This window comes from Gnatocerus cornutus, chromosome 2 (genome assembly GCF_029298725.1).
Source record: "Gnatocerus cornutus isolate USDA-ARS CGAHR chromosome 2, icGnaCorn1.1, whole genome shotgun sequence".
NCBI lineage: Eukaryota > Metazoa > Arthropoda > Insecta > Coleoptera > Tenebrionidae > Gnatocerus > Gnatocerus cornutus.
The window spans coordinates 8,142,353-8,697,671 of record NC_142234.1 but is presented as its reverse complement, the minus strand read 5'-3'; the positions used below and the strand labels follow the sequence as shown (position 1 = coordinate 8,697,671).

Here is a 555,319-nt window from a genome sequence, read left to right as displayed (position 1 = left end):
TTCGATGAAAAAGGCAGTTTTTAGGAGAAAGTGTTTCGTTTTAGTCATCATCATAGTGTCTTCTGTCTTTACAACTGTTCGTGAATTGTTCAACTATGACGATTTTTCTTACAGTACTTTGCGACGTTTTTCCCAATTTTACTGCTTGGCTTTTGATTGCTATATTTCTTTGGAATTGTGCCAAAGAATTTTTTTTATTAGTGCAGTCGTGCGGGCATTAAAAAAGAGATTGGCTCTTACTGGTATAAATGGTGAGAAAGCGTTAGGAAGACTGAGTTTTCTGATTGTATTAATCCAAAATAATGTCAAAACCTTCTTCTCTTATTTGATACCCATTTTTACAATATGGTTGATAACTCTGGTACTTTCTCTAATTTTAAATATTTATGTTTTTATTGTTTTCAATGATTTTAATTGTTACGCGATGGGTTTACTAATGGCCCGAACTGTGGTAATTATTTTAATACTTGTAGTGATAATGTTCGTTCACGATAAGGAATTAAAAAAACAGGTGAGTTGAAGTACTATTTTATAATCGAACTAAATTTAATGTCATTTTACTTACAGTTTTCTAATGAATGACTATAAAAAATTGATTAAGAAAGTGGTAATGTGGAATACTGATTTGTTGTGACAGCTCCTCTGGTTTCAAATCAAATTGTTTGCTTAATTAAAATTTCACTTCTGACTTAATAAATTGTGATTGCTTTAAGCACACGGTTAGTTCAAAATGTACCTCGAAATGTTCGGCACACTTCAGCCTCCTCCTCGTCGTAACTGTGTCATTTGTGTCATCCGCCCTTTGGCAAAAGTCTTGCTTTTTACTCTTCCCATTACCATTGACTGTCGTCATAATAATCCCAAACTTAAGAAACCGATTTATAAAATTTCTCAATACTATCTTTCAATTACTTACATCTTTGGAATTTTGATTTCTGTTTCTTCCATTTCTTTTCCTTATCTTATGTACAATTATTGGGCGAATAAACCAGCCTGTTTATCTCTTTCTATTGACTTTGTGTTTGCCGCCACCGGCTCGTTTTTGTTTTTCATATCTTTATACAAACTCCCTCTCAAGACCTCCAACTATCAAAATTTCGCAAGTCTGTTAGAAAAATGTCGTTTCTTCGGTATTGGCACCATCATTGACGAAAAGACAACAACTCATTTAAAGCGAGTAAGTTACGTTCAGGGAGTGGTAACGGTGGCAATTATTCCATGTTCTGTTTATGTCTACATCCTCGAAGATAACTTCGAACTAAAAGTGTTCAGAATCTTTCCAGTTGTCTCAAGTTTAGTTCTACAATTTGGATTAGTTTTTCAGGTTTCTCAGTACATGACGCTTGTAGGTTTAACTTCTGACGCTTTTGCTCACCATGTGAGAAACTCTTTGATTAAGAAAAATCCAGGCTTGAAGTGGGAGTTGAAAAAGTTACGCGATTTTATTTCAATGCTTCATTTGAATATTAAATTGGTTAATAATTATTTGAATCCTTCTCTGGCGATTTGGACTTTAAAGCTTGTGTCTATTTTGATTCTAAACACGTATTTGGGAATCATTTTGTTTTACCAAATCTTGAAAATTGAGATGATGATGTTGCATTCGAGGACTTTGTTGGTTATTGGAGGAATTGTGTACTTAATTTATCGACTGGAGGTGCTCCGAAGAGAGGTAATTATAGCGAAAATTCGGTCAAGTAAAGTGTTATTTTATAATGAATTATTAGAAATGTCACTTAAGACTTAAGGTAAATCGGTAAATTTAGCTTTTTTTTACAATGGTAGAAAAAATATTCTTTCCTATTTGTTGCAAAATTAGCTACGAGTATTATGCACTACTAATTTTAAAACCATATCCAATTATGATTTTTAAAATGTGTGTTTACGAACCCATTACCAGTGTAGAGTCGTATTTCATATCAGATCGCATTACTACAATTAGGCCGGGACTCAATTCATATTAAATTCTCATCAACCTGACCTAATAAAACCCTCAACCGAAAACCAGATATCCAGTCCAAATGTCACTATTCGGCAAAAACTGCGTCGTTTGCTTGTTTTCGTTCTTCTATAAAAGTTTCATCTTCGCCGGTCCGTTCTTCGTAAAATGGCAGTGCCCCCATCAAGATCTTTCAAAGAAACCCAATTTTGTATTTTCCCCCACAAAATATGTTTATTTTCTATTTTTTTATGCAGCAAGTATGGCTGCGGGCATTTTTCAAATCTTGAATTATTATCAATATCAAACTTTCCAGCTTGATCCAGAATACGCAACACACTACTTTATGTACTTGATTTATATCGCAGTAATGCAGATAGGTCTTTTGTTTGACCACAAAAACCGAGCTCGTTCTTTGAAAATGTATTTGAATTTGATGGCAAAACATAGAATTATGTTTGAACCAACAGAACAGAAACATTTAGAACGCGAAGCAGTGAAGCTTGTGATAGCAATTTATATCTGCACCGTTGGTTCAGCAATTCCCGTTTTCTTCTTGATAGAAAATTCATCTCTATTTCATCCTTTATTTATATCCCTAAACATGCTTATTACAATGTTTTATCCGTACTCTGCATCTCTTATTAAGTTTCTTGATATTGAAATTCTGATTCTTTTAATGGAAAAGAGTTTCACAACAGTTAGAACCGTATTAGACAAAACAGTGGTTAACACTGAAAGAAGTATGTTTTTTGATGATGCGTCCCGATTTATTCTAAAATTCAGAAAGTCCATGGTATTATATAAATCTGTAATTTTGTGTCTAGAATGGCTGAAAAGTGACTATGTTATTGTTTTGGCAGGAATTTACCAACTATTCATTCTAGTTTTGTGCATTTTTCTGGTATGTGCGGATAAAGAATTTTTACAATTTAAAATGGTACAAAGGATCTTCGTGTGTATTCCCATGATGTTCATTTATTACAGGTTCTGTGGAAAACTTGAAAAATTAGTAAATCGTGTAAGTATGCCTTAAATCACACTTTTGTTTGCTGCCAGACATCAAACAGTAGTTATTTACTCGACGGTGTAGTAAGTGAGCAAGCTTTTACTATGCGCTTTTCGCGAGAGTACTGCACATGAATTTTTTTTCTGCTTTATCAATAATTATTACGTTTTTATTTAAAAAAATATTTTACAAACGTTATCAAATGTATGTTGGGATTAACTTTGTTACTAAGCTCTAAATGTCAAATTATGTCAAATCCAAAAAAGAATTTGTAAAACCGCCTGAGATTTATCATTTTATTGTTCAAAAATTAAGTACATTTTTCGATGACCACTATAAAATATTCCATATTTCATACAACTATTCTCTTAGTGAAAATCACAAACAATTTCAGCCGTGTGAAATGAAAAATTTGAGACCTCTGATTGGCCGACACTTGTTATACAATATACTATTGCATCGATTTTCCGTAAATTGTATTATAAAAGTAAAAACAAAAAAATTTGTCAATTATAATAATTTCATTCTTTAACTAAGAATGTCATTATGAAGCCATAAATAGAAATATAATCAAAATAATTGATAGAGTAAGCCTAATTGTATTTCCAGACTTATAACTATAATTTCACCGCGACCCAGTCTTCAAGTTTCTATTAAATTCTCATCATCCCGACTTTATAGAACTTGAACGATATTCAGTCAAAATGCCTGCATTCGGCAAAAACTGTGTGGTCTGCTTATTTTCGTTCTACTATAAATGGTTCCCTTTTGTTGGGCCTTTCTTCGTAAACTGGCAGTGTCCCCATCAAAATCCTCCAAGAAAACCCAATTTTGAATTTTCACTCACTAAATACATTTATTTTATTTTTTTCTATGCAGCAAGTATTGCTGGTAGTTTCGAAATTTTACATTATTATTACTTCGAGAGTTTGCAAAGTGATCCAGCATATGAAACACAGTTTTTTATGTGCATTATTTATGTTCAAGTAATGCAGATGTGTTTTGTATTTGATTACAAAAACCGGGCTCGTTCTCTAAAGATGTATTTAAATTTAATGACGAAACATGCAATTGTGTTTGAGCCAAGCGAACAAAAACATTTAGAATACAGGAGTTGGAAATTTGTAATTGCCATTCATGTCATCTGCGTTGGTGTAGGAATTTCGGCGTTTTTCTTGGTGAAAGGTGCACCAATATATTATAATATTTTGTTATCAACATACATTGTTATAACATTAGTGTATATGTACTCCGCAAGCATTGTCAAGTTAATTGATTTTACATTTCTGCTGTATTTGATGGAGAACAGTTTCACAAAAATTAGATCTGTTTTAAAAGAAGAAACTCGCAAGACTAAAAAGATTTTGCTTTCTGAAGAACCGTCCCGATTTCTTGTAACGGCAAGAAACTCAATGGCTTTGTATAAATCTGTAATTTTGTGTTTGGAATGGCTCAAAAGCGACTATGTTATTATGTTGGGGGGCTTTTACCAAATAATGATCCTAGTTTTGTGCATTTTTATGGTATGCAGCGATGAAGAACTTTTTCGGTTTAAAATGATTCAAAGGATTTCCATGTGTGCACCCACAATGTTCCTTTTTTACTATTTCTGCAAAGTTCTTGAAGATCTGGTAATCAGTGTAAGTAAATTTTTGTTTCGCTCTATCACTCAATTTTTTTGTTAAAAAAAACAATTTTGTTTAAAAATTTCTTGAATACCAACTTATGTAGTTTCGAAATGTATGTTGCTTCTGTTCTTTGGTTAGAATGGGCTATTTTTGGTAAAAATAGTCCACTGAATTCAAATAATATGGTGCAAGTTTTGTTTTACCTGCCTCCACTTTTTTGTTTTGCGTACCCCGTTAAATTCAAATGTAACACTGTTTTTGCTATATTACGCAACGTTATTTTTTTGTTTTGTTGTGTTTTGGACACCAAGTAATGTTTAATTGTTTTTTTCTATATTTTTGCTTCTTTGGATAAAATAAAAAATCTCCTTTACTAATAAAATCTTTCATAGGCTCTTATAAAAACTTTAACATTTCTACTTTGATCTCAAAGCGTTCTTAATTCTCTTACAAAAAAAAAATTTAAAATAAAAATTTGCAAATACACCTTTGTCGCTGACACCGGATACATATACAGAATGTTCTAGAATTAGCAATACAGATGGTAAATTTTAAAACAAAAGTTGACTAAGTTTAATAATATTTGAGAAAGGATAAAAGATTAACAACCAATCCCGAAAGCTTATTCAAGAAGTGGAGTAAAAGGCCATCCCAATTTTCTAGGCAACGAGAGTGTAATGTTCATCTGACCAAAAGATGATAGTATGTGACCAAATTCTCTTAAGCTTCGAGATTGCTACTGTTTTTTCGTTTTATCTCAATTATTTTTTGAGCTAAAAAATTTTAGTTTTGAAATTTTGATTCAGAATTGTTATCTCCATAAGCTCTTTCTTCCTGGGGCGCGAGATCTGGGACACCTGTATGTATGTATTTTAAACCAAACATTTTTTTATACTAAGGATTTAATTTAAATTCTTATCATTATTCCTACCACCAATATATTTTTTTCAAATTGGTTTTTAAATTGCAATTAGCTCAGAAAAAACTAATTTTTTTCATATTCAAATAATGCACAGGATTAAACTTGTATTGTGCACTTATTATGTTCGTATTAAGTTTGGAAAATACATATTTAATTTTTTCTTTGATTTATTTCATATGTAGGTATATTGATATATCAGCTCAAGAATTTGTAATTACCTATTCACTAAAAAATATCTATCATGTATCGAATTTACCCGAAATTATTGGTAAAGTACCCTACTCTTATGTTCAGCCTTAATAATATAATTACACTGCAAATCAATTTCTATTAAATTCTCGTCAACCCAACCTAAATAAAAAAGATCACCGAAAGACTAGACATCCAGTCAAAATGTCACTATTCGGTAAAAACTGCATAGTTTGCATTTTTTCATTCTACTTTAAAAGTTTCACATTTATCGGTCCATACTTTGTGAAATGGCAGTGCCCCCATCAACGTTTTTCAAAGAAACCCAATTTTGAATTTTCACCTACGAAATACGTTTATTTTCTGTTTTACTATGCAGCAACAATGACTTCCGTTGTTTTTCAAATAATGAATTATTATTACTACCAGACTTATGATGCTGATCCCGAGCACGCAGCGCATTTATTAATATTCTTTGCTTACTTTGCAATAATGCAGATAGTTTTTGTGTTTGATTACAAAAACCGGGCCCGTTCTCTAAAAATGTATTTAAATTTAATGGAAAAACATGAAATTGTTTTTGAACCAGCTGAACAGAAACACTTTGAACGAACAGCTTGGATACTTGTGATTGCAAGTTACGTTTGCTGCGCTCGTTCTGCGATTCCCGTTTTCTTCTTGATACAAAGCAAATCTTTATTTTATCCTCTGTTTATATCAATATTCTTATTTATCACTACGCTTTATCCATATTCCGCAGCTCTTGTAAAGTTTCTTGACTTTGAGTTTCTACTACTTCTAACGGAAAAAAGTTTTGCGAGAGTTCGATCTGCCTTGGACGAAGAATATGTTAACACCAAAAAATGTCTAACTTATGAAAAACGCTCACAGTTTATTTTAACAACGAGAAAATCCATTGCTTTGTACAAATCTGTGGTTTTGTGTTTGGACTGGTTGACTAACGACTATGTTATTGTAATGGTTGGATTCTTCCAAATATTTGTTCTAGTTCTTTGCATTTTTTTGGTATGCATCGATCACAAATTTTTACAATTTAAAATGGTTTCAAGGATTGTTGTATGCATTCCTATGATGTACATTTATTACAAGTTTTGTGAGCGGATTGAAGAACTAGCACGTCGCGTAAGTAAATACGTTTGAAATCACATTTTTGTTCGTTGATTGACAGCTAATCAAACATTGTGTGTTTGCACAAAAATGCGTTTTAACTATTTATTAAGCTATTTGAGGTCTCATTTACCTAATCATTTCTCATACTGTCTGATGGTAGACAACCAACTATATCTATTTTAGGTTTAGTTTACAATGTCTTTCCTCACCAAGTGGTTAAATGATTTACCCGACGGTTGTATCATCTGCACTTTCAAACCTTTATTTTTCTTCGTTTGTAATTTTCTCATGCCCAGTCAAATTGTTTGTCCTCATGCGAAACGTCCAAACCCTGAATCTTTACGTTTAAGCAAAATCAAATTTCTGATACCTTTATTCCAAGATTTGATTCTTATTTTAGCAATTTACCAAAAAATTCAACATTTTAGTTCTGATGGCTTTCAACAGCACCGGCAAATTTTAAGCGAAATATTGCTATTAATATACACATTATCGTCTATAAGTCTTTTGAGCATTTTTATTCAAAAAATAATCCGCCACTTCAATGGCTTAATGTCGATCAAAAACAATAAATTCTTCTATGGTGTTAACACTATCTTTCCAAAACAACAATTGAAGGTGTATTTGAAAATGTACACTTTTTGTGGTGTATATTTTTGTACTTTTCCAACATTATTCTTCTTTTTTTCTATGTTAATCATCAAGTATGATAGTACGTTCAACTGGTGCATTGAACTTTTGTCTAAGACAATTTGTGTTGTTATCCCTACAATAGCTGAGGTTGTCGCTTGTTAGTATACTGCAAATGTATACTGAAATTTTTCGTGTGAATCAAAAACACTTAAGATGTTTACTTCATAAAAAAAAGAATCGTTTTCGTTATAGATTGAAGATGCTTCGGCAAATGTACCATTCTACTGTCTTAAATTTTAGCTTGTTTGAGGAAATTATGAATTTACCGATCATTGTTTTGATTTTATGTATCATTCCGTTCTTTATTTCTTGTTTTTATGATCTTGTTGTATTTTGTATTGATGATTTCGAGGTGACAATGTATGAAATGGGTTATTTAGTCATTGCAGGCGCTCAATTTACTGGAGGTATCTTAATGAGTTTGCAAATGGATAAATTAAACAGTATGGTAAGATTTGCAAAGTCGTTGTATTTAGGAAAATTTTGTTTTGTTTGTTTATTTTATGCAAGTTGTCTCAAGTGCATGCAAAATACGTAAATATTTAAAGATGTAAGGTATTATGGACCATTTCCCAAAGACAATTTCAAGAAAGTAACAAGTGGGTTATTTTAGATATTACCTACCAGAGGTATAGTAGGTTTAATAACTCAAATAGGTAATAACTAATAACGCACGTATGCCATACAACGCTTTATCTAATATATCGGAATTGTTGCTACGTAATTTTTGTAAAATGCGTATAAAGATGGTTAAAATTTTCCGAGGACATTATTTTTTTTTTTATATACCTACTCTACCAGAATTTATATCTACTGGCTCTTATAAACCACAAAAAGGTGCGAAAAAACTAAAAACTAGTGCTGAAATAGTAATAATTTTATATTTAAAATCACGCTTTTGTTTGTTGATAGACAGCTAATCAAACATTATGTATAAAACGATGTAACTTACGGATTTATTAAGCTATTTGGGGTCTCATTTACTTAATAATTTCTCATTCTTTATAATGATGGTAGACAACCAACTACTAAAATGTGCTTTTAGTTGACAATGTCGTTTTTCACCATGTGGTTAAGTGATTTACCCGACGATTGTATCATCTGCACTTTCAAGCCTTTACTTTTCTTCATTTGTAGTTTTGTCATACCCAGTCGAATTATTTGCCCTCATGCGAAACATCCAAGCAACGAATCTTTACGTTTAAGAAAAATCAAATTTGTCACACCTTTATTTCAAAATTTGATTCTTATTGTGGCAATTTACCAGATAATGCAAGATTTTGCTACTAATGGACTTCAACAACATAAACAAATTCTAAGTCAGACACTGCTGTTAGTATACACGTTAACATCGATAAGTCTTTCGAACTTTTTTGTCCATAAAATCATTCGTCACTTGAATGGTTTAATTTCAATAAAAAACAACAATTTTTTTTACGGTATTAGTACCATCTTCCCAAAACAGTTAGTAAAGATGTATCTGAAAACATACACTTATTGGGCTGCATATTTTTGTACTCTTCCAATAAGTTTCTTCTTATATTCCTTTCTTAAAATCAGATATGATAATACATTCGACTGGTACATCAAAACCTTTTCTAAGATAATTTGTATTATTATTCCCGCAATCTCTCAGTTGTCGATAGTTGGGATACTGCAAATATACACTGAAATATTCCGTGTTTATCAAAAAAAGTTGAGATGTTTACTTCAGAAGAAGAAAAATCGTTTTCGTTATAGACTGAAGATGCTTCGGCGAATGTACCATTCTACAATCTTAAATTTTAGCTTGTTCGAGCAAACTATTAATTTACCAATCATTGTGTTGATTTTTTGTATCATTCCGTTCTTAATTTCTTGTTATTATGATCTTGTTGTATTTAGCATTGATGGTTTCGAGATGGTGTCAATGTCTGAACTGGGGTATTTAGTTATTGCAGGCGCTCAGTTTTCTGTAGGCATTTTAGTGGGTTTGCAATTGGATAAGTTAGATGCTATGGTAAGATTTGCAAAGGCGTTTTTATTTAAAAAAAATTGCTGCTTGGTTTGCATTGTTTTGTTTTTTTTTATTTATAGTTTTGTTATAGATTTAAATTTATGTTGCGTAATATTAATAATTGATATAGATATAGTTCTAGTATTAATATTTTATATTTACCAAGGTAAATACTAGTTAATAATAATTTTTCAATAATATTTATAAACAAACTTAAGTTTTATAAGAATGACAAAGCAAAAAGTATATTATTTTTTTCAATATTCACTATTTGTACCAAAACTGAAGCAATACTTTGATAAAGAACTTCGGTAGTAAAAAAAACACTTTTGAGAAGTTTATTTCTCACAATCGTACAAAATGAATTTTACCATTATGAAGTTTAAATTATTTTTATCTTTAATTTGAAGCCATTTTAACACACCTACGTACATATTTACTTATTATTACCATCTGTCATAAATAGACCAAACAATATTTCCATATTTCTAATAATTTTGAACATTAACTAATCTTCTTTATAACATCTAAATCTACTTCCAATTTATGTTAACTTGTTTTGTTACAATCAAGAAAATAACTTTTCAATATTTTCTCGATCTCTCTAATATGCAACCAATTATACAGAAATTATATTTACCAAGAAAAATCACTGAAGATCCCACCAAAAACTAATCTTCTCTCAACACGACACAACAATGTCACGAATCACATCCAACGACTGTTTAATCTGTGCCCTCAAGCCTCTGTTATTTCTCACTAGTAATTTTCTCAACTTTTCTCAATTTTCGTGTCCTCATTCGAAATTCCCAAGCAAGGAATGTTTAACTATTAGAAGAAGTAAATTAATTTTACCAGCATTACAAGCAGTGGTTCTTATTGCAGCTATATACTATGAACTTTATAATTTTTTGTCTCCACATTTGTACATAGAAAAAGTGTTGATTTTGACTCGAGTATTAATGATGTTTTACGTTCTTATGGCGATGATGCTAATGAGTTCCGCAACGGAAATGATGGTCTTTAACAGCAACGGGCTGATTGCTATTAAAAATGAGAAATTTTATTATGGGATTAGTGAAATTTTGGGAGAAAAAAGTGTGAAAAACTATTTTACTACCAATATTTTCTTCGTGATATATTTGTTTGGATTACAAACAATTTTTCTGATTTTTGCGATTGTTGAATCTGGCAGGAAGAACTTGGTTCTTATTTCGGCTTATGAAATTTGTATTTTCGCTTTCACCGTCATGGAATATCAAGTTATAATTTATTTTCGGCTTTACATAACGTTTTTCAGAGTCAACCAAGAAGCAATTAAAAATGTCATGACTACAAAGACACAAGTTCTGGAACATAGACTACAAATTCTGCGTCGCATGTATCACAGTCTCATGCTTAATTTCAACCAAATGGCAAAACTGTTGGGATTGCCTCTCGTTCTGGCAAACATAAATGCAGTCATTTTCATTGTATCGAGCATATATTTCTGTTTTCTCCTCGTCTGGACCAATTACAATTTAGACTTCTTCCAGATTTTATTCCTAGGTATTTCTTTTCTCCAGATCAGCGGGGGGATTTTACTTGATTTAACAATGTCGTACTTAGAAGAAATGGTAAGATATTAATTTTTGACGGAAGCACCCCCGCATTAATTAGTAAAATGTGTCTATTGTTTCTCTGAGGAGACATTATAATTGTGGCGGCCCTGAACTCCCACAATCATCATTAAGCGACCGTCCATCAACATTTATTCAACTATTAGCTTCGACATAATCAGATAAAACTATTTGTTCTAGAGTGAAGATATCCTGTCGTTCCTGTTCAAATATCCAATTAGTAAATTGACCGCCGCCGAGGCAGCACAGGTGCGTGTTTATCAATTGGTATCGAACATCGACGCTAATTTTATTATAGGTGGAGGTGCTGATAACGACACTAACTATTCAGAAGCCGGTGTTGCGAGCGTCGGACATTTTTACTGTAGGCACAAGACTTCTAGCTTCGGTGAGTGTTACTGCTGTTGGTGATTAAATGCTTAAAAGTTTTTAGATTTCGGGAACTGTGGTCACCTACGTCTTGGTCGCGCTGCAATTCCACGCTTCTTGGGCTAACTAAACATGTACACCGGCACCAAACACGTCACCACAAGCCCAGTCTTCGAAATTAAAAAGAAATCAATATGTCTCTGCAAGATGTTTATGCCTATGTTGACACTTTCAAAGGTTATTGGGTTTATGCCCATTGTAGCCGACCATAAAAATGGTAAATGTATCTTCCGCAAGTCAGCCTTGTGGATCTGTGTGGCGCTTATCATTATTGCTCTTCTGTCATTCCAAATAATCCACTCTATCGATTTCTTGCACCTTACTAAGACCAAGTCTTTACCAATTTTATTAAATAATATCACTGATGCTATATACGGGGTGTACATTATTATCTTGACAGCCCTCAACTTGTATCGCTTTCCAAGATGGGTGAAGACCCTCAATAAGTTTGATTCGGTGCTTAGAGAGGGAATTTTCTGTCAATCGTCCATGAAAGTGGTTCAAACTATTGAATACTACTTCGTTGGTGTTCTTCTCCTTGCCATTCTTCTTCAAGCAGGGCTCCTCACTTTCCTTCACTTCTCTCAAACCTATGAAACCGACTTTGACTACAACTTTTTCATCAACAAGCTACTTCACAATATTTCATTTGTTTTCTACGCTGTTTTTTTGACGATTATTTCTATATTTATCGGAATTTTAGCATGTTTTGAAAAGCTGACTATCAGCTGTCTAAAGTACACCCCTGTGCACCCTATGAAAGGTATTAATGAGACCAACAATACCCGCGATTTCTTCGGTTTGATAACTTACAAGCTCTGCAAAGAAGAACATCCATGTTCGGGTCGTCTCGCTAAACTTCCCCAAGCAGAAGTTGTGGAGTTTTTGAGAATTCTACACGAAGATATCAGCTTGGTGATGTACGAAATCAACGATTGCATGAACCCTCAGTTTCTGTGCCATACCGTCGTCGAGTTAACAGTCTTGATCGTTCAATGGTACGCTGTTATAGTGTACATGGCTTTCTCTTTCAAAGCTCCTCAAGCCAGCAGTATTCATGTGGTCAATTGCCTTTTCGTCGTAATGCACTCTTTGGGGATTTTTCTATTTCTCAAGAACGCTCAGCAACTGAAAAATATGGTAAGTTATAAATGGAAAACATTTAATTAGACAGCAGATGTTTGAAATCTTTGTTTATTTAATTGGAAAGCTAATGATAATCATAATGCATGGATATACATGAAATTTAAAAATCATAATCGGAGGAAAGTGAAGGAAAGCGAGTTTGATTAACGGTGTATGAGTTTTTGTTCCAAAAATAACATTTTTATGTGTCCGAAAGAAATCAGGCGTCGCTAGATTTGTGTCTAATGTTATTTTAATGGTTGTTCTTCAGATACAAGGTTTGAATAATTTTCTGCTGGAATATTCCACCCGGATTTCTTCGCTTGAGGAACACCAGCAGGTGCGGCTCTTTATTGAGAAATTGAAGCAACATCGGCCATTAACTGCTAGCGGGGTCTTCACTATCGATTTGGGAATTGCTGGACCTGTATATATTTTTTTTAGTTAATTGTCCTTTCCTCAAGCTATTTGTTTCAGATTTCGGCCAACATTTTGACATATGTTCTAGTAGCTTTACAGTTTGAAATTCCAAAAGAAGAATAATTGTTTGCGATTATAAATTTTGGCAGCACGATTTCTTATCTGTTGGATTTTGGCACGACACCGACTGTGCGTGGACTTCTTGCAGAACAATCAGTGTAAATAAAACTCGTTGTTATGTAGATGTTTTATTAAAAAAATATATTATTAACAAAATTATAACAATATTTACAATGACACAAACACACGCACATGGACACGATGAGAGATGATAAATTATGAGCTTAATCTAAAAATGACAGACTTTAGGTACTTTTGGCATATTCAGGCTAATCGTAGCCACCATGATGGCCATGGCCGCCACCGCCGCCTCCGCCATAACCCCCTCCAAATCCGCCACCACCTCCGTGGTGACCGCCTCCTCCGTGTCCACCTCCTCCTCCAAATCCTCCGCCTCCGCCTCCGAAGCTTTTGAGGATAACAGTGGTATGGCCGGAACCTCCGCCACCATGTCCGCCTCCATAACCGCCGCCGCCGCCGCCACCACCACCGTGGTGATCGTGACCTCCACCGAATCCACCGCCGCCTCCGCCAAATCCACCGCCGCCTCCATATCCTCCGCCGCCACCGCCACCTCCGTGGTGATCATGATGGCCTCCTCCGAATCCGCCTCCAAATCCGCCGCCACCTCCGTATCCTCCACCACCACCTCCACCGTGGTGGTCGTCGTGGCCGCCGCCAAATCCTCCTCCGAATCCACCGCCACCTCCGTATCCACCACCACCACCTCCACCGTGGTGGTCGTCGTGGCCGCCGCCGCCAAATCCGCCTCCGAAGCCGCCTCCACCACCATACCCGCCGCCGCCGCCGCCTCCGTGATGGTCATCGTGACCTATAAAACATAGAATTAGATAAATTTATTTAGACAGATAACGATGATTTTACCTCCGCCAAATCCGCCGCCACCTCCGTATCCACCACCACCACCTCCTCCGTGGTGATCGTCGTGGCCGCCTCCAAAACCTCCTCCGAAACCACCTCCAAATCCGCCGCCACCACCACCTCCGTGGTGATCATCGTGGCCGCCTCCAAAACCACCTCCAAATCCGCCACCGCCTCCGTATCCTCCTCCACCACCACCGTGGTGATCATCGTGTCCACCGCCAAATCCTCCTCCAAATCCGCTGCCGCCACCGTATCCTCCCCCACCACCGCCGTGGTGGTCGTCGTGGCCGCCGCCTCCAAATCCACCGCCAAATCCACCACCACCACCGTAGCCTCCGCCTCCGCCACCGTGGTGATCATCTAAAAATGATTATTGTAGTAAAAACACAGTTATTGTCTGTTTTACGGGCAAATGTTACCTCCTCCGAAACCTCCGCCGAAACCGCCCCCGCCTCCGCCGTGGTGATCATCGTGTCCACCTCCAAATCCACCTCCAAATCCGCCTCCGAAACCTCCACCACCTCCGTGGTGATCATCGTGTCCTACAATTACATAAAAATAAAATGTCGAAATTAAATTTTTTAATTATAAATACCTCCTCCAAAGCCTCCTCCGAATCCACCGCCACCGCCGTGGCCGCCTCCATCAGACTGCAAAATTATTATTTTGCCTCCATCACCGCCACCACCGTGGTGATGACCGCCGCCGCCGCCGCCACCGCCGAAGCCTCCGCCAAAACCACCTCCGAAGCCGCCACCATCATCGTGATGGTCGTGATGGTGGTGATCGTCGTGGACATGTACTACTTCTTTATGATGAGAGGCCTCGGGAACGTGGATTCTTATGTGCACACTGTAAAATAATAATTGTGCGTTATTAATAAACACAAGTTAAAAAAAATAATAGAGAAAATCTAAGAAGTTCTGAATAAAGTGTGCTTTGTTTTAAAAGAACTGGTTTATATCAAGTTCAATGTAACAAGAGTTTTCTGTTTTCACTTAAAAATCTTTCTTTTTCAAAATCTTCACTTACTGTTCTTTTCCAAAAGTGGCCGCGCTGTAGGCAACCAACGCCGCCAAAAGCACCAACCCCTGCAAACACAAATTTTATAAAATCCTTTATAGCGAAAACCTCCAAACACTCACGAGCAACTTGGAAGCCATCTACAGCGACTTCCCCAAGACTACACCGGTTGATTTGCTGCAGTATCACAAACCGCAATGTTTTGAAATTCCGAAAACCCCACGTTTTATAGAGAAGATCTCTCTCGATAAGTTTGTCTTGCTGATAATGAGGAGTTCTCATACAGTGGGGGCTAACGTGGGGATACACGTACAATGAGTTTCCTACTGGTGCTGGTATTGGCCCTGACCCAGAGAAGCTTCAATTTCGCCAGTGAGAGTGAAAGAGAGGTCGTCGAACGGACGAAGAGTAAAGTTCAAGATGGTACTTTTTGATAGAAGCCTCTTCAGAATACATTTTTATGTAATATTTTTTGCTAAAGAAAAAAGCAGAATAAACCAGGAAATTTGGTAAGACCATTGTAATAAAAGTACTCTTCTGATAACATTATAATTACACAGGTGCTTAATTAAAGAAACTAGGAAGAAGCTCATGATAAAATTACAGATTTGTAGTTTAATATTTCCTCGTAGAAATGAACGAAATTTGCTTTGAAGTTTTTTCTGTAAGTGAACATCTAATTAATTAAACCTTTTAATTAACAAATTCTACCAAATAATTAAAATGGGAGTACTAATCATTTTTAGTGCTTAATTAGTCCCACCGTCTAATATTGCAATTATGAATAATTGGTCCTTGTTGTAGTTATTTCACACTATATGGTAATTTTTATTACCTGATCTAATAACCTAAAAAATAGACTATTTCTTTCGTCAAAAGTGTAAAAAATAAAAAATATAGTAGGTATATTATTATATTATGGGCCATAACATTCGAGTTTACTACTATACTTTATCTTCGATCATTTATTGAAATAAATATTACAAATGTTTACTTATATATAAACAAATTTTTATTTATTACTTATTATTATTTTTATATTATTACACAGATGATTATAAGAATAACAGTGTATTTTGTCTAAAACCTGCAAGATTAACGAAATTCAAAAATAAAAATCACTAAATTCTTTGACAGTCTAATTTAATTTTTACAGAAAGTGGAACACGTGCAAACATGTTCAACTTGTTTGCTTTCGCAATTTTAATAGACTCCCGTGCTACCTACCATATTGCAGCTAATTTTTTTTTTGTTTCCAAAATTACAAACCAAAAAGAAATATGTTTTAAACTAATTGTAAGATAGGAGTACAATCTTTCTTCAATCTCCATTTGTTTAAAAATTTTAGAACAATTTTATTGTTGTAGATTAGTTTTTTTATAGTTGACGATATTCTGATCAAAAAACGGAAAAAAGTGCCTTAAACCAGTTTCTTTAAACTTTAATAGTAAGATTTCTTGGCTTTGTAGAAAAATTTTCAATGTTGCAACATTGTAAAACTTTTAGTATTAGTAACGGAGACTGCCGAATGTAAAATTTTATTAGAAAGTGTTGAGCAGCATTGTCATTTTTTTCTTTTGAAAAAATCCGTATTGTGAAACAGAATAGGTTTAGATTAATTTGACTTAGGTTTCTAAGATGGTTTAACAAAAAAAGACATGGTGCTTTTCTCATGGGCGCCTTTTATTAATCACTCTGTATAAGATAAAATTTATCACGACGTACAAAGTTTCTGTTCGCTTTGGGTAACTTATTAGTCAATTAATTTAACATCATTAAAAATGACAATCATCAAATTTAAAACTTCAATTTAGAATTATCAATTCTTCAAAATTATAGTTATTTAAAAAAAAATTAAATAAAACAATTTTGTAGAGGTAGTTTGTGCCTATTTCCAAAAAAATCTTTACAAAATTTTTCCGTCAAGAAACCGCGTTTTTCCAAACAATTGAATCATCCAACATTATTCCAGCGCAGATGGCATAAACATGTGAAAGCTGCCGGTATGTCAAAGGGTGATCCCATCGTTTGGAAATCAAGTGAAAGGAAAAGACGTCGGACTTTCTTTGCCCAGTAATATTTAATACATCTCTGCAACTGCATCTTCCCAATTTAAAAGCGGACGAAATCCAATAGCACTTTCTCAGGTTACCCTCGATGACCCTTTGGCCATTTATTGCATATACTAACAATAGACTTTCTTTTTTTCGACAAGTGCTAGATACTAAACACTTAGCACATGCTTTCTTTAGGAGGAGGCGGTCCGAAAATCATAAAATTACGTAAGAACGTGAAGGTTTAATACAGGGAATGTATGCGTGAGAATAAGAGTTTCACATTCGCGCATTATTGTTGGTGAGATGGAAAAACCGAATTTCGCACGGAGAGGTAAAGAGTTATTAATTAGGCGGATCACGGTCATTACATTAATTGAGATGAAGTAGTGAAAACTGAAGAGCGTTGGACTTGATCTCGAACTTTGACACTTTCAAGAAAATTTTCGTGTCCATTGTTCCGACATGAAAAAGAGTTTAGTTGCAACTATTTATTGCTGTTAAGTTTTACTTGGTTTATGTCACTTTCCCCGCAAATGAGATGTGTCTTTTTATTGAACTCTCTTTCACTCGATGCGTTACTTTATCATGCATTTTTTACTCAGGAAGAAATAAATTGTTGGTATGTTAAAAACTTGTAAAAATTTTCATTAAATTTGTCAGTGTTTTCGTTCAACGTAGTGATGATGATGATGACGTGATATTTTCCACTGTATCTAAAGTTTGTTTTTTTTAATTAACTACTGTATAAATCTCTGGTCTTTATTTTTTTTATGTCCAGTAACTCTTAGATGAAAAATTACCTACATCTAATTACAAATTAATTTAGATGGTAGCTTCAGATAACAATTAAGTTCGGCATCAATTTACCTCCCACCTCATTTATCCTTCACTTCTGACATTGACCACCAAATAAATAAACACTTTTTAAGTGGGTGTAACTTATTGTACCGTTTCATATCGCAACTTCTATCTGAATGAATTACAAATCGACTACACCGTACGTTGGACCTTGACCAATTCAAGTTCATTCACGCTTTCGCGACATTACGACAGCCCCAAAATTATGAAAACTGCAAAATTTCGCTTTAACTTTTACCGCTACTTAGGTAAGCAACGTTTCTTTTCATTTAATTTTCATCAACATTGTAATTAAATTTCATCTTTATTGTTATACTAGTAACTTATGCACAGATAATGAATTTATTTGCATCTTGTCATTATCACTTCTATGTTCAACAGAGCGGAAATACCTACTCTGGGAATTCTTTTTGTTTATTTATTATTATGGTGGCCATTTAGCAGATGCCACTCTACTGAATAAAAATAAATAACAATATAAACTTAGTTTTCTTTAAAATAATCCAATTTCTATTAAGCGTCACGTTTGTTCTACTAAAATTGATTTTACGATCTCTTCTTACCGCCAGGAATACCAAACTCGCTTATTTATAACTGTCAGCAATAGGAAGTTGAATAAAGAGTTTAATAATATTATCTTACCTACTTTTTATATTCGTTATCATATCTGAAAAGGTGGAGAATTCGATTAAGGTCAACGAATCGGTTCTGTAACACGTTATTTATTTAATGAGTATTCTATTCACTGAACTAATAAAAACGATTCATTAAATTCAAATTAACAGTGAATCAATCGATAGGGAACTTGATTGCTATCATCATATCTGGTGAAGTAATTACCAATTTTTTTTACTTTTATTCATTCTCTCTTTGGAGAAAACTCCTAGAAACATAAATTCATTAATATTTAATGATCGTCAATTAAACAGACACAGATAAAGTAGTGATTTCATAACAACGGAGTAATAGTAATGCGAATCTAAGGAAGTAAGAGTTGAAACTTAAATTCAAGATAATGGAATTATTAAGCCTTCGCATCAATGAAAACTTAAAAAGGTCAAAAACGGGTATTCTCTGTTTTGTCTATTAGATAATAGTAAAGACTAATTCCAGAATAGCATTTTTTTTCTTAGTTCTTATTCAAAAACTTCAAAAAATGTAAATTTTCAATATAATGAACATACAATTTAGTGTTTGTTTGCCACAATAGAACTTATTTTTAGTAAGACATCATTCGTATATTTTATAGGATTTTAAAGTATCCCATAAAAGGGGGCTTCTGGGCAAATCAGGTTTACCAAATTGTATAAATGAGAATAAAAAAAATACTTAAGCAATAAAGTTTAGAATTTTTATGTTTTGGATGGTCCGTCAAGCCAAGTGCCGGGAATCGTGGTAATATAAAGAAATAATCCATTTACCCCAAATGATAAAACATAAAGTTCAACATGAAATAAGGTTTCTCATACAAAATACAAACCAAATTATCACACTCCGGGACGTGTTACATCCTCCTTCCACTTGTTAATTGATCTCTGTTTTCCACTCCATGTAAGATCCACCACTTCTTCTTTTGGCCATTTTTGTAAAATTCCATACTTTTCGCACATTGTTTCGACTTAATAATCTTCCTGTGTTCAAGCATTGTCTTTGTGGTTGTTCGATTTGACTCAGTGCACTGTTAATTCAAAGTTTTTCCCATCACCTGTAACTTTCCTTCTTATATCGTCTCTATTGCTTGGATTTTACATTTTGGTTTTTTGTTCAACACCCATGTTTTATTTGCGTAGGTATTTGATAGAATAGTTATTTCGTTTCAATTTAAACAAATTAAAACAATTTGCGGTTTTGACCCATCTAGTTGAGCTCTTATTAATTCTATTTTACATACTTAATCATAAAGTATCTATTATAAATATCACGCACATAATTCTTAAGTATTTTTCAAAGTCGTTTCCAGCTTTGCATTATGGTGTCGATGAATTAATATTTACCAGTTTCTGTTTTGTTCGTAATTAGTTTGCTCTTTTTCTGTCTGTCAGTGCTTTATTATATAATTTTCTGTTTACAAGTAGTTAAACAATAAATATCTGTCTTAGCTACTGCTAAGTACTACTGTACTCGCTTTCAGTAAACTGAAATAAAAATAGCCGTGTTTCTCTCTGAAATGATTGAAAATAATTAATTGTTTTTACTATACTATACTATACTATACAAATTCTTTGTCAGTGCACGGGGGCACCTACTGCACACCTGTATATGTTTTGTATTTACTGATTGTCAAACTTCTTTAAAAAGTGCATATATTCGACTTTCGCTAATCATGTCCCATCAAGTTCGGATAAACGGATTTCCTGTAGAAATTTTATTAGCATTTGATTTGTAAAACTGGAGTCATTCAAGACATTAAGAACGAATTTTAAGTATGCTAAAAAAAGAAATTTTTAAAAAATCTACTTTAACGATTAATTGATTAAAAATATATTCATTTTTAGAAGTTCTTCGACCTACAAAATCTAGGAAGTACCATCAACTACACTTTTACATAATTCCGCCCAGTGAAGGTCTCATTTCTCACAAGGATTCCACAATTACCTATCATCAAATTCACGAAACCTCAATATATATAATAGAAACTGCAAGTTAGTGACCTCAGGATGAACATCACTCATTTCCACCTAATCTAAACTTCTCACGATGGCATAACAACCTTACTTTCGCTTCCTCGTCGTTCCCATAGCTCACATTTCCTTCACTTTTAGGGCAGTGGAGCTCCAACCATGCGTTACTCTCAACACAACATCGCAAACCATTTAAATCGAAAGTAATCGCATTTTGTGCCAGAGAAAATTCCATTTTACTGCAGGTTTCCCAATATTATTACCGGTATTGTATTTCGCCTTCGACATCTTTCGGATGCGTGCTTTCACCGACTTTACAAAACAGAAGCGGTTTCACTTGATTGTGTTGGGGTTTTTAATAATTAGCTCGATCTTAATTAAATTTCAAGTTGGGGGAGATGAAAAGAAAGTCAATCGAGATTGGTATCGCTGATGGTCGACTGTTGCGACTCCTTAAAACTTAAAATGTAAATGTGATGACAATAGAAATTTCTAGAGTGGAAAAATACGTTGCAAACAAACATACATCACTGTTATTTTTACTTTTATGGTAAGCTTGTAGTGTCTTTTACAATTTCTGATTTGTCTGCGCGAGAAATTTACATAATTGCGTGTTAGATATTATCAGCTTTTATTGCCGCAGGCTTGAGTAAAAGTGGTCAGAATGGGTCATCGAGGATGAAGGTGAAATCGACTTCGGAAATTATTGTCTGCATCATAATTGTGATTAATTGGAGACGACTATGGATAAGAGTTTAGTGACCCAATTTGGAAAAATTACGCCTTTGTTAGATAACATCAATAGAGAGAGAAATTGGTACAAATGTTGCTAATATTTTCCAAAGCACAACAAAGAGCTTCTGTCTGTAAATATTTAAGAAACCAATTACATACAATGAAAGAATAAATAAAGAACAGAGTTGCATGCTTACAAAACCAATCAACATCGACAAAAATTTTTATTTTTGCAACTATGTAGAAGCAAATGTGTTTAATTTTACATTTTATTTTGTCATATTTTAGTGATAAAACGAGTGTCATTTTTTAACTGAATTCGGAGAAGTAATTTTTATTTATTTTTGTAACTTAAAATGACCCTGTAAAAACCACAAATTTTAAGACCATTGACTTTGACTTGTACTTACAAGTACACAAAAGTATTGTTTGTTGCTCGCAATTATGAGCGAAATGCAAATACCTACATAACAAAAATATTTTGAAATATTGCTTCATTTAAATTGAAACAAATTTTAGGCAACTAACTTTACAGACCGGTCAAAAATATTTATCAACTTTCTTTCTTAGTACTCTGTCTACAGGAAAACACTTATAAGTAGTGCCTTTGTCTAAATTACAAAACAATAAATATTTAAATAATCACACATTCATTTCATGCTAATTGCGTTATACTACTTCTTTATTGACTAGCAATAATTTGTGAGTACGTAAAAATTAGGAGAGAAATTCTTACGATGGTTTCTCTTCATTACTCTTAACTGCTTTATGTATGCAAGAAAATAATTATGAATTTATAAATATGTATAGTTTATACCTAAAACACTGGGATTAAACTCAAAGTAAGTGTAAATACAAACTAAAAAATGTTGCCAGCAACAGCCCTAGATCTATTATTTATTTTTTCTTTACGTACCTATCTCATAAATCCGTTTCATATTGTTATTCGAATAATAAAAATTACTAACGAATTTTAGAAAAATTAGTGTGAATTATGTGTTGAAAAAAAAACTAAAAACATAAAAATTCAGTTTTTTTTAAATTTAGTTACAATTTGTTTGCTTTAGCACAAAAACCATTCCAATAGATGCAATAAAACATATTTTGATGAATCAAGTTCAAATAAATAAAATTAAAAAGAAAATAAAAAATGCTAATGTTAAATGCGCCAGGTCAGTAATTGATGATGTCCTCAAAATAGACATACATATAGCAAAATTTTTAAGTCAAAAGCTAAAAATACCATACAGATATGTTCCCAGTCCAACGAGATGTGCAGAGACGAAACGTTTCACAATGATTCATCCTCAATCATTTAGAAATCGACTAAGACAGACTGGACCGGGCATTACATTTATTGAGACAAAAAAATGGAATTCCTTCCTGTTGTAAACTGCCAATGGAACAGGTGAACGGTGTCTGCAACCATCTATTTATTCTGCGGTTACATTGGAACTGGTTCTTAAAGTGGATTAAACCTTTATAAACCTTTATAGTCCACGTAATACATAGTTTTTTAAAAAATTAAGAAGAATGCTTTGCTATTTATATATTTATTAAAATTTGAGTTGAAAGGGGTTTGTTTATAAGAATAAACAAACCCCTTCCAACTCAAATTTTACATTTATTTGAAACAGTCCTCAAGAGAACTTCAAGATTTTAAAAACATGTATTCATAATTTTAATTTTTGACCTAAAATTGTTATTACTTTGGTTTCGAAAATAAACTTTTCAGTAATGGCGGATGCGCTCCAGCAATTTGATAGAAATGAAAAAACAATGATTTAATGATTTTTACATCAGACCTCAAACCAAATTCTCAAAAAAATATATAGCAAAAAATTAAGTAGAATTTTGAATCCAATAAAATACATCATACAATTTCCTTCTGCACTTTATAGGTATGTTATTTACTGAGAGCTATCGTAGACAATATTCTTTCAAGTTTGTATTCTTGGTTGCCTACAACAATCCAAACGTGGGCGTTAATTGGAAATTATAATCATATTTAATTACTTCTATATTATAACAAACTCATCCGAACATCAACTTAATGAGTAGAAAGGTAATTCATTGACACCAATTTTAATTTATAAAAGTCACTAATTACTATGAATGAGAACTAGATTAAATCAAAATTTGTTGAATAGAATGAGACGAAAATGGTAAAATAATCAAAATTGTTTGTTCCACTTTTTCAAATTCGCAACTTTGTCAAAAAGTCGATGAACTGCATATGCATCAGCAGTTTGAAAGACCACTGTCAAGGATACTTTCATTTCTTAGCGCAGCAGCTGCAGCAGTGAAAGTCAATGAAAGTGATCTGGTTTAAATAGTAAAGAATTGAGCAATAGTTCATGTAATGTCAATTTAACTGCCATTCTTGAAATACAAGAAGATTACAAGTATCATCTCAACATAAATAAAACTTTATTATTTCAGCTAACAAGCAATTAAGACAATAACGTAAAATTAAAACAACTATGGTAACTAGACCATAAACCAATGAGTGTCCCTGTCCATATAACCGGCACTTCGCCCCACGAGATCATCTTCATCCCATTTAAAATAATTAACCGTAACTTTCCGCGCTGACAGCCGCCATGGGCCGAAATGGAGCCGTCATCCACGACCACCGCAGTGCCTCCAATTTGTCCCATTTTTAAATCGAGTGCGTGTTGGTCCTAAAATCGTACTTGAGGTCGTCTTCGATATGTTCCGTAACCGGTTTGATGTCTTCGAATTGAGGATGAGAAGGTAGTGAATTAAAATCGTGGAGGATGGATACCGGTCCGAATAACTCCACTTCCTTTTTTTCACCGTCTAGTGCCTTCCAACCATCCGTTAATTTACCAACGAGGTACTTGGGTTTCTTCGGTGGATAGAATGGATAGAATTTATCGACGGTGTCGAAAGGATGGGTTAGTTTTATGGGCGATCCGAAGATTATTCCAGTGGAAGCGGGCAGCGGCGAATGGACAGACCTTCAAAGGGAAATTTTATGAAAAGTTGGGATAAAGTATCGGTCTTGATTCATCGTTGCAGTTTCAGAGGAGGCAAGAATAGTCTATCTCTTAATAGCATTGATATACAATTTGTGTCTCCATATATTTTCATAGTACTTTTTTGACAGGCAATGCAAAGTGGCCAAAGAGAATCATTAAAAAAGGGAACCAAACTATAAAAATCTAAACGCAAACTATAAAACAAAAATATAAAACCTTAAATGGTTTTTCCTAATTTGTATCTTAAACATTCCCAAGTTGCTATGGAAACAAAGCTATTCTAACATTCCGTATCAAAATGGATATTCTAGCACTGAAAATGAATTGGAAAATAGCGAAAATAGCTCTGTTACAAGAACAAATTAGGAAAAATAATATAAAAACCTCGTTCATAAGGCCATTTAGGCACTCATCCATTATAAAACTCGCGGCTTTGCCGCTCGTTTTATAAACTTGGATTCGTGCCTAAAAAATTGCCTTATGAAACTCGGTGTTTTAATATACTATTAAATATTCACAGAATAACAAACAGCAATTTTGTTCAAATAAAAAAATATCTTGACACACCCTGTAGAAGTTTGTGGAAGCAGCATTAAAGAAAGTTTATTGTTAATGAAAGGAAAGTATGTGACATCAATTAATTTATAATTCCATAACAAAATGAAAAGTATTGAGCAAATTTAAAAATATGTAAATTAAAGGAATTCTCATACTTTGAAATAACCGAACCTTAAAATTAGTGTGACAAGCCAAACAAAATTTAAAAGCGGAACTTTACAAATTTAAAATTCCTTAAGACAATGAATTTTGACCGTAACGTTTATGGTACGGAAAATTAATTGTTAGTTCCGTCTAACATTGTTCAAACTAAGCAAATTTAATAATACATTACAAAATAGCAATTGTAAGAGTAGAACTCAGATGCTCCAGTTCTGTCATGTCACCTTGACCACAATGCTAGGGTCAACAAATTTAGAAACGAAGCAAGAAACGTCTAAATTATGCTTACAACTACAAGAAGTCATGTAATTATAGCATACACGTAAAAAGTAATAAATTTCTCTCACGTTTAACGTTGTAACACATACTTTACTTCTGTCCATACAAATTCGTTATAAAAAGGAAATCTAGCAATTAATCGCAGTTTTATGTAACTTCTAATCACTGCGGAGTTTAAGATGTTAATTGAAAGAAGAAAAGAGAAAATTGCTTGTATAAATGAATTGTGAACAAGAATACATTGTTATAATTGGAAATCAAGAGGTGGGGCCAAGAGAAGGCACATATAAAAATCCTGCTGAGACAGAAAATATGTGAGTGCCAGCACGTCTTCATTTTAACAGACGTGAAGCCACCGAATCAAAAAAACAAGGAAATGTTCGTAAAATCAACTGAGCTTGTTGATAACATTAGTAGAAATCAACTATCATTAGTAACACTTTGTTGCAACTACTAACATTCCTAACACTATTCAAACACTCCTTCTTGGGAGGAAATCTGATCTTGAATCAAAATAATCGAAACTCGCTTATTACTTATTAACTAACCAAGAAATGAAAGGTTATTAAACCTAACCGCATTTTCTACATTTCCCCGGCAATCTCTTTCACGCGAAATTACTAAACAAATTGTAGAGAGTAAATAATAACAAATCGAAATTGATTGAACGGTTGGCAAAGAGGACGTGGCTTCCGTTCATCCTTTCAATTATTTATTAAGCAAGTCAATAAACCGGTGACAATAATTGCAGTACTTGATTCGTAAATGGGATTTCAATCGAAAAGAAATTTAAGTGATGAAATCGTTGATTAAAAACGAAACTTTCTTTTAGAGGAGGTTCATTAAGTTGTCTAAAGCTAGTTCGTTTTTTGTCGTGTAATCCGGGTTTGTGATTATAGTAAAAGAGAGAAATTTTGCTTTTTAGGTGGATCTATAGTGGATGCGATTACCAGCTGATTGGATTTTAATGGAGTTTTTCTGTAATTTGTAATCGAATTTTTTATTTTTGAAAAAAAAAACTAAGTGATGAGGAATATAAGAAATATAAAACGGTTGGTAAGCAAGAGATCAGACAATATGAATAACAATACAAAGTAAACTAACAACAAACTTAGAATTTTTAAGAAATTTGAAAATCTGAAAGCAAAAACCGCCTAACGCAATAGCGTTTGACATTTGCTAATATTATGCTTGGCGTTTAATCTTCTTAATTTTTAGTCAGTAAGCATTTTTTTTTAATTAATTGTTGCACGTAAATCTGGCACCCAGTAATAAAGCAAAATGTAAAACTTTTGCGGTTTGACAGAAACGTAAATTTTGGACTTCTAGAGTTGTCTAGTTATTTTTTTCTATCAGGCATAAAAGCATAAATGTATGAATGAATAAATAAACGATATTCGAGAAAGGTACGGAATACAAAAACATGCATAAATAATAAGTAAACATAACACAGATAAAAGAAACATAATTCACAAACGACTAAATCAAACAAAGTTGCGAATAAATGAGTATAAATATAAGAAAAAAGTAAAGAAAACAAAATTAAGACAACTAGATAAATTAAGAAATATATTCTTCGAAAAGATCCCTCAGCGAATTAGAGGATACAAAGTGTGATCAACTTTTTTTAAAATCCATTAATATTTCCAATCAAACCGTAATTTGTAAAATTTTAAAAAATTTATGCAAAATCGACTTTCCCATTTTCTATCTAATCTAATTGCTACGCGGAAAGCAGGCGAGAAATTAGATAATTTACCACGACAATAAACGAAGAATTCGAGCAAAAAAATGAGTAAAAGTCATTGCCAATAAATGGAAAGTGGTTATAACAACACGAATTTTTCTACAACTATAAACCAATGACGCATTAAAAACCTACCGATCAAAAATGCTCCGTATGTGGGGCAACGTCACAAGTGCTAAAAACATCACCTGAAACCAAAGATGTCAAAACACGAGTTATAGACAAAACCGCACGTACCTGTAATAAACGGTGAAGACCCATGTCGTTATGAAACTGACGTCCGATTCTTCGTTACATCCTTTATATCACAATATTGAGGAAAGCGTAATTACCATATAACATGCACCATCGCAATAATAGTAATCAACGTGAAGAATGCAAAATTCGGAAGTTGTTGATAGCACACGTATTGAATTTGCACTGAGGCTATGATGGAAAAATAATTATATTGGGATGGTCTTGTACATCTTTCTTTTGGATGTTTTGACTTTCGTTAGAAAGGAAAAGTGACTTTGTTGGTGATAAGAGGTGAATGTTATTTGGAGTAATGTTGGTACATAGAGAGAGAGATAGAAAATGAGAGAGTTGATGGGTTATTATTGTTGATCGGATTGTGGTGTTGATTGGAACAGAGGCGGCGACAGGATTAGGGAAAGCTCGAGAATTAAAAGAAATTTTTATTAGTATTTAGTATTAGTATTTTTCTTTTCAGTCATCATCAGATTAAATGTTAAACTATAATATAGAGCAGCAAATTAAGTCTTACACAATGACCCATTGTCTCAGAAAATCAAGTAAAATTTTACTATCTCATAGTGATGGTTTATTGGTAATAGCAGTTAGTTCTTATTTTATCATCCACATGTTGGGAACAACTAATAAATTCTTGTAGTATAAAATTATAAAATAATAAAATTAGAAAAGAAACTAAAAAGCAAACAGCATGTCATACATATTACGTTATTCAGAAAATTCCAGGTGCATCGATACAAATTCATCTCGTCAATAAAAACTGAACCATGTAAATTAACTATTGGGTGTTCCGTTTTAAATATACAGTGGAACCCCGCTATAACGAGATACCAAAAGCGCACTAAAATGTCTCGTTATAACGGGGTCCACGTTTATTTTTAATAAAGCGTCTATCATAAACAATATTGTAACTAAAAACAAATCCAAATACAATACAATTTCCATAGAATCACACGTCAATCAAATGCACTTCTCAGAAAAAATATTTCTCAAAAAACGTTATAAAATGTTTGTGGTGTTTCATTATATCGATGTTTTTCCAAAATTCCATCTTGCTCTAACCGAATTAGAATTGCTATAGAGGGTTTAATTTACAAAAAAAAATTGTAGGTGAGTTAAAATTCTCTGATAATATTTGATCTCTCGTTATATCCGAGCGCAATATAGCGGAGTTCAACTCTAGTCTTGAAATGATGCGTATATTTCAAGCAACTGTATTTCTTCTTCTAGTTTTTTTATACATATATGAAAGATTTTCTTTGGAACTCGTTTTGTTTTCACCTGTTCTTCATAGAAAACAGTTTTTTTTTTCAACATCATTAATATTCCAAACGTTTCTAGTGTAACTAAACAAAATCATCCCAAACTTATAGTATTGAAATACTGCATACCCTAGCAATAATTTAAATTTTAAGCGTCAGATTTAAAATTTAAATTTTGAGTTTTCTAATATTGCGCTAATGATGCCTGTTTACAATTTTTTATCTTCAGCAAAAATAATAAAACAGCTGCATTTAAATATATTTTTTTTTATAAATTAAATAAAGATAATTTTTCTTTAATTTATTGTCAAACAGCCTACGCCTTTAGGTCAACATTTTCACATTTTTTTGGTGTTAATTAAATATTTTTCTCCACAGATAACTTAATTGGGCGTTTTAAAAATCATGTAAATTAGAGCTACAAATCGTAAATGAATGAGATGGAAAAATGCGAGTGAAAGTACAAGTAATAGTTAGAGGTCGGGAAAGGTTAAGGTCGGTTTACGGTAGACAGAGCAAGTTTGTTTACCTTAACCCTCCACTGTTTCAATAACTAAAAAGTTAAAATATGCAAATAACCTAGTGGCACTGAAAGTAGCAATTTTTTTTAACCAAACACGATGATAATTTGCACTACTTATTTTTTTGGTCACACCACAAATTGAGATTTCAATCCTGAAATAAAATTCTTAATAAAATGGGAAGTACTTTACATGTAATTATAATTTAATAGATATGCTACAAACGCTAATGAGTTATTAGAAGTCTTATTGAATGTTTTTTTTTGGAAGTAAGATTTCCAATTTTATAAAATGTACACGGAAGTGCCGTCTTCCTTCCGCTCGTTGGGAATTTCCACATTAATAAGATCAGCTTTAATAAGCCCCCAACCTCCGCCTATGCACAAACTGGCTCCATAGAAAGAGAGCACCGAATAGATTAGCCCGAGGTATGGTTGGATGCGTTTTTCTTCTACTTTCATGATTCCACCATTCAATCCATCTTTTTCCTTTCATTTTACCAACAAAATCGTAGCATATAAATAGCCAGTCGCCAACTCCTTCGACCATCACAAATCTCCTGGATTTAGTGCAGTGCATAACTCTTTAGTGTAAAACCTGTCAACGTAGCCACACGCAAATGGCCTACCGTCTTGTGGTAAAACCGCCCCCTTCACCCCCAAAACCATCACTAATCCCCTCAATTACAGATAGCCTCCTTCGGGATTATTTCCTTACTGGGCTTCTGCGATGCCGGAGGCCATCATGGAGGGTAACTACCCCCGATTCCAATTTCCACCCTCTCTAATTCACTTTTTTTTAGCCACAAAAAAGTCATCATCCATGTCCCATTCAAGGTCAAGACCATCCATCACACACACACCATCGTCAAACACGTCGGCCACGGTGGTGGCGGAGGCGGCGAAGGCGAATCCTACAAAGTGATCGGTTACTCAGGCGGCATTGACGATGGTGAAGTTGTCACACACGGCAGTGGCGGACACGGCGGCCACGGCGGCCACGGTTGGCACGAAGGTCACGGTTGGCACGGCGGTTTCGGAGGCGGTTTCGGTGGCGGTCACGGCAGTTCCGAAGAAGGACACTCTCTTGGTAGCGTTGGAGGAGGCCACGGATACGCCGGATACGAATCAGCTAGCCATAGTGGTGGAATTGGAGGTGGTCACGGATTTGCTATCAGCAGCGGTGGTGATGGCGGCGGAAGCAGCGAAGGTGGTCATGAAGTTGGTCATGCCGCTTTGAGTGCTGAAAGCCACGACATCGGAGGTGGAATTGGAGGAGGAGACATCGGGGGCGGACATGATTTAGGCGGCGGACACGATTTAGGCGGCGGACATGAAGTCGGCGGCGGGTTGGGATCGTACGGAGGCGGCGGCTTTGAGGGCGGCTTTGGGGGAGGACATCTCAGTGAAGGGATCAGCGGAGGAGGCAATTTGATGAGTAACAGTTACGACAGTTACGGAGGAGGAGACGGCGGTCATCAGGGCTACGAATAAACTATTACTGGAATTTTTTCCTTTCTCTACAAAAGTCTGCTAGTCTTTTAATTTTAGTACTTTTAATCTTATTTTATTGTTGATTTTACACTGTGTTGATTTTTTTTTATAATAAAAATAATAAAAAACTCAAAAATTAGTTTTTTTATCATGTGATTGAAAAAACGAGTTTTGTATTTTGAAAACTATTTCTTTTATTATTTTTAATTCTTATTATTTAATATAAACACAAATGCAACCGGTAGTACAGTCGTGCTAAAATTGTAACATTTACGTACCTAACTATCTATGCGAATATTATTTTTACTTTCTCATTTTTTATAAAATTTGGTACCACAGTCAAACTCTAAAAAAGCCCTATATTTTCTACAACAGGTAAAAAAAACAATAAATACAACAACAACAAATAACGGTACTACTAATATTAGTAGGTACATTGCGCTTTAAATTTTACCCTAATTAGATCTCATTTCACAAACCATATAAGTCAAAATTAATCCTCTTTATACAACGAATGTTAGAAATTACGACACAATGATCATGTGACTGTGCATATGACATTTGTGGTTGTCGATAGATGTAAGCACCCCTAAAAAGCTATTTTGTGATAAAATACAATTTTGTCAAACTTCAACTTATATGGTTTATGAAATAAAGAATAAAATTTTTAATCAAAGCCATAACTAGGACCATCAGTCTTGTAATTTTCATAACTTTCTTCATTAGAGGGACCAAAATGATCATAATCAGAAATGTGGTACTCTTCGTACTTTTCGTACTTTTTGGGCTTTGGTGCATCATAATCCACATTGTTATACCCATAATCATCAAACTTTTCTTTTTCTTCGCGCTGAGGAGCCTTAGGCTCTTCATTATTTAGATAACTGTTAACAACATGAACATTTTTAAGGTACTCGTAGTCATTCGACGGGTACTTGTAGAAATAGTTTAACTCCTTTGGTTTTTTCTGCTCTTTTACTTCACTTTTAACTGGAACAGCATGTACATTTCCAGGAAACGGATCAGTTTTCGCATTATTAAAATCAACAACCTTTTCCGTCTTCTGGTAATCATTGCCCGTCTCTGAAAGAGGATAGAAGTACTCTCGGTCGTACCCTGTGGTAGCATCTTCAAATGGTAGCTTTTCTCGAACTTTGTATGTACTTTTGACCAGATACTTGTTGTCTGGATTGTTACTAAATGGATTATCAACAGTCTCCGTTTGGTACTCTTCACTCTTCACAGTTTTCCATGACTGTTGGTACGGCCCAGTGTATGGTTCGAAAATGTACGGATTGTCATTCCCGTAATGGAACCCTGGTGACGGTTGCTCTTTTTTTGGTTGTTGTTTTAGCTGTTGTAGCTTAGCAGGACCTTGACGGTACCCCGCAGGTGGTGTCGACTGATATGAAGAAGAATACACGGGATGAATAATATACTTATCATGATGCCGATGATTCACAATTTCAGGTACAAGTATCTTGATGTGCAACCTGCAATCAAGAATTTTATGAAGGTAATTTTATGAAGCTCCATACTTGTCATTAACTCCGGCACTGCTCTTCTCCACCACCAACCCCAAAATGAAAACACTAATCACTTGCAAATACATCCCGATTAAAGACACCTCATGGTCTGCCCGCATCAATTCAACTGTTTCGTTCCATCAAGCAAGGACATTTTTATAGCAGAAATTCGTTCCTGCAATTGCGGTTACAGCAACGAAAACAAAAACTCTTTGAAATTTTGCGATTTGTCACCGTCGGGAAAAACGCTTCCGTTTATGGGTGTTTCAACATTGGAATTTTCGAAACAGGCGCGTGGTAGATAAAACAGTGGAATGCCGTGGTAGCCTTGATACCAAAAGAATTTTTCGGTGTGCGGTGTCAACAAACTTTTAATTGGGTCGCTGTAGGGATGGAGCCGTATTGTTATAACATAATTAACGCTTGTGCTTGAAAATTGGGATGATGATGGTCGGATTCGTGGGCTTTAAAGATAGTGTTGTCGGGAATTATTGCTCGTTATTAGGTTTGATGGGCGAGGCTGCCAGAGGACTGGGTTGATGGGTAAGGTGATATACTGAATGAAAATGATACACCTGAGAAATATGATGATAATCACACAAATATTGATTTTAAATTACTAAAAAAAATAAGTTGAGATTGTTTCAACAGACAATGTGAAAACTAGTTCTAAAAAAAATGAGTAGAAATTTGTTGTTTTCTTACCATAACTAAATAAATCGAGAAGAACTGATAGGTATTTGGTTGTTAGTGGTCAAATTTGAATTTGAAAAGTGTTTCTATTTTTCATGATAAATTATATTGATACGTTTACAAAAATTAGAAGTGGTTTTACGGATTTGACTAATAATAAAATATTTGAAAGAAATTTAGAGTAACAATTTTTACGAATAGTTTAAACCTGTTTAAGTCATGAAAATATTTTGAACACAGGACTTGACAAACTTTTAGATTTTTGGAAATCAAACGAAAACGGCTTCAGTTTGTTAAAGCATACACAGACACAATATCATTTGTAATTTACTCTAACAAGAATAATAATTTTTCAAACAATGTAGATTAAATATAATTGAGATATTTAAAAAAAATGTACTTACGTATATAACTAAATGATATCAGGTAATTAAGAAAAAAACAACAATATATGTAATATTATTTTTCCTTTTCCTGCTAATAAAATTCTCATTTTACAAATCAAATCTTATTATTAAATTAAAATTTTAATAAAAAGGATAAATAACATGTTTAAAGCAACATTTTACTCACATTGCTATTTATTTGAAATGAAGATATACAAAATTGAAATTAAAAGCAACTAAAATTTGCACTACCACTAAAATTAACGTGACACTTCACACAAATTCTGCACAATCCCACAAGATGTTATGAACGAAACTACAATGATTGGCGGTATCCAATTTATGGGCAGAAAAATCAAAATTAGTTTACAAAAAAAAGTTCATAAATAATGGGAATATTTTTTTTATTAAAATAAAAAAAAAATGTATGATACACGTGAATAAACAAAGTTTAGAGTAATAGAGTACTTTATCTGTCTCAAATAAGTGAATAAAGACCACTTTATTAGTGCACTTTAGAGTTTTTATTCACTTATATCATAAATAGCTACCATTTTGAAAAGCTCTTCAAGCCCATTATAATTAACACACTAAAACAATGTAGCTTAGTGAAATCTAGCAATAAAAATAACCTTGATTAACTTCCATAAAGTTATTTGTCGCAAAATAATGCTACAATTAACACAGCGTCAACTTTCTCTTTTAAAAAAATTAATGACAAGAAACAAAACAGTAAATTAATATTAATTGTGGAATAATTGTCTTATATTTTGCGAGATGTACGATTGTAACTGACACCGAAAATCGATTATATAAACTGTTGCGCTAACCATAAATCGTGATTCTCATTAATAAAGTAGCCCCAAAAAATGCAAAATACCTTGTCACTAATAAAACAACAAAATTACAACATTTTAATTGACCAAACCGCGATACCGCCGGCCCATTTTATCAACATAAGCTTACTCAGCAATTTTTAGCGGCTTCCTGTAATTGAAAATTTCGGCAACAAACTTAACAGTTAATTTATTTATATACAGTGCAGAAAAAAATCAGTACGAGTGGTAATTAGATAAAAATTTGTTTACACATGCTCATACGCATTTCGCAACATCCACTATTATGCAACTTGCTAGTCCTGAAATGTAACCTGAAAACAAAATCTTTCAGTCCCAATTCATCTTTTGGCCGTACGAATTTCTAAGCTCCGATTTCATCGAAAACCGGCTTTCGTTGCGTGTTCCGTCTTCAGGTAAAATTAATTAATGCGGCTGTGCGTAGGTTACGTGCTTCTGGTCAGCGTAGGGCTGATGGTAGGGCAAGGTTAGGGCTGAGATTATAAAACCCACCCGCGGCGCCAGATTATTGCATTCTTTCTTTGGTGTTTTCGGTGTTCAGGTGTGTTACAGTGTCCGTGATGACTACCTTCAACGGATTAGTGGTAAGTCTTCGTGGTAACATCCTTCCTCTTCAACATTGCATTCTTCAGGTGCTCTTAGTGGTACTGGTGTCGAGTACGTCAGCGTTCTTTTGGGGCTCATCAAATCAAGAACCGTAAGTTAAAAAAAATGTGAAATGTGTGGTACCAAGGATAATTTGCAGGACGCCACCATATCCCCAGTACTATTACCATCAGCGTCTTCTGCAACCAGCACCGGCTTACACGGAGCCTCCGGTGGTGCCGTCGATCCCTGTGCAAGTACCATTGCAAGCCCAGCTCGCTCCTGCAGCTGTTCATAATGTGCAATTAGTACCATGTTTGTGTCCTGTTTCCCAGGATTATGAGTACGACAAGGTCCCGCAGGAGTATGTTGTGACTAATCAACACAAAACCCAATGAGAGCAAGAAATGGAATCAACCACCGAAGACTGACGTTATTTATAATTTTTATTTATATAAATATGTACTGATTATTCAAATAAAATTTATTTATTAGAGTTGGTAAACCCGTTTTTAGTAGTGTCATGTTTTACACTTGTAAAAGTACCAAAATCCGGCTTAGTGGACTATTTCTGTGCATATAAAAACCTTGAAGTCGAAAGTGGTAACAGTGGTGACAATGTTGCGACTTGTGGCAATTTCGGTGGTCTTGAGTGCAATCATAGGAGATCAAAGGTAAGTTTTGTTGAGTTTTACAACACAATTGTCACATTTTTGCAGAAACATGGTTGGTGCGGTACCTCATCGGTTTATAAATAATCAACCCATGGCTGAGAATCGACGCTACCATTGGATTAAAGACTTGAAAAAACAAGAAAGACTCAAGATCAAACACCTTAAAAAACACTTCCGAAAGTGCGGAATCTCACATCCTTTCAAATTCAAGTGGTTCCGACGCTCCGATAATGATGATTTGGACACCATCCACGTTATGGTACCTTATGGATTCTCCGACGAATATTTACCAGAGCCCCAGTTCGCGTACTCACCATCTACAACACCCAGATTTGTTTACAGTGTGAAATATCGCGAAACTCCAAGCTCAAATTCCACTAATCTAGAACTCTTAAGTTAGTGTCAAATTTCGAGTTCTGGTCTAGTTAATTGTAGTTTGCAATAAATTTAACGTAATGGATATGGCTGTTATTTTCATACGAAATTTTACCAACTTTCTAGTTGCATCTTTAAAATGCATATTAGTTCGCTAACAACCCATGAAAGTTTAAGAACGAATTCGTGTACCAATTGAATTCTAGAATCTTAATTGCTTTAATTAGTCGACTTTCAGACGGAAAGAAAACTGATGTAGTAACTGATTGATTCCTCGTTGTCTTAATCATTCTTGCATAATTCGAAACTATTAAAAAAAATAGAAGATGGCGCAAATTGCTTCTTCGATACGGATTAATAAACAATACTATCAGTGCATTAAGTGTGTTTAATTCAATTTAAATATTTATGAAAAAACGTTTCTGCGGTTGGACAGCAACTAAGCGTTTCATCCGAATTTAAAACAATATCGTCCTTTCACATTTTCATGCTGTTGCTCATTTAGCTAAATTGTTTAATGAAAAGTGAGAAATCGATTGGATTTGCAACATCCATAGTCAATTTGGAAATTTTTGACACGAAATTCAATCAATTATCTAACATCGGAAAGTAATTTTTGGTTCAATTACAGATAATGAGTGTTCTATATTTTTAAGAAGAGATTGTTTTAATTCGATTTTGAGAATTGAAAGTAAAAAAACGACATTTCAAATGAATCTGGTCACGAAAAATCGAAACAGATTTTCTTGCCCTTATTATAATAGTTTTTATTTACATCGTGTGTGGTCCAACTTTGATTCCGTTCTCGAGACAAATTGTTATTAACGTTATTTCTCAATGCTTTTAAATTTTGATAGTACTGGCTTATTGACCACGAACGTGACGTAAGGGAAAGCTTCGTCCACGCTTTTTATTTTCTTCGTCTTTTTCTTGTGCCCCGGGAAACCATTCTACAGTTGCTTGTTTTTGAAAAAAAAGGGATCTTACGCAAACGCCAGTCGTGATTGTGTCTACTCTGCTACTGAATCAATTTCCACATCCTCCCAATCATTATTTCCAGATAATTTCACCTGTTTCGTTAAATATCAGACAATTGCAAGACTTTAAGAAACTGTTTTTCCGTCGTGTTCAAGAACTGATAACTGGAAAAAGGTAAATGTAATTTCAATATTTGTGTGACCTGTTTCAACTGGAGCCACTCTTCAAGTGAGTTGTGATTGTCGGCGAATTCCACCGGAACCGAAGCTCTACATTCAAATACTTATCTTCATTTTGAATATATTTTTTGTTTTTTTAAATACATTCCTAAATAAAAGCAGAAATATTTTAACTGTAGATAACATTTTGGGTTTTCTGAATTTTTGTACATTTCGTCTTTTATTTGTTTTTATAGAATTGTTAAATAAATAATGCACCTGCATTTATTATTATAAGAAAGTATACAAAAATAAAAAATATTGCAGAAAAAATAAAGCGCACTGATCACATTGAAGCCACTTTCGCTAAATTAGAATATCTCTGCGAAGGCAACGTTGTACGGTACATATTGTGGATAATACAGGTAGGTAATTAATAATTTTGATCTAATTTAGTATTTTAATAAAATAACAATCCTAATGTTTCCGCACAAACAAAATAAAAGTAAATCTTATTCACTAGCAGAAGTTAACCACCCGATCAAAAAGTTGCTTGTATTAAGAAAAAGAAAACGACTCTTTATAGCTTGATCTTCCTATTGTTATAAAAATAATAATAATTAATGCATTTACCTAAACAATGCAATTTTAAGGAAAAGTGCCTGCACATTTACTTAAATTATAGGGGAGTAATTAAATTTCGTATACGCTCACTATAATTCATAATAATAATTTTGATTAATTATGCATGTATTCGGCCTCGCGCGAAGACCTACTGTTACCCTTCACTTCTTTAACAAATTCGCTCGAAAAACCATTGCATAATTATTATCACAGTCCGTTGTATTCCGAGCGACCGAACCGTACATTCACCCATTGTATATTAGATTGGAAAGGTAAGCACCGCAAAAAAACTCAAATATTAATACGAAATTATATAATCCACCAACTGCAGCAGGAAGTAAGGAAGCAATCCTCTTTTTGCTCTCGAACACTTCCTTATAAAAACAAAAAGAATTTAGATCATAGCTGTGACGTAACACTCCATGGTACACAATGGTTCGAACAATGGGCGGTATTTTTTGGGGCAAAAACACAAAATTCTTGCATGTTCGTAATGGTGTAAAATACTCTTTATTAGATCTTCCTGTAGCACCCCTTTTAACCCATCTCGGCACAGGTGAGAGCCGATTTCAGCCACAAATTTCCGCCTCTTTGCGGCGCCCCATATTACTATAAAAGCAAACCTTCTGCCAAGTCACTACAAGCGTGGCTATCGTCCCATACACTACTAGCAAGATGAAGATAATTTCTTGGGTAAGAGGGTAAAATGGGGTGATTTGTAACAGGGTGACTTTTTATTTTTTCAGTTCATTTGGTGTCTCTTAGCTCTTGTCGCGAAAGTATCAGCAGGCGGACACGGAGGGTAAAAACATCTAAGGTTTTCTTTTATTTTTTTTAACTTGTTTTTACAGAAAACACCATGTCAAGTTTATTATCCCAATCCATGAGAAGACCATCAAGCACACCCACACCATTCATAAGACGATATACCATAAACCTCAGTCCAGTGGTGGTCACAAGCATAGCCATGGCGGAAAACCTGCCCATTTGGAATGGCATTAACCCTAAGTCATTACTTTAAGTTTTTCTTCAAAACCGAGAAGAGTAGAGTAGATGGATTATCTTCCAGATTTCTGTATTTCTCTTCTTTTCTTCTACACGTTACCTGTTTTTGTTAATTTTCTTACTTTGTATATATTTATCGTTCAGTATGTTGTAGTATGTTAATGTTAATACAATGTAACCATGATTGAAGTTGATTTCTAATTTTATGCTCCAATAATGCCACTTTTACATAATTTTATCGCAGGTAATATAAGTTTCATGAATTGCGATGGAATGAAGAGTTATTGCGTCTAGGATAAAACGAAGGAATGCTCAAAAAACAATTCTTAAGTAAATTTAGTCACCAGACCGCCACTGTTCTAATCATCTTGATCTTTTTTGTTCAGTTTTTTAACATTATCCTGAAACTTAAACTAAAGGTACAGGAGTGATCACAATATTGAAACCACTTTCGGACAATGACATAACTTCGATCGATCTTCTATTTAAGAATGTGCTGGTAAATTCAATGATGCAAACTTTCAGTTTTGTTTTTACTAAGTAAAAAACATATATCGTTGAAGCTTCCTTTCTAACAAAAAATATTGATACTCTTCTTCCAATCTCACGTATCCAAAATCCATTTCACCTCATGATTATTAATCCGACCTCAGGGATGTTCACGCTCCCAAAAAAATCAAATTCTGGTCGTTCGTGATCCAATTAAGTAAACTACGTTGGCTTATGAGTGCATTTTGTTTGTTCAATGAGCGTTTCATTTTCTGGAATCCAAGTCGTTTTTAATGAGACTTTGTCACACAATATAATTAGCCCCAAACGTCGCACCCCTTAGCGGCATTAAATGTTTTGGTCAAAATTCCCATGATTATAAAGTAAAGATAAATTAGCCACGGTTAATTAGGCACCATTTATTCGTATAGAAATTGTAATAAATAGTGATTATGTAAATGTGGCGTATGGAGTCTGATCCGGGGCTAAAACGATAATCATTGTATATGCATAGTTGATATACGTTGGTATCATTGGTAATATGGGCGATAAGTTATAATTCTGGTGGTACGTGATGGTGGGTTAGATACTATGGGATTGAGATCGGCGCCTTTGGTGGTGATTTATTTCGGTGGCCTAAATGTTATTCGAAACGAAATCATAATTAGGAATAATTGGGGTAGATACATAAAATTTCAATTATGGTAAAAATGCGTTTTCGAGGAAATTTTTAATAGGAGTAAGTTATTTTGAGAATGCCCAAAGCGTAACGGAACAGGGACTAAACGTGTAATTAATTTCTTCTTCTATTTTTTAAATTAATGCGTTAATATACCAGAAAAAAAATTATGGGAAAATTACCATGTAACAATAGAAAACTGAAATTTCGATTTGTCTTTTTTTGACCTTAATTTTCTTTAAACAAAGTTCTTTATGAGGATGTCTCGCCTCTAAACAGCCATCAACCGGTTGTCCTTATCCCCTTTTAAGTAGTCTTAACTGTCGTACATTACAGTACCACAACATTTATCACTTCACGGTGGGATTCTTCGGAACCTGTTTGACTGTCACCGCTCGGCTTGTGTGATATCAAAACGTTATCGTGTCGAGAAAATCTCCCGCTGTCTTTGTCTTCTCACGTAAATCCTCCTCCTCTTGTAGAGGGTGTTGTTTTCCCATCTCAATCATTAATTACTAAAACCCACGACTTTTTCTTCCCACCGGAGTCGTGGCCGAGGCGCCGCCCCTCGGAATCGTTAATGAAAGGCACTCTCTCTTCGTAATTTGGAGATTCTTAAATTAATATACATGTCACAGAGGGATAAGTGGCCAGCGTCAAGAGATTCCGTCTAGGATAAGAACGCCTCCAGCAGTGCATCACCGAAGGAAATTACTTCCCAATCCTATTATCATTCCATTCTTCGTACGGAAAAAACAAGCCATAAAGTGGGTATCGACAAAGCCGCGGTCATCGACTTGCTCGAATAAGAACATTTACATGATTCTTTACAGCCGGAGACATCTCAACCCTTTTAACGTGCCATAAATTTGTGTGAGGACCTAATTGGAGGTTTTACGGTGGGATAACGGTGATGGCTGTCATGGAGATAAGAGGTGACTGTGATGGTGATGGGTGGTTATGGTAGAAGAAGCAGAGAAGAGATAAAAGATAGTTCAACGGTAAATCTTTATATAAAATCGTAAATAAATAAAACATGGTAATTTACTGTGCCATATAAGTTCAAACCTTTTTTTGTTTTTTTTTATTTATTTTAAAAGGTTCATAGTCTTAAAATTAATTATGTATTATCCTTCTAAAATATTTCAATTATAGAACCGTTTTGTAGAGCAAAAGGTCATTCAGTTGATCACATTAAAGCCACTTCCGCCAGGTTTATTATCTGAATTCTGGTAACCGTAAATAACGCATTGAACTTTTCCTGCTCAGTGATCATATTATTATTTTTAATGAAACCAAAGTTCATAAATAAAACGCCGAAAAAAATTTATTACTGACACTATGATCCCCTGATTATATACAACATAACATAACACCATTATCTCTTCTTTTTATGGCATTTTTTATTACCGTTAATTGTTTATGGTCAATTTAAACTTCAGAGAACGAATTTTCCAACCCTTTGACCACAAGGAGCATCAATAAAAAAACTTGACCACAAAACAAACAGTACTTTCTATGAACTTGCCATAAACCTTCCACCACACCATAAATCTATAGAATTTATTTCGGGCTATAATTAAGTTTTACACTCAACCCGAAGACATTAATTATTTAAGTTTTGAAAGAACTCATCGACTTGTCAATCACAATTTGATGAATGAACTGTAAAGTTTTATAATGCACCCATAATGGGTGGTACTAAATCTCACCCTTCTGAAGTAGACAACCAATAATACACCAATCCGCCTTTTTATAATCATTTTTATTAATTAATTACAAACCAGGTACAAAAGGCCTCCTTATTCACACCTCGTTACACAAAAAGTACAACTCACTTCACTCCCGCCATTAATCGTAGTTAAATCTCCGCCCCCCGTCGAACCTGAATCCATACGCCGCAGCGTTCTTGGCGTCGACCAACGCAGGATTCCTAAACTTGTAGAAGCTCCCGTGGGAATGTGCCGCTCTGGAGCTGCCCCCTTCGACACCTCGAGGGTAAAAAGCCTCGAAAGTTCCTTTCGGGGGAATCACGGAGCTCACTTCAGGGTCTGATGGGTCGTACCCTAGTACCATTCCTAGTACCATGAAAACTATCAAAACACCCGTCATCATGAGGGTGAACGGAAAATGCGCGACTGAGTAAGCGGCCATGGAACTTTCTCTTGCTAACGAGGTGTGGCATAGCGCGAGATTTTAAATTAGCTAAAATCACATGACTTCTGATTCAGGATCTACATCTATGACTTTTCGTTTTTTGAAAGTGCGTTTTCCTTTCAGACTCTCTATTTTTCGTTTCTTTGCTTCTTTTTTCTTTTCGTGACGTTTGATTTTCTTCTTCGCGAAAACTTCGGGGTCAGTCACAGCGAGTTGGGTGCGCGTCCGTTTGCGCTCGGCTCTTTTGGTTGAGAGATGTTGTTGTAAGCTTGAAAGAGTTTTGGTGTAAACTTCCATTCCAACTTTGTTCTTTAGAAGCAGTCCTACTTCTTTGGATAGTTGTCTAAGAGGGGCGTTGCTCTCTTCTGTGGTGATCATTTCACGAACAAGAGGAGCGAGTAGATGACTGAAAATTGGGGTTATACTTTCAGGGTCGAAAACTGTGGCAATCGCGGCAATCCATTTGAAGACTTCAGTTCTTAATACGATGCTTCCAGGACTTTCTACGACTTCAGTATTGACGATTTTGCGCATTCGCTTCGTCAACCATAAGAGGCTCAATTTTGAGTCCTCAGGAACTTTCTCCAATACACGTGCTATAAAGACAAGATTTTTGATGACCTGTTCAGCGAGGTCGCTCTTGACAACTCCAGGCTGCAATTGGTCGCATAAATCTAAAGCGAGGGCCTTTATTTCCTTTGCTGGTTCATTCCAAAGATAACCATCTCCAGTTGTATTATTGGCCAAAGATGAGACTAATTCACTCACGTTGATGTTCGCCAACACAAATCCTAAATACTGTGCCGCTGAAAGACGTACCCAGTCATGAGGATAACCCAACAAGAATTGAATATTTCTATTCAAATTATGGACGTCTTTCATTTTGAAGAACCCAGGGCAATGTGCGCAAACCTTGAGGAACATCTGCAGAAGCTGGAATAATAGATGATCTTGAACTCTTTCGCTTTCTTCGTCCGAGACTTCCTTGGGAGACAACTGCTTTAAAATCAAAGGAAGAAGTTTCGGAAGTCGGGATTCAAACAGTGACTTCTCCACCGAAGCGAAGACACCACAAAGTTGAGCTGCGAGACGTCGATGACTCATTTTGTTATCTTTGAGCCAAAGAAGTACGATATCAAAGAGGGGTTCAATGTCTTTCTTCGCCAAGCGCTTAAGTAAAGACGTGAGACACTCCGCGACTTGTTTGCGACACTCTGGTGCTTCGTCGTTGACCAAACGAGCGGACAACGTCACGAAAAATGTTCCCGAATGATTCGTCAAAGTTTTCTGTTAAAAAAAAATGTCATGATACTTATTTAAAACAGTGATTTATGTTTACCATAGGAAACGAAGAAATGAGCGAACTGACCATCTCAATAGCGGACTCTCTTCCAAATTGCATCTCATAGCTCATTTGAGAGAAATAAAACGCCAAGTGCTTCTCAATTTTTTCACCCAGAGGATAGTCCATCATGTACTGATGGAAAACAGTCCTGGCTTGCGCTCGAACGTGACTCAGTTCCGAAGTGATGCTCAATTCAGCTACTTTCACCATCACTTCATGGATTTCAGGGACTATCAACTTTCGCGCGATGATGGCCTTAAGGAGGTTAAAGGCCGTTGCTTGACGATCGTGGTCATGCATATCTTGTTCAGCGTACAGCAACAAAATCTTCAGTTGTTCAGTGTCGATGGTATGGTACTTGACGTCACGAACCAGCACTGACATCGCCTACAAGAGAACCCGTGAATTTCACTAACCTCCACAGAACCATACCTTACTTTAAAAGCTGCTACCACTAAGTCAAAATTGTCGCCCTTGTTCAGTCCTGAAGACGCATATTTATGAAGAATGGCAAACATATCTTTAGTGATGCTCTGGATGTGTTCTTTCAGCGATGGAAGTTCGTATTTCATTACCCAAGTCAAACACTGAAGAGTGAGAGTACTCAACTAAAATACATTGTTTACTAAAAATTTTAGCATCATTTTTACCTACTTTGATGTGTTTTGAAGTTAAACAGTTCTGGAAAACAGTTACAAAAGGATCCAAGAACGACTTGTACTCTCCATCTTTCAGTTTATCGCGTTTGAGCAAGACGTGGCACAATCTCAACCCGAATTCGACCAGTAAATGAGCGTTGGTTTTTAATGAAGATTTGACGTTGCTCACACGAACTCCCGAGCGTCCAACTGGTGCTTTTGGGATAATAAAACAGTCAACTCTTTCACGACGCAACTTCTCACTTTCTTTTTCAGTAAACTGTGCTTTCTCTTGTGGAACCAATTCTGGAATACTTTGAGATGAAGTTCCATAAGCGAAAATAAGTAAAGACTGAGTTTGAAGAAACTCATTGTCAACTAAGCCTGAAACGATGTGTCTAAGACACTCTTGCGCTTTGTGCACAACTTTAAACGAATGCGAATTTTGAAGGACGTTCTTGATTGGTAAAATTAGATCCAGAAGACACTTCTCGGTGACGAATTGAGCTAAAATCTGGAACGTGTCGAGGCTCTTCGATGACTTAGCTTCTGAAGTTTTGGCGGCGATTTTAATTACTTCCCTTTCTTCGGAAAGAGTGCCAAATAAATCAGTTTGACACAACTGTAATACCGTTAGAAGAATTTTGTCGATGTCGGTGGGTTTGTACATCGGTTTGAGGCAACCGAGGACCGAATGGATGGTGAAGACTAAGACATGAGCTTGGAAGCCTCTATTAAGAAGAGGAGACATTTCTCCCAACAATAAATTTAGATATTCTGGACCTAGAGCTTGCATGATCTTCTGGAGAGTCTCTCTGGTCACACGTCGGACGCTCTCTAAATGGGACTTCAAGAAAGTGCACAGCTTCATAAAAATACTGAAAAAAAAAAGATCATGTGGGGTTTTAAGATAAAATTAAGACATACCCAGGGAGATTCGCTTCCAATACTTCTTTCGGTAGTCTCTGTAAAAGTTTTACTAACGCCAAAGAAATGGGGACTCTTAATAAGTCCTCTTCCTCGCGCTCAAAACCAGTCTTCTTTCTATTGACCTTATGGGAAGTGTCGTGATGAGTGAGTTCAGCCAAAGCTTTATGTAATTCGGGTAACAGAACGCTTTGGATGCTTCTAGTGACTCTTGTCGCTGTCGACTTACACAATACAGAGACTTTCTCACAAATTTTTACTTCTTTTTGACTTTCTTCGATATCTTCTTCATCCTCACTTTCTTCTGCAATCTCTGGTTCGTCGAAGTCATCTTCGTCTCCAACAGAAGGTTCTTCAGTATCTTCGACCTCCTCTTCCTCCGTTTTTTTGACCTCTTCAACTTTCTCTTCGGTCTTCGCCTCCTCAACCGCAGTTATCTGAGCTTTACTCAAATCGTAATGAAACGCGTCCAAAATGCTCACAGTGACCCTCACCAACTGTTTCTGGTAGTCAACACTCTTTTTTAATCTACCTAAATAGTATTTGAGGAGACTCTCGTATTGATGCCACGGCAAAATTCTACACACTGTCCCTATACATTCGATGGCAGCATCAATCACACTGTTTTTTCCAACGTACTTCTCATTGCACAAATAGAACGAAGCTAGAGGTAGTATAAATTGGGTTAAAGCCCTCACATTTGGAATAGTCTTGAGCTCTTTGGTCACTGAACAGAATTTAAGTAAAGCTCTCGCATGCCGATGCAACTGAAGATGGGTAATATTTTCGAAAAAGTCTACTTCAGCATCAGTCTTATTGGTGTACAGATTCAAATCACGCAACACCACATGACTTTCGGGACACTCCCTCGCAAAATGTCCAAGAATAAGAATGCATTCATTCCTAAAGTCGTAATTCCGGTTCTTCATTCCTTTTCTGATCAAAGTGAAGATGGTCTCATTGAGAAGATAATCGAGATTTTTAGGGTATTTCCGTATTAAAAACGGAACCAACTGTTTGAGACAGTGCGAGGAGTTCTCTCTCAAAGACAAATCTTTTTCGCTCTTCAACAAGTGATAACAATTATAGATCAACAAAATACCCAGCTCCAACTCTACTCTGTCTTCATCAATCGCTTTCTGGATCTCTCGAAACGTGTCGTGACGGCGCTGGAAATCAGGTTGTTCCACCCATTTATGATCAAAAGCGTTCAAACCTTCGATCAACGTTACTTCTAGCTCTGTGCCCACATTTTTAAGAGTTTGAAGCAACAGTTTGCGACCGGAGGCAAAACCGACTTCGCCGAACAACGGGGAGATTCGATTTAGGTGTTGACGAGAGTTTGCGACGTTACTGACGAGATTACCAACTGTAGTTAGAAGCCGTATAATTGTTTCTTCTCCAGTTGAAGGAGTACAACGTTTCACAACTTGCGGCAACAATAACTTTAGGGTGCTGTCGCTGATTTCTGGCTCCCAAACTAATTCGGAAATACGCGAAAGAATGAAGAGTTCTTTTTGGTTGAGACTCTTGTTTTTCCTTTGGAGGCGTCTCTGGATCTTTTCCAAAATCGAAGGTACGTAAGGTAAAAGAATGCAGCTACCGTAATTGAGTTTATCATCGACTTTCAAGCGGTCTAGAATGTTCTTCGCGATGGGAAGAAGATTGTCGACGGGAATAACCAGTTGGAGATCTTCTTCATCTGCTTGGAGAACCAACAGTTTTTCGATCATCTCCTCAATGACATTGATGACCGTAATTTTGCTCTTCTCGTTAAGTAACAATTGGATGACGTGAGGTAAGACAAATTGTTGGTCGTTTTCATTTTGGTGCTTCACGAGAAGTGAAAAATATCGAGGGTTGCAACCCCACTGGTAAAAAAGTTTGAGCAAAGTCGTGGGACTATGAATGCCTTCAGTGTTGAGTTTATCTAAGTAGGGCCAAACGAAGACTTGGAAAACAGTGTTGATTTGTTTGTTCGTCCATGGATAGCGATGGAACTGTGCGAAAAAACGTTCGACGAGTTTAATGGTAGATGTTCTTAAACTGCGAAGAATTGCCCAATAGCCCGAGTGCACTGCTGCGAGTTGTTCAAATGCCAATTTAACGGCTCCACCAATCATTAAAACAACTTGGAAAAGATATGTGAGAAGATTGTTACCCATCAAACCCCCAAATTGATCGAGAATTACATTGATGAGATTTACACTACTTTGGAGTCTCTTTGGTGGTATGAAACCCTCTAAGGTGAGAGAGAGGTCCTGAATCATAATCTCTGGATCGTCTTTTAGGTACCTGGAGTAGTATTGCAGCGCCATTTTTGTGAAAACCAACATTTCTTTTTCTTCGCATCCGGCTAAGAAACGAAAGACCAGATTTCGACGCATTTGACCGGAAGATTTACCACCGGTTCTCAAACCAGTTTTTGTGTTCATTTTACTGAAGACTATTCTCATAATTAGAGGTACTAAATCCTCGCGATGATCTTCTTGAATGGCACCACTCTCTTTATCAATACGAAATGTTACAATTTCATTCTTAAAGTTTTTTTCGTCGATTAGATTGTAGATATGGTCTTTGTAAGGTGTTAGATATTTAGGTTTGTACGTCAAGATGCAGTCCAAAGCAATTTTCTGTATCTCCGAGCTCTTGTGCTGGAGCAGATCGAAATAAAGTTTGTTTAGTTCCGGCTCGCGGTACATCGATTTGGGGCTCCGAACTTTAGAGAAAACAGTCAATGCATTCTGGAGAAACTGTAAATTGGCTTTTCCATGCCTAGGCTTCGAGACCGTTTGTTCGGTGTTTAGTTTTAAAGTTTCGTCTTCGCGGACTTCTTCATGGTCGGCGTCTTGAGCAGAGTTCTGTTTGATGTTCCACTTAGCAGCCACCATTGAATTACTTCTTGTGTACTCATTCCTACAAGAAAAAATGAGTATCCCGTTAAAATTATCAAATTTAATACTCACTCAATAAAGTCTAGAAACAGCTCTGAAACGTCCCTAGTCTTCGCCTCGGCAACATCAGCAAAGTAATTCAATCCTTTCCATAACAAAAGTCGGTAATTCACAAAGTCCGCGCCTGGTTTACATCTCCCGGAGTTGTACAACTCTGTCAGAAAGTCCCACTTCATCTCCAATTCACTGTCTTTTTGTTCTTCTGACCGAATTTTCCCCACAATACCTTTCAGCTCCTCCACAAACACCCCCCAAAACTCCCCAATCTCTAATCCGTGCGCATGTGTTTCCATAATCTTCAAAATGGGGTCCCACAGCAACTTAAAATTGATATACAAGGCGCCGCATAAAAACCTCAAAGGAATAGTACGAAACTCTGTTTTCTGACACATGATCATTTGGGGCTTATCAAAATTGAGTTTCTCTAAATTCTGAAGTTGGTCGCGATACGTGTGCACATGAGCTTCTATAGACTCAATTCTGTAACAGATCGTAAAAACTTGGAATTTTTCTTTCGGTACGTCTGGATCAGAAGTGTGTGTTAAATCGAATTCTGACAAACCCTCAAAGAGAGAATAGAGGTGAGCGGTGACCAAACGAATTTCGTGATAAGAAGAGCTAAATCCAAGCGCGAGATGTGTGTTCAAAGTCTGCAGTGTTAGCATATTTATGATTTCAGATCGGCCCTTGAATACTGATAAGAGCAGGTCTATGATGTTTAACGCGTAGATGCACGTATAGCCCAAGGGTGCTAATGTCGCAACAACAGTACAAAAGTTCTCAAACAAATATGTCGTCTGTTTCAAGTGAACTGAACATTCTACTGTGACATTTAGAGAAAATAGAACTTGGTCCAAGCCAGATTTGTTCTCTTTTTCTTTCTCAATTTCTATTTTCAATAAAAACTCTGATATTTTGTTGGTCAAAATCGAAGAAACTCTTTCATTTTGTGTCAGATTTAAGTGAGGTAAGCAGATTAAGGCGGCGATGTAGTTGTCGTAATCCTCACCATTCAAATGGTCCAAAAAAACAGTTTCTATTGCTGCGTCCTTAGTTTTTGTTCCGAAATCAATCGGGTATTTATACCACTTTTGGAAGTTTACTCCGTTCATGCAGAGAGGAGTTTTTTCTAAAATTAGTCGAGTCAAAACTTTTAGCATGTCATTGTTCAAGTTGGTTTTAACACAGCTTGAAAGAAAAGTGGGCAAAACTAGAGCCTCAAAGGCCGAAAATTTAGTCACGTGTTCAACGAAGTAAAGAATAATCGATTCCTGGGGCAAAGCCAAAACTTTGCGGGTAATTCCAGAGGCTTGTTCTTGAGTTAGCTTGATGTGTTTTGACAACAGTAGGACTATAGCTATTTTCACAGACGTCTGAAGGGTGGATTCAGGAAGTGCATTATTCGCAAATACCTCAAAAAGAGTCTCAGTGACCTGTGCATTGTTTTGTAAGAATCTCCCTCCTTTATACTCCACGCGTTGTCCTAGTAATCTCAAAACCCACTCCAATTCGTTCGCAAGTTTCTCATCTTTTGATCTCCTCCAATCTTCTAGTAATAGTTTGATGCGTCTGATCAAACAATCCCATAACAACGCCCCTTTCTGTGGATGAATTTTACCCACGATATTCTCGACAACTTTTTCCAAAATTTCAAATAAAGTGGTTTGTGAAAACTTTGGATTTCCAAGAGACTCAATCAAAAACGGCAAAACTGTATCTGCACAACTATGAAAGTTACCTGCAACTCCGTTGAGAACTTCGAAAAAAAGTTTTCCGCAGCCGTCGACCCCGTCTTTTCGACTTTTCACGGTTTTGAGAATGTGGAATAGAAAATTCGGCCAATCCTTGACTTTCCTAGCCACAAAAGCAAAGCTGCCTGCCGCAAAATTCTGAATGTAATCAGGGCGATAATTAGACAAAAGAGGCAGGAGAGTATTGAAAACTGTAGTAATGTCTTTTAACAGAGGCCTCCAGAGGAATTTAAAAAGATAAGCAAGACAGGTAAAGGTCCATTCTAGTTGATCTGTGTCTTTGGTGTTGAGTAGTTCAATCAAAATTTCAAGGAAGTCTTTGTAGTATGGATAGAAATCTTTGCGCAAGTCTTTAGCAATCACGACGACAATGCTAAAACACTGAATTTAGTCAAGTTTTAAGCAAATACAAATTTCACTTACTCTAATAAAGGCTGTAATGACAAGGGATTCTTTAACCTCAGGTGTTTCAACAAGACTTCCACTACACGTTCTTTGTCTAAAATAAGTTGAGGCAGCGTCACTAAAGTGTATGGTTTAACTTCTTTCTTAAAACTGTCAAAACTTTCAGTAAGGTTTAAAATACTCCAATTTTCCATAGCCTGGTAGAAATAACACTCAGAACCTTCAGTATCAGCCTCATTTTCGTGTCCAACTCTATGGAAAATGTCAATATCGATGTTGGAAATGCGTTCGGCAAAAGGTTGGAACTGAAATTTAAAAGTTGCATAAAAAGAATATTATTTTTAGACAATTACCTTGAACGTGTTCAAGTCCTTGTGGCGAACAGGTTTATTTTTCATTCTGATTTTGTTAAAACAAGTTGATAAATTAGATCAGTCACTTAAAGCATGCTGCAGGAATTAACCTGTTGGTGATAAACATAACCTTAAATATTGACAACTTAAATGGGGTAGGGAATTTTGCTTTAAAAAGTTTAGTGATTTTTTGTAGCGCGATATATTTGAAAACGTAAACTTAATTTGTACTTTTTTTTTAAATCGCAAATTAGAGCAGATTTTTTTTTGTAAGAAGGTTTAACGTTTTTCTGTAAATTAGTTTGTCAATAAATTAATCTATAAAAATGCATCAAATTCTGTTAATTATTAAAAACGAAATAAAAGCAATTTTAAACACTGTTTTTCCTCTATTTTTTAACTGTTAGATAATGATTTGATTCAGTCATTTTTAGAGACATTAACTTTATTATTTTTTATTTTTATTTCCATGGACTTTAGTTTTGTCTTTCTGCCTACAATAAAAATAAAAAATTTCGTACGTCACATGTCAACCTAAATTTTGTTCCAGCAGGAATCTCTCCGTGAACTATCACTTCCAAATTTCGCAATTATCGTAAAAACCGCTAGAAATTACGGTAAATTTCTCTCTTCCCTCTCCCATATTTAAATCTTCCACGCTGTCATCAGCGCAAGCGTCCTAACCTCCAACGTGTCAAACAAACGTCAAAATTTCCTCACGTCACCCTCCCTTCCCACTTTTGATTCCACCGTTGAACGACACAGACGTGTCAAATACGCGTGTGTATGTTTTTCTGTTGAATTTTTTCCACTTTTCGGCATTTATTTACTCTAACACAATGGCACCCAAACAAAGAATGCGTTTCGCCAACGAAAAAGCCAGCAAAAACGTGGTTTTACGAGGAAATGTCCCTAAATCATCGGTAAGTCAGTACCATATTGTTTTGGTTCCTGGTACTAAATGGGTTCGTTGTTTGCAGAAGCAACAGAGCGAAAGTTCGCCTGTTGGACCCATGATCCTGGCGCTGTTCATCTTCGTGGTGTGTGGATCGGCGATTTTCCAGATTATCCAGTCCATCCGTATGGCGTAGGTTAAGAGTTCTTCCAGCTCAATATTCCTTATGTATAAAATATCTATTTTGTTGGAGCGCGTTGATTTTTTTTGTGTAAATTTTGTCGTATGTGAAATATAATTTTAACAGAATTTTAATCATGTATAGAGCGTATTTTTACATAAGTTGTACTAGGATCAATAGTACCACTTCTTGCACAGATACCTAAATGAGATTCTATGATGACCATTCCATGTTAAGTTTAGGATGGTGTTCTGTAATTACAGGTTTTTCAATTTATATTAAATTATTATTGGTTTATGATGTGCTCATCAATTCTTTGCCCTCAGCTTTTCTCTTTTTTTTTTGCCTTCAGTTTTGCTGATTCTGCTCAAAAATGTCTTTGTTCTTGTTTTTTTTTATTAACGATAAAACGTCATAAAGTTCATCAAATATTGATTTATCAGCATCAACGTGATATTGATAAGAGTGCAAATGTGAGTAGGAGTATTTAAAATGCGCAAAAACGTAACACCATAATTCATTTGAATTTTTATCGCTAAAATGAAAAAAAAAAACAAATATTTTTTGTTGCTGTTGTTTTATCACAAAATAATGAAAGAGCTAATATTCCACTCCAAGCAATGTGTTAATTAGATATTTTAAACTGAGGCAAAACATTTTTTTGGGTCCTTAAAAAGTTTGATGTATTTAATTGAATTACACCTATTAAAAATATGTTTTTTTATATATTTTATTTACTCTTTCAACCATACAAGGGACAATTTAGTGATTGATATTCGATAAATCTTGTCAACAGGTGCAATTTATTCTTCTACAGATCTCTTCTACAATACGACTTGTTATAAATGAAATTTATGACATATTATAGAAAACGTCAGTACTTTATGCGATACACCACAGGTACATCATTAAAAGTGACCGATCGTCTAAGTTTGGGCGTTTCTGTTCTTACAGCTGGAGCGATACGATTCGTGATCAATGACAAACGTCTGAAACTGTTTCTGAAACTGTTGATTCTAGACAGGGACACTTCATTCATCATATTTGTATTAGCAGTATGGTTGAGCAAATGGAGCGACATTTCTGGAATCTTCAAAGAATGGACGTCCGGATGGTTATCCAACCAAGTTAATAATTGCTTCATTACTTTCACTTGTTGGTCCGCAGTTACCTAAGAGAAAAATTGAGTTTTTAAGCATTTAGATCAATAAAGTACCTTCATTAGAGCCTGTCTTATTAAGAACTCATCTCTGGTGGACATCCAAATTACGGGAGTTCTTTTACTACACAGCCACATGTAGTTGGACTTCCCGAAGACGCTTTCAGCACATTTAATTTGTTGAGCGTGCATCAGAATTTGCACCTGGAAACAAAGTTAAAAATGAACGAAAAATTGAATTAGCACCTGACCTGTTCTATGAACTGTGAGTTCATCTTGAAATGTGAGAGGAGAAAGCTATTTTTAAACGGATAAAAGAGATGTACGTTAATATTGCTTTTATTAAAAGATAAGCAAACAAATTGGACGATAAATGAAGTGGGTATGCAAATATATCGTATCAGTTTTATTATAATGTGAATATGAATATCAAAAAAACTTATAAAAATGTTGAACTGACGTTAATGAGGGTTGATAAAAATACATGTTTCTTCAAATATTGTTTTTTTTTTTATATGAAAATTTGGTTGTTTAATTTGTTTTACGGGAATCATTAAATGGTTGCGATTTTTTAAACCACTTTTATTAAAGCAAAAAACTTTAAATTCGTAAGAGATTAAACAAACATAAAAAATTGGTCTTTAACGGGCCCTTTTCAACCAACTCCAACCCTGTCGGTGTATAACATGTTGCCTATCTCAAACAAACGTCGGGATAAACATAACCTTCAAATAACTGTTTATTTTAGTTTCCGACGTGAAAACTGCTTGAAAATAATGCATTTGGACTCAAAGTGATACTTTAGAAATGGCGGAGTCTCTTACCAACGTTTTGAACGAGATACTAAAAGTTGAGGGGATCGAAGAATCCTTTAGTTGTTCTCTAGTGCATCGCCCCGCTGCTGAAAAAGACAGAGTGGCACTATGGCAGCAGGACTTGAATACAGCTCTCCGGGGTCTCTCACAAGAACAATTAGAGACCGCTCTTCGGCAATATCTCAACATTTCTTTAACATGTTCCCAGAGCAAACTACAACTTTTGATGGAGCTTTTGGAGTCTGCAGTCAGGAATGGGATAGTGGGGGCACGTCTTGCATGTGAGGTTGTTATGAACTTTGATAAATTACAACATGGGAACGGGCGGTTTTGGATAGAAAGTTTTAAGTTGGTCAGGAAAATAATTGATTTGGTGGAGTATAAAGGAGTTAGAGAAATTATGAAGGTATGTTTTACATCTTATGGAACCATTGAATATTCAATTCTGACTTTTAGGGATGCTGTGAAAAAGCGAAGAGTCTACCATGGCGATTAAATTCAGGGCTGCAGCCCCAAACCCAAGCTTTGCTAGAAGTGGCTGAAAGAATTATGGATAGAAACGCCTGCCTCCTTCCAGGCTATCTCCTCGTCAATGAGCTACAAAAAGCGTACCCAGACTGCCCCCATTGGCGACTGGCAGCCCTCTTCTCAGACTATGTGGACAGCTTCAGGGCATGTGCTCAAATGGTTTCAATTGTGGGCCAAAATGAAATGCGCCCCGTCGTTGAACACAGCGGTTGTCCTGAACACCTCGTCAACCCCTGGAAGCTCGACCCCCTCACTCTTAGGTTCAGCCTCAAAGGGACCCTCCCTTACTCTGCTGAACTGCTTGAGAAGCAAACTGGTTTACTGAGATACGTTTTGGAACAGCCTTACAGCCGGGATATGGTTTGTGGTATGCTAGGACTTCAAAAACAACACAAGCAGCATTGCGCTGCTCTTGAAGAACAATTAGTTGAGTTGGTAATCCTAGCTCTTGAACGCACAGAGAATGAAGGAGATGAAACCGCTACCCAAGGTTTATGGCTTCATCTATCATCTCAGCTCATTTATTTTGTCTTGTTTCAATTCGCGAGCTTCCCGAATATCGTGATGTCGCTACATTCGCGATTGCAGGGGCGAGATTTACGAAGAGGACGTGACCAACTCATGTGGGTGTTGCTGCAGTTCATTTCAGGCTCCATCCAGAGAAATCCATTGTCAAATTTCCTCCCAGTTTTGAGGTTGTACGAGTTATTGTTCCCGGAACAGGAACCTCCCCTTTCAGTTCCTGATTTCAACCAACCTCAATGTACACGTCAGATGGCGATGACCTGCATCTGGATACACCTAACAAAGAAAGCACAAGCTGAAATGACGAATCTGACGTGGCCCATTCCAGCTAAATTACGTAACCATCACGATTTTCTTCAACAACTTGTTCCTCCTAACAACACAGCGTTAGCCATGGGAAATGACTACAGGATCGCGCTGTTGTGTAACGCGTACTCCACCAATCAAGATTACTTCAGTAAGCCGATGGCAGCTTTAGTTGAGACGATCCAAGGCAGTCCGAAATCAACAGCTCCACCCACGGCTCCCCTGAGCATGGCAGTCTTGGATTCGCTCACTGTTCATTCTAAAATGAGCCTCATTCACAGCATAGTGACCCACGTGATCAAGCTAGCTCAGGCTAAATCAGGAATGCCTTTGTCTCCAGCCTTAGTTGAGACCTACAGTCGCCTTTTAGTTTACACCGAGATCGAATCTCTGGGAATCAAAGGTTTCATAAGCCAGCTGCTGCCAACTGTGTACAAATCGCACGCATGGGGCACCCTTTACACGCTTCTGGAGATGTTCAGTTACCGAATGCATCACATCCATCCCCATTACCGCGTCCAGTTGCTCAGTCACTTACATTCGCTCGCGGCCGTTCCTCAGGCTAATCAAACTCAACTCCACCTCTGCGTGGAATCGACGGCGCTCCGCCTCATTACAGGTCTAGGAAGCGGGGAAGTCCAACCGGAGCTTAGCAGATTCCTCGCTGAGCCGAAGACACTCGTTTCAGCGGAATCTGAAGAACTAAATCGTGCTTTGGTGTTAACTTTGGCACGTGCAACTCACGTGACAGGCGCTGATGGTGCCTGGTGCCATGAGTTGTTAGCGACCATTGCTCAAAGCACTCCACACGCTTGGGCTCCACACACTTTGGAATGTTTCCCTAAAGCATTGGCGGAGTTCTTCACCCAGCACGCCGTTCCCAAAGAAAACAAACAGCAGTTAAAGAAGGCAGTTGAGGAGGAGTACCGAAAATGGTCGTCGATGAACAATGAAAATGACATGATGGCACATTTTGGTGTAGCGGGAGCTCCGCCACTATTTCTGTGCCTTTTATGGAAGATGTTGCTGGAGACAGATCACATCACTCCAATCGCTTATAAGATCTTGGAACGGATTGGGGCGAGGGCACTATCAGCGCACCTAAGGAAGTTCTGTGATTGTTTAGTTTTTGAGTTCAGTAACTCTCCAGGAGGGCAACATGTCAACAAGTGCGTGGATACCATCAATGATATGATCTGGAAGTATAACATCGTAACGATTGATCGATTGGTTCTTTGTTTGGCGCTGAGGACACAGGAGGGGAGTGAGGCTCAAGTGTGTTCGTTCATCATTCAGTTGGTACTACTCAAAGCTACTGAGTTTAGAAACAGAGTTCAAGACTTTGTCAAAGATAACTCTCCTGATCACTGGAACCAAACGAATTGGCACGAAAAGCACCTGGAATTTCACAGAAAATACCCAGAGAAGTTTGCCCCAGAAGAGCAATCAAGTGGATACCACCCGTATTTTGGGAACGTCTGTTTACGCTTCTTACCAGTTTTTGACATCGTGGTTCACCGCTTCCTGGAGATTCCTCAAGTCACTAAAAGTTTGGAAATTCTCCTGGAGCATTTGGGGTGTCTGTATAAGTTCCATGATAGACCAGTTACGTACTTATACAACACTTTACATTATTACGAAACGCGGCTGAGAGAAAGACCGCCCCTCAAGCGCCGATTAGTGGCTGCCGTGCTTGGAACCTTGAAAGACAGTTTATCGGAGCCCTATCAACTATTCTTAGGGCGGGGCCCCGAGGAGATGTGGACTCCCGAGCTCGACTATTACATCCAGTTAATAAAACGAGTCGTGGATATCCTTGGAGGTGCATCTGCCAACTCTATGATCGATTGGCGTTTTAATGAGTTCCCCAACGCAGGGGCTCATATCCTCTACACTACTTGTGTGGAACTTATGGCGTTGTCGGCTGGACCCTTCGCTGTGGCCAATGGACTCTTGGATGTCGTAGCCAAAGGTAAGAAATAACCACAGACTGACCGAATATGTTAATTTTACACTGTTTCTAGGGTACGTTACGATTCCCCCTTCGGACATCCACCAATGGATCAACGCCGTTGGACTTGTCCTTTCTGCTCTCCCAGTGAGCTACTGGAGTGTCCTTCACGAACGTCTCGTTTCCACCATAAAAGAGTTAGAAACTTGGACCTTCGACTGTTCGCCGTTCCGCCTTTTCGATTTTAAAGAGACCCACGCGGGGCTTCTTCATAATAATTTTAGTTACATGCTGGCATTGGCACACTCTGTGTGGCATCACGCGGGCCCTGGACAAATCGCAAGTGTTCCTAGATGGGCGCGTGAAGTTCTTCCTAGTGTCGTGAGATCGGAAGAACAATTTCTTTACGTCTGCCATTTGGTTGGACCTTTCTTGCAAAGGTTTAACATGGCGATAGTGGAACTAACGAGTGCTTTATATGAACTCCTGGCGCAAGTAGATCATAACACGCAGTCAGAATTGAAGTACATGGACCCAATTTGCGATCTACTGTATCATATAAAATATATGTTTGTGGGAGACAGTATGAAGAAGGAGTTGGAGACGGTGGTGCGAAGGCTGCGACCGCCTTTGCAGATGAGGTTGAGGTTTATAGCACACTTGGCGATTGAGGAAGTCAATGCCTCTTAAATTATAAATTTATTATGAGTTTTATAATAAAAATATTTAATCTGAATCGCTTTCACTTGAACTGGGGAAATCTGATTTACCTTTTTCTGCCTCTTGACGCTTCTGCTCCTCTTCAATGTAATTACTCTGTTCTGCAACAACCGACTGACTATCTGTACATTTTGAGTACCTTTCTAATACACTCTCATTTAACTCCAGAAATGAATGTCCCCATGAAAACTTGTTTAAATATTGTTCCGCAATTTTTTTATAACCTGTTATATACATGGTGGCTGCTATTGCTTCCACGCAACTGAGTTGACAAGGTCGTCCATAATTGATAGGGTTGGCAGCCACCAAAAACGGGAGAAGACGTCCATGTTGCGGTTTAAGAGCTGCGATGGGTGTTTCGTCTATCCTCGCCCATGAACAATCCACCACAGCTATTCCTTTCGTAGATACAATGTCGTGATCAGCAGGACTCACACATTTACTTCCTGTGGGGGTCAGAACTAAGCCTGGGAATTTTTGCTTGATTTTCAAAGTCTTGATTAGTTTTAAACGAGCGAGTTTACGTCCTGAGCATTTCTTGGGGTCGCACTGGTTAAAGTCCCACATTGCCACAGGGAATGTCACTGCTAGAATTGTACATATGATTACAAAGGGGTACATCCAGGAGGCTCTTTACCTTCTTCCTCATCACTACTAGAGGTGAAATCTTCACTTGTTGATGAGTGCAGAGAGACATTATCGAGTGCTTTTTTCAATTCGGACATGTTAAATAATTTTTATTAGTTTTTAAGAAACGCGTTTTTTTTAGGTTAAGTAACATAACCTCAATTGTCAAAATTTCTACATGAAATCAGTAATTTTCATTGAGGCAACGGAAGATTCTTGTATTTTCTTAACTATTTTATAATCGCTTTAACAAATTTAATAATGCAATGGTGCCCACAATTGGTAAATAACATGAAAACCAAATGTTTACATCAACATAACCTTACTTTTTAGTGTCACTGTCATAACAATCATCACATGTGTTTTTAATTTAGCTTTTTTGCTAAAGTGAAAATGAACAAAATGAAAGGCTTCGAATTGTTTAAACAAGGCGCAGAAGGTAGAATCTTCAAAGGGACGTACTTGGGCAAACCGGCAATTGCCAAAGAACGCTTCGTAAAAAAATACAGACATCCTGATTTGGACGCAAGTTTAACCAAAGAAAGAATAAAAAGCGAAAGCCGTTCAATAATTCGTTGTAAAAATGCCGGAATTAAAACTCCAGCGTTGTATTTGGTGGACTTCAATAGACGCATTATTTTTATGGAATATTTCAACAACAGTATTGCAGTAAAAGATTTTATTTCATGTTCACATGAAAATGTGGCTTCTAAATTAGCCCACAAAATTGGGGCTGTATTGGGGAAGATGCACGCTAACAATATCATCCATGGGGACCTTACTACTTCAAATATGTTGCTTGTGAATAAGAAAAATGAGGCTGTGTATGCAGAACTTGAAGATTTAGAGTTAATTTTCATTGATTTTGGATTGTCTCATGTGGAGTCAAGTGCAGAAGACAAAGGAGTGGACTTGTATGTTCTAGAAAGGGCACTTATAAGTACCCACAACATGGCCAGTGAGATTTTTGAAAGGGTTTTGGAAGGGTACAAATCTGCCTACAAGTCAGGATTCAAGGAAGTTTTTGCCAAATTCGAAGACGTGCGGGCCAGAGGGCGAAAACGGACGATGGTTGGGTAATTCTATTCAAAGTCTTGATGGCATTCCCCCCGCAATTATAATGGTTTCTCCTGTAACATAACTAGCATCGTCTGATGCTAAATAAGCTACCGCAGCAGCGATGTCTTCAGGCTGTGCTAACCTGAAAAATACAAATAAAATTTTTATAATAAAATCATTTTAATTTTTAAACCTGCCCAACGGAATCTGGGATAATACTTTGTTCTTCTTGCTTTCATTATCGACTAGCTATTAAATGAAGTCGTTTATTATGACTTAACGTTTAAGGTGCTCTGACTTACAGCTTTAGAAAACTTTGTTTCAACTATTCCAGGAGCTACAGCGTTTACAGTGATGTTGTCCTTCGCTAATTGACATGCTGCGGCTTTGGTGAGCCCCAAAACAGCCGTTTTACTCACAGAATATGCTCCCAAGTCCTTAAAATTTAAATGACTTAAGTAACAAAAATGGCCGCCGTTCTAACCTCGAAAGGTTCGCCCGGCTGAAATCCCCCAATCGAAGAAGTAAATATAATTCGCCCTGTTTTTCGACTCCGTAGTAAAGGTAACGCTTCTTTAGCTAACAAGAACGAGGCCTTGACATTAACTTCAAAAATTTTATCCCAAGCAGCTTCATCACACTAAAAGTAAGGTTGCAGTTATGGTAAAAGAAGTCATTTACGCACATCCAGGACAGGGGCCATGGAGGGATTAACAGCTGCATTTGAAACGAGAATATCTAAGCCACCTTGAGACTTTGCCTCTGCAAATAATTTTTTGCGGTCTTCGACTTTGGCGACGTGACAGACAAGACCGGAGGCTTTGAAGCCTTCACATTGTAATTTAGAGATGGCAGCGTCCACGTTGTTCTTCTTACGACTACTTATGATGACATGAGCACCTTCTTGGGCGAAGCGATGTGCTATGGCGAAACCGATTCTGGAGAAATGGGGTAAAGTGGCGTTGATCTCACTTATCCTTACCCATCTGTAGAAGCTGTTACTATTGCGATTTTACCACAGAGACGACCCAGGGAACTCATTATTCTGGTTAGTTACAACCCATTTTTGGAAAAGCGAAAATTAGACAGTTTTAAGGTTAGATTTTGATCATAAATTCCTCAAAATAGAAAACGTTTTAGGTGAAAAACAGATCTAATGTTTGTAAATCTTATTTCTATTTAACATCAATATTAACAATGAAAACATGCACCAAACCTTTTACTAAAAACAATTTTTTTTTGTAGACTGAAGGAATAAAATTATAATCTGGACGGCATCCCCCCTGCAATGATCAGTGTCTCCCCAGTCATGTAACTTGCATCTTCAGACGCCAAAAATGCAGCGGCTCCACTTATATCTTGAGGCAGCCCCAACCTTAAGAATCATTTAAAAAAAAAACGACCATTAAGTCTAAAAACTTACCTATTCATGGGAATTTGGGCCAGTGCCTGCTCCTTGGCCCCTTCATCCTCATGTAACTATTATCCAAATCAATATTAGAAATTTTCCAAAGTTAACTTACTTACAGCCGCTGAGAACCTAGTTTGAATAACCCCTGGTGCCAGGGCGTTAACTGTGATATTTTCCCCAGCGAGATGTGACGCCGCTGCTTTTGTCAAGCCAAACAACGCCGTTTTACTCACACAGTAAGCTCCAAGTAACTTAAACCAAGCTTTAAGTGACTTAAGTCACATACAAGTCATCATAGCTTACATTAAATGGGTGGAAACCACCAATAGAAGACACGAAAATTATTCTTCCATACGGCCGTTCACGTAGAAGAGGCAAAGCTTCCTTCGCCAAAAGAAAAGACGCTTTCACATTGACCTCAAAAATTTTATCCCACGATTTTTCATCGCACTACAAAAGTCAGGTTAAGTAGTGACTTAAGTCAGATTGTTTTATACATCTAAGACGGGGGCCACAGATGGATTAACGGCGGCATTAGAAACGAGGATATCAAGCCCCCCAAGTTGTTTGGCAGTATCAAAAAGCTTTTTCCTGTCGTCTTCTTTACTAACATGACAAACTAGTCCTGTCACGTTCAAACCTTCAGATTTGAGTCTGTTGACTGCCGAGTCCACGTTATTTTGTTTGCGGCTGCTGACGACGACTTTGGCCCCTTCTTGAGCGAGACGCCTTGCGATGGCGTATCCAATTCTGGAATAGTGGTGAGTATAGGAAATCATGTTTATTTTTTTACCCATCGGTTGAAGCTGTCACGATTGCGATTTTACCACCGAGGCGGGTGATGGAAGGTGTGATGGCACTCATTTCTGCAAGTAATCGTCTGAATTTGATTTTCACTTATGTTTCAGTGATAGATTATAGCGCTTAGGGTCCTAACGTGTCAATAGTTCAGTTGAGTTAAGTGACATACTGAGTAAAGGTCGCTGATATATTATCGCAAAAAACAACAATTCATTGTAATATCTCGGATTACGCTTTAGGTTGGAAAGTGGGGGTGAATTAATATGGAAGGAGATCTGGAATAGACAACCCAAAATACATGATAAATGATAAGAGACTCTCAAGGTACATTAGATAAAGGTTTCTGTTCCTTTTAAACTGTGTAATCTGTAGGGGGTCGAAATATGTTAATATTTGAATTTTTGTAAGGTAAACAATGTTATCGTGATTGAATTATCGTCTAGTTTTTATCCTTATCTACAATGTTTTATAAACAGAAGGGATGCCTAATAGAAAAATGATTTTTCGTTAACAAAGTTCAATATAGGTGGAATTTTTTATTCATTTAAAGGATTCCTGGGATTTAAATTTTGTTTCTTTCAAGGTGGTACTGTTGGTAGCTGAAGGACGCCGCCAGATAGCGCTAATTCATCTCACAAGACGCCCATTTCAGGCCTCGTTTGGAATTCAAACACTTCAAGAACCTAACTTTTCACTTTTGAAAACTAAAGAAACTTGTCGCGACGCCGTCCCCACCCCCATAGTTTGTTACTCTCTTACATAAGAATCAGCTGATTCCCTGACCTCGTCACTCTGCACCGCTTCGCAGTCGCTCCGACGCCAGCGACGCCCTCGAACTCGAAATTCTTCTTGAATGGCGCATTTAAAATATCCAATCTCCGAAATCACAATAAGTTCGTAATTTTCTCATCGGTTACGAAGCCGGTGACGTGATGTTTTATCGACGATTAAAATATATGTTGCCAGTCGTGTTTGCGCTGCGTAAACGACGACACTTGGCTTTTTTGGTTTGTGCCGCTGCCACCGACGAGGTTAGCCAGAGTGTGGATCGCGTCAAGTGCACCACAACCTCCAAAAATCGCATCGTCAGTATGAGTAAAGATGAAGAAAAGTTCAAGATTGAAATTTCTGATGGATTGCTGTTGTATTACGATAGATTTTCGTTCTACTCGCAAAAGGTAAAGAAGATACAAGAGTGTGGATGATGACGTATGGTTTGGTGTTTTTGGTGGAGGGTTTACGAATGTTATGCAAGAAAGAAATTTTTCCAATTAGTTACAAAGGTCTTTTGTTCTTTTTTTATTGGGGATTAAGGTCGCAAGATGGTCAGGGTAAAATTAGTGGAAGATTTGGAAAAGTGACCTTGGGTTTCACTTGCTCATGGGATCAGTTTTTTCTCATTGTTATTGTTATTATTACAATTAAGTAGATTGCTGAAGTGCAAAATACTACGGTTTGGCTGAGAGAAATGTTGTAAAAACTATTATTATCGTAAATGGCGGTTTTTATGATCTTTTGTTGGATCTTTTCTTATTTGATGTTCTAGTTTGTGAATTGTTAAACACGAGATCTAGGTTTATTAATATGTAGCAGCTAGGGCAATCGACTAAAGTAAATATTCTGTTAAAGACATTCTCCAGCTTAAATTAAATTTTACCATAAATTCAGGCAAATATTTTACATCTTATAAGTGACAATCAGTCTCTAAATGTATAATTATCTTTATATTACTTGATGCAACAGTTTCAGAATGTTTGTTTAGGTTTGAGTGGCAGCTAATTTGTTTGATATAAGTTGAGGTACAGTGGAAAATTTATAGACGTTTTTTTCTATTGATTTTTCTTTATCCATTTTGAGACTACACTAAAATACTTTGGATTTTTTTGGATCCAGTTATTTATAAAGAAAAAGATGCTTATTAGTTTAAATGTATTCATGGAGAAAATTATATTTTAATCTTTGTTATATTTTGTTTTATTGAAGTCAAAGTCACGAATTTCATTTTTTTTTCGTTTAAGCTTGTAAAGTTGAACTTTGTTAGCAGTTTATAAAATACTCCTTTATAAGCCAATTTTCTTTCATAAGTATGTAATACTATTTAATTTTTGAAAACTCAAGGTTACAATTACACTTCTGTTGTAAGTTGTAAGTAAGCACCATTTTATTTACATCACATTTTTTTCAAACGGTGTAAAGTTGTTATTGCTGTAAACACAAGAGAGAATAGAAATTTCGCTACTCTCACTTTGTTTCTTTTGAATGACATGTAAATTTGTATACGATTCCTACTCGTGTTCTTTAGAAAGTGAAAAGTGTAACCCTAACATTCCACAACATGCGTGTTTCAAATTTACCGGCCAAAACGAAAATAACTCTAATTGTAAAAGTAAAAATATAAACAAAACACTCGTTGCTCACGTCTTTATCGTGAGCAGAAAAATGTAAAATTACAGTGCCCTTCATCTTTTTATATTAATTATTATCATTTGATAACATGCATTCTATAATCGAATTAATAAAAAATATTCTATTGTTGTACCAGACCTTAGCAGTCATGCTTTTGTTTATCTGGATTATGTGAGTATCTACATGCTACACTGATACGATTAACTATTTGTGGATCTCGAATGGTTTAGCAGCCATCAGACAAACACAGGGCGCCTTGAATGAATTTTTTCGTTATTACGGTGATCGAAATAAACTGAGAGCAATTCAAAATCGATTAGAGATTTCTATCTACATGTGTTTGTCGTATCTTTGAGATGGTTTGCATTTTTTCAACAATACTTATTATTATCATCGAATACCACAGTTTATCAATCAATGTTTTTATGTTTCCAAATATTGACTCTGCACTCCAAACCGTGATGACATGATAAATCGACTTTTGCTTATAATTTTTGTAAATATTGTTTTCAAAGCTGAGGTGTACGTACTCAATATTTGTGGTTTTGGTATGCAGAAATATAAGTCAGACACTTATCAGAAATCGCAATGTAGTAGCTAAACCCCAATCCTTGAAATCTGTAATAATTTATTTATAGATCTAATTTAATCTCAGTTTTTTTTTTAAATCACAACTAGATTAAAGGCTTTGAGGGTTTAGATATAGATAGAAATCTCATAGCTACCTGTAATTAATAAGTTCTCTGATAAACAATATAAACAGCGGGTGTGAGCATTGATAGCAATGTCATAAAAATATATGCGGTGTATCAAACGGACAGGTAGCTACCAGAAAAATGGCAACAGAGAAAACTACTTTGGTAGAAAAACAAGATCACAAAAACCGATATTTTTTTTAAATGAAAGACAAAAGTACTGGCGGCTTACTTACCAGACGGAGCCGACAAAAGCATCTACAGAAAAAGCCACTTTGGAAAAAAACAAGATCAAACACGCCGAAGCGGTGAAATTTCCGTTTCAAAGTATGTGTGAAATTATCTGACTGAACGATGCAGAGAATCAATCTTTTAAATATGGAATCGGAACAGCTCCATAAAAGTCTTCTAGATTTATTTTTATGACGATTTAAGTCTGTGATTTTCTCCAGGTCGTGATGGCCCTCCACGAGAAGAACCTGGCCTTCGACAGCAAAATCGTCAACCTAATTAAAAGCGAGCAGTATCAACCATGGTTCCTCTATTTAAACCCCCGTGGTGAAGTCCCCGTTCTTCAAGACACCGGTAAAATCATCCCCGATTCTGCAAGAATTATCGATTACCTCGAAGACAACTTTAGTAACGGCGATACTCCCAGACTTATTCCCATGGACCAAGGCCCAGAAATCCGTCAGAAAGTCACCCATTTCCGTCACGTCCTCCAGCAAGCTCCCGAAGGCATGCTTACCACTGGCGCGATGCTAAATCAACATCTACTCAAGAACCCGAAAGTTCCGTTCTATGGGCCGATTCGAAAAGCGCTGGCCAGTAAGTTGGATTTAAACAAAAGGTGAGAATGTAACCTCGTTGTTACAGATGCTGAGAAAAATGGAGGAAAAACGCTACGAGAATACGCTGAGAAAAATCCACAACATCGTGAAATCTTGCTAAAGAAAGCGGAAAGTCGTGAAGAAAAATACGAGAAGTTGATTGTAGAGAAGAACTTTTTAGAGGTGTTAGATCAAATACATGTGATTTTAGATGAGGTAGAGGCGGAGCTAAGCAAACATACAGGCGGTAACTGTTTAGTTTTTTAATTATGTCTTCACTTATTGTTTGTGTTCTAGATAAACAAGACTGGTGGTTATGTTCGAGTAGGTTTACAATCGCTGATGTAGAGTTGACAATTTTACTCGTAAGAATTAGTCAGTTGGGTCTCGAACATATATTTTGGGCGTCAGGGAAAAGGCCTTGTATCGAAAAATATTACGAAAGAGCCAAATCGAGGGATTCGTTCAAGAAGACCGTTCCAGGGACTTTTGTGCTGATAAAAACGATTCTGATGGCACAAGCACCCATTTTAATAGGGGTAATGGCAGCAGTGGCGTTGATTGTAGGCGGGTCTATCATCGCCAAGAAATTTGCTTAAGTCACTGTACGAGTCAGTGAATTGTGTTTTTGAGTTTCGGATCGATAGGTGGTTATAAATATTTTTATATTGATAGTTGCGGTTCATTTGTTATTATTACTCAGTAACGGAATTAAATAATTTCTTTGAGGATTTGTGTTTTTCTAATATTTCAACTCAGTACTCACAAAAATAATACAGTAAAACTTATAATTTTAACGGTAAAAACAAACAACTCATCTAATTATAATTTTACGTGTTTTATTAATGTTTAAATTATTTGCAATGAATGGACCGAAAGAAAATTTTGTTTATTTATTTTCGTATTTTGTTATACAGGGTGTTTCGTAAAGGAGCGGCAATCATTGAGATCAGCAAGAGAAGCGGGTTTTTGCAGTTCTTTCTTTCGTACAACGTTTCGTTTAAGAACTAGAAGATCTTTAATTGCTTGAAAATTATGTATGTAGTATCAATTTATTTTGGAATATCAAAAAAATGAAAACTGCCAACCATTTTGTAACCACTTCTTTTTGCATCCAGCAACGCCTTAGAAATGGACAGTTTTTCCACTTTCTCCTGGAATATGTTATAAAATAAAGCATTTGTCTGTGATGGTGTATTTTTTATTTATTAAGAATTATGAGCACCTACTGATAACAAAAGCATCAAATCTTACGTATAATTTACCAACAAAAAATTGATTTAACAACCCAGTAAAGAACACGTTGCCGATGACTAAAATATACAATTATACAAAAAATAACATAATAACAGAAAATAAAATTATCAACAACCCAGTAAACAGACATTACATTGACAATACATAAATACTTAAATAAATTACCAATAAGATACCTCCACAAACACAAAATTTGATTAAAAATTTCAATGACATTCTTATTTTATAAAAATGATTTTTACTGATTATGATCACAGATTGTCGAAAGTCCAGCACGGCTGGAAAAGCTTTATTTTGTCATTTATAGTAGCAACAATCCAGAGTACGTACAAAAAATATTTCAGTCACAATATCATTAAAATTTGTACCTTAATAACAAGAGCAAAACCCACAATTAATTACACAAAATCGCCCAATCACCCGGAGCTCGTATCCTCTTGTGTCCCTTCCTGTTGTGTATAAATGGGTCGCCCCATGAAGAGTGGCCCCCTTCCGTTTACTATACTACCCGTTCTTCGACGTGGTTGCGCCGGAGCTTCCCCCTTCTTTTTTATATATTTAAAAACACCCTGCCCTGGAAGCTTTGGGAACAATTTGGGATGTGTGTACCAAATTCGGTACGTGAAGAACCATGTAAGGATGGCTAAAATACCGCCCAAGAACTTCTCTATCATGATATGATAGTATAGCATTGTACAGACTAACATAACGTCCCACATTAGTTGGAATATCGTAATTGCGATGAAAAGTCCCCGTATGTACGGCGTGTATTTTTTGTAATTTTCTTGCAAGTCCCGCATTTCATCGTTGGATAAGTTTCGCAACGGGTTGAGATTTTGTGAGGGGTCTCTATAGTCCCTGTGATGTTTTTCTAACCTCAAGTGTTCTTTAATGCTGTCCCAATTTTCTATACTTCTTGTTTCTTCTATAAGCAAAAGACTTCCATAGATGAGGATGAAGGTGTGTCCGGAAACGTCGAAGCCATTCCAGAGATGACCTGCTTGGAGACATGTGCCCTTGGTGTTGAACTGGCGATGGCCGCATCGGCCAAACGACGCCTCAATCACATTAAACAATGTGGTCCAAAACCACCAAAAGAACGTCGCCACACATATTCGCAGGAAATGGTGCTTCAGTATTCGTTGCTTCTGACCGCAGCAATAGATGTAAGTAGTCAACCCAACAAATGGAACGAGGAGCAGTAAATTCCAGCCCCACGCGAACTTCACGAAAAATTTATTGAAAACGTTGTCGGAGCGTGATAAGTACATTTTAGGTATGGGGGCTACGTCTGCTATTAGCGATAATAAAAATAGAGTTCCGAGGTAGATCGCCACTTTGAGGTTAGTGTCGAAAAAGAGAGATTTTTTACATAAGTACAACACCATCAAAAGCATTGTCTCTTTTATTGATGTGGGCTCACATGTTGGTTTCGTTCCGCGGAACTCCAGGTTGTTGTCACTCGTTGGGGGGCGAAAATTTAATTTTTGATGAAGAGGGCGACGTTTCGTCGCCATGATGACATGGAAATGTCAAAGTGACGTGTATGACGTAATGTGAAGTTAGCCGCGAAGAAAAATAAATTAAATTATTCCAAAATCACTTATAATTTCACTATAAATGCAATTTAAGTTCAGTTTGATGAATTTAAACATTAAAAACACTTTGCACTCATCGGGTGACACTAAAGTTTGACCTTTGAACTGATGAATTTTAATTTCATTGCCAACCACACAAACCAAATTGCACAATATGATACAATGTGATAAAAAACATAACCGAGCAGAGTTTTCGGACAAATTTTGCGCTTAAGAATTGGCTGCGACGTATAGCCAGTTTGGTGTGGATTCAGTGAGCCCCCATAAATGTCTGCGGCTTGGTTACTCACTGACATCATGTTAATACGAAGATTTCTCTCAACAATGCGAAAAAGTCTTGTGGGGTCCTCTTGCACCATCGCCGTGGAAGGTAACATCGGCAGTGGGAAGTCTACATTCCTTAGACATCTCGAGAAGTTGGGTAACGTCACTGTTTTCTCTGAACCTTTAGAAAAGTGGCGCAACTGCCAGGGTCACAATCTATTAGATTTGATGTACAATGATCCAAAGAAGTACAGTTTTTCCTTTCAGTCCTATGTTCAATTAACATTGCTGGAAGCCCATACTCGGAAAATCAGCACTCACTACCGATTGTTAGAAAGATCTCTATACAGCGCTAGATACTGTTTTGTGGAAAAGCTGAAACGTGATGGGCTCATGTCGCTCCCAGAATTTACTGTAATTGATGAATGGTTTAAGTGGATCAAACAAGACCGCAATGTCGGAGTTGATTTAATTGTGTATTTAAGAACAGACCCTGAAGTGGTTTATGAAAGAATTCAAAAAAGAGATCGAGCTGAAGAAAGAAAGGTTCCATTTGAGTATGTAAAAAGTTTGCACGAGTTACATGAGGACTGGTTGCAACGTAAGACGTTATATGAATGCCCTGCACCTGTTTTCACCATTGATGCAAATGTGGATTTGGAGGTTATAGGAGGGGAATATATAAAATTTGAAGACCAGATTCTTAATAACAAGGTCTCACTTTAGTGCAAGCTTTAAAGAGTTTTTGTCAACGTAATTTAAGAAGTAAACATTAGTTTATGATGCATTTCACCTGGGCCAAAAATGTTTGTGATTTAAGTTGTAAATGACGTTTGAGGTTGTGTATTTAATAATTTTGTAATTTTACAAGCTGGTCAGTACACTTTATTAATTTATAATAATTTTGAACAAATATTTATATATCATTGTCCCTGAAAATTTCAAATAAACATTTGTTACTAAAATCTGAGCTAAAATTATTTATAAATTTAAATCATGTGGTCATTTGCGACACGTCCTATCCTTAGTAGAGGATTTTAAGTTTGTATGCTTGTTTGTTTTTACACAGATTAGTAATACTTTTTTGCTATCAAAAATTATTCAAGTAATAAGACCAAATTCGTCTGAAATCTTTTTTAAATATTTTAAATTAATTTTTCAATAGATAACGTCCTACAAATAGTGTCATCTAAGTTTCCAACCTAACTTTTTATGAGTTAATTGTCAACCTAAAAATGTGGCAAAAAACTTTATTACAATCACATTTAACTCAAAGTAAGTCCTGTGAAATGAACTCTGAACGATTTATAAAATTTACTTATTTTAGTTTTAACAAAGAGGTTATTTCATGGCCGTAAACCTGTCTCCAAAGAGATAAGATTTCATCTCAATCAGCGATGGAGAAAGAACAAGGGGCTTCCTTTGAATCCTAACACAGAAGGAGTATTAACTGATAGTCCTGATTATTCGTTCTTAGATGGAAGACCCACGCCTTATGGTATAGGACAAATGAAAAGAATTGTTCATCAACAACAAATAGCTGATCAAATTATTAAACTGACGGGAGAAATAGATTTTGCGGTGGACAGACATGAAAAATTATTGCAGGAGGAGGCAGATAGGAGGCAACATATTCTTGATAGTAAATTAAAGCCAAAAGGAATTGCGTTGTTGAAAAAGAAGAAAAATAGTGAAACACATTAGTTTATAGCAAAATGTACATGCTTAGAAGTAAAAGGTTTCAATGTTCACTGACTGTTGTTTATTTTTTTGTCTTTGAATAATAAAAAAAATTCAAATTGTCAGCAAGGCAGTTTAAATTTGCGAAAAATAGGTGTACAGTAGACTCTCGATTATCCATCAGAGTTTCGGTTATTCGAGTCTCCCCGTTATTCGAGCAACTGATGGTTTTGAATTCCTTTGCGTTATCCGATCTAATCCGGAATTTTATCTGAGTTTTTTCATAAAATGAACAATTTATACAAAAAACGCCATATTTGGTCTGGTGTCTTGATTGTTTTTGGAATTGCAGTTTTGTGTATGGATGCAAATCTATATTTGCGATGAAACTGGTAGAGCTCAGTCAATGAAGACAATGAAATCGACATAATTTTAGAAGTTTTGAAATTTTTGCCAATTGTAGGTAAAACAAATAAAAACAATAAGTTGATTTTTCGTGTATTATTTTTTATTTCAAACAGTCCTTCGAATTATCCGAGTTTTTTCTTATCTGAGCAGGAGCTGGTTCACATTAGCTCAGTTAATATATTTAATAATAATAAAACTTTTAATGCTTTGATTGTCAAAAGATTTTTTAGCCACGTAAAATTCTTGGTGGTAACTTTTTAAAATTCATCTCTTTTTCTTGCTCACAATTTTAATAGACTTAAAATTCAGTAAATTAACGAATTTAAGTGCAACTGTTACTAGTGTTACGAAGTTTCTATTATTACAATTTAGCTTGCCAATTTTCCAAGAACGGAAACAAATACATATTCATTTCTTCAGTTTCTTATTCAATTTTCTCTTGCGCGTTTGCTGAGTAGAATTGTTTAAAACGCTCCAAGAAAGTCTTCACCGCGTATGAAAAAAACGATATTATTTATTGGAAAAAAATCGTGTCGCAAAATAACAAATATTATCTAATTTTTATTTTTAATATAAAATGATGGATGCGCCGGGTTTAAAAGTGTTTTTCAAATCTTCAAGTAAAATTTGTTAATTGTAGGGAATATACCTAATAAATTATTCCGATTTAAGATTAAATTGGTTGAAATTGGAATGCCCTGGATTCAACTTAGGCGTTAGTAGCAGGATCACGAATTGTTTGGCGAAACGTAAATTACTCTGTAAACATCTGGCTTAATAATATAAGACCAGAATTGGGAAAATATTTAATTGGGCGAGCTTTGTGTTGAAAATTTCTCTTCATATAAAGATTTATACTTTTTTCTACATTAAGAACGTGATATTATATAATTTGAATATGTTTATTTATTAGAACAAAATGATCACTTCGATTTTGCTTGTTACCCCCAAGCAGGTTTATACTTTATTTCAATTATAGTTTGAAAGTCGCACTAATTCAATTTGAGTTGCAACTTAAAATTTTACAAAAGGTATAGATAAATGTAAACTAAACAAGCAATAATCTAAATACAGTTTTTTACCGTGGTTTTCCTATCTTTTGTTACGATATGTTTTTAAATCTGCTCTAATTGACTTGACATTTCTGACCGCTTTTCTACTTACCTTTCCTTCATGGAGATTTCATGGAATCTATATCATTAAATATTTTTCTGTGTATTTTGTAACAATGTTCTATACATAGATTTGAGTTTTACAGACAATCAAGCATCAGTTTTCTCAAAGCGTTCAATTTATTTATAAAAGTAGCAGAAAATTATCTTATTTGGGATTTAATTAAGCTTTAGTGAAAAAGTACCACACAAAATCTAAAGAGAAGCTTTATATTAAAACACTTTTGTTGTCGTTAACACTATTTGAGCTGCTTTTAGCAAAATAATGCACGTGGTATTTTGTTAGAATAGTTATTTTTATTAGTTGGCGACTGGATCGCAGGGCCTTCTTTTAGTATGTTAAAAAAACAAAGTTAGTTGAATGTACTGTCAAAGTATGTACTTTGAATAATTATCTTTCCGTGTTGTTCCTTCTTATATAATAAACTATTCACCGTCTGGCACCGTTTAATTTCAACATATTTGTCTTTTGAAAATTATTTTAACTTAAAATATTAGACATCATTGACCTAAATTAATAATAGTCGTTCCGTTCAGGATAATAGCTCATATCATAAAAACTTTTTTAATGGAAGAAAATTAAAATGGAAAAATGCATTATAAACTGCGTTTTGTTAAGTACAATTTCCACCGTCAAATATTTTTAATTGGATGTTTTCTATTTGGTTGACAACTTTAATGCACGTAGTTTTTTTTAACTTATGTGTCAAACTGAGTGTTAAATAGGTATGTATATTGTATAACTTGTATAACTTTTAATATTTTCATGTCAATAAAATGACCTTAGTTTAAATGTGTTTCTGTTTATTCATTAGAAAAAAAGTGATCTCTTTAACTTTGCTTGTCGCAAGGTTAATTTTTTTCTAACGATCACAGTTCATCAAGTTTTTACCTGAAAAAATTAGTTTCTTTTAGACTGAGCTCAAAGTCGCCCAAAAATGAAATCGCGTCACAATTTTGCAAAACATCACAAAAAAGTCATAATTGATGGTAAACTCAATGAGAAATAATGAATAATAATAATATATTTTTTTCATCATAGATGACCGTCTTTGGTTAATACGAAAAGTATATTTAGACATTTTTCAATTCTCTGTTGTAAAATTTTTACTAAAAGTTATTATGCTTGGCTTAATATTTTTGACCGCTGTGCAAACTAAACTCTATTTGGAAAGGTTTGATGGTATCTACTTTATTAAATATCTTCCAATGTATGCATCATCGTTTTTCGTAAGTAAGTTTTACATTTTAGTTTAATCTACTAAGTAAGTAAGTTTTGCAGATGATTACAGCTTTAGGTAGCATTAGCTTAGAGTCTAAATTATTTATGAAAATACTCAAAAATTATATAGTTTGGGATTCTGTGAGTTTTTCTAAGAAAGTAAACCTAAAGATCCAGAAAGAAGCTTTATATCTAAACACTTTTGTTGCCGTTAACACTGCGATAGCTGTAATTAGCGCAATAATGCATATGGTTCCTTTAGAAGATGATATCGACATTTATTACCCTATAGCTTTCTTTGCGGAATTTGTTCCAGCTCTCGAGTATTATTTTTCCTGGATTTATCGACTTTTTTTTATTCCTCTTTCAATCTTGATGCCTGCAAATTGTTACATTGCTATACACATGATTACTCATTTACGTTTTCAGTGTTATTTGGTTAAGGATGTTTTGGAAAACATTGAAAAGGGTTATGGACCCGTCCAGAAAATTGGACTATGTTATGCCGACAAGTACCAGGAAGAAATAGAAAAAAAATTGAAGATGTGCATTCAGAGATATATTTACATGCGCAAGTGAGTTTGTTTAGTTTAGTTTCTTATCTTGTGCGTTTTTTTCTAGTGCGCATTATTACCTGTTAAAACATCTTAAAAATCACATAATTTTTTTAAGTGTGGCTAGTGCCATTTTAGGTGTTAGCATTATGGTGTTTTATTTTTCAGTAAGTGAAATTCAGGCAAAAACTCAAACTAACGATTTTATAAAGTTTCAGGGTACTTTCGAAGGTAGATATCTTCGAGTTATTTCTTTGGTGATTTGTTCAGTACTTATATTAGTTCACATTGCGGTTTGTGGACAGTTTGTTGAAAACGCTGTAAGACAGTTAACTAATATTTCTTTAAACAGTTTTATAATGTTCAGCTTGTTTTAGTCGAACGATATATTTGAAGTTTTGCAACAGTTGAATTGGTATTACTGGAATTCTAATAACAAGAAAATATATTTAATTTTTCTTTCTTACGCTCGACAAACTGTTTCCATAACATTTTCTGATACTGTAGCGGTTAATTACAATCTAGGTTTGTCGGTGGGCGAAATGGTTTAATTGTGATTTCTATATAATTTCTAAAACTATTATTTTAGATCGCTAAATCGATTTATTCAATGGCTTCTGTCATGGCTCAATTGAAAAACATCGATTATTCAAATAATTAGAATAAAACTAAAATAATATACTTAATAGAATATAAGAACACACACTTCATTAATAATTAAGTTAATGTTATAAAATCTGCAAAAATGTTGTCACCTTTCTTAATAAATTCTCACTTTTGCACCTCAACATTGATTCATAATTCAGTTTACTTCAGCAACCGACGAGTAAAACTCTCATCGTACTGAACTGGAAAAGTTTCAACTCAGTTCTGTAGATCTTTACGTATTTGTGTTTTAGTGCAATATTTATTTTATTATGTTGTTAGACATCGATTTATGTCTCACAAATATGTTTTTAAACGTGCTTATAACAGTGTCATTAATAAATTTCAATACACTAAGTGACGTTCTCGGATCGTTTTATTTCCAAAATTAGGTCACTGCTAACACTTATTGTGCCGTAAATAAATAACAATCAGGTTATAAATTTGAACACAGAATCTATAATTTAATGGAGTTTCCGCTACATAAACCACATAAATATTAGATTTCATAGGTATACACCTAATGCAGTAAAGTAATAGTGGTACAACTCAAGTTCTAATTTTTGACTTTTATCTGTGACACGTTTACGCCAAATGCTCTAACTATCACAACTTGGTTCCCAAAATTATCATCCTCATACCGCCGCTACATTTACCCACTTTCAAAATCAATGAATACCAAATGATTCCGTCTTGAAATTTGTGCGGTGCGACTCTTCCACCCCCACTCGCGCACATGGACAGAAAATCGCACGCTATTCCCTCACTGTGTTGAGGGCTGTCGTGGAAGTAGCGTGCCGCGCTTCGACTGACCTCAGCAGTTCCAGCGACAATCCACCGGTCTCAAAAACATCCCCGTTTTACCCTTTACATATCATTTCGTGTGGTTGTGTGCTTAGTGTGTGTCACATGTGTGTGGATATTCTTTAAACGTAGTGAAAACGGACTTTTGCAGGAATTGGTAAGAAAACTTTAAAACAAAACCTGAGTTGGGGTTACAATCTGAGGTTTTTATTAATTTTGTTTAAAATTTACTAGGGAAGGATTTTTTCCTCTAATATTTTAGTTGACAGTAATTCAATAAAATCAACAAAATACCTGTTATGAATGAAATAAATAAAACATGCATCCAGCTACATTTCCTGTTTTGAAAACAAATAAATTATTTTCCATTCTTCTTTAAATTTAATTTCAGTTTTATCTCAAAAGTTCAACAGCAAGCTTTTGCTCTTTAAAAGCATCTAACTGTTAAATGCATCAACAAGAATGGTGGATGCGCCGGGCGAACCCTTTTTTTTCAGAAACTTCTTCAATTCATTATGTTAATCTCTTTAAGAAAAATTTATCCTGCAGATGCACGTTCTCAGCGTCGCTTTTACTTGAATGCGACGCCTCATAATCCGTTTACGATATTTAGCATTACAAACGAACGAAAACGACAAAACAAAAAAATGAACAGAGTTTCGAATAAATATTCCAGCAACTTTCCACTCGATAACGTTAGAGCATTTGAAAAAAAGTGTGAAAGTACTTGAAGCTGCACGCATCATGCAAATAAATTACGCTTCTTCAAAAGCTTTCGTCGTGAAAGACCCTTTAAGGCGGATTAGAAACAGACTTTCTTTGAAATCTAGGTCTGGATCTAGGGTAAAAGGACGTAAATTTTTAATAGGGTTTTTTGTACAGACGCTGTACGACACGTCATAAATTTTTGCCAAGTGCGGATAATAATGTTGGTGGAGAATTTTTTATCTAAGTCTAATGAAGTTTTCAGAGGTGATTTACGTGGACGTCGACAATCATTTTTAGCGTAGAAACATGAAACTAGACTCATTTTATTATTTTTGTGAGGAATGTAAATAGTAATCTCGTTATAAATATTTCCAATTGAAAAATCAGAATAATGGGGAAAATGTGGAGAGATAAAAGCGATCATCAAATTTGGCGTATCGCTATTTTATTTGTTGGTTTAATTACATGCGAAGTAATTAAACACGTAATGATTGTTTGTAATAAAAGAGGTGACATTTTTAGAATTAAATGTAACAAAGCTAAAAAGGAAATTCTATTATAGAGTGTTTAAATAAACGTTGTTTGATTTAAGTGTGCTTACCAATTATGGGTCTAATTTACGAATTTTGTTGGGAATTAAGAAAATCAATGCTACACGAAAAACTGTTGTTATAAAAATTACCATGAAATGTGTTAGGCGACAACTTTTTTATACAATCTTTTCTAACAGTTTCCGGTGTAGATCCAACAATTTGATACGTAATTAATTTCACAACTTATAACAGAATTTATCGATACTTAGGTTAACAAATAGCCTCTACCAAACCTTTTACCCTTTCGCTTGCAGTTTTAATTACCCCTCTACGTCATCCACTTTCAAACAGGTGTAAACTAATATCGTGTTGATCGTTTCACCAGATACGAACCACCATTAACATATGTACAATGATAATTTTACTTGCCCCTCCCAAACATTGTTTGCGTCTGCTAATAAAAAAATAATTATTTCGCTGCCTCTATAAAATCGGAATTCACGCTTCGACACACAATACGCCGCTTCAACTCGCTAATGACTTGCTGGGCTAATTAAGATTAATTACTGACGTGTACAAGCGCACCCCTCAGAGAGGGTGGAAATTGATATTTTTCCAAAAAGTCAGAATTCAGTTGAATTTCTCGTCTTGGATATGAAGATGAATGATAATATTTGGTGAGCACGCATCGCTGGTAGTTTGCGGGGTTTTATTGGTGTCGTAGATATTCGATGACTTCATTATTTTGCGATCAATTCTTGCTTACAACATCACTTAACATTATGTATAAACCGTAAGGTTTTAGTAGTTATGTTGCGGTAGTTATTGGCTTTTCTCGCTCAAGAGCTTTTACAGGGGAGATTGAAACTGATTCGCGAGATTGTTTAGGTACCTATTGAAGTATTTATACAAAAGTGTTCCTTTGCGGGGGGTTTAAAAATTCTGCTTGTGTTGGTTCCGCCAATTAGCAAAGCATTATTAATTAATTAATTACTCTTATTACCTACAAATTATATTAATATTTATTTTTCAATTGGTGGATGCGCAGCATTACTGTAAAATCTGTTTGCAAATGAATAATTATGGTGGATTAATTTTAATTTTTTATTATTTGTATATTAAAATAAAATCAATAAAGTGAAAAAGCATATTGAAACAAATTATAAATAGAGAATAATTTTTTCAATCCTATTACATTCTGCTTTTGCATTGTTCAGAAATGAGAAATACTTCCGTAAAAGCTCAAATCAATTTTACTAAATTGTTATAGAAAACCAACTAAAATTTTGCGATAATGCAGTAAATTCCTCGCCTTAACTCAATTCTAATTAATAAATTCAATGTTACTGGGAATTATTAACATTAATTTTATATTAATTTTAGTTATAGTAGGTTTTAATTTGCACCTGCGGAGGATTACAGCATGATTATTTTAAACTAAAAGCAGCTAAATTCTAAAACACAATTACTGATTTTCATGAAAAATTCTAAATAAATCTGGACATTTGTAGTTTTTGACGTTGAGCTGTTAAGAGTTTGAACAAACACTGGTTAAAAATTACTTTTGCGAGATTTACGATCAGTTTTGAACGAAATTTGATGTTGGCGCCAATGATTTAAATAGGCGAAATTTTAGTCAGTTTAAATGTTCCATGATAACAAATACCTAAATAAGTAAATAGTTAAATTTTGAAAAAGATAAATGAAATGTGTCAGGTTGTTAGTTAGTATACCATTTCGCTATTTTTAATATGTAAATAAGCAATTATACTAATAAAACATTTTTAAAATTGCATTTGAAAAGGGTTTATCTTCATTAGTGTTTTAATAAAAGAAGCGATTTACTTTTATAGCCAAATAAATCATTAAAAATGAATTTTATATTTCTTCCTAAGTTTTATGGTAATTTCTCCATACAGCTTTTAAGGTTCCATCGTTCCAAAGATTATATTATAGATAATATAATGCTAATTTAGCCGCTTATTAGCTGCGTTTGTTCATTTTATGAACCTCACGTGAGACGCTCCACATTGTTCACTTCCAGTTTTCAAAATTGATTGCATTTTAATAATAAATCTCCCCGAAATGAAACAGCTTTTCCCCCTCTCTCGTTCATCCACAACCCGAATATTAGTAAATGCCTCCCCGAGTTTATCTTTCGTTATAAATAATTTCCTCTGTTGTAGATTTTTAATAAGTATCACCGGAGGCGCGTAATTTCCGGAAGTTCTCCGTTTAATCCGGTTGATGTGTTCGACTAACATTTTAAGATACATTAGTAAAGCCGGGTTGACTTCTATTTCCGGACTGTCAGTTATCCAACAAGATAGGGCCTTTGGAGGGAAAAAATCGAAAAAAGCAATTTGCTTTATTCGTCGCTCAATTTCTATTCACATACGACAAATTTTAACTTTACAGGCGCTCGTAAAACTAGACGTAAACATGTACGCGTTAAGTCCTAAAAGAGTCGTAAACTTCTTTCATTTTTCAGTGAAAATGTGGAGTTCTGGTTCGAGTTCGAAATTATTAGCCGCCTCACGCACCCAAACTAGCATCAACAGATTCAATTAATACGTCCCATAACTCTGTTACGACTGATTTATTCGGGCACTCTGTGACAGTTGCGGGAAGTTATTCAATATCCTGTACATGCAGGACAAAACAATGCAAGTTGCAGGATATCGAACCGGGTGGGGCCTAGGTGCGCCTGGGTACCCCATTAAACTGGCAGTCTTGCGAATGACATGACTTGATGAGACTCTGCGGGATTGCTTGCATGGAAACTGAAAAAAACGGGACGTTATTGATGGCACAGTGATGGACGTATTTTTTATGGAGTGACTGTAATTAAACTTTGGGAAATAACCTGTTGGGAGAGATAATACATAAATTGGTTATGTATCGGAAAATTGTGGAGAATGCTGAGGGCAAAGTTTGTCCAGACGTCCTGCGACTTGTTGTAGGTTACAAACTTATTTGTTACATTCAATTTCGACCAGAAGTGGATAAGAAGTTGCGCCGAGATTTTACAAAACAATATTTTGTTTCCGAACTCAAGAAAGTTTTTTTATCCATATGTATTTGATAGTAAATTTATTCTAATTTAATGCATTATGTCAATATGTTCAAAAATTAAATAAAGCGAAATTATTAACAATGCGTTTTTGTTTGTTCTGACAAAATTTAATTAATTTAGGTGTTGTAAATATTAAAGTTTTGGTAACAACAATATTTAGAATATTAATTATAAATAAGTTTAATTTTGTTGCTTAATTGCAGATTTAATTAAATACGAATTATATCATAACGTAGAAAGATGACAAGTTTAATTTTATTTCTATACCAGTTTAGTATTAAAGTTTTACATTTTTTAAAATTATTAGATTTTTTATTGCCCTCATGCTTTATTTTTTGTCTTCAAACTTTCTGATGGCTTTACATAAATCTTTGTTTAATGTATATTGATTTTAAGTATTATCACATGAGATGGAATGCAGACAAGGAATTTTTGAATTGATTTTCGGTTAAAGCGGTTTGACACGATCACATTTTTTCTCAAATTTTTACGAATACATTTTTTTTTTGCAAATTAACGTTCAAGACCTGTTAAAAAATATTTGTGAATTTTTAGAACGTGTTTTACAATTTTTTTGCAAGTATTTTTATAATTTCGCTGTTTGCCACGAGAATATTTGTGTGAAAATAAATTTTTAAATTTTTATTCGTAAAAATTTGAGAAAAAATGTGATCGTGTGAAACCGCCATTACGTATAAATACGTTTGAAAACAAGGGATATGTTGGTTAGTGTTATCTTACAGACTAATTAATGTTTTTTTAAATGTTTATATTTTTTTTGTAATAAACATAATATGTATATGAAATAAATAAAATTAATATAAACTATTGAAAGTGTTTATTTCAGGCTATCATGAAAATGTATTTTGAATAGGATTTGTTTTGCCATTAGAAATTAACTTAAAAAAGAACTTTATAAAATTAATTATTTAGGTACAATAATGTTATTTCTATCAAAAATATGTTCATAAATTATACCGAGTTGAATGAGAAATGGTGGATGCGCCGGGATAATTTTATTCGATTTATTGGTAGGAGAAATGTCATGTAAAATTAGATACAAATGCATTGAATTAATTTAATAAATTAAAAATGTGTTTGAATAGAGAACTGTTGAAAAAGCCGCAGCCACTAAATTAAAATATGTTTGCTTTTTATGTAACACAAACGCAAAGTTTATTCATGTCTGCAGTCTTAAAAACAAAATACGTGGGCGATGAATTTAAGTTGAAATTAATATTTTTTATTTCACTGATTCTTAAGAAAGATTTAAATTAAATTTTAATTTATTTTGATTTTTTACACATACTTTTACACGTATTTCCAGAAATTGAAGATGTTGTTCCGCTGTGCGTTTGAAACAGAAAAGAACCTTTAACACTGAAATTAATAAATTACTGTTAATACTTATTTTAAAATTTTCTTACTGCTTGCCTTAAAATTCAAGCGTCATGAAGTACGCCGTCGTCTCGCGGATTCTTGACAGAGTGTGTAATATTGAGCGTCTAGACGCCTACAATTTCCCATTTAGCTCTTGGGCGTCGATCTGTTGAACTCGATTTCTGGCGGCAAACTGGCATCAATCCGACGTGTGATCCGGAGCGCATAAAATATGTAAACAGAACGTGACAGAATTCGCGCCAGACGAAATGATGGATTTCCTAATCGCGTTTTTCGCAGATTATATGAAAATTCACACAGTGCGCGAGAAAGCTCACGTTGGATTTATATTCCAGCCTAGTTTGTTTTCTTGGTGACTTTTCGTCTTTGCTGTTGGCAGCTCTCTTAAATAATCCAGGGGTAATCGTCATCGTCATGAAATATTTATTGTTGACCTGTGTAAGACAGCGTAACGGCCATGCGTGTCAGCATGTGTCTATCGATTACAAACCGCAAGCAGTGCCGTTGCTCGAGGGCCATAGACGCACTCTTGTGTTAATCACGGGATGATGCAATTAGCGTCACGACGCAGTAGAAAGACGAAGAGCGGCAGAGGAGGAACTTGACAGAAGTTCGTATGGGAGATCACAAGAGATGGTAAAACATGTTAGCTTTATTAAGTTCTGTTTTTTCTGTTGGCGTACAAATACCTAATTTGAAGTTAATTTGGATTCGCTTTACTCTTGTTCTTTTTCTTTATTAGACTGTTCGGAAATTAAGATTTTATATGTTAATAAAGTTGATCCATCTTCAAGACGGAATTTTTCTGGCAGAAAAGATATGGTTAGACGAGCATATCATGATTCCTATTACGATTTTTCTCGCTTGCATTCTTGACAGTTTTATCGTTGAGTGATTGACGATAACGCCGCTTCGTTTGTTGATAAAATAATGGAAAGAAAAAGTGACAGTGTTGTCTTGATTGGCTAAGAATCGATGCTTCAGAATTTCTTTTTACCTGACGTATGTTTACCTCTTGTCACTCAAGCGTAAACATTTTTCTTCGTAAAGTTAAACAATCAAATTTGTTCAAGTTTGTAAAGTTTGTCGAAACGTCAGTGGTATTGATTCAATTTTATCTGCTCTCGTGTGCTTCCTTTTCGGATTTAATTACGAAATTGACACCAAAAAAAAAGGCGAGAAAAATTGGAAGAGTCACAGTCACAGGAAATTAAAAGGAGGTAGAAAAGCAAGTATCTAATGAAGTCTTTCTCATATTCGCGTTTTGTGGAAACCTCAATCGTTCAGAAATTTCCTCGCGTTCGCATTTCCTTTTCCAATTTATAACCAGGCCCTTTCCAATGCGATAAAATCACAATTTGTTCTTACAAAAAGTCGGATCATTTTTGTGCGGTCGTTTGAGCTTAATTAAAGCGTCGTTCTGGGAATCGATTCATTTTCCATAAATCAAAGTATGCAAATGTGAGCAGCAGTAATTCGTATACATGGGTGTTATGAGACGCAATCTACGCCGCCATCTCCCTGTATCAATCTCAATTACCGGAGTTTTAATTGACACTTTTCCGGGCTGTGCTGGACAGGATTTTAACGAAGAGAAAGTTAAGGTCATCGTTAGATAAATGAAAAGTGAAAGGCGACGTTTCTATTTATATTAACTTTTAAATTAAATAAAAGCTGAATTAAAGTATCAAAGTAATTTTTAATGCTCTAATTTTTTAGAATTAAAATATTTATTATGTAACTTAAATTGTGAGTTTAAGGTTTGTGGAAAAATTAAACAAGTCCTGGTGACAGTAAAAATAAAAACACAGCAATTATGCAAAGCAATTGTCTGCCTCGTACAATTTAATGGTGGATCCATCTGTGCATCTGGCGCTAATTGATCGCAAGTGGACGACGCATAACCGCAGGGTGTCGACATTGTTAACACGTTATTAGCACCCGTTTTTATCGGAAGCCACAGAGCCTGTTTCCCCAACAGATATCTGGTGAATATTCATGGCGAATTTAGCGCTCTGTTAATTGATAGTGTGAAAATGGGTATTTAATAGATGGTGTTCGTCGTCAGGAACAACTTGCTTACTTAGGGCGAATGACGCTCTAACGATTTATAAACGTTCGATTAACGCCGTTTTCATGTTCTTGTTTATTTTTTCAACGTTTTACTTTGAACTAGTCGCGAACGAAAGGCGCTAATTGAAATTTTAAATGGTTTTTAGTGCGAGCTCTAACGGGAAATTTGCAAAAGCTTTTGAAGAGTAATGTGGAAAAAGAGCTTTTAGATCACAAAAACAAATAAAATTTTGATGCAACGTGTTTGAGCGCATGTGGAAATTTCGTTTAACAGTATGTTGACTTTTTGTGGTGATTTTACCTACTTAAAATTAAACGTTCTGACTCGTCAAAGTGGAGATGGAAGTTTTGTTTTGGTCTCTAATAAATATTTTTTATTTTTTTGAGTTATTATCAAACAACTGCAATATTTGATTGCTAAGTGGTAAGCTGTAATTTTGAAGAAGAATTTTTCTCTTTTATACTTGTTACCACGTTTTAAGAGCGTAGACGCAAAAGTAAACAAAGCAGAACAAATCGAATTAACAATTTTGGCTGAGATAACCTAATGGCTTTGCATCACTTTCACACATTAAAAGCTGAAATTTTAAGTGTGTTTATTTTAAAAACCTTTTGGAGTACGTTTTATTAAACAAATGTTTGTAATTTTTTGGAATGAGCTGGTTCATTATTGAAGAACATTTACGTGAAATTTTCAGAAGTGAGAATTATAAATCCTTGTGTACTGCAGAATCAATAGTTTGTTGACTTCTCGACCGGATGAATGCAGTGGAGCATTATCCTGCTGTCAATACATCCCTGGGCAACGTTCCGCACCATTTTGTAAGAATCGCAGCTTTAACGTTACAACTAGAGTACAATTGGGGCCTTTCCATGCTTTTAACAATCACAGAGTGAATAGAAGACACAAAATGGGATTTTGGAACTCGGTGTACTTTACTTTGTAAAGTTAAAATATAACGTACAGTGGTGGGTCGCAAGCATTCAAAGTTTAAAGGAAATAACATAGCAGCTCTATTTTTAAAGTTTGTTTTGCGGAGATTGTTTTGTTATTCTTCTGTACATAGCTGACAACTCCAGAATGCGCATAACTTGCCAATAATTAATAACCCTCTATCGTGCTCAAACTATTCGCTAAAGTCGAACGCCACACATTACATCGAATATTCCCCATATCAAATTCCGGTATCGCCTTTGCGAACAAAACCGCCGCCACCGACCGTCGCCGCCATGCGGTCTCTCATGCACACACTTTTCCCCTAGATACCGACGACGGCGGCGCCGGTCTCCATAGCGACGCCGCCGGTGTTTATTGGCGATATCACAGTTTGTTAAGGCGAACAGCTGCCTGTGACAGCTTCAGTTCCCACCGACATTACCATTTCAGACTGTTTGTACGCGAATGCAAAAAGCCTAAACAATGAAATGATGGTAGATGAAAGACGCGTGCCGCAATGTGTACGCTACTGACCCACAAATGTCGAATGCTAACATTTGATGTGCACGATCGAATTCAAAATTGACGGACAAAATTTCAATAGAAAGGAATGGAACGTCTTTTTGGGTTAGAAAGGGATCACGCGTCAGAGGATTGTGTGTAAATGGGAAAAGGAGATGTGTTTGGGGAGAAGGGGGCTTTAAGTTGGATTGTTAAAAGTGAAGTTTACAGCATAATTAAAGTCGGGACTCGCAATTTTTTGTAACTCCCGGAGTGTAATCTACTTTCACTTGGTAAAATTTTCCATAAAACATTGATTGTTTTTTTTTGTCTTTCAACGTTATTATTCCAAGCTAGAAGGCAACATGCAAGATCACTTATAACTAATTAATTAAAGTAATTGTGTACATTCACTGTTTAATTCAGTTTCGATAAATTTCAATCTTGTTTACAATATTCACACATAATGACACTAGAAATTGTGATCAAAGTTGAAACTCCATTTTTAGAAAGATAAACACGGCGCATCAATCACTTTTGAAACATAAAAATTCTATCAATGTTTGCGAGTTTATCAGTTTTAATTTAAAATGGTACGACCTGGAAAAATAAATATGCCACTGTTGACTCATTTGAAGAATTGGCAAACTCCATCTTCTGTTCCGTCACAAATCACACACAATCAATACGTCCCGTTCTGATCCGCTCCACCATTCATTGCCGTCACCCGCACCCACATCACCCATCCAGTTATTAAATTATGTGGGACATGTCGGTCCACTGTTAAGTTTGCACACAGAGACGCTAAACTTTGAACATGATTTATGGGACAGGACCTCATCGGGCTTCCAATGTTTATTCACTTGAGATGTGTTGATAGCAGCGACTTCTATTATGTCCACAATACCATTGAAAGTAGATATGTATCGCTTGTACACATTGGGTCTTATTATGATTTTGATGGATCTTTGCGACGACGTTAAATAGATTCTGTGCTTACAATAAGTTTGCAGTCTTTCACCAACCACGATTAATTTTAGCTTAAAAAGGGTGTGTGCGCGCGGGGGCGGGAGAGAAAAGTGATTGTTGCAGTGGGTAACTGTGAGGAATTTGGACAAAGGAAGGAGTAAGGATAATGGGGAGGAAAATTAAAGTTGAGTGGAACACGACCGAGGGTGATATTATATTATATTATATTAATCTTAAGAAAGTATGATTTATTTTATTTATTTCTTTTACAAATCTGTCTGATGCAAGTCTGCAAGTTTGCACAATTTCTTAATTCTCTCTAAACCGGGAAATATTCAAGCAGTTTCTAGAATGTTTCACAAACAGAAATGTAGACATTTTTTCTTGCTTACAAACCAATCATTCGTTTTCTGTTACGATCGAAAGCGCTGCGTGTTTTTGTAACATCGTTTATTTTGTTATTATAACACTGATTTAACAAAAACAGGGAAAAAAAATTTGTTATTTTTTGTTTATAGTTCAGCCAAGTTGCTCTGAGCTATCATAAAAGTATAAAAATTTGCGGGCTACCGCAACGGGACAGCTTCAAAAGATTCTCAAGTGCACATAATGAGGGTTTATTTGCTCAAGTTTGCACCCTGCGATAAGAACAGCATCCCTAAACAGGTCAGATGTCTCGTCGTAAATGATAAAATACCGCAAACTGTCCGGTTGCGGTTGCCGTCTAATTTTTATGATTTTATGGTGGCTCAGACTAACTTGGCTGAACTATACACCGGAAATGGTTTTTATATCTATAGAATGATATGCATTTAAATATGGTGGAGGCGCCGTGGCAGTTTTATACACTTGTAAATTGATTATGCTCCGTTAGTGTTTTTGTTTCCAGTTTAATTTGAATAGATTAAGAAGCCGTCACCAGCAACCTCTTAAAAACTAATTCCCAAATATGAACAAATGTTGCAATTCAGCTCATCTCATTACGTCTTCTTGTTTACGTTTTATAAACTTTTCAAATTAAATTTGTTGCAATTATGATGCTAAAAGGTACATTTCAGCAAACAAATTTGCATGTTCCTCTCGTTCCGTTTTAAAAGCCTTTTGACAAGAGAAACAAAATTCCACAAATATGGCCGGGATGGATTAACCCAATATTTGCATATTTTTACATAAAACGGCGTCAAGGGATTGTGGCCAAATCACTTCGACATCGTCTATACGTTTTTAGTTGCGTTCAGTAATTGCTGATTAAAAGCTTAAAATCAGATTAAGCTGCATCGTGCGCGAGTAATGGGCGTGATGGACGATTTGAATCACAATAAGGCAGGCTCTAAGTAAACAAATAAAGTGGAAGATGGGGGGCGAAAATGGGGCACTTTACAAATGGGAAAATCTCGCGCTTTTTGAAAGGAAATGAAAGATATTAATAATAAATTCCCTGAGTTTACGAAGCTGTGACATGGAGGGTAATTAAGGGGTGAAAAAACGAGGAAAGGGCAATATTAAAATACCTGAAATCGTTTTCTCATTTCTTACACCTTCCGTAATTGGAAAATATGTTGTGCACTCAAAAATGGACATATGTTTAAATTGATTTTGTTTTCGTGTTGTTATCCAAGGTTGGAATTAAATTTAATATAATTACAACAAAAATTTAAATAATTAATTAGTTTGATTTGGGTAAAATTTGATTTGATTCGAGTTTGATTAGTAACATCACCCAAATTTAAAAATGTTTAGAACACAAAGGGCAAGCGTTAAAATTTGTACAACACTGCAATTAATTATACCGTTAAAAAAGGGAAAAATTGATATCTCTAATTTGTAAACCAATTTATTAACCCATTAAATTTAATCTGTTTTATAAAAACGAATCACGACAAGCCACCACTTCCGTTCACACCCCTAATTTCCACTCAAACCGTTATAATTTCCAATCGCACTGCCAGTTTTATTTTTCCAACCACGAAGATAAATTATTCATTTGCTTGTTATTATAAACTGGAATATTCCGCTCCGCCGCTACACAATAACCACCCCCGGTTTGCTGACAGTAATTCGCTCCGAAATGGCCGCTCTTGTTCCGTATTCCACCCCATGTCAATATCCGAATTTCTTGTATACAAATAGGCTACAATGCATCGACTTTCTGATTTTATGACCGTCTCCAGGATGATTTCTTCCATATGTTTGTGGGCGCATTTAAATTTATTTAATTACGTCACGCGAGACCGTCGAAATTTGAATAATTCGTCGTTTGACTCGAGCAAAAGTCGGAAATTAAAATGAAATATTCATAGAGGGTAAGTACGGTGAGTTCGGACCGACGGAAGTTGAGGTGCAGGAAATGTTGTGTAAATATTTCAACGGGGTAGTGAAATGACCTTGAAACACACGCAAATTGGAGCTTAATAATGAAAGTATGGATAAAAAGAGACAATAGTTATAAACCCTAATGGCTTTGAAACTCTACGGCCATAACTTGCGTTTTTTACAGGGCTCTGGATTTGCGGTTTTCCTTAATTTCCATCAATTAAAGCTGCACACTTGCGCTCCAGATGTCTGCGATGTGTTAATTAAAATTTTAATGCGAGTACGTTGCTGCAACAAGACGAGAAAAACGCGAGCTTTTAGCTGACAGTCTTCAGTCTGTAAAGCTTTCAAATTACGAAAGCTAATAAAGCGCCAGGACCGTAACGTCGATCTTTTGTGTTACTAATCAAACCATTAACAGTCGAGTGCATTTCATTTAACCGAAAGCTTTAATTAGGCGGAGTTACGGCGCTTTTTCCAGCAACGAAACGAGCTTTCAAGAGAATCAAAGCTTGGACTTTGCTGGAATGCAGTCGACTTTATAACGGATTGTTGCAAAACAAATTTGGCGCATTTATGGCGGTCATATTCTGAGGATATGAAATGGAACAAAAGCTAAAGGCCACAGAAGCTCGAGCTTTCGCATGCCAAGAATTACCACACGTTAATCGTGTGGTACGTAAAAATGTGAAATTTTGTCATCGTATAGAGATAAAAAATGAAAGCTTTGTGAAGTTGTAGCGGTGAAGGGTTGCTTTCCGTTTACTGTTTGGGATGTTTCGATCGGTTTTTGCCAACCCCACGTAAATATCTCTTTTTTGTATTGTGGGTAGCAAGCATGTTTAGCCTCCATGATTCTAATTTCACAACTCCAGAGTGCCTACAAAGTAACGTAAATTTACTTTGATAAATGGATTTTGTTTGAGAATAAAGCTTTTCATTATTCATCTTTGACGGCAACAGGTATTGTACAAAACCTAAAGCTTGTCCTTATTTGCGCAAAAACAAAACCTAGAAAATTCCAGCAATGACAGATGTTTGGAATTTATTTCCAAGAGGATAAAAAAGCACCACATTTTTTTACCAGATTCATGTCAGTGGTGGCAACCCCTCTCGGGCTAATTCTCTAAATCTAACTCCGACATTTCCGTTTTAAAACTCGGAAACTTCGTTTCGCATTCAGAACACAGGGTAAAGTCTCTTAAATTTGTTTCGGTGATAAATAATTAATCGAACAGTTCGGAGGTGAATGGAACATAAATTTAATTAGCACCTGTCGGAAATATTAAAATGGAATTTGCGTTTTCAACAGGGCAATTAAGGGCTGTCATCGGCACGGTTTTTTCGACTAACTAAAAATCCAATTATGTTTTTCGCTATGCGTGATCGCACAACACAATACATCAATTTCTGGGATGAATAAGACGGAGCGCTGTAACTTGATTAGAAGACAGAAAAAAGTTAAGAAAAAGACGAGAAGAAAAAACGGAGACCTCTGATGGACACAGAAAATGAGCTAGTTTTCTAAGGAAAAAAATTTTTGTAGAGCAAGTTTAGTCTTACAAGGTTTTTTTTAGGTAAAATGTAATTTGCCAGTGAGCATCAAAGAAACTTTTTAATAAAGTTAATGCGAGAAAGACGACTGAGGACTGTGACGGACGGCAGCTTAGCATAAATCCATTTATGTAAGCGCCATGAGAGCCTCAGATGTAAAACTAAGTCTTTACCTCCTTAAATGACACTTTAATTTATCGTTAATCCAAAACTGCAAAACCTAAAATGTAAAAACGTCCTAATTACAAAAGTGTATATTTATCTTCAATTTTTGTTTGTAACAACTTGTAAATCGAGTTAAATTCTTTACACATGTAATTTTCGTGGCAATTTCAAGCGCCCCCATTCAATAACTCACTGTAATTCCGCCCCTATTTTTGCGAATGCAGACGTAGTTAGTCAAGTCGGTAAATCCGGTCGTACAAACCCCAACAAGGCGTCATTTTTATAGAGCTTTTAAAAAGCGAACCGCCACCGCCACTCGCACACAATTACATGCAAACACCCATTTTAAATCAATACGAACAAGGAACGACATTAAATATTAAAGTCGAAGCGCTTCGAAGTGCCGATGGAACATGGAACGCCGACCGAGCGATAAATTATTCAAAAAATAGGCCGTTTAATCATGGGCCATCACTCTAAAACAATAAAGGTATAGATGACGACGTTGGATATTGGAGGAGAAAGTTTGGCGGTTGTACAGAGACGAGGTTTTATGGATTTTTTATCAGAAAAGCAACATTTAAGGTTGCCGTTACTGTGTGAAATTTAATTCATTTGAAGTTAATCAAGTTTATAAAATCAAACTTAATAAAATCTGGCAAGTTTAAAAATAAAGATCTAGATCTACTACAGTTTTAGAGGGAAAACTAAAATTGTCGAAAGTTTTCGTAGCTTCTTCTTACGAGCTTGGAGAACTAAAAATCATTAGATTAAAAGTAAACAACTTTCAGCAGTTAAATTAATTTCTTACTGTCTTCGTGTTCAGTTTGTTAATTAAGTTTAAATTTTTAAAACTTTTTAGTCAAATTAAGTTAGATCGTTAAATAAAATTAGATAAAGTTTTACTCAATTCTTAAATAATTTAATTGCAACTTATAACTGCTCTTACTTACAAGTTTTTACTGGCCTATTAAAACAGCTGAAGAATTGGTAAACATGGTTATTAAAAATTCGTAAATAGGATAAACATACTTTCAAACAGAAGTCTTTTAAATAAAAATTGAGTAGTTAATTTTAATGACATCTCTAACGTAGATTTGATAAAAACTGTACATAAGACCGGTCAACAAATTTTGGAGAAAATTTGTGCTGCAGCAACGGAAAGTTTTTCGTTCTTTTGATGCCATTCTACTTCAGAAATGACTTTCCATTTCTTTGGTACAATTTTTTTCCAAAAAAATATCATGACTAGGAAATTATAAATGTAATTAAAATACGCATAAATAATAAAAATAATTACGTAATTCAGATTGGAAATGACACTATAAACAAATGAATTTTTGATGAAGTGAAACAGCTCCACAATTGAACCGAATTCATCAGGGAAAACACTTAATTGATTAAATTGATTGGATTTAAAAAAAAATGATTAAATTTTGTCGCCAGTAAATAATTGATGTTTATCAAATTTTAATTTGGATCGCACCGTTAGAATTCCAATTTCGCTTTTTTAATTGCATCATTTCCCTGATCAATCAAATTCCACTTTTCCTCTCGATATCATCTCGAAATACCCCAAATATTTGCATAAGTGCCTGATCTTAGCAATGGCAAAGTTTTCTCTAAAGCTCGGGTTAATTAAGTTTGATACTGTAGCAAGCTTGGAGCCGATGGTGCCAAATATTTATCCTTGCGTCGTCCCAGTTATAATCGCTTCCAGAAAAATACATCCCATTTACAAGTGTTCTTATCCTAAACGCTGGAGCAAACCGGAAGCCGGATTTAACAAAATCTCCTCTTTAATTGCAAAATAAAGCCTTAATTAAAACTTAAATTAGTTACTTTATTCTCGCTACGTTCCTTTGCAACAACTCTTTGCTTCATAATCGCGGAAATCGCACCTATACATCTCGCGTTGCTTTTATTTTTCCGTGACGGTTTTATTTTCTTGTTGCATCTCGGTGTGAGGTGAAATATGTTGCCTTGTCACTACAGAAAATGTATTTTCGTATTAGATATTTTCAGGAATTTGCGTTGTATCAAGAAAAAGCCGGCGTTTTGTTGTTGGATTTCGAGGAAAGTCTCGTTTTTTATTCGTAGCGCTGTCATTAACCATAAATAAACGCTGTCACAGACTTGCAGGCCAATTTTAAAGCGAATTGAAGATTTGACTCGGGACGATGTTCCATTAAGTCGGCAATGGGCGGAGAATGGGTTTGATGGCCGATAGCCAGCTCGCTGAGATTGGCTTACTAGAATGACGAGAAGTCTCTGGAGGTCTACAGACAATCCGCACTACGATTTTTTTGCGAAAGGACTAGCAAGATGCATCCTGAAACCGATCAAGTGCCGACGGGAAAAGGAGTCTCCTGAGTATTTACGGATAGGAGACATATGTGCAAAATAACACAACCACACGGTTTTTTGTGACAACGCGTTTTACAATTCTCCAAATTTAATAATGATAACTCGAGCTTACTTGTTGTAATAATGTGAAAAGTATTGATTTATATTTCCTTATACCGCAAGGAGTACTGAAATCCGCCATCACGTAAAATGTAAAGCATGCCACCAAACTGGATACTTTCGCAAATTCATGCGTCCTTGACATATCTCAATTACACGTCATGAATATTTAACTCTCCCCCCATCAAACGAAACCTTTACCTACATTTAAAAATTAAAAACGCAACTTTACTACCCCACTTTACACAACATTAATGCATAACTCGTAGCATAAGAAAGAAAAAAACCGCTAATAGAATTATTTTCTATTTGTGCTCATTTTCAACTCTCGGCGGTAATGCAGTTTCATATGAAGTTATTTGGCATTAATCAATTAAGGGAAATACAGGCGGCAAATTGCGACTAATTAAGATTTATTACGTCGGTCCAGTAATTACGCTTTCATAAAATTCAAAGCGATACGTGGAAACTCGTTTAATTTCACCGTTGGTCAAGAGAGAGGAACAAAAACAGTCTAATCTAAAGGGTAGAAAATTAGGCATTGTTTAAAGACCCACATAAATAACAATATCAATAGAGAGAAAAAATCCGAGTCCTTTAAAAATGGAGGGACCTTAAAAAATCGCTTTAATTTCCGTACGCGCATAATTAGCATACATTACCCTAGAATAGCATGAAACCGCCGTAAAATAAGGGTTGAACGGTCCGGCAAAAACCGCGAGAAATTGTTATGATTATGGCGGTTAATTAAAACAGGGTGTAAATTTCGATGCAACCTTGACGCTCGATGAATATTTACGACAGTGAAATTTGTAATGAAGATGTTTGGGGGTGGTCGCGGCGTCTAGATAAAAGAACGAGAACACGACAGATTGCGTGTGAAAGTACGGGTGGTCAGAAAATGTGTTTTGTTGTGGTTGCTCAAGCCATAAAGCTAACATAGTTTAAATAAACTCCAGAACACTCACGGCAACTGTGTATTCAAAACTTGATTAATTTTAGTTTTAGTTCACAATGTTTTTGGAGTGTAAAAATTTATTAACGGTGACATTTATTCAGATAATACGAAACTTGGCTTCACTAACTTTCTTGCTTCAAGATTAGACCAAAATGTGTTACTGTCTAGATAAAGCACTCCTTGTGTAAACTACCCTTCTACACTGCATCGATCCGTCCGAAATCATAACGATATGTTTGCGTCAAGTCGAGCTTTCACAAAGCGCCTCTAACGAAATCAATGCGTATCTAAAAACACGTCATTACTCTTTAGCACCTCTCGCAGGAAGCTGTCGAGCATTTCCTCCCCCTATAAAGCTTCTGGAAAGGCCAAGTTGGGCCATACATCGCGACGGAATTCGTGCAAAAGCTCGTCTTTGTGTCGAACTTTCCGAACGTTGTAGCGCTACAAAGTTTTTCCTGTTTAGACGCCACCAAAAACACCACAACAACGAAAGTGTTTCGAAATTAGCGTGTCTCGGCCCTTGTGAAACTTTGCATATTAATCATGCCCTGTCCAATCTTAATCATGCTTGGCTTGGTAACGAGATTTTAAAATTAAAAAAATAAATGGAAAAGCAACAACAACGCGGATCTTGATGAACTTACCTTGTTAAAATGTTTCCGGCGACGGGATTAAATGACCTCACGGCTACGAGATGCGGAATTTTGTCGACGCAAGAATGAGGATGAAACCGTAGCTTTTGATTATTAGGATTTAAAATGTGCATGCATTATTGGAATAATTCGGCCATATTTCGTCAGACACGCATTCCGAGCATTCCTTGATCTTGTAATATGAGAAAATTGTTGAGATTCTTCCAAGTGCGATGTGCACCCAGAAATAAAAGCCGTCAGAGTTTGTATAATATTCCAGACGATTTATCTAGTGTGAAACTTGTTGTGACTCGCCATTTTTACCCACTTCGGGTTTAATTGCTTTCTAAACTTTTCGGAGAAAAAGCTTCGATTCCTATTTTGCCACCTGATTACCCGCACCCTATAATTGACCTCTCTCAGTTCTTTGACGCGGGATTTATTACGTTCCCTTGACTTTTTCCCGGGATTTACCTCCATAATAGCATCCTCGTAGGTGTAATCGGGTATTTGACATAACGGCTGTAATTTCCGGCCCCCTCTACGCCATCATATTTGACACCACACACAAGATTGATAAAAGCGGTTGAAAATTTCCGGTCTGTTGACCGGAAGCCATCGGCATCGGCATCTTGAAAGTAAGCGTCGTAAATATCCGAAACGAAATTTACTTTCCTACTTTTGAAGGGCGACGAAGCTGTAAATTTAATATTATTTTAAGGGTAAAATACGCTTTTTCAAGGCAATCAAAGCAATACGAGGGGAATATATCTAAAGCGGGATTTTTATGGCTGAAAATACGTCGGAAGAACACTTTTGTGTCTTTAAGACGCCCAAGAAAAGGTCGGGCTAGCGGTCGTTGATGTTTGCGTTAAAAGATTTTTATATCATTTATTTGCTGGCCAAGAGATAAGTTTCTGATACTAACAATACTGCCGGATTTTTTACTTTTTTTGTCATATGGTTTCATGTAAATGATGATATCTAAACATGAATACATACCTCTTTTGGTAATGTTTAATCATCAATCAAGACAATTTTTAAAAAATCCGAAATAAACTTTATTATTTCTGTGTAAAATTTCATCAAACATGTAAAATAATTGTAGTCGTAACGAATAAAAAGCTCCTGCTATTTTATAATTTAGCGAATTACAAATTTAAACAAACTACATATAAAAAAATATTGAGCGGTCGGCAAATTTTAGATTTTAAAATAATTAATTACTAATTTCCAGAATAAAGGTGCTTTCTGTGTATGTAGTTAAAATATTATCGAACTCGGCTTTACCGAAAACAATGAATAAAATTTTAATTGTTAAAAACGGTGGATGCACCAATTGAAACCATTGAGAAAGAACTATGTTTTATTTATTGTTTCAGCTTTACAAATATTAGTCTACCTCATTTAATATAAACTGGCAATAATATTATATATCTATTTTGGTATTATAAACGTTGTCGTTAAATTAAAATAAAATTGTATATTTTTTTGTTTGGAAGACATAATTCCGCGGTTCCATTTTTTCGCGCAGCTGCGATTTTCACAGCGCCATCGAGTTCTTCAGTGATGAATGTGCATGTGGCGTGGAAGTGGGCAATTTGCTGTTACATACACGCTGCATTATATGTGATAATCTGTAACACAAAAGGAGATTAATAATCATTTTCTGAGCTTATCATGCCGCTTCAAACTCTGAATTACTCCGGATCCATTTCCTTTTTTTTTGGCCAGTCTGTGGGAAGATCGATGCACCAAATTTCAAACTAATAACACTTTAACCATTAAGTAACGTCTTGGAAAGTTTAAACGTTTTCTGATACAAATTTCCTAAGAAATTAAGAAGTTGACGGCGGGTGACCAAGGAAGATGGGAGTCGAGAAACAGGTGCTGGAGCCTAATTGACGTGGAAGTGATCAGACGGAAAGTTCTACGTTTCCGATAAAAAGCTTTTCGGATGCTGCAAAGGACCGGAAAATTTCTGAAAGTTTATCCAACGGAAATTTTGTGGAGTAACAACTTTTTGCTAAATACCTTTTTTTACCTGTGTTTACAACCAACTGGTGCGATTAACAATCATTGATGAAATAATAAAATGGCAGGAACGGTAATAAATTGTTCTTGAGAGATTACATTTTTTTTGGTCGCATCATGTTTTTCTGTCGAAAAATTCAAACTTTCGCCTTCGTGCTCTTGATTTGATTTAAATGCCAGTTTCTTCAACGAAGCGTAATTTTTCAAAACGATATTCGCAGTAACGAAAATCTCCACAAAAGGCTCTCGACCTAATCGGGCCCCTGGAACAGTATTATCCCAGAAAAGTCCTCGCGTACGAAAGAACACAATAAAAGAACTAATTAAAAACACGAGCTTTTCGGATCGATCCCGACTTGCGGTTGCCACATTATCAACACAAAAGACTTGCATGGAACTTTGTGTATTCGCTTCGGTGTGAAACAAATTGAAATTAGCCCGTCTCAGGTGCGGAATTTAATTAATATTTCGTTGATGTTTGCCTTGCGAATTATCCAATGGTTAATTTCTCTTCTTTCCTAATAAACTTTGAATCATAAATGAAGTCGTCGGGGAGATTCCTATCCGCAACAATTTTGTTTGTGTAAATGCGTAGGTACGCGGTGTGCCAGCCATTAATTAAAATTGTTTGGCGCGTATTTAAATTAATAAATTGGAGGATAATGAAGCGACGTTGTTTGTGCTGGTTCGGTAATAATCGAGGACAATTTACGGACTGAATTAAATAAGTAATAAAATTTCGCGCACGACCGTATTGTAATGGGCATGCAAACTTCCGTAAAACCATAGCATAAATTCGGTACATAACCTTTTATTGGTTATAACGTCGCAAATCTCTAAAGACCGCCATAGAAACGAATCGATAATCGATGACGGGCTTTAGGGATGCTACAACACGCACGGTGCATTTTATTGAAAGATGGATACAACGGAAAGAGGATGAACAGTGACCGCAAGAACAAAGTGGAAATCGTCGATAAACCGATAAGAAGCTAAGGAAAAGCAGCCTAAGTAATTTAAACATCAACTGTTAAAACAAAACTTTTTGATCAGTTGAACAACAAACTTGTATTTTTTACAAGTTGTGAGACATTCGCATCTTACAACGTCGTCAACATTTAAAATCTCTGAAACGATTTCAGATAAAACAAGCTCAAAAAGGTAAATGTCATTGTATTAAGACATAATATGAAAAGACAAAGCCATGAAAATGAAAACGAGACCAAATGATTTTGGACGAATTATCAGACGAAACCGAAAACCTCAAATGTCAGATTAAATAAAATTGGTGTTGAAAAATTCGAGTCGAAGTCTGTGTCGACCCTCTTCTTGTTAGTGCTTTCGGGAAGATAATTTAAGTAGTGTTTTTTATTTAGCTTGATGTTCTTATAAGTAACAAGGTGTTTTTCGTTTTATTGAACGATTTTATTATAAAATGCATGTCGAATTGGTTAATGTTTCGTTGGAGTAATTTTTCAAACAACCTTTCAAGATTCGTTATGATTTCCTCCCAATATTTTCCAGCATAAATGCTAGTCGTCGACCTTTGGCCCGTTTCCAAATAACTTTAATTGAGAGAGCTTTTATTGTCGAGGGAATCCGTCGCATCCTTCATAACTGCAATCGGAGATCCTCCAGGACAATTACCTCTAGGATGCTGGATATTACGTGACTCTGTCCGATCGTCGCATCGACGAGTTTCGATAGGATACAATAACGGTATCGCGGGAATAAGACAGGATTTTTTTAATAATTCCATCGGAAACAGGATTGAGACTTTCGAGATTGATACAAGAAAGAAACACATTTTCTATATTGTGAAAGGAAAGAATCTGCTTCGAAACAAGCTCTGACAAGAGGAAACTCCATTAAAAAACGCGCTGTTTTCCTTTCAGTCAAGGACGAATCGATGATGAGACAGAGGACGTAAATCACGCGTTAAGGAAGAGAAGGATTTTGGCAAAATTTTCTGGGATTTGACCGAAAGAAAATTTACTACGTTTCAATGGCATCAATAACTGCCCGGCGCATTCACCATTTTTATGTACTCAAATAAAATGGATAAAAGTAAAAGTTTCACTTCGCTGAAGAGTTTCTGCTTGTCTAAACCGGTAATCTTACAATTTCATGATGTTTTTGTTATTAATGACTAGGAATTTTATTTTCTCGCACGAGATGGAATGAAAAATATTCGGTGGTTAAAAAACCACTTGTCTGTGTGTTTTTTATGAATTAGGGTTAGAATAAGAGGTTTCTCTCTGCCTCTGAAGTCTGATCCGCCGCCCCCGGCGCAGCCGCCATAAATCAGCCATGGTCTCCGCACACCGCACGGACTACCGTGACGAAATTAACGAACAAATTGAGTTGTTACTTAGACGAGAATTTATTAACGACTATCGGAATTTATGCGAGATCGGGCGGGATTAAAATGCGCGCGAGACGGCGTCGCCCTATCCACTTCCAACAGTATAACCTGTCCATAAAAGAGAGTTATTGCCGTACTAGAATAGCGGATTATATTGCTTCGTTCTGTTATACAATATAAATGTAGTAGGAATAATGCAATATTATTCTCATGAATGCTCGCTTTTCTGTGGGAGTAGGGGTTATCACGCGTGCGATATTTACAATGTAGAGGATTTTATAAATCACGCATGGTAAATGCTGGTAATTATTCGGGTTAGTGCTCTGGGTGGTTGGAGAGAGATTGGTATCACTGAGCATTGCGATTGGTTGCGTGGATGATAACGGAAAATTTGCACCGAATCGTTAGTGAATTGACGATTTTACGCTGCACAGCAGAATGACATTTTAATCAATCTGACAATAAAAAACGCATTTTTATCAATTTGACCTGTCGGTACTGCACAATGTTCCATATTTATTAAGCCGAAATCTAAATGGAAAATCGGGATTTTTATTTGGTGGGAGGAAATAACACTGGACATTCGTTAAAACGTTAAGTACGTATTCAAATATTTTATGAATATGTCAAAACTATTAAAACACTGATAGTATATTATATAATGAAAATACTATAAAGCTATTTTTGCTCGAGGATGAGAATTGAAACATAAGCCGAAAGCGAGAGTTTTAATCATACGAGTACAAATACGTTTAGTTAATTAAATTTGTAGACCGCGGAACTTCAAATATTTTTAAATTGTTGGCAATTCAAAATACGCTTTTCTTTATATACTTACAAAACAGAAATTTAATTTTAGTTTGGAGGCCCGACGACACAATGTCAATTTAGTAGTAAAAGAAAATTAATTGTTATTATACTCCTATTGAATTATAATAAACTCAGTTGCCGTTGTACGTTTTTGTTAAATCATGCATTTTACAAATTAACATCGAGATCTAAACAAAGCGCGGTAACGGAATTTAATGGTAAACTTTGAAGTTGAAGCTTAAATATTTAATTCCCTTTGTAACAGCTTACCTTTTCAACTGCAGGATCTTTTATACAAACTTGATTTTATTGATATTCCAACTTCTTTCAAACGTAAAAAATAATCTTCTCGTAAACGCTGTTTAAAAACGAAGCCGCCTTGTTGGTTCACCGATACAAGAGCTTAAAATGAAGGGTGTATCTGGATGCTAAAAAGCACTTCACTCCTTTTGTCAGTCTTGTCGCTCCCGGTCCAATTTTATGTAGAGCGTCTCTTGACTAAATTGCCACCGACGTATTTTTTCCATACTCGTGTGAGATGAGAGTTCGCGACTATCATTGAGCTTAACAAAAACCTTCTTTTTCATAGAAAAAGAGTCAAGCGTGCCACAAATTCCATTTCACTGTTCCCACAGCTCAATTAATCTACATTAAGCAGCGAAAAATGATTATTTGCTCTTGTTTCAGGACGAAAATGGCATCCAGGAAACGCCTGTAGTGCATTTACCCTGCAAATCGGTGAGTATTAACCATAATTGCAGAATTTATCTTCCTGCTGCGGTTTAATAGAGTGGACTCGGAATATGTTGAAATTTATGTAAATGAAACCACTTCGCTGCAACGAACGGGATGCTTTGACGAGACATGATTTGTTCCTTTCGTCCTTTGTGGTAATAAATAAAAACATTGCGGAATGTTTATCTGAAACTGCGCCATTTTCGCGTAAATCTGCATAGACAATGTTTGCTTTCATCTGTACTTTCAATAAGCGAGGGTTGGGAACAATGCGTTCTCGAGGTATTTGTACGTTAATTCTTGTACACCCTTTCAACATCGAGTTTCTATTTCCATCAAATGCCGAAGGGGCGAGATTAAAATCTCGGTTCGACGATGCATTTACGTGATGCAAGGGTTGATTATTTGGTCAATTTAGCGGATTGAGCCGTGAGGGTTTATGCAGATAAGATATTTACCATTGATTTACGGATCTAAGATAAACTTAACTACTACATCCGCGACTGTATCGACTACTGTCCTTGCGGGGGGTTTTAAAATTTCTAAAAATAGTCGGTTGACCTTTCGACGGTCGCTGGAATTTTTCATGAATAATTTACGTTCATGACTTTTGCTCCGAATATTTCAAGACAAAAACTTACTGTGAAAGGGTTGCATAAATAAAATATAAATCCTTTCGTTGAGGTTTATGCCGTGCTAAAATGTTCGGATTCAGACAAGATTGAGCCGATTGAATAATTTATTAGTCCCTAAATTATTGTAGATAAAATTGTCACAACGTTCATTAACTTGTTTCTTAACCGAGAAATAATGTTTCAAAAATTGTTACTGCGGCGTGAAATAACTCAGAACATAAAATAAGGATTTTATTGACTCATGTTGAATAATAATATATTATAAACATTCATTTATACCGGATGTAAAATGGATTTTAAAACAAGGATTTTAAATGAAAAAAACAAGATTTTCATATATTTAAGTCTAAAATTATTTTAAAGCAGAAATGTATTTTGGTACATGTAAAAGGATTTGGGTGGGCGGTTTAATAGCAATAAATTCACTGCTTAGCGTTTAGTTTTAAAATAGTTATTAACATTTTACAGATTTTTGTTTTTAAAATTCCAATGTCCTATATCCGGTATAAACATTGCATGCAGTTTAAAAACATTTTTGTTGCATAGGGAACAACTGTTTATTCCTCCTATAATATTGTTTTCAAAATAAATATAATTTTAGAAGCATCGGTAAAATCGTTATTTATGCAGTTTTTTTGTCAAACAGTTAACTCTTCAAAACAAACAATGAACAGTTTTGATGCCAGTTGTGCTGGCATTTTAGAATGAATTTAATAAAATTGAATAACAGCTTTGAAACTTTGAGCAAAAATTGCACTGAAAACTTGAAAATATGACGTTAATAAAACTCGCTTTTTCTGTTCCTGGCATAAAGACTGGACTTGTTTTTGGTATTATAAGTCGATCAAGCGAAGCGTTTATTCCGTTTTCCATCAGTTCAAAAATAAATATTTTTGTCACAACGTTAGTCCACACCTTGTTTGGAGCTCCTTGAAACCTTTCCGAATTTCCAACTTTCTAGACGTTCCACCATCCAAGTTTAATGAAAAGATAACACGTCGGTTCTCTTCAAATTACTTCTCTTGTTTATGGTACATGAGCGAGTCGCAAACAGAGAAACAACTCGAAATCGGTTCGTAAACGGCGAATTCGAAAAGCGGTGTTTAATGGAAGAATGCGCAAGTTTTATTTAAATTTTTTCGTTGAAAGTGAAGTTGAGCGGAATAACCCCCTTTCCAGACACAGTCGAGTGAACAAGACATTTTTGAAAGCGGCCAACATTTCGGATCATTTTCAATATTTCTGTTTCATTTCCGGAGGATTAGACTGGAGGATTGTCACGGAAAATCGAATTGAGAGAAAGGATAATAGCAGCGGAGTTTTATGGTTTTATCTCAGTAACAAGGAATATTTTCGATAATAACGATGCGCTTAGATGAGTTGAGATGCTTTTGGAGGAACTTTATGCACTGCTTGGAGTGCACATTGATGAAAGTAGTTTCGGCTAATGAAAATTTTATTTTCCTAAGGAATCGTATAATGATAGTGATACAACAGGTTAATTTTATTCTTTGTTGCTGTTTTTACAAAAACCCTAAGCAATATACGCTATCTTAATTGTTACTGTTTTTAGGCAGTGTACAGGAAACTCACTAGTAAAGATTTCATTGCAAAAAGAAGCAGTTCTGGAAAGTGCTCTAAGCTGAGATAGTTAAAGTTGGTGCTTAGACAACAATTTTTGGAATAGTAGAATAGTAGAAACGTATAGAATAACTTGTCAACAAACTTAGTTAGACAAACTCAGAGTTATTAATTATTGTCTTTACAGCTAAGGGAACCAAATATCGTGTTTACCACTTCAATAATCTTTTTTTCTAGAATTATAATTAATGATCACTACATTATTTAGAAAAACTATCATAAATTATAAATTTTAAGAACCAATCATGCATTACTGTAATCATGGTGGTGCATTTAATTGTGCAATTAACCTCTAAACACGATATCTCTGTTCTTCAACTAATTTAACCCAAAAAGCAGTTTCTGTGAAGTTCAAAGATATCCAGTTTCTTGATTTTAATGGACATTCAAGGTTAATCGGTTCTTTAGAAGCATTGTAAAATTTCGTTATAAAGTGCCACGCAAAGTGCAAAAGCTGATTGGATTGGATGGCGTAAAATACTGGTTTAAAAGTGCGTAAACAAAGTTGTGATTTGGAGTTATGAATGAAGAACTTTTTTATAAATCGACTGATACTTTTTATTGCGACAAACATCGCTCATCGTATCGTTTCTAGATTTTGATATAAAATTGATATGAGAAAAACCTGCAAAGGAAGAGAACGTATTTTCCATTTAATCTTACTTATCTGATAAGCTAGCGATTTGAGACTGCAAAATAGTGAAATGTCACAATTTTCTTTGAAATTTAATGTCGGAGTTTCCGCCTTCGTAAACTCAGGAAGCTCCAGAAGACTTTAGATCTCTCCACAAAGTAGTTACACTAATAACACCTCCACAGCTTTGTAACTTTCTCTGAGAAAAATTCTGAAATTTAGATATTCTTTGTTATTAATTTTAGCTGTTAGCTTCTGCTTTCTGCGGTATTCATCATGACAATTACTTTTTTCTGACTTTGTTGTTACTCGAATTTGGTCGGATTTTCGTCCTTTTAGCCATTAACGCCACACATCCTTCTCAAACATGATTGAATGTAAATCACGGAACATTGAAAAGTTTGTGGCCCATTTTCCACTCCAAATGTAAATCCTTCAACCTCACACGCCTCAGAATGATTATTATGGAAATGTGCAGAAAACTCGGCAACTTTCTACGTATCCGTAAACTCTCACTTTTCTAGTGTCAGTTTGGCAATCTTTCCTTGTTTTTATTCCAGCTTGATGGATTCCGTTCGATTTTTATCGTCGTGCGTCCGAATGCCGGAAAGTAGTTTGTTGGGTTGCATGGTACGTACGCAACACATAATCCGCCCATTAGTTGGCGCTATCTACCATCTCTCGACGGGGTAATAAACGTTCTACGAGATTTTATGCCTAGGAAATTAAGGAGTATCGTGGTAATTTTTGTCTTTGCTTTCATGCGTTACTTGGGATAAATAAAAACAGGGTTTGCGCCAAATTTCAGTAGTTTGGTGAGTCACGAAAGCCGTCTAATGACGTCCGATTTCGGTTATCGGCGGTTTTTCGGGAAAAGGAGATGGAGCGTAGGCTAAAATCGCCGGAAAGTTGAGAAGAGTGTCGTGCAAGGGAATTAACCAATTTACACGAAAAGGCGCACTGAACCTAACATAAAAAATTGTAAAAAAAATCCTCTCATTTGTTTGAAATTTGCCAAGAACTGCCAATAATCTTCGCCTCCTTCTTTGCTTATCCCATTAATTACCAGCATCCCGACGCAACTTTATCAGTTCATTGTACGAAAATGATGGGAATAATATTTCACAGACACTCCGCCTCTGCAACTTCTTCGTACAAAAAGCGGCGACTTCATAAAATTCCCGATTCATTTATAACGTTCTCCGATGTACAAAACTTTAATTAGTCGCAAGCTTCCATCAATCAGTGTCGTTGAGTGTCGATTGTTGTTTGAGGTGTAAGTGTATGCAAATTTCAGGCGGTCCTGTGCAATTTGTATATTAATCTACGTCAATTCCGGGTATCAGACCGTTATCTCTTGCACCAGACAGATGCTCATTTGGGAGAGGACTCTAGGGACCACTAGCTGACTACCGGAGGCTAAATCAACCATTAAGTCAGCCGACAAGCAACCGCATTCAAATGCCATTCACAATATTGCAGTTCGAATGTGTAAATGTGTTGGCGGCGAGCAGGCAGCAATGCACTGCGCAGATTCCAATCTTGTAAACGAACGAGAGGAGAAAATTAAAGGCAATTGGATTTCGCGGTTGTGACTTTTCTTGTAATCGGAGAGGGATTACAATTCCATTTCTAAAAAGTGTCATGTTTTTTTTTTGGCTTCCTCATTAAAACGGGATCTCATTGGGGATTAAAGTAGTTCTTCTTGCAATGTAGTTTCACCCGAAATTGGTATCAATCTTCAAAAATACAAATTTTTTAAACTTAATTTCTACGTATCTTGAGCATTTTAACTTAATTGAACTAAAAATTGAATTAGAAGTAGACCATATTTTATTGAAATTTTACATAAAAAATAACACTGAAAAAAAAAACAAATAAAATTTGGTCGCCTCGGGACAAATTTTTAATTGAGTTAATTTTAGGACTACATGAAATATTTTTTTATTTGAATAGAAATTGGGAGAAAATATTAAACCAAATGCGACTAGCATATTTTACCAAAAAAAGAAACAGTGGAAACTGTTTGCCCGGCGCATCCACCATTTTTACAACAAAATTTAATTATTCTAGAAATTAGTTTTCCACTCAAATTATTTTAACGAAAATAAAATACTCTTATTTTTAAATTAAATTAATTGAATAGCTACCGAATAAGTCAGCGTACCAAAAATTCCCCAAGCGTACACGACTCAATATTTTCTCCGACAAAATGTGTTCGCTAATTTTAAAGTCGTTCAATATTCAAAACACTCTTTAGCTCTTTTATTTAGCACGCCACTGCGTCGCAACTAACTTCGTTACAATGTCTCAGCTTATTTAAAATTCTAAAATGCTTTTATGGCAATAGTAATGACTATTACAATGCCCAATTTACGATTATTCGCAAACTGTTTGCTTGTAATTTAAAAGCAAAGATACTAAACCGATTCTGGAGCAATCTTGAAGACGTTTAATGGCAACCTAACTCAATTTTAATGCCACACTGGAGTCTTCGCTTTTGTTTTAACGGAATTAAGCGGCGCTCTTGTAGCTATTTTCTTATACATTCGTCGATTATTAAGTATTATCTTGGCGATCTGCCACTTTAATTAAAGCGAATCCAATTTATATAATTGGTTAGGTAATAATAACGTAATCAATATTAAAAGTAATTGCATGGAAAATCCGACGCAAAATTTTAAAATTGTATGACGCTGGAAGTTGACATTTTGTCTCGTTTCCCCTTCAAATCGATCCAAATACACGTGCTGGAATTTTATATTTTTTCTTTTTGCATGTGTTTATTGCAAAGCCACGCGATGCATAATTCGTGCCGACAATTTCCTAAAAACGCAATAAAACAACAATTATGTAAATCCCAGACTACAAATGAGCTATTAAGAAAGAATCCTACAAGCTCGCGTAGTGTACGAATTCAAAAATTCGCAATCGCTGAAAGCAATTCCCAGTAATGTAAACAAAAGATTTTGTTTCAGAATAAAAATTGGCAGAGTGGAATGCGTCGTTCCTTCAAACAAATCTAACCAAATCATACAGTTTTGTTGATTTCAAATTAAATAAGAGTAAACCGTGTTCATGTTGTTATTAAGTTTTCAGTCTCAACTGCTTTGTCGGCGGAGTTTTCGTAAAAGGACGGAAAACCCCACAGGATTTATTATTATATCGTCAAAAAGAACATTCATCAACTTGAATACGCTGAATAAACACGCCCAAAAAAGAAAGGAAATCGCTGGCAGGTATTAATAATAATTTGGGGCTGAATCGAGCTCTAAGAAAAAATGCGATATGTTTGTTACAACGAACAAGACGAGACACAGGAGTTTTTCATAATTAAACGTATCATCCGCACATAACGGCAAGATGGCGAGCTCGAGGTTTCGCCGGCGATAATTCATCCTTCCCATTCGATTACTTTTGTAATTCTTTCTGGTTCACGTGCACTATTATTGAATTATTGAAGGAATCACACCGAACAATCTTTCCGGTAAAAGCTCTCCGCTTAAAGGGATGGTAAAGTAGACCGAGCGAATAAAGAGTTCGTTGACGTTATTGGAGACGATGGATCGATAATTTATTGGAGAGCGAATACATACTTGTTTCACTTTTTGCATAATTAGCGACGAAAGTCGCCCTAAATGGAAATTAAAATTGATTGAGGACCGAAAGGGAATAAAGGGGAAAACTTTAACACTGTAATTATTTATTCTCTCGGAAGATTCAAAACAAAATTCTCCTAGACTTGAATCCGGTCGATACGCGTGTTAAGTGTATAAGCTCTGGCATGAATCCAGACCACAAAGCAAGACCGATCACTCTCGAGTAATAAATCCTTTAAAGCTAGGAGTGGTGAAGCTGCCCGAAAGCCTCTTGTAATGATCCAGAGGCTTTCTCATCGAGTTAAATGTTTAGTTTGATCTTTGTTACAAATCGGGAATACGAGAAATAACAAGCGGGAGGATTTGCAAATGGTGAAGTTGTTTCAATAATTTAGTACGAAATCATTAATTTTTTAATATAGGATGTTTGAAATAGTGAGACGAACAGAGCTGCATTCTGGTAAAAATGACGAATGCAAAAGAGCTTGCAGAAGTGCTAGTTTTATGTAAGGCTTTTACAGGAAATGTTCCTGGAAATGTGAAAAAACAAGAAGACTTTTATTGGTAATTTCTTACTTTACTGTCCACCTTGTTTTTACGGTTAATAAAAATACAAGGATGTCATTGGGTTTATAAAAAAATAATGGAAACGTGATTAAAATACGTTGGCTGAAATTTTGCTGATTTGCAAACAATCGATCTAATAACTTTGAAATAAAAAATAAATATAGGTATTATACTTGAAAACTAAAATTTTTGTTGAGAGCATCGTCAAAAAACACGTTTTGTGCGGACTATTAATTGTTAAAATTGTTTCTTTTTTGCAATGACTTCAAAATACGCATTAACACAATTGTCAGATTTGCAACTTAAATCGGTAAAGGTCTTTTTGCATTGTTAGGGGTATTTTACACTGGCATGGCCTACCGAGATGTCAAATATTTTGAAAACGACTAATATAGTAATTATACAGGGTCCGGCAACACTTGTGTCCACCCCCAAAATGGTCTTTAATTTTAAAGATAAAATTTTGATTCAATGCAGATTGTCTTCAAAATTTGAGAAAAAAATGCGGTTTTATCAAGTTACTATCCAATTTCATTACGTCAAAATTGGGAACTACGTTTACACCCATCTGTCAACATCTTGTGTCACAAATGACATCTATCCTTTGGCTCGCTTTAGATTGTAACAAAAGTCTTAATTGGTGAAATTGTCGCTTTGTCGATGTTAATTAACGATTTCTGGTGTCCATAAAGTGCAACATGCCCGTGTTAATTAAATTTAACCTTTATAAGAGTGAATGAAGTGACTTTTGGTGTAAACGTAGTTTGCCGCTGCGCTGTCAGAATGTTGAAAACTAACTTGATAAAACAGCATTTTTTTCGAAAATTTTAAACACAATTTGCATTAGATTTAAAATAAAAACTCAGATATTTGTATCACAGTCATGTTGGAAAAAAAATAAATTCGCGAATATTTCCGCAAAAACTCAAAAATCGCTAAAAATAATACTTCTTAGACGTCGCGACGCCAACCAAACCGTGATAAAAAACAAATTTTTGCATCAGCTTCTAGAGCTTTGTCAACTATGAGCGTATGCAAATTTTCAAAATTGTAACTTTAAAATTAAAGACGATTTTGGGGGTGGACACAAGTGTTGCCGGATATACAAAGGGAGAGAAGACACTTTTCTGGCTTATGATTTCTAGAGACACTAAGGGTTGAGGAAAATAAAAAAACGAGGCTAGAAAAGATTTCTCACTCGTGGTTTATACAGGGTTCGGCAACACTTGTGTCCACCCCTAAAATCGTCTTTAATTTTAAAGATAAAATTTTGAAAATTTGCATACGCTTATAGTTGACAAAGCTCTAAAAGCTGACACAAAAATTTGTTTTGATATCACGGTTTGTTTGACGTCGCGATGCCTAAAAAGTACAATTTTTAGCGATTTTTGAGTTTTTGCGGTAATATTAGCGAATTCAATTTTTTATTCAACATAACTGTGATACAAATATTTGAGTTTTTATTTTAAATCTACTGCAAATGGTGTTTAAAATTTGCGAAAAAAACGCTGTTTTATCAAGTTAGTTTTCAACATTTTGACGGTGCAGTGACAAACTACGTTTACACCAAAATTTCACAAGTCACTTCATTCACTCATATGAAGGTGAATTTTGATTAACTCGGGCATGTTGCACTTTATGGACACCAGAATTCGTTAATTAACATCGACAAAGCGACAGTTTCACCAAGTAAGACTTTTGTTACCATCTAAAACGAAGCAAAGGATAGATGTCACTTGTGACACAAGATGTTGACAGATGGGTGTAAACGTAGTTCTCAATTTTGACGTAATGAAATTGGAAACTAACTTGATAAAACAGTATTTTTTTCTCACATTTTGAAAACAATTCACATTAAATCTAAAATATCATGAGATATTTTTAACACACTTCTATTAAAAAAAAATTAAATTAGGGTTTGATTTCACAAACCTTCACAATTAGCTAAAAAATACATTTTAAGGCGTCGCGACGCCAAAACTATAAGTGATAAAAAATAAATTTTCGGGTCGGCTTTTAGAGCTTTGTCAACTATGAGCGTATGCAAATTTTCAAAATTTTGTTTTTAAAATTAAAGACGATTTTGAGGGTGAACACAAGTGTTACCGGACCCTGTATATTTGCTTCTTTCACTACTAGCACATTTAGGTTCACAAAATAGGTTTACATATACACGGTGTCTCGCATAAGGTTAGCTTCCTTAAACATAGAGAAAGTTGAAGGTTTTAGAATTAAAAAACTCTAATGGCAAATTGCGTTTAGAAGACATTTATAAAAAGCACTCAAAAAAGTACAACTTTTGGGAACCTCTCTGTAATAATGAAATTCATCCTTGGACATTTACTAATTTTGTTTCTATGGTTATAAGGTATTGTTGGATCTGTCAGCAAAATTTGGGTCGTTTTGTGCTTTTTCAAGCATCCACTCGCAAAATTGAACTCTTTTAGGGTAATATTCTGGTTCCAAAGCTTGCACACGAGAGTAATGAAACGGATGGAGTTGTTGCTCTCGGATAATACGCCATGCAGTTGTTCGCAAAACGTTTGCAATTCGCCTTTCGGTTTCACAAGTGCTGATCACTGCTTCTTCTTCAACAAGTTGAAGTATTGCATCTTCTGCTTCCAAAACTTCAAGCGTATGATGGCTTTCCCGATGGCGCGATGGTAATATCGTACCTGTAGTGCGTAGACGATTCAATGCGTATCTCTGTGGGGAGCCACTCTTGCAGGAAAACGCTGATTATACAGGCAGCCGGTTTTAGCAGCATTACATCTGCATTCTTCATATAACAGAAGCATATCAGAATATTTCACAGCAAAAAACACTTTTAAATTTGTGACAAAAGTCAAAATTGACAATTTAGTGTTGCTATAGAAAATTAACGGTTTCATTGTACTCCTTGTTAAGAACCTATACCTCCGTGCAAATTTTAGTGGCGGAAGGTGTATGTGAGCGCGCAGTGTATGTAGACTTTAGGGTAATTATCGGCCGTTGGCAATACGTTTAAAGTGGGGTGGAGTGGGGCACTGTCAAAATAAATTTATTTACTATAACCTGAAAAGTTTTTAATTTTATGTAATTTCACGTAGACTTCGCGTATACACTCTGATAAGTTGGTTCAAAAACAATCCACGGTAGAGCCATTCCACATCCCGAGTTTCACTACAAGTAGAAAAAATACAGTCAAGGCACGTGCGCCTAAAGAAAAGCATTATTTTTCATTTATTGTTGTACTGAACACATCATCTATTGACTCTGGCGATGTCTTTTACAAAAACGAGGACTTTTTCTTGAAATTACGACCAGGAGGTATTGCTGGTACTATCTTCATTCGATTCATGCGATTAATACGAACAACGAACTAGAAGAACTTGCAGATGATATTTCGTATATCGAGCTACTAACCACTTTCTAGGTTTAACAAAAAACTATGCAACTATTCAAGTTTTTGTCAAAATTCAGAACTTCCTAATTTGTATTAACAGGCATTATCACATTTCAAACTGTTCATTGTAAACAATAGCACCACTACATTTGTATCCTTAATAAATGTCTCGTCTACCTAATTTGTTGTGAAGTTAAAGTCCTAAACTTTTAATCACAATGGAATAAAAAGCAATAGCACTTTATTTTTAATGCAATTCATCGAAAATTGATAAACTTCATCGTTGTTATTATTTCTGTCAAGTGTCTGTCATCTGATGACAAGATGATGACAACACCAGTGCCAACATACAGTCGTAAAACTACCCTTTCACAGTACAACCCAATACATAAATTCTGTCAAATTTCGTGTACAGTCCCAAAATTTGGACAAATAATGATCTTGAAATGTGGTATTCAAAATAAATAAGGTGTAGTTGCTTAATTGTAGATCAGTGGTCCCAAAATTTTAATTTACAAAAATGCCTTTTTTTCGCTTATTATTCAGTTTAGGCCCAGATGATATATATATTTTTTGTTCCTTATTAACTCACAAATCTCACATTTTCAGGAAGCTAACCTTATGCGAGACACCTGTATGTAAATTTATTTTTGACGCATTGATGATTCAACCTCACTTTTTCACTATTTAATGCAGATTTTATGCGAGTGAGAATGTACTACTGGTGTATTTTGAAGGAAAAGTTGACGTGAGGTAGAAAATCTTCAATGTATAAATCGGTACCTCAGAAGCATAAGGGCTTATCTCCATAAATCATAGTTTCGAGAAAATCAACAAAACAAGTATTTTAAAAAATCACCTTGCTGTTACTAATCTCTTTTCAAATATGCAATTTAAGAGCGAATTACGAGTTATTGATGACTATTTATTTCAAATCGTTCGTAATAGTCGTAACTTTTGATCCAAAAATATTTTTTTGGGCATATTTTTACACTTGGTTCCTTATGCTTCTAAGAAAAAGTAGATTATCTGGGCCTAAATTCCGCCTAGTAAGAGAAACTTTCAATAAAAATTTACAATGTATTTACAAAAAAAGTTTGTACATTATTAGGAATCATGACTAACAAAGATATATTAAAATTAACCCAAATTCAGCAACTTCTATGGACTATTTAACCTTAAAAAACTGTTTTATTGTATACCATTTTATGAGATGTTACAATACACGAATTTCCTTTTGTAGTATCCCCATATAATATACTTGCGTTTATCATCAATTTGAATAAGTTTGGATCGGTTGAGTAAAAAAAATACCTCGAAATGTAGACCTATAAGAAGTTGGTTCTTTATGCTTCTAACATGATTTGGTACTTAGTTCCTTATAGAAACCTAAAATCGTTTGTTTTTCATCTGATGGAGATTATTTTTCTCTGTCTTAAAGAAGATGTAAAGAGTAAGACAAAACATTATTTAACTCAGTTTTCACAAAAATTGGAGATAGACCCTTATGCTTCTCAGGTACCGAAATATTGTCATTTGCAATTGTTAAATATAACTTTCTAAACCAAAACCAATGCAAAACTTTCTTTATACAATATACAACCCAAAATACGTTTTTTTATCTACTTGTAAGAGAGAAAAGTAATTTTGCAGAATTTCGAAACTAGGCGACATAATAAAGTTCTCAAGGTAGTAGTAAAAAAATGATTTTAATACATTTTTATAATAAAGTTGGTTACAGTAAGCTTTGCTTTTCTAATAAATTTTAAATTCATGTGACAACCTACTTGCTTTTGTCAAGCATATGATATTTCCAACACCGCGAATATTATTGTGTGGAACAAATGACAATCGATTTGAACACACGTGCTGGAATTTTGTTGTTTTTTTTTCAAGGTTTCATGTGTATATTGCGAAACTGCCTCATGTATAATTCTTGTGGTAAAATTTAAGCAGATTACGTTGACATTTTTTAACATTCGGTCTCAAACTGTCTTTATTATATACATTTTCTAATTCAAAAACAGCAAATCGTACTTTTGCCAAATTAATTATTGACGTATAGATTATACAAACTCAATACCATATGTTCTGCGTTCACCATAAAAATTTAATTATACATGCAGTTATAGGCTAATAATTCTTTTTTAAAACGTGTTTTACACACGTGTTGTTTTTGCAGAATGTTTAATATAAAACCAAATATCTCCTGGTATATTATACATTTGGTTTTTACTACGCTGAAATGGACAGAAATATGTTTATTATAACAGATTTTGTGCTGCCACTGTGGAAATTATAACTTACTTTCACGATATTAAAAATGATGAGAATTTAGCAAAAAATGGAATGACAATATTTTCGGACAAATTTCCTTTCTAGTTGGTTCTGATTTTTAAAACCGCGCACGTGCCAGCTAAAGTTGTGATTTATATTCTATTTCATTGCATTAAAGCTGGCACGATTCTCCACATGTCGCGAATTATGGACTTTTAAGAGCATTAAATTTTTCACAAAATCAATTTCGAGTTATAAGCTCTGTTCAAGTTTTGTAATAACTATAATGTTGGCATCCCACGGAGAATCTCAGCAATCAAAGTTTCCTGTTTCTGTTTAATTGAAGCATAACATCCGTCAAAGGTAAATGTTTAATTGTAGGTTGGATAAACTCCCACGGCGGAAATTATTTATATTATAGGCATAGTTTCGAAATTTGTGCAAATATTTAGGGGCAAGTTTAACATAAGCATGGTGGTTGTTGAAGTCCTATCAACGTATCTCGTCCTTCCTGTAAAAGTAAACATCAGTAATTACACGTGTGCATTCTCTTAAATAAATCTCTTTAACGTCAGTGAAGTGAATTTTCAGGAGACTGAACGTAAACTCGCAAAGATAAGGGCTGTGATGGGGTGGAAGTAAGGGTCATTGGACAAATATACCTCCACTGGAGTAATCCGAGGACGCAAATCCCCAAGAAGATGACACTATAAGGAAAAGTGCGAGAGGCTAAGTGTCGTAACCGCAAGAAGTGAGATTTGATGGTTGAGTGGTTTAGAATTCAAGAACCAAAACCGTGACTGAATGCTGCGTTTATATAATAGTTTTGAAGACCAAAACGGAGCGTTAGTTGTAGCTAGAAGCGCCATCTCTTGTTTTTTCTGTCTCCTGTAAAATAAATTGATTAAGACCTGGCGTTAATGGTAATTTCGAGATTGCGAATGGGCGTGCAACTTAATCCGAGGCTCATTACACAGAAGCGCCCATCATCCTCTCTTCTACCTTCCTAATTGCGTTGAAGCTGGGACAAAGATGTGTGCGTGACACGAATTTCATGATATCTCCCGACAATTATCTAGTTACTGAACGCTTTTAATGTACATTCACATTATACTCAATGGTCATAATTGCTGTTGGAACATACTTTCATAAAAATGCAGACAACTAATGGAAAATTCGTGTATGGCACTGAATTTTCAGATAGAAACGAAAATAAAAAGACATGATTAATCGATGAACGTTTTCGGGTGGAATAATTGTGAAGGAGGTATATGTGGGACGCAATGTGAATTGTGATTCTTTGAGCTATGACGAGTGAATCTACCTGAAAGGGAGATAAAGGACACATCAAAATTCATACTCTCAATTGAATATGGATGAACATTAGAGAAACTTGCTTGATTTAATTTTTTTGCGAACGGGGGAAACGATGAGATTCAGCGGGAAAATTTTCTTTTATTAATCATCCTCTTGCTTCAAAGGTTCTTTACGATAAAAATCGCAACAGGATGCGGGAAAGGTTTCCTTAACGACAATGAGTAAGAGAAAAGAGTAGTCGAAGTAATTGTGTAAACTGTGTCTAATTTCAGTTGACTAAAGTGCAAACATTGTATAAATATGGTTGTGGCAAAAATGGGAATACGCCGGGTACATTGATTTTCTTTTAAATAAATAGATATGAATGTAAATATAATAAATATGTAAATAAATTTGTCATAAAGCGTTGGTAAATCAATACTTCAGATTCCTTAGATTATGTTTCAACGATATATTAAATCTCTTTGAGAAGGCGAACAAATTTCGGAGTTACAAAAAGCTGCGTAACTTATTGTGCTCTTAAAGTTCACTGGTTTGAATGATGATATTCTTTTCGCTCGTATCGCAATTTCCCCACTTTTACATAATATATTTTACCGCCCCCATACGTAATATACTCTACCCGTTTTGCTGTACATGCAGAAAAAAATGGCCGAAAAAATGTGCATATTTTTCCATCCGCTCCGATTCCCTTTCATCGCGATCTCCTTAAAGCTGCTCTTGAAAAGCTCTGTTTAGAAAGCAGCTATCCCGGTCATCCAATCCCTCGATCTCAAGTATTTCTGTAAACACGCCCATCAATTCGGTGGATTTTTTTAAAATTGCAGTCGTAGCGAAGAGCGCTTTGAACGAGCTTTGCTTAAGCCTTCGGGTCCGAAGACGTATTTAGGTAATTCGCCGTGAAACTCAAATCCTGATTTGATTTTTTAGTTAAACACGAAGGCGAGATGCGACTCCGAGTGCCTCGAATTTATGAAAGAGCGAACAAACTTTGTCGGCTCCTAATTTAGGATGTCACAGCAAGACGCCGTCTCCCACGAGAGACGAAACACGGTGTAAATCTCTGAAAACCGTGTTTGTAAAAACGTACCTATTAGAATAGTTAAAAATGCAATTCTGTCAGAACTTGGGCTGACATTTAAAAATTACCTACGCTACACGCTGCGGCGCTAAAAAGCCACTTACAAACCGACTGTATTATCCTGGATAATTGCAGGGTGTCCCGGTTATCCTCGGGATGTTTTTAAACTGTATTTGCCCGCTCTGTGAGTAGGTTCGGTGGCCTACATCGCTGCTAGAGTGTTAAATTAACTGCAAGGATTGTTTTATTATGGCTCGTGATTACTTTGACAAATCCAATTTGTGCCGCGCCGTTCGACAAACCATAACGTTTACTCGCTACCAGATATAGACCATTAGCACTGTATTCCTCTTGGTTATTACCGTTTTATTGAACTTGTAAAAATCTAATAGGATAGCGCTTGGAACCGATTCGCGGGAGAGAATTTAAAAATTCAACGGAATGACAATGACGGGCTCAATCGCGGGTTTATCGACTATAAACAAGAATTTCATTAGAGAACATCACGGAAAATAACCGCCAAATCAATAGAATTTAACGTTCTATCATTTGCGGTTTCAGTTACGTTTTAATTCTAAAATGGAGTGTAATTTTACAACACAATAAACAATTGCCATGAAATAATAAATGCGCTACAATAACATTTAAAACCATGATATGATAACTTTTACAAATATAAATAAATCTTTTTACTAAAACAACATATAAAAATGTTCAATTCATTTTAGTTCTTTGATAGATTTCAATTCGAAAAGTGGCCAATTCTGTATTTACAGACTACACATAAATGGATGTTTTTAAAGAGAAAATTTTTAGAACCATAATACCAACAATTCCTTATAAATTAAAATATGTTGAAATTACCCTGTAGCTCAATGTAGTTTGACAAAATAATTAATTAGATTTATCAATTAGTTTACAGCGCTTTAAACATTATATACATTTTATTAATAAATAGATTTATTTATAAATTTGATGCTTCTGACAAATTTTGACCGATGACAAATGACTAATTTATTTCATCTCGTTATTGTGGCCTCGGTGAGTGAACGTTTCCGCAACTCTCATCAACTTTTTCTTCCATGTTGTTTCTCTTTACATCCTTCATGTCCACATTTACCTTGTAAATTAAATTCCTCTCGTCTCCATACGAATCTCAAAATGTCTTCCATTGTGGAGCGGTTCGATAAGGCCGCAACAGCTCCGTTTCCACCCCTAATGTGACACTTGGAGGGCGGCGAGGGGGGTGCAAATTCTTATCTGGAAACGCGTTCGCCGCGAGCCTATTATCATCAGTTTGAGAAAATGTGATGTTCGCCCAACTGTAATTAGGTTAAACGTGTTATGGCAATTACCCACTATTAAACGGAATTAAACCAATTTATTCCCAATTGACACGGTCATAATTAAATTTGCATCACAAAAATGCCGCTACTGATCGAATAAGACACAACTTTCCTCGGTTTTGAGGGTTGAGAGAGGAAAAATAAATGCGCTGCCTCCAGCTAAACAATCTAAATTTTATTGCACATGCAGTCGTACAGCACCGAGCAAGGACTTTAATTAAAAATAATCAAGTTTGCCGTGTAACAGGGGAGCCGCCCCGGTACATGAACACTAGCTTTACCCTCCCCGGTCATTGCCGACCCCGGAGACCACCCCGAATGCAATTCGCCCGGAATTAAAGTGCGACATGTCAAATGATGTAAACTTGCTGCCTGCATGTATTTTGCCGTAATTTTTCGATCTGTGGTCTATTGAATATTTAAAAGGGGTGCGAGGACAAAGCTTTTTTCACAGTAGTCCTCGTAATTAAAACTGGGACATGATACCCCGTTTCTGCACAAAGGACGACACGAGAAGAATTTTGTAATTTATTGTGGATGTGATTGGGCGATAACGTGGGAGCGCTGACAGGACACGACCAAACAAAAAAGGGCAAAAATATACACGGTGATCGATCAAATGTATTATTTCGATTCTTATTATCTCCGGTCACAGGTCCTCGCGAAAATCCGCTCTTTTCCATTTTTATTAAGTTTAAACTAGCAGACCTCCATAATTCCGCGTCGAGCACACAGAGCGAGAATTTGTACCAACACAACCAAGCGAAACGCCTCTTATCGCCCCATCTAAACGAGAACCTCTTCTAATTGGAAAGCAGCGGCGCCTCCGCATGCGGCACACGTGATTTTCTCACTGTAAACACCGAGGTTGGCTACAATTTCCGTTAATTACAATGAAACTTACCAAATGTCTAATCGTGGTGTAAATATAGACAGAGGAACGCATTTAGTTTCAACAGAAACGGAAATCGACAGCGCCATCTGTCGTGACAACGATGCTGGAAAGTTGAAAGTTGATTTTCTGAAACAACAGCGAGGAAAAATCATTTTCAGGGACCATTAGCGACAATATTTTGTTTTTACGGTAGTTTTAATCCTTACAAACCACTCTATGTATAAAAGGCAAAAACAAACTTTGAGTCGATGGGATTACATGTTATTTTAATTCATCAATTTTAAATTCTAGCCATGTGATTACAATTATGAAAGTACTCTAAGGTTTTTGAATAATTTGGTCAGAAATACGTAATATTGTTGTGTTTAAAATTAATGTAATTTTAGTTTCAATTGAATTCTAAAAAATCTAATAAGACGGAGCAACTAAAATGGTGATGATTTGATGATATAAAGCCGTTGGGGATAGTTTCCATTTACCAAATTGTAATTAAGTTTTAATAATAAATTTAATAATTCCAAATTCATTAACATTAACAACATTTGAAACTGCTTGTTACCCAAACATATTTATACCTGTTTCGAATATTTTATAGAATTAAACACAGCTTTCTGTGAACCACAATGCTGAATTGGATAAATAAAATAGATACGCGATTAGTTGATAGAAAAATCAATTCGATTAAACTTCTTCATTTATATTTTTGTTTTAAATATTTTAATTACCCACCATTATTATAGTCAGAATTTTGTAACTTTGGTTTAACTCCGCCTACCTTTTGGGCCAATTGAATTTTAGCTGGAAGTCTGATTCACTCTGCAAAATTTTGATAGTTCGTCGATATTTGCTAAAAGTCGGGGTAGAAATGTCCACACATTAGAAGATGAAACACCATCAAAATCTACGAAACTTTCACGATTAATTAAATTCTGGCAAAACCGCAAATCTTCTTGACATATGTGACACTTGAGCCGTCAAATTTTTGATTATGTTGAGTAAAGGAGGCTAGCCATTTCTTGATTCGACAAATTCAAATCGTCATTTGTTTATGTGGGCGGGGTTAAACCAAAGTTATAAAATTCCGACATAGTTGTTACGATTTCTGTTTTCTGTTTTGATGTGTAGATTTCATATTAATTAATAATAATTTTAATTATTTTAATTATAATTAGAGTTTGGATACTTTTGGGCTTTTGAGTTTTGCCAACTTTGGATGTTTAATCATAAGTAAAAGTTTCGTGTTAATAATTTCAAACTCATTTACAGTAAGTTTATGTATGAACATCCAAAGTTACGATCATGTAATCTGGAAGCCTTGAGGCTTCTTCCCAAGTTCTTTAGGTCAAATGACCAATAAAACAGCACCTGCTACAAGCTCACCGTGTATATTCATTATCAATCCCTTACAACTATACAGACTATTAACTGAACACTTTATCGTCGTCCAAGTATCGCACGAAAACGGTTTGCTGCTCATAAACCCCAATTATGGCCGAGATTTTAGTGTCCGACTTGCAAGAGTGGTGCTGCAGCAATAGGATGAGCTCCTGGAGTCCTGTGAACCACAGCATTGAATCCGGTGTGGGGCCCAGCGCTATAATCCACAACTCTTCGAGACCCATCAGGCTCGTTCAAAGTGTACTGCCCATGAACGACGTCTCCATTACGAGTCTCGTGTTGGCTCTTGGAGTCACCAGTGTGTTGGTCGTTGACGGAGTAAGCGAAATTGTACCTTGGATTAGGGTCATAAGGCTCGACGCGAGTTTGGACTACGGGGACGGCGACGGGAGCGGCAGCGACATGCGCAACAGGAGCGGCGACTACAGCAGCAGGCCCTGGGTGGTGCTGGACTGAAGAATACGCCGAATGACCTTGTTGGAGAAGACCTCCATAAGCGACAGAGACAGTGACAGCAAACAAGAAAAGCTGCAAAAGATTGATTGGATTATGGCGTGTCGGTGCCGGTGCTGTGATGGGTCATTAAAAACTGTCTTACCTTAAATGCCATCGTTCTTGAGTGGTTGATGTGTGTCGAGTGACTGATAAAAGACCAGATCGAATGGGAGTTTTATAGGCGATTTCGATAGGGAATGTGTATTTTGATACGTTTTATGCAACTGTGTCAGATAGTGACCGATCTTGAACGTAGCATACGATATGTGTAGAAAACGAATACTTATGGTTCTTGCACTTGGTTACACACGTCGTCGAGACTAAGTTACTGCAATTCGATTAGGATTTATGCATAAGACGTGGAATTCTTAAGATTTTGGAGGATTTCTTTAAGAAGAGAAGTTTTACGAGTGCGGTGATAGGAATTATAAGAGCACGAGCGAAAGATGCTAAATTTGACCCTATCTACATGAATACAACAACGGTCTGAACGGTAATAACCGTCAAAAAGCAGGAGTTGAATAGTTTTCTGAGAGAATTTAATAATTGAGTATAAAAATTAACATTCTAGGTCATAATTTTATGTATAACGCTATCAAAATTAATACTTTATATTTAGTAAAATATAAAAAATAGCTCAGCGGGTCGTAAAAACTACCGAAAGACAATGGAAAACTCTTGATACCAAAATAAAACCTGTCTGTGAGAATACATACTTTTTTGTCAAAAACTGAACAGTTGTTTTTCACTTTTTTAATTAATTGAGTTTGTATAAAACTCTATTACGCTCCTATATGTCTCCGTGTGTAATTTATCAATTTTAATCTTCTATACGTAAATAATTAAAATGTTCATAATTTTAATGTAAAGAAATGGTGGATGCGCCAAACCAATTCTGAGAATAAAACCTATCAAATTTTGCAAATTACTGCTACGTGTGCTAGCACCTTTATAACAGAGTCTGACTTTTTCGTTTCTGCCTCTACTAGACTTCTTAATCAACCTCGAAGTGCAAGTTCTCGTTTTTTACTGTTAATCTTCGCGCATTGCCACATAATTCCACCCCACGTCTCAGATATTTTCCAAACCGACCGTTATTCAAAAATAATATCATAGAACGAACGTGCCAAGTCGATTTTCATGGAGCCTGAGTTTCTAGCACTAAATCTGGAATTTGTTTCCCGCAGCGATTGTTTTTTTATCCGCTACACCTGTTCTAATCCAAATTTAGGAGCTCCCCACTGAATTGAAAAAGTCATTAAACCTTTATATTTAATTGGGGAGATCTCTTTGAGCTTTCAAATTCGAGTAAAATAACAACGACCAATTTGCATCAAAGGCTTTCTCTGTCTTTCATGTTTTGAGTGCAATTAAAGAAGTCTTCGACTCCGGGAAAATCCGGAAATGTTAACATTAATTTCACGTCAGTGGACCATGAGCGATAGCGGCGTTATTTTCAGTAACACGTTCAGCCATTAGGAACTTTTTTCACGTACAGATTTATTATTTCTGGCGTGATTTATGTTTCTGGCGTTGTGGCGAGGGCGCAGTTCCAAGGAGGTCGCTGTGGTTTCGTTGCTGCTTTGTGTAGCCCTAGCCGCAGGCCTGTTTCAAGCTTTGTGCGGAAAGTCTACAGTGACATGTTCATTTTAAAGAAGATTATTCTGAAATTCAAGCGCCATTATGACAAGTAATGGAAGGAAAGTTAGAGAGAGGGTTTGAGTGGATTTTTTATGGTAATTAACAGGCCGTGATTGGAACGAAAAGATAAACTTTCGGGTCACAACTTGGATACGGAAACAACAGAACAAAAAATTTTATTTATGGTGGTGTTGGGGCGATTTTAATGAAAGTTGTGATTTAGGTGGTAACATTTGCGTTATTTCAGAGTGGAAATCGCTCTGCGGGGCTAATTTTGCAAGAGTGTGAAAGGAAAGTGTTGTACTTCTCGAAACATATTGTACTCGCGGTGTTCAACTTTGGCTCCAGGTCTGGGCTTGCCGGAGACGGGAATTTTATAAAGATATGTAGGTAACGAACGTGCGCGGGATTTGTGGCAATTTGAATAATTTTATCTTTAAAGATTTTAGCCCTCGCCACTGCTATTGATGAGCTAGCCCAATTTCAAATAACCGTACCCTTCTTTCACCACCCACCTCGCTTTGAGCTTTTCTCGCAGCATTTGCGTTAAAAACGTGCTTCCGTTCGAATTAAATTCTGCCCAATTTCCTGCTCAAACAAGACCTTCGCTTTTGATTTAGCAACAATATTTATGATATTTGAATCGACTGAAATTTGTAATCGGCGCTGCACCGGTGCCAGTTACGGAAACGACTATCTGATTATCATAACTAAAGCAAACTTGGAAATCACCCGACAACAGTTTTTATCATGTGCGAATGAAAATCGGAAAAGCTCTCCGACGCTAATTGGTGTGTTTTAGAGCAGTCTTGAGATAAGATGCGCTACAATTACGGATTTCAAAGCATGCAAATGTTGCGTCGGAAAATTGCACAAAGACCCGCATCCGCTTCCTCTGCAACAAACAAATGTTTGCGAGCGATTGTGAAAATGACAAAAAGGAGATTGTTGGGGCGAGTTTGGAGTTTTATTAATTCCAAACGAGGAAAGAGGGAAAATAGAAAATGCATCAAGGGGAAAGGTAAGCGCTGCAGTTTAATCACCACTCTAGTTACCAATGTTCAAGTAATTTTAATTTTTTTTTAACGCAATTACTTTTTATAATTGCAACAGTTTTTCCAGAGATTAGATCAAGGTTCATTAAAAATGCACTTTTTCCTCTACAGATAAACAACGGGGAATACGAAATGGTCTCAACTTTTGACTTTGGTCATTAAATTGGTGCATTAGCGCTGCACCAAAACTTCAATTTATTGTTATCAGAGAAACCCTAAATATCTGCGGTCTATTCCATTTCATTGCCGTGCAAAGATACGATCTTAATGATGCCGTTACTGCTGAAAGCTCGTTTTTCGTGCTGCACCGATGTTGCATCCGTTGAATTAAGCTACTAAAAAATTAGAGCTTATATCAGGATTTTGGAGATAAAACTGTTCGCTTTTCTGTAATTAGGAAAGGCAGATATATTTCGGTTTTTATTTAGAACTGAACAATTTTGGGAATGAGCAACGTGGGATTAAGCGTGGAGCTTTGATGAACTTTTATAATATATACTTGAGCTTTTAAAATTGCGAGCGAGATAAAATTGCAGACAACGAAAGACAAACAGATTTGAATGGTTTAACACAACGTTTGAAGCTAACTTCAGGTAAAGTAAAATGAATTGGAATTTAGAAAAGTACATTGAAGGATGGTATAGGATTAATTTTATAAAGTTGTGTTGATTTTTAAATTACAAGCAACTTTAGATATTGTGATTTAAAATATAAATAAGTTTAAACAGATACATATAATTTAATAATGGTGGATGCGCCGGGAAACTTTAAAACTTTTAAATAATATTACACTTTTAAACTATTTTTAATAACTGTTTGTATTTAGCCTAAAATATAATTTAGCTACCATTTTTAACAACTTACTTCTCTTGTTGTACATTTTAGTTATAATCCTGTGTAGGATGCGTTGAAACCTCAACGCAGCTCTCGTATAATCACCGGGAAAGAAATAAACAAGCAAAAAAGCAAAGAAAAAGCAATAAATATGTACGTCTGTCTCACGCAATGGCAAAATGGTTCAGTATTTTCTGTACCGTGAAGGTTTTAACCATTTTCCTTGTCGCCGCGGGTCTCAGCTCACAAATAATTACATCTCCTGTAATTAAATTTAACTCGCAATGCAATTTTTTATCTAACAAATTAATAGTAGCGAGGTGCAGTTGCCGTCAAAAATTTAAATTTTGCTGGTATTATTTATTAAACGCGCAAGTCGGCGAAAAAGTTCGTAATTTGTTGTCTTTGTGCCGGCTTTTCCGAGTGCATTCTGCCGGCTTAAAGCACGCCACTTATCTCGTATTCCGCAGAATTTTCGCGTTTCGCTCGAAAAATTCGGAAACAATTATGAACACGTAAAAAAAAGAAGCCGAAGAAGAGAAAAATTGAGATGCAAATTGAGCTTTGTACCGCGGCTATTCCGAAACGAAAGCACGTTTTTCATTTACATGTCGTTTCATATTCCAAGTTAACGTCAAGAACTAGTTACAATAAGTTCAGCTAGGCTGTGAAAATTAGCTTTATCGGCTGAATGAGATTTGCAAGCGTTGTTTTATTCCGCAAAAACGTAAAGTTTTTCAAATCTCTAAGGAGTTGGGGAGAAAAATAAAGCTATAAAGTGGTCTCATCGGAGTATAAATTTTACATAAAAACACTCCGGTGGTGCATATCAACATCCGTCCAATTCTTTTTTTTAAATGCAATTGGTGATTAAGCCGATTCCGGGCAAAGGTAGAGTTGAGCTCCGGTATCAATTTTTAACGAGTTGAACGTTTTAAAATTCATGTCTTTCACTTTGCTCCCGGAGCGTCCATTGCAAGTTCCGTAGCTTTGTTCGTTAGCCGTAAGGGTTTTATAGAGACGGAAAGACCGTATTAAAAGAGAATTTTATAGTGTTCACGTAGTGTATAACTGTTCTCATTGTAAACACTTTTTTCCTGCGATATCTACCTGCTGGAGTTTGCTAACCGGAGCTTTTATTGACTCTCGACATTTGCATTTCTTGAAAGAGCTACTTGAAGTTTCAAATTCAAGTTGGAGGAGTTTTCAGGAAGCGGGGGCGGATGTTGATTAATATTTCACATGAGTTGGCATAAAGTGACTGTGAAAGAAACAAACTAAAATTAACTGAGACACTGAATCAAAAGTTTACAGTATAAAATGGAGTAAATTCAATGTAAACATTTTAATTGTATGACCTATTAAATCTAGTTTCTGGTGTTATTTGTTTTAAGTTACAAATAGCTGAGTTCCTTTAAGGTGAGAAGCTGTTATTTTCTTTAAAACGTCTGTCTGAAGGGTATCCGTAAATAATTCAGTTCTTCCCTCACCCCTCGAGCTTTGAAGATTACAGAGTAGTGTTCGTGTCCTTGTGTCTCCTTTCGATCTGACGTCACGTGCAAGTCTCTGCTCGCACGACCTCACGTTACCATCGATCCACCTCTTGCGAAGGCTGGTCGCTGCAACCCTCGTTGCAGGAAGGATTCGCGTCTAATCCTGCCACGCTCTAGTTCACGCACGAAACCGTCTCAGATGGCAGCTCTAACGCACCGACGCAACTCCACGTGCCACGCGAGACTTATTTTATTAAATTTTCGCCGACATATTGTTGAAAGTTGAATAAGAAACCCGATTCCGGGTCAGCGATGCGCTGTCTACGAAATAATAACAGGGAGTTTGCTGATTTGCGCTGAAGAATCTTTTGGGAGATAATTGAAACTAGGAAAGTTGGGAAGTCCAGAGTTCGTTATTATAACGTCCCTTTACATATCCGTTGATTAGGTTCGGGCGGTTTTCAGGTATTACAGGAATTACTCCCTAATAATAATCAAGAGATACTAATTAGAACTCCGGCTCCATTAGACCCTCGGTGAAAAACGAGCTTTCTCAAAGTTCCGCTTTTAATGGCGGCGCATCATTACAAAAGCAATATCTAAAGCTCAATACTTCTTCGATTTACTTTGTCGCCGAGTGCATTGAATCGAATGGCCCGTAATGTCCTTTATTTGATAAATGTTGATGCCATCATCGGATTCAGACACTTTGAGATTTTATCAGTTGCTATCAAGAGACGGCACGGAATAATGTTTTTCGCGTCGCGAGAATAAAAATCGACTCTTTGAATACGATGTCGGCCTAAGGGAAACACCAAATAATGACTTGTATCGCGGATTCACAGAGGCCAACCTACCAAATCCTGAGATTATTACTTATATCGGAAAAGCTCCGGGGTTTAACCGTTATTAATTCTAAAGCTCTCGCTTCTATTTCCGTGTATACGGGATGTATTCAATTTTTGGAGCGGGGCTTTTGATGAAGGCTGTGAAAGATGAGAGAGGATATTCAAATTTTACAGCGCTAGCGGATTTTTGGTCGCTGATCGCAAAAAACGCTAACAAGCGGAGGAAATAATAAACATCGTTGTTCTGTAGAAGTTTTTTCTAAAGGGGCTGAAATATGAACAGCGTTACAAATTGGTCGAAAAATTTCATTGAAGGCCTGTTTTGCGCATATCGCATCAACACAAAAAATCTGGAAAAAAGTATTTCAAAGTTATTTGAACTCTTATTAAGCTGATGGCCCCTTAAAAACAGATGCTATGGAAGCTTTGATTTTTTAACAATTTATTTTCAGCAGTCTGAGAAGTAACTTTAGTTCGAGCATTTGAACTTCAATTTTGATGCCGTAGAGAGCTTAAAACGTCACTATTCGGGGAAATAATCTTAATTGATAGAAATTGAGGAACTAACGTCGAGGGTAAAGCGTGAAATTTATTAGAAAGGAAAACATAATTTGACAATATTAGATTATTAAGTTTTTAACTTTGTTTTTAAAAGATTTATTGCCATGATTAACTTAGAGCTGTATTTGTAAGTAAAAGAAAACGTGTAAACGATTTTATGTAAATTGGAGAAAACTTTTTTAATAGTCATGCCTTTTTGTTGTTTCCATATTGTTGCACGCGTTATATGTAAATTGAGAGAGCAGCAGTTGAGCAAGTAAAAATGCAAAACTTTGGGAAAAATTTACTTATGCATATTACTTAAAGGCCCTCCAAAGTCGCGGGAAACTTGCCACTTAAGCGAGCAATTAAACGCGAGTAATCCCTCAGAACACAGCTAAGAAACTCAAGGCAAGTGCATAAATTCCTCACGAGCGCTAACCTCAACAATTACATTTTTAAAGCTACGAACTTCTTGTAGCGTGTATGATTTATCAAAGACTTTCACGTGGGTGAAGTTAGGAAAGTGGTTTTTATTAAGAAGCGAATTTATTAGAGTGATTTTAGTAGAGGCAAGTCAGACTGCATTTTCTGCTTGTCTTGTCTTTATTCAAACGCAGCGCATGTCACGAATAATAACCGAGTTATTATTTATTTTATATAGCGAGTAGTAAACGAGATTTATGTAGATCAGAATAACGAAGTTAGAGCGAGATTGTTGGAAACTTTCCAAAAGGGTTTCGAAATTAAAACGGGTATTTCCGCATAACAAACGTATTTGTTTTGAAAGGACTCATCGTAGACAATGTTTGCTCAGCTCGAGCTTCTTGCGCAATTTGCTCGAGAAAAGGCTGACAGAACTCAAAGAAACATCATAAATATAAAGAATTATTTTTGAGACCGTGATTCTACAGGTTAATGCATTTATAGCGATATTTCATTTTTACAACTCTTGGCCTTTTAATGAAATCGGTCCTTGGAGTAATGAATAACACCCACCCGTTGCTAAGTGGCTCCCATTTGAAGTCTTTGCTGTTCAAAATTCGTTTACGGTAATGACAGGGACGTTAAATAAAATCGTGCCGGGTATTGAATGGGCGGCGACGCACAAGAGCTGGTTTGTTCACTCAATTTCCCGATTTATCACAGTTTTTATTGCCGGAACCGGGGATAAAACTCATACTCGGATTGGGAGTTGAATGCAAAAAGGGTGAGGTGAAGTTAATAGACACTAACCTAATTTAAGACTTCCACTACTTTTCACTTTACTTCATGAACAAGACATGACCAAAATGATTGAAAAACTGTCGCTATTTCTAATTATCTTTCGTTCCCCACCACTTTTTATTTGTCTTTCCCAAGCAATAAAACTAACTTTTGCGTCTTTTCTCTTTTCATCTTCTGGAAAGAGCAACCCTTTGAATAATTGCCAGTCTGGATAAAGTTTTAATGTTACATTCTGTGAAATTACCTAGGAAAATTCGTCGTGTAACACACACCCAAAACCGACAACACGCCGTATAATCTCCTATTTGCTCCAACTACACTCATTAGCTGACACTCTAGCGAAATTCTAGACAGAGAAGAGACGCGTGCCTTCACAAACATCCTTTGTTGCTATTCTCTTCATTTATTATTAACTCCAACGGACCGTCCATCAAACGACCGGCGAAATGAAGCCGGAACTGACAGAAAGATGGCGAATAAAACGGCAGATTTTCACTAAAATGTGAATAAATTAATTACATGCGATATAACAGAAGAAATGTTAAAACTTGCTGGAATTAATGTTAATGATTTATTTATCTAATTATTATTATTTCGCATTGCCAAATCTCATTGTACGAAATATCATTGTTTAATAGATTAAGTTTAAGTTGCTACATTTCTCTGATATAGAGATATTTAAAGGTAAAATACTTGGAGCTTGTTTTGTATTTATGTACATAGGTATTGCGTATTTACAAAGAATTTCACTTTTTAGGACATAATTATTATTATTGATAAAAACTCTAAATATGCCTAACTTACATTAAAATTTGATTTGGTCAAATTGAACATTCTAATAACAAGTTTAAATTTTGACCAAGTTATTTTACTCTAAATTACTAATGAATGACCTACCATATTTGTTTACATTTTAAAATTATCAGCTATTTTGCTGAATGTTGTATTGTTTATTAATGAAAACATTGGATTTAATTAGCAGCTGTTTATTATTACCCGCTGCTACAATCGTGTACATACAACAGGAACATTAGAGTATAAAAAATAAACACAGAACCAAGCAGTGCAGACAGCCGAGTCAGTTTTCTGGAACATCGTAAGCATTCAGAGTAAATTCTCCAGAGTCTGCCGTACATCAGCGAATTTACTCCGCAGGATTGTAATGACGCAGGATTTCAATAGTCTCAGAGTCACAGCAGGAGAGCTAAACCGTGTTCTTGCGAAAAACTGGAAATATCGTAATTTGATTCGAGATCGAGGATGGCATAAATGTGAAAAACCCTTTAATTAATTCTGAGATTATGATGGTTTTCCAGAAAGCGTCTTATATTGAGGCGGGATTTTTATTCAGGTCTTGGCGTAATTAAAATAAAATCTGTAATGCTTTTCGGCCGAATTTTAATAGCAAATGCAAAATTTATCATTAACACAATAACCATAAAGCTCTCGTTTACTTCCTTGTTTTACATCTATTTTCGCAGTGCTTCTTCCTTGTTCCCCGCATTTTCTTAATGAAATCCCTCGTTGGATTTAAATGTAATTCAGTGTCAAATTTACATTAACGCCTCATTTTTGCGTAAAATTTAAAAAATAACGCAATATCCTGGTTTAACCGCTTCAGAAGTCGCTCTCGACTCTAAATACATCTTCGCGGCCATTTAAAATTAATTTTGGGGGGAAAATCATCATTCTACGCTTAGCTACCTGCCAGCAATAATAATCAATATAAGTACGTCGTAAGCGTAACGGTAAAGTCAAGGATAATCTTCCTGCAGGATAATCAGGTAAATTCCTCTATTAGTGTTGCTCGTAAGCGACGTGTTGCGTCTCATGCGTAATAACGGCAATTTTTCGTACGATTTATGAATTTTTATGGTGAACTGACTTGGATTTATGAACGGAAATCTAGAGCGACGAATTAAAGCCGGGAATTCCGAGAAAAAGCCCGAGGTTCTTTGAATTCGAAAGCTTATTGCCCGGTGATGATATACGAAAGGTAAATTCCGACAGGATGAAGTCATTACAGCAATGAATCTTTTTTAGTGGCTGTTACAGAGATTTTTCTAAAGGGGACTATATGAAATTATTGGACTTTAAATATAAGTTTGGTCAAGATTTCTTATCTTTCTCAATTTATTTGTATTGGAACTATGGCTTCACCGTATTTTCTTCTAGTGACGTCTTTGTCGCATTGTGTGTTGCCGCGATTCAGGCGTCAATATTTACGTAAGCGACTGTTTCCTGCTTCCTCTGATCACCTGGAAGCCTCCACCACCCTCATTCCGTCCCCAAATAAATTCTCCGTTTTATTCTGTCTGTCTAAACGAGCTTTTCCAATTTTTTCCTGCATCTCCGAATCGGATTCCGTGCCACGTCTGCAACGATCTCCATCATCAAATAAGAAGTACTTGCAGTTTGCGTGATTTGTAATTTCATCACGTAACGAAGAATTGCAAAGATTTCTGGACATCGATCGAATCGTAAAACTTGATAACTGCGAAATTTAACAAGTTATAAATCTTGGTGTGCCGCACCGCTGAGGGCCAATATATTTCCTTTTAATTAACAGTGAGAGAGGGTGAGAGATAGAGAGTGCAACTCGGACCAACAAATGTAATTTCAAGTCGAGGTGCAGTTGCGACACTGTTGAACTGAGGTCGAGGGCGGTTTTTCGGGATGAGGGTTAATAAAGTTGACGGCGTGCTCGGAGGTGGTAAGTGAGTTTAGAATCATAGAAAGTTGAGTCAAACGGGAATAATGCCGAGGCGGACAAGTGGAGGTTGTAACTTTCGAAAGTACTAGATTGAAGAGCTGCCTGATGGCTCTACAATTTTATAGCTTCATTTAATTTTTACATAGACGAGTTCATTATTTCTATTCACATACTCTAGTTAGATAATTTTTTTTAATATTCTTTCTCTAAAATTGATATTATTAAGCTCTTATTTAAAAAAAAAGTAAGATGAATACTTTATTGATTGTAGGTTGTAATAAATACTTTCCTGTAGTCAAATAAATTTGGAGTTTTGGAGCCCAGTAAATGCAACGGCTTTAGAGTAACACGCTGCGTTTAAGTTATGCGTGAAAAAAATATAATTTCCAGCGTTTGCAGACCTAATAAACAGTATATTTATTATTTAAATCCTCCCTCTTCGTGAAACCGGCCACGTGTTTGCTTTCAGCAGAAGTTCCAATTTTTCCGTCGAATAAATTCTGTCCGGACAGGAGACGTGCTAAAAATCCCCGTCTCGAGATGGTAAAATATTACAATGGGGAGGCTTTTTCGCGCCCCGATGAAGTGTTTGTATGGGTAATCCGAGTCATTACGGTATAAAAGATAAAAAACTTTAAATATAAGACTACCCTGAGAGAATTCTGGGGTTGTTTCGGGATAACCCACACGTCTCCGGGGGTAAAGCGCCCCATTAAAATTATACCAAATCCCAATTCATTTAATAAGAGCCGTTTAAGCCCCAACGTAATCCTGTAATTTCCTACACCTTCCGCATTTATCACTCTGACAACGATGGTCCATTATTCTTTTCGGGAATTGCTCAAGGCGCTTTTAGGGTGCATGTCTTCTAAATTGCATTTTTTCGCCCCCAAATTGCAATTCGCGGAGATCCATCTTCGGATTTATTACAGCTTTAAATGAATACGTTATTCAAGGTAGAACCGTAATGGAATAAAAATAAAACGATGGCGAGAGTTTTAAAAAAGAACTCGAGCTCTTTCTTATTTACTTTAGAAATGTCGTTGTGCAAATTTGCGGTGGTGTTTTGTTAGCTTCAGTGCAGAGTTGTGGTTTCTTTTTCCATATTTTATTATTTTGCGTTTGTCCTATTACAACAGAAAAGTGGAGTTTTTGTTGCACTTTACTTAATTGAAAAGTAATTGTTTCACTGTCGTCGCTTTTTTCGAACGTTTGATTTTTGGCTGTTTCTGGATGGGTCAACTCGCAATTAATCTTGCTGTGAGTAATAAAGGAAGTGAACTGGGCGACCTCAGATAAAGTGGTCGAATGTTTCTTCTCGTTTTTCTATCGTGGTTTTTATGGCGGATGGTGGCACGGCTCATTTCACTTCTCTTGCTAATAAAAGGGATGTTATCGTTATCGCAACATTGTAGAAGAGGTTTAAATTATATCTGTCGTAGACACTCTTCGATGAGGAAAGTCTACATTTTTACGAAATGGATTTTATGGGATGACAAACGAGAAAGGAGGACAGAAATTTATAAGAAAATTTGAACCAATAACGTCTTTTCTTTTTTGACTTGAGATTATAAATAGAAGAAAAAAAGTTGTCTAAAATGTAGTGGTTTAAAAATGAAACAAGTTGAAGCAAAAGACAATGACGAAAATGACGAAAATTTTGACTAAAAACCCAAACAAAATTCAGAAGTTGTAAATCCACGTCCCAGCATTCTAGCATTTTTTCTTTTTTATAACAATTGTTGCTTTTACGTACATTGGAACAATTTTTAAAGTTACAGAAGTCGTAGAACATATTTAAAAAAATCCAAAGGCAAAAGAGAAATTTCTAAAAGTTGTAAAGTTGTAGACATCATCAAAATTTGTCTATTTACAAAAAATTGATATTAATGAAATACGATATTTCCATCGGAAGATCCAAACTAAAACAACGTAGATTTTAGTATAAAAAAGCATAGTTATTAAACTCACCTTCAATGAAGAGTTCTTAGCTTAGTTGAACGTCATCTAAAAATACATTTTGAGAAAGAAATATACGAACTTACATTATTGTTTTGTTGATCTTTTATTGTTACTTGAGGCCCGATCTTGAAAGAATAAACATAAACGAAATAAAAATATGTATGATAAACTTACATGTTTTCCATGAACGTCGAAATCCTTTGTTGTAAAATATACAAGAAATAAGAAAGTTAAGTCCATCTTGGTTTAGAAATGAACAATAAATGAGAAATGCATGTATGTTTAAATCACAAATAACTCGATGACACAGACTTTGTTTAAGCATAAAGCTTATATGATCGATATTGCAGAACATATTTGCTTGTGAAAATGTCATTCCAATTTAAATATTTTGTTCTACTTTGCAAAAAAAATTGAAGAAATCCCTGCTTCTTACACCTATTAAAAAATCTCCGCACTACTATTCCATTAAAGCAATTGCAGTGCTTTTTACTGAAATCCCTTTTGATTACATTTTTCCCTCGTCTGGTTCTTATAATTTCGACATTAATCCTTCTTTCTCTTGAAAAACATTAGATCTCGTCTACTCTTAATTAAAACAGGTAATTGAACAAAACGTAATAATCTCTTCTTTTCTTTTTTACCTGATTTCCGCACGTAATCCATAGATCCTTTTCGAGAAATTTTAGAAAAGTCGTTTCATTTGCTTTATTTAATGGTCGGTAATGTTTTCCCTTTGTTGTACCCTCACCATAATTTATCAGTAAATATTTAAGCAATAAAACGACTCGCTCGTCTCGAAAGTTGCTTTGAAATATTCATCCCTAGATATTGACTTAGATGGCTTTTTGGGATGTGGGTCATTTCGGGACGAGAAAATGAGGAATGGAGGAATATTATTCAATAATGCACACATCTAGGAAATCCCAAAAGTTCCTCCAAAATTTAAATGAAAACAGCAATAAGCTCTCAATCCCTATTAAATCCAAAGTTGTTAATCCGCTCGACGAGCTTGTATAAACTCGGAACGATTGTAAGTAGCTTTGAGCTTTTTACTATTTTAAAGCTGGGGCTAGCCTCAACTAACTCTACGACGGGTGATTTAATTAAAAGCAAAAAATCACGGGAGAGTGATGGAAAACGCGACTTTCCACCAATCGTTGAAGAAGTGGATGGATCGATGGTTGAGAGAGGGAGCTTGTAAACGTCTCCAAGTGTCAAGAGTCTTAATTAGTTCTATGTTCTGTGCCACTACATATCAAGTCACGTTTCAAAATAGAACTGTGCTGTGGCGAGGAAACGAAATTTCTTCGACTTCTTCACTTTAATTGTCTCTACTGGATTTGGAGCGATGCAGCAGCTGACACAGCTTTCAAAGCTCAGCCAATTTATGATCTAATCATGTAATCTGAAAAAACTAACTGAAATCATTAATAAAATTGTCTACTTAGGAACTTTTTAATTTTGGTTAATAAATATTTAAATTCACCCTCATTGCAACCTGGAGGGGAATTAAGGGATAAGCTTTTATATCGTCTTTTTTCCATGACCTGGAAGAGAATGAAATTAATTGTAGTAAATTATTAATCTGTCTGATCTCTGAGAGATAATAAATATCTATCACAAATTCATAATAATTTATTAAATAGGGATACTCAGATTAGTTTAATAATTTATTTAAATTTATCGATCTGAAGGAATATAAATAAGAAAAACGGAGGCGTTTGTAATGTTTAATGTATTATTAATGGTGTACGCTTAGGGAAGTTCGGGAAAAATGTGTCAAGAATTATAACAGATTAGAGTGGAAGAACTGGGAGCGATATTTATTATTTTAAGAATTAATTAAATCACGATGATCTTGATCAGAGAGCATATAAGAAATGGTGTAAGAACAAAAGGAATATTAAGAATGTCTTTCTCGATAAATTTTAGGCTTTTGACAATCAATAGTAATAGGCACAAAGAATTGCCTAATAGTAAGAAAATATTTAATTTTAAATTTGCCAAAGTGATAGATCTTTTTTTCGATGCTCTAATGTTTAAAAGTGACTATTATGGATGAATAACTCTGAAAGTTTGGAGAGATGATATAGTAATATCATCTAGACTAGACAATATATAAAAACATCGACTTTCAAATAGCTTCGTCATCGAGAGTCGGCACATTTTAAATACCATTACGATGTGCAAACAGACATTTTGCTGACTCATTATTATTTGTGATAACATTGATAACTGAAAAATTGATTGGAGTTTGACATTTGTACACAACAAATATCTAACATATTTATTTCAAATTCTACTGATTTCTAAAAAGCATTTTTGAAAATCTATAAATCCGCTGCAGCAAAAATGCAATTTAGTTAAAATCACAAGTCAATTTTGGAAAAAAAAGTACTAGAGAAGTAGAAAGATTGCTAACGGAAAATGGCCTCCTGATTTCGAATCTGAGGTCAGTTTTGCTCCATCAGATCCGGATTTATAGATATTTTTGAAAAATATTTTTTTTTGGTTATACATGCATAATATGTAATTTACAACATTTTTTTAGTTTTTCTTAAAAACTTGCATAGTTATGGAATTGCTCGGCAGTGTTTTAGAAAACCAATTTAATAAGCTTTTCAACGACCCTTGGAAATTGAGATGGCCTTTTACTTCACTTCTAGAATAAGCTTTCCGAATTGGTTGTTAATTTTTTATCCATTCTCGAATACTATTCAGCTTAGTCAAATTTTGTTTTGAAATTTACCATCTGTATTGCTGTCGGCACCCTCCCTTGCTCTCTAGGGAGCGAGTTCTGGTACAGTCTGTATATCTTATACTTTAAAAGTAAAATTATTGTTAAAAAAAGGTAACAAAACAAGGTATTATTAGTTTATTTTGACTTTCTTTTTGCTTTTTGAAATCCTAGAAATCACATTCAATAACTTAAAAATTACAAAAGCCACCAACATGGTTGTCAATAATAAAAACAAAGTAACATCCAATCCTGAGGCTTGATAAAATGGTAGATCTCGTGCTGCAGTGTTCAGGAAATGAGCACCTTGATGACGCATGGCGTACTCTACCCAGAACACTCCTCTTTCTAAAGGTGTTTCAGCTCGGTCTCGAAATCGTTCGGAAACTTGTCTCATATTTGTAGAATATCTAGAATTGAAACGTCATATTTCAATGTTTCAAACTTAACACAACACCTACACTGAATTGTCTAGAACTTCTCTCACGCTTCTGTAGACTTCTTCTTTTGTAATGTTAGCAAAGTCGAGAGCAATGCCTAACTTTCTATCGACAATCTTCTTTGTGTTTAAATGTTGGTCTGCAAAGAATGGAACGCAGATCATGGGCACTCCATGAAACATGGCCTCTTGTGTGCTAAGAGCACCTCCGTGTCCAATAAAAAGCTTAACATTCGGATGACCTAAATGGAAGTTTTATATTGGTTGGACATCAACACTGTACAAACCTAAAAGATCGTTTTGAGGTAACCATTTTCGAACAATCACATTTTTCGGTAAATTGTCGATCTCGCTTTCAAATTTCCAAACCACAGTTTCCGGAATTTTGCTGAAAGCTTCAAGTAGCAATTTCTGCACTCCTTTGTCAAGTTTGTCAGAGCGTACGTTGGTACCAAGCGAGAACACAATGGCGCCATTTACAGCGCCATCGAGAATGGTTTTTAGATCCTGGAATTTAATTTCAGTTATGGCATTAAATCGGTACTACATACATTTGGTATATTTTTAGATTTTCGGGTGTGGAGACCACCCACAGGTATGACGTTGGGTGCCAAGGGCTGTGACACCTCAATAACAGGGTCAGTGTTGGCAAGAATTAAAGAAATATGTCTTTCGAGCTCTTCCAGTGATGGTATGTTGTCTCCGAAAGTTTCTCTAGCCATTTTGTGCTCTGCTTTGAATCCGAAGGTGTTTCTTAACCCAATCTCTACATAGGTGAACACAAAATTCCACACTCTTTCTTCGAAGCTCATACTTTGACTGTAAGGAAAACTATGCCAGGGTACAAACGCTGGACTTGCTTGGTTTCCAAAATTGTAACCGACAAAGGACGGGAGAAGAAATGGGGTCACTCCTACAGTTACTGGGTATTTAAACCAGTGAATCAACGGATAAAAACATACTGGACCAGTGACATCAAAGATGATAGTATCAAAGAAATCTGAAGGATAGTTTAGAACTTCGCGAAAAACATTGTTTTTCAAAGTATGTTTGCATGATAGTTCGCAAAACATTTTTAAATCTAACAATGTTTTAAGGGGACTATTCTCAGCCATGTCGTTAGGATTGTCTACCAAATCTGCGTAAAAGTCTTCATAAAGCCCTAAAAAAAAAGTTAATTATTTATAAGCAAAGCTCACATTTTACCTTTAAGAAGCATGTGGGTGTAATTTGAAGGTTTTACAGATTCATCATTATCTGGAGTAACAAAAGTGACGTTGTGTCCTTTTTGCACTAATCCATAGGCCAACGCTCGATTCCATATGTAGTGACTAGGGGATGGTATAGATGAAAGATACAGAATGTTTGCACAAAGAATAGTTTTAACACACAACACAAGTACAAGGTTACTATACATGTTGAATTGCTTCAATGAACGTGTTGTTGTAGGATTACACAATTTATTGCGTGATAACTGGGCTGGATTTCGTGGGGGCAATAAACATTTAGTTTGGATTTTAGACAGCTTAATTTTTGAAATATCACTATTACGAGCAAATAGTGAGGAAAAAATCTAAACTATATTTTGCTAAATCATTACACAGTTATGTAATGGTAATAATGATAAAAATAATAATAATAATAAAGAGATAACATACAGTAGAATCTCGGTAAGGTCGAACGTATCTAACTGTTTAAATAATGTGACAGAATTTCAGTAGTATAAATTGGTATCCGATTGTCGAGTATGTCGTGGCTGAGCGATAGTTTAGGTAAAATAACACATAAAATGTGTGAGGCAGGAAATTTTTAACATAGAAAAAACACTTTTCTTAAGCAATGTATAGTTGCTGGATTACTGTGTTTACATTCTTTAGGGAAATAACGGATCTCGTGGATGCAATAAACTTAGTTTAGATTCTAGACAGCTACAAAGTTACTACGAGAGAATAGTGACAATAAACTTTTAAGCAGTATTGCTGAATCATTACCCGATTAAATAATAAAATTCGTAGATAACATACCTACCTACTGTTCGCCTTGGTGGCGTTGTGACTTTAATTCCTTTACAGCAACCTTACAGCAGTAGCTCTTATAACACCATAATAACCACCATAACACCAAATCAATGACGCCAGGAAGGGCGTCTGTGTGTTCTGGGACCAGAAACTGTGCATATTTCTCCAGTAATATGTATTTTGTTTTGACTCTTTTGTATCTATTATTTTAATCACAATTAAAGTTTTTTTGATCATCTTTAATTTGAAATGAAGTCTTAGATATAAATTTGTTGATAACAGAGTAAAATTTCGCGGTAATATAAGCCAATTTTTGTAACACCTGGTTTAACTAAATTAATTTTTAAGATAAATTAGATATTGTTTATCATGTTAAAGTGACATGATCGGGTTTTCCCCAATCAAATGTCAGCAATTGTCAAATTAATTGCTAGATTAACTTATGGTTACATAGGTAAGACTTCGATTCTCATGAAATGCAAAGAAAAATTTAATTCACATCAGTCTTTACTGAATAAATAATATTGATGATATGATATCGGCCTAGCTATTACAAGTTGTACTTTAAGAAAATAGATAAGAAAGAAAGGTATTGCATTTTGATGTATTTACAATCACTGCAATTAATGTTCTGAAATAATGTACACAAGGTGTATCGAAAATCGCTGATTAACTCTTTGAGAGGCGCTTAAGGAATCACAAAAATTATAAAAAAAAACTTTACGCTTTAAAGTATAAGAAAATCATTCATTTTATAGCAAAAAAAAATTGACAACGCTGAGCGTTTGTCGAATGTCCTGCAATAGTGTAATGCAGAAAACCATAAACGTGCAATTTTCCCTAATAGGAACTTTTCTATGTGCTTAAAGTAATTCTCTATTTTTTTGTGAAGATGTTTAGCAGTATTATTAACTTTCTAAATTAAAATTGTGTGCAAGGAGTCAAGATGTTCAAAAAAACATCGAATAAATCTGTTGAATTATTTAGTGCTATTTGGAAAGTTCACTATATGTAAAATAAATGTGAAATTTCAAAATTTGTGTTGACAGAACAACACGTATTTTTTTTTTTAATAATACAACCTAATAAATTAATAACATACAAGTACTTACAACTAGGTTAATTGTATAAAATACTAAAAAAATTATAATCGGATATTTAATTTTTATCAATTAATTCATTTTTAACTTTTTACTACTACTACATAATGAAAAAAGTAATCTGAGTATTTTATTTATGATTATCACAATGAATACGATTATTACTACTAAACTCCCTAGAACATCCAATCCTGTGGACTTATAAAATGGTAAATCACGTGCTGGAGTATTCAAAAACTGGACACCTCCATGCCTTATAGCATATTCTATCCAGAATATCCCTCTCTCTAAAGGAGTTTCCATTCTATCTTGAAATTTTTTCGATGTTTGCTTCATGTTTACCATGTAACTAAAACAATTCAAGGTGAAAATTTCAACAGTAATAAACTACTTACATAGGATTATCCAACACTTCTCTTATCTTTCCTAAAACATATTTTTCGGTAATTTTACGAAAATTCAACGAAATTCCAATTTTTCTGTCGATCACGCTGCGAGCATTAACATGTTGGTCAAAAAAGAAAGGAACGCAAATTATAGGTACTCCGTGGAACATGGCTTCTTGAGTGCTTAAAGCGCCTCCATGACCAATGAAAAGTTTTACCTTAGGGTGAGCTAAAAGTTTATGTTGCAACGAGAATATTCAGTGTTTTTGCTATGCAAACCTAGAATGTCGTTCTGTGGCAACCACTGCTTAACGAAAACGTTCTTGGGAAGATTGTCAATTTCGCTCTCAAATTTCCAAATGACAGTTTCTTTGAGTTTACTGAAAGCGCTAAGTAAAGCTTTTCGAGTCTCCGCATTCAATTGATCGGAACGTACGTTAGACCCTAGAGAAAAAACAATGACTCCATTTTTTGCACCGTCTAGAATTTTCACAAATTCCTGCATCAAACTGTTATTGTTGGTACCACATTATTAATTTGATACCTGAGGAACTTCTTTGGGCTTTCGTGTATGTAGACCTCCCACTGGTATGAAGTTTGGTGCCAGAGGCTGAGGATAATCTAGGACCGGATCGGAGTTAGTCAAAACTAAAGAAACATGGCGTTCGAGTTCGATCATCGACGGGATATTTTCACCGAAGGCTTTTGCGAGTTTATCCTCTTCCTTGTACTGCACCAAGTACCGATAAATTATTTCACCATACATATACAAGGTGTTCCAGAAACGTTCTACGAAACTCATGTTGTTGTTATGTGGTAAACCGTACCATGGCACGTAGGCAGGAAATAACTGGTTACCAAAACTATAAGCCGTATATGCTGGTAACAAGAAAGGAGTCACTGCAACTGCAGGTGGGTAACCAAATCTGTGAAATAGTGGAAACAAGCACGAGCCTATCGTCACATCTTGGATGATAGCGTCAAATTTAAAATCCGGAGGATAATTAAGCAATTGCTGTAGTCCTTGACTTTTGACTATCGCTTCACAACTGAGTAGAGCAAACTCGGTTAATCCTGTAATGCATTGACGAGGTGTAAACTCGGCCATTTCTATCATATCGTATTCATTATGAAAAACTTCATAAAGCCCTACGAGAAAATGTTAAAATATTTTTTTTGCACGGTAATATGATTGTGTACCTTTTATATATATGAGAGAGTAGTTTGCTGGTGCATTTTTATCTTTATTTGGTCCAAAAAAGGTCACGTTATGTCCTTTGTTAGCTAAACCAAATGCCAAAGCTCGGTTCCAAATGTGATGACTCGGACTTGGGACAGGCGAAATATATAAAATGTTGGCACTTTGTGCACATTTCACACTAAATAAAAATGTTAACAAAAATCGCATTTCCATTCTGATATCAACACTACGAGCGTTAACAAAGTACTAAATTAGAGTCAATTGAAGTACGAGTGAGAGTCTTTAATCAGGTTTGACCTTGACACCCAAATCATTATTTGATAATATAATCATATTGTTTAGATCGTTAAGGTTAGTATGGGGAAGCACGGCTTTATTAGGTGTTGTTAGTGGTAGGTGCATAATTCCATACATAAAAAAGGCATGAATTTAATTCTGGAGAATCGGTCTTTGTATGACATTTTTGATATCAATTTATCTAAGAAAAGAAAATGATGCATACATTTAAAATCTGTTGCACTTTCAGAATTTTACGATTTTTTTCAATCTCAGCGTATCAGTCCATGCAAGCAGGTACGCGGCTGAAAAGTCGCAAAACGAACTTTGAACTAAATGTTTCAATACAACATTTCATGCAAATTTCTAAAAACATATCTCATTAAAATTGTTTGACTGACGGTTTGAGTTGAATTTTTGATTCTTCACTTTTCAAATTTGTGTAGCTCCCTCTCGTATGATGCTATCGGTGGATCTCCTCATCTGCTTTTAAAACCAATAAATAAATAAAACCAATAAAACAGCTTTATTTGTGACGTATACATGATGTTTGTTTCCATCTCCATCCACTAAATATTTGGCTTAATATAGACAACCCAAAATACGTTTTGTATCTACTTTATCTACTGTGGGAGAAAAATTAAATTTCACAGTTTGGATGCAGTCGACATAATTTGCTTCTAAGTAGTGTTATCAGTTATTATATACCTACAGTTTATTTATTTAAGAATGACAGTATCTAATAATATCATTTGTGCTTGTTAAAATATTAAATTTTTCTTTTTTTATACATAGCAAAAATGTTTAAAAAAAATGGTACGTTATACTTTGATAGATAACGTGGTGGTCGTAAAAGAATGGAAGACTAATCATGGGAACATGCCTCCGTAGCTAATAAATAGTTTTACATTGGAATGAGCTTCAGAAAAAATGTTACATTTTTATTTTATTATGATATTACGAACTTAAAATTTCATTCTGTGGTATCCAACTCTTTATTACAACGTTTTGGGGAAGGTTTTCTATGTCGCTTTTCCATTTCCAAATCACGGTTTCTGATAGCTTGCTGAAGACACTTAGAAGAGTTTTCTGAGTTTGTAAACTTAGCTGATCGGAACGTACTAGCGTGCCCAGAGAGAAAACGATAATACCTTCCATTTTTAGCACCATCAAGAATTTTCTGAAACTCTAAACTAAGAATAATAAACTGTGAATTTGACTATCTTAGGCAGTTTTTAACAGTTGAAGATAACTAAGTAATTGCTGAAGTCCTTGTGTCCTTATGTTTTAATACTATTTTCACAAATTGTCAGAGAAAACTTAAAATTCGGTAATACTCTCACTTGGAGTGAATGCAGCTATGTCTAATGTATCAAAGTTATGATAGACATCATCATAAAGGTCTGTAAAATCAAGTGAATAAAGGTTTTCAACTACAGGTTTTACGTAAATGAAAAATTTTCGAGCACTTTTTTACTGCCACGTCAAAAATTTGAATGTAGTTAAGAAAGACATTAAAATGATACTCGTGCCCGAAATTTTTTGATTGCTGTAGTACTTACCTTCCAGAAGAATGTAGGAATAGTTTAAAGGAGCAACTTTATCTTTGTCTGTTCCTAAAAAAGAAATGTTCTGTTCTCTGTTTGCTAATGTGAAGGCTAAAGTGCGATACCATATGTGATGACTTAAACTAGGAATCCCAGAAATGTACAGAATATTGGCAGCTAGTACACTTTTTGTACTAAGGAGAAGCAAATATAAGATTGTACCCATATCAAATTTGTCTTGTTTTGTTCTATTATTACTGTTGGAAGTAAACGTAAGTAAAGCAACTAAAAAACTTTTCAGATAAGCCAGTAAGCGCGCAACGATATCTAAAAGTTAGGAGTAGTATAAATATATAATTACAAACTGACTTTAAAATGTTTTTCTTTTAGTAAAAATTGGTATGTATAAATGATCAAAAAACTTAGGTTATATGGATTTTAATCAAAGCATTATAAAAAATTGTAACTTTTTGTGACGTTTGGAGAAAATAGTAAATTTTGTTATACGGCAGAAACGTGGTACTTTTTGTCGAGCAAAATTGCAAGACAGCAAAGCCACTTTTTGGCCAAATAACAAATACTACTTTTCCTCCAAACGTTAAATTCAGTTCCACGACCGACAATGAGTAAACGCAAATTGAGCTAAAAACATGGATGTCTATGCATGTAGTTGTCATTGATGACATTTACTGTGAAAAATATTGGTTTCAAAGAGTTTCAAAGATAAGATCGTGCAAGTGCCATACGCAATGTAAGTCTCAAATGGTAACCGTCACAAAAAGTAGTTTTTCTGCCTAGGCAGCAAAAGTCTTTCCATGTCAACGAGCGCTTTTCATTACTTATAATATCCATTCACAAAACATAAAAATCAAGTTTCCTTTGATTTCTGTAAAATTAGAGTGTATTTTTCAATCATCATTTCATGGGACTGTACTTTGAAGTTTGTTGACAATGTCAGTTCAGTTTGTTTAATTTTAATTTACCTTCGTGTCTTGTTGAAACTTCCCAATGCAGAAATTATCTATTTCTTACGCTTTCTTGCAGAGTGAGTCAAAATTAAACATTTTATTTTAAAATTTTGGCATTATTATTGTCAAATATCCATTTGGTTACCAATCTCTGTTCCGTTTATGGTTATTTTTTATCGCCAACCTTAGCAACTTTTATGTTTTGTGAATGGATATTAACAAAATTGCCTATTTTACTGTCTAAAAACGACTAAAAAATAGTGACTTTTTGTGACGTTTAGAGAAAAATAGTATTTTAAAACACCGAGTTTCATAAGGCAATTTTTTAGGCACGAATCCAAGTTTATAAAACGAACGGCAAAGCCGCGAGTTTTATAATGGATGAGTGCCTAAATGGCCTTATGAACGAGGTTTTTATATTATTTTTCCTAATTTGTTCTTGTAACAGAGCTATTTTCGCTATTTTCCAATTCGTTTTCAGTGCTAGAATATCCATTTCGATACGGAATGTTAGAATAGCTTTGTTTCCATAGCAACTTGGAAATATTTAAAATACAAATTAGGAAAAATCTATTTTTTTAAACTACATATTTCAAATTGTATTTTAAATTGGTTTTCGCCGTTCTTTTTTAGAAATCTCCATTTAAAAAAATACAAATCTTTAAATACTAAACCTGATTTTGTGAGATACTTCTATTCCTTTTTTTCGACAGTCTCGATTAATTTGTATATCAACTGTTTTCTTCCTAGTTTAGTGAAATATTTATTTTTGTTTTGTGCTTTAAAGGTGGCAATTTTTGCTCTTTTATTATAGTTAAAAAAATTTAGTACCAAGCTTTGTCGCATAAACTTAGACTTGGATATTTGGTGGTAAAATCGGCCATAAGATTTTTAAAAATAAATATTATGCTGTTGTAGTATAGTGATAGCAAGTAATTATTTTGATTTAAAAGTTGTTGTTTGGTTTAAAAGTTATTCTCTTCTAAAGGAATAAAATAATAAAACTTAAACTGGCAAAAGTACTTAAAATTTTATTATATTTTTGAAAATTATGGACGAAACATTGTGATAATTGAAATATAAATTACAATTTTTATTCACTTTTTTGCTTATTCTTTCTATAAACTTGTGACAGCAGCAATTTTAGGAACTTATAGAAACTAATCAAAACAATTGAGCTTATCCCTACTAAAAACCCTAAAACATCCAAGCCTGACGACTTATAAAATGGTAAATCTCGTCCTTGGGTGTTCAGAAATTGAGCATCTCCATGTCGCATTATATACTCAACCCAGAAAATCGCTCTCTCTAAAGGAGTCTCTAATGTATCCCGAATTCTTATTGAAGCTTGTTTCATGTTCTTCATATATCTATAAAAGAAATTTAAATTATCCTAGCGTGAGCAAATATTACTTACATTGGATTATCTAAAGCTTCTCTTATGTTTGCAAAAAAACTTTTTTCAGAAATTGTGTGATAATTCAAAGATAGTCCCAGTTTCTGATGTGCAATACTTCGACAATTGACGGGCTGGTCGAAAATAAAGGGAACACAAATCATAGGAACGCCATGAAAAATCGCTTCTTGAGTGCTGAGAGCGCCTCCGTGACCAATGAATAGTTTTACCTTGGGATGAGCTGCAGAGTGTGTTAAAAACAAACAGGTAAATTTTATATTCAAACCTAAGACTTCATTTTGTGGCAACCAATGCTTGATCACAACGTTATCGGGAAGGTTGTCCAGATCGCTTTCAAATTTCCAAATCACGGTTTCTTCAAGCTTGCTGAAAGCACTAAGAAGAGCTCTTCGTATGTTTAAAGTTAATTTGTCAGAACGCACGTTTGTGCCCAAAGAGAAAACGACAACGCCGTTTTTAGCACTGTCAAGGAGTTTCCGAAATTCCTAAACAAACAAAATAAAATTAGGAATAACTTGAAATTTGTTTACCTTAGGCAGTTTTTTGCCATTATAAATGTGAAGACCCCCCACTGGTATAATATTTGGTGCTATAGGCTGAGGATAATTTAAAATTGGATCTGAATTGCTCAGCAGCAAAGAAATGTTACGTTCGAGTTCTATATTAGATGGTATATTATTACCAAAAATTTTGCTCGACATTTCTTGTTCGGCTTTGTCCAGTGACCATTTGCGCCAAATGATTTCACCGTACACGTAGAGCGTATTTAGAAAGCGTTCTTTGAAGCTCATACTGTTGCTGTAAGGTACTCTATACCACGGTATGTACGAAGGATGCAAGCTGCCATCATAAGTAAAAACTAGATATGTTGGTAACATAAAGGGGGTTACTCCAACAATCGGAGGAAATCCAAATCTTTGAAAGAGCGGATACAGACAAGTTCCAATAGTCACATCAATGACTATCCCGTCAAATCTAAAGTTTTCAGGATAATTAAGTAACTGCTGAAGTCCTAAAGTTTTAACAGTCGCTTCGCAAACCGTCAACGCAAAGTTAATTAACTCGTGAATCATTTGAGTCGGGGTGAAATCAGCCATGTCGAACATGTCAAAATCACTGTGAAAAGCGTCGTAAAGTCCTGCAAAGTCAAATCAAGTAAAGGTTTTTCACCACAGATATTGTACTAACCTTCCATAAGTATGTATGAATAATTTGCTGGAGTATCTTTGTCTGCATCTGTTCCTAAAAAAGTTACATTGTGGCCTTTGTTTGCTAAAGCAAAGGCTAAAGTACGATGCCAGATGTGATGACTTGGACTCGGTATTCCAGAAATGTATAAGATATTGCCAGTAAGTATACTTGTTGAGTTTAGTAGCACTAATAGTAGAATTGTCCCCAATTTCATTTTGTTTTGGATTGAAATATTAAAACTAAACGACTATAATGTTTGAAAACAATGGTAGATATTGTTTAGATACCTAACAAAATGTTATACGGTTTCACTTTACATATTGAGAACTTCTGAGTATTTTATGTACTTATGTTTTGCAATTTATCATTATAATTGGGTATAAATGAGTGACATTGTCTTTTGTCCTTATCAAAATATAGCAAAAAAATAATGTAGGGCATACCGGCAGTACATCGGATACTGGGTAATAATTACCACATATTCAGAGAAAAGAAATAAATTTTAAATGATAGGTCTTGCAAAAAAACTCAGGTTTATCTAGGTGTTGTTTTCAATAATTTTCTTTTGTTTTGCTGATTTTTGTCAGTGCTCTTTATAGAAATATATTTGATTTGCTTATAAATAGAGAGTCAGCTTGCGACTCAGGTACAGAATTATTGAATAACACTTATATTTAAAAATAATTAAATCAGTGATAAGAGTCAAAAACTGTCTATTTAACAAAACGACAATTTTAGGTTTAATGAGGAAATTTTATTTACGTGCAAGTATTGTTCCGCTATCCTCTAACAATAAGTAAAATTGTAGTCCATTGGACAAAACTATCAGTAATAATTATACTTATCATGGATAGGTTTAAAACGATAGACGTGCGTCAATAAATAATTTATAGTTGTCATTTTAAAGTTGCAAAACGTGTTTTTTTTTCGATCGATTTTTGAACGTTTTATTAGTTTTTAAATTTGATGGTACCGCTTACAAAAAATATAGTTTATATGATATTAAGAATCTAATTTTTAAGGTCGCTATAGGATTGTCTACTTAGTTATTACATTGCCAGGTCTATTTTTAAGCAAAATGCCTTTTTAATTTTGGTAAATGAAAAACGAAAAGGTATATCGCGGGATTCTTTTTGATATACAAAAATATGTTATTATTTCTAAATTATAATAAAAAACATTTTTGTATTTTCATTTGCAATTTTCAAATCACAGATTTGACGACAAATTATGGAAGAAATAAAGATTTCTCAATTTCCGTTAATAAAATTCAAATTGGACTTGGCAATATAACTACATATTTAAGCTGTTGATAATTTTTACTATTCCGACAATCTTTTATTGTAAAATTTTTATAATTTTTTTTAAATTATTAAACTTCGGTAAGTTTTATGTAGTTGTTAGTTTGATGCTTAGCGTAGCTTAAAACTAGATTCGGTCATGTCTAAAATAGTATCCATGACAATATTAACAATCATTTGTGAGTTGTTAAGAAATTTTTAACAGTAATGTAGTGTTGTTAAATGTGCATGTCTTAACACAATATTTTGCGAAGGAATTATTAGTACCTACTAGCTACAATTTGGGATACAACAAAAAATCTCTAATAATTGGGTACCTTTAGGAACTTCTGGACACTACCAGAATGAGAAAAAACTGATTCAAAACAAAATAAGGCAAAATAGCAATATTGCTGAGCACTGCAATCTAGTAAAAAATTGTAATTAGTAATTTCTGTATTAAAAGAAATTCATACTACAAATTTTTTGGAAAATAATGCTATTTTGTTGTTGTGATCATATTTATATCGCAGAAAATTTATAATTCATACAGATCACCGACCCTTATTAGTATTTAAAAATTTCGTTTAATTCTTGAAGAATAGTAACACCAGACGCTCAGTCTCGAATTGAAATTGAATCAGTGTTTACCACCAGAATTGAACTCTGCGCATTTTTATAACTCTACACACTGACCTTGATTCGAAGATGTCACAAACACAAGAGACAGCGTTTCTCCGTGACATTCGTGTAAGACAGTTGACTATGGTTTTTTTCAGTCAGAATAAAGAACTTTGCAATTTTAAAATATTGGTGCGTCACTGGAAAAGTCCGTGAGGAAAGAAGGATAAACTGAGTCATACAGAATCTTGCACTTGACGTCGCGTCTTTCTGTACAAACTTGTACTGAAGAGAACTATCATCATTTGTCATACTGACATTACGTTTTCTTTCTATTTCACTGTCATTTGACCTATACAAAAGCTATACTTAATAGAAACTTTTTTATTCTTACTCGAATACTATTAAACTTTGACAATTTTTGGTTTTTTATTTTGTCAATTGCTGTCGGCATATTTTCTTGTTCTCTGGGTAATAAGTCCTGGGACACTCTGTATAACAATTTTTTACAAAAGTCAAAATAATTAATAAAACCTAACAATTAAAATAAAATATTTAGAATAAATTTGAAAAAAAAATCAATATCCACAATATGGAAACATTGCGATGCTAAAAGTATACGGCAACCAACGAGTAAAAATATGAAACGGTGTACCTAGAATACTTAAAAAATGTAGTAAAATGCTTTATAAATTGGTTATAAAAACTGTTATATTTTTTTTAAATAATGTAAAAGTAGAAAGTAAAAAAAAATTATTTAGTCCGGTTTCATACCTTTTCTTCCTCAACCTTCGTCATTCTCCGCAAGATGACGTCGGAATCGCCGTCATCAACGCATATGGCCGCTCGTGTCTTTTGCGATGTCACTTCGTCTAAGTTTTTTTCCTAATTTCCCAGTGTTTACCCTGTTTTTTATTTAATAGTTAGTGATGTGCGGGTTTTTCGTGTGTACAATTATCTCGGACTAGACTTTTAGTCATTGGCTTCGCCGCCTCTCCCTTAAAAAGCCGTAAGTTTACCATGTTTTGTTGGTTATGTATTTTTATTTGTTGTTGTCGGGACATGTGCAATGTTTATAACCTATATCCCTTCTCTGGTGACACAAAGGGGTGATTCAACCCTCTCAAATGCCGGAAAATCCGACGAATTCTCTAAAAACGTGAGATGGTCGCCGGAGACGGTCGTGGTTTGTTTTTCCAATGGTCGCCCCATTGTTGGGCAACGAGATGGAATTTGGTGCGTTGGTGGGTGAGGAAATCGAACCAAAATAAATCAATTTTTGTTGCATTGTTGATGGTTACAACAATTGAAGGAGCATCCACAACCAACTCGACCGCATCGATTTTGTCATTGCCCACTTGATAATTAAATTCAACTTGGTGCATTTTTTATGATTTTGTCATTAATGGAGCTTGGGATGTTAGTTTTTTAGTTGATTGTTTGGCAATTTGGGTCGAGTCAGTGGCGTGGCTGGTTAAAATTCAATTATCGATGGATTAGACACTGAATTTCGTATTCTGTTTTTTGGAGAGAAATTTACTTAATTTGTTTGTTTAGTTGGACTGGTGGTAATTTATAGATTTTCAGAGTGGCGAAGGGTGAAAAAACGAATAAAAATTTAATTTCTGTGGAGGTTTAGAATGTAAACACTAGTGGGATGTATTAACACATGAAATTTTTACATTTAGATTCAATGAAGATGGAAGTTTTGTTCACCACGTTCGATTTAATTACCATTAAAATAGTGTTTTTTTTAACAAAAACAGGCGGACGATACGGATCTGTTAAAACGGAAACCTTGTCAATTTTAATTATTGTTCGGCAAGCTGATAATCCAATGTAATTTTGGATGTTTGGATGATTGAACTCGACAAAAAATTGAAATTGAATTTATTCTACTGAAATTGAAGCAAAAACAAATTTGTTGATATTACTGGAAATAAATTTTTATTTGCTTCCTCAGCTCGATGTTGCAATCCTGCACCGACCTCAATTACTAAATTCACTGGTTCAAACGTTCTCTCATAAAAATCTCTGTAAGACCAAGAGACATCTATTTATCAACATTTTTCGTTATCTACCTAGAAACAAAATTTCCTCACTTCGTTAGAGTCGGTCCTAATTTATGTACTTTCGGAACATTTTACTTAAACTAACGAGTTTCTTGTTTCTCATAAATTAAAATTTAGACGACGACAAAGTGTTTTGTGTTGAGTTGGACGTCTTCCAAGGACGTGCAACTTTGTGTCTACTCTAAATTTAATAATATGACACCGATATAACTAAGTACGGATCTGATAAAGTTTCACCTCTCGTACTCGAGTTCGTTCCGGTGGGTGGAATAATTTAGATCCAGATGCTATATTACTATTATTTCAGATTTGGTCTACTAAAATAAAGGACCTGTGAAACGACGAAGTTATTTCATATCGAGTTGATTGTAATTTGCCATGTATTTAAAATTCTGTCGACTGAAAATGAACATGAACTACAAATGCGACTAAGAAAATCGGATTAAACGAATGAGCAAATAGGAAGAGAATTGCAGTTCGAATGCCCATTCCAATTACAAAGTTATCTTAGCCACCTGTTGTTAAATATAATTTTGTGTTTTATCTAGATATGATATATGCGTGTGTACTTTATATATCAGTGTCCTGACTACTGTGTCTTTTTCTTATTTGGAACAGATGATAAAAATATTTATCTTGATAAGCATAATCTGGATAAAAAAATTTCCTTGATTTAGACTACTGACGTGAAAAATTTCTGTTATAATCTATAAATATGAAAAATGTGTATTGTAAAAATGCATATGAGTCACAATGGGTTAAAGATCAAAACTTGCGTTTGTAAACAACAAAAATACACTTATTATGAATTAATCACTTCTGAAAATGAAGACAATGCACTTTCCTCTCTTTGTTTATATCTTATCATGTTTGTAATTTTGGTGTGTATTTTACGGCGAAATCAGTCGTAAGCTACTGTCAACGACATTGAAGATGCTTCGCAACAGCCGAAACTGCTTTCGTTTAAAAAACGCACGAAACAAACTCGTCTCGAGCGAGTCGTATTTCTGCCAAAAACTGAAGCAAAAGTTGTAAAAAAGAAAAACTTGTAGACCTACTTACTTTTCTACGCTTTTATACGCGCTATGTATTATCTCGAGGACATCGAGTGTAGGGTTGTGAAATGAAATTTCCTTCAATAACCCTCTTCCGTAAACAAGCTACTACCTTGCACTGTTAGAATTCCACCTAGAACGCCATCAATCCGGATAAAATAATTATGTAACAGAAACTAAGTTTTAACACGGCCAACTAATTAGAATCTGACAGTTTTCGAATGAAACCGAGTGCCTAATTCGGTTAGTTAAATTAAACAATTAAATATACACAGTGGCAGCTTTAAACTGTACCAATCTATTTTATTCGACGTCGGAAACCGCATCAGCGAAATCACATTTTCCCTATGGAATAAATCTCACGAATATAACCTTTAATTTCATGAAAAACGGCACATGCCACGACGAAAGCGCCCCCGTCATAATCGTAATTGGCGTGGAGGTCCGCCCACTCAGCGGGACGTCTCGTCCCTTCGACATCATCAGGAAAAACGATTTGTTCTGTTCGAGGATTTTTTCGCGTTGTCAATTACGATGGAGCGAACAATGATAATGAATTTTTGGGTCGGATAAATGTTGTGGAAGTGCTTGGGGTTATTAGATCTCGCAACGTGTTTCGTGTTTCGAATCTTTTATGTGAATTTAATGATCTTATAAGGCGATCCCGGAGTGCCGTTCATCAATCCTTCTCATGAATGTTTAAAGGAGGCTGGGGAAAAATTTGCGCGGCCGACGGGAGGTGGAGAAGAAACGAACAAAAGCTGCAGGGAACTGTGTAAACAAAAAATTGCACGTTAGAACTTGAAATTGGGGTTTTAAGGAAGGCTTGTAAAATTTGTAGCGAATTTCGTCTTTAAACTAATACACCGACCATTTTTCTTTTTATTTTTCCAAGTTTGTTGTTTTCTAGGGCAGAAATTAAAAGTATGAACCGTTTAAATTTCTCCAATTGTAAAACAACACTGAGAATTTTACTTATCTTTACTCGCGGTATGAAACTAACAAAATAATTTCTGCTGCAATTGCTTGCTGTTTTCGCACTAAAAAGGGACAAAATTGTCACTTTGAGTTCAATATTTCGCGGCTTCTTTCAAAAAGAAACTTGTTAAAAGTCATTACGTTGAAGCCTTTCTATCGCCGTCCCTTTCAAACCCGTTCTTCGATTTTCCTTCCATATACGCCTTTTGTGCCTCGTCTTCCATAATTTCAAGCAGCACTTGTAGTTTAAGTCCAATATTCAACCTCAAGGCGTTCAAATTAAACCGTCCCGTCTGCAGTGCTTCATACCCCTTGTGTGTGTGACGTCCCGTTAACTATTAATTGGGTGCTTGTTCTAATGAGATGTGTCTGCTTCTATGCAATAACATCCCTAAATTTAATCAGAACCCATTAGAAGCGTGGAATGTTTACGGTTTTGCAAATATTCAATCGATTCTATTGTATTCGGAATTAGGTTGACGCGTACATATGTGGTTGATTATTCATGAATTTGCCACATCAAAGCGGGTGGTTTTTGGATTTCGACGAGACATCGACGAATTATACAGTTATCACAGTAATTATTTAAACCACATGATTATTTTTGGTAATTACTAACAACTCGTGAGAGTCGCCGAAGTTTGAAATAGCAACATTTCTTTAACTTTCCAAGACAGTAAACTTTGTGGATTGAATAAGTAATTTCTAGTCTTGACTTATTTTTCCTGCATAATGGCAGCGCTGTTGAAGCCGCGATTGTTTATTTACGGGGAGAATTATTGTTTACAAATAAATGAAGTTTGATTGAGTTAAAACAACCTAGACGATCGTTTTGTTGATTTTGGAGGGTTGTAAAGTTGGGATTTCTTCGAGTTGCCATTAACAACAAGAAAACAACTTGTTTGAATATCGTTAGAGACAAACACGGGAAACAATGAAAATAACTCAACAAGTGCCTTTTTGTCATTAAATTTCCATGCAAATGTCCCTTCGTCACCAAACAGTCGCTGCGATTTATAAATTAATTATTAGATGAAGGTTCGATGTGATTGGGGCCAGTTTATGTAAACATGAAGATATTGTGTATGGTTTTATTTACTATTCAGGAGTGTTTGATCGCATTGGCCAATCCGAGATATATGAAGATGTGAAAAGCTTGTTGGTTTAGTTAGAATAGCATGTATGTATTTAACATGTGTTATGTAATTAAATGTAAATACAGTGATATATTCGACCGATTTGGAGAGAAATTATGTGAGCAAAGCGAGCGCTGCGGGGCAAAAATAATGAGTTTTATTGAAAGTTTTAAATATGTTCAATCAAACGAAGAAGCAACAAAAACGAAGAGACTGGAATTAATCTTTCGCAGATTTGCGAGGTCAGTTTTTTAGCGTTGAATCCTTCTAAGCCACGCCAGTTTCTCTTCAAAGCATATAAATGTCATAGCCGGTAGTCGACACGTGTTGGGCGCCACATGTGAGATATTCAGCGCAGGAAGTTTCGCAAGTGTGAAAAAACAGTTCTTGTGGCTAAAACAGTTCACTCTGCCACCAAACTCAGATTTTTTCAACATTTGAAATTATCCTCGTACGTCTTCAGTAACTATGACATCTGTTTATCTTGTTGTTCATGTTTCATTTCTTTCTTCCACCCACGTCGTATTGTGTATCATATCAAGTCCAGGTCACACCTGTGCCGCATCTGATGACTTCGCTCCGTGAAGTGTTCTCCTGCGTCCCTTCCCTTATTGAGTAGAATCATGTAGGAAGCGTACAGCATCATTGTCGAGTTAATTAAATGTAAGAGAGAGGAACGGCACGAAAGAACGGCGGAATTCGTCAAAATTAGAGTAGAACTCGCCTATACTTCCAATTGCGGTCTCTTGTCGAGATCCCAGCGAGATCCGGTTAATCCGGAAACACAGAAGTTTTCGTCCATATTGATTATTGTCAGTGATGCCGTTTCAACCCCTGGCTTTTCTAATAAAGCCGACTTTTCAACATGGCCACCACAAATTTGAATGTGCCGTTCCGGAACGGGGTTTTGTCGATGCGGCACTCTTTGGAAACGGGACGTTTTCGACATTGTCGATGTTTATATTGGAAATTCCGAGGCGCAATTTCGAGGAAAAGTATCGATTTAAGCATGGAAAGTTGACGGGAGTGGATGGAGGAATCGAGCTTTCAACGGAGGATCAACGACGAGGAGACCCAGATTTCGCAGACGATGCCGTTATTCATCCTGTCGATAATGATGGTGTCGGGGTCCGATTTCGAATCAATGCCGGTATAGATAACTACATAAAGGATGGGTGGGAAGAAAAGGGGCGGCGGGGAGGCGGTAAAAGGAGAAACTGTAGCCGATGAGGGCGGGAAAGTGGCGGTCTAATGTCTCAGAAAACGTGCGATGTAGTGGACCTATAAGTTGTTTCGCAATGTGTTGAAGATACTCGAGTTTGGTAAGTACACTTACTACAAGAACGAATGGTTAAGCTGTTAAGCTATTTACTTGAACACAGCAGCAAGCAGTCCACTTTATAACAAAAAATACCTCCATTATATTAAGCACAAAATTGTCGGAACGTGACGACTTGACAGACGCTACAACTCCCAAAACATCGTCATCTTAAATTGTTCATATACATCAGAAAGATTGATGAATATTGTCTCATCTAATTAATAAATAAAAAAAACCTAAATCGTGTTGGATTTTCTGCAGAATGCTTATTTATACACACGTTTGGTAGACATCTGGCCAAGACTTTCAGTAGTGATTCAAAATTATCATTTGTATTGTAAATTGACAAACATTTTTAGCGTGTATGTAACTTGTAATTTATTTTGCCCTGGTCGTTTTCGTATTAACACAATTTAAATTAACCCTCGTGCTTACTCTACATAACTAACAGCAGATTGATATCTTTCCTAAATGGAATTTTTTGGCAGAAGAAGTAACCATGGTCTTCCGACGTCGAATCGCGTCAGAATGAGCCCTCGCACGCCACGTTTTCCGCCTTCGCCTAGAATTTGTTGTGAAGGCCAAGAAGTAATTTCTCCATTGATCGGAAGACACAAGCTTGAACGCCCACAGTTCCTGATTTCGTGGCCGTTGCCCTAATTCATTCAGCCGATAATGACACTGTCTTCAAACCCGAATCAATGCCGGACTGACGTTGATTGAAAATGCGCCGGCATATAATTCTCACCAGTCTCGTCTTTAATCAACGTAAAACGAAACGAAGAAGTCGCTCGAAATATGTTTTACGATCTGACGGATGCAGATATAACCGTGTGGAAAGTTGTAAAGTTTACGTTTGAGACAAGTCGGAGTTTTCAACAAGTCTTGGAACGTGTAAATAGACGAAAATTACGACGGTGAAACAACTTGAAAAAAGTACAGAAAGAAGGAGATGGAGTGTATTGGATTATTCGGATTCCGAAGACGAGATATGATCGACATGTTTTATTTAGTGTGGTTGGGGACGGAAGAATAACAGAAAGAATGGAAATACTAATGTAATTTTCGTTTGACTTACGACGTTTATTGTCTTATTGGTCGAAGTTTAATAACAATCAATCATAAGGTTGGTTTACTACGTTTTTCCGTGTTTTCAATAATTGATATTTCATGTTCGAATGGATCGATCTTTTATTAGGTCGTCTTTTGCAACTTTAATGTATCACAAAATGGAGGTTAAATTTCGAACTTCCGTTTTTCATTTTTCGGGGTATACAAATTGGAAATTAAAAAAAGAATTTACATACTTTTAAGAGAAGACTTGAGTAACAGGTTGCAATATTTCAGTATCCAGAAAAAAATTGCTTTAGCCGTTAGATGGTATAGTCACCAGACTTAAATAAAATTTCTTCACAGAAATAATGGAAGTGTGCAATAAAAGTATGAAGATCTTCCATTTTAATGTTCTTTTGTGAAACATCGCTTTCTGGAATGTTATTGACTAGAAGCACGTACACGATTTTGACTGTGGAAGAGCAGTAATTTTTCTAAATAGCAATGTCTCCGAGGATATAGCGGGGTCACGTTTTTCCTTAGAAACTGTGGTTATCAGCGGTGGCTTTATTGTGTTGAATTGACGCCCCCGCAAATCTGACCCATCGCGGAAGGCCGCATGGTAACCGTCTATATTTACAATCCCATTGCGACCCCTTTGATCCCCGTTTGTGCAATTTCGTCAATAATAAAAGCAACGAAAAACCGCACACACTGCAAAAAGCACCCTCGATCGAGAATGTAATACCTCAGCGGTGTAAATTCCATTCGACCGGTCTGTCATGTCCTATATCCTGGATGGCCTATAAAATTCACTGGTTCCTTCGGGCGTCAGCTGCGGCTTTCGCACGGCTCAGACCGCTTGTTCGGCTGGCTTACTCCGAATTGGATGGCGGCGGCGTCATGCCAACTTATAATGGGTTAACAGCAGGCTCGGTACTCTGACGTAATTCTGTACCACCCCTTAACTCCACGTATGTCGCGAAACGAAACTCGTGCGTTTATAGGGGCGTAAAAAAATTTCATCAAAATTATAATTTCGAGAGGCGGGTGAAATGTCGCATTTACAACCTGACACGGACATTAAAAGAGTGGGACCGAAACGCATATATCGTGGGATGTTGACATAAAGATAGGGATAGCGTGTTTTCTTGAGAATCAAATTTCGATATAGTTTACATAGTTTGTGACGTCACGTGTGTATTATGGCTTGCATGGGAAATTTTCAAAATTTCATTGTCTGATGCTCGTTAGAGCGAATGTTCCAATTTCAGATTTAGTGGTTGCAATTTCGTGCAAACTCTACTTTTGTGTAATAAAGGCATTTCAACCCTTGTGTTATCATTCGACCCTTTCAACATGTTGGTTGTAACGTCGGAATATAAACACTAGTATGTGAACCCGTATAGTTTCACAATTATTTTCCAGACATATTAACGATCTAGGCTTTGTAAACTGACCTAACTAATATGCGATAGTTCTGGTTGCATGCTCTGCCAACAAATTTGAATCTGGGCAAATATTTACTAATTTGCGCACCTCATGCATTGACCACTTCAATAAACGCTGGACATACATGGTCCTCAGTTAATAAGATTTCATTTGCGGAGGATTATTACTATATCACCGCTTAACGAAAATGCTGACACATCTAAAAACAGTCGTGAATTGAAATTTTAACGAAAAAATGGGGCTTTTAGCGTGTCCACCATTAAATTTAAATATGGTCTGTTATCTGTAAATAAACAGACGTTTTAACTTTGGATCATAATATTAAGAATGCTTGAATATTGTAGGTTGTTACTTCAAAACGAATCCGCTGTGGACATCAGAAATCAGAACAAATAAATTTTCTAAAATAATTTAACTATACGAGAGATTAAATATGCAAATGAATTTGAACCAAATATTTGTATGCCGGATATAAACATACTTTGGCCTGCTAACTAAATTAATAATGTAATTTAATGCGCGCATTGATTTATTATTTAAAAAAATTATTACATTCAGAATTTAGTTAGAAAATGAACATGAATACAAGCTTACTTGTTCAAATTAGTTTTTTTTTAATAATCCCGGCCATTAAAAAATCTGATTTTGAAATGCAAACGTCAAATTCATCTGAATGATTAAATAGGTAATGGGCACAATGAGCAGAGTAACTTTTAACTTAAAACTTGAATTTGCTACTTCAGTGGCAGAAAAATATTGAAATACAGTAAAGTTTGGTTTTGCTGTTAATAGAGCTACATCAACTTTCCATCAAAAAGTATAATTGCAGTGTTAATTTTTCATAATAAAGTTATTTGAATCTTTTCTGAGTTTGCATTAGATCCATGTATTTGATAATGTATTAACGCGATCCAAATTAGTAAATATCATAGAAATTACATCCCTTTGATGCCGCTGTTGATATACTTCCATCTGTACATTATATATCTGTACATGGAGGCGGGTGTACTCCACCCTTCACATAACGAAGTTAAATTGCCATCTCGACGCTTTTGCGTCACTAGACTGGAACGACTTCTTGTCGGCATTCTCATTAATGATTCATCATGTTTGATTAACCTCCATGGCATTTTTACGAGGTGCGAAAAGGTCTCGGCTAAAGGGCAAGTCGAGCCCTTGGCCAGCCAACACCACGAACACACTCGCCACCCTTTCCCACCCCGTTCGTTGTATATTCATAAAGCTCGTACAGTGTGTGACGTTTGATTAATTGCAGGTGTCGCGGAGGCGTGTCCGAGAGCGGCGTCCGCCACCACTGCTGCCCCCACGGTGAGTACCTACATGCATTCAATTTAGGTTTAGCACGTATGTATGTATTGGAGGCGGTTGGGTTCGAATTGATCGCGTTCACACGTCGACGGCGATGATTGATATGATGGGGGTTTTCGGGGCTTGACAGCGGTCGGGATGACGACGGGTGGTTGGAAATTTTGGACAGATCATTGAAGAAATATACAGAGCGCGCTAGCAAGATTTGTAACATGACAAGGTTTTTTCCGGTATTTTGTAGGAGCGGTACTTTGTTATAAATTGATTTAAAGGTCGACTGGAAAGTGGTGCGGGAGTCTTTGCAAAAATTGATGAAATTTGCTATTTCACATGACGCAATAGCCTTCATTTTACTACGTTTTGCCGTTGACCCTAGATAACATATCTAACAAACACTTCTATGTACAAAGTCTGATGGTTCTACAAACGTAATATAACGGTTAAGTGAATTCGAGTTAGTGCCGATCAATTCTAAAAGCTTTTTAAAGTTGGTAGGATGTGCATCACTTAATTAAGGTAAATTAAATAATTATCTTTTGAAAGATAGGAGCACACTGTAAGAACATTGTTTTTAAAAATGATTAAAAATAAGCGAAATAATAAACAGTATCCGAAAGGTTTTAATGTTTTTGTAGTTTTAAGCAGTGCTGATGTGACTAATAAATTCTGAATTTGTTCTATTTCGTTGTCCACATGAAGCTTTTACGAAGCTTAGTGCTGTGTGTAGCTTTAACACGGTTTGTCCACTTTGAATGGCATTAACCAAGCCTAGCCTTATTCAGAGGTGTGTTTCGTACCGGATCTGGCTAATTAAGCTGTCTGCCAGCATTTATTATTCTACAGGGTGAACCAATTATCTTTAAATCCTCCATTTTTCATATCCCTTCGTCTTTCCTCATTTCAACGTTGCTCGCGGCGGTGGTTTTAACGAATTTGAAATACACCATACCGCGTAATTTGATTCGGAACGAACCGATGGCCTTAATTATTTCCCATCTGGTACAGTCGTATCGGTTCATTAGCATTTCAATGCTATGCAATCAACGTAGAAAAAGCTTCGTCTATTTTTTCACCGACCCCCGCAAGAACACACAATAAAAATCGATATCGGTCGAGTGTCTGGTTTTGACATTGCGCCGTCTAGGAAGAAATTGATTTCGTTTTATTTTCCATTGAAATCGCTGAAAAAAGGTCAAGGAGTCTCATTTTTATTGCGTTTATCAAGGGAACAATTGCCCGACATATCGGCGGTGATTATTGGAAAATAATAGCGGGAAAAAAGTTTAATGTTTATTTGAAGGTTTGAATTATTATTGAGCCTGGTTTTGTGACGAATTTTAGCGCCCTCTACACGAGAATTGCCAAAGCTAAATTGTTAGCTGTATTACAGGAAAGGGGTGTTTTCGCTATTGGACACCAAACTAAATTCCTTCTACTTTGGTTTGCTTCTGTGCTAGAAGGGATCTATCGACGTCGACGCCGACGCTTTACCCCCAGGTTTGTCCTTTAGATAGCAAATCGACACCGTTTGCGCTACCGACCAGTAGATGGCGCTGCCTGTTTGGGTATTTTGTTTTTACTCCAACAGATGTCGTCACATATTTTCTTTCCTGTTTTTCCTAAAATAATATGTAATCGATACTTCGGTTAATTTTTTCTGTATTTATTTATTCTATGGATATTTATTTTGATGGCTTTCGTTCACGTTTACTTATTGTTTCGTTCATGTTATTGATGTCGATAGAGTTCCGGTTCGACTGGGGAAAAACGTTCATGTAAATTGTGGCATTCGCCCATTTTTTAATTAAATGCCAAATATGAAGTTTTTGTGACTCTTTGGATGGAGGTCGTATAGCGTCATTCAATAACTGTCACGACGTAATGAAACAGTTGACAAGTTCTGTATTTCTCTTTTGTTTTATGGTTCGTCGTAATTTATGGAGAAGTGAATTTCAGGTGGAGGATATTTTATACATTCTGTTTTATGTTTCATATATGAAAGTGTAAAGTGGGCGGAAGTTTTGGGGTTTTGTATCTGTTACAAAATAATTAGTCAATTGAAGCCGGTAAGAATAATTATTGCAGTCGGTCATCAAGTGCCTAAATATTAATGTTTGTTTGATTGATTATGCTGCAATAATGTTATTTTATTGGATAGCTTTGGAATCTAATAAAGATGGTTAGTTGTTTTTTTTTCGGTAGGAAATAAACAAAATTGGGAGTAATATTTAAGGACACAAATGACGTTTAGTTGGCACAAAATCGGCGGGCGGGCAGTTTGCGAAGGAAAGCTTTTATAGTTAATGAATTTGAAACTTGAGTAAAAAAACTTTGAAATTTCTTCCTCTTAATCTAATACAAAGCAAATTAAAAACACTGAACGAATGCGAAAAGAGATAAATGTTATTTTAATAACAAAATGGTGGATGCGCCGGGATAATAGTAAATATTTCCTTTGTTTTTAGTGCGAATGTAATTGCTTGAAGCAGTTGTTCAAAATGCAAGTATATAATTTCAAAAATATTGTTGAAATTTTCGACATTATGTTGTGAATAAACTGCTATAATTATTGCAGAGAAACAAGATGCTATCTACTAATGACATTACAATAATGAAATTTTTTCTCTGGGGATTTAGCAATTTAATTATGAAAGTTTTACTGTTTGTTCATCATGTGGACAGAGCCTCAAGTAATATAAGTAGCTTCTTTGCATGAAACTGGATATCTCGCACAAAAAACTTTAACAAATACGCGCTTATAAAGCGAAATAACTATGGTGATTGTTAACAAGTAAAGTGGTTTGTTTATAACTTACGTTGCCCCTAGCAAATTGAAATGTCACACATGTTCCACCGTTGCGGTTTTTGAGTAGCAACCATTCCATGATGTTGTCAGTTTTTGTTCGGATTTGTTATCACTGTTTTTAGTTATCATTATAAAAGTTATAAGCACAAGAAAACATCAAATTTATAGAACTAACAAATTCTAGTAGGTATTTCTATATGTATACTAAATCCTGAATCTGTACGATTGTGAATAAAACATTACACAGACCACGTCGTTTCCATTCGTGTCTCTCGAGAGAAATGTTAACTTCTCGTCTTGGTATGAAATCTATTATTCTGTATTCCGAATTTGATTTTTCAACGCCTGTAAATCTTTTGTTTTGTTTTTGTACAATAGCATCATTAACTTCCTCTCGCCTGCAAAAAGGCTCTGATTTGAGTAATCGGCCGTCGTTTTTTCTCCGCCACCGAAAGGGTGTTTCGTCGACAGAGCCTCTGGACATAATCCGAGCTTTTAGTCGCTAATTAGCCGACGTCCTTGTGGAAAAAGCTTCCGAGCATAACATCCTTTTCTCTCGGACGTTCCGGATCTCACCTAAATGAAAATTAATTAAACACGACGAACGATAACATACTTTTCCGATAATTGTTTCTTTACGAAATCGATATTTAAACATCTGATTAATTGCCAACTTGAAGGTTTAGAGTCTTTGAATTTCATTAGCGGCCGTTTTAAACGAATCAATCCAATTAATTAATTAATGCTCCTTGCTAGATTAGTTTCGTTGGTATTGTCTCATCTCCATTTCCGTTTATGCCGTTTTCTAATTAAGTAGAGTAGATTTGGATTGTCCGTTTTTCCTTTCTGCGTGTGTGCATGAGTTCCCATAGTTTGCCTAGTTATTCGAGAGGACGTCAAGGGATATAAGGGCACCTCCATCCTTTTCGAGAATATTATAGCGTTTGACGTCGCTCTCGTACAAAGCTCATTCCGGAAATCCTATTAGTATTTTCCACTATATACAAGTTTTGGAATTACGGTCTTACTTCGACGGTGAATTCTTGGATTTTCATCTGGAGTGTCCAAGTAACGTTTGAATGCATCGTTACCATATAACTCTGTATGTGATTTGGTGCTGCTATGAGTCAAATTACGACAACGGATTCACCAGTCAGCCCTTAATTATCCAAAGTCATTGTAAATAATGTCAATATTCTAGTTTTGCAAATGAATGAAAAGTCTCTTGAATTTTATATCGCTTTTTCGTAGACGCCGAGCTTGAACTTTTCGCACCCTTCTGCCACAAGATTAAAAATTGAGTACGGTTTAATGCCAGGGTTAAAATTAAAGGCTTTACGTCTAATCGGGGGTGGTTTTTTGATATGAATTATTTATGTTAAGTAGTCATCCCTGAGTGGCGGAATATTTTAATCACCTGATGGTGTTTGTGTATTTTCGGAAAAATTGTTTTTTATCCATTTGTAGATACCACATAATGAATATTAATGAAGGACATTCATCATCGTCGTATTAACATATTGGAAGAAAATGAAGTCTTGTTTAATTTCCCTCGTTTTTCGCGATTTACTATTAACGGTCTACAAACTTTCTACGGAAAATCGGTTCACGAGAGTGAAAAGTTATCCGTGCAGTTTTCCCAGTTACTGAGATGAAACAAATTCATTAGTATGTATTACGAGTCTTAAAATTAATCTTCGAACGCAAAAAGGGGAACAACTAAAAATTAAGGAAGATTAAAGCGAAAGATGCTTCGTCGTTTCGCCAAGCGAATAAAATAATAAAAAACGACGACAACGTTCATGCAAAGTTTTTAATATTATTTTGTCTGATTACAAGACCAGATACGACGCCATTCGATTTTAATAAATCTTTTACGAAATTAAAAAGCTTCGTATTTTTTATTTACTTTGTAGGAATTGAAATGGAAACCATTACTGTTGATCCGATTATATCAGGATTTGCATTTTATCCTTTTAACAATTAGAAGCCTCACGGGATCGTCTGGTGAGTAAACAAGTCAGTAATATGTCCGGGTGATTTTTGATTAAAAATTACTTTTTGTCAGATACAAAGAGATGAGATGTATCGAATAGTGGGACGTCGATATTGAAATGAAATGATAAAATCGTAATTCGTTGATGAATATTTCAATAGGGAAATTACATTTGTAGGGTCATTAGAAAACATTCTTTAGTACAAAAAATTTTTATACAAAGATTTAATTTGTTTTTTTTTAGTATGAAAATTTAATTAAATCTAATTGACGCTGGTTTTATTTGTACAAATGTCTTTAACGAAGACATTAAATTTTGAACTTTTGGAACTACCTAAATGTTTGCACAGGTTGACGCACTTCGTTTGTCTCGGATTCTTTTATATCTAAATAGTAAAATAAAATACAGAAGTATAAAACTATGAGCTAGTAAAATGAGTTGTAGTTCATATAAAAGATCTTTGCACTGTATCGTTTTCATCTCATCCTCCTTCACTCCTCATTTCCTCGTTGCCAATTTCGTCCACACTACAGCACTAGCCGTCCGCTTAAACTTTCTCAGCTCGACGTTTAGTATCACTTTCCACTCGCTTTCATCCCTTAATCTGTGCACATTTTCCTCCGTTTCATTTTCTCCGTCGTAATCCCGGTCCGCATCCCCTTACATCATCTTTCATCCCCATTGTTCTTGGCGTTCGATGCTTATATTGCGAATTCGGTCTATTGTTCGTCGGCAATTACGCAGGTGCTGGCAATCTGATTAGTAGAGACGCTAGACACTGTTAATACACCTTCTTGTTCGTTTCGCTCGCGAGGTGTGCTATCATTTCACGCTGTTGCCAACTTAATCGGATATTTCTCTCTATGCGACGATCAATCAACGCAGATTATACTCTTTTCGTCGACGCGCGGAAAAATTCCCATTAGCATTTATTAAAACATTCGTCAAGAAGAGACGGTGGGAAAACCGGAAAATTTTCCGCACGCACTTTTCTCGTCGATGGATAGAAATAATGTTTGGTATTCTTCACTTCATATTCCAGCTGAGTGACGTTACGACGTCGAAGAGATTGGATTCTGCTACGAAATGGCCACGAGGGCAGAATATAATTTGACATTATTACAAAATCAGCTTGCATGATGTCTTGTTATCGAACATGCCACCAATAACAGCAAGTTGGGCTTGTTAGGCTTGTCAGTTGGGCATTTTTGCGTATGTTGACAACTGAGTAAACGAGAATTATACGCGTTTGCCCTAAATACGCCAGAAATGAAATAACGACGCGAAAACGGTTTGCAGGATATTGAGGTCAGAAGTGGCAAAAAATAGAGAAGAGCACAGCTTGTATTAAAATAAGCATGTTATTCTAAACCGTATAACGTATAATATAATACAATTCAATTTCTCACATGTAGTTTGTTTTTCTCTAGTTTCACCTGGGAAATGACCTCGTCTCAATTTTCCTCGTGCAAGCAACGCCTTTCCTTTCTTAAAAGGCGGTCTCAGGTGTCGCAGCTCCCAATTAGATAACCAATCAATTTCGTAAGAGTGCATTTGTCAAAGCGGTCCCTTATCGGTAGCACAGCCGTTCCAACTGTTGAACGCCCGTGCAAACACCATACATCAAACTCGGCGTTCCATGCGCACGATACCAACGGGTGCCGTCGCGAAGAGAAATATTGCGAAGATTAAAACTATTAATGATCATCAATGTGGTGCATCGACAACTATTGGGAGTTGAACGATTAATGAGAGGTGGGGGGTTATTATCCATAATATAGGTAGATGACGGTGGATCCGATGTACATGAACAGGTTCGACTGTTTTAGTATGGATTTTGATGCCTCGCTTTTGCATTATGGAAAGCTTGTATTGTACAAGAGGGAGGGTGGTATGTCCATGACTGTGGTGGTTGTGTTGTAGTAGATGAAGGTATTCGCTTTAATAATAAATAAATTTCGTGCACAAATGCAAAGTTGGAGTTTTTTTTACGGTGGAATATTTGCATTTGGTGTAAGTTCTGGCAAAACAAATACAATGACGTCTAGGAGGAGTGTTTGAGGAGAGAGAAGGGATGTACAAATAAGACTGCGGTTTATGTAGTCGGTTCCTGAGAACATTCCAAACTGAATTTTCTAATTGTTATTAAAATTGTTTCAAGTTTGTTCATAGTTAATAGTTCGATCGAGTTCTGAATTAATGTTAACATAATCATACATCCCACACACCAAACAATTCAAAAGCTGAAATTTATTCACGCGTTAAACATAAAGTTTCTCTGGCGCATCCACCATTTTCTGTGTAAATTTGTTAACATATCTGTTTTTTTTTCTACAATTTGATTTATTTTAAATGTATGCACGTGTAAATTTATTTCATTACTACCTGAATAAGTTTTAAAAATTTTACGGTGACAAACTGTTTTTAAAATAGGAGTAATAACAATCAATCACGTAAATTGGTAGGGATTGTGTTTTAACCTTGAGTGATTAGATTAGTGTGACCTGTTTTTGTCGAAAAAAATTAAAATTTAGCTTAAAAACGGATCTTCCCGTATATTTTAGTCCTTTCTCCCCTGAGCAATGCATCACGTCGGATACTTTTTAATAACCGTACCCGTTGAGTTATGGCGTTGCAGATACACCTTCTGCCCCCGTAATTCAGTGACGTGTATCCGTTTGAAATATGCCCCAATCGACTAATGCATATATTCCTGGGGCGGGTTGTAGGATAATGCGGTACGGAATTCGCGTGTACCCTTCGATATCACGCATTGCCGCCGCCGCCGTCAAAGCGAGCGCAACGGTCCAGGTCTCGCCGCCCCACGCGGTTTATTACCTGACCACAAAAGGATTTGCGGGCAACGACTGCGCTGATAAGCCTCCGATTTAATTTTGCGGCTATCCCGACCGGACGTCGACGCTTGATCTTGTTTTACATTGTTGTTTCGTTCTAATGTTTATGTATGGCGGCGGCGATGGCGGTAACTGTTATTGGTTTTCGGTCGAAAGAGCAACGCGATCGTTTTCATTAATCGCGATATCTGACGTGATCCGAACCGAATCACGCCCAAACTCATTTATATCGGAGGCCCGAACGGCCGAACGGGATGTATTTCCGAGGTTTTAACCAAATTCGACGCCATTCATCGGGCGATTTATGAAAGATGGGAACGATAGAGGGATTGAAAGACAACCCAATATTGGAATAATAACATCATGAAGCTTTTTTTAGGATTAGGTCTGATTGGACGATGTTTCAATAACATGACGAGAGATAAAGCTCTTATCGACGCTTTGCAACGCTCGTTTTCAGATAATTTGACTTGCGTTTCGAGCCTAACAAAAATTAATGATTAAGAAAAAGATGGGGGTGCCACCTATTAATACCTCTTTAGAACCTCTATTTATCATTCGTTAAATTAAAACGCACATGTAAATCTCTCCACAAAGGTACGGTTCTTGTAGGTGTTCTACTATAATGCTACTTCGAACGCCGATAACGCCGGTAAGCGTCCGTTTTCGTCGAATACTGCTCTCGTAACTTTAATACCCATGACCACCATTATTTAATCAAGTGGTCAGTGTCGACATTCTGACCATTGTTCTCTAACAATAGTCAGAGCAACTTATTTACGTGAGCTCTGAATACCGAAAGTTGCTCTAGAATTCTAATAGTTGGAGAAACAAGGTCTCTGAACGAAAACAAAAAGCTTGTACGTAGGTGTGTTGTTACTTACGCAACGATGTGGGGATTTCAGGCTAAAAGTACCAACCGGAAACTATTTCAGGTTCCGCTGAGAGGTTCGGTGCGTTCAGGTTAAGGGTTTACATATCATTGTTTTTTAAATTCTTGAGTGAATAGCCGGTTCTAAATTTAGATATGCAGTTTTCCGGCAAAGCTTTTTATAATGTTTCAGTGGTTTTGTTATATGAAACAGATTTACAAAACTGAACTTTCTTTTAGGTACTATTATCTCTACTGAACTTCTGTTTTCGGAAGTCTATTCCAATACAATGATATATTACTTTATAACAACTTATAGTTTTACTCTTGAGCTGGATTCGGAGTAAAATATAAACAGGTTTTGTATCCCAATTTCGCGTCTAATTCCAAACTTTTTTGTCCCAAAATTAAAGTGTGTTTTCCGCATTTTTGTTACGTTAAATCCTGTTCCCCAAATGTTTCGTATCTGTCAAAAAGTATTATCCCAAAGTTAATAAACTCATTGTTTCCATTCCGAACTTCCCCAACAAGTCGAAAAAGTTTGCGAAGGGATTATAAAAATCGCCATCATAAAATTCTGGCCTCTGTTAAACTACATATGAAAACAGTGCTGTAAATATTAGAACCGCGTTAAAACGTTGCGGTTTACCTGTCCGTCCAATTGTGAAATATCCCGTCGCCAATAAAGTGCAACGTTGTCTTTTTTTTTAGGAGTGCGGGTGACAGCCGCAGTAATTATGTTGTAGCAAGTTTGCACTTCCAAATCCCTTAAACTGTGACGTTCTCTCGGTGTGGCCAATTATGTGAGAAAAGTTGTTTCGGAAAAGTTACAACAGCAAGTAAATACTATGAATTAGAATGCATTAAAGTTCCATAAAGTTGGCAACACACTAAAATGCAGATTAGGAGCGTTAATTCGCCGCCCTCAGGTCGCGTCCACCGTCGCTTCGTCGTTTCCTTATTAGTATTCAACGGTCGCATCGCTTGTTTACTTTCGATCTTGTTCGCGTCCCACTTCCGTCGGTTGTGCGTACGCAATCTCAAACAAACCGCACTAACAATATTCCTTGTCTCTAATGCCGCATAAAAGCGCATCAATCGCATATCGGTTTTCAATATCTCATTTGCCATTCGAGTAGCGTTTCTTTTTCTCGCGGATATATGGAATATCTTATGCGGCAGACGCGGAAGGCGTATTTTTCCGCGAAATTAAAGAGAATCGCGATCGTAGGCTTTTTATCTCGGGGTTTTGGCAATCCGATCGTCGCGTGTAGAAGAATTCGCTCTTACGAATGTTAACGCGAGGGTTAGAAAGGGCGCAGATGGCTGCCAGCTAACATCATTGTTTTCATGTCCCAAGGAAACACTTTGCACTTTCCACTCTTCTTCTCGCCCATAAGGAAACTAATTTAAAAGACTGCAGCCGTATTATACGACATAAAATACGTAGAGGTTGGCCACGAAGAACAAGACCTAAAGCGTCACAAACTTTCAAATACATCAGCTTTTAGTGCTATTACGTCTACAGTTTTAAATTGTTTATGAACTGTAACAATTTCCTTTTTACTACAATATATTTTTCAATAAAGGTAATGCACACAAAGAAGATATCAATTTATTCCGGCGTATCCACCATTTTTAATACATGTGATTCTCGAGTAGTTATTGCCTGCGTCATCTAGTGAATTTTAATTTTCTTCTCTTGTTTTGTTATTTTAGTCTAAAAATGTTACAAAGAATTAAATTACAATAGAGGCGAGTATATAGAACATGCCTCAGTAGATTTTATGGTTTGCTTGCAGTTGCGGTTCCGCTTATTACCACCGTTATTTTTCTTGATGCATCGTGGAATGTAAACGATCATTTTTAAGATGTTTAAAATCTATTTTCTTTTTCTCTGAAATATATATCCGCTCGGATCTGCTTCATCTCAAGACACTGACATTATCACCGAGTTGTAATAGTACAACAAAGTGTCTCTTGTCGTTTAGAAACCATGAATTATAAAGTCGTGTTTTCATATCGTCTTGAAATTCACCGCTCGATATTGTTGCCGCTTCATTAAATTACCAACATACATCTTCTATCACGTAACGGGATGACAAAACGACGACTTTTCCATGTAAATGTTACACCATCAGCGCCACTCCATTTCCCACTTTTGTTGTGTTATGAAAGTTAGACGTTATATGATGCAGGGAACGACTTGAACTATTGCGCTAAAATTTTTATCCCGTGCACCATGGGATTTGAATTTCACACGTTTTGGCGCCTGGCTTTACACGATTACGGAAAGAAAAAGACGAAGAAAACTAACAAATTTGTTCACTTTGTCAATTTTGAAAATTGTCGCGTCTTGAGTTTTTCCGTCGGAGTTGAGCGCTTTTGGGGATTTTAAATCAATTACGTCCTTCATTCCTTGTAACTAGAGTTGTTGTTTATTAATTTGTTGGCAAACTTGTGTAATTCGATTGATTTTGCGGCATGTAATTAAATCTGATTTTCAACGATCGATCGACACAATTACAACTTTTCCCCTCGACTTACCTCAACAATGCGCCTTCTTCCATCCATAAGAAGTTTGTTTCCTGAAAGTAATTTAATAATCGAATTTTTAATGAAGTTTGAATTACCGAAAATACATTTTTCACGAATGCAAGCCACGTTTTTTATTTCATTTTCATGAGGAAAAAACTCTGCAATAGCAACACCGCGAAGTACGAATTCGCGGTTCTGTTCGGCGCACACACCCGCAGTTTTATAGCTTTATGTTACAGTGGTTGCTGCACTAAAAGCCGTATTAGAAACTGGGACTTTCACAACACATAAAACACTAATCTGAGCCTCGGAACACATTTTCTCGAACGGATATTGCATGCAGGGAAGGAATTTTTTATTTAAAAACGGACGAGGGGGGTACTTCCGGCTCTAATGGGGGATGATGCGGCAGCGGATTTTTAGCGAGATTGCTGCTAATGTATTGTTCTGTTGCAGAGGGACTACGCACAATGACATGTGCTCAAAAATCCGAAATCGAACTGTGGTTGCAGGGATTTTTATGCCATTAGAGTGGCAGGATGATGTTTTTAATTTGGGTTATCATAGACTGAAATGCGAAATTGTGGACTTTTATATTCTAAATGTATAAAACAATGTTATAATTTAAACTCATATTACACCTACATATTATTTGCTATCTATACAACAAACTAACATGTTTGAACGTCAATAAAAAAAATCCACACTGCTCTAGTTCTGAACGTGTTTTTTAATTTTACATAAACCTTTTATTAGAAATAATAATTTGAAGAACAATTTTAATTTGGGAAACCTCTTCTTTCTGTTAAAATAATTGCTAGTTAGAAATATTACTATCTTTACCTGCCAAATATGCAAACTTCCAACCAGTCTTATTTACACTGAGTTAGTCGGATGTTCATCCTGGCAGAATATAACATCATAGATATATGGCACATCTTTAATCAGACTAATAGAGAGAGAGAGTGCGCGTGATTTTTCGCTCGAATAAAGTCCATCCTCGCGTCTCCTTTATTAAAAGTTTTACCGGCAGTCTTTCTTTATTAAAAATTTCCACGGATGGGATATTGCCGAGTTTACCGGCCAGACACGTGGATTTGTTCTGATTATGTTTGATATTGCTCGGAATTATGAAGACGGTTTAGTGTTTATTCCGGGTTTTATTAGACGAAGAGAGTAGAAAGTGCTACTTTGTTGCTTTCCTGGAAAAACCATAGTTTGCGCGCAGACGCCCTCGCTCCTATTTGTAAAAGTATTTACATCCAAGTTAAATTAATGTTGATTTTAGTGCGTTCTCTCGTATTTGCATCTTGTTTTGCAAACATTACCGTTTGGTCCATCAGAACTCTAAACCGACCGCATTCGAATCCAGTGACCGTAGACTTCTTAGCTGCGGTGGCGGCGTTGCTGCTCGTACCGCCCATCCACTTAAAGCTTTTGCTCTCTCGTGTTCTCTTCAAACACATTAGTGTTCCTCGAACGTTTCAATCGCTCCTAAACGTCCGCCGCTGAATTATAGCTCGGTCCGGCACTATCTTCGAGATTAATCCTGACGGCGGCGAGGGAGGCGGCGTCGTTCAGGACCGGTTGTTAAATTTTTGATAGACTCAGATCGACGCGACTCCACTTCACCTGATTGCATTACAATGACCAGATCGAATTGAAAATATGAAAATGTCGGAGTTTTCGTTGTCTTCTTGACCTTCCGGAGTTATGACTGGAATGCGAGCGCGACCACTTAACCCTCGACCGGCTCCAGATGGCGCTACGCCATTACCGGACTGCTTAGTATGGTGGTCGGAGCTCCGGCGTCCACTTACAAAACACTTACATGCATTGCCCACCTCGCGTCTAGAATAACCCTTTTAGGGACGAGCTTCTGGTATGACGATGACCGGAATCGGCTGCATCGATCTGCCACCTTTGTTGTATAGAGACGTGTTTGATGGCGGCGGTGGTAATTGAATCCATCACGTGGATGCCAAAAATATACCCCACACAGTTTATTATAGAATTGGGATTTCATAAACGGGGTTCAAATGGAATTAATTACGACTGTAATGGAGGGAATTGCTTTGATTGGGCGACGGGAGGAGCACACGAGATCTGTTATTGGTGATGTTATTGTTTTCAACAACTGCCATCAGAAAAGATAATAAACATATTTGTTTGAAATTCTATTATTAGCTAAACCATTCAAATTGTGTAGGAAATCAAAAGTAAGTAGTAGTGGTAAAATTGGTGGATGCGCCGGGTCAGTGACCATAGCTTGTTTTTCTGGTTAATTTCGATTAGAATAGGAGTATATATTTCACTTTCTCGTTCATCTCGTTATTCATTCGTTTCAATAAATCCTCCATTGTTCCTGGGACGTGTTTTTGCAAGAATATGGTAAAATGATAAAAACGTCCAATTCTGTCGGTTTTTAGGTAGGAGCGCGCATAATGCCTTCGCATTAGAATCCTCTCTCTTCTTCTCAAAAGACAGATGACACTGTCATATTGAGTTATTTTTTAGCACATAAACTCCGTTTCCTCACACGGAACGAAGTTATGAAGTGAATTTCGTCGCAACGAGAATATTGTTATTTTTGCAGTACGTTGTGTCAGTCCGTTCCGAGGTCGTTTCCTCGTCATTTGCAAAAGAGAAAAGCGGCGAGAATCACATCGCGAATGCGAAGGAGGTTTTTTAACTCGTACCGACGTTCATAAACAATTTCTTTAGAGGTGCTTTATCATTTTATTAGGTAATTTCAGAGTGTATAAAGCAATATCAACGGGAGTTTATAAAAAACGGCGTGAGGAATCTTGGGTAATATCAAAATGAATAAATTCCGCCATGTTGGGACGCCATCTTGCCGCTGAAGAATGATTCTTTAAGGTCGTCTATCAACTTAGGTCGGCTATGAAGGTTTATATCAAAAGGCATTTCCCAAGGGAAAGGGGTGTAGGTGTGGCCCTCCGACTTGAAAGACAGCGTGGGGACAGAACAACGCTACTCCTAACGCGTTATTGACGCGCCCGCACAGGCTCATATACATACACGTTCTTTGATGGAAATTGTATCTCTCACAGACAAACATATTGAATTTAAGAGTGGAGAGGCAAAATTTCATCAACGTCAGGTGCTCGCTTGCTTTACATCCGGACGTCTACAAGACAACGCGAAAGAACGACGATGTTAAATTAGAAGAGAAAGAAGAAACCTTATACTCTTGTTCGAATGCGTCCCGAGAGTGGAGAAAAGTGCTTTCTGTTCTGGTCTTATCGCGAAATTAATTTTTCTGGATGGTAATGTGAGGAAAGTGATCTCGGCTTGCTCTTTAAATTCCTGAGACAAGGTGAGGGGAATTCGAGACTCAGAGGACCGGCGCCAATTACGGAAACAATTTGAAAAAGAGAATTGTAATTCGGGCGGATCTCGCAAGGATTCTACAGGACTGTTATGGTGTATTAAAAATCGCGATTTGCTCTGATACAATTTCGGGGAACAAGGGGACGAGATGCACCAACAACCAGAAAAAGGATTTGCTGACTTGCTGACTGTTCATGAACAAATCTTTATTTTATTTTTCGCAGAAAGTTTATAGAAACAGCCTTGTTTTGTTTTATTTTTAAAATTTACTAATTCAAAAATATTTGGATCACATAAAAGACCGTGCATGAAATTACACTGAAGAGATTCAAAACAAACTAATATAAAAAAAGGTATAAATAAGCACAAACAGTTGGGACAAAAACAGCTCATGACTAGAACTTCTGAAAAATAGTTCTATTAATGTCACTGCAAATTTTCCAGGTCTTTATGTGCTTGATGACACTCTAAGGTCTAATATTATGTAGAAGTATTTAACTGCATGTGTGAATTCCAACATTGGATGGGCAATGTTCTACCATGTTATTGTTCCAATATATCTTGACCTGACTTTGATATACTGGTATGTGTCGGAAAATTAATCATATATCTAACGTTGCGTTAATTACTGCTCACATTGGCTTATTGTAAACAACCTCTAATTTTAATAGATGAAAATGTTTCATGCAAGAATCAATTTTTGTAATTATCTGAACTGCAAAATTTGTTTAAAACAGCGAGTTTTTGGCTTCACAGCACATCTCCACGACCGCACGCACTTAAATAATTAAACGCACCCCCGCGCGAGCATTAACAAAATCAGAATTTGATAAATGAATCGGTTTCCGACAATTTACTTATTCGTCGACACGAAACATGCACTGCACATCCAGCAGTAATTTCAATTAAATTGATCGGCGAGACGCTCGAGTAATTAAAGCCCTTTGTTCTCTCTCAGCCATCTAGGTTTTCTCGGTGGCGCATTATACGCCGCAGAATGGGGGGCGGCGTGGCAACGTCTTGAGTAACAGTTAATAAACTCCCATACACACTGTCACTTGTTTAATCCTGAACGAAGGTGTTAGCAACCCCCACGAAGCAGATGGGAACGATGTAAGTGGCTAACAGGTGTAAGCGATGCTTCGGTTAACTCGATGGCCATTTACCGCTAGATTAGCCAATATACGGACTGCAAAATTACAACGGTTTCGTATACTTCTTTAATCCCTGCTGGAGATGACTGCGGACAACTGGTTCAGGGTCCAACAATTTTAAAAATTGTTTCAACTTGGGCGACGTTATTATGCTGTGCTTATTCGTCTGTTTATTTTAGTTTCGGTTGGGGCCACTGTAGTAAAATATCGTTAGTAGTTCACATGTGGTAAATGAACTAAACACAATTGTTGGCACTGCGGTGTATATATCACTTTCAGAAACCTCCCATTATATGTTAGAAGGGCAGGATTACACCACGCCCGCAGAAAAATATTAACACCGTTTTTATAAAAATGTAAGATTTGGTCAAGAGGATTTTTTGCTGCCAGACTAATGAAACACCATGTGGAATGTTTCTTTTAGTATTTAATTTAAGGAAGTTCAATATTTGGTCTCTTGAATTGCACATCGAAAATCTAACGGGGCTGAAATTATCTTTTTCCACGTCTGCAAGGAAGTTGTTCTGTTTTAAATCAACATTTATTCGTAAACCTCCACGTAAAAATCAACTCGGTGGAAAGATACACAGCCAATATGCGATAGCTCCACATCGTCCCGGAAAGCCCGGACTTAATACGTCTTCCGGATTTGCACGGGTTTGTGTTTTATTAAACCGTAGGTTTCCGTGCCGCGGTTTCAGTGTCCTGAGACGCTGCACATGCACACATACATATGCTAAAAACCACCCTCCGGAGTGTTTTCGGTATGATTGCGACGTTTATACACGTTTCTGTGAAGAGGAAACCGTTTTAATGTCAACAGAAGCAAACGGAGTTTCCGGTAGTAATCTCATCGCGTATTCAGTTTTGTCGACTAAGTACACACCATGCTATGTATAAGGCGTCGCGTTGTCGTTGTCAAAGCTTAATTAACATTTATGTAGCGATCATTATACATGTGTTATGCTTGACGAGTCCGTGAGTGGTGTTCTAACCGGAATTCGAAGCCGGCCATAAATCCAGGGTGCCGGGTCGCGCGCGTTGCCTTTTTTCTGCAGGAACAAATCCGGTGTATTTCCTTACGAGTTTCGGTTTTTTTCCTTTTCGCAACTCTTTTGTTGTGCACTTCAGCGATTTATTCATTTGAAAAGAACAAAGTCTGCCTCCGGATCCGAAACAAAGCAACAAATACAAGGGAAATTATTAAATTCAGCTCGACGAAGTAAATTTTCCGGTGTACATAAATTTTTAGGGAAAATATCGAATCTTCTTGCTGCGTTTTCTTTTTCGCATAAAATATACATGTTTAAGTGTCGGACAATTTCAATATCCCGGAAGGAGGTCTAGTGTTGTCTATTAGACATATGCAAAGCAGGATCCTGGGACCCTGGGAACTGCTTTGAAAACCAAATGACAAGCTCCAGGATAATTGAAGACCCGGACCGGACGACCAGGACCGGATCCTCCCATCGAGATTATTGGAGACGTACTCGAGTCGCAGATTTATGAACGGCAATCAAAGGCATGGGTTAAAAAGTCTATATGTAACGGGAGGGCCATTATAAGCTGCGTCTGATGAAAACGGGACTTTACGACCGGCGATTATTCAACGGAGAAATTGAGTCCTGCGGAAGGATCATTTTCCGGAGAGTGTCCTTTCCTTGTCTTGGGAAACACTTTTTTATCTATATCCCTACCTTTAATATACTGTTATTTCCGTTCTTTTTGCGTCGTAAAACTCTAGACTGGGTTAAAAGAAACTTTGAATAATTTATTGGTATGGCATATTTAATTGCATCAAATTCAATTTATTCTAACTTAATCACGAAAATTATCATAAAAAAAATGTTTGTTGAAGCTGATAAATGTATCGAGCGTAACTTTTCAATTAAATATAGACATAATTTGCCGATCTAACCTGGATCTGTCTGGTTTGTGTGTCTCACTGGCTTGCCACTCTCTGAGAAGAAAAGTAGTTTTATTTTTAGTTTATGAGAATCCTGTAACTTTTGGTAATAAATCCGATGCACGTTAATTAATAGTGGAGCTTGAACGTAATTGATTAATTTTAAAGCCTTCATAATAAAACTATGGACTTGATCAAACTTTGGTTAGTGATGTAATAACACTCCATATAAGAGTTACTAACATCAAGAGAACAGTGCAAATTAAAGTAAAATTGGTGGATGTGCTATTCTACCGTAGGAAATAATGATCACAATTTTTCACAGACCATTGAGCAGTAGTTTAGATTTAATTTCTTAATTAGTTATACTAATGAATGGTCAATTTAATTTGATGACAAATTTAAAGTAATTTACAAAAAGTGTCTTATTTAATTACTGGGGCGACTTGCAGTGGAAGGTGTTTTTTTCACAGTGTGCAGCTATTTTGTTCGTATTCTAATATGATTTTAATCATTTTTTTTTGTATGGTGTCCAATTCCTGTTCCGGAAGTGTGCGGAAAAAATGTAAACATAGCGATAACGCCGACACGACCTCTGACACCCGATGACATTTCGGTGTTTGCCGATACACCCCTCGGATGTATTGATTCGCTAATGGAGCCCTGCTCTGAACCACTTACCGCTGTTTGTGAACGTCGGTCCGCGACTCCCTTTGATCCCGTTTTATTTATGATGCCGCAAAGTGTGTTCCACGAGTCAATATTAAGTTATATTACAAGCAATAAATTAAAAAACCCGTGTTGTCGCAGCAAATAATTGAGGCCGTGTCGTTATACTCAGCGGCGACCGTAAATTAACGCGTCCATAACAAGGTGGAAGGCTTTTCGTTTTGTCATTTTTTACCCAGAAATTCTCTTTTCCTCTTGATTGCCGGGATTACATTATGAGTACCAACAGAATTGCTTCTATTAGCCGTATTTGAACTAATAAACACAAGCGCATTATCCTGATGAAACACTAACATCGCATTACGGCTACAAAGTAAACGGACGAAAAGGAAATGAATAAAGCAGAACAGGGCTGCCAACTCGCGTAATTATATATAGCGTGTGTTGCTGAAAGTTTATGGGCGATGGAGTGCTTTCACGCATGGCGGGTTGCGGAATGTGCTGTGACAGTTTTCGCGGAGGCGAATGTTATTGTTCTGATTTCGAAATTTATTCTGGCGGATAATGACGAGTTATTCCTTCGCCTTCATTTTAACACCTGTTTGCCTTCAGGCGCTTTTTTGATGGCTTAGTTTGGCATCATTCAAATTATTTAAAATAGATTATTTCAGTCACGAACGAGCTTCAAAAGCACTTATTAAATATGTAAGAACACGAAAGTGTCGATGAGTTTGATTGATGTTTGGTTTAGAAAGAAGCTATTTTAGGAGAACATTCATTTTTATTTTACATGGTCTTTTTTGTTTTTGGCATCACAATGAATTTTTTCTTTGTGTTGTCTCTTTCTTTGTGTTTAATTTAGTACATACTATTAATTTTATAGACAACAAAGTTCACTGCATCTTGAAATACAAGCACTAGTAATCCCCACTCTCTGAGTTAAATAGCCACACCCATAGTCTGGTGTGTCATTACTTTGGTGCACTTCAACAGGGCAAAATTCCAATATTTTAACACGTTTGATAGACTTGGGGTTATCTCACTTTGCTACTCTCATCTCATCGTTTTACGCTCTGCAATTTCCTTACTTTTCATTGGTGCTAGAGTTTGCTGTAAGTTTGACGTCTGCAGTTTGTTTCCGATTAAAAGCATTGATTTTTTACCCACGTTTGGGGCTGTTTTTACATTACTGGAAGTTTCGTCTATGAATCTTCCAGATTTATCTTCTCGTGTGCCTCGACCAAGTTGATTTGCAATTTCCAAGTTAAACTAGACGCCTTTCTGCTCCATATGTCGTGAATTTGATCCGATGTTTCGGGACTTTTTCGCTCGTTTCAATTTGTTCGCTGAAGCTCCCAGATAAAGAAAAGTTAATCTTTGATAATGTGTTCTACGACTAAATTCGATAACAACGTCCATTATACGAACAAAGCAGGTGTTGTGTTAAAGATAAGCGTTCTCGAGGTCCGATTACGTTCTGCTAAATTACCACCGGCAACGTTTCAATTTACCAAAAGCACCAAGACCTGGTCGTCGTCCACCTGTAATTTAGATAATTTCCAGGATAATTCCGCCTCCGTGGCAAATGCGATCTAAGCCCTTTCGCCGATATTTAAACCCAATATAATTTTATTTGCATTCTCTCGATTTACATTTTCCGTCCGACGGCAAGAATCTAGTCGCCGATCTAGTAATTGGCTCCGGACACGAAAGTGGGGTGAGTTTTACGGGGAGGTGGACACCCTTTCGACGGCGAAAAAGCATATTCGGAATGATCTCGGACGTGTTGCATGTTGCTTGGGGCGGGCATCCTGTAATTTATACCTGGCGATACGGACTCGACAAGTGCCATTTGTTTGGGTCCTGTTCCTCCCCCAACCACCCCTACAAACCTACGCACAGGCACATACACGCCTTACGCTTTGTCAAGGGAGACGTTAATTGCCTAGTCGATTATGGGGCATTGTTTTAAAATTGCCGGCCAAAGGAACGAAAAGAATAGGAGGAAAAAATCACAAGCGCAATAATGGAACGGCAGATCGGGGTTGATAACGTGGACGGCGGGCTTAATTTGCTTAAATGGGCACATTTTGGTAACCTCATATCAGCTATTTTGTGGAACATTACACGCATGGGGCCGCGATATGGGTCTCATATTGTGTTAAGAATGAAATTTAAAACCTATAATATTAAATGTAGGTTATTTACTCTAGTTTATTTTATATACTGAGTTGATAATAAATTATGTTTGTAAATTTATTTCATAGTTAGTTGTAGCGATTTGCCCTAAAATCGTAGGTTTATTGGTCACCCGGGGCTATTTTTTAGCTAGCTTTCGTGACAAGGAGAAGTTACTTTGTTGATTTTAAATGCTTTGGGTAGGCATATTGTTTAATAAAATTATGGATTTTTGTATCGCTCAGAAGAGTTTTTGTTCTTGTTCCTGGTCTGCATTTAAAATGTCTAGGTATTTGAGGTGAAATGCTTTTCACCCTTTCTCAGTTTTACGGTGTTAGAAAAACTTCCGTTCAAAGATATTAAAAATTGGCAAGTCGAGTTCGGTTTGACGTCGACGATAAAAACCGCTTTTATGAAGGTCCGAATTTTTTGGTCGACGCGACAAGTGTACAAGTTGAAAAAGTGCACGTTTCCCGTCGACAGACGCCATAAACTTAATCTTTAAATTGAATTCCGGTATTAAACGGTTTCCAGTTCGACGTAAACGAGCAATTATTTTAAAAATAGCAATAAAGCGGCCAGTATGTCATAAAGCTACACCAGTATTAGCGGGGCAAGTCACGGATTAAACCTGACTCCGGTTATGAACGAGTACGGCCAAGTATAAAACAAGGTTTCGCAATTACCTCGCACCTTTTTGACTCATATAGAAGCTTTTCATTCCCCTTAACTCCCGTACGTTTATTATCTGAGCGCACGACGGGACGTGTCGGAACGGAACAAATAAGGAGGCGAAGAATATAAAAGACCTTATAAAGTGTTATAATCACTAATAATATTTCATGTATTTGTAATTAATTTTTATTCATATTACTTAAAGTATAGTGGGTGGTAGGTTTATCTCTGATAACTAAGCTTAACCTTTGCTCCTGATACTACCCTAATATAAACGTCTGCCCTTTGATCCGGGTAGATATTCTTAATTTGTATTTCTAATAGAAATTATGTATTTGATCTTTGATCCGGATGCGACCCCCATTAGACATTTGGTCTTTAACCCATTTTTATCTGTTAGAACTCATATAAAACCACCACCACCCTGTTATAATTCAATTCCGTTTTTACCATCGTACGTTGCGGTTACCCTGTAAACGTATTTTTGTCGAATATACATTTTAATTAAGTACATTGAGTGTCTCTGTGAGTGCCCATCACTGATTTCCCTTTTTGACGACGACAAGTCCCAAGAAGGTCCCATAACAAAAAATTGGTGTCAGAAGTGGGATTGGGAACATTTAATTGGAAGATTAGAAGCATTCGATTGGGAGCATTGGAAGATTGAAACCATCGGGATCAACATTCCAAAGAAAACGCAGGATTCTTTCGCGGTAAGCAGAGATTTATTTTTCTTGCTGTTTTTTGTGCTACTTGTTATTGCTTGTTATAATCATGCCTGAAACTCCAACAACTCCAGCAACTCCAGTCCATAATTTCTCTGATATAAGGTCTTTAATACCTGATTCATTTTCGGGAGATCGACGAGATTTTTATGAGTTTCTTCAAAACTGTGAGAACGCTTATAAGTTGTGTGAAGGTACACAAAAAAGTTTAATGCTTGTTTATATTGTGTCAAAACTAAAGGGATCAGCTAGAGCTCAAATTCAGGAAAAAGAATTTACTAATTGGGATGACTTAAAAAATGTTTTAACCGAAGCTTTTTCTGATAATAGAGACTTAACTCAGTTGCTTGAAGATTTAAATAATATTAGACAAAACAGAACGGAATCAGTACATTCATTTCACACTAGGTTAGACCAGATTCGAACTCGTGTTTTAAATGCAATTTCTCTTAAACATAGAGGTGATATAAATTTACAAGGTAGATTAGATTCAATTCGCGAGATGGCTTTACAACGATTCATTCTTCATTCATCAGACGAAATCTCTACAGCTCTTCGTCGTAGTAAACCATCTACATTAGCATCTGCACTTTCGGAAGCTTTATTAGAAGAAAAACATTTGCAAGTTCGAAAAATTAACAATTTTAACTCTGTAAAAATTTGTAACTTCTGCAAAAAACCTGGTCATTTACTTAAAGATTGTCGAACGAGAAAAAAGGGCAACGATAATAACGTGAATTTCAATAATCAAAACGCATCCAGCGCGAGCAATCAAAATTCAAATCAAAATAAAACATGTAATTATTGCAAAAAATCTGGACATTTGATTCACGAATGTCGAAAACGCGAATATAACAATAACAAAAAAACGACAAAATCAAACTACAACTTCCCAAGCCGATGTACATTTAAACTCCGTACAGTCCCAGGTAACTGCCGTACCTGTGGACTTACTCTAAATCTTAAATCGGCAAGAAGTCAAAACGAAAATCTAAATGTTTGTAAATGCATTATTAATAATAATAATAATCATCATGAGTCTAAAAATAATCGAGTCGAGAACCCCAATAATCATAAACTAAAAATAGAAAACGTCTTTTTATCTCATAATGATAGTGCCTGTTATTTATCGGTTAATCACCAGAATTTGGATTTCAAATTTCTTGTAGACACAGGGGCAAGTGTAAGTCTAATTAAAGTGGATAAATTACGAAAACTAAAAGGTGTTTTTTATAATCCTCAAGATAAAGTTTCGCTGAACGGTTTGAGTGCAAACGGTTTAGTTGACACAGTCGGTAGCGTATCTTTAGATTTAAATTTCTTTAATCACAAGATAACGATTAAATTTTACATTGTTAAAGACAATACGAATATTCCATTCGACGGTTTAATTGGCAACGATTTTCTACTAACTCAACAAAAAGCCGAAATCAATTACGAAAAATCTGAATTAAAACTTAAAGATCTGCCATTTCCTTTAAAACTCAGTTTTAATTCAAATGTCAACAATAACTGCTATTATCTTCCACCTCGTTCTGAGACAATAGTTGAAGCTAACATTCTAAATAAAAATATTTCAGAAGGTCTAACTCCTGAAATCAAAATTCTTGACGATGTCTATCTTGCTAAGGCAATTCTGAAAGTTAATGAAAACGGAAAAGCATTAACCACAATTCTTAATTCTTCTAATAAAATAATCAAAATCGAGAAAATCGACTTAGTATTAGAGGAATTCGACAGTCATGCATGTTTCACGATAAACAAAGACTCTGTAAACAAAAGCCAAAATTTAAAAAATAGATCGGATCTATTACAAACCAATTTACGATTGGAACATTTAAATCCAGAAGAGAAATCTACACTCATGGATCTCTGTAAATCATATGACGATATCTTTTATCTTCCGGGTGATAATTTAACGCATACGGAAACGGTTCAACACGAAATAATAACAACAAATGTAAAACCGATTTCATCCAAAATCTATCGTTATCCAAAAGTTCACGAAATCGAAGTTGAAAATCAGATAAATCAAATGCTAAAAGACAATATAATCAGACCATCAAAGAGTCCATACAACAGCCCACTTTGGGTTGTGCCTAAAACTAGAACAGACACTTCAGGTAAACGTAAATGGCGCATTGTAACAGATTATCGTCAACTTAATAATTTCACAGTAGGCGATTCCTTTCCAATTCCAAATATAGACCATATTTTGGATCAGTTGGGACATAGTAAATATTTCACTACTCTGGACTTAGCAATGGGATTTAATCAAATATTAGTAAGACCTGAAGACGTCAATAAAACAGCTTTTTCAACACCTAATGGGCATTACGAATATCTTCGCATGCCTTTCGGACTAAAAAATGCACCTGCAACTTTTAGTAGATTAATGAAATCAGTATTAACTGGTCTTGAAGGAAGTCAATGCTTCACATATTTAGACGACATCATAATATATGCCTCTTCATTACAGGAACATAACGACAAATTGCAAAACGTTTTCGAACGGTTAAGAACAAACAATTTAAAATTACAACCCGACAAATGCGAATTTTTACATAAGGAAATCTCATATTTGGGTCATGTTATTACTGATAATGGCGTAAAACCAAATCCTGAAAAGATTCGTGCAATTGTCGACTATCCTACACCTGTCGATCAAAAATCGATTAAACAATTTCTCGGTTTAATGGGATATTATAGAAAATTTGTTAAAGACTTTTCGTCTATTGCAAAACCATTAACAACTTTGTTAAAAAAGGGTGTAAAATTTGTTTGGAATACAGAACAAGAAAACGCTTTCCAGCATTTCAAAAATGCCTTAATAAATGAACCAATTTTGCAATATCCTGATTACACGAAACCTTTTATTTTAACTACGGACGCTTCAAATTACGCGATAGGCGCTGTTTTATCACAAGGTGAGCTAGGTAAAGACTTACCAATCTCATTCGCGTCTCGTACACTCAATAAGGCTGAAACTAACTACAGTACAACAGAAAAAGAATTACTTGCGATTGTTTGGGCTACAAAACACTTTCGACCATACCTCTATGGCCAAAAATTTGTAATCATCACTGATCATCGACCATTAACTTGGTTATTCAATTGTAAAGATCCGTCTTCGCGACTCATACGTTGGCGCTTAAAATTAGAGGAATACGACTACGAAATTCATTACAAACCGGGTCGTATAAATTCAAATGCTGACGCTCTTTCAAGAAACCCCATAATGATGATAAACAACGAATCATATGATGATTTTATTCGTTTTCATTATCAAAATCAAGATTTAATCGAAATCAATCACATTCGCGAAAAACCATTTTCCAAATTTCCAAACGCTTTCTTCATTTCAAAAGACCTTAATCAAAATAACAAATATTTTAATTCAATCTCTGAACGTTATGATTTAAACTTAATTCCTCACGAAATCGACAGTTATGATACAATAACTTTGAAGAATGATCAGACGCAACAAACTACATTTTTAATGATATCACATCTTAACCACTTTGACGTACCATCCTATAAAGATGTCTTTTATAGTTTGCTCAATTTGAGAAAGAAAATTCGGGAAGCTAACTTAAGAAAAATTTTCATTGAAAATCCACGATTACTAAATAAGAAATTTAAAATAGATTTAATACACGAAATGATTCATTATATTTTCAATCAGACTGATGTTGAAGTTTCCATAACTGACCGTTGCAAATTAGAGCCAAAAGACGAAGAAGAAATTAACAACATTTTGAAAGAAAATCATTGTACTGCCATCGCAGGACATCGGGGATTTTTCAAAACGTATCAGATAATCAAAGAAATATACAAATGGAAAAACATGAAAAAGGACATACGAAAATTTATAAAAAGTTGTAAAGATTGTCAGTTAAACAAAACAAATCGTCACCCTCTTAAAGCACCGATGGAAATAACTTTCACCGCAACTCAACCATTTGAAAAATTATTTCTCGATATCGTAGGTCCATTACCTATCACCGAAAGTAATAATCGATTCATCCTAACTCTTCAAGACGATTTAACAAAATTTTCATACGCATATCCAATTCCAAATCATGAAGCTCAGCAGATTGCTGAAAAATTATGCGAATTCATCATGATTTTCGGCATACCTAAATCGATTGTAACCGATAACTCCACTGATTTTACCTCTAATTTGATTAAAGAAGTTAATAAACTTTTCAAGATCCGTCACATTACTACTTCACCATATCATCCACAAAGCAATGGAGCTTTAGAACGTTCACATTCCACACTTAAAGATTACCTCAAACACTTTATTAACAAAACACAAACCGATTGGGATAAGTTTGTATCAAGTGCCATGTTTTCGTATAACACATCAATTCACACAACAACTAAATTTACTCCCTTTGAGCTAGTTTTCGGAAATAAAAGCTATTTTACCACAAACAGTAACTTCTTCACCAGAATTCAGATATAGTTATGATGACTACCATCAACAATTAAAACTCCGACTAAACAAAACATTCGAAATTGCCCGCGAAAATTCAGGAAAAAGCAAAGAAAAATCCAAAATTAGATATGACAGAAATTCGCACGACTATAATTTTAAGAAAGATGATTTGGTACTTATCCAAGATAGAGCAAATAAGCCAGGATATAGTAAAAAACTATCACCGACTTATAAAGGTCCCTATAAAATAGAAAAAATTAATCCAAACCAAACAGTCGTCGTAATTATTAAGAAACAACGGAAAACATATCACAAAAATCTATTGAAACCATTTGTTTCAGATTAGGAACAAAACAACCAGTACTAATATGCTCAAATATCTCATCATCATTATCCTTTTTAACCATTTTCCAATATCTATTTTTTGTCTTAATTCCCATAAAGTCACGCAGCTTCCTAAAAATGCCGGAATATATTACCAAAACTTGGGACATGTCAAAACATATAACAGCTTTCTATCGTTATTGTCTTATACAAATCTCACATTTTCACATGAAAAGCTTACTTTAATTGAAAAAGTTTATGTTGATAGTCTAGATTTATGCGACCGGTGCGAAAACCATAATGGACAAAGGATTACATGTAGAAAATCTTTAGCCTTTTTAAAAATTCAAATTTCCCAGGTTTACAAGAAATTCGAAACTATTTTGCATTTAACTGACCACACACTTAAAGTCACACGTAAGCGTCGAGGTCTCATTGACGGTATATCTACCGGTATGAAATGGCTGTTTGGCACACCAGACGCAAATGATGCAAAATTCTATTCAGAATCCATTACGGCTTTACAGGACAAGCATCGCGAAACAATAAATTTAATGCGACAACAGGTTCATGTTTTGACTTCTGCCATAGTAAATTATAACAGCTCTGTTCAGTCTCTTAAATCAAATGAAAATAAGCTCAATGATAACATTAATAAATTCAACTCGTTTAGTAAATCAGTATCGGAAAATATTAACAATATCGTATCAGCTCAAGCTGTTCTTAATCATCTAACTTTATTGGAAGAACTAATTGTCGAGCTAAATGAAGAATGCGACACAATAATATCTTCAATATTATTTGCAAAGCAAAATATTCTACATCCATTCATTGTCACTCCGACCGATTTTAAGAATGAACTAAGTAACATCAAACTTAAATCGAATACTCAACTTCCAATTCCTCTAGATCAAGAATTTAAAATTCACAATTATTTTGCATTAAGTAAAATTTCAGTAATTTATGATAATGATGTTCTAATTTATGTTATCAGAATTCCTTTAATAGATAACATTAGATACTTTTTATATAAATTAATTCCTCTCCCTTCACCATCAAATCATTCGACTGTCTATTCCTATATCAATCCTAGTTTTTCCTTCCTAATGATGAGCATTACAAGGACGCACTACGGACAGTTGGAAGATCTCTCTGTATGCTTGGAACTGCTGAATTCCGAATATCTTTGTCCAAGACCTGTCATACGTCTAACGTCACAACAACCAATCTGCGAAGTGAAACTTAGAGTTGAAGATGTCCAGTCCATACCTGAAGATTGTATGACAAGAACCATCAAAGCAAACATCGAAGTTTGGCATCAATTATCCAGTAATCAATGGTTATATGCTATGAGCCATGCAACACCAGCTACGATCTCATGCGACTCTGATTTCGAAAACGCCATCGAAATTACGTTCAAAGATGTTGGAATTTTGGAATTGGCACCTCACTGTCACTGCTACACGATGACTACAAACTTGGTTGCTTCATCCAATATTTCCCACAACTTCACGAACTACATTCCACATGTCGACATCAATTCCGACGATTGCTGTGTAGAAAATCAGAAGATTTTGGTAGCTTCGCAAATGGATCCTATTCACATCGACAGCAATAATTTGGACGAACTTCGGCATGCGAACCTCAAACTTCAAAAGTTCGACGACGTCCTGGAAACCGAGATGAACAACTCCTTTGGCAATCATCATTATTTCAACTTTTTCGGATTCTCGATCGCAGTGGTTTTCGTTCTCGTTGTCATATTCTCTATCTGCTGCTGCATATCGAGATACTGCTGCGATTGCACCTGGATTCCTTGTGTCGGACGGTTTCTCCCAAAGAAATGTTCTGGAAAACTTCTGTCCAACTTTTGGGTACCTCGAAATAGACGTGACTCCATTGCACTGTCTGTCCACACTGGAGAACGTTTCGAAACAACTACAAGTCCAGCGGTTCCAATGGAAGAAAACAATGAACAAACTCCTGTTATTAGTAATCCTTATAATTTGCGATCAAGAAATAGTAGTTTATCTAAATTGTAAATTTTGTAGGTATATCAAAACTCTTAGGGAGGAAGAGTGTTATAATCACTAATAATATTTCATGTATTTGTAATTAATTTTTATTCATATTACTTAAAGTATAGTGGGTGGTAGGTTTATCTCTGATAACTAAGCTTAACCTTTGCTCCTGATACTACCCTAATATAAACGTCTGCCCTTTGATCCGGGTAGATATTCTTAATTTGTATTTCTAATAGAAATTATGTATTTGATCTTTGATCCGGATGCGACCCCCATTAGACATTTGGTCTTTAACCCATTTTTATCTGTTAGAACTCATATAAAACCACCACCACCCTGTTATAATTCAATTCCGTTTTTACCATCGTACGTTGCGGTTACCCTGTAAACGTATTTTTGTCGAATATACATTTTAATTAAGTACATTGAGTGTCTCTGTGAGTGCCCATCACTGATTTCCCTTTTTGACGACGACAAGTCCCAAGAAGGTCCCATAACAAAAGTTTATAATTTTGTATCGGTGTAATTTAATTACAAAGCAGCCAGCAATGCTAATTTTCTTCTTTCTCGGGAAGCACGGAAACCCGTCAACTCATAAACAGGATAAAATTTAATTCCTTCCACAAATAAAAGCTCGGAAATTGAAGTTGAAACCTTCAACGTCACCGTATTGCAGACCGGATTATGTTTTGACGGGATCCTTTTCCTTAACTCGTCCGGGAAGAAAAAAGCGACCGGAATTGTCCTGATTCAGACCACGTTCCAATTATCGAAGACTTCCGGGTCCGGATGTGTACTTAGGTTCGGTATGTTCGACTGGACCAATTAAAATGTACAAACTTTTGATTAGCATGACAAATACGGAGAAATAATCAAGTCATCTTGCCTCTTGCCCGTAATTGAATGAAACGACCCAAATGCCGACTGTGGGCCGAATTTATGCGCAACATTGGGCGTTTTTAATTTGCTCGTCGAAGTCTCGGTCGGCGATGGCAGAACGATGAAGAGTTGAACCTCTGTAATTCCCCGCGCGATATGACAGCATTAAATCTGGCAACAAAAACGAAATTACTGCTCCGATCTGCGGTCACAAGCGCCACGTACGGTAATTCCGGACATTTGTTACTGGCGCAGCTGTAAACAGCAGTGTTGCCAAATAAAAAGCTGGCGGCGTCCCGAGCGTTTTATATAAATGATATGTCTTAATTGAGGCTGCAGGGTGCAGCTTCTTCGCTTCCATCGCTGTCTATGATGTTGTTACACTCGTACATAGTCTCGACATTAATTACTCCGGGTTTTTCCGGAGCGAAATTGCCTCATTAAATTAGTATTATTAGTATTCCGGAGATAAGTCTGAACGATACGCCGGCGAAAGGGTACGTTTTAATTTCGTTCTGCGGATGCGGTGCATCTCGGAATTTATCTGTTACGTCTCCGGTATGTTCGGAATTTTATATGAGAGAGGTGTGGAAGAGAAACTAGGTCTGGCACACAGACATATAAATAGATCAAAACGTAATGAATTTTGTAGGGTTCGTCCTGAGAATCCACGGATTATCCAAACGGAATGTGAAATCAGAACGTGCACCAAACAATGGAAAACGTCAACATGAGCGAATGTTGCGGAAACTTATGTAAAGAAACAAAGGTGCAACAAGTCTCATATCGGCTCTTTTGAAATGCTAATTTCACACCGAAGCTATTTGCCAAATGGAGCCATGTAGTGCCGTGTAGTAATTTATTCCCTCCCAACTAAATTCGCTCAGGGGGTAGTTCTTCGTGACAAAGAATTTATTACGAGAAGGTTTCCGATATCAACATGGCGACGTTTTATCGGCGACCGGGGGCGATTTTTCATACCATCCATGTGACAACGCAAAGTTACGTTGTTGATTCCAGACGCTTTACACTCACTTCTTTTTAACGAAATTAGTTTATGCCTTCCTGAGAAACTTCATTTTTCCCTATAACAAACCATTTGAAATTTGACGTGATGACATCATGATAAAACAATCAATTTTACGAATTTTCTGATTTTTATTTTTAGCGTTCTTATTTTTAGCGAACTTGAAATTTAATTCTTTGGAGGAAATGCACTAATTTGATTTTTACCACTGAAATGAGGCACTTTGGTCCCAACCTTGGGAATTTAGCTCACAGCCTGGCTAAACTTTTCCATTTTCGGTAAAGCGGAAACGTGTCGCTTTTTTGGTTGCATCCCAGTCCAGTGCATTAAATAATTCATACAGTGATGTCGGCTTTTCGGGTAAATTTAGCTTCATGTTTTATTAAAATGGCGAGAATCAGTCAATACAAGTTCTCGATTTGAGCATTTGCAGTTTAAGCGCTGACGTCCTAATTAGTCGACGCTGCGGTAGTAGTGCACGACAAATCTTTTTTGCATCTCTATAGCTGACCAATTTTTGCCGCTTTCAGCTGGTCGTTCTTTATTTAAGTTTTCGCTTCATCACTTATGAGAAGTTGTCTGTCACGTTCTAATTATTATTCAAAAAGGGGAGATTTATTTTCGATGGGTCGTAAATTTGGGATGTATGCGATCTCAAGCTTCCGATACAGGTTCGTGAATAAATAAGCAATAAAATCCGCGACTCGACTTGATCGGAACGTAATCGCGAGATTTGTGGCCCATTGATATGATATGTTGAACTTTATTGGCGTTACCTCTCAAAGTTACTACCTGGAATTACCATAACCTCTCACTTATCTCAATCACATTACACGCGGGGCAGCCTTCCCGCCATCGTCGGACTTCCCTTTACCAGTAAATTTTTCTTGGGTTTGCATTTTGAATTTCCACAAACACACTACCGTCACCTCACTATCATTTGCATAATTTTGCACGAAGTTCCGTGCTGCTTAATGTAAAATAGTTGATTTTTGTTAATACTGTGAAAATACTGTGTGGGCGTCGTGACGTTAGAGGATGAAACGTAGGCAACGATGGCACGTCCCTCTGCCCTCGGGAGCACTAAAGTCTGGAGCCGAGCTCCAGCCACAGATTAGCAAAGCTTATTCATTGCATAATTCATTGCCAACGTTTCAGGCATTATTGTCACCTCTCACCACCGACATTCCATCATCTCTCCACGGAAAGTTAAGGAGTGGTTGCTCTTTGCGAGCTTCTTACGTGCTGGTTGCTACGGTGATGATCACGAATCTTACTTAATTCGAAAATACTTGCTGAGGTTTGCCCAAAAAGGAAACTTGGAATTTGGGTTCACATAACTACCGTCGAACTGTTGAATTTTTTTTTGATTTCGCCCCATTTGCGTTTGGAAATATTAGAATTTTCAATTGCAGGATTTGTGAAATCTTCAAGTAACATTTACAAATGGCGTATTTTTTTAGTTTAGTTTATATTTTGGTAACATAATGGATTTAGCAATTAGAGCAAATGTTATTCTAATCCCTAGCGATACCGGTGAAAAAACGTAAATTTTAATTCTCGAATCTGGAACTAATTTCGTTGAACTAAAATATTCCGCTGACGTGCTAAAAACAATGAATATTAAAACACGCTGCTTGACTCGAATTACACCCTCATCGTATAGCATGTCGATATATTCCGTATCTATAAAAAGGCCTTGGTACTGTATATTTAATTGGGCGCTGTAGTATTTAACGCAAAAAGTATTGACCGACGCATTTATAAATACACTAACATGAAGTCAAACAAAGTTTGCCGGAAAAAGTGCGTCTTAAACTTGGCGGCAAAGTTCCGAATACACTTAAAATTCATCGTAGATTATTTCCATTCAAACAGTTCGTTGAAGGCACGTTCTTTGATCCCGAAACGAGGCAATCACAACTGAGAAAACTTTTTTCGAGTTATTGGGTTCGATGAAAAATTAATCGTGATCGCATTTAGCGACGCAACCGATGGCTAAATATCGAAATTTTATTGTCTGTCATTTCGTTTTATTGTTATTTTATGTATTTTGATGGAGAAAAGGGGCGACGAAATTCCAACATCATCGTCTTTCCTGATGAAGGGTTTCGGGTCAAGGATCGCGACCTCTCACAGTCACGAAAGGCGCCGTTTAAATAATGTTTGCGAAGATAAAGCTCGAGCGTAAAAATTTACAGGATCACCTACATTAAGGAAATGTAAATAACAGAGTTAGCTGCTCATTATTTAGTAACGATGCTTTTACCGCAAGTCTTGGAAGTTGTCACGGATGCCACCTGATGTCCGGATAAAGCTTTTTCGGTGACAGCTTTTCCTTTTATGTCGCTTTAGGGCGAGAGCACAAAAAAGAGAAAATAATTAAGAAAAGCTAACAGGATGAAAAATGCTCGATCTAGTTTTGAGCTTTGCTTCTCATTTCCACTTTCTTTCCGTTTTATAGGTCAAGGGGTAATTTTTGTTTCGTGTTTTTGGATTGAAACTGAAATTGCTTAAAGGACATAATATTAAAATTTCTACTTTAATTTGGTAAACTCTCAGCTTCAGATTCAAGTTTCTTGAACTCCAGTTTTTTTTTTCTGTAATGGCAACACTGCTCTACCATGCTGCCTCAACAAAGACAACGTTCTGTTTAAAAAAGGACGGGATCATCCTCCCCATTCCGCGTGTGTTGGTCGTGTAATTAGCCGGTGTCTGCCTCGTGAAACTTTTAATTTGCTTTTATTCCATCAAAATATTATAATTTGTGTTCTGCGGGACGACGAGTAAAGTTTGTTATTGCTGAAGTTAAGTCACTCGGAAGAATTTTATCAGATGGGAAGCTAAAACCGCAAAATATAGTCAAGTTGATTCTTTGAAAATAAATTTCCGCGCGCACGCCGCCACCACCACTGCCGCCGTCGCGGCGCTTCTGCGAAATCCAATTACAACTTGACTAAAATAACTCGGAGCAATTTAACACGGAGATTTCGTTACGATAAGTGCAATAATCTTCACGTACGGAATAATAGTGTTCGAGACTCATTATTGTCAATATTCTTTTTGCGTCTTGTTATTAGACTGGAAGAAAATGAAAGAAACGGCGGCGAAGATGTCTGATATGATTATGTCAGAGTTAACGGGGAGAAATTGAAGGGTAGTGGGAAAGACTAAGATTGATCCGACACTGTTTATTAGTGTTGGAAATAATTAGGCATTATCGAAATTTATTTTTTATACTTCTGTCATCGAAAATGACAGTTAAAGCTTTTGATCAAGGAAGTGTAATATTTTTTCAAGAGTATAGAGCGGCTAAGTGTAAATTGTAATTATAAAATACATGAATATAAGATGAATTATTATTGATATAAAATTATGATACCTATTCCTAAAGGCATAGCTTGATAATTTCTATTTAATACTTTAACACTTTAAATATACCAGTTTTGACTTACACATTATTAACAGTATCTCGCGAAAAGCTGATAGCAAAAGGTCGCGCACTGCAGCTCTCCGGCAACGCATTACCGGTCTTTTCGCTCTGAGGTCTTTTTGACGATTGTACTGTAAATAACTATTTTTCGATTCGATTATCCGTGATTGAATTCTTGTCTACGTCTAACACGAACAGTTATGATTAATTAATTCCATGTCGTTGTCAGATATTTGGTTCGCGGATAAATCAAAGCTGTATTATTGTTACAAATTTGAAAAAAACCTACATTAATCAAATCTATCTATACCTATCGACTGTTTTGTTTAAATTTTGTTTTGTTTTTTTTATGATAATGAGAAAACAGTATTCATTTTTACCAAGTAAGTGATGAATAACAATTAATACAGGAATGTAACGAAAATAGTGTCAATGCGCTCCGCCCCACCCTCTGCCTAGGCACCACCGTCGCCTTCTCGGACATAACGGCCAAAGACCCCACTCCACCACCCTCACGATTCATTGGTCCAGCTCAGCGCTGTATTGTAACGGTCACCCGCAACCCTCTATAAGATGCACCGCCACCAACAACGAGCACTTGTTTCTTGATCTTTCAATAAGACTTTTCTTTGAGAGCGGTGCACCGGCAGCGGTCCCAATCCCAAAAGAACAAGCGAGAAAGACTCCTGCGGAGACAGAGCACCGGCTAGCGGTCCTGACCCCAAAGGCAATTTACTGTAATAATTATATTCCTTGTAAATAAAGACATTTAAAACTTAACAGAGTTTAGTTGTTATAACTGACGCCCAACGTAGCGGCCCGAATCCCGCCAAGAGATTTCAATATTGCGCCCACGACGCCGATTACAGTTCGAAGAAGTCTTCGCTTGAACCCCGACATGGCACTGCAGATGTCGAATGAGCAGTTTCAGCAACTGATCGACCACCTGCGAAGAACGACTCCACAAGCACCTGAAGCACCGCAGGTCCAGGTGTCCAAGCATTTTAGCCAGTGCTCGGCACGCTTCGACGGTACCAGAAACGCCGCGGTTGTCGATGAATTCATCATCGCTTCGACTCTCTACAAAAAGGTGGAGAAGATCGCTGATGCAGATGCCATCGAAACGCTACCACTGCTTCTCAGGGGAGAAGCTCTGCAGTGGTGGAACGGCGTAAAGGCAAACGCCACAACCTGGGAGGAAACCGTAAAGCTAATACGGGGTGCCTTCGCACCAACGGTTCCGAATCATCGCCTCTTCGTCGATATCTTCAACCAACCCCAACCAGATGACATGACAACAGATAGATACGTCACCATCCAGCGGGAGAAGATGTCCAGAATGTCTAGAGAGTTGGATGAAGAATGGCAGATAGACATTCTTTATGGCCTCCTCCGTCACAAAATTCGTGACCGTGTCACGCGCACCAGCGTTACGAGCTTTGCTGATCTCCTAAACAAAGCTCGCGCTGTTGAAGACGGCGAACAAGAAAGGAAGGGAAGTAAGAAGACGGTAGTCGAACCTGCAGGCCACAAAAAGACTGAACACGGTACTCGCGCTTCCAGACCGAAATGCGACTACTGTCGATGTTTCGGTCATCAAGAGCAAGAATGCCGTAAGAAAAAGCAAGAAATGCCACCTTCATCGAGCTCCACCCCACAGAACCCGGCTCAGGGAATTAAATGTTACGGTTGCAATCGTCCTGGGGTGTTCCGACGCAACTGCCCTAACTGCAACCCCAAGCCAACATCAAATGGGCCGAGTACAGAACCCATGGCATTCTGTGCCGTGGAAGCGACCACACTGATACCACGGTCGCGTCCAGCGATCCAAGTCAACATCGCCGGCTCAGAGGGAACCGGTTACCTAGATACCGCCGCCTGCAACAGTGTAGCCAGCGCGTCACTGTACCACCACCTGCTGAAAACGGGGCACACGGCCAAGACAGAACCCGTGCTAGCTACCCTCGCTGATGGTACAACTCGGCACCTGGTGGTTCCTTCTATAACCACTAACGTCGCGGTCATGGGCAGGATTGTGAAAACCACTTTCATAGTCCTGTCAACCAACAACAACACACGTACTCTGCTGGGAGCAGACTTCTTGGAAGACGCCCAGGTGGTCCCTGACCTGTGTGGCAAATATTTCTACTTCCGGGATCGTCCCGATTGGCGCCATCCGTTTGTAGATATGGACAAACATAAGACGCCCACGAAAGAACAGGTCCAAGCGGTGTTCCAAGAAATGAATTTGGACGCAATGATCGAACCCATGGAAGATGATGACATCTACGAAGGGTATGGTCCGGCACCACCTGTCCCACAGATACAACAGACCGGTATTATTACTCCACACGGGGTATGGAACGTGTATCAAGCTCGGCACGCAGATCAATTTATGTGGGGAGACGCTAACGTCGCCATCGCCGACGCTTATGAAGAGATGCCGCAAATGGATCTTTTCCCCGGCGGCCCACGCAAAATATTTATCTCATCGTTGCACTTACGACCCGAAGAAGGCACGATGTACCAAGGCAAAGATCGCAACATATTCAACGAGACTATCGACGAGTACGCAGACGTCTTCAAAGAAAATGGACCTCCAACTCCATATGCTGAACACAAAATTGAAACCGGCAGTCATGCACCAATTTCGGTACCCCCATACCGACTTACGGCCGCCAAACGAGAACTACTTCAAGCAGAGATCGAGAAGATGCTGCGAGCCCAGGTCATTGAAGAATGCGATAGCGCATGGTCAGCACCCGTAGTGCTGGTACCCAAACCCAATGGCACCGTTCGACCATGCATCGACTACCGTCGACTCAACGCTATCACGCAGCCAGATGCGTACCCCTTGCCACGATTAGACGACCTTCTGCAGTCAGTTGGGCAAATTGGGTGTATAAGCACACTTGACCTCCAGGCCGGATACTGGCAAATCCAGGTGCGACCGGAAGATCGAGATAAGACAGCCTTTATATGTCCCTTCGGCCTCTTTCGATTCTTGCGACTTCCGTTTGGGCTACGAAACGCGCCCGCATCATTCCAAAGACTAATGGATCGATTTCGCACTGGACTCCCAGAGCTCTCTCTACTTGCATACCTGGACGACTGGGTCGTCATCTCGCCTGATAAAGACACCCATCTACAACATTTGCGGTTGGTATTCGAGCGAATGCGTGAATTCCGATTACGAATCAACCGAGCTAAATGCAAGTTTGGATGCCAAGAAGTGCAGTACCTCGGCCATATAATATCACCGGCCGGCATCGCAACAAATTCCGAAAAAGTCCGCGCCGTCACACAAATACCTTCTCCAAAGAACGTAAAACAACTACAGTCGTTCTTACAAACTTGCTCCTGGTTTAGACGCTTCATCAACGGTTTCGCGGCTATTTCGAAACCTCTGTGCACCCTACTAAAAAAGAATGCCCTTTGGGAATGGGGTCCAACTCACCAGGAAGCATTTGAACAACTGAAGAGTCATCTTGTCGCCGCCCCTATCTTAAGACAAGCAGATCCAAACATTCCATTCATACTAAGGACTGATGCTAGTTCTTACGCCATCGGTGCGGCGCTCCTCCAGGGGGAGGGTCCTGAAGAGAAACCGCTCGAATATGCAAGCCGACTCTTAACCACCCCAGAGAAAAACTATTCTACTACTGAAAGAGAAGCCCTCGCCATCGTTTGGGCTGTGAGAAAGTTTCGTGGATATCTTGAAGAATCATCCACTATTGTCATCACTGACCACCAACCTCTTAAGTGGTTGATGACATTAAAAACCCATCCACTCAGCAACGCCTCCAAAGGTTACACCTCGAAGTTTGCCCCTAAGCAAGATGGCCCCTATGTAATCCTCCAACAGAAAGGAGCCACTAGCTTTGAAGTTGCCAGTCCCTCGCAACCAGACCTGGTGTTGGGAGTATACCACGCATCCGATCTAATACCATTTAGAGGACCTCTAGACGCAGCGACCAACCCCATCGCTCCCCTACGAAAACGAGGTCGACCATGCAAGATTCAGGCCCACTAGCCGAGTCGTCTTCATGGGCCTGAGGGGGAGATTGTAACGAAAATAGTGTCAATGCGCTCCGCCCCACCCTCTGCCTAGGCACCACCGTCGCCTTCTCGGACATAACGGCCAAAGACCCCACTCCACCACCCTCACGATTCATTGGTCCAGCTCAGCGCTGTATTGTAACGGTCACCCGCAACCCTCTATAAGATGCACCGCCACCAACAACGAGCACTTGTTTCTTGATCTTTCAATAAGACTTTTCTTTGAGAGCGGTGCACCGGCAGCGGTCCCAATCCCAAAAGAACAAGCGAGAAAGACTCCTGCGGAGACAGAGCACCGGCTAGCGGTCCTGACCCCAAAGGCAATTTACTGTAATAATTATATTCCTTGTAAATAAAGACATTTAAAACTTAACAGAGTTTAGTTGTTATAGGAATAATTAAATTACTTTATTTTAAATTTCAACATTTTTTCAATTGAACAAACAGAATATTGCTAAATGAATTATATCCTGCTTTATGAAAAAAAGTAATTAGAAAAAAACTCGTTTTTAAACAAATATAGCTGCTATTTTATTTTGAGTTCAAACAAACATTTGGCTTTTTGCGTTTGAACTGCGACCACGTTCGTTAGGTATTTATTTACTTTAATTAGAATGACTTAAAAGAATCTTCTTTAATTTCGATTTTAGACACGAGTTACAGTAGAAAATGATTGGAAAAAAGTAGTAATAACGCTTGAGAAAGCTGAAGAAAGCTTTTTGCTACATAGAAAGAGTATGAATTTTTAGAGTTAAAGTTGAAACTTGTTTTTGCTAAATATAAAATCCATGAAGTTTTGACATAAAAAGATGTGGGTTGAATAAATAGGTTACTTTGTAATTGAACTCTTGCAAGAAATCTTTGTTAGTAGTTTTCTCCCAGACGGTTCACACTGGAAACATGTGGTGGTGTAGTTACAATAGTGCTAGTATTGTGCGCCATATAATTGCTGCTTTTGTTATTAAGTATTTCATTTATTTTTATGTGTTTGCTGATGGTTGTGCACTTCTTAATGTGTTCATTACAAAGATGAAAATGGAATTAGGTAGACGTTGGTTGTCTTGACGCGCTTTTTTAAAATTGGAAACACCAATTGCTGCTCGAATCAATTAAGGCAAGTTAGTAAGTACGTCTCTTGATTAAATTAGATTTGTCCCAGTGATACAACGTTGGCGGCTTAAAATTTTCACGAGAGAATAATGAAAGAAACGTGGATAATTTAATATTTGCTTTAATTTGAATACAATCTTTAATTTATAGCCTCGGATTAAAAAGCAATTTTAATATAAAGCGGTTAATTATTTTGTCCGCCAACTGGCCGCCGTCGACTTCCCAACTTGCGGTATAAATTCAGAATATTGTTCTTGTTTCCTTTAGTTATTGCCGTTGAAATTTTTACGGCGTTAAAGTTTTTTCATTATTCTGTAGTCAAGTTGCAAATGCGGTAACGGTACCTATTAATTTTCGTTATAATCTTGTTTCGAAATGCTCTTAGTTTTCTGTTCACTACTTTTATAAATGGCTCGTGTTAACGAGAAGAAAAGGAGATGTGACAAGAACATGTGTTGAGCAACTCAACGCCGCTGTTAAAACAATCCTAATCTTTTAAAACAATACCGTGCAGTAAAGGAAAAAGAGCTTTTAAGACCTTTAAGAGCTAATAATAATACACAATGTTCTTGATGTTTATGTTTCGGAAAGCGCGTGGAGTCGACCAAAGACGTGAATTCCGTTCGGGACTTAAGAAATTAGAATTTTTTCTTTATAATTCCCCGGTTATTGTTTGTGCGTCATTCGAGTCTCGGAAAATTGCTCGCTTTTCTTTGAGCTTTACGCCTCGTAAATGTTTAAACTGTTACGGAGCGCACAAAGCGATTATTCCTCTCTTTAAATTTTTAACTCTTGTCTCTCTTTTGCGGATGTGTATACATGACCCCCTTGCAATTTTAAAGCAAACACGAGACTACTTGTTGGGGCCGTTACATTATGCGATATTTTAAACCAACAATGATGGCCGCTGCACACGAGAATACCGACTCCCAGGATGCTTCTTTATCTTCATACAACGATGCATATCTGCGCTATCGGTTTAGCTTACAGACGACATTTAGTGGTCCTAAACTACGGCTCAATGGTAAACCCGGTTTGGGGCTTGCTTTTCGCTGCTTACCGGATTCTTCAGGGATTTTCCGGAGATCGTTACATTCCAACGAAAGAGGCGATTTGTATTTTTCGACCGAAAGAAGGCGGGGAAATCTAACTTCTAGCCGACGATAATTTAGGGGCACGCTTGGACTACGTTTTTTATATCTTGTCGATTTAATAGCAACGAAACTAAAGTTAATTGCAAGTGAGAATTGTCGTTTAATATTAGAGCAATTAATTTTTTAGGCACCATAGAATTGAGGAAATAATTTTAATTCAAACCATTCTATTAAAAGAAAGCATTTATAAATTATTATCTCCTAATTAGAAACTTGGGAAAAGAATACTTACTTATTTAAATAAACAAGGTTACATTACTGAAGAGAAACAATTTCACGTGATATTTCTACTTTATAAATTTATAGTAGAAGTACATAATTTTGGTCGTTGAAGAAGTTAGGGATAGTAATGTTATTATTATTATTTTGTGTTGTGTTTTTGCTCCCTTTGATGTTGATGTTCTGAAATTACATTTTTCAGCTCTTGACTTTTAGTGCTATCTTGATGAATTCTAATCCCGGGCCTCTCAACTCACATTCGAAAGAAGTGCTGCAGTCGCTGTCGTTGACTGGGAACTTTTAATAAAGCTAAATTATCCTAGCGAGTAGGAAAGCTCGTTATAAATTAAATTTAATTAAAAGTAACCGAACATTTAACTACTTTAAATAATAAAATCGCTCTTAATCATATCTCGGTCGTTCCGCTGCGGCGACGAAGAACCATTCTTTCTGTCTTCTCGACGACCTTATTATTTCCATTCTTGACACGTTCTTCAAGTCAAAATGTTCGCGTACCTTTCGCACATTCAAAGCAAGAGTATCCATCCTTCCCGGAAGAAATTCGCAGTTTCCGGACGGTCCTAAATGTTGTTATATGTTTTCTCCCTGTACATTTCCAACATGTTTAGGAATGCCGCTTTGCGACATTATCCTATGAATATCTACACACGTGAGGCAATGAGCCTCGAACGTGACACGGCTCATGTTGAGCTTTTTAAATAAAAGTAAGCGTTTTCCGAAAGAGGAATGAAATTGATTTGTGGTTTTTCTTTTACAGATCAGCGCCACGAAGTTGGGTTGTTGGGGTCAGCTCTGAGACCGGTAAGTAGTTGTTTAGAAAGGGCGCTACAGGAAGAATCACAGTTTGGACGCGAGGCGACCTTTTTCCTTTAAAGAAAAAAACTTCTCCGAATGAAATTATATTTTATGACGATGACGGTGGCGTGTTGTTGGCCATAATCATAAAGGGAACATTTATGAACGTCGACGGAAGCCGCGATTTTTTTATTGTGGTGAGAGTTGGGCGGATATGTTTGTGAAGAAAAGAGGACTTCTAGGAGTGACCGGAGTTTTCGCGTTCCAGTCCTCCGGGCAGCATTTGCTCGAGGAGTCGAGACGGCATAAAACAAACTTCGTGGAAGCTTTCCGCTCTGCGCAGTTTGAAAAGACCATCGAGTTGGCTAGTGGCAGCAACTTTTGATGTGTATCGACTGGAAACGTCCTTCTTACAATGTATAAATAAGTTGATTCCCTGCAATTTCACTCTCCATATGAAATGAATTGGAGTTTTTGAATCTCGGAATCTGTTTTTTTCGATCAAGTATTTTCGGTACCCTCCCAAACAATGAAGTGTCACATCCACAACTCACGGATTTACGATTTCAGCGAAACATCTCTGTTGTAACCGTCTCTCTGAAGTGGTTTCATTGTGGGGGATTTATCTCAACTGCCACGTGGTGCGACCGACAGACTTCTCAAATATAACCCGGCAAATTGAATAAATTTTGATTGATTGACAGAATAAAGAATATCTGATATTCCTCTTCCTGTATCTATTTGTTCTTCGTTTTTCCAAGGACGCTGATTTTATTCTCGCTGTGGTTTTTTGTTCTCACGGGATTATTATATTTTCGAGGACAGAATCAATTGGTGAATTTTACAATTTAAATGGCGACCGGTGGTGGGTAATCCGCTCTCTATAGCGAAACATCCCGACTTCGATGCTCATTGTTATGTAGATATGGACTAATTCAAATTCAGTATAAATATCACAATGGAACTTAATCAGCATTTGATGATGTTTCTGGATCGAACTTTTCTCCAGGTGTCTTTAGGAAGCAATTTGCATCTCGAAAGCAAACATCCTGATCTGATAAATTTAAATTATGCGTTTGAACTAATATGTACCTACTACGTCGGTATTTTTTATAATGTTTCCGCAAGTGCAAAATATAATGATGAAAAACATAACATTATACAGGAAAATCTGCTAATCTGCACTGAAAATCACACAAACAAGTTTTTATGACATTCCGCAGGAATTGCAGGAGTTTAAAAAAAACAATATTGCTTAACTCACTCACCTGAACGCCAAATCACAAAAGCACATTTTAAATTTGAGGAATACAAAAATTTTCTACAGAGTAGGTTGGTTGTTTCGATGCTTTACTTACTTACATAACACCCTGTATTTTCAACTGCTTGAATTTAAAAATTATAATCAACAGGAATTTAAGCAGAATTTGCTAATAATAATTTGCTAAGGTAATCAATGCAGTTTACGTGCATGTACAGGACGACTTTGAAAAAAAAACAACATCTAGAATAAATAGAAAAGATTCTTATTCTTTTTTTATTTATTAGAAAGCAGGGATGAAATCCGAAAATCTTATTGTTAGTTACTACATTGAGCTTTTACAATCATTACAGTCTCTGCAACACAAAGAAAAACTGGCGTGTCAAGATGGTATGAATATGTTTAAAAAAACTTTTCATATTTATAAAGAATGAGACCTGTCGAATGTTTAAATTCGATATTATATCTTCTGCTTATTTTCCGAAGCGATTTCGAAACTTTTATAATAATTTATGTAAATTTCGACAAGCATTGCTATTCTGGATATCTAATGAAGGAGTTCTTCATCGCTTTCCAGAAAATCTCGCACGCTACTCATTGTCCCCAGTTTGTAAACACACTTACCTTCCTCCGGAACCTTCGGTAAAAATTCCGGGACGGTCAAGAGCCGTCGTTGTCGAAACCCATACAATACACGCGACCATCAGGAAACTCTCTCATATATCGTGACGCATGCACGCCATAACCGGACCGGTGGGTTTTTATTATTTCTTGCATATAATTAGGTGGCGTGCCTTACACCACCTTAATGTAGCCCGAACGAGCTACTTAAAGTCATAAACACCGAACGTGCATTTGCCGCTAACGAGCTTTTATTTTGCGAAAGGTGACGGAGTGACAAAAACTTCCTTTTTTGAATCTAGATGCAACCTGTCGTGCAGTGACCCAATTTTTGGGCGTTTAAACAGGCGAATTTAATGAAGGGGAGTTAGTAAAAGGTGATTTATTTTTATTAGGAGGGGTGCGAGTTGTGGGGCGAATTTGATATAAATAATGTTAAAGTTTTATGAAAATAATGATATTTTGATTGGAAAGAACGAGTGTGGGTAGGGATTAAAGAATTTGTTTTGTGTGAAGCCATAATTTATAAATAACCACAACTGGGGTAGGAACGCATATTTTACTATGGCGGAAATATTTTCAGACAACCGGATTAAATATGATTTGTCGACGAATTTATGATATTGTAGAGAATTTTTAATTCTCTGTTTTCATTATTCAGTTATTCCAAAAACATTGATATAATATTAAAAAAAAATGAAGAAATGTTTTCCAACTTTTGGTGCCGCATTAAAGGAAACGTGATCTTGTTGGTTGGTACTTTTAATTTTTTAACCTCTGTGTTTACTTACATCTCATATTTCCTCGCTTGTTAACCCGAATAATGTGGAGTGTCTAATGCCGTTCATAATTTATTATTTAAGGGGTGACACGAGGGCGGCTTCCCATTTTCGAAGCATTCCCTCGAGACAGTTTATTGCGAAAAACACTTAGGTGGAACGGAGGGTATATTTAAGAGATTACACTTCATGATAGTTTTATACTTTTTCGCAGATACATATGGTCCCGGCCACCGTAGCGTACTTAAAACTTCTCAGATTTCCAGAGATTACCGGATCTCGAAATTGCCACAGTCCGAGTACGAGATCCTCCGACATAAACGATGTTTATCAACAGACGAAGACGTATTTTTAGAAAGTTTTACTCAGCTGACGTCCAATAACATTTCTGTTCTACACTTTTTATTACTTATTTTCTTCTTTGAGTTTCGACGGCGTCGCGAGAGCTCTCTGAAGAGCTTAATTTGATGTTCTGGAAGCGATGGATGTATGAGCAGACACGGCTCTAACAAACAGAATTTTTCTTTACAGACTTTTGCATAAAGAAGCTAGTTGGGGTTAGATATTGGTGTTGACTTTAATGGGCTTTTTTAACAGTCTGAACGAAAGCAAAACGTTTTCGGTGACACTGGCAATATTAAACTCGAGGCCGAGAACGACACGTACGCGGTCAAATGGGAGTTGGGCTGATGAGGTTGCAGATGTTGATGCAAATTTTCGAAATTGAAGTAAGGCATATGAGATGGGTATACCTTGAAATTTATTAATCGTAAATCGGTGATCCGAAATTAATTCCAAATCGTCAAAGCCACAGCTGGCTTTGAAATTTCTAAAACCCTGTAGGTATTCACGATTTCACTAACAATAATTTTGCTTACTATGGTTTATGATTTACTACTGTTGGATATTGAATCAGTTCAACTATACAAGTGTTCGAAAACGCTTCGAGTTCTGTAATGATTTTGGTATAAAAATTGAATTTGAACTGTTAAAGAGAGTTGTGGAACACCTGCGTAGTTGGCATTTTACTATTTTTACAATAAATGTGAATTGTGTGGGAGCCATTACAATAAACATATTATAGGCCATAACTAATGCCATAAATTTAATCGAATTCAACCTGCAGTTAAACAACGAAATTAAGCTATAAATGGTAATGGCTGCCGCTAGGAAGTTCTTTTGGTTCAATTTTTCAATTGTATTAAAGAAATAAACGTCTGTATTTAATTTACAGCCGGTAAAAATGTGATCGCAGATGACGGTAGCGTAGGCGATGCTTAAAATCCCTTGGCGATTCCACGACGTCGTTTTTTCCAATTGTTTAATTTTTTATCCATGACTTTAAACCTATGCATTTCATTAAGGCTCCGTGCAAAGTTATCGATCCAAGTGGAGGGTACAATTTTCTTCTACTATTTACTAAACCGTTTCGTATTACTAACTGGCTTGGTGCATTCCGTTCGGGCGTGTCTCTCCTATCGAAATTGTTATGAAATCAAGATTTATGTCATATTTTCTAATCACTGTTCAACACGCAGAGGTGCAATTTGCTTCAACTTCATGCAGATCCTCCCATTACTGGTGTTTATTCTGTGCGTTGAGTGTTATGAGATCGTCAAGTTAAACTAAAACTATATCAAAGGAAACGAGTAACGAGATGTCGTCTTTGTGAAATCGATAGTGGCTCTTCGTGCTCTTTGACTGCTATTAAACGTTACGAATTGGCGGCGATATTGCCATAATCCGGCGGCGGCTGCGAACTCGCATGTATAAAATGTCAAAGAAGTCCCTCTTTGTTGAAATAACGAAGCTTTGGTTGATTTAGCCGTAGATTGTGTCTGACATACTAGACGAGCCTCGATGGCTACTCCTTGCAAGAGTCTCCAGTTTCGTGTGTTATTGAAACTTGACAGCTACCGAACCCTTATATTACTTCACAGACCATCGAGCAAACATTCCGGACAACACTTCCCTCCTTTTATTAGATACCTTTTATCTTTGTAATGGCCAATTCGAGAAACTCGGCCCGCTTTCGATCCCATAAGAATTTAAACCGGCCTCCCTCGTGTCGGTTTCCACTATAAATTAATACTTTGAGTGCGAGGGGCACGTCACGCGTCGTCTTTTCCGGACAAAGAAAAGACGAGAAAAAAATATCGCTTCCAGTCTCTTTGTTTGGAAAGGTCATCAAAGACGTGCGGGTTCGTCAGACGGAAAAGGGATGCTAATTTCCGGTAAATTCAATGTTTACACTTGCGACGATGATTAAATACGACTCCCTCGACGCTAGACGTCGGACGAACGCAAATTCAGGTGGTAGCCAGTTATTGACTAGAGGTAAGTGGTTTTTATGTGGGAAGTTATGCAAATATTTGGTACTGACCGCGGATGGTTATTTACATTTTACCCAAATTGGATTCGACATGAACCATGTTCGGATGAAGAGACGTTAGAGAGAAACTTCACTCAAGAGGAAAGCCAAATGCGATCGTTGAATACTATCGAAGAGCCTCTTGCCACATTTCTGTTTTTGGCTTTTCAAATCAAACGAAATGTTTCTTATTTGATAATGTAATAATTGCTACTTTACCACTGTCGTTTGTATATAGGTCTTTCACCCTAATACGTCCGCAACGTATCTAATATCCATTATACGTATGAACCGGCAATTAAAAGCAGCTCGCGGTTAAAACCGACCTGTGACGCATCGCCATGCTTTTTCACAGTCGGATGGAAATATCGGTTTTCATAATGAATGCCTTCCGTCGGCCATATCGAGTCGAGCCGAAAGTAGAATGGATGTTGTGTATACGCTTAATTGCGGACCAGTAATGGATGAATTCGGTTCGATTAACTGCTGAAAGTAGGATAAATGTTTCCACGCCACAATATATAAACGCACATTAGCTATCTTGATGTTTGATACGGTTGTATAGATATGTTATATCGACATCGCCCACGCATCATCCAAGACACGCCTCTGAAAACTTCCACACAGCGTCCGGACTCTATTCAAAGTCTTGATTGACCTAACGACGGGCATTGTCGTGGGAAATGGGAGAGGAAGAGAGGAAATGGCGAAGCGAAGAAGTTGCGAGCGCTGCAGGATATGTTAGACATGTTGGACAACTATTATTGGACTTCTGAATAAAGAAAACTGAAGAAATTAATTTTGAACTGATTTACTTCAATATATTTTATGTAGAGTAATGGACAAATTGCACTTCATTAGTTAAATTGACATTCTGATATTTCAGTATTTGGCTAGATTAAAATAGACGACGTTATAAAATTTAAATGACAACTAAAATAGTTAATTAAATTGAATTTTGACCCGGCGCATCCACCATTTTAGCGAAATTGTAGACCCATAGTTCAAACAAAAAATCTCGTGCAAATATTTTATGGAGAATCGTTTTAATTAACGGTCCACATATTGCTTTACAAATTTAATTATATTATCCACAAAACTATAAAACAGCGTTGATTTGTTTAATTTTATAGACACATTTATTTGTCAAATTTATATTCAAAATTTAATAACCAGACTTGGTTTGAGCTTTCGGGAGTTTAAACAAAATCTTTCTCGCAGAATATGGTTGGTATTGCGCCGTGAATGCGCAGAAGAAAAAAAAACTTGATTTTTCTAATTTCGTCTCAAGTTTGTCCAGTGGGACAGTTTGTTGCCTATCCGAGCGTCCAATGAAAATTGATTCAATCAGTCGCCCCCCAGGCATTCCATGTATATATTAGCCACATTGATGCGATTGGGTGGTCCCGGAGCAGGGAAGAGGTTTCCAGATCCGCCAACCTTATTCAAATCCTCCTCAATCGGGTAGGACGAGCGGTCTTGATTGACCTAACGACGTTCGACATTGTCGTCGCCGACATCTCAAGAATTATCATAAACGAATTCCGGTCGTTCTTGTTATCCTCGGGGTAATATTTGAGGTAAGAGCCCCTGTCGGCCATATTTCATCCAGGAATACTCAGCGCGCGGCCCGATGGGTGGCCGCCATATTTCATTTTCGCTTATTGAGAGTTACGATCAATGGTCCGTAATGCACACATAACCCGAATCGATTTTCTGTGTATATCTTCCAAGGAAAATGTGCCGATTTCGACTAAAAAAACTACTTCATCAGTTGCAGTCTTTATAAATCTTAAGAACATCAAAGGATGGTTCGCCACATTGATCGCTCAAAAGATGGGTCCAACAGAACTCAGTTCGAACTTCAATTTTAATTTTTGTCCGGGTAAATTATAGAGGACTGGAGACAGAGCTTATTTCGTCTTTTATGTTATCCTGATAAAAATTAAGTTCTTAGTTCTGTCGGCATTGTTCGTCGAAAATGGAATTAGCGAGAGGTCGAAGCCAAATAATTAGCTTTGACATTTGAATTGTGATAATGCTGAGCCTTTACAAGTGCTTTTCTAGATGAAACAATTCACAAATGTTAATTACAAGATCTGTCTGTTTCATAATTGCTACAAATGTCAACCGGAAAACCGCCGCGAAGAGAGGGAAGGACAGGTTCAAAAAGAATTCTATTAGCCGAGAATAATTGCGGGATTTTGAGCGAGTGAGTACGTTTCTGCTATAAAATTTCAGCTGACGAAGGATTTTTATTATGATGGAGACGTAACTAAATTAAGCAGAGAGTCAAGTCCGACTCTTTGATTGGGCTATACAATTTCAACCATCAACGTAATCCGTACTATAGTCAAAGACAAACACGAAGCACTATTGATCTTGGGGAAGTTAGGACCGTTTCCGTGACTTCTTTAGAGCAATTGAACTTTAAAGTAAGAACTAAGAAGCCGAGTGTGGCCCAGAAAGGGAGAAAAACTTGCTGCAAAACTATAGTGGATGGCAAATATTTGGGGCAATGTTGCGAATGAATGAATGAATGAATGAATGAATGAAACAAAAATTGTTTGTTTTAAAGTGAGGATCGACGAAGAGCATTGTTATAGTCACGTACGTGAGCTGTAATGCTCTCTATTTGTAGTAATTGTAACTCTGAAATACTACCACTAAAATGTTAAACAATAAAACGATAAGAGAGCAGAGCGAGTTCAGGAGAGTTATGTAAAAATAGAGACAGCTAGAGTGCAAGCAAACAAGAGAATATCGATTTCTGCAAGAAGTTAATCGTGATACATCCTCGTTCTCGTGACTGCCTCTTAGCAATTAGAAACATGTAAAACAAGCACTAGAAACAAAACTTGAACACATCGCCGCTATCGTTCCCAGAATTATTACGTTTCCGGAGTGCAATCCCGTGTATTCATTTCGAGGGTCGTTGGTCAGTTTCGCGAGGGATTTCTTGACGTTTCCGCCCTTAATACTCCCGGAATGGAATGGTGGCATTTCCAATTAAAAAAGATCGCTCTAGATTAAAACAAATGTAGACATGTCCATGTCGGAAATCTACCGTAATGAGGCCCTTTATCCACCTGCGAGCACAAGTTTATCTAAATTTACATTCCGTTCCGTAAATACCTTTCTATCGAGAACACTCGGGCGGTCCTTTGTGCGTTCGTTCGTTCGACCGCGACTTCCAACGGCAATTTAATTGTTCGAGTGCCCGACCATCGTAATTATATTCGATTGTAATGGTATACGGGTGCGAGCGGTTTCTATTTATTGGACGAGCGATGTCGGGAATTCGCCACTCTGTGTTTGCGTTAGATACACACACATACGGCTAGAGAGAAGCACGGAAGGAATTCTCATTTTGCACATGAACACATTTTCTCATCCCGTGGTATTTATTTCATGGTACGAAAAACAGCGCCGCTCTCAATTAAACAGGCGGATAAAAAATCGTTGGGCGCCGATACTGTAGTCCTTCGTTCGTTTCTCTTTCCCGTTCTTCAACCGCGTCCACAGGTGTGAATTCATCAAGACGGATGTTTCTATTAAAGGATCGCTTTCGCAAACATAATTAATCCGGCAGGTTGGGTTCTATACACGACGAAATGAAGGTAATTTGTCAACTGGTCTAGTGTCTTCCGTTTGGGTCCCGGTTTTGATAAGCCGCACGCCGAAGATTGTATTGTTGAAATTCCGAAGCGAGCTTTCATTTCGCCTAGAGAAACTGCATAATGCATCCAAAATGCACCAGCTAATTCGAAACTGGAACTCCGTCGTCATCATCGTCGAATATATTCAGGTTTGCTTATCGATTTTCCACCCGGATTTAATTAAAGATTCAATATTTGTCCGGTGTCTGTGACGGTTTTATTGTTTCGTCCGGCACCCGGAAAATACGTATCTATTGTTCTCATGTCCCAGCTTTCATCTCTTAACAGTTGTTTATATTTTTTAAATATTCAACACCGTTTTTTTTAAAGTCATCTAGTCGCGTTGATGTGTCACGAACTTGAAAATTCAATACAGTTTGGACAATTTCTCGTTTACTATGCAGTAATATCGTAAAAGTAATGAGCCACATTTTACAAAGTTTGCTTGTATAGAATACACCACAGGTATGAATTTTTAACGTTCGCTTGTGGTATTTTCATACCTGAGCTGGTTGAGATAGGAAGAGCATGTAGCAAGAAACTAGTTTTAGCGATGAAAACTTTGTTCTCTCGTTTTCAATAAGCACGCGTCAATATTAGTTCAAAACACATCAAACATGATTGAACAAATTAAAAACGGATTTGCGCAAAACTCACTAGATACACCGTTGATACATTGTGCATTAAAATATTAAAAAAGATCGTGTGTGTGGAGAAAAATAAACAATAACGTTCATATTGGGCGGATTATCGTTTTAATGTGTTTTTGATTTGATATGGTGTCATTTTTGCAGTGTAACGAGTACGTCAACAGAATTAAAACGCTATAGATTAATCATTTAGGGGTATTAGTTTTATTTCGATAACGTGGGAAGTAAAAATTACCAATTTTGTTCATAGTTTGCACACAGCCTGAAGCATGGACAGTTTTATGTATCGGTCGTTTTGCATAATTTTGTACCCTCTATATTTTTTATACTGAAAATACATTGTATGTACATAATTAATTTTATAACATTCAGTATTGAGAACAAAACATGGCTGTTACAAAGCGGTTACGATACGTTTTATGGTACGTCTAAACGCTTATTTGCAAATGAACATTTTAATGATTACGTGAGTGTAATTGCACACACAAATTTCCATGGAATAATTTTGAAGTTATTGTTCTAACAGCTTACTATCGTGACTTGACTATTTCCCTTTAATTTCCTTCTGGGAAGCATTTTTTGGATCCGAAACTAATGTTGTTTTTCTGCATCTAATTAATGTGGAATTTAGATTGATTTTTTTCTTCTTTTTCTTCGCGACGGTAATCCGAAGTTTGTTCATTATTCGGTGGTTTGGCATCCGCAACAAGCCGGCGGCTTTCGTTTCCGATTGGCCATTATTCGATGAGCTGCAACAATGCGAACTCGCTAGCTGTGGCGTTTTAAATAAATCACGTGAAGACCGATTTTGCGTCAAACTATCTTTAACTAGCAAAGTTCGAACGAATCGACTCTTTAGATAATTGGATGGGACCGCTGGCTTTAGACGGTTTTTTGCTGCCTTTATTTCACAATTGGTGCCGGAAAAAGTGGAAAGTTTTCACAACGAGATGCAATAGTTGGATCTAAGATTCGCAAGCTGTATAGGTTTCAAAACGATTATGTGGCAAATCAGTGCAAGAACTATCTAAATGACGTTTAGAGAACTTTGTCACTAATAAATAAGATGAACTGTCAAAACTATGCTTTCGGTATTTTAAACATTTTCTGGGCTAGACACGAAATGACCCGTCATCACGCATCAAATGGCGGCTTACCCTTTTCACCTCTTCTTGGTTCCTGAAGGAAAGTCTGTTAATTATAGGGTGTTGTATGGCAGATGAGCTTATTGTATGCGTTGATTGTTGTGTACCAGATTGGAAAATTAACTCGACTTGGACGGTTGAAGCTGCGACGAACTCCTTTCCCGACTCGAGTCGTTTGCTCGAGGTATGATTTAATCACGTCGAGGGTGGGCAGGTCGTGAATTAATTCCATAATAACTCGCCTATATTGTAAGTTTCACTACCGCTAATGGAATTCGGTAGGTGTTGTCGGATGATAGTAAATGGATGAACTAGGTACAATCTAAACCGCAATGTTTCCATTTTATTCCCCAGGCCCTGATTACATCCGACACGGTGACGTGGTTCGCGCACCTTCGCGAAAGGGTTGAAATTTAATAATTAATTGGAACGTGAACTAATCCAAGTTGAATTTTTCTCTATAAAGTACAAGATCGGATGGGACGACTTTACAACTATAATTCTCTCGTAATTGTCGAGAACTCAAGCAACTTTCCAATAAAGACGTGCATCGATCCACATACATACTCCAATCTCTCTAATAGATTCAAAATAAGTTTCGGCATGGAATGCATACAAGTCGAACCGGAGTAAAATATTAAACTCATTTTGTTATATTTTTTCGTCGTTTTCGATTTGCATTGTGTAGAGACATGTGCGACCCTGCACCACTATGCGAAACGATCCAATATTCTCGACGTCACCGAAATAATTTCACAAGAAACTCACGCCAACAGAAACGTCAAAGATACGTGATGGCTTCATAGTGAGGGCGCGAACGAACCGTCATTGAGTTTGAAACAAGTGTCGATAAACGCAAGAATAAAGCTCAATAATTAATGATGCGCCGGGAATGAACGAGGCCTTTGTAACCACAAAAAAAGGCCAAGCATTATTCGGAGGGTGAAGAAGAGAACGACACGTTCTGGAAGATTCAGAAACGTCAACGCGGATTATTTGCGGCTTCCAACAGGCGCAGTGAGCTCTGCATGCCGCTTTAATTGACATCTTCCAAGGAAAGTGATATCGAGTTTAGTCTTTACCTACTGATCATTGAAAACTGTCTGGCAGTGCGTGATTCTGGTTTTAATGCAGACGTTTCCAAAATTGAAACTTTTTTAGTTCAGTCGTTAAAAATATCAAAGGATTGTCACCTTTTGCGCCACTCACCGTCAGATCGTCGTTTCTTTCGAAGATCCGATTAAAATCCCCCTAAACCACCCTCTGCGCCCGATTTATTCGTGTCGGTTCTCTCAGCAAGAACGATCGTCAACTCGTTCCGACGATATAATCGAAAACCAATCTAGTTTCGGGGGTGGCTAATGGCAGCCACTCGAGATGGTAATCTCTGCATCTGCATGTACAAGACGCGGGCCGGTCGGCGCGTCGAACCTGCGCCGCGACGCTCTCACCGCCGCCGACGTCCAGGTCCCTCGCACACGCTTCTCTCCAGTAGTGGTCACGCTACCGGCGTCGAAAGCACACGCACCGTCTCCGTCGTCTCAATCACGTGTCATCGCCGAAAATGATTCCGTGATCTCGTCTTTTAGTCCTCCAATGGTGCGGGAGATTGCGAACGTGAACGATGAGGACATCGATGGTCATCTCTAACCACCGGAAGAAAAGCCGCCTTTGCAATGCTTGGAGAAGGAACCATGAATTCTCGATGTTTCGTCGACGCTAGTTCAATTTTATGAGTGTTGTTAAATGGACGTTCCGTGTTTATAGGATGTCGTAGTGGTGGAGTTAGGTGTTTTTTCCGCACTTCCATTATAACGTGTATTATTGTAAAATTTCGCCCTTTTTCCAAAGGGGTGGTGACGCATCCCTAAGTCCAACTGTGATTCTCCGTAGTGGTGGTTTTTCGCCGTTTTGTTAAAGTGTACCTGTGATACGATTAGAAAATTTGACTCAAAGGATACCTGAAGGGTTTGCTATATCTTTTTCCTTTTATTCTTGATCTAGGTAGATGATGACGTCCCCCGGGTTTTATACTGGGGTTCCACTCTTGGCCGTCATCATATTAGCCACAGCAGGCCAAGTCTTCTCAAGCGGTAAGTTATATTTTTAACTTTTTTTCGACGACACGGGCTGGTCCGAAGGAACGGTTAATCTGAAAAAACATAAAGTCAAAATTACAATGCCGACAATGAAATGAAAATATGAAAACGCCACAATAAATCCGCAAAATGTCGTTGCTTTTTAGAAAGAAAAAACTTAAGACGCTTGAAAAATTATTTGATGAAATTTTGTAGACTTTAAAGAAAACGTCTGAGTACTTATTTCAATTTATTGCCTCGGAGAACTAAACGACGTCGGTTTAAAATTCCCTCTTATTTCAAATGTATATAAAACGCCCCGCCACGAATGACTACAATAAGAAAAGTGCCTAATTTTTTTAAACCTGAGCGTGGAGTGGGAAGCGATTCTTATTCCTTAGATTGAAGTGTTCTCAATATCTATTTTAGGATATCGAAAGTTTCAAGTTGAAAAACCCCGAAGCGGAAAGCAAAACATAAAAATAAGTTCAATGTTTTGTTTTAACAAATTCAGATCTTTAGATTAAAGTTTCGAGTTATCAATCCTAAGTAGCAACTGGAGGTTTTTGTAAACAAAAATTTAACATGTTCTGTAATGTTATCGTAGAGTAACTTATCATGGATAGTTGTTGTTGCAGAAGTAACCTTATTGTCACAGTTAACGATTTGCGTAAACTTAACGTTGCTTGCAATTTAAATGAACATTCGGATTCTAAAACGGCATTCACATTCAACTTTTGCTACGTCGGTGTGACCTCAAGATTAATTCCAATTTGAAGAAATAAACTAAAGCAAAGTTGGGACTAACCGTGCTGGAATTGGTGGATGCGCCAGACCACCACTCTCTGAATTACTTCTTCGTTGCTTTTAAGCGTAGCGAAATTAGTCCCATAGTGGATCTTAAGTTTTTTCAGAATAGCCTATTCTTCGGACCACATTTGCCGTTTGAGTCTCGAATGCACTCATGAGATACCAGCAGACTTCGCTACCAAAACAACAGAGTTAATAAAGTCGCTTTTCCAAACTAAACGATTTTTCGTCTACGTCGAAAGCGCGCTAAAAACCCACCCTTTCTGGTTTAATATCTGCAGTGATATTTCTCCAAACATAAGAGAACGTGAAAATCCGGAATAAATTTGACTAGGAGAGAGCGTATTCTGAATTTCATAATGTTCGGTTGAGCTTTAAGCTCTTCCACAGCGAGATTATGTCCTCTGGAGGTTGGTTCGCGGAAATTTTTCCGCGTCTTCTCTGTGCCACCACCCACGAAAGAATATCACCCACACCTCTAACCGCCCTATTATTTATTTCGGCAATTTAACTTCATTGCAATTTACGATTCTACGGCGCCCGGTCTCTGATAATTTAATTCTTTAGAGGGACGCTCAGCGACCGGCGAAGAAAAATCACGGCCGTAACGCGATTTCTGGCCGGAATTTTCTCGCGTTGGATGTCTGGCGTAAATCAGAAAAAAAGAAACAAAAAATCGTGGGGATTATGGAATTTGTCGGCGAGAAAGACGAGAAATTAGGTAGCAGCCAAAAAGAGGCATTTTTTTCACTAATTTTTTAGGTGGATTGGTGGAGTCGATTTCATCACCAAAAGGACGCTTTTTTGGGTGTAGATGTATTAGAAATTTTGTTTATTTCTTTTTTTTAGTATAGTTCAAAAGCAAGTTAATTAGAAATTTGTTTGGAATTTGCGATAACAACGGTAGAAATTGAAAACGTGTCTGGCAATGCAATTAGTTTTTCGAGGTAAAGAATTTCAATAATTTTATGCAAAAAGTTTTACAATCAGTAATGATAGGTAGAGTCAGACCAAGCTCATAAAAGCTCGGGAGTGGGTGTGCACAAAGGCGCCACCAGCGACACAAATACACAATGTTGGCGGCAGTTTAAGTAAGTGGTTGTTTTTAATACACAAGGAAACTGTTTCATACCTAACTTCAGTCATTGTAGTTCTTAGATATTTTGGGGTATTTTATGAGTTTGGTGGAATTGGCAATTAATTTTTTTTTTGTGAATCAATAATTAATTAGATGGGAGTATTTCCAGTGATCGCGTAGATAAAATTCAAATCTCAGAACAATCAGCCAGGATTATTTTTTTTTATGCTTATTTTCTCCACCGAACTATTCACACAAAGCAACAATAAAAGTAAGAATCACTATGGTCTAAACATCGTAATCGTCGTATTGATACTTATTCTTTCGCTCCAACAAGTTGATTGTTGGGACTGCAGCGTATTCCGTGAGGTAATAAACCTGTCATGAAACTCTCTTCCATTTTTATATCTCTGCAAGAAAATTTAATACGTCGTTCCACATACACACAACTAGATTACACGTATCGATGGCGCCATCTTGTTTCTCATCGGTTACTATGGCAACAAAAAAAAAACGGCGTTCGCTCGTCTGTTCTAGTACGACAAGATTTCGTTATGGAACCCGTCAAATTTTTGCGTTGACCTAGATTGCGGATTTTTTCCTGACATTATTGAAGATTGAAGAACATATTTGGGAAAATTTAGGCAACGTGTGCTGAAAAATTAATCAGATTCGGGTATAAATAATTAATTAAACTAAAAGCAAAACGTTGTGCAGTATGTTACGACGGAGTTTGGTCCATTTTCGGCTAGTGTTAATAAACGCAAAACGGCGCTTCATATTGAAATAACGAAGTGCGGTTTTTTGAGCACTAATTCCATATAATTTGAAAAGCGTTTTCAATCCGCACGTTTCGGAGGTTATGCCGCAGCGCATATTTACCGATTTTATATGAACGAGAACGATATTGACTGACAATGAAATGAAATAACTGAAAATGGATTGCTACATGGTTTACATTGGAGCAATTTATTACTAAACGCAATAATTTCATTGAAAATATCTTCGACGGAACGATCTCTAATTAGCGATCGGATCGAACATATTAAAACCCGTTCCAAATTTAACAACGAATCTATTTCAATCCAGAAAACGGGACTTGAAAAATTTCCACCGACCGTTGAATAAATTAGTCGCGGGATAACCCCTGGCCTGAACTCGGGGAAAAAAAGGACCTTTCTGATGAAAAATTACGGGGTAATTTCGAAGTGGATGGAAAACGTTCCAAATTAACGGCTAGTGAATAATTTATCGGACACTTAGTCGATGTGGGTCTGCATATACTACTACACTTCAGGACAGGCATGAGGCAGAGATGAGTCCTGTTTCAACATTCAAATATTTATTATTCCCTGAGTAACCGTCAGTCAATATTGGTTCCTCTAATAACGATACTTGACGAGAGAGGTCCTGAAGACGTCCTTCGCGACAAGAGGAATTTGGACTATCTGGCAAAAAATCGAACAAAGAGGTGGAAAATCAGAGCTGACAATAGCGAGTCGAGAGGTTCGTTTCAGAAGAAAACACAAATAAAAAAGTACAGCCAGATCTCCCTACAAAGGGTAACTCTCTTTTTAGTCAGGAGAAACATGTGAACAGGACGCCTCTTAATTAAATATTTTTATCATTATGTCGTTTGCTTCCGAACTGTGAAATTCAATTCTCTCGTACAAATAGAAATAAGGAAGTGAATTTTTGCGTTACCTATATTAAGCTAAATATTTAGTGGGCATGGAAACAGATGTATACGTCTAAAATACGTTTTATCCACAGCAGGGAAGACCCATTTTATGTGACATTTTTTAGATTCTAATAATTTGAACTTGTAATTATAGATAAAACGTTGTATACAATAAATAACTGTGTATTGAGTGTACGTAATAATTACCCAACACTCTCAAGAGTTATGTGATTTCGAAAATTGTTTAAAAAATAACGTGTTATATCTTTGCTCACGTTCAATTTTCAGAATGAGAACAACGACGACGCCTGAAAATTGAATCGTCCCGTTTTTGAGGTCGTCTTCTGTGCCGTCCACTCGCAATAACAATCATTAAAGTAATTGATGTTGACATTAGAAGCGCCCTCTCGCGTCCCTCTCATTTCGTCACAACCTCACAAGTAGAGGGGACACACAGCATTAACTAATTGATGTCATGTTACAAGCATACCCGAACTTGTTCCAAAATTCACTTTTGGATGGGTTTTCATAAAGCTCGTAATTATTTCTGTCCAGGCAGGAGTTATGACCGTAGTGATTTAACGCTGTTTTGATAGTGTTTAAAGGGCTCGTTTACAATGCGTTTCAACGAGGTTTTTCGTCCACGTTTAATTGCAACGCTCTCAGTTAAATTCTGCTAAAGATCAGTTAGCTGCAACGATAATTGAGTGGTTCTGTATGTTTATCTATCATTTGCACATATTAATTATTATGAATGTTTACACAAAACAAGCAGTTCGTGTCGCTGGTTGTAAATTGCGCGATGCATACGTTATGTAACTTTATTAAATAGGAAAGTATGTATATCGTTTTGGTTTTTATTCGTTTAAAATAACAAGCACGGAAAGTCGTGTCGGATCACGTTGAGCCAAATTACAACAATATTGTTCTCAACAACTTAGTGAAGCAACAACTCAAATCGCTCGTACCAAAAGAAGCGAAAGAATTGCTAATTAAGAAGTTCTGCGGTTAAGAAAAACTTAAGCGAAATTGTGCAAGAATGCGAAGAAACGGCTTTTCCTCACGAATGCGGCATCAACGGGCCTTTAAGACGTCTAATGCAAAGATGGTTTGAAAGAACAGTTTTACACAACTCTCTACGTCTGTATTTTTAATGTCCTAAACATATATCATTAATAGATGTGGAGTTTAAGTATTTTCCGATATCGTTTATTGCATTCGGATCGTTATTTGTTCATTGCTTCTCCTTTTTAATGATTGTAATAAGATCTCGGAACTTGTTTTTGAAAATCGTCATTTCAGTATGAGTAATTGTGAAGTTGGCTACGTATTGATATTTCTGACAAATTGCGCTCAAATCGAGACCCTGTAATTGACGTGTTAAATTTTAATTTGGTTCTCCATTATTTAGATCAATTCTCACGAAAATTACTACCTGTAGAACGACATAAATTCTATCGTTGATATTCTAATAATAACGACCTTTTTTGGCCTGCTCCTTCACGCTCTACTCAGTCAATATTTTTTGTTTGTTATTGATTCAGCCAGCACTCTCGATATTAAACGGACAATTAAATACTCAAATGCATACTGGTCAATATTGAAAATGTCTCGTAAATTATAAGAAAATGGCAAATAACAGCTCGGGTATCGCTCCCATCGAGCAAAGGTCGAGGTCGAACTGGCATTTTTCATGTCTAAACTGAACCTACCCCTTGAAAAGTAACGATGAAAACAGAACGAAAAAACCATACACACCATCAGACATAATTTACAGAATCGATTCGGCGATTGAATATTTCATTTGCTTCACAAGTGAGAACGCTATTAATGTTTCAAATTGAATTGCATTTTTCATAGTAATGCATACCCGATTTCCATACTCGTCAAAATTTCCCTCGATCTTTTATTCGGAGCGAACAAATTTGCTGGATTCGCACCGACAATGACCCGATGAGGACAAAAAAACACCCCTGAAATGTCACCGAGCGAATCGCGTGTTATGTCGTCATTTTCGTTCGTGTAACGTTTGCGCGTCTCATGCTGTATTAATCGAGTGCGCTTGCACGGCATCACCTCACAACAAAGAAACATAAAAAGCTTATTTCTCTAAAGTTCTGGATTTAAAGCAAACATCGGACACGTGGGCAATTACCATTAAAAGCCGGTCGCGAAAACGAGAACATAGGACCGTTCCGGGAACAGAATAAAAATACGGAGAAACATTGTTTTAAAATAAAGCACCGGATCACCGCAATTTCAAAGTTGTTAATGTGGAAAAATGGGTTTTTATCGCAGCTTCACTTTCTTATTATACAGCTTTAGTCTATTTGCTCATATTTTTATGACCTGTGAAACAATTTAGACTTGTGTTAGACTAAGATATTCGTTGCCCCATTTATGTATTTACATAATTTCCATTTTCTAGTGAGAATTATCTTGGTTCTGGCAAAGATGAGCGTAGTTAAATTCTTGTATGTAAAACATCTCTTGAACGGAAACGTTAATTTAAGCAATTCTACTAAAAAATTAGCCCGTAACGGCGAGCGTGAACGCCAAACAAGCTAATGGCGGGTCCATCCCGAAAATGACGTGACTTATGGCTCATTTCATTAGCCATCTGTGGTTTGTACGGTCGCAATTGAGATTTATTTTTGTCTAGCGACACACTCAACCCGTCGTCTTGGTTTCCAGCCAAAGATTTCCCGAGAGAACGACTCTAATTTGATAAGCCCGTAATTGCAGAAATGGTGAATTAAGAATAAAGCCCAATAAAAAAATCTCTTTGCAGAAAATTTAATTTCGTCAGAGTTGAAAAACAGCCACTCAGACAAAAATAACACTTTTGTGCTTTTCCGAAATCGTGGCGTCAAGGAGGGAAAAAAGACGCTGAAGCGCATGAAAGAATGGCGTGTGATCGTTAAAAACTCAGAAGGGTAGGGAAGGATTTCACTTCGGGCAAAAGTCATAATATACAAGAAAAACATTGCGGGCCGGATATTGCTAAATCAAGAATAATACACGAGCGGAACTTTTCTCCCTGAAAACAAATCATGCAATCAACCGAACGTTTAGGATTTATCTTTATTTTTTTTATGAGTGCACCTTTTGGGTTGTTTCATCGCTGGGCGGGCTTGGATTGTTTGTACAAAAAACAATTGAAACAGGAAATTGTGCAAGGTGCGGAAATCGGTCAAGAAACACAGATAACTACTGTTTTAATAATAATAATTTAAGATCCTATCTTTTGAAACCGATTGCTTTTGGAACTCCGGCTACTCTTATGATCAATTCGCTGGAAATTATGCAACAATGCAAATGGATGCTTCTGCAAATATTATTATATTATTCGGGTTAATTGTATCCCATTATTCAAAGGTGTAATGAGAAGCATATCAGAACCATATCACTGAATAAATGTATAGATTTTCTGGTAATAATTCCGAAAAAAATCCGAGCATTTATTTATGTATTGTGCTCTTATAGGCAATCGTTGAACAGGTGTCCTACCCGTCGCAATAAATCAGGTCTTCATTCCCGCATAATGCCTCAGGATCTCATAAAACAATAATTCAATTAATTAAAATTCCACCTTCATCACAGCGTAAGCGTTATCGCTCCGAAATTCATTTCATAATGCGTCTCTGTAAATTTTTTCTGCGGCAGCGTAAACTTGCTTCAGAGTTATTATAGGGGCGTTATCGGACCAGAAACGGAAGTCTTGCGGGAAATCAAGGGTGCCCGCACTAGGTGTCGCACGCTCGCTAAATGCCGGAATGGGAAACCGGGTCAGGAAATTGGACGGATCAACTGTGCCACCTCTGCATACCAATTCGGGGACGCCATGTATTGGTGTTAATCAGAAATCGGAGCAGTAAAAAATACAGCTTGAAGAATTCTTGGCGCTCAATCGCAGCGACGATTTTAATCTCAGAGAGTTTTCTCGAAGGATGCGTCAGTCATCGCTTTCACCGTTTTTCTCTGAATGCACTTTTTGCAAAGGGTGCCTTTTCGCATCAACACGGCCAGTGACTTCTTTTAATAGCATCCAAGTCGGTTGTTAAAGTGCACAATACACAAAACACTCTTTGTAATGGAAAAACTACGAAAAACGACAACAGTTTCTTTCACGTGAAATATTGCATTTAAAGGGGAGTTGTTTTCACGTCGACTTTTCTCGATGATTCATGTTACGACCCTCCTCACTTCTTGTCGAATGAAAAATGCGCTTATCAGGATGCGTCGCGATGCCCCTTCATCGAACCAGCTCTAATTTAAAGACAACATAACACGTTAATTAAGCCCATATTCACACACCGAGGCGGAATTAATTTAGCGTCCGGTTAATTTCGCACGAGACTCGCAAAAAGTTAATGTGTATATTTAATTCGAGCGGGAGATTAATTACACTTGAAAACAGAGGACGGCAATAGAACAAACGAATATGAATAGGGCGTAAAAGTAAGTCGCAACGAACATAATGAATCAAAAACAAAAAACTAGTTCAAACACGTTGACGGGAATAATTAGCGAGACGCAAAAGGAAGAACCCAAAAAAAATCAAAAAATATTTACTCAGCACCGGTGCTTCAAATTCAAAATATTAAACGTAAAACTCGGCGTTGGGAAATTAATAGAGCGGGGTTAGTGCCGTATGACGCCGCACACACACGCCCCTAATTACATAAATATTTACACAGCCCTTGCGCTGGCCAGTGGACCTCTTAACGACGACATATTTCACCTAATTAATAACGTTTCAGATCATAATTAGGCGAGTTATTTTTTAATTATAGCCACAGTTGGCCGAATTGAGTCAACATTATTATCTGAAATTTGCTCCGCACACAAGACAAAATTTGCATGCTTCAGCCATTTATTAAAAAGGACAACACGTTTTCGGAGAACACTCATACTGTAATGGGTTTCGGCCTCGAGGCACACACAAAATTTAAACATCGAATAGCGAGCGAAAACGTGGACTTTTTCGAGAGAAATTGGAGAAAAGAGTATGAATAATTCTCGAAGGGCAAGACCAAAGTGAAAACGGGACTTGAAAGGAAAACCTCGGCATTATGAATGAGTGATGGCAGCTAATCAAAACCTAATGATGATGGATAATAAATTATAGTTATGCCTTTACTTGATATTTTTTCTGCTTTTTCAAAATCTTGAAACTTTCCTTAGCCTTCGGGTTTTCTGTGTAAATTTCTCGGGGAAAAAATTCAAATCTTCAGACTTTCGAATGGAAACCTTATCATCTTATCAATATTAGCAACAAAGTTAAATTAATTAGTAGGGGAGAGGGAGGCATAGTGGGGTACCGGGGCATAGCGGGGTAACACTCCTGCTGCTCAAATCAAACGCCGTGAAAAAAGTCGAATAGCGTGTTTTGATTGGTTGTTAGTTGGCAGTTAACCACGTGTGTTTTAAAAAACAAAATGTGGAAACCTATATGTTTTATAAAACAAAATGTGAAATTCAGTGTTTTCGTTAAAAAATTCGCGAAGTGAGGGAGCAAGTTTTTTTCAAATCTAGTCATACAAATGTAGTGGCTAAATATGATGAACCTGCTCATTTATGTGCAATATGCATTGATGCCTAAGTAATTTTAGAATATTACTTTTTCTAAGTAGGCACACAGTTATTCAAAAATTTCATTTTCCCATAGGGTACCCCACTTTGCCCCTATGTGCGGGGCAAATCCCATTTTTCAAAATAATGCTCACATGTCGTAAGTTTTTTATGGTAATCAAAAAAAGTACAACAAAAATCATCCGCAATACATTAGTCTATGATATTTAGTAAAAAAAAATTGTTAATTTCTGTTATTTTAACATGCGCGGCTAATTGAATGTTAAGTACCCCACTATGCCCCCCTCTCCCCTACTACCTACATTTTTTTTTTAATTCTGACGCTACTCGCGTTATCGACCATGCAGCTCTCCGCACAATGTTCAAAGTTAGTAAACTAAATAATAAAACGCTGCAAGCGGAGCCCCTGTATCCTCTTCCAGTAATGCCATTAAGACGTCGCTTCCTATTCAAGCTCAAAATCGTCTAATCCTCATCATCCGTCGGAACCTCTTTAAATATCAATAATTGATGCGTTAAAAGTGGATCGACGCTCAGGCTCGTAAATATCGCGTTACGGTGAAAGAATGCCTCGGCGTCACCTTTCCGCCGTCGAAAAATCCATTTAAGGTGATGGGGTGGATACATTTTTTCTTTCTTCGAGATGATGTGGTACGTATGTACGGAGACATACACGTCGTGCATTATGGATGGAAATACAAACTCGATATACTATAGTGACGAATATTCCTCGCATTAGAAAACGAAGGAAAAAGCAAGAGAAAAGGAAAACGAGTTTTCCAACTTTTGCGGCTTGCTCTTATTAAAAATGCATATCAGATTTTATAGGAAGCGCAAAATATCCTGTGGAAACTTTGCCAGTAAATTTTACACTTAATTCTATTACCATTTCCTAAATAATCCTTTAAATGAATTAAGGCCATCCGAGGTTTCTATTTCAAAATTTTGCAACAAGGATACAAGGGAAATTAATGGTATTTTTATGCGGATGGAGGACACAGAGCGATAAATCGAAAAGGTTTATAGCAAAAAGGAAAAAAACGCGCCGTTAAGCGGACAATAATGGCTTAACTGACCAACAGAACGCAGATTTTTTTTATTAACGAACGGTAAATGTAACCACCGCCAGAAGAATCAAAGTTCCCGCCGAAAACGAACTGCGTTTTATCCAGGCAAGAAGTTGGCATAGCGTGATCACCCCCATCGACCAATCGATAGCGACTTAACACGCACCTGGGGGCCATCACACGTTCCGATGCTAATGGAATCGTTCGCCCCCACCCTCGGGAAAAACCTGGCCGAAAACGGCTCCGATTTCACAAAGGGCGTTCAGAGAGCGGATCGCATTTCCCATCAAACAGTGTTGGTCGAAGGACCTCTTTGAAGCCCCGTCGACAAGTGGCCTCGTTAAGGGCGCTAAGTGGAACCTCGACCCGACGCAATTAGACAAAAATCGACCGCAGAAGACATGAAACGCAGGCGGTGACGACAGCTTTATTTAATTTGGACTTGAAGGCTAGATGGACGTAACTCCTCCGGGACATTGTTCTATTTTTATAGCGATAACACCGGGCTTTCTAGGACCAAAAATAAGTTTTCCTTCAAAGGCGCGTTACTCAAAGGATAATCCCACGAAAAAATGTCTCTTCTCTTGTTTGTTCCCCTATCGGACCGCCGCAAGAAACCAATTTACTCCCGAACTTTCTTATCGATTGCGAATTAATTAGATTTGATGGAGTGTGTAATTAGTTTCATAAGAGAAGCTGCGATTTTGGTGTGCTCGTGTTTTTTCTTTCGCTTTAGTCCCTCTTTTCTCGAAGAACGTTATATCCTTTACATGTGTAAAGAATCCGGGTCGGAAAGGCCGCTCTTTTCAGACTATTGAGCTGTGCAAAGACTCATACGTCACAATGTCTGAAACTCACCGCGTTGGGTATGTAAGAGGGATGTAGCCCTGTTCATTTCATGCACCGTCAACTTGCAATGCACATCCTTCCAGCTTCCAAACCCGTTGGAATCTTTTATCGAGCTCGGGGAGATTTTCTCACCCGTATTTATTACTTCGACCGCTTCGGCCATTCAATCTCGCGAGAAATACGGTTTCTGGACGGAGGACGCCGGAATTTGGAAATGGTGCGTGAGGCGAAACTACGCACTTTTGGGTTGCTCAACAAGGACATTTTGAAACAAACGAATATTGTGATAACTTTTATAATTCGATAGATCGGTAGAAACGAGTATTTCTAAGTAAGTTAGAATAAACGAATTGCACGAATGAAACGATATCACCTAATACAGAATACTAAAGGTTCAGTGAAGCGAACAAATCATCTGTGAGCACAACTGTAAACTTCGAATTGACGTTTAAGCAGGTATTTGAGAAAAACTATGAATAAAACGAAACAACAAAATGGTATGTACGTGTAAAACTAGGAGAAACTGAATGGTGATTTTGCTTCCAAATAACAAGTAAATCGAACGAATAAAACCTTGACTGAAGTTTCGACATTGAATGGAGCCATCTTCCGATCCCACTTTGAAATGTGAAAATCGATTTGAAAGCATGTGGGGATGATTAATTAGTAGAGAGTTGACATCGCGAAGTCATAACGAATATAAGTCATCGTCAATAATAATCAATATATAAGTAGCGGTATTCGATTACCGACTCTAATTAAACCTATTGGAAGCCGGATTTTGAATGCGACCCACGTATCCAACGACCACCTTTCAAATTCAACTTATGATATATTGCGGTGGCGTCGCTGTAATTATATACCAAAACCTTAGACCGACCGCCGCGAGCACCACAATGAATATTCATTACGTTTCGAAACACTGCACACACCCATAGGGAGAAACGTATTCGTTAGCGAGATGTATGAATAAGGACCTCCGGAATCGGAGGGGGGTGCGACGTTCATACGAGGTGGTATTATGGTAAAGTGGCAAAAACAGGATAGTGGCGGTGGTGCTCTTTTCACTAATGAATGTTTTATGCGGTATGCAAGCGAATTCAATTTCGACGGAGGTGGCGAAGAAGGGACGGAATAAATAATCTATATATAGTGTGTGTTTTTGTTTTGACGTTCCATTCGGTACAAAAGTGACAAATGATACCTGATTGTAATAGGAAAAGCGACCTGGCTGAAAATTGAGAAATACGACGGATGGGTTTGGGTAGGGAAGGGTTGGATCTTGCGGCTGAAGGTTCGGAAATGAGGCGATTTTTTATACACCATGGTCATGCCGATACCGATCCACATTTTGTAGATAACAAAGCCAACTGCGGCAGCAAATGACGCGACTTTTGCTCCCTTTTTCCCTCATTCGCACAAAACAATCTTTTGATAAAATCCGGATTCTTAATAACGACGAAATCGTTTATAGGAGGCAATAATCCAGAACACTTCGTAATTCTCAATATTTTTAACGACAATACCATTATTTTCTTTCATTCGCGTGGAAAATCCCCGCAGGCAGACATAATTACACACTCTTGGAAAAATTGACGGTTCTGTGTTAAAATCTCGCGGAACCCGATCGATGAGTGTTTCTTTTTAATATGCATCACGCAACAAAAAAATTCTTACGCATTTTTTTCGCATCTTTCGTGCGCAGACTCTTTGAACTTTTGAGGAAAATGTCAACTATGTTCGTGCCGCACGATTTCGCTTACGAATTTACGACGTTTTGTTTTGTTTTCAAGACCAGTGGTCAATTAAGCTATAGCAGCACGGGTCCCTACAGGGATACCTGTGGTGCACCGGTGATCGGATAAGGTTCACTTTTCCGGCTCTTTTACGTCGGGTTGACGTCGAACATCTTTATTTTAAAACGTGAGACACGTTAGCATGTCCCGCGACACCTACTCTGATGAAAATTGGTGCAGGTGTGGGACTCGAATTTGTTCGAATCCACTGTCACGAATGTCAAAGTTTCAGGCTCTCGATCTTTTAAATGGAAATGACTTGGAGACTTCGAGCTGTCACTCGATGTTCATCTATCTTTATTTTGCCGATTGGGAGATGGTCGAGGAAATTGTGTGGAAAAAAAGCAAAACTGCCAGCACCCACGGTTGCGTTTTTTAATAATGGATTCGTAATTAATGAAGTTTGAGCGTTCACGGTTCAGTGTCTGCTCAAGATTTTCGTCGAGACACGGTTTTGTGGGTAGCGATAATGTTTTTAATGGTGTAGGTGGAGATATTGATTGAAGAAAAATAAAGGGATTATTCTTTAGAATCCGCCGGCTTGTCTCCGAACCGACACATGACAAGGAATCCCTTTCACTGTAATTTACTTTGTGACACCTCGAGGTCGAAATATCTGCGAAGCTCTCTTTCGCCGTAATATGTCGGTATATAAATTTAAATTTAATGTTTTGTTCCCGGCAGACGCCAAAAATTGATATAGAATCGAATTTTTTCGTCGTCTCCTCGGTACTAAATTGTAATTTACAATCAAACTTTTCCCCCACGAAGACGTCGACTCGACGTTTCTGATTTATTTCGATTTCGCAACGCGTTAAATTTGTGTTGTGTAAATTATCGGCTGCTCGTGGAAATTTACATTTGAAAAGAAAAACTGCCATTAAAAACCCGATAATTTTCCAGAAATTATATGAGAGTTATATAAGAATGGCGGCGTTCGTACGGGACTTCGTCACGCTACGCCGCCATTATCACTTATCTAAGTTTCAAACTCTCTGGCGTGATGCGGGAAAAAATAGGAAAACGATGATGGACGGCGTGTTTCCGGATTTTTTCCTGATGTGTCTTGAGATATATTCGGGTTCCAACCAATGCATTTGCTCAAATTAACAGAAAATGAAGTCATCGAATCCTGATAAGAAGATACCTAAATGTATGACAGTTTGGCCAACTTGAGCACTTGACACGCATTCACTTGTATTCCTCCTTGAAACTTCCATCATAAATCCTGCGTGCCGCCGCCAAAGTTTTTCGTCGCCCATCATCTTATGATTTTTTAATTTTCTCCTTCGAGTGCCGAATACAAATTAATCTCATAGATGTCGCACGCAGAAGCCGCGATAAAAAGTCCACCAAAAGGGTCAGAAAGTTGGCGATCTGTAAAAAAAATCCTAATCCTATAGGAGTAACACAAACTGTCATTAATCACGGGCTTATCTGGTGTTAGTGACGTCACTCAGGTCCGAATTCGAACGCACGCCGAGCTTTGTTCTCTTGTGACGACGCCAGAAGGCGACGTTTCGAGCTAATAGCGTAATTGGGTGCAAAAAACGAAAGGAAAATCCTTAGGTAATTTGGCATCGGACATCATCACACGAAATTTCTTTTTCTTTCTTACTTTTTCCCCTTGTTCGATCTGTGGCTTCGATTAAGACCGATTAATTTATTGCCGCGATGGCGCTACGTGGTCACGTATAATGCGTGTTGTTGCTCTTAAGAGGAAATTGCATTCGATGTTACGTGGGAGAGATATGACGGTTCATAGGAAATTAACAGTTTTATATTACCCTAGCTTTTTGGGTTTCGCTTGAGGTTTATTGTGGTTGACGGGTTGTTTCGCATGACGAGGGTGGAGATTACGAAATTTTTCCTTACTCTCACAGTTTTACCCAAATCGGGCAATATATGCCTGTAAAAATCAAAAACCACCGCAGATTAACCTGTAGACATCAATATTGGAATTGGACTCTTTATTGCTTAACTTCAATAAATTTTTATGACGCTTTTACGATTTTCATATAGGATGGCTTGATATAAAATGAATTAAAGTTATTGCTTACCAAGGATATAGTCCTGTCAAATTGTCGAGAAGAATGCTTCCATTTTTATCGCCTTTCCTAATAAATTAGAAATATTGATAGATTTACTCGTGTTAAATTCAAAGAAAAAGAACCAACGAATTCGACTTTTGTGTGAAATAATCAATCTTGAAAGACTACTAACGACTGTAATAACTGTTACGTTTAAATAAATCAACTGATTCCATACTGACCAACAATAATAATAATAAGATCAAAATCTATATCAATAACTCAGTAAAGTGAATATTGTACAGTTCCAGTTTTGCTTTTATAACATCATTATTTATAAATCCCTATCAAATCATATCACATTCAATTTTTGCTTTTTTTTCATTTCGACTGTAGTCATAAATCACATAATTCAATTAAAATACGGTTTGCGGCGTTATTATTTTAAAATCGTATTTTCAAGCGAGTTTTATTGCTTTAATTTCATGAAATTTCGCTTGATGTGAATTAATATAAAATTCACGAAATTTAACATAATCACAACCAATAACCATGTATCAATTTGTTTTATAAATGCTGTGCAGTGGTAATATTTTTTCAGTTTATTTAAATCTGCAACAAAAAAAACTGTTGACTCGATTAACGCAAATTTTTATCGGATTTGAACTGGACTTGGTATCTGTTTTAATACGTAAACTGCAGATGTTACACCGGTCCAATTAAAAATTTTCGTGTACCCTCGTAAAGAATACATTAGGTTCATTTTGTTCATTTCTGTTTCTTTATCTTTTTTATTATAAAAAATCTTCAGGATGTCCGGGACGTTATGATCAGTTAACGCCACCGGACGCAACAACAATAAAACCTTTCCCGACCACTTCATGACGAAGATCGAAACTGAGAGAGATGGGGGTAAAGAACGCTTTTTGTGTGTCAATTCATATTTTCGTTGCCGTCTCGTGTTAGCTTCTTCCATTTTAAATTCGGAGTGAAGTCGAGCCAACAGCAGCAACTCTTGTGCGTTTATACTTTGCCCAGAGTTTTCCAGACGTCTGTCGCTTTGACAAATAGGACTCTAATTCACTAACGTTAATTTAGTGGATGCCATGTGAAGATGTGTCTTGAAAGGTTTCCAAAGAGGTTACTACTTTTAAACGAGAGCAGAATTGCAGTCGTTTTTTATTAGTTCGATTAGGATGAATGAGAAATTGATATAATAACTAAAAGCAAAAATTCGCTTTCAGCTTGGTGAAAAAATAATTCGAAAATGTAACTCCACAAGTTAAATAAGAATTATTTGCCACCTTGGGAACAAATCAGTGAAAATTTGCACTGTTATTCTGAGTGCCTTTTATTACATATAATTACTTACGTTAGTTTTGAGTTTTGTTTACTTTGTTAGAGTATTACGACTGCACTGAAATGAAGATATTTGAGTTTAAAGGTTTGTTAATGAAACATCCAAGAGCTTAACATTTGTGAATACATTTCGTTCTGTTTAATTTTATCAGTGCTATCCCGGCGCATCCACCAATTTTTATAAAGAGTAATTTGGTTGTACGTCGAAGTAATTTGGTTTATCCTCGTGTGAGAAAATTTGATGGTCTTAAGTAAAATCGCTTGTGATTTATGATAATCGAATCAGAGTTGGAGTAGGTGCAGCGAAAATTAATAATTTCCCTCATTCGCATTTGCCTCATTGAAACGTCAGCGTATTTTCACTGCGGGTGTCTCGACTGTCAAGTCAAAGCAGCGCGTTTAATATTTGAAGGCTTAAATAAATTTATAATCCCCGTCAAACAAAAGTCTCACTCCCGGAATTTAATTCGGCCGATTCATTAACGCGAGTCGTGTGTGCGCTTTTCCCTTTCCCTCGCAAAACCGTCAACAGGTCGAATCCTTTAATCGTCGCGCTAACTTTCAGTCGGCCTAATTATCGAGCTTTTAAAGCTGGGACGCGACGTCGTATTTTATTCGACCGAGCTTTTGCAGGACACTTCCGCACTCCGAAATCGGCTGGTGAATTATGGATGTGTGCTGCATTGTCATTAGAATTTGACGTTGACGCGTTGTCGCGAGTCGACCTGTTTGCTAATTGACATCGGGAGTATGAAAACACCGAGGATGGATGTGAATGTTTAATGGGTTTCTTGGATTCGCTGTCGTTGTTGTTTGATCAAACAAAACGAAATTTTTACAGGCAAACACAATATTTGTTCGGATACATGGGGAAATTTTTAAATAAATATTGTGCAGGAATTCGCATCGCATCGATCGAATTTCCCTCTGTGTGTGCGCGTTCACATACAATTGAATTTTAAACGGTATTTTCTCTCAGGATATTGTGATCTATATGTGTACACGTAGGGAGAATCTATCTGCAAATACATTACGGAAAATACCCACCAATAATACGTTGGGATATTGTTCGCGTTCATCATACAAATAAATCAGTTTTGTGTCTGCGAGAGCTTGTTTGTTGGGAGCTTTCGATACATGAGACCCGTTTTTTGTCGAAAGCAAACAAGTGGTTTGCCGCTGCGGATTTTTACGGCGCGATTTGCGACGACACTAAATTAACCGCGCGGATTTGCCGGCGATAACCGCCCTCGGCGTAGCAATTACCGTTATATTAACCCAGCAATCAAAAACACTTTTAGGCCGCATCATGTACTCTCAGTCACATCGTTTTTATGAGTGGAATAGTTTTTTATTTAATAATCATGTTTACAACTCTCAATTTCCGAGGCATATTTCTATATTCACACATTTGTCTTAAATTTAACTTATAGATAAAAAATCGCCTACCGGCGTTGGACTCGCTTCTCCTACATGTTTTGTTCAACTTCTGATGTATGTAATTCATTATTCATGATTTTTTAAATGCTGTTTGATAAAGGATACTTTACTTTATAACAGACGCTGTTTTATAAACCTTTGGCTTTTTCCTAATGGTGCTTTTTCCTTGATTAAATAACATAAACTTGAACTTGCTTAAATATTATCCAAGCCTTTCGGTTTTCAGTTTTAAGAGCTGCTTTAATTTTTACTGTTATTAACGTTTCTCCAATTATAGTATTCATGTTTTCGTTGAAAACGTGTTTTACCAATCGGATTAAACCCAAAAATAGTAAAGATTCCGACACATCAAGATCTTACCCATGCGACTTTTTACTGGTTTCTTCGCATTCATGTCGTTTAACATTAACACCAGCGACCTCGTTCGATCAATCGATATTTTATATCGACAGCCGCCGCCTAATAATACCACCCTCAGCGTGCGTACACAAAACAAGTCAAATTCATTTCCTACAACCCATCACATCACTTAAAACACTAGTCTCACATCGTTTCCTTTGAAATAATGATTAAACTCCGGTCACGAAATATCAAACGTAGGCGTGTTCACATATCCCAGGAGCCCATGCAGGAAATCGCACAAGAACACAGATACGGCCCTGTGAAACTCCCTTGCCTCATTTCTTTGCGTTATAACAATACATATGCGTATTTATGAATGCGTAACAGCGTGTCGGGGTTGTTGATTTAACATGGCGTGCGTGGAGCCTGAAAACTGGCTTGAAACGCTGTAAAACCGCTTCCAGGCGTCTTTCGTGCCGAAACGCGGCCGACGCGGGGCGGCGGAGTTCGACTTCCCATTTTCCAGGATGTGTTCGGCACACGAATACTCGAAATGTGCACGGCACGATTTTTTCGGCTTCACTTTCGATCAGAATCCGGTCCTGTGACGGTCACGGAATTATTTGGCAGAACACGAATCCTATAAAGGGCAAGAATCGCCTGCGACCCGCAGACAATGAACCCTTTCGGTGCTTCGGCACAGTCGGAGATATAATTACCTGTTCTTTATTGAACGAATTTGCATGAAATGGCTCCCTTTTGTTCTATTTCAATTAAAATCGGGGCCATCGCCGCCTCCGTACTCGAATAAAGGAGATTAATGCAGGGATTAAAATTAGCACAGTGTTTGTTTAACTTTTTTTACGCTCCAGACGGAGACGTTAGCTTGTCCCAGGAGAGATTATGGAGCTTTATGGCGGCAGCACACTGAGAAAAATTTACCGATGTGAGAGAATTGGTTCTCGTTTTTTTGACAATTAATCCGTTTCATGAGCCATTTTTGAAACAATCAAATGGATTCTGCTTTAGTTTACTATAGCCACAACGGAAAATATGCTATTTAAAAGACGTAAAGAGAGTGATCCATCGGCTTCAGTTTACAATTGCACGTACCAGAGATATTTTTCTTTATGTCTATATCAGAATTTTATGATTCAGTTCTCTTTCCTTATCCTTTATCGGAGTTCAAGAATTGCATTTGTGTTACTGCATCTAAGTAAAATAGTTTTATCAGTACCTGTTTGGCGATTATGTTGACATTTTTTCTCAATTTAGTTTAATCGAGAGATAAAAACTGACTTTTGTCAGGAGAAGGAACTCTTTTTATACTGTCTCGTATGCGCAACGTTGCTGGTTTTTTGAGGCACAAACGTGGCGCCGTAAATTCCATCTTCGTGTAGCATCCGAGTCGGATGTGGATTTAGTAAGCAGTAAAGTCCATGTAGAAATAGAAAAACGATATAAGAGTGGAGCCGTAAAATTTTTCATTACGTTAAAAGTACCTTCAATATATAAGAAAAACGAGCGTCCATTATAAGCTTGTCATCCGCGACAAACTTTATCCATCGATTCGAAGAAGGAGTCGATGTCCTTTGAAAAAAGCTCTTCTCCTATAAAAATGGCCTCGGCGTTCTCCACCATTGTAATCTTGCAGGGGTTAATTTCGTCAGAAAGAAAGTCGTCCACAATCGATTGCTTTTTTCTTAAATCCGTTCTTACCGTTTTGGATTTCTGCTGCGGTATTTAATAGTTCTTGTATAACACTTTAATCCAAATCGAGTTTGTCTTTGGAAGTTTTCTTGGACGTTGTGCTTTTATCGTTTATTTTCTCTCAGTCCGCCTCGAGGCTTTTCTCGTATGTCCTGAAACTTTTAAGGGATGATACTAAAACGGATTCGCTTTTGACCATTCTTTCATGACACACACACACACACACACACACACACACACACGATTCTGAAGATTTAAGAATGCGTCTTTCACTGTCGTTCTTTTCTCAAGTTTCGCATTTTAATGACGTGGATTATCACGGTCGGACGATGGTGAAATATGTGCGAACCGGCGGATATTATTCCCCTACATCCTTGAATAATAAATGCTTCGACCAGCCCCAGCGTTTGCCTTCTCGTATACGCTAATTTCGAAAGCAGTTACTTCATTGTTTTTGTAAAATTGAATATGTTGTTCTCTTGTTTATTCGCGTACAACGTAAATATTTACAAAGTATTAATTAAACAGCAAATATTTATTGCGCCACGGAATGTACTCTTTGTGTGGCGTACGTGCAGCTTCATTCCGTTTATTTCGGAACAACGGCAGTGCATGCACATACACCTGCCGGTTTTCCACAAACATCTCCACATTCAATTTGACAGAACCATTGCGGAACGTAAGACCAAATTACCACTCATTTACCTCGCAACTTGAGCTGTTTCAACCTCTCTACGGTTATGGCGAAAAAGTCCCCTTCCAGGTACCCAAGCACTTAAACCGCAACAAGCTCCATTTTCATATTCAGCTATGAAGAGGGCCGTTTTATTATAACTGCAGAGCTCTGCTACCGCGAGAGCGTAAATCAAGCACCAAATGCGCAGAGGAGCCACGATTTGAAAATCAAAGTGGAAAAAGATTACACAAAAAGATGGTTTAATAATGCCTACAAAATCAGATTTATGCTTCAACAAGGACTCTCTTTTATGTCATAATCAGCAATTACATAATAATCACATTTTGTAGGACAAAGTTTGTGTTTAAACGTGGGTAATTATGACATTGTTACTAAAATTTCATATACTGCGAATTTATCCACTACTAGATAAACCTACTTCTATTTATATTATTATTAAATTTGAACTATACATATATTTATCGATCTCTACAGTCTCCTGGATGTAAATAATGTGCCACTACTTTGACCTTCGTGAATTATGGGTTGGCGAGACATTTCTATAAAGTATGACTAACATTTACATGTGTTAGCACTCAGTTTTTGTAGTACATCCATTAATGCACGTTAAATTTTCATCCCCGTACGGATCTTCTAAACATCCGAATCTGTAATTTCGGTAAGCGTCGTAAAGAAGGGTTTTACAACCGACGATAGGTCCATACGTAGGGTGCAGACCGCGACAACGATTACGTTTTATGGCGGCTTCGGCACGCTCGGAAATATCACGTTGACAGCCATTATAATAGACCAGTATGGCTAAGCAATTACAATCCTGAACATGGAATTGCTCCCAGGGAATTGCGGCCCCGTAGTCTAAATATTCTGCTGGAATAAATTTGGATTTGTCGAAAAGGGTTCTAGGTAGTTATATGCAAAAGGCGAAATGAACGCCTCCGGCCGTTATTTCGCTGTCAAACTTACAGTTTCCTAATGCAACGAAACAGGAGTGAGGATTGTTCATTAAATACAGTGCATGGCGTCACACCTGAGGTTTTACTTTTTTGCTGCAAAGAGACGGTGGAAAATTACTGGTTTCGTTGGGTTTCACAGAACCACGAACTTTGTCTAATAAATGGTTAATTAAGAGAATAGTTATGAAGTTGACGTTGTAAGTTGCGACTTTAAAGTTTGGAGTCACATGTGTGAATTCTATGGGTCTTGTGCGAGGAATAATTGTTTTCTGCTACAATTTGTGTGTCCATTCAGTAAATAGCGTTTGTGAGAATGTTTGTTTAGCTAAGGTCACAGGTAAACATAGGAGTTGTTTGATGGCCAGCCTGGGGAAAAATTACATGAAATACATACATTAGTTGTTTTGTCTACTCTAAAATAACACAAGAAAATGACTTAAATCATATTAAAAATTAATTGTTAACTGTAATTTGTAATAAGAATTATTGGAAAGGAAAGACATTTCTAAGTATTAAAAATTAAAACAGTTGTCGATATCTGCCCTAGTTTTGTGATCCGGTAGGACGTAGACGTAGCGTCTGTTCCGGTCCCAACCGATAACCTTTTGAGATCAGAAATGTCTTCTGTAAATTTTTAACTCTAAATTTTGTTCTTGCCAACTAACAATTCTAAAAATAACACTTTTACAAATTCTAACGTGACACACGAACTTTTCAATTCTGACGCTGTCTTTTCTTGTTTTGGAGAGCAACATAAAAATCGATTGACAAATAATTAATGTCCGACAAAGTACAATAGCTCTTTTTACTACAACTTGATCAACTTCTGCCTGATTTCTCTAGTGTCGTTTGTCACTAGCGGAATCCTCATTTTTGTTGTTTTTCCATACTGGCATGTATTGTTTTTTTTTCTAGTGCGCGGCGGCCGCTCTGGTGAGTACCTTCCTCCAGCACTTCACACTTCTGCCGTCGTCGCTTTCCGTAAGTCCATCTATGCGCTTTCCTGTCGGTGCCGGCAAGCAACAAACGAATAAACACATCCCCGTGTATGAGGAATGTTATTGATTAGAACGAGGGTTCAGCCCTCTCTGGTTGCGTTTTGTGTCGCGTCGTTTATGGAACCTCGATAGTTCCGTTGTTGCTCCGTCTGGGCCATTCCCGTCACGCGACTCCCAACCTGGAGTCGTTTTTTGTTTTATGTACACTCGTCGTGTGCGTGTGTTGAATTCAGCTTCGAAGGGAAATTGTATTAAGGTAATTAGGTATGTGTTGCGGCCCGTTCCGGTGTCGGATCGACGTTGATTGCGACGTCTCGAAATTTTACTAGGAAAACCACTTCTAGGGCAACGATGCATTATTAACTCTCCCTTTGGGTGTTGTTGCAACTTTCATGCTACCGCTCGTTGGCCCTGACTTGTGGAGGGTTTGTGCGTGAATTGTGATGACCGGCTCTTGACAAAACACAGCAAGCAAACGAAATTATTAGCATATTATCCCGCAAACTGTTGAAGCTCTCCGAGGAGCAACCGAACAAGAACAATGTGATTAGAGAAATTCGACTCGGATGTGTTTTGCATAGTAATATCGTTCGCAACGAGCAAAAAAATCAAGCGGCAAAGCATTTCTTCGGGGAATCTCAGCTCTAGTTTAGGTTCTTTTTAAGCGGCAAGTTTACAAACTGACCGCTAAGCCGGGTTCGAGTACGCCAGCTATGTTCTTGTACATCGTGTTAAGCAAAGCCGCAACGGATTACCGGCGTACAATAGTGCTGTTCTGGGTTGAGCATTATTTCTCCAACTGCTTTCGAGTCGATGTTTATTCTCGGGGTTCGCGAAGAAAACGAGCTCAATTTTTCCCTCAGAATTGCTACAGAGATGTGGAAGTTATTATCCAAAATTTTTGAATAGATATGTTTGTTATAAAAATGGTTTATATTGTTCTCTCTAGAAAACCGGCGCATCCACCAAATTTCGTGTAACCTTTCCACATACTGTCTATTCCTTAAGTTTGAGAGTATTCTGTTATGAAGGTAGAGACTTGTTTAAAACAGAAGCTTTACAACTGTCCGAATCAGAACAGCAAAAAACAGAATCCACCAATAAGTGGGTCCACCCTTAAACCTACTAAAATCTTCTATTTTGTGGATTTTCCAACGGCCGTCTGGGTTGTAATTAGCCCTCACAAACGTCGTGTGACAAGTTTACACTCCCACAGGGCCTTTTATCGTTTGTTAAGACATCCAGCGAACGACCGCCGCTCCAGTTTCGATACGTTAATTAAGGGACGACGCCTTCGACGTTGCTGATAACGAGGTCGGACTTGAAGGGAATGCCATGTCGAGGCGCCCGTGGCGCTCGACATGCTCCCGAACAACGGGGCGTGCTGCGTCCGTCTTTCGTGTAATTGCAGTATTCACTAGACACAATACACCGACGGGCGTAAATCAAACTACAACACACGCTCGCATGTAATAACGCTTGTTCTTCCCTTTACAACGGCTCTGCAGGTTGTCGCCTCCTAGAGATATTAATATCCGTTTTTATGCTAGAATGCTCCGAAAGCTCTCCCCACACGTACACACAAACCTCACTTAATACTCGACGTACACATATTAATTTACGTCTTATTAGCGGCACGCCCGGCTTAATTAAATTTTCGGTTTCGTGAGAATCATCATGGAGTCGTGAGCCACAAATGTGATGGAGGGTTTCATCTTACATAACAGTAGACGTAAAGCGAAATTCAAACATAATTTTACCAATCTTGATGATTTTTTTTGCATCCATTGTTATTGTTCTTTGCGAAAGTCTCTACTGTTTGTTGTGTTGTTAGGACAGTTTGTAGCTACTCGTCTTCTCTAATTAATGCCTGCAGCTGACATTCTTTTACAAGGAGTCATGCATTTTGCTTTGTCTCGACACTTATGTACGATAATAAAGTACACCATACGCTCATTTAAACGTAGTTATATGACTACATTTTTGTTAAGGTAACAACGCTGCTTGGAAATATGTTCTCTCCTTAATCCGCTTCTATGTGAACACCCTTCTTCATCGTCTTAGACCCCTTCACAGGTCCTTATTTGCATGCTCAGCTCAGTTGTCAGACTGCCATAAAATCTTGTTAAGAATTGAGTTTTTGAAGAAGTTTTTCGTATTCAGTAAGTTGGTTTTTCCTTGACACGTTCGCAAGTTCGTCCTTCGGATTAAATAGGAACAGGTGGAAATCCGTAGTCGCTGAAGTGCATGAACGACTACATCACTTGATGGACGGCTAGATTAGCTAATTGATTAAATTAATTCACCCTGTTAACTGAAGTATAACGCAGAGCTGTCCAATTAATACGAAATTATAGTCATCTAATCCGAGTGCGATGTTACGATTGTCCTAGATTCTCCTGACATATAATTCGCACTGTATCATGCGATACAAACAACGTTGTATCGTCATTTGAAACGAGAATTTTCATGAAAACAACGAAATTTCAATATTATGAAAAATCTATTAGTCTTGCATTAATTAATTTCTTTGTACAAAAGGCGTTTTCGTTCTTCTGTGCCCGATCCTTCTAGGATAGTGTACGGTTATGGTAACTGTCGAATCCTGGACCAAAATCCGCACCCAACGAGGCTATTCCCTCTAGAATCGTTCCTTTAGATGGCTGCGCCACATTGTTTTACTTTATTCCAGGCACTCGCCGTTTCCTTATGCAAGGAAAACGTTACATGTAACTGCTTCGTTTCCGTCAGATTAGTGGAAAACAGGAACAGTTTTGTAGAGTTGACTACACGAAATTTCGTGTGCGAAAGAAGCGTATCGATCTGTCAACGTGGCTTGTCTTTTGTTTCGCCAAGTGCTAAACTGTCCCGGAAGGTTGACATGGGTCCGTCAATAAAGGAAGAGAACTAGATTGTTTCGTTCGCCAAAAACTTGAGGAAAAACGTGCCGTGTTGAACCATTTTATTATAATAGCGATACGTGAGTATTAAGATAATTGCTGTGGATGATGACGTGATGGAATCCTCTCGCGTGTTGCAAACAATCGATAGGTGCCGATTTGATAGGCGTCCAAAGGGGTTGTTTTCGTATCATCTAATCGAACAGCTCTGAATATTCGCCAATTAGAAAATCAATCAGACGTGACCAGTCCACTCCATTATGACCCACTAAATCGTGACGTATCGAGTTGAACAACGATAAACACGAATCTGATTTGTGTTTTTGCACTTTTTCTGTCATGCACTGAGCTTTTTGTTTTGTTTATTGCATTAGTTCTGTTTTTGGGTGGCTTTATCGGATCACGTATGGCGGAATTTTGACAATTTGGCAACGCCATCACGGTTGACCTCCGTAATAAACGTTTGCTTTCAGTCTAGATCGATGTGCGATTTATTATTAAAGAAGCATTTTCAGTTCCGACGGCTCTAGAACAACAAAGAAACAACAGCGTATAGTAACGACATTCCCCCTCACCTACCCTAGTTTTATGTTGCTCTATGTTTAGATGAATAGTTGTCTTGGCGTAATCTTACATTTTGCCTTCTATTATAGGATATTTCACCAATTGCCAAAATATCACTTTAGAAACGGACGAAGGTATGTGCGCATTTTTTCCGAATGCGATCTTCTTTCATTTTACAATGCACTGCATGCCGTTCGTCCGCTCTTCATTTTTTTTTTTCTTGTTGTTAGATGATGCACTAACACGGTCAAAACACGTACGCACAATCCAGCTTGATTTTTTAGCACACGGTAGTGGCAGCACCAGATCACGCGTTGCTATCCAGATGTCGCTGGTGTGTTCTCGTTCGCATTCATGAATTTATGCATGTAACTGGGATACAGTTGCAGGCATGCCACATCACATAACTACACAATGCTCAGGATCGTTTTCGCTATGGGATTATGCGTCACATCAACGTCCAAATACCGTAAATAACACGTAATGGCCTCTGCGAAAACTACGGTGCATCACACTGGTACCGTTTGATACGCGTAATTCCTATAGATGTCCAGATTTATCGCTAGGGAAGGCTATTGATTGAGCTTTGCCACAGAGGACGTCCGTGCCTAAGCCTTGTAAAATCAGGACAGAGAATAATTGTTTAAGCATTGCTAATTCAATTTTTTACTAAAAATTTTACGGCTAGTTGTCCAAAGATCTTATTTTCCATTATATTCATACAACATTCAAAATCAGACTGTAAACTCAGAAAACTGCTAAATTTGAGAAAACAAGAGAAAAAGTGCAATCGTAAATCGTGAATTTCTTTGATAGGGAGTTGATTGAACAGCAAGACTCTTCAGAAAACAGTCGAGTTTTCGAACTTACTAATACAATGACGGAAAGGGTCATGATCCAATAAGAGCCGAGATATCGCTTTGGAATTATGGAAATTTGATTCAGAAGTTAGCGTTGAGACTAGTTTGAACTGAAAGTAACTGAGCTATAAATCTGTAGAACCAGTAGTAGTCTCTTAGGAACTCATGTTTAGTATTCTAAGACGTAGACGAATTTATAGGTATGGATTGTTGAGAAAACAATATGCTAATAAAGTATGGACTTAAGTCGAGGATTTCAAATGACGTTGCATGTAAGTAACTCAATTTTATTATATCATATTATACTCCATAGTATGAATACAAAACGTATCAAAAGCTTTAAAAATGTGCTGTAGAGAGGATAAATAAAATATCATTGACCTGAATAAATTAAATATGTTATTGTGTACTAGAATATTGATAATGATGCGATATTGTTTATCATAAGCTTATTCATTAATCTACTGGAACAAATAGCTAGAAAAACATAAAACATAATAAATTAATCCAGGCAAAATGTGCAAAAGGTGAAACATATTAAATATGTAACGTAACAATAAATAAATAAATATAAAGCTTGGATGTACAGAATTGATGTCCTGTCTATCATCACGAAATGAAAAAAAAGTATTTGTGTGTAGAAACCCTTCAAAGGAAATTGCCTTCAAAACGACAAAGTAAAGCATATTGAAGAATTGTTTTTGTTATGAATTATCAAAGTATTTTTAGAGCCAAATAAATTTTTTTGGATAATTTTGAAACCTTTCTGAGCATTCGTCTGGTATTTTCGACAATAGTTGGTGTTTTAGTTTATTTATTAAGTTTGGAAGAGATTTACCAAGTTATTGACCTCTCGGTCTTTGCTGAAGAGATCGAACTTGCGGATATTACCATCGGAGTATATGCAAGTGCTTGGTCGTGACTTCGCAGGCGACTTTAAAATAGTTTACTATTTCGCCATTTATCACGAAACTAACTTAGTTTTGGAGTACGGGCATTATACTGCATGTTCTAAACTATAGTTTGTAGTCGACCATCTAGGAATCGATCTATTACAAGACGAATATCCGAAATTTTGTTTTATTTTTACTAATTTTAGTGCATACAAATCCGTCGATTCATCCCTTTCATTATCCCTAGATGATTCAAATAGAAAAGCTCATTTCACTACTCATTCACCCCGAGACAATCGCGTTTCCAACGACCAATTCCGTTGAAAGGTAGAAACCATTCCGCAACATTGACGATTATTGTCGAAGCAGATTGGAATTTCATCAATATTCATGCGTTCGCTGCTTTAAACAGTGTTTCTCCGTTTTATTCACCTTTTTTTCGACCAAACAATTTCGTTTTCATATCATCCGACTATAAATTTCCTGGAATTGCGCCGGGTAATTAGTTTTTAGTGGAATTTCGTCCGGAATTCTCATTGTTTGATACAGTTTCGTCGACACTTTTCTCGTAAAGAACGTTTAATTTTTGTCTTTGTTGGCGCGATCGGATAATTGAACCATTAGTAACTTGTTTTCGGTACAATTCCGCCATTTTTATAAACGCGCACGGAATTGGTTGTCTTGCGTTGTTTGTTAGCTATTAATGCCGCCGAACGGTGCAATATTTGACTTGCAAATAACCGGAATGTTTGTTCGAGCGGCCGAAGCGTCCGAATGGATTAATTTTGCTTCTCGATCAAGAAATGATTCAAATTTTAAATCAGCTATGGATGCCAAAGTGTGTTTGCCGCAAACTTTTTGAGCTTTCCGTTTTTTGATTCGATGTAACTTTCTTGGTTTAGTACAGTCAATTAAAGGGCTATTTAGATTATTTTAACGGGCTTCTGCGTATCGTTAAGACTGCCGTCTCTCGTAAATCCATTCCCTCCGGGTAATAAGTCCGCACAACGGCGAGCGACAGATGTTGCGAATTGTTTTATACAAATTTGTGTATTCGACGTCGGGCGATATAAAATTCAAAAGTTAATCTCGCGCAAGATTGGCTTTTCGCCACCGTCGTCGCCGATGATCTAACAGAGTTACGTAAGTCGGAATTCGGTCAGGAAGAAGAAGAAAGTGCGGGTTTTCGTCTGCATTGTACCACTCGGCGATGAAGTCGAGCGGCCTCGCATGTTTCATTCATCACGTCAAGCGCGAGTTTTACGAGTTTCTCTTGGAAATCGAGAAAGAATCACTGAAGGAAATATAAGATATATATTGATAATGAGATATTGAGGAGATAAAAATGATATAAAAGAATGGATTTTGTGAGGTAGCTGGCTGAAACAAGATTAAAGAGGCTTCAGAACTATTCCCAGAGGCGAACAAGAATGGCTGGAGCGTCATCTGCCGCTTTCTTTCTATACTGTAAACCAGCGTCGTCAGTTTTTTTCATCTCGTTTTTTTCTCCGCCCCCAACGCGGGTGCAGGTGCCATATTACTAGTGCATTTTCTTGTATTTATGCCGGCGGCGGTTCGAAATGAAGAGGTCCGTTGCGCGGACCCCCGGGAGCATTAAGTGTACTTTATTTGGCGTGTGGCTGGAGGTTACAGTTTAATATCTGCGGTTCAGTGGTCGTCATTCATTTCACTTACGGACTCGGCGCCACCCTTGCCTTCCTCTCCCTCGAGCCTATTGCTTGCTTTATTGCCGCTTCCTTCACTCTACATTGCACACTAATTTATTATTTGTACTGCGAATGTCATCTTTAGGAACATCTCTACTACCGCCATCTCAGAATCTGATTTTTTGCTTTGCGTTGTTTTAATTGGCCGAAGAACACAAACAACAACTTCTAATATTAAAAGAAAAAATTTGTAGCACAAAAAACAGTTTTACAAGACCAGAGTGTTGTTTGTAAGAAAGTTTATTGACGTCTTCTAATGTATTTATATGTTATATTTGGTAAGGGGTCGAAATTGGCAGAACCCAAAGGTTCTGCGGACATTGGTCCGGTAAATCTCTCCTCCGGTGTCACATCGTATGGATTTTTTATAGTGGTGCGTTTGTTGTACGTGACGTTGCGATGTCAAGATGTCCCGAAGCGTTGCGTCATTAATCTTGCAGCATCCAACAGGAGTAACGTTGATCCTGTAATCTGTGTCTCCCAGGATTTATCTCTCTTTGTCTGTCTGTCGCTCATCTATCGGTCTGTTCTTGGATGTCACGTTCGGGAACGAAACACAACAAACACGAAAACGTGTTTCGTCTTTGACGTATCAAGGCCGAGCTCGGAAAAGTTGCCGTTTTAATCCGGGGCAACATATGGTGATGTTACTTTAATATTAGGAATCTGTGCGATCCCTGGGCGATGAAAATAGAATTGTACATCATCACATAAATACAACTGGGATATCAAATTTGAGTTCCGTGTGCGAAAGAACACAATTTGAATATTGGAGAATTAATAAAGCTAGAGCAGACGATACTAGTTTCAATAGAATTGAACGATGCCCCGTTGGAGGATGAGGCTTCGTTTCTTCTATTGTCAGAAATTGTTCTTTTATTCCGTAGCATTGGAGGCCGATCCTGTGAATAAGTTTATTGAAATTGTCTGGATATGCAAAGCCCGACCTTCTTCCTTCTCGCCCTTTTCCATATCGAAATTTTGTCCAGACCGTCCACATCATAACATCCATATTACCCTGCGGTCAGCTGCGCGCTTCTAGAATCTTAACTGACCTTCCAGGTTAGTTAACGCCACGACAAACATCGTTACAAACATTTCAAAAACACCACACGTGTCGTATTCTCTGAAGCGTCCATTATATGTTTGTACTCTTCTTCATTTGCTTCATTTCATCATGTTACGTGACCGGGAGCTTAATTAAGTCGATTACTTACCTCATAAAAACAAACAGCAACAATACCGAACTCTGGACAACCAATTACCATGTACACGACTAAATTGCTTTTATCGGTTTGGTTTTTGGCGCACGAATGGAAAAATCGACGACGAAAAAAGCAATCAGTTTCTAAACGAAACGCAATTGAACGGGTCAGTTATTTTTTGTGGTGCAACGTCAAAATGAGAAAAAAAGTGATTTACGCTTGGAAACAGCGGCTCACATAGATGATAAGAATAAAGTATAGAACCATGTAAACAGAGAGCTCGTCAAAAATATTTTCAATGGACGAAATTTTCTCTTTTGTTGTCTTTTCTGGAGCGGTGCGTGGTTTGTGTGAATTGACCCGGCGCATCCACCAATGTTATTTGCACAAAAAATTTCGTGCTATTTAAAGACCTAAAAATCTCTAAAGCTAAAAAGCTTTTTATTAATCTGCAAAAAACTTGAATTGAATTCGACACGTTAATGCAGAATTAGGTACTTACTATAATAAAATTATTTGCTTTTTATGCCTGTTAATTTGGCCAACAGTAACTAATCTACTTTAAAAGTTCTTTATGGATTGTTTCAACTAAAGCTTCCCCTTTGTTTGTTTTTTACTGAATGAGGGATGATTCGTGGTTAGGCGTCATCCGGAGCAACCCTTGATCTTGTGCGCGCCAAGGTTTGGAAGTTACTCCACCACCCCTTAAATAAATTATTTCCAATGTGGCAACTATCGTGACTGTGCCGCCGCCTCCCTACTGTAATTATCGTGCCCCAAGATAATTGTCCGCACGTTTTTTGTGTGTTTTTTTATTATTGAAGATACTAGACTGGAGGATCGTTGCGGTCGCATGGCTCTTCACCATTTCTGTACTAATTCACTGTTTTGATCTGCCGACATGGCAACAATTAAGAACATGTAATGACCGTTGATAAAGTCGTCATAAATCCCTTTGATTTCTCGTGTTTTTTTTTGTATTATAGCAGTGGCACCACTGCACGCCACATAATGTCGCGTACACGACTTCACCAGGAGCACTTTACATGCAAATAGGGAACGTGCGGGGTCAAAATTAATTAAAATGAAAATGGGATTTCGTCCAATCCACGAAATAATAACAGGACGATCGACGTTAACGGCGTTATTATTATTACTTTTGCGGGAAACGTACAAACATGTCGTTCGTTTCACATCAATTAAACAGTTTTCGCTCGACAAAGAATCCTGATGGGACGACGATGATTGTAGCAATAAAAGCTTATTACTGATTATACAAAGCGTGAAATGTTGATTGACATGTTTTCGATGTTGTCCACGTCCGTTGACGGTAATTAATTGCAATTTGATTTCTACAAACTGCATCAATATTCATGCGGAAATTGCGTAAACAATAGATCGTTATTTGTTTATGTTTGGTTATGGATATTTTAAATTTGTGAGGGATGTTAATGTAAACTATAACGTTTGAGTTACGTTTCGGACTGAATCGTTCCACGTCCACATAAAAATTTCGTTTAATAGCGAGAGCGACACCGACGAGCTATAAAAAAATGTTAGCGATATTTTATATCTATAGGTAAGTCAGCGCTTTATGATCCCGCGGAAATATAGGTTCAGGCGCATTCAAAGGGCCATAAAAGATTCTTTAGTAATGGCGAAGAGGGATAATCGCCGTTTATTGGGTTTTAAGAATTTTTCACAATCACTATAGATGGCTAATAAAAGGAGTTAGACATTTTTGTTATAGCTACCTTACAGTGTTTTTCACTCGCTCTGGTGCTACATTTTTAGCCCTTGGTTGTATATTTTACGGTTGCTTTTGTATTAATTGTATTTAAGTACTTATAATAATAGCACGGAGAATAAATTCGTAGTGTTACCGCTGCATCACGGCAATCGAGCTATTGTCTGCCACCTCACCGGAAGAAAACATTGAAAGAAATGGCCTCCGAGTCGTGTTCATCATCATTTTTCACTTATCTTTATTAAGCTCGTCGTTTCTAGTCTCTGCGCTCCTCCCCAAATTTGAAAAATCTTCGCCGGATCTTATATCAGCACAATTTCCATCGCGCTGATGATACGTTTTCCTCCCAACAAATGCCTTATTGTTAGAAAAGAGCGACAAAAATGGCCGTCATTTATTATTCGAGGTTATGATGAGTTTCAAACGACGAGAGAGAGTGGCGCGAAATCGTCGTTTTTCTCTTCGCCAAACACGAGAATCTGATGTTATCACTCGGTTGTATTAGGTGGGACAAACGGACTATTAGATTATTGATACGTCCTAAACCCTTTTACGCTAACTTGTTCCATATCCACGAAGGTGATTACGATAGCGTTGGACATTTTCCATTCCGGATTTATCTGAAAGAACGTGCTACATTGAGCTCGGTCCTGAACACAAATCGACATCTCAATATGACAATGTGATGTTTTCCCACTTTGGAAAATGACGCTCGCACTTGCCGAACCGTGAAATGTAGAGTCATGTGGGTCAAGTGTGCGCACTTAAGCTTTGTTACGTCATAAAATCGAAAAGTATAAGTAAAATAAATCAAAATTAGGCTAATCAGTTAGTGTATTTATTAATCAACAAAATAATAAACGAAACAATCCTTAATCTTCGGCCAAATCCTTAAAAAATAATCAAAACAAGCGTAATCAAAATGCGTACACATAACCCAAAGGTAGGGTAACTGTGCTCATCACTGGGGGTAAGTGTACGCAACTCCTAATTGAGGTCCTTATTAATTATTATCTCTAGTCAGACTAGGAAAAAAGTGTTCTTACAAGATTTTTAAACTATAACTAACAGTATCGCCTATAAATGTTAAACTGTAAACACAAAAATAGTCTTTGAGAATGAGATCAATCAACAATTATTAGGAACCCTAAAAACTAAAATTACTTATTGCAACTATCACACACGAAATTGTCATTTTCACAGCTGGTGCATTGCTCATGCCACCAATTTTCACATAGGCTACATTTAATCCAATCTTCATTAGGTGGATAAACATATTTTTCGCCACACAGTGGACAAAAGTGCACCTTCTCATCATTTTCTTTTTTCTTATTTCTAATAGTCTTAATTTTCTTAGTTATAGTCTTAGTCTCAGTTTTCTTAATTGCAGTCTTTTTAGTTGTCAGTTTTTGTTTTAAGTTTAATCGTACTTTCTTTTTGGCTAGTTTATCTTCTTCGGTTTTTTTCTTTTCTTCTAGCTCCAATTTGTAAGGACTTCCAGTTGCAATGATAGACTTCTTGCCTTTTCTTCGCCTGTTTTGTAAGATAGCCTTTGGAAATGCTTGAATGGTCGACAATGCTACGTGTTCCTTGCTGGTTGAAGGTGCAGAATATATTGGAGGCGATAAATCAGGTGGAATGACCATTGTTACGTCAGTTATAGATTCCGATAATGAGGTGTCAATCTCTTGTGATAAGAAGCTTGGTGATGTTACTCGAGATTCAATAGATGAAGGCTCTGTGAGACACAGTAAAGGCGACTCTTGCTCAGGCTCTTTGGCATTTTGCGTATTCGAACACCCAGTTTCTGAATTCTTTGTTGTATCTGAGGCTGGAATCATATCTGTAACAGAAGCTGCCGTAAAATCTTCATCAGGGAAAATATCTCTGTTTATTGGCCAAATTCCAGAGACTTTAAAACCCGAGACAGCATTACTGAGCGATGCTGCCTTTTGAAAAGCTTCGTTCACTAAATGCGCTATTTCTGTTTGCCCAATCACACGACCTGGGTGGTGGCTTAGCCATTTGTCACATTCATAGGCGAATTTGATTTTCAAAGGTCCAAAGAAGCCACGATCTAGGGGTTGCATTTTATGAGAACTGTGTGGGGGTAGCGTCAACATATGAATGCCATTGTCACGACAGAAATTAACTGCAGCCAAGGATATGTGACTGGAGTGGTTGTCTAAAATAAGCAAGACAGGATTATCTTTAGTCGGTTGAATGTTATCTTTAAAATGGCGGAGGTAGTCTATAAACAGATCGGTATTTATGAACCCAGAATCAGAAACAATTCCAATGCTTCCTTCAGGTGCATTATTTAATAAATATCCTTGCATTTTCTTTCGAGGGAATATAAAGGCAGGTGGTACAAAATTTCCAGTAGGACTCATTGCACAAACCAGTGTAATCGTTTGGCCTCTTTCAGCGGAAACAATTTTCCCCACTAGCTTCTTTCCTTTTAGTGATATCACTTTGGGGATTTTTTTTGGTACCGTATTAACACCACTTTCATCCATATTGTAGATTCTACTTGGCGAAAAATTATGTTTTTTGTAGAGGTCTTGTAAGTTGTCATAAAAAATCTTAACTTGGGTTTTATTAAACCCCATCGCCCTGGCAATACTAGTAGCGGTCGGTTGTCGCAATTTCAGTTCAGGATATCGTTTTAGAAATCCGTATACCCAATCACGTCCAGCTAATTTTGAAAATTTATTGAACCGATGAGGTACTACGTTCAATTCTGCATACTCATAAACCAATTTTCGGAGGCTAATCATAGTCAGGCCATAATAAAGATCATCACTCCGTTTCAGATATTCATATATTTCATCCTCTTGTGCTTTCGTAAATGTAGTGGAAAATCTTCCCATGCTCTCCGCAGTCTTTCCAGCTTTCAAACGTTTCCTTAGAGTGCTTTCCTTCAGTCCAACTTGTGTTGCGGCTTTTCTCTTGCTGGTACCCTTCGAAATTAATAGTCTCGCAGCTTCAAGCTGCTCATCTGTAACGACAGTTCTGTCTGGAGCTTTTCTCTGGTAGAATCGAGGCATTTTTAATATCTAAGTAAACCCTGAAACAAAATTTTGCTTTATCAACACAAAGCCATGGTAAAATGGTAAAGCAAAGTGATTAGGGGTAAGTATGCGCATGCGCACACTTACACGACAAGCGTCTGCGTACACTTAACCCAAATGATCAAATCCTGATGCGACTGAAATTGTTCAATATTACGTCATCCGAGCAACTAAAACTTTAGCTCTAGTCAAACTGAATGAAACATGGTAGCTGATGATATAAAGCAAATTTTCAAATACGACATAGGTTTATAAAAGATTACTTGACAAACATTACAAAATTACGCAAAAACTTATGCAAAAATCTTCACTCACCTTTGAAATCAAAATGGCGATACGGGCGGCCGGCGACACACATGCACGTCGTACCGAGTCACGTGGGGCATTGAGGGAAGGGGTTCACGTTCTGTAGTTATATACCATTTCTTAGATATTTGGCATGCGCACACTTACTCGCTGCGCACACTTACCCCACGTGACTCTACGTTGCATATTAAAAATGGCCGTTTGACAGCCACGCCATTAATCTTCGGTGGTCGCTATGGAAAAAGATCCGCAATCTCCGGCGGTAATTTTCGAGACGGTAATGAAGCGCAGCGAACTGCATTTGGGTTACCAGATCGTGTGGCGATTGTCGGAAGCAATTGCAGTCACATTTTTTCTTCCCATGTTGAGAAAAGACAGAGGGAGAGAAAAAAGATGTTGGAAGAACGTCTTTTTTTGCACTTTGTCTAATAAAAATCTATATTACTCCCGCTAAATGGATGTTAATTAAGTTTAATAAAAACTCGGTTTCAGATTTTTCATTTAGATTCGCCCGAGGCGAGACTGTCGAATTAGCTATGTGTGAACGAGTCCGCCAAGCTCCATCTACACGACTCTTTCGACGGAAATTAAAGTCTGAATTAAAATAATTTTGTATAGGCATTTAATTGCTGTCTAGAGTAATTATCTCAACTTGTTCTTGGATCCAATTTCTAATTAAGAACGTTGTTTTTACCAGCCAAAGAAGAAAATTCGCTCCGGAGATTTGTGTTTTTCTATAATGGCTTTATCTTTTTATTCACTTGTTCGAAACTCGTAGGAGCTCGGGAAATTCCTTACGGCGACTTCTCTTTTAATTGTTTTGCTGTTTGCGTTTTCTATAGGGTTACGTCAACAAAATTCTTCAAATTTCAAGAGACGGGGAACGTCACCACTCACGTATCTGTTGCACAGGTTTCCACTAATTCCACTGAGAGAAAAGAGGGTTTTGGGTTATTCCACTGTGGCTGATGGGACATGATTTGACCAACTTTGAGTTAACTTGGCTATTATAAAACACATACAGCACTCGATAACGTAACTTTAAAAAACAAAAATGTAGCTTTTTACTATAATAAATTTTAAATTATTTGTTTGAAACTTTTGGGTTTAAGTCTACGTACCTTTTACTATTGTCATATGTTAATGTTTTTTTTTTATCTTTATTATAAATCTTTCAACTGCTTACATGTCATAATGACATTATTATGATACTTTGTTTTTGAAGCGAAGACCGTAATAAAAATTGTATATTGTCCAACAAGCATGAAATGGTACTTATTTCGATGAGTATGAACACGAATGCAAGTGCTAATGGACATTTTACATGGTACTTTTTCTCTAAATTTTAAAGTACCGAATCTGAAAAGAAATAGTAAGAAACATGTGTTGTCATAGAAACGACACCATAAATTATATGTACTTTTATCTTTTCTTTAAAAAAATCTACTTGACCGTTAGTGCAATGTTTCAGGTGTTATTTATATAAGCATAGTATCAAAGCTTCCAATTTGAATTAACGACGGATAAAATTCTTTGTTTTGTAAAATGCATGTAAGTAAGATAGATATTAATAGCCTTTTCCCAAAGGTTTTGGAATTTGTCCTCCTTTCCAATTAGCGATTTTCGATGACAAATGTGCGGCGACGGTGTTAGTGGTGCGATTCCAGTCTCAGTTCAGCCAACATTAAATGTGCAAATTATTAATGGTTTGTAGCTTAGGTAGATAACAGTCATACATGGCTCCCGCGCGGCCGATTTTAATTGGATTATACAACCGCCCGAACGCCTGCTATACTATACTATCGGTATTACCAACTTCTGCTGAGCATTGTAATCACTTATTACGATGTATAGAACGCCGCTATCGTATTCATTCAGGCTGGTGGAGCAAAACGCGTTGTCGATACGCTTATTAAATGGACGTAATGAATAATTCAGGATTTTTTTCGTGGTTTTACAAATATCCTCCTCGGAGTGATAAAACGGGCTTTTCTTCGTGTGGAGAATAAACGGCGGTATTGTCGTTAGGTATTCCGATACTAATAATACTTTATTTGCATTACAGGGATGGTTGCGCATAATAACGATGGCGTAATTTTGGAGCACGCCATTTCATCGGGAATATGGGCATATTTATTAGCGCTATTCGATGGCATAATGCACTACCTAGAAACACATTACCATTACCTGCTTCTAATTGATTCCCAGAATTATTACCCGCTCGATGAACCATATTACCGAGTACCATGTGTTTACTTAATGAGGAGCTCACGCAATTTAGCCAATGTTTCGACCATTCTGCCATCTCCCATCAATGACCAACCATCACGCCCACTCACTACGCGTGTTTTCATTTTTACGAGCATTCCTTGTTAGTTTTCTCTTTTTATGATGTACACATTTGGCCCACAGATTCTATCTTTATAGCTTCATATTCGTGCTATATTGCAATAAAAACGTGCGCTCGTTATCAGCGCCTCCATAATTTATACATACTTTCAAATATCACTTACACGACGCTAGTACGAATTTTAAAATCGCTTCGCCGAATTTCCACGCCTTCCAAAGGCAACAGAGACCGGAATGTCCTTCAGAGGCTTTTAATATCCATGACTGTTGTGCAGGTCGTATCTAGATAACATCAAATTTTTTTTAGGAATTTTCTGAACTTTTCCTGGCACAATCGAAAAGAAAATCTCCGTTTGAAACGTTACGAAAAAATGTGATGTATTCGATCCGACGAGCGTTCCAACAATTCTTGTTTGATTCATCGAACGCACGCTTTACATAAGTCTTTCGCGCTTGAAGAAAATCTCGTTTTTAGCGTCATCCACTCATCGTTACTCGGTTGAAATAAAGAAAAAGATGAAATTTACAATAAACTAAGTAAAGAAAAAGTCCAAACGGTAGACTGAGGTCAATAATATATAACGTTCCCTATCTAAACTAATAAAATCCCGAACGAAACGATTTATCTTGAGTAGCACAACACGATTTTCCCGTAATCGAAAATTTAGTGTATTTGCGGCCGGAAATACGAAGACTCGATTAGTGGGCGAGTTTATTGAACAAAAAAAGCCAAGTTTACGTCACCGTCGTACACAGGCGACAAACGAAAAAACTCGTCGAATATTTGACAAATTGCACTATTTGTACTTATTTGTCAAGTTTTGTCAGCTTCCTACAGTATGTTCAACCACTGCATCTGTTTTTAATCATTAAAAAAATATTGTCTTTGTTGATCATTTTTACTGCGTTGTTCGCCCGGCGCATCCACCATTTTTCGAATGATTTGAATTAAACAAGTTGGTAGCCATTACTGTGGTGTTATTGAAAATTTGTCACATAATACATATTTTATTATTCTTTACATCAATGAAATAACACAGACTCTATTTTTAGAAAATTCCAATAACTATCTATTATTCATTTTATTTTCACTGCAAAGGCTTCTAAAACCTTAAATTTAACAATAAGTGGTACCCATTTACATGTTGTTACTAATGCACGTTGCCGTCGACGTCTGTTCAAATTTTATCACAGGAAAAGCTTGTGAAAACTAGCCAGCGTCGCGATGCCTACCTCCATTTGGTTCGTTGAAGTGCAATCATTTGCGACTTTGAAATGCAATCGCATGCATTGATGAGCTTTCTGTGATGTTTTGAGGGAGTAGAAACAAAAGCTCATTCTACGTTTAAATTGGAAAGAGCAATCGCGAATTGGCGACGAGATCAGTAGGCAATTAGATGTCTTTAGACTAAAGTAAAAGCGAGAAAAGCAATCATTAATGAAAATAAACATACTTGAAAGTGCAACGAAGCAAGTAAATAATATGCCAAGTAGATATTTTTGTCTGCACTGTTTTATTTAAAGTACTTATGCACTTGGAATTATACACTTTGCTCCGGGATTTGAAAATGCGCCAGTGATATGTTTTCTGAAAGCTTCTCATCCGGAAAAAAGGCAATCGGGTGGAAGCAAGAAAAAAATGAAAGTTAATGCAGGCTGTACAAACAAATCGTTTTAAATTAATTCAAGTCAAAAATTTAATTTTCTCCGGGATCTCGCGAAAGGAGATATAAAATAACGTGAATAATTAATGTTTTGATGGATAATGTTTCTTTATGAACTTAATCTCGGGTCTAAATTGAGCTGGAAATTGTAAACGTAAGACGCCCATATAAAAACTTTGTTTCCGTAATAACCGAGTCTTTTTAAGTGGTCGTCCGTGTGTGTCCCTTTGCAGGAATCTGTTTAACGAACAGACAAATGTAAAAAAAAGTTTACTCTTTATCGTTTCCGACAACGGGATTGCGCGCCGCTAAAATCGAATTAAAAACGTAAATATTTTCTCGGCAGTAAGGAAGTTGTGCGAGGACTGTGAGATCAAAAGGACTCCATTAATGAACGTAATGAGAGAGCAAGCCATTACTGAGGATACACCGATGAATTATTAAAGAGTTCGACGGAGGAGTAGTTTCGTTTTTAACATTAGTCAACCGGCCGTATACACATCACCCATGAAATATTCAAGGACCAGATGTGACAATTAGTTTCGGGTAGAAACGAAGCGGCTAATTCCTCGGGAAAACGTCTAAATTAAAATTGGAAAATTGCAGGAAATTCCGGTGGTGTATACGTCGGGAATGGAGGCAAGCAGCGAAGGTAATTGGGTAATTGTTCCCCGAGTAGAGACGAACAAACCCTTACGCAACAATGGTTTCTTCATGTAATTAGCGGGCGACTCGGTCGGCAAGATAGAAACCCTTTTGTCTCGGAGCGAGCTTTAGACAAGCGATCCATTTACAAGCGCCCAATTACCTCCTTGCACTTCGCCGGCGAATTAAGAACCGATTTCGAGGCTGAACTCGCGACGGAAACGACCACAAAAACCGCCAAAAATGAAGGGAGGAACCGATAACGTTCAGTTTGTATAAGGCGAGCTAATTCGACCATACGCAAGAATTTATCGTTTTGATCTTTTTGTACGCTCCAGGGGCGAAGATTTCTGCTACGAGCCACAAGATGCTGAATTTTGATTTTTTTTACTTGGTTTAGCATTGGCAATTTTTCATAATGAAGTGTCACCGAATTAATTTCATTTAAGATTGGCATCAAGAACAATGAAATTGCAAAAAAAAAACACAAAAAATGCAATCTGCAGTTACAAACTTTATGAGATTGTTAACTTTATATCGACTTTTATATGAATGAGTTTTTCATGTATTTTATAGTAGTTTTTAATCAAACATTTTCTTTGCGCTTTCAGTGGTGTTTACATAATATTGTAATATGTGATCATATTGATATTGATTCCTGTTTCTATATTTTCTACTTTTTTTTTCCAGACGTATATGAATAATCCAAGTATAAAACTAACTAAATTTACTTCATATTTATTTGCTTTATAAGGTTTTATTGATTACAATTTTATTGGAAATACTCGGGTTCCTTACAAAGCTGATGCCCCCATATGTAAATAAGAATCATTTTGGAAATTCGTATCTTCATTAGTTAAGACAAGACTCCGGAAAATTAATTTTAATAATATTTTACGCCGCTGTTTTACGCCTCCTAGCAGCGTGACGTCTTTTCAGCCAATCGACGTTGCTGTCGCAGAATAGCTGAAATTAGTTTTTTAATAATTAATCAATTCAGGGTGAGTTAATTAAATAACGGATTCTAAATTAACACTCTTGGTAAGTCTTTTTAATTAATCAAAGTAACTCGATTCAGCGAATTTTCCGGTGCATTCTAATCCTGCAGCGCGACTGGACGAAGATAAACGGCATTTCCCTGATCACAGATTATCAGACCACCTGTCAACCGACCACCGATACAGAACCTGTTCTAAATCACCGTGAAAAGCGCATCTGCCCACTGCGTGTACGTTACGTCGGGGGTGGCATGTGTGTGTTTTTTTTTTTTCACGGAGTCGCCCCCTAATTGATATATGGCACTGCAGGGACGTTGGCGGTGTCGCACACAGGAGCGCTCTCTTTCCCGGACGCTATTGATCTCGAGTTAAGTTGTTTGTTCGTCCTTTGACATTCCGGCAGCGGCTCTCGACATATTTTACAAAATACACATCGCAGAGGGTGGCTTTTTATGAACACCAGTTGAACACGACGATGACGTTTCGAAAATTGTGGGCGCAGCCTGTTGCTCGGGGGCGTGCACGGAATTTTTGTCCTTCTTTGGGTTCGTTTTTTCGAATGAAGACACTAACTCGTTAATTAGCGCGCCGCGTATAATTTTCCGTTCACGTAGCTCGGGGGATGGTAATTTTAAAAGAGCATCCGGACGAAGACTCCGTAAAATTATAACATTTTTCTCGTCGAGATGGATGTGTCACATTTTTCACCACTCTCTTTGTCTTAAGCTTCATCCACTATCATCGCGTTCATTCCATCAAAGTTATCAGTGAAATTCGGGCAACAGCCGCTTTTTCAGGCGCATATTTTTAAGCCAACATCATAAATCTATCTCGGCTAAGCTGAGACTGATCTCATTCATCATACAACCCGCAAATGATAGGGGCAGGTAATAAACGCTATCTAATAAAACTTGTTTTCATACGCCGGAGACTGACTTGCCATTAAGCGCCCAAATTGAATTTAAACGACCTCAGATTTGCGATCCGAAGCGAAGATTCCTTGTAACCATCTCATCGGAGACACTTTTTCTTTTTTATTTTGCTTTCACTCCAGTTTGAATAATAAATAAATCTTAGCAGATATTTTTGCGCGGAATCATTATTATAACATGGTCAGCAATCACTTCCAATGATCGAACAATCCTGCTCGTCCCCAGAGATCGTAAAATCGTTTCGCAATATGAAAGCCGTCGTAGATACATATATGCACATAAAATTAATCGTAAAAATCACACAATGTAATGATCCGTTCGGTGCTAAAATGTAAATTCCCGTCGAGAATATAGGAACAGACAGAGACACCGCGCATCGTAAAAGTCCAGATGGTCTGCATCATGAAATCATGACGGCGAATGGCAATTCTCTATTAAAAATCGTTTTTTAAAAACGGTAGTCTCTGCCGCCGCGCAATGCTTTTGCAACTTTATAACCCTTCGGAGTCCCGCGGTCCGCACATAAAATTGTCATCTAGTTTACCTTGTCTTCACGAATAACGACCGCACATGCGATGATAAAACACAATAGAAACACTCGACGGCGACACTAGAAGAAATTTAATACGACGCTTCGAAGACCAACGAAACAATCGGAATCGTTTAGGGCAGAGGGTGGAAGAGATAAAACATGTCCGACGTTAAGGGAGTAGAGATGATTGTTGTTTGCCGATGGACCATTCAAACTTTGCTGAAGGAAAAGAAGAGTGCTTGTTATAAATTTCGCCAAGGACGTGCTGGTCCGATAGTTCTTTCGGACTTTTAAAAGTTGAAAGTCCTTTTCGAAAAAAAAGTTCTTTTGTAATGGAACTCAATTTCATTTCGAGGAAAGCTGGGGCGACTTCTTCCACGTACAACAGCATAAATATTTATTTGTTGTTTTACTGGGGAAAATTTTATCTTTCTCAGCCCACAACGGCGTTTTCAATCAAAATTAAATTCGGGAACCATCCCTCATTCTCTTTTGCAATTTGAAATTTTTCCGAGCTGTTTCTCAGGTCATCGTGATTTATGATCCTTCTTATCCGTTATGTTTACAGACGCGCAGACCATGTTGGAGGTCACAATAAAAACGTTATCACGAGCAGATCTCGCCATCTTTCTTGCTCGACCGTTTTGCATGAGATTAGAAGCAAAAAGCACTCAACAACATTTCGTTACGGTCCATTCATTCCGAATAATCCCCGAAGAAAGACGGCCGATTTTTTGTCGGTTTACCTGTCGGAAACAATCCATTCCATGACGTTAAGTACCAAATTGGATCGTTAATAATGCAGCAACATTAATACAGATGGTCTTCCAAGGGAAAAAGCGATCGAGGTAATCAATTTAAAAGGGAATTAATTCGATTTGTCCGTCATATGCGCACAGGAAGCAGCCGTTAAAGTGGATTATGGCCGACGTTCAAACGGGAGGAAATAGCGACGATACTGCAGTCGACACTATCAATAAATAATTCATTACATTTTTTTTGCTTCGATTTTTGTCGCATTTTTCAAACGGTTAAAAGTCGCAATCAGATGAGATTGTGCACCTCGAACAGGTCATTGAAAGTTTAGCAGGCTTGTGAAAGCTAGATCCCCAATTAAGAGGGCTCATTAAAGACCATTCAACACATACACAAGAAACCTTGATTGGATTTGATGTGTTACACCCTCGATGTTTGGTGGAGAAATGCGCCGAGTCAGGTTTAATCCGGTTTAGAAGACGCACTGAAATACCTCAATCATGGTTATTGCATTGTCAGACGTGTTTTTTCCTAGCTACGTTTTTTGCAACTTTTCCTTCGTTATTACCCTTGTTTCTATCGTCTGCACGGAAAGTAGAAGGTTGGTGAACTGCATTGGATCGCAATCCAATCTTGGTCTCAGCGTCATGTATGTTTTAGTTCCCAACTAGCCATGTTAAAATCACCCTGAACTGTCTTAACAACTGAACAAACAAATCAAGCACGTTGATCCGTCTGAATAAAAATCGATTTTCGATAATTGGCGTATCAATTAAAAGTGCTTCCATTAATCACGCCCGTTCAGGTAAGTCACTTGCAGCATAAAGATGGCATTGAATTTACAACCCCCGGGGATGATGAATAGGGAGGTCCGTTTCGCCGCGATTTATCGGTTCACCCACTATCATTACGTCGTGAAAAAACGTTTCCTCGTTTCATCCCCGTCTCGAACAGTCCATTTATCAAACACGTTGATACGTGAATGGGTATGTATTTATTATTCCGTCTTGTGGAGGGGGTGCGCGCCGCCGCCACTACCTTCACCCCGACAAAAATACTGCGATTAACGTGTCAGAACCTGGCGTCGTCGTTTATTATCGTCAATAAAATATCTTAAACGTGCCAGAGAGGATATCGTTTATTTAAAGGGCGGAAGAAAGAAGTCGCTCTATAGCTTTGAATAAATATTGAAGCTTCCCCTTTTTAGATTTGTGATATATGTGTGTCGGGGTGTATTTTTCCAGTTTTGTCGCCGGCGCCGGTCGCGAGAAATCTCTTTATTTATTGAAGTCAACGCGAGATGGTCGAGGCACGAACGCAATGCTTCTTCTTTCCTTCCAAGACATTAAATTATTGAATGACGATTTCAGAACATATTTGAAATATACGGAGATTCGTTCGAAATTAGGACAATCTTGAAGAACTAAAAACGAGGGCTCCTAGTCAATAAAAGCAAAACAAAAATTATAACCCTCGTCGAGTGTATATTTTGATCTATACCTACATACCACATACTGTGAATATACTATAGCAAATAATAACTACTTATAAATGAATAATGACGAATTTTATCTACGAAGAAATTGTTTCTTATTTATTCACCTGTATCATACTTTTTTTTTCTTTTTTTTTAGTCTTTTTCGTAAATTAATTTTAATTTTTCTGGCAATAAAATAGATTCTGCAACAGCAGCTTTATTCAGAATATCCGTTAAGATGCTTTCTTTTTTCCTGCTTATATCATTTCAAACACTTTCTAACTCTTTTCTATAAAGCGACAAATTGAAGAGTTTACTTGAAGTGTCACAAGCCATCCATAGTAACGAAAATTACAATGATTGTGCGAATTATTTTTTTTTCTTTATTCGTCTTGAATAGCAGTGTGAATAGTTTTTCTGTACACATGTTATTCATCCTTTTGATTGAACTATTGTTTTAATAATGAGATTTTTAATATATGAGGAATGGGAAAAATAACAATTAGTATTTACAATTTAATTAATACATAGTAATGTTTAATGAGGAAATGTCTGCCGGTGTCGTTCGTGGGTGTAATTCGCCCCCGAACCGTCTCTTTAAAATGCGTTTGAATTTCAGGAAATTATTCGGATTTTCCGTACATCCAATATTTAACACGTAAGTTTGGGAGGTTATCGCTGAAAACGGAACATTTCGACATGACTATAGCGAACCCCTAACTTCGTTAATTTCATTCAATTTGTCTGATTGTGTTGATACGGTTGAGGGGATTTTTCCCCGACGTTTTAATGAATAGGAGCGATCGCAATTAATTTTCGCGAATGGTATGTGCGGTTTGATGAAGCAATCGCACCTGAACGTGTTCGCTGAAAGCCCACTGTTTATTGGGGTGCATTCTCTATGTTGCACAAGGTGAAAATTAACCAGTGTTTAACAAAACATTTGATGGAAATGGTTGTTCCCTTTGATTGTGGGTAATTTTACAATCGTACCAGCCTTGACTGACGATCGTTCGAAGCGATTAGCCACCTGAACGACACAAATGTCCAGGACATTACCCTCCTGTCTGTAATTTATCCAATCTGGCCGCTATTCATCGTCATTTATTCAAAACGATCGCCTTTGTCCCGACCATTTTTCCTCCCTAATGGTGTAAGTTATCCATTTGTCAATGGAAGGTTTGTCAATTCGCAACTCGCCACTTTTGCCTTGTGCGAAAAAACCAACCTATGCATAAAATATTCTTTTGTTTTCCGGGGTATTGACGACGTTGCAGTCTAATTTACGCAACCTTTCAATTAACCCTTTCAATGTGTACACACGCGACAAAATAAATGTCACAACTCACTGAAAAGCAGTCGAATAAAAAAATCATCAAACCGGGGTCTTTTGTGCTTGGCATACAAACGCAAAAAACCATCCCCGTTATTTGCATCTGTGTTAACTACCAGTATGTCTGTATTGTCGTTTGATGGCGACATCAAAGGTCGAAATGGAGTAGTTGCGCAAACAGGCGGCAATTGACCAAACACTATTACAACACTCGGGGTGCCTTTTTAATAGAGACTACAGAAGTGAAGACTCCATTTTCTCTCATAGTCGTTTTTGTTTTAACAGAAACCCAATTCAACAGATTTGAAAATTTACATCCTATAACGATCACTTTTATTGACGAGTTTGTTGTTCGATGACGCGTCAGTTAATCGGATTCGGTGAAGCTAATTCTGATACTGTCTGCTCTGTTTGATAGTTCTGCGGTTAATTTGTTCTATGAGACCAAATTGATTAATAATCGTATTAGCGGCAAATACCACGTTGCTAATTTCGTTTGCGTTGATTCACTCTTATGATTAGGTAGCTGGACAAGAGCACGTACGCACGCTCGTACAGGTGTTCTCACATTCGACAGCCATAAAACAAATATTTCATTTTTCCTTATTGACGGTAAAAATGCTGAAAATATTTAGTTCCGCATTTAAACGTGTTCATTTACATGCGAAAATTTGACCTGCTAAATTTGAGGTTAATTGTAATTGATTCAAATTTCCTGCTGTTAAATCGATCCGTGATAACAATCGTTTTCTACATTACCGCGAAATTTCTCCTTTGTGTGAATAAAGCGACATTAATACCCCATTTTCCCCAATTACAATAACACGTTCAACATTCGTAACGCACGTGTTGTATGCAAATGAATCAAAAGAACGTCAAATTCGTGGTCGTAATAATTATCCAGATATTTCTCCGCCATCAATCATGGTAAAATGTAAATATAAAATTATCTGGAAGAGACCCAAGGTTATCGTTCTTCCACAATTACGTGGATTCAACTTGGGTAGAACGCGTGCGAAATGTACAAATTTATCTTTAATTATGTTTCCGTTATTTTTTTATCACGACAATTGCCATAATACATCAAAAAGTTCACACATAGCCATTTCAGAAACTGTGTAGGTAATCGCCGGGAAGTTGGCCGACGTTAGAATGTGTCAAGGGGTTTTAGCATAATTCCGGAACATTTTTGTCATGAAGAAACTTTCCAACAATTCGCCAAGTTACGAAAGGGTAGTAGAGCACACACTCTCACTGCTCGTAATTGTGCTCTTTTTTCGTGGGACGCAGTTAAGGTTAGAAGTTTAAATGTGAATTATAAATTAGTTTTCCGACAAGAACTCAATTCGCGTGGTTAATGCGAGTCCCATGATTAAGACGAATCGCATGCACGCCAATGCATTCCCATATTATTAAGAATTAATTCCGCAATTATCATTTCTTTATTATCCGACATGAAAGTCGACAATTAAAACCATGCACGCCACTGGAGTTTTCATGAAACTCGCCGGTTTTACAAGTGACAGCTCATGCAAGGTGGTTGTTTTGAGGGATACGAATGAGCTGCGGCTTCCGAAACTGCTGCCAGCTTTTTTAATTGAGGAAATTTCTTCTTGTATACGTTGGTAAAACCTCCGGTAATAGGAACAATATTCAAAATGTTGATGCAACACTGTAATTCAAGAGATTCTCATAAAAGTTTCAAAGATGAAAGTTGGAGTGTCTTCTTAGGAACATTTTAGTTAGTGAATAGACTATAGCGATGGAGCGAGCTTTTCTTTCTACAGGGAGGCTACTTCGCTCGTCGTATTTTAATAAACTTTGCAGGATTTTTATGTTCTAAGCACTCGTTTTAATTAGTTCGTGAATTATTTATGGGCGTAGTCTGATGCGATTTTAATTACGATATTAACATCTGCTAAGAAACCCCGAAATTCGATAAAAGCGTGCTTTGGGTTATAAGAATAAAGGAATTTGTTGAAGTTATATTAAAGACGTGTATGGTAAAAGATATTTCAGGAAAAGAAAATTTATGTTTACTGCTTTATTTTTTGTTCCAAAATAAATCTCACAACTGTTTAATGACTCGTTTGAGTGACAGTACTTTGAAAATACATTTCCACATTTTTTTGATTGGATGTCATGGGAAATATGGAAATCTGAAACTCCGATTTTTCGATGGCAAATTTGTGTTTCGTATATTTTATTTAAACTTTTGACGACTGTTTGGTTTCGTAATAATGTCTCGTTTTATGTTTCCGCACGTCATCCTCCCCTACCTCTGCCATGACGTGACATTAATCAAAAGTGCCGCCTCTGTTGGTCGGGGGCGGTACGGTCCCTGTCGTGTTCCGAAATTTCAAACAGAGCAGCTTTGCGAATTGTTCCTTACGCCGAGTGTAATTATGTAAAGTAGCAACGTCTTAATTACCATTCTTTATTCAAAGTCAGGTGAATAATAATCCGTCATGTCGGGCGACAGCCGTTGGCGGTGGAACAGAGAAAGAGTGCTCTCAAAAACCACACGTTCTTCTGCTCCACCTGCCACCACACTGCCTCTGATGACGTTCCACGTTTTAATTTGTGTCTCCGCGTAAAATAAATTACCAAACACAATCGTTCGACTTGCAAATGAAGCATTAACAGATAGCTCGACAAGAGTTTCGGTGAATGTTTCTAAATGAGACAACGTTTTCACGGTAATGGTCGAAATTTTATTATAATCTCTGGCAGGAGTGAGACTCGAAACGAACTTTGTTCGTGAAACTTTCGGTCTTGTCGTTGAATTTATTACGTCGTGGGAATATTTTTATTGCGTTATCGGTGCGACAGTCGCACTTTAAATTTCAACTTTCCCCAACTGATCATCCGTATTTACATTTTGAAGAGGGAATCCACTCATCATTATTGCGTTTTGTACCGAAAACAGGCGTATTTAGTGCGCCTTATCGCGATTAGACGTACAGTAAGGTACTCGTGGATACATCCTTCATTAATTCAGATGTAGATAACTTACACCTAATTACATTCAAGGCACGCAACTGGATCGTTAAACAATTGTAATATTTACCTGCCATATTGTAATTAATTACATCCACTTTTGATTACAGTACGAAGGGTCGAAAAAAATTCCACTTCCTTTTAATCATCTCATTAGGCTAATACGACGAACGAACTGAAACCTCTGACATTAATAGGACGCTGCTAGTTTTTAATAACCACAATTCCAAGCGAAAATGGGCTTAAGAACGCTAATTCATGTCGAAATGTCTTTCAGCCGTGCGAGATCCGTTCTTTCGCCAATTAATTTTAATTATATTTAGACGCCATTTGGGGGCGTAACGACGTTTCATTTTTTTAACGCGATAGTTTTTCTTAGACAATTTTCTTCAGCACATGCTAGAACTCCGTAACCGCGCACCTAAGCTGTTTGAACGTCTTAAGCTCTTTATGAAACGGCCGAGATTACCCTCAGGTGTGCGGGCTGTTGTCGACTTCACCTAATCCCGGTTACTGTTTATGTTACAGATCCTCCCGAGATCACCATGAAGCCTCGCAGCCTGCATGTCAGAGCCGGTGGCATAGCTGCTTTTTACTGCGCCGCTAGAGGTGACCCAACTCCGGTTATCCAATGGAAGAAAAATGGAAAACGAGTATCAAGTAAGTATACTTCGATTTGTACGTCTTTTGTAAAAAAAATATTATGTTGGTGGCTAAAAAGCTTTGGTGTGATTCAAAAAACTCTTGAGAAGCAAAGGATACAAAAATTTCTGATGTAGTAGAACTATCATGGAATTTTAAATCATCAAATAAGTCAATATTGTTAATACTTAAACAAAATAAGAGCACAAAAAACTCTTCAGAGAAAGAACAGAACCGAAACAGTAAAACACAAAAAACCTAAAGGAGCAGACGACTTCTTCAGAGCAGTCTCAGAGCCACGTCAATTAACGACAATTTGAAAACTTTAATTACTTATCTCTTAATTTGGAACTTAAAATTTATGGTGGATACGCTTTCAAGACATTTGGATAGCGAATTTGAAGAACGCCTTGTCTTAAACCACCATCGTGCGCGTCTTTTTAAATAAATAATCTAATTCTCGTCAAGCACGTTCTCCGGTTTCTTAAAACAATTTCTTATCTAATCAGTGTCGTCGTGTTTGCATTACATTTAGACGTGTACCTTTCGGATTTAAAAGCGCAATAAAATATTATGCAGAGGGAAATGATTAGCGATGCTCATCTATCCGGTTTTATCTCAGCTTTTCAGAGTCAACCTGTTGGAAAAGGCGAGCCGAGTCTAAGAACGGGAAGTAAAGCTCTCTGAATAGTTGACGAAAGTGGATAGTTGCGTGTAAGTTTAATCTGTCCCGTCGTCTTATTTTCGTTCCCTCGCGCTACTTTGTGTAAAGTGCTCTCATTTTACGGACTTAATGAGAAAATTCCATGACCTCTCAGAGATGGATCAATGACGTTAATCGGCGTTCTTATGCTCAGATTGAGATTTTTTCGGGGAAAACATAATGTATGGGCTAAATAGTTGAAATAGTAAGACGTGGGTTTAGATAAGAGAAATTATTTTATACTAAAGAAAATATACGGGGGTGTTATCAGCAGGATCTGCGAGAAAATTGAAAAAAATTTAAAGGTCAGTAATTTTTAGACAGAGATTTATAATGGGCGTCAGACTTTTTGGAAGACTCTTCATTTCTACGGCAATAGAGGAGTATTTAGATGTCATAAAGTTCATCTTCAAGTATACACAGCATAGTGAACATCAAACATTCTACATGCGGTTGACAATTTAGCAAAGGAATTATTTCTCCAACAGTCGGAATGTTCCCGTTTCCTTATGCACTTTGCTCTCGGCAAACTCTGTGTTGGCATTATTATTTCGTTCCTCTAAATTTAGCTTTCTCTTTATCCCGGATCTTACGAATTCAATTATCAAAAATGTTTTTGTTCCTTATCATATTTGCCGTAGTTATTACGATCATACGATGCTTTTTTGGGTGCGCTATAACGAGCGATTTTCTTTGGCGGTAACGAGCCAAGTAATTAGTTGCAAATTGTATCGTATAATTTTGCCCAAGAGCTCCCGTTTCCTCCTGTTTCGTCTTACCGTCAAAGATGGCTTCACCTCCTTTCGTTAAAATTCGTTACAGAAATAAATATGGGTGTGTTCTTACTTTTCTCTTGTTTCGAAATTTTAGTTGCGGAATCTGTCCCCGTTCTCTGGAAATCTTTCTTTTTTCTCCAACTTTTTTCCGGTTACATGTCACAAGAATAAAGTTTTGGCAAGAAAGGTAAGGTGGCGATGTTTGTTCGCCAGAGGCAGGTGGAATAGTCGATTCATAATCCTGCTTCCGTTTTTCGTATGTGCATCACGTAGTGAGTTTGAGGTTTTCTTTTCCAGGCTCCCAGACGCGATATCAAGTGAAAGAATTTCCAGACGGAGGATCTTTACTGCGAATCGAACCAGTTAAAGCAGCAAGGGATGACGCCAGTTACGAATGCGTTGCCGAAAACGGCGTTGGGGATGCTGTCAGCGCCGAGGCCACCCTGGTCGTCTATGAAGGTAAGCTAAGAAATTTACTATCCTAAACCAAAATCTGCAATTATTATTTGATGAAAACATGTAAAAAATTTAATAAAAACATGTTTTGGAGGGTTACCCATGAATTTATATTTTATATTATTTTGCTATAAAAGTTATTCGTATAAAGAACGCTCCAATATCGGGAAAAAATTTCGACGAGATTTTATTTTACAACTCAAAAATTTTTATCCGTAGCTAAACTCCTTTTTTCCTGCAGAGAATTTACCGATTTACATCGGAGCAGCATTTAAAACAACTAAGTTAGATATCTGTTGTGAATACACCTCATTTTTCTTAATAGTCTACAAGCAACAACCAAGGATTCAAAATATAAAGTTATAATAAAATGTCTGCTAATCTGCACCGAAAATCACAAAATCACATTTATTGCTTGTACTACCACAATTGGGCAAATGTAACAGTTCTTGTTTGGCAGGCCACAGGAATTACAGAAGTTTTTAACAATCAGCGTTGTGTAACTCGGTTTGCTAAATGACCAATTACAGCTGCATTTTAGATTCAGCATCTAGAACTAATTCTCTGCAGGAAAAATGAAGTTTAAGCAATGCTTTTTCTTTAGCAAAGTCTAGAAAGCGGCACATAGCAAACGTATGATCTTCCATAATCCTTTGCGCCGCAGCAAACTATTCCGTCCTTTTGATATTCCACCATACAATGATCTGAATCCGGGTGCTCCGGTTCTAAATTCCGTCAATGAGAAAAGGGGTTATAAGTTGAGTCGTTTGCTTGTACGGTTTAATACCTATCTATTTTGCGGTTCCATTCGTATTCAGATTGTGAAACCCTCAAGATCACTGACCGCGAACGACCAATTTAATAGTCTAACTTGATTTCTGAACAGTACGAACTTCCTATGATGTTTAAATGCCTGTTTGCGGCCAACTAACAATAGTCCTCGGTCTTTAATAACTATATACGATTCTGTACTAGTGGCCGGAATTCGGAAAGGAATAACTCTGTTAAATTCCGACGACCCTTTTGCGCGCCAACATTTCATTTGAATCACATTAGTATGAAACCGCATTCGATTTAATAACGACGTCATTTTGTATTAAATAAACCACACTTAATCCTAGTTGTTGTGTGCAACTCTCTATATAGCCATTCGTTGTTTTAGTACACCGTTTGTGTACTATACGTAATTAGTTATGGTAATTTATTAGAGCGACATCTATTTTAATAATGGTAATGATCAGGTTTGACGCTGGAAGGGACAATTACGTTATTGCCGAGTTTTCCAATTACTTAACTCTATTTCCGGTTGAAATGACGCTTCATTAGTTTTAGACTGCTTGTGTTGGCCTCTTGTTTCTGCAGCAACAGGGAGCTAGTAATGAGAGACCACTGTTAAAACGTAGCAATTTTCGCTCCATTTCCAAATACTAGACTGGAATAAAACATGTGTCGAAGCATGAAATCACCTTTTTGTTGCCCAATGTATTGGATTTTCTTGTGTTATCTTGCTTCCGTCTCCACTGGAAATCTTCCCGTGCCGGAATAAAAACTTCTATAACTCACTAATTGCTTCAGAAAGTCTCCGCATAAGAGGCCATTCGTAATCAAACGGCGGCGAATGTTTTCACTTTCTCGCCAATCCTCCCCGGATCGCCCTCATCCGTCTTCTTTTTAATTTTCTTCATGCTCCACTTGCGCCCTTCATTATTCCAATCTGATTAAATTATTCTCTGCCGATAAACTCGGTAATTAACGGAATGATCATTACCCTTCCTTCGTTTCTCCGATCAGAGTCAGATATCTGTTCCGAACACGTTCTGGATCTCGGTGTGGATGTAAACTTACAATTAATCAGTTTCACTGTTTTCCCGACTCGAGTCTCGAAAATCAACCCGTTCTTCGGTCGAAAGGAAAGGATCTCACTTTTCGTTCTTGGGGAAGCACTTCAATTTAAATTCTTTTATCATTATAAATAAATTGCGTTTTCGCTTTCCTTTTCGGTAATTGCTTTGTTTTGTGAAGAGGGGCGAGAAGGCGAACTATCTTCCGGGTTGATGAAGATGAGGTGTTTCGCTGAGATAAATCTTGACGGTTCGAGGATGAATCGTCTTAATTCTCCAGGAGATGTTGGAAAACTGTTCACTTTTCCGATCACTAATATTTTTTTTTTAATAATTGCATTCTTATAATTTAATTTTTTTATAAATAAATGCATTGAAATTTTCATTGTTAAAATTGATTGCCCACAGAGTCCGTCCGCCCGCGTAATCCCGGATCAAATTAAAATACTCATAATGTGAATGATTATGACGGTTGTTGGCTCTATTTGACGCTTTCGAATGCAAATTGTTGAAATGCAACACCATTTCGAGCCCTCCATTGAATTGTGATCCACAGTGGAAATAATTGCATGTGGGTTCGAAAGTGTTTTTTTCTTTCCGTGAAGATTGCTCGAGGTTATATCGCGTTCTGGAGTTAAAACGTTTGGAAAATAATTCACGCCGGTAAATCGGATATGGCTAAAGATTAGCGGTAATCCAGGAAAATGGCTTTTGGAAACACTATTTTTCAGACAAGGGGTGGATCTTAATGCTGTATAGAGCTCGCTCACGTAAACTGAGCGCTTGCGCTTCCAGCCAGCCACCTCGACACATTAACTATTAAAGCCAACAGATATTAACGTACGGTTCGCTAAGTTGAATATTTCATGGAGCTTACCGCCGTTCATAACTTTGTTTACCGGCTGTATTAGGGGTGTATCAATCACCGGAGTATTCCCGTCCGTCGTCGAAAACTTTCCGATTGGTACTCACGTATGCACGAAAATTGCCCCGGATAAAATCCGGAGCGATAATTAACGACTGAAAAAACAACAGACGAATCTCAACGGGCACGGAATTCCGCTCCTAATAACGATATCACGAGCCCCCGGAATGCGGAGGTGGGCAATGTCGACGATGTCGGCGACGGAAAAGTGTTTATTTATGGTCCTGCTGAATAAAGGAACAATTGTAACACTTAGCAAGCGGCTGTTCGGTGTCCGGGAGATAAACCACACCTTACCTAGTCTCGTGTAATTTATAGAAACTGGAATTTATCGTTCTGATTCTGAGTCAGAAAGTGTGTACGAGATAAAATTAATTATTCCTGGGAGGATGTTGGGAAATATCGCGATTTAGGGCGGAAATTCGCAAGTACGCGTGTGAGCACCGAAAAGGGGGTACTTTTCTGAACGTTAGATTAATTATGTTTAGGTAAACTTACAGATTAGGGAATCATGAGCGGGTGTATGTTTTCGTTGAGAGTTGTTTATGTTTTCCGCGAAGTTAATTGAATACGGGAGTTTCAATAGAATGGGGACAAAAAATCCATTAAGTGCGACGAAATTAATTTCTAGACGTATGCAGGCTTCACCCACGTTAGTTAGGCTATATTTCTCTTATTTCTATCGTTCCAACAAACCTGTCATAAATGGCGTCAGTATTTCATCATGCAACACATTATCTGCCTTCATCTGTCGTTCACAAAACTCGGTCCCTTAAATTAAACATGCCATTCTCTAACAGACAACAACGGACGAATTTAATAATGAACTCGATGAATAATAACGCAGAGTGTTTTACCTCGGTAATACGCCACGACTGTTTGCGATTCTTTTGATTATCTACAACAATGTCGTTTTATTACACGAATATGAAGGGTGACTGGTACTGGTTTGTTTGTTAATGTCTAAGGGGTAGATTAGCTTCCGTGCTGTTGGAAACAATTAGTGTGCCACACAAAATGGAGGTGTCAAATTCAACCAGACACAAACTAATTAAATATAAACATCGACGGGAGGTCCCATTATGACCCGATTAATCCATTCGAACCTAATTAAAATCGCAAACATTTTGTTTGTACTTGGGGCTAAACGATCGCTAGAATCGGCTTGACGGATTCTTCTTTCTCTGGACGTCTCATGGGAAATAAAGGTTCTCCGAATTGCGCTGGAAAAATACAGAAGCAGTCTTAACCTTTAAGACAAACTAAAGAATAATTGAAGTCTCGTGGACGGGCGATTATATTTATTTATATACCTACAGAGACGACATGTAACGATGACGGGACGACTCCAGGGACTCTGAGAATCTCTCATCAAGAGCAACGTCAAAAACAGAAAAACTTACAGGGCAGTTGACTTAAAAGAAATGGACACATAAAGTGAACACTGAATATAAAAAATGTAGCCATAAATGAGTTTTATGATTATACAAATGGTGGAGGCGCCGGGTCAATTTACTGAGCTATGTAAAAATCATACGCCAATGCTATTCTAATAAATTGGATAATTTGATTTCTATTCGTGCTACGGTTCTTTTATTCAGAACAAGCATTTGGTATCTATTTTTAATGCTTTCCATAACATGTTTATTTTGGGCATTGTTGTCGTCACCCGTTATTATTCAGTAAACGTGTCATAAATATTAAGAAGTCATATTGCCTCAGCACTTGTTGCCACCGACGCGACAGAGCTAAATAAACACATCGAAGAAATAAGAAAACATTTACATACGTACATCGGAAACTTTACAGTGAACGCGTTCTTTTTATACTTTGAAAGCATCGCGTTAGAACTTTATTTGTATACATTCGCGCTTCGATTTTTCCCCTTTTTTCGAAAAATCTTTTCGCAAGTCGTGATACATCCGAGGGTGAGCCGTAAAAAATACGAAAGAGAGTGCTAAAATGTAAATGTAGAAAGAATGGAATGAAAGATGTTATTTTGAAATGAAGCATGCGGCGCGAATGTCAGATGTAGGTAGCAGATATGAAATAGTGCCGGCACCCTACTTATGAATGTAAAGTAAAACAGTGCGCCGACGGAGTCAGAGCCGGACCAAAAGATTATTTAATTTTTCGCGCTTTTGATTAAAAAATTAAAACGTGAAAAACAGAAGAACTAGGAAAGATGATTATCTTTCCTAGTTCTTCTGTTTTTCACGTTTTAATTTATATGAAGCCCACGGTTGAATTAACGTTAAGGCAAGAAACCAGTGCCAGTTTCGTTAGAGTGGTGATTTTAGAAAATAATTCTTTGCGATCCGCCTCTGTCGTCACGACGCCGATTGCCTTGGCCGTCCGGAATATGTTCGGTTTCGGCGCGCGTTGAATAGAATTGACTTTAAAATATGATTCGAACGCGACCAATATTTCTTCGGAGTCGACACATATTAACTCCGGGTCTTGGCGAACGTTTCACTCGCTCGCGCTTCGTCTCCTCTCTGCCTTGCGGTATTAATAATCCGGAGCGTGTGACACTCACTAGGCCTAAAAATGGTGCAGCATGTGTGCGCTCTTTTAATATAAGTCTTCGACGAAGAAAATTAACGATGTTTGCGTATTTACGATGCGCACGTTCGTAAAAGCGATGAACTATAAATCGAGAAAACCAAGAGAATATTTTGGCAAGGTGGATGTGTAATTTCTGTGGCCGACGATATTTTCCTGATGACTCGCTCTTTGTTAAAAGCACTACAAATAACCCCTGCTTGGGCACCGCGCTGAATCAGCAACAAAATATGCGCCGGGTATTAAAATCGACGTTGAGAGTCGACACCTGGTACTGAACCCGCCGAGTGCAAGTCCTCTCGTAAAGCCTCCAAAGCACATCCGCATGGAACGACAACAACTTGAGAGAAATTATCGATCGGCTTTTATCTACTTTATTCGTGGCGTATGTTCCCCATTAAATAAGTATCGAGTTTCGCGAAACGACGGTTCTACCTTATAATAATTTTAATACGCAATAAATATTAAAGCAGAAGGAGGAGCATGAGAATGAAACAAGAAGTTGAAAGCCTTCAAGCTTTCACTACGATGACAGCTGTCAATAAAAAATGTAACGATCAGTTTGAAAAAAACAACACTGAGGAGATTCTAAATTGAAACTCGATCAGATCGATTAAAGAAGTAAACGGAAAGAAATTATCGGGAATACATCCCACTGGTTTGAAATTTTCCATCAATGATATATTTTCCGGAAGTGATTGCGGTTAAATTGAATATTATCTAGGGGGTTCCAAAGGGCGGGTCTTCAGGACAAATTACTTATCCATCAAGAGGACGCTGGTTTTCTCGGCCGGAACTAGTAGTAGAACAAAAGTAAAACCGTCCCTTGGGGGTACGCAATTACAAACTCTTGAGTGCGAAAGGGAAGGGAAAAAAGGGACCGGAAAGGTCTGAGTTTAGTTAAAGTTGCTATCAGGACTCTTTACGATTGGTTACGGTAAAACACAGCATAATGCAACTAATCTACCTATTATAGGTGTCAGGCATAAATTTCATAAAGGGTTGTCTAAAAATAATAATATTTTTACTCTTCAGAATGATGTTAAAAATGCAAACCAGGTCCTTGACCGGAAAAAGAATGAATAATATGCACCAAACGACGGTCATCAGGACGAGATATGGCGGGTGTCCAGGGCGTCATAAATCCACTAATTGACCCCCGGCCACAGATGGTCAAACCACAAGCATGACACCGGCTGCCAACGTGCGATTCCCGCGTTGCATATCTCACAAACCGGGACCGCATCAGAGTGATGTCCTCCAGGATACCTGTGCATCTTTTGGACACTGATGCCTCGAATCGGAAAAGGTGCGGTTTTTCCACCGGAAATAAATCTCTTCACAGGATAATTTATTAAAATATAAGCATTGGTAATTTAGTTGCAAATCTAATCCCTTCTCATTCTGCCCGCCGGTATTAACTAATTAATAATTGTCTAGATAAATTCGCGAGATACGGGGATGATTTAGAGGGCGCAATAAATACACATGCGGTACAGTTGACGTCGAATAAATCTCTCAGTTATTTACCCAAAAAACGTTCGGAATATCTTCGCTTCTCTCGTGGTTAAGACGAGAAACGGTGTTAGCATCTTCGCACTATAAAAACATTTGTATTAAAACAAACTTTTTTCAACACCATTGCCCTACTGAATGTCATTTTACATTTCGATGCAATTTTCTGTTATAAATGAGGAAGTGAAAGGGCAAGTCCTGCTTTAACGTAAAACAAGCCTAAGCCTAATAGATACGCGGCCTACAACAGGGTCCGGATAATTCCCATGGATAATGTCTTAGTTATTTGCGACTTGGTTACATAAACTTTATGAATTGTAGAGAAACTTTACAAAACTCCCATAAATTAATACATCCAATAACACCATTTCAGTTCAAGTTTGCCTAAACATTCATAGAATTCTCAGTTTAACATACACCTTTCTCGACAATGCGTCATTGTACCTGCTGTAGAGGAAACAGAGACTACTTTAATCCAAGATAAGATTGAAATAACTGAGGTTAGATTTGTTGCAAATGTAATTATTGAGACAATTGCCTTGGGGTGAAACAAACTACATTTAATAATTTCAGGCGTCTCTCAAGTTCTTTCCTTTGCGGGAAGTATTTATGGACTTTCTGATAGATTTATCGACATCACCCCGATATTATCTGTAGTCATTCTTATTCAACAAAAATTTATTGTTCTAATACAATACTAGAAAAGTTATTTACATTTGTATGTGGTAAAAACTCGTTTATAGAACACGCAACTATCAATTACAATGAATTGACAGAATAATCGTCTTTGTGTAACTTTAAACGACTTTTTCTAGTTAGTTAATTGTAAAGCTGCATTGTACCATATAAGTTTCACCCCAACTGCAATCTATATAAGACTTCCGAGATTAAATTGGTGCAGTCATATTGGTCGGTGCTTCCTTAATATACCGCCAAAGTTGTTGACATTTCGCCGTTTAAGTCCAGAACAAAGATAAAACTTTGGTGGTCATATTAAATTTTCAACAGTTAAAAGTTATAGGAGACTTATATGACGCCCGAATTTTTCTTCCTCAACTTGGGAGATCTCACACGCTAAAAGTTTGCATTGTGTGTCATGTATTTTAAAGTAGGGCCAATTCCTAGAATCTCATTTAGTATTGCTGGTAAACTTTGCTAAAACAAGATTTTACAAGGACTTACCTTCCTACTAAGTTATTATTGATCACTTGGCCGGAATTTCCAAAAGTTTGTTTTAAATTTAATTCGCTACAACATATAAATTTTTACTATTATTATAACGTTCGGCCGTAAATCTATTCGAGTTACATGTCACAGCGGATATTTTATATGTCGTAAAATCTAATATTTCAGTATGCTGCTGCAATAAATAAAGAGAAAAGGGGTGGCTTTCGTTGAATAAAAGTAATGTATTTTTAATGCTCCACTTTTTGCCACGTAGGTGTGAAAAGGCGTTAATGAAATCGCATGTGACCTTTTAGTGAGGTCTGTTTTAATTTTTTTGCCAATGAATAAATGAACGGGGAATTATGTCCCTTCGCCCGTTTTAAACGTGAGCTCGGAAAATTTACTTAATTTGGGATCAGGTTGGCAGGGTGTCCTGTTGAATACTTGGATAGCCTCATTCCCAAACTTTCTAAAGAATTCACCGCCACGATGAGCTGCACTGAGCATTTCTTGATAGTTTTTTTTCGTTTTTCGGTGATTTTTATCTCGTCTGGAAGACGGGTGATGTGCAAGCTCCTTAACACGAATTTAAAGTGCGTGCTAACTACCATCCCGCCCATATCGATGGGACCGTTAACCTTGAGCAAGGTTCCGCCGCAGGAACAAGCTAAAGCGTCCGTATAACATCGAAGAAAGACGCAACGTTCCCGTGTGTATCAACCCCCATCAGTGAAGTGAAGTAATTAATTAGCACACGTTCAGTGTATCGGCCACGCGCGATCTTAATGCCTTCGGGCCACCCTCGACCCTTATGTTTTTCCCTTATACCGGCGGCTCTGTATCCTGCATAAAGATGTGCGTCGGTCGACCATTAAGCCTCATTTCCACGGTCCGTTCTAGAGAGAACAGAATTTGATTTACGATGGAATTTGAGTTATTGCACCATATTTTGCGGTCAGAAAATTTGCAAATCCTATTGCACCCTTGGCTTACAATCCTCTGTTCCGATTCGGGCGGACAAGCTGGTTGAAACGCCGAACCACCGCACGGACATTTGATAATAACCAACAAGTTTAATTACTCCAATTCTTTTAATTTGAACACTATTTGTTTATTATAATATTAATAAGGTAAACAACACATACCTACATATAAATGTGGATTAATTTTAAAGATGGCGATAAATCTAGATGAACGTACTTATTTCCAGCATTGAAATTTACAGAATCATTGTATGAAAACAGGCGTCAATGAATGCAGGTAAGTACGTTTCTTATCTCTGTGAGTGGATTTACTCTTTTGAAATAACCGACAGGTCTGTATTTTTGTGGATTTGATCAGTTATTACCTGAAGATTTGAATTTTTAATTTCGTTCAATAAATTGAATTTTCTGGTTATTAGTGAAAGTTAACATACCAGACATATCCAAGTAATAGGTAACTTGAAGTATAAATAAAATGAAATAAATTCAGGAACATTCTGTTCTGGTTCAAATGAACGAACCATCTTGTCTGTTCGACATCGGTTCGGCGGACATTTCAACGCAGAACCAGGACAGAACGCACCGGACAGTTCAACACAGAACGCACAGAATCATTGAAATTAGCCGCTCCTTTGGAGAAAACTTTGCAAATTAACAATGCATTTTAGAATTTTTGTTTCACGTTAAGTAGGAATAAATAAAATCTTAATTTAAATTGATGATTTCTGACATTATTTTACTGGTGGAAAAGTTATTTTAACATCAATTCTGGGCGTTCTATTTTTTGTTCTACGTTGAAATGTCCGCCGAACCGATGTCGAACAGACAAAATAGTTCGTTCAATTGAAGCAGTAAACTTTGTATTGTAGGTTAGATTCAATTCATAGAACGAAATTAAAAATTCAAATCTTCAGGTAATGAGTCGGACCAAATCTACTAAAATACTACCTGTCGGTTACCTCAAAAGGGTAAATACACTTACGGAGATAAGAAACCTACCTACCTGCATTCATTCTAGCCTGTTTTCATACAATAATTTTGTATATTTTATTGCAATATTAGCTTAATGTTAAAATAACTTTTCCACCAGTAAAATAATGCCAGGAATCATCAACTGAAATCCAGTAATCTAATCCAGTAATTTCTATCCTATTTAACGAGATTAATTATAAAAAAATTCTGAAATGCATTGATTTTTTGCAAAGTTTTCTCTAGAGGAGCGTCTAATTTCAATGATTCTGTGCGTTCTGTGTTGAACTGTCCGGTGCGTTCTGTCTTGGTTCTGTGTTGAAATGTCCGCCGAACCGATGTCGAACAGACAAGATGGTTCGTTCGTTTGAACCAGAACAGAATGTTCATGAATTTATTTCATTTTATTTATACTTCAAGTTACTTATTACGTGAATATGTATGGTTAAGTTTCACTAATATCCAAAAAATTCAATTCATAGAACGAAATTAAAAATTCAAATCCTCAGGTAATAACCAAATCCACAAAAATACAGACTTGTCGGTTATTTCAAAAAGGTTAATCCACTCACAGAGATAAGAAACGTACATAGCTGCATTCATTCCCGCTTGTTTTCATACAATGGTTCTGTAAATTTCAATGCAGGAAATAAATTGGTTCATCTACATTTGTCGCCATCTTTATTAAAATTAATCCACATTTATACGTGTTATTTACCTTATTAACATTATAATAAAAAATTAGTGTTCAAATTAAAAGAATTGGAGTAATTAAAACTGTTTAGTTGTCACCAAACGTAGCAGTCCGTGTGTTGGTTCGGCGTTTCAACCAGCTTGTCCGCCCGAATCGGAACAGAGGATTGTAAACCAAGGGTGCAATAGGATTTGCAAATTTTCTGACCGCAAAATATGGTGCAATAACTCAAATTCCATCGTAAATCAAATTCTGTTCTCTCTAGAACGGGCCGTGGAAATGAGGCTTTATTCTCTTAAACGGGACAGCACAGTTTCGCCATTAGACTAATCCGTGCGCTAGTGGGAATCACGCCGACCTAAATTAAAAGTTTTTATTCGGCAAATGGGAGGAAAAAAGCCAAATAATTAATTAGCTGACAGTAGAGAAAGTGGTGGAATATTGAAATCGTGTTTTTTCCCTCGAAAGTTGGAATACGGTCCTGGTCGATTTCAATTTCAAAGCGGGATGGATTTATTGCGGTTCAGCCTTGACCGTTTGGTTCGTAACAAAATTGACAATTTCGTTTTTTGCGAGTTCGTGAATTGGAGTATCGAGCGATTCGATGAATTTTCGATAATTAGCGAAAATATTGAGGGCGATTATCGCTGTTATTCCAACATGAAAAAGCTATTACCTGCTGCATTTTATTCTCTAAATGTAACAGGTATTAATTGACAGTATTGTATGAATTATAATCGTGAATTGCTATTGGATCGACGTTTATATCATTATTGACTTTTCAAATAATTTGATAATATATTTTAAATAATTAATTTTTTAAAACGCATGCATTGTTACTGCGCCAAATGCGACAAAACGTAAATAAATCGCACCTGCAATACCAACTAACGTATTTTATAAAACTAATGAAAGGGGAAAACCGGGCTTAAACCACCAAGGGCTGCCTCAGAACTGCCTGATTATCAGACCGGCACGTGAGCAAAAAGTAAACTGATTTATATCAGGGAAATGGATGGTTGAAATTGAAGGAGGTGGCTTTTTCATTTCACCAAAAATTGATACAACCGAAAAGTATTTAATTATGGATATGGATTCGGCGAGGCTAAAATTGATATTTGCATCATATATTCATTGAAAGAACGCCTGTTTGAAATAATTTCCATTTTTAATTAAATGTATTAGGACAACAGTTTCGTTTCAAATTCAGAGCTTTTATGATGTGAAAGGGCAGCCACGAAGAATGATGAATTAGAATTGTCAGTTTACCTCAATTGCGCTTCATTTTAGTCACAATTCGAATGAATTATGTTTTATTATTATTTATGTATGTGTTCTGTGAGCTTGTGATTTCAATTCTCGGCACTGCGTCATTTTTCGGCCCCACCGCATCTCCAACACGCCCATCATCGCAATCAATTTGTTATCGTTAACCGGACGATTAATAAACGCTGATGAATAGACCGCTCTCGCATAATTAGGGCGAGATTTTGGGTCTCGGCCCTTTGATAATTTGATAACGAAAGCCCCGAGGCTGGGGGTTAAGACGGGAAGTTTGCGGCAGATGATTTGTATCAGAAGTCCAGAGCAAATGTTACATGGAGCAAGAGTAGACACAAAGAGACAGTGCTAACAATAGAGCGTGATAAACCCATTGTAACCGCACAATAGTCCATCAACATGACACTGGCAGGCAACCTACGGCCTTCCAGGACGACGTTTCGCTCCGGTTCTTGTGTCCGGGATTAAAGAGGCGTATGCATATACTTTAAGACTGCCGTGAAAGTCGTTTGATCCAACTGCCTACGCCAATTTTATTACTGGAATTTCACCTGCATGATGTTATCAGGGCGGAAGCTGCACCCCCGCGTTTGGGGCCGGGTTTGATGCAGCGGGATTTGTCGGTCGACACAAATTAAAGGAAAAAGGATTTATCAAAGCCTCGCATTAAAATGGCAATTTTGTATAAACTAATAATTTATTATCTGTATTATTTTGAATCATTTCCGGTTTAATTTCTGCTCATGAATTCTGAATTATGGACCGCAAAAATTTGCAGTATTCACGTCGCGTGTGGCATTTTATGATTATTGCAGGCCCCACTTCAACTCTACATCAAATTTTTAAGCTAATTCGTTAACTAGTCGAGCAAATATGTAATGAGTTTTAAACTAGGATCGTTAAAACTGGAAGAACGAAATTGCGCGGCATTAAAATGCTTTTTAGCGGAGGTACAACAAACAAACCCGAACAAAAAGATAACACGCTGCCGAACAAAATTATGAATTAAGTTCGCCGCTAGCATAACGTAGATATCGCGCGTAAATATTAGAACACCTCAATTTTAATTCGGTTTTAGAGTTTAATCGTCCATGGACTTCTTAACACTTGCTTGTTGGTACAAGTAAATTGTCAGTTTTGGTTCACGTTTTTTGTCTCACATGACGCAATTCTTATCATCAACATTTTACCTTTCTTCGTCAGTAAATTAATAATAGTAATAAATTTCTTCTTTTCCTCTTACGTTGATTAAAGTGGTCGTTAGGTGTTTATTTCACCCCCGCCCCACCTGGTGGCTGCCTCGCGGACCGGAAGAGACGATAAGGGATGAAGCGACAAAAGGACAAAACGAAAGTAATGCGTAACAGTTAATTTTACTTTTCCGTGATACGTTGGCAAACGGAACGGCAATTATTTTACATTAGAGCGTGCCCGGAGAGCTGCAATATAAAAGCCGCAAGATATATCGCGAGAATAAGTTTAAATTGCGGTTTAAGCTCATTTTTATTTGAAATGTAAACGCGCAATTTGCTTCTTTTTTGTTGTTGACGATATAACGGTGCTCTATGTAAATAGGGGTGCGCTTGCTTGCCAACTTTTCAATGGCGTATTTGTGGGTGGAAAGTCGAGAGAACGAGACTGAATACCGTCCGTTATTCATTCTTCGGATGATAAAAGGTTTGTTGGTCCTGACTAGAAACGGACGTATACACGTGCACCAGATTTAATCCTTATTATGTTGCACGCAGAATAAAACGGCTAGACTCAAGACCACAAAAAGGTTGTTTATTCGAGGACATTCGAAACAAAAACGTCTAGACTAATTATATTAACAAATGACGCAAACACTGAAATGGAAAAATTAAATTAACTGAAAGTGGGTGATTATCCTGTGAACTGCGTTACGTCTTTATCTACTTACTTAGTAAACTTAAGCAATTATTGATATTTAGTTGGAATCCCCATATTTATTTTTTGTTGGCAGTGGAAATTAATACGTCAATTTCTGCTTGGTCAATCGGGGAAAATCTCCAATTCCGGAGAGATCTGAGCGCGTTTCCTGTGGGGGCGGCAGTGGAGCGTTCTCATAACTAACTTTATAAATCTCGATAGGGTTAAGAGTGGAACAATTTTGTATTTTTCGTCGAGAGCAGGGAGCTCTGAAATAAATTTATTCGGTTTGCAAGTTCCACCAGGCCGTAACGAATGGCCTTCCTGACCCGCGAACAAAACTGGACTTTACGTTTTCTCCTTGATTTATATTGTCTACAGTTAAACAGCAGAGATAGCAAGCTCCAACGGATCGAAACTGATCGAAATTCTTCAGACGTACATCGCACACATATTGTGGAATTAAATATAAAAAGTTTGAATTTAAACAGCCCTCGGAGCTAAAAACCGAGTTATAACTAGTTCAGAGGAGTCTTTTGAAATAGCTCTCGGTTGCAAATCTGAGCAAAAATTTGATCAGGACTGGGATAAGAGTCTGTGTGTGTTTTTATTTCGGAGGTATTTTCATGCGATGAATAATATCAGACCATTAGGGAAGCTTTTAGCTTCCAAGAGGAGCTCGACGTGCACCGGTGCTGTGCTTTTTTCGCGAGTGTATAAATCTACTCGTTCAACTCATTGAATTTACGGAAGTCTTTTTTTCATTTTGTGTTGATGCACTTTATCCGGGTTTCCTGAAATTTTTCAAATACCGACGAAGTGATCTTTATTCTACAATATTTAAAGTACCTTTTACAAGCTGAAGCCAATTTCTCTCCAGCATTTTCACGTCCTCAATCGCCTCAACAAAAATGCTTGTAGCTTATTTACGAGGCGCTAATGGCCGGGTAATTCCTTGACAGGTTTCCGCCAGTTAATTCGGCTTAAAAGCACTTTTAATTTATGAGTGAAGAGGGCATTAAAAATTTTAATTGTTATGTTTCTTTTGCGACCTAAAAGCTTTCGTTGTTTATGTCTTTTTAAGGAAGTTTCCATGTACAATTTTTAGAATCCGTAAAATATAAATTTATGCTCTCCAAATATCCCGCTTTCTTCCCTCCTTTCATGTTTTATGCATCTATTTATTGTTAAACTTTTCGCACTAATGAACGGATCCGAGCCGCGACGGTAAAAGCGTGAAATTTCCTCAAGCCCAGAGGTGTTTAAGCGGGCTCGTCTTTCGGTTTTATTTGGTTCTTTACAGTTTCCAGTATTGTTTCGGGAACAGGAACGTAACAATAATTAATAGGCAGAATTTTAAATTATAAGTTAGTTATGGGGGTGTATCCTACTGACTACGCCAGGATTATCTTTACTGTTCCATTAAATTGACACCTGTGTAAAAACAGATACTGGGGTCTATTATTAGTGAAATAATATTCAAGCGCAGACATCTAAAAATAAAGTAATTCAATGTTGAACGGGTTGGTGGTGCTAGTGTGAGTTTAGCGTCGATCTAATTACAATTTAATCTTGTTTTATGTTTGCTAATCTTTTATTATTTCCTCACCTCGTCTTGACGAGTTTCTTTATTTTTTCACAATAAAACAGAGGCCTTATAAATATTACATCAAACAATAAGATTTTTACTGAGGAATTAGAGCAATGTAAGCCAACTAAACACTAATTCACTTAGCGTGCTTCAAAGGCAATTGCATATTGTGTATAATTTTGAAACAAGTGCACGGTGCTTTTATCGTAAATCCTGCCTTTTCCAGGGATTATGCTATAAGCAATGAAATTATTTTACATTATTCATTCTCCCCCGTCCGTAAGGTGAATCTAGTCGGTCGTAAATCCGCTCGTTTTACTACCTGCTAGAATTTTTGCGTTATTGTTCCAAGCGGTTCTTCTCTTCGCCTCCAGATTTTCCTTCTGCTAAAGTTTTTTCTTGTAACATTAGCAAAATACTTTCTTCCTATTACTGAGGAAATGGTTGTAACGCATCGACCGCTTAGTCCTTCTGGATTCTGTGTATGAATAATAGCTCGGCTCGTTAGCTCAACCTTTCACATAAACGCTGCTGACTACGCTGTCTTTCCTCCGCTGGGTGATATTGCGACGCTGGATTACGTCTATATTTCATGATGGCAACACTGCAGGGGACCACCCTTTTCCCAATACCCATAAGTAATAGAGCCCTTCCTCCAAATGTGCACGTTAACCTACAACGAGGCGACCACGCGATCAGGTCCAGGTCCATAGAGATTAACGCAATAAAGGTCTTGCAGTCTTCATCAGCATGAATCGGTTGCATTCAAGACGTCTCTCTCAGCGCTTTATCTTCTCTTGGCTACGATTAAATTGGATATGACGCGTTTCATTTACCTTTAAAAATTGAGAAAGCACAAATGACACTATATCGCCGTTAAGTCGACGTGGAAGGCATGCGATGCCGGGGCACTTAGCTACTCCGGAAGTTCCCCAGGCGCTCTCGACTACTAAACTTCCACATGAAACTGTATCAGATGGTGTGCATCGCCTGAAAGGGGTCGCGTTTGGTTATGTAGTGCAGTTTCACGTTTCAGGTGCATATTTTCGTGTGGAATTTTAATTGAACGATGAAAAATCTCCATGGTAACGGATTTAGCTTGTACCGACGAAACGAACGAAGAATTTTTCCATACTTAATATAAAATATAATTTGCGGTTTGCGAAGAATTCCGGAAATAATTTGAATTTGCAGACCTCGTTGTATTTGTACTGCTACCTAGATCAGGGCGTGGTATGAACTAATTTTGTACTGTAAATATTGCTAATGCTAAAGAAGCACAAGTTAGTAACGACAGCAGAACATTTGAAATTCATTGTTTATTTGTTACAGCTACAATACAATTGTTTTACTTTTTTGTTTTTCTTGTACGCTTGGCACAAATCATGAAAAATCCAGTTTGTTAGCCTCACCACAAACATCGCCGGCTGTAAATCCGAGCCCAGTCGAATTAAATATAAAATTTTAGTGCGTTCCGGCGCCTTGTGCAAGATTCACGTATCGAATTAGGTCCGTTTCGATTCCATTGCAAGTTTAATGCAAAGGGCACTAACATGTATAATACGTAGCCAGAACCAAGTTACACTGACCGGCAATTGGAGTAAACAGCATTACACGGTCGAAGCGTTAAATTGTTCGATCTATACCTACCTAAATCGCACAAGGCCCATACCAACCGACGTCGCTAAGCCGACAATAAATTTCTACCGTAAATCTATAATTTACGCTTTGATTTACGCGAATTCCGTCGGAAATTTGTTAATAGATTAAAACGGATCACGCGGCGGGCATTATTAGACGCGGAAACTGACACTGCGCTCCCTTTGTTCTGTTGTGTGCAAACTCTGGTCTGGTTGAATTTTATCTAATGGTGTGTTTTTGCAGTGGATAAACTACCCCCGGGCTTCCCCCAAATCACCCAATCGCCGACAACAAATAAAGTTGTAGAAAAGGATCACAACGCCATCTTGACATGTTCCGCTACCGGAACTCCACCCCCCAAGATCACATGGTTGAAGAATATGCTGCCCATCAATACCAGCAACAATCCACGATACACGATCAGGGACGACAGACCAGGTAAACGCAAGACATTGTTAATTGGAGCAAAGCTCAAGGGAAATCACAGGTGGAGGCGTAATATGTTAGGCTATCGAGGTCGCACGATTTTAATATGGCGTCGTGCTGGAATGGGAGAAAAACGAGTAATTCGCTTGCAAAGTTCGTCGACGAGAGCTCATCTTTCACGGGATTTTCGGCGAGCAGCTGCACCCTGCATACGTGCATTATGGAGTCGGATCGTCGGCAGAGTTGCAATTTGAAAAACAGATCAGGTTGCCAAAATAACGACCGCGACGAGCGAAATATCCGCCTCCACGGACCTGGTTTTATCAGTTTTATCAGCAAACGGTTTGGTAGACAAACCATCCGCGAACTATTAACCTCCCACTGTTTTCCTTAGAATTTTATATGCAGCGCCGTTGTGCAAGTCACAACTTTACGTAACCCGAGTCGCGATTACCAACCTTGCATATTGATTCGCCTAAGCAGGACTAAGGAATACCCGCAAGCGTACCACAACAAAAACTCTATTTATCCTCACCGTTATGCCGTGATCTCTGGTTCAGGAATCGCACTCACACGTCGCATAATAACCTCTTTTTATGAAATCGGGAGCTTTTTCGCTCCCTCATTTACCATTTACTTCGGTGATTACGTACAACTACCATACCGATAATTTTAGTGTACGTGATTACATTAACTGTTCTATTATTATTACTGTGCTGCATTATTTATGAGTGTTGTTAAGTACTAGAAAGTTCAAAGACATAAATAAGAACAACGTGTCCCCCACAAAATATTACTAAATTTATTACAAAAATAATAAAAGAATATAATTGAAATGCTAAAGCATGTTTTTCATTAAAAATCCTTTGTCTTCGTCATAAAAATCTGTCTTGAAACGCAACAAACTGCACAGTTCGAGTAAATGTTATGGTCAAGAAATCATAAGCATAACAGAATCTTTTCAACAAGTTTAAAATACAAGTTGAAGGCCCTTTTAGCATTTGCCGAGATTCACTGAAGAAACGCAAAATTTATGGGCAATCACAATTGTCACAACTTTAAGAAAAAGCGAAAAGAGAAAAGACTCATTTCATGCACCCTTGCCCTTCGTCTAATAATCAATTCTTTGCGGACGATAAATCGCATCTTCGAACTTGTTAACGTCTTATTACGGTCGTTTGACGGTTTTTTTCGGTGCGACAGACAGATGATGTCTGTTTTTCCATCGCATCCGTTACCGTGTGTGAGGACGAGATCTCACGTTTTTGTCGTGTTTTTCTTCGCGAACTAATCGAGTGTCTGGTGCACGTGAGTTCGTAGCGTTTGTTTGGAAGAATTCCCCGAACGAACTGACCTCTTCGGGGACCATTAAGCTTTCAGACAGGACAAGGCGAAGCGCTCCGTTGTCCGTTCGAATGGCACTCACTTTTGTTAGCCGAGACGGTGCGAAAACGTTGTATGAAAATTTAGTTTGTTGGCGCTCAATAGGGTATAAACAAACCTAGGGATGTATATCAAGGGGATATGCTGGAAAGGGAATTTAATAATATCTTCTGCTCCCAGGCGCTCTCCAGATCAGAGACAGCGAAGAAAAGGACCATGGAAAATATGAATGTGTGGCAGAAAACACGATTGGCACTGACTACTCTAAATCGGCGTTGCTCTACGTCAAAGGTAACAACTTTTATTGTAACTCTGTGCTCTAAATGATGTTTTTAGTACGTCGTGTCGCGCCCCAATTTTCAATTCCTCCCCAACCACTACACGAAGTGATGTTGGGCGCCAGTTTGAACATAACTTGCGTAGCTGTGGGATGGCCGATGCCTTTGGTCAAGTGGCGTAAAGGTCTCGTTCAAGAACTAACTCCCGAGGACAAGTTGCCAGTCGGGAAGAACATCTTGCAACTAACTGACATCCAAGAGTCCGCTAATTACACTTGTGTAGCCTCCAGCGCTTTGGGGGAAGTCACAGTCACTACTCAGGTCAAAGTACAATGTGAGTGTTGTTGCAGTTTGAGTAAGAGTGGGTTCTTATCGATTCCTCTGCAATATTAGCATTACCGGGACCACCGATCGATGTTAGAGTGTCAGAAATCACGGCAACTTCCGTCAGGTTGACTTGGTCCTACAACGGACCGGAGGATTTACAGTATTACGTCATACAATTCAAGCCAAAATATGCCAATCAAGCTTACAGCGAGATATCAGGAATAATTACAATGTATTATACGATTAGGAGTCTTAGTCCTTACACCGAATACGAGATGTACGTCATAGCAGTCAACAATATAGGTAGAGGACCTCCAAGCACTCCGGCGTTCGTTACAACGGGAGAAACAGGTAATTTCCTCAGAAATTTGTCAGATTCCGCTTGTAAGCAGTGCAACCACTTGTTCCGCTTCTGACGCTCTTTCGAAGGAAACGGAGCAAACGGTGTATATTTAGACAGTCGTTTTAGCGTAAAGGTTATTCCATTTCAAAGCGAACATTTATAATGCAGGGTGCAACGGAAATTCGCCAGGAAAAAACCGCAATGAAAACATGGCGATAATTTAGTTAAATATTGCCATTTAATGGAAATGTTATTTCATGTGCACCCTGCGCAATGTTTCGCTTTTCCCACCAAATATTTTGAGATGGAATCTTGGAGGAGGATATCATTCATCGCGCGTTTAATCAAACCGATGATGATAGTTTCCATCATCCCCTCATAACTTTCGTATTCTTTCATCCTACTCTTTATCATTTTCATGCAAACTACCCATTTTTCATATGGATTTTGTGCCTATGTCTAATGTAAGTTTTTTTCGGATTTTTGTGTGCCTTTTTACACGACTAGAGTAGTTTCACTCACGCCTCTTTGGTAATCTCTAGCAAGTAGTGGTTTTTAATAATCTCGTTTTCTGATCGTCTGTGCCTTTCGATCTAACTGGTTTGTTTTTCTTTTAGCTGAATCGCCTTTTGGAGGTGCCAGTAAGTTAAATGTTCACAATAAAAACTAATACACATAAGTGACGTCATTTGGTTGTATAACTGTCCTTTCTCATTTTTGTTTCTTCTTTCGTTTTTTCGGTCGAAGTTGTTTTCCTTTGAATGCATTTCTTACAACAGAGCGCAGCTTTCGGCCTAATTATGTACAATTTCAGAACCGGGATCATCTCCAAGAAACGTTCAAGTACGACCACTCAGTTCTAGTACAATGGTGATACAATGGGATGAACCAGAAACGGCGAACGGACAAGTCACCGTAAGCACTCAGGGTCCAATGCGAAAGAACGAGTAGTTACTTGACTTTTTTTATTAGGGTTACAAAGTATACTACACCACCAACTCGCAACTGCCGATGGCCCAGTGGGAGTCTCAAGTTGTCGACAACAATCAGCTGACGACAATAAGTGAACTTACTCCCCACACCATTTATACAATTCGTGTACAGGCATTTACATCGGTTGGCCCGGGACCACTTAGCGCCCCCGTCCACGTTAAAACACAACAAGGTAAGGCAAACAGATTTGGCGCCCAACGTGGGACTGAATTTAACTCCTGGTTATATGGACGCATTTTGGCAATTGGTGCATATTTTCTTTTTACTTCTATTTGTTAGGCGTGCCGAGCCAACCTAGCAACCTGATGGCGTCGGATATAGGAGAGACCTCGGTCACGCTCCAATGGAGTAAACCAACGCATTCCGGCGAGAACATCGTCAATTACGAATTGTACTGGAATGATACGTACGCTAAAGAGAAACACCACCGTCGCATTTCTATTTCTGAGTCGTACACATTGACGGGATTATATCCCAACACACTCTACTACGTGTGGTTGGCAGCAAGGTCGCAGCGTGGGGAAGGTGCAACCACACCACCGATACCAGTCAGAACGAAACAGTACGGTAAGAACAGGGGTCGTTTGTAAGTTGAGGGTGGATTTTTGAAGTGGTTTTTTTTTGTGTTGCAACACATGCGTTTGCAAACGACACGTAGTTTTTTAGAAATTGGGAGGGGGTTGTGCTGATTTTTTTTTAAACGCACATTCAATTTCGAGGGGCGCGGGTCATGCCGTCGAAGGAGTTTTTATTTTACGATGGCACGACAACGCGTCGATTGCATACCGTAAAAACTAATGATGCATTGTTTTAAAAATGCGATTGAACGGAACTTACGTTCCAGAAGTGTGTAAGTTTATTAAAACTATTTGAATTATAATGGCGTTGTGGATGCGAGATGGATGAATGTTCTTTCTGTGAATTGCATTTGCATGCCAGTAACTAGTCGTCAGTGGATATTAATTTGTTAATGAGCACTGCACCAAGTAATGCTATGCCGTTCGATTTTTAATTGACTATGTGCAATTGAGCACCTTTCACTTGTTTCATTATTTCATTTTTATTTGTTTAGTACTGGTTTTTTATGATTTGTGTTCATTTCACGTGAACCAGGTAGTGAAAATTTTTATTTTAATATCCACTTGTTGTCATTTTTCCATGTTTTTTTTGTTTTTAATTCAGAAAAAAAGAGTCATTTACATTACATTAAAAAGTAAAATCTAGGCTATAAGCTTTTGGCTTAAGTTAACACGCTAACGCCACCGTAGTACCGGGCGCTCCGCCCAGCAACGTTACCGGTGAGGCGGTAAGTCCTACTGCCATCCGAGTCGACTGGGATCCTCCACCTGCTAACCGCAGCAACGGAAACATAGTATACTACAAGCTACAGTATGTCGAAGCTGATAAATCAGATAGTGAAGCTACCGAAGTTAAATTGAACGCTACTAGTTTTGTGCTTGACGAACTTAAAAGGTGGACCACTTACCGCATTTGGGTCCTGGCTGGCACCTCAGTCGGGGACGGACCCAGCTCATTCCCGATCACCGTGCGAACCCATGAAGATGGTACGTTTCAGTTTTTGATAACATCTAACTATCATAAGAACGGTGAACGTTGTATAAAACGAAATTGTTCAAAAAAAAGTGACGGGACGAGAACGGGGCGCTGACTTGACTGACGTAACCGAAAAAGTGAAGTTCTTTTTCTTTGAGGAGTGAGTACGCGTGCCGAACTCGTCCCCTTCCATTGTAATAAATGTGTTACCACAGTTGACAGCTTACGAGAGGGGAGTTTAGTGCAAAACAGTAAACATATTGTGATCCGAAAGAGAACAGCGACGGTTATATTTACAGTTTGGTACACAAACTTTTGCTCCGACACAGACTTTAGAATTGCAAATTTTAGAAAATCTACACGGAGCCAGGGTTTGTGAACCCTTACGATCCCTAACACCTGATCAAATTCTCCTTTTTTATTTTCTGTGTATCGATTTTTCGTTTTAATTTGCAGGGGGACGCTGGCGTCCTCCTGGCCTTCTAGTTGTAGTTTTTCATACATTTTTGACATATCCGTAGTGATATGTGTGACTTAATACCAATATTTTTTAACCATTGCAGCCCGCCCAGGATGGATTTTTTGAAGCTGGTTTTGTGAATTTTTGTGATTTTTTGCAGCATTTTTTGACTTCTCACGTGAACCTCAATAGTGTAGTGAACTTAAACTAAAGACGAACAAAAAATAATTTTTAATGTTTTTCTTCTGTCTACAAAAGCGTTTGCAGGAGCTGACTATATAAAGAGGTTTTTTCGACGTAGATTTTTTCAATGACTGTTTTTTCGGTATTTCTAAAAATTTACTAGTTGATATTTGTGTTTTTGTTTTCGTTCACTTTTGAAACTTGTTTCGTTCGATTTTTTTTTCGTTCCTTGTTGTTATTGTTTTAGCTACTCACGTTCACATGTAATGATTGCTTATTGATTTTCATTCGCACAGAGTTGCATTGCAATGGCACATTTTTTGAGTCACAATCGGCACTGTTTTATTTTTTATATAATTATGATGATTTCTTTAGTTGGTTTCGTGCACCGTTTTCGTAATTTAGTAACACACCACCTAGCATGCTGGTGATTCCTTCGCCTTTTCTCCTACCGAAACCCGCCCTGCCTATCCGTCGTACCTTTCCCTGTCTATCGCTAGGCAGCACCTCACTCTCACAAGTAGGTGACATGCGCACTTTAATATGGCACATTTATATCACATTTCACTGTGTGTAAACTACACTTGCACCATTTTTTGTGTGTGACTGTATGACTGAGTACTAATATTGAAGAGATTTACTGATTAACGCTATAATAATAGCACAGCTAACTGATGATGAACGGAGTAGAAACGTTTCGTTTTTTTCCGTTCTGCTACGATCTTGTCCGAACTGACTAACGAAAGGGCGAGCCAAGACAATCGTGGAGACAAGACTTGCCTTGTTTTGGCTCGCTGTCTGATTTTCAGGCACAGCTTGGAATTGCCACATTTGAATACCAATACTTAACACTCGTAGAACGTAGGAAGAATAGTGATGCTATGGGCATGCTATTTTGACATTGACCGATGTCTGGTATTTGCTCTCTAACGTCTTTTAGCCGATTTATTCTTTTGTTCCTGCATGAAGAGACGAAAATTCAATACAAAGAATTTATTAAAGTGTGTGCAAGTGAGACGACACAACCAACAACTAACATGTGACAAATAGTTGGACACGATTTTTTCCGACACCGTATTTTCGCTCATGCGAAGAATCCACAAATCCCTACAGTTTTTGTTTTTTTGACCGTTCGGTTTTTCCCCCGACGATGATAATACATACAATTTTTGAACAGAGTTTTTAATCAATACATGTGTGTGAGTATTTTTTCTATTTTTACATGAACCTCCAAGCATTTTTGTAGCGGAGATAGTTTTTTCTCTTATTTTTGTAAAAATACATGTTTGAATTTTGATGGATATAATAGTGTTGTAACACTTTTACAATTACTATTTTTTTCTTTGACTTTTTGCATTACTCGGTCCACAGTTATCAGTGAGTATTTTTTCATTGTTGTGTGCTAGTAGTGACATTTTTTTATTAGAAGAGTAGACTGTTTTTGCGCTTTTGATTTATACAAATCGGAAAACGATCATCCACACTAGATAACAACGAAACCAATGTTCTTTTTCCGATTTTATTTATTTTTCTTCAAGCAGCTCCGGGACGAGTATACAATGATAATTTTTTCTATTTTCCGCTGATAAATGTGTAGATAAATATCATGGTAGGTTCTTGTGTTCCATTAATCCTTCTGGATGAGGTAATTATTCAAGGATATTTCGTGTGTTGGTATTCAAATGTTTTAGGAAGTTTTATGGGTTTTTCGTTGTTTTCTTTGATTTTTGTTGTGTTTTACAAAGAATGAGTGAGACAACCAAAATAATCGAAAGTTAAAACGAAGTGCCTGCATGCCGTAAATGATAAGTTCTTTCATGTCCTCCACGGAACGGTGGCTTAACTGTCGATAATTTCACAGTTCCTGGCGAGCCACAAGACGTTAAAGTGACCCCAATAAACTCCACCACAATCAAAGTCGAATGGAAAGCTCCCCATCCGAAAGAGAGGAATGGCATTATCTTGGGTTACCACGTCCACGTTCAGGAGACCAAGGAAGAAGTATAGTTTTTATCACATTTTATAAGTGGAGTCGCCGTCTGTTTGCAATTGCTCTAAATATGGCTTCTATAAACCTCAGACGGCGACTCGACGCACGATTGCCGATAAATTAACCCCTCTTAATCCTCTCGCTCGCAGGGCAAGAATTTCCTTAACGATCCGATGAAGTTCGATGTTTTCGGCGATGCGGTCATGGAACTGATCGTGACGGGATTGCAACCGGACACGAATTACGCCGTTCAGGTGGCAGCACTCACGAGGAAAGGTGATGGTGATAGAAGCGCGCCGGTACACGTGCGCACGCCCGGAGGAGTACCCAACCGACCTGCACTCACAATAAAGTAAACTGACCATAGATTGAGGAACTTATTTGTGATTATCGATTTTGTTAAAGGGTCATCGAACGTGAACCAACCGTCACCATTGAATTAGAGTGGACAAGACCGTCGCAAACATACGGCGAGCTCAAGGGCTATAGACTACGATACGGAGTCAAAGACCACGAACTCAAAGATGTCAGTCTCAAGGGTCAGTGAGTGGAAACCATCTTCTGCTTGTCAATAAAAACCATTTTCAGGTACTCACACCAACACGTATCGGATCAACGACCTCGAGCGGGGAGTAGAGTATGAATTTCGAGTAGCTGGTCAGAATCATATCGGGATTGGACAAGAAGCCATCAAGTACTTGCATACTCCAGAAGGTCCACCTACTGGACCTCCTACTAATATAACGTACCGTTTTCAAACTCCCGATGTGGTCTGCGTGACCTGGGATCCTCCCACTCGGGAGCACCGCAACGGACAGATTATCAAATACGACATTCAGTTTCACAAAAAATCAGATCACAGTAACGTGATCACGCGTAACGTTTCGACTACTAAAGCAGTTTTCACAAACTTGGAGGAAAACACGGAGTACGTGTTTCACGTGAAAGCATATACGTTACAAGGAGCGGGACCCAATAGTGAGAAGTTTACAATTCAGACCGATCGTGACATCGGTAGAGCTCCAATGTCGGTCAAAGCGGTAGCTACATCAGATTCAAGCGTAGAAGTCTGGTGGGAACCGGTACCGTCGCGAGGAAAAATCATTGGGTATCAGATATTCTACACCATGACAGCTGTAGAAGACTTGGATGAATGGCAGCAGAAATCAGTGGAACTAACTGAGTCTGCTGATTTAGTTAATTTAGAAAAGTACGCTCAATATGCCGTTGCTGTAGCAGCTCGGTTGAAAAACGGTTTAGGAAGACTGTCCGAAAAAGTCACTGTTAAAGTTAAACCCGAGGACGTTCCATTAAACTTAAGAGCTCATGAAGTCTCCACACATTCCATGACTCTCACATGGTCTCCGCCCATTCGACTGAACCCCATTAAATATAAGATTTCTTTTGATGCAATAAAGGAGTTTGTGGATTCCCAAGGAATAACACAGACTCAGAAAATCGAGCGATCGGAAATCATGTTGGGCGATGATGTACGGTCTTACACAATTAACAATTTATCACCTTTTACGACGTATAACGTAAACGTGAGCGCAATTCCGACCGATTATTCGTATAGACCTCCAACGAAAATTACGGTTACTACACAAATGGCGGCACCACAGCCTATGGTCAAGCCCGACTTCTATGGGGTTGTTAACGGTGAAGAAATCCACGTTATTTTACCCCAAGCATCTGAGGAGTATGGTCCTATTAGTCACTATTACCTGATTGTAGTACCAGAAGATAAAACTCAAGTCAATAAAAATCCCGACCAATTTTTGACTGGTACTCTGATCGAAAATAAGGAGAAAGCTTTGGCCAATCCGAATTTACCATACATTGCTGCAAAGTTTCCACAACGTAACATTCCATACACTTTTCATCTCGGCACTGGAGAAGACAACGATGGATTCACCAACTACAAGCTTCAACGAGGTCGCCGATATCGCATATTCGTGCGTGCTGTGGTCGATACGCCCCAAAAGCATCTTTACACTAGTAGTCCTTTTTCGGAGTACTTATCTCTGGATATGCGTGAAGTTCCACCTGGTGACCCACCTCTCCGCCCAAATCCCAATGTTCCTACCGACAACGACGTAAAAGTGAGCTCCCACCGCAAGGAAGCCGGCGTCTTATGGATTATTGGACCTATCATAGCCGCATTGCTCCTTTCTCTCATTTTCGTTCTAGTTTTCATATATCGAAAGAGGAGACAGCCGTGTAAGACACCAGATCAAGCTGCCGTCACTCGCCCTCTGATTCCTGCCGATCTAAATAGCAGCATAGCGCCAAGTGATCCTGTAGAAATGAGACGATTGAACTTCCAGACTCCTGCAATGATCTCGCATCCACCGATTTCAATCTCGGAATTAGCCAGTCATATCGAAAGACTTAAAGCAAATGACAATCTCAAGTTTTCGCAGGAGTACGAGAGTATTGAGCCTGGACAGCAGTTCACATGGGATCATTCGAATATGGATGTTAACAAACCGAAGAATCGGTACGCAAACGTGATCGCATACGATCATAGTAGGGTTATCTTACCACCAGAAGAGGGTGTCTTAGGTAGCGACTATATCAATGCCAACTATTGCGACGGTTACCGCAAACACAACGCATACGTGGCTACCCAGGGCCCTCTGCAAGAAACCTTCGCCGATTTCTGGCGCATGTGCTGGGAACTGAAGACTGCAACAATTGTTATGATGACCAAGCTGGAAGAACGCACCCGTATCAAATGCGACCAGTATTGGCCGACGCGCGGGTCAGAAACGTACGGAAACATGTCCGTGTCCATTACAGACGTCCAAGAACTGGCAACTTACTGCATAAGAACTTTCCAAATCCACAAACAAGGCTTTACTGAACGTAGAGAAATCAAACAGTTACAGTTCACGGCTTGGCCCGATCATGGTGTCCCTGATCATCCTGCGCCTTTCTTACAGTTTTTGAAACGAGTTCGCAGTTTAAATCCAATGGAATCGGGACCTATCGTAGTTCACTGTTCTGCTGGGGTTGGACGTACTGGTTGTTTTATCGTCATCGATTCAATGTTGGAAAGAATGAAGCACGAAAAGACGGTTGATATTTACGGACATGTTACTTGTTTGAGGGCGCAACGAAATTACATGGTCCAGACTGAGGATCAGTATATCTTCATTCACGACGCGCTTTTGGAGGCTGTTATTTGTGGGCAAACGGAAGTGCCGGCTAGGAATTTACAATCGCATATCCAGAAATTGATGCAGTTGGAGCCTGGAGAGAACGTAACGGGAATGGAACACGAGTTCAAGAAATTGGGCAATATTAAGACTGATTCGTCGCGATTCGTAACGGCGAACTTGCCGTGCAATAAACATAAGAATCGATTGGTACATATCTTGCCCTATGAAAGCACTAGGGTGTGTTTGGCGCCTATCCGAGGAATCGAGGGCTCAGATTATATCAATGCTAGTTTTATTGATGGCTACCGGTACAGAAAAGCGTATATTGCGACTCAAGGACCGTTGGTGGATACTACGGACGACTTGTGGAGGATGCTGTGGGAGCACAACTCGACGATTATCGTGATGTTGACGAAGTTGAAGGAAATGGGAAGGGTGAGTACTACTTGTAGGGTTTTAGACGAAGAACATTTATTTTTACAGGAAAAGTGTCACCAATATTGGCCAAGCGACCGCTCAGTCCGCTATCAGTGTTTCGTAGTGGACCCCATTGCCGAGTATAACATGCCGCAATACATCCTTCGCGAATTTAAGGTCACCGACGCTCGCGAAGGCTCATCACGCACCGTCAGGCAGTTCCAGTTCACTGATTGGCCGGAACAAGGAGTTCCTAAGTACGGAGATGGATTCATCGATTTCATTGGTCAAGTCCACAAGACTAAAGAACAGTTCGGCCAAGACGGTCCAATCACGGTCCACTGCAGGTAAGTCCAGTCGCCGCGTTGGATCTTCAGTAATTTCTACTTACAATTTTTAGTGCGGGCGTGGGCAGAACTGGCGTCTTTATCACTTTAAGCATAGCGTTGGAAAGGATGCAATACGAAGGTGTGGTTGATGTTTTCCAAACGGCAAGGATTTTACGCACGCAAAGACCAGCCATGGTCCAGACGGAGGTACGAGTTTTACATCCAAAGCAATACAAAAGATTAAAATTTGTTTGTTTCAGGATCAATATCAGTTCTGCTACCGTGCGGCTCTCGAATATCTGGGTTCTTTCGACCATTACACCAACTGATGGTCCCGCTAAAGTTGAGCTGTTTCGTTTCTTACTGCCAAATCGAACGTTTGGAGCAAAGTTGCGTTCTAATTTAAACCCAAATAGTGAATTAAAAATTAAATCAGAAAAATAGTGTGCAAATGTGTGTAAACTATGTGCCTAACTATATGTTGGAAGATATAATACAAGAAAAATCTGTATAGTTTGCTCTGTGCACAACCTGTGGACTCATGAAAAGACTAGTAGAAAACAATTTGTATCATATATCGTGCAATTTTCATACCTATCGATTACGTTTGACTGTAATTCCATTTTGCGTTAAATTTTTGATGTTGTAATCATCATTTTGTATATTTTAGGTGATGTAAACTCGACTGCATATATGTTGTAAGACTAGAGCATGTTATTTTAGACTGTTTGACAATGTTCATATCATTTCTTCTGTAAACGTAACTATTACAGCTACGCTTAAAAAGCAGCGATATATTAATTTTCATTATTTAGAATCTCGTCTTTTTACTTTTTATATCTATTTACAATGATATTTTGTACCTTTTTTATATATTTTAAGGTGTAATAATACTCAACCGATTTATAAAGTCGTATCTCACACATCCCTTAGGTTATGGACGTTGTTTATATTTATCATTTGCGACGAGTTGTTTATATTTTGTAATAAATCATGACCGTTGTAGCACAGGAATGAATGAAATGAGACTTTGATGAAAATAAAGTTCTAGATTTTACACGTCTAATTCTTGCAGGGAGCGCTGTAAAACGTTCAGGCAATGTTATTTCGGAGATAATGATATATTTATCTCTGAAATAACATCGAAATTAAAAAAACAACATTGAAAATTAAAATTTATTTATGTAGAAAACAAAAAATCTCGTGGGATTTTAAGGGTGTTAAAGAATGGTAGAATAAACAAAATTCTACCTTTGCAGCATTTAGATGGTGCCGTTTGTTAATGCATTTGCTACAAAGAAAGCACCACTTAAACATTATTCTTACACGGAAGGTAATAAATAAGAGGTCTGATATTTGATTGAAATTTTTAAGAGCTAAAATAAATAGTATTTCCGGAAACTTTTTGAGTTGTATGAAAAAATTGATTTCTCGCGCACGTAGCGAAGGCATTTTTTGTTGCCCTCTCTTCACACGATTTTATAAAAACCATCATTTCAGTTAAACATAAAAAAATTGTAGAAAAACTTGAAATTCGATATAGTTAAGTGAAAATAAGGAAACATTTGTTGGTTTTTGGCTGAAAATGAGACAAATTGCCCATCAAAATATGATTGAAAAATTGGCAGTGAATATCATGGAAGTCGTCGTATGACCTAACCACATCTACAATTCTACATTTACTTTTAAATAAATTACTCAGGAAGAGTTTATTTCTGTATTTAATTTATTAGTCAGAATAAAAAAATAATTGGGGATAGTTTTTAAATATCTAGTAAATTTTCTTTCTATGTTGGCAATGCTTTAGTGAGAAATCTGTCAAAAATGTCAGTTGTCAATTTCAAAACCACAAAACGTCACTGTTCCAGAACAAAACAACAAATTAATAAGTTATGAGTGCGATGGATTTACTTGAATTAAAAGAAAACCAGACCTTGTTGGTGGTATGTGAGACTGACACCAAAGCTCAAGTTGAAAGCGACTTTAAGAATGTCAGAAAAACTATCATAACCTTAGGTGATCTTTCAGAAGGTAATGACTCAACCATTTTTATTTTTCTTCTAATTTTTCACGTTTTAAAGACCTCCAAGAAAACTTCTTTGATGCAGCATTACTTCGCGTTCCTGCCCAAAACATCCAAGACTCTTTGACACAAAAAATTTTCAACACAATAAAACCAGGATCACACTTTGTTATTCAAGCTCCTACCGACTTTGATAACATTGAATTTTTGTTAAAAACCACCGGTTTCACTAATGTTGAGGTTAAGAAAGAATCTGACACTTTTATTGTTTCCACAAAACCGAAATATCAAATAGGATCTTTTGCCAAACTCAGCCTTAAAAAGCCAGAAGCTGCAGTGTGGAAATTAGATGATGATCTAGATGAAGATGAAACAATTGACCCTGATAATTTGTTAGATGAAGATGATCTGAAGAAGCCTGACCCATCTTCTTTGAGAGGTAAAAAAACACTCTAATCAGTAATCAAGAGTTAGTAACACAATTTTCAGTGTGTGGTACAACTGGAAAACGTAAGGCATGTAAAGACTGCAGTTGTGGTCTCGCTGAAGAATTACAAGCAGAAGCTCAGACTGGGAAGGTTGTGGATACCACCAATGCACCAAAGTCATCTTGTGGAAATGTTTGTTTTATAATTTCATGTTGGCACATATCTTATCAATTTTTTGCAGTGCTACCTAGGAGATGCTTTTAGATGTGCAAGCTGTCCTTATTTGGGAATGCCAGCTTTTAAACCTGGCGAGAAGATACAGTTGAATGATAATCTACTTAAAGCAGATATTTAAATAGAGACTGTTTTGTTAGTATGTAGTTTTCTCAATGAATTCCTTTATTTGTAGAGATTTGTTTTAATTATTGCCTGCCATATTCAGAAATGTTACTTATAGGATATCCGGTTTTTTTAAGCAGATATGAGACTGACTTATTTTTTTTAGTTGTTCAGGTTGATTGTTCACCAATATTGAAATGTTAAGGTCTTGTTAAAGGCAGATATTTAATTAATTTGACATTTCCATTAATATGTATAAATATCTATCATAAATCATCAAATAAATAAATTAATGTAAAATATCACGAGAAACATAAGACCAGTTGAGGATCTTCAATTGTTGCCAACACATAGAAGGTTTATTCACAGAAGTCTTTGGTTCGAGGTCTTCCCAGCTTAAGTTCAACAAGAGCGTCAAGTTTATTGAGACCCACACCGTTTGTTTGTTCGTAGTACGGAAGGTTCTTGCAAGTTCGGTACCACGTGGACAAATTCGGATACTTTTCTGTTGATATGGGTGTGACAAGAGTGGCTGTGCTCACTGTTGTGACACAACACAAGTCAGCCACTGACAAACTTGGACCAGTTAAGTAGTTTTTGTTGTGTAGAAACTTATCTAAAAATTTGTAAGATTCCGTAATTGCACTTATTTGTTTCGTAGATATTTCTTTCTCGTTTTCCACGACTATGGAATTCTGTAACAAAAAATCAGGACACTTTTTACTTGGAACAAATTCAAGTTTCAAGAATATTTTACTCGATTTTTCGTGGGAGTGTTCAAGTATTTAAAAGCAAATGCCAAAATAGATAGTCTCCCACACTGTTAAATATTTAGTGGATAATTTACTTAATATTTTAAGTGTCCGACCGGAAAATGTTGTTTTAAAAACACCTCGCCCTTGACCGTAGTTCTCGCAATCGATTCTGTTTTGCACTCACATGCCATACAATTCAAAATAGCGAGTAAACTTCCGAGTTTACAGCAAAACACAGTGTGGGCGTTTGTATCGGATGTACTGAAGTGTTTGACCCAAATTAAAAAACAATTGCACCCCACGTGATTAAATTTTCCGACGGAATGCTTCTTTTATGCTAATGTCGTTAGTCATTATCACCCCCATTACGCATACTTACGATAATGGTATTGACTCGAGGAAATAAGACGCCAGAATCGAAGTGTAAAAATTGATCGACTACAGCTCTAGGTTTCGTTTCTTTAGGGTAGAGTTCTTCAGAGCTGTGTTGAGAGATGAGGTAGGTCACGATAGCGTGGCTGCCCCAGAGAGTGAAGTCGGTATCCACCAGGGTGGGCACGATGTTGTGAGGATTGACCTGAAGAAAAATATCCGTTAATGCCATTATGTAATAAAAAGACTATTTCTTCAACAGCGACGGCTTTCGCGTTAGTTTTTATCGTCTCGATTGAACACCCACAATAATGACGATGCGTATATAGTTTACTTTGTTCTATCGGATATTTTATAAAAGCAAACAAGGATTACGTCAGGTCCTTTATCCCTCGAGTCGCATGAATAAAAGAACATCACAAATTGTTTTGTTCAAATCCGTTTCCGGGATTCTTAAAGAGGATAGGTGTTTGGCTGAGAAAACATGTTGATCAAAATACTATAACTATTCTAAGCAGTTGTGTTGCTCCAAAACTTTTTTAAAATAAATATAATACACACTACGTATAATTAGATAACATTTTTCTGTGTATTGGCTATCGTAGCGTTGTAAACAAGTTTTAATTAAATTAATAAAATTTTTGCTTCAGGTAAACACTTCTTGATTATATTGACAACCATCTTATAATAATTTTATTATAATCAATAATGAAACTAAGGATTCTTTAAAAAAAAGTGAAACAATGTGTTATCCACCCCCAAAATCGTCTTTAATTTTAAAGACAAAATTTTGAAAATTTACATAGGTTCATAGTAAACAAAACTCTAAAAGCTGACGCAAAAATTTGTTATTTTATCACTGTTTGGCGTCGCGTCGCCTGATAATTATAATTGTTAGCAATTTATGAATTTTTGTGAAAATACTCGCGAATTCAATTTTTTTTTAACATAACTGTGATACAAATATCTGAATTTTTATTTTAAATCTAATGCAAATTGTGTTGAAAATTTGCGAAAAAAACGCTGTTTTATCAAGTTAGTTTTCAGAATTATAACGGCGCAGTTACAAACTACATTTACACCAAATTTTCACAAGTCACTTCATTTTTACATCAGCTTCTAGAGCTTTTTCAACTATGAGCGTATGCAAATTTTTAAAATTTTATATTTAAAATTAAAGACGATTTTGGAAGTTGACACAAGTGTTGCCGGACCCTGTATAATAATTTTTATCTAAAGTCAGATTGTTTACTTTGGTTTAACTCTTCCTAATTTTTAAACCAATAGAATTCTACTATTTCTTCTTTCACAAGTGTTGAAACATTTTATATTTGGTTAATTTTGGTCAGAAGTGAAGTAATTGCCCACACGTCAGAAGACATAAATTTTTCTATTAATTGAACTCCTGCAAACTAAAAAGCTTCCTGACATATTAAACACTAGATCCATCAAAATAACGATGTGTTGGATAAATTGGTCGTGCCATTTCATCAGTTTGAGTTAAACCACAGTAACAAAAATCCGACTTTATTCTTCTTTCTTTAAGTTATAAGTAGGAACAGACAGGAATTCAGGAATAAATCAATAACTGCGGATTACTTTTATGAAGCTACAACACTCTGTTTCACTCTTTGTCTTTCGAGTTATTTCTTTAATGAACACAGAATTCCAATCTAGCTCTGACGTAATTTGCTCGATGCAATTAAGAAAAGTAATAAATATCTTTCTTGAGCTTACAGTATCTCGAACACGAAGCTTAGTTCGCGTGCAGAAATAGAATGTTACGAGAACTATGTAATTTTATTAAGCACTATCACAAAAGTTAACGAACATCGAAAACAAAACCAGTAAAATGAAAGTAGCATTTCAATTAAACTAAAAATGCGTGTACGGTTCATTCACAATAATTAGAAATAAAGTGTTCTGATAATGAAACCATGAACCTAATAGCTGCATATTTAAAAGAATTTTCAGAAAATTTGTTTTACGAGTGTTTATTCTGAGCCACTCTGAAACTGTTAATTTACAATTAATTAATCTACAAATTTTGTAAGTTTAAAAGTTAAACTTGTTACTACTTCTGAAATCGCAATATGTATTCATTTTTTTCACTTCTATAATACATACATATTTACAAATTTATGTTGTTTTACAAGGCTCAATTGAAAAAGCAACTAAAAATGACCTTTGATGGGATTAATAATTCCGATAGGTATGTGTTTATGTTCATCAAAAAAAATTAAGTTGTAATTTCCCAAGAAACATTGATCTAGTTATATTGATATTAAACCTTTTTAAATACATTTGTCTATATGTAGATATAACCCTTGATAGTGTACTCTATCAACGTTATAAACGACGTTATAAAGTTGGAGATCTCTAACGTGTTGTTTTTACGACTTAAATGTTACTCTTACGTAATACTTAATGATAATTTTTATCAAAATTACTACAGATGCATGCTTAAGGTATTGACACTAAGCACAGACACTTTTTGTATTAACGATAAAAATGATAAATTGACGTTAATATCTTATTTCAAAATGCCCAAATAGGTATGTCCAGTACACTCTCGATTATCCGAGTCCCGGTTATTCGAGTCTCCGAGTTATTCGAACAACCTGTGGTTTTAAGTTCATCTGCGTTATCCGATCTAATCCGAAAATTTATCGGAGTTTTTCCAGAAAATTATTAATTTACACAAAAAACGCCGTATTTGGTCTGGCTTGTTGATTTTGTTCTTGGAAATGCAGTTCTGTGTATGTATGCAAATCTATAACGCGGTGAAACTGATGGTAGCCCAGTCAACAAAGACAATAATGAAACCGACATAATTCCAAAAGTTTTTAAATTTTTGTGAATTGTACAACAAACAAACACAATAATAAGTTGATTTTTTGTGTAACATTTTTTATTTCAAACTGTCTTTGCATTATCCGAGTTTTTTCTTATCCGAGCAAGGGCTGGTCCACATTAGCTCGGTTAATCTAGAGTCTACTCTATTATGTTATGGCTATTCTAGATAAATTGGAATTGAATTACACTGTACATAATTATAGCCTGGAACTCTCACCACTGGAATGGCTCCATTTATTCGTTCAAGGCAATGAGACGAAAAATGTGTGTTCGCGTCCGCTCAGGGGAGTTGTCCGCTGAAGAGAAAACTTTTTATTAAAACAAACTATCGTGCCGAAAAAAATTGGCCGTTCTAGAGGGATATTTTGCTGTAGAACATAATGTATACCCAGTCAGTTTTTCTCTAATGTGTACCTTGGGAAGCACTGACTCGTTGGAAAGCTTCTTCAATTCTCTTTAATACTTAGTACATTTTCATAGTGAATTTACGAATACATATTTAAAAATCTTCACCTGATGGAACAAAATGGACCTTAAATTCACAATAGGAGACAGTTATTTTACCTACTTATTGACCTTATTGATTGGTGTTTTTTTTTATTGAAGTATGTACATATTTAAGAAAATTAAATGTTTGCAGCTGTTGAAACAAAAAATCTGTCAATATAGACTTTTACGATCTTTTAATCATATTTTACAACCTCTTGATCTAAACATCTCGAAAACTATTTGGTCGATTTTTTTATTTTCTTATTAGTCTATTTAATAACACTGAGAATTTATGAGATTGTCGAACACCAGAAATAAGTATTTAAATTTAAACTGTATGTTCGAAAAGAATTCGACTATAACCTGATGAATAATAAATAATAAAATTGATGTTCATTCATGAACTTAGTCAATTTCTGAAATGTGGTGTGTCACTTGAGTAAGTTCGAAACATAACTTTAAGATTGTTGACTGTCGAAAAAAACTTTCGACTTGAAAAGTTCTGATCTTCTTCGCTTAAAGTTACTTCTTTAGAAAAATGTAATCAATTTGAAGTGATTGTGTAAAATTATATCCCAAAAAACGTCGTTAAACATGACCTCGACGGATCTGTTCTACTGCTTCCATCTCTGACGACGATCACCGCAAAACGTTATTAATCTGTTACCCGACCAAAGACCCAGTTAGCAGGTGGCTTATCTCATTAATCATCACGTAATACTTCATTGACGACATCGGCAACTTAATGTACCACACATTTTTCCACATCGCCACCGCCTCCATCTCAATTCGTTTCCAAAAACTCGCATGTGATTGATGACCCCACTCTATCTCCCAAGTTCTTTCATGCGAACCGAGATACAATTACAGAATATCACTTCTGACAGCACACATCACTCTCACACGCGATCTCCAGGTCTCCAAAAAACAGAAAAATTACCTGGAGCAGCTCTGGGTCCGCTTCCTTTCCATAGAGATTGATTTCTTGTGTATCCATCTCCAACCCCAGTGCCCCCGCCACCATCAGCACCGCCCTGCTTTGGGGGCTCATATCATTATAATAAAGTTTCGGTGGCATCCTCTCGTTCACTCACAACTCAACATTTTAATGATGGCCTTCAGCGGACTTCGATGTGAACGTCCGTGGGCAACAATAGATTCCACGCTTCTGTGACATCACAACGCGGCGAAAAACAGATGCATTGTGATCGGAGAGCAAAAGAGGACGCGGACGCAAGGCTCAAAGACAAATCAATAACTGTCCTGTCCTGCACCAACTGTTGCTTTGAGTTGGAGCTTTGCTCGCGCAGGAACGGCTCGGGGGGATTTGGGGCCGAACATCGGAGAGGGGAATTGGGGACGTGACGATGCTCCAATAAACCCTTCAAAGTTGCAGAAAACGTACAATGGTCGTAGACTCGGGAAAATGAACTAAACACGTCAGGAAGAGGGTTTTAGTCTGAGTTGTCCTCGATCCTTTTTCGATGTACTCTCCCCTACTAAGATTTTCTACCGAACGGTTTAATTTGTGATTTCAAGTGATTACTTGTTTTCTATTGGTAACTTTTCCAGATTTATTTCTTTCAACAACCAATGGGTTTTAAGCTGAAGTCTGTAAAATGGGCGAGATTCTTATCACTTAATTTATTACTGGTTGAAAATGGGTGTGTTCAAATACAAGGTCGGTTTCTATTTCAGGAATGAAGCCAATCACACCGGAATTAAAACGAACATAATTAAAATTTAAAATGATATCTAAATTATTGCTCAAAGGTCGTACATTATACGTGGTTCGGAAAAACTTGCGGCCACCACTAATTTTAATGATAAAAATTTGAAAATTTGCGTACGCTCACAAGTTTTTAACTGTTGTGTATTCAACTGTGACGTTATGAGTTCGGAAACTAAATTAATAACACAGTTGTTGGTTTAAGTTGTCTACGTCCATTTTTGAACAAAATGCGTTTTACATTTTATAAAACAACATTTGTCATGACAAATTCGTTTTTTTTTTAACGGAATCTAGGATGTAGCCAATTTCTGGTACATGAATGTAATTTTTCATACCTCACGTGATAGTAAACATTCTAAATAAATTTACTCATTAAAAATGTAGCTAAATTGCAAGTGGTTTCATTATGGATCATTTAAGCCTTACGAATTAATAATTTTCGTTTAAAATTTTATTAAAATCGTTCACGTTCACAAATAATAAATACCTATAATAGGCTCGAAAGGTGTGGACCACCTTGTAACATAATAAATCGAGGATTATACAGATATAAAAAATATTATTTGATATGATATGAAATTACTTAATAATTACATTTCAAATATAGGATTATTCTGTCACAATCTCAAATATAGCGCTTACATAACATATCTACCTAAATAAATCGGAGAGATAATGAAATTCCCAAATTAAATTTTACTTCATGAACAAGTAATTTTACTGAAGTAATAGACACGAATTTTGCAGTGTATGTAACTCATAAAAGTAATTTTTTTAATATCTGTAGATTAGAATGTTTTAAAGGACTTTTTTTTGTTAGTGTTATTGGGTTGATTTTATTGTTTGAAACTGAATAAATCGAGTACTTGACATAAAGAAAGATATTATTTGTTGTCTTTATTTACCTAGTTTGTTCTCCGTGTCTCTTTGGGCAGCTCCTATTTGCTCCATCCATTATAAAAGAACACAGACTAATACCAATCTTTGCTTTCGTTTCTTGTAATTAATTTCAACAATGTTTTTCGCCAAACTCAAATAAGTAACCGTCTGAATTATTTATTTTCAATTTAGGCACTCCAAGTCACTCGCCACTTTTAATTTTAACTCGTCTGGATGCCAAGACGCTGCTCCGAATTCTTCATTTTGACACGAGAATTTTGCCAACATCCTTCGACATATTTGTCTTACTTAAAAGCGTGTTTACATATTTTCAAAATGTTTCATAATTTTTAAATAAACCTCTAGACATTTTCAAAGTTCACAATTTATTGAAAGTTAGGGTAGTTTAATAAATAGATTGTTGTCTAAGAATCTGCTTGGTTCTCATGAATGCGGCAAATTCATCAAGTCCTTCTTGATTCGTTTCTTTGAAGTAAGGCAGAGTTTCAAGACGTGCTATCCATTCGAAAATCTGGGGGAACCTGTTGGTGGCTAGGGGGATGACAACGTTGGCAGTATTAATGGTAGTTACAATGCTGAAGTCGGCGATTGTTAAGGTGTCTCCAGAGGCGAATTTACTTTTTTCTAGGATGCCTTCAAGGAGGGTTAGGCCTTGGAGGAGGGCATCGGATTTATCTTTGGGGATTGTTTTTACGCCTTGTTTTATAATGGGGCCCTAAAAGCATAAAAGTATAAGGACGATTTCACGAATAACAAAAATCTGCATCTCTACCAACAACTTTTAATTATTTGGAATAGTTGCAAAAACTAATTTGAAAGAGGAGAAGTTTTTTATTAAATTAAACCTGTTTAATTATAATTTAAATGGATATTTTTAGTTTGAAATTATACCGAAATGCATGTATATTTCGGCCCGAATCAGTACAAACGTACACATATTACTGTCACTATCTCGCCCACAACCATTTTTCGAACTGTTTCCTAATTGATTTTTAAAAATGGAGTCGGTACTTTAGAGCTTCAAAGAGTAAAATTCGCTTACAATTTTTGCCGAACTTTTGAAATAAACCGCAATTTCTAGATAAGAACAACTTACATTTCATATTTTACATTTTTACATCTAAAATTAATTACCTGTCAGTTATAAGAGGTACTCATGTACCACTCGAAATGGTGTTAAAATGATTAATGAGAAAACAAGGTTTAACTTACCAGGATAGCTTGTAGTCTGGCGCTAAGAACGTAGGAATCAAAATGTAATCTCTGGTTTACTATAGCTCTCTTGGTTAAATCTTTGGGATACAATGAATCATCTTTTCCGAATTTGTCCACCAGATAACAGTTGATAGCGTGACTGTCACAGAAACAGAAATCTTCGTCTTGTAGTGTTGGTAATGTGTGGAATGGGTTGATCTGTAATTTTGGTTAAAAATAAAAGTAATTTCCCATTATCTGTATAAAATTTCAAGAAAAGTCAATAACAAGCGATAAGAGCGCGTTGCCTTGCTAGCTCAGCTAACGTTTATTCGATGAAGGTATTCTCCGATTTTTGCTTTTATGCTGTTTCTCTTCTTATTGATTTATAACCCCAATTCGACCAATTAAAATATGAATGGGGAATGAATTCCGTTTCACTTTAAAATAAGGGCTCGGCTTTCAGCTGTCATTTTTCTGTATTACCTTAAGAAAATCCGTTGTTAGATGTTCCTGATTGATCAAATTTATAGGCACTAACTCCACTTCAAGGTTAAGGGCTTTCACTGTTAGAAGGGTAGCTCGACAAGGCGGGCTTCTTGGGGTATAATAGAGCTTCAACGACATTGTTCGTAATGAAATTATATAAAGTATGCGATTATCTGAGCTCTGGATAAACCAGAAATTGATTTTATAGCTGTGATAAAGACTTATCAGATTTCCATAGGCAGTTGTTATTGGAGTTATGTTATCGTTCTAAAGTTATGTGTGTGACTAACTAAGTCCTTGTTGAGCCATTTGACTGGGACAAATTAATCAGAGAGATGAGCTATGTGATTTACCATATGGTATTAATGGTTGGTTGCTGATTTATCAGAAGTGGTAAAATACAGTGTATCAATAACGATGTTATCTCGATTTGTTTTTTGTTGTATCCGTTGGATTTTCCTGCTTTCCTGCAATCAATATTAAGCGATCTTTAGCAGTCATTTAAGATGAAAGCTGTAATGCGGGTGGAATGTTCACATATAACAGTGGAGATTAAAGATAATATCAACTATTTCTTTATCAACAACAATGCAGTGTTTATTTTTAAATGTTATTCAGATTTTTGTTGCTTACATGTTTACACTTTAAGCATAATTACCTGCAAGGTGCTAAGAATCAAGAAAAAGAGATTTTTTTTTATTTTATGTTGCTCTTATTAAATGTTATAATTCATTAAAAAGCTTTGATAATGTTCGTTAAATTAACAAGCAGAACTTTTGGACCAAATTTTAACTTTTATAAAATTTATATTTATATGCAGAAGTTTTAGGAAAATAAATTTCTAATGACCTCATCTTCTAATAATTGGATTTAATTATATCCATTGTAGGTAATCTTTTTTTAATAAGAAGTAATGCTTTAATTTAAGCTTGATTCAGACAATGGATATCTTTGTAGATATTTAAAAAAAACTGTTTTAATCTTTAAAGACTTTAAATACTTTAAATACATATATTTAGATTTTAGATAAGATAAATCACAGATTAGATAGTCAACATTTACTTTTTAATTTTTTTAATTATTAAGATTAATATCATATCATAATACAAATCACGTACGTACTTAGAATAAAAATCGTTGTGCTATGAATGTAATGATAACATTTTTCTCATATTTTCTGTGTGTGTAATCTCTGTGGTATTGTCATACTGGTCGAAAATAAACTGATACTCTTAACAACTGAAATGGGAAAACAATACTAAAAATGTAATGCTTTCCCACACACCAAACGTTGTGAAACAATACTGACGACTTTAATCGTCGCTCTGATGATGGTAGTCTTGCTTCCTTGCTGCTGAAAGCTGAAACACGAATCAGTATTGTTTGACAACGTTTGGTGTGTGGGAAAGCAGTACATTTTTTGTGAACACCCAGTATCGATCCAAGAAAATTGTTTGAGAAAACAATACCAACTATTGGTTTTCTGGTAACAAGCTGTCTCAATTCTTATTAGGATAATTAAATCAAAAAATTTTTAATTTGCTTCTTCGCGTTATTAAATCGATTACCTAAAAGTGCTAAGCCGCTATGGACCTAAAATTCTTCAAACTAATAGTCTCACAGTCTCACATCAGTGTTCCTGCAATTTTGCGTTACAGAATTGGTAAAATTTAAAGTATAAATTGCCATGATCTGCGTTTTTAGACTGTTGCGTAACACTATTCAATTTTAAGTGATAGTTGAACACTGTCGTTTTGAGTTTCCAAAGTTACAAATGCATTTTGAGTCATAAACACAATTTTTTTGATCAAATAAACAAAGAGATTGTCAGATTGGTTTAAGGATCGGTTAGGAAATTTTTGAACCAAAATAAGTGTTTTAGCAACAGAATCGACCTCTGAACACATTATTTGATAAAAAAATTAGTTGAATTTAATACATCATTCATATGGTCTGCAAGAAGTCGTTAACGCGTCTTCTGCGGTAAAATACCGGTCTTTTGGTACTGCCATGTGGGAACTATTTTTTCAGCTCGATCACCGTATTTTTGAATACATTTCAGTACCACCAAATTCTTAAACGCATACAAACCAAAAGAATGACGGTCTTTCACTGAAAAAAATAGTTTCATTTCAATCCGTCACTTATAGAAGTAAATATTCTAATTATTTTAAGTTAAAAGCTCGAAAATTTAAAGAAGTGTATTCTGATATTTTGCGATGATTAGCACTTCAGACTATAACAATCTTGTATGTGTACCTCTTATCAACTTTGAGGCGTCTAGAAATGAGAACAATTATACTTTCATTAACTGATTAATTAATAATAATAAAACCACTTTCTTTTTATAAAAAATCGCACTTGCAGAATGGATTAGCGTTACTTTGACCTCAACAAATCGACTAAATATTTAATTCACTAAAACCTTGAAAACCTCGATCGATTTCCCGGGGAAATTTATTTTGAGCGCTTCATTTCGAACTTTCTATGATTATTTTGGTAATTACCACCGTCAAATTTTATTCCAGTGAATAGACAAGTCAGCCGGAAATTCTTGCGATATTTACTTATGATAAACAAAATTAAGGAGTGTCGGTTTGTTTAGCAAAAAAGTTTTGCGAAAATTTAATGATTCAGCAACATGAAAAACCGAGCAACTATTGAAAATATCTGATTTTTGTAAACCGAATAATTATTGATTATAAACGTGTCACCTCTATTGTTGGAACAGTTTGGTTGTAACCCCTGACGTGGAAACATCTGTAATGGCCCCAGTTTTGTACATGGTCCCTGGAAGCCCTGCAGTGAGGGCAGTCCAGATTACGGCAAATGCTATTGGATTGGAACTGGAGGAAAGACAGATTGATATGACTAAAGGAGATAATTTAACACCTGAATATCTCAAGGTAACAATTCATTTTTTTTTATTGATCGCTTATCTTTCTAACATAGCTTAACCCTCAACACACCGTTCCTACTTTCATCGACGATGACGGCTTTACATTTTGGGAAAGCCACGCAATTGACACCTACATCGTTTCCAAGTACTCCGATGACGATTCCCTCTACCCCAAAGACTTGGCCAAACGTGCCCTCATCGATCAAAGACTTCATTTTGACACTGGAGTTGCTTTCGCTACTGCTAGGACTATTACAGTAAGGGGGGACTGTAACATTCAACTTTCTGATTTTATTCTTTTTCAAAGTATGCACTGTTGGGGGGAGAAAAAACGGAAATTGAAGATTCAGACCGCAAAAGTGTGAACAACACGTATGCTTTCTTAGAAGCCTTTCTTGATGGTAAGGAGTGGATGACTGGAGATAGTTTGACTTTGGCTGATTATCACTTGTATACCACCGTCACCTGCTTGAACGTTCTTGTTGAAATCGATGAAGAGAAATATCCGTTATTGGCTGCATGGTTGAAAAAAGTCGATGAGTTGCCAGAGGTGGAAGTCAGCAAAGAAGGGCTCTCAATGTATGAAGCAATGATGAGAAATAAATTATCTTAAATACATTGAGGCAATGTAGTCAGAAAATAAAATTCTAGGTCTAAACAATTTACTTTTTCCCATTTTCTGTTTTTAAAGCTTGGTATTCTACCAGTAAATTTCAATAATGTAGTAGAAAAAGAAGGGGATTACATTTCAAGATTGGAATACGAGGCGAAAATAAATTAAGTGAAATGATGAGAAAGTAGGAATCGAATTTTTATTAAATTTCGTATTAAAATACAGGTGGATGGGTTTTGAGCTAAAAATACATATTGTGTTTGTTTTCTATTGCAATAAGTGATGATTTAATTAAAGTAAGATAATTTCGAATACAGATTTTAGGACTAATCGTAAGTACAGTGTGTGCCTACTTTTAAAATATTTTTGTATATAGGAAAGTCTGTTTTAATACATTTTAATTTAAACTAAATCTCTGCAATAAGGTACTCACTGAGAAAGGGGCAAATATGTAGCTTTAAAAAATGCCATTCTAACAAGAAAATTTTATGAAAAAAGCTGTTTGTGGAGACGAAACTTACCACCAGTGAAATTTCTTGCAGTCATTTTAATAACACTTTATAATTATCCAATTTTAAGGTAGAAAAATAACTATGAAGAACTTGTGCGCATGCATTACTGGTTGCATTTTGTACTCAAGTGTAAAAATATCGAACCTCCAACAAATTGTCCCTACTATTCTATCATCAGAAGACCTTGGACTTAGAAGGTCATTTTCCATTTCAATGCCTATCACTGCTTCAGATTACTCACTCATTCCCCACTTTTACTGTTTCCATCCTTCTTATTTGTTTAGATTACGAATTGTATATCTCAATTCTCAATCGTTTGCTCGCATTTGCAATCAAGCACTTCTAGTACCACGATCTTTTAACAATGGCTCCGACTTTGTACATGATTCCTCCGAGTCCACCGGTAAGATCCGTTCAAATTACCGCAAAAGCTCTTGGAATCCAGCTTCAAGAAAAACCAGTAGATATGATGACTGGAGAGCATATGAAACCCGAGTATTTAAAGGTAAGATCAATTTTGAACAAATTTGCTACTTTAATAATAAACAGCTTAACCCTCAACATACAGTGCCCACCTTTGTTGACGACGATGGTTTCACATTTTGGGACAGTCATGCCATCAACGCTTACTTGGTCACGAAATACGGCAAAAACGACTCTCTTTATCCCAAAGATTTGAAAAAACGCGCAATCGTAGACCAGAGACTGCATTTTGACTCGGGTGTAGCTTTTGCCGCCGGAGTTAGGATAGTGGTATGTTATTTCCTAGAGACAGAATTAAAAAGTTAATTTAATACTTTACAGGGCCAGATTCTTCGTCAAGGGAAAACAAGTATTGACGACAAGGACAACGAAAGTTTGAACCAAGTCTACGGTTTCATGGAGGCATTTTTGCAAGATGGTAAACCGTGGATTGCTGGCGATTCTCTTACTATTGCAGACTATAATTTGTACACCAGTATCACAGCTGGCAATGTATTGGTACCAATTGATGGCCAAAAGTATCCAAAACTAACGGCTTGGTTGAAGAAAGTTGAAGCTTTACCGGAAGCGGAAGTGAGCAAGAAGGGACTGGCTATGTTTGAAGGGATGATCAAAATGAAGCTGAGTAAATAGACTTTTTGTAAGCATTATCTAAATAAAACATTTTTATTTCGTTATTTGTCTTTTAATTCCTAAAATGTATTTGTCTAAAAATACACTGACCCTGAAAAATTATAGTCACCTAAAAACATTTACTTAAAAGAAGATTAGGAGTTTAAACATATTTCATTTCACATAAGTTCTTAATATTTATTAATAAAACAAATTGATAAGATTATCACTTTAAATATTAATATTTGTTTAATTCCTTTTGCACATAAAACTATTTAGTGTCGGCAAACTGACGTTTGTCAATCGCATCCATTACCGTTTAGAATAAAGTGGTGTTGTGTTTATTATGCCAAAAACAGTTAATACATATTAAATATAATAGGAGTATAACTTTAAGATTGGCGATGTGTGAACAAATGTTTAAAGAATCCAAAAAAATATAAACATTCTTCATATTGTGGATTACAAAAAATACTCTGTTTATAACCGTTTATTTTGGTAAAAGTAATAAATGTTTCTGCATGATTTTTCTTAATATCTATCAACTTTTTCTCACTCAAAGTTGTTGCAAAATGGGATTTTATCAATTTATTTTAAAAATGAGACACTCAATAGATACAGACAAATTAACTAAACGCATCAGTTATTTTAATAATGAACGCCTCATATTGTTGCTAAATAAATCGAAAAAACCGACTTTCAGGTCGGATATTTCCACCAAAATCTGAGGAAGAATTTTTTTTACATTTTTTTTTTTATTTTTTGAACGATTGTTTAGAAGTACTGAAAAGCCCATTCGTTCCCATCGAATCTAACCATCACTGCATTTGCAATGTTCTGGTTTCTGTGCATACCCAAAAATAAACCGTTTAGATTAACAAGGTTGGCTTTTTTCCGGAAGTGGAAGTGAGCAAGAAAGGCCTAGTCAGTTTTCAGGAAATTAAACAAAGCCGTCCAGAACTAATGAATTTTAAGATTCACTATTATCCTATTATCCTCATCCATCAGTGAAATATTATTATGTAATTACTAATGTATTTAATTAAAAATTATCAAGCAATTTATCAATCTAATATGGGTGATCGTAATTGTAAAAACCTAACTAATTACAAAATTACACACCACAGGACTCGGAATGCTCCTGTAACTACGCATTCTTTATCGTTGAAAAGTTATAATTTATAAGTGTTATAACTATAACTTATAATGGTACCTATCTACAACAATGTAATAGGAATGGAAGGTCAAGCGGTACCCACGAAAACACTATCACATTCTCTTTAATTATATGCGTTGATTTCATCGGATGAATCAAATTTTTCATTAAATCCCATCTTATGCAGACATTTAATACTAAAACCGACTTCATTACCAACAAAGCAAACTCGCAAAGATTTACTCCTTCTATAATTAAAGGCTTTGCAGAGCGTGCGTGAAATTCCAATCCGTAACAATGTTCGTGCAGAGATTTTCCTCCTTTTTCTAAAAGCTTAGAGGAAATCGTACATTAAAGCGGAACAACGTAACGAAAATCCGATTTTCGTGTCCGGGCTTTTCATAATTAGGTTTCAGCGGAAATAAAATTGGAAAGTCATGACAGATGTTACATACATTTTTCATCTTGTTATCTGTGTATTTTTCGTTCTTACATGGAAACCCTGTTATAGATTGTAGATACAGCTATCGGACAAGACGTGATAAGGCTTTTTTTAGTAAATAGTGAGGAATAGCTTGTTCACGGTCAAAGGTATCAATTATCTAAAATGAGAAAGCAAAAAGTTAATAAGTTGGATATTCTTAGACGAAGCAAGGACGGGGCATGAACTTTGCATGGTGCACGAAGGGTAGGCAGTTTTTACCAATATTTCGTTGCAGGTTATTTTACTTTTATTAGAAACCTTAATTAACAACATTCTATTTTTCAAACTCATCTAAATGTTAAATCACGCACTGCATAATAAAGTTGCGCAATACTGCATAATAATAAATTCTTATTCACTTCGATAAATCGATTTTGCATGAGTACAGAAACTGTATTAGTCAAGAGAACATGAGAAAGGGCAATTTGAACATATTTTTTGATTTATTTCAGATTTCTTTCTTTAAAAAACTATAAAAGTTACAAGCCGTAATAAATGTAATCAATTTTATTTTCATTTTATTTTGGTCAAAATCAACTGCGACATTTCTTCCTCTCCTCTTTTATTAACTTGGTACTCGGGTAGTTCTCCGCATCTCTTCAACCAGTCAATAACTCTCGGACATTTTTGCTTGTCAACTGGAATGATCTTATTAAGAGTACCAATCGAAGACAACAAACTGAAGTCAGCAATGGTAACATCATCCCCAGTCACCCACTTCCGACCTTCCAGAAAAGCATTAAGAAACTCATAACTTTCCACAATTCCATCAATTTTCTTCTGTTCAATGTAAGTTTGACCACCAAGTACAATAGGGCGCTAGAAAAAATATTGTAGAAAATACAAGATTCTAGCGAAACGTACTGCAAGTCCTCGAAGAAGAGCAAACACAACTCCTGATTCAAAATGTAGTCGCTGATCAACAATTGCACGCTTTCTTAGATCAGTGGGATAGAGAGTGTCATTTTTGGCATATTTAGAAACAAGGTAGATCATAATGGCGTGACTGTCCCAGACGGTGAAGCCGTCATCATCAGCCAAAGTGGGAATAGTGTGTTGAGGGTTCATCTGCAAGAAAAATATCGTAGGAAAATTCATACCTCACTCGTTTACTTTAAGAAATTCAGGCTTCATGTGGTCCTCCTTAAAGAAGTTTATCTCTTTTAATTCTATATCAAGTCCAATTGCTTTAGCGGTCATCATAACAGCCCTTGAAGGTGGACTCGGATGAATCATGTACAATGAAGGAGCCATATTTGTTCTTCACTGTCTGATAAAGCACTGAATTCCACAGTGACTTTTCATATTGTTATAATCGGTCTTGACCTCCGACCACACGTGCATAAAAACGCAGACATAAATTAAACATTTATTGATTGTTACATTTTTTTTGACAATCGAGCTCTAAATAAATCCGTTGCATCTTTGAGACCTTTTCTGTTGGCTTCATATTCTGGAAGCTCTTCACATCGGCGTACCCATGCTAAGATATTTTTGTGCTTTTTTGGATCCAAAGGAACAACTCCATTTAATGAAGTAACAGTAGAAACTAAACTGTAATCAGCAATACTGAGGAAATTACCAGCGGCCCACTTGTTGGAGTCTAGAAAAGTCTCCAAGAAGTCGTACGCTTCAATAGCTCCCTGTTTTTCATTTTCATCGACTTGGGTGCGCAAGTAGTAAAATACATCTTTCTAAAAGTCTGTTTTAGAAGATGTAACAATTTACTGAGGGAGCTCACCGCAATGTTCCTCATACGGAAAAATATGACACTCGAGTTGAAATGAAGTCTTTGGTTTACGATAGCGCGTTTCTGCGGATCTTGAGGGTACAGAGCATCGTTTTTTGCGTACTTAGACACGATATAAGCCATAATGGCTTGGCTGTCCCAAACTACAAAACCATTATCGTCGACCAAGGTTGGGATAGTATGCTGAGGGTTGATCTACCAAAGAACAACGTTAGTTTAACCGAATACATACAAATTTCCACTCACTTTGACAAACTCCGGAGACAAATGTTCGCTATGGAAAAAATCAATGTTTTTTTCCGTAATTTCCAGCCCAATTGCTTTTGCTGTCATTAGCACAGCTCGAACTGGAGGACTCGCATGGATCATGTACAGTATAGGAGCCATGGTGATAACTGAATGACTTTAACTGCAAGTTTTATTTATTGCTGCATACATTGATCTTTGATCTTTACAAAGGAAATTACTTTTTATTAAGTCTAATTTTCAACATGTGAGTACTTTCCTTGAGACCTCTTCGGTTGGCTTCGTACTCTGGAAGACCTTCACAGCGTTGTAACCACGCCAAAACATTAGGAAATTTTTGAGCATCCACTGGAAGTATCCCATTTGCGCTACTGATGGTCGCGACCAAACTGTAATCTGCGATGCTCACAAAATTCCCAGCTGTCCATTTCTGACCCTCTAGAAACTTATCTAAGAATCCATAACCCTCGATGACGCCTTCTTTCTCCTTTTCGTCAATAAAATTATCGCCTTGGATGAGAATTAATTTCTAGAAAACTCGTCGGATAACTCTCTCAAAAGTACAAATTCTTATGCTTACTGCAATGTTTCTCATATGGAAAAACACAGTACTTGATTCGAAAAACAATCTTTGGTTGATGATGGCTCGTTTCTTCAAGTCTTTGGGATATAGTGAGTCATCTTTAGCATACTTGGAAATGAGATAGATCATGATGGCATGGCTGTCCCACATTGCGAAACCATCATCGTCAAGCAACGTTGGAAGGGTACGTTGGGGGTTCATCTACAAGAACTAAAAACGAACTAGTTGTGTTAAATGAAGAGTACCTGATCCAATTTCAACTCCAAATGCTCGTTACGAAAGAAGTTGACCTCTTTTTCAATAAGGGTTAAACCTATAGCTTTTGCTGTTATTAACACAGCTCGACAAGGAGGACTCCCATGTAACATGAACAAAGTCGGCGCCATGAAGAACAAAGTACGAGTGAATCGTTTTCCATTAATACATAAATGAATTCAAATTTATTCTTTATGGTGTGAATAATCGTAAAATGTTTAAACTACAAAAATATGTTGTTATTCTTTTTATGACCTAATTCATTCAATCATTGGACGTGCCTCTATAAGCTAAAAAATTATCAGAAACTCAAAGTTTTTTGTTTTGTACTTTTTGCTTTTAGATAAAAACAGTGAATTTCACAACTTAAAAATATAGATAGACGAATCGCATCGTGAAGTGTATAGTATGTGGTGGACATTCCTAACTAAATTATGTAATTTATTTTTTATTATGATTATAGAAGTACAAATAAATAACAAACTCAGTTCCCAGTAGTAATCTTTTCGCACTCAAAAGAACATGGCTCCTATTCTGTACCACGTAGCTTTAAGTCCTGGAGTTCGGGCAGTTCTTATGACTGCAAAAGCTATCGGTCTTGACCTCACTATAAAAGAACTTGATCTTTTCAATGGTGAACATTTGACGCCCGAATTTCTCAAAGTAAGTGAAATCTCCCCATCGCGAGTATATTAAATTACAATTTTAGCTAAATCCTCAACACACTATACCAACCCTTGTCGATGACGACGGCTTTGCGATTTGGGACAGTCACGCCATTAATGCTTACATCGTCTCCAAATACGCAAAAAACGACTCTCTGTACCCCAAAGATTTGAAAAAACGTGCTGTTGTAGACCAGAGACTGCATTTTGATAGTGGGGTGGTTTTTATAAAGTTAAAAAACATTGTGGTAAAATAAATGAGTGTAAAATCTAAAAACTTAATTTACAAATTGTAGATGCCGATTTATGGAGGTAAGACTGGTATAGACGCAGAGGTGAAAGAAGACACGAAAAAGGCCTATGAATTTATGGAGACATTTTTAAATAATGCGAAATGGGCCGCTGGAGACACTGTAACTATTGCTGACCATTGTCTCATTGCTACGATTAGTAGTCTTCATGGATTTGTTCCTGTTGATGGACAGAAATTCCCGAAAGTAACGGACTGGATGAAGAGATGCGAGGCTCTTCCAGAATACCAAGAAAATGTTCCAGGACTGACTGCCTACATAAAGTTTATTAAGGCCAAACTAAGTGAACTGTAAAATTTTTGTTTTGTTTAAAATATACTTCAAAATTGTAATTGGTAGCCATTTTGTTCTATTTCCTATCCTATCAGGTGCAACTTAAACTATTGACGTACATTTTAAAAAAGTTTAGTTCTTTTTTTGTGCGTGTTACACCGATGCCTCCTTTTACTTATTTAATTCTGTATTTAAACAGTCGTTCACTTGGTGAAAACTCATCAAAGATGGGAGAGATTTTTCATTATACCTATCTGCCTCGTTTTATAATGATTTCACAACGTTAGATAAGTACATAATTAGTAAGTATCTTATTATCCAATTTGTTATGATTACATGAGCATAAATAAACAAGAGACCCAGTCCGCACTTCCCAGTAGTGACTTTATCTCCGGCACGAGAACATGGCTCCTATCCTATACCACCTCGATGTAAGTCCCCCAGTGCGTGCAGTTCTTATGACTGCAAAAGCTATTGGCCTCAAGCTCACCATAAAAGAACTTGATCTTTTTAAAGGTGAACACCTGACCCCAGAATATCTCAAAGTAAGTGTAGTTATGTCACTCACTAGTAGTATGAAACTATACTTTTAGATAAATCCTCAACATACTGTACCAACCCTTGTCGATGATGATGGCTTCGTGATTTGGGACAGTCACGCAATTAATGCTTACATCGTCTCCAAATACGCAAAAAACGACTCTCTGTACCCCAAAGACTTGAAAAAACGAGCTGTTATAGACCAGAGGCTGCATTTTGATGGCAGCGTTGTTTATAAGAAGTTACTTAACATTGTGGTACGTGATCGTGCAAACTTAATTAACATGTAGATCTAATTGAAGTTGTAGGTTCCCATTTATTCGGGTAAGACTAGTATAGACGAAGAAGTGAAGGAGGACACCAAAAAAGCGTATGAATTCATGGAAGCGTTTTTAAATAATTCAAAGTGGGCAGCTGGGGATTCTGTAACTATCGCTGACCATTGTCTTATTGCTACGATTAGTAGTATACATGGATTCGTTCCTATTGATGGACAAAAATTCCCGAAGGTAACAGCATGGATGAAGAGATGTGAGTCTCTTCCAGAATATCAAGAAAATGTTTCGGGACTCACGACGTATATTAAGATGATCAAGAGCAAATTACGATAATTATTGTAAAAATTGAATTCGACAGACCAAACAATTAAGTTTCTCGAACGTTTCAAACATTCCTTAAAAATCTAATAGATGTTTTGTTTTTCCGATGCACTACATTATAATTTATTTACCTACTAAGTAAAAAACGTTTAACTTTTGTCTTTGATAAAAATTGTTAAACTCAAACGTGTAATTATCATCTTCGAAAATATGTGAGTATATCCAGTCATGATGATACGAAACATTTAAAGTAAATACGTTAATATTTATTTAAGAATTAAAGTCTACTAAAGTATACAGATTTTCTCTGTGTTTTGCAAATCTTTTATCCGATGCCTTTACCTGTAATTACAAATTAAAGAGAAAACATAATAAAAAACTAAATAAAGTAAACTTTTGTGAGTTTTTTTTTCTATCTTTAGTTGAAAAGGTCATTACACTATGTACCTACCTTTATCTACTACATATCTGTAAATAAATATGCCTAAAAGGGAAGACATTTTATCTCTCTCTATCTACATGAGATTATTGATTTAAATTCCACTTGCTGCAGGGCTAAAAGGTCGAACACGTTCACGAACTGTAATAAATTAAAATCGAAATTTTTGTTGTTTAAAAGTAATTCTTTATTTTCACGTTTATTTTCCGAGCTTACTCTTAAACAAAGATTCAAATTGCTCTAGTCCCTTTTTGTTAACTTCATACTCAGGAAGACTTTCAACCCTTTTTATCCATGCAGTAATATTCGGGAACTTATGAGGGTCAATTGGAACCAACTTTCCGATACTTCCCACAGAGGAAATCAAACTGTAGTCTGCAACACTGAGAAAGTTACCAGCAACCCATTGATTTCCTTCTAGATATTTCTCTAAGAAAGCGTACGCCTCCAACATATTATCTCTATCTTCGTCATAAATGGTCGTCCTACCTTGGAAAAACATCGGTTTCTAAAACAATGGTGACAATGTGAAAAGTTAAATCTGTTTTTGACTTACAGTAATTCTAAGTAATCTCGCAAAAACAATTCCTGATTCAAAATGCAGTCTTTGATCAACAATAGCTCGTTTTTCCAAGTCCTTAGGATAAAGAGAGTCATTCTTGGCGTATTTTGAAACTAAGTATGTCATAATTGCGTGGCTGTCGGAAAGAACAAATCCATTGTCATCAAGAGTTGGCACAGTGTGTTGAGGATTTTTCTAAAAAATAATAATAAAGAACTAATAAATTAAAGCAGTTCATACTTTCAAATATTCAGGAGTCATATGTTGTCCTCCAAGAAAATCCACCTCACTTTCATTCAATTGTAAACCGATCGCTTTCGCTGTTATTAACACTGCTCGTGCTGGAGAGCTTCCATGGACCATATACAAGGTTGGTGCCATCGTGAAACTGAATGAACTGAAATGATATGTGTAAATTAGATTTAAGAACTTGCTGAGTAACGGCATGTAACCTTGTCTTAGTTGTAATTATTAGTTACGGCGATAAGAATGATATCGGTAGTTCTGAACAGCCAATCCAAGACAAACAATATCGAGTTCTTTAAACGAATGATTACAGTTTCATGGATATTTTTTTGATTTGTTAATGCGAGTCATGATGATGCTAGACTATTAAGTTCTACATATTTATTTATTTAGAAGTGAACAATTTATCATTTACAATATCATCATGATACGATGTAATTTGTAATGTCTTATTATATAATTTAGTATGATTATATAAGTAGGTATAAATAAAAACAAACAGTCCGACTCAACTATAACAATTTAACCACGACCACACAAACATGGCCCCTACTTTGTACCACCTCGCCATAAGTCCCGCAGTGCGGGCAGTTCTTATGACTGCAAAAGCTATCGGTCTTGATCTCACTATAAAAGAACTCGATCTTTTCAAAGGTGAACATATGACCCCCGAATATCTCAAAGTAAGTGTGATTATGTCTCTCACTAGTACTATACTATATTTTTTAGCTAAATCCTCAACACACTGTACCAACCCTTGTTGATAATGATGGCTTTGCGATTTGGGACAGTCACGCCATTAATGCTTACATAGTTACTAAATACGCCAAAAACGACTCTCTGTACCCTAAAGATTTGAAAAAACGAGCTGTTGTAGACCAGAGACTGCATTTTGATTCTGGGGTAGTTTTTAACAAATTAGTCAACCTTGTGGTATGTGTTTGTGTAATTTTAGTTTACCTATTTCTAAAATTTAAATTGTAGTTGCCCATTTATTCAGGTAAGACTAGTTTTGACGAGGAAGCAAAAGAAGACACTAAAAAAGCGTATGAATTGATAGAAGCATTTTTAAAAAATGCGAAATGGGCAGCTGGAGACACTGTAACTATCGCTGACCATTGTCTCATTGCTACGATTAGTAGTCTTAATGGATTTGTTCCTGTTGAGGCTCAGAAATTCCCGAATGTTATTGCCTGGATGAAAAGATGTGAGGCTCTTCCAGAATATCAACAAAATATTCCAGGACTCACGGCGTATATTAAGTTAATTAAGAGCAAATTACGACAATAAATTGTAAGAATTTCAAACTTTTATTAAATAATAAATAAACACTAACAAAATAGCTTAATTGATGCTGCAAAATTGTCGAATTCACAAAAAATGTAATTAGTAGTTCAATAATCAACACATTTTGAACAAAATTAGTAGTGGCAGTAGAATTGCTATCTGATTCTAAATCCGACACTCATTTTGGTCATCATTGAAAAGGTAAGTAAATAAGCTTCTTAATGAACTGTAAAAGTCGCCGGAAAAGTTAGTTTTTGTCAAGATATTAAAGAAAAACTTTTTTTAACACCTGTGAATCCGGACCTGACGGAGCAAAAAGACTTCAGATTTGGAATCAGAAGGTCATTCGACTTTAGAAATGTATTTCTGAGTAATTACAGTTTATAGAATCTACCATTAACAAAATCATCAAATAATTTAAGTCCGTGGAGGTTTTCGCTGTATTCAGGAAGAACTTCGCATCTCTTCATCCAAGCTACCACATTAGGGAATCTTTGTCGGTCTACAGGTACCATGCAGTTGGTACTACTGACGGTGGAAATCAAACTATAGTCGGCAATTGTAAGAAAATCACCTGCAATCCATTTTTTATGGGCAAGAAAACTTTCCAAAAGACCATAAGCTTCAGTAACACTGCTTTGAGATTCCTGGTCAAGTGTCTCACCTTCAAAAATTCTTTTCTAGAAACTGATTTATAATCTTAAATTTGAAACGTACTGTCGACGTACAAAGACTTTCCCAAAAATAACAAAGAAGACTCCTGACTCAAAATAGAGCCGTTGATCCACTAAAGCCCTTGTTTTTAAGTTTCTCGGATACAAAGCATCATTTTGAGCGTATTTTGATACTAAATATACCATGATAGCGTGACTGTCCCAGATCGTAAAACCATCATCATCAACCAACGTTGGAACAGAGTGTTGAGGGTTCAACTAGAAAAATAAAAATATAACATAACGAATAATAAAATGGAAATTACTTGAAGATACTCCGGTTGAAGGTGCTCTCCTTTGACTACATTAATTCTTTTGAGGTTTAATTCAAGTCCGATGGCTTTGGCTGTCATTAGAACCGCACGAGCTGGAGGACTTACATGTATCATGTATAAAAGAGGAGCCATGATGAACTAGTAAAGTAAACTTTTATGTGTAATATTTTCATCTTCGGTGTCAGGTTATGTTGTGATAAAAAGGTTATCACATTCCGTGTCATATCTTTAAGTATTAGTGTAAAAAAGAAAGCTTTATTATCTCATGAGATTATTGATCTAAATTCAACCTGCAGTAGTCAGTAATCTAAGTGAAATTCCAACTGGTAAAAGAAACGAAACATTTTTTATTTCTACATTTATTTGCCAAGCTTACTCTTGAACAAGGTTTCAAAATCATATAGTCCCTTCTTGTTTACTTCGTATTCAGGAAGACTCTCAACCCTTTTTATCCAGGCTGTAATATTCGGGAATTTCTGAGGATCAATCGGCACCAATTTTCCAATACTTCCAATAGAGGAAATCAAACTATAATCTGCAACACTGAGAAAATTACCAGCAACCCATTGATTCCCTTCTAGAAATTTCTCCAAGAAAACGTACGCTTCCACCATATTCTCTTTATCTTCGTCATAAATGGTAGTCCTACCATGAAAAACGATCGGTTTCTAAAAAAATGTGACAATATGAAAAGTTACGCTTGTTTTTGACTTACAGTAATTCTGAGTAATCTCGCAAAAACAATCCCAGATTCAAAATGCAGTCTCTGATCAACAATAGCTCGTTTCTCCAAATCTTTAGGATAAAGAGAGTCATTCTTTGCATATTTAGAAACTAAATAAGTAATAATAGCGTGGCTGTCCCAAACTACAAATCCTTTGTCTTCAAGAATTGGTACAGTGTGTTGAGGATTTTTCTACAAAACATAATAATAACCAAAGAACTAACTAAACAAGTTATACCTTCAAAAATTCCGGAGTTAAGTGTTGCCCACCAAGCAAATCTACCTCATTTTCATCCAGTTGTAATCCAATCGCTTTTGCTGTTATTAACACTGCTCGTACTGGAGGACTTGCATAGATCAAATGCAAGATTGGTGCCATCGTGGAACTGAGTGAATGAAATGAATGCAAACACTGAGATATGTTTTGAAAGTTATCGTCGCGATGACCTGAATGTTATGTGTATTTGGATACTTACTTGGAGTTGCTGAGTAACGGCTATCTGACCTTGCCTTGAGTAAAATAAATGTTGCGGTGATAACGTCAATTATTATGAACAGAAAATTAATAAAAAACAAATACAAAAACCAAGATATACTTAAAAAAATGTTTTTGAAAGTAAATGAAGAAAACAAGAATAATCATAATACAAAGTTGTTGTATAAAGTAATATGTTAAAAAAAAGCTAAAAATAGTTCAAAAATTTGAATTAAAATAAATGCCATTCGTTCTTTTGCGACAAGCACTGTCACATATCTAACACACGTGACAAGGATAAAAACGTAAAATAATACCAACAGATTGTCTGACACCATATAAACCAAATCAATCAGTAAACCGATTCCCAATTACCAAGGGTACGACACAAAATATTCAATTTATAAAAAGGTAACACTGAGAGATGTCACAATTAATTTAATCATGGCTCCAACTCTACACATGCTTCCTCATAGCCCTCCAGTTCGGGCAGTGTTGATGACGGCAAAATCTATCGGATTAGAACTCAATCGTCAGATGGTTGATCTGTTCCAAAACGAACATTATAAACCAGAGTTTTTAAAGGTATCACATTAATAACTAATGACGAAATTTTAGTAAAACATTTTGTAGTTGAAACCTCATCACACGGTGCCAACTCTTGTAGAAGATGATGGATCGGTTTTATGGGAGAGTCACGCTATCATGACTTATCTGGTGTCAAAATATGGACAACACAAAGAAAGTCTATATCCAAAAGAATTGTTCAAGAGAGCACTAGTGAACTAACAACTGTATTTCGAAACAGGAGTCGTTTATACTGCGATGCTAAAAATAGCGGTAAGCATGGTAAAATCTCCATGTGATATAATTTTTTAAAATGCAGGAACCGATTATTAAGAAAGATAAAAGATTGATGCTGAAGGCGAAGAAGTAGTCAACAAAGTGTACGAGTTCTTGGAACAGATTCTAGATGGAAAGGAATAGATAGCTGGTAGTACTGTAACAGTCGCAGACTACAGCTTGATTAGTACCATGACCATGTTGGAGATTCTTGTAGAAATAGATGATAAAACGTTCCCTAATGTGGTGGAGTGGATACGCAAAGTAAAGCTTTTGGAAAAATATGAAGAGAACTTAAACGGACTCGAACTGTTTAGAGAGGTCATTCAAAACATACTTGCAATGAAATAAACATAATCATACAGCAAAACAGTTTTTTTTGTATTTACAGTCAGTGGTAAAAAACACCGCTGGAAGACACATCCCACGCTATTGAGTCACCGCTTAAACCAGGTCAGCACAGTACGCCGGTTCCTAATTAATCACGTGACAATTGACTTAAGCATCTAACAGTGTTCAGTCAGTGTTCCATTGAGGGTCGCACCCATGGCCCCAACTCTGTACATGGTTCATCCTAGTCCTCCAGTTCGGGCTGTGCTAATTACAGCAAAGTCTATCGGTTTGGAGCTAAATCTACAAGAACTTAACCTGAACGATGGTGAACATCTTAAACCCGAGTTTTTGAAGGTATGATACTAACATTGGTGACGTCGTAGTACCACCGCCCATCTTCTGCAGTTGAATCCGCAACACACCGTACCGACTCTTGAAGATGATGGTTCTGCATTATGGGATAGCCACGTTATCATGACATATATCGTGTCAAAATATGGACAACACAAAGAGACGTTGTATCCGAAAGAACTACTTAAGAGAGCAGCTGTGGACCAAAGACTGCACTTTGAGTCTGGAATTGCATTTCCGCGGTTGCTGCGAATTTCTGTAGTACTTTTAACTGAGTTGCAACTGTAGCACTAAATTTTGAATTATAGGGACCGATTATCCGTAAAGGTAAAACTACAATTGATGCTGAAGACATTAAACTCGCCGAAGAAGTGTACGAGTTCCTAGAACGGTTTTTGGATGGACGAAAATGGATGGCTGGAGGCCATGTTACAATCGCAGATTACAGTTTGATTAGTACTATCAGTACGTTTGATGTTGTTGTAAAAGTAGACGAAAAGAAGTACCCGAACTTGGTGACATGGATGCGCAAAGTGGAACTTTTGGGGGAATATGGAGCAAATAAAAAGGGCCTTGACATGTTTCGGGAACTTATCCAAAGCAAGCTTGCAACCAAATAAACGCATTAAAACAATTAACGTGTTTTTATCAATGAAAGAGTAAACATTCAGCAGTCATGGCGCCGGTTTTATACATGGTTGCGTACAGCCAGCCAGTCCGGGCTACTTTAATGACCATGAGTGCCTTAAATATTGATGTTGAGTTAAAAGAAGTTAACTTAATGAATAAAGAACAATTAGATAGTGCTTTTACCAAGGTATGACCAAAAATTTAAAAATTAGCATAAGGTATAGGCAACCAACTATTCTACTTAATTTAATTTTCTTCAGTTGAATCCTCAGCACACTGTTCCTACTTGGGTTGAAGATGATGGTTTCGTCCTATGGGAAAGCCACGCTATCATGCCATATCTTGTCGACAAGTACGGTAAAAAAGACGACCCTTTATACCCTAAGAATGTGAAAAAGCGAGCCGTAATTAACCAGCGACTTTATTTTAATAACACCGTTCTGTTTCCTCTCAACATTCTTGTAAGGCTATCTTCTTAGTTTGACGTCTAAAGATTGTATTCTTTAGGGCCCTATCGTCTACGATGGTGAAAAAACAATATCAGAAGAAAAACTAACAAGAGTGAAAGGGGCTTACAGCTTCTTAGAAATATTCTTGAAGTGCCAACAATGGGTTGCTGGGGATTCCGTTACGATCGCTGATTTTAGCATTTTATCAACTGTAACAAGTTTGGATATTGTAGTTCCGGTGGTTCCAGAAGAGTTTCCAGGTATTGCTGCTTGGATGCGGAGAGCTGAAGAATTACCGTGTTACCACGCCAACGCAAAAGGTCTCAATCGGATGAAGAGCATAATTGAAGACAAACTATCTGAATTATAGCCACCAATAATACATAAATAAAAACTGTGTTATCACCAAACCTGATTGGTTAACAATATAGATAAATTAAAATCTTAATGTTGATGCGTTCACTGTGTTGACAATCTCCTAGTCTTCCAGAGTGATTAGCATTATCATGGCGCCCACTCTTTATATGATTCCTTATAGTCAACCCGTTCGGGCGGCGTTAATGACAATAAAAGCCTTAAACTTGGAAGTAAACCTAAAAGAAGTGAATTTACTTGACAAACAACAACATTCTTCTGAATACACAAAGGTAAGATTGTAAAAACCACAATAGTTATTTATGTGTAAGAGGTAGATTACACCCGCAGACGAAGGGCTTTGATTCATTTTCAATACGTTTATGCGCAACACAGTTCATTAAAAATGACCCTGAAAAAAAATTGCTCAGTCGTTGACAATTAAAAATATCGCAAGCAGGTTTGAATTTATTCTAATCAAGCGCTTTTCATTATTGCTCAGCGGGTTTCCCGTAGTCCTTACGGTCCTTACGACCCGCTGAGCTATTTTTTCTATTTTTACAGTCCGTAGGTTGATGTAGACAACCAAAAATACACTAACTTTCTAGTTGAATCCTCAACATTCTGTTCCAACTTTGGTCGAAGAAGACGGTTTCGTTCTATGGGACAGTCACGCTGTTATGACTTACCTGGTCGATAAGTACGGTAAAAATAACTCTTTATACCCGAAAGACCTCAAAAAACGTGCCATCATCCACCAACGACTGCACTTCGAAAACGGAATTCTGTTTCCAGCCACCATGGCAATAATTGTACGTTTTCAACTTTTAGCAACATTATTTAACATTAGTTTTAGCGCCCTGTTATCTACAGCGGTGACAAGACCATTTCTCAAGACAAAATTGACAAAGTTAAAGAAGGCTACGGTTTCTTGGAAAAGTTTCTGGAGGGTAAAAACTGGACGGCTTGTGACGAGGTGACTATAGCTGACTTTAGCATCGTCTCTTCCATCACAACCATGGACGTTGTTGTGCCCATCAGTAAGAACGAGTATCCGAACATTGCAGCTTGGATAAAAAGAATGGAGAAACTCCCCTACTATGATCAAAATAAAATCGGCTTGGACCAGATTAGGAAACTTATTGAAGATAACTTGAAATAATGTTTCATGGGTTAAAAATAAATATGCATAATAAAAATGATGAATTGTAATTTTTTTAATTCAGGATTTTGTATAAATAAAGAAATAAAGAATCACAAAACAAACACTTTTGATTTAAATGTTAGCAATTGGAATTATTAAGAAAACATAATTTTACTTTGTGGAGTTGAGTAGTCTTGATGGAATGCAGCTGTGAACTATATTTAATATTTAGTGTGCAGATAAGAATAATAGGGCTTGCGTTGACTGATAAATTGTTAAGTGTTTTGATTTAAGCTAGAAAAGACTAATCAATTTAAAAGATATAATTCTTCCAATTTCTACTAATAATAAAATGCTCATTTTATATGTATATTAAAATCTCATTATTAAAAGATCAAAGCGATAAATAGAATGTTTTTCTTTCACCCCATGCATTCACATGTCAGTTTTGAATTTTATTTTCGTAAATATATAACGAAAACAAACTTTTGCCACCATTTAGATGTTTGAAACTTTCATAAGGGTCTTAGGAAAATGCCATTTAAAATATATAAGAAATGGATTATTGTATTGACTTATTGTTATGATGGAGGGTCGTAGAAAAAATTGTATAGATAATTCGTCACACTTATAGTACACGGGTGTCCGAGTTAAGTAAAAATAAGCAACCATAACTTGAAATTTCAGTAATCAAAACATGATAAACTGATAAATTTATGGTAGGAGTAAACATAAAATAATAATAGTAATATCATGTGATATAATAAAATCACTCCAGTCAAAAATCCTCATTTACTTACTGACTGCAGTGTCATAAAATGGTGCCAGTGTTATACATACAAGAATTTAGCCCTCCAGTCAGGGCTGTACTCCTGACAGCCGAAGCTTTGGGCATTCAATTAGAGCAAAGAGTAGTAGATTTTTCGAAAAAGGAACATTTATCCGACAGCTATTTGAAGGTATACAGAGTAAAGTTTTTCTCTTCTTACAACAGCTTTTTAGATGAACCCTCAACATACAATTCCGACTCTCAATGATGATGGAATTGTAGTTTGGGATAGCCATGCCATTAACGCTTATTTGGTAGAAAAATATGGTAAAGATGATTCTTTGTATCCAAAGGACTTGGCCAAGAGGGCACTGGTGGATCAGCGGCTGCACTTTGACAGCGGCGTTTTTTTCAGTTGGCTCAGATACATTGGGGTAGATTTTTAGGATTATATTATATTTTATTTGACTGTTTTGGTTTTCAGAGAGGGTATAAATATAAGGGTCGTCGAGAATTGACGGAAGATCAAATTGAAGCTTTTGAAGAAGGTTTTGGTCTTCTAAACACGTTTTTGAAAGGGAAGAAATGGGTGACCGGTGATACCATAACTATTGCTGATTTCAGTTTGATTAGCACCGTTACATCTATAAATGTTTTATTTCCCGTGGACAAAGCACGGTATCCTAACATTGTTGATTGGTTGAAGAGAGCGGAAAGTCTTTCTTATTATCATGTCAACAATCTTGAAAGTTTCAAGAAAGTTTTTCATGAAATGATCAAATGAAAATGGAATAAAACCGAAATTTTGTATAGTCTAAATTAAATTAATCTACCTCAGTTTCACGTGCTATCCACCTACTTGTGTTGTGTCATTGATAAAAATTAGCATCCTCCCAGAATGATCCACTTGACAGATTATGAAATTCAGCTGTGGCCTAATTAGAATCTAGATTTCCTCGTCGCCTATTTATACAACGAAAAATTTCGATTTAAACTAAAAATACTTACGTGCTTCCATGTCGAATTTATCACTCCGAAATTCGTTGCTTTGATAAAATGAACAAAACATGTAACTTTATCAGATCGCGATTTTTGGCTCATATCCAAGGAATGCCAGTGCAAATAAGCGCCATTTTCCACAATAATCGAGCCAAAAAATCGGTTTTTTACAATAGCCCAACAGCTGTTGTTTATGAAGGTGAAGGTCTCTTTTATTTTCAGTCCGAGTTTTTCGCGTAATTAATGTTTACAGTAATCGTGATGATAAACGAGCATGAAAATTTGGTTACAACAAATTTTACATCAGATTTTAAATCTGACATATCAACTTACTTAAAGTTTAGATAATGAGGAAACGCTGTGAGATGGCAAACTTATTAAAGCTTTTATGATAACAAAGTTTCGAGGTTGGGGAATATGGAAAGTTGGAACGATGATCTGTTTTGTAAATGGAAACGCGTAATTAGCTCAAGACACGAGGGAGACGAAATGGAGGTATGAAAAAATTGAAAAATTGCGGATGGGAGAAGCGAGTTATTAGCAATTTAAATTTTAGATGGGAACGAAAATTTGACACTGTTCTGGGACTAAAAAAAAGTTACTTTAATGTTGGAAAAATGCTAAATGGTTTCAGCAAACATTTCAATTGCAAGTACGAGTTGAAAAATACCTCTTTATTTTATTTTTTTTACTTCTAAAACTGTTGGTCTTATCGTGTCGTGTCAACAAAACAAAGTCTTTTACGTCACAATATTACAAAACTGATAATTAACATATTACTTTTTATCAGCATCTTCCTGATATGGCTCCGGTACTGTACATGCAAGATTTTAGCCCTCCAGCCAGGGCTGTACTATTGACAGCAGAAGCATTGGGCCTAAAACTCGAAAAAAGGGTCACCGATTTATCGAAGAAGGAGCATCTCACTGACAATTTTCTGAAGGTTTGGATTAACTTAATTTAACTTTAATTTATTCTAAAAATTCCATAGTTAAATCCACAACACACAATTCCAACTTTAGACGATAATGGAACGATAATTTGGGACAGTCACGCAATCAACGCGTATTTAGTCGAAAAATATGGTAAAGACGATTCTTTGTACCCTAAAGATTTGGGTAAAAGAGCTTTAGTGGATCAGAGACTACATTTTGATAGTGGTGTCATTTTCAGTTGGCTGAGATACATTGCTGTAAGTTTTCTGCGTAATTTTTTGTGACTTATTACAAATTTCAGAGGGGCTATAAATATAAGGGACGCCGAACCCTTTCTGATGACCAAATTGAAGGTTTGGAAGAAGGGTATCAGCATCTGGAGAACTTTTTGAAAGGGAAGAAATGGGTGACTGGTGATTCTGTAACGATTGCTGATTTCAGCCTGATTGCTAATATGACTTCTGCAAATATTTTGTACCCGGTTGACCCCAAAAGGTACCCAAATATAATTTCTTGGCTAAAAAGAGCTGAAAGTCTTCCATACTATAATGTCAACACTCTTGACAGTTTTAAAGTCATGTTTCAAGAGTTAAAACACTGAAGAATAAAAACACAAAAATGTATATGCAGTACGACTTTTATCGTTAGTTTCTATATTAGATATTTTGGCATCTCTCTATATTTGTTTATTTTTTGTAAATTTGGGAAAATAAAGAAATAAATCATTTTTAGCCACCCACTCCGCCATAAAACTCAATCCTTCTAATTTCCCCACATTGATGTAACAGTGTGGGTTTGACGGATGTTTGTACGTAAAAATCATTCCACTCCATAAAATATGAGCAAAAAGAAATCCGTTTCGATGAGAGCTGCTCTTTGTACTTGAAATCCTGAAATCACTAAAATTGTGTCGGTCATAAATTTTATTGAGCAATCCACATATTTATATCCCATGCAACGCACCTGTCTTGGACTTGGAGGATTTGAGGAAATTACACGAATTTTTTCGCACATGTGTTGGCGTTTTATCTAAAATAGAACATTTTTAAGTCTTGCGTAAATTATGTAATTCGGATGACCCACACCTGTCGCCTTTTTTATTTAATTATTTTTTCGCGGCCAGAAAATATACGCGATATTAATCATAAATAAATTTTTAGATTTCAAAGTGAGCCAAGACTTGAAATAAATTTTATTTTATTGAAATTAGCGAGGTTTTCCGGCTTTTTCGGGAGCAGTGACGCACTTAGCGCAGGTATGGAAGGACGAGATAATCTAGAATTACATGTATATTTATGACATTAAAGCTCTAAACATGTTTCTGAAACTCTCTAGCCCTTCACGATTCACGTCGTAATACGGAAGGGCTTCGCTCCTTTTCATCCATTGCGCGACATTCACAAATCTTTTTGAATCCACGGGGTATAGAAAATCCAGGGATGTTACGTTAGCGATGAGACAGTGATCTGCAATTGTGACCTTATCGCCGGCCACCCATTGATTACCCTTTAGGAAATTGTTGAGGTGATCATACCCACTTTCGAGCCCTTCGATTTGTTCAGTGGTTAAGGCTTTGCGGCCTTTGTATTTCATTCCTCTCTAAAAATATAATTAGAACTCATGAGAATAGTTTAAAGTGGCACTTCTTACTGCTATGTTTCTTAGCCAACTAAAAATGAGGCCACTGTCAAAATGCAGTCTTTGGTCTACTAACGCTCTCTTGGCTAGGTCCTTGGGGTAGAGTGAATCATTTTTCCCGAACTTTTCAACCAGGTAGGCATTGATGGCGTGGCTGTCCCAAATGATGGTTCCATTGTCATCCAAAGTTGGGATCGTGTGTTGTGGGTTTAGCTAAATTGTAGCAAAAATTTTACAGCGATTATTTTAAAGAACATTTACTACCTTGAGAAAATCCCCAGTCAAATGTTCTTGTTTGGACAAATCAATCACTTTTTGTTCAAATTTAACTCCTATCGCCGCAGCTGTCAAAAGAACAGATCTTACAGGTCCGCTAAAGTTTTGCATATAGAGCACCAACGACATCTTTCCTCCAATCACTTCTAAACTAACTTATCTCGTTTACTTGAGTCCAATTAAAAATATCCACTATTACGTAACCAAGATAATGCTCTCTGAGAGAAACACATAATATAGAATGTAATCTCAGAGAAATATCTCTGGTACAGAAGATCTCGTATTAATAACTAACTACATCTGTTGTTTACTTTTTAACTTGAAATAGCTCGCACACATAAAAATAATTTGCGCTACTGAGTCACGATGGAGGCGGACTTTTTTTTGTAAGTTATGTTTCGAGTTTTGTGTCGGATGCCAATTAAAACAGAGATGGTTGATTGGATGCAAGCAATTTCAACAGAAATCAATAAATAGCGAGCCAATTAGGTGAATGTTTAGTGGTTCTATTGCGAGATTTAAATCGATAGAACACGAGACATTACTTTTAGTTGAAGTTTGGAATTCACAAATATGAATTATAGTTTATGCTTGCCAACATTGAGGCGTGTTTATGCCGATTTAACGTGCGGAAGGAGTGATCTAAATCGATTAGAAGTGGTTGGGAAAGACGTTATTAATGGGAGAAGAACATCGACCAGAGAAATTTATTGGAATTGTGAGAAATGCAAAGTTAAACCTGTTAGAGATCAATAAGCTAGAAGATGGTTACGTACTGCTTTAAACAAACTATTTTATCATTTATTGATTTATTTTTGTTGATATTTTATTAGTTTATCTTGGCACTTATATCTTGTACATTTTTACGAAATCGAACAGACAAATATCATTGACATTTCTTATACATGTAATAAACCCAATTCACCTTCAAGATAGAATCTGTTATCACATTAAAGTTTCGGTAATCCGGAGCGACTTCTTTCTCAATTGGGTACTCGGTAATCCGTATTTTTGTTTGTTTTTTAGAACATTTATAGAGTTCTTATGTATTCCAAAAAATATATAAAACTTTACTCCAAAACATTGGTTGTAAAGATACTGCATAGTTAATCACACAAATGACACAAAACTTTAAATTAGAAGACTGACATTTTGCAAAACTTAAATGAGATCCGTCAGGGATATCAAATATAGAAAATTAAATTAAATTAAAAAAAATCGTCTGGTATCGAGATCTGACTGTATTATTATTATTATTATAAAATAGTGGACAAAGTAACAACAATGTGTTCTTTCACTTATATTTTAACCAGAAATTCAAAAATATGGGCATAAAATGTGTAGATATAAAAAACACCGCTGAAATATTTCGTGTCGGCAAATAAAAACAACAATTACAAAGGTTATTTTAGATTAAAATAAAAATAAAACTGTATTGGTTTTGTGCTGAAAAACTTGCAAAACACAATTCTATCAATGGAATTTGAAGCTGAAATTAATTTCGTAATGTTAGAAAGTTTACAGTCAGATTCAGTCTGGAAACCTTCACCAGTATTTGATTAAACAAAAATAAATATATTTCAAATAACAACCAGCAATCAAAAATGGAATGGATTTTTATTTTTATATTTTTAATATGTAGCTATAGCATATTCCCGGATACGATGGAAAGAGGAAATAATTTTCTTTTGATTCCGTGTGGTGTATTATCCCCTGTAGGAACGCGACACCAAATATTCTTTTGTAACTTTTTTCCGTACTCCAATTAACTTATGAATTTAGAGCTACCCCAAAAAGTTTAGATACAATAAAAATAAACATAGATAAAGCAAATAAATCACGCTTCATCAACACTGCTCCGTTTTCTATTTATAATGTATTTGTTTACACATTTCTCCACATCCATCAGTATGACTATGTTTTTTTTTTAACTTGGTAACAACACAACAATGAAATATGCATATTCATGCTTTATTATCAGTGTTTTGTTGTGATAACGTTCTGGTCGCGACAGTTCTAAGAATGGCACCGGTTCTGTACATGACCCCCTTGAGTCCCCCCTCTAGGGCAGTGCTAATGACAGCCAAAGCTCTAAATCTAGAGCTAGATCTGAAAAATTTAGATTTATCGAAAGGGGAGAATAGAAGTCCTGAATATTTAAAGGTAATAATATTAATCGGCTTTCCTTCTAATTTCTTAGATAAATCCTTTGCATACTGTACCTACTTTGGTCGACGGAGACCTCGTCATCACTGATAGTCACGCCATCAATTCTTACCTCGTCCAGAAGTATTCCTCTGGTAACGACTTGTATCCGACAAACTGCGCCCAAAGAGTCCTCGTTGATCAGAAGTTGTATTTTGACGCAGAGCGGCTCTTTCACACTTTTAGAATTGCCGTTGTAAGACTCTTTTAACTAATGAAACGAAATATCTAAGATCACACTTTAAGGCACCAATTTTTTACCGAAAAACCAAAGAAGTTGAAGCCGAACACGCTGGTAAAATTTTAGAATGTTATAATTTACTGGAGGGGTTTCTGGGGGACCAAGAGTGGATCACTGGAAACAAAGTCACGATTGCTGATATTAGTTTGACGACTTCGATGACTGCTTTAAATTTACTTGTTCCTTTGGATGCCTCCAAATTTCCAAATGTTGTCGCTTGGATAAAAAGATTTGATAATTTGCCATGGGCTAAAGTGAATGAGCCTGGATTGAAAATATTAACAGAGGCTCTGCAGAAACTTAAGGCTTAAATATGGAGTTTTCCAAAATGTATTATAGATATGTAGTATGTATAGTTGTAAGTAGGTACATTATAGATTCTATCAAATTGATAAAATAAATTGGAGAATTTAAATGTTAACTTCTTAAAAAATAGGGTCTAGTTTTAAGAAATCCGTTAGTTGTTCAACGACAATGTAAATTGCGCAGTACAACACACATTATGTATTTTGTAAAAAAATTAATAGGTAAGTAGATAAAAGTTCTCAAGTAACACAGTTGAAGTACTTCGTTTGTCTAGCTATGATTGTTTACATTTTTTAAAGGTTGCAGACGATGACGTAAACTATACTTACTTATGTCAATTACACACTTCTTCTAAATCAAATGTATTTCATTCTTCTTTCTATTCCATTCGCTAAAACGTCTACATGTCAATTCAAACTAGTTTCTACTATACTATAGTTCCGACTAGTTCCTAGTCTCATTCTTATCAGCAGTTTTAAAATTTACAAATCCATATACTGTGACCTTTTTCGTTCATTTTTTTCTCATATCTTTGGCCACAATTATGCATTTAATTATCTTCCAAGGTTATTTAGAGTGCACGAGTTCGTAATCAAGCGCAGAAGCAAATTAAAGCCACTTAAAAACTGTGATGAGATAATGACAAATCACTAAGTTCTATCAGTAAATGGGTCGTAGACCGCGATAACAACTCAAAGTTCTTCTCAGTTCAATAAAGTCAAACGCCATATTGACATCACAAAACCGCTCTTTTTGTTTATAACAATCTCAGTTCGCGATGCGCCCAAAGTTGTACATGAGTGAAATTTGCCCCTCCGCCAGAGCAGTAGTTCTAACAGCGAAAGTTCTTCAACTAACTCTGGAAGTAAAGGAAGTTAACGGAAAGGATTGTACCGTACAGGTGAGGAAGAGCTTAGTTAATTAAATCTTCTGTTGAAACTCGTGACTTTGTTTTTCGTGGCGCCATGTGTAATTAGCAGATGGTCTTTTAAGAAAACACGGAAATAACGAGGTAATTTATCACTAGCAAAGAATGGCTGTTTTCCAGGTCATTCCTTCGATGAATGAAACTATTGTCTTTAAATAACCCCAAAAGCTATTGTTGTCCACAACATCCTATTTTTGTCTAGAAAACAAAAATTAAACGATTTGGACCACTCACAAAGTTTGACTTGACCCTTTAACGAAATTTTTGTTACAGTCAAACCAACAATTCGCTGTGCCAACTTTGGAAGATAGCGGTTACGTGATTTGGGATAGCCATGCCATCATCGCGTTTTTAGTCGGAAAATATGGTCAAGATGACTCGTTGTACCCCCGCGACAACCGAAGACGTTCCATCATTGATGAGCGTCTTCGGTTTGATTCCGGAGTCATCTCGTTCTTCACGAAGACTGTGCTGGTATTTTTTAAGTCACCATTCTCATTACTCTTTAATAACAGCATTTTACAGAATGATATTCATCGGTATGATGACAATGTTAAACCGATCACCGAGATCTATGAAGTGGTGGAGCACTTCTTCGACGATAATAATAAATGGATCGCTGGTGACGAGCTAAGCATCGCTGATTTAAGTTTAATTCCGTCCATAACATCGCTTGATGTTGTTGTCCCCATTGATGATAAAATGTTTCCGAAGTTATCTAGATGGATCAGGGCAGCCGAAGGGATGCCTTTTTTTGAGGCTAACATAAAAGGTCTTTGTAAACTGAAGGAAATTTTAAATTGTTGTTGAGGTTACACTGTATTATTTAAATTAGTGTAAACTAGTGTGAAATGTGATATAATTGGTATCTTCTAGATGTAAGATTTTTATAATATTTTTAACTAAATAAAACATAATAAGTGAGGGCTTAACAGAGACTAATTTTAGTGGACTTTATCTCCAGATACTCAAGCTTGACAGTTATAAACTTTATTGCTCAATAAACATGATTTTTAGTCAAGTCTGATAAGAATTACATGATTTTTCCTCTCTCATTATGTTCATACCTGTATCTAATCGTAAATTGAGGGCATTAGCAGCTTACATGACATTAAAATTAGAGTATTTTTGCAGCAATTAATCCAAACACTTGAGACATCATTTTATCATCGCCATTTTTGGATAAAGTTATCTTACTTTATTGCGCCGTTGGATTGGTTGTATCTAAGAGATTTTCCATGTGTCAAGGAGACAAGTCAACACATACACTTGACTGCTTATAAAGACATGAAGATGAAAGAAAATTTTGATAGTAATAAAACAATTCATAATATAACAAAATAAATCAATGTCTGGCGTTGGCTAAAATTGGGTGATACCAATAAATGTTTACGATAATAAAGAAGTCATCTATGTTTATTCTTCTGCTGACTTGTATATCATTTTGATTTTATATTGTTATAACTCAAACAACTGAACTTGGATAGAAATAGAGTTGGTAAAATATCCATAAAAGTCAAAATCAAGGAATATTAAATTAAGTTATAGTTATTAAGAAATTTATTTTATGCGGCTTGTAGATTTTTAAAAAATGATGAACATGTTATTTATTTTTGGTGGTTTAAATGTGAACATATCCCGAGTGAATTTGAGTAATTTATTGGCAAAAACCTTGCAAGGTTTTGCTGCTAAAATTAGCAAAACTAGAAACATGTAGTTTACTTAGTCCAGTTCAAAATTATCATTTAGAATAATGAACTTCTCTTGCTCAATCATGTATATGAATTCCCGTGCAGACACTCTATAAAGGACAATGTTTCTTTTGAAAATCTAAAAATATTTTTTTAATCACCACGCACTTTAATTGTCTAAACAGTGAATCATCTTTGTTTTGACGCTTTTCTCACTGTTTACACCACCTTACGTTTTCACAATTCTTTTAAAACAATCTAATTTCGTTCGACTATTTTATTGTGGTACCTCCACGTACTAAAACGCTTTCATCAGATTTTAATCTATTTTATGGCCACTTAAAAATGTAGCGAAGAAGTACAGTTTGCAAGCAATGTAGTGTAACTTTAAAACACGACCTCTGAAAAATAAATGAGGGAATGAAATACGTCGTAAATTTCAAACTATATTTTTACCGAGCTATTTCCGTGGATTTAAGTGTCATCAAGTCGAAGAACATGAAAAATTGAACATTTTTGGTGAGCTGCGATATACTAATTTTGAACAGGTTGTTCCATCGGTGCCATTAAACCTGTTTACGTCATAATTTTTGAAAATATCTTTACTTTATGAAATGATTACCGTAAAATTCGAATTACAAATGTGCCGTGCGCACATCAAAGTCATCATTCAGGTAATAGAAAGTTGGGAAAAATTTATAGCGAAACATGTTTAAATTCCAATGACTATTTATGTACGCGACGAAAAATGCAAGATGTTTGCTCCAAATTTCTTAAAATATCTGTCATTTTGTTGAAGAAAGGAGTTTAATGGTCGTGTTTATTTTCCGGTGCTTTTATTGTGTGTACTTTGTCGATACATCTAGTTCGAGAGTTTATGATCATTTAGCACGATATTATCTACAAGAGAGATTATAACTTAATTGTGATGAACGTTGGCGTTTTTAAAATTATGAAAAGCGTAAAATTTTGGATGGGGGCCAAGAAAAGTTTAGTAAAAGTGTGTGAAAGCAAAAGAGATTTTTTTGGTTCTTAAAATGTGCAAACAGCTCTTCCAAATTTTAAGACCACACACATTAAACCAAAGCAACATAAAACAACATTGTATAAAAATTAAAGCAATTCCTAACAACAAAAAGTTGCTCTAATTTAGATGTGTTTAATGATTAAATCAAAATAATTTTAGATTTAAAATTTTGAAAAACAGGTTTTAGGCACACAACTTGTTAGAGGCAGTTGAGATATTCTAGTTATGAAGACATAAAATATTTTTAAATATTATGGCACTCTAAAAATAATTTGAAATCATCAACTACCGACATATCCTTCCTTTAACAATCTATAATCAAATAGGAGCTAGTTAGACCGCAAAACTTCAAACATGTCCAAGCTTTTGCTGAAGAATCTTCTGAAATTATTTGAATTTAAATTTGAATCAAAGTGTCTCTCGATTTGTAAACAATTCCGTAAAATCTCGAACTCTCCCCCTCAACGCTACGAACCCATCCAAACGTAAAAATAGCCTCGGTCCACACCTATATCGAAGATTTCGCTTAAACATGATTGCAATATTATAAACAAACGTGTGCCAAGCAAGTTTAAAATTAAATATTTCCCTCTAGTAGGAGATACAGCGTCTCCTCTGGAACATCCAGCCAGTCTATATTTTCCCTTCGGCCTGACCAGTTCGCAATGGCACCAAGAATATATTCAACCATCGTAAGTCCACCAGTCAGAGCTACCCTCTTGACGACTCATGCATTGGGGATCAACATTGAATTGGAAGAAATCGATCTCAACAATAAAGAACAATTCAAGCCCAGCTTCATCAAGGTATTAGTTAGATTTAACGAGTGGTATTTTCGAACACGGTGACAGAGACTATCACCGGAAACTTGTTGTTGACGTGTGTCGGTGTGAATTAACAAAAAAACGTAATGTGAGTGAAGGGTTGGGACATTGGACATTTGCCTAACACGTCAATTTAGACTGTTATGGTAGTTCATGCCAGAATATGAGGTGGTGGTGGAAAATTAAGGGTCGTGTGGGGGTGGTGTGATTTGTAGTGATTATGTGACTAATTTGTAAACTGATCGATCATTTTCAGTGATTTAGAAATTATAATAAGTAGACCAAAATAGACATGGTGTGCTAACAGAAATGGTCAAAACATTTGTCTATCTTTTTATGTGTTTTCAGCTGATACTTTAAATATCAGCGACAATTTTAAACTGTAAACAAAATACATGCATCTATTAGTTTTTCTAATATTAACAGCTGGATCTTGCACGGACTTCGCCAATAAATCACTCAAAATCTGTATTCTCGCCATATTTTCATACTTGAACCACTTAGAACACTCTTTCACAGTTTGAAAAACAGATTTAATTTGCAGTAAAACAATCCAGATTTTCAACCACAATTTGTTTACTTATAAATTAATTGCTTTATATCCACATTTAAATCACTTTTGTTAGTTGCTGAAATTGTTTTGAGAGTCAAATTTTATGTTAGTTAAGAACGATGTCTAAACAAAATTACACAATGGAAATATATTGTATTACACGTGTTAAAATATTTATGCAGCCAAAATCTGGCCTTTCTTTGTTGTTATATCAAAAATTTTTCATTTAGTTGAGTGATTCATCAAAACAAGACACATAATAATAGACAATAACTCACTTTCCAACCACTTAAAAATAGAATTATAGCGTTTAATTAAATTTTACTGTTGTTGTATATTATTTTGTATATCTTGAATATATTTTTGGCAAGCGACCCCCCATATGAATATAAAAATTATATAATCTTTAAAACAAATTATTTTGAGCCATTGAATATTAATTATTATTGTTGCGCTTAATTGATGTTTTTATTTGTTTATTGTATGATTTATTCTCATTGATCACATTCAAATCACTAACACTATATCGCATTTTCTTTTCCTCTTAGTTTTAAAAATTTTAAAAAATATGCGATTTTTTACCGCTCATTTACAGGCAGCTTTTATCACTTGTTCTGAAATACGAAACTAAAATTTCGCTGCCAAGGTCCATGTCAAAATTTTGATTGACATTACGCCAATGACCTGAACGCATGAACTTGATATTTAAAAGTCGCCTCGACGCTTGCTGCCAATTTTGAAAATGTATCCTCTGTTGTTTATTTAAAGAAAGTAGTATAGAAAATGTTACTTCTGGGCCAGGGCATTTGGCGTCTTAAAAATCACGGCAGAATTCTACAAATTTAGCTATTTGCCCAAAAGCAAACAACCGAAAAAATCCTAAAACCCTTTAAAAAGCATTAACTTTCATGCACCCCAAAGGTACCCAAATACTGCCAAAAGCTCAACATTTTCTCTTATGCAGACGGTTTTTCGGCCTCTTTATTATACTTGTCAAACTTTGACAACCGAAGCGTGAAGCTATTTTTTAAGATTATAAGCCATTTTGAAGCGTTGAAGTTTCAGGCAACTTTTAAAAATCGTGCATCTACCCATCATTACAATTTACTGACACAGTTAAGCATTTAAGGTATGAAGAATAAGGAAATAAAATGGTGAATTTTGTAGCCTCATAACTAAAAAAAAGTCTTAGCTTTACAGATAGATGTTTTTATGAAGAGATGTTGTAAATTAATTAAAACAAAAAAAAAGTTTTAGTATGTTTCTTAAGCAAAGGTATTGTACAATTTATTTTTTATTTTCATATCATCAGTAATTTAGGTTATAAACTAAACATAAAAGAATAATTGTAAACGATTAGTATCAAATTAGCATGAGAGAGAGAATTAATAAACTGAGCCTTAGACACTACATTTATACTCAAATATTTCTAAATCTTTAGAATTTGACCCTGTTTCATGTGTCACAAAGAAGCTCTGCGAAAAATATTTAATAATGTAAAGCGGTATTAAAACCGTTATAGGTAATTGGATTGTAGTATAAGCTTTTTCATCCACTTTATAATTTGCTTGCAATAAAATATTGCGTAATGATGATTTTTCCACAATTTTACTAATAGCATCTATATAGGTTAGAATATTATCTTCGACAAGAACACAGTAATTTGCGCTCGTGTGGTAACAATCATACAATTTACGTTCATTGTCTGTGTAAATAATTCCTTTGGTACATACTGGTATATAATTCCAAGTTGATTTTGATGTGGTGATACAGATACTGCTGTAACCATTCATCATTTTCTTAATAATTTCTGTGTGAGCTAGCCTATAAATTTTATTCTCAAATTTTTTTAAACGACGTTGAATGTCTTCTTCTCCTTCCAGTAAACTTTCAAATCAAATCAGTCCTAGGTGCTTGGCCAGCGTTTCACAGTAAGATGTATTCCCAACTAATATCAAGATTTCCACTTGACATTTCACAATATTGTTAAAGGAACAGTTCTCTTCATGTCCTTGCAGGTCAAAGTCCCCTGCTTTTTGACATGATTTTCTCTTTCTCTTACGAGTGAGGGATGAATCGCTTATTGAACCTATCTGTGTTGTATACATAATGTGTTGCTTTCCCTTATTTTCTACTTCTTCATAAGCATTTACAGTAACTTTTGATTTAATGTTTGTTTTCTTGTTACAATTAGCTTCAAGTACAAGTTCTGTGAATAATGTGGGACACCGCTTCGTGAATAAAACTGGTGTTAGATTCATACACTTGTATTCCTCTGTGATTATTTCAGATTTATTAATCAGTATGCTCAGTAGATCAAGTGAATTTTTTTCCATTGGTATTAATATTTTTTCTACGTAGCTACGAAATAAATTCTTTTATTAACTTAACACTTTTGTGATAAGTTTCTACTATTGGAAAGTAGAAGGTTAATCCTTCGGCGTATATCATCCCCTTTATCGAAATATTTTTCATCATTTGCACATTCACTATGGAAAATGGCTTTGAAGTCAAATCCATGAGTATCCTAGAAACAAGCAAAAATTAAAACTACATTCAATTACATTTTTATAGAATGTTTGTTGTCCACAAAATTGCATTTATTTACGCATACACAGATTTAAGCTACAAGCCCTTCTACTGTTACCTAGACTATGCTATTTGCTAAACAGTTTTAATGTGCTATGCCTGTGTTAAAAAATCATTATTCAAATCATTACTCATTCTATGTAACAGTTTTAAGATAATACTCACTCTACTTAAAGAGTCCCCTCCTTCCATATTCGATAACCCCCAACAGCAAACCAAAACCTTTAAAAAAAAAACAATACATTTTTGATGATAAGATTACACACAAATTATTTTTATTTATAACAGATATTAAAGTGTGCTTAGTCAAAAGTCAAAGCAAGATAAAAGTATTTAATTTTTATTAAAAATATTAAAATTTTAATGTCTACTTAATAATTTAATCCTCCAAAATCATCATCACTCAATTTACATACATATATTATTATAAAACAATATGTGTCTGTTAACAGTTACGATCAACCAGAGGGCAGTTTAAGCCTATGGCTGTCTCCAATTTGCATAATAGGCTTTGTCTCTAAGCTGCAAAGTTAAGACATTTTTGTAATTATATTCTTATGCATCACCAACTAATCTTGAGATTGAAAACAACTGTAAAATTATATATTTTACATTCTTTAGTATAACATTGAATTCCTTCTTTCAAAAATCTGGATTTTTTTTTAAATTACTTAAAGTTATCATGTTTATGTATCCTTGATTATTATTTTATAACGCTTTTCTTTTTTATATATTCGTTTAGTGGAGAATTATAGAAAGTTAACTTTTAAATTAAAAATTACAAAAGAACAATTTTACAAGAAATCTACGTGTAAAGTAACCCAGAACGTATAAGGTTATATTGCACTAATAAAAATTTTGACCGTCAATTATCATCTCTTTTGTACCCTTATCGGCAAGCGCGTGTCCCAACAATAAATCATGGTTTGCCTGAACTAACCAGAACCGGCTTAAAATATTTTAGTAATCATAAAATTAGGATTTATCTGCGGTGCTTAATTTACCATTTATTACATTCTTTAAGAAAAACAATAGAAATGCGGGTAATCTACAATTAATAATAATCTCTTTGTCCAAGTTTGATGTAATTCATGCACATGTTTCCATAATTTTTAAATATTATTAAGCCGGGACTGGTCGAAGTGACCAAAGTAAGCGCTGCGGTACAACCAGATGGTTTATAGTAAACCCAGTTGACATATACCTAGTAAATTTTATGGCCACATTATGAGAGGGCCGGGCAGTACTAATCCTTGCAATTGGAGACCATAAATGAGCACGAAATGAGTGCGGGCCTATTCAACCATCGGTCAACTCTCCACCTAGAACTTTGTCGGCTGCAGTTTACAACACCCAGTTTTATTTCTATGGGTGGTTTGACTTAAGCCATAAAATGTTTACGGGGTATATGTCAACTGAGGTTACTACACAACTCTGGGATGTTTTTTATTGTAGACAAGTTAACTTTTACACAATGGGATAATTTTACTGCTGCTATATAGCCTTGTACGTTCTGGGTTACTTCACATATCAAGATGTATGGTTCTTTGCCATAATAAATTAAAAACAAGTACGTGTGTTCTATCGGGTAGTCTCCTTCTATCAGTAGTTGACTTATCAAGAGCATATTGTATTTAATTAAAAAAAAATTTGTAATAAATAAAAACACGAGACAATTATGAAGGAAAACAAAATTGCAAAACGATAACACTATACTGTAGCTGCAAAACATATACAGGATGTCCGGAAAGTCGCGCACCACCGTGATACTGTATCATCGGACAATGCCATAGATTACCGGAAAAATGTTAAAAAAAATCATGTCTCAATTTTTCGAGATATGATAGACTGAAGAGGAAGTTACCTAAAGGACATCTTGCGCAAAGGCATAGTGCAAAAAAAATCGGAAAAATCTTCTCAGAAATGCCTGAAAACTGTTTACAAAATTTTTGGATGAACAATGTCGATCAGTGTGGCATCGTTCACTTGAAACCATAGTTACATTACTCGTTCATGAACCGACCTGACTAACGCCAACAATGCAACAGCAACTTTACTATGGCTTTAAATACTAGAAATTTAAATTATTGGGGGAACAGTTGAGCAATGTTGCCATTTTCCTAATTTTCTTTTGGACCTTCTGCGAAAACAGAGAGTCCGAATTTTTTTTTAACATTTTTTTGGTACTCTGGGGGATCACCTAATTACCCCCTTTCAAGGTGGTGCGCCACTTTCCGGACAGCCTGTATATCCCATAAAATTTTTATGGTTTTGACTAAACCAAGAACTTTTAATAACTAATTTTAGTTTATTATAACATTATAAATGATTTACAACCACTTTTATGAAAAATTATTCTCTATATGTTGAAATAATTAGAACGTTTTCTAACTATTTTGACAACGCGTTTCTCTTGAATGGAGTCCCAGACAAAAAATTTGGAAACTTGCTTCTGGCTCATTTAAATTTACTTTTTAACGTAGTGGGTTTGGTCCGACATTTTTTGAAAGGCTGTATTTGTTTTGCAGCGATTATACCACGTGGCTGTTCAGATATTTCATATTTTATTTTAATTTACGACACAACCGTTGAAAATGAAAGGAAAGCTGACGAATTATATTTTACTTATAACATTATTAATAAATAGCAAGACATTTTACTTACCAGCTCTAACACAAACACGAAACTTCCATAGATGAAACTTCCAAGACGATGTCAACTGTCGACGCAGAACGCAGCGGACCTTGAGCGGAACGGACAAAACTGAATTATATAGGGTGAGATTTTGTACCTGCAACGATACGAGGTACGAAACGATGACCTTCAGAACACCAAATCACTCAAAATGCATTTCTTTTTCTAAATTTTCTTGTATTTGTAAGAATTTATGATAAGGCATTATCGTGACAGTATCTAATGTTACTCATTTCTCAGCACAAGTGGTATAATATTTATGTATGAGGTGAGATGGGGAGCGTAATACTTGGTTCAGAAATGAAAATCTATTTTGAGGTATTTAAAAACAAGAGCTCTTATTGGTCTAATATTTTTACCAGTTGCCATTCCGACCGGTGAATTTTTCGCATGCGCCAATGGATTGGTCTAGAAGTAAACATACATTTTGGGGTTTCTCAAAATAAGGAATGCTGTAAGGTTTTTTGGTTGCTTTTAACGTAATTATGATGGATTTTGGATGATTTTCAACAGTTTTCTCATGTGCCCAATTTCTGATTGGCTATTGATTTACAACAAGAGAAGAAACTTTTGACAATTTTTTGGTCGCATTAAAAAATATGTTTTTTGAAGGATTTTATGTCTTTTTCGGTTGTTAGCTTTTGGGAAAACATAAATTTTTAGGATCCTGCTTTGTTTTGTAAGGCGCCTCTTTGATTTGGTGTTGTTTTTCCTTTTTATTGCTTGCGCCAAATGGCTTGGTGCAGAAATACAAAGCAATTTGGAATGTCGAAAAACAACGGATTTTGAAAGTTTTTCAGAGTGTTCTTGAAGTAATTTTGCATTATTTTGGGACATTTTAACGGTTTTTCATGTGCCCAATTTTTGGTGGTCTACACATATTTGGGTTCTTTTGGGGTGTATAAAAGTTAATGCTTTTTAAAGGGTTTTAGGATTTTTTCGGTTGTTTGCATTTGGGCAAATAGCTAAATTTGTAGGATTCTGCCTTGATTTTTAAGACGCCAAATGCCCTGGCCCAGAAGTAACATTTTCTATACTACTAAAGAACAAGGTTATTTTTCTTTGATATTTTGAAAGAATTGTTAAAATAGCCATAATCATGCTCCATAAAATCTTTAACAAATTGTACAAAACGTCTGCAGGTTTTTTATTGTTTTGCTGAAATTCAAAGCGTTATTTTTAAGAAACGATCCGAGACAAGTCTTGGAATTGGAAATGAGTTGGTAGCTCTGCATATTTTTGACAGTTTGAGGTTAACCATTAATTGAAAGGAAATGAATTCAAGCAGACAATTTAAAAATGTCAAAAGAATTATTAGAGTTACAATACAAAACAATGTTTGTTCATTAATCGTTATAGGTCCATGAAAAGAGATGAATTTATACTCTCAAATTAAACAAAATAATCCATAAATCTAGTCCTAAAGGACTCCTTGCCAACGTATTAATTAGCCAACTCCTGGAGCTATCGAAAAATGCTCATATTTACAAAATACATGAAAAACACACAAAAATAGAAACGCTTGGCTCAAAATAAGACAGGATGCAAACTGCCCATAAATTTTTGGATCTTGTCAACAGATCATCCTAACTTTATACGTTTAGAAGAAAACTGAAAGTTGTATTGATTTCTAATTTCATATTTTTTATTTTTCTTTCTTAATTATAGCAACATGGCTTGTTAACAGTTTAGAAAATCACTATTTAAAACCTCGTTTACACCTCATTCCAAACTTCCATCTGTTCATCCAGAAATATAGTCATAACTCATCGTTCTTCTTCATCTTCCAAAAATAACTCTTCATTTCAACCTGCTGATTTACGGCACTTTTTTATCAAATTCAAATGAAAAAAACGGCATGTTTTTCGAAATGTTTATTTATAAACGTAAAGTTACGTATTTTTAGAACCGAAGGAATTTCGATGGTGAGAAGAATAGTGGCGAAAAAAAAATTAAATCAACAAAGTTCGAGTGTGAAATAAATTTATTCGCTTTGTTGCTTTGCTTCTCAGCCAAATTTTCTTTATTAATTATCTCATGTTGTTTACGGATTGTGTCTCGATTATTGTAAACAGTGCAAAAAATTCGCGGATGGTTTGACAGTGCATTGTTGATGTTGTTAACATGCCAAAACGCCAAATAAAACACTTGCTCAAGAGGAATTAGATTACAAAGTGTTATTTATAATTGTGCAAATTGGCTAAAGTAAGGAACGTCATTTATAAGATCGGGATCTACTGGCACGAATTCAATAAAAATACAATAATGTTAAATAGCGGTAGAGTTATTATTATGAAGCAAAAAGAGTGCATAAGGTGGTTGCGAAATTCCCGAGTTTAAATTACACTCCAAAAACGTCCTTTTTTGCAGATTAACCCTCAACACACAGTTCCCACGTTGCAAGACGACGACGATTTCGTCGTTTGGGACAGCCATGTCATCAACGGCTTCCTCGTCGATAAATATGGTGGAATCGACGATTCTCTGTATCCCACGGACATGCAAGAGAGAGCGAAGGTGAATCAGAAGTTGCATTTTGACACCGAGTTTGCTCTTCTCGGTTCCAGAATTTTGGTAAGTGTCGTTTGGTCCAAGTCAATTTTTTTCTGAATCATTACGTTTAGAAAGGTATCCTGCATGGGGGCAAAAAAAGCGCCCCTCAAGAGCAAGTTGACGAAATCATTGAACGCTATGACTTCCTCGAGAAATTCCTCGCCACTAACGCCTTCGTAGCGCTAGGACATATGACCATCGCCGACTTCAGCCTCGTCACTACTGTCACCACCATCGAACTCGTCGTCCCCATCGATGCTAAAAAATACCCTAAAATCAGCGCTTGGTTGAAAAAGCTGCAAGCTCTCCCTTACTACGCCGCCAACAAGAACGGTCTTGATAAACTAAGAAATGCTTTGGCGGCAGCCTTGGAAGGCTAATTTTGTGTACCATGTACCAACTTTTTATTTTATGTTGACACTGCTTGTTTTTATGTAGACTTAAATAAAAACACAAAAAATAATTCGCGAGTTTATTTTGCTTATGCTTCCGGAGTTGGAAGCATATCTTTGAATTTTGCGAGGCCTTCAGCGTTGCATTCTTCAAAGTAAGGCAGTTCTCTACCGGTCTTTAACCAATCTGAAAGTTGAGGGAAACGGTCAGCTTCCACAGGAATGAAAAGGTCAGCAGTTGCGACAGTTGCAAGAATACTCAGGTCAGCTATTGACATGTCGTCACCAGCGAGCCAAGGATGACCGGCGAGGAACTCTTCCAGGAAACCATAGGCTTCGATAAGCTTGTCGCGGTCGTCGTCGGAAATATCGCCGGTGCCAGTGAAAACAGGAAACTGTGAAAAGAAAAAAAAGAATGGGAGTGGTTTTTGAAGCTAAGAACAGATATGATTATTTAATAGAATACTGCGTATTACCAGCAAATTATACTAGTTACAAAATATCGGTAATTGCGTTCGAACAATAAACGGAAGTTCATTGAAATAATTTGAAGAGACATAAGCAATTGGCCGATTATATCTCATCAAATATAATTCAATTTAATTATTCAACGCAGGAAATTACATCGACTCCGCTACAGCAAATTCCAAAAATACCTCATCAAATACTCAACATTTAAAACATTTCCTAATTCTCACGTATCTATTATCGTTCTATCTCCACCAAAAGCAATAAACTTTATCCTAATTACAGGTAAAAAAATTGGAAACACTCCTCGATCGATTTATTTCAATGTGGGAGTTGCTTAATTGAATTCGAATGCGTGTGGCCCATTTTTGTTTGTATTTATTCTGATTACAAAATCAATATAGTTCTAGTCTAACAAAATTGCGTTCTTGCAATTATTTTTCATGGTTTCATGTTCTACTCCACTGCATTTTTAAATGACTGACTCATTGGAATGGAATTTAATGTTGTTACGAGTGTTCCTCAAGGATTTGCGTCAAAATTGTCACAGATGACGAACCTGGGATTTGGGGATAAATGCCAATTTTAATAAATAGAGTTGTTGAGAACTAATAGGTTTTTTGGAAGTTGATCCAATTACGCTTGTTGGCAGTCATCGGACATTAACTTTAGGTGTATTTAAAGCTTATATTGAAATTTATGAGTTGGGGGACCGTGAGAGTGAAAAATTGCGAAGTTTCTAAAACTTGTGGCTTACGTGGGAAAATGCGGTAATTTTAGGAGGAAAATTTTATCTAAAAACTTATAATTTTATTAAATTTTCAAGCTTCTAGCCAATAACCATCAGAAATAGAATAGAATTAAATGAAAGGTGTCCTCTAATTTACAATTATTATTAAACAAATAATTTTATTCTCTATACCTAATAAAATGAGTTGTAGAGAAATAAATCTTAGTTATGACCACTTAAGAATTGTGTAAAATGTAATAATTGCGCACATCTCGATACACTCAATTAAACCTTGGCAAAACAAGCTTCAAGCTCGTGGCGTATAATTTTCAGAAAAAGTCGGTTTGAAATTTTTGTGGTATACATGAGCTATGCCATATAATATTATTATTAATTTTATACAGGGTCCGGCAACACTTGTGTCCACCCCCAAAATCGTCTTTAATTTTAAAGTTACAATTTTGAAAATTTGCATACGCTCATAGTTGACAAAGCTCTAGAAGCTTACGCAAAAATTTGTTTTTTTTCACGGTTTGGTTGGCGTCGCGACGCCTAAAAAATATAATTTTTAACGATTTTTGAGTTTTTGCGGAAATATTCGCGAATTCATTTTTTTTCCAACATAACTGTGATACAAATACCTGAGTTTTTATTTTGAATCTAATGCAAATTGTGTAGAAAATTTGCGAAAAAAACGCTGTTTTATCAAGTTAGTTTTCAAAATTATGACAGCGCAGGGGCAAACTACGTCTACACCAAAATTTCACAAGTCACTTCATTCACTCTTATAAAGGTTAATTTTGATTAACACGGGCATGTTGCACTTTATAGACACCAGAAATCGTTAATTAACATCGACAAAGCGACAATTTCACCAATTAAGACTTCTGTCACAATCTAAAGCGAGCCAAAGGATAGATGTCATTTGTAACACAAGATGTTGACAGATGGGTGTAAACATAGTTCCCAATTTTGACGTAATGAAATTAGAAACTATTAGTGATAAAAAACAAATTTTTGCGTCAGCTTCTAGAGCTTTGTCAACTGTAAGCGTATGCAAATTTTCAAAATTTTATCTTTAAAATTAAAGACGATTTTGGGGGTGGACACAAGTGTTGCCGGACCCTGTATATGGCAAAATTACAAAAAACGAATTTATCTTATTAGGTTATATTTATATAATTTTGACAAGTAAAAGTAAAAAACAAGAGTACCTAATATTTTTGTTTCGGCATCTAAAAAAAAATATTATTTCTCAGTTCAAACCTCTTCTATTTACTAACAAATAAGATCTGAGCTGAATTTTTTAAAGTTATCTTACTTTTGAAGTTTACAAAACTGTATAAGTACTATTACCATTCGTATAAAGATGAAAGTACAACATAAAATACAATAATTACTCATAAAATTTATCTTTGTGACAAAAATATATTATTACCAATGACTTTGCTTCATAAAAAAAGAACTAATTATATCTTTAAAGCTATAAAACTTCTATAGGTTTAACGTCAAATTGAAGCAACATTAAAATTATATCCCTATTTTTATCACATTGTACTTTAATTTTTATTATTTTTATTGTTCAATGCAAGTTACGGAAAAACTAAAGTTCTTGATAAGTAATGTCTTAAAAAACTAGAGATCAGAACGATTTTTTATGTTATTTTTGCAATTTTGCTTTCTTCATTGAGCAGCAATTTGTTGCTACCGTTTATTAGAAATGTAGTAAATGCAGTATATGTATTTGGAGTATCGAGTTTTAAAAACATCGGTAACGACAAAATTGATATTGATCAAACATAAAGGAGTTTTTGTTATCGTAAGCATTTTACTTTCTGTTGTTTAAATATGTACGTCATATTTTAAATAGCAATTTCCCTTTCAACTTACAGCTGCTGTAGTGCACCTCACATACAACACCCCATTATCAAAATGCAGCCTCTGATCGATCACCGCTCTTTTGCGCACGTCGTCCTTGGGATACAGCAAATCGTCCTCCCCATACTGACCTACCAAATACCCTGCAATGGCGTGACTCTCCCAAATAACAAAATCGTCATCAACCAAAATAGGCACAGTGTGTTGTGGATTAAGCTGCAACAGAACTTACTCTTACAAACTCATTAAGTTTTGCACTGCCCTACCTCTAGCATTTCCGGTGTTTTCAAGGCGTCCTTTTCCACTTCTTCGACTTCAAGTTCAACGCCGAGAGCTTTAGCCACCATTAATACAGCCCTACATGGAGGACTTGCGAGCATAACGTAAAGTTTTGGGGCCATGGTGTGGTTGCTAGGATTGACGCTTGCAGACTGATCCTTGGAAAGGACGAAAGCGATCGAATTTCATGAGGTGACGCCTAGTTTTCCTGGTAAGTAATGGATTAGCGCTGATCGATGAGGCGGGACGAAGGAGGCCAACACGCTATAGTGACGGTTTTGGAGAATTTTTGGAGGACGATGGGGAATGGTATTGATTGAGGGAGGGTAAAAAATTGATTTATATGGAAATTTTTAATTGGGAACAACGATGTAATCTGTAACGCTTACCATGATTTAATTGTTTATTAAGCTCTACCTACATTGCTATTCGATATTTTTAGTAAAGTAGCCGCAATAACATTATGAATGGCGGATGCGCCGGGATTAAAATTAATTAAAAAAAAATATTATTAGACCAAAAGTAGCGTCTTGGTCTTATGTAACCCTATTTCAGTACTCTGGGTGTTAACATGCAAATAATAATGTGAAAGAATTTATTACTTAATTTTTTACTAGGGGAACATTTTCCAATCAGTAAAACAAATAAATTTTACGTTTAACTTGGTGAATAGATGTAAAAGTATAATTATAATAAAATTGTGTTAAAAGTTATTCGTAATAGCATTTAAATCAATACCAGTTGCTTCTATTACCTTTCTTAATCCAAGGTAAACTAGGTTTCGAATTTAATCATCAATTTAGAATTATACCAATGCTCAAAATATTTTATATCAATTCTTAAAATTAAGTATATCGTCGTCTAAGTGGCAACTTACGCAATCTCAATTTTTGCAACTTTACAGGACAATAAAAAAACTGTTTTTTTTTTAGATTAAATACATTTTTGGAATAGTAATCCTCTACATCTGTTTTTTATTGTGTTTCAAACGATTATTAAAAGTTTCAGTAAAATAAAACAATTTTCTGAAGAAATGCTTGTGATAGAGGGTGTTGCCTTAATTTTTGCCTGAGATATGGCAAGTTGCAGTTTACGTTTTCAATACTATACAAACAACAAACAACTTTTTTTTGTGTTAAATGACAAATCTCATCCTTTTAACCATTTCAATTGTGAATACAGTTGCGAGCATGGAATTTCGGGTATTGCTGAAATTTATGAACGGACCACCGTCGACATCGACAACCTTCTGGCATCGATGGAGAGCATAACATAAATAGACAACTTATTCCAAATTATTTTAAACATCAGCCATAATCCCAATAAAGTTTAAAGTACATCCAATTCTATGTGACAGAAAAAGCTATAAGCGTTAATTGGTTGGCCATTTTTTTCACTGTGTCTTCTGTAGATCCTGATTAAATTAAAATGAGTGAAAAAGAACGTATTAGTTCAGTTGGAACATAATATAAAGAGCCATCGCTAACTTCCATTTTTGTGGATGTTCAATTAGGCAATTAGATTAGGTATAATTTTACAAACTCGCCGTATGTTAAAAATTATGACATTTACCATGCTATGTTGATATTGTTGAATAATAAAAAACGTAGACACTTTTTTCATGCGTGTTCAAACCCTTGCGCTGACCTTTTTTTCGAATTAATTACATTGCTTTAAAAAAATGTTTTTTTTTAATATTATTTAATGATCTGTAGATTTATTACTTTAAAATAGAAATCTTATGGTTATTGATGCTATGAGTGGATTATTTTGAATCGAATTAATAATTTTTTATAAGAGGTATTGTTAACTTACGATATTTGCTTAATACGAAGGAACATAGGAGGATCTATGTTGGAAGCACCATCAAACATTTTTCTTCTCGCTTAACACACTTTTAACTCAATCCGACATACACTTTTATTCTACCTTATTTTGAATTGAGAATGAATTAGCGTATGTTGCCTTACGTATTGAGATAGCGGATGTTGTCAAATTTTCGCGTAAAGCATAAAATGTAGCGAAATTCAAAAAACAGACTCCGTCACGACATTCCCAATCGAAAAATCGTCAAAATTGAGATAGAGGCAGTTGCCACTTAGACGACGATATATTTAAAAACTATACAAAATTAATAACTACTTTGAAGTAAAATGAGCATTGTGAGAAAATATTCATCATTACAGAAATATTACACAACGTTATTAGACTTTTGTTTTCACAATGTTTATATGCAACAATAATTGAGACCCGAGATGAAAAAAAAAACAATTTAATGACCAATAAAACAGTTTAGTAATTGCTTATAAATTAGAACGAAATGCTAATTAATTCTTTATAACAACAAATACAAAGTTCAAACCTGAAATGTTGTCAGAAGGTTTTTCTTCCAACTTTATTATTAAGTTGCTGGTAATGTAAACTAGACCTTGAAGTTAATTAATCTCCGAGTGTTCACCTGATTTTGTGCTTAGTTCAGTATTAGTTATAAAACAGTGTCTATATACTACAATGACTAAATCTCATCTACCAGGTACTGAAATTTCATAATCTGTACTAAACCAATAGTTTTTTTTTTCCTTAGTTGCAGTCCCAAACAAGCAAATAATCTTGAGAAAGCAACAATGCCCTTTAAACTAATCGAAGCCGAAACACTTTATGCCAGAGATCCCAATCTTAAGAAAAAAGATGTTGAAATTGTTCAAGAATGGTTAAAAAAACAGTCTCATTTACCACAGTTGGAGGGTATGTATTTTACTTTTTTTTAACAGTTTTCATTAATTTATTCTAGAAACGCAAATAATTCTCATGCTTCATAGTTGCTACTACCAAATTGAAGCAACGAAAACAACAATTGATAATTATTTTACTGTACGCAGTCTATGTCCTGAAATCTTTGCGGCTCTAACTCCAGAAGCTCTAAAAATTAATTTAGGTGTTGCGTAAGTGATCAAACTAATAATAAAACAAACCTTACTTCTGATCTGTAGTTGCATCACCATTTTGCCTAAGAGAACTCCAGAAGGTTACGCAATTATGTTAATGAAATTATTGGAGACAAAAACAGAGAAATTCAATTGTGGCAGTCTTCTCAACTGTATTAACATGGTCGCTATGCTTTGTTTGCACCAAAACGGATTTGACAATGGTCTAATTGGTATATTTGATGCCAAAAGTTTTGGTTTGGGACACCTGACCAAATTAAATTTGAACGCAATAAAATACGGATTGTATTTAGTGCAGGTAAACGCATATAAGTTGCAGTTCTCAAATACATCTACATATTTTCTGTTTTAGGAAGGAATGCCAGTGAGAATCAAAGAAGTTCACATAGTAAATGCTCATGCAATTGTTAACAAAGTTATCATTCTAATTAAACCGTTTCTACAAGCAAAATTATATGACATGGTAGGTTAAAAATAAGTTGAAAGTTTACTTAGTAATTAAAAATTCCTAGATAAAACTTCACTCTCCCGACTCCGACGATTTGTTTAAAAGTGTGCCAAAGGACTGTCTTCCAAATGATCTTGGAGGCTCTCTTTCATCAAGCCAAGAGTTAAATGGTTTGTAGAACTCTTGACTCGACTGTTTATATTTTAATCTTTTTAGAGCAAAATATGAACAATACGCTGAATAAATACGAATTCTTCACTTGGCATGATAATCAAAAAGTTGATGAAACGAAGAGAGTCGGAAAATCGAAACTTGTGAATGACGTATTTGGAGTTGAGGGCACCTTCAAGAAGCTTGAAATTGATTAATGTAGTAGTTACAATAAGCATTTTCTTTAAAAACATGGTTTAATTTATAATATACTTTCTTTCTCCGAAAATAATCAGTAGATACCTTTCAGTTAAAAATAATCGTAAATCAAAGAATTTTATCAGAGGTATTTTACATGAAATATGAATAGGTACAGTAATAATAATAATTATAGGTTGTATATTAAATTGAATGTGGTTGGGTTCCGAACGGGTTTGCGTTTCCTGTAATAATTAAAAAAATAACTTTGTACTAAAATTACTAGGTATGTACATGAATGTTGGTGAATGAGTTTTGTACTGTAATGGAAGGTATGCCTATGTTATTGTTTTTACCAAAATTGTAGTTAGTTCTAGCCTTCAAGACGAATAATGTCATATCTTATTTATTGTCATAGAATTATTTATATGGTGATTTATCTATTATTATTTATCCCTTACTACCTAAATTTTGTAAGTTCCTTTTATTTTTTTAACTTTTCCCAAATTATGTAGATTTTGTGAAATATTTATTAGTTTTTTTATGTATTTTTTATTGCCTTCTTTTTTATGTTGTTATTTTTGTATATTTAAGGATGTGAATTAATTTTCAATATTTCCACTGTTCTGTGGGCACATTTTCAAAATGAACGTCTTTGTAAATTTCTGAAGCTTACGATAAATTTGGACTCAGCTAGTTTTTGCAGGTAAAACAATAAAATGTTTAAATTTAATAATAAAACACCAGTTTAATAATTATTTTTTATAATGTTTAAAATAAAGAAAGAACCTTGAATTTTGTTCTTCAACATTTGATTTAATTCGTGTTTTTGAAAAAATATTGCTAGTAGGGCTACATTTTAATTAATACACTTTTTCACTTTTGCTTAAATTGTTGATCTAATCGTTCAAACCCAAAAATTTGAATGCAGAAAGTTAGCGTCTCGAAGACAAATTCACAATTATGTATATGATATAATATGAGTTCTCCTGTTTCAAACAAGGGAAATAATTATTTAAGACTAAAAACTTATTAAATCAATTATCGACTAGCCACTTTTTTTGTTCTTTTTATAAACAAAATCCAATAAAAAGTTACAATACAAATCGATGTCTTTTGTTTTGTGCATTTTTGTAATTAACATTCAATAATAAATTGTTTTTTGTACATAATATAATTTGCTTAAAAAATTTTGAACACCCACATCGTGTTTCAAAATGATGTCCATCTAGTCACTTTTAGGATGTAATATCTTTTGTACGGCTTGCATTATACTGTGTTTAAACTAATTATGTCACATTAGATTTTTGTCACTAGTGCCACTTGTCAAAAGTATAATATAAGAAAAAAATTAAATAACAAACAGAAAAAATAAGCAAAGGTATAGAGTTAGTTTTATCCTTTCAGCGATCCTGTTATCCTTGATCAGTGTCTACCTAATAATTTTTGAAAAGTATTTTGAGATGATGTACTCAACATAATAATTATAATCTTCGTAAAGTAGCATTTTTAGATTTGTTCGAAAAATCATAGGCGATTAGATAAAATTCGTGTTTGTTGTTTCAGAATTTTGTGATTGAATACGGTTAATTTTGCAGATATATCTAGTTTAGACGTGTTATTATAAGAAAATTATCCATTTTTGTTTCGTTCGCAATATAGCGGTAAGCTCGTGTATACAAAAATTTTCACAGGAATACTCAACTGACAAAAACGTTTAAAAAACTACAATGCTAAAACAGGTCTTTACTAGATAATAAAAATAATTAGAGTAACATACATTGTCATTTCATCAAAACCACTCTAAGTAGTTCACCGCAATATTTATGACAATCATTTAATTGAATTAATAACTGCAGTAACTAAAGTACCTACATATATTATAAATTTGTTCCACCCGGTTGAAAACATCAAGATTAAAAGTAATTATTTTAATTACTAAGTTTTTTATGATGTCCAAAGTGCTTAGTCTTTACTTACTTCAAATAGAGTAATTATCCATAGTTTAGAATTATGATGTACCTATAACTACACAATGATTAAAAATTCTTTTCATTTTAGTTTGCGCCGGCGCATCCACCAAATTTTGTTGAACGATTTCAACTCTATTAATTTCTCATTAAGTTGCTGTTATTATAAACTAAACCTTGAAGGTCATCAGTTTCCCAGTGTCCACCTTAGATTTGTGCTTAGTTCAGTCACAATAATTGTCATGAAGTTATACATGCTGTAGTAGTGCATCATTAAACATAAACACGTGGATGACAGTTTACAAGTGTTTATATTACAATGACTAAATCTTATCTGTCAGGTACTCGAATTCCATAATCTGTGCTAAACCAATTTTTACTTAGTAGCAGTAGCAAACTAAACGAATCTTGACAAATCAACAATGCCGTTTAAACTAATCGAAGCCGAAAAACTCTACGCCAGAGATCCCAATCTTAAGAAACAAGATATTCAAATTCTTCAAGAATGGTTGAAGAAACAGCCGCATTTACCGCAATTAGAGGGTAAGTATGTTACACTTTTTTACGATTTTCATTAATTTATTCTAGAATCCCAAATAATTCTAATGCTTCATAGTTGCTATTATCAAATTGAAGCAACAAAAACAACAATTGACAATTACTTCACTGTACGAAGTCTTTGTCCTGAAATCTTTGCAGCTCTGACTCCAGAAGCTCTCAAAATCAATTTACCCGTGGCGTAAGTGGTCAAATTGGGAACAATATATAGTAAATCCAGTTGACATATACCTAGTAAATTTTATGGCCTCATTATGAGAGGCAGTACTAATCCTTCCGATTGGAGACCATAAATGAGCACGAAATGAGTGCGGGCCTATTCAACCATCGGTCAACTCTCTAGCTAGAACTTTGTCGGCTGCAGTTTACAACACCCAGTTTTATTTCTATGGGTGGTTTGACTTAAGCCATAAAATATTTACTAGGTATATGTCAACTGAGGTTACTATAAAACTTACTTCTAATTTGCAGTTGTATCACTGTTTTGCCTAAGAGAACTCCAGAGGGTTATGCAGTTTTGTTACTTAAATTGTTAGAGACGAAAACAGAAAATTTCAATTGTGTCAGTCTTATTAACTGTATTAACATGGTTGCCATGTTGTGTTTGCACCAAAAGGGATTTGACAATGGAGTTATTGGAATATTTGATGCCAAAGGATTTGGTTTAGGACATCTGACCAAATTAAATTTAAACGCAATAAAATACGGATTGTATTTGGTGCAGGTAAACGCATCAGTTGTAGTTCTCAAATCCTTCTACTTCTAGTTTTAGGAAGGAACACCTGTAAGAATCAAAGGTATCCACGTAATAAATGCTCATGCTATTGTTAACAAAGTTATAACTCTAATAAAACCGTTCTTACAAGCTAAGTTACACGACATGGTAAGAAAAAAATTAAGTTGGAAATTTCTTCATTGACAATTTATAGATAAAACTTCACTCATCCGACTCTAATGATTTGTTCAAAAGTGTGCCAAAAGACTGTCTTCCAAACGATCTCGGAGGCTCCTTGCCATCAAGCCAAGAGTTAAACGGTTTGTAGAACTTTTGTTCCGACTGTTAAAATTTTAAAATTTTTAGAGCAAAATCTGACCAATGTATTGGATAACTATGAATTTTTTACATGGCACGATAATCAAAAAGTTGATGAAACTAAGAGAGTCGGAAAATCGAAACTTGTGAATGACGTATTTGGTGTTGAGGGCACGTTCAAGAAGCTTGAAATTGATTAATAGAGTCGTTAAAATAAATATTTTCCTTAAAAACATTGTTAAACTTATCTAATAAATGATAAGCACGTTTTTATTTTTATAGTACATACTTTAATAACCTAATAGTTTTGAACAAAATGTATAAATAAATATAGGTGGAATAATAAAATTGAAGGTTATATGTACATAGTTAAGTTCTGCACGGGTTTGCGTTTCCTGCAATTAATAAATTACCTTTGTACCGAAATTACTACTTGAATGTTGATTAAAGAGTTTCATGCTGTAATGTAAGGTGTACCTATGTTATGAATGAAAATGTAAAAATGTGTGTGAAAAAAATGTCGTTAATTTAAGGCTTCCGGCCAAATCTCGCCGCTAATTTTTTTATAATTTTTTTATCATGCAGACATTTATTTATTAAATTCCCCCCTTTTTAAACGCCGCTACACTACGTTTTATTTCTTATAATTTTCGGGAATTTCTCAAATTTTTTAGAACTTTTAAAATGCGTTCCCTGAATCTTGTCTTTTGGCCTTATAAATTATTTTGATTCCTTGATTACAGATCTGCATCTCAAAAAAATGTAGTATTTGCGATTTGGAAAGGACATTAAATTTAGTTCTTCAATATTTAATTTTACTAGTTATTTTTACACAAAATTGATCCAAGATCGACGTTTTTCCTTCATTTTTTTTATCTAATCGCTCAGATCGCAATAAAAATTTCACATTACATAACCAATTACTCATAATCAGAGTTCACCTGTTTTTACACAAAAACATAATCACCATTTAATTTCTTTAGCGTCTAATAAATAAACTGACTCTTTGTAAAGCATGAGTTAATTAGCTTAGAAATTTATCCAATAAACAACAATGTTGAACATGTAACCAATTAATGGAATGGAGTCGGTTGTTTCGGTGTTTTTTGTAATAAAAACTCCTTTGATAAAGACAATGCAAGCCAATAAAAGAATTCTTTTTGGGGTTTAAGGCAGATTTCAATTACGTTCTCCATTTTGCAACGAAGAAAGGGTGGATCTGTAAGAAAACTTCTAAAACTCGTTTCTTTTGTTGCAAAAGTTTGTAACTGGGCACGATTAATAAACATGTCAAAGTTATTAACACTGTCAAATTTTGTTACTGAGCATTAAAACTACTAATTTTTTTTTATAATTTATTAATTTAATTATCATTTTATGTCAAAGTTATTAACGCTATTAAATTTTGTTACTGAACATTAAAACTACATTTTTTTATAATTTAATTTCGAATTTTTTTAATTCGCCAAATAATTCGCTAGTGATAATGAGCCTGACCGAATTCAAACTGCAACCCAAAATACGTTTTCATAACTTTCGTTTAAATATGAATTATTTAAATCAGTAAATTTTTTATGATGTCTTAAGTGCGTAATTATCATTAGTACTTACTGAGTTATGTACTTTTATAAGTTTAGATTATTATAGATATTTACATAATAATTATAAATTTTTACTTTCTGATTTTACTAATTCACAAAGTATGTGTTTAACAAAATAGCGCATACAATTAATTTAGCTAAACAATATAAAATGCAACAGGTTTGTGGAACTCCATTCTTTTCATCTTGTAGTAGGCTGTTATCATTATTACTTTTTGGCAAATGTCACTGGAAATTACCATTGTTCATTATCTATGATTTTTACCATTACCGGCTTGTAACAAGAAACAATCTCAAGAGGGAAATCGTTTAACTTTTATTTAAAGAGAACCTCAAAGAATTATCGAAGAAGTTTATAGATAAGATTGGCAAATTGTGCAAGAAGCAAAATGAGTGGATGTAAACAAACAATTGTTCAAATAGTACAACTGCTAAATGTTGTAGACACACCAATAATGGAAAGAAACGTCCGAGAAAATTTGATGAATAAAGATTTTCAAGATACCACAGAAACGTTTCGGACATGCTATCGATACATCGAACAACTCAAAGAGAATTTGTCAACAATATCTGATAGTGTCCACTCTTTACACGATGAAGAAAATCAAAAACGGTTTAAAAAAGTCAAGACTACCTTTCTTGATACTTTAAAAATTTTAGAAATTATTGGCTTGAATGTGAAGGATAATTACTTAAAGGATAATAAGGAAATATGGGAAAAAAATGATGTGGAGTGTGAAACATCACTAGCATCTTTGGTAGAACCTCGGGTAGAACATCAAGGAAAAAGCGATAAAGAAATAAATCTACAATCGATAAAACAAGAAACGACAAAACTAGAAGATAAAATTGAAACTGAACTTCATAGCCTTGAACATCTTATTAAACAACAACGGGAGTACAACCGACAGCTTTTAGAGTTTATTAAGAAGGACACTGGGATGAGCAATAAGTAAACACAAATCATAATTTAAAAAAATGTGTTGTTAACAGGTAATATTATTTTAGGATGCTCCAGGTGGAAGAAAGTTTGTTACAGATATCTGAAGAACTCAAAGATGCTTTGAATCAAAAAGAAGAACCTGCAAACAAGAAAGTAGTAAAAGTTCAAAACTCAAGCAATGAAGCTGACAAAAAGAAAAAACCAAGTGTGCAATATCCTGTGAATAAAATTAAACCTACTCGCAGTGTGTTAACAGAAAACGAAGGACAAGTTTCTGCATGCACAAGTCAAACAAATCAAATTAGCAAAGTATTTTGTTTGAACATCATAAAACTACAAATTTCTTGCTGATCACTGTTTTAGGAAATCGAACAGATTACGAAGCTGCAAATATCTCTTGAAAAAAAACTCATTCTTTTCCAAAAAAACATCAACAATGCAGAAAAAAACTCATTTGAAACCAATTTTACTACAATCGTAAAAGATCATAATGATCTGTTTTCCAATTCAGAGAAGCTATTAAATATGATATCAGAAAGTGACATTAAAATCAAGAATATGCAAGACACTCCTCATAAAGAAGTCAATAAATTAACAGAAAAAATTAAGAAAATGCAAACAGAAACTCACAAAAACCTAGAGCTGAGAAATGAAATCGGCGAACTTAAAATGCGCAATGAATATTTAGGACAAAATATTGAACATTATGAAAAGATTATAAAACTTATGACTGCACATAAGAAAAAAATGCGAAATATTCGGGCCGAAAATGAAAAAGTCCTGAAAATGTTGTCTAATAATGATCAAAATGTGGACGACGTTGGAAAGAAAATTCTTAAGTTTTCGCCACAAATGTTGCTACCGATTTATCAAATACAAAACAATGAAAAAAGTAGAAAACAAAAAAAACTGACATTTAGAAGGGACTACTGCGAATCACTTCAAAAAGAAGTTACAAAAAAATAAGTCAAAGAATAGAGAAAAATGGTGAGTTATTCAGAATAAAATCCATATTTTCCAAAGTATATTTCCAGGTAGCTGTAGTAATGTCCATTATAATAGAAAAAAGGAGCTTACTGGTTGAAGATTACTGAAACATTCACAAGTTGTGTTGGCAAAAAAACCTTTATTTACATTTCTTTAAAAAAATGACAATTTAAATCTCCCCACATGCTGCAATTGTAACTTTTTCGCTAGGGGTGCCACTTTTGCTCCCACATCTTTCCATCCTTCTGACAACATCCATGCCACTTATAACATGTCCAAAAACAACGTGTTTTCCGTCAAGCCAATCTGTTTTAGCTGTGCAAATAAAAAATTGGGAGCCATTGGTATTTGGTCCTGAATTAGCCATAGATAAAGTACCAGGACCAACATGTTTTAGTTTAAAGTTTTCATCAACAAATTTTCTCCCATATATTGACTTTCCTCCTGTACCATTGTGATTGGTGAAGTCGCCCCCTTGACACATCTGAAAAAAGTAATCGTTACTTTAATACATAATAAAAACAAAGAAAAATACAAAATCTGGTATAATTCTATGAAAGGTTGACCCTTGGAAACCATAGCCTTTTTCATGGGTGCATAAACAACGGAAATTCTCAGCTGTTCTAGGCACAACATCCGCCCTAAGCATCATTGTAATCCTTCCAACTTCAGTTTTGCCAATTTTAATATCAAAATAAACCTGTGGGTTCTGGGCTTTCTTGTTCTCGCCTTTTTCTCCACCCTGCAAAAAGTAGTAAGTATCTAAAGGCTCTCATTATCATTCCTACTGCTTCTGAAGCATCCTTGTCTTCTTCTATAAGATCATTGACAGTTTTTCCTATTGTTTCCCCAGCATGTTGTTGTAGCCACGTGTCTTCAGACCACACCGGTCGAGTTGACCCCTCTTTAATCCTTTGTGGTTTAGCTAAATTAACTCGAATTGTCCTTCCAAAGAGCTCAGAGTCATTCTGGATAAAAATAAACTTAATACTGACTTTGACAAGAATACAAAATTACCATATTGTCAATAGCGGCGGCAGCATCTTCAGCACTCTCAAATTCAATGAAAGCAAACCCCCGGTGCTTCTCTGTTTCATAGTCTAATGGAATTTGAATATCGACAATGTCGCCGAATGGAATAAAAGCGGCGTTGAGGACTTTCTCGTCGACTTCTTCGGCTAGTCCCCCAACGTAGATCGTTCGTTTTGAACCGGTACTCATTGTACATTCATTAATTGTGTTTTAATTCAAATATTTTGAACATAAACATTGACATAACCTCATTCCACGAGACACGACGTTTGTGGAAAAATCGCCCAAGTTAGCGCATGTACCAACCTAAAAGAAAGTCGGAGTGGGGACCTTGTCAAGGACTTTGCTGAAAAATAATTTAACAGGTGAAAAATACATTTGAACAATGATTGTGTGACATCGCTTGAATTAAAAGATTTGCAGTAAAATTAATTTTGTTTTTTAAAAAGTGGATATTAAGTTAATCTACTCAATATTGTTGTGAAGTTTGCCACAATGAGTTTAGAGTGGTCTAGGGAATTTCTCTGATTTTTGGTGTTGTCACCTGACCTGTCAAATGCACTTGACAGGGGCAACGAACGACAACTTCCCCCGTTTGTCTCAGCCATGTTGGCCTGTATGAGTAGAAATTTTAAGTTTTGCGCGAGGTCTTGAGGCTGGAAGTTTGTAATAAAACATTATGCCCAAGTGTGATGTTAAGACGAGGTATATACCAGCGACATTTGCTTGGACTTTACTGTTAGTAGCAACAACACTGTTCTTCTACTATCCGTGAGTTATTCCCGTCCAGTGTTTATGTTACCAAATTTAGCGAAACTATTAATTTGCTAGCGCCCGGTATTATCTGTCGGATTACCCATGGGTCCCAGCGTACCAAGGAGTCATCACGTTCTTCGTTTTAGCCAATTTCACTCTGGCAACCTTTATGGATCCTGGAGTCATACCAAAGGGTGATTAAAATAGGATAATGTAACTTTAAATGTCACAATGTCTTTGTAGCTCCTCCAGACGAAGACCGAGAAGATGATTTTAGAGCCCCTTTATATAAAAATGTCGAAATTAATGGGATCACTGTACGAATGAAATGGTGTGTCACATGCAAATTTTACAGACCACCAAGATGTTCACATTGTAGTGTTTGTAATCATTGTATTGAGGTGAGTTTTGTTGTTTGAGTATAGAATTTTATTTGAAGGATTGCAGACATTTGATCACCACTGTCCCTGGGTCAACAATTGTATAGGAAGAAGAAATTATAGATTTTTCTTTTTCTTTCTCATATCACTTAGCATACATATGATTAGCATATTTACATTAAGCCTAATTTATATTCTCAAGTATGGTGATACATTCTCCAATGCTGAACCAATCATAGCGTATCCTTTTATACAATTTTAACTATAAGATTATTGTCACCACACCTTGACTCTTTTCAGTATTGTGTTAATGGGTTTGGTAGCGTTATTAGCGATACCAATCTTTGGCTTAACAGGGTTTCATATGGTGTTGGTTTCAAGAGGTAGAACAACCAATGAACAAGTTACAGGGAAGTTTAAAGGCGGCTACAACCCATTTTCAAGAGGCTGTTGGGACAATTGTTGCTACACCCAATTCGGCCCACAATTCCCAAGGTGATTCGCAATTGAAAATTTTCCATTTTTCTTTGTTTGTAAATTATTATTCATTTGTGCACGCAAAAATACGTAATTGGGGTCATTTAAATAATGAATCTACTTTTGTTTTGCGTCAACAGCTTGATAAAACCACACAAGTATAACGTGAAGAGGAAACATTGCCCCCATGGACCCATCGCGACCATCACGAACGACAGCCAGGTGAAGACCTACATGGACAACAGTAATGGAGTGCGCAGCCTCAATTCCAATGCTTATAATAAGGTATCCGCAAACAAAGGGCTTCCGTTAATTATTTCGTTAATTATTAATTTCCGCGTTATTGTTTTTTTTATGTTTTTCAGTTATCACCGGGCCGCGACGGCTGCGAACTTGACATGGAACCCTCAGCGTCCCAATCCCAAGACTGCGAACCTACCCCACCCCTTCAAAGGCACGGTTCAAAAAGCAACTTTTTTCTACCGCCAATGGAAAGCGAGTCTCCCCGACATCCTCGAGGTGTTCACTACCCACGAAGCAGCCCTCATCCTAGGCCGAGAGGCTTAGATCCGAACAGGAGCGGTACACCAGAAAGCTTGGGACCTCAGAGACCGTCACCGACGATGCAGCAGAGGATTAAAGCTCTCGGTGTGCCAACCCCATTAGCAATGTCTAGTCCTGTTAGGAGGTGAGGTGGAAAGATTTTTATTGTGTGATATTTATGGTGATGTCCTTGGTCATAAAAAGAATAAACACATTCTTTATATTTTATTCAGATCATGGAATGGTCTATGATTTCTGTTCCGCTCCTTGTCCAACGCAGCGTGATTTAAGTATTGTTTATGATTGTAAAAATAGAAATCATACAAAACGGAGAAATTTAGACCAAGATATTTTTCATGTGCGGCTTTAAAGAGCTAAAGTCAAACAGTTCTCATATTCAATGACAGACTTGTTTAACCCTTCCAAATTTGCACACTTTGACTAATTTTAATACCACAACTGTTTCAATTGTTTCTGTCCAGAATACCAATGAACGTGCTGAGTGAGGTACCTTCAAGTCTATGACATACGTTGGTATAACGTAATATAAACGTAGCATTCTGGTAAATACGTAAATTTTTAATCATAAATTCCCGTCTAATGAAATCATCCTGAATTATCTAACGAGGAAAACAATACAACACGTACAGGATTCATTATTTTCCATTATTTATTTTGTTTATGTATTCAAAAATGAGCTCATATGAATTTTAAATTAAGTTTACTTACGTTGAGACAATCACACTAGAAATGGTAGCACGTTATTAATCAACTCCATCTTTTAATATTACCTGTAATAAAAATATTACCGGTTTCTACTATTTGATTTGTTATCGGGTCCTTATCTAAAATACACAATACGAACCGTATTTTTTCTTATATTTCTTTGATGTTTAACAAGAAACGTGTAACTATACTTCATCATGCTGCGTTTTGTAGGATTCATCATTCAAAGCGGAAAAAGCACACCCAGAATGAGTGATGATAAACACAACAGATAACAAATAAACATGGAAATGTAGTTATGTATGTACCCGGTAATTTTTTGCGATGGCAGTAGTATCGTTCTACAAACTATGACTAACAGGAAAGAAATAAAATTACTGTCAATTTTATGTAGCATTGTTAGTATTATTATCACTATTAAAAAATGCAATTGGAATCATTTTTCTTAAAGCGATCATGTTTTAACTTTTTCTTTAACTAGAGCGAAATTGCAGGCATGGTAACAGTCAAGAACAAATAATCATCAGACATAAATAACACTTGGTATTGATAGATATGCATTGTCGATTCTGGAATTGTCCATTGGGTAAAGTATTGACTGAATTGTTTGCCAATGTTATGGACAGCTTTCAATATTCACAAGTTTGGGTGTGTTTTTTACGATTTGATTGTGCACAACTCACTTTTGTTTCGCGAAATCAATGTTTTCAGTTTACGAGGTCGTTAAATAGTGACTGCTAATTGAATTTTATTTGATGGCCAGTTGGGAAGTTGTCCGAGAGATAGGAAATGCATGGACACTTTTACGTTTCCCTTTCCATTGTTATTACTAAATTACATGATACCACAATTACAAATGTATGGATCAACGTGAAGCTATTTGGTGGTAATAAGATTTTAGTTTTATATACTTTTTGTTTCAAAGACGGTTTGTGGCGTCACTATTTAGCCTCTCATGCTCATCCTCATTTCCACAGCCGTTCCATTACTTTCATTTTTTAGGTGGACATGACGGGAGCTTAAGCTTTGTAACTGTGTACCGCTAGTTTTTGTAGCTTGCTTGCTCTTCGCAGATCGAACCCGAGTACTCCGACTCAGCCTCGCCGACCCGACTTCATCGGAGTTTCAGCTAACCATCAAACTGGTCAATACTACGACTTCCAAGCGCACCAGAACTCAGGGCCGCGACCCAACATGTCCCAAGGTTACGGTAGCCCCCAGCGCCGCTTCATGTCAGAAGGCGAACTAGTCAGACAAGAGGGAGCCCAACTGTCTTATCCTCGCTCGAACAACACGGTGGACAACATCCGCGAGTTGGCCAATTCACCACAAAGAGGTGTTTACATGTGGAAAGACACGTCGCCAGGATATCCACCTCCTGCACAACATCCTGATTTTTATAGATCGAATCCGACTAGTCCCACTCAACAGGCGTACACTGCTCCTAGACCCTATCATCCAGCTATGAGGGGCGGCGTTCCTGTGTACCCACCACAGAGCCCGCAGGTAAGAGGCGGCGAAAGTAAAGTGTGGTTTGTAGAGGCATAAACGATGAGAAAGTAAAATATGGTGCTTTCTTGACGTTTCGTCTTGTAAGTGTTTGATGTAAGGGCGCGTGGGCCATAACCAGACGCTTGTTTCTTGTTTCTCACGCAGGAGTATCCTTGCCCCCAGGTGCATCGAAAAGGACCCCTCGGTGCCGGAACACCCACTGTTACCGACAATCGACGTCGACCGATGTCGTTTGTTCGAGCTCTGGAGATGTCCGACTCGGTAGAACTAACCGCCCCTAATTCCCAATGTGCTGCCCATATGCCCGCACGCCCTGCCACCCCCGACCGTACCAGTGTTTACGACATGAACTATGAAATATCTGTATAGGGCAGGTGTTGGCACTCTCGCCCCGCCGAATGAGTGCATTTAGTTTCTCTGCATCAGAGACCCTCATTATAAAGTAAACATTCCGTTTACTCTTCATCCCACTGTGTCACGGACCTAAGACCAACTGTAGTGTGTGTAATATAATCTATATGTTATTTGTTGTTTATCTACAATGTTTAAAGAAATTTCGACCTTTTGTTTTGGAGATTTTTATCCCGTGTGTACTATGGAAATGTGGCTTGTGTTGTTGTTTTACTGTTGACTTACCAATTTGTTCTTATTTTTTTATTGTTTTTAGTGATTTCATAACGAATCTAACCAGACTGTAATTGTACTAACCATCAGAAGCAGCAGCTCAGGCATCTTTTTTTATAAGATGAGTTGTTGAGTGTATTATTGATAACTTTATGGTGTAAATATATTTAAGTTTTAGTAAAACAACGAATTTTTTACTCCAAGCTCACCTCTCTTTCAAATACACAAAAAACAAAGTTAACAAGAAAATTTTGAAAGTAATGGATCACATAAAAACTGAATTAACGTCAATTTCTCAAGATGAATGCAGCCATTTGCATTTTTTTACGAAAGTACTCTTAAATAAATAACATTAATATGTCTACAATTTCCAGTGCTTCAAACTTTTTTCTGTCGTCGCGAGCATTGACTTCTTTCTCCCTCTCGTTTATGAGATTAAACTAAACAAGTACTGTTAAATAATACTTCCATATAAAAGACATTACGTTAATTTATTACAATAATTACAAGATACGGTACAAAGAAAAATAAATTAAATTAAAAAAACTGGTTACAGTCGTCTTAAACTATTTTTGTATCCTCTACATCTCCGGACAAGCTCAAATTTTCTGTATCTCATACAATGCCACTGAGGAATCTGCGCCATAATTTCTAAAGCCTATTTCAATAAAAAACATAAATTCGAGAAAAATAAAAAAAAGAACGAACCGTCTCGGGGTTGCCCACAGGAACCGTAAAACTTTTATGGATACAACAAAGCACAACGATAAAGAAAAAACACAACTTGAGCAGCTTCATTGCTAGTGCATTCAAAGTGCAAGTGATGACTGGATGCACCGAGCCCCCTTATTTATTTATATTATGCAAAATAGATCAACCTACTTTTCAATCGCTCCGTGTCAATTATTTATTTCAGAAATTACTCAGTAACCTACTTTACTTATTAAAGATATTGGTAATAACCCAGAATGGGGTAATTTTCCCGACTCAAGAAAGTGTCGGCGCTACCACTGAATCAACACATTCATTTAATTCAATCATCACATTTCCGTCTGTACAAATGTATAATTCGTGCAAGAACCACGTGATATATTGGTGCAATGATGGTTGACGATGGACATTCGTGTAATTTTGAAACCATGATGGGTTTGATGTGGTAATTCGTTTTGAATGTAGCGCGAAACACGCAACCAATCAAACGTATTGTATTTCAGGATGCCACCGCTGGTTGGTGGATATTTTTTGACAGTGACCTTTTTGACAGAGGTTTGGTGACGTTTTCGAAAAGCAACATGGCGTTTTTCTTACTGATAGACGCAAAGGCTTCGAAGGTTTATTTTCACGTTTAATTCCTCCACAAAAAATGAGGATATAAAGTCAGAAGAGTGTGGATCACGTGATTGAGATTTTTCCGTTGAATTTGTGTTGATTGTAGCAGATTTGTACGGAAATTCCTTCAAGGAATCACTATCAGAGGTACTTGAATTGTTTTGTAAATACCGACTCGGTATTGTTTACATGTTTAACCTCACGTGAAGAAATAATTGCGACAATTGGGTGTGTTCTAGACTGCGAAATGGAAGAGCCAACGATAGAATCATCGGACGCCAACAACGTGGAGATCACTTTGGAGTTGGGGCCCAAAGACGCGAACGATGTTGTAACAAGTGCGTGTGAACTAAATAGTGAGAAGGCAGTGAGCCATGATAGGGAATTATCTTGGGAGAAAATCGCAGCTGAGATTGCCGCTGAAGAGGGCGATAATCAAACTCCAATGGACCAAGAAGTCAAAGACTCGCTAGCTGAGTCTGATTTGACTATTTCTAAAGTTCCGAAAGACGCAGAGAAAAGTACCGTTGAAGAAACTGTGATAAATACTGTTACTGTAGAGAAGATTGTGACTGAGGAAAAGCCAACTACAGAGCCAGACACAAGTGAAGTTATTGCAGATTCTACAGCCCATATCGTGGACGAGCTGTCAACTTCAGCTATTGAACCAGACTCGCAAACTGAACCTGAACTTGAAACGTCCTTAGAGGAACAAGTTCCACCAATAGTAGAAGAAGCATTACAGTCCTCTGACACTATAGAAATGACAGTTGAGGCTGTAGATACGCCAGTTGAAGCTCAGGTAGAACAGGAGCAGCTTCAAAAATCTAATAAAGCAACAGTTGAAATAACGGAAGTTAAACCAGAGGAGGCCTCACATTTGGAAACTGAGAGTATTGAATACAGCGTAGTAGAAGCTGAAGAAGTAGAAACTCATGAAATTATCGAAGAACATATAGCACAGAGCACCTCAAGATCAAAAAACGTTACTGAAACAGTCGTTATAATCAACCCTGACGAATCACAGACGGAAATCACCATTGAGCACATAGACGATGATGAAAGAAGCGAAGAACACTCAGAATCATATGCTGATTCAGTATATCTTGAGGCCGATGTGGACGATCCGACTCCAGAGACTCCGGAAAAACCTAAACCTAAAAAACAAAGGGGGCGTAAACCTATTTCTGATATCCCTCTTCACGTTTTGGGGCGCGATATCACCAAACCCACAGAAGGTGTATCTAACGGTGGTCGCACTATGCCCAAACCCCGCTTAGGAGTTAAAGTTCCGTACAGGAACTTAACAAGCCAAATTGTTTCTAAACAGGAAATTGAAAAGGAAATAATGGAACGTTTCAAATTGAAACAAGAGCAAAACGTTACAAATAGCGGCGATATTTTATTCGCTCGGAAATTAACGCAACGCTTGGCCAAAAAACTCATTCCCTCTGAAAAAGACAAAGATAAATCAAACCCAGATAAGTCGCAAGAAACTAACGAAGAATCGACCAGTTCAGGGGACGATAAAACAGAAATAAGAAATAACTCTGATCTGCTCGCAATCTTAGAAGGCGATGGCGACGAAATCGAATTGGCAAAGGAAAAACCAAAGGAAGTCGTGAAAGAAGTAAAGAAAACAGAGAGGGAAATCGCGTTAGAGCAGCTAAAAGAACTTCCGGGGAAACCTAAGACTGGTAGAGAAGAAAGGAAGGTCGTAAGTCCCCAGAAGGAAGCTCCAAAAGTCAAAACTTCACCTTCGACACCACAGAAATCTAATGAAAAGAAACCAGTTGAAGTGGAACCACGACTCAAAACAGAAATGGTCGTTAAAACGTACACTAGAAAACGTAAATCTGTCGACCTCGAGCCTCCGACTCCACCTCCTAAGAAAAGTGCGGTGACGCCGAACACCAAAACTGAAGATAATCCTGGTACCGTGTACGTCACCAAAAGTTCCCGTGTCATCAAAAGAAAAGTAATCTGGGATCCTGACGAAGTCCCCTCAAAAAATCCGCTCAAATCTCCCAAACTCGAACCTATCAAAACAGAGAAGAAGGAACCGGAGAAGATTCAAGAGAAGAAATCTCCAAGTCCCGTTAAGAAAGTCATCGCCAAGAGTTCTCCGTTAAAGAAACTCAAACAACGTTTGACCGAGGTCGATAGACTTCTCATGGACGAAGGCGCAGTGAATATGCTCTACGACGTCAAAACCAACGAAGAAACAAGTCCGAGGAAAAAGAATAACAAATCAGTAATCAGCTTAGATAAAGCCCACAAAGAGCTAATGAGTAAGGCTAATGTTATAAAGAACGATCTGCAACAAAATACTAATACGGCTCAGAAATCATTACGCAAAAAAGAGATCGTATCACCAACTGGTAAGAAAGAAGTAAAAAAAGAAGTTACCCCAAGTGCTATTACACGAAAAAAATCAAAAGATTCAGCTAGGAGCTCACCGCCAGCTTCGCCTCCTTACAACGCTGCGGAAGCGTCTCGAATTATCAGAAGACACTCGAGCAGTTCTTTCTCCAGCAATGACGAATTTGATGAAGAAAGCGGAGAAGAGAAATCATCTAAAAAGAAAGCCGCGAGCGAATCACCGAAAAAGAAAATGAAAAAAGCGGAAAAACCGGCTAAAGAAGTCGCTAAAAACAACAATAATACAGTCGCAGAAGCCAAGGCGAATCATGTTGATAAATCTAAAATAAGTCAATATAAGTCGTTTACAGCGACCAAGAGGAATAAATTAGTTGCCATTAAGCTGCAGAGCGAAGATGGTAAATGCTATTTGTCTGAGCAGGTATTTATTAGAGTGTAGCAGGGAGATGTAAAATTAGTATTTGAATTTTTAGGTCTTAAAAGAGCTAACTTCGTGTCTTAACTTGTTTGGCAATGACGATGATTGTCACGTGGTATCAATCACTTCCGATAACAACGAATCGTTCTGCGAAGGGTTGGATTACAGGTCTCTCGTTGTGAGCGAGGAGAGCGCAAGAAAGAAAAAAGCCAATGAGTTGGCGTCGTTAGTGAAGTATGAATATCTAAATTTCTAGTATTTTAAGCTGCGAAATTGTTTATACTTCAATGGTTGTGTTGTAATTGTGTGGGTAGTTGATCGCTGAATTAACAATTTGTCGTTCTTTTATATAAATTCCATTCAGGTCGCTGCTGCTGACTTTGAGTTTTTAATATTAGTTTTTGATCAAACATAGGTCACTGCACTCGCCTCGTTCTAGTTCGGATTATTTTTATCGCTTTGTGCAAATTTTACTTTTTATTTTAACGATAGCTGAATATACTTTCCATTTCCCGGTCTATTGGAAAATTATTCCTGGAATTACATGCATATTTCATTTTTACTACTCCCGTTTTTATAACCGAGTCAAACAATAATTATATCTCAAAATTACATAAATACTTTTTTCTTTTTGAGTATTAAACTGCGATCGTAACCACTGTTATTCTATCGTTTTCCTTACATAACACACTATTAGTAATGTTTTTAGAGAGTGGATTTTACATTTTGTTTTAGGGAGTTCCTAAGGTGCCTTTTAAACTTCCCTAAAGTCCTAGTGGCCGGAATCCAAGGCGAATGCGTGGGCTTAGGCGTCACAATGCTGCCTCTCTTTGACATGGTCGTCGCTAGCGACACCTCTACCTTTAGCGCCCCCTATTCAAGATTAGGCTGTATTCCCGAAGCTGGATTTTTACTTGCTGTGCCCCATCTCGGCAGCAATGGATTGGTAAATATTTCTGATCACAATTTATTTTGTAATAAAGGGTTGTTTAGGCAAGCGAGTTATTTTACACTGCCCAAACCGTCAAAGCCGATGACGCGTTCAGAAGAGGACTAGTGTCCCGGTTATGCTGGCCAGAAAAGTATGAACAAGAACTTAAAAGCATCTTGGCGCAGGTGTCGAATCAATCACGACAGGTTGGTTTAGTGTCTAAAGTTTTCGTTTGTTAAAATGTCCGTTTCAGAGTATGGTAGCCACAAAACAGCAGTTGCGTCAAAATATTTTGCAAGATACGGAGGAAGCGTTGAGTTCAGTTAGTAAAAATTTGGTCGAGTACTGGACTAGCTCAGAGTGTCAAAAGAATTTCGCCAAGTAGGTGTAGAATAACGGGAAGAAAAATGTTGAAATATCTATGGTACAAACTGTTTTATTTCATTTTAGAATAAGTGATGAAATTGATAAGTGTAAATTATTTACATTTCGGACTTTCTGTAATTTGGAAAATCATATTTTTTATATTTTCATAAATAGAGTAAGATTGTCATGTTTTTTAGAACACCTAATCTAGGATGTTATAATTCATTGTAGAGATGCGTTGTAAGATGCAAGCTGTTCACTCTAATGCACGTTTTAAAAATGTATTTATCATGTTTTCCAAAGATTGGTGCAATTTTATGGTCTTGGAGAATCTTTATATCTAATTTTCGAGTTTTAATGAGGTCTGTATCGGTTTTATCAAGTGTTGAAAATGATGCGTATTTTTAATAAAACATCTGAAGAATATTTTGGATTGTTGATTTCAATGACTTCCGATTTTGCTTTTTAATTTAGTTTTAATTTTCTGTTATAAAAGTAGTTCGTTTTAATTTTATCTTATGCAATATATTATGTGACAGAATATTTGCATTTTTTTTCTTCCTTCTTAGAATTAAGTTCAGTTCAATTCCACAAAAATGAGTTTTTAACCGTAAACAATAGATTTTTGCGCTGTTTTGCACATCAATTGTATCAATTTTGTCGACCGGTAGTTTGTTCATGTAACGGAAAACACGTGAACACATTTCACGTAAAGTCAATGTACGGTTACACATTTTTACAGAGGAAATTATTTCTTCACATGCAGAGCCCAAAAAAGACACCATTTTTTTGAAATTTGTTTTTTCATTACGAATAGTTGAATTAGAAAATATTTTATTCAATTGGACCTAAATTATTGGAAATTTTAACGAATTAGGTATTCTTATATTATTCATCCAATTTCCTTAACCGCCTAAAAAACACGTAATCGCAGTAAAGTAATAGTTATGTAATAGTTATTAAAATTAATATATTGCAGTATTTTGAATTTATTTTCAGTTTAAATAAATGCAAAAAAAAATTATCCCGGCGCATCCACCACTTTCAGTTTAAAAAAGGGAAATTGTTAGCAATTCAACTTTAATTACAAATTGTTTTATAAACACACACCCACGTGGAATAAATAAACACATGTGCAAATAGAAATTAAAATTGTTTAATCAGTTGTCAACCCATTTTTCTGAAATTTTTTATTAAAACAGTACAGTTATTGAAAATGTTCTGTTTATATATTCGCAATACAGCAGTGCAAACATTTATGTTTCAATTTATTTCCTCGTGCGAAAACATGTTATCTCATCTCTTGACATCCGCTTTGTGTGCTTATCGTTTCTTTATACCACTTATTAGACCCCAATAATAAAGACTTCAAAATTTGCATAACGCGTGCACAACTTGACACAATCCATTCCGCTAATTGGTGTTATTGACGCAGTAGAGTTAGCACCGTGTCTTATACGAGGGTAGGCGGAGTCCTGTTGTGGGCGCAGGTGCCCCCAAGAAAGTTTGTGGTAGCAGGAAGGCGCAATCTGCAGTGGTTCGCACGGTCTCGTCTAGTTCGCACGTCATCGCCAGCAGAAATACAAGAGCGCACCAGCACGCATTTCCACGCGGTCGAGCATGCCACCTGACACCAGACCACCACTTTAAAGGTAACATAATCGTATCATAACCACCCTAATGATTCCCAAAAGCCGCTGGAATTAGATAATGCGCCGATTCACTGACGGCTTTGTTGCATGAAGAGCTAACTTTGAGATAACATCGCATCGAGATGTGGATGTGGAGAATTCAATTTTGGCATTGTGATAAGGGCGATTTGTAGGATTGTAAAGGGAAGGAAAGTTTTCTTTTTCGGAGAAAGTGGAATTTAGGGGCGGTCAATAGAAAATTAATTAGTTCTTGTTTGCGAAAGATTAAAAAGAGTAGAACGACTTATTTTAGTTAAAAAATCGTTTTATTATAAAATTCTTCGCACTAAAATAATTTTTTAACTACAATTTGAAATACTTTGTTGAACATTTGATAGAAAATGTTTTAATTATCGAGACAACCAAAATTTTGACATCCGTTAAAAATAAAATTTTATTTCTATTATTAATATTATTAAAATCTTATTTTTATTTTTAATAATATGTATGTATTTTATTTATTCTGGGTATAAAAACTGCCCAAATTTCGTAAAAATAATAAGAAAAACATAGCTTCGAATTTAAATTACTTTGTGCAGTGAGATAGAAAAATAGTAAAGTAGAAACAATTTTCCTGCAAATGGAAAATTAAATATTTTATTTACTGTTTTCGCTTTATTTTCTATGCTAAATTCTTTGGAAATTTCTCGGTACTTCATATACATACATGTATTGTAAAAAATTGTTTTAAAAAATACAATTTCTTTTTAAAAAGTAAATCATAAAAAGGATCAATAATTCTAATCTAAAAGTGAAAATCAATACTTTTTCCAATTTCTCAATTTTATAAATTTGATTAATTTTATTATTGTAAATATTTTGAATTTTTGGTCCAAAATTATTTATTTTCTTTTGAACTTTCTATCACGAGAAATACTAAGTCTCGTACAAATTATAAGCACAAGCGACAGCAGAGCTATAATTTTTCTCACATTATACCGATGTAGTTTTCTAAAAATGAATTAATTGTACAATGTGCGTTACAAATTATTTTTATTTTTAAAACAAATAATGTTATTTTTAGAGTTATTGCGCAGATTACAACTTACTGTTGCAACTGCACCAGTACATTAAAAAATATTTCCTCAGGTATAATTTGAGTTGTAAACACGTTGTGAATAACAGAAAAAAATTTAATGTAAATAAATACATAACAACATTAAAATATTATCAAAACACATAAATTCAAAAGAAATTAGCATAAAATTCTTTAAGTTTGTAGTAGATCACGAATCCGATTTCTTCCAGTCATTCTAACAAGAAAACATTTAAACGAAATTAATTATTATGCATCGAAATATTATCAAACAGGTCAAGGTATTTCATGCGGAAGTCAACACATTTGGAAATTCTCCACGAAGATGCTTTATTAGAATTGGAAATAAGCGTCCTGCATAATCCTGTTAATTAAAAAAAATACAGTAAAACAGATATAATTTAAAATTTAATTTCTTAACCATGTCGTTGTTTTGCGTGCCCATTCAGATATTGTCTCAAATTTTCCAAATAAGCGCAATTAGCTCCGGTATTGCCCGCATATGTAATTAATTAGTTTAATCCTCTCCATCATGCAACCTCTCGACACACGACATGCGAAACTTCAATATTATTTAAGCACCATCTTTGATTCGTCCGAACATTTCAAAACCAGTACGTTTTTCATCATAAAACAATGATTGCTGCATAAAACCACCGTTCATTTCCGTGAAGGCTGCACTAAAAGATTTCAAGTTTAATGCGAACAATTAATTATTATTGCCATTATGAACGATGTAGTTTGTAAAAGGAAAGCTTGACATGTGTGTTAAAAACGTATTTGTTGTCGTTCGTTGCATGTTTCCCTTTTTGCTCGATACTGCGTGACGAAGAAAGGTCAAATAGTATCGCAAGACTAATAATTATTCTATTATTACACCATGTTCGGCACATTTGCCTAAAAATGAATCGTAAATTTTGACAGAGTCGATTTTTATTGGAGCTGGTGAGGATGAGGAGGAGTAGAAAAACAATTATGTCAAGAAATAGATTTTAGATTTCCATTTCACGGAGCTTGTGGCTTTTCTGAATTCAATAATATGTTAGAAAGAAATGGTAACATATCATTTCGTTACATCAAAAATAAATTATCGCTCATTCCATTCTTCCAAATTTTCTGAGTGAAAAATTATGGTAAAGAAGACACCAGACATAACCATTCTGTACACCTGTTCCTTTGCCCTGATGAATTTACATATCAGTTTTGTTAAAACACCAGAATATCTAATTTATTAAAATGTATAAAGACGTAGAATTGTTGTTTTGCTACTATTACACATTTCGGTACCTCAGAAGCATAAGGGTCTATCTCCAATTTTTATGAAAAATGAGTTAAATAATGTTTTTTATTACTCTTTACATTTTTTTAATACAGAGAAAAATAATTCCCATTAGATGAAAAACAAACGATTTTAGGTTTCTATAAGGAACTAAGTACCAATTCATGTTAGAAACATAAAAAACCAACTCCTTGCAGGTCTACATTTCGAGGTGATTTCTTTACTCAAGCGATCCAAACTTATTTAAATTGATGATAAACGCAAGTATGTATATTATATGGGGATACTACAAAAGAAAATTCGTGTATTGAAACATTCCATAAAATGGTATACAGGATGTTATGGAAATGAGTGCGTAAAATTAAACTGGTAATAGAACTCATCATATGCAACTTTTCTTAATAAAAAAAAATTCCAAAATGCTTTCGCTTTCGAATTAAAAATCAATACAAATTTGCTGTGAAAACCGTTACCCGCCTATGCATTCAGGATACTAACCTTCACCTATGCGACAAAAACCATTATCAGGGTAAATTTTATGAAACAGGCTCCTGAACGCTGCAGGCGAAGTTAAACCTAAAAAAGTGTTATTAAAAAAGTAATAAAATGATACAAAATGATATGCTTACCAGGATATGATTGTTTTGTACCTTATAATTTTGTTTTAGAGAAGTGAAAACGACAGTTACTTATACGAGTCGCCTAAATGCAAAACCCGGTAATCTGCATTCTACCCTAATTTTCAGAGCAATCGAGAAAACTTTTCTAGCGCGTAATATAGGAAGATAAAATTCATAATAATATAATAATAAATATATATAATAATAATAATATATATACTATATACACTCCTTCGTAATTTGTAAGCTTTTATTTTATTTATTATTGAATAATAAATGAAATAAAAACTTATAAATTACGAAGGTGTTTTCAAAATTTAATTATGAAATTTATACTGCTGTGTCAAATTTGGGTCATATGCAGATGTCGGGTCTTACATTTAAGTGACTGATAGTCTATTACCTGCATGTTAACACACACTAGCACAACAGCACTAACACTACCACTGCGCAAAAAATCGGGTTCACTTACACTCCGCGAAGAACCGCAAACCCGACATTTCAACACCAGAAAGAAAAAAAATCCTACCTTGTGAGATCCAACGTCGTCATCGTCTTCGTACACGAACCTACTGCAATAGAAATTTTTTAATAGAAATTGGTACCACTGTCAAACAGTCAGTTAACTTACCCTTTAATCTGGATCCCGAAGCTGTGTCGGCAAGCTCCTACTACTGCATCCCCCTCTAGGCACCAGGAAGCAGGAACCACTCACCCACTTTGTTTCAAAAACGGTTTTAATTTTATTTTTAAGACACTAAACTTCCTCTTGAATTTGACTCGCGGAAGAGGCTGTTTCCGAATTTACGAAGATGTACAAGAGAGGAAATTTTATAGTGGCGAACGACAATGAACAGTTTCGGAAAATGCCCAACAATCCCAGATCCTACCTTTATGGCTTCTATGTTACGATGGTAGCTAGAATTAAAGAAATAAATATTAGTATTTGTACATTTTTGGAGGGATGAAATAACTTACCCTTTAATCCTGACCACGTGCTGTGTCGTCAAGCTCGTACCTTTGCATCCTCCTCTAGAAACCAGGAACCAGGGACCACTCACTCACTCACTTTCTTTCAAGGACGATTTTAATTTTATTTTTATTTTTAAGACACTACTGAAACTTTACTGAACTATTTCGCGCACTCAAAACGCGGCACTCGAAATCAATGATGGAATTAGAGTAGGAAAAATAAGAAAAAAAGAGAAAAATTCAATAGAAAAAATGATATATTAACAGTGACTCCTCTAACTAACTAAACTCCCGTTGACTCCTTGTTCACACTAGTATGGTGTTGAGGGACCTAAGTTGACAAACTAATGCGCAGATGCACGCAAAATGCGCCTAACTTCCTAAATTTATGTCCCTATGTGAATGAACATGATTCCCCTTGGTTGTGTTGGTGTAGCAAATAAACTTTCCACATTTTTCGAGTGTTACCTAATGAAAAGGTGGAATTTTCAAAACTAATTTTAATTGGGGAAAAATTGTGGTAAAAAGGCAAAACGAAGATAGTCATAAAAAGTAGGAAATTTCAAAAACGACTATAAGAAAAATAAATCTCTTGAGCAAGAACGGCTAAATGTAGAATTTTACGCAGTGGAGGAAATGGTGTCAAAATTTAATAGAGATACTCGTACAACTAAACTGTTCTACCTTACTTAATCCTTCGTCTTATATTCTTCAAATTGTTCCAAGATTTCGAGTGAAAATTCCGAAGTTAGGATATCTGCAACAAATAAATACGTATAAGTAAAATGATCGAATATTATTAGGTACAAACAATACACGCTCACTTTTAAACCATCGTACAAGTCCTACCTTTATGTCCTAGCAATCAGTAAAACACACTAAAATAAATTTCGAGTCCGCAGCACGTCTTTTTTACTCAAAACTCGGAGCACAACTAAATAAATAATGGCTTTGCGGGCGTTATTAAATAACGATTATTTAACTCTTTTTTTTTGAAAAAAATGACTCCCAATATATTTGTAACTGAGCTGCCCTTTCACTAATTAGGAACAATGCTCAATCAATTACGTATTCTGCGTAAAAAATACAAGACTAAAACTGTGGCACTAAAATTGATTTCGTGTTAGGATGCAAAAAGGCGCCTGGGTCACACCAGGATTTTTAGCGAAAGGCATTTATTTCAACAAAAGTTTATTAGTGTGGCCTTTATTTTGTATAATTGGACTTGAAATTGGCCAAAATATTTGCGAATTTTCAAGTTTTCCAACTCTTTTTTTGCCAAAAAAAAACGAATTGTTTGTCGGTGGTGCGGTACCGCTCAACTTGACTGCCCTTCAACTGGTTACATAATTGAAGAATAAAATGAATAGGCAAAACGCAATGAATTCCAGCACAGTGGAAAAGACACAAGCCAAAAAGAGAATTTCTAGTAACACGTCAGTCAAGTAAATCTTACTGACTCAGCGATTATAAAATTGAGTTCTAAATGTGCTTTAAAATAAAATCTAAATTGCAAGATTAATTAATTGGGTGATTTATTTTAAGAAAAATGTTTTCGTTTGAATCGATTCTTACTAAGCATAAACACTCTGTATATTACGCTGCTTTAGTTAATAGTAACGAGCCGAAAAATGGACAATCAAACGCGCCTAACTTTTCTCTGAACTGAAAACTTTCCAAAATGTCTAGGAATGAGTATAGGCTGGTACTTTACCTTACAAGATATTTTCTCTGAACAGCACTTTGTAGCACAAATTTCCGAAACGACCGTCCTTATCAAAAGTCGAAACACAACTGATTCCAATAATGAGATTTATATGTAATTTCCTAATTGCTTATATGATATAACTACCTTTTTCTTAAGCGAACAAAAAATAATCAAATAATCCGGAGATATGTAGCATTGAAAATTCAGAAATAAATATCCACCAAAATTCATTTACATTCTTATCTAAATAATCAAGTTAATACGCGACTGAAAAGTACTTACTTTCTCAAATTTCACGAAAATTACGAGAGTTATCAATTTTAGTGAAGCATTTGGTTAATTTTTGCTCGGCATTAAAAATACAAATTTCTAAAACTTGTGTCTTTTGATATACAATGTTGCAATTTTGCAGAGTTAATAAACAATTGAAAACTAGCAATTTTCCTAAATTTTATAGCAGTAGCACTAAAATTACCAAAGTTACGAATTTTAGGGCAGATCTCTCATATTTCAGCTTCATCTTGGAAATAAAAATTTCTAAAATTTGTGTCTTTCGATCTACAATGTTGCAATTTAGCAGAGTTAATAAAAAGTTGAAAACTAGTCATTTCCCCAAATTTCATAGTTGTAACACTAAAATTACCAAAGTTACGAATTTTAGGGGAGGATTTCTCATATTTCGGATTTGCCTTAAAAATAAAAATTTCTAAAATTTGTGTTTTTTGATCTACAATGCTGCAATTTGCCAGAGTCAATGTACAATTGAAAACTAGTAATTTCCCTAAATTTCATAGATGTAGCACTAAAATTACCAAAGTAACGAATGTACATTAATACGAATTTGACTAACTTTGAATAAAAATGTTTTTTTTGTGAAAATAAATAAGTAGAGAGAGTTAGTACAAAACCAGAACATTATTTGAATTCAATAGACCTAATTTGACCAATAATAGCGCATTTTAACCAAGGGACAGAACAACGCGAATTTTGAATTTTGTAGTTTCTATTAACAATTTTTTTAAACAAAAAATGGAGACCAAAATCGACACCATTTTTGAATTCAGTAGCTCAGTTTTATCAACAAAACCAAATTTTATCCAAAGGTCTGCAAAAAATGATAAAAATATTTTAGATTTCATGGATCCCGAACGTCTTCTGCATCTTATTACAACTTAATATTTTACATATTTTTTATTAAACATTGAACATCTGCTTATCCTAGAAGGCATTCGAGTCGCAAAGCAAAGCAAATTCCCCTAAAATTTCAAGCAAGTTTTCCTCGAAATCTCCCCTTTTCCCTTATCTCGCTCCCTCTCTATACCTGTTCGCGACTTTAATTAATATTTCAACAGTTTTCCAACTACTCATAACTTTCTTGTTGATTTCGTCTTAACCATTTGCCAAGAAAACCGTCTCATTCCACCTTCCAAATGTCCGACAAATATCACAGACTATCATTTTTCCTCCCCTTTTAATTGCAACAAAAAGTCCGGTCTTGATACGTCTCGTCGCGAAAAAGACACGCAGAAGAAATCGCTGCGCCGTTCAAACGTGTTATATTGCCATCGTTCTGTTAGGCTACACCTCAGGCCATTATCGGTAAATCATAGCAACGACCCCCGACAATACGACCATAATAAAACATAACCGATATCTATCGAAAAATAGCCATAAAGCCGTGTAACAATTTAATATCCGCTCCCGATTTGTAGCCTCTTAAATCTCCCTTTAACATAAAATTCATCGTAAAAAAACCACCGACATATGCAAAATCTCGTTTCGATTGTGATAAAAATACCGGAAACTCGTGATTGTTTTGTGCACAAGTGCCATCTCCGCCACCCCCGAAAAGCCGAAAATAGCTGCCAATGTCAACCCCTTAGTTATTTTTAAACAATCGCGAGGATTTCCACTTTTGTTTGCGTTATCGTGGTTTTCCAGTTACGTCCTCCAGGATTTTGGAGAGGGTTAATAGAAGCATTGTTTCATTTTAAAAGTGTCTTGATTCAATTAAAATCAGAGTTGGTTTAAGTCACAGGTGTTGCTAATTATCATAATCGACCAGGTAGATTTATTCAGTTGAAGGGATTTATTAAATTAGAGAGTTGATGAAGTAAATTGGGACGTGCGTGATTCGATTTGGGAGCTATTAATAATCACATAATATTGTTTCAGTATTATTAATAGTAATGAGGAGAACAAGAGCTGGAAAAATAAAATGTTTCGGGTTTTTCATTCATACCATATGCCGGATTTTTTACATGATCAATGGCTAAGAACATAAAAAATGATACCAAAGGAACACCAATAATTATTATGAAATTAACTGTTGCAATTTGATAGCTGTGACTGTATACATTTATTCAATGATTACCACTTATTGTAATTAACATCTTACAGATTACGTGCCTTTATTAAAATTCAATATTTGTGTTGTATTACTCCTATGTAATAATATTTATTTAATATTAAATGCTTTTTTCTTTTCCATTTTCTTTGTCAATATTTAAAGTAGCAAATATTTGAGATTTGGAATTTAGATTCTGCCAACTGTAAAATGCGTTAAGTTTCAAAAAATCAACAATTTAGCAGCAACTTTTTTTGTTCTTTCAGGGATGAAAACGTTTCATCGGACGTAGCCAGCGAGCGCTCGAGCAATGGCCGAACCAGAAGGAGACAACTGTAAAGAAAATTCCCATCAAGCCAAACAAAAGCCATCCGATGGAGAAAACAACTGCAAAAAATCACCGGTTAAGAACAAAGACAATAAGAACACGAAGCAGACCAAAGATAATGTGACAAGAGTGGTTGTGGTAGCTTTAACTCCAGACAGAAGAAGAGAAACATGGAACAAGAAAGTGGAGTTCCTTCTTGCGGTCGTGGGATTTGCTGTAGACTTGGGGAACGTTTGGAGGTTTCCTTACATCTGCTACCAGAATGGAGGAGGTAAAAAAGTCTAGAATTGGAGATTTTAACCTTCGTGCTTGTGAATAAAATTTAGCACTTTATAAAATTTCTTTTTGTTCTTATTGGAAATCCAAACCTATTACGCATCTTAAAACTGATCCACGCTTGTAGTTTAATGAAATTAGACAGATGTTAGCTGAATGGAAACTAATGAGAAATTGAATAACAGACGTTGGCATGACTTATTGATCACCCGAAGACGTAAATCGAGTTAAGTAGATGGAAAACACGATCTTGAGTTGCGAACACATAACAAATGGTCATTTTTGGCAAGTTTTCAAAAATTCCGTTTGCCGAATGTCAGAATTGATGGAGTTATTCGGCGCCATCAATCTTGAGAGGAAATGAGGAAAAAATCGAGTTATTTTTAAAAACTTTGCCACATTATGTACTAGTAATACCTGACCTAGCAACAAAGAGATCGATTATAGTGGAAATGTAGTTTTACTTTGAAGTTGGTGTCATTCTTATTTACTCATCAATCAGTTCACCTCAATGGGATTTACGTTTGTAGAAGCAATCTTTTGTGTTAACAAACACGCAAACATTTATTCATCATTACAGATGCATAACTACAACTTTGTACATTGATCAACAAAGTTAAAGTCTCTCAGAAGGGAACAGAATTACTCCAACTTAAGAATTAGCACTTTAGACGTCCACATTCTCTGACCACTACACTGAAGAGGAATTACACTTTTGTTCGAGTTCTTAAAACCGTAATGGTCTCGGAATCAATTAAACGTAATGATAAAGCAAACATTGGCCAGTTTGTTCTTGAACGCATTAGCTTATTTTTAGATACCTTCTGCGAAAAAATGATTCTTACTAATGCTTAATAAATTTAAGACTATGTCGAAAATTTTTCACCTTTGCAGGAAATCGAAATTGATCATTTAATTGACTAAGCAGTAACCACAAACCACAGCCATTTAGTTGACGTGAATGTGCGTCACACAATGGAGCCTCTTCCGGAAAGGTGTGCAGACACCGTTTTGCTGACAGAGTATAAAATCTTGCAATGATTAGTCGTTTTTCGTTCGTAAGATAACTATTATTGGAGTTGGTATTATAATAATGTATGGGCTAATGGTGGGATGACGTAGGGAAGTCATTTGTCTTGGGTAAATTGAATCTGGGGAATTATATTGCAAACACTAGTTTAGTGGTTGTGAGGGATATTTTAGGGTCATTAATAATTACTTTCGTAATTACATTATTAAAGGGCTTGAGTAAAAAACATTGTAAAACGAAAAGGAATGAATACAAAATCAGGAGTGAAGAAATTTAATGTTTAATTTTTAGAACAGGTTTAAAATGCAAATTTTGCAATGCCAGTTCCTCAATATTTTCAATGCATTAACTCCTACACATTTAATTTCCGCCGTGTCCTTGTCCTTCTCACTTACTATGGCAGAAACAATAAAGTTTGCACACGCAAACCATTTTCGTCCATTACTGAGAAATTATCGATCATAAAGAATTGATTAAGGAAAATATTCTAATGCGTCTATTATGATTACAGGTGCTTTTTTAATACCATACACCATAATGCTGATATTTGGAGGTCTACCTTTATTCTACATGGAATTGGCGTTGGGCCAATTCCATCGGAGCGGTTGTCTGACCATTTGGAAGAGGATATGTCCAGCGCTCAAAGGTACCTAAGTAATGAGATATAATTTAATTGACAATTTTTAAATACAACAACTAGTTCAGGACAACAAAACCGTGTGTTGGAATTGTTGTCGTGATTGGGAGTTTTTATTTGATGTCGGAACAGTGTTATTTGGTAGATTGAACACACAATTCCCTCTAGTGGTCCTATTGTTTGCATACTTTTTATAATTGCCGCTTGAATCGATTGATGCAAATGAATGCAAACGGTACAACCTACAATGGCATTTCTGACTAATTACCTGCGGTTATCTGATGCCATAAGCTTAATAAAACGAGTCAAACGACACCACCGTTTAGTGTATTATGGGTTGCCGATACTAATGGTGTTGGACAGGAGATTTTCTTGATAATTTATGGTCGTGCCGATAAAACTAGTAAACTAGAGTTAATTATAGACCAAACATAGGAATAGCATTGTTTGAAACACCGTTCGGCGCTTTGTGGAATACAAATCTGTTAATCGAAATGTTTTGTTAAATTTGGGGTTTTTTACCAAACCAACCGCAGTTTTAGTGCGTTACCTTGTACTAAATTAAAGTCGCTTTTACTTCTTGTATAATTTTATCTTTTACGTCCTGAATAAAAGATCTTCTTTCACTGTTTTGTTTCATGATTAAAACGCACCAAATCAAGTTGATTTTCCCCGCTAATTCGTATTTTAGTCTCTTTGTCAACTTCCCGTCATTCTCTGAAAAATTTGCATTCCCGCTTGTCCATCTAAAGATTCCATTAGGTCAGTTTATCAAACAATAGGAATGGATGAAGCTCGAGAGACGATTTGAAATTGAAATCGCTCTTCCATATAACAGAGCACAAGAACGCATTTCGCTAGCCACCTTCATTTATATAAAGGGAGTGTCAAAGATAAACGCGCTAATGAAATGAACATGAGCAAAATTACGATTCCACTTGAAACTAAAAGGTTTCTGTTGTTTGCCGCATCTTCAACTTAATACTATTCTTTATTGAATTGGAGAATTTTTAACTTTTTAACCCCTATCGATTCATTTCCCTTTTCATTTGAAATTCGTAAAGGTAAGATGCACAGAACTTTGGAGTTAGAACTAAAAAATTCCGATTTTCAACAAGACTTCATAAGTTTACAAATTATGTAGAAGTTGTGTTTCAATTAATACCGGAAAGCGGGAAATTCCCAGAAGTTTGGTCCGGCGTGAAATTGGCTTAGAGAATTTCTCGGAATTTGTACATTTTCACTATTAAAAACAAGAAACAATGTGATGAAAATTTCAGGAATCGGCTACGCGATCTGTTTAATCGACATCTACATGGGCATGTACTACAATACCATCATCGGTTGGGCTCTCTACTACTTGATAGCGTCGTTTCAATCAGAACTACCATGGACCAGTTGTCACAATGCTTGGAACACCAGAGATTGCAAACCGGTGACAGAACTACGAGCCAACAGCACCGCTTCAAGTCCTGCAAGGGAGTTCTTCGAGTGAGTTTTGTATAATTTGTAATCGAATTCGCTGTATTAGATTTCACGCAGGATTTACTTTATAAATCAATTATTTCAGGCGCGAGGTGCTGGAACAATACAAAGCCGACGGCCTCAATAGAATGGGTCCTATCAAACCAGCGTTGGCCTTGTGTGTTTTTGCGGTTTTCGTTCTGGTTTATTTCTCGTTGTGGAAGGGCGTCCGCAGCACGGGGAAGGTAATTTTTGATTAAATTGATTATTTTGAACTCACGTTTGTAAATAATATGGGGCTTTGCTTGATTATCAATTGTTTGTAATGAAATTTGCAACGGTTTGCAATACAAATTTTCTAACCCGGCGCATCCACCATTTCAAAATATTCTAGTTTTTAATGTTTTTTTAAAAAAACCTAAACGTGCAAATTCAAATGATTTAACTTTAAAAAAATCAATATAAATGTTTTATTCATCTACAATTTTATAACACATAAATACATAGAGATAAATAAATAAATAGAGAAATTTTAGACAACATTTCCACTAGATACCTAATACATATGTACCTAGAAACTACGATTTTGTAAGCAATGGTATTGATTTTATAATAAACTCGACAAAATGTAACAATAGCTTTAATTTCTTGAAAAAAAAAACTTTTTTTCTTATAACTTCTAAACGATAAGAGGTAAGATCTCAGTCTTTTCAATGATGCATTACAATAACAAATTCATGTAATAATTCTTGACTTATATGAAAAATTCTAAATGAAAATCTTTAAAAATTTAAGTCTTTTAGTAGGATATGAGATCAGTTTTTTAAAAATATGAAAAATGCACTGACGATGAGTAGTTTTATAGATCTTTGGAAAACATAATTAACTGACTTTCCAAAACACAATTGAGCAATTTTATAACTTTACAAGTTTACAAGTAAAACTGAATATATTTTTTTTAAATCTCAAGGAAAAGATCTCTGACGTCGCACGACGGGCTTCATATTCGGAATCAGGCTATTTTACTTTAGACTTCATTTCACTTTTCACTTCTTCATTAAAATTTTGTCACAATTTTTTTTGATTATCTTAACTTGGGAAAAATGTATAATTATTTTAAACCGGCGCATCCACCACTTTTAAATTTGATGATAAAATTTGATTCAACTAGACAACCAGTATTTCACCTGTGAAACGTGAAAGCTAACATGATGTAAGCTGAGGAAAACAGAAAAAAGAAGCGCTTTTCAATAACACCCACAGGTGGTCCATTAAATGGAGATTTAATCTTCAAGAGCACCGTAAAAGTGAATTACTTGCGCGCGATATTAATATTGCGCCTCACAACTCAAACATATGTTGTGATGGACAATTTTATAATGTAACGTCTCACATAAAGCTATCTTTTTGGTAATTTAATAACGAATGCCATGCTTAGACCTGTTTAACAAAGTTAGAGACGCTACATTTCATTTTTATTAAAAATCAGTCGGCAATCAGGTGGATATTCACATTTTCATCCCCAATCTCTCACTTGATCGCCCCCATTTTCACCGCTTCATCTCGAAATCCTTCGTTTTACTTTACAATCTTATCTTCGTTGCAGGCAGTATGGATAACCGCTATCGCTCCCTACGTGGTTCTAATAATCCTCCTAGCTCGTGGAGTCTCCCTCCCTGGCGCCGCTGAAGGCATCCGCTACTACCTCACACCAGAATGGCACAAACTCAACAACTCTAAAGTGTGGATAGATGCAGCCTCGCAAATTTTCTTCTCGTTGGGGCCAGGCTTTGGCACACTCTTAGCACTTTCGAGTTACAATAAATTTAACAATAATTGCTACAGAGACGCTCTTTTAACAAGCAGTATTAACTGCCTCACCAGTTTTTTAGCCGGCTTTGTTATTTTCTCAGTTTTGGGATACATGGCTCATGTACAGCATAAAAGTATAGAGCAAGTGGGGTTGGAAGGGCCGGGGCTAGTTTTTATAGTATACCCTGAAGCAATAGCCACGATGACGGGGTCAGTTTTCTGGTCGATAATTTTTTTTCTTATGTTGATTACTTTGGGATTGGATAGTACTTTTGGGGGGTTGGAAGCTATGATTACGGCATTGTGTGATGAGTACCCGAAGGCGCTGGGGAGGCACAGGGAGGTTTTTGTGGCGGTGCTGCTGTTTGGAATCTACATTTGTGCCTTGCCAACAACAACTTACGTAAGATTTCACTAAAAAACAGCTAATTAACTATATCCGAATTACTTTTAGGGTGGCGTCTATTTAGTGAACATGTTGAACGTCTATGGTCCAGGACTTTCAATTTTGTTTGTGGTTTTTGTGGAAGCTGCCGGAGTTTGTTGGTTGTATGGCACCGACAATTTTGCCCGAGACATAGAAAAGATGATTGGGCACAAACCTGGGATTTTTTGGAGGATATGCTGGAAGTACATCAGCCCAATTTTTCTTCTGGTGAGTAAAATTTTACAAAGAGTTGGCCGAAGAAAACTTTTCGTTTTAGTCGATCTTCATTTTCTCGCTTCTTAGCCACGAACAGATGTTGGGCACCGAGTATGAATACCCAGATTGGTGCTTTAAAGTAGGCTACGTTCTTACAGGCTCGTCCATTATTTGTATCCCGCTGTACATCATTTATAAATTTGCTATAACACCTGGGAGTATACCACAGGTGAGAAATTACCAATTGTGTGTTTCTAGTTTGAAATTATATTACTGTTGCTGCTGTAAAATCGATAACCCGCTTCCTCCCCCGTATCATCATAATAATTTCCTGCGGAAATATTCCAGAGGTGGAAAATGATATGGAAAGCCGAACACTCATCCGACAACAGCGCCCTCACTTATTGTGGGGGCACCGAAGTGTGACCAGAGAGCATCGTAAGGTCTTATACCATCGAGTGGCTAGTTTAAGTTAGATTAGTTAATTTTCTTCTTCTTCGGGCAAAATTCAGCCATATCTTGCCCCGAAGCACGGATTATAAGGGTTGATTTGCCAGTTTTGTTGTTTTAGGTGTAACAAAAGTGTAACAACAGCCATTGTTACACTCTTGCATTGTAAATCTGATGTTTCCTAGTAGTATTAAAGCGGGTGCTAAATGTTGTGAGTATAGTAATGAGAATCTAATAATAGGTAAAATATAGAAATAAGTGTCGCTTTCAATATGGCGTGTTTCTTGTATTTTGCAATGGCTAGCGATTCAATGTGGTTTAAAATCAACCCCGAGATTTTTACAGAATACGTAAATAACTTGTACAAAACACGATAAATAAGAAAATAAAAAAAAGACAATAAAAATGACTCGGATTGGTTTTTCATATTTTTGGTACTAAGCAAAAATTGGGCCTATTTTTGTGATATAACCAATATTAGATGAAATAGCAGCCATATTTTGTCTAATAATAGTTTGTTTCTTGTGCCAATTTAGTTCGTTTTGGAGTTTTCATTCTAGAATCAATGAGTAGCACTTTAGGAATTGAATCTGTTACGGTTTTTCCCAGTAAAAACATATTAAACACAAGATATTTAACAAAGAAATAAATAAATATATCGTTGTGTTACTGTTGAAGATAGATTAATTAATGGTTTGTTTGTGTTGTTGTACAAATTCTTGTAATGTTGCTGACGTCTTACAGCCATAAGATGACAGCAGTTACAATGTTATGTTTTTACAGATTATTCGTGTAGAAATATTTTTCACGTTATAGTTTCTATTGTTTAGTGTAAGTGACCTTTTACTGTGTATTAATAAATTTATTTATTTTTTGTAGAGGCGTTTATTTTTACGACGGATGAAAACAATCATTTGAATAATTCCAAGTAAAATAGACCACCATAATTTTTTTTTTCATTCATTTTCAAAGAAACTTTGGAACCTTCGTGAACGTAATGCTTTAAACAGTCCTTGTAAATAATTTTAAAATTAATTCTACAAATTGGAATTGGTAGAAGATCGGATCAACCAATTCCAGTTCTTAGTCGTATAACAAGAAATTTTTCTGAAAAACCGTTTCATTTGAAATTGATAATATTCAATAGTCAAAATTAAATTTTATTCGGCAGCATTTGTTTAAAAATTTCACACTTTTACGACACTGCTTTTATTACAAATTTTATTACTTTTATATCTTATTGCGGCACCTGGCTGATTCATGTCCTGGCGACATTTGTAAAACACATTTGTTTATAGAAAACGAAATGCTATCTCGTTTCCGTCCAAGTCGGAAATTGTACAAATTTTACTATGACTTATTCCGATTAAAGAAGAAATCAGTACACAATTTCGCAGCAAATAAATTTTATTTGAAGAAATTTCTACAAATCCAGTCAAAACTGCGCTACATCAACCATAAAATAAACTATCTCTCCTAATTATATTAAATGACGTTTTCACCTATCTTCATAAATATTGCAGTTCTGGGAAATAGGAACAAGATCCGTCGTCTCTAGTCTTGAAATTAACACATCGTTCAGAAAAGTATCAAGTTACATAAATAATTATCCTAATAAATTTGCTAAATGGCAGTTGCCGTCTTGCAATATTTTTAACATTCTAATCTCTCTTTTCCTATGCCGAGGATTGCGAGTAAATAAATTAGTAGTAATAGGACACGTCTTTATCCCTGACGACAGGCTGAATTGAAAGATCACTCCACATCTGAGCGTCCCTCTCACCATTAACATCTGGACTGGTTTCGGTTCTTTGGAAACTGTAAGGCCAAGTCTGGAAGAAAATGGCATTTTTAGAGTGTAAATTCGTTCGGTCGCGCTTTTGATCTTGGAGTGATTCCGCAAATTTGAAACTTTTTTCCCCGAACCAAAAAAATAGCCCATAAACTATCCAATTTTAACTTTAATTGTTTACTCCGTCGTAAGGAGCTCTTTTATTTCGCCACCAGCTGGAAACATTTGTCGGAATGCTCTAATTATCAACGACATCCGAGCTGTTTATTTAAGCGAAGTGCTGCCGCCAGCTTCCAACATAAGCAAAATATTCTATTATTAAAACAGATTCTCTTCAAATTTCTATCGACGAAAACTTACAAGTGTTAATGGATGCTTGTGGATTTGATCGGAAGGAACGGGTTGATCCATGAGGACCGCTCTCAAATGAGCTATGTAGCTAGTCGCCAATCTTAAAGTATCAAGTTTTGATAATTTTGTATCGGCGGGTACCCATGGTAAGGTGGTTTTGAGGCGGCAGAAGGCTTTGCTAAGGACTCGCATCCTGGCTCGTTCGCGGGCGTTTGCGGCGTTGCGTTGAGGGTGGCGAGAATCGTCGTCTTCGTCGGATTCGTCCACGTCGGGGGACCGGCGGCGGCGAGGCATTGTGGAACGTAATTTTGGCTATAAAATAAATTATATCAAAATTAATATAATTTAGAGTGGTAAAGTGGAACAAATCGCAACAAAGTAAAAGCTGGGTTCAAACCAAACTTGTTTACATCAAAAATTTTTTATTTTATTTTAGAATTTACCTTGCGTACCATCTTTTTTTATTAATTTTGGTTAAAATTAAAGTTTGCTATACAGTAAACCCTCACCATTCGACATTTTCGACATTTGCGACCCCCTTGAAACGGTAAATAAAATCCTGCAACGGAAATGCTACTAAGAACAACTAACAAAGAATCTAAACTTCACTTTCTCGACACCATAAAAATTAAATAAAACATTACATTTATTTTCATTAAAATCTTATTATTACGGCCATGTCATACGGTTTTTATGGGTTTTCGGAACAATTTTATGAATTGTTGGCCAAAGTGCGTTTTTTTTCGGTTATTTCTTTAGTATTTTTCGTCGAGGTCTGAAGTTCCTGTTAAACGGAAAAAAAGTCCTTTTCTTTGGGGAAAAGAAAAATTTTATACAGATTAAAAGTGGGTGTAGGTTTTCAAAATATTATTGTAAATATACGTTAATGTTCAATTATGCTTTTTTTCTAATACAATTTATTTTCTAGTTTAGGTACATGGTATTTTTTTTTGAACTTAACTCCTCCATTTGCACAAGACTTAACATTCGCGTATTTGACATTCGCGTCTAAGGGGTCAATTTCAAGTTATTTAGCGACGTCGCTAAAGGTGTTTGTGACGTAGCGACGCCAATCACTTCAAGACAACCTTAGCAACGTCGCTAAATAGCGACTTGAAATTGACCCCTAAAAGTTGGAACGAAACCTTCGCGAATGTTGAGGGTTTACTGTGTTTGGCTTATTAATCAAGTTATTTTATAATGCCTGCAATACTTTGTTGCTATTTAGCAAAAAAACTGTTTTTTTCAGATAATAATTTCCATCAAAAGTTTGGAAAAATTATTTTCTATTTTTCCAGATTCAGTTGAATATTGTGGATAATAATTTGTACCCAATTTGACGTCTAAGTACTTTTTATTGTTTTTAGTTGCAAATATTGTTTTTTTACGTATACATTTAAAACATATGCTAAAAGATAGTTTTAAAAATTTTAAATATGTAATTTAATGTTTTTTTTTTAAACACGACAAATTTTGCCTTTTTAAAACGAATCCGTAAATTACCTTAAGACTACCTTCACAATTGTCAATTTAATTTCTTAAGGAATTCCAATTTAAATCAGATTTTAAACTTTTTAGAAACATAATTCTTCATATAACCCAATTTTGAATCTTATCATCGAAGGTAGACAAATTTTTATTTATCGTTAAATCTAATATTTTAAAATTTCGGGAATACAAATACAATGTTTCTTAATTAAATTAATAAAATCTAAAATTATTTAGCGATATATCTTTGTGTTTTCATTTTTATAAAATCGAATACTCATTTTGTCATACAATAATAAGTCTGTAATAGCCAAATATTCATGACTGATTCCAATATTTTAAATTTTAATGAAAATAAAAGTTATTCTTTTGTGGGAGTCTGGAATTCAAAATTGCATTATGTATTTGCTTTATTAAACTTAAATTAGTATATTTTTCTAACATCATAGTCAAATTTGTCTTATTTATGTTCTAATTTAGTATAATAGCTAGCATTGCTCAGACGCAAACAATAGCCCAAATAACACAATGCACAGACATAATTAAAGTAATTACCTGAATTAACAATCCAATTAATTTGTCACAACACTCGTCCTCAAAATCCTCACTAATTCACTAATTGACTGTGAAATCAGATCAGCAAATCTAAGGCGGGATTTCACTAAAGCTCCTCCCACATCCTTAGGGAACTCAAGCACCCACCAACCAGAATTAGCTTTTGTAGTGGTCCAGAAATAATGTTCCGACAAATAAGTTAGAGGAATAACACTAATTTTGACAAATTGGGCGTATTAGGGCTCCTTGAAACAATATGTGACAAATTTAAAAAAACACGTCAGACGACTCGTACAATTAGCTGATTTAAAAGCTTCGAGGTCTTTTAAGAGTCGTATTTTTTCGAACTGAAGATTGATATGAATTCTTTGTTTTATTCGAAGACAAAAAAAATATCTAAAATCAGATTCCATCAGGCTAGCTCTGTCTAGTTCTGGTACGACTTTTTAAAAATCTGTCAGTATAAATGACGCGCTTATAAAATTGCATTGAAATGAATTTTCTGACAAAAAGCCACTCAAAATTTTCACAGAAAGCACTAGAATCCTCCAAGTTATTACCTTACACTTACTCAGCAGTACCAACTTTTGTCTTCTTGACATCTTTATTTATCTTCTTGTACCAACACATACATCGCAACACTACCATTCACACAAAATGGAAATCAAGACTAATTCGAGTAAGATCTAAACACAAAAAATTTATCTCACTTACTTTAGTTTTTACAGGATCTAAAATTTCACTGGATTTATTTTAATTCGTCAAGACTTTGGTATATTTTCATGTCATGTTGCAAGCGTTTAGTGTCCGTCGCGGAGGAGTACATAGAAGTAAGATTCGTGTTAATACTTCAGTTTTCAGTTATCTTTGTTTGTTGAAGATAAATCTAACAGAAGATGAAAAAGAGTTTCATATATTAGCAACTCACAGTGCTGCTATTATAATTTTGATGACCCTGTCTGTCATCCCCGTAATCTTAATTTATGTAAATTACCTGTCGAAATACGATATGCCAAATTTTCTAATGTGGTAAGAAAGACTTTATATCAAACACTGGTTTAATTCGAATAAATTAAATCATAGTTTTAAGGGTGATGGAGGACCCTTATCTCCGCCACGAAATCGGCATATCCGGTCACTGTCTGGAGCGCCCGTTACGAGTCGATTCCAAAAGAATGAAGAACTACTCATACCGCTCACGAAGATCGACTAGTTTCGACACCAACCCCTGGATTTCTCAAAAACCACCCATCATCTGTAGAAACTGCAAATCCCTAATTGAACACAACGTTGTAAATTCCATCGAGGAGCTAAACTAATAAAACACAACAAATCAAACGCTTGATTTAATGGGGGCGAAAAAAGACGTTTTCCACTTAGTCCTGTCACTGTGGAACTAAACGGAAGCTGTCAGCGAAAGTCCCTCTATTTGGGTATGACTTGATGAACTACACCTGCTGTGTGCTATTTTTAAGAGAAGAAAATTTCATGAGCGAATCATAAAAGATTGAGATTAAAGTTTGGGGTGGATTTTGAAATGAGTTTGTTTTGTTAGGATTTCCTTTGTAATTAAATACTTTCGATTTCGGGACAGCTTCACACGGTTCTTATGACTTTTATTTATTTTTCTTGTACTCAAACAGATGGAAATAGATTCACATGACCACAATGAAGGGTGGCTTTGTTTTATTTTGCATAAATAAACACGAAAGAAATCAGCGGTTAATCACCTACTTTGAGTGTTGGAAAAGAGAAACCATTTTTTTGATTTTTTTTGTCGAGAACTTTAATAAAGCACATCTGCTTTGTGTGTGGAAATATGAAATAAAATTCAGATTTATTGTCACCAAGATTTGTGACCACAGTTTCAAAATGATTTAGTGCTCTGGGGTTGTAAATATGTCTGTGACATTATGATAACAGCAATGATTAAAGAAGATTATCGTCTTAGATAATATGTATTATTATTGATAGGAAAAAAGTTTCGCACTAATTTGGAATACAATTTTTAAAACAAACAAAAAATAAAAATTAATAACATTTTGAGAAAAAAAGGACTACACAAAACCTTAAAATTACATAATAATTAGTGATATTATGATAGTAATACTTACTTCTAAAATGTAGGAAATTTTAAACTTAAAAATCAGCTAAAGTTAAAAATTTGCTAAAACTTTAAGAGAAGTTTACATTTAAATTGTTCCTCGGCTACTAAAAACATTTAAACAATCTCAATTTTTACAAAACATCTAAAGTAGATTTTGACCCCCTTAATACAAGATATTAAATTATAAAAAAACGTGTAAAATAAAGCGAACACAGAAATTTCAATAGTGGATCGGCCTAGAGAAGTTGCCGGAACAAAGGTTAATAAATAATAATAATTTATTTATTAGTCTTTGGTCAAAAATAACCTGTTGACGTTTAGTTTATTTAATCAAATTGTTGTACTTATTCTGTTACGCCTGTATAATAACTGTAAAATAAATTAAGTTTTTTTTTATTTTAAGCAGTTTTGAGCAGTTGTGGAGGTGTGACATAATCATTCATAAATTTGGAGAAGTAAGGCAATTCGTTTCGTAACTTCACCATTTTTTGCTAAACCTAAAAAAAAGTCTTCTTTGCTCATGTTCGGATACGTTTTTGCGCTTTACTTTAGGAATTTATATAATTTAATTACCAATAAATTCTTTAGTTAATTGGCGTCTTTAGTTCAGGAATGACTGTCCAATATTTAAGACGGATTATCGCGGTTTTCTGTATCAAACTGGCACATAATATTTATGTTATTTGTGATGAAGTGTGTGTTGTGTTTGTTAAAATCGTTTCTCTAACCGACGTCGACGAAATCCTTCTCGAGAATTATTTGTTGCGCCACAAATTTCAACAACCAGGATCCCTCGTGTACTTGACGCGACAACTGTATGAAGCCTGAGTTTTGAAGAACTGGACGGTAAACTTTGAAAATTTCTCTAAGGTAAGTGTAAATTGCTCTCCATCACTGGTCGCGTTCTTTGACGGTTTTGAATAATAGACGTTCGATCGCCATACACCCTTCATGCATTTGTATTGGTGAAATTCATGGTTCGATTAAAAAATGTTTTTTAATTGATCTCTATTACACCCTAGAGATCGTACTAAACAGCAAAACATGATCTTGTTGTTGAAACTCTGAATGTCTAACTGGATGAATACACGATGAGTAGGTCCTTTAAACAGAAATTGTTTAGTCTTTCATAAACAGAAGGTCACATTTTCATTTCATTTTTAATCTCAAACCAACACTTGGCATTTTTTTAATTCCGTATTCCAGAAGAACATTGTGGTTCAGGTTTCGATTGAAAAACCAACTTGTTCAACAAGTTTAGAACGTTTATTTATCTATCTAAAAGACATCATCGATTAAATATACATTCACGGATTGTTAGAATTTGAACCTCTCGTTACAATGTCTTATTAAAAATTGTACAATAATCAAAAAAATCATAAATTATTTTCGACTACATTATATTCAATCCCATTTCATTCCGCCTGAGTAAAATGAGATAAAAAATGCATTGCATTACATAAGTTGCATTTACAATTTTTCCACCATCTTAACATTACTCATCACCATCACCTTTAACTCTCCTTGTTTTTTTAACCGGTGGTTCGTCATCCAACGGTGCCTTTCCTTTAGCCACCACATCAGGTTGTGTTTTTGCATAAGCTGGAGTAATCCAGTACGGATTTTCCGCTGCCTCTTTGGCATATTTCAAAATTGCCTCTCTTGGATCTTGATCATCATCAACTCTCTTACTCAATCCCAAATTCCTAATAACATAACTACTCAAAGTACCACCACTTGACGCGACTCTACCACCTTGACCGGAAGTAATTGGAAGATCAGGCCTGCGAGACTTAACAGGATCTAAGCGGTCTTTCTCCATTTGTTTTCTACTGGTTTTGCGTCGTTCTTGTCGGAAGAGTGGTAACGCATGTGGTGTAATGACTTGTTGCGTGCTTACTATTTCAGAATGTTGCGCTTTTCGGTGAACTTTCGCGGCACATAACGTAGCGCCACGGAGACTCCATTTCTGGTCATAAAAACACTTAATTATACCATTACCAGTACCAATAAAAATCTGGTTGAGTTTCGGATGCCATATCAGTTTTATTGTGTGAGAGTTTGTTACTTTGATCTTGTGGATTTGCTCAAAGTTTGTGGAGTCATAGAAGAAGATGTAACCATCGGTGTCGTTCTTCCGCAACGACATGCCAGTAGCCACAATGGCGTCGTTGGGGCTAAAAATGGCGTCTGTGGTGTCGTATCGGGTAAAGAGATCAGAAATTTGATGAATGCAGTTTTTGAAGTTGCGAACATCCCATAACTTTAAAGTTTCATCACAACTCCTAGTGAGAAGGTTAAAACCAACGTTGGAATATCTTATACTTGTGATTTCAGCAGGCTGATGCGCTTTTCGTATTTGACTGGCTGGAGCCACGGAACTTTTCCTGAAGTCCCACAGCTGGAGAGACCCATCAGCACATCCACAAGCTATGACTTTACCATCGCGACCGTACGTCACCGCAGTTGGTGGAACTTTCAGCCCATTTTGAGCCCGACATTTTATTATGCTTTTATGATTTTTGCCTCCTTCATAAAAATCCCAAGTCCGTACCGTTCCGTCCGCACTGGTAGTCAAAAACTCTTCTTTAATAAACGGGTTCCAACTTCCTGCTAACAGTCCAGCAGTGTGGCCTTTAGTTTGAGCTTGGTCCGTTATGTACATGTCTCCTTTAACGGTTTCTAATTTTTCAAAACCGTCCCTGTCTAAAACCTTTGCTTGACTAGCCCCAGATATCACCAAAAGTAAGTCTCCAGTTCCTGAATAATTCAGGGCTCTAATCGGGTGATTTTCTGCTGGTTGTAAAGTACGAAAACTACGCATCCCAGAGTCCATTCCAGCAAAGTCCCAAAAACTGACGTCGTAGTCCACAGATCCTGAGGCTAGACGAGCTCCACTTGGATCTACGCTTATGGCAGTCACGGCTTTATTACCGTGAGTCATTACAGCATTGCTGGAGCACGGAATAAACAGTCGGTCTGGTTCTTCATCTTCTTCACTATCGCTATCTTCTGTTTTCTTTGTTGTTTCTGGTTCTGACGCAGACTGAATTAAATTGATTGGAACCGGCGGTCCAATAAAGTCGTCGTCATCTTCGTCTTCTTCTTCACTTTCGTCTTCAGGGGGTGGTTCTGAATTTTTAGTTATTTCGCGTGCAGTTGCTTTGACTTGAGCCATCATTTCCTGTAATTATAATACAGTGATATAAAATTAAAAAATAAAGTTATGCAAAAGCTTAGTGTTCTTTCGTCGTTATATATTAGTTATATTATTTTAGAAGACCAAAAAACGCCAAAACTTGATCTCCAACTCCCAATTCTACAGGCACCGGCTTTACAGTCACTTTTCGATGTTTTTCTTTTACTTAATCAATAAATGGCATATACCTGAACATCAAAGTTTTTCGCTTTCTTTCCGAAAGATGTTATCCCCATAACTTCTTTGATTTCTGCTTGTTCTTTGCTGTCATCTTCAAGAAGCTCCATGGCTTTGGGTGGTCCAAACGTTCCAATCGTACCACTAGCTTCCACTTTTTCTGCATTCTGACTGAAATTGGCACTAATTTTCCCAAAACTAATCTTGCCTTTATTCATGGTGCCAAAGAGCCCCCACGAAGCACAACCGCAGGACACTGTTTTAGGTTATATTTTTGTACACCTGTCAAGAATGTCAAAATCAGGCCGTCAAATGTCAAATTCAATTGAGCGGAGTGTTATGTCATTAAAAATTTCTTAGAAAAAAGACTTAAATTAAGTAACTTGTAATACAAAATGTAACTCAACAGTCAACTACTATGAGTATAAAACATTTCCACTAGTTTTTGCATTGGTGAATACGCCAGCGTATTTAATTTTAGCATTGGAAAAAATATAATAACGTCCATAGAAATCCGTGCTATTATCGTAGTGGTCACTGCTCTCATAGGTTAGGTTTCAATGTTATTATTTTCTGTAAACTTGTAAAACGATAAAATGTCCACATCCCTTGACATAAGACTGAAAAGGGCCGACAAAGTTTATCGTGAAGATGTAAGTTCGGTGTTACTAAAACAATCATCTAATGGGGACCCTTTCAGGAGAATATAACTGGGATTATTGCAATAACAACCACATCTGACTTAAAACATGACGGAATCACGCTCACTGTAGAAGGTTGCGTGAATCTCCAACTTAGTTCGAAAAATGTGGGCATAATAGACGCCTTTTATAACTCAGTTAAAGTATTGTAGCCCCCCCTTTATCAAGAATCCCACTAAAACACTTTTGTAGCCTATTCAACTTATAGGGGTCACATGTGAAGTAAGTGGCTCCAGTCGTCTTCCAGCGGGAGTTACGGAAATCCCATTTGAAATTCCTCTCAAACCCAAATCTAACAGAGTATTATATGAAACATATCACGGGGTTTATATTAATATTAGTTATGCTATACGCTGCGACGTTAAACGTTCATTCCTTTCAAAAGACTTACAGAAAAGCCAACAGTTTTTAGTGCAATATTGGCCGGGACGCAACCCCGGGCCACCGCCTCAAATTAAAGACCCTAGAAGAAGTGTTCCTTTTAAATTAAGTCCTACAACCCTTGCAACAGGAGGTGCAGGTAGTAAATTCATATGAAATCATTAGATTTTAATATTTGTTCCAGGAGCGCCTGATTTTTTGTTGCGTGGTGTCCTGGACGCTACTTGTTGCAGTGTGAACAAGCCTTTTACAGGACATGTCGTGTTAGAGAGGTGCGCAGCCCCCATACGATCGGTAGAGCTTCAATTGGTTAGGGTTGAAACGTGTGGATGTGCTGAAGGATATGCCAAAGAAGCCACTGAGATTCAGAATATACAAATAGGGGATGGGGATATTCCCGCAAATGTTGATATACCCATTTATATGGTGTTTCCAAGACTGTTTACTTGTCCAACTCTGGTCACCACAAACTTCAAAATTGGTAAAGTTTGAAAAGATTTAATTGGAGTCTGATTCTTTTGTTCTAGAATTTGAGGTCAACCTGGTGATTGTGTTCCATGATGACCATTTGGTCACCAATAACTTTCCACTGATATTAGTAAGAGAATAGCATACAAAAATGATTTATTCTTAACATACATAAGGAAGCTACATTGAAAATTACGATTCAGCCACTGCAAGCGCCAAACTTGACACTATCGGATCTAACTGTTTCTGAATCGCCAGGATGTGCCCTGTATTGCAAGAATCACTAGCAATAAACGTAACGATAAGCGGGAGTTTGTTCATTTGAATCACTTGGTACTGGGAATAAACACAAATCAAAGTTCCTGTCTTTCCGAGTCCCAATTTGCTTCCCTGGTCGACAGCAAGGCCAAAAGTAGAGATAAAATTCGGTCTCATTGCCTGTTCCGGCGCTTTGTCCGTGCACACTTTAAGCAGATGTACCCCATCACGATCTGTTATCACGACACTGTACAAACCGGCCACTTTTGACAAAAGCTCCTGGAGATTGTTTTTCACCTCTTCAACCATTCTGCGATCAAATTAAATCTCAAACATAAACAGCTGATTGTGATGGCTATTTGACATTTGACAACTCAAAAATGTCAAATTGACAGTTTCAGATCAATGACTGCAAAAACTAGAGTGTCAGTCAACTTTATAATCAATTTTTCAGTCGTTCTACTTTGAGTTAACCTTCGATCGTGTATTTTAACAATAAGGTGGATTTTCCAGCGTTGTTTGCTCCTGTTTCCGGGTATGAATAATTTAAACAAGAGTTGAAGGTGTTTGGTCGGACTTCTACGTTGTTTTACTTCGATTTCTGCGAGTTTGGGAGGACGACGTTTGTTTCTTGTTTCATTGTCGTCAAAACATTGAAGATAAGACAAAAATTGCGACTGCTTTCTATATTCAAGGTAAATTGGTTTTAATTGCGTTTAAATTTAATTTTCAATTTCCATGAACTTTAGGTTGTCTTAGTTGGCTGGGTAAAGTGATAGACCAGTCTACTCAGCGCCTTCTTGGCATGTTTGACAGTTTCTACTTTTTTGGATTTTGGACAAACCATGGGTTGGTTTCCTCAAACTAACCAGACTTCCTGAGAAGTTTTTAACAAGTTCTTCTAAATCAAATGTTTGACCTCGCCTGCAGTCACAGGAGGGACGCAGTTTCGGCTCTTGTCAAAATCAGACAGTGACACTATCACTGAACAAGCTCCAAGAGTTCCACATCACCCCCATGGATTTCATGAACACTGATGATGACAGCGTGTATGAAGACTCGGGCAATGAAACCAGCGGTGACGATGTCGATTTTAATGTGGAAGTCGAGACTAGTGTAAACAGGGAGGCCCACTCATATGAAGATGATTACCAATATGAAGTGCTCTCTACCAGCGATATAGTGCAATATATGTCAGACATCATTGAGGAAGTAAACAGTGTTTTGCAGCTGCCCCCGACAACCGCCCGCATTGTCTTAAATTACTTCAACTGGGATAAAGAAAAACTTATGGAAAAATTCTTTGACGGGGATCAAGACCAGCTATTTAAAGAAGCCAACGTTATCAATCCTTTTAAACGAATCTCCGTCGCGAAGCCCAGAATTTCCCAAAAGATTAAAGGGACTGAAGAATGTGATATTTGTTTTAATTTGTTTGCTCCCGCGCATATGACGGGACTGGAATGTGGACACAGGTTTTGTTATCAGTGCTGGAATGAGTACCTCACCACTAAAATTGTGGAGGAGGGCGTGGGGCAAACTATTGCATGTGCTGCCCACAACTGTCCTATTTTGGTGGACGATGAAACTGTGATGAGGCTAGTGAAGGACGCCCGGGTCAAAATCAAGTACCAACATCTTATCACGAATAGTTTTATTGAGTGCAACAGACTTCTAAGGTGGTGTCCCAGTCCAGACTGCAACTATGCCATCAAAGTAAATGAATCTTTTAAATGTAGCACCAGATTTTATAAAAAAAACTCAAAATTTAAAAAAACAATATTTTTAATAATTCGTTTTAGGTGACGTATGTGGACTTCAAGCCCGTGGTGTGCTGCTGCGGCCACATGTTCTGCTTTGCGTGTGGTGAGAACTGGCACGACCCTGTCAAATGCGGCCTCTTGAAAAAATGGATAAAGAAGTGCGACGATGATTCCGAAACCTCTAACTGGATCTCTGCTAACACAAAAGAATGCCCAAAGTGTGGCGCTACCATTGAAAAAGACGGCGGTTGCAACCATATGGTCTGTAAAAACCAAAATTGCAAAGCAGATTTCTGTTGGGTGTGTTTGGGTTCATGGGAGCCCCATGGTAGCTCTTGGTACAACTGCAATAAATACGATGAAGACGAAGCTAAAGCAGCTCGCGATGCCCAAGAAAGATCACGGGCTGCTCTTCAACGTTATCTCTTCTACTGCAATCGCTACATGAATCACATGCAGTCTTTAAAATTTGAACACAAATTGTATTCTTCAGTCAAAGATAAAATGGAGGAAATGCAACAACATAACATGAGCTGGATTGAAGTGCAATTTTTGAAGAAAGCGGTAGATATTTTATGCAAATGTCGACAGACGCTCATGTATACGTACGTCTTTGCGTACTATCTTAAGAAGAATAACCAGTCTGTGATATTCGAAGATAACCAAAAAGATTTGGAGCGTGCCACTGAGTTGTTGAGCGAGTACTTGGAGAGGGACATCACGCAGGAAAATCTAGTTGATATTAAACAAAAAGTCCAAGATAAATATCGGTATTGTGATGGCAGAAGGAAAGCTTTATTAGATCACGTACACGAAGGATACGAAAAGGATTGGTGGGTCTGCAAGGAGGTGTAGACCGTTGGGGCATTTTTATTTAAATTTTAAAATCAATAAATTTATTTCGTACAAACATTTTCTCCCTTTATTTCATGACCAATTTTTAAGGGAAACTACTTGGTAAAGCTTCACTAAAAAACATTCTATAAATATTTACATTTTATTTAATTGAAAAAAAAATACATGAATTACTCGCGTTGGCAATTTAGAATTGGATTAAATTTTTTATTGTCCATCCTGTATTGATATTTGACCCTTATTTGCTAATTTATTCATAAAATTGGTGTTATTGTTTTTAAATTTCCCCATCAGTTGCGCAACGCCATGTAATGCGCACGTGCTACACATGCGACGAGTGGAAATTTTCCCGTTCTTCTGATACGCCGCCACTGGTGGATCATGTGACTTCTATCACACGTCACGTTCATTACGTCAAGGTTCAAATACCAAATTTAGGAATGGAAAATTCGGGCTAAAATTAACGAAACCATCAGTCTTAATAATCGTTGTTAAATGATCTAGATTTCACAAGCTTGAATCTACTTACAAAGAAATGAATCAAAATCGTACAAAAATTTGTTCATTACCAGAAAAAAGCGCTCAAATATACATCATCTCAGCCATTGAACTCATTTTTTTAGGTATATGAACAAAAGTTTCGAAATAGCTAGCTAATTCGTCAATTGTCACATCACAAGGGGGCGTCACGTTAATTCTAGCTTGGTGTGAACAGCTAGTTCCAACTGTGCACGCCTCAGATCTGGATGACAAGCTACTAGAACGGGATCTCGGTTTTTGAAAACTAGCAGAATTGTAACACTCAGTCTCACTATTTGAACTAGACAGATTCAGTTTCTCACATGCGTCTATTATCGACTTGAAATCACGGTCTTTATACCTCGCACACTGCCCAAAAAGTTTCTCCTTGCGCTTTTTTGAGACTTTAACATTATCACTATGTGAGCATTTAATGAATTTGAGAATCGGATCCCGCAATATCTTCTTATTGGGCCGCTTAAACGACGTCGTATGTTTAATAGCTAGATTCTTCTTAATACAATCACAGGTAGCACCAAAATTGATGCTGGAAAGGGACTTGGACCGTCTGCGATGCATGAAGGGATTGCTAGGGACATCTGCGGACGGTTTTTTAGTCTCCAAGTCCAATTTTTGAAGGCTGTTTAACAAAGTCTGGTCTCCTTGTGACATTTTTTCTATCTAAAAAGAAAAAACTAACTCAACTGGGTCAAGGTTTGACAGGACCAAAACAAACCGGGAATAATTCGGTTCTAGCTTACCTATTAATAATACATTCTTCATTATATCACGTGGAGAGCAAAGGAGAAAAATTTGAATGATTTTCCGAGAGTTTCTTTAATTGTAATTATTGTTTATGATGCAACGACGAGATAAACCAAAACACAAATATTGATGACTAATGATGAATAGAATCTGAGGCGCAGATCTGTTACACGCATGCGCGGGAGAAAACGTCAGTTCTAGAAAGAACGCCAAAAAAGCGCCTATTTTGAAATTTGCAAATGTTAAAACAAGAACAAAAACCAACAAAATGTTAAGTTTTAGGATTGTTTTTAAGTAGCTAATAAACGATTACAGTTTCAAAACTTTTTATTTCTTCTAATATATTGTTTCAATTATTAAATACATGTCAGTGTAAAATACTTTTTTAATTAATTCTTGTTTTAACAATTTTTAATTTAATCTCGCCTATTCAAAGGTTTTCAGATGAAATAAAACAATTCTATCAAATAACAGTAATTAATATTTGTAATGTTGAATGTATGCAACCAAAAATACAGGTGTGTTTCCAGGGGCTGCCTACTTCTTCAGCGCACTTTGCAACGGAATCAAAATATCAAAGTTGGCGTGTTGGGTTCCGTGTGACTTCGCGCCGCGTTACTCCCGATTTTTTGTCAAAAACTAAAATAGTGACTTCGTGTCAATTTTTCTTCTGATGTCAGTCACCCTTTTGACACGCACTTTCCGTCCTTTCCTTCGAAAAGTGTCCACTGTACAATTTTCCCTGAATGAATTGCCGGAAGTACCGTTAGTCCGGTCCCGTCTCTCCCCCCATTTCGGGCGGACGCAGCGTACGCGTTTAGTTCATTCGGTTGCCGTGTCAGTGGAGCAGCCGCTTGTAAGTGCAAGTAGTGAGTGTAGTACTAGCAGGAGGCAGTATTCCCTCGCAAAAAAGTTCGAAATGCCCACGGGGAAGCCTTTCGAGAGGTTGCCACAAACGGTTAAACCGAAACACTACGTCCTCTCATTGTTGCCCGATTTGAAGAAGTTCGTTTTCGACGGAGATGTCTCCGTACAAATTGAGGTAGGTTCACCATATGCCGGCAGCAGACGCGACGTGGGGGCACCGACGCCGCCGCTTTCCAATCAATATCCAGACGTTTGAAAGGGTGGATTTCAGCGGCGCGAAAATTGAGGTTAGGATGACATGACAGATGCGGGGCGTCGGAGTTTGATAAGGAAATTTTCAGACTCAAGTTTTTATAGGGTCAATGCACGTAATAAAAAAGAAGAAATTTTAGTTATCTTGGGATTTTTATTTATAGTCGGTTTCTTTTAAGAAATCATTACTTCCAATATCATGTTAATTGCAGCGATAAACACGTGTTTCTGATAGGCATACTTTAGAAAATATCTTGAATTGCTTTGATACGATAGTGGGTGGACAAATCATTGCGGTACCGACTGAATAAATGTAAATGTGTACTAATGTGTAAAATATGGTAATTCTAATTACTCTCAACTACAATGAAATGTTTAGGTTATTTCAGGTTTTTTTAGTTGAAGATAATTGAATGTTTTAATTACGGCGATAAAACACGTTTTTTTACACCTTCGTCTAAACCACAACTCATTGATGCAGGAAAACTTTAATTGTTTAAACATAAGATAAATACGTATCAGTCACTTAAATGCAAAACCCGACATCTGCATCAGACCAAAATTTGACACATCAATATAAATTCTGTAATTATTGTGACTAATTGGTTCTAGGCAGATTTTGAAAAGATTTATTTTTGTAATTTATAAGCTTTTTACTAGAAACTGACAAAATTTTATCTTCCAACATTTAAATGTAAAAGCGCTAGTAGAGCTTTTTCTATTGCTCGAAAAATCATGGTTGAATTCAGATGTGGGGTTTTGCATTTAAGCGACTCATAATACATATTTTTTAATTTCTGAGAATTCTGAATTTAGCCGATATAACAAACTTCTGGAAATTGCACAGGTAAACTCAAAATTGTTTAGTTTTATCGGAAATGTTTAGCCTAAATAAAAATTTCATAAAGGTGACAACACTTTGAAGTAGATAAATATTTGAGCCCCAGAACCAAACCTCTGGTTTAGAGGGCTAAAAGATATACATAATAGGCATGTCGTAAGTAGAGGATAAATTTTAAAATGAACTTTTTTCTTTTTTATAAAATGCGCACTTTATCATCTGGTTTGTAAGCTTTCTTCCCGTTTTGAATTAAATTTCGACAAAACGATCTTATTAGATAATTTACGTTTTTTATATGAACGTATTAATGGCGCATTTTATTGGAGCAAAATTTTAAGCTGAAGATGAAACATCATTAATAATACAATATGTTATCCAAAACCTCTTTTAGTTTTAATTAAGGCATTGAAAGAATTGAAGCGATGACAAATTTATTAGCATTTAGAAAGTCATGCCTGAGTTGTTATGAAAATTTGACATAACTTTATTTTATTGCTGACCTTCAAAAAAGCCATGCATTAGCATGGCGATTTTCGGAAGTAAATACTTTGTTTTACTATTAAAATCAAATTCTTTACCTGCCGCTTATGTGAATGAACATAACCATGACTATGATTTTACACACAGAGCGTATCACTGTAACAGCTCCTACAGTAAATCTTTTGTTGTGAATTATTATTTGTAAAAAATAATGTAAAAAGACATTCAGCACACCGCGTCGCGCGTCGCTTGAAATTCAGAAGGAGCTGCTATTTATTAGAAACGAAATCAGAGGTTTTTCGAAGTACGAAAATTAGTCCAAAATTACAATCGCCAGTATGACATATTCATATACTGATTGGTGAATTAATAAATAACTCTGAAGTGAGATTGCATACGTATGTAATATCATACAACGTGTTTTAAAATTGCCGCAAAAAATAACAAAGAATGATAATGATAAACTTTACAATATAAAATTAGAATTTGTTGTCTCATTAGTTCAAAGAGAATTGGAACATTTATTAGAGAAAATTTGACAATATTATAACAATTATTACGTTCAACTTTAGTCATGGTAACTACTCACTACATAAAGCGTAATTATTATAATTGATAGATTAGGCAATACGTTGTCAAAAGTAAATTAGTCGAAAACTCAAAATAAAAATAACTCAGTTTAAAAGACAGAGAAAGAAGGAAATGTAGATTTTTGTGAACGCAATTCGGGTTATCAAGGTGTATTTCAACATAATTTCTTTCTATCTTATATACAAATTTCTTTAATAAATCAGTTAATTGTTAGAGAAAAATTTTTCCGGCAACTTTGGAACACCTGTATATAAAATACAAAAATTCCATTCTATTTTTCGTTTCGTTCTCCGTGAAAAACTTATTTTTAATTTATGGGATCTTGATAAATTCTTCAACTACATATTTGTTAAAATCACGGCTTTGGAGCACGTTTCGTATTCTAGTCTTTGGCTCATTTTTCGTTAAAGTTCGTTGAGTTTGTAAAAGAATACCCCATAAATTTTCCTAATCGTGAGCTCTAACTCTGTCATTCTAACGAATATTCATGTATTTTTCTCAGAAACGTCAAAATTTGAAGTCACCACAATGTAAATAGCCGGATCTTCGCCCGTTGTTTTTATTCGCGTATGCGGTTTACCCACGTAAATCTTTTTTACCTGGTCATTTTAACAGTTTCTCAGAAATAAAATGGTAATTAGGAACCAACATTCTTTTTAAATTACAATAGGGATGTAGAAAGTACCATTTTTATACGTGCATGGTTCAGGTAGTTTTTTTTTCGTATTAATTCGATTGTTAAGAAAAGAAACAAAGAAAATCAGTTTTCTGAACGCTTGGGAGCTCACGTTGGAATAAACGATGTTCAGATATGCCGACGTGAACAATGGGATATTTTTTATTGTTATGTACTCGTGACTTTCCTATAAAATGATAATAAAAAAGAGCGAGGAAAATGTCAGTCTACTTTCGTTTTTTAATCAATATTGTTACTGATACTTTAATCTAGCACCGAATCTAGAGACGTGGTTCAGTAGGTCGGCGCGATCGTAGAAGTAGATCATAGATAATTATTTAGACCACCAAAACAAGAATACTACTCCTCCAAAAACTTATTAAAATGGTGTGCATATTGCCTATTTTTTAAAATGATTGTGAGGCACCTAAATATTTCTGCACGTTTTCATTCTTTAATTTAAGGGTAAACAACTGATAAGATAATTTTATTTGCTTGTTCTATGCAATGCCAAATATAGCAACAAATAGGAAAATTAAACTTTATCTCTCTATCATTCTTTTGTTATGAAAATATTGTTGATCTTTGGATCTTTGGTGGCATAATACAATTGTTTTCGTATTGACCAATCAAATCTCACTAAATCCAGTTAATTCTTCAAAATCTCGTTACTTTTTTTCACCTCCTTTCCTTCGAATTTCGCTCCAAAAAGCGATTCTCTGTCGGACATTCACCCTTTCGCCCCACAAACTCATAAACCGCTTGCCCCACTTTATCTATTTACTTTTCAACGTTCGCTAGATTAAAGATAACGCAATTAATGATTGTGGATTACGTGCCCGCGGTTGTCAATAATGTTCGCTTACATAATTAAATTGTTGTACAACAATGACTCAATGTAGGCAGCTATAGATTGTTGAATAGACCCATAATGTACCCATGGGCGTACCAAAGGGAAAGCAAGGAGAAGTAGTTGAGTTCGCGCCCCTTACAACAAATTAATTATCGTAATTTACCGTTCGATCAGGAAAATGGAAAAATAAACCTTTCACTTTTACCGTTCGGTGTGTGAACGCTCGTTTTTTTTTACTTATTTTCGACCGAAATCGGATTCCCGCCAAAAATATGCGGTTTTAATCGGGAATTATTATTGTGTGTTGCCAATGCAACTTGTGCCATGATTCGACAAAAAGTAGCACATACGAGATTCATGCATTTTTCGTATTCACGGAGGTTGATGATCTGTTTGTCAACAGTGTTTCATGGGGTGGAATAATTGAATAAATTAATTTTATAACGAAATGTTGCCTCATTAGTTAATGACCCGTTTGATTAATTTACGAATCAGAGAAAAACCGTTTTGATGGCTTTTATGACTTTTGTGAAATAGTTAGAAGTAACATTAAATGGTGAAGAAGTCTCTTGTTGATCGTTAATTCAAGTGTTATCTGTCTATTTGTAGAAAAGTGTTGTATTATTCTCCTTAATAAGTTTTATCTTCGCAATTTGCAGTAATAAAAGAGGTTTTCTCCTCGTTATTTTGGGAATTAAAACGAGGTAAAAGAAAGGAATCAACCGTTACTTAGCAGTTGTGGCTAAAAAGTTAACGATTTATAAAATCTCAGAAACTTTGTTCATGAACTTGTAAATTGCCGACTAGTAGAAATTCAGTTTATTGCCAACATTGGAATTTCAGTTTCAGGAACCAAAATTCAAATGTCGCTGAAACATCGTTTTTTATGTAAAAAACATGTTTTACGTCAAGAATTTGTAAAAAATTGAGTAGAAGGCTCATAAATCCCCGGAGAAAAGCACGTCCACATTTTTCCGGCTCTCATTCAACTTTCGGGCAATAATTACGGGCTGGGCAAACTAGTTTTGCCGTAACTCTATACTTTTACCATTGATTTTTTTGTAATTGATGCAATAAAACTATTGACAATTTATAAGAGGATTTATTGGAAATTGAAGGTTGTTGTGACGTTTAATTATTTAAATTACTACTAAAGTTTATTGTAGGTGTTACTGATTAATATACGAGATGAGATAATAAATCAGTACCGGAGTTATTATTATTGCCGCTGTTATTATTATTGTTATTGTTATAACGGGTTGTCTTTCGTCGGTGACTACATTTGTCTAAAGATATAATTTATTTTTACGAAGTGCAGTAAATTTTAAATGTGGAGACTTTTCATTTCTGCTCTCGCTTCGTGACAAAGGAATATTAAATTCGAAAGTCTGTACCAAAGGAATGAGGTATCGACGTTTCAGCGGTTTCAGTGTGACATTGATTAAAACGCAGGAGCTTGAAAAGTACTTTTCTACCACAGTAACGGGGTTTATCCTAAATTCCTGCCGTAACAGTTACACATTTTAATGCGAATGTTCAACATTTTTTGTGTACAATACAAATAAAATCCCGTTTGAAGTGTCGCTCCAGCGTGTAACTTAGAAAAGCTCATGCTGCTTCAGCATGCAGCTGCACGTCCAGTGAAAGCTATAACATAAACAAAATTTCTTTTGCCTTTATGGAATTTCACGTCGCTCGTTGAAGAATACACAATACGACGTGTGCGTACTTAGAAGCACTTTGTATGAGTGAAGTACCACCACGTGACCTTGCATCGTCGTCGCATGTGAATTTCATCATATGAAAGACAAGTCGATGAAGGGGCGCCCTTCGGAATGCTGCTGCCTACACTGTACTGCAATTGTTTAGCGTTTCGCAAGCAAATAATAAAAGTTGAAATAGGAAATGGAAGATTGACGTGCGGGGGCGAAGTTGCGATATCAAATAATTCAATCTACTTTGTATAAAATCCGATTATGCTAAGCTTATTTTTTGTATTTTTTTCAAAAAACAAGATGGGACTGAATGCAGTAACTACAAATTATTTATCAATGAAAATGTTGATACTTTTGGTATTTGAATCACTTCACATCACCAATCCGATGTAATTATGTAATTAAAAAAGTCGAGTTGTTTTTCGTGTAGTCTTTGTCTTATCATTTTGTAATGTTTAATTTTATTTTGAAGGCCTCTTTATCTAGTGCGCTCGAAATAGTCATGGATATTATTTAACGCTATAGGACTTTTTTATAAACTTCGCACCTCATTGGTTCCCTGTGAAACCACCTAAAATTCTTACGCCTACCGAACACCATTAATTTCGCACCAATTATTTGCAAAAAAAACTCAAACAATCCATTGAAACGCAACAAACTCAACGAATTTCATGTTATTGGGTAACTGAAGAGTAGTCAGCCTTGCTATCACCAGTCACGTGTGGGCAAAAATTAATCGAACAGTATTTTTTTCTAAATGGCGGTGTACCTAATTACGGTAAAATTGTGAAGGTGACTCTCTCAATCGTGCGAATGCAGCAAGCCCATAATCTGCACAGGAAGTGTTTTTTGCAATGATCAACAGCGATTATGTGCATTTTCAACGATATTAGCTTATTGCTTGTTACGACACAGATGTAATCATAATTACTATTCATTAGGGATCTCGTGAATCTGAGATAACGCGAGGGGCCTGCGAAAGGAAAGTCAGACGCTCCCAGAGATGGACCAAATGATGCACACCTGATGGTACCGTTAGCTGGAATTTCTCACCCTCGATTCATCAGACCTAACTGTATTTCAGCCCTGTAGTAACGGCACGTGAAAGCGGCGACCGGAACCTGCGATTGATTCGGAAATGTACAAAAATTGTGGTACTATGTTCCCTTGGGCGTTCGTTGAAATTACTTTTGTTAATTATGAGCTTTGGGGTGCTATTATTTTTAAGTAACTGCAGATGGAAATAAAATTTCTGCAACAATTACATTATAAACTCGCAAATACGTTATTAATTCCAAACCCGTTGGGCATAAAACCATTCGATTAATTTCTACTCTTATTTCAGGTTATGACTAAAACAAATGAAATCGTACTTAACGCCATAGAGCTAGAAATCAAGGATGTGTCCCTCAAAGGCAACAATGTTCTGGAATCCCCAAAAAGTACAAATTTTTCTGTCGAAGACGAGACTGTCACTCTCATCTTCGACAAGGCCATCGCACCAGGTTCATACTCCCTTAATTTAACTTTCAAGGGTGAAATAAATGATAAAATGAAGGGTCTTTATCGCAGCAAGTACCAGAACCAAGCTGGCGAAGAACGCTATGCTGCAGTGACCCAGTTCGAAGCTACCGATGCTCGTAGATGTTTCCCGTGTTGGGACGAGCCAGCTCTTAAGGCCACCTTCGATATTAGTTTGTCGGTACCGAAAGATCTAGTTGCCTTGAGCAACATGCCTGTGAAGGAGTCAAAACCTTTGGGTGATTTAATTAGGTACGATTTTGAGACGACTCCTGTCATGTCGACTTACTTGGTGGCTTGCGTGGTGGGAGAGTATGACTATGTGGAAGATAAGTCGACTGATGGAGTTTTGGTGAGGGTTTATACACCAAGAGGGAAGACGGAGCAAGGGCAGTTTGCGTTGGAAGTGGCCACCAAAGTGTTGCCTTACTACAAAGATTACTTCAATATAGCTTATCCCTTGCCGAAGATTGATTTGATTGCTATTGCGGACTTTAGTGCCGGAGCTATGGAAAATTGGGGCCTTGTTACTTATAGAGAGACTTGCCTTTTAGTGGATTCGCAGAACACATCAGCGGTGCAGAAACAATGGATTGCGTTGGTTGTAGGGCATGAGTTGGCTCACCAATGGTTTGGAAATTTGGTCACGATGGAGTGGTGGACCCATCTATGGTTAAACGAGGGTTACGCGTCTTTCGTGGAGTATTTGTGTGTTGACCATTTATTCCCCGAATACGATATTTGGACCCAATTCGTCAACGACACTTACATCCGAGCTTTGGAACTTGATTCTTTAAAGAACTCGCATCCTATTGAAGTACCAGTAGGACACCCTTCAGAAATCGACGAGATATTCGACGATATCAGCTACAATAAAGGCGCCTCCGTTATCCGTATGTTACACAACTACATTGGAGATGCCGACTTCCGCAAAGGCATGAACTTATACTTAACGCGTCACCAGTACAAAAACACCTTTACCGAAGACCTGTGGGCAGCACTTGAAGAAGCCTCCAAAAAACCGATTGGGGCAGTAATGTCGACCTGGACGAAACAAATGGGTTTTCCAGTAATCAAAGTGACCAGTAAACCAGACGCACAAAACAAAGGCGTTGTACTTACCTTATCTCAGAGTAAATATACAGCTGATGGTTCTAAACCTTCTGAAGACTTTCTTTGGATGATTCCTGTTTCGATCAATACTTCGAAACACAAAGATAGAGCAATCAGTACTGTACTTAACACGAAACAAGCGGAAGTTGTTATTCCGGATATAGGACCCAACGATTGGATCAAGGTGAATCCGGGTACTGTTGGATTTTATCGCACCCAGTACGAGCCTAAATTATTGGAGAAATTTATACCAGCGATAAAAGACAGGACCTTGCCACCATTGGATAGATTGGGGCTTTTGGATGATTTGTTCGCGATGGTTCAAGCTGGACACACCAACACTGTTGAAGTTTTGAAGCTGTTGACGGCTTTCGAAGACGAGACCGATTATACAGTGTGGTCTTCGATCAATAACGTTCTGGTTAAGCTAAACATGTTGTTGAGCTACACGGATTGTGCTGAGAAGTTTAAAACGGTTAGTACCCGCATGAAACTTGTAGTAAAATTTTCTTTAATTTAGTTGATTGGTAGTTATAGTGATTTTTTTTTTCGTATGCGTAGTACCAGAAAAGGATACTGAGCAAGGTGTCGAAACGTTTAGGTTGGAATCCCCGTGCGAACGAGCGCCATCTAGACACCCTCCTTCGTGGTTTGGTGCTAGGTAGGCTCTCTTGGCTCGACGACAATGAACACATCGCCGAAGCAAAGAAGCGATTTGAAGCTCACGTCAATTCTAGTCAAATTTTACCGGCCGACTTACGAAGTGCCTGTTACAAAACTGTACTTAGATCAGGAGGAGAAGACGTTTATAACACTTTGTTAAAACTGTACAGATCGGTGGATTTGCATGAAGAGAAAGACCGGATCAGCAGAGCACTGGGGGCTGCCCAGGATTTGAACATCTTATCAAAAGTGCTTAAATTTGCCATTTCTGTAAGTATAGAACACCGTTCTTGAACCTTATCAAATTTCTCTGCTTTTAGGACGAAGTAAGAGCTCAGGACACCGTCTTCGTCATTATCTGCGTCGCGATGTCCAAAGCGGGCAGAGAATTGGCATGGCAGTTCTTTGTTGACAACTGGACGTTGTTCAATGATAGGTACAAAGGGCATCTGTTAACAAGATTGATAAAGCACGTCGCGGAAAACTTTGCACATGAAGAAACGGCAAAAGAAGTTGAAGATTTCTTCAAAAAGCATGATATCTCGGGCACCGAGAGAACTGTCCAACAAGCGACGGAAACTATCCGGTTGAATGCTGCGTGGTTGCAGCGGGACACCGATGCCATAAGAAATTACCTCAGTAGCATCTGAATGTTTACTTAATTTTGTGCATTTTTTTTTATTTTAATTTTTATGTAAGGGTCGTTTTTTGCCAGTGACTGTATTGTTTTTGATGTTTTTGTAGTAATTCAATTATTGTTGTAGGTAAATTATGTAATAAATGCAGGTGTGAAAAGTCAAGAGATAGTTCATATTGCATGTTCGCGCTGCTTTTACTTTGTGAGGAGAACGGAAATGCATTTTATTGATTTAGTTTTAATGCTGCAGCAATTTTGAATGTTTTAACAAAGTATTTTATTATAAAAATACACAAAGATTCGTCGAGATTATTTTATCAACTATCTGCAATAGAATATATGCGTAAGAAAGTACAAACATATCACATATTTATACTTCTCGTTATCTCAAAGTTTGAAATATGTAGTTATCAAATTTTCTTAAATTTTTCTGTTTGTTTATTGTTTATAAGTTTCAATTCAAACAGGATTGCGGCTGATCCAAGAACCACAAACATGTCACATTTATTTTCATTCCACACTTTTCCTTACGATTCCCTTGATGGAATGTAGCTCTATTACATTTTGCACTGAAAGTTTTATTTTTATATGCCAAATAAAAAATAATGTGATGAAACTGTGACTCATTATCTGGAATTGTCGCGCCATCTGACAAAAGGACTGCAATTGCTTAAACAAGTTTGCTTATTGCGTTTTCTTATTTATTATCCTTTTGGTCACATTCCACTGTGTTTCACTCTTCTTTGGTAACATATAAGTGAAAACTGGAATTAAATCTAAAGTGGTTATTTAACATAATTTTAATTATAAAGTAGGTCCAAAAATCAAATTTTATAGTCGAACTCCTTGTGGTTTATGTGCGGTCGTGAGTTGTTCCCAGTCTTATGGAAATAACAGATTGAAAGTTTGTTTCAAAATGTTAGTTTTGTTCGTTTAAAGAAAAAATCTGCTCGGCTGTCGAACAGTTTATGGTATTCATGGTTCTATTCATTTTAAGGTAGGGAATCCTATACAAATGTATTTTGAATTCTAGACAGGTTCATGGTTCTGTAAAAGTCGTTTCATTTTTCTTATGTAACACGACCAGCAAGACGGTTTTTGCTGAACTTGGTAATAGTTTTTTGCCTTTTTTGAATTATCTATTTAATTTATAAGTTACAGTGCGAGCGTTTCATAACAAGCTAACAAAAAGGTTATAATTACTATCAAAACTATGATTCGTAGCACTTAAGATGAATAGGTACAAGTAATTTGATCAACGATCTCAAGAACGCGTTAGATGAAAGATTTTTTTAATTCATTTCTAACATGAATAGACATTACTTCTCGATTTTACTGCCCGCTCCGGTTATAAATTTTATTGCGAAACGAACCTTTCTAAGTTCGCAGATGCCGATAGTTGAAGTTTCAGCATAACGATCAAATTTCACATTTTTCAGGTTTTGTTTCGTCTCTATTGTTCTCTGCAGATGTATATTGGTGCTTTTTTCGGTCGTTCGTTCTTTATTTTTTGTACGTGCGTTCTATAGACTTGTAAGGTCTATAAAAACTTGTTTCCAATTCAGCTTAACAACCATAACTTTCATTTTCTACAGCCATAATGTTGAGGAATATGAAAGTTTATTAACCCTTGACATCGTGCATTACAATTTCAAGACTTTACTCCTCTTCCGTTGGTTGATTTGAATTTTTATGATAATGTGAAATCCAATAAAACCACTGAATATTCAATAAACCCGCCACGCTCGCGAGTGGGAATGTTGGAAATCAGAATTGAGAGGTGAAAAAGTAAAGGGGGTTTATACAAAGACATTTATTATTCAGTAAATTTTCGGTATTCGTATAATTATCTTATAATATAAACAACTATTTCTATGTACAATGCAACATGGTACAAGGATTACGTACACCATTATTCCTCGGTATTCATAAAATTTACCTTCAGTAAACACATCCTCGTAACAAACCAAAGTAACAATTTAACTCTATCACATAATATAATGTACACCAAATTTGTACACTGACACAAAAATGGTGCATCATGAAGAGCAATACATTCAAAACAGAAACAACGTAGAAAAAGAGAACGAAGAGAAAGAGCAATGACAAATATAATAAAAAAACGACCACCTGCTTGGCTTACCGCGAAATTCGTTTCTTGTAAAGAATTTTGATTTGTCGTTTGACGGAAACAAGTGCCTACGTAAGCGTGCACTGAGCATGAGAGTGAATTAGTAAAATCTAATCGCTAATCAACATGGCGTAAACTATGACAAGTGAAAGTTGACGGCATGTTTGGACGTACCACAGGAGGGGTGCATTGCCGCTTAACTTAGTGCCTTGATCCAAAGATGGCCTACTCTACTTTTTTTGTTTTTGCTATTCATTGACTAAAGATGGTGTTCTAGAGCTCACAGCATTCACTATAAACGCAGAACTGATTCAACTAAACCATGCTCTATGAATTAGGCCTAGATCCTGTATTTCCTACGATTTTCGCTGATCGCAACGAAAATGTATCTTAAAAACGAAATAAATGCGTCTACGAACCGCTAATAATCTCTACTTTTGCCCCTTGGCACGATTTTGTTCCCCTGCCAAGCTGCAGCGCCCCCTATACCATGAGGACATGGTTAATAAGACACGATCCGACACGATTCAGTCTTAAATCTTGTTCGTTTTGTTGCGTGAGACACGTGGCGCAGAGGAACGGGCTCTACTTGATGGCGCTTAGTGAGTGTGGGGTGCTGGACAACACAAAATTACATATACTATAGAAAAACAATCGAAAGTGTGCCAAGGCAACGGCGATCCCAGCCTTGTAAAACTCAGTCCGCTGTGTAACAGCCCCTATTAATTTTGTTTTGTTCATGACCAGACGCTAGTCTTGGTTTTTATTAATTGAGCACCATGGAAGGAATGGATCTGTGTAAAAATTTTAAATTTTTGTCTGCTGCATGTTGACGCTGTTGTTCAACAAAGGTCATGATTTAACGTTGAGGCGTTGTTGTACAGCAGTGCAACAGAGGCGTGGCTTGAAGCATTTACGATGAAGGAATAGATGACCTAAGGGTCATTGCTTGAAGAAGGTTCCTGAGAGAGGTAGTTTCGACAATCCTCATTTTATTCCGGAATACTGCTCTTGGTACAAGTGTACACCTTCCACACTGAAGATTGAAGCATCTAAAAAACAACATTATTCACCAGTCATAGAAAACAAACTTTCTCACCGTGGGGCAGTTCTAGCAGCTTTTTAGGCAATTCTTTAAAATACGGGTGCACCATTGCGTCGTCGGCCCCTAACCGATTCTGGGGGTCGAGCTGAAGAAGTGACGTCGCCATGGCCTCGCCGTGGACCACGTCGTGCAACCTCGGCCAACACAGCCCTAATTTTCTAGGTCTATACTGTCCTATTTTATGGAGTTTGTATCCCGGCAGCCGCGTCACGCCGGGCCAGTCTTCTTCTGTCGGAGTTCCTAATACCTACAACAAGAAAATTTAATGAAACAAAGTTCTACTGTATTGAAGTTTGCTCAACGTCACGCAGCTTATCCAAGCTAATAATGCATACTAATTCGTGACGCAAATTATGTAGTTAAAAGAGATGTGTGCCGAATGAATAAACACTCAATTGATGTGCTGATACGAATTTGTAACGCACCAGAGCCGGCTCCAATATAGTGGGCCCTTGGGGCAATCTTTTTAAAATTACTACAAATTGAGTTCTAAAGTAACAGCGACCAATAAACGCTACTAACGGTCTTCTTAATCCCATGTTCTACCCTCCTCACCTTAAATATTTTATCTAGTTGATCGTACGTGTCCCGGACTCCAGGAAATATAGCCATCCCAGTGATCATCTCGACAAATATACACCCCACACCCCACATGTCCAACGAGGTAGAATATTCCGTGCTGCCTAACAAAACATCAGGCGGCCTATACCATAAAGTAACGACTTCATGCGAATACGTGTGACTCGGGACAGACTTCGCTCTTGCTAAACCGAAATCGGCGAGTTTTAACTCTCCAATTTCGCTAATGAGCAAATTTTGTGGCTTGACGTCTCGATGTAACACCCTGCGTTTGTGACAGTATGATAGGCCCCTCAACAGTTGGAAGAGAAACAGTCGGACGTTGCGAGGATCCAGACCGCCGCAGTGTCGCTCAAGATACTGTGACAGGTCAGTGTGCTGGAAAAGGTCGATTAAAGGCTAACGACTGATGATTGACTATTGTCTACTTACGACATATTCAAAAACAAACGTGAGAGTCTCTCTCGTGTGGACGATGTCGTGCAAAGTGACTATATTGGCATGTTTCAGTTCTTTAAGAAGTGAGGCTTCCCGAATCGCCGTAAACGGAGCACCTTCGTCTTCTTGTAGTCTAATCTCTTTCAAAGCTACGACTTGGTTTTGTAAACTGCAAAAGAGAATTACTTATAGAAACCCTTCAGATTAAGTTTGAAACTCACTTGCTAAATCCTTTGTACACGGTTGCATAAGAACCTTCACCTAATTGTTCTAGTTTGATGTAGGCTTCCGACTTTCCGAACGGTGAGTCCCCCTGAAACAAAAGACGTACATCATGTAGACTCCGACTGTTATTACAGCAACTCATGAACCACTTGTTCCACCCCAAGTCTTAATCCTAATCGCGAATTTCTGTTTCGATTCCATTAAAAAGGGCTTAACCAGCAACGAGGGAACCCAAAAGAGCATCTCAGCCATTACAATTATTTACGTGACTCGGTTAAAACCAACAAGGCGATACTCATCTTAATTGTGAGGCGTTTAAATGTTTTTTCTGGGCTTAATTGGTCTAGGAGGAATGTATTACATAGTCTTGTAATTGGTAGGGGCATTAGCCTGATGTTCAGCTACCGTTGTAAGCGCTTAGAGAGTTAAGGTGGAAGTACATGAATTGACAAAAGTTACAACGTTTTGCCACTTCGAAACGTTACTTTCCGCCTGTACTAGCACCTTAATCATTTTGAGTTTCTTTGGTGAAAAACGCTTCGCGTGCGCCTGTTTTAACCACTAGTTGTTCATTTTTCTCGCTGACACTCAACAGGAAGTTGTTTGTGTTGTGTAATAATAATACAAACGATCGTTCATCGCATTCAAATTAAACATGTATTCATTTCCGGTTCACTGCCACGGCCGATCTCCATAACCTTGGCTGGTAATCACAATTCCAATATCCCAACCTTGATTTAATCAACCCTTGAATAATATAACAAACTCACCCCAAAAGCGGAATACCTCTTCGTTCGGCGGTGATCGGAGCCTTGATTGAGTAGAACTTCTGATTTAGGTCTGGGGGGTTTCTTCGGTCTTAGTATCACTTTGGTCTCCTCCCGAATGTCGTCGTCGAGGAGTTTGCTGTCGGACGACACGGAAAGTTGTCGTTTTACCCTCTCGTGACCGGCCACATTGTACAATTCTGAAAGAGAAGAAAAATCCCCCATCAGAATCAGTTCACCCTCTTCACGAGGAAAATATCTATAAGCTAAGAGGGTTTGTCAGGCGCTCTTAAAAGCCTTTCAACTTTTAACGTCGTGTGCGACTATTATGACGATGGGGGTGGGCGAAATCCGTGTAAAGCGACAGGGGAAAGGCTGTAACGAAGAGTTTAAAAATGAGAGAGAAATAAAAGAATTATGCCCTTTAGGCGATTTTGTAGCACGTATGGTGCTCACTTCACGCATGTAGTTTATTCCAGTGGGATAAAAATTTTGAATTATCTCTGAATTTTTGCAATAAAAACCCGAGAAATTTTAGGGATGAGACCACCATAACTGTTATTATTATGGCATGCCCTCATTTCGCATTAAATTTTCTTGGCCCTTTTTCCCTGCCGAGGGGTTCATTTCTCCCTTCGGTCCTCTTTTCTAATTGGTCTTGTTATTTCCTTCTTTTAATACGGTGCATCGATGCAGAAAAAGGCCTCTTTTACGTATTCAAATCTCGAGTAGAGTTGCTTTGGTTGCGCTTTAGGGTTGTAGACTCGTCGACTCCGAATAATTAATTTTATCCTTTCGGGATTTTTATCGGCGGCTCCAGAAGACGTCAAGTGAACGAAAGCTCGTCGAGAATGCGAGAAAAAAGCCGATTCCGACATCTGCGGCTTCGTTTACCACAGTCACAGTTGAAGAATTCGATATTTGTGACGTGGACGATTGCCTCGTTAAGTTCCTGCGTGGATTTTCACGGGATATTGCAGTTTTATAATGCGCGAGGAATTACGACTTTGGGAATCTAAAGAATTCTTTTGATGTGTGGACTGTTTAAAAATTTTAATTGGGAACAATCGTGTTAAGATGACTTCATTACAGATGCCGTTTGATGACAACTAACTTATTTTCTTGGCTTAGACAAAGGACTTCATTAAATCTTTGATTTCGGAGCGTTGCGTTGTGGTGACGACGGCGTTCATTAATTCGTCATCTGATCTATTAGTGTAATTATTAACTCCGTCATGTTCTTGGGAATAAATTAAACATGTCACGATTCCAACATACAGAAACGACTTGACACCCACTGAGGCTATTATGGGAGAATGTTGTATTTTTTTCAACAACGAAAGCGGCAAGATGAAAAAACAGCTTCAAACAACAAAATTAAGCAATTAGGCTGCCGGAATTCTTGCGGTGATGGTCATGAAAATTCAATGATCGTCTCGCTAAGTCGACGCGTATATGAACTTTATGTGCGCTGTAAATACCATTCTATTCTAGTTCTAACATTATTACCAATAAGACATCGTTTGAAACACAGGTCATGTTCCTTTAGGTTATCTTTGTAATGTATGTTGGTACAACTGTTAAATTCAGACCGGAGAATATGAAAATTTTATGAGAACACGAAAAGCATGTACTTGTCGACTATTATTTACTGGATTAATATTAATCGACCACGTTAATAAGTACTTCACGTGCAACTTTTTTATTTACATTTGATTGCATGTTTATGAAGCAACAATGGAGAATTTATGAAGAAAAAACGTGTTATGTTTTGCACCTTTCACCATAAAATTGATTTGATTAAATTAAAGAAAAAGAAAACACAAAGAAGAAGTAACAAATTAGAAATTATTATCAACAGGGTCATGGAAATGGGATAGCAAATCGATAAATGAAAAAACAGTAACAATGAAAGTCATGCCTGGAAAAACGTTTGTTTTCTTTATGAGAAGAAATAACAGAATAACACGAAATAAGACAATTCAAGAATCTGAAAACTGAAATCGGATAAAAAGGTGTCAGGTAATGTGTTTCACTTTCCAGGGCCGATTTTTTGTTGTAAAAAAGCTGCGGACTTTCCAATCGGATGGAAGTTTTTATATCCTCGGAAACCGGGATTAAAACCTTTCATGGTTTCCTGGGTTTTCAAAGCAGATTAACTCTTTAATACATGATGTTTTCCGCAAAAAATCTAACCGAAATCTGCACTCCCCATTGCGGCTCTAATAAAAACTCTTTCGTTTCTTCCCGCGAAGACCATTGTGTACCGATATTGATTAACAGCCTTCGCAGACAGTTGCCCATAATGAAAAATCAATGTCCGTATTGGCGCTTTATCCCCATGCGGTTCTCTTCGGAGATTAGTTGCACATTGTAACGGTCAAATTGGAACAAATCCGGGGAAAATACGAGAGTGTGTGGTAAATAAAGAATCTCTTTTCACCAGAGGCCAGATTTACGGTGTCAAAACTCGACCTGAAGCCCCAATGATTGATAACAAGACAATTGTAACGGTACAAAGAGGCGTATTTCCACACTAACCTTTAGAATTTCCGAAAGTCATAGAATATTTTTACATAATTTCCCGAGATCTGCATAAGAAACCAATCAAATCGGAATCATTCGATTGTGGTTTTCGGAAACCTCAATTTCTTGCCTAACGCGGCTTCCTATTCCGAAGTTTGATAATTAATAGTTCCGAGTAGATATTAGAATAGGTTTGAAATGCCAGTGGCGTGGCTGTCACGAGCTGTGGGAATGTCAATGTTCAAGTTTTGGGCTGAATTTATATGAAAATTACCATCATGTTTGGTGAGGAGTTCCATTATCCAAGGAGTAACTACTGAGATATGAAATGATTTAAGCGACAATTCGGTATTTCTGTGGGATGTAAATGGCGACAGTACGCAATAAAGATGCAAAATTCTGAAATATGTAAATGTGGTCCTATAAAGCTTCCGATGCTTTTAAAGTGTATCAAGTATCTATTTGCCGAACTAGGGACGTTATGATGAGCTTTTGAAGTAAATTGGTTAGATGTTAACAGCGCTTCAGAAACGTTATGTTTTTATTCGTTTTTAATGCGAGACGGAGCGATATTGCCCATTCAACTTTCCAATTTTTGTTTCAATATTCATAAAGTGGAGTCGAGATAAGCTAGCTTTAATTTTACAAAAAATCTAATTAGTTTAATATTACATGGCTCAAATAACAATTATACAGCGTCGTTACTGGGAAACTAGTTGTAATCCGAAAGCTTATTTAGAGTTTGATGATTTATGACTTGTATATAAGCAACACATTAGAGAAGATAACCAAGCTTAGAAGAAAATTAGATTTTAATCTAAAATATGTCTGTGAACATAATCGCAACTTGTGGAGAAAGACTAATAAAAAAACACTCCGGTTTCCTTTCGCCACATTCGTAAAAATTAATTAAAAAACTATTTAAACATTCATGTATGTAACCACATGCACCAGTTTAAGATAATAACACCCCTTTTCCTTCGTGCGCTGATTCGACTAATTGAGCATCTGATAAGATCTCGAATTTACGTTTTCGTTTTTTCCGTCACGCGAAAAAAGTTTCGACAACATCGTACAACAATCATGAATTAACAAAGATATGACTTCTTTCAACAAAACGGAGAAAATCAATAGGCAATTTTGATTGGTTGCCTACAAAGTCCCGGGACGCGACAATGCGTGGGTAGATCAGCAATGTTTGCGTTACTTTTAAAGAGTGCGTTTGCTTATCAGATGTGATGGAAGAGTGTCAATAAGGCCGGATGTTGATGAATGAATGGGGGGACTTTATCAGATGACAATAACGTCATTCTGAAATTTTTACGCGATGGCGAGACGTAAAAATTGGGGGTATTATGATTGGAATATTTATGTTTGTAGTGTTGGCTTTAAATCTCTTTAATTCGTTTATAATGGGTTGACTTGAAGTGAAAAAGCTAAAAATAAAACATTCGAAACACTTAAAAGAAGCTAAAAGTGTCTAACAAGTTGAATACTCGTTTTAATAAACTAATCATAACAAAAATCAATACTACAGCAAGAAAACTTTAGAACTATAATTTATCTATTATTTTTCGACGGCAAAGGGAAAATCTTTATGACAGGCAGGGGCCCTGCAATTTTGCTTCTTAGCGCGATTTTGGTTTCCACTTCTTACATTTATAAATTTTCTTTTATTTGAAAGTGGAAGACGTTTAGAACACAAAAAGAAAGCATGAACTCAGCAACCAGAACTTTATATTTCCCATTAAAAGAATTTCCTATACCCAAATCTAACGTTCTAGATGTTAAAGAATTACGACCAACCTAAAACAAATACAAGAAAAATAAAACTAGAATCCAATCTTTGCGTTTAAAAATAACGTCTATATCACAAGTTTGTTGATCTCTCATCATATTTGTGTGGTTATATGATTAATGACCGGCAACTATAATATCTACAAATATCATTTGTCAACTGTGATAAATTATTAATGACACGAAAAATTAATAAACATTTGTTCCGTTAATGGCAAGCTTCCACGAACTCCGAGTAAAATTGATGTAACCTCATTAGATATTCTTCAAAATAGTCCGTTATTTTCGCACTATAAAGGCGTAATACTGGTATATTATTGTAATTAAAGCAATAATTTATCAGGACTGGTTCGTTGTAGTTAATGAAAGTACAAACAATGAAGGTCTCGGTAATAATTTGCGGTCTATTGTCTTGCCCGGTTGTTCAGCCATATTATTTAGACAAAGTGCCCGCAAATAACTAAATTATAATTACAGAATTTGAGGTAGGTCGGCACTTTCAACAATAGAAAAAGAGAATAAATCACCAGCAACAAAAAACTGTGTATTTAAGAATGTAATATTGTTCCGTTCCTCGTATCTAATATTTCTTTAGTGTAATACTCCGAGAGAAGAATAGAAATTACAAAAATTATTCTCTTCCGCTTTACTCTTTAAATTTCCATTGTGTTTTTATCACAGCTACGTGTGCATCTCCGCATGAATATTTAAAGAACATCCCAATTAAAAACTCTCGATTCTACTTTTAATTCCAATTCTAGAACAACCCTCTCCAAATTAAAACGCGATGCGCATACAAGACGATTACGAAATTAAAATTTTAAATTTTGTAGTCGAAGGAAAAATCACGAAACAAGCTGCGACTTAATAACTTCAAAATGTTAAGGAAATGGGGCACTTCGAGAGGGTGAAACTGCATCGTTCTTTACATTCATATTTAACTTTATTGCTTTAGGGATGTTTCTCATTTCGACGAGAAATTGGAGGAGTTCATTTTGGTGGAGGCGCCGGGCGAATTAAATAGATAAATAACTTCATTATTTAAAACTAGTACAGATATAACGATGGCTTCACAAGCTGTTTAAAAATATTTTTGTCTTCACGTTTAAAGGATAACATAATAGTAGAATGTAATATGATTTTAGATTATGATAACTGTAATTTCCCCCTGATTCCCCCAACATAAACAAAATCTATGTGTTTACGATGTATTAATAATGTAATAACTTTCGGTTTTCATGTTTCCAATTCCATTTTAACTTTTTGCGCTTGCACCAAATTAAAATTCAAACCGCAAAAAAGCTCACTATTTAAAAATTCGACCAACATGACAGAATTTAAATTGCCGACTGTCAATTATAAAGTTCGCAGAATCACAAACCCGCATTACCACAAACACGAACTTTGTTGAATTACAACATTTACAAGCTTTTGCGTAGGAAGAAATAAAACGATTTTTTCAACATCAAAATCAACCAAATTAACACAGCGTTGCGATTCGTTAAAATTAGATTCGGAACACTTGAAATTCAGCACCAGGTTAATTTTAGGAATATTTAATTTATTTATAACCGTTTTAGCAGATAATACAGCCGGAGTCAAGTTCAACGTAAACACGGATTTTATCTGTTTGCTGTATTCATTTGATATTTTGTTGTTTTATTGTTTAATGAAAGTGCGCAGATACTTGCCTTACATTATGCTGAAAAGTCCATTTCGTGTTTGTAAATAATTATAATTAAGCAGAATGGTACACATCGTGCTCGTTGGAGAAAATTTAATATTTTGATTGCATTATGTTTGTTTTGTACCCGGTGAATCTGCTTTGTGCTTTCAAAAATCTAAAAATTTAATTAAAAGCTTCGTTCACATTATTACGTTCGGTTGTGCCATCGGAAACAAAGATGGAAATCGCGTGAGCAAACAGATGGAAATTGTTTGACAATATTTATACTTTTCGGTTTGTTTGTGGTTTTTGTTACGCGGTTTGTTGATGGAGAAAAGTGAGGTCTACCAGAAAATTCAAAGCGTACAAAAATGAGGAACTTGTGATCACTGCGTCATTGTGTGCTGTGGCTAGACATTTAGAATTTCGCCGTCAAAGTATTTATTTAACATTTCACACCCTGTTGGACGTCGAAGAGTCAATTTACGTCATCTGCGCCATCCTTTAGCCTTTGTATGCACGTAATATATTCACTAAAATCTGAATCTACCGAGAAATAACCTTATCTGAACTCCCAGAATGATCGGTGCAAAAAAACGTCAAAAGATTCAATTCTTCGACCCCACTGAACAGGATCAAAACATTTCAGAACTTCGTTATGTAAGATATCTCCGATCCTATTCTGTTAGTTTTTACTCTTTCCGTCGATACCGCCTAGATCTAGGTCGAGAGCTTTTCAGTCGAACAGCAGCTGATTCTACCGTAAAACACACAGAAAATCGTATAAATTGGAAAGAAAGACGTCGACGAACAATAACCTCGCCCTGTGGATGTTGAACTTCTCTGTTTGCTCATCTTTTTCTCGTATTTCGCGCCGTTTTAGACCGGGAGCAGCGCCCCCACGATCCCGGTTTTACACCCACTTCCAGCTTCATTAAACTACCAATAAATACTAAATTTCAGGTCATATAAACACGGCATTAATTAGCGACGGAGACGACAGATGAGTGAATAACGGGCCAGGAACAACGCCCTTATGACCTCACAACAAGACAACACCTACGCAAACGCAAAATCCGATTTATGGCGACGTTTATTGCCTGCGTTTATCCGGAAAGGTATTAGAGAAACGATATGCAGAACTATAACGTGACGGATAATTTATTCTGTGGTTTCAGCGATTTTTCATTGTGGGAAATCTGAATTCATGGAGTATCTGTTCAAAACAAAATTGAATCCATCGTAGTTATTTTTACTTTGCATGCGTAAAACCGCTAATGTATGAGTCAAAACACCCTGTGACCTAATAACCGGCGTCATCCGGTCTATTCCACCTCCGGTGAGTCACCTGGCGGCGGTTACTATCGCCTCGCAAAAACCGCCGTGATTAATTAAGTTGACGTTACCGCTATTGTTTCCTGTGTTGCGTTTATAATAAACCCTTCATGGCGGTTTCGAATTAAGCGGACAACGTCATTAGTTCGGAATTAGTCCTGTGTGTGCGATACGGTGGTGCCACCGCCAAAATAAATTAAATTGGCTGTAAACCAGGACATGGAGAGTAAACGAGCTCGTTCGGTTTAACGAGAAGACACTTACCGTATCTAATATCACCTTTACCAGCAGGTATGTTGCCGTTGGGCTCCAAACGGTCTAGGAACTCGTCGCTGTAGCCGTTGTAGGGGAGCTTGCCGTGATTGTGATCTTCGGAGTCTTCCTTCGACACAGCTGGAAAAAAGATGATTATTAAAAATTGATTCAACGGAACGGTTTTTCTGCTGAATTTTCCCAGCATTAAATTAACCGGACTCCAATTTACCGCCACCGGAACGCATTAGTCTTCATTCTAAATGTATGCGACACTTTATGCGCAAACTTTGCGTTCTCCGACAATCCTATTGTGTCCTAGCAATTCAACTTGTACATCATAACACAACTAGTCTTCCGTAGCCCAACTTCTTAGACTTTTATCAAATCTTACCAACACAATTGTCTTTTAATGAGAGTTTATGAACACTAAAAATTTGACTTTTATACTCTCGTTTTATGTGGGGGATCTAAAAATTTTCGTCAAGAATTTGATTTACGACTGCGATCGCAAATATGAAGATAAAACTTTGAAAGTCAGTAAAACCGAAATTTGGAAATAAATTTGTTATTCATGTGGATCTCATCCACAATAATTAAAGAAAATTTCTTAAAGACTTGAAGCTCCTTGAATTGACTTTCTTGAGCCAATTTTAGTTTTCGCTCGCTTGAAGCAATAATGAAGTAAATTTAAAATGTCCGCACTTTTTGAAATTAACTCGTTATCACAGTTTCCTAAAAGTTTGAAGCTTTTAATGTTAAGCTTATTGACGAACTTTTAAGCAGCTTTAAGCAAGTCTAGCTTCTACATTTGATTGTATTTTTATCTGGCAAAATATTGTATTATTAGACAATGACACGACACAATAATGTACCGTCGTTTTTTAACGTTGATGTTTTATGATACGTTGCAAAATTTTGCGTTTTATTTTCGTACAAATTGTGCACGTATTGACATAAAAATACGAAAAAATATTTCACAACAGTTTGCAATGTATTTAAAAAATCAACGTTCATTGCACCGTTGTTACCAAATCGTAGATTCGCCAATTTTCTATTCTCGAAATGAACAATAAAAAATAAAGTTGATACGACAATTGAAATACCAAAACAAAACAGAAATTACCTCAAAATGACAACAACAAGCTTTTGAAAATCTGTCATAGCCATACAATTCCCACTTTTCATCCAATTCACAAAGTTTCATCCAATAATTTACCTTTCATGTTTCAATTTACCACCACGTCACATTCTGAAAAATTAATCATGCGAACTCCCTCCCATGAATGATTAACGACATAATCCCCCAGGATTAACCACAAAAACACAGACCCCACCACAATTTATCTCCTGAGACATCTTAAAACAAAATATCCCACAACTAGAGGCATAAAGCCAAAACTTTGTGTAGAAACTTGTAAAAGTAAAAAGATCAGACGATATCATCCCAAATCACTATTAGTCCTCTCAAAGGAACTTTACACGAGAGACATTCATCTCTAATGAGTACAATTAGTGTTGACGAGGAGGAAACTAAAGTACGTAGTGTTAATGCAAACAATGCGAAAAGAACAAAAAGGGGCCATCGCGAGATGGGCTGTAATGGAACGATGCGAAAGCGAGAGAAATATTGTCAAGTGTCTTTGTATAGTTTGTATAGTGTGCCTCTATAAAGGTTCAAAGTTAGATAATAAGAAAGTATCTATAAATATCTAGTCAACGATCGCAGTTCCCAGGTTTCCTCTCTTTTTATTTACGTAGCCATTAGACGCAAAAAAATGAGTGTAATTTGTGTCATAGCTTCCATAAAAGATCTGATAAATTACTTGTGGTTCTTTTCTACATGCGTCGCTCAACGATCAGCTTTCGACAATAGCCCATCTCTTTATCACTTCGCGATGTGCTCCTGGATCGATATAGGGGTCACAGTACTCGGGCAGCAGACTCCGGGTGTAGGACGCGCGCTAACCCGGAGCCCGCATGTAGGTCACCGGAGTCGGCGAGGTCCTTTACCGAACGGGACACACCGGAACGAAGCCACATGAAAAATGGAAACCATAAACGAGTGTTATATGAGGGTTGGTCGTTATATGAAAATATGCAAACCGGAGCTTAAACCCGGAAATAAATGCGTGACAGATACGCACTTAAGTAATTAAAATGTGGCAACGCGTTCTCCTTTGCTTCATTTTGGAAAGAGGATGAGTCGCAGAGTGTCAATTAGGTTGATTATTATTGCCTTAGCAGCGAACATTCAATTTAAGTTTTAGCGATAAGTGGAGTTTGTGTCGAGTAAAACCGAGACGATTGAAGCCTTTTGTTAACGGAAATACGAGAGCTTAAAATAAAGTTCAGCGAAAAAAGGAAGTTTATAGGGGAGACTGAAAGTGTTGAGAGTTCTTCACGCAACGAAAATATTTATGAGAGCGAGAAATTATCACAGATGAAAGTGGCGACAGGAAGGCGAATTTGTAATTAACATAACATAGGTAACACGTGATAAATAAGTATCGTGAAGTCAACAACTTAAAGAAGTTATTGACATAACAGAAATAAATATTATGGTTTGGCTGATAATTGGATTAAAAAATATGTCGCGCACTAATCCACTTATCGTAAGGCAGCTGACTAAAAATAGCAAAGATAAACATGGACTTTCATAACGAAATTGTATAATGGAATTACACATTGTAATTCTTTTTTTTTCAAGTTTACATAAAAACATAAATAATTACACAGGACACTCTCGAATCGTACTCATAAAACAAAGCATAAAATTCGTATTTTATTCAAAATTTATGCAGTGACGTGCGAGATCCGAAACCACAAAAACTGCTCTCACAACATAAAAGAGCCATTTCCAGAGAGATGTCCAAGACAATTTAAATGTGACAAAAAAAAATAGCTCTGAAATAAAATAAAATCTAAACAATTTATCTTCTATTTAAATGAGAAACCTCGTTCTACCACTGACTTGTCCAGTCTTCACTTTCGCCGGAGAACGCAATAAAGCAGCTAGAATTCTCAAATCCCGAATTTATTCCCACATAAATATAAATCGGAAACCGGAAATTAAGACGCACCGACGACGTTCTCGAAACCTCCTCCATGAAATATGAACTGAAGAATCGCCCGAATTTATTGTACTTTTTATTCGGACGTGTTTAATAATGCAGGAGAAAAGCGATAAGAAGAAGGGCACGCGACACTGACATATCGTGATGATTTTTCAGCTCTTCGTGTACCTGGATGTTCATCGCTATCTGGAACCGGCGAGTTCCCAAAGGAACGGGGCAACAATTCCTTTTATATTTATTTTTTTTCTCCGCATGTCGTATTTCTTTATAAAATCAACCAGCGGAATGTCTGACTTTTGGACAAACACGGAAAGACGGTGAAATATTAGTGTGTACTTTTTAAATTGTGGGGAAACGTGTGGTAAATTGAGTTACACGAGTTCTTGTTGCTCGCACTGACGCGGAAAATGTCAGAATTGACGGGGACGCCGGACGTGATGTTGTGTGTCTTGTGCTAGAGTTAATTTCAGCAATCTGTCAAATGTTGATTTTATGAAAGGAGGGTTCGCAGGGGAAAAGCTAAAAAATAGGAAGTAGGAAGTGAAGCTTAGCAATTTATTTCCAATTTTTAGGGAGGATTGATCGAGAACATTTAGAAGTGTTTGTATAACCAGATTACGAAGTCAAATATTTAACCGATGCAGTTACTCTGCTTAATTCTATTAGTAATTCCTGGAATACCGTAAGCATTGATCATTTTGTGAAATGTTTCTAGGATTTTAAATGACCTTTCAAAAGATGATCATTGAGCGTCTATCCAAAAATTAAAGCTATCGAAAGTTCTATTCAGAACATTTTGTACACAGTAATAAAAAATCTTTACAGACCAAAATAGAATTCACGTAAATAGCCCCTGAACTCAAAATTGCTTTTATGAATAATAAATTAAACCGTCATCGTCAATCAGTAATTCCAGATTCAACTTTTGCATTTACTCCTATATTTGTTTGGTCAGAAACTCGCAAACTCGGGCTTTTAATAAAATTAGACAGAAGTATTTTAAAATATGGTTGCGTTGTGGCAAAATTTATTACTCCATGTCTTGACGTAATTTTTCCGCCTTCAATGAAGACGTCGCAACCTCGACCCTTTTCAAGCACATTCTGTTGCATCGCCAAACCATGTCACCACTTCCACCATTTAATAATTCACCCACTCTCGGCAATTCTTCACGCTCTTTCCGTGCTTAATGCTCTTAAGTTTAAAACGAGCCGAAATAAAAAATTCGCGATAATAAAAATCCACAAACCTTCACTACGTGCCGATGACTATTTCATCGTCCTTCAGACTCACAGTCGAGTTTTATTTGCAAATTGCAAGTTACGTGATCCCAGCTTGCAATGGGGAATTTACAGAAATATTCCAACAAAGTACGTGACTTTAATGTTTGTTTCAGGATCATTGTCTGATGTAGGCATGTTATTTTTTTCGTTACATTGAAGAGGTTGAGAGCTTTGGAGAAATCCTACCGAAAGCTCTTGTTTGGCTTTCGCCCACGTTTTAGATTCGGTTGCAAATTAGCTGGCACAGTTTACTGCCTCAGGATATATCGAACTGGTTAAAAGAGATTACATTTGCGCTGTCTGATTCTGTGGGGGTGGCAACCATGATTAATCTCAATAAGTGAACAAAATGTTGCATCTAGATAACTTGTTCGTTTTCGGTTTCCTGGAAGGTATCTATCTATATAATTTCCCAAATGGAGCTTTCGTTTGATCCGCCGGGTTCGTCCTATTTTTCCGGAGATTCAAAGCATGCCGACCCTTCATTGTTTGAAATAAAAGCCTCAAAATATCACGGCTCTGACTGCGGATAATTCACTGCTTAATTTTCTCGACATCCATTTTGAAGGGGTCACCCTTGAAACTTTCCCACAAAAGCTCGCTAGAAAACAAAGAGAAAATCCGAAATCCGTGCTCATTGTTCAAAACGAAACGTTTGTTCGTCCCCTCCTAAACATAATCATATTCCGGTAAGTACCGAAGATGCTGTTAAATTAAGAGAAACAAGATGGAGATGAGTCCTTGGGCGAAGTGACAATTTGAAACTTCGCCTTGGAATGGAAGGCGTTATTTCTGATGATGTTGGGAGCTAAGCTGTCAATGTTTCACGGTGGGTGCTTTACATGGGTAGTTCAATCATCCACGACGGGGTTTGAACCGAAGGGAAGAATTGCGAAGGATCAGACGGAAATGTGACATGATGACTGAGAAAGGCGGACGGAAAGTGGAAACAAAAATGAGCACGTATCGCGCAAAATGACGCAAGGTAGACAAGGTCGGCTCCAGGAAGCGAGGCAATTTTCTCTGAGCGGCAACACCTGAAAGCCGTTGAATAAAAATCTTAAATTTCACATAAATCAGTCTGTGGCGGTATGCACGCAAATCTTCCAAATTGAAAACATAATTGAAAACCCTCGAAAAATTAATGGAAACTAATCTCCGTCTAAATTATAATTTCGGTGTAGATGACGGAAGTCGTCACAATTTACGTAGACAATCCTTGGATAACGCCACAAAGTGTCTCTCGTAGTACGTGTTCCCGACTAAGAACACTGGAATGTTCCAAATGAAATATCGGCGCTCGTTTGTTATGGCTACGTGTTTTGGTGGATGCGCCGGGATTGGTGAAGAGTGTCGAGCGGTTGTACTTCAATTAATTAACGCTTCAAGGCAAAATGAGACCGTGTTAGACGTTATCTCGATAAATTTCATTCAGGTGATGCATTAGCAATGCAAATTGACGATTATGGAGATGGCTCGCGTGTAATTGGGAATAAACGTTAGTGCAGCTTTTATAAGTGTGCTCACAGTAAAGTGCTAGATTGAATAGAATGGGAGATGGTAAGGGTTATGACGGGGTGTCAATATCGTGGTCAGAGAGGCCAGTTATTTGTCATCTTCAGAGAGTTTGAGTGTGATGAAGTGAGATGATTCCCCCAATGAAACGAGCCGATCGAACCTATTTCGATGCAGCGAATCGTGTAAATGAGAAGTAGATCGAATGGAGACTAATTTAGGGTAGGCTCTAAAATGGAGGTAGGTAAAATAGATTATGCATAACAGAGTGGACAAGAGAATGGCCACGAGCGAAATTTGATGCATATTCTACCGAAGTTATTATGTTAGGTGTAGTCCATTACCAACAACAACAACAACGACATTATTGATTTTCACCAACAAGAGCTATTAATTACTTCAAAACTATCTCCAAATTTTCGTGAAAAAACCCTCCACCACCCCTCGAACTGATTTCCCTCGTACATTAGATGTAAAAAGTTGTATTAGGTACTCTAAGATACAACTTCTCTTAATTTATCTCGTAGATGGCTTCCGTAATGGAAGCAGAATTCTTGATTAAATTAATTCGAATGGGTGCGCGTGACTCGGTTAAAGCCGTAAAAAATAATTACTCCGTCTCCCTTCTAGGCGCGATCGAGAACAAATCAATCTCGGCTCAGGGACTAAAACCCCGAATCTCGAATACCGGAGACATAAAACTGTCGAGGTGTTAAACTACGAGATTATTATTAACCTCTGGATTAATTTATAACACGCAACTAATCTTAGGGAAGCCACGTCTGTGATCAACCCTTACAGAGCTCAATCGAGCCGATAGTGATGATGATGCACTCCCTCGCTAATGGAAATCTACTTCACTGCAGCTAAATAATTACTGCCAGACTACCAGAAGTTCGATCCGCATTCCGTTTGAACTTCCGAAGATTCTTTTCTGTGGCTAATGGATTCCGGATTCTGTTTTTAATCCAAATTCTTGATATATCTGTTTTGCATTTGGTCCCTTATACATTTTTAAATACTTTGGCAACTTTTATTATCCCTTCATTCTCTTCATACTTTGAATAATTCAGGCGAATTCCCATTACACTGAGAACACAAAATGGATCGTGTTATGCAAAATATATGCTTCGGCAAATAAGTGCATATTTCATGGCGTAGAAATTATACTTTAAATAGTAGAACGAGATGGTTAGAACTTTGTTCATTAATTACCGACCACGAAGAAAATTTTTCCCCTGTTTTGAAAGTTTACATCAAAACCACACTCGACACGGGGATGAAAAACTCTCGTTGTTTGTTTTCTTCCTATATCAGAGTCTTAATGGGATAGTTTAAAAGACATTAAGCAAGTTTCTTTACTTGACTCTCTAAAGTGCTACTGGTGTTTCATTTTTATTGTTTTTGTTGCGATGTGTTTACACGAGCGCTACATCAATCATTCAAACTGATTGAGAAGTTATTAAATCAAAACAAAAATAATTTGCCCCAATTTTTGAAAAAAATTTAATCAAATAATTTAACTTTGCTCCACCAGTCGCACCTTTGTAAAAACGATTGATGAAAAACAGTTCTTTTTATTATTGAATTCTCAAGACCTAACACAATGGAGCTTTGGCTCAGAAAAAGTTTTGCAATTTGTGGAGGCCTGAACATTTGTGTGAAAGGCGCAAAAAATTGCACTCGACAAAAAAGTTAATCGTAAAGACACAAAAACTGAACCAAAAAAAATCTTTTAAGTTAACACAAAGCAGAATTTTGAATCAGAATCCGACTTTCTTTGACGGCAGATTTTTGCTCCATCAGACGTCTCATATAAAATAAATCAGTATATAAACTGACTCTATTTTTACGCCACGTTGAAGCTTTCAAGTACTATTCCAAATACACTTTTCTCGGACCAGCTTATTGTGGCTTTGTTCCGAAAGCCTGTCTGAATACGTACACTTTTATTCGTAGACAATTTAATTCTTAAAGCAATGCACATTTCCTTTATTTCACTCCACTATTTTTGCCAGGATTCACAAATGGCTTTTCTTTGAGACAAATCAATTTTATTGTGACATTTAAATCCCATTTGAATAATAAACAAAATTGATTGTCATCTCAATAGTTGAACTCTTGGAATGAAGCTCAACTTATTTTTGATGATAGCGACTCCTTTGAGAAACAATAATTAAATATCTTGGTGGCCCAAATTGCTTCATTTCGAAGTTTAGTTAATTCTCAAACTTGATGTAGTTAATTCGAGACAACATGCGACCATTGCGACTCGCCAAAGAGTCATAAACCGCTTTGAAAGAGCGATATATTCGAAATTTATTAGGCATGTATAACTTACTTCCCGTAAACAATAAAGGCCTTTACGATGGTAATATTTCTGTTAAACAACTATTAGTTAAAGGTTTCCCATAAGCCTTCTTCCTGAACGGATCAATTGTTCGCTCCATTAGTTGTCCAGTCGACTTTTTCTCTTGATGTCTTTTTCGTGCTGTTTCGTCTGCGACAAACGGAAATAAAAATGCAGTTTGTCTCACCTTACGGGAATTGGCACGTCTCCATGGTCTCGAAACGAGCTCCAAGACCAGCAATTTATTGATATTGTTATTTGCTTACACATTCTACACGATATTTTCGCGAGATGTGGAATCGCTCTAAACTTTATTATTGGACATTTTCATCTCTTAAGTGACTAGCAGTGTCGTTAGAAAGTCGTTACTTGGTGGTTAAATACGACTAGAATGGACAGAAGCAGAAACCTTCAAGAAATTCGAGAAGAATGCCCCAATCGAGAAAGTGACGACAATTAAATCGGGATCTAGAACATCTCTTTCCTCCCATTTTAGGAAGCCAATAATCTACTTTTTCTCCAAGCCGCTGCGGAATCGTTCGCTTTATATCCTCCTCCGTTACCTAGATATTTTCTGTGTCCCTTTCATTTTTTGTTTCTTTGCAAAGGGTGCTAGAACATCCCCACTATGCTAAACATTCCACCCAACAAAAACTAATCGGAGGGTTAGCACCCTCCCTCGATACTCCCCCGAATTGGCTCCAATCATCCAACGCAAATATTTGCCGTTTTACAGTCGCCCCCCATTTCACGTAATAAAAGTTATTTCGCGGCCACGTTTAATTTATAAACGGCATCTTGCACGCTTCTGCTCGACGAAGTCATAAAATTCAACATGTCATAATGTGTTTTATGATGGGGTCATGTGCAACCGACCCTCGCCGAAGACATTAACGATTTAATAGGAGTGAAAAGGGTTGGAATCCGTGAACAATCGGAGGGTATTCCAGTCTATACAGTATAACCAACGTTCATGCATTATGGATGAGTAATTCGGTACTTAAACATGAATCATGCATTTTTTAATTAAGATAAGGTTATTAATAAAAGTGTTTCTGGTGATTTGTTACGCCAACCCCAACTGTCTCCATTCAGGGTGGTCATTCGAGGAGGAAAAGTGCGTTTATGGCCCATTTTTCTTCCAGTTCCGAAAATGAGACCAAAATGTAGAAAGAAGGGGTAAAAGATATTTTAACTCATCTCGTTTGAGAAATTTGTGCGTTCTACACTACGTTCTATTGTGATAAATCATCTCAATGTTTTCCCGTTTTAATTAAATAAAATTACGTGCTATATCCAAGAGTCTCCTAAAGTCTTTCTTTTAAAAATTTATTTTACCAAGTGTTGGAACCAATTTGCCAAGTTGGCTCTCTATCCAAATCTCGCGAGACGGACGCCAACCGCTCCCGGTCTTTTCCGGAAGTTGAACTTTCGAAGGTGACATTAATTCGAAGCAATGTTTTATACGGGGTAAACAACGCGATTACTTGTAATCCCCCGAACGCAATAACGGCGTGTTTGTGAAGTCCCCGCAACTAACAGATTCACTTCTGATGCGTCTACTCACCTGGATACCGGAAAAAACATCAAAAAGAGCACCACGAATTATTTCCCTCTCCGATTTTATAATATCATAAAGTTTTTCCAAAAACAAAACCATTAAAGCGACCCCTCGCCGATCTTAAACGATATTAAAGTTCAACAGACTGGAGAGCTTTATAGTTTAATCGGTTATGCCGAAATATCATATCGGAAACAAGATTTCTAAGTCTTTTGATCCAGTGAGATTGACGTTTTAATAGGTATTAGTATTTCCGATAGCTGGAGAAAAATCGACGTCGGAACTTTAATTAAGGTCTCGCATTTATTTTGTCTCGACCGGAATTTCCGGCGCGGGCTCCGGCATGGTGGTATACACACACAAATTAAAATTAATTAGAGAGCTAAAGAGGGGGGAAGCTCAAGAGAGCTTAAAAAGCAAATAACTTCTTGTATTAGATAGAAGCGTTCCATGAGATGTGCTTTTTGTTTGCAGTTTCAACTTTCGAGTCCAATTTCCTCCAGGTACAATTTTCCGAAAGACAATGCATTTTATTGCGGCAACACGATTTTGGAACGAGTAAGAACAAACGTGTCGCAACTTGACAGGAAGATCATCTTGAACCTGCCCAACTAATAAAGAATAATGTGACGGATAACGATATTACGATCCAATTATTTACTCCCAGAATAACTCATTAGCAACTCTAATAAGATTACGAGATCACAGCTTTGATTAAAATACAATGAGGATCAAAATTAAAAAACATGGTCACAGGCATCGCTTTGTCAGGCTTCAAACTGACGTTCAGAATCTTCAAATTTATATCATTTTAATCGAAGCATAGTAACACAATGCAACGGGATTAAATTCGTTGGTAAAAAACAGCAAAAAATGTTTTATTCAGTGTCTGCTAATGTGTACATGCGGATTAGGGGAAATGAAAGGAAAATGGAGCTAGGGTCAGAATGAAAAATTGCGGCTTGTTTATGCCCTGAAAATTAAACCGGAGTAATCCGGTTGGATGACGTCACCCATGTTTGAAAAATAGTACATTGCCCCCTGTAGGCATATTGTTTAGGCATCAATTAACGCAATTATTGCCACTGACGTTGTGTTTTATACAATTATACTGCAGGACAAAAAAACGGAATCGAGGATCGGATCGATGATAACGAAGAGTAAAGTAATAATTGTACGCCGAATTTGTGTAATTGGAGAGAATTGAGCAGATGTTTGTGGGTAAATAAGAGGCTTGTTTGGGAGTATGGCTCTTTGATCCTAAGACTCGGAAACTGGAGCATATCCGGTGAACTTTGCTTAATTTTAATTTGTGCGTGAGCTTTGGGAAGTTCTTAAGAAAATAACACCGCCTGTTTGCACTTTAATTTGGTACAGAAATTAAGCAATGTTTGTCGTTGGAAATTACTCCGAGTTGTGCATTGAGAAGGAACGAAATCAATATTGTTCTTTTTGTTTATAAAACGCTCTCAGAACTAGAAACATGCTGAGTGGATGTTATAATTGATGAAATTGACTTTGGCGGCGAATAATGCCGTAAAACAATGAGGTACTTGAAGCGTAAGATAGTAAGGAGATGGTACAAGAGATAGGGCACGTAGCTTCAGCAGTTTGTCATCCAAGATATATCTGCGTGGATTCGCTATATGAGATATTATTGTTTATTGCCTTTCTTATAAGCAAAATCATTGTGATACAAAGAGAAACTTTATTGAAAAATGAAGAATCCTCAGCGTGTAATAAAAAACGTTTCTTCTGGAGATAAAACGAACGTAGCTCAACTTGATGATCCACTAAAAGTTAGAATCCTGTACAAGTCATAATGTGACTAGTAAAGTGAAATAAAAATACACATTTAATGCACGAAAAAGAATAAAAACGGGTAACGACAACAATGATCCTAATGTATAATATGTCATTACTCATTACCAACACCTGAATTGTTTGTATTATACACCATAAAAATAAACTGATTATTCATGACTTTGAAATTTATTAAGTTTGACGATCTTATCGCAGAACAAACGTCATTAATGAACTTTATGTAGTGATTTTAGGATTATATGGCTTAGTTACGTGCAGGCGACGCTCATGTGATTACTTTTCTAGTGCTATAAAATTTTCTGAGAACCGTTCCTAGGAGAAAGGTACGAAAATAGAACTTCTACAACGCAATTCCAGGTAAAAACTACAAACACTCACCGTTCATATCTCCGGTAAAAAGGTTCAAAGGAACAAAATGCTCAAAATGAAATAACACTTACATCTCTTTAACATTAATGTAATATTCCCTTCATCATCGGTCTTAAGCGCCGGGGCCACAAACTTTAAATTTGACATTGCTTCCAAGGCAACACCACCACAAGAATAAAATTAAAGTTAACCTCCCAACATTGCGGCCGCAGTAAAACTGATCATATTTATCGGTTTATCGCAAGGCTCCCGTGCAAATATAAACAAATAATTCAGAGGTTAGCCTTGGTTGGAAACCCGTGGAAATTTTTCAATTGCGATACGCCGCAATTGTAATAAGAAAATCCCGTGGGAATGACGGGAATGTCGTGTTATCTTTGCATAAACACACGTAGTTTACTATATATGATAATTTTATACATCGATTCCTGAGAAAATCTACTTCAAAGCTTCAAAGACCCTCGGCAAATTTCTTATAACTTAATCTGGGGCGGCAGAAACACTCACGTTTTCTATTCAATCGGGTATTTGTGTGAATGTAAGAAGGGTAAATGAACATAATGGACATGTGGCCACCTGAAATCTTTTTGTAGGATGTTTCATATGGACGAAGAGGGTATAAACGCGATTCGGCACAACCCACAAGACGAATGGACCTTGTGATAAATGTGAGCTATTTCGGGCAGAAAATAATTCAAGAAGACGGGCTTATCTGGTGGACATGGAATAAGAATTTTTAAAATGTTCGCTCGAGGAGTTTCTTGAACTCGGAAAAGGTTATCGTAGAAAAGTTCGAGTTTTGTTTATTCTAAAACCAAAGGCGGGAAAGTTAGAATATAAGAACTACAAGTTGTAGGTCGTAAAATTCAGCTTCAATTTATAGTATTAGGTTGGATGATTAATTGCACACATTCCTAAAATTCTTGAACAAACAGTAATAATGACCTGATTCAACTATTTTTTTTTGCAATGAAAGAGCTTTCCAAAACCTCAAACGACTGGAGACAGCAAATTCTGAAGGTTCATTTTCAAATTTGGTGGATGCGCCAGTTCTCCACCTCTTATAAAAACCGCAATCCCAGCGGCTGAACAAAATCAAATTGAACGATTTTCCACGCTTCAACCTTCTAATGAAAACAGACTCGAATGGCAGCGAAAGTTACCGTTTGATCCGCTACAAACCGCAAATCCCGCTGCTAATCAAATTACAATCGTTCCATGGGTTGGAGTAAGAATAGACACGATTAAATGGCCAAGACCATTGGAGCGTCCGTTCGGGAAATGGTCAAGAGAACCACAGGACTGATCACATGCAGAATACAACGGCTGTTCATAATTGGTAATTTTAGCATCATGGACCGCAGTGGAAACTTGCCTAATTGGCTTTTAAGTGTTACACCCCATTGTGCTGACCGTCACCGAGGAAAATATCAATTTGGAGGAAAATTTCCGTGAATTTTTTTTTTTTAAATGAAGCCGCTGGATGCTTTAACATGGCGGATAGTCATATTACGTTCGGGCGACATAAAGACTTCTATTGATGCGATGTAATCAATAATATAATCATCAAATATTCAGTTCGGTGTCGAAAAAGTGAAGAGAATAGTCGATGAGCGAAGAGGATAAAGTGTGGCTGACACTGAAGGCTTGACAAAGAAAAGCGAGAATAATGAAGCAAAAGGAAACATTTAATTGCAGAAACACATAAACAATCAGAAGCAAATAAAAGCTTACAATACGGGTGAAATGAAAAGGCTCACAATTTGTCGTACATTGAATAGGCATGTAAAACTAAATAAAGCTAGTCAAACTTCAAACATTTTATTAGAACAAAAATCACATTTATTCACACAAACCGGGAAAATTTTCCACCCATTTCTCTCGAGACTTTTCATTCACACTCTCTAACTCAACCCTTTCACTCTTCGCGTTAACCCAATTGAATACGTTATAAATCGTTATTTTCGCCTCTCTGTTGGTTCGTTTCCTCCTTCATCATCACCTGCTGATTTTTCACTTCTTCGCGACTTTCGCCTCAAGCCGTGTCCTTAACGAGCTGCATAGGAAGCATTCCAGCGTTCAAATATTCATGGGGTGTGTTGTGAACGAGCCGGAGGCAGGTTAACGCTGCCGTAAATTGGATGAAGATTGTACCAGTAAATTGAATAAGGAATTGCAGATGTTTTTCGTTCATGCACTTGCTAGGATTTTTTTGGGAAATCGAACAATTGTGGTCTCAAGAGAAAATATTTTGTCGAGGGTCATATCTATCATCGCCAAATTGGATAACGAAAGCCTTTTACGTCGTGTTTCTTCTTTTTGTTGTTGTTAATGTTTCGACTATGAAGATTGATGGCCGATGAGAGCGGAAACGGATAAGACGTCACCGACCGTTTATTCTCTTTTGCTTGAAGGGAAAAGATTTGTTATGGTGGTGTCTTGTGGCTTTTTCATCCTCGTAATGAAATTACCGCGGTTCTGACGGTTTATTGAAAGTGATGTAAGAACTACATCCACAACTTTAAATCAGATAACAGAACCCCCCGACGGCGATCTATAAATACAAAAAACGGAAACCCGAAAGTCTTTTATTGTGGTATTATTTTCCATTTAACAAGGAAAGTTGGGTCGAGTGTTGTTCCATGTTGTTATCCATCACTCAACTGTATGCCGTTAGCACATGGCACGTAATTTGACCAATATTAAGTGTTGACATATGTTGCACTCGCCGGAACTCTCCCCTTCATAATGAAATATCAAGAGCTAAAATAAGTTTTTTTTTTGCTGAAAATATGTATAATCGCTGACGCTGTAATTAATCCTCAACTTTTCGATTTTTGACCGGATGAAAGTTTTATCGTTAGGGAAATTTTCGTTTTGATTTATTTTTGCGTTTGTTAATGCGATTATGTCCGGAACGACAGATATGGAAATCAGGGATGCGATAAACGTGACCGGATTCTAGAAATGCGACAGATGTTGTTGTAAACCATCGTAAAAATTCGAGTTTGGGGAGAATTGTGATATGTGGGGGTAGAAAGATGATTTTTGATGAGTTCTTATCTTCTGCCGTTTATCGAGAGAACTGCAAAGGAAACTCGACGAAAAGTTCAGTGAAATAGTTTTATCTACATCTATTCTGTGGGAGAAAAAATTAAGCATTTCCTACGAAATGTATTACATTTGTTTATGTTCACACTCCTGTTTGACGTAATGGAGTAAGCAGGTGTCGCACGAGAAGAATTTTAGATTTCTCCACATTTTTAGTTTTTTGTTTGCTTCCTTGGCCTCAACATTTTATAAATTCCAACAAAATACAAGTGAAACGACGAAGTTGTAAAAAATTACAACTCTAAATATCTTTCTACCTCTAAATTCATTGAGGATTGAAATGCTGTTGTGTTATTATCGATTTCCTATGATCCTGTTGACACAAATAAATCATGAAAGGGTACGCTAACCATGGCTCGATAAAATGACAATATACGAGTTTTCAAGCATTGAAAGGACTCCAAGGTTAGCAAATATACTTATTTGTCCGAGTTTACTTTGATGTCCGAAATAAATATTTTCAATTGGTATTTATGGGTTCGGAAGAAAATTTATTTTAGATTTCAGTTACGTCACTCAATGCTTTTATTAAAATTACAAAAAAAGACATCGATTACACGCAGAAAGAAAAGATTGTGATAACGCACAGGATAATGGATGACAGAGAATATACATCAATCCGATAATTGCATATTTGAATAGGACAGGTTTGTCATATCTCCATGGAAAATCGGTAATTAAAACAGATAGTGCTTGATGTATGTCTGCTGTTGTAAAATTTAATCACTCCCTGGTTTTGGGTTCAAAGGAAATTTAATTATCAGCATTTGAATCGAGGAAAATATTGGTTTGGTTAAAATGTGATATAAATGAAAAATAGACAGCCACACTAATTGTAAGGGAATTTTACAGTGGTTTTCAGGAAATAAAAATTTATTTGAAACTGCTGCAAAATATAAGACCTACTTTAAATAGAAAGCAGCAGTAGTTTTTGAGTTAGTTTAGACTTTTACAGCTTCGCCACAAACTTCTAAACTAACCATTGTATTCACATTAATCATTCAATTGGCATATCAAGTAGATAAACAATTACGAAATCGGAGTAAATATGTCATGCTGTCAATATCTCAAATTTAGACACCCACTCAATTTACTGTCCCAACATATCTAAAATCAATACCGTCGCAATTAGACAATGAAATAATTATGAAATGGTTAGATAATATTGAAACCCCACAAGTATTTTAAATTTTAATAGCTTTAATTAAACGAGCCTCATCGACGAAAACGAGCTCCATTCTTCGAGATCCTCGTTCCACCACCTCATAATCCTCTGTCATGGCGTGGTTTTAGAAATAATTTCTGACAACAATGACATTTTCGGCTTGGAACTCTATCTCAAGTGTATCGTTTTCCGCGCTCGCAATTAATATAGCCTACAGCATTTGAAAGTTCTTATTAAACTTGTGGAACAAAGTTTACAAAGTGGCCAAGATCCGCGTAACCCTTCGCTTATCAGACGACAACATCAATTAAGGACCTGTCAGAAGCATAGTTTCACTACTCCCAGAATAAGCATTCGATAATCTGAGCTCCTTCGCACCCTTCTCTTCTATTATTGCAAGCATTGATTTTCCAAAACCGCCCCACCGACGAAATGCAATTAGAGGCTCGTTTACTCAGCTGTCGTTTTTAGCGCGGACGATGGATTAATTGTTAATTATTAATCTAGGAAGGGTAATTGGGAGGAAGGAGACGGATTGGGTCATTAAGCCCTCGACGAAGGGTCGTTTTCGATAATATGGCATTTTTATGTAGATCGATTTAATGCAAGATGGCGGCGACGGGGTGTACCATGGGGGGATTAATTATTTCTAAACTGTCACTTTTATGCTCGATTGATACTAAACACACCTTTTTTAAGTGTTGAACGGATGTTTTCATAGGTAATTTTCCATGGAGCAGCGTAATATGCATCTGAATGAAAGCGTTGCATGTTTGAATTTGCTGACCCGAGACGAGCATCTGGGGATGTGCCTTCAATGGAATAAATCTCCAGAAGCAATAAAACATTTTTGTAAAGCAAATTCCGAGGACAAAAGAGACGAAATCTATCAAAATCAATCGTTTTCCATGTATGCTTTCATTTTTCCCGATTTTCTCATCATTCATGGCAGTTCTTCGTAAGCAGTTTTCTCGAGGTGGTTAAAATTGGACCGATATCTCTCCGACACGAACAAAAAATACTTTATTGCTCAGTCTTGACGGATGTTCTTGGGATAGATTTATGCGCTAATCTGACTGATTGCTTTTTTATCCGAAACGGAATGTTATCGTTTTATTACCCTCCGCAGAGACGAAATTACTCTGACGAACTGTCAGAATAAAAAACATGGACCTCGTAGCCGTTCTAACTTGCAAACTTTTTCCCTAATGGGAAAATTAGATTCTAAAATTCTCCTCGCCTGCGGCGACATTTCCTCCCCTCCTTCGTTTATTGAAATAAATCTTTCACGTCGAGTTATAAATTCCACATGTACTTCATACCCTGAATTCGGTACACTCTAATATTTTACATCGGCGTTATGACACTTTTTATTCTTGCTTTGGACCGTCTTCATGAATATTTCATCTACTTTCCGCACAGTTTCGGAACATCCGACATTCTCTAGAATTTCGGTATTTTTATCTCTATTTAATGGAATAACATTCGTATATAAAAATACACCGTTTTTATGGGCTCACATTATCACAAAAATATCGTGACGATAAATAGTAAAACAATGAAAAACGAAACGTTGTGGAAGGTGAAAAACGTGAGAAAGCAAGCGGGCAATTGTGCAAACACGAAATTCAATAAACTTGTCAATGCCGTTGAAAAAAAGAAATATCAAATGTCGGAGAAAGCGAAATATTGACTTATTTGGGGCCTTGCACTCACTATAGAGAGCTTCCGGGATGGAGTTTCACCCTGTTTAATTTCTGCAAGAATAGACTCCCCTAAATATTTATAATTCAAATGGATTTTGAAACTTGAAGAAGGGGAGTCGGAAACAATAAAGTATTAAATCAGCCTCTTCAAACTGGTGAACTTGAAAGTCCTTGGCGAAACAGTATAACAAAATAGAAGAAGTGGTTTTCAACGAGAGAAATTTTGCTAATATTGAACAATTTTCTTGGCAACGTCTTGAAACATTGAATGGAGAAATTTAAAAACTTCCGGAAACTTTTTATTAGAAAAGAAGTTAAATTAATCTAGTACCAAATGGGAAAAAAATAATCGCTTGAGATCCCTTTAGATAGGTTTATCTTTTTAAAAATTTCTTTCAACAAGAAAAAACCCAAATTAACCAATTCCACACCAAACGTGTGCCATCCCGTCACGTCATGACTCAATTTAAGATCCCACTCTTCACTTAATACACCAACCAGATGTTCCTGGAACAGATCACCGAACAAAGAAGAGATAATATAACAAGTCGCGTTAATTATCGTCCACAGTTGCTGCCGTATTTAAACCACTTTCATGCCAAGTAATGTAGTCGGCACTTTAATCGCAGAGCCGTTTTCCGGGGGCAATTATCCGATAAATCCGGACGACGAATTAAAAGATTCATGGTGCGGATTTTTTTCTTCTTCTTCTATTCCTTCTTTCTCGATTCTTCGCACGTCCACCTTCTGCTGACCGCCGTAAAACGGTGCGTTTAGGGTCGTCGAAATTAATCCGGTGGCGGCGGGGTGCTTTTGTCTGGACTTGATTCAACAATGGACGTCGAGAGACGAGGATAAGAGGCGTCCCCGGAACGATTCTTCATTAGCCTTCGTTATCTCGGAGCAAACAGGTCTGGATGGATTAACATTTCATCGAGGCAAGAGGTAGAGGAGAAAAAAAGGACACTTTTAACTATGAAAATTCGGTGATGCCTAAAGTGCCTCTAAAAATCGTTTGCCACATTATCTTCTGGCATACAGCCAAGATGTTACGGCCCAACAACTATCATCCACGCAAGATAATTTATATAATAAGTAATTAAATTCTACTGGTCACTACTCCCGATGAAGTAGACGCTCAAGTGTTTTGTTTATAAATAAGTCGCGGTTACTGAACTCCCCATATTACGAGCTTCAAAATCCAGGCAATGAGTAATTAGACGTAAGACAAGGCTATTAGTGACGTAAATTCATTCAAGTTCCGGAGTTCGCTTGCGGAACTTTCCGGTACAATTATTTCTGTCACAGTTTGTGGATTCCTAAGCGAAGAAGACGTCGTTGGCGTCTAGAAAATATTTCATCATTAAGCAACGTATGCATAAAATGCAAAGGAATTAAGTCATCCACAAATGGTTGCTTGTGTCAGTAATGGCATAATGCATACATTTCCACCCACTTCTGGCCGAACCATTGGTATAACGTCATTCCCTTGTGAATGAATGTTCATTTCTATGAACGCTGCAGTCAATTGTTCATTATAAATTGTACATTTCGTGACTCACTCGGAAAAGTTGCAAGAAGCTATAAGCTGTGATAAAAACGAGAAACATGAAACGTTCCTTTCGCGTTGTTCAATGAACTTAATTAATTACACAATTAAAGTTTTGAGTGCTCAATTTGAAAACAATTTATGGGTATATTGGGTTGTTTCCATTCCATTTGGTGGCAATTCTCAAAGTTCCTTTTGTCTATTAAAATGTTGGCTCTTTTCTGAACTTGCAATTTTCTCAACATCAAAGAAACACAGCTTCCAATAAAGTGAAAAGCGACTTTGTATACTTTTCCAAGTTGAGACTCGTTATTATGGCCCTGCAATAACGATTACCGCAAACATTATCAGTGGTTTCAAGGTTGTAAAGAACCCTGCCATAAATTATTTCCTAGGTAGACCAAGAGATCTCAAACCAGGAACGGCTGACAATTATTAATTTTTTTTTCTGATTTCTTTTTAAAATTTAGCTAATAAAATTAATCCTAACACTACTTAGTAAGATTGGTACTTATATAAAAAAAATAAAAGAAAATATTCAGGGTTTAGTGTCACGGATAGCTTTGGCACCAAATGCCAGGTGCGGTTCTGGTCGAACCCTAGTGATGAGCTGCAACCGCGATTTATGGTCTGCATTGTGAAGAAATTTAACTTTTACACAAAGAAGCACCCTCATAAAAACGAGTCTCAAATTGGAAAAGTATACTGCGAAAACGTTTTATAAAACTGTAGTTCACGAAAACTATTAAAACAGAACAGAATGATAAATATATTCTACACATATTATCTTTTGGTGAACCAAACAAAATTCAGTCGAAGCTTAAATTGCGTGTTCGTTATAAGAAAAAATAAACAACCAGGAAAATACGTTTTTAATGAGGGGATAATATTCATGACGGTAAAATTACACAAGACCTGTTCGTTTATCAATCTGCTAATTGTTCACAAATACACGGTTTTCTTTTCATTATAAATTTCGGTTTTTTGTAGCAAAAATTACTCAAAATTATAATTCTCTTTTACATTTCCGAACGAAAAAAGTATGAAAATTAATACAAAATACACTAAAAACAAAAAAAAATAAGGACAGTGGTAGTTTTCTAAATATCCAAAAGTTCATGATTGAACGACACGATAAACCTAAAAACGGAATTTTCTTTCAACGAAACCTTTTCAAATTCCTTCATGGTTTTTATGTAGGGCAATTAAAGCGGCGATGTTAACACCGTGATCGTCAAAGTCATTCAACAAATCGGCTAAAAACACCGAATTCTCAGCATTGAATCACTTAACGAACCTGTTCAAAATTTTAATAGCTTTTATCGAGGTTAATCAGCAACAAAACTGAGAAAAAATTCACAACCTTGGCCTAGAGGACACCAACCACAATTTTAGTATATTGTCGAAAGTGCAAGTTTATGTTTTTATGACTGACTTAATTAGATAATTACTGACGTCATATTTCCGGAAATGATTACGTCAGGACGATTTATCATATAACCATATCAGTATTAGAATGGAATTTATCGCCTTTTCAAAATACTCCAATGATAGACGTAAGGTTCAATAAAACCGCCAATTGACAAGTTAATGGGATATTGAAAGTAAGTGTCAGGTAATCAAGTTCAAAAGTGGAATCTGCTTCGTGATTTGTGTTTGCAGAAGATGTGTAAAAATGCTATGAGGAATGTCTACGGTGTTGATTAATGAAAAACCTTGAATGTGACCAGAAAAACCTAATGCTCGTGGACGTAACTGTAATTGCAATTAGCTGCGTTTTCTACTTTTGTCATTCAAGCAAACAACTGGTTGTAAGAATGTATTGAAGATATTTACACGCCATGTCTATAAATTAATTGCTTGTGAAGCAGTATAAATATTCACAGAAAATTTTCAAATTGATCGACTAACCCGTTTCATAGAAATAATAATTAACCTTTGATGTTTCTTCTGCAATAATACGTGTTGTTATAGCGTTAAATTGATTTGCTATTCAGTGCATTAAATAAAGTCTTTCCATAAAATTGTCGACATGTAAATCCGTAATTAGTGTCCTAAATTTTCTAATAGATGCTGTCTAATATAGGAGCATTGCAGAAGTCGAGACTACGGAATTCAATATGAAAAGTTAAAGATAATACTGTAAATAAAAAGCGGTGAGGTATTTCATTGTTCAGCTTTTACAATGTTATTTGCAAATAAACTTTGATACATATTCAACTGCAGTTTGAATAGGAAAACATATCTAACCCACACAATAACGTTAAGGTTCCCGCAGTCTATTACAAATTTTAATTTAATTCGTTCCTAGAAAGTACCAATACAAAGGTAGAATATTTCCCATACTGAAAGCTGCATTTATATTCCCTACATTTTAATGGAATGTTTAACTTTAGGTGTCTCGTCTTAATAAAGTTTAACCGCCAATAAAAAATAAATTATTTCTCAACAAACTTTGGATTGGCAGTTTTAAGGTGTCTATTTAGCAAATCTCAACCCATTGACCTTTTGACGCTCCCATTCTATGCGTCAACAGTTTAATGATCGCATTGTGATTTATTAATCCGTTACTACAAAGGCATTCTAATCGACAAAAATGTCATAACTATTCCTAACGTTTCGCGAAATAATCTATGCAAGTAATTGATACCACAGGAAATAACATCGTATTTCCTGCCATTATCGTGTCAACGGCGTCTGAATCTCACTTACTGGTACAAGATCCCTGTCGTCTCGTATTTTCATTTCGTTTCCTTGTCGATTAACATCTTTGCATTACATCTTTACATTACATGTGATTATGTTCTTCGAGCAGATGTTTGAGTGGTGTTTTCATCGAAACGTAGAAAGCAATCGGATAATAAACCGATAATGTTTTCATTGCAACGCGACGTGAAAAATGGTTTTCAAATCTTCAAAGCTTTAAACCAAGAAAATTGGTTTCGTTCCAGAGCGATAAAGCTTTTCACTCAGCTGTCTCGTTTTACAAATGATAAATTCAAATAACTGATGCGCAAAACAAAACATCTTTGAGACCAACCTCAATTAATTTCGCATCTAGCATTCAATTTCATAAGCTTATTCCCGGTTCGTCTCTTTTTAAGTAATCGACTATTGATTCCCGTTATTTTTCCATCAAAACAAAACGGGCGTTAGGATACAATCTCGTTATAATTGAATCGATGAGGGAGTACTTACATAATCTGCCGAAAGAATGTGATAGTCTTTTCCTGAGCTTTTGCATCCTTGACAAGGCCCCACTCTTTTTCTCCCGCATTGTTACTCCAGTGGGTAGTCCGATTCCTGCAAAGAAAGACAGAAATAGAAAAACACGTGCAAAATACAAAAGGAAAAATATCAAAGCACTAAACGAGACCGACAAAAATCATGTCGAATATAATTTCGAGTATGAACTTTATGGTCGTTTCTTCCGGAAGGGTCATTAAAATCGAAGGCGGCAACGCTGGGAGTGGTGGAAGAAATGTAAAATTTTGAATGTTTTTCTTTTAGAAACATTCGGATCTTTTGAAATTCGATGACTCTCCTTTCACGTGGCCGGTCTTGATGACGCGGTGATGTGAATAAAAGCTTGAATGTTGTATACAAACAGAGCGCTATTTGCGTAATGTGTTTTTGTTTTTCATTAATTTATTTGCGTAAAAAGTTGCGTGATGGTTAAATATTCTGCATGTATGGACTTTCGCTTTCATCGTTCCGACCAAACAAAATCCAGGAGTTAGCTTTCATGAAAGCGACGGTATTATTATTGTTTAAGCTAATAAGAATAAGCTACAAAAAATAAATCAAATAAACAATATTGACAAAAGATAGTAGTTGATATTTTTAGCGCTTTGTTGATAATTTCAGTCCGATATGGAAAACGCATCGAAAGCAGGTTCTCCACTAGTGAAAGTGTAAAATGAAGTTATAATGAATTGTTTAATTGATTCGGTGTTTTAATGAAACATCTATGTATGTAGAATTATTGTTTTTTTATAAATAATGATTAATGAACCTAGATTTTATTAATTCGAGGAAACTTTTAGCGAAAATATTATGATCTGAACAAATTTCAACAATGATAATTACAAAATATACAATATTAAGATATTCGCGAAGTTATTGTTAAAATCGTCTAAAATAAAAACATTCTAGATCAGATTAGTACGTACTTAAAAGTTTTCATTGTTATAAGCTTTTTAATTTCTAAAACTTATTTTTACGCTGTTTATTAGTGGTAATATAAATCTCAAAAATTTCGCAATTCAAAATTTTCTATTCAAAGTTTTTAGTTCGAGGTTCTGGTCCTTATATTTTTCTTAAAACCTATGTAATTCCAAATCAGAACATTCGTAAAATAATACATCAAATAACTCAGTCACTGTATTATCCAATTCTGTGTCATTTTTTACGCTCGTTCCAATCACCTTGATAGCCAATCAATTAAAACGCAAACAATAACTTCCCGTCCGCTTTTTTAGAAATGAACAATAATGCAATTCCGATCAACATGAAGAGAGAAAACGGAGTCTTAACCCAAATCTCCAGTAACACCATTACACAGTCGGTCGCCGCAGACTTAACCATATTGAAGACGTCTTCGGAATTCACCAAACATTATCAAATAGCTCGGAGGCGTTACATCAGTCACACTTCGTATTTTCATCGAGTTAATAACAGGTGGACGCACACGTTTCGAGTTCAACCGTCTGTTTTTCAGATTTAATTAACTTCTTTTATATTACAACAAGCGTGCCAACAATGAAAGCGACGGATTGGTTATCTGAGATGAAGCCAAATGAAAACCCGTCGTCGTGGAAATTACAAAATGTCCGTTTTGGAAGGGTTCCATCCTTGTGTCTGTTAAATTGTATATTATGAATCTGCTTAAGGTATTTTAGATAGACATCCACGCAATGAAAAATTGTTCACGAAATGAAAATTCAACACCGTTTTTAATTAACAAACTGTGCACTTTTGTGTAATTCATCGGTCGTTCGTTTTTAATCAACATTTAATTTTCATGTAAATTAATTAGCATGGAAATTGTCACGCAATATACCCTATAAATAAATTATAATTAAAATGGTAAAGCCAAAGTATAAGCTCGGTAAATCGACGGACGATAATTTTAATGGTGTGGTATTAAGGTGAATTTTCAATTGAAGGTTTAATGATCGAAGAGAGCAAGGTTAACTGGTCGAAATGAAGAAAGACCACAAATCATGGAATAAAACGAAAAAATATTAATCCATTATTGCTTTTAATAAGATACAAGTCATCTAAAGATATAAATGAGAGTATTTAACCAAGCGCTTAGGAAACAAAAAGGAAGAAACATGACTAAGGTATTAAGTGTATAAATGATGTAATTAAGATAACCATCCAAAAGAAACAAAAATGGAAATTTTGTAGCAAAATCACGCTCACCTTCAGTGGGTTTGTTCACTTACCGGAAGATCTAGAAAGACAGAATCTCATAGCAAAAAAAAGCGAATATAATTTAACAAAAAAAATGTATGCAGAGGATAATGGTTCCTAGTAGAACCAGCACCGAACAATTTAACCCGATTTAAGTAACTTTCCTCTACATTATGTAACACATGTTTTTTGTCCAAATTCTTCGCCCCCACGAATTTGCCACGATAAAACCGCCTCGTAAAAAAAACATAAAGGCTCACAGCCACACTCAATACAACCCACTCTAGTAAAACAAATAACAATAATGTTTATACCAAGCATCCCAATAAATGAAACTATAAATTATGACAATGTTTATTCAACACAGGAACTCGGCTACCACATTGCAATTTCGAAACCCAAGGTAATATTCTCGCTTTTTGTTTACCATTCACCGATTGCCACATCGCGGGGTTCATTCATTTTTGTCTTGAACATTGCTGCAGCCTTGACTTTTATGGTGTAAAGGCCAAAATGACCTTTTCGTTAAAAACAATGACTGTATGTCCACTCGTGGTCTTGTAAATCCTTTACTTCGAACATTGATTCCATCTAATTGGGTTAGAACGTGATAGCACGTCGATTTGTTTCTATAGAGGAAAAAATAGGGTATTTGAAATACATTGTGCGACATGAGCGTCGATTAATTGCTAGTTCATCTGTAACAAGACCGACACAACTCAAATGTTGTTAGCGAACCGGTATTAACACGGCTTTTGTTGGACGGTCGAGCGCAAAAATGTTACAGAAATAACGGGCCCCAAAATGGGACAGGAAGTTGGAAGTGATTGGTGGGCGGGAGTTAGGTGTTGAGGAAGAAAGGGACACCGAAAATGACGAAATGAAGTGGGAGGATAGCAATTGGACTTTCGGGCTACATAACGATATACCTCTCCAAGTTCAAATATAAAACTTATTTTAGTTATTTACGAGAGTTAAATAAACATGATGGAGTACCCGCACTCTTAAAAAAACGATAGAAATTAATAACAAACAAATAAACAAATACAGTAAACAAAAAAATGTGCACTTATCTTTATGAAAATCGATTGTAATTTGTGCACTATATTCCTAACAATTTTATCATTTTAAAATAATCACATTTCCATTTCGGAAGAATCAAAAATTGGTCGATACAGCCGACGTCACAGAATAATTCAATTCGGTTGTCATATCTTCCTGATCCTGGAGGTTTCCTCCTTTGCCGCTCGAATCTGTATCTATAAAAACAAACTTTTCAGGATCTGAGCGACAGTCCCCGCTGTGCATTATCAATCCCACTTTGATAATATGATTGATAGACGACGAAGTGTCGGCTTTCGGACGTGTCGACACGGAAAGATCTTCTCCCCCCAGTTTCAGGAAATGGAAAATGCAAACATTCCAAATATTCCGCGAAAAAACACGAAAGGAAATTGATGGATCACGCCACTTCCTTTAACCGAAAGAAATTCATGGGTTTTTTAATCAGCGCTCGTAATTGATGTGCATGCAGAAGCTTTATTCACCATTCCTCATCGATTAATCAAGTAAAGTGGAAAATCGGGCGCGCTACAGACGTCTACTCATTTCAATTCGAGAGGTCTGGATGAAGTCAAAGGGCGCGATTTCAATTTTTCAATCAAATCTAATTTTATGGTAATCCGGGAATGGGGAAGCATGATTGTGGTGGATCTAGGAATAATAATATATAATCGGGTTAAAAATTAATGGCCGTTACAAGGCCTTGGTGTATATTAATTGAATTAGCGTTGCATTAGCGAGGATGGATAACCGGTAATGTGCCATCAGTTGTATACGAGTCCTTGTCAATGCAGACACGTGCTGGGGGTTGAAATCGAAGTTGTTTAGAAAGGAGCCAATAAAGGTTTCGCAAATGGGGATTAGTTCCAGGAGGATGGCACTCAATCTCCTATTCTCAACGAAATTGCAGAGGCTCTGCCAGTGGACACGGAAAAATGAGGTTTTCTTTTATATTCAGGTTGGTCACCCCATTGCCAATATACGACGAAATAGGAACTGGGTCCCAACAATACCAAAGCCGATTAAGCGAGAAGTTTGTTGTTATTTGTTTGGAATTACCATAACTAGAGCCTCGACAAATATCGTGTTGTTGGATTATACGTGTCTCGCGAAGTTTGTTTGTGTTAAAACCACAATATTTTGACTACGATCATAGCATATTTTACAACGGGGTTCCAGAATGAAAATTCGTATTTTATTAAAACCAAAGCCATGAATAAAAACTAAATTTTCATGAAAAATTTTGTGTTGCTTTCTCACTCTCAGACAGTGAGTTCTTGCTTCGTGCCTAAACCTAAAATTACAAACCCATTATTTGTGACCTCCTCTGAAGCATCTGCCCCAGTATGGTAAAATATGGGCAGAGCAGGTGGCTGTGGGTCCCTTCACTCTTAGTGGGCAGCGCACCTCATACATCAACATCCCACACCTGTCCCACTTCTCACAAAATTATCAAAATTTTATCGATTTGAAATTACTCAACATCGCCGGACGCAATTTCCTCGCCGCTCCCTCTTCTCTCTAATTTCAGCTCGCAATAAAATTATCATTTTGATCCTTGCAATTTCAACCCCGAATTCAATACAGTCGCCGAACATATTCCAAATTACGTTAATCATTGGCAGTGATTGTCCGTTTTTCGTGGGTTGGGAGATGGTTGGTTCCCGTCTGGCGGATGTTGACACAAACGGAATTCATTTGGTAAACACAGCACGCAACGTTGACTCGTTGTCCCACACGTCACTCAAATGGGGGGGAAGACGCCCCACAGAGCGTCAATTAAAACAATTCGGGGGAGTGCAGTTCGGAAACAAAGAAGATGCGGGCTCAAGTAGCTGATCCCTTGAGTTGCCGCTTTGGGAATACCTGGTGGAAGTGTCCCGTCGAATTTAGCAAAACTCCGAGAGTTATCCGGATTAATTCGGACGTCCGGAGTTATGTGAACTAATAGTGAAACCTGACAAAAGTCCCTGAAAGTGATCCCGGATTAATCTGTTTAAGTTGCCACAGCTGATCTAGATCTCTTTCATTTCTTTGGAATAAATTAGCGACCGAAAGTGAAACCTGTGCAACGTGGGCCGCATCGTGATTTATTCCTCGCATGTTATGTAAGTTTTCGCAAGCTGGTGGCGGATTCAGGGAAATGTCGTGCACCGCCTCTTATAGCCATCAATTTTTATACCTTGCTCGATACAATTCCATCCATAACGAGGCCAGTCATATTTCCAACCCCTCCCACGTTATTAATCATCATTCGTCATTTTTTGTTTTCAGGAAAAATGTTTTTACATCGCGAAGCGTGAGCAATTGGTCTGGTCACATAATGTAGAAGTTGCTTTTGTTGGATGACAAGTGACGTGAATTTATTAGACCGTTCTATGAAGGCAAAGAAGATTATAAAATTTGATGAATGCGCTTCAAATGGAAAGTTACGCCTATTGTGTTTTAACTTTATTATTTATTATTCACCTGTTGTTAATTCTTACAGTTTCTCAACATAACATTAAATTACTACAAGCAAAACCGAACCTTATCATTCTTTCTGCATGAAAGCAGGAAATCTCGAGGGAGTCATCTTGAATATCTGGAACGCGTTTGACTAATCAATTAGTTCGATATGAATAAATAAAATTATACAAGCGGTTTTTGAAAGTGACTTTTACAACAATACTACGACTAAATGGCTGTTGTTTGGGGTTTTGATGACCCCACAAAACAAAGTCTCCTTTCAAACCTTAACTAATGTAGTTGCCAAATTAAGTTGTTATTGTTAACCAGGTTAAAATTGTGAGTAGGCCTAGACCTAAGAAGGAAATATTAATAAACAAAAGGAAGGAAAATATTACGAAATGACTGAAAAAACTTCAACAGAAAAAATGTGTAATTGCTGCAAAAAGTCGAATTTTTAATAAAATCTGCTTCCTAGGCTTCTACCCAAAGTTCAAATTTATAACATTTTACGTGTTACTGTGCTAAAATTGAACTAACTCGTTTCGTTACTGTTCTGTTTTAATTTATTTCCGTCCTAACTAGTTAACAAATCTCCACTTCATGAAGCTACTGACTAAAAATTATCTCTTCCCATCCACATAGCTCATAATGTCAAAAGTTTGTTCATTTCCTAGATCAAAACATAAAGTTTCGTCCAAACTACCGATTATACACCCCTGCTAAGTTGCTCTTCATCAATAAAACTCAAGTATAAAATCCTAACTCGACTTCTTTTCAATTCTCCTTACAAATAGTAGCGAAACGCATTCTGCACCCCAATTTATAGCCGCGTCTAAACCCTAGGTCTCGTTAATCTCCCTCTAATCCAAATAGCCATAAAATGTAGTGCGATACAAACGGTTGAAATCAGCATATAGCAAGGCCTCTCATCTCACTTATGCAAATTTAAACGCCAATTTAATTACGCGAAATTATTTAAAATGTAACGTCTCGCGGACTTGACAAGAGAACTTACGGTGTAAATCTGGTCGCAAAGGGTTGGGATAGAATTAATTTAATCCGATTTACAGTAGGATATAAAATCTACACGATAAGAGGTTGAATATACAGTTGGTGGAGAGAGATAAGCGCCGATAACATCTGACCTAGATAGCAACGAGCACATTGTGAACGACGAGATTCCTCGCCAAGGAACCACCATGTATTATCAGCCTCAACCCTCAGTCTACCATTTCATGGTCGATAATGATAACTTTCAGCACGTCGGCGTCGCTCGACACTCTTGAACATGTGTGGAGGTCGAGTCCACCTGTTTGTGACGGACATAGCCAGTGGTCATTAATTTACTTCAAATGATTACAATGCGTTTTAAGTCGCTGAATCGGTCACTGCATAAAAGTAGATGGAAATCGAGATCTACTTATTTTTAGGCCACCGAAAGTAAGAACAGCATAATTTTACCCTAGTTTGGTGTAGAAGACGAAGAATCGTCGGGTTTGAAAAACTGACGTCCTATGGAGGTCATTCTAGCCAACGACTCCTCTCATAGTTGAAGGGGCGGCATTGAAATAATCGCGCGTTATTCTGTTAAAATCCATTAACAAAATGAGTCCCTTCAAATTCTAGCACCACTACACCCGATGAAGCTATAAAAAATAATTAGGCTCCCTCCAAACCAGCAAGTTCAATTAGAACAGAGTGCGTCTTTAATTCAGTCTCAACAGACATTAATCAAGAGATTTCAATGGAAGCACGCGAAGAAACGACCTTCCAATTACGGAAACTCCCATTGCAAATAACAACTCCAAACACCAAAACGCGGAATCTGTCTTGTTCAACAGTATTTATTTAAACACAAAATAAACATAAATAAGGAAATCGCGATGACTCAACCGGCCTCGATTCGTGTTAATTGCCGCTTGGGAAAAACGCTCCAAAAGGAGAGATTTCAGTGATACATTTACACGTGGACATCTTCTTCACATTACAAACCAACTACACTCACCAGGTGCTTTCTTGATTCAAAAACGTTAATACAACACAGTAGAAGACGAACGAACGAACCTCTCACAACCGAACGAACGACATGACTGAATGAATCATGAAGTCGCGGTGTGTTTGTCCGGTTTTAGAACGCGATTATCGGTTTGAAGGGGAACTCGGTGCAGTTGTGGATCCCACGACGACGCTGCCACTAGTCGCACAAAGGGACCCCGTAAACAAGCGATGTTGTGACGCCGGTCTCGGGGCGCACGCTCTGATTGAGGGTGCGTGTTGGATGGGGGTTGGCAGCGTGCATTTCACTAACTGAAAAACCGCTCGCTCGACACCTGTGCGGCCGCAAAAGGCCATCAACGCAGCTTTATCACCAGAGGAGGGAACAAAGCCAACCTAATCCAAGAATGCATTTTTCAGCAGAAGATCTGTTTATAGCAATTTTGAGATGATGGTTTTGAATTTCAATTTTTGGGATTCACCTCAGAAATCTAAAACAATCCTAACTGAATCAAACACCGGCAAATATCATTGAACTGTTGAACCTTTAATTAACGACCTTTGTTGGAATAAAATAGCAATCGATCAGTTCGGCACAAACAATTATAAAACGATTCCAAATTTATCAATGTTTACAATCTTGTTCGGAATAGGAGATAATGGACAATAATACTAGACAATCGTAGATTGTGAAATTAATACCGAAACAACATATTCGGTGGCATTCGAATTTGTGAGAGCAGAAAGACAAAAAATTCTATCTAGAGAGAGAAAAAGGAGGTTGAAATTGAGGGAAACAAAAATTTAAAATCCAAATAAAAAAATCAACAGTTCAACAGTTGTTATATTCACTCTAATCAAGCGTGCTTCTAATTTTAGGCTTAATTTGAACAATTCCCAAGAGCCCAAACTCGACCCAGGTGCCTTCTACTTTCATCCCCTTTCGCTCTTTTTCAACTCGAGGCCATCAAAGTCATCAATGGCGTAACGCTTCCGCCGACGCATTCCATTTTACATTCCACGCAATTACTATCCTATATCTCATATTCAACGCTGTTTACACAGTTGGAACAAGATGGATCGCGTGGGTCCAACCCGCGATTTTCGAATACAAACAATCCGACGTGTATAATACAGCGACTACCGTGTTTACAGAGGGATTCTCTGTTATTTATAACCAGAACTTGGCCAGAGACCGCATGGAGTTTATGACATGTTTAAATCTCCCGCTAATTAAAAAAACTAACAACTGTGCCCAAGGGACCGAAGACGATCTCCGCGGAAGTTGAAACGGTTTACATTGTGCGATTTTTTCGAGAAAAATAAGCAAACATAAGCTTGACTTTCTAATAACGCGCAACCTCGAGGGGTATCAATAACGACGTGATAAATTCCATGCATTTTCGATCGGATTGAGGTTTTTAGCCTAGGACGTCTGCTTCGAGCTGGTTTTCACTTGATGTGGTGTTACTAACGCCTCGAGGTGTCTATCATTATTCCACGAAAAACGACATGAAACTGTGTTTCAAATAGCTGTAGTCATAGGAAATGTGTCATGAAGAAAAAATTTCTGATCAAGAACTATAAAGATACCATATTTTATTATCATTGATTTACGTTGGTATCAGGAGATATCGAAATTCTCAATCCTGGAAACATCTCACTCTCTTTAGTTTCAATGTAAGGGAGTAACCACCCCGTGACCAAGTTCCAAATCGATTGAGCTTCAAGGTAAACCTGTAGCTCTCTGATTTAACTTTTTTGATTAAGTTGGTCCTCAACTTTGTTGATCTATGCGGTGAAGCGAACCTTTGGTAATTTGGCTCACAAAATAAATCGACAGTCCTTTAATTCGCAGAAAAACATATTAATCAGAAGTTCATTCTTCCGAAAAATTAAGCACTACAGCCATCAATTTTAGAGAAAAGTAAGTAAATAAATATGCCAACTTATCAGTACATACATATGCTTCAGAAAAATTTACAAAAAAAGCATAAAAATAATAATTACTTTTTTGTTTCCTCTTCTAAAATTACAATAACAATAGCAATGAGTATAGTTACATCTATTTGTATAGAGAAACATATAATTTTGGATATGCTTTACAGTCAAGGTCCACTTGTTATACAAGCTACGAAGCAATTTAAGTTTAATTAAAAAAAAAATGTAGAACAAATAGAAGATATCAACCACTTATAAATTCCACAATTATTTACCTCCAGCCTGAAAATATCTCTGCGCTGCATTACACAGAATAAACATGACCCATTCCACCTCGCTCCGATCGCAATTAAGATAAGCAAATTAATTCGACCATAGAAAATGTTTACGGTTTGAAAGCTTGTCTCTTTCCCACTTTTTCAAGAGAAATATGCAGCGAATGGAGAATCCTCCATTCTCAGTGTTAACATCTCGACTTTCCATCAAAACAATGAGTCCGGGATCCCAGCAACAATCCAGTTAAATCTGCAGACCATGATGTACAATGGATGGGTAATGGAGCGTCAAGAAAGCGGTCAGTCAAAGCGTGCCCAGAAAGAAACCAAACTATATCGTATTACTTGAGGGGAAGTGCGATCCCATCAACAATCGGCTTCAGAAATCCCGAGAAAATTTAAATAATGCCACCGTAAAATTGGATTCCCATCTTGAAGCAACGATAAAAAGACGAAAGATTGTAGCGCACCACAGGTAAGGGTTCCGCTTTATTGAAGCGGATTAAGAGGTAATCTTATATCGATGACCTTTATGTAATTAAAGCAGGGTTTTGTGGGAAGAGAATTACCACTGTTTGCTCTATAATTAAAGGGTGGTTCTGTTTGTTTTTATTAGGGTCTATTCGAGATGTTTGGTTAATTGGGGTCTACTATTTCAGAAGCACCTTAGTTACTCACTGAATATGATTATAATCAGTTGTGGCCTTAAAAATCAATTTCTTTCGACGCTCTCAATTTTTGATACCGCTTCATTACGTTTGGTTGAATTTTTCTCTTATTCCATGAGACATCAAAGCAAAATTTTTATTGAGGGTAATTTGCGAATTGCCGGCGATGCCGCTTGATAAAACCAATTTGTGTCCCGTCTGTTACATTAGCTCCGCTTTGGTCTCACTGTTGTGATGTGTAATTTGCATAATGGAAGTCTGTAAGTGAGATTTTAGCAGAGGACCACCACTGACTTCCGGTTTTGACCCACCCCGATCATCCACCGTTGCGCTTTAATTGTTAATCACGAGATTAGAATCAAGTAAATTTACTCTGAAACTTTCGGGCTTAAAACTTTGAACTTTTCCAACATATCTTCCCCCATATTAAGCTGTTGTGATAACGGAAAAGTCTTGACGATTATGATCTGCACTTGGAGGGTGACTATGCGAAATGGGATATCCCCTCAGGTAAAGGAACAGACGGATGAAATGTGGCAACAGCCGTAATGGTCCGTGAAGATTTACGGGTTCTAACTCAAGATCAAGTATCTAGAGAGGTTGATGTATGCCATCTCAGCCATTGTGTTTAATATAAAGACAGAGTCCCACATTTTGGGGGAGAACTTCGAAGTGTTTTACACATGTCAGTCTCCAGTATGGCGAACGGATGTGACGCATGGCTTATCGCCACTGTATTTTCTTCTAGAGCACACAAACATCATCACTTTTAACATTTCTCAGACACCACGAGCTGAAAGGCCATGCAGAATAGATGACACTTGGGAAACATAATCAATCCAAGCCAAACGTTTTATCGAGATTATGGGAAAGAAAAATTACGCTATGGAAAGAGGTAGCTGAAAAATTTGCATAATTACCACAATGACATATTGCAAGAAAACGATTCATCCAAATGTTGAACAAAACATTTGCAGTAGTCCAAGGTTGTGACCTCACGATGCAGCAAAAATTAGATTGAAACATTCAACATTTCTATGTATGTATTTACAACGTGTACCATTTTATTAAACTGCAAATATGCTTGAAACAGATTTGATTAACACCGATTTCCAAGGAAAGATTAAATACGTATATGTACTTGGAATAAATATACTGATACTCTAGTAAAATAGACCGATTTTAAACGCGAAGCTCAAAAATCTCTTATGTAATCTTAAGTCTGCAACACTATCTGAACCCCATTAGATTTGCAAAGTTTATTCAAATTCATGAAGAATACTGTGAACAGTCTTCCAGTTAGTGAACAAACCTGTCTTTAGCTTCTAACTTCAAATTCTAATTTGCGTTTCACCGTTAAGGTGGAACTCCTGCCAAAATTTACTCAAGATTTTCTGCCCAAGAGCAAAGCTGACGTAATTACTCATGAAAGATGTATGTCGACATTATTATACGTCGAAACAACTAAAGCAGATTGATTAAGGCGTCGGCAGTTAATTTAGTGATGGTAATACGGCTAATATTTCTAACGTTGAGGGCGAAGGAAGCGAATCACGCAAACCAGTCTCGCATTTGCAATTAGTCTCGTCTAGCGAAACTGCAAGAGTTGCTCATTTGTTCTCCTGTCTAAGACACGTATATGGAGAGGGTGTCTCCAAGATTTGTCTCGTGGTGAAACCGCCGAAATCCACTCAAGTAAGACACATTACACATTTCTGTTATTGACTGCAACTTCCGTTTTATTGTTTTAAGGCGTTTGAAGTGTTCTCTTTTAAGTGCGTGACGTTTTATACAATTTGTTGGTTTCGGTAACGGATTCAGTAAGTGTTTTTTTTTCTTGAAAGGAAAACATATGTTAAGTGTTTGTTAGCAAATTTCTCTCGGAAGATTTCCATAATTCCTTGTTTATTTATTTATCCTGTTTGATGAAATTTTTATTAGAGCCGAACCGCATTGCGTGGTCCCTGTCATTATCCTGGTGCGTCCTTGGTCTCATTGCTCTAAGTCAGGAGTTCCACAAATGTTCACCTGAAAAGTTTTAAGGTTGTTGGCATCGATAAATGTTTGAATAACATCGGTCATTAAACCACTTTTGGAGTTGTCATCATCAAATGATAATTGTAAAACAAATGTCGCTGTCTTTAATCTTTTGGCACCATTACTGCACCACATGTCAGTCCGTATATAGAACCTCTGCTTTATTGGTCCCTGTGCAAAACTGAATTCCTCTAAAAATGAAGTATAAGGCAGTTATATCCCAAACCCAATATATTAACATTGAAAAAGAGGGTATCCAGGTAGGAACGAATCGTGTTCATGTACCTGACTGACCATCCATTGATAGCCGTAGGCCTCATAACTCATCAGAAAAAGTACATTTTACAAGCCCCATTAGCGTGCGCAACACCAATAACTGCCGCCTATATGGCCACAAGACTAACTTAAATCATTTCCTTCTGAAAGGTGCTGTTTATCTTTGCCACTGGAAACGCACAACTGTTTAACTTGCTTAATTAGATTCCTCCGGGCGGAAAATCTCGGCAACTTCTGACAGAATCGACGAAAAACGCTCGTCACTATGTCCACCCCTAGGCTCTCGGACTATACAAATCCATTTAGCATCGTAATCTCCCTCGCATGCGACACGGGGGAAACGCTTAACAAGGGACCGTCTGCGTCCCCCGGAGCGTTCCGGCTACCATTTGCAGTCGTATCCGCGGGGTATTTTTCAATCGAAAGGACGAATCGAAATTACGAAACGGGAAAACTAATAAAAGGTCCCGGAGGCGACAGAGTGCGTTAGCATGGCCACCACACAATGCGCCAGGGCACGTCATAATAATACGTCGGCGGAATGGTGCAATATGCGGGAAAGTTTACAAACAAGACGCCGGTCGTTCCTTTCAAATAGCGCCGCCTTTGAAAGAAAGAATATTGGCAGGAAGAAACGAAAAGAATTCATTCGATGATAGCCAATCGACTGGGCGGAGGCACGGAGTACAATGTAGACGAAAATTTACTACTTGGATCTTCGAATGTAAGTATTGCACGAGAATTTTACCCCGAGTTTGTATACTTGTTACAATTACGAACTTTTTATGGAACCCGAGAAAATGTTCTATGCCCTCTTTTTAAAATTCCAAAAACTCCATCTAAAACTTCATCCAACGACCCAATATTGTCTACAATTCACCATTAGCCCCCGTTCATCAAGCTTCCAGTCTGGCAAAGTCCACCGCAACACCCAACGGAATTGCTTTGCATAATCAGAAGGGAACACAACAAGGTAAAGATTAAATTAATGCTAATAGCTTGGGATAAGTTATCGCCTGTGATAAAGTCGCACTTATTGTTGATATCCTCTAACCAGTCTGCAGTGTAGTTGATAAAAAAATCATTCCAATTTCCAAGACCTACGTCTAATTATAGCAACCCATTCATGTCGAACAACGGAAAACAACAATTACTGAGTTCGGTACAATATGCAGTTTTAACACTTTACACCGCTCATCACAACGGTAATTCCGTACATAATTATCCAATTTCACAGTGGTAGAGAGTGCATTATCATATGGTTTGACTTGTTCATAATCCTAACATCATTCGCTTTAGCAATTATAGATAGTACTAAGTAGATGGTGATGTTATGGATAAATTTATAGGTTTGTAGATTCTATTTTCAAGTTGATATAAATAACAGGAGGAATTTACAAGCTGGAAGAGAATATGTTGCTCGATGTTGTAGGAAGATAACAGGATCGTGTTAAAGTAATGAAAACCACGAAAAGTTCTTTGATCAGCTTATTTTATTTTCTGTTAGGAATGCTGGTTTTATATTTGCCTAGGTACATGAAATAAAAAATATTTTTCACAAATTTCAAATTACATAGACTCTAGACTTTTCACAAGATCTCTTCTGTTTCAGATGTTGCATTTTTGAGAATATCTGTCACACAACTAGAAAGTTTAATTTACTTGCAAAAAAACTCAATTTCAGACATGGTCATAACATAACTTCCTGAATCATGTTATGTAAACAATAAAACAAAACAAATTTCAGAAAACTGAGTCAGGGACAAAACGTTCGTATCTTCTTCAATTTAGAGTTGCTTCTTATTGATCCAATCATATAGAATGACCTTCCCCATAATGTGTCATTACGGTCACTAAATGAATGTTCCCCTTTCACAACTTAATCGTCCTTGAAAAGAATGTGGTGAATCACTTGTTTTCACTAATAAATGGGAATCGTTGGCCCATAAAACTTTCGGAAGCAAACAGTTATTGTTATGTGAATAAAACTGTTCCTCCTAACCCCATAAAACAAACGAAACTTATCTAAAATATTTGTTTCGATGTTATTTTTGGATCCAATCTAATAAAACTTTTACATTGCAACGGAACCCACTGGAATTAGTGTTAAACAAAATTTATGCACTACATTCATACTTCCGTCACAAATAACCATATTATCTCGAATTCGACGTCCTTTTTTTAAAATGGATCACATTGTCCCTTGGGACTCGGTCCCTTTGAAACGTATCTTATTTTGAACGAAATCAATAATGCATCAGATCAAGAACATCCAAAGATATCTGGAATTACGCCTTGTATCCACTTTCTCTACTTTTTTGTTATGTAACGCCAATGAGACGGGGGCGTTTGGCGCCGGCAAGTTGGAAAATGTCCCAGAATTCTTTTGCGTTGGCTTAGGTCAAGCGATAGCGGGGAAAAACGGTTCCAGAGAGGGAACATTCCGTCGTCGTCAGTGCAGCTGGTTGCGGTTAACAGCAGCAGCACGTTACGTACATAGACGGTCAACAACCCGTTCTCTCTCACTTGGTGCTGTTTATGGTCAGTGGGCGAAGCAGCGGCCTTCGCACGGCCCTCGCCACCATACCCACACTCTTCCTGCGTGTTCTGCATTCTCTTAAATAATGATATCGCCCGGCGAATCGGTCGGAACACCCAGTTTTTTCAATACCTGCAGTTCCACACCATTAGAGGTTTGTCACCGCGACTGCGTCCTCAAAAGTTCCAGTTTTTACGGCGCCCAGGTAGCACCTTCACAATGGATCTTCATCTTCCACGAAACAGTGCCGTTGTTGTGTATACCAACACGTAGTTTTTTTGATATTATTTAATCTTGACCAGGTGCTTGGATTTTTTATATTAATTAACACTTCAATAGCAATGTTGTATGTATCTGATAATGCTAACAACCGTAATTTGTATTTATTCAATTAAGTTAGATAATTGACTAATATGTGGTAAACAATAACATCGCCAACATAATGTAATTTCTGAAGTGCTTTTAAGTGTCGCGTAAATGTTCTATTTCTGTGGGTTCGGAATGCACTGTTACAATAAACACATTTCCGATAAATTTATTATACTTTCATAAATCGATAAACTTGGGCATCGTTCCCAGTGTTACGGCCTCTAAAATGAAATTTGAAAATGCTCCAACACGTCCTAAGACAAAATATTTTATTTCATTGCAGTATCATTTCAGTGACTATTTACAAAATATATTTCGTAATGTTTGGTATAAGATATGAGATGGAAAAATTGACAAACGAGGCGCCAGTCGAGTCTGATAATAATGCATAACGTAAAGCGAAGTTTATTTGGAAATTTATCTAGAAATGAAGTAAAAATTGTTAGTGTTTGAGCAAATAACCTTTTTTAAGGTCTGGGTGTTTTTGTCTTTGTAATAAATATTATGTAATAAAAAAAGATATAAAAGCGACACACTGACATGAGTAATGAGCTTAATTTTGGTTCCTTTCTTAGGCAAGGATTCTGAATTATGCATTATACTCGTAGAAACGGCCAAGAGCTGTCCAATAAAACTGTCTTCCTTTACAATTAAAAATCAATGAATCTGGAGAAAGCCAACAAAAAAGCCAAGATAATTTATTTTCTCAATATTTTCGTTTGGTTCACATACAAAAGGCAAAATCGAAATTAATTTGAGATGTCTGGTGACCAGATGTGAGAATCTATTCAATATCCGGTTGTTTAGAAAGCGTGGGAACCAACCCCTTATCGTTGAGATGTAGGTATGAAAAACCTACCTTTACGTTGATGCAAAAACTAAACACGAAAGAAAAAATTAAACTTCTGCTATCCATGTGTTCCCAAAATGCTGCAGTTTAAATTTAACCCAATAAATCTTTCTAATTGACATCATTAAAAAAATAATCCCTCACAAATGAATCGCTGTCATTTCCACTAAAATCTTTTCCGTTTCAAAACACAAACTATGCAGATTAAAAAAATAAACGGGTGAATCCCATAATGTTCAATTCACACTCACAACTATTTTTACCACTATTTTTAATTACGGTCACGTACGTGAAGCTGTCATCGTTAGAACGACAATTAAAACTGTTGTTTTTATTTTGTTTAACTGTCATTACAACAGGAGACCACCAAAGTGGTTTAAAATTAAAAAATACTCTCTATTTTACAATTTACTGTATCATTCTAATCTAGGGTAGCAACGAGTACCAATTTGTAGTTTAGGAATATTGGCTATCAATTCCGCTATAAATCAATAAAGAAGCGGAACTTTGATTTCCGAGAAAATTCGTGATATTTTAAAATCCATACTTTAATTTATACAATAAGAGAAATACGAGAACGAAATTCAATATCCTTATTCAACGCGTTTATTTATGTTACGTCAATTGCATTTCTTTTATATGTATTATTTCCCAATGTTAGGTATAAAGATTCCTTCGTTTTCGTCCGAGAAATATTAAATTTTCATGCAATCTAGACCCAAGTCACATCAGAGTTTGTTAATTCGCAACCACTATCAAATTTTGGAAGCCATAAATTCAATCAAGACAACGCTGGCAACACACCCAATAAATTCCCTAATAACTGCCAAGTGGAAGAAATCCAACACAACCGGCGCACTTTCCAACCACCTTATCAAAGCAACCCAGCTAATTTCATTTTCATCAATAAATTTCATCGTGAAACTTCACTACACATGCTTATTCCATTATGAACTTGGTAAGTGGATCTCCATGTCAAACTTTGACGAATTCCTCAACCTTTTAATAAAATGCGTAAGGTACAATTTGCAAGAACGAGACAAGCAAACACTAAGCCCCTCCATCACGAACAAATTGCAGCCTCAACGTGTAATTCTAACATCATTTGCAACGGAACATTAGCGATTTTTCTTCGTGACTTAAAAAAATTGCATTCTGAGCACAGTACATTAATCATAGTTTCGAAGGTACGATTCACGTACCAGACAAGCTAAATTCAGTAATCGCTGTTTGAATGAATGATGTGATGGTACTGTCGGTTTATAATGACTTAGCAAGAAGCGATTTATGTCGTCTTCCATTAGCGTCAATTTACTGCGGCAGGGGAAAGAGGAGTAGTGAGAACAGTAGTAACGCGGAGTAGTACTTTAGAAAAGCTGTCTAAATGGTTGTTTACTATGGTTTTTAAATTAGTAAAACGACGGGTTAAGTCTTTAAGAGAATAATTCTTTAGGTTTATCGTTTAAGACCACACATGGTAAATAGCACTGCCATGAGTAAAAAGCAGCCGTCTAAAAAGACTCACGAGTACACGAGTCTTTCTTATCGTGGGAAGGTAATAAAAACTATGACAAATAAAAACATTAATTTAGTCAAAATGTGAGTTGCCAATTAAGACAAATCAGCGTTGTGGCTACCACTCCAATCCAAAAATTTACAAAACCCAAAAAGAAATGGGACGCACAATTTTCAAAATATTTCTTTTTTATGTTTGAATAAATTAGAATACCGCGATATAATATTTATTTGAAAAAACAAAATCAGATTTGGCTGTTTTCATCGCCGAAGATTGGGATAAATCAATTAATTTTAGATCAACCGCAATAAATACAGCCTCATCTTCGCCAAAGAAAAAATCAAAGGCGAATCAAAATCCACCTACGATCCTAATTGAATTCTTCACATGTCAAATTCGACTTTTTTTTTCGATGGTCTCTACTCTTCGAAGCCACTGAAAAAACAATAAAAAAAAATTTGCTTCCCCGAATGCAGCTAGCAAATTAAAATTTTCAAAGTTAATCAATATTGTGTTACATTCATATGCGCTTTACTCCATTTGATTCACAGCTTTTGAAGTTTTTAGTGAAAAGATTCGTATTCATTTTGTGACAGCAGTTTTTTTTAATTTATTATTAAAATGTGAGTTCATTTCCCTTGGTTTATATTTTTTATTCATTCTGTGAAGCTGCCTTTTGAAGGCTATCTGATGTTTTAAATAAGATATTATTTATATCTGATAACAAAACAACATTAAAACTGTGGAATTCCTATTCATTTCATTCAATGCAAAAAATATTAATATCTAGACAAAGCATGTCGTAGAAATAAGCAAATTAAAAAAAAAACATCAATAGCAGGTGGGATGGTTAAATCTCGAAGTGTAAAAAATATTGAAAATGTATGTATGTACAAAATTTGTTAAAAACAAAGCATGAAAAGTTTGTTTCCTTTTTATATTTCACTCAAATACTCAATATCTACTGAACATCTAAACACACTAAATTAAAGATAAGCACGATCACAATCAAGTTGCCATTTGTAATTTTAAAATTTGGCACCCTCTGAAACATTTTTTTCTCAAAACTACGCAAAAGTCCCCATTTATTATTTGTCAACTTATTAGAAACTCTTCTATTTACCTCTCCCATCACATGAAAAGTCACAAAAACCCCAATTAAAACCTATATGAACAATCCCCCGCATCGAACTGTTTCTCTAAAAAAAGAAACATAATGAAAATACTTTTACATTTATTTGGCTTTTGTATTGCAAGGGCACTGTGCCAAGCCAAGCAGGTAAAAGCACCCGGTAAAATTTCTCTTGTAATTTTTCATACATGCTCCGGTCAAAACCGCCTGAAACTACGAAGATGTTAAAGCTCAAACCCCCGAAAATCCAACTTTGTTATGATGTAAACAACGGTAAAAATCAAGGGGGCTCACCATCCTTCATGCTCCTAGATTGCGTGGCTGAGGCTCCGCTACTATGGCTTTTGTCAACCGTACAATACATAATAACACACTTTAACACTACAACACAAGTCACTCTCACCGAACTAAAATTATCATAATTATTTGTTTAATAATATTAGTTTTACGCGAAGTTAGTTATCACACGAAGAACACTACCAAAACCCAACGGCCATTACTAATTTCTTATTGCTGCAGCAGTCTCCAGATGGCGCACAAGAAGCTGACCTTGATTAAGTCCACAAACTTACAAATATTTCTGATGGTCGCACTTATCTAAACACAGAGAATTTTTCAAGATTATCAGGAAAAAGGATTTGTTATCAGTCCGATAATTTTGTTTATCAATTATTTAAAAATTTGCTAGGGGTTTTTAGTGTCTGTAGGTTGGCGCGATGACAGGTGACAGCTGACACTTGATTCAAAAATGTGTGAACGTGTCGAAAAACATGCAAAATTAGCAAATTTAGTCTAATTTAAAAATGTCACGCAGTAACCTGCGTTTGGGGCTCAACCCCGAACCAGAAAAACCCAAAGTGACGATTGTGTGTTTTGATATTACTAACCAATCACAAACAGTGCAGTTCGTCGTATGTACTGCTGCAGTTTTTGTGTTTTTTATTCTCTATGGGTACATGCAAGAACTTATTTTTACAATCGACGGGTTCCAACCCTTTGGCTGGTATCTCACTCTTATTCAGTTTGGATATTACACCATTTTTGGACTGGTGGAGACCAGAATTCGAAACATAACCTCTCGAGCGTAAGTGACATTTCCTTTCAAACTTCCTCTGACATGTTTTTACAGAATTCCAATACAGACGTACTTCTTGCTGGCTCTTTTAACTTTAGGCACGATGGGGTTTTCCAACGCCTCATTGGGGTACTTGAATTATCCAACTCAAGTGATTTTCAAGTGCTGTAAACTCATTCCTGTGATGGCAGGAAGCATTCTTATTCAAGGCAAACGGTATGGGCCTTTGGATTTTAGTGCTGCTGTTTTAATGTGTGTAGGACTAACATTATTCACTCTGGGTGTGTATGGTTTAGTTCACATTAACTTTTTTGTTCTCATTTTAAATTAGTTTACTAATCAGGATTTACTTTCAGCTGATTCACAGCTGCAGCCTAATTTCAACACAAAAGGAATTACCATGATTTCCATGGCGCTCCTGTGTGATGCTATCATTGGAAATGTACAAGAAAAGTCCATGAAAACTTATGGTGCTCAAAATGCGGAAGTTGTTTTATTCTCCTATTCTATTGGTTTCTTTTACCTTTTAATTGTGATGGGGGTGACTGGGGATTTTACTGAAGGGTTGCAGTTTTTTGCAACGGTAATAATACCTTTGAATATGTGAAATAATTAACTTGTGTTTACAGAATCCTAAAAAAATGTATGGTTATGCCTTAATTTTCTCCTTAACTGGATATCTAGGAATACAAATTGTACTTACTCTAGTCAGGACGTGTGGGGCTTTTGCTGCAGTGACTGTCACTACTTGCAGAAAAGCCGTTACAATAATGGTCTCCTTTTTATTTTTCAGCAAACCATTCACCTTTCAGTGAGTATTTTCTTGTCTCATACAATTTTTTTATGGTCTACTTTCAGGTATTTGTGGTCTGGTTTGTTGGTTGTTTTAGGTATTTATTTAAATTTATACAGCAAGAGACATCCTATGTCCGTCTCTGATGTTGAAATTATTATGGAAAAATTCATCAGAGCTATCAAAATGAAGCTTTACCATCGTCGTTATAGCTCTCGCCATTATACATCGAATGTTTAAGTATTTTAGCTTAATTTTAATAGTGAGTCCATTTTGAACTTTTTATTTATTAAATTCTAAACGATTGGAATTGTCGACATTACCGCGAAGAGTATGATTTCTTTGGAAGCTAGAAAATAGGAAATGTGTTCACTTTTACAAATAAAATACTTTTAATTTACTTTTGGATTTTGTTTTAATAATGTTGAAATTAAAATTAGAAGTTGTACAAGCAAAAAGTATGAACAGAAAGAAAACTCGTTTTTTTTTTATACACCTATTTCATTGAGTTATAGTAATAAATAATACAACATGATATAAAAAAATGAAAACATAATTTACAACTGCAATTATTAATTGTCGGGTGATATTATTATGATGATATCATTTGATACGAAAGGAGCACAAGCTGCAGTAATATTTTACCGTACTGTGGTGACTCGCGATATAGACTACCCGGATTGTTGGCTTTGCTTCTAAATTCCAAGAAGTAAAGATAACCCTTCTCATTCTACCGTTCGTCTTACTCTGGCGAAAACGAATATGCAGTAGGACCTGGATTATTCGTGCCAGAGAAGAACTTCGATTATCCGTATAGAGCAGAAAATGTTTAAGAAAAGTTACTATCATCTTTAGTTGGCATACTTGACACGCAGTCAAATATTATCTCATTGCGCAAACAGTTCTTTTTAATTCATGCTAACTTAAGTGGTGTGTAAATCAAGACAAGATCAAGTTGGCCAATTTGAAATGTTTTTTATCCTAATGAACTTTTTGAATTCTGAATTTATGAAATTGTCAAATTCTTACTTGAAAATATCACATTGACAAGCACTTGAGCGTGTAATATTTTAATAGAATATTTTGAAAATCGATATAATAAGTACTTCACTGTATAAAAATGAGATTATTTAGTAAACAACAACAAAGCAAGGTGAGAGTTGTTTGAAAAACATGTTTAATCAAAGTTTACAAGTGCAATTTTTGATAAAATATATAGTTTCAAATAACTGTGAATTTCGAAACCAATGCTTGGTTCCGGCCTGCTCGGATAATCGAGGTCGTACTGTAATGTTTAAGTCCTCTTTGTGAAGGTTCTACACGGTAATATTAAACTACTGCGATTTTTTATTCGGTCGGTATAATTAGGGATAACATTCTAAGCCGTGTATTTATTTATGTGTATTTTCTCCAAAGTTTTTCATTAAGTAATATTGTTTCGTATTTATGGACTTTTATTAATTTACTAATGACTACTTATTATAGTTTTATTTTTGTTTTGATTTTGAACTGTTTTTTGCTTTTGCCCCTGTCCATCTCCATTATTTTATCTATACAGTTTTTCGTTAGTTTTCTAACAAGCGTTTTTCTTGTTGTACATTCCGTGTCTTGTCCCACTTATTCCAAAATTTTTTCGTGATTTTTTTACCGTTTTTACTTACACTTTTTTTGACATTCTGTTTCTTTATGATCTAATAACTATAAAAAAAGATTTTTGACGGTACCCACATTCTTCTTTTTGTTATATCTGAAGTGTACGTTTTGAAGAATTCTAAATATTTGAAGTTCGTCCGATACACCTAGAAAATTCAAGCTAAATAAGTACTTTTGTAAAGTAAATGAACGTATAAAAGGATTTTTTGCGTTTTTTAGATAATTTTTATCACAGTTGTGTATTCTGAAGTATTTTCGTGACGACAGCATAGGAATTAAAAAAAAACACAATAAATAATTTTGCGAAATGACTTAATTATTGTTACTCTGTTAAATTATATACTGCAAAACACAGAATTATTCTGCCATTTTGGTTTTAAATTAGACGCAATTAAAAATTGTTTAACATGACGATTTTTGATAGTAGCAAAAATAAAAAATTGGCCTGGCGCATCCACCATTTTTACGAAGCGACAATAAGTTTGCTAAGAAAGTGACGTTTTACAAAATCAAAACAAAATAGTCTTCTAATTTTTCGATTTGATTTGTGTTGGATTCTCTTTCAGATACCAACAATTTGTGTCTTTTAGCTTTTCCACCTAGTCGCAACAAAAAATTTTCAAAAGATTTTTTTGATTTTTTTTAATGAGGGAAATTGTAATTGATTTATTAGTTAACATTTAAATATTATTATAGTTATTTTTTTTTGTCAATATAAATTCTCCTCATTAAAGACTAATTTAATAATTATGCGCCAAGAACGCATTCGGAATTTTTTACACTTTATGCAATTGTTTGTCGTATCTTGCCTAAAAGGTACCAAAGAATTTCGATTTTTCACATTATGCATTTTTTGCAAGCCCCGATAAGACAGAAGTGTGATAAAACATCCAAAAACATCATACTTTATGTAAAACGACTGAAATTACATTGTTTTATGCAAGCCAAATGCTTGTACACATTTTTCAAATATCTCTTAGAAGAATTATTTGTGACGACCTATTTTGTAAAGTATAAAATGGGAACAAAACCGTCCCATATCCATTCAAAATGAAGCAACAGTCTGTTGGGATAGTCCTGTGTGCGCTCTTGCTGACCACCTTTGGACATGGTAAGAATTTTTTTTAAATGTTGAACCTTGAGTTTATTGTTATTGAATCTTTTTTTAGACCTTTTACAGCGTCACCAGGTCGCCCATTCAGAAAAACTGTCGCATCATGAACGGGCAAAATATCACCACCTCTTGTCGAGAGCCCAGAAATCCGACCAAAAAAACTGTCATTTAGTATGTGATCCACCAACCGATAGCGGAAATTTGACTATTTCTGTCAACGCAAGTGCTTCTTTGGTCGCTGTGTACAATGCCTCGGCTCAAATAGCACTAGTCTTTGACTTGAAGGCTAACTTTGTCGGTATCTTTAATTTAACAACAACTGGTGGAGTCATCATCAACCTACAAACACAATCTGCTGTTGAAGTTACCGGATTATGGGAAGCTAACGCAACTTGGTCTGCAGCTTTAGCTGTTGTTAGCTCAGGTGGTCTTCAAGTCCTTGTTGCTAAAGGAGCACAAGTCAGCGTTACCAAAATCGCAGTCTTAGTACAATTTGCTTTAGTGGTTGTGAGCTCTGGAGAATATCAAGTTTCCGCACAAGAATCTGTAGGCGTTCTCATCTCGGTATCCAAATCTTTGGTTGTGTCTTTTAACTACGTTTTGGTTGTTGTAAAAAGCAGCGAATTCAGTGCTAAATTCACTTTGAAGAAACTCGTGGAAGTTGTTGGTGGATTGTCTACTTTCATCAGTCATATCCAAGGAGGCGTTGAAGTCCTCGTTAAACAACAAATATCTTTTAGCTTGAACTTTATAGTTACCGCTACGTCTTCGTTCGAAATTGTAGGTCACGTCTTGCAACAATTATCCGGTGCTGGTCTTATAGATGTCTTCGGTGATTTGAGTAACTCCACCAATGTCATCAAAATTATAGCAAATTTGGGCGGCAATTCCACACAAGGTGTTAACGGTCTTGTTACAGTTCTTGTCGAAATTCTTGCAATTGTCCATCACCAGGGCTCCGTCGATAGAGTCGTTGCAGTTTTGATTGAATACTTTAGCAGCAACGATTATTCTGTTAAAGCAGAATGGGAAGTAGCAATCAAAGGTTTCTATCAATTGATCGTCAAGCTCCAATTGCAAGAAAAACTGAAATCTGTGGTGGAACTTTTAGTTAGAATCCAAGAAGGCAAATGGGTTGAAGAAAACATTAACATTTCCGTCATCATCACGACTTTGGTGACTTTTAAAGACAATGACCGTCTGAATGCTATTGCTGCTGTTCTTGTTCTTCTTAGAGCTAGAATCGCAGTTGAGGTAGCCATCGCAACATTGACCCTACAATTCATCGAACTTCTTGCGGTTCAAGGAGGTGTTCAGATTATTGTTTTGATAACTGGAATTCAGGTCGGTGCCGAATATTTAGCTGCTGGTGCAAACGTGCTCGTTCGAATTTTGAGGAGTATATCAATCAGAGATGTAATTGCTGTAGGTTTCCGTGGCTTCTTCGGATTCTTAAGCCGTCTTACTATTATTGGTGATCTCTTTATCCGCATCAATGCTTCATTCAAAGTTGCAGGGGCCTCGCAAACTGTCGAGGGCTCTTTCCGTTACGCAGCATCTTACCAAATCGTTATTCGAATTCAACGAATTATTGTGGGAGTCGTCAGAGGTTCTTTCCATATCTCCGGTGGTGTCCAACAAATTCTTCCCCACACCCAAGTTCTCCCTGCTAAGGTTGTAACTGAAAATTCCACCTCCAGCAGCGGAAGTGAAGAATCTGATTCATCCGCAACTACAAAAGGCAACTCCAGTGGAAACTATGCCATCGTTGGTGGTGCTGGAGGTTCTGGAGGAGCAGGCGGAAACTCATCAGGAAACGCCGGAAGTGCCGGAAACAGCGGTAACGTGAGCGGAGGAGAAGGTGGATCAAACACTGTGGCGGTCCAAGGCAACTCTGGAGGCAATGTCGGTCAAGCAGGTGGTGCTGGAGGCTCTGGGGGAGATGGTGGTGACGCTCAAGTAGAAATCGAAAATCAAAGCGACGAGGATGATCGTCATAAAGGTACGATTTAGGCTTTACGTTTTTTAATTTAATGAGACTCTTACAGGAAAGCACGCAAAACATGCAAGACATCATCATCAACACTAAAACCGCAAAGGCTGTTGTAACGGAAACCGGGAAAAATACTAAAAAAAATGTAATATAAAATATTCCACAAAAATATAAGTATTAGCATGAACGTGCATTATTTCTTCTGTTAATGTATGACCCTAATTTTTGTCAGTTTTTAAACTACGTCAGTGAAAAAAAATTACGTTACGAAATAGAAAGAAAGTAGAGTAGCACAATATTTTATTTTATACTGTATATGTACAAAATTTAATGATTGTTCCTATAAAAATCAATAACATATGGCTTTCTTAATAAAAGTTAAACTTGACTGGATCAAACCTGACTGTTGTATAACCATTTCTAACATAATTATACTAATACAAACACTCACGTTCACTATCATGACTATCTTCGAAAAAAGGGCTTCAACACGTTCCCCGATAAAATAAAGTTGAATAAAAAATATACTTACAAACAAAAATAAAAAGCGAATACATTTAAGTCAAGACACTCGTAAATCTAAAAGTAATTATAATTTAGAATGAATTTTGTACATAGTCTTATTGCACAAAACTAAAAAAGCTATGGCTGTAATTAAAAATATCACATGTGATCTCTTTAGAAAATAGAGAGCTTGTAAATCTCACATGATACTTTCAATAAAAACCGAAATTTAGCAATTCACAACACACATACAGTACATAAAGTTCCCACTTTTCCAATGCTTCAAATACAGGAACTGAAGTCGACCAGAAGAGGAAGAGAAGTATTGGTCCACGTCCAATATTTGAGTAAAAAGGTAAAACATGTACAAAAAGTCGTATAAAAGTTAAATTCTCGAATAGGTCACTTGAATTTTGCCTTTTTGTACTACGTTTATATCGTACGTGGCTCGTCGGGAAAACAGTAAAAAATCGTTATCAAAAAGCAGACTTTTGACAAGATTTCTACACTAAACGAAACAGTCTTTGTAGTTTTAAAATTCATTATCACTTGTTCAAGATCCAGAAGAGTAAAGTGGCGTCGCGGTGCGGAACAATGGCGGCAAGCAAGATGGCGGAGAGCCCACTCATTTTGCTTACACGTGAAAATGCACTGGAACAAAATCCTCACCAATATGCAAGCTAATAACTAAAATGAGATCTATTCAAGTTATGTTGCATATACGTATTTCTTGACAGTTCACTCAGAAAAACACTTCACAGAAAATTAAGTACTATAAATCTCAGCCAGAATTAAAATAAAACGTTTGTAGCTCGTATTTAATCTGGCACTTCTCGGTATGGGACTTCAGACGTGACATTAAAGCCTTCAAAGTAGTGTGTTAAGAATTCGAATGTGGGTCTGTTTTCGGGTTTAGCGTCCCAACATTGCAACATGATGTGGTAAATGTCGTCCGGAAGAAGATGTGACGCTGGTTTTGCCATTCTGTAGCCTTTTTCTACCATGTCGATGACTTCCCTTCCGTGCATTCCAGGATAAGGAACTTGTCCGTACGTAAACAACTCCATGAGGAAGATGCCGTACGACCAAACGTCTGATTTAATCGAAAACTTTCCATACACTATGGCTTCTGGCGCCGTCCATTTCACAGGGAACCGAGATCCCTGTTTCGGACAATATTCGTTATCTTCAATCACTCTAGCTAAACCGAAATCACAAATTTTAGCGATGTTATTTTCGCCTACTAGGACGTTCCTCGCGGCTAAATCCCTATGAATAAGCTGTTTGGATTCGAGGTATTCCATGCCGCTGGCCACTTGGAACGCAATATACACCAAGTCTTCAAACTCTAGATTTTTGCCTTCATCTTTGCGGAGGAAATCCAGAAGACTTCCTTTGGACATGTACTCTTGGACGATATAGATCGGCTCTTGTTCGCTACAAACCCCGAACAGAGTGACCAATCTTTTGTGACGGAATTTCTTCATGATGGCTGCTTCTTCCAAGAAAGCCTGAGTGGACATTGTGCCTTCTCGTAACATCTTCACAGCGACTTCGATGTTGTTCTTCCATTTGCCGTACCAAACTTCGCCAAAATTGCCACGGCCTAGACGCTGAATTAACTGGATTTCTTCCCTTGGGATCTCCCATTTGTCTCGATATGTAGGTCCCAGATCCCACATCGTAGGCTGAGGTTTGGGGCAGGGTTTGGACAAGACATGGCAAAGACCAAATGCGTTTTCTGCAAGACATTTCAATAAGATCTGAAATATCACACCACAGAATACTTACTCGTGTAAGCGTTGACTAATTCGACTAAAGTGTGGAATGTTTTGTTGGTAGAAATGTAAAAACCTCCGTTGTCGAGAGGCTTAATTTTATAATGTTTCACATGGTATTCTCGGATTTCTTCCCAATCTTTAACGGATAATGAGTAGCCGTTGGGATTATGTTCTGAAGGACGGACTAGGAAAGTCCCCCGGGGATTTTCCTCGGCGAGTAAGAGCTTCTCTGCTTCCTTTCTAGATACGTTTTCGAAAAACCAGCTGGAATAGAAAAATTGCAGGTTTGTAATCAAAGGAAGTCGGCTTCCGCGAGATAATGACGTGCAATGATACTAATTATATAAACGGTAGAAACTAATAAAAACAGTCGTCTACTATAAACAATTAATATACACCTTACGGGTCTCTTCATTTGCAAAACATAGGAAAACGGATCAATCAACCACAAAATATTCACTTTAGACTTTATCACTTTTGAGTGAACCTTCAGTTTCTGAACTCAAATCGCACAAAAAGTTTTCATAGTTTAGACATCGAATTTTATACTGTCAGCAATCTTCAGCGATAAGTATAACAATAGATTTATCTACGATTTGACCGGGAATTGTTCTACTGATTTACACAAGTGGCTGTAGGTGTGTTTTGATTCTTTCACGTGTCGTCATTAATATTGCGCAAATATCAAGATAATTACTAGTGAGAAGATGAAATCATGTATGAAATTAATACATGTAAACATAAACAAATAATTTATATTTTGAAGTAGGTATATGATATGATCGAACAAAAAAGTTTGAGCAATACCCCAAATTAGACTGATTTCATATATCTCAAAAATTGCTACACAAAAAATAAGATTAAACCAAAAAAAAATTGATGCAATAAATCGATACATATTCCTCTAATTTTTCAAAGACTCGTGAAAACATTATAACTTAAAGTATAGTTTTTTAATTAGTTGATTCAATTATAGAATAAACACGAGAGATAAAAATATGAATGAAAAACGTTTAAAATATCCTTAATTTTTAGATAGGTACATACGTAAATAAAATTATCTTATGTTAGTTTCAATATTGATCTTTAACACATAGTGACAAACTTTCGGTTCAAAAAAACCTAATTTTATAATCAGATTTTATTTTTCGGACAGATTCATCAGGACAAAAAACATACTCCACGATAAGCAGGGTAGATACAAAAAACTTCAAATGATAGAAGTCCATTAGAGTGAACGCGCCTTAAAATCCGTTTTTCATGAAATCAGTGGTTAATTTATTTATAGTTTAACCAGTGCTAACTGAGGATAACAATATGAAAAACCGGAAAAGATTAAATACTAACTCTTCGCTTTCGACGCTAAGTTCCGGAGCGACGAAATTCCCAGGAATATATCCCTGAACTTTGGTTATGAGATGTATCACATTTAGCCAATCACCCTCAGAATCATCTACCACTTCCATGCGGTCACCCTTCTTGAAAGACACGTCGCTGCTATCTCTAGCTTCATAATGATAAAGAGCAACCACAACACGACCCTTTACAGAAAGAGGTGGTCTGGTTGGAGTTAGTCTTGGCCTAATAATGTCGACATGACTTCTTTGTGGATCGGGCGTATATCGGGTGTTGTTGTCTATCGCCGTCAATCGTGGGCCACCTGCAAATAAAAAAAATCTCTTGAAAAGAAAAGGTTTTAACAGATTATTTTAACGCTTTCATGATGCTACGTTACGTAAAACTGCAGTTTGGATGGATTAGTTTACAAAAGATGAAGGCCGCATGTGTACACACGCGATGTCGTGTGATGGCTTCGTAAAAAACATGTAATAAGTTTGATTAGGTTTAAATGTATGGTTCGAGTATCGTACAAATCAAGGGGGGTTTTTTATGGAAGTGTGGATTTGAACTGATTTTATGTGTTCGCGCGCTAAATTTACGGCGATTTATTGGTACATGGAGAGGTGTTAATGTTGCGTGTAATTGTAAATCCGATTTGGATTCCTCTTAGGATTTCTGTCGGAGATTTAATGTTGCGATATCGACGAATGTAAATATTTTACGTTATATCTCTGCAAATACACAAAAGGAACGTCATTTCCTTTATATACCTTTGAGTAATACTGGAAAACCAACAGTTAGTTTTCAATCTTTTATTGGGGGAAATTTTTATCGATAGTTCATGCAATAAAATGCATGACGTAAACAAGATTATGGACTCAATTTCCAGTTTCAATTCTCAAACACATAAAAATTAAGGCGTGTTGTTTTTATCTGATTAAAAATAGCTTGCAATTACTATTTGTAGTCGCAAATTTTTAATTCACAATCTCGTCAAAGAAATATTGTTATTCTATATTTGTGTTTCAAAGTACGTTAATTTATAAAATATGAACAAAAATCTTTTTTTTATATATTTTTGTAACAGTAACTTCACTGATAATACTGCATTCTTTACGAAGGTGATTTTCTGTCTGTCTCGTAAATTCGAAAGATATGACGTAAATGTTACTCAGTCCAAATAATTTGTAAAGATGCACTCACATAGGTGTCAAGTCTTGTTCCACAATTTATAATTTTACGACATGTTATTAAAATTCTCGTCTCAATACAGTAACCTCGGTAGACACAATAATTTCATTTTATTTTTCAAGCTTGTTAATAAAATCGTAAATCTTCAAGACATGGTATCTCATGTATTTTCACGTATAATGTTCTAAGACGGATGTTTATTGTATTGGATTTTATCATGTGCAACCTACTTCACATGTTATGGACTTTGGTATTTATTTATTAACTGTTTGGCTTTGTTCAGTTTCAGTGCCATGCCGTCGCTTGTACATATTTATGTGCAAAAAATTTAATTGCACAGGATTTTTGTATGTACAAAGTAAAGTCTGAATAAAGAACAATACCTTATGAGCGAACTGAAGGTCCTTGAGTCGTACTAAAAGAAATTATTTTCGTCTAATCAATAACGTTGATAATTATTATTTAATGTGACATTTAAACGTACCATGTAATAAAAGTGATATTAATCTGATTTCCTTTATGAAACAGATTCCCTTTCCATTTCAATTTTATGTATTTTAATAAAAGAGATAAATGCAGACAGGGTCATATTATCAATCGCTGTTATTGCAGAATCCGGGATAAAGTAGCTTTAAATAATCCAGCTGAAATCCAGAAAAATGTGACTGTAATATATGGGGATCCAATATCATTTCTGGTTATATATAGAAAAACGTAGCTTTTTTATCTACAAAGCAAATATTTATTTTGTCCAGGTAAATAACAACCATCAATTTCAGTCTGTCAATGACTTTGACATATTCTATACAACTGCAGGGACACGTTTAATCACGCGTGGTTGCAATAATTACAACTAATTAATGTCAATTCTTGAGACGTTTTAATGATATCAAACGTAGAATTAAATTAGAACGATATAGCGGTATTTGGACGACCTTGGCGTTCTCAAAATTGGCAAGTTATAATCATAATTAACCGGCTGATTCGTTAAAGAATTAAGAAATATAAGAATTTATGATCTGATAGTAAAATATGCAATGAAATTGTGCCAACAATAGAGCAGTAATTTTGCAACATGCAGAAACGCATACTTAATTAAATTGTAAATACATATAACTTTGTCGTAAATTAGAAATAAATTCGCGGTGAGTAGAAAATTGAGTTCGTAGAAATGTTTCTTATCTTCAGTTCAATATGATTTGTCGTAATTTAATTACAATTATTAACTCGCAACGTTATTTTCAATTGTGCATTTACAGTTAATCCGAGCGTCTATAATTTTAATAGACCGAATTACTAACTGTGATGTAACAATGGTACAAAAAAGCTTTATAATAGCAATATTATAAAGTCATAATGGTTCATTTTAAGTTATTACTTGCAGTGTTATAAAAAAAAATTGGATAAAATTACGCAAAAAATTGAATTAGATACTGTAACATATAGAAAAAACATATTAAGAAGTCAGAAATGGAAATTATCTTGAGAATCCAGAAAAAAGGTGAATTCTGTAAACCCAAATAAATGAGAATACAAATTAATTTTTGAGGTTCCAAATAATAAAAATAGAATTACTTTCTTTCGAACCCACAGACAAAAAGATATCAAAAAGAAAATAATCAAATATGTAATCCCAGCTCGACGCATTTTACAGAAATCAGAATCAATAAACGTCAAACAATGAAATATAAACAGAATTAGTTGCACATAATTCGCTTAATTTTTTTAAATAAATATTACATATTTACAAAAATAGGCAAGTTGGACTAATTCTTGCAAGATTTATTATACATTAAAACTGAATTAAATTAGTTATACACCTAAAAAACTAGAATAAAATCTTTTTTAATTTTTGCATACTAAATTTTCGAAAATTCAAAAATGATCTAAATTGTGTCCTGAATGGAAAATGTATCCAAAACAGAAAATTTATCAGTTACATCAGAATAAAAAATCATAATTATTCACCTAACTAAATGTTTTTTCACAACTCAAATAGAATTTTTAATATTTAAAAATGGTAAAACCCAGTTACTTTACTTCAGTCATTTTCAAGTATATACCAGCGTTACCACTATAATTGAGGTCATTTTTTGCATCTGCACACCTCTTATTGTTAGATCATAATTATGTATCTCCATGTGTCAATGTTAGAACTTCAACCTTTCAAACAAGTCTAGCGGTCGCTAACATCAATTTTTGTACTCTACATATTATACAACCTTACCATCAATTCCATGCGGGAGTTTGGTGCCGCCCTTATACATCAGCCGATCGGGTTGCGACCGGCGGCTGCCGCAGCAGCAGCAGTTGTTGCCCATAGCGGCACTAGGCCGAACCGTCCGAGGTCAGCACTGGGTATCTTCAAGCAGAAGCCGGTTCATCTGCAACACAACAACAAACACCCACTATAGTACGGGCAAAGTTCCCATCAATTAAAGGCGACCGACGACGCGCACGCACCAAACGCGACTGGAACCAGGAAAAAAAATCGCGGAACCGCAAAGATAAGGATGAGGCTGATAACGTGGGATGTACGTCAGAAAAATTGCTGAACATCCGTTGGCATGTATTGGGGTATGATGGGTGGATTAAAGCACGACCAGGTTCTAAGGAAGGGTTGGATAAACAAAGTGTGAAACCGAGGGGATTCGGAAATGAAGGGTGCAGAACGATTTTCAACATGCAATTCTTTGAATATAACCGGATTTATGGATTTTTAAAAATTGGTCATACAAATGGAAAATTTTATTTGAACACTGGCGCGATTTTTTTAGGAAATGTCTTTCAAATAAAATGTCACAATTCCTGCTCTTTTCAAAATAGAACTCCAGAGTCCAGAGAACAATTTTTTGCAACAACACGAGCTTTAAGGAAGTCACCCCTCAATCTAATTCCTCATTCCAGCTGCAAAACAATCAGCTCTTGAATGCTCAAAAATTGTGTATTTGAACTAGAGGTATGCCACCAAGGCTGTCGCTTCATTACCACAATTTAAAATTAACTTTTAAATCCCCACATATTCTCTGTTAATTGCCATTTCACTTCCATGCCTTGTATTGGTTAGAATGCGATTTCTGCGTTGGCGAAGGAAGGCTATTGCAAGCAATATCATAATGGAGTCTACCTATCTTAAACTGGTTATTTGAAATACAGTTAGCCGAGATGTCCGGGCAATTAAAACTAAATCTACGTGCTCAAAACGGATTCCTGCTGTGTCAGTGTTCTGTTTTTGCCAACGTTGACACTAAAAAACCAAAATGAAATTAATCCACAGCAATACCTTGTAACAGATTCGGCGTCAGGATGGCACTTACGCCAGGAATAAATTCAGGTGGTTTCGCGTTTTAAAATTAGATCCTTGACGTTACAGGAGTCGCTCAGCAAGAGTGAGTCGGGCTATTAAAAGTTGGAACGAAGTAATTGGCGGAAGATGTTAAGCAATGAGAGATTTTAAAGACAAACTGAGAAACTCAAACAGTTCAGGTTCATTCTATCTTTTTCTGAAAACGAGGAGTTTTGCAGTCCTGGAAAATTAAGACAGGACCTCACCTTTTACCGAACGATTTTTTTATGTTTCATTTTCCCTCTGCCTGCTGACAGGTCACTTTATTGCAAGCATAAACTTCAGAGCTGGGTTTCCTATACGAAGCTTAGAAAATTTAGTCCATGACATTCAGCATAACACCAGTGAGATAATAACTGCCATAGATCAGTTTTTCTTTCAATAAAAAATGTGGAAGAAATCCACTTAATCGTTTAATCCCGCAATGATGAACTCACGCCATTTATTGGAATACTATTGTTTTTATCAGTTTAAATGTTAAGTTTGGATGAACTATAAACAGATAAAGTGCTTTCAAATATTTAAGTGAGTCATTTCAAAGCTATAAGCCACAAATCAAAAATTAACGAACAAATAAGAAAACCCTCCTTTATGATGTATTATGGAAAAGCGACGAGAAAGGTGTTCGATGAAAGAAGAAATGTACATTTTTAATGAGATTCGATCAATTTTCCTGCGACACGTGTTCTGCAGGAATAAATTGTAATAATGGTGAAACATGAGGAAGTATAACGCTTAAGTTTAATTTATTGATCGATCAATGAGTTATCATGTGAAGATAAATACTACCTAAAATTTTTATTGTCATTTGTAAATGATTAATCTACCCCTAATAAAACAAATTGCTTAAACAGTTTTAGAAACAAATCCCCCAGACGAATAAAAAATTGTGGACGTACAAAAAAATTAATGACACAAAGCTTTCAGGGGAATAATAGACGAATTGAGGTGATCTGTTTTGAATGTACCTAATGAAAGAAAATTACGTTTAATATAATGCGCTTTGGGTGATTTTTTTCATTAATTTTCCTAGAACTGATGTTTTATTTCCATTCTAAACTTTTCCTTTCTTTATCCTTTATTTTATTTATCTTTAAGTGTTTTAAAACGACTTTCAATATGTTGTGGATGAAACATACTCTTAGGGGTTATTAACTTTCGATCTTGTTAAAATTCAGAATCCCCAGTTCATATTCGCTAGAGTTTTATACTGACTGTACTGACTAAGTTCGTCGCACCGGAGATTCACATTACCCAATTCATTGAAATTTGTCACAGTAACAGTAAAAAAATCTCGTCTTTAAATGAAAATTTTAAAGATCCGGCCTCCCCAATGAAAGAAGAGCAAAACAAAACGAAGAATGTGATAATGTATGGATGAGAACAGATAACGTTAAAAAGTAAAGGTCACAGAAAATTAGGTATGAGATAAACCGAAGACTCAGATATAAAAAGATTAGATAAAATACCAAGTAAATATTACTCGATAAAACTTGTTGCTATTGTTCCAAGTATAATTTTCCTCGTGAAAAATAGAAAACGTTATCAAAGCACGTTAATACAAAACCAAAAATCCGTTGAAGTATCTACACACCTTTTCCATTAGTTTTCAAAACTGAAGTTACATTACTGTAATTATAATATTACAGTGTGGTCTCAAAATCCAAGATGACCAATATAATGTGTTCTTTTTATTAAACAAATAAACAGCTGTGATTCTCGACTTTCTCAAGTTTTTACTGAATCGTTTTTTTTGTCTCTATTATTATAATAATACGCTAATGGTCTTAATTTTTCAATCCATAATTGTAACCATTCTCCTATTATATAAATTATTTGAACCAGATTACTGAGATGAGATCAATACATTAGAATTATTGATGAAAGCAATTCAGAAGGACAATGTTACGTTCTAATTTTATTATCTGTGCTAATTGATATATTACAGCGAATATCTTTACTTTGTTATCTTAGACGTAATTATTTGGGTCAAACATATGACACAGTGAAGGTAGTTTTGAGCTGATTAAGCTGTTAGAAATTTAAAAATTTCTAGAAGCACTGGCTAGATTAGTCGTAAGATGATAACATCAGTGAGAAAACTAATTTTCAACCCCACTGAACACGACAAAGTTGCGTCAATTTTTGATAAAGGAAGAAGTATTCTCGTAGAGCACCTTTCGAGTCTATCTTTGACCCACATCAACATTTAGCATGTTAATAACTGTTTCATGTTGTTCGCAAGCAACACGTGTTTGTCAATGGACATAATTTTTGCAGAAACAATTATTTTGTGTGGTAACCATTTCCGTCATACCTATCACGAATCAGTCCATCAAAATGACTTCATTTTTTAGCAATTTTGCAATCAAATCCGACGTCGTCCTTTCTTGTTCCGGTCGCTTTTGATTAGCCACAAATTATCATGTCACAACGAAGCGTTAGTAATTGAGTTTGCGAATTCTTTATTTCTACCAAAAGAAACTCTTCCGTTAGAACGCATCGTGGCGGCCATAATTGCATCAATCCGATGTAATTATACGCTCCGTAAATGAATTTATTGCTATCATGTGTACGAGATTTGTTTTGAAGGAAATTGTGAGAAACTGTATTATTATGTAATTTCTGAAGTCTCTAACTACGGTAATTGTAATTGTCTTCTTCGCCCGCATTGTTTCACTACAAAGCGTATTCAATTAGCACTGTTACAATTGGAAGACCAGCGACCACAAACAATGAATTTGTCGACAATTGTTTGAATCAATGGAGTTATTCGTATCGATGACCTGCTCAGCTTGAACTCTGTCTAACATTTGACCTAATGCTTCAGACGAGAACTGTTGAATCAGCTCTTTAATCAAACATTAAGCTTCCTTGGTTAGGATGATAAGGGAAGGATCTGTCATACATCGTTTAGTCATGAATTTGTGACTAATTGAACTAATGAATTCCAGATCTGACCACTATATTTGGTTGACTAATCACAAAGATATTTAAGTCTGGTATTGCAGACGCAACGAAGTTTATAAGAAGTCGCCCACTTTAGCATAAATTAATAGGTTTTAGATGTAAAGGTAAATGTTTCAAGTTCGTCGCTCCGGAGATTCACATTTTAGCGATTTTTTTACAGTATACGGACGTCAATTTACAAAGAAAAGTTGAACCTACAGGCAAATTTATCAAGACCAATTAAATCTTTATTTAGAAATACACATGGGAAAAGTCTCCTTCTTTGAACCATTTCAAGATCCAGATATCTCTTCATGGTACCGGAAGCTATTCAGTTTGTTTAACCAACATTTCGACCGGTCAAGTACTTGTATTTTCGGCTACCGTGGAACACCGTTTAGCTTAGTTTATACAACTAACAAACCAACAAAGCACTGTTATAAATAGTTAATAAACACTATAATCTCAAGTGCGTAATAAAAAATGCTTTGGTAGAGATATGTCGACATCGGTTTTTGTAATTCACATTAGAGTACAGCAATTATTTATTCTTGACGTCGCCACATGTTTGGCCTTTTTACTGTAACCTGATAGCAAAGTTCGGCGTTCTCAAGAAACGAAGAATTCGAAAAAATTGTGGTTTCAAACCAAGTTTATTGTTTACTTGAAAGAAATTATGCAATAATAAAAAACAAGTGTTGAAATTGTTTTGTTCGCATCGATTGAAATCTTTGCGTTATCATTTATCATTATCAAAAAAGAATCATCAATCAAAATACGATTTCAATCGGAAATTATTCCAGGTCACAATAATTAAAAGGGAAAATAATCTGAAAAACACTTAATTTTCCCATAAACGAAGTCGTAAAATGTTCACTGTTTGTTTTTCTGCACAAAAGAAAAAACGTAATTCAGCTTACAAATAATAGCTTAAACCTAAAATCATTAGATCGGATTCAATTCCACTCTTCAGATTTTGCATTGACTTTCTATTTTTCCCATCAATGTTTAATTTATCGTAAATAAGATTAATCAGCCCTGAAACCGTCACGAAGAAAAAACAGATAGAAATTGTTTTTTATAAGTATAATACAGTATCGGACAAATATTGTCTATTTATAGCTAAAATTTCAAATTATGATACTGTAACCACACAACCACAATCTTATTCTTAGTACATCACAATTTTCGTCGTTCCTTATGTTATTCTTTAATTACTCTTTGTTTCACTTTACTTTTGCTCTCATTGTGTTTTTGAGAGCATTGTTCGTTTCTCCGAGTTCTTTGTTCCGTTTTGTGATAAAAGTGGAAAATTAAATTCACCTGCTCTATGAAAATTACACTCGCAAAATTTACATCACAGTTTTAATTACCGACGTCCATTCAAATTCATATTGATTAATGTAACATTCAGTGCGATGCAAATTTTTACTGGATCGATATCCCAAATTATGTCCATTAAACGAACCTTGTTTATAGATCTATTATCCCACGCTTGCAAAAACTGGGCTCAAATTTTCATAGTATTAAGACTGTTTTAGCAATACAAAGGTGCTTTGTTATAGACTGTTATGAATTACCCATAAACTGCTGGTAAAAAACAGCATTGTATGGTAGCAGTTCAAACATTGACATGCCAACCCTTCAAATCTTCTTCCCTAACCAATCCTAATCAAATGCTGCTTCCACCTCCTTGGAACAACCCCTCGGGCAAATTGTTGGTAGCTTCCAGCAGAATTTCCCTCTGCATTCCTGCAGATCCCCTCCGAATTAACCGATCAATATTAGTGGGTGCCATGGGGGCAGTTCGTCTAAACATCCGAGGGACATTTACGACCCTCTTTTCAAGGTTACAGTAATTAAAAGCAACGTTAACGTCCCAACACGTGTCTTCGTTTGAAAGGTTCTATTCATGTTGCAGCTGTTAAAAAGGGAATTTTATCGGTCACGGAGAAATAACTCAAGAAAGTTTGTTTTATCGGTAAATAATTGGTTTACGTTCGATTTGTCGTCGGCGGTACAAATTGGGTCGAGTTTTCCTGCTCCATCGAATTTCGATCCGCCATCTATTGTTGGATGTTTCGATGGTCGTTTGATGGTCGACTAACAACGATTTCCTTTCATGAAAACGTAACGTACTTCACAATCACGTAAAATTATCTGATAAAAGAGGCTTTGTTGGATGTTGTAAATGGCGTCATTGTCGTTACATTTATTGTGTTTCCTAATTTCGTTGTGTACTTTGTTACAAGCCAATTATATTTTACCATTATGACGACATTGCAAGGACGGATTTGCGATTACTCCAAATCAAATACTCCGATGCAAAAATTACAATTCACGCGCTATTATTATTCTTCTTCATCAAACGTGCATGAGTTGTAATTATCTATGTTAATTGTACGCGATTCAATCATCATCTTCTGCTTCAATCGTCAAGGAGAAAAACATGAACAATAGAACGTTGCTTTTCCTTTTAATTATCAATCCAGATTTCCCTGACGTTTTCTCTAATGAATTTTGATAAGAGGTAGGACTGATCCTCTTGAAATTGTCATACCAACTCAACTTTAAATCGATTGAGCCATTCAAAGGAGGATTACAAAGATAAGACTCGAATCAAGTCCAAAGAAGCGTTAGCGACATATACTTAATGACATCGCAGAAAACGGACAAATCAATCAGAAACTCAGATTCCAATCATGTAGGAATACAAAAGTGACGGCAGATTGGGGTTAAATTTGAAATACAAAATTTTTTGATTAGATTTCCTGTAAATTAAGGAAGTTTGAAGTACTTTATTCTTGTTTCAGAATCAACTGACAGCTTTTCAGGCTAATGCGCACCTGAGACACTTATTTCCGGGATAATAAATTTCTTGATACTTCAGCTAATTTGGGTCAGCGACCCTAATTTCAATTTTTAAAACATAAAATTTTAACTCTTAAGATAAGGTCGACGAATCTTTCGGAACTTGATTTTAAAGCAGATGCATTTTTAAAGACACTTAGGCCCAGTTTACAAAAGCTGACTGAATTTCCGCCAATCAAATGTCAACTTAAATTCCTGATTAACTTATTAATCGCTATCAAATTATGTAAGGATTGTGTAAAGTGACCCTTAATAATAAAAATAAAAATAATCTTTATTCTTCATTTTTGTTGATTTCTGCAATTTACGATTTCATGTTCAATAAGATCTTTCAATATAAATTGATAAATCTCTATATTTCGAGTATCACTTATAGGTATAGGTAAGTATGGAAAATTTTTAGTCTTGCAGACCATTTGATTTTGCCGATGAAGTTTTGACGTTGGAAAAAATTTAAAAGCTCCGAAATTCGCCAGGCTTTAAATTAATAATTCTATCTGAAATATCTGCAACTACCAAAGATAGATCGAATTTATGTCTGTATTCTTCACAGGATTTTAAAAAATAAAAGTTATTGTTGCATATTGTTACTCTCGGGTTGCCTCATACTAAAAGTAAGTAGATAAGTACTAAAATATATTAATTTTAAACTGTGTCACAGCAGTAAATGTTATCTAAAGAACATAATGTAACGCATTATGTTTAAGTTGATGCTTTTAGTACACATTGGTGTTAATTGCGAGAAATTGTGACAACACAGAAACAGAAGTCAGACATAACTGAATGTAAAGTAGGAATAACCGAGACTAATAATTTATGCAATAGTGATAATAAAATGTAAATTTTCATTCAACAATTCTAAATTAAGTTATAATTCATCAAGCATATTTCATGCTTTTTGCTATTTCACTAAAAACAAAGTTATTCCAGACAAAGCAACAGAATTGTTGTGTTTTCACTCAATTTCAGAAGTATTTCAGCTTCCCAGACAGACCAAAAATAAATGAAAATAAACGGCAGAATGAGATAAAAGAACTGCTTCAATAATTAAATCTCACAATGGAACACAAATTCAGATATTTAATAACAATATTAGCTATGTACTCAACATAATCTCACTAATGATGCAATGTTAGGTAGAAAAGACGGTTGTATTTCTTTAACGACACCGGAAAAAGCTAAATATTATGATTAACATCCAGATCATGTATTATATAGCAATATGTATTAAAGATAACTTGTAGTAAATTATTATGTTCGCAATACACGCAAATCTGTAAATGCTCTGCTAGTTCTCCGAGAATATTTAAAGTGGATAATTTGTGACGAATAATATTAAAGAACGAAACATTTTTCTGATATCCCAAATAACTTTTTAACTGGTAAAGCACCGACATCTTATCAAAAGGCCGTTAGCTTAACGAGTTTTATTAGAAATGTTTGTCATTGCACACGTCATTTTAGATATATATTTTCAGCTTAAACTGCAATAAATTATTATTGGTTAAAGATGACAAACCGTGGCAATTTTTCAAAACAATTTTACACTTGCAATTATTGTAATTCCAGAGTAATTGCGTGCGTCTATCATATCCATCATGTAATGTAATACAAATATTGACAGTATAATGTTTAAGTACTTTTGAATATAATTGTATAAATACATCATTCTTGACAACAAACATACTCATTGCAATGTTAATTCGTTTTAGATTACATGGCGTTAATTTGACTGACACACGAGGAAATACCGAATTAACGATATTAATTTACAGTTAACGGAAGATTAATATAACAAAACTTCTTCCTTACTCCATTGTTAAGTTGCAATTGTGCAAAAAATTAGCTAAAATTATCGCCAATGCTGTTACATGATGTGACCCCTCGCAGAACGTAGAAAGTATAAAAGGAATGCTGCGAAAGCGTTGGTTTTGTTAATTATCAACATGAGAGACGATCGGTAATATTTTTTTGCAGACACCAATGTCTGTATTCTTCTTTTTGTCATCTGTAAGCAGTCTCTTACACAATGTCGACGACCATTCTAATGTCACGTAATTGTACAACAAGGTGGTTGAAATACTTCATAAATATTCATTATTCGCTCGATGACAATGGTACAGCATGAGACGATGTAAAAATAAAAGTATCGCTGTGGGGGTTTTCGCCGAATTTTGACGCAGGTATATGCGAATTCCGGTCTAAAGTTGGAAAACTCACGGAGGTTTTCGGATGATTGAAGTCCAGATGTCTGGGATAATCCGAGACGCTGCAGATGTTATCATCACCAAGACAGACGTTGGGAGCTGCTAGGCGAGTAATGGACTGATAATAAATTGGAAATTCACGATAGCAGTTTTATCGGTAGAGTAAACAGTTAATATCCATAAAAATTGGAGATAAATATTTCGTGTTTGTTGAGGTTTCGAAAGGTTGAATAGCGGGAATATACGCCCTACAATTTATTTCTTTCAATGCGGAAAAATATTCCATTGGGTTTATCCGTTCACAATCAAAATAGTTTTATAAAAAAATAAACACAATGTTTTTTCTACTTCATTTGCAACAATATTTTCGTTCAAAAAACCCTTTATGTGCATGCTCTCGTTTTTAAATTCCAATAACTAATTCTAGAACGCCCCCTAGTTGTCGATATAAATAAAGCAAGGAACGTCACAAAATCAGAAATATGGAGAAATATCACGATCGTGTGATTTACTGCAATAAAAAATCACCTGTTTGTGCGAACTGGTTGCACAATACACAATTTTCATAAAAATATTTACACTAATCTTTAATTATTGTGAAAAGGATAAGCAACGAGATCACATTATTTTCAAAAAAAGCAAAATGCAAACTTTTGTTTATTACACTACAAAAAAGCTACCACTGCCTGCAGCAATCAGAAAAACTTCCATTACATTGCTGATTGTTCCTAACAGTATTTTTAAACTTTGATTAGAAACATTTTAAACTTATCCAACAATAATTACCCGCATGAAATGTAAAAAAAACTCACACCTGGTTATTAAGAACGTTAGCACGTGTTCAAGAAAACATAGCAATTGGAGAGAAAACGAATTTGCTCACATTGCTAAGATTGAACTACTAATTTTTTTTTCAGAAATCTTAAACAATCGACCGTTTTACCACCTTCAGACTGCTCATTTCTCAATACCCACAATCTGTACAATTTTCTCTTGCCTGCATGAATATCTCCTAATTCAATTTAAATTCAATTATAGTGGATGCAATTCCATCATAAACACTCTAAAAATCAATACAACACAATTAAATGTGTAACCTAAAATGACGCAACTTTCCCATTTCATGGAAAAACAGCGAAATTCGCATTTCCGACGCCACGTGTCTGTTCCCCTTTTCTCCCTCTCAAACAACCCCAAAAGATATCACCCCCGCTCACACAAGTCGTTTCGGTGTGATTACCTGTACAACCAACTGCACTCCTCTAAAAATACGAATTGCGAAATTAATTGTTGTTTTAGTGTCATGAAGCCATGATGTAATGTTTGTCCTCTGATAAGTTATCTTAAAACATCACCGAAAAGTGGAGTCATGTCGCCGCGACGGCGACGCTCTGAATCATGGAACAAACGTGAAATTATAATAGGAATTGTACGAAAATTTTGTTGCGTAAACATGGTTAATTGAGGAAAAATCCTCCTGTTTTTCCAAACGTGAAAGGTAATCCGCTTAGGCGAGGGGTTTCCTAAAAACCACGCAAACGAGGTTTTACGTCTACATTAATGGGAGTCGAATCACTCCCTCGGTGGTTGGAACGCACCCTTGCACTTGTTTTAACGTTAATCAAACACTTCAAGGCTTAACAAACTCATATATCATCGTATTATTACAGGCGCAGGATTAGAAAGTTGGTTATTTTACATCGAAAATATGCAGGATCTGGATTATAGGAGTAGAGAAGTATGTAATGCTAGTGCGAGGCGGATTTGGCTATGATTATGTTCGAGTTCGATTTTCGGGTTTTATAGCGGTAACAGGCGATTATTGGGGGACATCGCAATGCATAGAGAAGCGGACCAAGAAATAGAGCAAAATCGGCGAAAACGAGAAGAACAAGACGGTTCTGGGGTTGAGAAAAATCGCTTGATCTTATTTGTAACTCTTTTTAGTAATTTTCAATATCTTTATTCTCCACATTCTTATTTTTACAATTATAAAAAAAATGATGATTTATGAATTTTGTCTTTTATGGAAGAAAAAAATCAAAATAATAGGTCAAGTTTCCGTATCCAAAATATTTCAAAATCATTTATACGACAGACTCACATACATAGTTAAATATACATATAAGTTCATAAATTGCGTCCTTGCGACAAAGCGATTACATTATGGATTAGTTGATTGGTTTATGAGCGATCATTTTTATCCCAGTATTTTCTTTTGTAAGATTATGTTTCGCTTATTTATTTTCAATTGCCTTTTATTGGATATCTAAGTTTATTACCCATTTTATTATCATTTTTTAGTCGCTTTTTAGCTATAAATTCAAGAGTCCAATACAAATGAGGCTTTTAGAACAATAATAAACACACAAAGCACTTACGTTACATTTTATTGTACTACTTAAAGAAAAGAAATCGAAATTTTTAAAACAAGATTAGATCATTTGGTTTTATGTACGACCGCAGAATTTTCTGCTGTTTAAACCACAACCATTTTCCATACTTTCTACTGTTAACAACAAAACATGGACTTGTTTGTTCGTCCATACTGTTAAATTGCGGGTAAAAGTGATGAGTTTTCTTTCGTCATGGCTTTCCAGACATAACAATTACTTTTTTCCGTCCAATTTATGCAATTACGTCTGAGGAATCCCGCAAACGCAATATTATTATTTATTAATTTCGAAAAAATCTACATACAAACGTTAGATTTTTGAGAAAAAAAATCCCATTTGTGGGAACGTTTGCAATGGGAAAATACACCACAATCAGCATACCCAACACTACTGGCCACAGTTGGAGAACTGGAAAATTGTATAAGTTTACCAGAGACAAGAAGGAACAAAGCAGAAATATTTCTGAGACGTGGTCACTGTTGTGGAATAAAACTGCTTACACATATCCCGCAAATTTGAGAGTAAATTATAAGGTACGATTAATTTAAAATTAACATTTTTACAAAACAATCGTAATTGTTATTCACTATATCCGTTTGTTTCCGAAGAAATCACGTATTTCGTGTGACCTTCTACCTTTCCATTCATTCCTGAGCTGATTCATAAATATGTGGCATTTTTGAAATTATTTTTGAAATTTCACTACAAGTAATAAATTTCATGAATCCGTGCAATTTCCAAATTATGTCAAGATAATGACTTCACTGGAGTCAGTGGGTGAGGACATATTTCAACTCGACAATGCACCGCGCCTTAAATTTCTCCAAATTGTCTGTGACATTTTTATTTAGTTCGTCCCCTTTTAAGTAGTTCCCAAAGCAACGTCGCGAATCATTTTTCATTCAATAATTAGGCTAATGATAAATCCGAATAAAAAATGGAAATTAAATCTCGTCTTGAATCCTGGGTGTGACATTCCTCGGTCCGACAATAACCTCAAGGATTGTGAAACAAATAATTTCGTTACTGGCGCATTTTGCCACGTCTGCACCCACGTGTTGTCTCAAATTAGAAAAAAAATGGGTAGCTGGGCGTAATTGACCGGAAACACTTTCATCGCGTTTTTCGATAACAGTGATTCATTAGCATTAAATAATTCAATGTCAAAAATTGTGACCGCAGGAAGTTGGTTTTATGCATTAAGTGCACTCGATTAAATGTTACGCAAAAATAACAAAAAAAAAGGGAGACGGAAGAACAAATTCCAACTACCATAAACATTGTAGAAACCGTTACTTTGATGGAGGCATTAAAGTAATTTAGTTACGCCAATAGAGTTCTTTGCTACTGTTCAAGTAAGATGGGTTGAGATCTTTGAGGTAACGGACGAAAGTAAAAAAAGTAGAACAATAAACATTAAATAATACAATGAAAGTTCTGCTTATACAACTGTCTTGGTTACATTACATTATCTTCAATGGGTACTAAATTCACTTTAGTGCTTCCAGAAATGTATAACTCCTTAATTTGCAACTTCAATCTCCTGGGACAAAAACACTACTTTCGTTGGAATCTTTTTGCAAAATGAAAGTGGTAGCTCCACTAATGAAGCAAAAAAACTAACACTTAATTTAACGCAACACGTTTATTACCAATATTACGGAGGCGATTAAATAATCCAGTTCTGATTAATCAATGCATGTGTGAATTAAAACTTTTTTTAAACACGCAGGATACTATTAAGACCACATAACGAAAATTACGAAAATAAGAAAAGTGCTACAGTTATAAATGCATGAGAGAGTCAGAATAAGCAACAAGTTTACTTGGAAACTCCTAAAAATCACTTAATTGCTTCTCAAGTGGACAAAGAAAATCAATAGGTCCTTCAGCACACTGAAATTAGTCGCAGATTGTCTTTGTTAAATAAACTCACTTCATAGCATTGTTGAAACTTTCCAGACACTTCTACAACCGACTTGTTTTGTAATTAATTTGGTGCAATTACGAGAAAAAGGAGTCACAAAGTGGGACTACTTCTTCAAGAAATCTACAGAATAACAGAAAGTTACAATGTCTGGGTCAAGATGAAGTCGTAAAGCTTGGAAATTTTTAAATTTTATTCTACTTCCATAATTGGATTTTAAAAATGAAAACAGTCTTCAAAAATTAAAATTACACAGAGTTATCAAGTAAAGCACACTTAAAATCTGCTCTTACCATAAACCGACCCATGATTTTCCAACACACAAGAAAATACACAAAACAAGTATTGTGTTAGAAACTTCCATGCGTCAAGTTGATAAATATTCTGTCCACAGTTTGAATTAAGTTGGAACAGATGTTTCTCAAATAAAATCCCTGTCAAGATCCTCCCTTAACAATTCTTTGTGTCTTGGATTACTCCAGATACTCGTGTTAACAATAAAAAACGTTTGCCCTATTTCACGATTAATTCGAATTTAGTGACCACAGACGCAACTAACTCCACGTCGAGCTCAAGGTGAGATTGCAAGTTTTAAAATGGTGCAAAGACCATTCTGGAAAAATCCCATTTTTATTGATCACTCAACCTTCAATTTGATCTCAAAAATATCCACCAATAATCACTTCAAATTTTTAAAAATTAAATCAAATCAATATAATATTTTTAGATATACGAATTGTAATCGTTTAATTAAAATTTAATAAAGGTTACGTTTAATTACCTGAGAGAATTTTTAGACTTAAATTTTAAATACTTCTACTATCATCCAATAAAAAAAATTTCAAGGTAATCCAACAATAAATTATTATCAATTATTATTATTTATCGACCACACAAAATTTTAACAAAACCACTTCTGTGTAAATTTATCACAGTATAGTCAATAGAAACTGCAACAAACAATAGGTTCATAAATCAATTACTTATGGAATAATCACATTAAAACCAACAACCTGGAAAAACTTTTATTTCCTTAAACCCATCAATCCTTGGCGCAACACTTTAACAAGAACAAAAAAATTTACGTAACAATTACTTTAGTTAAAACCATGGTTCGTCTGGAAATAAATGTTCTGCATTGTTGACAGCGACTGTAATTTATCACGGACGTTTCCAGATTCCCGACAGAAACTTGGCAGTTTGGAAGCGATAAAGCCATCGATGCATTTTCAGTCTTGGGGAGCTACACAATCGAAATACACCCTGCTAATGTAGCCAAGTCTGGAGAATATATCAATGAAAGAGAAGTTTGTAGCATAGTTTGAAGTTGGTGCATCGAAGTGAATAAATTTCATCTAGTTATGACGATTACAAGAAAGTTAAAGAAGTGGGGAAGAATGTTAGCATGCCTGATATTTTCGAACTTTCAAAAGGCCTAATCTGGGGTTTCAAATCCCCTCAAAGCTTCTACAGTTTGGGGAATTGATACCCGATGAATGGGAACAATTTTAATAAGAAGTGGGAGAGGAGTAGTGTCAGTGGGTGGTATTACTCCCCTCAACGCATCTTAGCGACAAAGTTCTCGAAAATTGTAACTCAAATTCATTGAGAAAGACAACGCCTATCATTACTCATAAAAAAGTAAAATTGTTGCATTTAGCATTGGATCGACCAAATCTCTCTAACAGCGAAGAATTACTAAAAGAGCAATCATGTTAACACCTCGTCTTACCAAAAATCATAAAACAATGCCACGACGCATGCATTCGCGCTGATGGGGGTAAATTATTTTTATCTTCCTCGCTCCAATAGCAATTATTGTTTTCTTTGTTGCGCTCATCTATTTGTCCATTAATCGGTCTTGGACTCACCAAAAATTCATGTTTCTTGATGTGTGTGAGAATAATGCAAGAATCTCTTTCTCTCTCGGTGTCCCCCACTTTCTATTAAATTTTATTCCATGCATCGGGTGCCAATTCCCCAAACTGTATAACTGTTCAATATAGGTTTGTGTGCTTTTTCTCTCATCTTTGGAGTCAAAGATTTGCATGATCAGCCCACCTCACCCAGAAAGAAATCGATTAATCATCGCTCTTGCATCTAAAACAGCCGTTCGCACATTTACCACATTCCATTAGAGACTGATTGGAACTTAAAGTCAATGACTTTCAAACGAATCTAATTCATTAAAAACCAAGCCTTTATAATTAAGTCACGACCATCCGAAAAGCGAACACTTAATAATAATAAAGCACCTGTTGAGGCTCTTTCGTGGAAAATCTTGAATGCAACTCGAAGACACCCTCACATTTTCTCTTTAACATCTTTCCCAACAATGTGAGAGAGCCATTAACATGCCCGTGGTGTTTTAATTCGGCGCCGAAGACATTTTCATCTCGGAAATGCAAAGTCGCCGTGGCGTCGACCCAATTCTACCCGGAAAAGCGTCGATATTTTCCACGTTTCGTCAAGTTCTTGATACACCAGTTTCGCATCTCCCCTTCAGAAGATGAATCTCCTAAAGGGAAGCAGTGGATAAAAATAACACGGTGGATGGAACTAAAATTGGGAAAATGGGGGCGCATCTATAAATTTCCAACTTGTAGAGACACGCACGAAAAACCGAAAGGGGTTGTTCGGCGTATTAATTATGTAAATGAATCGAGAAAAGAATGCGTGAGTCATACGGTTCCCGAAATTGGGATTTTTAAATGGTGGTGGATATGAGATGGTATCGAAAATTATACACAATGGGGAAAAAAGCGATTGTTGTGCATTGTTGGAGGGAGCACGTCCAGGAAGTCAATTTCGAACAATGGAACGATTGAAAAATATTCGCGAGATCAACGTCTTTTGTGAAAATACCGCAAAATCAATCAAGTTTCAAACAATGACAGGACATGTTAATAACAAAAATACTGACCTTATTTATTATAAAACTACAAAAAGACTCTCTTGATTAACTATTGTTGGTGCCTGTTCAAAACACTAAAAACCGATTTATTCACAAAATTAAATGACGATCATACATCACATCACTTTAAAACTAAATTAATTCAACAACATCAACACAAAACCTGTGTACACGACAGCCATTTTACCATGTCTGAGAAAAGCTGACAGCTTTCAACCAGAAGAAAATAAACAATCCCTAATCACCCCCACCACGTCACAGTAAAAATTAAGTGCACTACAAAGGAGCTCCATGAGTACCCCCACGTTATTGAAACAACAAAGAAACACGTCTATTTATCAAAAACAACTAATCTTCTTGTTCTTATTAATTAAAAACGGTTAAAAGCTCCCGAGATCTGGTGAGATTTTATTACGAAGTTGGTCACTCTGTTGCGGAGCTGTCAAAAGTTACATAACCAAAAACCTTCGCACTTTTCGTCGGGTTGTGTCATTATCTGAGTTTTTTCGGTGATTATGGCTGCAAAAAGGATCGCCCAGAGCTCCATCAATTGGGCTTCCCTCGCCGAGAGGGTTCCCGCACACCAAAAATCCCAATTTCAAGCGTTTAAATCGAGATCCGACCAATATCTTCGCAGGTACTTTTTATGTAACCCTCGTTGCAGTTCTCTTATTTTGTCATTTGTAGTGTTTTGAAGAATCCAGAGAGCCCCCCACAAATCAACTGGTCTTTCTACAAGTCAAGCGTTCCTGTTGCTGGCATGGTTGATGATTTCCAGAAGCAATATACTGCCTTGAAAATCCCATATCCACCAGATACAGTTAGCGTTCAAATTGACTCTCAAGAGAAGGACTTAAAGGTTGAATTGGAGAAATTTAAACAAGAGTCGAACAACAGGATTGCACAGTATGGCTTTTAGACAGTGGGGATCAAATAATGGATCTTTTATGTTTCTAGGCTAAAAAAAGAACTAGCACATTTGACCTCACTTATTCCGTTTGAGCAAATGACTATGGAGGACTTCCGCGATGCATTCCCTGAGCAAGCGGTGGATCCAATTAATAAACCAACGTTCTGGCCTCACGACGAAGAGGAGCAACTTGATCATGTCTCCAAAGATGCTGGACATGGTGGTCATTAACTTAGATTTTGTGCAAAGCAGTGTTAGAAATTTGCTGTAATAAATGTAATCTTGTTGAATTGTAGGTAATTTATATCACTTGCGGCATTATGTTTTTTTCTCAATAAATGCAAATTTTTAGTGCAGAAATGGCTTAAGTTATTGATGTATATGCAACCATGCATACATCACCTGCCCTAGATTAATAATTTTTTACCAGTTTTTTACTTTAAACTTATTTGGGGTCAATTAATAACAATGTATTTCTGATATACCTAATATAAATTAATAATTGAAAGATGTAGCGGCAACGAAGAAACTTTGAAATTTGTCATTTATTAAAATCATTGTTATTGCATACCAAAGGGACCTAAAATTCTTTCTTTTTTATATGATGATGTTTTTTGTCAGTTTACTTTAATCAGGGCAGTATACCTAAACAGAATATCTACCAGGTGATATAAAAATAAAACCACTGCATGTGTGGCTTATCTAGCTGAAAAGAATATGTAACTCTTCTATTTTTATTTTCTGAAATTTTAGCAACTCGGGTGAAATTATATTAGCTTAAAAATAAAATTTAGCTTTTTAATTTGTGTTCATAATGTGAATAAAAATGTTTTCTTCAAATTTATTTTTTATATACAGTTATGTGAATAGCCCTGTATATGTACAATCTCGGTTAACACAAATTTTGTTGACCCGAACTAATGAAAATTCGGTTCTTTGGAGTTAGTGTTGACGAGGGTTTACTGTACCTGCAAAATATTACTAGTTGGACTTACCTAAGAGAAAGAAAGTTACAAAGATGGAATATTTAATTTAACGTATGGAAGCAGCAATGACCTTCTAATACTGCTAATCCCATTTTACATTATTCAACCGCCATTATTTTATCAAAAAAAAAGAGAAAGTACAAAAATATCACAAAAGTACTTTTTTCTTTTGCTTCTTTTTCCACAAACTATGGTACAAGGGGCTGATAAATTTTTCATCTACACATTGCTTGCCCCCACTAGTCAGACTACTAATTAATAATCCTACAGTTAAAGTTACACAAATTCCCACAAAGCAGTAATAATAAAATGATATTTTAAAAATTGCAGGTATTGTAGACGACGAACCATCATAATAAATAAAAGAGAAAGTACAAAAATATCACAAAAGTACTTTTTTCTTTTGCTTCTTTTTCCACAAACTATGGTACAAGGGGCTGATAAATTTTTCATCTACACATTGCTTGCCCCCACTAGTCAGACTACTAATTAATAATCCTACAGTTAAAGTTACACAAATTCCCACAAAGCAGTAATAATAAAATGATATTTTAAAAATTGCAGGTATTGTAGACGACGAACCATCATATCTAAAACGCAAACATCAGTTTTTTTTTATTTATAAAAATACTTACCTGGTGTTATTCGAGCTGCTAAAGCCTGAAATCGTCAAATTACAACCTGAGACTGATACAGGTAATCCAGGATATTTCAATAAACCTTGCATCTGGTAATATTCTGTGGGTACTATAATAGCGCTCATGGCAACAAGACCAGTCAGACCTCCATAAAAAGCACCCTAAATCTAATTATTTTTTTAACACAAACATCGTTTAACACTACCTTCGCATTAGCTGATGGACAAAGTATTCCCATTGTAAACATTCCAAGAACTGAGCCTCCAGTTATTCCAATTAAACTCACAGCCAAAGAAAAGAGTCCCCCCATATTTTCAGCACCAAAGACTAACAGATTACAGAGTATACCGCATATTATCACAGTCATTTTTAAAATAAAAGTTGCGTTCTTTTCACTGAATTTTCTGGCGTTCGATATGAAATCCGTGTAGATAATTCCAGCGAGACAGTTTAAATCTGCTGATAAGGTGCTGCAATCGTATGAAAGTGTCACGAAAAGATCTTAGTTTTGTTACCTTAAAGAAGCACTAAAAACTCCTGCAATGAATAACCCAGAAAGACCAGGAATATCTCGAGACACATCCATGACAAAATACGCTGCTAATTGGTCATTGTTATCTATTTTCTGACTTAATAAAGGATCGCATTTTGAGTATTTAGCATACATTAGTAATCCAAGGAAGATAGTGAGAGTTTTCACCAAAGTAGTACCAATCCCAAAATAAATAACACATCTATCGACATTGGTTTAAATTCAGGATCATTACTCACAAGACCGATTGTTTAAAAGTGGGCACTGATAAATACTTTTGCACGGAGTTTTGACCGACAGCAAAATAAGATATCTTGAGGGTTGTAAAACCGATGATGACAGCCCAGAAACCGTCACGCTTCGTTGGATCGACATCGAAACTTTTGAAATAAATAAAGTTGTGTTAAGTTTACTTACTCGAAAATGTCAAGTTTACTTACTCGAAAATGTCAAGACGTTTGCCGGTGACCGCTTTTTGCCAAACAGTTGAAAAATTTCCTGTGGCTTTAAGACCTAACACAAAGAGAAAAGTGACTGCTATCATAGCAATTGTAAATTGAATGGTATCAGTCCAAACCACTGCCTTTAAACCGCCAATGGTTGAATAAAATAGACACAAAGCACAAATTGCTGTTGCCATAAAATGAACATCAGTACCAGTTGCTGGAAAACTAAAATTTTATTTTTGTTATGTAAGTCGTGATACTAACCAGCTGAGTACGCAAGAGATGGTACATAAATAACAATAGGAAGGTGAAAAATGTACCCCAAAATAGATAAAAACGAAGCCAGCAGTCTTGTTCTTTTATCAAATCTTCTTTCCAAATACTCATAAACACTAGTAACACGTAATCTATGAAAAACAGGAAGGAAAACGTAAATTGTTACGATAACAGCAAACACTGTTGATACTCCTCCAAGTAAGTAAGTTGCTCCATGTTTGTAGACATCAGCTGGTACTGCCAAAAACGTTGTAGCTGACATGTGACTACAAAATTTAAAATTAGAAGTACTTACAACTAAACAATTTTTATTACCTTGCAACTAGCGATACTGCTACCGGCAACACTTTCATCGTTCTTCCTCCCATTAAATAATCACTGGTTGTTAATTGTCTTCGGGCAAAATAATTGAAATAAACGCCGCTCAAGAAATTGAAAATGAAGATTGTCACAAAAACTATAATAGAGTCATACCAGAAAAACGAGAGCGAGTGTGATTTGGGGGTGAAAACTTTAGTCGATTCTGTTATTAAAGTTTTAGAAAAATTCATGACGAGTAATTTCGAAGCTTGAGTTTTGCTGCAATATTTGACTTGTTACTTTAACGTTCTTGACCATAAGGTGTTGAGATTATATGAATATTTTTGTTACAAAGGTTAGAAACAATAGATAAGGCACACGTATTAAAAAAATATGTTATGGTACTACCGTGCTGTAATGTATGCAAATTTTTATTCTTATCGTAACTTATAAACCGTCGCGCGTTGTTGGCATTGCAGTATCTGCTATGTGCGGATCGCAATATTTACGCCACATTTTTTTAAATGAAAATATTTTGTTACAACGGAACAATTTGCCAACTTTTAAGATAGATAGATTTTTGCGGCAGTGAAACTGTCCAAAATAAATATATAAAATTTACTATAAAACAGTAACAAAGTTTATAGATTCTCTCTGTTGCTCTTTTTTAGGGAAAAAAAATTTTTATTGGTAAAAATGGTGGATGCGCCGGGTCAAATTGACAGATTTATATTATTGTGATAAGATTTTAATAAAACAACGGCATTTTTTACATAAAAACAAAATAAACTTAATTACTAATACAAAAGTTCTAGTAATTTATTAAATTCAATAATTACATAAATGTATATTCATGTATTTACTTTCAAAGTATTGAAAACTGAATTGAAGAACAGAGCTGACAGCAGCTATAGTAGAGAAGATACTATTTTCTAAATATAATCTCTCTTATCTACAGTATCCTTTGTCCGGTGCAACAAATCGTCCATTTCTTCACTCTTTCTACGTCTTAGCAACTTCTGTCCGACTGAACTCAGTAAAATTTTCTCAGCTTCATAATTATCTTTCCTAGTCAAATAACTTACAACTAACCCCAAAATAACAGTAAAAATAGCGCCAAACAAAGTGTAGTAATAGTGTGAAATGTGAAATAAAAAAGGTGGTGTTATGCTACAAATGTAAAAATGTAAAAAGTTGTTATAATAGAAAATACACTCATACTAATGATCTAACTTCGAGAAACTTGCATTATTATAAACATTCTGTATCTCTACCAATTCAATGGTTTTATTGGTCATTTGACAACCATCAATAGAAAGAGTTTTTGTTGGAAAGGTAAACTTATATTTGTAATAAAAAAATTTCTTAGGAAGTGACATGGTGGCGGTGAAGATAAATCCTCCAAGAGCTCCATAAAAAGCACCCTAAAATAAAGTAAAAATATGTTGTTCACAACAATAAATATGTTACTTTAGCGTTTGCTTGCGGAAACAATATTCCTAAGGTAAACATTCCCATTGAAGGTCCTTGACCTATTGAAGTTATACTGGCGGCTAGAGGAACCACGTCTCCTAATTGTTCCACCACAAGAACCAAACAAATACAACATGCACCACATATCGCAACAATCACTTTCAAAATATTTGTGGCACGTTCTTCACGCAGATTAATCATATATTTGTACAAAAAGTCTTTGTAAATGACACTAGACAAAGCGTTTAAACTTGACGAGATAGTACTAAAAATTAAAGTAGATAGAGCCAAAATCAGAAGTACAACCTCAAAGCTGCACAAAATATCGCTGCCAAAAAACATCCAGAAACCCCAGGAAGGTGTCCGGCAATATCCATAATATAGTATGGTACCATTTGTTCGTGTTTTCCAATTCTGTTACTTAATAATGGATCACAATCTGAATATTTGTCGTAAAGCAAAACACCCATTATGACAACGCATCCATAAATGGTACTTAAGCAGATTCCAACATAAATCATAGATCTATTGTGTTAATTTTTGTTACCTTGTAATTTTAAAGAAGGATGGGTACCTACCGCACGCAGTCCCGAAATGATGGTAACGCTAGAAATTTTTGTAAACCTGACTGTGTGAGAGTGACATAGTTTGTATAATGGGCAGTATAACCAAACACGAAAATCCAAAGGCTATCTCGTTTGGTTGGATCTAAGTCAAAACTAAAGAAAAACTCTCAAAGATTCAAAGCAAAGTGCGTTTACTTACTCAAAAATATTGAATCTTCCTCCTTCTATAGCTTTAATCCAAGGAGGAAAAAATCCAGTCAAGATAAATCCAGTTATACAGACTAGAAGAAGTGAGATTATAATAACGACGAACTGGAAGAGATCAGTCCAGATTACAGTTTTGAAACCCCCAATAGTTGTGTAAAACACACAAATAGCACAAATTATTGCAGATATAACAGAAGTCCGATAACCAGTAGCTGCAAGAGACATTAGCAGAGGGTTTGAAATTAAAATCATAATACTGACCAATAGAGAGTGCCAATGAAGGTGTGTAGGCAACGACGGCTAGATAAATAAATTCGCAGACAATGAACAAAGAAGACACCAGAAGTTTACATTTTTTGTCAAATCTTCTTTCTAAATATTCATAAGCACTTGTAAGCCTGAGATTAAAGAAAACTGGCAAATAAATGTAAATTGATACTATAGTTAACAAGAGCATGGATATGCAACCAAATATTTGATATGCTCCGTACTTGTAGACATCTGCAGGCATAGCCATGAGCGTGATTGCAGTAAAATGTCTTAAAAAATGTTTTTCTAATTTTTATACTAACATTGAAAACTTACCCGACAGCTATAGAAAAAGCAATCGGTAGTGCCGTTAATTTATTGTTGCCCAATATATACTCCCTAATTGTTCTTTGCTTGGTACCAGAACAACCATAATACAGACCAATTGAAGTACTGATTATTAACATTATGCTAAAAATGAGATAGTCATGCCATAAAAGAGTGGTTTTATGAAAAGGAAGTTCGTGCAGTGGTGCAGAAGAATAATTCATCATAAGTTAATGATTAAAACAAATTGTAGATGGTTAATTATAAAATATAAAATATACTTTGCAATGATACTGAACCGCTTTCTTTGTGGTGTGGTATACTTGTGAATAATACTTTTATAACAATATTGTTATCTATGTTTATGTAGGTTCAAATAAAGTAAATATGTCTACTCAATATTATTTTTTAGTCGCAAGGCTCTAATTATTGAATGACATTCTAAGTTGAGGACACTCAGAGTATAACTGCATAATCATATTTTCATTAATTTAACACACTAGTACTGTAAAAAATAGTTATCAATACTACTATAGACATTTAAGTACGACCATAACATTTTAGATTTTAGATTCGAAGACTTCCAAAAGCAATTTCGGACGTGTGATCTACACTATTTTTACGCCAACAAAGTTTAACAAATCAAAAAAAATCTGATAGTGGATAGTGGAAATAAAACAACACATGTATTCCTCTTCAGCAGACTGCTGTCTATTGATAATAGTGCGATACCAACCGTTTAACAATAAAACTAAGTAGTTTCCTTTTTGAAGGTCTAGGCCGCCAAACCCCGTTTTGCGGACTATTTTCATGTCTCCAAAAACGGTAAAAATGGACGGCGGCTTAAAAAGAAATATTTATTTAGAAGTTTATATCTGATGTTTTATATTTAAAAAAGTTATTACACATTTTTTAAACTTGGATTTCTTGCATTTTTGACCATTTTCGACCATTAGACCAAGCACTGATTTTCATAATTTATAGGTAAATATTTGAAAAAAATGTAATCCTAATTTTCTCTTTCTAAAGATCCTTCGTTTAAGCCGTGTGCATAGATATGTTTGCTGTTTACTTGAAGTATGTATTTATCAAAAACTTTGCAATTCAATGTGAATTTAGCTGTTATACATATTATAACCTACTATACCAAGGGCAACGCGGGTTGTTTTGACATTATGTGTTATAAGTGTTACGAATAATACAGTAAAACCTATGAAAAACGGAACCTGTAAAAACCGGAATCCTGTTTTTGACGGTCCCGGAAGAATTACTCCTTAAAAATACCTGTATATGCCGGAACCTGGTCAGCGCGAACACGGAAGTCAAAAAACGGACAATTGGATTTTTAAGACGGAAATTTTTTATTTACTGCTTCAAATTTTGTTAGAAACAATTAAGAACTCTTTAAAAACAAGTCACACGCCGACTGTCTTGTTAACATATTTTGTTTGGTTTGGCCTCGTATTGTATTTCACCTAATATTTTAGGTACTTAGGTATTATAAATTTTTTAGACTTAGACGACGAAATACCAGTTTAACGAAAAATAGTTACGGAAAATTCGTGTTACCGAGAACAAAGAAGTAAACAAACTTGTAGAAGTATCAGGTTTACTTTTACAATCGCAAGTAAAATTTATCGCCGAACGTCTTGAACATCAAAATTTTAAAGCTTCAAATTTTTTCAAAAAAGTGTGTGGAGAAGCCAACAAATAATTAAGAACTAATGTTGAAATAAAAAAAAAAGTTTGCATAAAATGGGAAAACTGTCGAAAACCGAAAACTGTCTAAAACGAAAAGATCGGACGCGGACGGTCCCTTGAAATTTCTTTTTATACAGGTTTCACTGTAAATATGACAAGCAAATTGTATAGTTTGTACGGTGAGAGATTGAATGACAGAAAAGTCACTAAATCTACGCGATAAAAAGTGTACCAAACGCGCTAAATTTAAAATAACAAAATAACCCCAGTTACTGACAACCCTGTCAACCCATTTCGCGTAGGAATTTAGTGTTTTTAGTGTATTTTGTAGCATAATTTGCTACCAACCTATATGTCAACTGTCGAAATATCCCAATCTCTCACCGGATAAACTATAACTCGCTCTACATTTTAAAACTAATTAGTAAAACGCTATACCTACTACTTAGGAAAATTAAAAATTATTATTTTAAAAACTTGCTTAAACACCAAGAATTATAGTTTTATAATAACAACGTATAATAATAACTATTATAGTCATTATTATAGTTAGTTTAGTAATATGACGTGTTAATTGACAGTTTTAAACTAGGAAAGTAACATTCGTTGATTGATAACGTTGGTTATAACTACAAATAACCCACGTTACCCTTAGCAGCTAGGATTATAGCGCAAACAGCCATCTATGTGCTTTGTGAACAACAATCATGTTAATGTTAATTGCGACATATTGGATAAACTATTGTACGAGTACTATTGACGACAACGAAATGTGTACGGCAAAATTGTCTAGTGTGATTTTTACTTTAAATCTTAAATCAGAGGCATACTTCTATAATTGTCATTCATGACAATTAATGACAGTAGGTAAATAAAAATGTCTAGACATTTAGTTGAAAAAGCAAGAGCCATTTTAAAATTAAAAGAAAACCGGTCGCTAAGGGCAGTTGCAGCTGAATAACAAATGTCGTACAGCTAAGATAAAACATTAGAGAAAAATAAAAAAGAAAGCCACTGCTCAAAGTCTGATTTAACATATACCAGAGCTCATTATTATCGGTCCACTCATTTAAAAGTCGGCAGCAGCCCCTAGCAAGCTAATCGTCTTGCGCAAGATTGCCAAAACTTGTTAAATCTCTATTGAAATATTTCTTTTGCAACAAATTACACACACTCAACTTTGACAACGTGTTAATCTCAAAAACACTGCATTCAATTTTCCCCATTTTTTTCCCTAAAGAATTGAAAGCCTGGTTTACACCAAAAATTTTCGAAAATTTACACTGGAAAGTAGACTGATAGCAATAAGCTGCACTTTATGTTTTATCGCATACCATATCACTAAAGCATTTTTTATTTTATAATTAGGATAAAAAGTGTCACTTTAGTGAACTTTAATTGCTCAATGATAACGATTTCTTTTATATAAAAAAATAATTGAAAAAATAATATGCGATAAAACAGTAAATAAAAATATTATAAATTTAAATACAAAAAATCTTGTTTAAATAAAATTTTATTACTTCACAACAACTTGACATGGTTGTCATCTAAAAATATGCGTCTATATTATTATCTACATAATAAGGCCTCTGTGTGCATTCACTTTTTTTTAGGAACAAAATCCATTTTATACACTATAATTTATCTTTATTGTCGACACTCTCTTATTTCTCTTGCCCCTAAAGGCAGCGTTGGTCTAAAGTTAGTTTTCACAAAACCTTGAAAGTCGTCACAAGGACATCTTTCTTCTTTACAGTACGATTTTAAGGTTCGGAATGCTGATAGCTAAAATAAAAAGATATTATTAAATATTAAATTCTAAAAGAATTCAATTCCAACCTGAGCATTGGAGACTTCGACAGGTTCTTTAAATACTATCCAAATAACACATTCTGAACATGGTGGTGTTGTTAAAGACCCTTGGTAAGTGTAGTAACCACTGTCATTGGGAATGAAGAGGCCGGGATTAAGAGGGACTCCGACTTTTGCAGTTTGGCCTTTGTTTTCAATTTTAGAGAGTTGGGCAACGATTTTGTCTAGTTCTGGATGGTTTCTTCCCGGCTAATAATAAAACACAATTAAACAGTTGTTATTTGAAAAGATCATACTCACTTTAAGGAACACTCCAATAACAGAGAGGCCATCTGGATGCTTTGCCGCTTCTGCAAAAGTACTGTATTTGGTAGTGTTCCAATGAACTAAATGAAGCTAAAAATTACTATTTTGGTCTCTGTTCTTTTCGATTTGTTTATTTTATACCTCTCCGGCATATTTTTTTCCGTTAACTGAATGTTCAGAGCCTTCATTATTATCCGGCCCCCAATGGCAATGGAACTGCTCCAAGACATATTTGTCGGAAAGAGGACCTCCACTCAATTCTAAAAAACGTATTCACTGGGTGCTACATACAACCAACTAAACACACCTGATCCTTCTCCATTCACTTGCACCTTCCAAGAGTACCCAGTATTAGTAATATCTTTCGTATTTTCCGGTATATACCTCCACTTCAATCTCTGATTCGTATTGAGACTCCTCAAACTCACTTGTTGAATATCCACCGGACTTTGACGGTCACCCGCCGCTTCCGGGTAACACTTAGCCCACGTTTCAGGTCCTGAAACCGTACAATTTTATGACATGCACATTTGCGTGTATTATTGTTTACAATAATGCATACTTAATGCGGAAATTTGTTTGTTTGCGATCAGTAAAAATTAGTCTTCGGCAAACGCTGTTTATAAGAATACATTATGTCATAAATTATTTTGTCGTAGTTAAGTTGCGGTGACACGCGTATTTTTTCCTCTGTTGGAACAAAGAATGAAATTGTCGGTGTTTGGCAAGCGCTGGGATAATTAGATTAGATTGAGAAAATTTGAAAGTGGATTTGTTTTTTGACGACAGGTGTTGAGTAATTTAGTGTAATGGCCTTGATAAAGTTATAAGAGATTGCCGAAGACTACGGTTTTGAGAAATTTATGATTCTAAGATAAAAATTATTGGGGAATACAAGCGTTTAAATTCGAAATGCATTAACGGTTTTGCGGTTTCAATTTCGTGGTTTAGCGGAAAATCCAACAGTGTTAAAATCTGATGTGCGTGGGCAATACGTTATATATATATATATATATATATATATATAAAAATTAGACGGCAACCGCAACCGGACAGTTTGCGGTATTTTGTCATTTATGACGGGACATCTGGCCTGTTTAGGGATGCTGTTCTTATCGCAGGGTGCAAAGTTGAGCAAATAAATCCTCATTATGTGCACTTGAGAATCTTTTGAAGCTGTCCCGTTGCGGTAGCCCGCAAATTTTTATGCTTTTATGGTAGCTCAGACCAACTTGGCTGAACTAAATAACAAAGCAAATGCACGAACTAGTATTTAACCTGTTTATATGCCAAAAATATGGTTTCTTTTAAATTCTATGATTATAACAAATTGTATCGTATTTTAGAATTCTCAGGCTATCAAAATACATAGAAAATACTAAATACTATCGCGGAAACAAAATTTCGAACATCAAATTGATTGATGTTTAAAAATTGTAAACTGTCTTTTGTCTTTATAACTTTAAAATTTATAAAAGACTCAGCAAGTGTCAGAAATTTACTTTATATGTCAGTCACAATGACAATAAAGCTTGATTTACATTGCCATGTCAAAAAGTGATGTTCGAAATTTTGATTCCGCGATAGTAACTAAAATAGTTTAATTTACGTGCAAAAATATTAACCCACCTGAAAAATTTTACAGTAACCGAGAAAATTTCAGAATATGTATTCAATATGATTTCACAAAATATTTCATGTATTCTAGTTGAAGTGAAATTTCAAACCACGATCAAAATTACAGTTTCAATTGGAAATAATACAAAATGTCCGTAATGACATGAAAGATCTCTTCATCATATATTTTGCATTCTAAGTGTGAATTTGCGAAAAAAAAAATTCTAAACTGATTAGATTTAAAATTAGAGCAATTTAAAGTACATGGTTATCTTTAAGTGACTCTAATTTAAAATATAATTATTTTAGAATTTGTTATTTGCAAATTCACTCTCAAAATATTAGATAAAATATGTGGGTATAACGGGTCCTTAGAAAATTTTTGGACACTTGTATAATTTTAAACATATCTCAGCTGAAGTGCACTACTTTTGCACGTAAGTGTAAATATTTTATGTATTATCAAAAATTTGCTAAATAATGTCAAATATGTGTTGTATTTGGAAACAAGACGATTTTAAAGGTGATGCGTTTATTTAACTTTTAATTTAAAAAATACATATTTAATTTTAATTTTAAAGATTTGAAAAGATTGTTGATACGTAAATTAAGAATTTACAAGTTTATCTCTAACCTTGAATTTAATGTAAAAATTCAGAATTAAGCACAAAAGTCGGAACTGTAACTCTCCCGGCCATTATACAACAAAAATGTTTAATAAATTCAGTTTTTTGTCGCTTGACGTCAAAATTCTCATGACACGATGACTTCATCCATTTACTTTTTCTGCTTGAGTACCACACAACACAAATCCAAACAATGCAGAACATAAGTTAACATAACAAACGAATCGTTTACATGGGAATTTACATTAGTAATTACTCAAGTAATCAAATTATCCAGACGTTGTAAACGATACCACAAATACAAACGACAAATTACTTATTAAGATCTACATAAGTTATTTAACACTTCTTACTATAAAAAGTTCGTTAACTTTATTTATTAACTTTCCACTTAACTAATTCAGTCAATAATGAAATAATGGGTATATGGGATCAAGATTGGCTCAACAATGTATTTCCGTCATGAATATTCCAACCGATTGTTACGTTAAGAATTTTCAATGCACCGCCGTACGCCACTGCTCAATCATGTTAATGTGTTTTTCCGAGGCGTAATTTGACTAAAATATTGCTTTGTTTTGGGTCTAGAAGCATAACGTTTACGTAAGGGTTGAATAAGAGGAAATCGAAGTGGAAAGGATTTCAAAAAATCGTAATTAAGCTTATCGCAACACCAACGATAATGAAAATTTCCTCCGGAACACAAACAATAAAGGAAATCTAAACAGTCATTAGTGATTACGTTGTACACTTCCTGTGACCCATCAAAACAGTCTAGAAATACGATCGAAAAGTTTTCTCTAAAAATATGGCCTGGCGTCGATAAAATTAATTTCTTAGTACCATATGAGCAAAAAAACTTTAGATAAAGGGTGGCTGTCTACAAACTTTTGTTTTGGAAACGTATGTCGGCTTTTGTTGTCATACCCAATCATATGTGCTTGAATCTTTGATGTCTTCGGCTCTTTGAACTTCTTGTTCTGCCAGAACCATTGCTACGATGCACGCTCCCGATTTCTTCAAATAACTGCACACCAATCCATACCATAATAAAATAATCACCATCCAAAGATGCCAGGCCGAGAACTGTCAAATTTTGACGGCTTAGTTTAGACAATCAACGACAAATTCATTTGTTTTTCATGGCCTCCTATTATCTAAAATTTTGTTGCTCATACGGTATTTGGTAATCCTAAATTTTACGCCGCCAAGTGGTTCCAATGCGATTACAAGATAAAAAAATATTTTGAACTTACCGTTGAACTGAGAATAGCCCCATTCCACTGCCATTCTGCAAAAGACACATATTAGACACTTGAGTTAATCTTGACCTTTAAAGTCTAGTTCAGATTTCTCTTTGCCAATTTCACTAAGATCGTATCTTGGTGATTTAATCGGACTTCGAGAAATCTCAATTCAAGGCTGCTTTAAATATGGGTTATGGTTGGGAAAAAGCACATAACATAATTCAACCAGACAATAATTACGAATTATGATATAGGGGATAAAATTTATACCTAATTGTGGGTCGCGTGATCAAGTAATTATACGATGCAATTAATTATGTGGTGGCTCGTTATTAATTAAGAATTGGATAGTTTAATGTGTGTTTTGACTTGAAATTGGTAGCTTTATGATGCAGGTTTTAATTATAGCTTCCAAAAATTTTGATGCGATCGGCACATTTCTGTGGCGCGACTCTCAAGTTCGTGAGAAACAATTATCGTATGCAAAATTTCAAAATTTCTAATTGTCTTCCTAAAATACTTCATTTTTGGATTTGAGTCTAAAATTTAATTGTAGTTGAAAGCTTCAAGTCCAAAAAATTTGAGAATACTTCTTAAAAAGTGATTTGCAAGCGCTGCAAGTGTAACCAGCATTCAGGTAACAGAGACAGTATGAACTCTAGTCTGGTTTAACCGGTTCTAAGAAACCTTTAACCCTTTGGTTTCAGTCCTATAGGTGCACATTTTTAACAGATTTTGTCCACAAATTTGCAATCACTTTCATCTTAAAACAGACCAAAAATAAATGGTAGACGTCATAAATGATAAAAAAATTATCCAATTTACACTCACTAAATTCAGCAATAAAACTTCAATCACTGTTTTTCGACACTGAAATAAATTTTATAGTCTGCAATCGGAATCAATCAACAAACTCGAAGTATACTGTAAAACTCGAGTTGCAACAAAACATTAAACACAAAATGTAGATAAAACAAATTATGTCATCGCATACATTAAAGTCATTATAAAATGCAAATGTTTCACCAACGAGTAGGCATAATTATGCCTCATTACTCGAAACTCATCAATATAAAAACTGCATTTCTTTTTCAAAACAAATACTTTATGACTCACCTGAAAAATTTGAAAAAAATCCTAAAATCAAAGCAATAACACAACAGGTGTGTGCCGCGAATGAAACCGGCTGAAAACTAGTAAATCCCAATAAAGCGTGGCACTCAGTTTTGACGCGCTCCCCACTTCTGGGTCTGAAGATGCAAAACTCTGAAGACAACACTGGGCTTTGGATTATCCATCTTGTTTACCATCACTGACGTCGTCAGTGTGCGCTCCAATGAACCCATCGAACCCACAACCTGATCGATTTGTCTTGCATGAGGGACTTCAACTGGTGTGTGATCCCATCCTTGACCTATTTTACAATTCTAGATTGCTAGATGGGGGACTATTCTTCGTTGGGCTTTTGTCTTGGAAAAAGAAGGAAAAAAATAGATGGGTTAAAGGGGATCAAATTAATTGTTTTAATAAATGGGCTGCGGTAATAACCCAGATAATGGACTAATTTGTCGAGGCTATCTAAATGGACGGTGGAGAGACGTTTTAATTATCGGAATATGGATTAAAATATTAGAACTAAAAACGAAATTAAGCTCTAAATGCACAAACGTAATGTATTGTATTAAATAGGATATATAAAAAAAAATTATTTTGGAAATTTTGATTGATGTCATATTTTCGTCTGAGATTAATCGTGTTCTTCTCTAATCTAAATGAAAAACCGTTTTATTCAATCTCTTGAAAATAAATTTTGCAAGATCAAAGTCTTTAGATTATCTCAAATAATTGTTGAGCCCGGAATTATGTAGATTAGACTATTTGAGGAGTTATTTTTCAATACTCAATAAATCCGATTCTGACTGGCATTTAATTTGATGTGAATTTAAGATTATTTTGGGTAAATCTAAGAATGTGTATTTTTTATTCAGTGAAAAACCTCTTGCTAAAACATTGTGTAACCCTCTTATGCCAGAATAGTTGAAGTAAATTTGAAGAAAATTGAACAAATTATCGTTTTTTCTAAACCTTTCTAAAAATTTATGAAATGGATTTATTGAGTTTTGAAAAATAACTCCTCATTTATACCATTAACTTATTGCACTATTAGACATTAAATTAATTAGTAATATTTTGAGTGTTTTTTCTCCAAAAAGTAAATATGAAATAATTATAATTTTCGTTTGAAAAAGTGTTTTTATTGGCGTTCGTCAAGTTTGCTAAGAGTTGATACAGATGGAAGAACTAAAAATAAAATCGAAGGTTATTACAGATCTTAAGTTACGCAAATTTAGACACAAATCATTTGTCTATTTTCTAAAAAACTTTGAACAAAATATCAAGTAAAACAACATATCTTAAAGGAAAAATATACAGTCTATTTTTAGTCATTTTATTTTTTTTTCAAATGCTTTGTTAGTCACAAGATGTCAAAGCATTCTTTTGCGTAAAATTGTTTGAAGAATTATCTAATTAAATACGCACTTTGCTAATTTATAACAACCCAGACAAACTTATTTATTTGATTTAAAAATATTTGTATAATCCTATTGGTAGTCTGCGAACATAAATCCAAAAGTAATTTCAGTGGTCCAAGTGCAAAATTAGCTTCATGTGCACAAGATTTTAAACCAATACACGTAATTCACACAAGTGATTCTGAAATTTACGATCTTATTTTCAAACTTCAAACAAAACCATGTTCTTGTATTACTGAAACAACCAACTACATACTACCAAAGGCCTTTCAGAAAAATGCAATTGCAAAAATAATCATTACGATTGTAAAATGAAATCCTCGTCACCGCGTCACGACTTTATTGCCCTGATCTTTTCTACTTTACATAACATTATTTCTCAGTTTTTAGATCTACAGAATATAATTTTATGTTCGCCCATTTTACAGAAAGAGGTGAAAAAGATAAAGAGAGCTTGAAGTAAATAACAACACAAAGGCGTGTCCCACTGACTTGATTGAACGAGGTCGAAACCCATACAATACCAACATCTCACCATTAATTAAATTACTTGGACGCATGTACAATGTACACATGCAATTATTGAAGAAATGAAAACCAAACGTTCTGACGCAGCAACAGGTGTTTTCATGAATAATATGTGTATTTCTCACGTGGTTTTGTCAAAGGTAAATAAATGTTGTAACAAAAGTTTGTTTTATTGATGTGTACATCATCATCATTGATGAGGTTTTGGAGTTGATCGAAACGTTGAGAGAAAACGTAGGTGGCTTGATAACCTTGGTATTTCTTGAGATTATCAGAGTTCTGGAACTTGTTTTGCATGCATATATTTATAAATAATAATCGAATGGTAATTTTGATTGAGGAAAAGCATTGTTCGTCTGCTAGGTAGCCAAGAAAATGAAGTAATTGCGTATAAAGTAAATATTTTCTGGAAATAATTAATAATAAAATGTTAAATATTTTAAACTTTTACTCGGGTGTGGGTGTAACATAATTCAATTTGAACTGTTGACATGGAGCTCCATTTCTGGGAAAAATCACTGCCTTATTACCACCAGTACCATCTTTTGCGTCAATGGAATTATTATTGTCATTAACAAAAGTACTTCCAGTCGAGTGTATAGTCCAATGTTGATTTCCACTATTTCTCTTGTCAACAAGTCGAATTTGGCTCCCTCTTGTATTCTGTGCTTCCAACATTTTACTGTAAAATACTAAATTGAAAAAAATTACTTCTACAAAATTTACACTTACCCGTTATTTTTATTAACGATGTAATATTTGTTGTTATTGGCAGAGCTTAATTTCCAGAGTTGGCTATCAGCTCCCGTAAATGCTTTATTTTTTACGAGATCATTTTCAGCCTCTAGCACTAAGCCCGTCTCTGGATGGAAAATGGAAAAATAGTTCTGTTCGCGACTAAGAATACCGCCTATGCAGAGGAAAAATGAAAAAACTGCTACAAGTCTAAATGATTGTTTAATAATAAAAGAGAAAGGCACATTGGGGCTACTTACTTCATTCTGTCGTGTACGCTACACAGCGATGAGTAAAATCAGTAATCACAAATTTGAAATTTAACTGATGTTTATTGAATTGTTTGCTTAGGTCAAACGATGCTTTGACTTATTTAGATTGGAGATTGAAGTTATCTAATTTTATGTTATTATTTTATTTAATACTCCCTCTGTCCGAAAATATGGTATACATTTGATTTCTTTTTGAAAATATGGTAAAAGCATTGGTAAAGAATTATAATTAAATATATTGAGCTGACAATTGATACGCTACGCAAAGAAATAAAATATATTTGACTGATGTCCGATTTAGTTTGTGTCAAAAACGTTATTAGTGTTGTTGAAGAATTTCACCAAAATTTATTTCACACCCGCCCTGCTTACAAAATGGCAGATAATTAATCAATGAGCAACGTAACGGCATATTACAAAAATTATTGCAATTTAAAGAAGGAAGCATGGTAATATAAATAAAATTGCAGCTGAATTTGGATTATCCGGTTTGTCAGTGTTTAAAATTTAGAAATTGACTCAAAAGCAATATAAGGACGGAAAAAATATGTTATTAAACCAAAAAAGAATTTATTCATTGGCTCGCATTGTCTTTATCGGAGTAGTTTTCATAACAAAAACTCGATCTTTACTTTTTATTCTTGTTGTTTATTGGATACATTTCTAAGCTAATTAAGTCTTCACAAAAAGAAGCAATTCATTGAATGGTGATGATGACAAAACGCACAAAACAAAAGGAACAGTGGGGGATCCTACAGTACAATCCCACTACTGAATTATTTTAGCTTTATTTTAACATTTTTCGTGATCCATAAGTTCATTACAATCTTCTTAAATTGCAATTTTATTTTGAAATACATATTTGCTAAAACTGATGTTTTATAGATCATAATCTGTGCAGTTATTTTTGAATCGAAGAAATGAGTAATCGTTTTATTTAGTTGTCAGGTCAAATGTATTTTGAGTACGAATAAACACCGTATAATTGATGAATTACATTTGTTAAAAACATTTTGATTACTGTTAAAAATTTTTTACTTATCACTAATTTTCTAATAAAAGCTTGTTATTAGGTACATTAAAAAAAAACACATGTCAAAAATTTTATGTTGAGCTTCTTTTGAAGAACGTTTAGGTATTATTTCCGTATCTAAATTTATACTGGACACTTTATCACTGTCGCAATAACAATAATAACATGAATATTTTGCGGAATTAGATCAAAAATATACGTACAACTTTTTTTTTAATTTATGGGCGAATTACTTTAAAGAGTATTTTATTTACAAAAAAATTTTGATACAACAAAAAAACCCATTCTAATCAATAATGTCGATAAATATACAACTTAAAGGTTATCGTTTCTAAAAATAATCGTAGCTTTGGGTTGATTTTTTCGCAGATTTTTCGGCATTCTGTTTATCAACCAGTCACACTAAAATAAACTTTGATTACACAATGCGCTGCTATTTTCTAGAAGCTAAATTGTATAAACTAAAAAGCTCGTTTCAAGAACACCCAGATCGTGTGAACATCTTCCGGAAAATACTAAATGAACCCATAACAATTCATCAAACAGAACAGTTACACCAGTACAAATAAAAACATTTTTATCGTCATAATAATCGCAAATTTATGACTCAATAAAGCCGGAAAAATTTATTATGGCTATTAAAATAACGTGAACATTTAAAGCAGGTAAGCAGTTATACACCAAAGTGTCAAATTATGCCTATATAGAGCAAAAAATCGTTAAAAATATTTGGAGATAGGCAGCCAGTAAAACTCCTTTGTATAAAATATTGCCTAGACACTTTAATAATTTGATCTGAAACCTATTAAACAACACTTTCAGCAACTTCCATCAACATTTTAATCTTTACAACGTTTTATTTGGTTGTTTATTTCCAGTGGCCGCGTTCTTGGACATTTACAGTCGTATTTTTATCTTCTTTAAACCAAACTTTCCACGATCTCGTTTTCTTCACAACTTGTTAGGTTAATCCTGCCGATTCCGGTCGCGCGTGTTTTTTTCCGGATCGGGAAAATGACGTCTTTATTTCCAGTCGGCGAACGACTATAAAGCTGTTGTATTTATTAATTGAGAAAAATGACACAAACGATGAATTATTCTTCGAGTTACAATCGTAACTGTGTTTTATTAATGAAGGCGATTGAGGGATTGAGGGAAAAATACGGAAGAGTGGATGGTATTTGCGTTAAATTGTAGCGATTGGAGTGACGATGCAGAAATCGAGGTGATGTGAAGATAAACTAATTATTTCAACGAGACGCCTGTGGAGAGAAGAAAAATTTTATAAAACGACCAAAGCAAACATTTGGAGTCTGTAGATGTAGAAATAATCGTTACTGCATTACTGAAACCTGTAATAAGCATTTATCTCCGCTGAAAATTTACACGACCAAAATCATCACTTCATAATTAGAACGCAAGAATCCCACGCTAGGCGAAGATAAATGCTCACATCCGAAGAAAAAAACGTTTGATTAAGACATTCGGTATCAAAATGTGGTAATTTGACCGTTTGAGACAGCTGAAATCCATCATTTTTATTACATAACTGAACTTGATGATGATAACCAAAATACGAGATTATTGAAGCATTTTCTTGGCGAAAAATCAGTTTTGCTAAACTAACAAATGCACCACGAAACCGTCAATAGGTGAATATTGAAAAAGCAGATGGCGACCATCGCGAATAAATCACCTGCAACAACGGCTAATTGAATAAAAGTACTTACAAGAAGCGGAAGCAAAACTACACAATATATCTCATGGAATCAGGTGTATAATGGCGCAAAACACGACTTCACGATAATGCGATTAAAAGAGGAGCGAGGCGATACAACAGACGAGATTTTTTGCGTGGCAGCTTGTAACATCAAGGGGTTTTATTAGAGCATTTTTATGGTAAACACAAGTCAAATTTACTAACCAAAATGAGGAAAATTTTAAGTCACAAAAAATTAAACTTGATTAAAAATTCAACTGTTGACACTACTAAAAAAAGAAAATTTTAGTATCTATAAACGCGATAAATGTTAAAATAAGTAAAATCAAGAGAAGACAACATTTTAATTTATGTAAGTTTCTTTATTATTATGTTTAAATGACATGCTAAAGACCAATCCAAAACATTTTCTATGAATTTTTTGAAAACTAAATTGCCATCGCCTTTCCCGAATGTCCGCCCCTCGCATTCAGTTGTTTATTTCCTTTATTTCTTCACAATTTGGGTGTTCCCAGAAGCCGACTTATCGTTTTAATCAGTGTTGGTACAACCGATAATAAAACTATATTCAAAACGAAAACTGAACAAAACCCTTCCATATTTGGTCGAAATAAAAAAAATGATTGTTGCATGTGTACTAATTTATAAAAACTGTCATTATCCTCACACATCTAATTACAATCTTCTACTAACGAGAGACCGCTTCAAGTCGTGAAATAAAAACGCAATTATTTGATATGAAAATTACGCACCTACGTCGTTGATAATCGAAAATTGAAGACGTCTAGGTTGTGATTTAATTGATTAATGAATGAGACGTACAGTTACTTCTCAAAATAGAAGTATGACTATTAATTTCAACAGCGAACAAGCTAAATTAGCGACGCGGCAACTCATGAAAATGTATATTAGACATTATGTGCCGCCATATTTATTGTGCTTTTTTCATGCGAGGAATGTGGAAGACAGAGAATGATAATGCCAAAATGGTGATGGACTTCCCAACATATCGCCATTGGAAGATTTACAAAATCTGTGAACGAAAACGAAAAGGAAAGATTTTCCTAGAAAAGTCCCAAAATTCGTTAACTTTGAGGTCTTCCACACCGTTGAAATTTACACAGCCCAGCCCCAATCACGAAATTTACGAGTATTTGATCGTCATGAATATTGAGAAGCTGAAGATTAGGTGCTCCCGACACCCGTTCAAGTGTTAAAACACTATTTCACATTCCTCTTCGTTATCAAATTTGGTTCTATCCGTCACATGGTCGGGCAGATTTTATCACAGCTCGTAAAACTCTCCGGTTTCGGGATTTTCGAAACAACATATTAATCCTCGCAATAAAATCTCCACGACATGTGTTCAAATTCGAAGCAACATTTAATTGTTTTCTTGTGAAGAGTGTACCGTTACGCAGCGGCAACGCAAATGGATCGATTATTTTAATTAACATTGAGGTTAGAACAGATGTCGAATTAATAAATATCAAGAAAATCGGATTTCTTCGTAGAGATTTTCGACTTTCTTTTGTTGGAAGTAATTGGAGGATAAAGCGCGTTAATGAATACTCAGCGATTGTTTTTTGGAGATAATGATTCGGGTTAGTGGTTTCAATTGGATCATTTGATTTGTGCGATGAGTGTTTAGGCGGATGAATGTGCAATAATTAGGCGTATCAACCCAACAGGCGAACAATAAGCAACCTAATAAGCAAATAAGCCTGATGAGACCATTCAAGATGGTTGCTTTGATCAATACACAATTATATTGGCGATTGTTTAAATTACTAAACCGTGAAATTAACGGGGGCTTTGCCGAAAAGATGGAACTATAATCAATCAAATTTTCTAATGATAAAAAATTTTAGGCTAATGAGTGCGTTAATGATTTTTTTAAACTATGCCAATTCATATTTCCACATTATTTACGGTCCTAATGCCGTTAGCTTTTAGGGATAGGTGTTTGAACCTGAACCAATGTTCTTTTACATCTCAAATGAAAATAAATAATAAATATTTTGTTATACAGAGTGATTTACATAACGTGACGAGAATAAAATCCAACCCAAAACACAAAATTAAGCAATTATTAAGATATTTACATACTTCACTGTAAAATTAAAATCTGTGAACGAATTCTTAGCAACAAAAGCACGAAGCAAACGATGGTCAAGACCGCATTCGCCAAAAGACCTTCTAAAAACCTATTTCGGCCAATATCTAGTTTATAGTACTTGTGATTAACTTACGTTATTGAGACTTATTTAGCGCAAGATTTTACGCTGAAACCAAATCTATACTCCCGTATGTCAACAAACATCTAACAATAAGTTAGGTTGTCGTTAAAGAGCCAAAATTTTGAAGATCCGAAAATATCGAAGAAATGTGGTTGTTGCCAACGTTTTTATCGTCTTTTGTTTGCTAAGAATTTGCTATCAGATATTCTAAATTCAATGGCGGATGTTTTTTGAAAACCAAATTCCGGTGAATACGATAAAAAAAATTAAATTCAATCAAACTGCCCTTCTGCCACTTTCTGTTAGAATGAATTTTCTCTTACATTTTCCTCTCGCTAAACTCGTCATATTACGTATAGGTAAATAACCTTGTATAGAAGGGTAATAGCACATTTTAATCACGCAAAAATTCAATTATATACAGAATACGATTTTTTAAGTGATCAAAATCCCATTATATTTGATTGTAATACAAAATTTTATCCAGAGCTTCTGTTGGTTGCCTGACTTGACAGAAGTAACAACTGCCCGAAATTTGTTATAGTATGTAATAAAACACTGTTTTAGGCGACTTTAACAAAAAACTAAATTTTCAGTTTTCAAATACCGACGAAAAATGACCATTTTCTGGCCGCTTTAATTTTTGTCCGTACTAGGGCTACGCCATGTATCGCTAATTTTTTAAACTACATCAAGCTATGGACATTACCCCCAATTTTATAATTATTTGAGTTAAATCAAATCGACAAACTGCTGTACAGTGCAAAAAAAACGTGTTGAATTTTTGCAAATGAACATGTCTAGCAGTGCTGCTGCAAAAACATCAAAAAGCACATCAAACCTAATTCATACAAATTGAGAAGCTACACATGCCGAAATTGCAAATGTAAATAAAGAAAATATAAACTTTTCTGAAAGATTCATAAATATTAACAATTATTCAGTCGTTATAAATGAATAGATCAAAAAATCATAAATAAAAATTGATTAACTTGTAAATTTAATGTTGTCTCCTAAAAAATCTTGTGTTTATTACGGCCAAAATGTGCCCTCGCCTTCTTTCTTATTAAAAAAAGACTTGGCCAAAAAAAAGCAGTTTTTGGCCTTGGTACACAAATAACTATTTTGTCTGTCTCAAATTATTCAGCAAAGACCACTTTATTAATATTTTAGATAAAGTTTTGTGTGGTAAAGAACTGAGAGTACGTAATAATAATAAAATAAAGAAAACATTTAAACGGCTTATAAACTATTTGAATAAATCTTATTATTTCTGAAAATTTTCATATTTAACAAACGTCTTGAAACAAACATTTTCTTGCTGATTTAGGGGCAGGAAAATAGGATTTTATCTTACTAGTCTGGTAAAGACTTTACAAGACGGTTTTATTTCATTTACATGGTAACAACTTCTTGGGAAGTAAGCAGTCAACAAATTGACTATTGAGTCAATAAACTTCATTTTTGACATTTTGGTCCAAATTAAAACATTAATTTCCGGAAAAATCGAATACAAAACATGTCAGTAAATATCTTACTTGAGTCAGAACCTTAAAATACTCGGCACAAAGTGCCTTGTCATTTCCTGACTCTTATGTAAATAAATAATTATTACTAAAACATCAAAATTTCAAAAGATAGCTATTGAATCAATTGACAAAAAATCCTGTATACATATGTAAAAGTTTTCTTAAATATGGAAGTTTTCATCAGTGGTGTTCCAAGTAAGTAGTAAAATGTATTTTTTTTCGTTCGAAAAAAAATTTTAAATAGTCAATTCGATTCCATAAGAATGTCAAGCTGCTGAAGACTGTGTTTAATTTTTGGTAATGTATGTACTGAATGTAGGCACATGTAGTATGATTGTGCACAATGGATTTTGGAAAATTCTAGAAATTCTAGAAAATAACAATTGGTCAACATATGTGCACAAAAAAATAAATAATAAAAAAATGTTTTTGCAAAATTTGCGTCGTTTATTTCACAAAAAAAAAAGCAATAAGCAGCACGCACGGAGAATCGAACACGTATCACATAGCGTTGTACCACATGACAAATGCCTTCAACTCCGCACGGCCACCGACTATGTGTACAAACGTCTCTTTGAAGTCGGTTCATAAATGTATGCATTTTACTAATCTTATCTGATAACGATAACTGATACCGATAACAATACAGTAGAACCAGTTAACCAGTGCTCAGTTAACAATTTTTTTAACAATATGTTAATTACCACTTTAAATTTAACAACTTTGTTGATGGATTATGTTTAACTTTATATTTGTAGATATTAGTAGTCTGTTATTTGACAGCAAAATTTTATATTGAGATTAAATTACAGATGATTGAAAAAAAATGTGCATCGGCCGGGAATCGAACCCGGGCCGCCCGCGTGGCAGGCGAGCATTCTACCACTGAACCACCGATGCTTCGTATTTATATAAGAACTTAAATCAGTTTTTAAAGTCAATACATATATACTTTTTTTGCCAAATTTAATTGTTAATTTTTAAAACTAATTCTACAAAATGTATAAATAAAAAGAAACCACAACTATGTGAATAGGCAAAAAACAAAATACAAATTTTAGCAATTTTCTAAATGCTAATTCGAAAGAGATTAGTACTGAACAATTATTACAATCGAGAACTTCCAGAACGCATCATTAAAAGACATTTTTGCAAATAAAAATCTTGCATCGGCCGGGAATCGAACCCGGGCCGCCCGCGTGGCAGGCGAGCATTCTACCACTGAACCACCGATGCTGATGGTACAAAAAACCATGACCCATCCTCGCCAACATGAATCCTGATAAAGTAGGACAATTTACATAATAACTTTCAACTTCGGTACATCTCGCTGATTGTTTCATTTTATTTTTACCACAATCCGTTTTTTGCTACTCTTTCCTACAAACTTTTCTTACCTTTAACTTGTTTTAATGCAAAATTACAATAATTTCTCGATTCAAGTTGTTAGAGTACGTGGCACTTATCTGTTTTTTTTTGCGATATTTATGTGGTCGCTCTTCGACGGCCTTTAACTGGAGAATTGCCGCAATTTATTGTCTGAATAAGCAAAACAACAAAAGATGTGCGCACAAATCGGACTATAAATGCGTTTTCGATCGAAGGTAAATACAGTTTGGAGCGATTATTAGGTGTTCAGCGAATTTAAAATTTTTAAAAAGACGATTAATACTCTGAAAATTGCTACATTGTAGACTACGCCTTCCGACGAGACGAGTCGTTTTATTATTATTAACATTTATTGCTCTCTTGATCCAAAACCCATCAACTTTCAAAGTTTTCATTCCAAAAATGTCATTAATAATTGTTCTACGGTGAGAGAGTTAATAATACCCACAACCATTTTCCACTTTCTTTAGTATTGGGTTATTGGGTATGTACTTATTTAGACATGCATAATCACAGCTTCAACGGTGAAAGATCGACAAATTGACATATGAAAACAGTCATAAATAACACCAGCGAATAACAAAGTGTTGAATATCAATCACGGATATTATAAATTAATTTTCACAGCGGAAGTAGAATCCTAATACATACAGTTTGGGGAATTGACACCCGATGCATGGAATTAAATTTAATAGAAAGTGGGGGACACCGAGCGAGAAAGAGATTCTTGCATTCTTTCATTCTCACACACATCAAGAAACATGAATTTTCGGTGAGTCCAAGACCGATTAATGGACAAATAGATGAGCGCAACAAAGAAAACCATAATTGCCATTGGAGCGAGGAAGATAAAAATAATTTACCCCCATCAGCGCGAATGCATGCGTCGTGGCATTGTTTTATCATTTTTGGCAAGACGAGGTGTTAACATGATTGCTCCTTTAGTAATTCTTCGCTATTAGAGGGATTTGGTCCTTCGAATGCAAAATGCAACAATTTTATTTTTTTAGAGTAATGATAGGCATTGTATTTCTCAATGAATTTGAGTTACAATTTTCGAGAACTTTGTCGCTAGGATGCATTGAGGGGAGTAATGCCACCCACTGACACTACTCCTCTCCCACTTCTTATTAAAATTGTTCCCATTCATCGGGTATCAATTCCCCAAACTGTATAATCGCAGAAAATGCAAATAAAAAACCTGCATCGGCCGGGAATCGAACCCGGGCCGCCCGCGTGGCAGGCGAGCATTCTACCACTGAACCACCGATGCTGATGGTACATTGTACCATGGCTCATCTTCGCGACGATGGCGGAGAGGAAATGTGGGACAGAGAATGTAGCAAATGTTGTAAATTTTTATTGAAGAATCGCCAATAAAATTAAAAGAAACTAAACGACATTAATTTCACCTGAAAAATTTTACAGTTCGCAGTTCGTGATAGACAGTTGTTTAATTAACCCAAAAGATGTTCCTATGATATTAAAATTAATTATTACAGTTGTGTCAAATCATTAACTGAAGAAGTATTGATATTAACAAGAAGTTTTCAATTAGTGAGTATTGTCTAATTAATTAATAAATTAAAGGAATCAACACCTTTCTCGTAGAATTTAGAAATGAAAAGCTCCTGTGACATATGGTGACATAATTGAAGAATAGAAAACAGGAATAAATTACAATTAATTCAAATTAACGTGATCAAAGCACTGAAATCAAGTGTAGTTTATTTATTTTAGCTGTGGAAATACGTGGCTGAATTGTAGTTTGAAAATACATCTTTATTAATTAATATTTTATATTAAAATAAGGATTATCTTATCAAGTGATTTAACAGCAGTTGAACAGTACTGAAGAGCTGCGAGAGTTATCGAATCATTTGACTGGAACGAGTTACTGGCAGTTAAAAGTAAAATTATAGAGTCAAGCCTCAGAATATTAAGTTTTTCTCGGTATTTTAAAAGACTGTTGGTTGTAATTTCTTTATGATTCATGCCCACTTCCCTCTAAAATCATCGAAATCAGTCCCATCATTCGCAGAAAAATGTGCAAACCTCCCATCGCACACCCATAACGCCGGCCTCGACTCCATCCTCGACAGTGGCAATGGCAAAGCCTGGCTACCACTTCTTTGATTTAACACCTAGCACACGCTCGTCATCTCCAGTCTGCCGCGAGCCGTTGGCAGCATCCGTCGAAGAACCTGTTGGTCGCGCGAGTGAACCACTTAACCCAAGAACCGGAACATAAACAGTGCAAGCACGCGCCTCCGGCTCTCAGTGTCATGTGATGGAAGAGTCGCAGAAGACATGTTTCTGCACCAGAACGACTATTACCATCAAAGCCGCGAATCCTCCTCGGATGGATGTTTGTCTCCGAGGGGTTGCTCGCCCCATTACCACCCTTTGAGTGTGTCGAGTCCTATGTCTGACCCGGGGATGGCGCAGCCTTATACCCCGAACTACTACAAGCAGGAGTCTTCCTGGGGACATTACGGAGAGAACAACAACATCTATGGGTACAAATCCGACGGCAATTCTTACGAAAGTCAGGACTTTTATCAATCACCTTGCAAGTACAAGAAGGAGCCGAAGAAAGGAGGATCATCACCTCAGGCTGGAATGGAAGTTATGAAAAAGAGAAGACTAGCAGCAAATGCTCGGGAAAGAAGAAGGATGAACAGTCTTAATGACGCTTTTGACAGACTAAGAGACGTAGTACCCTCTTTGGGGAATGACAGAAAGTTGTCCAAATTCGAAACGCTGCAGATGGCCCAGACCTACATCGCCGCTCTGCACGAGCTACTGCAGAGGGACTGATTGTGATAACGGTTTGTTCTAACTTATTTATTTATTTGTAGAATTAAGAACAAGATGGGAAAAATCTTGGAAAAACGGGCCGGGATTTGCCTGCAACGTGCAATATTAGACATTAAGAATATCCAGACGTGCAATATTTATGTCGATATTTTTAATTGTAGGTTAGTGCAATTAGCGCGCTTCTAGAAAAACTTTGTGATACTCGTAATGTAAATAGAGTTACGGAAATTGAGTGCAATAATTACAGTGATTGGTTGGAGGGATCAGTGCAATTATCATTAATTTCTAATTATTAAGAACACAGTATTAATGCTAAGGAGGATGTTTTATAATCTGTGCAATATTTTAGCTGATTGTTATTTTTTACATGATTTTATTTATTGACTTGTTCCTTCTTGTTCTCTCAGTTTTTGTTTTTATTTTTGTTGTAATTATGTACGATATTGTAAATGAGCGTTTTTATGTTCCTTTTGTAATATACTTTACCAAATGTATCTCAGTTAGTGCAATATTTTTAATAAAATTGTTTTGATAAAAATTTTCTTTCAATTTTGACTAAATCATAATTTTGAAATGTTTTCATTCTTCAATAGTTTTCTTTTTTTTAATTAGATCTTGATCAATCATAAATTCAATAAATTAAATACGAAAGCCAACAATAAGCAAAAAAATAATATGGGTAATTTAAAATAAGTATATTTTGAAAGTATTCTAATATAGTAGGTGTATACCAATAATTTTTATGTTGTCAAAAAAGAAACAGCGAAGTGCAAACAATTTCGAATGTCATTGGCCCAGAGCTGTAAATAATAAAAATTCTGATTATATGAGCTGTTGAGAGCAGTGATTCAAAATGTATGGACATTAATTATAGCTGCCAATAAAAACTATTATAAAAGAGTGTAGTTATTTTTTGTATACCTACACATACATATAGTTTTTATTATCGATATTATCGATTACTTTTGAATATTTAAACTTTAGATTGTTTGTAACGTATAATAAATTATATTCAAAGAACTTTCAAAATTATACGATTCGTAAGCTAAGAATACTTTTTGAAAATAGAATAAAATAGCATCAAATTGCTGCCATAATAAATATAGAAACTAAAATATGAAATACCAACTTTATTAAAATTACAAAATTTTTATAATTAAAAATTTATTATCTTAGAGTTTGAATACCAATGACATATTCGAAATCACCGAAACCACAATTCAGTTTCCAACCAACTGTCAATTTCATCCGTGGCTAACTTCAAGTCATGACTAAAATGACGGCGCCAACTTCAGCCCGTGACTAAAACGCCACTTTAGTCACAGGTGACGCGATGTGTTTAAAATGTCACTTATTGTTAGCATGTCTAACGGTCGTAGAAAAAAAAAATTGTACCAATTTTTGTGAGAATTTTTTAGACGACATTGAAAATTTGGAGAATTTACAGATGTACGAGATATTAGATGATGTACACTCATTTAGTTGATATATTGTTATTTTGAAAAAACTAATTCAAAATAGAAAACTTTTTCAATATGCGAAAAATGTAATTTCTTTTTCAGTTGACAATCAATTAATTGTAATAAAATGTTCTTTTTATATAAAAAATCTCATTATTGAAACAATACTTTAATCAAAAACCTAAATAAGACTTTTACAGCAATACTTTATTCACATTGCTGTTGTCAACGCGAATGCACAAATAAAAAATTAAAATTTGTTTGAAAAGATTTTTAAAACGAAAAATTACCAACAAAAACGAAACTTCAGTTGGAGTATTCAATTTATTACTCGAAAAATTAAAATGAGTTTATGAAAAAAGTACCTAAACAATAAAATGTTTTAAAAAAATTCGAAAAAAAATTGTGAATAAACAACATTATCGGGCTAAACGATTAATTTCGAAAAAACTATAATACAATTCAAAACATTGTATCATTTTCGCATAATATGTATTTAATATTTGAATATTTATATTTGTTTATTTATATTTACACGCATAAAATTCAACCAGTTATCTCTTCGTTAACACTATTTTACACCAATATTTTAAGCTAATCTCTTTCGGCAACTCTAAAGAACAGAAGTGCTAAAACTGAAATTAATTTTTAATTAGTTGAATTCAGCTTCTAATTTAAATTTTAAATCAAACGATTATCATTTCAAATGATTTAGCCAACGATAATATTAATTTTAGTGTTGATTAAAAACTCGTGCTTTTAATCGCAGAACCTGCAGCCAATAAAATGACGTTTTAATGTCTAAAATTGCAAAAACTAATGAACTATTTTTTTCTTCCAGTTTTAAATGCTCAACTCTATTAAAAGACATCTGCGTATATTTGAGCCACAAATGATAAACTTTAATCCCATAACGTAATTATGACGCACCACATGGTTCCGTTTCTGGACCGGTTCTATTCTCATTTCATTTGGTACAAAGCAATTCCGGAAGCACGAAAGTGGGCGTAGCAGAAGAGTTTCGTATTATTTATTTTATAATAGAATTGTGAAATTCGAGGGACCCATAAGATCATCGCAGTTTCTGCGATGCTTACAAAATTATGGAAAGGTTTGTCCCACTTTTCCTAATAAAACTCAATTTTATCAATAAATTAAAAGTGCAACTTCGACAATGTCAAAGCGTTCAGTGAAAATTCTTGCATAAGTCGGTAACCTTTTCGCGTTTATTAATTTATGACCTAAAAGCCAGCAATTTATGCAGAATCGGAAAATGGTTTATCGATATCTTCCTTGTAACGGTCGAACACTTATGGCGACTAAAACGATTAAAAGAATCTCGGCTTCATCTTGACCGGAAGATAAATCCATCTGGAACGTGACGGACGCCTCTGGAGCAGGGTCGGACTCGACAAAGTGTAAGAATGCTAATTGTAAATTTCTGTTAAACAAAACTGTTTTTTTGTGAGTTGGTAGTAACACGTGTCATATAATGTAGCAATTACAAAACTTTATTAAGCTCTTCAGCACTTTATTACAGGTGAAAAAAAAAAGAACGCGGCTCAACTTTTTTATTAGACTATAACTCTATCGCAAATGAATTATTTATTAGATTAGATAACCGAGAGGAACTCCAGCATTGTCCGTTTGACCACGAGTTTAATTTCGCTAATGACTCTTTAAATTACCCTAAAATTTTAATTTACGATATATAACTTAATATCCTAAATAAAAGATCGGTGCCATCAAATTTTACAGTTAGAACATTATTAGTATGAATTTACGTTTTTAATAATTTAATTGGCCGCTTGGTATACATTTCGATTAGTTGTTAACCTAATAAAAAGTCAGAGTGAACATTCACTCTAACCATCATTCATGTCTGACACTCTTCACATAAATAATTGAGGCAGGCCGCGAAAAAACAACCGGTTGTGACGTGAGCTATGCTCACTGGATTTTCTTAGATTAGATTAGATTTTAAAAACGATTTTCTTAGACATGAAATTAGCACTGTGCCGGAAAAGATTGATGTGTTAATTAGAAAAGAAATTCACGATTCATTAATTTGTAGCTGCATCCGTTTTAAACAATGAAGCGCGACGATTCGTAGAAAGTCCGACGACTTTTGGTAAATTAAAACCATAAATTTTCCTGGGTTGATAAAGTTATTTTAATATTTATAAGAGAATTGTTGTCTTTTTCGCTTTCTGCTAAAGGAAATGAGGGACCGGATTTCGAAGGAGTTTCACCGAAAAAATTTGCACGCCGGGGATTTGAAGTTTTGAAAAAAGTTGATTTATTCGACGTTCGTGTTCAACTTTAACGAGTTAATGAAAACATCTTTAATAAGGAAGAACTGAAATAGCTTTGAAACCAACAGTTGTAATTTACGTGGGTGTTATCATTTCAGTTAGGCGAAGACTGTGAAATTGACCTGGTCACTGGTCACCGTTATATAATTTATTTGTTGTTTGTTACTAAGTAAAGTTAGGTAGAAAAATAAAGGAAAAAACGTATCCAATATCAGACATTTAAATGCTTTAAGAAATTGTTTAGTACCTCCTTTGAGCCCAGACGAAATTTTTAGTGCAACTTGAAGCCTTATCCTTGCACTTAACATTCTCGCGCTATATTAATCCGGCATAAATCGGGAAAGCGTTCTCGCAGATCACTCACCTCTGAAGATCGTGAACGAGTTATTTATTACCGATGTTTTCAATGAATTATCCTTATCTCGGCACTTCTTTATTATATCGATGGGTTATAAAAGGTAATAATAGAAACTTATAAGGAGACGAGCAATAAAATCAATAAGTTAAATAAAGCAACAAATGCACTTAACATTTTTATTATCCGACGCTAGTTTTTATCCACGCGGGAAAGAACCCATTAAAATCTATAGAAATTAATTCCAATATCGACACATCAATCTATAAAACAAATCGCCGAAGACAGTTTTTCGCAGCAGAGTGCTGCTCGTAAATCTCGATGCGGAAGTAGAATCTGCCAACGGAAATCTCAAAGAATGCAACGAGCTATTTTAATCGTTTTTTCTGAGAACTTTCAATTAGCTGCGTCATTAGAAATTCAGAACGAGAATCTATTAAACTTGTGGACAAGTAGCAGTGGCATATTTACACATCCGGCTTTACATATTTCTCGATTGATTAGACGCACTACTTCATTCTGGAGTGTTCGACAAATATGCACAAGAAAAAATGCGATATTAATATTCAAGTTGAGTCGACAAGGACGTGAGGCGAGTACCGAAAATCTTTCAGATCCTGCAGAAGATGTCACTTTCCGGCGAAAACTCGATAAACTGGCTAAAGTCCAAAAGCTTTAAGAAAGCTCTTCACGTCGATGGAGCTGAAACTTTTCCCTTTTTCCTAATTTGAACCAGAAAATGGGGAAAAATTGCGTGAATTGATTATTAATAAATGAGTTTTATGCCCTGCTGGGTCAGGAGGAGTGCGAGCGGCAAATTCCTGTTACGCACGGCTTCCGTTCTCATTCTTCTGAGCCTGCGGCTCCTTGAAACCCTAGTCACTGTTAGAATGGCGTAGGAGTCTTAACAGATTTTAAAAGCGCCTATAACACCGCAAAAACAACAATAAACTGATAAAAATCAACACCATCTGTTCTGTCATCCATGCATCAATGACACGTGCACACCATCTAACAATTTGCACCCTGTGGAAACAGAATTACCGGTAACTGTAAATCGCAACGTAATTTAATCAAAATAAAGTATAAGCAGATAATACAACAATTCATCATTGACTAACTGTACAACAATGTCGTCTCATTCTTATCTCAAAATGTGTACTTTTATTAATTACAACTGTGTTTTGACCCGTGCCGCATAAAAAATAGTAATTTTAGATTCGTTCATTATTGTTAATTGAGACAATATTGACTGTCTTATTTAAATACAGGTGCGCGTAATGTGGACAAATAAACGAAAAGGTGGGACACTGAGGAAATTATTAACAATCGCGAACTGGACGGAGATGGCATAAATGTGAAAAATGAGCGGCGCCGGAGGCGGCTGCAATTATGTGTGTCAACAAAGTAGGCATTAAGCTTCGCATTGATAAATGCCACTGAAAACTGAGAGTTTAATAGCGCGATTAATTCGATTTGTAAGAGACGAAAAATTGCTTTACGACCTCCAACGTGCATCCGCAAGGAATTCCTGATCAGATACGAGAAATATTCAAAAACTCAAAATGTTGCTCGATTTTTGTTTTACGGAAACACGTACAATTAAAAGTTAAGTTAATTACTTAACTGTTTATAAAATGACAGCATGTAATTTCAAAGGGAAATGCAACAAGACATTTTCAAAATGTTACATGAGCTAGAAGCACAAAATTCAGAAAAATCAGTTTGGTTGATATATTAAGCTGCAAACCATTTTTACTTTGCTTATATTGCAAATGTTAATATCCTGTAAGCCAGTCTGTTAAAGCAGTAAACTTTCAAACCCATAAGTGAACATTTTCTGAAAATTAGTTTTTGTCTAGTTTTTACAGTGTAACCGTAATTTTTGAAATTAAATTTCTCACTCAAGAACTATACTTAAGATAAATGAACTCATCGATATGTGAAGTTTCTCAGTCATAAAATGACATAATTTCCGGTACTTGCTTACAAAATTCTCATTGTGTTTCGATAGCTTATTATTAGGAGTACTTATTTATTTTTGTTCTAGGTACATGATAATCCCGAAAAAAATTATTTTACTGAAATGAAATTTCGATCGTACCAAAAACCATTTTATTTCAAGGCACATAAAAACCAATTTATCTCGTTGTTGGCCATTCCGCACCTTCTTTTCTCATGTCATTAATGTCATTACATTACCTTCGTTTTTGTCCCATTAATTAATAGCAACTTCTATCCGTTCATTTAGTGCTAAATTAAGCATCCGCTAATCAATCAAACATGTACATTTATTACGTGGAAATAGAGACATTACGTTGGTTCCACGTGTATACGTAAACTTCCATTATCATTAAATCAGACTTGTGCCGAGTCCGGACGTGAATAGTTTACCAACGCTTGCAATAATTATTCCTCTGTGGGTTATTTTGAAACGGTTGTGTTGATTAGAAAAGAAGGAGTAATCGACGGTCATTTAAACTTTACCGTTGTCGTTATCGTCGGCGTGCATTACTGAACGAAAATATTTTTTATGCGTGCTTTTTCAGGCAATTTAGACAATGGCTTTTATTGTTGCAGTCCATTAAGAAGGACCCATCTTACGGATAACGTATGGTTCAATGGTACTACGAAATGTAATTGGCGAGATAAGCGATATTTACACGCGAATTTTAAAATGAAAGTATTGCAAAAATGTCTGAAATTTGATAGCTAAGTTCAATTCTTTTAGAGATCTTTTTTTGACAATAGTTAGTGGTTTGAATGTGCACATCACAAATCAGCACTGGTTGAAAAAGACATTTAATAATTTCAGTTTAGAAAGCGCGAAAAAATACCAAATTTTAGCATTAAATGTTCGTAAATCAACAATTAAAGCTGCGGTTGAAATATGAGGTGCCAAATTTTTTGTTCAAATAACAATTTCTCCAAAAACAGCCTCCATCTGTCTCAACCGACAGCTCCAGATTTCGTCAGCTCAACAACTTAACGCCTCATCTCCATTGCAAATATATTCAAACGAGCACTACTGAAGTAGTCTGTAACACGTCATCAACATTTTAGAACATCGTCATAATTTTGACGATTTTTCCAAAACCGACCTCGTTTCATAAGTGTGGATGACTCTTCTTCGTTCACAATTTTCACTAATTACTTTTTTTCGTCGATAATTATCCGTTAAATTGGTGACCTTTGTGTTGACCTGTAGTGCTTGACCGGTTCACAACAATTTATCAAAACTTTCTCGCAAGAATGCGAATAATAAACCGGCGACCACGCGCTAAATCGGCACCGGTCGCTACATAATTAAAAACTTGTTTAAGAAAGAAACGAGTGCCCAATGCATAATTAACTCTTTTTTAATAGAGTGCGCTCGTTTCTAGCGCGAAATCGTGCCAGCGCCTTTCAGACGTCGAACTAGTCGAAAGGAAAATGAGGGAGAAGAGCTTTCAAAATAAATATCGCAAATGGAAGAATGTTTCAAATTTTTCTTCTATATACAGAGTGACGCTGAAATAGTATGTTTTCCTACAATTTTGTGGTGGCTGTCTGTCGTTACTTCCACTGCTTGAAAGAATCTGTCAAAATTTGGAAAAATATTTCCTCTTCTCCCCAGAGCTGCTCGTTCCAATTAGCAAAGATTCCAGCGTCATCTTTGTGAAAGACATTGTTGGCACGTCCATCCAGAATGATAAGTTATTTCATTTGTGTCCGTTCACATTAAATGCCGGGTATAATGGTTCGCTCCCGTGCAAGTCGTGAGACTTTAGCCACAAAAGTGCTTCCATTCGAGAACTTGTAATTAAGATATCGAAAGCGTCCATTGAGAACGGTGTTTTCGATCGAAGTAACCAAGGCCGCTTGATAAATCAGCAACTCCTCCAATTTGTATTCAATTAGACGAAACCCAAAACGGAATGCATTTCGAAACATTCTAGTATCAGCTACTACATCAGCAACGAATGCTGTAAACGTCTTGGTACAAGCAGCTCTTTACATATTAACTGAAGTAATTGGTTTTTCTGTGGTGGCAATACTGGTTTCGTAAGTGTAAACTGGTAGAGTGGATTTTCTTGTGCTTTACATGTCAACACTGCAAGACTCGCAGGCTTCCTGTTCATTACATGCATGTTAAAGAGATTACTGCAACGACGAGGAATTTTTCCAAGAAAATGCGAAAATGAAACCAATTATTTAAGCGCTTTTCAAAAACAATCAAAACATTTTTCTCGGTGTTAATGAGTCGCCGCCAACACCTCTAATTTGCTTTAAAAAATAGTTCATTTAATAACCGCTTTTTCTGAAGAGTAGCACGAAGAAGATTGATTGTTTATGAAGATACGAACAAATTATAATCCTGGCGTAATAAATGGTTTAACTACACAAAACACAGTTATTTTTAGATTAGATTACAAAGAATACTCTGATATTGTTCGTCGGCAGTAAATATCTTTTTAATTGCTGTTTGCACGATTTTTACATCAAGAACAACACCGCAAGATTGAAAGGTCGGGTCGTAGACATATAAGAAGCAAATACTTATAGTGGGTCATATGACAATCCACAAATGATTATTTCAGAAAATCTCTATATGTATCTCTTCGAAAAGTTTATAAAAGATGTTTAAAAACGCCTGAATAATTTTAATTATCTTTTAATTTCTTAATTATTTCAAATCTTTTGTACGAATGCAAAGATGAAAAGCTCATAAAATCCACAAAATTACAGAAAGGATCTCGTTTTCATAAACCTAGACATAGGTAGGTACCTACAGAATATATCATATATTCATATTATGGAATATTTAGACATTAGAGTAAGTCCAATCATACAAAATTATGCAGATATTCCTTACATAGTAATTTACTTCCATTACGAATACTTAAATAATATTTTTACTGCTTTTTGCTCACTGTAAGTAATATAACTGCGCGTATATTTTTTTTACAATCGCAATTTATTTAGAGTGTTTTTCATGAGCGCACGAAAATTTATAGTCTAATATAAGAAGTCGATTTTGTCAGAATGATTGTCTAAATATTCCATAAATCTATCTATTAAAATCATCAATTTTGTTTTATGCTTATTAACAGTTAGATACTCAAATCCTTTTCGAATAACTGTTTCACTGTGCTCACATTTTTCTTCGAACTAAAATATTCATTAATGTCAATAATTGCTTGAGAGATTACTTCAATCAAAATTTTGATTCAACGTTTACTAAAACTCCGTAATGCCATATGTTGTATGTACATATTTGTATAATAAAATAAATATAAATAAATTGCTTACTAACAAAACAAAATGCAGAACTTTAGTTTTATTTTTACTTTACAATGTTTTTATTTCTTTGATTTGGATTTTTTTTTAATAGTCACTCCATTAATATTTTTATGGTTTTCGACGTCCATTCTCCGTACGTTAAATTTCTTAAATTCATTATCTATACAGTGTGTTTCGAGTAACGCACGGCTTAAAAAATAATTAATCAAGGTACTTTGCATTAGCAGTTTTTCTAAAACGTCAAAAGTGACAGTAAAACCAGTGCAGTTCATCCTTTATACATAGCTTAGTTATTTCTTACATTTCCTATTATTTTTATAATATTCTTAGTATTTAAATTGGGGTCAACAAAATGCGTTTTGATTAATTGAGCGTTTTGAAGGTCATCATATCGTAACTCACATCGTTGCAGAAACAAAATCCCACCCTTAGTCTCTAAGATTCTCCAATTTCAAAATCCTCAGATCCTTGAAATTGCCTATACTTTTTGCATTTACAGGTTCTTCTTTCTTATTTCCATATTCCTAAATTTCATAGGATTTATGTACCTAAACAAGAATTCTTTTTTTTAATATCTAGAAGTTTTTTTGTTTTATTCAAAATATCTTGTTTGTTTTTTGTATTAGAATAACTCAGATTTCTTTAGATTCCTTAGATGTTTATGTGGTTTCTATAAATGCAATAAATTTTGAAAATACATGGGTAGGTATTTCCCGAGGTATTTCCATTTTTATTTCTTAGAAAAAAATCTTGTTAATTTACTGAATTCGTTAAGTTTTCTAGCGTAGGATTCCGTTGGATTCCTATCTAATCCATAGATTCCCATGATACGTTGTGTAGATTTGTTTTTTTAAATGCTAAATGCGATCCCTTAAATTCCTTTACTGTTCTTAAATCTTTTAATAAGTTTTTCAGATTTTTCAAATTTTTTAAATTTTTTTTAGCTTAAAAAAAGTTTAAATTGTTGGTAGAGAATAGTAAAGCCCGGAATTTGTAAATATGTAATAAAAAACTAGAACTTGGTAACGTAAGAATCTGGCAACTAAAAAAACCCACGGAATGTCTCAGATCCTAGAAGACTTAAAATCCCAAACATAAAACTTAAAAATCTAAAAATTTTAGACATTAAACAATAGTACAAGTCAAAAAATTTAGATTAGAATAGTCCATGATGCTTTCATCAGGCACTTTATTCTTAACTTTTATCTAAAAAAAATGTCTTATACATATTTAAATTTTAAAATAATTGAATTTAAATATTAAATTAAGTTAAAGGCAAGAGAAGCGTAACGACAAGATCTTACAAAAATACGTCTTCAACTGCAATTTTTTCTTAGGGTTTGATCCCAGTTAGATTGTGGCAGCAGGAAATCAAACAGAGAGTTATATTATTATTTTGAAGCTTCTGGCAGGTTACAACGGTCCTGCTGAAGACTCTTTTAGCAATGAAGCTGGAATGAAGTTTACTACCGAGATGTTTCTACAGATTAGTTTTTTTTTTAAATGAGATTGGTGGTATCGTGATTGTAAACATGTCCATTAAACGGAAAGTTATTTGGAAATTCTAAAGTGTTTACATTCCTCACCTCTTCATGAAACAAATACAAATAACCGCAGTAAAAAGTCGCAAATTTATATGTCTAACAGTAGCTCTAACGGCTCCTGTTGACAAAATTTTCAGATGAGACTGTTAAGAAAAATGGGTCAGGTGGACAAGGGTGATGTCAGTCCAGCTGTCCGCTTATTTATGTGCTTTTCTTGATTGTCTCTTGTCCACCGAATTTGCCATAATTGCCAACGGATGTGAGCTAATCGTGTTAAGATCGGTATCAGTCTTGTAGTGACAATTCGAGGCACCTGAAGATGTCTAATTTAACAGGTGATGGCGGCGGTTGTTAACTAATTAAACAATATGCGATCGTAAGCAAGTGAAATTTTTAGCTGACGGCAATTAAAATTAGCTCGAAATATACAAAAAATCAATTAGTTTTCCGAAAACTTCATTAGTCCTACTCTATAAATTTTATGTCAATTATTTCTGTACAATAAAATTTAAATTTAATTAATTATTTTTTTAACGTGTTTGTCAACAAAAAGCACCATTAAATTAAGTTATAAACACTCTTCGGGTGTACACCGAACGTTTTTTCAAGAGACTTCAACGGTGGCTAAGAAAAGTAAATTTATATCGGACACCTTTGCGTAAATTGATATCTAGAAGCGATACGCAGTCTAATTTCAATTATATTATTAAAGTGGTCGATACATTCTTGGCAGACAGCTTTGTCTACATCTTTAATTATTCCAAACACCCCACTGTCTAATTTATTATCCGCTTTATTCGAATAATTAAACCAGTAGTTTAGCATCTCAATTAAAATGCATCAGTTTTTTCCAGACTTCAGAAAAAATCACTCAATTAATCGAGAATTTTATGGTGTAGTTCTTGATAAAAAATGAATGTCACAGCAAATTAGCGCCATCAAGATAACCACCGCCAGTGCTCACAAAAATGTGTGGTCCAAACGAATTCAGGCGTGAAAACTTTGAGTACCGCTCGTGGCATTCTGATTTATTCCTCTTTTGTCGATAAACTGAAATTTCGGTTAATTGACCAATTAATTTCTTGGAATCTGTCTGGCCTCGTCAACTCGCCCGATTATTTTTGCATTGTAACTCGAAATAATTTATTCTGTGAACTCAATAACTGTTAGTGTTCGTAAAAATTTGATGAACGAACGAAAAAACCAAATTGGATCATTCGGCACCTGACACGCTGGAATCGATCGATTTTCCACCTGTCGGACATCATAACAAACAGTAGGAGATGAGATAATGCGATAATTATGACGAGCGAGGCGCTTGCCGAGAGATCATATCGAAGAGCAGGTCGTTAACAGTTTCTGGATCGACGACGCGGAGAAATAAGAAACGCGAATTTATCATTAAAACACGTGAAGAAGCCTAAAAACAAGACCTTTTTTAAACCCGTGAAAAGTTTACTCACTCAATGAGGTTTGAGGGAGTTCGAAGACAAGGAAACGAGAATGTTGTTTTTCCGAACTCTTCGATGTTTCCAACCCAAATTACTATCGAAAAACGGTATTGTAAAATACCCATTAAATGATGTTTCGATGTCATTGTTGGCTCTTGCTTTCACCAACATTTCCTCACAACTCCGAGAGTGCGTAAACCGGCATCTAATTAAGTAAAAGTGCAATCTCCGACCATTCCGGTACCGTACCATGAAAGGCAGACGAACTAGAAGCACAACCAACTGTTGCCCAGATGGCAACAGTGTAGGGCAGGCGCCCTGACGCATGTCAACACCATCATAAATCACACCAGAACAGTAGTTCCCAACAATATCAAATCTACGCTTTTCGCAGTACCAAATCTTTAAATATTCATTAGCACGAGCTGGCAATATTTGCACATGTGCTATTACCGTTAAGTCGAAGAAAAACTATGTCTATTTGTGCAAATATTCCGAAATTTGAACACGTACCAGTTGGAGCTAACATATGTCATCAGATACCTACTGCTTATTTACGTTTTTCAGGTAGACACCCCATTGATAGGGGTACTGAAGAGGCAATGGAGCGGGACAGGTCGTGTCATATGGTGAAGACACGAGCCCATCGCACTTGACCAGCCAAGCGATACGACTCGTGCGCTGAAACGAGCTGAAAATTTTTCAGGAAGCGCTCAATAAGTCACAGCGAGAGCGGAATTGATGCCATTTGCATAGCGTGTCTTCTTTGACCCAATAACAGCTGAAGGAAACACTTTTGTACCTAATTATTTAATAACGAATCCAGTTTTAATTTACACTCGTTATTACGGGCTGGAAAGCAGTGATATTTGGAGACTTCAACGCAAGATCACACAATGAGTTTTATACAGCTTCTTAAGCATGCAGTTGATTCAATGCAACATATTAAGCTTTTCCTTAGAACTTTTAATGCAAAATCGCGTCTGCAGCGCACATCGATTTTTCGAGTTTTGGAAAAGCATTTCCAACATTTAAACTATGTTGTTTCACATCTCTATTTCTCGATTTATAAATCAACCAAAGAATCCCGTATTTAATTTGTCAAGCTCATGTTTATCTGTTCTGCTAGTTAGTAGGATGAGGAATTATGCAGAACTTCCAGCATTGAATATCACTTTTCCAGTCACCTAAACCCGTAAAAAATCGCGTTTTTTTCTCTAATTCATTAAAGACGAAATAGTGCCTCATTTAAATTGGTTTAACATAATGTAAGCTTCTTTATGGTTTATTTTAGTTTGACTATTTTACGGCATTGCTATCTGATTGTGAGCTATTAACATAAATTTAAATTAGCAGAAGTCGATCAGGTTTATTAAATCTGTCATATTTCACCAAAGATTTAAATTTTAAATGAATCCACAAATATAAGCTGTGTAAAATTTGCAGTTTGTTTACTTAATCACCTGTAAATAGACAATTTAATTTAATTAAATTTATGAGAGAAAATAATGCGATTGGTTTTTGCGGTGTAATCTCATTCTCAGCACATACGATTAAGTTTTTGCTCCTTGATTTATCTCAATTACAGAACGCTTAATTAATTACATCAACGATTTTTTAATGATAAATAGTTTTTTATATATCCTCTTGACATTGCACCTTTCTTATTTTGCTCTTCGAACGCGCCTCTGTCGTAAATTTCTTCATTAAAATTGGTAATCCTTTCTCTCGTCCTGCTCTTGCAGTAATTACTTGCAATAATTAAACTAAATAAGCTCGTAATGTAAAGCTTATTTAGTTTTACAGCTTATTCACACCACGAATACGCCATAAAAGTGTTTACGTTTTGACCGAGATGCTAAAAACGTTAAATTAGCAATTAATAACGAAAAGATTACAGTAAATTGTCGTTATTTGTTATATGTATAAGTTTCAGATTACTCTTTTGGCGTTCAGTGTTGCAGATGATGGAAAAAAATCTTAATTTCTTTTTTTTTAGTAAAAAAATCTGTGGCCCACTTTTCAAAAAGAATTTCTTAGCGAATGTCACTTCATTATATCTTAAGCAGCCGCAATAGTATCAAATTTCAAATTACGTACTTAAACTCATGTAAGCATCTGCCGTTTGATGATGTAACTCTAGATATCACAATTAAGCACCTAAATGCATATCCTTTTTAAATGATATCCTATTTTTTCCTTTTGTCACATAGTTTAATAGCTTTGCATAAATTTGTGTGTTTTTTGCAGACATTCTCGAGAATAAATCATTTGATGTGTTGATACGACCGCAATTTAATTTAATTAGTATAAATCAAATAATGTATCATGGAAATTAACCGCATCTTCTCACACCGAAAATGAATGAATTTGTTGAGAAAAATTTGGTTGTTCAAAGTGATTGAAGATGACTTCAGAAAGACTTTTCTTTGTCCGAATTTTGTTTCTTTTGTCCGAAAAACTAACGCTCAAGAGTATAAAAACGTACATTAATCTTAATTACTCTCACTTCGTGACATTAAAGAAAAATAAATATTTTATAAATTTTCAAACGAATTGATTTATGGCTAGTGCGACCACAGCCTACAAAAACTTTACGATTTTTAGAAAGTTCGCGATATTCTCACCCAAAATTCACACCAGAAACTAAATTATGTAAATTTTTTGATCCTGTTATTGCAATGCCATGCGGTGTGCGGAAAATCTCTGTTTGCTTGCGGAAAACATGTTGTGTCGTTCACACCAATGGTCAATGTTCGCCACTTAATTAAGATCAGAAATATTGAAATGAAGCTGTCCGAAGAATATTATTAGTGGTTCAGAACGTAAAAGATCAAATACGCATAAATTAAGTGTTTCCCTGGCCCAATGTGAGCTATGACCACTGACGCAAGTCAAAAAATTTATATTGACGCTTAAAAATTCTGTAACATTAAACGTGTTATTTATGATATTGACATTTCTAGTAATAAAATTTCGCGCGTCGGACTGGTTTCAATTATGAGGAAACCATCTCGCTTCGACGAAGTGTTGATTTTTCCGAGTAGCCATAAAGAGAGAGATAAAAATTAACATTTCTGAAATATGCGGGCGATGAATTTATCGGGAGGATTTCATTTGCGATAAAAATATGGGAGTTGTAAATTTTTACCTTAATGGGGCATTAAATTTAAGACCCTCAACGGCGTATTAGAGGAGATTTTAATTAAGATCTCTGCGGATGCAGTAGAAAAATAAAAAAAAAACTTTCTCAGCTTCTACTAATACTTTATGTCATTCTCATTATATTCCTGCTTGAATATTTAAGTCCCTTTATAATAATTTCTGACAAAAAGAGAAAACCTCCCCTACAACTTTATTTAAATTCCAGTAAAGATCGTTCCGCTCACGTAATCTTCTAGCTCTGTTGCCATTATAACAGGACCTCATAATTTTATAATTACGGCTTGTCCAAACTGGAAACAACAATATCAAGGCGACAACATGTGCCAACAGCGGTTATGCACAGTCGTCAACAGTTTATCAAACCGAATGAAAAAAATTATATTGTTATTGTCTAAACTCTACAAGTTAACGACATATCAGCACGAAACCTGTAATTTTTACGTCTTCGTCAGCAGCGGATGGCTTCATTTCAATTTGAAATCCACGCCTGGGATTAATTGATGGAGAATTTAATTAAGTTGAAGATGGATAGGCAGTTGCAAACCGATAATTAATTTTTAATTTCTGTATTGTATTAGACAGGAACAGTTAGCGATGAAAGCGAAAGTCGAGATTTGCATAAAATTGCGATTAAAAGCGCCTGGTTTCGATGAAACGAGCGAGAGGCGCTTAAATGTTTTGAAAACTATTTACATAAATATTTCAGGTGATTTATTGAGTTTTGAGGAACAGTAGTGGGTCAAGATGTTACCATAATTTGGTTTAATATTACTTAAGATTTATAAGATTAAAAAATATCCAAAAAGACGACTTTTTAACTTATTGGTCTTATCATCATTCGAGCTTGTTTGAGGCTGTAATTGAACCCATGGAAAGAACTCCACTCTATCCCGTCATGATAATTTGGCGAGTCATATTCAATAGATACATATTTACCAGTCAAAAGAGAATAAAAGCAGTTACTATACCACCAACCTGCACCTAAAAATATTGGAATAACTAAAAACATTTTACTGGAAAACGAAAAACTTACCAAAGTCTTTAGCACAGTTAACTGAATCATCGTCCAGTGTAGAAAACCTATTTTCCTCGTGAAGGCTAAAACTATCTCCAGAATTCCCGCTGTAATTCCCCACCTTTTTTAAATTAAAATGCTCAGATTCGTCGCCTACTATAAATTGATTGTATTTTGCGTAAACCTTCTGCAAGTCCCAGTCCACTAACTCTATCAACAGCTCATTGGTTTTGCCACCTTAAAAAATATTTAAAATTATAAATTTCAAACGAAAGAATAGCACTTGTCAGTTGATATAAAGATTGAAGTCCCAACCAAAGTTCTCCAGTTAAATCACCAAATCCATCCTTATAATCAGTCCAAGTTCGATTAAAATCTACGCTTCCATCAATTCGATTAAGAATGTAAGTCCAGCCACCTCCATCTGTTGTTAAATCACACCAGACCCAGAAGCTTTTCGAAGAAGCTTCGGGTTGTATTTTGTAGACACCAGATATTTTATGGCCTCGATCCAAAACGTCTTGACAATCAGTAGGTAAAAAAATAATAGACCATTTTGTGCTTAGAGATGTGATTTTGGTTCTTGTGAAGTGTGTAGATATATTTTCTTCGGTTGAGATTTGCTGAAAAGCAAAACTAAAACTAGTTAAAGTCTGGAAAGAAATTACCTTAACTCTTGCGGTGAAAAGAATCAGCAATAATAATTTGGAGAATTTTAAAAACATTGTTGTCTCCCCGCTGACAAACAAACTGATGATGCAGTTGCAAAATGTGACGATATAAATGCGTGGTAATTCCTAATAATTGAGCCCAATTGTGCAAATTAAAAATTTATAATAGAAAATTGGTTTTAAATGATTGATTGTTAGGTCAAAAGAGAGAAGTTAAAAAGAGCATATTTCTGAATTGCAACTGTAAATTTAAAGTTAGTGGCATGAAATAAATTAGAAATATGTAGTTATTAAAATTGGTAATTTTTCAAATTAATACTCCACTCGAATAATATAAAAATTTCCCTTAATACGTGGCGTTACTATTAAGAAAAACTTCCTTTAGTATAATAAGAAATTTTTTCCGCCATGTATTGTAAAGCCGAGAATAGTTTTTGCGTTTTTCCTGCAGCGTGAAAATCTGCATTTCTTTGTCCTGCCGTAATGGCAGTCCTGGTTCGTCGACCTGTTCTCTGCGAAATTCGCCATCTTATTAAAGCCTCGTCTTGACGATGTGTGTTATTCAAATGATGTCCTTAACCTTGGCTGAACGCAGGCAGCATTATTTTCAGTAATAGCCGTTTATTAATTGCTGCAGTACTCACGTTGGTGCACACTATGAGCTGGCCTTTTCCTTTTTGTCAGCCTTAATGGGTATAACATCGTTTAGCCAACATTAATAGTTTATGGCTCATAAATAACAAAATGGCAGCGTGAAATTTTCAACATTCTCTAATTCGCCCATTTTCGTTCTTTTGTCATTGCCATTTCCGCATTATCCTCCGCATTTATAGCAGGGACTCTATCATTTTCAAATCCATACACTTCAAGTGATAAAACCCACAATGTTGACTTGTAATAAAATCGTCGGGTGACAATTTTACTATTTTACACGTGGCGTTAAATCATAATCGTTTAATTAAAAGACGGTCTGTATAAATAACGAGCCATATGACGCCCAACACTAACTGTTTATCTATTCAGAGTTTGTGTAAATAAAGTCCAAGATGGAACTGTTAAAGTGGGATATAGAACTATTTAATTATACGTCGCGTTTACGATTATTTGACTAAGCAATTAGACGGGATCGCTGCTTTTACTTAAATTCCAATAAATGAGTGCTTGAATTACGATAAATTCCGACTACTTTGAAAACTTAATAGATTCTTAATCTTCAGCTCAATTAGGGATCACGAAAAAGAACAAAAACGACAGGAAATCGTCGGTTTCGATTTCCTTAATGATACACAATACAATTTTGTCTTCTTACTTTCAAAGATTACCTATGAGCAAAATTTCATTGTTCTAATTTTCTTCTTATTTTTATATTAAGAATTTATACGTTAACTAGGTACATAAATATTTGAGGCTCAGAATACAAAACCGAAAATTTATAAATACAAAACTATATATTGTATCTAGCAAAATCCTGTCTGGTATTAGCCGATAGAGTAAAAATGTAAGAAATAGAAGCCAGTTACCTAAATAATGTAAATTGCATAATATAAATTGAAAACAACGATAGAAATCATCGAAGAAATCAGGATTTAGAAAAATTCAAAAAATTCTAGTCTGAAAAATTTAATGAAATAGAAGAAATTAAAACATAAAAAAAAACAAACAGAATTTAAAAATATTAAAGAATTATGTAGCAACAAAGAAACATTAGATTCTTAAAAAACTCGCAAAAAGAATTCAGCAGAAAAAAATTGAAACTTAGGTCCCTATTTCAAGTTGAATTAAGGCATTGCAAATCACAGTTGCGCCTTAGCAACCCCAATCAAATTGATGCTACCTTAGCAACTGCGTCGACGCAACTTTGCACTACTGATTTGAAATCAGGCCATTGGACACCTATGCATGTAGTTGTCATTGATGAAAATTACTGTATAAAAAATTGGTTTTAAAAAGTTTCAAAATTAAGATCGTGCAAGTGCCTAGGCAGAAAAAGTGTTTCCATGTTAACGAGCACTTTTCACTACTTATAACAAAGTTGCCTACTTTACTGTCTAAAAACGACTAAAAAATAGTGACTTTTTGTGACGTTTGAACAAAAATTAATTCATTGTTGCTATTATTTGTTGAACTGTTGTTGTCTTCAAAAATTTTTAACACTAATTAAGTGTAAATCAAAAGAAATTACGTGGTTGCTAATAACAACGTGTTTCAAAAAGCATTACAATAGAGTACTATTATTAATCGTTGAAAAAATAAATAAAAATCTGATGAAATCAGTTCGGAGTCGAAGACAAAATGTTTATTTATTGGCCAGAAAAAATTTTTACCATCCTGCAGGCTAATTTCTTCATGTAAATTCACATAAAAATATTCTTCGGAATTTTAAATGTAACTGATAATAATTTTTTATTTGATTTTTGATATTTCATCTAATCTAAAAATGGAGATGTTTACATGCAATCAATTATTCTCTACGATTCTGTTTACCTAATGAAAACGATATTATTCAGGATACCACAAAATTAGAATAAACCAAATGTGAAAATTTAATAAATTTTCTATAAAGTCATCGACCCTGATTAAATATTATGCACCCATTGCATAATTATTTCACAGTTACGACATTCTCATATCATTTTCGGGCACATTTATCACAACGTAACAGTACCAGAATGTTAATCGAACGAAAATAAAATGCAGGCGAAGTAAATCAATGAGTTTTTATGCATGACCTGGCGTTTCTTAATAAAGCCATTTCGTTAATTCTTCTGTTTTCGACATGTTTTAATACCGCAATATTTTTCCCCGTAATTTATCTTCTTGTTCTTGTCTCATCTTCATCGTACCACCATAGCGGCCCACCAAACCTTATCTCATTACCCATGGTCTTAATCGTTCTGATTTAATTGCCCGCTTTGACTTTTCCAATTTAATTAAGACTTGGTAATAAAAAGCAACGGATTGATCGTAAAACGTCGCTACTTAACTTGTCAAAAAATCGCAAAACATGCAAGAAGTATCCAAATCATTCTAGATCGTTAAAAGGGTGTCGATGATGAGATGGGTCACGAATTATTGGCTGCTTTTATTCTCTTCGGGAAGATAGAGTGGTCATTCTTTTGGTCGGATTGATTTAAAGATGTCTTTTTGCATTGTTGCGTGAAGTGACACGAGAAGAGGTAATGAGGTAATCGGAGGCAATTTGTCGATGGGTGTGGGAGAAACGCTGGATGGGGGCACCATGACGACTTTATTACAATAATGATGGTAATTAACTTGACAATAGAATAAAGTTTTCAAAATTTCTCAGCAGTAACTCTCAACCGCTGGCAGTAGTCACAAGCCCGGAAATTTATAAACTGAACTACAAGATACTACTTTTATATCTATCGGAAATCGACCTGAATGCAAGTGTGCCTATTCTGTGCTGAAACATCAGACACATTCCAATAAAATATCCCCGACTTCCTCTCGCTCCGCCATTGTGGAAAAAGAATGGCACTTCCAATGTCTTTATGTCAAAATAATGTATCACTCACCACACAAACGTCCGAACAAAGCCGCCCAACAAAGCCGTCACTTTTATAAACCAGCAACGACCTTACCATGAAAGAATAGAATAAGAGTGCAACATTTTCGAATTGCTCGTTTTATTGTACATCATAATACAAGAATCAACGTTTGCAATAATAAATCCACATTCCAACGATACCTTTGAAAAGACACATACGCATTTCAACCGTATTCAAATGGTTTGTCATCGAAAATTCTTCCTTCAACCGTCTTCGGCGGAGATCACGACCGATAAGAACCTAATAAGAATTAAACATACATATTCATGCTATCACGCGACCATCTAATCGCTTGAGCATCTCGCTTTAATTACCACATCTGTCATTGTGTCTGCCACCCTAAAAAGGCTCTTATGGTAGACAGCTTAAGGCGGGGATGATGTGTGTGCGGACACGTGCGCGACATAAGGTGTTTGTGGTAAAGAATGCCGAAAGAGATGCCAGATGCCTGAGGACAGGGCAGGACTCACCCTGAACGAAGTGCGTGCACGCGCCGGGGAGATTTCAACGTGCGCGGAAGAGACGAAACCGGCTAAATATTCATGAGCGGAAGTTATTAGAATTCAGTCAATATCAGGCTCTGTCGGTATTTGCTTCAGTGCATTCTTCCGAAATAAATACCAATAAACGAAAAAATTGTTAAATTCTTCTTGAAACGGTTATGTTTATCTCTGCAGTCTGTAAGGACATGTAGTAAAATTTTGGAAAGCAATAGTAATGTAATTCTCTACACAACAAAAAGTTCCAAAAAAGTTCGATTTTGTTTCACAGTTTTTCCAGGGTGACAAAAGTAAAAAGCAGATAACATAAAAACAAAAAAAATTAAATGCTAATTTTGTCAAGAAGCTTTCACAATAAAATACATTTTTTATTTTTGTATTTAATTAAAAACATTTTTATGGGGCTCTTATCTACCCAATAAAAATAATTCAACCCATTTACCTAATAAATTTACATCTCCGCTTGTCACAATCGCCTTCGCAATAAAGCCATAAATTCTGGTTAAAATTTAGCATATTTTCCAAAAAATTAGTACGTTACAGACTACCAATTAATATAATGAAGTCGTTAAAATCACCTCATTATACCAAACAAATTGTACGCCTTTGGCGAAAACCAATATTCAACCGCCAAAATTCGGCCCCTTCGTAATCGATCAAAACCTTTATCTCTACTTGAGAATAATAAAACACACTTCCATAAAATTTAAATTTCAATCAAATTTAGATCGGGGAGATAGAGAAATTTAATAATACAGTTAATAAATTAATGGGACAGGTGCGACACAATCGCTTCCTTTCCGGCGAAGATAAAAGATTACAAAATCGAAAAGAGGATTTTATTGATAAAATTTTTACAAAATGTAAGGTTGAGATCACTTTTTTTGGGAGAAACGACGCTGGATGCGTCTCGACTAGAATTGGACACTTGTTGGTTTATTTTGCCAGCGGCGGCAAAGAAGGCAGCACTTGAAAAAAGAAAATAATGATTATAACAACAATATAATATAAATAATCATATTGGCATTATATTCATAGTTAGAAAAATGACAATTATGATTTTTTAAAGCGAGTTACAATTCAATTACAATTCAGAGAAAATAGAAAGATAAAAATGAAGTCTGATCTAGAAATGAAGTTACATCAGTTAATTTTTTCACAATTTAAGCGATTGACAATCTGTTTTAGACTAGAAAATATCTATCTGATATAAATAATTTTACACTACCTCACTCCATTTCTCTCGCTCTGTTTGAGTCTTTTCTCGCCAACCTGTTGCTTTGCTTAGCTCAGAAAATTGCCTATTGTTGTTATTTTCATTATTTCTGTCGGCAGCGCTGCCTACCTGCTAATTAATCACGAGCCGCCACTGTGCACCACCTGTCCGTCCCACGCACAAGAACTAAAGTCTTCGACATCTATCTGTTGCCCTCACGCTCCAACAACTCCCTCAGCGCCGCGATGTACGTTTGTGCCATCTGCAGCGTCTCAAATTTGCTTAATTTCTGCTCAGCATCCAAACTTGGAATGACTTGTCTCAGACGATCGAAGGCCTCATTCAATCCATTCATTCTTCTTCGTTCTCTTGCATTCGCCGCCAGTCTTCTTTTCTTCATCACCGTCGGTGATGGTAATCTGTCTCTTACCACTTTCTTCCTTCCTCTTCTTCGTTCTTCTGGTTCTTTGGTTAGAGGTTCTTCGACTGAACTCGATGTGGAGACAAAACTGTCGAACGTACTGGCGTCGTACGCCTCCGGAAGATTTCTTGTGTCTTGGTACAAGTAGTTGAAATAATAGGGTTGTTGGTACTGCTCCGGCTCCGGCGCGTACCGGTCGTAGTACGATTTCATGACATCCATGGAACTCGGAAGTGTACCATCGCGAAGGGTTAAATGACCTATGCGGAAGTCCGGATGAGACTGACCTGCACTAGGCCTAGTCGCGTGTTGCACCACTCAATTGATGGTAGATAACAGGGTCGGATTAGGGGGAAGGCGAAGACGAAGAGGGGTCGGAGCCAATGTAAACAGGGGGGTGGATCGGTGGCAAATTTGTCGGCAAGGGAGGTAATAATTGATGAATGAACCAGAACTTCAACACCTAGAAAAAACGGTTATTTTTCTTTTAAACTCGTCACTGATGTTGCGTTGTTCCTTTCGCAATTTTGTCCGGTATTCTCGGAAAATGTTCAACTCAGAGGCAAGAAACCTGAAGTGAAGATACTCATTATTTCTCACACATATCCCGTAAAAAATCCAAGTTGATTAAATTTACACTTAGTTACTACGCGGTTATTGTTAACTGTTTTGCATCGATTATTTCGAAGAGTGGTCGAAGATGACGTGCAAGCTTATCCACTTCAATCTGCCTCGCTTAATTAACAGCGTTTCAGCAAAACGAAAAAATTATAAGTCCATTACTAGATTAAACAACTTGACGTTTAACACCGTGTTAACACGTTGCAGAGACACCTGTCGATTCACAAACGTGGGCGGGCCAAACACCCAAATCTCACCACTTCTTGTGGACGTTTGGAATTTTCTCATTTTGCATCGCTAATTGATTGTTATGATGAGTTTCATTTTATCCCATTGTTTATTAAAATAAAAAAAACTGCAATAAAAATGTATTGCTTAATTTTTTCAGAAGTTTAAAATTTAAATATGTACTTGCGATTACCTATTTACTAAATTAAAAAATTTATAAGAGTGTCCCAGAACGCTCGCACAACCTTTTAATCATCTTCCATCAAAATATGAGTTGCTTGTCGTATCGCACGATGTTCAGGCCCTTACAATTTTTGAGTTATAAGCACTTTAAGTTGGCCAATCACAGCCTATAAATCACTAGATACCATTCTGTTGTTACGTTACCTGCGAAAATTTTTCTTTAAATTGCACGAAGGAGCGCTGTGAATAGTCAACTTTAAATGCTTGTAATTTGAACACTATAAATGCCTGAACTTTGTGCGATACGGCAATCAACTCAGATTTTGATAGAAAATTTTCTATTAAAAGGAAGTGCGAGCGTTCTGGGACACCTGTATTTCATGAAAAATTGCTACAAAAAAGTGACAAATTGGAACACCTGTATAAAATGTGTAAGTACTTAATAATACAATACCTATAAATTTTTCCAAGTAAGTCTTGACCTTTAATTTTTTCCTAATGACTTTTTCTATCTGTGCACGCACTTCTTGCTTTCGCATTTTCCCCAGTTCGTTTTTTCTCCTTCACCACATAAGGTCCGGCAATTACCATTCTCTTTTTTTCTTCACATATTTCATCTTATTGTCGGCACGGCCAGCAAAGCTGCTCTTCTTAACACCATTTCATGGTATCCATTATGCAAAATCGCCATCTAAACCGAATTTGTTAGCACCAATTAAGAAGACGATGCGCCATAACGCGACAAATTGCCCATCATCACGGCGGCATTGGACCCATCATCGCTGACCATGACATAAATCGACTTTTGGTAGCCGTTTTGGCGAGATCTTAATCTCCGAATTAAGGTGATAATGTAATTAATTTAGTGAGTAGAGGCGAGTGTTTAAATTAGATAGCTAATGGGTGTAATTTGGAGGTTTGGGATGTTTGTTATGGGTGAATTACGGGATTACCATGATGGGCAGTACCGTTATTATCGATTTATCAACGGGTTTAGTTCTTTGCGACAAATTGCGCGTCACTACCATTTTTGGTTAGGTTGAGCTTCTTCCGAAAAGGAAAAATCTAAAGTCGACATTTGCTCACGTTCAAATTTAATTAAGAGTGATTTGTTGTCTTAACTTGTGTTAAATCCGAATTTGCTATTTTATTCAAGACAGGAAGCAGAAGCGAATCCCATGAAATTCTTATCTTTAAAACATTTCTAAGTAACGATAACACCTCTCATTTTTAAACAATTAATCTACACGTAACAACATTTCGTAAATCATATTTTTTACTCTTTATGAAAATCGCATTAAGCGCAGTTCAAAGAAGTCATGGTAAATATTCTTTGTCATAGCAGACGCTTAACTTCTTCATGAATAGAATTTGTTTTGGGTGTTTCAAATCGGATTTAACGCTCGATTTTCCCCGAATGAAAGCGTCTATCACAAACTCGCGCTTAATCACCAAAAATCTCCATAAAAAAAGACCACACAACATATTCACTTGACCGGAAGAAACGCTAAACAGTTACGTGCTGCAAACTCCCTATTAAATCTGCAAGACAAATAATCTCAGCGAGTTCTCAGAGTCACTTTGGCATTCTTCGTTTGACGTTGTTGAAGTAATCTTCTTCTTCGTTGCGCTGAATGTAAATGCACTCTTCGTCGACAATGAGTATGTACAAAACATCATGTTCTAACTGCGGATGGACACTAAGTAAAGTCAATTTCTTGCAGTTGCTTCAAGTGATATGCAAGGAATTACACGCACGTCGGTTTAATAGTGCATGTAATTTTGTATATTAACATTTCAGTTTCCCATTGTAGCGGTGTTTGGTCTTAGATGGATATGAGAAAAAATCCTAATTGATCAATTGAGCGATTTTTCTAGCGGTTCGAGTGAAAACTAGGATTATTTAGCGCACAAAGAGATAATTACGAGGTTTATTTGTTAAGTGTTGCTCCGGAGGAATTCACCGGAGGCGGCTTTTTTTTACAGAGGAATAACGTAGTCGTATCTACAATGAGTGTTAGTTTAATACTGTCGAAGATGTTGTCTTGCTTATTAGCGTAAATGAAAAGTACAATAGAAAAGATAAGTTAAAATAGCAATTAGGCGGTGATTAATTGGAATGTTGATGAAGGTTCGGATGTAATCTGACTTAATTGTTGTTGGCAGGCAATGTTAAATGTATTTTACAATAACTGTATTTTTAAATGTGTTTTTATAGTGACGGACAAACGGTGTTTTGGGATGAGATTACTACACCGTAAGTGATATCAGATTTATTTTCATGTTGGCTTAAAATTCGGAGGAATATCTCGCTGCTGACTTTAAAAAAAATGTTTTAATGGTTTAACAATACAAATCAGATATAAAACCAACAATATTAAAAAATTAAGTTATTAGTAATAAACAAATTTTGAAAAAAAAAAATGCACACACCTCATGATTTAGAATCTGTAAAGTCTGTTTTGGAAAGCCAATTTAATAAGCTTTTCTAACGATATACTATCCAGCAATACAGATGGTAAATTTTAAAACAAAAATTGATTAAGCTTAATAGCATTTGAGTATAAAAAAATAAATAATAAACCAATTTCGAAACCTTATTTTAGAGATCATCTCAGTTTCCTAGGCAAAAGTAATAATGTTCGTCTGACTAAGAATGATAGTATGTGTCTAAGTTTTGTTTGGTTTCGAGATTGGCTACTATTTTTTCGTCATAACTCGATAATTTTTAGAGCTAAAAATTTTTTCGAAGTTTTGGTTCTGAGTTGTTGCCTCCGTAAGTCCTTTTTCTCTAGATCATGAGTTCTAACCCACGCTGTATAAAACTCATTGCTAAGGTTTATACTTCACTTTATGACATGTTTGAAAAAGTAATCTCACAAGAAACGCAATTTTTAGAGATTTTTAATGCTATTTTGCTTAACACAAGAATTATTACATTGATTTTTCATTGTATGTAATAATTTATCATTGAAAAGACTGAAGCTTGTCTTTTTGAGATTTGATGTAATGACAAATCCATTACTAGCTTCTATCGATTAGAAGATACAGGACAAAAAACATTAAGGGAAATATTTTTTAAAAATTTAAAATTTTTTCATATTTTTTTGCGATTTCATTAAAAAATCAATGCCACTGCTTACAAAATCGTAACTTCTAAGCACATAATAAGATTTAAATAACTTTATTACTAACACAGCTCATGCAGAAAAATACATTTTAGAAATCTTTTTGATGTAAAAAAGTTCTTAATTTGCTTATGAAGCAAAAAAATTAGAGGATGGAAATCTTTGAAAGGAATTGTTCAGCATTTGCAAAGAACTATTAAACACGAATACTCGTCTATCTGTTGAAAAGCTTGCACAAAATGGATAGGTAACTAATTAATTAACTATTTTTTTGCAGGTTTGAAAAATATTTAACTAGTAAAAAATTCAAAAAAATATTATTGGACAATTTTTTTTGATAGACAGGAATTCAGGAATTTGAGTGGGCACTTTTTTCCGACCTCTCTAACATTTTGTTTGTTCCGGATTTTTATGGCCGCAGCTGTTGATTTCGTGGACAAACCGAAATAATAAAATTGTTTTCTTCGACCATTACATCCTTCCTGCTAACGATCGCTTCCTCGAAATGAACAAAACACCACTTCTTGTTTACGGTATTAATCTGTAACAGATCGGTAGAAGATTAGTCTTAATTACGTTTTATATCATAGTCGTCCTTATTTCCGATTAAAAAGTAACTTTCACGTTATTAATAAAACTGTTAACTTTCCACTAGACTACGGAACAGACCGAAACCGGAGCATTACGCCCCATTAGCGACGACGCAGCGACATAATGGTAGAAATGACAATAATTGGGGAGGAAAACGTATTGTCGGAATGAATTAAATCGATTGTAATAATTTTTATGGGGTTTTGAGCCGGCATGAAAACTTTCCAGTGATAAAAATGGTGGCAATTGTGAGTTGGTTACCAAAACGCGTCAAAGCTTGGGTCTGTGTTTACTTTGTTAGTTTTGTTTTTATTTTTCAAGGTGCATAATTAATCCAACTATGGCAATACAAGCACATTTCTCGCATTTTATCACCTCCGGTTCACTGAAACCGACCTAAATTCTCTTATTAAAATATACCGTGGACAATAAATTATTTATTAATTGAAACGATCAAATTTCTAGATTACAATCGGTATCTTCCGCATGCATCTAAACTAACCCATTAAGATTCATACCAAAGGTCCCACCTACCTAAATAGGTACGTACCTAATTAAATATTTCAAATATGTACATGTAAAAATTTTTTTTGCTTGAAAAAAATTGTGTTTTTCCTTTTTTTACCTCAGCAGATGAATTTTACCATACCGTCGTAAAAAAGACGTCCTTGAGTCGTTTCTCAATTTCTACATAATTTTGACTTAATCTACAGGTGTTTACCACATCTCTGGTCATCATTTGTCAAACTACCAATGCATAAAATAACTGAAACGTGCCTCTCATTACAATAAAATGGTGGAAGCACCCCATTTGGAATTCACAAGAAGGTTAATTACGTCAAGTGGCGTGTGCCTGGGTCGTTAGATAACAAAACAACATATGGTCGGACCAGTAACATAATAACAACCCTGGATAACTTAAAAAGGCAGCAGAGGTATTCCCCCTTGCGCTCAAAAATACCGTAAAAAAGAAGAACCGGATGTAATACGGTATCGGTGTAGTATCGATGAGGTTTGATTCGAAAATTGATATATAATGACTTTTATTAGGCGAGGGGGACACGGTTTGATGGGCTTTGAAAGCTTTATTCAATTTGTAATAGAGAGCGACATAAAGAAGGGATTCAAGAAGAAAGGGGACATTAATTGGCGCCAAAATGGAAGAAGCGATTCTAGACACACGCAAATTCGAGTCGACATCAGCAGTTTGTTGCAGTTTTGTTATTTTATTTCCATTCATAGCAGCCTCCGTGTTTTTTACTGTTAATTACGTTGAGCACAATCAAGAAAAACCATACTTCTCCTCGGTGGTAATTAATAACTAATTAAATCCTAACTGGAAGTTAAGAAGTGTCAAGAATGGACCAGCCAGGTCACTTAGTAGAATTCATTCTGTACGTCAGCTGACGCAATTGACCATTTGTATCCATTGATGCATAACTCATTAAGGCCCTATTAGGCGCTATAACGGACCAGCTTTTCTATGCGAAATTGCCAGTGAATTCTTCGTGTTGCTTTTATTTGCCAACGCGCGGTCCCTCACAAGGAACCGATTGTTTAGATTTTTCATTCGGGATTGTGCACAGGTCGTAATGTTTCGTTGATTTTAACAATTAGCTTTTCTTTGACGTTTTAATTAGATTCAGTTAGTGCGATGCAACACTTCAAAAGTGGACGCCGGTGTTTGCTAGACAAATTTACAAATCGGTGAGTGTTTGCCACCGAAACGAGCCGTTTATGGGGTTTAATGACGGCAATTGCGCCGACGACGAGAGAAAATTGTATTTTAAACAATTATCGATTACAAAAAAAGAATGATTTTTAACGGCCAAATTGTAGTTCTTATACCATTGATATATTTCTTACTCCGTGATAAATTGTATTGTTCGACCAAAATAGATTTATAACAGTTTAACTTAATGATGATGCGTGGAAATTCTGTAAATGATCGGCTTGTTTCTAAACAATTATACAGGCTCCCACTCACCTAAGACTTGCGAGCCAAAAAAATTTAAATCTAAGACGTAGATTACTAAAATAATACAAATAGGGAAAGACATGTGTGAATTGCCTAATGTTAGCTTGTTTAAAATTTATGTAATTTTCAATGAATAATAAACAAGCATTCGATAAAAATCATCTACACCTTTCGAAGTGTTTTTTAGAAAATAGAAAGTTGATTTCAGAAAATCCCATTTTTATTTAAAATTTTAGTCTAATTTCAGAAATCATCAATAATTGTTATTCAAATTAACGAGTTTTATTTCAGAAATCGTCAGCTGTAATTCATATTAGTCATTTCAATTTCAAACAACGCCCTTTATCTTGCAATCCA

The 555,319-nt window shown here is 36.0% G+C and overlaps 76 protein-coding genes, 1 long non-coding RNA gene, 3 other non-coding genes and 3 pseudogenes across 94 annotated transcripts; 40 read left to right on the top strand and 43 right to left on the bottom strand.

Moving 5' to 3' along the window:
- The first annotated feature begins 11,260 nt into the window (after positions 1–11,260).
- Positions 11,261–13,342, top strand: LOC148178664 (uncharacterized). Its single transcript, XM_088030012.1, has 5 exons — positions 11,261–11,375; positions 11,425–11,514; positions 11,560–12,695; positions 12,952–13,107; positions 13,158–13,342. The coding sequence occupies exons 3-5, from the start codon at positions 11,628–11,630 to the stop codon at positions 13,221–13,223; spliced, it is 1,290 nt and encodes a 429-aa protein (XP_087886138.1). The 5' UTR covers positions 11,261–11,375; positions 11,425–11,514; positions 11,560–11,627; the 3' UTR covers positions 13,224–13,342.
- A 10,470-nt stretch (positions 13,343–23,812) lies between these two features.
- Positions 23,813–27,476, bottom strand: LOC148178663 (uncharacterized). Its single transcript, XM_088030773.1, has 3 exons — positions 27,388–27,476; positions 27,286–27,338; positions 23,813–24,383 (listed from the first exon to the last, which is right to left on the bottom strand). The coding sequence occupies exons 1-3, from the start codon at positions 27,409–27,411 to the stop codon at positions 24,062–24,064; spliced, it is 399 nt and encodes a 132-aa protein (XP_087886899.1). The 5' UTR covers positions 27,412–27,476; the 3' UTR covers positions 23,813–24,061.
- A 2,261-nt stretch (positions 27,477–29,737) lies between these two features.
- LOC148178662 (uncharacterized) lies at positions 29,738–30,758 on the top strand. The gene is made up of 3 exons (XM_088030400.1): positions 29,738–29,822; positions 29,875–29,936; positions 29,988–30,758. The coding sequence occupies exons 1-3, from the start codon at positions 29,805–29,807 to the stop codon at positions 30,676–30,678; spliced, it is 771 nt and encodes a 256-aa protein (XP_087886526.1). The 5' UTR covers positions 29,738–29,804; the 3' UTR covers positions 30,679–30,758.
- A 189-nt stretch (positions 30,759–30,947) lies between these two features.
- LOC148178661 (uncharacterized) lies at positions 30,948–32,371 on the bottom strand. The gene is made up of 2 exons (XM_088030249.1): positions 32,217–32,371; positions 30,948–32,171 (listed from the first exon to the last, which is right to left on the bottom strand). The coding sequence occupies exons 1-2, from the start codon at positions 32,321–32,323 to the stop codon at positions 31,346–31,348; spliced, it is 933 nt and encodes a 310-aa protein (XP_087886375.1). The 5' UTR covers positions 32,324–32,371; the 3' UTR covers positions 30,948–31,345.
- A 2,030-nt stretch (positions 32,372–34,401) lies between these two features.
- LOC148178660 (uncharacterized) lies at positions 34,402–35,214 on the top strand. Its single transcript, XM_088030444.1, has 3 exons — positions 34,402–34,724; positions 34,773–34,837; positions 34,886–35,214. Exons 1-3 carry the CDS (start codon positions 34,701–34,703, stop codon positions 35,121–35,123), a joined length of 327 nt encoding a protein of 108 aa, XP_087886570.1. The 5' UTR covers positions 34,402–34,700; the 3' UTR covers positions 35,124–35,214.
- A 2,923-nt stretch (positions 35,215–38,137) lies between these two features.
- LOC148178659 (uncharacterized) lies at positions 38,138–38,728 on the top strand. Its single transcript, XR_015769682.1, has 3 exons — positions 38,138–38,227; positions 38,281–38,336; positions 38,386–38,728. It is a non-coding gene; the product is annotated as an uncharacterized LOC148178659 (long non-coding RNA).
- Positions 38,729–41,454: 2,726 nt separating this feature from the next.
- On the bottom strand, positions 41,455–41,952 carry LOC148178658 (uncharacterized). Its single transcript, XM_088050911.1, has one exon. It carries the CDS (start codon positions 41,859–41,861, stop codon positions 41,559–41,561), a length of 303 nt encoding a protein of 100 aa, XP_087907037.1. The 5' UTR covers positions 41,862–41,952; the 3' UTR covers positions 41,455–41,558.
- On the bottom strand, positions 41,919–50,383 carry LOC148178657 (small subunit processome component 20 homolog). Its single transcript, XM_088050910.1, has 8 exons — positions 50,238–50,383; positions 49,903–50,189; positions 47,741–49,852; positions 44,775–47,690; positions 43,864–44,725; positions 43,647–43,817; positions 43,204–43,596; positions 41,919–43,151 (listed from the first exon to the last, which is right to left on the bottom strand). Exons 1-8 carry the CDS (start codon positions 50,280–50,282, stop codon positions 41,919–41,921), a joined length of 8,019 nt encoding a protein of 2,672 aa, XP_087907036.1. The 5' UTR covers positions 50,283–50,383.
- Positions 50,384–50,947: 564 nt separating this feature from the next.
- On the top strand, positions 50,948–51,610 carry LOC148178656 (stress-associated endoplasmic reticulum protein 2). The gene is made up of 2 exons (XM_088029304.1): positions 50,948–51,160; positions 51,218–51,610. The coding sequence occupies exons 1-2, from the start codon at positions 51,077–51,079 to the stop codon at positions 51,326–51,328; spliced, it is 195 nt and encodes a 64-aa protein (XP_087885430.1). The 5' UTR covers positions 50,948–51,076; the 3' UTR covers positions 51,329–51,610.
- A 487-nt stretch (positions 51,611–52,097) lies between these two features.
- LOC148178655 (uncharacterized) lies at positions 52,098–52,801 on the bottom strand. The gene is made up of 3 exons (XM_088029303.1): positions 52,724–52,801; positions 52,530–52,676; positions 52,098–52,484 (listed from the first exon to the last, which is right to left on the bottom strand). Exons 1-3 carry the CDS (start codon positions 52,745–52,747, stop codon positions 52,188–52,190), a joined length of 468 nt encoding a protein of 155 aa, XP_087885429.1. The 5' UTR covers positions 52,748–52,801; the 3' UTR covers positions 52,098–52,187.
- Positions 52,802–53,154: 353 nt separating this feature from the next.
- On the top strand, positions 53,155–57,333 carry MED23 (mediator complex subunit 23). Its single transcript, XM_088029976.1, has 3 exons — positions 53,155–53,693; positions 53,744–56,618; positions 56,671–57,333. Exons 1-3 carry the CDS (start codon positions 53,280–53,282, stop codon positions 57,285–57,287), a joined length of 3,906 nt encoding a protein of 1,301 aa, XP_087886102.1. The 5' UTR covers positions 53,155–53,279; the 3' UTR covers positions 57,288–57,333.
- On the bottom strand, positions 57,278–58,168 carry LOC148178653 (18S rRNA aminocarboxypropyltransferase). The gene is made up of 2 exons (XM_088029984.1): positions 57,955–58,168; positions 57,278–57,904 (listed from the first exon to the last, which is right to left on the bottom strand). The coding sequence occupies exons 1-2, from the start codon at positions 58,040–58,042 to the stop codon at positions 57,324–57,326; spliced, it is 669 nt and encodes a 222-aa protein (XP_087886110.1). The 5' UTR covers positions 58,043–58,168; the 3' UTR covers positions 57,278–57,323.
- Positions 58,169–58,310: 142 nt separating this feature from the next.
- Tcs5 (TP53 regulating kinase) lies at positions 58,311–59,178 on the top strand. Its single transcript, XM_088029983.1, has one exon. It carries the CDS (start codon positions 58,338–58,340, stop codon positions 59,022–59,024), a length of 687 nt encoding a protein of 228 aa, XP_087886109.1. The 5' UTR covers positions 58,311–58,337; the 3' UTR covers positions 59,025–59,178.
- LOC148178651 (dehydrogenase/reductase SDR family member 4-like) lies at positions 59,031–60,074 on the bottom strand. Its single transcript, XM_088029982.1, has 6 exons — positions 59,986–60,074; positions 59,689–59,941; positions 59,488–59,643; positions 59,306–59,440; positions 59,197–59,252; positions 59,031–59,145 (listed from the first exon to the last, which is right to left on the bottom strand). Exons 1-6 carry the CDS (start codon positions 60,042–60,044, stop codon positions 59,031–59,033), a joined length of 774 nt encoding a protein of 257 aa, XP_087886108.1. The 5' UTR covers positions 60,045–60,074.
- An 83-nt stretch (positions 60,075–60,157) lies between these two features.
- On the bottom strand, positions 60,158–61,476 carry LOC148178650 (dehydrogenase/reductase SDR family member 4-like). The gene is made up of 6 exons (XM_088029981.1): positions 61,208–61,476; positions 60,912–61,164; positions 60,718–60,864; positions 60,531–60,665; positions 60,427–60,482; positions 60,158–60,378 (listed from the first exon to the last, which is right to left on the bottom strand). The coding sequence occupies exons 1-6, from the start codon at positions 61,276–61,278 to the stop codon at positions 60,264–60,266; spliced, it is 777 nt and encodes a 258-aa protein (XP_087886107.1). The 5' UTR covers positions 61,279–61,476; the 3' UTR covers positions 60,158–60,263.
- A 511-nt stretch (positions 61,477–61,987) lies between these two features.
- Positions 61,988–66,159, top strand: Gdap1 (ganglioside induced differentiation associated protein 1). 2 transcript variants are annotated; one of them, XM_088029979.1, is made up of 5 exons: positions 61,988–62,393; positions 64,769–65,144; positions 65,193–65,393; positions 65,444–65,685; positions 66,064–66,159. In XM_088029979.1, the coding sequence occupies exons 1-5, from the start codon at positions 62,148–62,150 to the stop codon at positions 66,073–66,075; spliced, it is 1,077 nt and encodes a 358-aa protein (XP_087886105.1). In that variant the 5' UTR covers positions 61,988–62,147; the 3' UTR covers positions 66,076–66,159. The 2 variants fall into 2 exon arrangements, with proteins under 2 accessions (XP_087886105.1, XP_087886103.1); XM_088029977.1 differs by lacking the exon at positions 66,064–66,159 and having other exon boundaries at positions 65,444–65,875.
- Positions 66,160–66,339: 180 nt separating this feature from the next.
- Positions 66,340–68,054, bottom strand: Fitm (acyl-coenzyme A diphosphatase Fitm). Its single transcript, XM_088029980.1, has one exon. The coding sequence runs from the start codon at positions 67,918–67,920 to the stop codon at positions 66,820–66,822; it is 1,101 nt and encodes a 366-aa protein (XP_087886106.1). The 5' UTR covers positions 67,921–68,054; the 3' UTR covers positions 66,340–66,819.
- An 11-nt stretch (positions 68,055–68,065) lies between these two features.
- On the top strand, positions 68,066–69,167 carry LOC148178647 (deoxynucleoside kinase pseudogene; annotated as a pseudogene).
- A 251-nt stretch (positions 69,168–69,418) lies between these two features.
- Positions 69,419–70,016, top strand: mRpL52 (mitochondrial ribosomal protein L52). Its single transcript, XM_088030148.1, has 2 exons — positions 69,419–69,540; positions 69,593–70,016. The coding sequence occupies exons 1-2, from the start codon at positions 69,501–69,503 to the stop codon at positions 69,967–69,969; spliced, it is 417 nt and encodes a 138-aa protein (XP_087886274.1). The 5' UTR covers positions 69,419–69,500; the 3' UTR covers positions 69,970–70,016.
- A 47,713-nt stretch (positions 70,017–117,729) lies between these two features.
- LOC148178645 (larval cuticle protein A2B-like) lies at positions 117,730–118,443 on the bottom strand. Its single transcript, XM_088030230.1, has 2 exons — positions 118,357–118,443; positions 117,730–118,286 (listed from the first exon to the last, which is right to left on the bottom strand). Exons 1-2 carry the CDS (start codon positions 118,366–118,368, stop codon positions 117,861–117,863), a joined length of 438 nt encoding a protein of 145 aa, XP_087886356.1. The 5' UTR covers positions 118,369–118,443; the 3' UTR covers positions 117,730–117,860.
- A 14,986-nt stretch (positions 118,444–133,429) lies between these two features.
- LOC148178644 (UDP-glucosyltransferase 2-like) lies at positions 133,430–135,376 on the bottom strand. Its single transcript, XM_088030024.1, has 5 exons — positions 134,952–135,376; positions 134,297–134,907; positions 134,033–134,252; positions 133,768–133,987; positions 133,430–133,716 (listed from the first exon to the last, which is right to left on the bottom strand). The coding sequence occupies exons 1-5, from the start codon at positions 135,160–135,162 to the stop codon at positions 133,440–133,442; spliced, it is 1,539 nt and encodes a 512-aa protein (XP_087886150.1). The 5' UTR covers positions 135,163–135,376; the 3' UTR covers positions 133,430–133,439.
- A 1,539-nt stretch (positions 135,377–136,915) lies between these two features.
- Positions 136,916–138,706, bottom strand: LOC148178643 (UDP-glycosyltransferase UGT5-like). Its single transcript, XM_088029700.1, has 5 exons — positions 138,450–138,706; positions 137,794–138,398; positions 137,529–137,748; positions 137,259–137,478; positions 136,916–137,212 (listed from the first exon to the last, which is right to left on the bottom strand). Exons 1-5 carry the CDS (start codon positions 138,661–138,663, stop codon positions 136,936–136,938), a joined length of 1,536 nt encoding a protein of 511 aa, XP_087885826.1. The 5' UTR covers positions 138,664–138,706; the 3' UTR covers positions 136,916–136,935.
- Positions 138,707–139,617: 911 nt separating this feature from the next.
- On the bottom strand, positions 139,618–140,950 carry LOC148178642 (uncharacterized). The gene is made up of 5 exons (XM_088029446.1): positions 140,895–140,950; positions 140,639–140,694; positions 140,289–140,558; positions 139,719–139,914; positions 139,618–139,645 (listed from the first exon to the last, which is right to left on the bottom strand). Exons 1-5 carry the CDS (start codon positions 140,948–140,950, stop codon positions 139,618–139,620), a joined length of 606 nt encoding a protein of 201 aa, XP_087885572.1.
- A 1,302-nt stretch (positions 140,951–142,252) lies between these two features.
- LOC148178641 (UDP-glycosyltransferase UGT5-like) lies at positions 142,253–144,169 on the bottom strand. The gene is made up of 5 exons (XM_088030333.1): positions 143,847–144,169; positions 143,189–143,796; positions 142,924–143,143; positions 142,659–142,878; positions 142,253–142,611 (listed from the first exon to the last, which is right to left on the bottom strand). Exons 1-5 carry the CDS (start codon positions 144,061–144,063, stop codon positions 142,335–142,337), a joined length of 1,542 nt encoding a protein of 513 aa, XP_087886459.1. The 5' UTR covers positions 144,064–144,169; the 3' UTR covers positions 142,253–142,334.
- A 2,397-nt stretch (positions 144,170–146,566) lies between these two features.
- Lar (tyrosine-protein phosphatase Lar) lies at positions 146,567–291,207 on the top strand. Of its 6 annotated transcripts, none has more exons than XM_088030404.1 (23): positions 146,567–146,759; positions 156,094–156,146; positions 197,326–197,369; positions 209,854–209,942; positions 255,581–255,619; positions 259,823–259,954; positions 261,713–261,874; positions 279,177–279,371; positions 280,923–281,033; positions 281,079–281,354; positions 281,414–281,698; positions 282,308–282,331; positions 282,505–282,605; positions 282,663–282,855; positions 282,963–283,250; positions 283,952–284,248; positions 286,742–286,881; positions 287,020–287,222; positions 287,276–287,409; positions 287,459–290,469; positions 290,518–290,798; positions 290,852–290,987; positions 291,041–291,207. In XM_088030404.1, exons 4-23 carry the CDS (start codon positions 209,858–209,860, stop codon positions 291,107–291,109), a joined length of 6,162 nt encoding a protein of 2,053 aa, XP_087886530.1. In that variant the 5' UTR covers positions 146,567–146,759; positions 156,094–156,146; positions 197,326–197,369; positions 209,854–209,857; the 3' UTR covers positions 291,110–291,207. The 6 variants fall into 6 exon arrangements, with proteins under 6 accessions (XP_087886530.1, XP_087886531.1, XP_087886533.1 ...); XM_088030405.1 differs by lacking the exon at positions 255,581–255,619 and adding an exon at positions 232,250–232,267; XM_088030407.1 differs by lacking the exon at positions 255,581–255,619.
- On the top strand, positions 177,626–185,089 carry LOC148178640 (uncharacterized). The gene is made up of 2 exons (XM_088029408.1): positions 177,626–177,862; positions 182,660–185,089. The coding sequence occupies exon 2, from the start codon at positions 182,687–182,689 to the stop codon at positions 184,682–184,684; it is 1,998 nt and encodes a 665-aa protein (XP_087885534.1). The 5' UTR covers positions 177,626–177,862; positions 182,660–182,686; the 3' UTR covers positions 184,685–185,089.
- Positions 243,051–245,686, bottom strand: LOC148178639 (uncharacterized). Its single transcript, XM_088029534.1, has 2 exons — positions 245,618–245,686; positions 243,051–245,298 (listed from the first exon to the last, which is right to left on the bottom strand). The coding sequence occupies exon 2, from the start codon at positions 245,276–245,278 to the stop codon at positions 243,389–243,391; it is 1,890 nt and encodes a 629-aa protein (XP_087885660.1). The 5' UTR covers positions 245,279–245,298; positions 245,618–245,686; the 3' UTR covers positions 243,051–243,388.
- A 1,368-nt stretch (positions 291,208–292,575) lies between the features above and the next one.
- On the top strand, positions 292,576–293,639 carry CIAPIN1 (cytokine induced apoptosis inhibitor 1). The gene is made up of 4 exons (XM_088030411.1): positions 292,576–292,811; positions 292,862–293,242; positions 293,293–293,423; positions 293,473–293,639. Exons 1-4 carry the CDS (start codon positions 292,673–292,675, stop codon positions 293,584–293,586), a joined length of 765 nt encoding a protein of 254 aa, XP_087886537.1. The 5' UTR covers positions 292,576–292,672; the 3' UTR covers positions 293,587–293,639.
- Positions 293,640–293,776: 137 nt separating this feature from the next.
- LOC148178636 (glutathione S-transferase 1-like) lies at positions 293,777–299,243 on the bottom strand. The gene is made up of 3 exons (XM_088030412.1): positions 298,983–299,243; positions 294,705–294,902; positions 293,777–294,265 (listed from the first exon to the last, which is right to left on the bottom strand). The coding sequence occupies exons 1-3, from the start codon at positions 299,118–299,120 to the stop codon at positions 293,930–293,932; spliced, it is 672 nt and encodes a 223-aa protein (XP_087886538.1). The 5' UTR covers positions 299,121–299,243; the 3' UTR covers positions 293,777–293,929.
- A 1,779-nt stretch (positions 299,244–301,022) lies between these two features.
- LOC148178635 (glutathione S-transferase 1-like) lies at positions 301,023–302,588 on the bottom strand. The gene is made up of 3 exons (XM_088029907.1): positions 302,355–302,588; positions 301,887–302,087; positions 301,023–301,389 (listed from the first exon to the last, which is right to left on the bottom strand). Exons 1-3 carry the CDS (start codon positions 302,493–302,495, stop codon positions 301,060–301,062), a joined length of 672 nt encoding a protein of 223 aa, XP_087886033.1. The 5' UTR covers positions 302,496–302,588; the 3' UTR covers positions 301,023–301,059.
- A 41-nt stretch (positions 302,589–302,629) lies between these two features.
- LOC148178634 (glutathione S-transferase 1-like) lies at positions 302,630–305,917 on the top strand. The gene is made up of 4 exons (XM_088029910.1): positions 302,630–302,725; positions 305,089–305,263; positions 305,310–305,513; positions 305,564–305,917. The coding sequence occupies exons 2-4, from the start codon at positions 305,123–305,125 to the stop codon at positions 305,867–305,869; spliced, it is 651 nt and encodes a 216-aa protein (XP_087886036.1). The 5' UTR covers positions 302,630–302,725; positions 305,089–305,122; the 3' UTR covers positions 305,870–305,917.
- A 753-nt stretch (positions 305,918–306,670) lies between these two features.
- Positions 306,671–307,541, top strand: LOC148178633 (glutathione S-transferase 1-like). The gene is made up of 3 exons (XM_088029909.1): positions 306,671–306,886; positions 306,931–307,134; positions 307,186–307,541. Exons 1-3 carry the CDS (start codon positions 306,746–306,748, stop codon positions 307,495–307,497), a joined length of 657 nt encoding a protein of 218 aa, XP_087886035.1. The 5' UTR covers positions 306,671–306,745; the 3' UTR covers positions 307,498–307,541.
- A 1,999-nt stretch (positions 307,542–309,540) lies between these two features.
- LOC148178632 (glutathione S-transferase 1-like) lies at positions 309,541–310,397 on the bottom strand. The gene is made up of 3 exons (XM_088029792.1): positions 310,230–310,397; positions 309,981–310,184; positions 309,541–309,935 (listed from the first exon to the last, which is right to left on the bottom strand). The coding sequence occupies exons 1-3, from the start codon at positions 310,368–310,370 to the stop codon at positions 309,630–309,632; spliced, it is 651 nt and encodes a 216-aa protein (XP_087885918.1). The 5' UTR covers positions 310,371–310,397; the 3' UTR covers positions 309,541–309,629.
- A 20-nt stretch (positions 310,398–310,417) lies between these two features.
- LOC148178631 (glutathione S-transferase 1-like) lies at positions 310,418–311,295 on the bottom strand. The gene is made up of 4 exons (XM_088029441.1): positions 311,113–311,295; positions 310,858–311,061; positions 310,500–310,810; positions 310,418–310,442 (listed from the first exon to the last, which is right to left on the bottom strand). The coding sequence occupies exons 1-4, from the start codon at positions 311,251–311,253 to the stop codon at positions 310,418–310,420; spliced, it is 681 nt and encodes a 226-aa protein (XP_087885567.1). The 5' UTR covers positions 311,254–311,295.
- LOC148178630 (glutathione S-transferase 1-like) lies at positions 311,262–312,095 on the bottom strand. Its single transcript, XM_088029772.1, has 3 exons — positions 311,941–312,095; positions 311,693–311,896; positions 311,262–311,641 (listed from the first exon to the last, which is right to left on the bottom strand). The coding sequence occupies exons 1-3, from the start codon at positions 312,079–312,081 to the stop codon at positions 311,330–311,332; spliced, it is 657 nt and encodes a 218-aa protein (XP_087885898.1). The 5' UTR covers positions 312,082–312,095; the 3' UTR covers positions 311,262–311,329.
- Positions 312,096–312,402: 307 nt separating this feature from the next.
- LOC148178629 (glutathione S-transferase 1-like) lies at positions 312,403–313,258 on the top strand. Its single transcript, XM_088029357.1, has 3 exons — positions 312,403–312,613; positions 312,660–312,863; positions 312,912–313,258. Exons 1-3 carry the CDS (start codon positions 312,473–312,475, stop codon positions 313,218–313,220), a joined length of 654 nt encoding a protein of 217 aa, XP_087885483.1. The 5' UTR covers positions 312,403–312,472; the 3' UTR covers positions 313,221–313,258.
- A 300-nt stretch (positions 313,259–313,558) lies between these two features.
- Positions 313,559–314,731, top strand: LOC148178628 (glutathione S-transferase 1-like). Its single transcript, XM_088029354.1, has 3 exons — positions 313,559–313,744; positions 313,793–313,996; positions 314,048–314,731. Exons 1-3 carry the CDS (start codon positions 313,604–313,606, stop codon positions 314,348–314,350), a joined length of 648 nt encoding a protein of 215 aa, XP_087885480.1. The 5' UTR covers positions 313,559–313,603; the 3' UTR covers positions 314,351–314,731.
- A 215-nt stretch (positions 314,732–314,946) lies between these two features.
- On the bottom strand, positions 314,947–315,905 carry LOC148178627 (glutathione S-transferase 1-like). The gene is made up of 4 exons (XM_088029221.1): positions 315,792–315,905; positions 315,580–315,736; positions 315,334–315,534; positions 314,947–315,285 (listed from the first exon to the last, which is right to left on the bottom strand). Exons 2-4 carry the CDS (start codon positions 315,718–315,720, stop codon positions 314,977–314,979), a joined length of 651 nt encoding a protein of 216 aa, XP_087885347.1. The 5' UTR covers positions 315,721–315,736; positions 315,792–315,905; the 3' UTR covers positions 314,947–314,976.
- A 79-nt stretch (positions 315,906–315,984) lies between these two features.
- LOC148178626 (glutathione S-transferase 1-like) lies at positions 315,985–316,934 on the top strand. Its single transcript, XM_088029222.1, has 3 exons — positions 315,985–316,268; positions 316,315–316,518; positions 316,570–316,934. Exons 1-3 carry the CDS (start codon positions 316,128–316,130, stop codon positions 316,873–316,875), a joined length of 651 nt encoding a protein of 216 aa, XP_087885348.1. The 5' UTR covers positions 315,985–316,127; the 3' UTR covers positions 316,876–316,934.
- On the bottom strand, positions 316,877–318,132 carry LOC148178625 (glutathione S-transferase 1-like). 2 transcript variants are annotated; one of them, XM_088029224.1, is made up of 4 exons: positions 317,852–318,132; positions 317,601–317,804; positions 317,447–317,552; positions 317,218–317,397 (listed from the first exon to the last, which is right to left on the bottom strand). In XM_088029224.1, the coding sequence occupies exons 1-4, from the start codon at positions 317,990–317,992 to the stop codon at positions 317,375–317,377; spliced, it is 474 nt and encodes a 157-aa protein (XP_087885350.1). In that variant the 5' UTR covers positions 317,993–318,132; the 3' UTR covers positions 317,218–317,374. The 2 variants fall into 2 exon arrangements, with proteins under 2 accessions (XP_087885349.1, XP_087885350.1); XM_088029223.1 differs by having other exon boundaries at positions 316,877–317,552.
- Positions 318,133–318,194: 62 nt separating this feature from the next.
- LOC148178624 (glutathione S-transferase 1-like) lies at positions 318,195–319,067 on the bottom strand. Its single transcript, XM_088029220.1, has 3 exons — positions 318,823–319,067; positions 318,576–318,776; positions 318,195–318,528 (listed from the first exon to the last, which is right to left on the bottom strand). The coding sequence occupies exons 1-3, from the start codon at positions 318,961–318,963 to the stop codon at positions 318,220–318,222; spliced, it is 651 nt and encodes a 216-aa protein (XP_087885346.1). The 5' UTR covers positions 318,964–319,067; the 3' UTR covers positions 318,195–318,219.
- A 436-nt stretch (positions 319,068–319,503) lies between these two features.
- On the top strand, positions 319,504–319,996 carry LOC148178623 (glutathione S-transferase 2-like; annotated as a pseudogene).
- Positions 319,997–320,313: 317 nt separating this feature from the next.
- Positions 320,314–321,220, top strand: LOC148178622 (glutathione S-transferase 1-like). The gene is made up of 3 exons (XM_088030096.1): positions 320,314–320,589; positions 320,641–320,844; positions 320,895–321,220. The coding sequence occupies exons 1-3, from the start codon at positions 320,449–320,451 to the stop codon at positions 321,204–321,206; spliced, it is 657 nt and encodes a 218-aa protein (XP_087886222.1). The 5' UTR covers positions 320,314–320,448; the 3' UTR covers positions 321,207–321,220.
- Positions 321,216–322,113, top strand: LOC148178621 (glutathione S-transferase 1-like). Its single transcript, XM_088030098.1, has 3 exons — positions 321,216–321,403; positions 321,477–321,677; positions 321,724–322,113. The coding sequence occupies exons 1-3, from the start codon at positions 321,263–321,265 to the stop codon at positions 322,033–322,035; spliced, it is 654 nt and encodes a 217-aa protein (XP_087886224.1). The 5' UTR covers positions 321,216–321,262; the 3' UTR covers positions 322,036–322,113.
- Positions 322,114–323,285, top strand: LOC148178620 (glutathione S-transferase 1-like). The gene is made up of 3 exons (XM_088030100.1): positions 322,114–322,312; positions 322,628–322,831; positions 322,876–323,285. Exons 1-3 carry the CDS (start codon positions 322,172–322,174, stop codon positions 323,179–323,181), a joined length of 651 nt encoding a protein of 216 aa, XP_087886226.1. The 5' UTR covers positions 322,114–322,171; the 3' UTR covers positions 323,182–323,285.
- A 637-nt stretch (positions 323,286–323,922) lies between these two features.
- LOC148178619 (glutathione S-transferase 1-like) lies at positions 323,923–324,769 on the top strand. The gene is made up of 3 exons (XM_088030103.1): positions 323,923–324,122; positions 324,166–324,366; positions 324,417–324,769. Exons 1-3 carry the CDS (start codon positions 323,982–323,984, stop codon positions 324,714–324,716), a joined length of 642 nt encoding a protein of 213 aa, XP_087886229.1. The 5' UTR covers positions 323,923–323,981; the 3' UTR covers positions 324,717–324,769.
- Positions 324,770–325,721: 952 nt separating this feature from the next.
- On the top strand, positions 325,722–326,593 carry LOC148178618 (glutathione S-transferase 1-like). Its single transcript, XM_088030094.1, has 3 exons — positions 325,722–325,874; positions 325,923–326,123; positions 326,168–326,593. Exons 1-3 carry the CDS (start codon positions 325,734–325,736, stop codon positions 326,465–326,467), a joined length of 642 nt encoding a protein of 213 aa, XP_087886220.1. The 5' UTR covers positions 325,722–325,733; the 3' UTR covers positions 326,468–326,593.
- Positions 326,594–327,137: 544 nt separating this feature from the next.
- LOC148178617 (glutathione S-transferase 1-1-like) lies at positions 327,138–328,081 on the bottom strand. The gene is made up of 3 exons (XM_088030101.1): positions 327,769–328,081; positions 327,517–327,717; positions 327,138–327,465 (listed from the first exon to the last, which is right to left on the bottom strand). The coding sequence occupies exons 1-3, from the start codon at positions 327,907–327,909 to the stop codon at positions 327,160–327,162; spliced, it is 648 nt and encodes a 215-aa protein (XP_087886227.1). The 5' UTR covers positions 327,910–328,081; the 3' UTR covers positions 327,138–327,159.
- Positions 328,082–329,744: 1,663 nt separating this feature from the next.
- LOC148178616 (glutathione S-transferase 1-like) lies at positions 329,745–330,647 on the top strand. Its single transcript, XM_088030095.1, has 3 exons — positions 329,745–329,943; positions 329,981–330,181; positions 330,232–330,647. The coding sequence occupies exons 1-3, from the start codon at positions 329,803–329,805 to the stop codon at positions 330,535–330,537; spliced, it is 648 nt and encodes a 215-aa protein (XP_087886221.1). The 5' UTR covers positions 329,745–329,802; the 3' UTR covers positions 330,538–330,647.
- A 508-nt stretch (positions 330,648–331,155) lies between these two features.
- On the top strand, positions 331,156–332,481 carry LOC148178615 (glutathione S-transferase 1-like). Its single transcript, XM_088030104.1, has 3 exons — positions 331,156–331,433; positions 331,734–331,934; positions 331,986–332,481. The coding sequence occupies exons 1-3, from the start codon at positions 331,311–331,313 to the stop codon at positions 332,268–332,270; spliced, it is 609 nt and encodes a 202-aa protein (XP_087886230.1). The 5' UTR covers positions 331,156–331,310; the 3' UTR covers positions 332,271–332,481.
- A 2,244-nt stretch (positions 332,482–334,725) lies between these two features.
- LOC148178613 (glutathione S-transferase 1-like) lies at positions 334,726–343,854 on the top strand. Its single transcript, XM_088030097.1, has 3 exons — positions 334,726–334,984; positions 343,209–343,412; positions 343,463–343,854. The coding sequence occupies exons 1-3, from the start codon at positions 334,844–334,846 to the stop codon at positions 343,769–343,771; spliced, it is 654 nt and encodes a 217-aa protein (XP_087886223.1). The 5' UTR covers positions 334,726–334,843; the 3' UTR covers positions 343,772–343,854.
- On the bottom strand, positions 336,804–338,336 carry LOC148178614 (uncharacterized; annotated as a pseudogene). The gene is made up of 2 exons (XR_015769612.1): positions 338,310–338,336; positions 336,804–338,082 (listed from the first exon to the last, which is right to left on the bottom strand). The product of XR_015769612.1 is annotated as an uncharacterized LOC148178614 (transcript).
- Positions 343,850–347,260, bottom strand: LOC148178612 (glutathione S-transferase 1-like). Its single transcript, XM_088030102.1, has 3 exons — positions 347,126–347,260; positions 346,872–347,075; positions 343,850–344,178 (listed from the first exon to the last, which is right to left on the bottom strand). The coding sequence occupies exons 1-3, from the start codon at positions 347,258–347,260 to the stop codon at positions 343,873–343,875; spliced, it is 645 nt and encodes a 214-aa protein (XP_087886228.1). The 3' UTR covers positions 343,850–343,872.
- LOC148178611 (alpha-tocopherol transfer protein-like) lies at positions 347,258–352,223 on the top strand. Of its 2 annotated transcripts, none has more exons than XM_088030093.1 (7): positions 347,258–347,349; positions 349,723–349,883; positions 349,930–350,080; positions 350,129–350,381; positions 350,436–350,546; positions 350,596–350,701; positions 350,748–352,223. In XM_088030093.1, exons 2-7 carry the CDS (start codon positions 349,763–349,765, stop codon positions 350,897–350,899), a joined length of 894 nt encoding a protein of 297 aa, XP_087886219.1. In that variant the 5' UTR covers positions 347,258–347,349; positions 349,723–349,762; the 3' UTR covers positions 350,900–352,223. The 2 variants fall into 2 exon arrangements, with proteins under 2 accessions (XP_087886219.1, XP_087886218.1); XM_088030092.1 differs by lacking the exon at positions 347,258–347,349 and adding an exon at positions 349,003–349,671 and having other exon boundaries at positions 350,748–352,222.
- Positions 352,224–353,080: 857 nt separating this feature from the next.
- On the top strand, positions 353,081–354,713 carry LOC148178610 (alpha-tocopherol transfer protein-like). The gene is made up of 7 exons (XM_088029791.1): positions 353,081–353,190; positions 353,237–353,392; positions 353,438–353,588; positions 353,879–354,131; positions 354,180–354,290; positions 354,337–354,442; positions 354,489–354,713. The coding sequence occupies exons 2-7, from the start codon at positions 353,272–353,274 to the stop codon at positions 354,638–354,640; spliced, it is 894 nt and encodes a 297-aa protein (XP_087885917.1). The 5' UTR covers positions 353,081–353,190; positions 353,237–353,271; the 3' UTR covers positions 354,641–354,713.
- A 3,379-nt stretch (positions 354,714–358,092) lies between these two features.
- cyp33 (peptidylprolyl isomerase cyclophilin-33) lies at positions 358,093–359,342 on the bottom strand. The gene is made up of 4 exons (XM_088050728.1): positions 358,989–359,342; positions 358,760–358,939; positions 358,507–358,713; positions 358,093–358,455 (listed from the first exon to the last, which is right to left on the bottom strand). The coding sequence occupies exons 1-4, from the start codon at positions 359,190–359,192 to the stop codon at positions 358,141–358,143; spliced, it is 906 nt and encodes a 301-aa protein (XP_087906854.1). The 5' UTR covers positions 359,193–359,342; the 3' UTR covers positions 358,093–358,140.
- Positions 359,343–359,549: 207 nt separating this feature from the next.
- Zdhhc8 (zinc finger DHHC-type containing 8) lies at positions 359,550–364,210 on the top strand. 2 transcript variants are annotated; one of them, XM_088050727.1, is made up of 9 exons: positions 359,550–359,774; positions 359,835–359,953; positions 360,003–360,160; positions 360,207–360,379; positions 360,440–360,634; positions 360,757–360,901; positions 360,982–361,304; positions 362,959–363,391; positions 363,560–364,210. In XM_088050727.1, the coding sequence occupies exons 1-9, from the start codon at positions 359,683–359,685 to the stop codon at positions 363,764–363,766; spliced, it is 1,845 nt and encodes a 614-aa protein (XP_087906853.1). In that variant the 5' UTR covers positions 359,550–359,682; the 3' UTR covers positions 363,767–364,210. The 2 variants fall into 2 exon arrangements, with proteins under 2 accessions (XP_087906853.1, XP_087906852.1); XM_088050726.1 differs by having other exon boundaries at positions 359,551–359,774; positions 363,542–364,209.
- Positions 364,211–364,493: 283 nt separating this feature from the next.
- Positions 364,494–365,162, bottom strand: LOC148178607 (uncharacterized). The gene is made up of 4 exons (XM_088029440.1): positions 365,080–365,162; positions 364,985–365,031; positions 364,730–364,866; positions 364,494–364,679 (listed from the first exon to the last, which is right to left on the bottom strand). The coding sequence occupies exons 1-4, from the start codon at positions 365,160–365,162 to the stop codon at positions 364,572–364,574; spliced, it is 375 nt and encodes a 124-aa protein (XP_087885566.1). The 3' UTR covers positions 364,494–364,571.
- A 121-nt stretch (positions 365,163–365,283) lies between these two features.
- LOC148178606 (uncharacterized) lies at positions 365,284–369,988 on the top strand. The gene is made up of 6 exons (XM_088029751.1): positions 365,284–365,497; positions 365,590–368,153; positions 368,206–368,384; positions 368,886–369,096; positions 369,144–369,287; positions 369,335–369,988. Exons 2-6 carry the CDS (start codon positions 365,598–365,600, stop codon positions 369,464–369,466), a joined length of 3,222 nt encoding a protein of 1,073 aa, XP_087885877.1. The 5' UTR covers positions 365,284–365,497; positions 365,590–365,597; the 3' UTR covers positions 369,467–369,988.
- Positions 369,989–371,008: 1,020 nt separating this feature from the next.
- On the top strand, positions 371,009–386,618 carry LOC148178605 (sodium-dependent serotonin transporter-like). Its single transcript, XM_088029717.1, has 9 exons — positions 371,009–371,099; positions 379,367–379,699; positions 381,246–381,380; positions 382,652–382,862; positions 382,942–383,080; positions 384,442–385,050; positions 385,102–385,302; positions 385,352–385,519; positions 385,639–386,618. The coding sequence occupies exons 2-9, from the start codon at positions 379,411–379,413 to the stop codon at positions 385,714–385,716; spliced, it is 1,830 nt and encodes a 609-aa protein (XP_087885843.1). The 5' UTR covers positions 371,009–371,099; positions 379,367–379,410; the 3' UTR covers positions 385,717–386,618.
- Positions 386,619–387,129: 511 nt separating this feature from the next.
- Positions 387,130–390,574, bottom strand: LOC148178604 (transcription factor 21-like). Of its 2 annotated transcripts, none has more exons than XM_088029719.1 (3): positions 390,487–390,574; positions 387,893–388,195; positions 387,130–387,572 (listed from the first exon to the last, which is right to left on the bottom strand). In XM_088029719.1, the coding sequence occupies exons 1-3, from the start codon at positions 390,526–390,528 to the stop codon at positions 387,444–387,446; spliced, it is 474 nt and encodes a 157-aa protein (XP_087885845.1). In that variant the 5' UTR covers positions 390,529–390,574; the 3' UTR covers positions 387,130–387,443. The 2 variants fall into 2 exon arrangements, with proteins under 2 accessions (XP_087885845.1, XP_087885846.1); XM_088029720.1 differs by lacking the exon at positions 390,487–390,574 and adding an exon at positions 389,927–390,028.
- Positions 390,420–391,496, top strand: LOC148178603 (uncharacterized). Its single transcript, XM_088029718.1, has 4 exons — positions 390,420–390,605; positions 390,655–390,756; positions 390,807–390,955; positions 391,017–391,496. Exons 1-4 carry the CDS (start codon positions 390,420–390,422, stop codon positions 391,243–391,245), a joined length of 666 nt encoding a protein of 221 aa, XP_087885844.1. The 3' UTR covers positions 391,246–391,496.
- A 1,781-nt stretch (positions 391,497–393,277) lies between these two features.
- On the bottom strand, positions 393,278–395,720 carry LOC148178602 (gastrulation defective protein 1 homolog). The gene is made up of 2 exons (XM_088031008.1): positions 395,421–395,720; positions 393,278–395,217 (listed from the first exon to the last, which is right to left on the bottom strand). Exons 1-2 carry the CDS (start codon positions 395,625–395,627, stop codon positions 393,529–393,531), a joined length of 1,896 nt encoding a protein of 631 aa, XP_087887134.1. The 5' UTR covers positions 395,628–395,720; the 3' UTR covers positions 393,278–393,528.
- A 133-nt stretch (positions 395,721–395,853) lies between these two features.
- LOC148178601 (vacuolar protein sorting-associated protein 26C) lies at positions 395,854–397,270 on the top strand. The gene is made up of 5 exons (XM_088031010.1): positions 395,854–396,062; positions 396,110–396,253; positions 396,303–396,630; positions 396,676–396,972; positions 397,019–397,270. The coding sequence occupies exons 1-5, from the start codon at positions 396,006–396,008 to the stop codon at positions 397,099–397,101; spliced, it is 909 nt and encodes a 302-aa protein (XP_087887136.1). The 5' UTR covers positions 395,854–396,005; the 3' UTR covers positions 397,102–397,270.
- Lamtor3 (Late endosomal/lysosomal adaptor, MAPK and MTOR activator 3) lies at positions 397,099–397,610 on the bottom strand. Its single transcript, XM_088031014.1, has one exon. It carries the CDS (start codon positions 397,524–397,526, stop codon positions 397,152–397,154), a length of 375 nt encoding a protein of 124 aa, XP_087887140.1. The 5' UTR covers positions 397,527–397,610; the 3' UTR covers positions 397,099–397,151.
- Positions 397,611–398,232: 622 nt separating this feature from the next.
- Positions 398,233–399,892, top strand: LOC148178599 (E3 ubiquitin-protein ligase ariadne-1-like). The gene is made up of 2 exons (XM_088031009.1): positions 398,233–398,933; positions 399,020–399,892. Exons 1-2 carry the CDS (start codon positions 398,235–398,237, stop codon positions 399,833–399,835), a joined length of 1,515 nt encoding a protein of 504 aa, XP_087887135.1. The 5' UTR covers positions 398,233–398,234; the 3' UTR covers positions 399,836–399,892.
- A 415-nt stretch (positions 399,893–400,307) lies between these two features.
- LOC148178598 (uncharacterized) lies at positions 400,308–401,289 on the bottom strand. Of its 2 annotated transcripts, none has more exons than XM_088031012.1 (2): positions 401,116–401,289; positions 400,308–401,049 (listed from the first exon to the last, which is right to left on the bottom strand). In XM_088031012.1, the coding sequence occupies exon 2, from the start codon at positions 401,024–401,026 to the stop codon at positions 400,418–400,420; it is 609 nt and encodes a 202-aa protein (XP_087887138.1). In that variant the 5' UTR covers positions 401,027–401,049; positions 401,116–401,289; the 3' UTR covers positions 400,308–400,417. The 2 variants fall into 2 exon arrangements, with proteins under 2 accessions (XP_087887138.1, XP_087887137.1); XM_088031011.1 differs by having other exon boundaries at positions 400,308–401,035.
- Positions 401,290–401,685: 396 nt separating this feature from the next.
- Positions 401,686–411,491, top strand: Psa (puromycin-sensitive aminopeptidase). The gene is made up of 4 exons (XM_088031007.1): positions 401,686–402,161; positions 408,740–410,503; positions 410,590–410,961; positions 411,012–411,491. The coding sequence occupies exons 1-4, from the start codon at positions 401,793–401,795 to the stop codon at positions 411,339–411,341; spliced, it is 2,835 nt and encodes a 944-aa protein (XP_087887133.1). The 5' UTR covers positions 401,686–401,792; the 3' UTR covers positions 411,342–411,491.
- Positions 411,492–413,488: 1,997 nt separating this feature from the next.
- Eip63E (cyclin dependent kinase Eip63E) lies at positions 413,489–466,719 on the bottom strand. 2 transcript variants are annotated; one of them, XM_088050766.1, is made up of 9 exons: positions 466,486–466,719; positions 446,858–446,962; positions 424,162–424,290; positions 416,577–416,773; positions 415,803–415,894; positions 415,576–415,750; positions 415,120–415,521; positions 414,559–414,811; positions 413,489–414,511 (listed from the first exon to the last, which is right to left on the bottom strand). In XM_088050766.1, exons 1-9 carry the CDS (start codon positions 466,553–466,555, stop codon positions 414,447–414,449), a joined length of 1,488 nt encoding a protein of 495 aa, XP_087906892.1. In that variant the 5' UTR covers positions 466,556–466,719; the 3' UTR covers positions 413,489–414,446. The 2 variants fall into 2 exon arrangements, with proteins under 2 accessions (XP_087906892.1, XP_087906893.1); XM_088050767.1 differs by lacking the exon at positions 466,486–466,719 and adding an exon at positions 454,599–454,795 and having other exon boundaries at positions 413,490–414,511.
- Positions 466,720–466,877: 158 nt separating this feature from the next.
- Positions 466,878–468,459, top strand: Papst2 (adenosine 3'-phospho 5'-phosphosulfate transporter 2). Its single transcript, XM_088029412.1, has 5 exons — positions 466,878–467,275; positions 467,321–467,547; positions 467,623–467,849; positions 467,896–468,077; positions 468,125–468,459. Exons 1-5 carry the CDS (start codon positions 466,995–466,997, stop codon positions 468,297–468,299), a joined length of 1,092 nt encoding a protein of 363 aa, XP_087885538.1. The 5' UTR covers positions 466,878–466,994; the 3' UTR covers positions 468,300–468,459.
- A 2,268-nt stretch (positions 468,460–470,727) lies between these two features.
- Positions 470,728–473,006, top strand: LOC148178594 (uncharacterized). Its single transcript, XM_088050643.1, has 3 exons — positions 470,728–470,823; positions 470,882–472,828; positions 472,875–473,006. Exons 1-3 carry the CDS (start codon positions 470,763–470,765, stop codon positions 472,913–472,915), a joined length of 2,049 nt encoding a protein of 682 aa, XP_087906769.1. The 5' UTR covers positions 470,728–470,762; the 3' UTR covers positions 472,916–473,006.
- A 96-nt stretch (positions 473,007–473,102) lies between these two features.
- Positions 473,103–496,548, bottom strand: Src64B (Tyrosine-protein kinase Src64B). The gene is made up of 5 exons (XM_088050644.1): positions 496,256–496,548; positions 479,864–480,020; positions 476,452–476,764; positions 475,115–475,368; positions 473,103–475,064 (listed from the first exon to the last, which is right to left on the bottom strand). Exons 2-5 carry the CDS (start codon positions 479,955–479,957, stop codon positions 474,142–474,144), a joined length of 1,584 nt encoding a protein of 527 aa, XP_087906770.1. The 5' UTR covers positions 479,958–480,020; positions 496,256–496,548; the 3' UTR covers positions 473,103–474,141.
- Positions 496,549–496,663: 115 nt separating this feature from the next.
- LOC148178592 (ATP synthase subunit d, mitochondrial-like) lies at positions 496,664–497,446 on the top strand. Its single transcript, XM_088050645.1, has 3 exons — positions 496,664–496,883; positions 496,934–497,152; positions 497,204–497,446. Exons 1-3 carry the CDS (start codon positions 496,762–496,764, stop codon positions 497,385–497,387), a joined length of 525 nt encoding a protein of 174 aa, XP_087906771.1. The 5' UTR covers positions 496,664–496,761; the 3' UTR covers positions 497,388–497,446.
- A 720-nt stretch (positions 497,447–498,166) lies between these two features.
- On the bottom strand, positions 498,167–500,720 carry LOC148178591 (sodium-coupled monocarboxylate transporter 2-like). Its single transcript, XM_088030134.1, has 8 exons — positions 500,350–500,720; positions 500,023–500,300; positions 499,753–499,975; positions 499,552–499,692; positions 499,296–499,514; positions 498,986–499,250; positions 498,778–498,941; positions 498,167–498,732 (listed from the first exon to the last, which is right to left on the bottom strand). Exons 1-8 carry the CDS (start codon positions 500,583–500,585, stop codon positions 498,525–498,527), a joined length of 1,734 nt encoding a protein of 577 aa, XP_087886260.1. The 5' UTR covers positions 500,586–500,720; the 3' UTR covers positions 498,167–498,524.
- Positions 500,721–501,246: 526 nt separating this feature from the next.
- LOC148178590 (sodium-coupled monocarboxylate transporter 1-like) lies at positions 501,247–503,465 on the bottom strand. The gene is made up of 8 exons (XM_088030013.1): positions 503,166–503,465; positions 502,842–503,119; positions 502,573–502,792; positions 502,386–502,526; positions 502,114–502,332; positions 501,805–502,072; positions 501,556–501,758; positions 501,247–501,504 (listed from the first exon to the last, which is right to left on the bottom strand). The coding sequence occupies exons 1-8, from the start codon at positions 503,381–503,383 to the stop codon at positions 501,267–501,269; spliced, it is 1,785 nt and encodes a 594-aa protein (XP_087886139.1). The 5' UTR covers positions 503,384–503,465; the 3' UTR covers positions 501,247–501,266.
- Positions 503,466–506,355: 2,890 nt separating this feature from the next.
- Positions 506,356–511,672, bottom strand: CAH1 (carbonic anhydrase 1). Of its 2 annotated transcripts, none has more exons than XM_088029206.1 (7): positions 511,585–511,672; positions 510,478–510,512; positions 507,286–507,477; positions 507,120–507,238; positions 506,973–507,068; positions 506,700–506,921; positions 506,356–506,645 (listed from the first exon to the last, which is right to left on the bottom strand). In XM_088029206.1, the coding sequence occupies exons 2-7, from the start codon at positions 510,509–510,511 to the stop codon at positions 506,508–506,510; spliced, it is 801 nt and encodes a 266-aa protein (XP_087885332.1). In that variant the 5' UTR covers position 510,512; positions 511,585–511,672; the 3' UTR covers positions 506,356–506,507. The 2 variants fall into 2 exon arrangements, with proteins under 2 accessions (XP_087885332.1, XP_087885333.1); XM_088029207.1 differs by lacking the exon at positions 511,585–511,672 and adding an exon at positions 511,300–511,412.
- Positions 511,673–513,955: 2,283 nt separating this feature from the next.
- On the bottom strand, positions 513,956–514,632 carry LOC148178588 (uncharacterized). The gene is made up of 3 exons (XM_088030794.1): positions 514,526–514,632; positions 514,263–514,475; positions 513,956–514,212 (listed from the first exon to the last, which is right to left on the bottom strand). The coding sequence occupies exons 1-3, from the start codon at positions 514,528–514,530 to the stop codon at positions 513,978–513,980; spliced, it is 453 nt and encodes a 150-aa protein (XP_087886920.1). The 5' UTR covers positions 514,531–514,632; the 3' UTR covers positions 513,956–513,977.
- Positions 514,633–521,888: 7,256 nt separating this feature from the next.
- Positions 521,889–521,959, bottom strand: TRNAG-GCC (transfer RNA glycine (anticodon GCC)). The gene has a single exon. It is a non-coding gene; the product is annotated as a tRNA-Gly (tRNA).
- Positions 521,960–522,224: 265 nt separating this feature from the next.
- TRNAG-GCC (transfer RNA glycine (anticodon GCC)) lies at positions 522,225–522,295 on the bottom strand. The gene has a single exon. It is a non-coding gene; the product is annotated as a tRNA-Gly (tRNA).
- Positions 522,296–523,650: 1,355 nt separating this feature from the next.
- TRNAG-GCC (transfer RNA glycine (anticodon GCC)) lies at positions 523,651–523,721 on the bottom strand. The gene has a single exon. It is a non-coding gene; the product is annotated as a tRNA-Gly (tRNA).
- An 899-nt stretch (positions 523,722–524,620) lies between these two features.
- LOC148178584 (uncharacterized) lies at positions 524,621–525,734 on the top strand. The gene has a single exon (XM_088030223.1). It carries the CDS (start codon positions 524,759–524,761, stop codon positions 525,266–525,268), a length of 510 nt encoding a protein of 169 aa, XP_087886349.1. The 5' UTR covers positions 524,621–524,758; the 3' UTR covers positions 525,269–525,734.
- A 15,801-nt stretch (positions 525,735–541,535) lies between these two features.
- LOC148178583 (angiopoietin-related protein 2-like) lies at positions 541,536–542,629 on the bottom strand. Its single transcript, XM_088030133.1, has 4 exons — positions 542,525–542,629; positions 542,140–542,479; positions 541,875–542,093; positions 541,536–541,822 (listed from the first exon to the last, which is right to left on the bottom strand). Exons 1-4 carry the CDS (start codon positions 542,579–542,581, stop codon positions 541,656–541,658), a joined length of 783 nt encoding a protein of 260 aa, XP_087886259.1. The 5' UTR covers positions 542,582–542,629; the 3' UTR covers positions 541,536–541,655.
- A 5,043-nt stretch (positions 542,630–547,672) lies between these two features.
- On the bottom strand, positions 547,673–548,521 carry LOC148178582 (protein lin-32-like). Its single transcript, XM_088030355.1, has one exon. The coding sequence runs from the start codon at positions 548,453–548,455 to the stop codon at positions 548,015–548,017; it is 441 nt and encodes a 146-aa protein (XP_087886481.1). The 5' UTR covers positions 548,456–548,521; the 3' UTR covers positions 547,673–548,014.
- Positions 548,522–555,319: the final 6,798 nt, after the last annotated feature.

What these genes read in the sequence shown, in the direction of transcription:
- LOC148178664 (XM_088030012.1), top strand. Translation starts at nt 11,628, where the DNA reads ATGTACACCGGCACCAAACACGTCACCACAAGCCCAGTCTTCGAAATT. An exon ending in CTCAGCAACTGAAAAATATG is followed by an intron (nt 12,696 to 12,951) that starts GTAAGTTATAAA and finishes GTTGTTCTTCAG; the next exon opens with ATACAAGGTTTGAATAATTT. An exon ending in ATTTGGGAATTGCTGGACCT is followed by an intron (nt 13,108 to 13,157) that starts GTATATATTTTT and finishes TATTTGTTTCAG; the next exon opens with ATTTCGGCCAACATTTTGAC.
- LOC148178663 (XM_088030773.1), bottom strand. Translation starts at nt 27,411, where the DNA reads ATGGGTCTTCACCGTTTATTACAG. An exon ending in GTCTTCACCGTTTATTACAG is followed by an intron (nt 27,339 to 27,387) that starts GTACGTGCGGTT and finishes CTTTGGTTTCAG; the next exon opens with GTGATGTTTTTAGCACTTGT. An exon ending in ATACGGAGCATTTTTGATCG is followed by an intron (nt 24,384 to 27,285) that starts GTAGGTTTTTAA and finishes TTCCCTTTGAAG; the next exon opens with GTCTGTCCATTCGCCGCTGC.
- LOC148178662 (XM_088030400.1), top strand. An exon ending in GCCGGAGGCCATCATGGAGG is followed by an intron (nt 29,937 to 29,987) that starts GTAACTACCCCC and finishes ACTTTTTTTTAG; the next exon opens with CCACAAAAAAGTCATCATCC.
- LOC148178661 (XM_088030249.1), bottom strand. Translation starts at nt 32,323, where the DNA reads ATGCGGGCAGACCATGAGGTGTCTTTAATCGGGATGTATTTGCAAGTG. An exon ending in AGTGCCGGAGTTAATGACAA is followed by an intron (nt 32,172 to 32,216) that starts GTATGGAGCTTC and finishes TCTTGATTGCAG; the next exon opens with GTTGCACATCAAGATACTTG.
- LOC148178660 (XM_088030444.1), top strand. Translation starts at nt 34,701, where the DNA reads ATGACTACCTTCAACGGATTAGTG. An exon ending in CTACCTTCAACGGATTAGTG is followed by an intron (nt 34,725 to 34,772) that starts GTAAGTCTTCGT and finishes TGCATTCTTCAG; the next exon opens with GTGCTCTTAGTGGTACTGGT. An exon ending in GGCTCATCAAATCAAGAACC is followed by an intron (nt 34,838 to 34,885) that starts GTAAGTTAAAAA and finishes GATAATTTGCAG; the next exon opens with GACGCCACCATATCCCCAGT.
- LOC148178658 (XM_088050911.1), bottom strand. Translation starts at nt 41,861, where the DNA reads ATGGCCGCTTACTCAGTCGCGCATTTTCCGTTCACCCTCATGATGACG.
- LOC148178657 (XM_088050910.1), bottom strand. Translation starts at nt 50,282, where the DNA reads ATGAAAAATAAACCTGTTCGCCACAAGGACTTGAACACGTTCAAG. An exon ending in AGGACTTGAACACGTTCAAG is followed by an intron (nt 50,190 to 50,237) that starts GTAATTGTCTAA and finishes TTTAAATTTCAG; the next exon opens with TTCCAACCTTTTGCCGAACG. An exon ending in TAGTGGTAGCAGCTTTTAAA is followed by an intron (nt 43,597 to 43,646) that starts GTAAGGTATGGT and finishes GTTCTCTTGTAG; the next exon opens with GCGATGTCAGTGCTGGTTCG.
- LOC148178656 (XM_088029304.1), top strand. Translation starts at nt 51,077, where the DNA reads ATGGCACCCAAACAAAGAATGCGTTTCGCCAACGAAAAAGCCAGCAAA. An exon ending in GAAATGTCCCTAAATCATCG is followed by an intron (nt 51,161 to 51,217) that starts GTAAGTCAGTAC and finishes CGTTGTTTGCAG; the next exon opens with AAGCAACAGAGCGAAAGTTC.
- LOC148178655 (XM_088029303.1), bottom strand. Translation starts at nt 52,747, where the DNA reads ATGAACTCACAGTTCATAGAACAG. An exon ending in ACTCACAGTTCATAGAACAG is followed by an intron (nt 52,677 to 52,723) that starts GTCAGGTGCTAA and finishes CTTTGTTTCCAG; the next exon opens with GTGCAAATTCTGATGCACGC. An exon ending in TAAGACAGGCTCTAATGAAG is followed by an intron (nt 52,485 to 52,529) that starts GTACTTTATTGA and finishes TTTTTCTCTTAG; the next exon opens with GTAACTGCGGACCAACAAGT.
- MED23 (XM_088029976.1), top strand. Translation starts at nt 53,280, where the DNA reads ATGGCGGAGTCTCTTACCAACGTTTTGAACGAGATACTAAAAGTTGAG. An exon ending in GAGTTAGAGAAATTATGAAG is followed by an intron (nt 53,694 to 53,743) that starts GTATGTTTTACA and finishes TCTGACTTTTAG; the next exon opens with GGATGCTGTGAAAAAGCGAA. An exon ending in CTTGGATGTCGTAGCCAAAG is followed by an intron (nt 56,619 to 56,670) that starts GTAAGAAATAAC and finishes CACTGTTTCTAG; the next exon opens with GGTACGTTACGATTCCCCCT.
- LOC148178653 (XM_088029984.1), bottom strand. Translation starts at nt 58,042, where the DNA reads ATGTCCGAATTGAAAAAAGCACTCGATAATGTCTCTCTGCACTCATCA. An exon ending in TAGTAGTGATGAGGAAGAAG is followed by an intron (nt 57,905 to 57,954) that starts GTAAAGAGCCTC and finishes GTACAATTCTAG; the next exon opens with CAGTGACATTCCCTGTGGCA.
- Tcs5 (XM_088029983.1), top strand. Translation starts at nt 58,338, where the DNA reads ATGAACAAAATGAAAGGCTTCGAATTGTTTAAACAAGGCGCAGAAGGT.
- LOC148178651 (XM_088029982.1), bottom strand. Translation starts at nt 60,044, where the DNA reads ATGAGTTCCCTGGGTCGTCTCTGTGGTAAAATCGCAATAGTAACAGCT. An exon ending in CCATGGCCCCTGTCCTGGAT is followed by an intron (nt 59,644 to 59,688) that starts GTGCGTAAATGA and finishes CCTTACTTTTAG; the next exon opens with TGTGATGAAGCTGCTTGGGA. An exon ending in AAACAAAGTTTTCTAAAGCT is followed by an intron (nt 59,253 to 59,305) that starts GTAAGTCAGAGC and finishes TTCATTTAATAG; the next exon opens with CTAGTCGATAATGAAAGCAA.
- LOC148178650 (XM_088029981.1), bottom strand. Translation starts at nt 61,278, where the DNA reads ATGAGTGCCATCACACCTTCCATCACCCGCCTCGGTGGTAAAATCGCA. An exon ending in GTGACAGCTTCAACCGATGG is followed by an intron (nt 61,165 to 61,207) that starts GTAAAAAAATAA and finishes CCACTATTCCAG; the next exon opens with AATTGGATACGCCATCGCAA. An exon ending in GTGGTTTCCACCCATTTAAT is followed by an intron (nt 60,666 to 60,717) that starts GTAAGCTATGAT and finishes GCTTGGTTTAAG; the next exon opens with TTACTTGGAGCTTACTGTGT.
- Gdap1 (XM_088029977.1), top strand. Translation starts at nt 62,148, where the DNA reads ATGTTTTATCGACGATTAAAATATATGTTGCCAGTCGTGTTTGCGCTG. An exon ending in GATTCGAAAAGCGCTGGCCA is followed by an intron (nt 65,145 to 65,192) that starts GTAAGTTGGATT and finishes TCGTTGTTACAG; the next exon opens with ATGCTGAGAAAAATGGAGGA. An exon ending in GCTAAGCAAACATACAGGCG is followed by an intron (nt 65,394 to 65,443) that starts GTAACTGTTTAG and finishes TTTGTGTTCTAG; the next exon opens with ATAAACAAGACTGGTGGTTA.
- Fitm (XM_088029980.1), bottom strand. Translation starts at nt 67,920, where the DNA reads ATGGCGACGAAACGTCGCCCTCTTCATCAAAAATTAAATTTTCGCCCC.
- mRpL52 (XM_088030148.1), top strand. Translation starts at nt 69,501, where the DNA reads ATGTGGCAAAAAACTTTATTACAATCACATTTAACTCAAA. An exon ending in ACAATCACATTTAACTCAAA is followed by an intron (nt 69,541 to 69,592) that starts GTAAGTCCTGTG and finishes TACTTATTTTAG; the next exon opens with TTTTAACAAAGAGGTTATTT.
- LOC148178644 (XM_088030024.1), bottom strand. Translation starts at nt 135,162, where the DNA reads ATGTATAGTAACCTTGTACTTGTGTTGTGTGTTAAAACTATTCTTTGT. An exon ending in CACCCACATGCTTCTTAAAG is followed by an intron (nt 134,908 to 134,951) that starts GTAAAATGTGAG and finishes CTTTTTTTTTAG; the next exon opens with GGCTTTATGAAGACTTTTAC. An exon ending in GAAGTTCTAGACAATTCAGT is followed by an intron (nt 133,717 to 133,767) that starts GTAGGTGTTGTG and finishes TTTCAATTCTAG; the next exon opens with ATATTCTACAAATATGAGAC.
- LOC148178643 (XM_088029700.1), bottom strand. Translation starts at nt 138,663, where the DNA reads ATGGAAATGCGATTTTTGTTAACATTTTTATTTAGTGTGAAATGTGCA. An exon ending in CTCTCTCATATATATAAAAG is followed by an intron (nt 138,399 to 138,449) that starts GTACACAATCAT and finishes ATTTTCTCGTAG; the next exon opens with GGCTTTATGAAGTTTTTCAT. An exon ending in AGCCCAAAGAAGTTCCTCAG is followed by an intron (nt 137,749 to 137,793) that starts GTATCAAATTAA and finishes AGTTTGATGCAG; the next exon opens with GAATTTGTGAAAATTCTAGA.
- LOC148178642 (XM_088029446.1), bottom strand. Translation starts at nt 140,950, where the DNA reads ATGACAACTACATGCATAGACATCCATGTTTTTAGCTCAATTTGCGTT. An exon ending in AGAAAAACATTTTAAAGTCA is followed by an intron (nt 140,559 to 140,638) that starts GTTTGTAATTAT and finishes AAAGTTTTTTAG; the next exon opens with TTGCTTTACTTACGTTTACT. An exon ending in TTCCTACATTCTTCTGGAAG is followed by an intron (nt 139,915 to 140,288) that starts GTAAGTACTACA and finishes TTCTTAGTTTAG; the next exon opens with AGTTTCAGAAAATTCTTGAT.
- LOC148178641 (XM_088030333.1), bottom strand. Translation starts at nt 144,063, where the DNA reads ATGAAATTGGGGACAATTCTACTATTAGTGCTACTAAACTCAACAAGT. An exon ending in TTCATACATACTTATGGAAG is followed by an intron (nt 143,797 to 143,846) that starts GTTAGTACAATA and finishes TTGACTTTGCAG; the next exon opens with GACTTTACGACGCTTTTCAC. An exon ending in GAAGCTTTAGATAATCCAAT is followed by an intron (nt 142,612 to 142,658) that starts GTAAGTAATATT and finishes TTTCTTTTATAG; the next exon opens with ATATATGAAGAACATGAAAC.
- LOC148178640 (XM_088029408.1), top strand. Translation starts at nt 182,687, where the DNA reads ATGCTCAAATATCTCATCATCATTATCCTTTTTAACCATTTTCCAATA.
- Lar (XM_088030404.1), top strand. Translation starts at nt 209,858, where the DNA reads ATGATGACGTCCCCCGGGTTTTATACTGGGGTTCCACTCTTGGCCGTC. An exon ending in AGTCAGAACGAAACAGTACG is followed by an intron (nt 283,251 to 283,951) that starts GTAAGAACAGGG and finishes ACGCCACCGTAG; the next exon opens with TACCGGGCGCTCCGCCCAGC. An exon ending in CCAATCACGGTCCACTGCAG is followed by an intron (nt 290,799 to 290,851) that starts GTAAGTCCAGTC and finishes TACAATTTTTAG; the next exon opens with TGCGGGCGTGGGCAGAACTG.
- LOC148178639 (XM_088029534.1), bottom strand. Translation starts at nt 245,278, where the DNA reads ATGCCTCGATTCTACCAGAGAAAAGCTCCAGACAGAACTGTCGTTACA.
- CIAPIN1 (XM_088030411.1), top strand. Translation starts at nt 292,673, where the DNA reads ATGAGTGCGATGGATTTACTTGAATTAAAAGAAAACCAGACCTTGTTG. An exon ending in TGACCCATCTTCTTTGAGAG is followed by an intron (nt 293,243 to 293,292) that starts GTAAAAAAACAC and finishes CACAATTTTCAG; the next exon opens with TGTGTGGTACAACTGGAAAA. An exon ending in CAAAGTCATCTTGTGGAAAT is followed by an intron (nt 293,424 to 293,472) that starts GTTTGTTTTATA and finishes AATTTTTTGCAG; the next exon opens with TGCTACCTAGGAGATGCTTT.
- LOC148178636 (XM_088030412.1), bottom strand. Translation starts at nt 299,120, where the DNA reads ATGCCACCGAAACTTTATTATAATGATATGAGCCCCCAAAGCAGGGCG. An exon ending in CGGACCCAGAGCTGCTCCAG is followed by an intron (nt 294,903 to 298,982) that starts GTAATTTTTCTG and finishes ATTTTTCTTCAG; the next exon opens with GTCAATCCTCACAACATCGT. An exon ending in CTCGAGTCAATACCATTATC is followed by an intron (nt 294,266 to 294,704) that starts GTAAGTATGCGT and finishes TTTTTGTTACAG; the next exon opens with AATTCCATAGTCGTGGAAAA.
- LOC148178635 (XM_088029907.1), bottom strand. Translation starts at nt 302,495, where the DNA reads ATGTCGTTGAAGCTCTATTATACCCCAAGAAGCCCGCCTTGTCGAGCT. An exon ending in TAACAACGGATTTTCTTAAG is followed by an intron (nt 302,088 to 302,354) that starts GTAATACAGAAA and finishes CCAAAATTACAG; the next exon opens with ATCAACCCATTCCACACATT. An exon ending in CCAGACTACAAGCTATCCTG is followed by an intron (nt 301,390 to 301,886) that starts GTAAGTTAAACC and finishes TTATGCTTTTAG; the next exon opens with GGCCCCATTATAAAACAAGG.
- LOC148178634 (XM_088029910.1), top strand. Translation starts at nt 305,123, where the DNA reads ATGGCCCCAGTTTTGTACATGGTCCCTGGAAGCCCTGCAGTGAGGGCA. An exon ending in TAACACCTGAATATCTCAAG is followed by an intron (nt 305,264 to 305,309) that starts GTAACAATTCAT and finishes TTTCTAACATAG; the next exon opens with CTTAACCCTCAACACACCGT. An exon ending in CTACTGCTAGGACTATTACA is followed by an intron (nt 305,514 to 305,563) that starts GTAAGGGGGGAC and finishes TCTTTTTCAAAG; the next exon opens with TATGCACTGTTGGGGGGAGA.
- LOC148178633 (XM_088029909.1), top strand. Translation starts at nt 306,746, where the DNA reads ATGGCTCCGACTTTGTACATGATTCCTCCGAGTCCACCGGTAAGATCC. An exon ending in TGAAACCCGAGTATTTAAAG is followed by an intron (nt 306,887 to 306,930) that starts GTAAGATCAATT and finishes AATAATAAACAG; the next exon opens with CTTAACCCTCAACATACAGT. An exon ending in CCGCCGGAGTTAGGATAGTG is followed by an intron (nt 307,135 to 307,185) that starts GTATGTTATTTC and finishes AATACTTTACAG; the next exon opens with GGCCAGATTCTTCGTCAAGG.
- LOC148178632 (XM_088029792.1), bottom strand. Translation starts at nt 310,370, where the DNA reads ATGGCTCCTTCATTGTACATGATTCATCCGAGTCCACCTTCAAGGGCT. An exon ending in TGAAGCCTGAATTTCTTAAA is followed by an intron (nt 310,185 to 310,229) that starts GTAAACGAGTGA and finishes TTTTTCTTGCAG; the next exon opens with ATGAACCCTCAACACACTAT. An exon ending in CTCTTCTTCGAGGACTTGCA is followed by an intron (nt 309,936 to 309,980) that starts GTACGTTTCGCT and finishes TATTTTTTCTAG; the next exon opens with CGCCCTATTGTACTTGGTGG.
- LOC148178631 (XM_088029441.1), bottom strand. Translation starts at nt 311,253, where the DNA reads ATGGCTCCTATACTGTACATGATCCATGCGAGTCCTCCAGTTCGAGCT. An exon ending in TCCGTATGAGGAACATTGCG is followed by an intron (nt 310,811 to 310,857) that starts GTGAGCTCCCTC and finishes ACAGACTTTTAG; the next exon opens with AAAGATGTATTTTACTACTT. An exon ending in GCTCGATTGTCAAAAAAAAT is followed by an intron (nt 310,443 to 310,499) that starts GTAACAATCAAT and finishes GTGTGGTCGGAG; the next exon opens with GTCAAGACCGATTATAACAA.
- LOC148178630 (XM_088029772.1), bottom strand. Translation starts at nt 312,081, where the DNA reads ATGGCGCCGACTTTGTTCATGTTACATGGGAGTCCTCCTTGTCGAGCT. An exon ending in TGGAGTTGAAATTGGATCAG is followed by an intron (nt 311,897 to 311,940) that starts GTACTCTTCATT and finishes TAGTTCTTGTAG; the next exon opens with ATGAACCCCCAACGTACCCT. An exon ending in TCCATATGAGAAACATTGCA is followed by an intron (nt 311,642 to 311,692) that starts GTAAGCATAAGA and finishes CGAGTTTTCTAG; the next exon opens with AAATTAATTCTCATCCAAGG.
- LOC148178629 (XM_088029357.1), top strand. Translation starts at nt 312,473, where the DNA reads ATGGCTCCTATTCTGTACCACGTAGCTTTAAGTCCTGGAGTTCGGGCA. An exon ending in TGACGCCCGAATTTCTCAAA is followed by an intron (nt 312,614 to 312,659) that starts GTAAGTGAAATC and finishes TTACAATTTTAG; the next exon opens with CTAAATCCTCAACACACTAT. An exon ending in TAAAGTTAAAAAACATTGTG is followed by an intron (nt 312,864 to 312,911) that starts GTAAAATAAATG and finishes TACAAATTGTAG; the next exon opens with ATGCCGATTTATGGAGGTAA.
- LOC148178628 (XM_088029354.1), top strand. Translation starts at nt 313,604, where the DNA reads ATGGCTCCTATCCTATACCACCTCGATGTAAGTCCCCCAGTGCGTGCA. An exon ending in TGACCCCAGAATATCTCAAA is followed by an intron (nt 313,745 to 313,792) that starts GTAAGTGTAGTT and finishes CTATACTTTTAG; the next exon opens with ATAAATCCTCAACATACTGT. An exon ending in AGAAGTTACTTAACATTGTG is followed by an intron (nt 313,997 to 314,047) that starts GTACGTGATCGT and finishes TTGAAGTTGTAG; the next exon opens with GTTCCCATTTATTCGGGTAA.
- LOC148178627 (XM_088029221.1), bottom strand. Translation starts at nt 315,720, where the DNA reads ATGGCACCAACCTTGTATATGGTCCATGGAAGCTCTCCAGCACGAGCA. An exon ending in TGACTCCTGAATATTTGAAA is followed by an intron (nt 315,535 to 315,579) that starts GTATGAACTGCT and finishes ATTATTTTTTAG; the next exon opens with AAAAATCCTCAACACACTGT. An exon ending in CGAGATTACTTAGAATTACT is followed by an intron (nt 315,286 to 315,333) that starts GTAAGTCAAAAA and finishes CCATTGTTTTAG; the next exon opens with AAACCGATGTTTTTCCAAGG.
- LOC148178626 (XM_088029222.1), top strand. Translation starts at nt 316,128, where the DNA reads ATGGCCCCTACTTTGTACCACCTCGCCATAAGTCCCGCAGTGCGGGCA. An exon ending in TGACCCCCGAATATCTCAAA is followed by an intron (nt 316,269 to 316,314) that starts GTAAGTGTGATT and finishes TATATTTTTTAG; the next exon opens with CTAAATCCTCAACACACTGT. An exon ending in ACAAATTAGTCAACCTTGTG is followed by an intron (nt 316,519 to 316,569) that starts GTATGTGTTTGT and finishes TTTAAATTGTAG; the next exon opens with TTGCCCATTTATTCAGGTAA.
- LOC148178625 (XM_088029223.1), bottom strand. Translation starts at nt 317,992, where the DNA reads ATGGCTCCTCTTTTATACATGATACATGTAAGTCCTCCAGCTCGTGCG. An exon ending in TTCAACCGGAGTATCTTCAA is followed by an intron (nt 317,805 to 317,851) that starts GTAATTTCCATT and finishes TTATTTTTCTAG; the next exon opens with TTGAACCCTCAACACTCTGT. An exon ending in TTATTTTTGGGAAAGTCTTT is followed by an intron (nt 317,553 to 317,600) that starts GTACGTCGACAG and finishes ATCAGTTTCTAG; the next exon opens with AAAAGAATTTTTGAAGGTGA.
- LOC148178624 (XM_088029220.1), bottom strand. Translation starts at nt 318,963, where the DNA reads ATGGCACCAATCTTGCATTTGATCTATGCAAGTCCTCCAGTACGAGCA. An exon ending in TAACTCCGGAATTTTTGAAG is followed by an intron (nt 318,777 to 318,822) that starts GTATAACTTGTT and finishes TATGTTTTGTAG; the next exon opens with AAAAATCCTCAACACACTGT. An exon ending in CGAGATTACTCAGAATTACT is followed by an intron (nt 318,529 to 318,575) that starts GTAAGTCAAAAA and finishes ACATTTTTTTAG; the next exon opens with AAACCGATCGTTTTTCATGG.
- LOC148178622 (XM_088030096.1), top strand. Translation starts at nt 320,449, where the DNA reads ATGGCCCCAACTCTGTACATGGTTCATCCTAGTCCTCCAGTTCGGGCT. An exon ending in TTAAACCCGAGTTTTTGAAG is followed by an intron (nt 320,590 to 320,640) that starts GTATGATACTAA and finishes CATCTTCTGCAG; the next exon opens with TTGAATCCGCAACACACCGT. An exon ending in CGCGGTTGCTGCGAATTTCT is followed by an intron (nt 320,845 to 320,894) that starts GTAGTACTTTTA and finishes TTTGAATTATAG; the next exon opens with GGACCGATTATCCGTAAAGG.
- LOC148178621 (XM_088030098.1), top strand. Translation starts at nt 321,263, where the DNA reads ATGGCGCCGGTTTTATACATGGTTGCGTACAGCCAGCCAGTCCGGGCT. An exon ending in TAGATAGTGCTTTTACCAAG is followed by an intron (nt 321,404 to 321,476) that starts GTATGACCAAAA and finishes AATTTTCTTCAG; the next exon opens with TTGAATCCTCAGCACACTGT. An exon ending in TGTTTCCTCTCAACATTCTT is followed by an intron (nt 321,678 to 321,723) that starts GTAAGGCTATCT and finishes TGTATTCTTTAG; the next exon opens with GGCCCTATCGTCTACGATGG.
- LOC148178620 (XM_088030100.1), top strand. Translation starts at nt 322,172, where the DNA reads ATGGCGCCCACTCTTTATATGATTCCTTATAGTCAACCCGTTCGGGCG. An exon ending in ATTCTTCTGAATACACAAAG is followed by an intron (nt 322,313 to 322,627) that starts GTAAGATTGTAA and finishes CTAACTTTCTAG; the next exon opens with TTGAATCCTCAACATTCTGT. An exon ending in CAGCCACCATGGCAATAATT is followed by an intron (nt 322,832 to 322,875) that starts GTACGTTTTCAA and finishes CATTAGTTTTAG; the next exon opens with CGCCCTGTTATCTACAGCGG.
- LOC148178619 (XM_088030103.1), top strand. Translation starts at nt 323,982, where the DNA reads ATGGTGCCAGTGTTATACATACAAGAATTTAGCCCTCCAGTCAGGGCT. An exon ending in TATCCGACAGCTATTTGAAG is followed by an intron (nt 324,123 to 324,165) that starts GTATACAGAGTA and finishes ACAGCTTTTTAG; the next exon opens with ATGAACCCTCAACATACAAT. An exon ending in GTTGGCTCAGATACATTGGG is followed by an intron (nt 324,367 to 324,416) that starts GTAGATTTTTAG and finishes TTTGGTTTTCAG; the next exon opens with AGAGGGTATAAATATAAGGG.
- LOC148178618 (XM_088030094.1), top strand. Translation starts at nt 325,734, where the DNA reads ATGGCTCCGGTACTGTACATGCAAGATTTTAGCCCTCCAGCCAGGGCT. An exon ending in TCACTGACAATTTTCTGAAG is followed by an intron (nt 325,875 to 325,922) that starts GTTTGGATTAAC and finishes AAAATTCCATAG; the next exon opens with TTAAATCCACAACACACAAT. An exon ending in GTTGGCTGAGATACATTGCT is followed by an intron (nt 326,124 to 326,167) that starts GTAAGTTTTCTG and finishes TACAAATTTCAG; the next exon opens with AGGGGCTATAAATATAAGGG.
- LOC148178617 (XM_088030101.1), bottom strand. Translation starts at nt 327,909, where the DNA reads ATGTCGTTGGTGCTCTATATGCAAAACTTTAGCGGACCTGTAAGATCT. An exon ending in TGACTGGGGATTTTCTCAAG is followed by an intron (nt 327,718 to 327,768) that starts GTAGTAAATGTT and finishes GCTACAATTTAG; the next exon opens with CTAAACCCACAACACACGAT. An exon ending in GTTGGCTAAGAAACATAGCA is followed by an intron (nt 327,466 to 327,516) that starts GTAAGAAGTGCC and finishes TTATATTTTTAG; the next exon opens with AGAGGAATGAAATACAAAGG.
- LOC148178616 (XM_088030095.1), top strand. Translation starts at nt 329,803, where the DNA reads ATGGCACCGGTTCTGTACATGACCCCCTTGAGTCCCCCCTCTAGGGCA. An exon ending in GAAGTCCTGAATATTTAAAG is followed by an intron (nt 329,944 to 329,980) that starts GTAATAATATTA and finishes CTAATTTCTTAG; the next exon opens with ATAAATCCTTTGCATACTGT. An exon ending in ACACTTTTAGAATTGCCGTT is followed by an intron (nt 330,182 to 330,231) that starts GTAAGACTCTTT and finishes TCACACTTTAAG; the next exon opens with GCACCAATTTTTTACCGAAA.
- LOC148178615 (XM_088030104.1), top strand. Translation starts at nt 331,311, where the DNA reads ATGCGCCCAAAGTTGTACATGAGTGAAATTTGCCCCTCCGCCAGAGCA. An exon ending in GAAAGGATTGTACCGTACAG is followed by an intron (nt 331,434 to 331,733) that starts GTGAGGAAGAGC and finishes TTTTTGTTACAG; the next exon opens with TCAAACCAACAATTCGCTGT. An exon ending in TCTTCACGAAGACTGTGCTG is followed by an intron (nt 331,935 to 331,985) that starts GTATTTTTTAAG and finishes AGCATTTTACAG; the next exon opens with AATGATATTCATCGGTATGA.
- LOC148178613 (XM_088030097.1), top strand. Translation starts at nt 334,844, where the DNA reads ATGGCACCAAGAATATATTCAACCATCGTAAGTCCACCAGTCAGAGCT. An exon ending in TCAAGCCCAGCTTCATCAAG is followed by an intron (nt 334,985 to 343,208) that starts GTATTAGTTAGA and finishes CCTTTTTTGCAG; the next exon opens with ATTAACCCTCAACACACAGT. An exon ending in TTCTCGGTTCCAGAATTTTG is followed by an intron (nt 343,413 to 343,462) that starts GTAAGTGTCGTT and finishes CATTACGTTTAG; the next exon opens with AAAGGTATCCTGCATGGGGG.
- LOC148178612 (XM_088030102.1), bottom strand. Translation starts at nt 347,260, where the DNA reads ATGGCCCCAAAACTTTACGTTATGCTCGCAAGTCCTCCATGTAGGGCT. An exon ending in AAACACCGGAAATGCTAGAG is followed by an intron (nt 347,076 to 347,125) that starts GTAGGGCAGTGC and finishes GTTCTGTTGCAG; the next exon opens with CTTAATCCACAACACACTGT. An exon ending in TGAGGTGCACTACAGCAGCT is followed by an intron (nt 344,179 to 346,871) that starts GTAAGTTGAAAG and finishes TTCTTTTCACAG; the next exon opens with TTTCCTGTTTTCACTGGCAC.
- LOC148178611 (XM_088030093.1), top strand. Translation starts at nt 349,763, where the DNA reads ATGCCCTTTAAACTAATCGAAGCCGAAACACTTTATGCCAGAGATCCC. An exon ending in TCATTTACCACAGTTGGAGG is followed by an intron (nt 349,884 to 349,929) that starts GTATGTATTTTA and finishes AATTTATTCTAG; the next exon opens with AAACGCAAATAATTCTCATG. An exon ending in AAGCAAAATTATATGACATG is followed by an intron (nt 350,547 to 350,595) that starts GTAGGTTAAAAA and finishes AAAAATTCCTAG; the next exon opens with ATAAAACTTCACTCTCCCGA.
- LOC148178610 (XM_088029791.1), top strand. Translation starts at nt 353,272, where the DNA reads ATGCCGTTTAAACTAATCGAAGCCGAAAAACTCTACGCCAGAGATCCC. An exon ending in GCATTTACCGCAATTAGAGG is followed by an intron (nt 353,393 to 353,437) that starts GTAAGTATGTTA and finishes AATTTATTCTAG; the next exon opens with AATCCCAAATAATTCTAATG. An exon ending in ATCAAGCCAAGAGTTAAACG is followed by an intron (nt 354,443 to 354,488) that starts GTTTGTAGAACT and finishes TAAAATTTTTAG; the next exon opens with AGCAAAATCTGACCAATGTA.
- cyp33 (XM_088050728.1), bottom strand. Translation starts at nt 359,192, where the DNA reads ATGAGTACCGGTTCAAAACGAACGATCTACGTTGGGGGACTAGCCGAA. An exon ending in CCGCCGCTATTGACAATATG is followed by an intron (nt 358,940 to 358,988) that starts GTAATTTTGTAT and finishes ATTTTTATCCAG; the next exon opens with AATGACTCTGAGCTCTTTGG. An exon ending in ACAAGGATGCTTCAGAAGCA is followed by an intron (nt 358,714 to 358,759) that starts GTAGGAATGATA and finishes TACTTTTTGCAG; the next exon opens with GGTGGAGAAAAAGGCGAGAA.
- Zdhhc8 (XM_088050726.1), top strand. Translation starts at nt 359,683, where the DNA reads ATGCCCAAGTGTGATGTTAAGACGAGGTATATACCAGCGACATTTGCT. An exon ending in TTTGTAATCATTGTATTGAG is followed by an intron (nt 360,161 to 360,206) that starts GTGAGTTTTGTT and finishes GAAGGATTGCAG; the next exon opens with ACATTTGATCACCACTGTCC. An exon ending in ATGTCTAGTCCTGTTAGGAG is followed by an intron (nt 361,305 to 362,958) that starts GTGAGGTGGAAA and finishes TGCTCTTCGCAG; the next exon opens with ATCGAACCCGAGTACTCCGA.
- LOC148178607 (XM_088029440.1), bottom strand. Translation starts at nt 365,162, where the DNA reads ATGGTTTCAAAATTACACGAATGTCCATCGTCAACCATCATTGCACCA. An exon ending in GGAAAATTACCCCATTCTGG is followed by an intron (nt 364,867 to 364,984) that starts GTTATTACCAAT and finishes TAAATAAATAAG; the next exon opens with GGGGCTCGGTGCATCCAGTC. An exon ending in CTGTGGGCAACCCCGAGACG is followed by an intron (nt 364,680 to 364,729) that starts GTTCGTTCTTTT and finishes TTATTGAAATAG; the next exon opens with GCTTTAGAAATTATGGCGCA.
- LOC148178606 (XM_088029751.1), top strand. Translation starts at nt 365,598, where the DNA reads ATGGAAGAGCCAACGATAGAATCATCGGACGCCAACAACGTGGAGATC. An exon ending in GAGTTGGCGTCGTTAGTGAA is followed by an intron (nt 368,385 to 368,885) that starts GTATGAATATCT and finishes ATTTTGTTTTAG; the next exon opens with GGAGTTCCTAAGGTGCCTTT. An exon ending in TGTCGAATCAATCACGACAG is followed by an intron (nt 369,288 to 369,334) that starts GTTGGTTTAGTG and finishes TGTCCGTTTCAG; the next exon opens with AGTATGGTAGCCACAAAACA.
- LOC148178605 (XM_088029717.1), top strand. Translation starts at nt 379,411, where the DNA reads ATGGCCGAACCAGAAGGAGACAACTGTAAAGAAAATTCCCATCAAGCC. An exon ending in GATATGTCCAGCGCTCAAAG is followed by an intron (nt 381,381 to 382,651) that starts GTACCTAAGTAA and finishes TGAAAATTTCAG; the next exon opens with GAATCGGCTACGCGATCTGT. An exon ending in GCGTCCGCAGCACGGGGAAG is followed by an intron (nt 383,081 to 384,441) that starts GTAATTTTTGAT and finishes TCTTCGTTGCAG; the next exon opens with GCAGTATGGATAACCGCTAT.
- LOC148178603 (XM_088029718.1), top strand. Translation starts at nt 390,420, where the DNA reads ATGAATTTTCTGACAAAAAGCCACTCAAAATTTTCACAGAAAGCACTA. An exon ending in GGAAATCAAGACTAATTCGA is followed by an intron (nt 390,606 to 390,654) that starts GTAAGATCTAAA and finishes TAGTTTTTACAG; the next exon opens with GATCTAAAATTTCACTGGAT. An exon ending in TCGCGGAGGAGTACATAGAA is followed by an intron (nt 390,757 to 390,806) that starts GTAAGATTCGTG and finishes TGTTTGTTGAAG; the next exon opens with ATAAATCTAACAGAAGATGA.
- LOC148178604 (XM_088029719.1), bottom strand. Translation starts at nt 390,528, where the DNA reads ATGTCAAGAAGACAAAAGTTGGTACTGCTGAGTAAGTGTAAG. An exon ending in TACTGCTGAGTAAGTGTAAG is followed by an intron (nt 388,196 to 390,486) that starts GTAATAACTTGG and finishes TTTATTTTATAG; the next exon opens with CCAAAATTACGTTCCACAAT. An exon ending in ACAAGCATCCATTAACACTT is followed by an intron (nt 387,573 to 387,892) that starts GTAAGTTTTCGT and finishes ATTTTCTTCCAG; the next exon opens with ACTTGGCCTTACAGTTTCCA.
- LOC148178602 (XM_088031008.1), bottom strand. Translation starts at nt 395,627, where the DNA reads ATGAATAAAGGCAAGATTAGTTTTGGGAAAATTAGTGCCAATTTCAGT. An exon ending in CGAAAAACTTTGATGTTCAG is followed by an intron (nt 395,218 to 395,420) that starts GTATATGCCATT and finishes TTATAATTACAG; the next exon opens with GAAATGATGGCTCAAGTCAA.
- LOC148178601 (XM_088031010.1), top strand. Translation starts at nt 396,006, where the DNA reads ATGTCCACATCCCTTGACATAAGACTGAAAAGGGCCGACAAAGTTTAT. An exon ending in ACAAAGTTTATCGTGAAGAT is followed by an intron (nt 396,063 to 396,109) that starts GTAAGTTCGGTG and finishes GGACCCTTTCAG; the next exon opens with GAGAATATAACTGGGATTAT. An exon ending in CCTTTTATAACTCAGTTAAA is followed by an intron (nt 396,254 to 396,302) that starts GTATTGTAGCCC and finishes ACACTTTTGTAG; the next exon opens with CCTATTCAACTTATAGGGGT.
- Lamtor3 (XM_088031014.1), bottom strand. Translation starts at nt 397,526, where the DNA reads ATGGTTGAAGAGGTGAAAAACAATCTCCAGGAGCTTTTGTCAAAAGTG.
- LOC148178599 (XM_088031009.1), top strand. Translation starts at nt 398,235, where the DNA reads ATGGATTTCATGAACACTGATGATGACAGCGTGTATGAAGACTCGGGC. An exon ending in ACTGCAACTATGCCATCAAA is followed by an intron (nt 398,934 to 399,019) that starts GTAAATGAATCT and finishes AATTCGTTTTAG; the next exon opens with GTGACGTATGTGGACTTCAA.
- LOC148178598 (XM_088031012.1), bottom strand. Translation starts at nt 401,026, where the DNA reads ATGTCACAAGGAGACCAGACTTTGTTAAACAGCCTTCAAAAATTGGAC.
- Psa (XM_088031007.1), top strand. Translation starts at nt 401,793, where the DNA reads ATGTCAGTCACCCTTTTGACACGCACTTTCCGTCCTTTCCTTCGAAAA. An exon ending in GTGCTGAGAAGTTTAAAACG is followed by an intron (nt 410,504 to 410,589) that starts GTTAGTACCCGC and finishes TCGTATGCGTAG; the next exon opens with TACCAGAAAAGGATACTGAG. An exon ending in TGCTTAAATTTGCCATTTCT is followed by an intron (nt 410,962 to 411,011) that starts GTAAGTATAGAA and finishes CTCTGCTTTTAG; the next exon opens with GACGAAGTAAGAGCTCAGGA.
- Eip63E (XM_088050766.1), bottom strand. Translation starts at nt 466,555, where the DNA reads ATGTATTGTACGGTTGACAAAAGCCATAGTAGCGGAGCCTCAGCCACG. An exon ending in AGAGGTATTCCGCTTTTGGG is followed by an intron (nt 415,895 to 416,576) that starts GTGAGTTTGTTA and finishes CTTTTGTTTCAG; the next exon opens with GGGGACTCACCGTTCGGAAA. An exon ending in AACTAGATAAAATATTTAAG is followed by an intron (nt 414,812 to 415,119) that starts GTGAGGAGGGTA and finishes TTCTTGTTGTAG; the next exon opens with GTATTAGGAACTCCGACAGA.
- Papst2 (XM_088029412.1), top strand. Translation starts at nt 466,995, where the DNA reads ATGTCACGCAGTAACCTGCGTTTGGGGCTCAACCCCGAACCAGAAAAA. An exon ending in CGAAACATAACCTCTCGAGC is followed by an intron (nt 467,276 to 467,320) that starts GTAAGTGACATT and finishes ATGTTTTTACAG; the next exon opens with AATTCCAATACAGACGTACT. An exon ending in ACTAACATTATTCACTCTGG is followed by an intron (nt 467,548 to 467,622) that starts GTGTGTATGGTT and finishes ATTTACTTTCAG; the next exon opens with CTGATTCACAGCTGCAGCCT.
- LOC148178594 (XM_088050643.1), top strand. Translation starts at nt 470,763, where the DNA reads ATGAAGCAACAGTCTGTTGGGATAGTCCTGTGTGCGCTCTTGCTGACC. An exon ending in GCTGACCACCTTTGGACATG is followed by an intron (nt 470,824 to 470,881) that starts GTAAGAATTTTT and finishes ATCTTTTTTTAG; the next exon opens with ACCTTTTACAGCGTCACCAG. An exon ending in CGAGGATGATCGTCATAAAG is followed by an intron (nt 472,829 to 472,874) that starts GTACGATTTAGG and finishes AGACTCTTACAG; the next exon opens with GAAAGCACGCAAAACATGCA.
- Src64B (XM_088050644.1), bottom strand. Translation starts at nt 479,957, where the DNA reads ATGGGCAACAACTGCTGCTGCTGCGGCAGCCGCCGGTCGCAACCCGAT. An exon ending in ACTCCCGCATGGAATTGATG is followed by an intron (nt 476,765 to 479,863) that starts GTAAGGTTGTAT and finishes TTTTATTTGCAG; the next exon opens with GTGGCCCACGATTGACGGCG. An exon ending in ATTAGTCAACGCTTACACGA is followed by an intron (nt 475,065 to 475,114) that starts GTAAGTATTCTG and finishes AATGTCTTGCAG; the next exon opens with AAAACGCATTTGGTCTTTGC.
- LOC148178592 (XM_088050645.1), top strand. Translation starts at nt 496,762, where the DNA reads ATGGCTGCAAAAAGGATCGCCCAGAGCTCCATCAATTGGGCTTCCCTC. An exon ending in TCCGACCAATATCTTCGCAG is followed by an intron (nt 496,884 to 496,933) that starts GTACTTTTTATG and finishes TGTCATTTGTAG; the next exon opens with TGTTTTGAAGAATCCAGAGA. An exon ending in TCGAACAACAGGATTGCACA is followed by an intron (nt 497,153 to 497,203) that starts GTATGGCTTTTA and finishes TTATGTTTCTAG; the next exon opens with GCTAAAAAAAGAACTAGCAC.
- LOC148178591 (XM_088030134.1), bottom strand. Translation starts at nt 500,585, where the DNA reads ATGAATTTTTCTAAAACTTTAATAACAGAATCGACTAAAGTTTTCACC. An exon ending in GTTTTTAGTGCTTCTTTAAG is followed by an intron (nt 499,251 to 499,295) that starts GTAACAAAACTA and finishes ATACGATTGCAG; the next exon opens with CACCTTATCAGCAGATTTAA. An exon ending in GTCCATCAGCTAATGCGAAG is followed by an intron (nt 498,942 to 498,985) that starts GTAGTGTTAAAC and finishes AATTAGATTTAG; the next exon opens with GGTGCTTTTTATGGAGGTCT.
- LOC148178590 (XM_088030013.1), bottom strand. Translation starts at nt 503,383, where the DNA reads ATGATGAATTATTCTTCTGCACCACTGCACGAACTTCCTTTTCATAAA. An exon ending in TCATTTCGGGACTGCGTGCG is followed by an intron (nt 502,333 to 502,385) that starts GTAGGTACCCAT and finishes TTAACACAATAG; the next exon opens with ATCTATGATTTATGTTGGAA. An exon ending in TTCCGCAAGCAAACGCTAAA is followed by an intron (nt 501,759 to 501,804) that starts GTAACATATTTA and finishes ACTTTATTTTAG; the next exon opens with GGTGCTTTTTATGGAGCTCT.
- CAH1 (XM_088029206.1), bottom strand. Translation starts at nt 510,511, where the DNA reads ATGGCAGTGGAATGGGGCTATTCTCAGTTCAACG. An exon ending in TTATTGGAGTGTTCCTTAAA is followed by an intron (nt 506,922 to 506,972) that starts GTGAGTATGATC and finishes TTTTATTATTAG; the next exon opens with CCGGGAAGAAACCATCCAGA. An exon ending in TCGAAGTCTCCAATGCTCAG is followed by an intron (nt 506,646 to 506,699) that starts GTTGGAATTGAA and finishes TTTTTATTTTAG; the next exon opens with CTATCAGCATTCCGAACCTT.
- LOC148178588 (XM_088030794.1), bottom strand. An exon ending in ATCGTTAATAAAAATAACGG is followed by an intron (nt 514,213 to 514,262) that starts GTAAGTGTAAAT and finishes AGTATTTTACAG; the next exon opens with TAAAATGTTGGAAGCACAGA.
- LOC148178584 (XM_088030223.1), top strand. Translation starts at nt 524,759, where the DNA reads ATGTTTCTGCACCAGAACGACTATTACCATCAAAGCCGCGAATCCTCC.
- LOC148178583 (XM_088030133.1), bottom strand. Translation starts at nt 542,581, where the DNA reads ATGTTTTTAAAATTCTCCAAATTATTATTGCTGATTCTTTTCACCGCA. An exon ending in ATCTTTATATCAACTGACAA is followed by an intron (nt 542,094 to 542,139) that starts GTGCTATTCTTT and finishes ATATTTTTTAAG; the next exon opens with GTGGCAAAACCAATGAGCTG. An exon ending in TAACTGTGCTAAAGACTTTG is followed by an intron (nt 541,823 to 541,874) that starts GTAAGTTTTTCG and finishes CAATATTTTTAG; the next exon opens with GTGCAGGTTGGTGGTATAGT.
- LOC148178582 (XM_088030355.1), bottom strand. Translation starts at nt 548,455, where the DNA reads ATGGATGTCATGAAATCGTACTACGACCGGTACGCGCCGGAGCCGGAG.